The following is a 576716-nucleotide window of genomic DNA, read 5'->3' on the forward strand; positions in this document are numbered from 1 at the left end:
TTATTCTCAGGTAATAGCTGAGACACAGCTTCAGATTTTAGCACTGTACACATACACATACCCCTTAAGATTAACCTGTCCCCCTTATTTTCAGGCTTGACTTGTTTTTTCACCTCCCTTTCCCAGAGGGCCATAATCTGAGGCTTCTAGTAGCTTGTTTGCTGACCAGGTGTATTCATTATTTGCAGCTCCTTTATGCCCATCAGCTAGGTAATTTGCATTTACACAGAGGCTTACTAGCTTGCTTCTGGATCCAAAGCTATTAGCAGCTCAGAGACTGTCTTAAAAGGGAAACATACCACTTCCACTAGAGTTCTGATTACTTTCCACTTTCATCTCCTGCTCCAAAACCCACAGATCTGAAAAAGAAAGCACAACCTATTGTGGCCCCTTTTGGAGCCCTAATAGGATTTTAATTAAGTACCATTTTTGCATTTTTTTTTACCCCTTCTCCAATATACACTGCACCCATCCTGGGAAAATGCACATTCCTTCCATAGTTTAATCTCCATACCATATTAATTTTACACAAGGTGTAACTGCCTCCCATGCCCACAGAGTTTTCATGCACACCCACCAAAGCAACAATCTGATCCCCCAGAGCCACCCCAAGGCTCAGTGTTCCCCTCATTCTTCCCCTTTTCCTTTTCTTTTACCTGTGCGCACATACAATTCTTTTGCCTAACATCCCTTGCACTGTGATTACTCTTTACACAACTGTACCCCAATTATACTTCCAAGTTGTTCAACTAGACACAATGAGGGGCAGCCAAGTTAAGTTCCAATAGAAACCACTTACATCCTTTAGTGATTTTGATTAGGTTACCCAATAGTCAAATAATATTGATCTGATTCTCCTCTACCTGCTGCCTGTAGCAGTCCCTTATAGACCATTTCTGTGGGAAAAGGGCCCATTTTCCCTCAGAAAAGCTGTAAAGGCTTCTGGGGACAAGCATAGTGGTGCCAATCTATCTGACCCCCTTGGATAATTTAATTACCAAGCTTCCATCAAATGTGACTGCACAGAGTTGCACATACAGTTACATTTATATAACTGGGTTTTATCATTAAACAGAAACACCACAACTGTTACTCTTTTAACATCTTCACAACAGTTACTTTTTACCATCTCCAAAATGTTTACTTTCCTCCAAACCCTGTATTATCAATTTTTGCAAAAGCTATTTTGTGACTTTTCACTCACTTGCTCCTTCATTCAGTTCTTTAAGGTAGTGCAATTTGTCTGTAACAACTTAGCCACCAAGTACAATTATTGCCACACAGCTGCCTTAACCTGTGCTGTCTTTATCTTGAGACTGTTCAAAGAGGCAGTAAAACATTTGTCTCCATGGATGCCCATGGATCTTTTACTCCAAAAATTCCAGTGGAATACAGCAGACCTCCCTCATACTTTGTCCAAAAAAACCAAAAACATTTCATATAAGTATCCAAAGTACCCTCCATTAAAACTTCAGAAAAACAAAAGTGTGGAAAGGCTGGGGGAGAGGTGGAAAGAAACCAATAAAGCCTGTCAGGTCAGATTAAAGTATAGGCTACCAGCAGCAAATTAAGTAAACCGAGAAAAAGAATAAAAAGGATATAGTTGGCTCTGAGCCAAGAGTAGGCTCCCTGGGTTGAAACAGTAAGGAACCCTTATCCCCAGGTTCTCATTCTGGCTCTGGGAGAAGAGTGGGGGTTGTTTCCTGCTCCTGCAAACCTGCCATTTTGCACTTTGAAACTTCCCCCCTTCTTTCTCTCCACTCCCCCAGGACCAAGTCCCAGCCCCAGTCTCTAAAGGTAGTCTGTTAACTCTGCTTTTGACTTTAAACCCTGTAGTGCCAAATCATCTTTCACTACCCCTAACTAATTTACAACCCTTCAGCAGCCCTTGCTGAAGCAGCACAAAACTTGAAAGATTACTGGCAGCTTCCCATAATGCTGCCCTTACTTCAAACCTCTCACAAGCAGACTGAAGTGCCTCCTTTCCCTGGAAGGCATTCAGTCCCCATGGGCAGAGACCTTCCTCCACTACCCATATACCAAGGAGTGGGGGGGGGATGGAAACAGGGACCACCCCCCATCCCTCTGGATCCCCTAACGCTTCCTCCATTTCCTTTTTAATCTCATCCCAGGTTGACCCTTGCACCTGGTATGGGCCCTGGTTCTTCCTTACCCATTTATCCAAAAAATCCTTTACCCTGGCTTGCCAGAACCCACAACTACCATCACGAGAGTTTGCTATACCCCCTCCAAGCAGCTACGTGGACTGTTCAGGAGGGGGACTTACAGGCTGCCACTCACCTATCAGATGCAAAGTATCCAAGTCACCGGCACCATGATGTTAGGGGGCTTATTCCTTCACCCACTTACTTCCCTGGTCCTTCTCGCATGAACAGAGAACAACAATACCCGAAGTCCAAAGGTGCAAACAATTCGATATTTATTGGGGTGAACTTCCAGCAAGCATGATTCCAGTTTCCTTCCTTAGTGTCCCCCTTCCCAGCTCTGACACCACAGAGCCTTACACCTGTGTCCCTGTTCCCATTCCTGCCCTTAGCAGGGCATGATTCCAATTTCCCCATTCCCTGTTCCCACTCCCCCACACGCACTCTTCCTGATTGACTGCAGACTATATAGTAAAACTTGAGTCCTGCTTAGCTATACCTTAACCAATCATTTTCCTGAAATTTAACTAACCAATCCTAACATATTGTAACATGATTATTTAACCAATTATATCCCTCCACCTTAATTAGTTTACACCCAGCAAAATTAATTATACAGCAGACAGAAACAATCACAGAACCAGACAGAGATTATACAGACAAACAATAGGGAAATGGGGACTACAGTGATAGAACAAACACAGAAATGAATGATTTGTGTCCATTTATTCTTTTATGTAGAGACTGTCCAGTTTGACCAATGTACCTGGTCCAGTCCACACAAGAGATCCACTTCCTGGACACTACAGTGCTAATAAACAATGGTCACATAAACACCACCCTATACCGGAAACCTACTGACCGCTATTCCTACCTGCATGCCTCCAGCTTTCACCCTGACCACACCACACGATCCATCGTCTACAGCCAAGCTCTGCGATACAACGGCATTTGCTCCAACCCCTCAGACAGAGACAAACACCTACAAGATCTCTGTCAAGCTTTCTTACAACTACAATACCCACCTGCAGAAGTAAAGAAACAGATTGATAGAGCCAGAAGAGTTCCCAGAAGTTACCTACTACAGGACAGGCCTAACAAAGAAAATAACAGAACGCCACTAGCCGTCACCTTCAGCCCCCAACTAAAACCCCTCCAACGCATTATTAAGGATCTACAACCTATCCTATAGGATGACCCAACACTCTCACAAATCTTGGGAGACAGGCCAGTCCTTGCCTACAGACAGCCCCGCAACCTGAAGCAAATACTCACCAACAACCACATACCACACAACAGAACCACTAACCCAAGAACTTATCCTTGCAACAAAGCCCGTTGCCAATTGTGCCCACATATCTATTCAGGGGACACCATCACAGGGCCTAATAACATCAGCCACACTATCAGGCTCGTTCACCTGCACATCCACCAATGTGATATATGCCATCATGTGCCAGCAATGCCCCTCTGCCATGTACATTGGTCAAACTGGACAGTCTCTACGTAAAAGAATAAATGGACACAAATCAGATGTCAAGAATTATAACATTCATAAACCAGTCGGAGAACACTTCAATCTCTCTGGTCACGCAATCACAGACATGAAGGTCGCTATCTTAAAACAAAAAAACTTCAAATCCAGACTCCAGCAAGAAACTGCTGAATTGGAATTCATTTGCAAATTGGATACTATTAAATTTAGGCTTAAATAGAGACTGGGAGTGGCTAAGTCATTGTGCAAGGTAGCCTATTTCCTCTTGTTTTTTCCTACCCCCCCCCCCCCAGATGTTCTGGTTTAACTTGGATTTAAACTTGGAGAGTGGTCAGTTTGGATGAGGTATTACCAGCAGGAGAGTGAGTTTGTGTGTGTATGGGGGTGGGGGGGATGTGAGAAAACCTGGATTTGTGCAGGAAATAGCCCAACTTGATTATCATGCACATTGTGTAAAGAGTTGTCACTTAAACACCACACGCATTATCCAGCAGTATATGCAGCACCAGAACCTGGCAGAGCAATACCAAGCGAGGAGGCGACGTCAGCGCGGTCACATGACCATATATAATAATGATAATGCGTGTGGTGTTTAATGTGCTCCTAATTGCCAAAGTGAGCTGAGCCGCCTCCATGCTTGCCTTCATATGGCGTCCGCACAGAAAAAAGGCACGGAACGATTGTCTGCCATTGCTCTGACGGAGGGAGGGGCGACTGACGACATGGCTCACAGGATTGGCTTACAGGGAATTAAAATCAACAAAGGGGGTGGCTTTACATCAATGAGTATTTCAGGCAGGATTTCACAGACGGTTCCAATAAGAAATGGTGCACCTAAGTAATTGCTCTTATTGGAACAAGCACGTTGGTCTGGCCTCTGATTGATACATAGCTAGATTTACCTCGCTGCACCTTCTCTGTGAGTGACTGCAGTGTGACCTAGAGGAATGAGTCCCCTAGACAGGAGAGGGGAGGAAGCAAATGAGTACAAAACAAATCTGATCTATTTCTTGTTTTGATCCACTCCATCTATCTTTTACATCTTTGGCTGGCAGCAGACGGTGCAGTAAGACTGCTAGCCATCCTCATCTCTTGCCTGCCTGGCAGAAGATGGTACAGTAGGACTGCTAGCAATCCGTATCGCCTGCCTGCTCACTATAAGATGGTTCAATGGGACTGACTGCAGGACTAAAGAGAATGACCTGGTCAAGTCACTCCAAATTTAGTCCCTGCGCCCACATCTGCCCAGGCGCTCGTGGCTGACGTGGCCAGGAGCACCTCGGACATGACGATGACGGCTACCAGTCGTACTGTACCGTCTGCTGCCACAAGGCATTGGGTTGATGCTACTGTGTAGCAATGCAGTACCACGTCTGCCAGCACCCATGAGACATACGGTGACGGTTACCTAAGCGGGCTCCATGCTTGCCGTGGTATGGCGTCTGCACAGGTAACTCAGGAAAAAAGGCGCGAAACGATTGTCTGCCCTTGCTTTCACAGAGGGAGGGAGGGAACGGGGGCCTGACGATATGTACCCAGAACTACCCGCGACAATGTTTTAGCCCCATCAGGCATTGGGATCTCAACCCAGAATTCCAATGGGCAGTGGAGACTGCGGGACCTGTGGGATAGCTACCCACAGTGCAACGCTCCGGAAGTCGATTCTAGCCTAGGTACTGTGGAAGCACTCTGCCGAGTTAATGCACTTAGAGCATTTTCTGTGGGGACACACACACTCGAATATATAAAACCGATTTCTAAAAAACCGACTTCTATAAATTCGACCTAATTTCGTAGTGTAGGCATACCCTAAGAGAAGGACCTTACACCGGCAGACAGTGATTTTGATTCTTTCTTTTATACCTCTATAACTAGCTAAGTCATAAGAATACACCTAAATGCTTAGGTTATATGCCTTTACAGACAAGCCTGAATATCTATGTCCTATCAAAATCTTCCTTCAGTACTATTGTACAAAGTTAAATACTTGAAACCAAAACAAAACACTTCATTTTGAATTGAATTTAAGGTTTAGTTTGACCCTCAAATGATGTATTTTTTTTAAATTTCCCGTTTGCCAAAAATCTCAACAAATTTTGTTTTCAGGTTGATCTGAAAATTGTTTATATATTTTTCTGGATTACAGATTTAGGCACCTGTTTTGGAAAATCTTGGCCTTAACCTCTTTCTGCCTCAGTTTTTCCATCAGGATAATACTGCTTACAAATCTAATAGGAATGGTTGTGTGGATTGTAAACTGATGTTTGTAAATGCTTTGAAGAAGAAACTTGCTCTATCCTATCGTAATACATTGAAAATTAGTAGAGAAATTATTTGCAAGATTTTAATGAAATGTAAAGGTACATTTACACTAACATGGGGAAACTGACAGCTCTTATGTCTTATTTTTTTTTTCTTTTTATCCAAGCCACACTGACCAGCTGAAGGAAAGTATTACAGGAAAAGGCAAAACAGTCTTCATTTTCTTATTGCTGTGAAAACTGTGTTACACTATGTTCATGTCAGTGGCTGGGGGGACAGGAGCTTTATGATGGTTCAAGACTTTGAGAAGGTTTTTCCAACAAGCAGGTGACTCCATTTTTCCTGTAGAACTCAGCCTGCACATGGTTAATCCTTGCATAATTTCTGATCGACTGCTCTACAGGCTGGTTTATGTGTCTCCCATATTCTGAAGAGGACAAAACAGCAATGGGTCTTGCCAGTTCCTGTAAGAACATTATTTAGATTTTATATTCCTTAACATATAAACACACATTCAAAACAGTAGAGGAGCCACTGCTGTGACAAATATAGATTGCTAGATCTGGTGTAGCAGCTGATGACAAGTGGTCCTTCAGCCTAGACAGAACTGTATAATATGTGTTAGAGCAAGGCACATTTGTTTATCCGACAGACAATTACAGTCATTAGTCTATTGTCCAAAATTCCTGACTGAACTTTAACAATAGTGATAAAATATGAATGCATCCCTGAGATATGGATATCTCCACTGAGATGAAGATATGCTCTGAATGACTATATACTGATTACATGTACATACCCATATGTATATCCACACCGTAAACATGTGCAGATAATTTCCATGTCATTAGTTGCAGACCACATAAGAAATTAATTTAGTATGTTTTTTGGGGGCAGTAGCGAGGTTTTATTAGCACACAGTTGGGATGACCTGTACAATGCACTTGTGACTGTGATGCCTGTAATGCTCCCGGCCAGGCTATCTCTCTACACCTTCATGTATTCTGCCCACTTAACTTACTGCAAAAAATAAGTTAATGAAATCTGAGCGTGAAAAAATCAGTTCACTGACTCACCCGTGGTAAGCAGGAGGCTTTCCCTGGTGATTGTAGAGGACTAAGCCACTCATGTCTGTGCAATTAAAGGTCTCGTTTTAAAAAACAATCTTATGGTTATGACGCTAACCTTGTAAATGTGAACTGGCTGTAAATGTAGACTGGTGCAGCATTACCCTCCTGAATCACAGCAACCAGGAGGCTCTGGAGGCAAAAGAGACAGAAAACTTTCTTCCTTCCGGTAGCTACAGTGTGGATGGAACTTCAAATATATGAGAACTTGTATGTTTGTATGGGGTCTGGCACAGTCGGCCCCTAATCCTAGCTGGGGTCTGTAGGTGCTACTGTAATAATAGAGGGTGATACATAAAGATGGAACCTACAGCAGGGTTAAGGTGACAGCTCCTAATCTGTGTACAAATACTTGATAAATTTGGATCAAGCCTTAGCTACATTAAAACTTTGGTCTATGTACCACTGAAGCAGCTGTGCTCTGCTGGGACAATGCAGATCACGAAGGTCAGCGTCAAGCATTCTCTGTTGAGTCAATCCAACTACGGAGTGAATGTCCAGAGGAGATCAGGCAAAGCGGGAGTCTGACCTTTCCTGATATCTAGGAAACACTGCACAACATTCCTCTTCAAAAATGCTTTGCTGACATCATAACATTTCCAACAGTGACACCCCACTTGTACCCCTAAACTCTACCAAAATAAAAGGAAATTAATCTGGAGGAAATACAAAACACCCCCCAACCAGAGTCTTGACCCCAAAAAGAGAGATGAGCCAGCTCCTACATGAAGGCTACTAGGCACTTTGCTTTTGAGGTTAGGCAGAAGCTGCTCAGATACAGAAGAGACACTGGGAGAGTTCCCTGACCCACCCAGAATCCCATGATTCACAGGGAAATCAGAGGTAGTTCTCACAGATCTTAGAGCTTCTGAACTGAGCATTTGCTCTCCCATGCTGGTGTCTGGGCACCCCTCCTCCCAGGCAGTATTAACTCCTACAAGGATCTCTCCACTTGGACATCCTAAATGGTTTCAGCCTAGCTTTGCTCCACAAACTCTACTGTGCCCGGAGAATACAGAAAATATAGAGAGGGGAGACTGCTAGCTCAGGAAAATAGGGTGTGTGTGTCTTTGGGTATGTTTATACAGCAGTTGGGAGTGTGCATCCCTGCTCAGGCAGCTGGAAACATGCCAGCGCTGCTTGAGCTAGTGCATTAAAACTATCAGGGGACGCTGCGGCATGGGCAGCAACGCGGGGTAGCTACCACAGTAGAAGCCTGCCCGACCCCTTGAGTCTGCACTTGGGTGACTAGCCTGTGCTACTACCTGAACTGCACCATCCACACCTGTCTACCCAGTCTGATGGGCGTGACTTTACTCTTGCCCTGAATCTGGTTTAGGATACTTTGGGAGCCTAAGTCCCATTTACAGACACCATTGACCCACAAAACTCCTGCTTGGCTGTAGGTGCCTAAACTCATTCAGCATCTAAACTGTTGCCTCTGGGCACATGTCCTGCAGTCTCACTCTAGATGCCTGAGTGCTTTTCTACTGCCTGAGCATGCGTACTGCTTCCTTGAGATAGGTGTCCAAACACCTCTTTCCCACCTAAGCACCAGCTGAGTCACGAACTAGGAAGGATAGGCGTTCAGCTGCCTAAATCACATGTGGGGCCCCAATCAAAACTGCTGGGGGGGGGTGAAAGTGGAGAAGGACCTCCCTTATAATCTTTAGCCTAGGGTTCTCAGCCAGGATACAGAAAACCCCAGTTCAAGTTTTCTCTTCCCTCCCACTTCTGCCCCCTCCTGAGGGGAGAAGGGAGTTGAACAGTGAGCTGCCACATCTCAGGTGAGTGCTCTAACCACTAGGTTATAGTCATTCTAACATTCTCTGGCCCAATACATATTTAAGTATTCTGTTGTTTAATTAAAGTGGAACAATTTCCACAGGAGACAGTGAGGAAACCCTGTCTCAGCATGTCCCAGGGGTTAGAGCACTCACCTGAGAGGTAGCAGATCCATGTTTAAATCCTTACTCTTCAAGTGGAGGTGGGACTTGAAGTGGAGGTTTCCCATATCCCAGGTGAGTGCCCTATCTGCTAGGCTAGAGGTTATGTGTCCCTCCTGTCCCCCAGCTGTGTTGTTTCAGGCCCCACAAACAATTTAGGGAGCCAAGTGCCTATCTGCCCCTATTCATGGATTACTAGCAAAGCAAGGCACCCCTGTGGAGCCTGGACTTAGGCACCTATGTCAGAGAGGGGCAGGGTTTAGCATGCCCCCTCTCTGGTTGGTGTCGCCCATTGGCTCGCATAGGTGGCTCCCTGCCTAGTGTGCTGGCTTTGTGGATCACAGTCTAAGGTGCCTATTATAACAGTTCTTAGGGTACCCAGGACAGTTAGTCAACCTGTTATCTCCTGCCTCTGGTGTGAGGGAGTCTTGTTTCTGGTAATTGGCTGTTAGCTCCCTAGCACCATCAAGCCATTCAAGCACTCTCTTCTAGGCTATGCCAGCCCTGTCTTTGCCTTGCAGGTTAACAAAAGGTGCACCCCAACCCCTGAGTCACTTTGAATTGTTCACCTATGCTATCCTGCCCCTGGTACTGGCTATTCACAGAAATTCCAGATTCTCTGTACCCAAAGATGCAGTGTACCCCAATTTACCAGTTTCACCAGGGATGCTGGAAATAGGAGTACTGGGGGTGCAGCAGCACCTCCTGGCTTGAAGTGGTTTCCATCATATACAGGGCTTACAGTTTTGTTCAGTGGCTTTCAGCACCCCCCACTATAAAAATTATTCCAATTCCACTGGTTTCATATTAAACCACTGTTCCTCTAAACCACACAGCACTTGTAATAAAAAATGTAGTTTTATTTAAGAAAAAATAAAGATGTAACTAAATGGTGAAAGCAAGTGGTTACAACACAACACAAAACGAAAGCATAAAACACTAACCTGGGTCTACACTTTTCAATAGTTACGTCTACTGTATAACTAAGTTCAGTCCATTGCAGATCTGGCTGATTTCACAAGAACCAAAATCTAAATGTTCATGAAAGACCCCCACTCGTTAAGGGGTTTCCTCAGTGAATGGATCCAGAGTGCCTTTCCCTACACTCTGTTATTCTGAAACAATCTTTTGTCTTTATTCAGAGCCAGGGCAAGCTCCTGCTTCCTCTATTGTTCTTTTTCACCTTCAAGTGGTTCCAATCATTTGTGCTTGTCTCTTATGGTTTTCCATTGAGAGTTCTGGGATATGGCAAGGGCAGCCAAAAAAACCTGGTATTACCTGGCCAGCTGACTAGGGAGGGGTAACAACTCCCTCTTGTCTGAATGGGTCATCAGTGAGACACACTACCCCGATGACAAACCTTTACTCCAAGTCCTTAAAGCATACTTGTAATATAAATACATTATTCCTTAAATATTACTTGGTCAGATATTTCAAAAGGATTATGAAGCTTGACAGGTTACAAGATTTCTGTAGATATCCTAAGTTACTCTTTATAGATAAATATCCTATAAGACACATGTTTGCTGTAGTGAGTTTGTCAGGTCTGAGATAAGAGTGCTTTGCAAAGAACAGTGGGCCACATTGTCAAAAGGTCTCCGTCACATCTCTCTCTCCACATTAATTGTGTTGGAGCCTAGGCACCTAACTCCAGTGTTGTCAATATGAATGAAACCACTTTAATGTCAGCATATAAACCTTACCTCATCGTTAATGTTAAGACCTCGATTGTTTGCATGTTCTCTGTCACATCGGTGGAGTTTTTCATTGTAACCCATTGGCCTCTTAAAAATGGAGTCATATGTGGAAACAATCCCTGTCTTGGGATAAAGAAAAAAAATGATTAACTTAAGGTGGTGTTTAACAGTGTGAGTTAGAAAATAATGTAGTAGAACTACTAACTGGTGCATGTGCAGCACTAGATGCTGTGAGGAACATCAGTTATTAGCAACATTTGGGGCATCCTTTTGAAATAGTCTGAAGAATTGTTACAATTCTTTTGTGCATTTGGTTTGTCTGTGAAAAATGTGAAACTAAAACAACTTCCACGGTATATGAAAAGACATTGCCAGAGGATTTTTCAGAGAATTTCATATCACTGTTTCCCCCTTTGTAATTTATAGTAACCACATGGAAGCTTAAATCAGTTCCTTATTGAACTATTTTCCTTCAGCAAATGCACACACTTGATTAAAGAGACATTTTGACTGAAGAAAATGAAGAGAGAAAGGCAGCTTTGAAGTTCATTTTGAAAGAAATAGATATTGAAAGTAGCCTGTGAATCAGCCTTTATCTTCAAGTTAATGCATATTTTTGTGTAGCTCAGAAACATACGGCATGAGTAATCTCTGGTTCCAATAATATGGATAAATACACACTTGCCACCTCTCCCAGAAACATAAAAATGATTGTACTTAAAACATCTTTTCATATGAAGAACTCAGAGCTCTATTTAATGAGAGTCTCGAGTGAATCCCAGTCATGCATTGCCTGGTGTACTCAAGACTCACACTGATTGCAGCACTGGTTTTTTATATACAAGAAATGAAGCCTTGAGTCCTTGAAGGCCCAAGGTGCTAAGTAATGCACAATTAGCTACAGACACTAGAGATTTATTATTGTTTACAGATACTGAACTGTATGTTTCAGAAAAAAATGTTTGAGAGAGGAGAGGAAAAGACCTTTTGCAATATATTAATAATTACTGTACTTATGAAAATCATCAAAGGCTCAGCACTTTGACCAGAGAAGATCTCAACCTATCACACTGCTCTTGTGACACATGATCAAAAATCTGAAAAAGTGAAACTTTAAAAACTTCAACCCTCATTTTTGGCTCAGCAGTGATGTAGTTGTAATTAGGCTTGGAAGGATTAGATTTTTATAGGTAAATGCCAGTAAACATCGATTTCACTGTGTACATACAACCTGACCAAATAAATTCCATCAATAATAATTGAAATTTACAGATTGGCAAAGTAAGAAAAGTGCTGCTTGAGAACTTTACGGTTTGATTTAAGGATATTTACTTTGTATATTTTCATGTGTGTGGTTGACAATTTGTGGCTTTAATGGCTATAAAGTTTTAACTTTTTGAATATCAATGTGAATCATTAAATAATTATCTGACACCCGCCCCTCCAGTTTCCAACAAGTGTGAACATTTACATTTATAAATATAAAAAATGCTTAAACCCCATAATTTTGTGCAACTATGAACATTTACATAATTTAAAAAATTTAAAAGAAATTATTACCTATTAAACAAAATTCTGCCAGGCCTTATTGTACTTTAGAAAACTGAAGCATGTTCTGATTTTTATATGCTTTTTTTCTATTTTATAACTATTTCTCTGAAAATATTAAAGTCAGAACAGTACTAGATGGTTATAATGGTCCCATTGAAAGGAAACTTTTGGCACTGCCTTAACTATGGTGTCACTAGTGCACTCCTATAGAATCACAGAATATCAGAGTTGGAAGGGACCTCAGGAGGTCATCTAGTCCAGTGGTTCTCAAACTAGGGCTGCCGCTTGTTCAGGGAAAGCCCCTGGAGGGCCGGGCCGGTCTGTTTACCTGCCGCATCCACAGGTTCGGCCAATCACAGCTCCCACTCGCCACAGTTCGCCACTCCAGGCCAATGGGGGCTGCGGGAAACTGCGCGGGCAAAGGGATCTGCTAGCCACCCTTCCTGCAGCCCCCATTGGCCTGGAGCGGTGAACCATGGCGAGTGGAAGCTGTGATCAGCCGAACCTGCGGAAGCAGCAGGTAAACAAACTGGCCCACCTTCCCTGAACAAGCGGCGGCCCTAGTTTGAGAACCACTGATCTTGTCCAACCCCTTGCTCAAAGCAGGACCAATCCCCAACTAAATTATCCCAGCCAGGGCTTTGTCAAGCCTGACCTTAAAAACCTCTAAGGAAGGAGATTCCACCACCTCCCTAGGTAACCCATTCCAGTGCTTCACCACCCTCCTAGTGAAAAAGATTTTTTCCTAATATCCAACCTAAACCTCCCCCGCCGCAACTTGAGACCATTCTTCTTGTTCTGTCATCTGCCACCACTGAGAACAGTCTAAATCCATCCTCTTTGGAACCCCCTTTCAGGTAGTTGAAAGCAGCCATCAAATCCCCCCTCATTCTTCTCTTCTGCAGACTAAATAATCCCAGTTCCCTTAGCCTCTCCTCATAAATCATGTGCTCCAACCTCCTAATCATTTTTGTTGTCCTTTGCTGGACTCTTTCCAATCTTTCCACATCTTTCTTGTAGTGTGGGGCCCAAAACTGGACACAGTACTCCAGATGAGGACTCACCAATGCCAAATAGAGGGGAATGATCACATCCCTCGATCTGCTGGCAATGCTCCTACTTATACAGCCCAAAATGCTGTTAGCCTTCTTGGCAACAAGGGCACACTGCTGATTCATATCCAGCTTGGAGGAGAAGGTATTTGTAAGTATTTGTAGAGACTGGTAGGGGCAGTGTGCTGGAAGAGAAGCTGAGCCCTGGTTAGGGGACGGGGCTTCTCTGACTAGGGGTCCTATAAAGGTAGCCAGCCAGTCAGGCAGCAGCTAGGACACCTGCAGTGGCACAGGAGCCAGCAAACAGAGCTGTAAACAGGGGAGTTTGAGTGGGAATTCTGTTAGAGGAGAAGGTATTTGACTTAGGTGAGAAGGCGATGACCAATACAGAGGCAGCAGTGGTAGCGACCCAAGCAGTGGAAGACACAATGAAGATGACTGGATGTTGAAGCCGTGGCATGTATATGGTCCTGGAGGGGGTACCTGAAAAGAGTTTTGTCTGCATGAAGTGCCGCCTGATAGAGCTGATAGAAGAAAAGATCCGAGGATTGGAGATGCAGGGGGAAACTCTGGTTGAGTTTAGAAGGGGGTTTGAGCGGATGATGAAACAAAGGCATGAGGAGGCTGAAGGGAAAAGTTCAGACTTGCAGATGGAAGCAGGACCAAAGAATTCCAAGGGGAGACTGCTGGGTGAGGAAAGTGGACCGTAGAAGCATGTCACTAAGAGAACCAGGCAGAGGAAAAGATGGGCTAGTGAAGGAGAAATAGAGCTCAGGAACAAGTTTGTGGAGTTGGAAAATGAAGAAGGGGCACAGCAGGTGGTCACTGAAGGTGGAAGGGCAAGGAAGAAGAGAAGAGCAGCTAGTCTGAGGGGAAGAGTCAATGGAGATAACACCACCAAATATGAGCCCCAGGAGGATATGGGATGAGTCGCAGAGGATTGCAAGGGACAATAGGAATCAAGAGGATTTGCAGCCAGAGGGAACAGGGGATAGACCAGAGAATCGCACCATCACCAGGAAAAGGCAGGTCTACGTGAGTGGGGACTCCTTACTGAGAAGAATAGAAAGGCCTGTAACCAGAGCTGATCCAGAGAACAGAAGGGTTTGCTGTCTGCCGGTGGCTAAGATATGGGATGTGGAGCTGAGGCTGAAGAGGATCCTAACAGGAGCGGGAAAGAATCCACTGATTGCCCTTCATGTGGGAACAAATTATATGGCTAGATTCTCGCTGGAACTTATCAAGGGAGACTATGCAGGCTGGGGAAGATGCTAAGGAAATCGAGGCTCAGGTGATCTTCAGAGGGATTCTGCCTGTTCCTAGAGAAGGGCAACAAAGGTGTGACAAGATTATGATGATCAACAGATGGCTCAGGCAGTGGTGCTATAAGGAGGGCTTTGGGATGTATGGCCACTGGAAAGCATTAATGGACAGAGGACTGTTCTCTCCTTTTCTTTTTGCGAATACAGACTAACAGGACTGTTACTCTGAAAGCTGTTCTCTCGGGATGGACCTCACCTGAGTAGGAAGGGAAATAGACTTCTAGGATGGAGGCTGGCACAACTGATTAAGAGAGCTTTCAACTAGGAATTTGGGGGAGATGGTTGGGACATGTCCAGGTAATCTCCATGCCGGATTTTAACATTGAGAGGGAAGAAAATGAAGTAAGAAAGGATACAGCCATGCGTAGGAGAATGGACATAAGGAGGAAGGGTAGTTTAGATACCAGTCTAATAGGTGGTACTGGCAATAGAATGGTTTCAGAGTAGCAGCCATGTTAGTCTGTACCCGCAAAAAGAACAGGAGTACTTGTGGCACTTAGAGACTAACCAATTTATTAGAACATAAGCCTTCGTGATGCATAGAATGGAACATATAGTAAGATACACACACACATACAGATAAGTTAGAAGTTACCATACAGACTGAGAGGCTAATTAGTTAAGATGATCTATTATCAAGAGGAGAAAAAAACTTTTTGTAGTGATAATCAAGATGGCCCATTTAGACAGTTGACAAGAAGGTGTGAGGATGCTTAATTTAGTGAAATAGATTCAATATGTGTAATGACCCAGTCACTCCCAGTCTCTATTCAAACCCAAGTTAATGGTATCTAGTTTGCATATTAATTCAAGTTCAGCAGTTTCTCCTTGGAGTCTGTTTTTGAAGCTTTTCTGTTGCACAATTGCCTCCCTTAGATCTTTTACTGAGTGGTCACAGAGGTTGAAGTGTTCTGCTACTGGTTTTTGAATCATAACATTAAAAAAAACAGTAGAAGAACACTTCAACCTCCATGGCCACTCAGTAAAAGATCTAAGGGAGGCAACTGTGCAACAGAAAAGCTTCAAAAACAGACTCCAAAGAGAAACTGCTGAACTTGAATTAATATGCAAACTAGATACCATTAACTTGGGTTTGAATAGAGACTGGGAGTGGCTGGGTCATTACACATATTGAATCTATTTCCTTAAGTTAAGACACCTTCTTGTCAACTGTCTAAATGGGCAATCTTGATTATCACTACAAAAGTTTTTTTTTCTCCTGCTGATAATAGCTCATCTTAACTAATTAGCCTCTCACAGTTTGTATGGTTTCAGAGTAGCAGCCATGTTAGTCTGTATCCGAAAAAAGAAAAGGAGTACTTATGGCACCTTAGAGACTAAGAAATAAGGTGCCACAAGTACTCCTTTTCTTTTTACAGTTTTTATGGTAACTTCTAACATATATACACATACAGATAAATGTTCCATTCTATGCATCCGATGAAGTGAGCTGTAGCTCACAAAAGCTTATGCTCTAATAAATTTTTTAGTCTCTAAGGTGCCACAAGTACTCCTGTTCTTTTGGCAATAGAATGTCTCTTTACCCAATTAGGCACAATGTGAGCGAAGCCAAACAGCAAAAATTAAGATGTTTGTACACTAATGTGAGGAGCCTAGGCAACAAAATGGAGGAACTAGAGCTATTGATGTAGGAAGTGAAACCAGATATTCTAGGGATAACAGAAACATGGTGGAATAGTAGTCATGACTGGAGTACAGATATTGAAGGGTATGTGCTCTTTAGGAAAGACAGTCATAAAGGCAAAAGTGGTAGAGTAGCATTGTATATCAATGATGAGGTAGAAATAAGTGTAAAGAAATAAGAAGTGATGGAATGGATAAGACAGAGTCTGTCTGGGCAAAAATCACATTGGGGAAGAAAGCTACTAGAGCCTCCCCTGGGACAGCGCGTGAGATATGCTATAGACCGCCGGGATCCGATTTGGTTATGGATAGAGACCTCTTTAATGTTTTTAATGAAGTAAATACTAATGGGAATTGTGTGATCATGGGAGACTTTAACTTCCCAGATATAGACTGGAGGACAAGTGCTAGTAATAATAATAGGGCTCAGATTTTCCTGGATGCAATAGCTGATGGATTCCTTCACCAATTAGTTGCTGAACCAACAAGAGGGGATGCCATTTTAGATTTGGTTTTGGCAAGTAGTGAGGTCCTCATAGAAGAAATAGTTGTAGGGGACAACCTTGGTTCAAGCAATTATGAGCTAATTCAGTTCAAACTAAATGGAAGGATAAACAAAAATAGATCTGTGACTAGGGTGTTTGATTTCAAAAGGGCTAACTTTAAAAAATTAAGGAAATTAGTTAGGAAAGTGGATTGGAATGAAGAACTTGTGGATCTAAAGTTGGAGGAGGCCTGGAATTACTTCAAGTCAAGGTTGCAGAAACTATCAGAAGCCTGCATCCCAAGAAAGGGGAAAAATCTCATAGGCAGGAGTTGTAGACCAAGCTGGATGAGCAAGCATCTCAGAGAGGTGATTAAGAAAAAGCGGAACGCCTGCAAGGAGTAGAAGATGGGAGAGATCAGCAAGGAAAGCTACCTTATTGAGGTCAGAACTTGTAGGGATAAAGTGAGAAAGGCCAAAAGACATGTAGAGTTGGACCTTTGCAAAGGTAATTAAAACCAATAGTAAAAGGTTCTCGAGCCATATAAATAAGAAGAAAACAAAGAAAGAAGAAGTGGGACCGCTAAACACTGAGGATGGAGTGGAGGTTAAGGATAATTTAGACATGGCCCAATATCTAAACAAATACTTTGCCTCCGTCTTTAATGAGGCTAATGAGGAGCTTAGGGATAATGGTAGGATGACAAATGAGAATGACGATATGGAGGTAGATATTACCACATCCGAGGTAGCAGCCAAACTCAAACAGCTTAATGGGACTAAATCAGGGGGCCCCAAATAATCTTCATCCAAGAATATTAAAGGAACTGGCACATGAAATTGCAAACCTATTACCAAGAATTGTGAATGAATCTGTAAACTCAGGGGTTATACCGTATGACTGGAGAATTGCTAACATAGTTCCTTATTTTAAGAAATGGAAAAAAAGTGATCCGAGTAACTACAGGCCTGTTAGTTTGACATCTGCAGTATGCAAGGTCTTGGAAAAAAATTTGAAGGAGAAAATAGTTAAGGACATTGAGGTCAATGGTAATTGGGACAAAATACAGCATGGTTTTACAAAAGATAGATCATGCCAAACCAACCTGATCTCCTTTGAGAAGGTAACATATTTTTTAGACAAAGGACATGCAGTGGATCTAATTTACCTTGATTTCAGTAAGGCATTTGATATGGTTCCACATGGGGAATTATTAGCTAAACTGGAAAAGATGGAGATCAGTATGAAAATTGAAAGGTGGATAAGGAACTGGTTAAAGGAGAGACTACAAATGGTCATACTGAAAGGTGAACTGTCAGGCTGGAAGGAGGTTACTAGTGGAGTTCCTCAGAGATCGGTTTTGGGACCAATCCTATTTAATCTTTTTATTACTGACCTTGGCACAAAAAGTGGGAATGTGCTAATAAAGTTTGCAGATGACACAAAGCTGGCAGGTATTGCCAATACAGAGAGGGACCGGGATATCATACAGGAAGATCTGGATGACCTTGTAAACTGGAGTAATACTAATAGGATGAAATTTAATAGTGAAAAGTGCAAGGTCATGCATTTAGGGATTAATAACAAGAATTTTTTGTTATAAACTAGGGACGCATCACTTGGCAGTAACAGAGGACGAGAAAGACCTTGGAGTATTGGTTGATCACAGGATGACTATGAGCCACCAATGTGATATGGGTGTGAAAAAAGCTAATGCAGTCTTGGGATGCACCAGGCAAGGTATTTCCAGTAGAGATAAGGAGGTGTTAGTACAGTTATACAAGGCACTGGTGAGACCTCATCTGTGGAATATTTTGTGCAGTTCTGGTCTCCCATGTTTAAGAAGGATAAATTCAAACTGGATCAGGTACAGAGAAGAGCTACTAGGATGATCCGAGGAATGGAAAACCTGTCTTATGAAAGGAGACTCAAAGAGCTTGGCTTGTTTAGCCTTACCAAAAGAAGGCTGAGGGAAGATATGATTGCTCTCTATAAATATATCAGAGGATAAATACCAGGGAGGGAGAGGAATTATTTAAGCCCAGTACCAATGTGACACAAGAACAAATGAATATAAACTGGCCATCAGGAAGTTTAGACTTGAAATTAGACGAAGGTTTCTAACCATCAGAGGAGTGGAGTTCTGGAATACCTTCCAAGGGGACCAGTGGAGGCAAAAAACATATTTGGCTTCAAGACTAAGCTTCATAAGTTTATGGAGGGGATGGTATGATGGGATAGCCTAATTTTGGCAATTAATTGATCTTTGAATATTAGTGGTAAATATGCCCAATGGCCTGTGATGGGACACTAGATCGGGTGGGATCTGAGTTACTACAGAGAATTCTTTGGCTGGTGAGTCTTGCCCACATGCTCAGGGTTTAGCTGATCGCCATAATTGGGGTCAGGAAGGAATTTTCCTCCAGGGCAGATTGGCAGAGACCTTGGGGGGTTTCGCCTTCCTCTGCAGCATGGGGCACGGGTCATTTGCTGGAGGATTCTCTGAACCTTGAAGTCTTTAAATCATGATTTGAGGACTTCATAGTTCAGACATAGGTCGGTGGGTTGTTACAGGAGAGGGTGGGTGAGATTCTATGGCCTGCGTTGTGCAGGAGGTCAGACTAGACTATCATAATGGTCCCTTCTGACCTTAAAGTCTATGATTCTATGATTCTCATCCACTGTAAGCCCCGGGTCCATTTCTGCAGAACTGCTACCTAGCCACTCGGTCCCTAGTTTGTAGCAGTGCATGGGATTCTTCCGTCCTAAGTGCAGGACTCTGCACTTATCCTTGTTGAACTTCATCAGATTTCTTTTGTCCCAATCCTTTAATTTGTCTAGGTCCCTCTGTATCCTATCCCTATCCTCCAGAGTAGCTACCACTCCTCCCAGTGTAGTGTCATCTGCAAACTTGCTGAGGGTGCAATCCATCCCATCCTTCCAGATCATTAATGAAGATATTGATCAAAACCAGCCCCAGGACCGACCCCTGGGGCACTCCACTTGATACCAGCTGCCAACTAGACATGGAGCCACTGATCACTATCTGTTGAGTCCGATAATCTAGCCAGCTTTCTAGCCACCTTATAGTCCATTCATCCAGCCCATACTTCTTTAACTTGCTGGCAAGAATACTGTGGGAGACCATATCAAAACCTTTGCTAAAGTCAAGAAATAACACATCCACTGCTTTCCCCTCATCCACAGAGCCAGTTATCTCATCAAAGAAGGCAATTAGGTTAGTCAGGCCTGACTTGCCCTCGGTGAATCCATGCTGACTGTTCCTGATCACTTTTTCTCTCCTCAAAGTGCTTCGAAATGGATTCCATGAGGACCTGCCCAATGATTTTTCCAGGAACTGAGGTGAAGCTGACTGGCCTGTAGTTCCCTGGTTCCTCCTTCTTCCCTTTTTTAAAGATGGGCACTACATTAGCCTTTTTCCAGTCATTCGGGACCTCCCTGATCGCCATGAGTTTTCAAAGATAATATAATGGGGTTATTCAGTAAGGGAAATATGTTACTTGGTGTTCAAGAGGAGGGGCTGTTTTGTTTTTTAATCTATTCTCCCTTTCACTTCTCAGAGGCGATGAGCCTTGCAGAATTCTAGGTGGTGATTTGTCCTCTCCATTATTATACTTCACTATAGCTTTTCCTTTGCTCTCCATATTTTATTTAGAAGCCAAGTAAAGATCTACCTCATGCTGGTTAAAAAGAACTACTGCATTATTCACTGACTCTCTACATCAATGAAGAAAATTCAGCCTTTCTTGGATTTGAAGGTAGACAACCAGCCTATTATGTTTAACTGTAAATCTGTCCTAGATAAACTGTTTTGAGCAGTTCTGCCAGAATTATACCAATTACATTGCTGTGGTTACAGATCCTTGTTATCACCTGGCATGTCAAGTCCCACCTAGTTTTGCAATGTCTGGCTGGTTATTTTGTCTGCAGATACTTTACTGATATTAATGGTAGTCATTTCTATCAATTGCTAAATGCTAGAATAGTAGGCCTGTATTTTTAATAAACCAGTCAAAATGAATGAATCATGTAAAATGGACAAGCAATCCATGTCTCAGGTGAGCATTTCCTATGATCTGGCTTAATAAAATCAAGCACTTATAAATCACTTTGCAAACATTAATTAAAGTTCACAGCATGCCTAACAAATAGGCATGGGGTACTTTATAGATGGGGAAATGAAACACACACTGTTTACATGAATTTGCCCAAAACCAGAAAGGGAGTCATTGTCAAAAATGGGATTAAAATTAAGGATTTCCTGTCTTCCAGTCATGTTCTCAGGCCACTAGCCAGTGCATCTGTCTACCTCAATCTCTGAATTACATTTGTTTTTAACACTCTCTGTTGAAATAGTCAATAAGCTTACCCCAACAGTCAGTCAGCTTATTCCTCACAGTCACCCAATGCAAACCTCAAATTTGTCATGTCTTTTTAACTCATGGTCTAATAATTCCTTAGTTATGCAGACCCCTGGGTCACATCTATGCTTTTTTTCCAGGTCATTTCTCATGCTTATTCCCATGGTGCTATCCCAGATGAGAATCTATGAAATAGCTGTTAACACTTTTAGTTTTTATTTTATTTTTATATTATCAGAGTGGCATCTTGTAACACTCCCAGATTACCTGGTTTGTAAAAGTGACTTCATATTCTAAACAAAGCTCTGCCATATGGCAGCTGATCAACGTGAATTTGATATAGAATTTACAATGAGACTTTATCAGCCATTTTTGGAGCTGCAGCCTCACCTTGGCTTAATGTTGTTGTTCTCCCTTTCTTTCTTTAATCTTTTCAGCACAGCATTAACTATTCTCATTCACAATGCTCATTTGGCTCTGGCACTACAGTGCCTTTCCTGGGTAACTCTGAAACCTGCAGATGAAAATGAGCAATGTCAATGCGGATTATTTTAACAAAACCATCCAACCAATGTGGCAAGAGGATGGGCTGTGGTGATCTTTGTCAAATGCATTAGATAAGTGAATTGTAACATTTTGGATTGAAATGAGCAATTCATTTCACACACATGATTAAGCCACACTCAGACCATTGCAGCACTACTGACCTATGCTGAATGTGAACCAGGAACAGACGTGAAAGGTTCTATATCCTGTTACTTAGCTGTGAGCAGGTAGTACTTTTATCCTACTTCATATAAAATCTTCACAGTCAAACTTACCCCCTACCTAGATTTTTGTCTTTGTTGGTGACTCCAGTAATAATAGATCATAAATCTCAGCCTAAGATTTCTCCTCAGTCTTGGCTGCTCCTAGAGTTTCCTACAGCACCTTGATAACTCTGCTTCTCCTTCTTGCTGAAAGTTAAGCCTCACCTGTCCTAATGAGTAAGCAGTATTTACTCAGCAGCTTTATGCAGTATTTTAATTCCTGCTAAGAGAGAGAGTTAACATAAGAGTCCTAAATCCCTTTGCTGGGTAATAGATTTGGCCACCTCATCTTCAAACTCTTAGGCACCTACAAAATCACTGAGATTCACAAAGTTGGAGTTAAGCACTCAGGCTTCCTATACAACAAATGGAGGCAGACAGGTACCGAAGAATGGATTCACAAAAAGCCAGCATGCCAGACGGCTTCCTGCCTAAACTAGCCAATGGGAAATGCCAAGGAGAAGGGCACGTGCTAAACGCTACCCCTCTCAGGCAGGTCAGTGCCTAAGGCTATGTCTACACTTAAAACACTGCATCGACTTAGCTGCAGCTGGGCTGCATTATAAACTTCAGTGTAGACATGATAGTGATGGGAAGTGTTTTCCTGTTTGCTTTAGTTAATCCATGAGAGGTGGTAGCTAAGTTGACAAGAATTCTTCCATTGACCTAGCCATCTACATGGGGATTTAGGTTGTCTTAACTACGTCGCTCAGGGGGTGTGAAAAATTCATACCACTGCACCGTGTAGCTGTATCAGTCTAATTTTCTAGTGTAGACCAGCCCACCGGTTGGAATGGAGGGAGGCACTCATCTCTGCTTGGGATTCTCAGCTATGAACCCTCTCCTGGAGTCAGATGCCTCTTGCAAGAAGCTTGTGGAGGGGGAGGCCTCCATAACTTCCAGTACAGTGGTTAGGGGACTCATGTGGGATATGGGAGACCCCCAGTTCAAGTCCTACTGCCTGAGGGGGAAAAGAGCTTTTAACAGGAATCTCCCACTTCTCAAGTGAGTGCCCTAACTGACAGAGTTTAGGTGCCTACAGGTTTGATGGCAGCTGAGTGGGGTGTTTTGTGAATACCATTGGTGCCTAAATCTGGGCCTACGTCTCTTTGTGAATCTAACCTATAGTAGTAAAGTTAACCATGTGCATGAATGTTTGTAGAATCAGAGCCCTACTGATGTTGAACTATTTTCCACTTCTGAACCAATATGGAAGCTATTTTCTATTTCAATCTCTGACAGCACAGACTTCTCAGCAGAAATTGGACACCTAATCTGTGCCAAATATAGATAGCACTGAGATATTTTTCAATAAAATCACTATCTGAAGTATGTTTAGAGATTTAAACAGAGGACAAAATTCTGTTTGTCAATTCAATATGTTTTGTTGAAATTCACTCCAACTCCTTTCTGTATCACTTTTCCCATCTAGAAAATGTGGGTAATACCTTTCCTCCTCCAGTAGTGTTGTCAAAATTAATTACACTCCACAAAGAACTTTGAAAATGAAAAGTGCTATGTAAGTGTTAAAGTGGACTTTCCAGCATAAGGCAAAAGTGTGACAGTCTCATGTGGTTGATTTGTGTGCCTTTAAAATATTGGCATCAAATTTCAGACGGTTGTGTTGTCATCATGTCTATTGTGACTCAGACCAACCCACCCAATTTTATTAAATGCAAATACATGGTCCCAGATTGAATTAGTCTGCATAAAAGACTGCCAAAAAGCTGAACTTCTTATACACACCCTTTATTAATTTCGCTAGGGCTCAGTAAATTCCCATTTAACTACTTTTTTTCTCTAGGCTGTAAATTATACTCTGAGGAGCAAACAAGATTTTCCAGATGCTGAACATCCTTGTTGATATTAATTGCTTTACTTCGGAGGAATGATGAGTGCTGACCACTCAGGGGCCCAGGCTCTGCAAATTAAAGATTTAAGGGTGGGGAGGGAAAGCCAAGAATGGATTTTCCTCTCCAGGTGAAATGTACAAACATCTACTTACTTCCTTGCACATCCGTGCGTGTGATGTTTCTCCTGCCCCCGGCAGCCTCTTCGCTTTCACTCCCATGCGCCCTCCTTTCTTTTTCCTCCTCTTTTCATTCCCTCTCCCCCAGCCCCGCTCCATGCTGTCCTCTCCGCGCCCTGCCCCGCTCTCCTCCCCCTCACCTTGAACTCCTGGTGGAAGTAGCTGTGCTCCGGAGGGTCCCTGCGGCCGGGCGGGATGTAGCTGAAGGCGGACAGGGCGCAGAGCGGCAGCTGGTGTTTCCCGCTTGCCTGCTCAGCTGCTTTCTCCTCCCGCTGCCCGTCTGGTTCCGTCGCCTCCTGGGTGCGCGGCATCCCGCGGCCAGAGCCCAGCCCGCCTGGGGCACGGAGCAGGGAGGCCCCGCTGTTGCTGGTCCCGTGGTTACTAGGAAACACACTGAGTATCCAATTGTGAGGCCACACAAAGGGAGCGGGAAATGAGAGGCGCCGTGCGCCACATAACAAGCTGTAGGCGTGTTGGCACCAAAGGCAGGTAAGTTGTGCCCTGCAAAGCGCTCGCAGGGTGGGCGAAGTTTCCCCCCATGTGTTCATTTGTCCCTCTACAGCCCAGGTGGCTCCATAGCAGGACGCCCCCTTCTGGCTCCCGGCCTAGGTGTATTTTTGACAGGGTTTCATCCTTTCAGGTAATGTGCTGAAATAGCTCCCGCATGCTCAGATATTGGAAGGACATGGAAAGAGCCCCTGTGTCTCAAGCTCGCCTGTCAGGTGGCTCCCAGTCCCCCTACTCTGGGTTTGGACTGTGCTGTGCGGCTCCCACTTTCCACTTCACCGATTCTGTATTTGGCCAGAGGCTCGCTGTGGGGAGGCGGTTTGCTAGCGTGGTAGTTCTGTGCAGGGATCTGTGGTGCAGGCTTGTTGGTTTTTAATTGTTCTCCCCAGTGACTGGTGCATTGGGGTGCGGTTGCTGGTCTTGGCCCTAGAGTTCAGTTGTTGCACTGCTCAGGAGGTCAATGTTTCTGATTCTGAGGAGGAGTGAGATATAGGAGTGGATCATGCTTTTATTTGGATTTAATGTTTCCTAGGGGAGACTGAGCATCTGTAGCTTTGGCTGAGATGGTACCAATCATTTCTTTTCTTTCTGTGTATGTACGTGGGGGGATAGCTGGGGGGAAGGACAGCTCAGTGGTTTGGGCATTGGCCTGCTAAACCCCATGTTGTGAGTTCAATCCTTGAGGGGGCCATTTAGGGTTCTGGGGCAAAAAAAAAAAATTGGGGACTGGTCCTGCTTTGAGCAGGGGGTTGGACTAGATGATCTCCTGAGGTCCCTTCCAACTCTGATATTCTATGTGACCTTGAATAATGGACGCTCCTGCATCTTCCCCTGCGTGTTCCTCAGTGACTGATCCCCCTCTCTGAGGAAGTCTGCAATGTATTTGGGCCGTATCAGTTAGAGCACACAGCCAGAGCAGTAGAATAGGTCCTTAAAAGGTCATAAAGTTTCATTTACACCCATGTTTAAATCCCCTTTACCCTGCGAGAGCAAAGTGTCCTATTAGATATGAGAATTGGGCCTAACTTCATTGCTTTCTAACTTGTGTTCGATTCTCCTCACTCAAATTGGGCACCCAAAAAATTAACTTCTGACTTAGTAGCAGTTTACAACCACTTCACATTCATTTTGTAGAGAGATAAATTTAATAATTTTATTAAGATAATGTTGAAGTAAAAAGAAAACGGTAGAGAGTTTAGGCCTAGAAGTTTTTGGTTATCAGGGAATAAGGGACAGATTATCAAGGGGTGCGAAATTCGGTTTAGTGGCATAAGGAATACATAATCTGCAATCTCCCCGATTGGGGGTAAAAGTTTAATGGGTCAAAGTACAGACATTGAGATATGGGGATATGTTGTCCATATAATGGCTATGTTCAGGTGTGGAGTATAATGAGCGGTTATGATGATGAGATGGATCTACCCTCATTTGGTGGGATTTAATGTTCAATGAGTTTATGGTCACAGTTCATATGGTCCAATGGAAAAAGTCTCTCAGTCCTTTCCCATAGTTGATGCACAATATCGTACCGGCTTACACCTCCTGGTACTGTCGGTGGCCGGTGATGGGTTTGATGTAGATGTCCCTGGACCATCGGATGGTGTCCGAGACCATGAGGTGCCACATGAGCCGTGAGTAGCATCAACCGATCCCACAGGTCCGCAGCACATGCTCGTTGCAGGGGTCCCAAGCGCCCAGGGCTCCGATGATCAGGGCATCCATCTGCACCTCGTAGCCCTTCGCTCTCAGGGTGTCGGCCAGGGGGGCGTAAAGGGGCAAGGCAATGGAGAATATGACCCCATAGAACAAAGTGGCAGATTGATCTGACAAGTAGTTTTATCTTCCAAGGACTCTGCTGTTGTGATTTTTACTTTTTAAAATATTCTTATCTGTGAGCTCCCTTTCTGACAAGATACAAATCATTATAACTCTGTTCGGTAGCGTACAACATCAAGGACACAATTCAGCAGAAGAGTTCATCAGTAAAGTCCCTAGAGAGGAACTTGTTAAGCAAATGGTAGCATTAGAAGCGCAGAAAAGAACAGGAAGACTGACACATGGCATTTAGAGACATGATGAGCACTGATGAGAATCATAAGAACTCTGATCTCGCTACCAGAAGTAAACTGAGCTGACATAAAGTAGTAGTAGTAGTCGTCGTGGCACTGATGGCGGACAGCTAGCCTGCTTGTCAGATTAGCAATTCAACATTGGTAGGAATCATGTCCTTGATTTCTGGCCTCAGTATCTATCAGATGTCCAGATACTCTTGGTACTCAGCCAAGCCCTGCATTAGAGAAGACTTCCTAGCAAATGCTGCAACTGGTCATTCAGGTGAAGAGCTGGGAAGACTCTGACTAGTTTTTGAAGGTGACTTTTCCTTCCTGCCAGCATAACCTCTATCTTACTCAGTTTAAACTTGAGCCAGTTGTTTCACAGAGGTGCATATTTCCTCTAGACCATTGGGCAGCTGGGTGATGGCAGAATGTATGTGCCCCAAAAAAGAAGGAAACAGTAGAGAAGCTCTAGATGAGATGGGAACAGTAGAGTATCAGCAGTAGGGTTGAACAAATGTTTTATAGGAAATTTGACAAATTTCACCTCTGTTCTGTTCATCAGTTATCCACAAACCATTTTTAGAATGTTCTGGAATGTATTTCTTGTTCCAAGGGATTCCATGAATAACTTCTATGATTGATTCTTGGTGTGTAGATTCAAGTTTGTGTTTAGTCAGCATCTGAACCTTTTTGTTACTTTGGACTGCTTGCTGTTTGTGTTCCCTGACTTAGATGAGCATAACTCTGCCCCACAAACCTACTTCACAGACAATCATGTTCACAGGCTGAAATATGGGGCTTGGGAATCATTCAAAAAAAAAATTTCCCACAAAACAAAACTTCTAAAAACTATTTGTTCAGTGTCAATTAAAATGTTAATTTTGATAAAACTGAAATGGTCTCTTTTGATTTCCCCATTTAAAAACATTTTATTTGTATTTAATTTGATGTTTTAAAAATAGGGCCTAATACTTTATTTTATATTACATTCTAATTTAAAAATAACTTGGTGACTGGTATTCTACTTGGCAGAATTCTAATTGATTTGGCAACTGGTACTTGGTTTGCTCAATTGGTATTCTAACTTGCTATTTGTAATGGGTATTCTGTTTGGTAATTTGTATTGTAAATGGCCCAATAATATAAAATAAATTTCAAAACAACATTTTGAAAACAAAATCAAAATGTTCCATTCAATAAGGTCAGCCTTACTGGGATGCTTCATTTTGATTTTTTTTTTAATGAAATGTTATTGAAATTCATGCAGGACATTTTCATTTTGACTAATTGACATATTGTAATAGAAAAATGTTCCCTTGGTAATATTTTTGACCAGGTCTAGTCACGAACTGTTTTTGTCAGATTTTATCCTACAGCATGTGCAGTTGCTGATTGATTAAAATATTCTTCCACCACATTTCTACCCATCACAGGTTGCTGCTCCCCTTCCCCCTTAACTTCCACCCCCAATTAAGCATTTTAAAAAACTTAGGAAACTAACATACAAAAACTTGATTGTGAATCTGTCAGGGTTGCTATACACACACCATATGTGACAAACCCACAAATGCAAGGAAATAAAAAGTGAAGCCTCCTAGCAGTATATACTATCTTCACCCCACAACCACATCCCTTACCATTACCACAACTACTGGGCACCACCACTCATTGGCACACAACCATCCAAACTTCCCCAAACAACACAACCACCTACTACACCAAATATCTGCAACAACTAGGATCAGGAAAAGTGTGGTGAGTTTAGGTTGTGCTGTATGATAGTGGTGGGAAAGGTAAGGTCTGTGCTTGTGAGTGGTGGAATACAATTATGCACTGTTTTCATTGCCTTGTTTTGGGGGGTTTGTGTCAGGTATGCTGTGAGTGCAGCAACATGTAACTGCTCCACCACAATACATGGTTTTTTGGTGCATTAATTCTTTGTTTGCTTAAAACTCTCTTTCTGTGAACGTTCCTGCTAGTATATTCATTTGCTGTAATATCTGCAGAAAGCAAACACACACCAAGCAGACACAAATTACATTTTTATTTTGGCAAACATTTATGGGAAAACCTGGAAGTACTGACCCAGTTCTAGTCATCAACGTATTATTGAAATATGAGCCCATAACACATCACTGTGTCATCTAGGGGTGTAACATAAATTGCTTAAGGCCAGATTATGCCTGGCTTCATGTGCACTGATGGAGCCAAGGATGAGGTGTGGCAGAGAGAATGTAAGATCATGGTTGGCTCACCCCCAACTGACTGGCCATTGGAACCGATCAGCTTCAGGAGGGGTACTTAACTGCACCTAAAAAGTGAGTAGTGGCAGCTTCAGCATGCCTAGGAAGTTTGGGAAGCAGGGTGCCTCTGCACAACCCCTTCCAGTGCATTTTACCGACATTAGCCCTTCAGTGAATCTGAACTGTATCCACTCAGCACCAGAACCTCATGCTGTGAGAAACTAAGTCACATCTAGCATGGCCTCGTGGGTCACCAAGAACAAGCAGAGAGTAGGAATGGAAACTCCTCCTCCTGCCAAGAATTTGGGCCTCCATGGCAGCTCTACCGGCAATCAGGGCCTCTATAAGTAACTCTGACCCTTGCCATTCCTAGATGGCAAAAGTCAATGGAGTGTACCTGAGATGCCTATTGATTGACTGTCATGTTCTTTTTTCAGGAGGGGACTCTATCACCCACCTTAAAATATGCAATGGCTCAAGTCACACTTGTGACACTGGTAGACCAGGTGCTAGCTCATTCCAAAGCCCCAGCCTCATTGAATACTTACAAATGCATTGCTGGAAGCCAGGCTAATTTACTTGTGATTGTTAAATGTATAAGAGTGTACCTGGTGTTTACACTTCATGAAAACTAACGGGATGTTGTTACATGCATTGTTTTCACGTATCTGTATCCTGTTATAATGTAATAGCAAACAACTACATTGCAAATACCCCTGTAACTAAATAACCCATCAAACGTGGAAGAAGCCTGTGTAATGCAAATGAAGAACTTAACAGTGAAGTGCTATATCTTGTGCATTTGAAGCCAAGTGGTCATAGTGTGTGCAGATCAGAGATCAAAGAACCTAAATGCACTCCTCTCTTTCCACCAATCAAAGAAAGAGCCTACAAAAGTGGTGACCCTGTCAGCTTTTTTTCTGTGAGAAGAATCTGGAACTATGGACTAAGGGAAAGATCCTTCATTGCTGGACTGTTTGGATTCTAACAGGGCAGAATAACTGAATGAGAAGACAGGGATTCCTAATGTTATTCTGGGTAGCCCTGAGAAACTTTTGGGAAACTGGCAGATTACTACATCTCTGCTACCATTTGAAATTACAGACTGTGACTCACCTGTGTATATATTTTACCTGCTTTAACCTCTATAACTCTCATTCCTCTTTCTTAGCCAATAAACCTTTAGTTGGTTTACTGGAGAATTGGCTACCAGTGTTGTCTTTGTGAGATCTAGGATGCAAATTGACCTAGGTGCTTAGCTGGTCTCTTGGGACTGGGAGAAACCTGGAATATTCGTGGTTTTTGTGTAAGTGACCACTTATCACATGGTCCTGCTTGCCTGGGTGGCAAGATAGACTGGAGTGTCTAAGGGGACTGCCTGTGACTCCATTATAAGACTATTGTAGTACTTTTGGAGTTCACATTTGGTACGGGTTGGTGAAATCTAATAATGGAACTTACAACCAGTTTGGGGTGTCTGCCCTGCTTTTGACAGTCTGCCCTGAGGTTGGCACTAATGGTCGTGAGCCACTCCAGACAGTGTGACAATACTAAAAACACCAGTGCTAGAGACTTCTCAAATTCCTATCTACGACCGCAGTATCTAAACATCCCTTTTTCAGGCAGCTACTCAAGATGTCAGCAAAAAAGTTGTCCAAAACCACGTGTCAGCTGCCAGTCTTCCAGATCCTTCTGGAGGAAAAGTTTCTATTGCTCCAGTAATAACATGAGAAACTTTGACATTAACAAAATATGTGGACTTTGGACTCACTATGTTATTTATCATTTAACATGACACAATAATTAATTACTTAATGTTTACAAAGTACTTTGAAGATAAAAAGGCAGTTTTCAGATTTGTGAAAACATTTTTTCTAATGTTCTCTCAAATAATTTTAGAGACAAGGTGGAAGGGCAGCTTTTTACTGTGAAAATTTACTGGGCTATTTAAGGTTTAGGTACTCCTTTTTCAAAATGTCTTGGAAACAAGTTTGTTCCATTACACCATGAACGGGTTTGTCAAACTCCCCTCTTGTAGGGCTATTAATGAAAAACACTGGAGCCTCAACTTTGCAATTGACTGTTTGTGGGCAGACCAGTGCACAGTCACTCGAAAGACTGGGACCAAGGTGAAAAGTAGGGGGAGAAATGCTGAAAGTAAATGTGAAATTACAGGTCTTTCTAAATAAACAACAAATACATCTATAGACTTTGTGAAGCTTTTAGGCAACATGTGAAAGACAAATTGCTTTTCAGAGGAAAAGCTAAACACCTACTTTAACAGTAAATCTCATGGTATTTGAAAGTTTGTTGACATATCTACTTGAGTGTCATGACATAAGGCTCTGAATACAAAATAAGATGGAGACTTTAAACTGTATTGTCTTCCAAATTTGCATAGCTGTTCGTTTTTCTTTAGCAAGCATGCTGTAGTTGTACATCAGTGGAAAAAGCAGATGCACTGATGTCTTTTATTTAAATACTTTAAAATGCATGAAACAAAGATAACAAAAATGGGATGCAAGGTGATCTTTACGAAGTATAAGACCCTGTCTGTCTGTCTCTGGACACAGCATTTAAAAATATTAATTACTTGTACTCTGTATTACTATCTAATTTTGTAGTTAACAAGTAAAATGACAAATATCTACAAACTGGGTTTTTTTCTCTCTCTTCATCCCCAACTGGCTCTGCCAGTGTGGAGGAGGGCACTGCCAGGAGGGTAATAATGAGCCTAGCACACCAAACAATAAGTTAGCCCGTGATACATTGTCCCATTTGGAGCCTGTATCCAGAACAGAACTCTAAGAAAGCAGCAGGACTACCCACTACTCATGGTGTACATCCTTTACCCAGGTCTTTTGATCCACTCTAATGATGATAGTATAAATTCTACTGCCTTAATAACAGGCAAATGATGAATTTCAGTGTAACTCTGCTTTCTTATTCTCTGGGACAGGATTTGGCTTGATCATAGCAAAATGTCAGAATAGCATATGGATATTAAGAATGGTCAACACACAATTTTTGTGCCATTTACTTATATTGGTTTAGAAAGTTACCAAAATAGGTTTTACCACTATAAACATGTTTATATCGATATAACAGCTTCCACATTATAGGCTGCACGGATTTACATTGGTTTGTAAACCTATAGCTAATTTGGTACAATAAACTCTCAGAATATAGACATAATCATTTGTTGTTTCATTGGCTCAGTCACATTCAAGCCTTTTCAAATGTTACACAGTAATAGAGTATTGAAACACTAAACTTTATGTGACCTTTTGCAAAATCATAAAGCATAAGAGCAGCTTTTCACTTGGAGTATTTTTATTCTGCAAATTGAATGCTAGATATGCTACAAGTTCCCAAAATGTGTGAGACTGTATATGAAAAGCCTAACCTTGAATTGACAGACTAAAAGTGACAGATACTGTAATTTCCAAATGTGTATAGTAATTCATATCTGGCATAAACAAATTTAATCAAAAATGGGTTTGAAGTGATTGCTTTGACCTGTTATTGGCAGGAAATACTGTCTGCATGACTGTAATGACACACACACAAGGTTAGAGCATAGTCAAAGCCTAGAGATGAAATAATATTATGTGTGAACAAGATATCCTTCCTAGAGAATATTTACAATAGGAAGATGGGAGACATTCAGAGGAAATCTTAGAGATAAATGACCGATGGCTTCCTCTGGGTAGAATCTGGGAAATTATTTCTTGTTGCCAATGGAACTATTTGCTGAACCGTGTGGAAAGAAGCAAAACTAAGAGACAAAGTGTAAGACAAAGTACATACAAACTTTTAATGAATTAACCTTACAAAAGACAATGGCATTAAAACAGCTGACGTGTTTGTACAAAACTGCTCCTTTATTGTTAGGACAGTCTCCAGGAAAGAATGCCAACCAGGTACCCCCAACATGTCACTGGCTACGAGACACAGCTGGTGAACATATCCAAACTGTATATGGAGGGACAAAATCAACTTATTTACAAATACTGTATACTTTAATGTCAGACTAGTGGATGCTATTGGGGAGCTACTGTATCTTCCAGGAAACATCATGCACCAGAAAATATTATGCACCCCTAGCTTTATTGCCTTAAGATTGTTTTTGTTTATCACTAACATCATCTTAGTCCCTTTGGTATCAGCCTCTGCATTTTAGTCTCTTTATCAATCTCTGTTTCTTCTTTCTTGTCTTGAAGTAACAGTGTAAGTTGTAGTACAGTCTTCCAGTCCTATAGCACACAACACAACTGCCCTGGGATATAAGAATAGCGAGGTGCGTACTGCTGGCTCATTGGACCATTCTGCAGCCACACAAAAATAACAGTTCCATAATACTGGAAAATAACACGCACATTCATGTTAAGGGCCAAAATGGAGTTAAAAAGTGTGTGATACTTTCCTGAAAATATGGTATCGCTGACATCTAAAAATATTCTTCAGGATGCCACATTCCCTTGTGAAAGGGACCTCGTCATTTCAGTATGTACAAAATATGTTTTCAGTTCTCCTTTTCCTTTTACATTTATTATGCCTCTGCAAGTGCACATATACCCCAGCGTTTGTAAGACATTGTTTGTCTCCTCTGTAACCTGAAACATATAATTTTTTTTTAAATGATGAGCACAAAAAGAGAGAATAATAATCTCTCTTTAGCATCTAGGACAGAAGTCAGCCTGGATGCTTTCAAAGTTATTGTCATGATGCTTGGAAGATCTTTAAAAGGCACCAAAATACTGGAGGCTCATTTTTCGATCTTGAGCACCTACATTGAGTCACTCAGGAGTTCCATATGCGAGCCATCAAATAATCTGTTATTTAGGTGCTTAACACCTGTTTTAGGCATCTTACCTGATGTGCTTAGGTTTGAAGACACGGGGCCTGCAGCTGCACAATTAGCACTAAAAACAGCATTTGTTTAATCTACCATATGCTACTCCAAAAAGCATTTCAGATTTTCATGAACTGTGTATCATTCCTGTAGAGCCCATGGACTGAACAGAGACACTGGTTATGGCTTATTACAACAATCCGTAACCCACTAGCCCCCTCTTTTTGTCCTGCGATGACAAAGGTGTTAATGGGCCATTCTACTTTGTACGGTCCCTTAGAATATGTGCTACCTAGTTACGTTAAACAATCTGTTCCACCTTGCACTTAGCCGTGATGCTCTGAGTACCTTTCCCAGACCTGAAGAAGAGCTGTGTTGCTCAAAACTTGTCTCTCTCACCAGAAGAAGTTAGTCCAATAAAAGACATTACCTCCCTTACCTTGTCACTCTAGAACATCAACAGTTATTTTGCTACTGCTGCTTTTCCTTAGTGACTAAATGTGTTTTAAATCTTTACTTTCCCTTTTCAAGGCCTGATCTTTCTGTACTGTGCATCTCTGACTGCTGGCCCACATTCTATGTGACCCTTTTGGGCTGCAGATGCCTAGAGGCTGCCCCCCAATATTGTCAATCTGCCTAGTTCATCACTAAGAACACTTCATTGATTCATTTAATCTATCAACATGATGATCTGTTTCTGAAGGAGTAAGTCACTCAAATAGTAACATGAAAAAAGAAATACCTGTATTTTATCTAAGACACCAGTGCTGTCCATCCTGCTAGCCACATTCACTGTGTTGCCCCAAATGTCATACTGTGGTTTCTGAGCTCCAATTACTCCAGCTATTACAGGTCCATGGTTGATGCCTGTAAAACATTGGTTGACCCTCTGTGTTGATGAGAATTTACCAATAAGGATGAGTAGTATATTTCGCTCAAATGTAAAGTAAATGAACATTATATTTGGCCTATGCCCGATAGAGGGCACAATAATAAATGGTATGGCCCCAAGTGTATTTGATCACTTACTGCAGCAGAATATTAGTAATAAAAATGCCAAGTTAGCCCACCTCAATTTCACAAAAATTATTTTCCTTTTATAGTTTCTTAATAATTTGCTAGTGCCATCTTTAGAGAGCGTCTCTACCTTCAATTAAATAGATGTACTAGAATTTCCTTCAGTCTCTATAGCGAATGGGAATAACCTTCAATATTAAAACAATGACTGCCAAATCTAATTACTTTTACAGCATTCTTTTGTTTTTGACATACAAAGTAGACTAATGGACTCGGAAAAGATGAGTTCTCACTTATAGGACCATCTTTTGCTGATAGCATTGACCTAGAGTGTTTGGGCTAATAAATAAATCTACATGATTACATTCATACCTTCTGCTTAAGCAGTGTGTTATGGTAGTAAAACATTAGCTTTGATATAGATTGCTAGAGGGAATAATAAGATCATACATAGCCACCCAAGAGACTGTAGGCAATTCCATCCTGCAGTCATTCGTGGTTCCTGAGTTCATTTTTGTTGTAGCAACCAGGCAAGGTACTAACAAACTTCAATAGGACTTTATTTTTAAAGTGGAAACCTCTTTACCGAGCTGCTGCTGCACCCTCGGTAGCTCTCACTCCGCCTCCTCAACTCCCTCCCCCTCTTCCTATTTCCTGTCCTTTCAGGCTCCCAACAGCTAGTGCTCCCAGTTCTAATAATTACAAGCAGCATCTAAACACGACAATTTTTGAGAAGCGGGGGAGGGGCGGGAATGACTCTCATGTGACATAAGTTTCATTATCAGTAAACAGAACATGGCTCTTGTTTAGTTTTTATTTATACTATCTTGGAACTTCATACAAACATGCCCTTGACGTCAGTGGGAACTCTCATTGGGTGGGGATTGAGAGTAGTGTAATCCTACAATTATAACCTAGCTTAAAAAAAATGGAATGAAGCTATCAACAAAGGAAATGTGGCACTCCCATAGTAAGAGTATCAACAATGCCTTGATGGGTTTCTATAAAGAATTATACAGCTCCTATCCAAATGCCTCTACTTAGCAGATGCACTAGTTCTTTGAAGGAATTAATCATCCCTCTTGGGGGACGATGACAGAGGCCCTACAGGGTTCATTAACATGGAGGAAGTGGTTACAGCTGTTAAATACAGATAATTGGGAACAGGTGCAGCTCCCAAGTGATACCAGGTAGAGGGCTATAAATGTTTGTCTGAGCACTTGGCTCCTTAGCTTCTGAAAATACTAATTCCTTTAATAGGTTGCTTAAGGCCTTCACTAGATTAATTGAGAAAGGCAAAAACTGTTCATTAGGCTTAACAGATCATGGTATTGGATGGACAGAGGAGACTTGCTCTAAATCTGTTTTTATTATTTTTGGTCTGCCCTGGCGAGACTGTGCATGGAGGAGATACTAGGGTGACTAGCGCTCTAGAAACACCTCAAATAGCTTAGACAGATAGCTTAGATAGATAAATGAGTGTGTGTGTGATATCCAATAAGAGCAACACAAAACAACCACTAGGGATGCTCAAAATCAGCAAAAATGTAATCCTCTCTTTAACTCAGCTGCAGGAGCATCACAATTGCATGTGGTAACCAAAACAGTAGGAAACTACGATTGCATCTGAACTATGTCCTTGTTGATTGTTATTTGAACAACCTTTAACATCTCTCTCTCTTAACCCCATTAAGCAAAGGCGTACAATTTTTATAGACTATACAGTAACCCCCCCACATAGAAATCACATGTCAATAGTGTTGTTTAGAGAAGTTTGCTCCACGAACACTGCTTCAATATAATCTTTTGTACTACAATTAGTGTGTGGGTTTAGCCCTTGACTTTCATCAGCACTTGTTCGTCACATAATGCTGACGCTGCTGATACCACTGCCTTACAGGTTGTGTTGTTTGAATTAAATCACTGATGGGAATAAGAGAATTTCCATTTCCTACAGGATTATAACTCCACCTCTCTTGATAAACCCACCGACTTACATTCGCTTTGAACTGAAAGGGAAGGGAGAGGGAGATATTTCATCTTTGCTTTGCTGTTCCTATTAACTGTGGCTCATCCTACAAAGAATACTACTCCCAAAGGATTCATAGATTCCAAGGCCAGAAGGGACCACTGTGATCATCTACTCTGACCTCCTGTATAACACAGGCCATAGAACATCCCTGAAATAATTCCTAGAGCACAGCTTTTACAAAAACATACAGTCTTGTTTTTAAATTGCCAATGATGGCAAAACGTTTGAGGAGTACATGAATAACTAATATGAGACTAATGCCAAACTCTTACCACAGGGGTGGCACTGTGAACTAAACATGAGAGCACAAGCAGCAGGCACAATACATGGGAGTTACACTGCAAGGAAGACTAGAAAGGTGACTAGCTGCTGTTTAATTAGAAACTAAATACTTCAGGCATGTTTATAGGATGGATTTATAGGTTTCCAATAGTTATCCACTGCTTGCATTTCACACTTTCTAAATTTCATTTTGCATTCAAAAACTATCACAAATTATTACTGGGAAATTTAATCTTGGGATATATGGGCTTCTGCCAGTTATAAACTCATTTTGTCTCCTTTTCCTGGCTTAGTGATAACAACCTTGCATTTATTTTGAAAAATGTCATGATACTTTAAGAGAAGAAGCTAGAAACTGAATGATAAGTGATATCCTTAACAAATAGAATTGACTAAAAAAATCTTAGTGTTTGAGGCTGCTATGTTCCAATAACTGTAGGGGTGTAATATAAAGGAGAAGCGGACAACATAACACTAGTTCTGCCAGTTATGCAACTGATGTTGTCCCCATCTATATGCGATTCCCAGCTGTTTTTGAAGGAAAGGGGTGGGTCCAACTTTCTTGTATTTTGGGAGGTTTGGTTTAAAACAGAGAATTAGATCTGTACATTTTGCAGAAAACAACATACTTTTGCTATTTTTATCACTTGAAAAATATGAGGACAGTTTAAAATGAACAGCAACCAATATACAAGAGAATAGAACATAAGACTTCATTATTTCAGATTGGGCAAGGTGGGTCATATTTTCAGCACCGAATGACTTAGGTGCTTTTGAAAATCCCACTCTGGATTCTTTTTGCCTCCTCTCCCATTTACATTTTAAACGTTAAAAATGTTTAAAAATGTTTAGGATAAAGACTGATGAGTCACTATCAAACCATTTCAGACACAAAGGCCAATATTCTCAATGGAGCCTATAATTCTGAATGCCTCCATTTTTTGGGTGCCCACCTTGAGACACATCTAAGGCCACAACTGCAGAGGAAGTCAATGGCAATACCATTCAATCTTTTTAATGTACTCATATTTCACACTGAATTCTCCCTTGCAAAATATTCTTGTAAGACTCTTGTGCCACATACCTATTCGTAACTTGAAGTCATTGAATGAGTGCTTGTTTATTACATCCAGTTTTGCCACAAGGGCAAATGCAAACTCCACCATAGTTCCTATGTGCATATACTGTCGTTCAGGTTCCTGAATATAAAAAAGCAAATAAATAGGAATCCACAGAACCAGAATCAACAGAATGTTTTCTGTGAACTCAGTTGCTGCAAGAACATGCACAAAATACTCAGAATCTTCAACATACTGTCATATGAGAGTACGTTGCATGAGAAACAAAGCTGCTGTGATAGACAATACCCAATGGTAGGAACTGAAATCTGCTCGGCTTCAGCTAGGATCAACTAGGGCATAACAATGTATTGTCTCTTTTACTTAATGTATGCACAGATGTCCAGGATGGGCGCGCGCACGTGTGTGTGTTAATGAAATCCTTTCCTTTTCTAGATACTTATAAACAACTTCACAAATATTAAGGTAGGTGTAAAAACACAGTGAGCTTGATCTTATAATTTTCTTCTACTTTCAGTTTTATGAGTGCAACTGGTTTTAGTAAATCAAATATATATAAGTCAAACACAGTTTCAAATTGTAATGGAAAACCATTACTGCAGCGCAGTCTGTTGTATTCAAAGCATAAAAATTACATTCACTTATTTGCTAACAGGCAATTTAAGAGGAACACAAGCTGCTAAAGAAATAATAATTTAAATGTAGGTAAATATTTTGCAGAATATACATCAATATTTAGCAGAAAGATTCTAATTGGGTGACAGAAAAAGAAATCAATTTACTCAAATAGAAGCCACTGAATATGCTTCATGCCTGCTATGCTACAGCAAATGATCTGGAATATGACATTTTATTAATATGGTAAATGTATTTTAGGAGGCTGGGTGACTTGATTGATAAAGTAACATCTTCAAGACTAGGATATTGCTTTAAATTCCACACAGATGTCTCAATTTAATGTTCAGTGACAAACAACATTCAGAAGCAGTCTAATAAGACTTAACTGTTTGACACAACTCTACTCTCACTTACACTGCTGTTATTCCATTGATTTAAATGGAGTTAACCCTGATTTACAGCAGTGCAGGTGAGAGGAGAAGCAAGCCCTTTGTGCTGATCAGGAGGAGACCAGTACTGAATAAGCAGGGATCATGAAGTGCCTGTTATCCCTGGAAGCTAGGTCAGTGACCTGAACTGAAAATTGGTCAAGATGATGACAGCAGCCTAGTATAGCGAAATTGTATTAGATACAATAAAATACAACTAGGCAAGGAGGAAAAAAGGTATATTTTGACTGGCTTTTCCTTTGGCTATCTCAATATTAATTTATTGCATTAGTATCTATGCTGAAACTGGCTGGAATTTCTGTGTGGCTGGATGATTTACAGCTAATGGCAGACCATATATTCTTGAAACAACATGGTGAAAGTTTGATGTCTAGTTTACATTATTTTATGCATACAAATTATCTTTCTTCTTTTACTGTGGCTGCTATGATACCCACTCTGATTACAATTCATGAGCATCATTTTGGAGAAGCTAGATAATGAAGAATTTTTAATTTGGAGATTCCTTACTTTTAATATTTTGATATTTAAAACTCTTAATAAATAACTGTGTGTGTGCATGCATGTGTGTGTGAATAGCACTATGCCTAACCTGCCATATTTGTAAAGGCTCTAAAATTTCTGGTAGCAACATCTCCATGTTCACAATGCAGCCCAAATTCAATCACTTTTGCATTTGGCAACATGCTGGAAAAAAAGAAATATTATTACTAATGTATTTGTATTGTGGTGGTGCTGAAGGACCCGACTGGGACCCATTGTGCTAAGCACTGCACAGACAGAACAGAGATGAACCCTGCCTCAAGGAGCTTAGAATCCTAGTAATAACTTACATAATTGTGTGTTGATAGATGTTGTAATGATATATTTCTTTCTTTCTCTTTTTATACAAGTGCTCACATTGCACAATCTCTGGGCTCTGCGAGTAAAGACTTACTGAACAGTAAAAGACTCTTGCCCCACTCCAAAACCAAGCCCCTTCTCAAAAATTATTCTTACAACATGCACTGGAGTTCAACAGGCTGCTCTGCTGCAGATCCAGGGGGAAGCAAAATCTACAGCCAAGTACCTCCCACCGAGGATGTTCCTCTCTCAACCCGTAAATGTCCAAATCAATGGTGGTTTAGCAAAAGCACTTCAGAGGACCTGAACTGCAGAGGGGGGGGAATGTGGCAGGCTATAGAGATACACTCTGTCACACTGCCTTTTAATCCCAATTTAAATTGTCACCACCATATGACCAGACAATTCGACTGGTCTGTGTGACTGTTCATGGAATCACTGAAATTAGAACTAGGAAAGACCCGTCAAGCTCATCTTGTCCATCCCATTGCAATGCAGGATTAAGTCTAGCAGTTTGTGTAGATATCTTATTTTACAATAACTAACAGAACTAGTTTAATGTGAACCTAGGTACCTTTTTAGTTCATGCTCACAGGGTCTACTAGGAACATTTACAATGCAGCATGCTGGTGTGTGCTCCAGTTTACACCCTTTTAGTCCAAACAGCAGGATCGTGTAGACAAACCCAAAGTATACAGCTGATTGTTTGTTTGTTGTTTTCCTTGGAACACATGTAATGAAACACCAATTTTTGAAGTCTTTCATAGAACTCTCTAAATCTATTCTAGCGAAGTGCTTCTGAGAACTGTTGCACTATAATAGGGAATAGTGGTTTTGGAACTAAAATGCCATATTTAGATTGAGAAACTGCAAAGAGGTCCTTTTATGTTACACTGTCTGAAGAGTAATAGTTCACAGAAACTTGAAGAATTTAGTGAATAAAAATATACAAAATCTTGTCCAATATGATAAAATCCATGCTAGTCCTGCAATACACTGAATCCCCCTGAATGTACTTTGAATTTCATGTGAACACAACTTTTACCTAGCAAGCTGTTTATGACTTTGCTGTACCTGACTGTGTTCTTGGCTGGGCGTAGCACTCAGTCCTGTAGCTGCCATGTAAGTGCTTCCAATGGTCTTGATCTTTTCAACTCCACTAAATTTTGGTTTAGACAACAACTGTGAAGAAATAAGAGTTATTCAATTACCCAGATTCTCAGTGTCTGGTAGCTACACACCTTAACAGTATTCTGATACTTAATCCTCAATGCTGTCTTCTACCTCTTGTTAGAAGAAATAAGTTGAATACAGTTTGATGGATGTAATTCCACATGGAATTTTGTTCTTATTTAGAATGACCTTAAAGTGCAATGGTCCATTTTACGCTTACACTGAACATCTTTTCAGTATTGTATGATCAGTAGAAAGTGTGTTCAGTGTATCAGAGTAACAGCCGTGTTAGTCTGTATTCGCAAAAAGAAAAGGAGTACTTGTGGCACCTTAGAGACTAACCAATTTATTTGAGCATAAGCTTTCGTGAGCTACAGCTCACTTCATCGGATGCATACTGTGGAAAGTGTAGAAGATCTTTTATACACACAAAGCATGAAAAAATACCTTCCTCCACCCCACTCTCCTGCTGTCCAGTTTGACCAGTGTACATGGCAGAGGGGCATTGCTGGCACATGATGACATATATCACATTGGTGGATGTGCAGGTGAACATCCACCAATGTGATATATGCCATCATGTGCCAGCAATGCCCCTCTGCCATGTACATTGGTCAAACTGAACAGTCTCTACGTAAAAGAATAAATGGACACAAATCAGATGTCAAGAATTATAACATTCATAAACCAGTCGGAGAACACTTCAATCTCTCTGGTCACGCGATTACAGACATGAAAGTTGCAATTCTTCAACCAAAAAACTTCAAATCCAGACTCCAGCGAGAAACTGTTGAATTTGAATTCATTTGCAAATTGGATACTATTAATTTAGGCTTGAATACAGACTGGGAGTGGCTAAGTCATTATGCAAGATAACCTATTTCCCTTGTTTTTTCCTAACCCCCCACCCCCAGACGTTCTTGTTAAACCCTGGATTTGTGCTGGAAATGGCCCAACTTGATTATCATACACATTGTAAGGAGAGTGGTCACTTTAGATAAGCTATTGCCAGCAGGAGAGTGGGGTGGGGGAAGGTATTTTTTCATGCTTTGTGTGTATAAAAGATCTTCTACACTTTCCACAGTATGCATCCGATGAAGTGAGCTGTAGCTCACGAAAGCTTATGCTCAAATAAATTGGTTAGTCTCTAAGGTGCCACAAGTACTCCTTTTCTTTTTGTTCAGTGTATGTAATCTAGAATATAATAGTTGCTGTTAAGTATGGGCCAAATTCTTCTCTTTTACATGTGTACCATTCCTTGAAGCCAATGGGATCTGCATGCATCTGCGGGCATAAAAAGGTTCCTACTTGTGTCACATGAACCAACAGATAAGCCTTTTTCTGCATTTTGAGTATGTGACTTTGTAAAAAAAAATATGGGACTGTTTATTGTCTCATGTATTGCAATTTCCCTCTGAGTGTGTGCAGGTCAAATGCTGTCTGCAGTGTGTTGCATAGCTGTAATTGTCTTCAAATTCTGCCATCAGTTCCCCAGTCTGCATCTGCCTTTAGTTTAGGAGAAAGATGGGTTTTAAAACCTTCACATTCTTATTAGTCACTCAAAAACCAGAAAAACTTAGACTAATACAGATCAGATGTAAGGAAGTATGATTAATTTCAAGGGAAACAAATTTAGGTACCAAGTTTTAGGCACTGCAGTTCGAAAACTGTGGTAAGTTTCTGATATGAGGGTGTTGTGTTGAATAAATAAAGGGCCAAACTTCTCCCTCAGACACATGTGCAAGGCTCTCCCTGAAGTGGATCAATGGCAGTAGGATACATAAGCCAAAATATGATCTGCTCCATGACATATACAAATCTTTTCTTAGACCCAAATCTCTATCAAAATATCCATATGAAATGGACACTTAACAATGTCCTGCCAAACCGTCCTCTCAATTGCTCTCTCAAACATTCTCATTCACTATTTTACAAATTGGTCTCAAGGTTTAATTTGTATAATAGTTGTTGTTACTAGTACTTACATCATCAAAGTCAGCAATGATCTCATTTAGCAGTCTGAGACATTCCAAGCCTTCTTTATTTACATCAGATTCTGTGTAAAATTCTTTGAAATCCGGAATAGAGGCAAACATGACACAGACACAGTCATATGACTGGTGATATAGATCCTGCCCAAAAGAAAAGAACAAAGCTCTAAATACAAAAGATTCATCAACCATAAAAGGTATAGTGTGGAAGAAAGAGACATGATGGAGAGGACTGTTAGTGGGAGTAGATGTCCTCCCAAGATTCCCACGATCTGGTACATGGAACTAACTTCTTACAATCTGATGTTTCTTATTCTTATTAGCTAGAGTTTGTTTAATCTACAGTAGGTAATTAAAAACAAATTAAACATATTTGTTAAAGAAACCTTCAATGTACAAAATTGGAAACATTCAAAGTGTTTTAAAGTTACTTGATTTTTTCCATTAATATAAACCCTGGAAAATAAGTTATCTTATAATGCTAATGAAATAGGGTCTATTTCTGCAAGCCTTTGATGCACAGAACTGCCTTTGACTTGAACAGGACTGACTGCAGGGCTGGACCTATAATTTACAAAACAATCTCTATTCTACTATTAACTATATGTATTGTAGTAGTTCCTGGAGGACACAGTCAAGATCATGCCTCCATTGTTCTAGCCAGTGTACCAATGTATAGCAAAAGACATAGTCTATGCCCCAAATAGTTTACAATCTAAATAGACAAGAGAAAGGATGACAGAAAGTAAGCATTATCCCCTTTTTACAGAGAAGGAACTGAAACAAAGAGATTAGAGAATGGATCTGAAACTGATTGAGGTCAACGGAAAGACTTCCATTGACCTCAGTCAGTTTCAGTTCCATTCACTAATGGGCTGTGGATCAGAGCTGAAGTGACTTGCCCAAGGTCACAGAGGAAGTCTGTGGCACAGCCAAGAATTGAACCCAGATCTCCTCAGTCCCCATTCACTGCCTTAGCCATAAGTTCATCCCTTCACCTGGAGGATAAATTTAAGTCACTTATAGGAAACAAAAAAAATACTTCTGATGCTAGCAACTTCATACTCATGGAGGCCAACACAAAACTTTAAGATGTGCCAAAATCAACTACTAAGAAGAGACTGTGCAGTATATGTGTCTTAAGGAAGATTATAATAGTGTTATAAGGCCAAATCCTGTTCATCTTATTTACATGAGTACTCCCACTGATTTCATTTCCATTTCAATATAGGTGTGTCCCATTTTCTGGGGGGCAAGAAAATGACAGCAGGGAAGATTGCATGTCTCCAGTCTGAGGGAGTTAGATGGCTCTGAATATTTCTGCATTTTCTATCCATGTTCTAAGAGTTAAATTACTACAGCATTCAGGGAGCTGTATCAGAAGCTTAATATGCTTCCCTGTTAGCTTTGAAGATAAAAACTTAAGTATATTAATGGCCCACATGTGAAGTACTGCTGTGCAAGGTGGTAAGGTTGGAAATGGTGTTCAGTAATTCATTTTTCTTTGATGTGTCCCTGTAGCTAGGACCATCAATACTGCCTGACTATGTCTGAAGTTTTATGCATAACTAGTATAATTTAACAGTGACTTGACAAGGTAAAATGAAAAATTAGTCAAGAAAATGTGTGCTAAGTCTGCCACAAAACAGTCTGTGGGGAACAGGCACTGTACAGGTAGGTCTCAAGCAACCTTTATAGAAATTTATCAAGTCCTACAAAGTCCTATGACCAGTATCTTTCTCAATATAGATAACAAATGTATTTTTCTGGGATATCAGACATGCTGGCAGGCTCATCTGTTACAAGGAGACATCCCACAGACACCTTTACATCACATTGTTTCAGCTTAGGTATATTTTTCAAGTTTAGCTTTCAAAATTACAAATCTAAAACACCGCAGGAAAAGTGGGGAAAAGGGCCTGATTCTTCAAGGTGCTGACCAACCTAACTCTCCCTCTGAAGTCAACAGGCTTTGAGGGCCCTGAGGACTTTCTCAGATTGGACCCAAAGTGACTTCTCTTGGCCTGTATGGGTTGGCTCAGTATTAAAGCCAAGTCTAATGTCATTAATATCCCCAAAATATGTAGTGAATATCCCAGCATGTACCTAGAAGACTTAAAGAGGATTTTAGCCAAAGCTTAGTTTAGACCAGTGGTTCTCAAACTTTGGGGTCCCAAAACCTTTTGAATGGAGTCACCAAGGGCTGGTGTAGACTTGCTGGGGCCAGGGGCTGAACCCCAAACCCCACTGCCCAGGGCCAAAGCCAAAGCCCGAGGGCTTCAGTCCTGGGTGACAGGACTCAGGTTACAGGCCCCCTGCCTGGGGCTGAAGTCCTTGAGCTTCAGCTTTGGCCCTCTTGCCCGGATCAGTGGGACTTGGGTGAGCTCAGGCTTCAGTTCCCCCTCCTGCAGTCATGAAGTCATTTTTATTGTCAGAAGGGGGTCGCAGTGCAATGAAGTTTGAGAACCCCTGGTTTAGACTTCTTTATGTGCTGATTGCACCCCATGGCTTAGTGGGGTCAGACAGCACATATTTCTGTGGTAAACTCAGTTTTCATTTTACTTTCTCAAATCATTTTCATCCTCACTGAATTTTGTTTTTGTAAGTGAAATAGTCTGAGCCACCCAAACAGTGCTGGGATTTCAAAGGAGTGAAAGGCTGCTCAAACTGTGTTCAGTGGGAGCAGATGGTAGAGAAACTATTCAATAATCTTTATAAAAAGAGTAGGGAAAGTATTTATAGCAGACTCTAGCTAATGCACACAAAAGAGCTCCTTTTCTTCACTCAGCAAATTTCTATAGTTGGTTTTAATTACTGAAGCTTCTTCTTAAAAATAAAATGTACTACTATTATCTAATATTATAAATATTAGCATAAACGACGCATGTCAAAATAAACAAACTACATTCGGTGATCATTTATCCATCTTAAAAATTGGTGTTTGCTCACCTACTTGATAATTTTTAAAATTTAGTAATTCACAAAGGTCCTCCTGGTCATTAATTGGTGTTAATTAGCAAAGTTCTATTGTACTAGATTCTATATACTGTTTTAAGTTGAAACAACTCATTTATTCAATAAATATACTGGGCTAAATTCTACAGTGCCTTAAATTACACTGAAGTCACTAGATAAGCCTAGTTTAGTAAATAACACAGTGTAAGTATTAAATGGGTCTTAACTCAGTTGATCTTGCATTCTGGGTGTGTGAAACATGGTGGATCGGCAAAAATCAACAGGATAATGTAGTACCTGGCTATAAACTATTGAGGGAGGACAGACTAGATCAGAGAGGAGTGGTGGAGGACGTGCAACACCGCATCTAAGAGATTACATGAAATCTAATGGAAGAAAAGTGCTGAATGGTGGGAACTACACAGCAAAATCTACAAGAATATAAATGAGATTAGAGTAACAAGAATACGGATATATTAGTAAGGTTACACGCTGTTGGACTTTGATCAGGAACAGGATATTGGGTGTACAGTGCTGAAAATATGTCACAGAGAGAGATAATGATATAGAAAAGATAAACCAGGTGCATCTATCCTCTCATAATGTGGGAACAAGGGGACAGCCAATGAAACTGAAATGCAACAAATTTTAAACTGCAGCTGATTAAATGGAATACTTTGTTACCCAAGGAATAATAAATGTGAAGAGCTTGCTGCCATAAGACAATGTTAAAGCCAAGTCCTTAGCAGGATTCAAAAAAGGATTAGCCTTTTGTTAAAGTTATTAGGATAACAACATCCATAGTTATATTAGGTAGGATAAAAATATTTTAGAAGGGAAATGAAACCTCATGCTTAAGGGCAAGACCCAACCAATAACTGATAGGGGTTAGGAAGAGACTTTCCCTAAGAACAAATTATTCTCTAACTGCCCACTGCAGTGTTTCCTGCATCTCCCTTTGAAGCATCTGGTTCTGACCATTGTCACAGACAGGATACTGAACGAGATGGAATATTGGTCCACTTATGGACCCCAGGGTTATCTGCCATATAGACATCACCCACAGAAGCCACAAGACCCTTGCTGTTATGAAGGAGTGTTTGTGGTCTTCCCTGTGGAATAGGTTCATTGCCCAGAAGCAGTAGTGGTAATTGTGCAATGCACAATGATAAGGGAGAGAGTAAGGCACTGTTGTGAGAATGTGCATAGTGGGGGTACAGATGTGCTGCTGAGACTCAGAAAGCATCAGTGTGCATTACACCCCAGTACTGTTGGTTGTACACCAAGACGAGGACAAATAACGGAAGAGAAAGGGTTACAAGTGGGACTGTACCACGTGTAGATAGAAATATAACCTTGCCAGTTGCAAAACAGGGTTACCCCTCCCTTCCTCTCTCCCCGCGCTGAAAAACAGACAGACAAACTGGAGATGACAAACTCACTCCATGAGTCATCCATGCATGGCATATGTTGAAAGGGGAGGTGGAGCTCAGCTACTCTGTGCACGTCTCTGACACAGGCTAATGCTGTAGATCCTGGTGTTAATGTCTAATGGCTTCTGTACATTTACAGCACTGCAGCAGCGCTGCTGTCGGTACAGCTGTAGTGCTTAGTAAAGATGCTGCCTGTGCTGATGGAAGGGCTTCTCCCCTTGGTGTAGTCAATCTGCCTTCCCGAGAGGCCGTAGGTGCATTGAGGGGAGAAGCCTGCCCATCGACATAGTGCTGTGTACACTGGCAGTTGGGTCACTATATCTGCATTACACAGGGGGTATGGATTTTGCATGCCCTCGAATGACGTCGTTATACCAACATAAGTTTGTAGTGTAGATCAGGGCTAAGACACCAGTGAGTCAGGTTTACACAAAGCCAAGCGTCAGCATGGCCCTCACACAGGTGATGAGAGGATTTCAAACAGGAACTCCAATCTAATGAAGTTATTTGGCTTGTTGATATAATAAGGGCTTCCTTAACTTGGGAAAAGCATTTATCTGAAAAGCAGAACTCTCCAAAACATTAAGCCTAAGATTCTGTATACTTGAAAATCTAATGCAACAGCCATCAATGCTTTCCCTGTCTGTCACTCAGACATCCTGAATAGCTGTAACTAACTGAAGGAAAGGGTAGTTTTATTTCCATGTAATATTAACAAATATTCAAATAAATCATGACTTAAAGAATATATATTTTTGAATTTAAAATAAAAACAGTGAAACAAGCTTGCACTTCCGATTCTGAGGAGAAAGTCCTGGAGAAGGATCTTGCCCAGTTGCCAACATCTGCAAGGGACAAGGAGAATGCAATGGTCTCAAATTGCAGTGGGGTAGGTCTCGGTTGGATATTAGGAAACACTATTTCACTAGGAGGGTGGTGAAGCACTGGAATGGGTTACCTAGGGAGGTGGTGGAATCTCCATCCTTAGAGGTTTTTAAGGTCCTGCTTTGAGCAGGGGATTGGATTAGATGACCTCCTGAGGTCTTTTCCAACCCTAATATTCTATGAATGAGATCACCTCTGAAAGAAGGAAGTTCCCAGGACTTGGAAGGCAGCATCTTCCAGAGGGCAAAGAGGTATTGATGGAAGAAGGGAAAGGAAACAGTCTGGGAATGAATGGCTTCCATCTCCCACCAAAATTAAATGTTATGCTCCTTGCGGCAAGTTCCCTTCCCCCTCCTATTGAATCTCAATCTCTTCTGCCAGGCCCTCCTGCCCTTCCCCCCTCCACAGCCCAGCTGCTGACTTGATTGGTCCCAGAGATCTTGTGAAGGATGGAGGAACAATCAGGTCCTGCTTTGCACTATCTGTGGTAGGGGCCTGGCACTTGCTTGCTTTCTTTCCATCCCTCCTAATGGGGCAGACTGCAGTGCTGGTCTAACCACTGTACTGGCGGCGGCTGCAATTAGTGGACTCTGTAGTGGGCTTGCAGGTGAGCTCACAGTAGTCAAGTGCCCACATTACATGAGTGCTTTGCCTCTCAAAGAAATTGAGGGTGACAGAGATCTTGAGCCTACACCATATGTTAAGTGGGTAAACACTAGTGAAGAGTGGATCTTTCAAATCCCAGCCCTGTCTCCTATCCTTCCCATTCATCCTTTGTTACCTTCCTTAACTCTCCTGATGATAATGTTCCCAGTTTGGTATCTGATACAGACACAGAATCCAGGAGGTTCCAACAAATAGATATTTATTACAGTTCACTCTGAGACCACTGCATTAGCCATTTGCACTTCCTGGTGTGGACCACTAGTGGGTCTCTTAAAGACAGATTCCCACTATCCGATCCCACTCATTCTCCATCTACCTCCTTTTTTCCTCCTTCATTCTCTTCCCAATAGTTTCTTCTTCCCTACCATACTTGTCTTGTTTCTCTTTCACATAAATCTCACAAATTAAATTCTGGAATAGATCCTACATTACTACTTTTGAAACAAATTTTGTTTAATCATTAAATGAATTTTAGAAACAGGGTCAAACTGTTTTCTGCAAACATAGTCTTAAATGAAATTGTGTTTGCACAAATGTTTGGAACAAGCAAATGCAATGGGTTATGAACACAACAAATTTAAATTGTCTGACATTTAAAATGTCTTTTAAAAATTCTCCTTTATTTATCCAACTCTTACATACACTTATGTGTGCACACACTCCCCCCCATCCTTCTGACCCCCACCACTGAAATGAGGCCATCTCAAAATGATTCATTTTCACGCTATTCTGACTTTCTTTATATATTTTATCATCATTCCCAACTACAAGGCCCTTCCCCAATATTAAAAGGAAAGCTTGTAGTACGCATAGATGCAACAAATCAGAAAGTTTTAAATGGTTTTCCATACCCTTAGTGTCATTAATTAAAACAAATCTGAGTAAACAGTTGATGTTTAAAACACAGCACACATAAAGCAACAGTATGCTAATATTCCTAAGTGTTTCCAAAGATTAATCTAGTAGCTGGATCTCGTCCATTTGAGAAATGGCTTTGAAACTAGTTGAAGAGAAAAATAACTAACAGAAGTATTACTCTAATCTTTTTTTAAAGGGAGGACCATTAAAGCATGCCAAACCAATTTTTCCTTTGCTTGACATGACAGCTCGGAGGTCTCAGCACATCACAGTTGCTGATCATCAGCAAATTTATCTAAAGCTAATTTCAATCACAATATGCTTGAGGGTGAGAATATAAATCTGGTTGCCTATAGTTAGGTGACCAGATGGTGCTACTCTGTTGGGCAGCTTTGCAATAGCATATATGAGAAAGTAGGCTCCTGATGGCTTGCTGTCTTTAACGCCTGAGCTGAGAACTGGATCTGTGCCAACCTGGCACAAAGCCAAAAACTTCTGTGGTTCACCGGTATCTTCTGCCAACTTTTTTTCAGAGTGGATACCAGCTCATGGGTAGTGAAAAGCAGAAAAGTTTTTATGTGCAGTACTTTACTATTAGGTCTTACTGCATGCTGAAATGAGGGAAGAAACGTTGCTCTTTCTGACCTAACTCATCAAAGATTAAACACCACTGCTAAGTATCTATTTTGATTTATTGTGAAATCATTACTCTGCTAAATACAGTTATTTTTGCATAGTTCAGATCTGTGAAGAATTTTACTCTCTACTTTATAAGCACTTTCTTTCATTCTTCATTACTACACCTTTAGGAACATTTAGGCGCTGGTCTACAGCCCACTGAAGTCAATGGGAGTCTTTCTATTGACTTCCATGGACTTTTCATCAAGTCCTTAAGCAGAGAAGAAATGGATACTGAGGCATTTAAAGATTCTTTTCTGAATGAATGTGTTCCCTCTGTCTTATTTTTTTTTTAACTTTTCCTTTGATAGCTAGGCTCTCCTGACATCAGCAGCAAATGGAGCACTCAAATACAGCTCCATATTGCCACTAGAGGAAAACAATTAATTTCACTGTAAATTCAGGTCCAGTCAATCGTCTCCTTTCTCCCTCCCTCTCCCTTTTCCTCCTTCCATGTCTGTATCTTGCTTCTTGGATGACAAAGTACTTTGTCATTTAGACAATTTCCCACTTTCTATTGCAAGCTACCATGCCACAGTCTCTGTTGTAAAACAGACCTTTAAATTATCATAAAGAAAAGAAAATAATTAGTAAATTTACAATCCTATCAATAAGGACCTATTGCTTAAATGATTGTTTTGAATGATATGTCCAGTCTCTGTGTGTTCATCACAGAGTAGCTGATAGTTAGTAGTGGCTGACCTCGTTCTTCAGGTTCCTGGCCAAGAAGTGTTCAGCCACATGTGCAGGAAGCACGTTCTCCAGCAGCACCCGATTCAGGTTCTCCATGGTCTCAATCTCCTCACGCTCTTTTTTGAACTTGTTCTTCCACAGGAAGTCTAACCTACAGTAATATTCATTCTGTTACAAGAGGACACAGAAGTAAAGAAACAATAGGCATCTTGTCCTGCTCGAGTACAGGTTTTAAGAGACAAAATAAGCACGGTACACCCTCCTTAAGAGGCTCCCTGTTATCAAGATTCTCTTGTATATGTGGCCACTTTATGGTAGCCCCATACTCCACTGAAGTTATTCCCAAGTGCCCATTTTGACATATGTTTTTTCTCTCAACTTAGTAAGGCCAAAATCTGGGACACTGTGGAAAACTGACCTAAAATGCGGGAAAAAACTCCACAGGGCAGAATGCCTTAAATGATAGGGAATTTACTTTTTTTTAATCCAACTATGCTTTCTGTGCCTTTCGATTCACAATTCAAAATTTATGAGAGAAAGAATTTAGAATTACTAAATAAGGTAACTTCTACCTTGTTTGGGATAGAGGCAAACTGGGGTCTAAAACACCGATTTCTTTTGTAACATGGAAGATAAGATGGGTGAGGTAATATCTTCTATTGGACCAACTTCTGTTAGTTAGAGAGACAAGCTTTCGAGCCACACAGAGCTCTTCTTCAGGTCTGGGAAATATACTCCGAGCATCATAGTTAAATACAAGGTGGAACAGACTATTTAGCATACATAACTAGGTAGCATATATTCTCAGGGACCATTCAAGGTACAGTAAAAAGAAAAGGAGTACTTGTGGCACCTTAGAGACTAACCAATTTATTTGAGCATAAGCTTTCGTGAGCTACAGCTCACTTCATTGGTACAATGTCTCTCTCACCAACAGAAGTTGATCCAATACAAGATATTACCTCACCCATCTAGTCTCTCTAATATCCTTGGCTCACCATGGCTACAACTGCACTTTGTAACATGAGACAGTTAAGAAGAACTGTCTGTACACACTACACTAATATTTCATCTTCCTTGGTTCATGCAATCAGCCTGATAAAGAGGGTGTACTACAGCAAAAAGCAGACAGTTGATCAGTACACAGAGACTAGCAATGTAACATAATATTAATCTTTGTTCTGAGTTTGGACAAAGTTTCATAAAGCAAAAGAGTAAAAAAACTGAAAATATTAAAAGGATACAGTCAACCTGGATTTTTTAAATTAGCTATTTTTAAATATTTTTAATTAAACTACACATAAAATTGTATACCCTAACATTTTTTATTTTAAAATCATTTTAAAAATATTCATATCAGAGTTTTTCTTCTCTCCTACAGTGTTTATAAAGATTCTTGGGCAGCCCCAAGAACAATACTGAAATGATGAGGCCTATACTACAAACAAATTTGTTTGCATACTAACCTAGGGATATAAGCAGTAGAGCAGATTCTTCTCAAATAACATTTATTTTTAGTAGCAGAAGTGGCAGTAGATCTTTGACAGGTTTGCTTTTGGGAGGTTTATTTTTGTGATGCTGTCTTGTCTGTGACAGGGTTGGGCCAAATGGCTACAAGACAGTGATAGAAGTCAGATATATTAGCCCCAGGTTAAGTAGGTCCCTTTTCCCTGGGTACGGTAACAGGGAAGGTTCCAGAACAATTACGAACTTTCTGGAAACAATTAAGACAGACAGGCTGATTAGAACAACTGCAGCCAATCGAGAAGTGGCTAGAATAAATTAAGGCAGGCTAATCAGGGCACCTGGGTTTAAAAAGGAGCTCACTTCAGTTTGTGGTGTGCATGTGAGGAGCTGGGAGCAAGAGGCACTAGGAGCTGAGAGTGAGAATGCGGACTGTTGGAGGACTGAGGAGTACAAGCATTATCAGACACCAGGAAGAAGGTTCTATGGTGAGGATAAAGAAGGTGTTGGGAGGAGGCCATGGGGAAGTAGCCCAGGGAGTTGTAGCTGTCGCACAGCTGTTCCAGGAGGCACTCTAGACAGCTGCATTCCACAGAGCCCTGGGCTGGAAGGAGTAGAGGGTTCCTCCCAAACCTTCCAACTCCTGGTCAGACACAGGAGGAGTTGACCTGGACTGGGGGTTCACGAAAACAGCCAAACTGAGGGCTGCCGTGAATCTCTGAGGCGAGCAAATCCACCAATAAGCGCAAGACCCACCAAGGTAGAGGAGGAATTTGTTATATGTATTAAATCCCACCATAAGAGTAGATTACAGTATATAGTATATATTTTTTCCTTTTCAACCATAGCATCTCCATTCTCATTTCCCATGCCGTCCTAAGTCTCTTCACTACTTTCCAATTTCTTGTTACTCTGCAATGATCATGTATGTAGCTGAAAAAAATTCATTTTATTTCATGGCTTTCTGACTCTTGCACAATGTCATCCCATGACAAGGAACTTTTTCTGTTATACCTATACGCCCTGCATACTTGGATCTACCTTGATAGACATGGACCCTATAAATTCCTAAATCTAGACAATTCACAATACCAGGGAATTAAGATTGTTGTGTTGGGGTTATTGTGGTATTTTGCAAATTTGGCAATTTCATCATAGTAACTTTACTGTACAGATTTTGAAAATTTCACTGTTATCCATTCTGGAGGTGCTTGCACAGCTTTTCCATTAGATTAACATATTTTGGGATAAATCCAAGGTATTATTTCTATATTACATTTAAAGACTATATGGGCCTGATTATGATCTAATTTAGACTGGTGTAAATCAACAGCAATTTCCATTTAGTCAGTGGAGTTCTACCAGAGTAAAACTGTTGGGAGGTCTGAAAAAGACCCCCAGACATTGCACTAAAGAACAAGATTATGCAAATAATTTGATGCCTTCTTCAACTACTACTTAGTAATCTTAGTAAGCCTTCACACAAAAATACATACAGTTCTTCCGGATAAAAGAGTGCTGTCACAGTATGAACTGATGCATAGTTGTCTTGTTGAGGCTACAGTCTAAGATGTTAAAACAGTAGAATGAGGCACCCAAATATTATTCCAATGACTGTATGTGGCTTCAAAGGAAATGCAGATAAATGACAGTGGAGTGAAAAGGGTATCTGTGAACACAAACTTTAAAAGGAAATAGTAGAAGAAAATCATGCCTCTGTTTAACACGTATTGATCAATGGACTGAAGCTGGCTTTAGATACTAATGACAAGCTGGATGGTGAGGCCCGAGTACTATGCACATATTTTAGTTACAAAACAAAAAGAGAAACTGTAAGATGAATTAACTTATCTACTTTGATCTATCTACTGTGGGAAAAAGAATGTAGGTTTAAATTAAACTGGATACTAGAAGTATAATGTCTCTGCAACCAAAAGGAGAACAGCTTTATTCATGAAAGTAAAATGGGTCTTAGCATTTCAGCAGGAGCATACTGTCCAAGCTAAAGCTGGAACTAGCAGGATAGTGAAGCAGAACAAGCAAAGAATCTGCAGCTTCTGAAGGAGCTATTCATATTGCTATCAAGTGTTTTCAAGTGGTAAAAAAAGGAAATCAGAGTGGGAATAGTTAAGTGTGTACAGAGGCAGATTTAAAGGAACAGAGAACCTGTATACAAATCACCTTTTCTAGGATTCTATTGTTGACATTCTGCAGTCATCCTTACCACCAAATGACAATTCCTTATTACAAAGAATCAGTTCATGAACAATCTTGTTTCAAAATTGACCTCATTATGCAAAAGGCATCAGTCACTTTTCTAGAATACCTATTTTACTGTTCAATTAAGAGAAGTATTCTTTCAACTCCTTGTTGCAATCATATTAAGGAAGTGTCAATTTACAGTGAAAAACAAACAAGCTTTCCTACCCAGGTGGTTCCTAATAAGGATGACAAAGGAAAAGGCCACCAAATATAATAATTGCAGAATAAGTCTATTAAAAAACTGAAATGCCACAGTGATTGCCATAAGCTAGTTAAAAGTAAACTGGAAAGCTGAAACAGAATTTTGAAGTCATGAATTCTAAATACTCTATCAAGTTACAATTTTCATATGATATCAAACATCTGTGTTGAAAAGACTGGGTAAAACTAGGTGCTATGTGCACTATAGTCTTCAAAAAGTCTTCTAGTGTGTTTAAGGTTTGTATTAAATAAATAATTTATTTACTGCTTTATTACTTGTCTCTTTAAATCTAAGATGCCACAGTAATATTGTGAAGAGAACATTGATATTATGAACAAAGATACACCATCAAAATTAGCTGTGAATTAAACAAGAAGTGTTAAAAAATACTGCTAAAGTACTGTACACTAAAAAATGCATTCTCTCTGGACTAGATTCATGAAGGATACCTAAAGATGCAATTAGGTGCCTAAATCCAACATTTAGGCAGCAGCGACACTCACAAAGGCACCACTCAGCTTCTGCCTAACACCGTAGGTGCCCATGTTTCCACTGGTAGACACGCGTAAAGCCAACAAAGCCTGATGATGCCCCACAGCTAACTAGCTGTTCAGAGCTCGCGCTCATGCCTTAGCCCCCATAGGATTCTCAAACCTGACATTCTCGCACCTATCTCATGTGTGGGACCCAATCTGGTAGCTGTACTCAGAGCCTACCCAACTCACACAAAAGACAGCTGGAAGGTCAGGAGGGAGCGAACGCGTCCACCCAGTGACCAGGGCACTCATCTGAAACATGGGAGATCCACTTTTGAATCCCTATTCAGCCTGATTTGGAGCAGGGACTTGAACCCAGGTTTTCCAACTCCCAGGTGAGTGCCCTAGCTGCCAGGCTATTGGCTCAGTCTCTCTTGTTGAAGCTATTCTACTTTGTATAAATACTGTAATTAAATATTTATTGGAGCAGGGACTTGATTCTCCCACAAACTAGGCAAATAACGTAACCACATTATTGGCTATAATAGGATGGGTCTCTCTCATTTTATTGTGAAAAAGGGCTGACCGGGTTTAGAAGACTAGATCCCCAACTGCCTCTCTCTGATCTGTCAGTCAGGTGCCTCAGGCCCAGATCAATGAGAGTGAAGTGCTGAAGAACCTTTGTGAAGCCCCACTCCTCTCCTCAGCATTTCATTCCCAGCTAGCTTAGGTGGCTCCCCACTCAGCTTGCTGGCTTCTGAGCATCCCTTTGTTAATCAGTCAGATAATTCTCCCAGGATAATGCAGGGGAGCCTGAGCACGCTAGGGCTGTGAACTTCACTGGGTGGCTGGCTGCCTAGGGGCTAGATGTTGCAATGCCTATGTCCCCTTTGTGAATCTAGCCCTCTTTCCCTATGTATTTAGATTTGTTAGTCAATTTTAGAAACAAAGGACCAGCTACTCTCAGATGTTTTATTTGTATCGACTTGTTTTTAATGTTCATTTTTATTAGCATTTCCACAGTATAACTAGTGTTATATATAACAAAGTAAAAATCCTATTAAATCTTTTTATTTTTATAAACAATGTAAAAACTAAGATTCCTACTTTCACCTATTAGTTAGAGGTATCTCCTGAACGTACCCACACAGGGATTTGTGAATGTCTTGCAAACCTCACAAGAGGGGTCCCTGCAGGTACAGTATCCTCTGAATACCAAAGAGACCCAGCTTTTCTGGTACAGGGATCAGCTACTTTCTTGGCTGTGACTCTTGAGATTGTGTACAACAGAAAGGGTGAGGAGAGAAAGTGCTGCCTTTATTTGTAAAGAACACAGCTCTACAGAGGGAGCTCACTCAACATAATAAGGGTTGATGTAGAGAATTACTGGTAAGAGACTGACCCAAGATTAGAATCTACAGTTTACGCCTAGACCACTATGCCACAGTGCATCTCAGTAAAGGCATTGGATTTTTCTGTGCCTTAGTTCAGCTAATAAGCCTTTGTGCTTTCCTAGTGTTTTTCCTTGCTATATTATATATAAAAGCAAAGCACTTTACAAATTTGGGTAAGCATGATTAGCTCAATTTTACAGTTGGTTTAACTAAATAAAGTGTATGTAAGGTAATTTGTATGTAAGGCAATATGGTCTTGAGGATATGATATGAGTCTATTATATCAGTTATCAAGGTTTTCTTCTTAGCTCAGTCACAAAATTCCTATACAAGCCTTGGCATGCCTCTCAAACTCTAATCCTCAATTACAATACCTGGAATATGGGGCAAATCATGTCAGTCCACGTTGGAATGGTGGTAGGAGTTCTCACTGAATGAAGATTGTGGAGTGCATAGATTTATTAAGGATTATCAGTGGAAGAGATGAAGATACAAATCAAGACCTGTGTTTATTTCCTTCGATCAACGGAGAATTTTAATGGAAAATATAGCAGAAGTCATTATACTGTGAAAGTAGAATGAATTATATTGAAATTATAATTCATTAAAGAAATGCTACTTGAAGGGTTTGTTGAAATGTAGTTGTCAGGAAGAAAAACATTAAGGAGTGTGAGACAATGGGTCCTCAAACTAATTAACTTCAAGCTCCTACTGAGCTAGGAGATTGGTAAACATTAGTATGCAAATAAGATATGTATGTATATTTGTCAGTTTCTGTTTTCTTTTGTCTCTTATGTTAAATTGGCTTTGGCTTATTGTATAAATAAGTTAGCTTGAGCCTCAGAGAGGGGCTCACATATCTGGGTGCACTGGCAAAGCACTTTGCTAATAAACAGAGTGGTCTGACAAATTACATGAGTCCTGAATCTGACTTTGACAATACCATGGAGATTCCTTTTATTTTTCAAAACCAGCCTGACACAGATTGGAAGACAACAACTAATAGATACTCCACTGCCATGTGTTCTTCTTTCTCCATCAATAAACCAACTTCTGTACTTTTAAAATAATGACAGTTTATGAACCTTCTTAACAACTCTGCTCTTGAAAAACACCTCTTGCATGACCCAATATCAAAATTTACCTCCCTTTCAAATTTTGTAGTGCAATGGGATTTAACTGGGCAGATACAAACAATAGACACTTGGAAAAAGTGTTAAGAGGAACAATTTTGAAGTATTGTAATATCAAAATACAGTATAGGTATATGTTCTGAAAATTTTGCAAGTGCTAATTAGGCGGAATTCTAAAAAAGTTTACAAGTGTGTGGAATTTTTTTTCTTTATTTTTGGGGGTAGAATGAGTTACAAGGGGGCTCACGGTCAGCAGAGAGGGTACTGTCTCTTCCTAAGAACCCACACATGTGCTGAGCTGGGAGAAAAATCCTCGTCATACAGCTCCAAAAGTACAGTATACAGCTAAAGTATAATTTCTTAGCTGTCAGCTCTAAGAAGAGCTAAAGCCACTTTTGGCCATCTGTAGGATATGTGTAGCTTCACGCTGCAGTGAAAAGCTAGTTGTGACATGTAGCTACATAGGTTAGTGAAAGGCTGTGGTCGGGGGAGCTTCTGGAGCCTTTCCCTGTTACCAGGGTCTTCATCTGTGGAGTGGAAAGGCTCCCGCAGTGGGGAGCTGGTTGAGCTTTTGCCTGCTTCAGGTAAGGACTCTGGAAATGAGCAGCTGCCAGACTCTTTCCCTGTGGCAGAGGAAGGCTCCAGTACCAGGGAGCTGGCAGCACCTTTCTTTGTTGCCAGAGACCTTATCTACAGCTGCAGAAGGCTCCAGCAGTGTGGAGCTGCCAGAGTCTTTCCTTGCTGCCAGAGCCTTTTCCTGCAGCAGGGAAAGGCTCCCGCAGCTGGGAGGCAGTGGGTCACTACATGACTGAAAATTAGGGCAGTCGATTAATCACAGTTAACTCAAGTGATTTTTTTAATTGTGATTACTTTTTTTGAATTAAATATAGTGATGAATCGCACTAGAATACCAATAGAAATTTATTAAATATTTTTGGATGTTTTTCTACATTTTCAAATATATCAATTTCAATTACAACACAGAATACAGCACATATTGTTCATTTTAAGAACACTTTCACTGCAAAACTGACAAAATGCAAAGAAGATACCAATGTGAAATTTCTAAAGATAGCTACAGCATTCGACCCAAGATTTAAGAAACTGAAGTGCCTTCCAAAATCTGAGAGGGATGAGGTGTGGAGCATGCTTTCAGAAGTCTTAAAAGAGCAACACTCTGATGGGGAAACTACAGAACCCAAACCACCAAAAAAGAAAATCAACCTTTTGCTGGTGGCATCTGACTCAGATGACAAAAATGAACATGTGTCGGTCTGCTCTGCTTTGGATCATTATCGAGCAGAACCCATAATCAGCACAGACACATGTCCTCTGGAATGGTGGTTGAAGCATCAAGGGACATATGAATCTTTAGCGCATCTGGCATGTAAATATCTTGCGATGCTGGCTAAAACAGTGCTATGCAAATGCCTGTTCTCACTTTCAGGTGACATGGTAAACAAGAAGCAGGCAGCATTATCTCCTGCAAATGTAAACCAACTTGTTTGTCTGAGTAATTGGCTGAACAAGAAATAGGACTGAATGGACCTGTAGGCTCTAAAGTTTTACATTGTTTTATTTTTGAATGCAGGTTTTTTTTGTACCTAATTCTACATTTGTAAGTTCAACTTTCATGATAAAGAGATTGCAATATGGTACTAGTATTAGACACATTGGAAAATACTATTTCATTTGCTTTTTACAGTGCAAATATTTAATAAAAAATAAATATAAAGTGAGCACTGTACACTTTATATTCTGCATTGTAATTGAAATCAATATATTTGAAAATGTAGAAAACATCCACAAATATTTAAATAAATGGTATTCTATTATTGTTTAACAGCACGATTAATTGTGATTAATTTTTTTTAATCACTTGACAGTCCTACTAAAAATAGTAGTGCAGATGGGAGGCATGGCTTGGGAAAGTAGAGCGTCTGTAGGGTATATACTCAGGTACACACCTACACCCAACATGCATGTCTCTTCTCTATTCACCTAAGTTGTGCCTCACAGTCTACAGCATTGCTTAAAACCATAGTGGAAGGGCTACCTGAGTGCATACCATACATGCCGCTGAAAGAAGTGTGCAGTGTAGTCGTAGCATTGCAACTGTGGTGGGTCCAGTGTAGCAGGTGGGTTAAAATGTATCTCATATGAGGTCCCTGTAACCCAATGGCTTGCTTGAGTATGGGGCCTGAGCATCACACTGTGCAGTGAGGTGGTATGCCTCCATTTCTTGTGCAACATATGGCTCCATGTATTTCATCTCTCTTACCTCCTGAGTGGAGGAGAGGAATGGACTGGGGACTCCAGCTTCCAGCCTAAGTCCTTGGGCAGGCCTGAGGGTATACAGGTGTCATGGTGCCCAGTTAAAATCCCCACTGGAACAGCCCTGCTAGGTAGTTTGCAGAGTAGTCCCCCATTGGATAATAGTTTTAATAAAGTTGCAGCCTCCACATTTAAGCAGACTATAGCATAGTCGTCTCATTGTGTCTGCATCAATGGGTAATAATTGTGAAGAAAATAGGTTGTAATTAAGCAACTCTAGCCAATGAGTTATCAAGGTAATAACTAAATGGGAAGGTTGAAGAGGTAGTACCAAGCGGTGTTTGAATAAGAGGGAGACAAAGAAATGTTAAATAAAACTCAATTCCAAATCAGGGGAATTTTTTTAATGATCTGTAAATTCTACTTCGCCAAAACATTCACCATACTCCTTCCTTTAGAGTAATCTTCAGTCTTGTAGCCAAAACAGTTTTCCAAGGTAAAATTACAGGAGTGCTGAAATCAAGGGTTTATTATGGACGCTGGTTGCAATCTCATTAATTTTTTACATAATACCACTCTGTGTATACACTCCATGTGTATATGTGTATATATGTGTAAACACAGACACAAACACACATATGCATTCAAAAATAGTAAAGCAGATGAAAAGAGCATGCTGCGTACCTGTCTACCAAGAACTAGTAATGTCACGAAGAATATAAAGAGAGACACAGAACCCATTGTCTTCAGGTCTTTCAATATTCCTGGCCTGTAAAAAAGAAACACAGCTAAAATGAATTCAAAAAGGAAAAAAAACCCTGTAATCTTAATACTTAATCACAGTCTTGGTTTCCTCCCTTCATTTCTGTGCTGTAAACTCCTTGCACAACTTTTTAGTAACCAAACTAAAAACTTTAACATAAATTGCTTTATTGTTTTCTGGAATATTAAAACTGTACTACTAAATATATTTATATAATGGGCCCTGCTTTCTGACTGTACAACGTAAATCTGGAGAATAATATTAAATTTAATATATTCAATGCTTTTTTTTGCCTGTTAAAGGAGAGTTTCTGATTGCTTTTCAATATGTTGGTATAAGTAGACTGTAGAGAGAGTTTGTGATGGCAGTACTATATTCTGCTTCCATACTGTAGTGACTAACCACGTCTCTTGAGTGTGAAGAAGTGAAATGAAATCATAAGGTACCAAGAGGCTTCTTAAGCTCAGAACCACACAAGGCAAGAACCACACTAATCACCTCCCTTGGACAGCTTATTAAAACCCCGAGTTCCTTTGAGATGAGAGAATGTATGGCGAGGGATCTGGTCTACACTTCCAGAAGCTGATCTACATGAGCAAGGCCACTGTTGCTCCCACTGGTGGGAAAGTTTTAAGAAAAATGCTAGTGTAGAAATAACCTTAGTGGCAAAGTGCAGGTAGTCAAAGGTGTATGAGAAATGTAACATATCAAATGCTTCTGCAGTATATCACAGGGATGTCAACTACACGTGTGGTGTGTATTATACTGTGTACCTGAATACATCTCCTCACTCCCCCATTTGTGTGTTACACTTTGCATTTTCAAAGGTAAACAGAAACACAATGCTAGTCTCACTATTCTATTCAGATTCTTATTCCATGGTATCCTAGTGCCTTAAGATCTGGCTCAGTGAATGGAGTTAGAAGGCAAAGTACTGGAATTCTACTCAAAGCACTCATGATTTTCTACCATGGCGTATGCACTGCCTACACATGCTACCTTTATAAAAATGTATTTTTAAGAAAAGGTTGGGTAGAAGTAACACACGTCCTTTCTACACTGTAACAGGGAGGTTCAGGACACAATTATCTTGCCCACAGCAAAGACCCAACTAATTCGATGCAAAATATATATTCATCCATGTAAGAAGTCATTCCCAATTACACCCATTCCTTTGCCCCCTCGAGGAGTAGTTTCTGCACAGGAAAACCTCTCTTTGCTCTGAGAAGCACGTATTATATAGTTAACAATTTAAGACAAATGCCCTAATTCTGGGGAAAAAAGATGTTCTGTCTGTGTGCAAAAAACCAACAACACATGTTAACAGGGTTCAGGTAACAAAGAGCTAATGCCTAATATCCTTTTTTATGACAACACAAATCAAACCATAATATAGTGCAAACATCAGATGATTTATGCAGTCTGAACAGGTTTATTTCTTTTATTCTAATACTGTTACATATACAATCAAATCATATATTTTGCACACAGGAGTCAGTTGTTATCTTGAATTGGGATTTGTAGATGTGTATATATATATATTTTTTAAAAAAAATCCAAGCTCTGTTCTGCTCTGCTACACAAGCAATATTATTAATTGTCTTTCCCCTAGTAGCATGCTAAAATAACCAACCTACCTTTTCATAGGTGCCATTGCATACAGGAATTTGTTGTAATCATCCAGTGTGGAGCCATGAGTGTGCAGAAGGATGACATTGTAGCCCACCAATGCAATCAGCATGATCACCATTTTCAACTCATAATTTATCCGCAGGAAAACAGAACAGGATATCAGCCCCAAAATGCAGCTATAGATAAAGTACTGGCACATGGAAACCAAACAAGACAAACATTTAGGATTCGACCTAGTGAATATTAACTGGAGAGAAGAAAGTAATTTGTAATAAAATGGCCACATTAGCTTTACAAAAATGATTAAACCCCCATATAAATTAAATAGGAAATCTCTCATTACTACCAAATAATCAAACAGAACCCTGTGGACATTTATACTTCAAAAAAAAAAGGTAGCTTTTCTTAGGCCAAGTATATTTTATTTCTTATTAAGATATTTCTGGAACACTGCTGGCTTGTCGACAGAAGTATGTTTGACTGAACCTGAATCACCATATACTCATTTTGGGAGATCTCTGAGTGCTTTGCACAGCACAATCAGCCGTAGTTAACTTGTGATTTTAATTTTTCTCCAGTGCTTCTTATAATTTATTGCTGCTTGAAATAAGCAAAAAGTAATTCTTGTTCAGAATTACTTATATTAAATCTTCATTTAATCTTGTGAGTTCAATCTATATAAAGTAGCAGAATCCATTTTTCTACTATGTAAGCATTACTACTTTTGAAAGCGGTTTTCATACTGGAAAAATGTTAATGTTTGTGCATCCAAAAAGAAACACAAAGATCAACAAACTTTGTTGTGAAGAAAAGAGCACCGGTTAGAAACAGACAGCCCAATTTGCAAATGCTGCCTCAATGGGTGTGCCTGATTCAAGTTGAGAAGCCAAAAATGTAGGTACCTCAGATTGCTGTGCATTTTTGAAAACATAACCCTAAGGTTGTCTATTTCATTTTTTTGGTTATGTCTATACTACAGCCTATGTCAGCATAATTTATGTCACTCGGGGGTGCGAATATTCCACCCCCCATGAGCAACATACGTGACGCCCACATAAGCGCTGGTGTGCACAGCGCTATGTCGGCAGGAGAGCTGCTCCCACTGACACAGCTTCTGCTGCTCACAGAGGTAGCACAGAGCATCTTCACCAGACGTGCCACTGCAGCACTGTACATACAGACATGGCCATGGTTCTTATACATTAGCTTAATGCTCTTCTGTCTGGTTCCCAACACTGCATGGGGATGTTTAAATCCTGCAAGAATCGTGTTTTCAGTTAAACAAAATTTAAAGCCATGGAACCATTTGTATTTGTAGCAAACCTACCTTTTGGATTTAAACTACTAGGCAGTTTCATTAAAGCACTGTGATTTGGACCTTTCTTTCCCCACCTCAATCCCTCAGAGCTGGGGAATGGGGCAGGGTGGGGTGGGGTATGCCTAGACCAGGGTATAAAACTGTGCAAAAAGCTGCCACCTCTGCATAGCCACCTAACTAATTCTTGCAAAAGATCCATACGGCCAATAGAACGGACAGGATAGAGGGCACAGATAGGGTTTGAGGAAGGAACAGCAAGGGGTAAAACATATGAAAAGTCAATACCACTGGAATTACCATTAATGTGTGTTGTGAGGTTTCTGATCCCTCTCAGCGAGCACAAAACTGCAATCTAGCAAACTAGTGGCACAATAGCTTTCTGGCCAGCCATTTTCTGCCCTGCCTAGATCAGCATGGAGGAAGAGTTCATCTGCATAGCTGGCCAGAATCTATAGATTTGGGGGACTTTTATATAAAGGATTGCTTTGCTTCTCATGTACTTGTAGCCTCACCACTAGTCTTCGCCCTCATACCCCTGCAGCGCTCACAGAAGATGGGTACAGAATACCCAGACAGCAGCTATTTCAAAGCCACAGAACTGCGCTATTCCCAACTCTTGTGATTTGCTCAAGAGACTTGTGGTATTTGGTATTTTTCTTAAAGCTTCAGGCCCTGGAGTGCTGTGATTCTGAGATTTTCAGCATTATTTAGAAAGAAAAAAATAAGTTGATAACCCTCATGGCTGTGGAGGACAGCTTGAAAATACAAATTCAAAGGGCTCAACATCCAGAGGCACATAAAAAGAACTCCAAATACATTATAAAACATCTCATGATATTCTGGGAGCTGAGTAATAAATTTTGAACATTTGAGGCTGGCAAGACTGGAATTGTTATTGTATTTTGTCTCTCACAGGAGGAGATCATATGGGTCTAAAAGATATAAATTCTGCATAACTTCTAACATTTGGAAACCATTTTGCAGCCTCCTAACAAAACAAAAAGACAACCAGTCCCTTTGCAACCGATTAAGTATTGCCTGACAAGTCTTGTATAACAGAGGTATGCACAGTAATGTAACTAAGAACATCTCATATTGCTGCAAAAAATATTAATTATCATGGTTCCAAATAGGGCTCAATTCTTCTGGGATTGAAGCATTTTAAAAATCTCTTATTCATTCATTCTAGTCTACATACTCAACAGATCTGTCAGCTTCACTTTTTATAAGTCACAGGCAGTTTCTCTGTGGGAGTAATGTTTAATGCCATTATACACATATACAAAAGACTGACTTTTAGTTTAAAAAAAGAATGTTTTGCCACCACGAATGTTCAATGTATCATCCAATAAACATAGAATAGTTTTATCTATACATTTTTAATTTTTCTAAATCAGTGATTGATTAATAATTCAAAAGGATTTTGCCTCTCCCCTGCTGTCTTTATCAAGCCAGAAATTATGAGCTCTGAAATGCTTTGGGTGGTTTAGGATGGAACTACTGTACAATTAGGAGGTTTTTAATAAATAAATAGGAAAGAGGAGTGTTAAAACCTTTATTCCACCATAAATTATTCACTATACCTGAATTATTAAGAAAGCAATGATAATATTTTGTCTATTTCTGTCATAACTAAGTTAACACGTTTATTAAGTGACAGACAATATGGATGCTACATGTAAAGAATGCATTTTGATATTATTTAAGTTTTAAAGGAACATATTAAAGACCAGTGTGACAAAGTTTCTGCTCTACCTTGGTGGGTCTTGTGCTTATTAGCGGATTTGCTTGCCTTGGAGCTTCAAGGCAGCCCTCAACTTGGCCGTTTTTCTGAGCCCACAGTCCAGGTCGACGACTCCTGTGTCTGACCAGGAGTTGGGAGAATTTGGGGGGAACCCGGGCCAGCCCTCTATTTCAGGTTCCAGCCCAGGGCCCTGTGGAATGCAGCTGTCTAGAGTGTCTCCTGGAACAGCTGTGCGACAGCTGCAACTCCCTGAGCTAGTTCCCCATGGCCTCCTCCCAACACCTTCTTTATCCTCCCCATAGGACCTTCCTCCTGGTGTCTGATAATGCTTGTACACCTCAGTCCTCAAACAGTCCGCATTCTCACTCTCAGCTCCCCACACTCACACCACGAACTGAAGTGAGCTCCTTTTTAAAACCCAGGTGCCCTGATTAGCCTGCCTTAATTAATTCTAGCAGCTTCTTGATTGGCTGCAGGTGTTCTAATCAGCCTGTCTTAATTGTTTCCAGAAGGTTCCTGATTGTTCTGGAACCTTCCCTGTTACCTTACCCAGGGAAAAGGGACCTACTTAGCCTGGGGCTAATATATCTGCCTTCTATTACTCTCCGGTAGCCATCTGGCCCAACCCTGTCACACCAGTTACTAGAAAAAGTCACAATACCATGAAGAGCTGGGTATCTCAGTAAGACACTGGATAGTGTCAAACAGAATGTTAAAAATTTATCCTTTGTTTTGGTGAAAAAACCCTCAAAAGAATGATAAAAGCACAACAAAATAACATATGACAAAAGAGATTATAAAATGTTTCTGTTTAAAACAAGATAAAAATAAATTAGTGGACTGACAGTTTTTCCATGTATGTACATACAGAGGACTGGGGAAGGTTGAGGTCAGTTTATTTACAGCAGAAGCACTTTAATCATATCCTTACATAGTAAAGAAATGTGCTACCAAATAAGCAATGAGCTCACACTAACAGATCAGGAGATAAATGTTTGACACCTTCTGAAATCTTCCTGGATGCTAGAACTCCTTGCAAAATATCAAATTCCATAATGTCTCAATTAAGAAAAGAGACTACATTTTTATTAAAATTTTTGCAAAAAATATGCTCCTTCTTTAGAACCACTGACCTAGAAATAAAAATGTGCATGAAGTTAATCCCCATTTAGATTCGTTGCTTTCACACTGACATAAAGTGAAAACTAGTGAGAGTTGCAAGAGGTCAGTCCACCAATCAGGCCCTGGCTGATTAAACATTTCTTTCAGAATTAATTAAAATGATGTTTATAATTAACACATTATCTAGTCAATCTTTACAACACGCCTCTGAATTAGTCATTATTTTCATTTTATAGATTGGAAAACTATGCCAAAGATGTTGAGTGGCTTGCCCATGGCCGCAGAGGGAGACAATTCTTAGAGGCAGAACTCTTGAGAGTTTAAGCCAGGAGAGACCATTACATCATCTAGCCTGACCTCCTGTATATCACAGGCCATTAAATTTCACCCAGTTACCCCTGTGCTGAGGCCAATAACTTATGTTTAGCTAAAGCATATTTTCCAGAAAGGCATCCAGTCTTGGTCTGAAAGACATCAAGAGATGGAGATTCCACCACTCCTCTTTGTAATTTGTTTCAATGTTTAATCATTCTCAGTGTTAAAATATTATGTCTAATTTGAATATATTTTGTTTCTGCTTCCAGTCACTGATTCTTGTGGTGCCTTTCTCTACTAGAATAGAAAGCCCTTTAGTACTAGGTATTTTCTCCCCATGAAGGAAGTTAGACATTAATCAAGATACCTCTCAATCTTCTTTTTTTGATAAGCTAAATAGATGGAGTACTTTAAGACTCACTGTAAGGCACAGTCTTCAGCCCTCAAATCGTTCTGTCTCTCTTTTCTGGACCCTCTCCAAATTTTCAGCATCCAAGGATCACACTAGCCTCTTTCCCACCCCCATAGCATTGCACTGGAAGCTCATGTTGAATTGCTTGTCCACGATGACCCCCTAATTCCTTTTCATAATCACTGCTTTCCAGGATATAGTACCCCATTCTGTAGGTCTGAGCACCCCTCCTTGTTCCTAAATGTATGACCTTGCATTTGGCTGTATTACAGTAAACTTGTTTGAATGGGCCCAGTTAACCAAGTGATCCAGATCACTCTGTTTGACTGCCCTGTCCTCATCATTATTTACTACTCCACCAGTCTTTGTTTCATCTGAAAATTTGATCAGCAGTGATTTTATATTTACTTTCAGATAATTGATGTGAGTATTGAATAGTGTCAGGCCTAGTACCGATACTTCTGGAAACCCACTAGAAACAGACCCATTTGATCATGATTCTTCACTGACAATTACTTTGAAATCTGTCAGCTAGTCAGTTCCTAATCCATTTAAGGTGTGCTCTACTGATAATGTACAGTACCATATTTTTAGAATTAGAACTCTAGAGTTCTTGGCTACTAGACATTCCTCTAAACCTCTTTCTTAATCTGAAATTCATTGACATTCAAAGTTAGGGTCTGATTTTCAGAAGAGCTGAGGCCCTGCACCTCTCCTTGACTTCAAATTAAGTTGTGAGCGCTCAGTACCTCTGGAAAAAAAATCAACCCTTCGGAGGCTTTTTGAAAAATCCTCTGAGCCACTAAGCCTCAAAAGGTCCAGTGACAGTAGGTTTAATGTAGACATAGCAAATTATAAATAAAGAAAGAAATGTAAAATGAACTTACTGGTAGGTAAAAATAGTTGTTTTGTATATACCACAGTGTTTGATCACTTGATTTGGGAAAACTTGCATTTGATGAATTAAGAATCGGGATGAAAACTATCACAGGATCATCCAGGAAAAACTAGAAGAAAATAATATGAAGTTTGTTCCTGCCTTCAGTGGTGACAGATCAAAGAAGTAAAGGGCATGAGAGGGAAAAGCTCAGTCATTAATTACTTATCTTAATTGTAAATTCTTTTCTATTGTAAATAGAAAAATCAAAAGGAACAGTATCAGTTGATTGCCTTTTGCCTGGATGCTTCAGACAAAAACAACTTTGTTAACCTATATCTGAAGCTTTCTATTTGAATAAGAGATGAAAGGCTGTTATATTCAGCTCTAATCAGCAGCTCTAACACACTGAAGGCCACAATAAAGTGAGCTTAATGCATATAATATTCCATGTATGCACCTCAGCCTTACCTCTTATTTAAGTGAAGGAAGACTTACAGAAAGAGCCTCTTTATTCAGTTCAGTTTTAAAGGCCCAAGCCTGCTCCCATTGAAGTAAATAGCCAAACTCCTATTTATTTTGGTGGAAGCAGAATCAGAGGTCCCAAGTCATTTTTGAATTGAATGTAATGGGGTTTATTTTCAAATTACCATCATGTGTGCCCACAGTGCAAAAGAAAATACATCATGAAGTACTTTGATGTAAACTTATATTTAGGCTGGGCAGAATTACATTTTTAAAATAATTTTGACAAAGAATATTAATGTTTATTTTTAAGCATTTTCTTAATTCAAATTTTCACAACTGCAAAATTAAGGAGGGGTCAGACCATAAATATTTAATGAAAATAGACATTGAGATTCAAAAAGTTAAAGCTTTGTAACTGTTAAAACACACATAGTCAACATCACATGTCAATATATGCAAAGCAAATATAATTAAATAATACTTAAATAAGTTCTCAAACAGCATTTTTGTTACTTTGTCTATCTTTGTCAAAATTTCTATTGTCGTCGATGAAAATATTTTTTGTCAGCTTGTCTCTGTATGGTGACATCAACATTTACTAATAAAAAATCTAACCCTTCCAACCTACATTCATCTATCTTCAAGCACTGCCATTAAGCAGTCTACAACAATCTGAGGAACTAGAAACATAAGTTTTATTATACTATGAACACGTACCCAATGTCAGGTGAAATAGGAGACTAAGTAAAAAAATTAAATAAAAGAATACACAAGGGGAAAAATACACAGAAATGTTGTCAGTTTCCATGAACCAAACACCAATTACTTCTGAAGTACGTGTTTGTATTTTTGTCTCTTTTGTCCAACTGTGCCCACCTGCTATCTCACTTATGTCACTTTGGAGATTCTGTAGTGCCTGTATACACAGTATTTTAATGTAGCATTCTCTTTTCTCTCCATTAGAGATAGCTCAGCCTCTGCATTCACATCCTTGGGGCATGGAGGGGGGAGTGGAAAGGAAAGAAAGTTGTAATTTTATTAACCCCAATGTTTACCAGTATTTCAGCAAACTAGCACTAAGTTATTATTTTCACCTTTAATTTATACTCCAAGCAGATTTTTCTCTCACATTCACATAATCTATCCTCTGTTGTGGACCGTGTGCAATGCAGGATGACAATGATTGCTGCGCGGATGCTCCTTTGAAGAGGAACCTAGGATGAGCACTTTTGTGCTTTTCTAATTTATCTGACCAGAAGACAGTACAAATGCAAGACAGTGATACTAGGTTCTTTTAAGCTTTGTAACTAACTTGTTAGCTTCCAAGTGTGTTTACACTGAGGTATTTAGAGTAAAAAGTCATGTCATCCACTACAATCAAATCTAACAAAATCAAGAACAAATTGTTTAAAAATATACCTTTATCACCAATTAAAACTAATATTTTCACAAAAATGCAAGGTTAAAATAAAAAAAAGAAATGCATGTAGGGCTTTCTTGTGCCTTTAAAACATGGCCTCCCTCTGGGGCCAATTCAGAGGGGCACAACTCTCCCATTCGTAGTTCCCAGAGGCACTGTATATGGGATATGCAGATCTGAGGGAGTTTTAGGAAGTATAGCCACAGCTGCAGCTTTTGAAAGGGTGCAGAGTACACTCCCTTCCCACGTAAGGCCAGCCTTGCTGCACAGCACAGAGAGGGATAGGACCATAACAGCTCTCTCTGCACACCCTTTGAAGAGGTCCGGGCTGCATTAAGCGCTGCTTTTGTGCAGTACGTGCTGAGTGCAAGAGCTAATTGAGATGTTTCACCTCCTTGTGTACCTGTGCTGGACCAGGCAATCTTTCCCTTGGATGCTGTTGCTTTTTTAATGCATTTTTATCATTAAGTAGCTGAGATTGTAATTATTTATTTGTATTACAGTAGCATATACGGGCCCTAACTGAGATACGCACCTCATTATGCTAGGTACTATACAGAGAGATCGTAAGAGACAGTCCCTGCCCTGAAGAACTTGAATAAATAGAAAAAAAACAGGCAAAGGTTGGGAAAAATATTATTATTAATAATCAATTAATTATTATTATTATTTATGATTATATGCTAGAACGATATGCTGAAGAAATCAAGTCTGAAGAATCAGGGCAGAAACAAAAACCTTCTTTCACTGTTTGCATTTGCATACAGGTGCTGGCTTATTTTGCCAGTTTCGAGAGCACCACATATTGGCCACTGCTATGTTCTTAACATTTTATATGTGTGCACTGAGACAAAATGGGTCTTGACTCCTAATGTACCCTTCTAAAATCTGTATGTTTCTACATTAGTTCATTTTTGGTTTTTTAAAACATATTTCAGCCAGTTCTAGATTTGATGACAAAAAAGACAAAATATCATTTTTCAAATATTTAAAAAGTAAACAAAGAATTGTAAACTTCCTACTTTACTTAGCTGCCTAAGGTAAATGTCAGACTCATCAGATTTAAATTCACTGAATAAATATGATGCACGCAACCATGTAGTTAAATAAGTTTACCTTCTCCCTTAATATATTTACAAGAGTCTGTCCACAGATGCTAGACACAGGGTAAAATTTTGAAATAACATTGAAGAATTTAGTTACACACCTTCCATTAACATTAATGGAAATCACAGAGATAAATCTTACCCTTCTTTAGATATCTGACACCAGAATTAATTTAAGGGATAAGCACTGGGAACTGTGTTTTATGAGGCCTTAATCAAACCCACCCAATGTAATAAATCAACATAATATACTAAATTAAATTCAAATTTTCCTCTGTAATTCCTGTATTATATCATTGTGGTACCCAAAAGGAATACTCTGTAGAGGCATAAAGATTTCTTCATTGAACTATAAGTGTATCTTTTTGAGAAACAGTTTGTAAGGTAAATCTTATTTAAATATATAATATCTGTGTACATCAAGACTTTAAAATACATCACACCTTAGAAAATAATTTATAGTGCCAAATTATCTGTGGATGTAAATTCACGTGTTTATAGATTCCAAGATCAGAAGGGACCATTGTGAACATCTAGTCTGATCTGCAAAACACGGGGCCATGACCTCTAAATTAATTCCTGCTTCAAGTAAAATAGCTGTGGTTGAATTAGAGCATATCCTTTAGAAAACAAATCCAATCATGATTTAAAAATTGCCAGTGATGGAAAATCCACCACAATCTTTCATATGTTATTCCAATGTCTAATTATTTTCATGTGCCTTATTTCCGATTGGAATTTATTTGAATTCAACATCCAGCCACTGGATTTTGTTACACCTTTGTCTGATAGATTGAAGAGCCCTCTATTTTCAAATTTCTGTTCCCCATGTAAGTACTGACAAACTGATCAAAATCACTCCTTGATAAGCTAAATAGATGGAACTCCTTGAGTTTTTCACTGAACAACATTAACACAACTTACATCGACATCTACTTCCTGAGAAAATGCAATAAACAAAACATCATTCTCAGAGGACTCACCATCTATAACCCTCTGATCATTTCCTACAACTCCAAATATGCTGAACAGCTCTGCAGAAGGACTTCAGAAAAACTGAGAAACCATCTCCTGCACCTCACATACTCCAGAAGGGACCACTCAAACAAAAAAGAGGAGGTTTCTACCTGTAACTGGAGGTTCTTTAAGACGTGTGGTCCCTATCTGTATTCCACTGAGGGTTATGCATGCGCACCATGCACTCAAAGTTAGAGAATTTGAAAGTAGTGTCTGTTGGTCCACCCATGAGCCCTGGTTTGCCTCATGCTTCTGTCCGAGGTGATAAAGGGCAACGCGGACCGACTGCATCTCCAGTTCCTTCTAAATCATGAATCAGACAGATCCATAGCAAAGAGGAAGGAGGGTGGGAAGTGGAATACAGATTGGGACCACACATCTCGAAGAACCTCCAATTACAGATAAATAACCTCCTCTTCTTTGAGTGATGGTCCCTATTGTATTCTGTTGAGGGTGACTGACAAGCAGTACCTAAGTTGGAAGAGGGTATGAGGATGAGGATGGAATGGTTGTGCAGAGAACTGCCGTGCCGAAGGAGGAGTACGCTGCAGAGTCCTGCACTAACGTGCAGTGTGTTGTGAAGGTGTGCACAGAACTGCATGTGGCCCCTTTACATATGGCCTGATGCAGCACATCTAGAAAGGGAGGCCATGGTGGAAGTCTGGGCTCTCCTGGGGAGAGCCCACACCTCAGCGAGGGGGCAGGGAAAGAGGCAGGCCTGATTGTTGGTAATGTAATGCAACCTGAAATCCATTTAGAGATTCTCTGGGTGGAGATGGCCTGTCCCCTGAATCTCTGTGCTACTGCCAAAAACAGTCTGGGGACTTCCCGATAGATTTCATTCTCTGCAGGTAGAAGGCTATAGCTTTTCAGATGTCCAGGGAATGGAGTCAGTGTTCCTCTGCAGATGTGTGTGGCTTCGGGAAGAAAACAAGTTAGTGAATGGATTGATTGATGTGAAATGGGCAGATCAGCTTTTGTAAAAATTTGAGATGCAGGTATAGGAAGACTCTATCTTTGTGGAAAATTGCAAAAGGCAGGTCTACCATCATAGGTCTGAGTTTCCGACCTTTCTTGCAGAAGTGATAGTAAAAAGGAAGGCTTCTTTCATGGAAATGAGTGATAGAGAGCATGATGCCAACAGTTCAAAGGTGTGTGATTGGTTGGATGTGTGGGAAGGTTCTGATGAGGCCCTTCCAAAATCTAGTGGTTTGTGGCTGTGTAAAGACAGAGTAACCTTCCACAGAGTTGATGGTGAGACCTCATGCCTTCAAGTATAGACTGTAGTCCAGGAGGAGGGAGATCCCTGCTGATTCTGGTAAAATTCCCTTTTGTTGGTCCTAGTAAGTGAAACATTTCCACTTGGCCCCGGTAACAGGCCCGAAAAGAGAATTCCTTCCTGCTGCATCTGCTTTAGAATGTGCCTGTTCTTCAGCCATGCAAGATGGCTGAAGAACAGATCCACTCTAAAGCAGATGTCCATCCAAATACCACGCTCTGAGGTGGAGCACCTGTGAATTGGGATATCTGATCTTGCATTGCACTGTGTCAGTATATCGGAGAAAGTAAGGATAGGTAGACAGTGGTAGACAATTGGTAGACACTGAAGGAGATTGGGAAACCAGAACTGTCTGGGCCAATAGGGGCCAATAAGAATGACCATCGCTCTGTCTTGTTGGATCTTGTGGAGTACCTGAGGCAGGAGTAGTAGAGGAGGGAAGACGTAGTTGATTTGGTTTGACCAGGATAGGAGTAAAGCGTTGCTCTGAAAGTGGTGGCTGAAACCTCCCCATGGTGCATTTGCTGTTCATATGTGAGGTGAATAGGTCTCTGGCTGGAATCCTCCATCAAGTGAAAATGTCATGTACTACTGAATCGTGAAGTTTCTATTCGTGGTTGATCACAAAATGTCCCCGGAAAATAGGCCGTGGACAAGAGGATCTGGCAATTGATGCACCAAATCCAGAGAGTGATCAATCTTGTGCCCCTGTCTGTTGTTGTGGAAAACAGTGGTGGTTGTCTGACAAGATGAGAATGTTGGATCATATTAAAGAAGTTCTGTATTAGAATCACAAATGAGTTTGATTCCCCATAGTTTAAATTCCAGGGTATTACTAATTAAGAGGTCTCTTGGTTTTTGGTACTGTTTCTCTCCCTCTATGTGTGAAACTTGAAAGCTGCTAATTGTGTTAGTACGTTCTAAGACAGAGTCTGTTCTCAAAGCAATTCTTTGTAACAACAACTACTCACACAGAGACAGACTCAAAGCAATACTCTGTAACAACAGAATCAGCACCCAGAGACTCCCCGCCCTTTTGTTATATTCATCTCCCTTTGTTAACAATTGTGATTAAAATAGAGGTAGAGGATATATGTGGATGGATGCTCGGTGTGGATAATAACTGAATGATCAGGGAGGTGCCAGCCTAAGAATCCAGTGTCCATCGTCTGAAGAAGGCGTCAAATGGAAATAACCAGAGGACCCCCAGAAGGCAGACTGGAATCCACCCAACAGCCTCAAGAATGGGAGAACCAAAGAACAAGATAACATCTGGCAGCATGGAGCCGTCAGGAATGTGCCATCTGCTGATTCCCATAGACTGGCATAGGAAGAAATTCCTATAAAAATGGACTCTAGAAAGTGAGAACTTTGGGGTCTTGATTCTGCAAACCAACTTCCAGGAGCATCAGATGAGCATCTGACAAGGCCCTGCTCCCTCCTAATGTCCAGGCCACCTGGCCAGTGGCTTGGCATGAGCAACTCTAAGGCTGGTAACTATAATAACCTTGCAGAACCTGTGTGTGTGTGTGTATGAATGAATGTGTGAATAAATATGAAATTGAATGGAATGTTATAGCTATAACTAACTGCTTACTATGATTCTTTCTATATTCACAATAAATGCGGCATTTTGCCTTTTCCCCTTTAATAAGATCCTGCTGGTTTTTATTTTATTGGTATAACAAGAACATGATGGGAACGGAAGAATGGGAGAAAGGATTGGCATGCCCTCCTTACAGCTTGGAGTTCCAGGATATTGATATGTGTCTTGGATTCTTGGGGAGACCATATTCCTTGTGTCTTGTGATTGCCCATGTGCTCTCCGCAGCCTAGGAGGGATGTGTCTTTGCTGATCATCTTGTCCGGGGAGGAGGGAACCCCTATGCATATGCGCTATGGGTCTGTCCACCACTGAAGGGATGACTGTACCCTGGCAGGGGCTGTCAGCATGAGATCCACGGTGGGACATTTTGTCAAGTAAACTGTCTGAAGCCACATCTGGAGGCAGCAGAGGCAGAGTCCAGTAGGCAGTCACATATGTACACAAAGCCGTGGCCAAGGAGGAACAGGCAAGTCTTGGCAGGTATGTAAGGATGGTTGACAATGTGAGTTATGATGTCTCTCATTGCTTGGAACCTATTCATTGGTGGGTAGGCCTGTGCTGTGACTGAATTGATGGTAGCCCCTATAAAGTCCAGGGATTGTGTGGGGTCTAGGAGCGATTTCTCAACACTGATGCTGACTCTGAGGGATGAAAGTTGGCCAAGTAACATGGAGGTTGATGCTTGGGTTTCATGCCTGGAGAGTGCAGGTAGAAGCCAGTCATCGAGATATGGAAATATGAGGACCCTATAATCATAGAATCATAGAATCATAGAATATCAGGGTTGGAAGGGACCTCAGGAGGTCATCTAGTCCAACCCCCTGCTCAAAGCAGGACCAATCCCCAATTAAATCATCCCAGCCAGGGTTTTGTCAAGCCTGACCTTAAAAACTTCTAAGGAAGGAGATTCTACCACCTCCCTAGGTAACGCATTCCAGTGTTTCACCACCATAGAGACTGTCCAGTTTGACCAATGTACATGGCAGAGGGGCATTGCTGGCACATGATGGCATATATCACATTGGTAGATGTGCAGGTGAATGAGCTTCTGATAGTGTGGCTGATTTGATCAGGCCCTGTGATGGTGTCCCCTGAATAGATATGTGGGCACAGTTGGCAACGGGCTTTGTTGCAAGGATAAGTTCCTGGGTTAGTGGTTCTATTGTGTGGTGTGTGGTTGCTGGTGAGCTTCAGGTTGGGGAGCTGTCTGTAAGCAAGGACTGGCCTGTCTCCCAAGATCTGTGAGAATGATGGGTCGTCCTTCAGGATAGGTTGTAGATCCTTGATGATGCGTTGGAGAGGTTTTAGTTGGGGGCTGAAGGTAATGGCTAGTGGCCTTCTGTTATTTTCTTTGTTGGGCCTGTCCTGTAGTAGGTGCCTTCTGGGTACTCTTCTGGCTCTATCAATCTGTTTCTTCACTTCAGCAGGTGGGTACTGTAGTTGTAAGAATGCTTGATTGAGACCTTGTAGGTGTTTCTCTCTGTCTGAGTGGTTGAAGCAAATGCGAGAGCTGAGGAAGCGTTGTTCTAAGTCAGCCATAAAAATGTTGGCATACTGTGGGGCCATGCAGGTACCCATAGCCGTGCCGCTGATTTGAAGGTATACATCCATAGTGGCCAGGATGGTGCTTTCAGGAAGATCACCGATGGATTGTAGTTTCCTCAGGAAGTCAGTGGTGTCTCAAAGATAGCTGGATTGCTGGTAGCATAGGGCCTGGGGAGGGAGTCTACATAGCCAGACAATCCTGCTGTCAGGGTGCCAATGCCTGAGATGATGGGGCCTCCAGGATTTCCAGGTTTATGGATCTTGGGTAGCAGACAGAATACCCCTGGTTGGGGTTCCAGGCCATCCTCACCACTATGGATGTAAAAGCCCTTGTCTGATAGAGGCCTCTATGATGGAGAAAACTTTGGTGAAGACCCTGTGAGTGGTGGCTATTCTGATGGGAAGCACACTATACTGGAAATGGTGGGTGCCAACTGTGAATCTCAGGAAATGTCTGTGGGCCAGATGAATATCGATGTGGAAATAAGTGTCCTGCATATTGAGAGCCGTAAATCACATGCCTTTTTCTAAGGATGGGATAATCGCTGCCAACGTGACTGTACAAAACTTGAGTCTGAATGAAGCAATTGAGATGATGGAGATAGAGGATTGGTCTTCACCTACCTTTCTTCTTGGGTATCAGGAAATAAGTCAAATAGAACTCCACTTCTTAATATGCATTCTATCACTCCCCACTGTAGTAGTTAATCTCTCAGGTGAGAATGCTGTTATGAGAGTGATAGGGAGGTTTTTTTTGGAGGAGGTAGCATGATGAATTTGATCATCTAGTCATGATGCATGACATTCAGCACCCATTTTTCCATTTTTATTGCATTCCACACTTGGGAAAAGAGTGCTAACTGACCCCCAAATGGGGTAAGGGGGTCATGAAGTGGTAGACAAAGGGGTTGGTGGCTCTCAAGGTTGTCTCAGAAATATTTCTTTGTTGGAGTTTGTAGTTGTGAGGATGAAGCCTGTAAAGGGGGTCCCAGGAGGCAGGATCTCTGGGTTTTCTCTCACTTCTTGGTGGCTCATAAGGTCTCTGAGGGCAGAACTTGGGGGACTTGTAGAGTTGGGTAGATGCTGGGTGGTGGAATTTATGTTCTGGACAAGAGCATAGATGCCCAGTGAGCAAAAGGTGGTTCTGGAATCCTTGTGGGGTATGTAGTGAATCATGCATCTTTTGATTGAAAATATGGGAATAACTGAAGGGGAGGTCTTCAATTGTGTTTTGCACCTTCCTAGGGAAACCATAAGAGTGGAGCCACGATACCTGACACATAATGGTGGCCTTAGCCATGGCCTTCAAGGAGGTATCTGCTGCATCCACTGCCAATCGGAGTGCTGTTCTGGCTACCAGCTTCCCTTTCTCAACACCCAAAAACTAGTCCTGTCATGTTGACGGAGACTATCAGCAAATTCCTCAAATTAGCTGTAATTCAGGAAGTCATATTTGTCTAGAAAAGCCTGATAGTTCCTGATCCTGAATTGAGGACTAGATGAGGAAAAGACCTTATGCCTCAAAAGATCCAAACACTGCTCTCCTTGTCAGATGGTGTAGAGCAAGAGTGCTGTTGTCTGGCTTGTTCAGTCACTGCTTGGACAACCATAAAGTTTTGGGGGAGGTATGAGAAGAGGAATTCAGACCCCTTAGCCAGAATGTAATAGCATCTTTCAGCCCCTTTGGGAGTAGGCATGCATGTGGCCAGGGTGTGCCATACTGTTCTCGCAGGCTAAAGAATGGCATTTTTAATAGGCAGTGCAACTCTAGTTGGTCCTGAGGAGTGGAGGATATCCAGTAGTTTGTGCTGGGTAACCTAGATTTCTCGTGGCACCACGAGAACTGGACTAAGGCTCTTCTACCAACAGATGCCTGCTAGAAGGAGCTCTCAGTGGAGAGGCAGGTGAAGTTTCTCTTGCAGATTGGCCTGGTTCTGAGGAGGGTATTGGGACTAGGGTAGTATGGCCAGTAGGCCGTATCCGGGGAATGTTGAGATGGTCCTCACAGCATGGGGTACCAGTGGATCTGTGGTGGTTGAAGTGGTGGGTGTTGCCAAGACCAGGACAGCCTCCATGAATGCAAGTATGGATGGTTAGGAAGTAACGACAGTCCCTCCCCAGCTTCCTGTTCGTTGGTGGACGAGAAGGCAGACTCTGGTTCCATTGGTGGTACCGCGGGAGCCAATGAAAGGGTGTACGCTATTGGAGTGGGTGGAAAGGGGTTCCGCAGTTGAGGCATATCCTAAGGGGGAGAAATAATCTCCCTAGAGGTAGAAAGGCCTGACAGACCCCAGGTCTGTCAAGATGAATACATCCTGGGGCTCAAACACAGTTCCCGATTTCCCTGGTGATAGAGATACCCTCTCTTTACTCGGTACTGGTGTTGGTACCATGGACTTCCCCAGAGCGGGCAGATTCCGCATCTTGTGGGGCATCTGTGCTGACAGTACTAGTGGACTAGTGCTCAGAACCACCAGATCCCATTGTTTGTGGGACTTCATTTCATGTCTATGGGGTTTGGTGCATGCTCTGTCTCTGTGGCTTGAGCTCATGGAAGGATTGTCCACTTTCTTTGTCTTTGACTTAGCCCCATGCTTATGGGTATACTACCTTACCTCTCGATTAGTCCCTGGCATGGGGTCCACAGGGGCAGTTCCACTGGCACCAGATTCAGACTTGGTAGTAGGAGGTGCGCTGATGTATGGGGTGGGGTGTCCTCTGGCCTGGGTCCGAATGAGGCCTCATGGTGAGTTCAGTGAGGTGCTTCTGGAGGTGGAGAGCCTGATCTTCTCAAGAACAGCTGGGGAAGGACTGGCAGATACCTGGGTGAGATGTGAGCTTCCCCAAGCAGTAGAAGCAGTATTGGTGTTTGTCACATACTGAGAAGAAGTGCGGACAGGAGGCACTGAGTTTGAAGCCCTGTTTCCTGGGTATAGTCTGGTACCCACACAAGGATACAGGGGAGGTAGTGGGAGTGAAGAGAAATTCTCTGATTCTGGGTGCATGGTGTGCATGCATAACCTTCCACTGGGGGTTAACCTTCCACATCACTTGAAGAATCATCATCACATGTTTCCACACTCTGGAAAGAAAAAAATCATGAAACCTACCTGGAGATCATGCAAGGAACCCAAATCAACTATCAAAAACACTGACGAGAGCAATCCAACACAATAACAAAAATGGAACCAACTACAACTCCACAAACCACAGAATACCACTTCTGAGAGAAACCATGGTACCAGGACCCACCACATAGACACTACATGACACCCTAACATTATCAATTTATCAAGACCAACCCTAACAGGAACTGAATTATCTGTACTCTCCAAGAGACTGATCTTCTGCTTACCACAGAACCTGATACCATACTAACATGTGGAGAATTAGAAGTATTCGTTCACCTGACTCCACCTCAAACAATTCTTTCACAGCAGTGACGACACTACCCACAACTACCAAGTCCCCATAGACAGTCATAAGAAAAGAAAGAATCTGGACTGGATACTCCACAGTGGATTAAACGGCACACTTGATCGTTACATTGATTGCTTCAGGAAAAAACCTGACTGAGATCCCTAGCAAACATCATATCCATGACAATCTCTCCACTGCTGAAAGGACAAGTATACAGAACTTGAAACCGAACCACCAGATAGCAATCCAACCAGCAGACAAAGGGGGTGCCATTGTAGTTCTCCACCATCATGACTATGTCAATGAGGCCAACCAACAACTCTCTGACACCACCTACTATAAAGAACTCAAAGAAGACCCCACGCTAGAATTCATCCAAGAATTTAAGGATATCATCAAATCTTTCCTCAAACACCACACAAAAAACCATCTACATCCTCATCCCCCACGAACCCACCCCAGGGACCTTCTACATGCTTCTCAAAATACACAAACAAGGGAACTGAAGCAGGCCCATCATATCTAGCCATGGCATTCTTACAGAAGTAATATCAGGACTCATAGAAACCATCCTCAAACTCACACAAAGGGCCAGCTTCCTCCAAGACATCCCTGATACCAGCCACGTGGTGGGGGGAGGGGTAAAGCAATCATCCCAGAGAACTGGATGGGGAGAGGGGCTCGTTTGGTTTCTGCTGCTGCATGTTAACAGGAAAACCACAGCGCTAAATGGCCAACTCAACGTGCTTTGCTTGGTATGGGAGAGGAGGGCACTGCTGTTATGACGGTTGCAGAATCCAAAAGACTATGGCTTACCATGGCCGCCTGCAAGCCGAATTCTGTTGCCCGGCACTGCGTGTGTGATCTCTAACACCAAAGCCACAGGCACTCAATATAAGATACAAAATGCAACCTTGTACCAAAATCACATGTGCTATGTAATGTGAATAGTGTTGTTCACCGTGAAAGAGTAAAGCCATTGTTCTGTAAAATGTATCTTTTAAAATACTTCACTCCCTTTTTTTCCTCCAGCAGCTGCATAGTTTCTAGCCTCCCTCCTCCGTCCCAAAGGCTATCTCAGATAAGGCGGCGAAAAAAACGCACGCACAATGAAATGTTCTCTGAGCTCATGCAGTCATCTGGCACTGACAGAGCTGTGTGGAGGGACACAATAGCAGAGTACAGGAAAGTGGCTGATGAATGTGAGGACAGGTGGCAGCAGGAAGATCACAGGAGGCATGAGACAATGCTGGGGCTACTGCGGGATCAAACGGACAGGCTCTGGCATCTGGTGGAGGTTCATGAATGGCAGCAGGATCACAGACTGCCACTGCAGCCCCTGCTTAACCGCCCTCCCTCCTCCCCAAGTTCCACAGCCTCCTCACCCAGACGCCCAAGAACACGGTGGTGGGGGGAGGCTCTGGGCACTCAACCACTCCACCCCAGTGGACAGCCCAAGCAACACAAGGCTGTCACTCAAGAAATTTTAAAGTGGCCTTTTCCTTCCCTCCTACCCTCCTCCCACACCCACTTACAGGGAATTTAGAGGCAACCAAAGGGGTGGGTTTTCATCAAGGAGAAACAAACAGAAGTGTCACACGGTACCCTGGCCAGTCATGAAACTGGTTTTCAAAGCTTCTCTGATGCGCAGCACTTCCTGCTGTGCTCTTCTAACCGCCCTGGTGTCTGGCTGCGCGTATTCAGCGGCCACGCGATTTGCCTCAACCTCCCACCCCGCCATAAACGTCTCACCCTTACTCTCACAGAGATTGTGGAGCACACAGCAAGCAGCAATAACAATGGAAATATTGATTTCGCTGAGGTCTGACCGAGTCAGTAAACTGCCCCAGCAACCTGTTAAATGTCCAAATGCACATTCTACCACCATTCTGCACTTGCTCAGCCTATAGTTGAACAGCTCCTTACTACTGTCCAGGCTGCCTGTGTACGGCTTCATGAGCCAGGGCATTAAGGGGTAGGCTGGGTCCCCAAGGATAACTATAGGCATTTCAACATCCCCAACAGTTATTTTCTGGTCTGGGAAGTAAATCCCTTCTTGCAGCCGTTTAAACAGACCAGAGTTCCTGAAGACGCGAGCGTCATGAACCTTTCCCGGCCATCCCACGTTGATGTCTGTGAAACGTCCCTTGTGATCCACCAGTGCTTGCAGCTCCATTGAAAAGTACCCCTTGCAGTTTATGTACTGGCTGCCCTGCTGGTTCAGTCCCAAGATAGGGATATGCGTTCCTTCTACAGCCCCACCACAGTTAGGGAATCCCATTGCAGCAAAGCCATCCACTATGACCAGCACATTTCCCAGAGTCACTACCTTTGATAGCAGCAGCTCAATGATTGCGTTGGCTACTTGCATCACAGCAGTCCCCACAGTAGATTTGCCCACTCCAAATTGATTACCGACTGACGGGTAGCTGTCTGGCATTGCAAGCTTCCACAGGGCTATTGCCACTCGCTTGTGAACTGTGAGGGCTGCTCTCATCTTAGTATTCGTGTGCTTCAGGGCAGGGGAAAGCAAGTCATAAAGTTCCATAAAAGTGTCCTTACGCATGTGAAAGTTTCAAAGCCATATCATCCCAAACCTGCAACACTATGTGGTCCCACCACTCTGTGCTTGTTTCCCAGGCCCAAAATCGGCATTCCACAGCATGGGCCTGCCCCAGTAACACCATGATCTCCAAATTGCTGAGGACCGCAGTTTGAGAGAAATCTGTGTTCATGTCCTCATCACCGCGCTGCCGTCGCCTCCTTGCCTGGTTTCTCAGGTGCTGGTTCTGCATAAATTGCACGATAATGTGCGAGGTGTTTACAATGGTCATAACTGCTGTGATGAGCTGAACAAGCTCCAGACTTGCCGTGCTATGGCATCTGCTTGGGCAATCCAGGGAAAAGGGTGCGAAACAATTGTCTGCCGTTGCTCTGATGGAGGGAGGGGCGACTGACAACATGGCTTACAGGGTTGGCTTACAGGGAATTAAAATCAACAAAGGTGGTGGCTTTGCATCAAGGAGAAACAGAATGACCCCCTCAAAGATAGAACTCAAAACCCTGGGTTTAACAGGCCGTTGATTTCATGGAGAGAGGGAGGAGAAAATGAATACAAAACAAATCTGGTCTATTTCTTGTTTTGATCCACTTCATCTATCTTTATACATCTTGCTGGCAGCAGACTGTGCAGTATGACTGCTGGCCATCGTCGTCTCCTGGCTGCTCATTAAAAGACGGTGCAATAGGACTGCCGGTGGGACTGAATCGCCATGAGATGAAACTTAAAAGAGTAATGACCTGGCTGAGACACTCCCATGTTTGCCCAGGTGCCCCTGACCTCACTGAGGTCAGTTAAAAGAGCACCCTGGAGTATGTTGACGATGGCTACCACTCATACTGCACTGTCTGCTGCCAAAAGGCAATGAACGGCTGCTGTGTAGCAATGCAGTACCACGTCTGCCAACACCCAGGAGACATATGGTGATGGTGAGCTGAGCAGGCTCCATGCTTGCCGTAATATGGCGTCTGCTCTGGTAACCCAGGAAAAAAGGCATGAAACGATTGTCTGCCATTGCTTTCACAGAGGGAGGGAGGGAAGGGGGGCCTGACGATATGTACCCAGAACCACCCACGACAATGTTTTTGCCCCATGAGGCATTGGGATTTCTACCCAGAATTCAAATGGGCTGCGGAGACTGCGGGATAGCTATCCACAGTGCAACACTCCGGAAGTCGGTACTGTGGACGCACTCCGCCAACTAAATGCACTTAGAGCATTTATGTGGGGACACACAAAATCAACTGTATAAAAACGTGTTCTACAAAACCGAATTTTAGAAATTCAACCTAATTCCGTAGTGTAGACATGGCCTAAGACCTGAAGAGCTCTGTGTAGCTCAAAAGCTTGTCTCTTTCACCAACATATGTTGGTCCAATAAAATATATTACCTCACCCACCTTTCATGATAAGGCATTTTCCAATTCTTTACTCATTCTCATGGCTCTCCTCTGTGACCTTTACAATTTTTCAATATTCTTCTTGGATTGTAGACACCAAAACTGGATGCAGTATTTCAGTAACACTCACACCAGTGCCAAATACAGAGGTAAAATAACTTCGCTATTCCAACTCCATATTACCCTTTTATATCTCCAAGGATCACATTAGCTCTTTTGGCCACAGCGTTGCACTGGGAGCTCGTGTTCAGCTGATCATCCACAATGACTCCCCACTCTTTTACAGAGTCTCTGCTTCTCAGAATAGAGTCCCCTTTCCTGTCAGTTTGGCCTACATTCTTTGTTCCTAGATGTCTGACCTTACATCTGACCATATTAAAAGACATTGTTTGCTTCTGCCCAGCTTACTAAGTGATCCAGATTGATCTGTATCAGTGACCTATACTCTTCATTATTTATCATTCCCTCCCAGTAGTTATTTTATGTTTTCTTCCAGGTCACTGACAAAAATGTTAGATAGTGTAGGGCCAAGAAGAGATCCTTGCAGGTCCCCTCTAGAAACACACCTGCTCAATCACGATTCTTTGTTTGCAATTACATTTTTGTGACTTATCAGTTAGCCAGTTGTCAAAAAGGATTGTAAAGGTGACAGCTGCATTTTCTTCTATTGAATTTATCCATTTTCAGCAGCAGCAAATTTACCCATAATCAACTGACACAGTTTTTTACTGAGTCAGCAGACACTGGTGCTCTCTTTTAGAGACTCCCCTCTGTTGGCCTTGTCAGCCATGGTCCCACCTTTATCCCACACCCTTTACGGAACCTAATATTCAGGGATGTAATAGAAGGGATTCTGGCTAGCTGCTTGTCTCCTTGCCCACTTTGCAGATCCCCACAAAGGCTGGTTAAAACTTAGTCCAAAGAGAAGAAACAAAATAACCCTCTAATAATAGATTTTAAATAGGAAAATGGTCTCTTTCAAATGTATTTTTTCAGTTAGTATTACTTGTATTACAGTAGAACCTACAAGTATCTAGATGCTCTACAGATACATAGCAAGGGAGAGTCCCAGGGTCAAAGAGCTCACAATCTTATTATCTAGATAGAGAAAGTAGTCATGGGGTGAGAGAAAGGGTATAATATATAAGCACAGGCAATGCAGTGGTGGTTCAAAAATGCCATGTTAGCACCACATTTAAAAATAATTTTGAGTGGGTTTTATTTTATTTTTATTTATATATTATGTATATAAACTGTATTCTAGGACTGGGAAGATGTAGTAAAGGTAGGAAGGAATTAGCTAAAAGCAAAAACAAAGGAAGGGAGAGGTGACATTGAGAGGACAGGAAGAATGGAGAGGACCAGACAGGGCAGGGAGAAGAAAAATGAACTGAAAAGACTGTGAAAAAGGAAGTAGGAGAGGGTTGGAGCAAGCAGCCAATCAGCATAGAGGAAAGAATGCTTTGAGTTTTGATAAAAGACACAGTACTCTAGTTTCATAGCTCCAAGCAGATAACAAAGATACATGCTTGTGAGACAGTATTGTGCCTTTATTCACAACTTCCTTTTCTATGCCTTCTGTGGCAGAGGTGGTTGAGGTACTTCTGATTTACCTGAATTGCCTGACATGTATAAGACTGGTATAAAAATCTGCCATTCTTGGGAGCATGAAAACTCCCCTAGGTTCGTAAATGGTCTAAAGCTACTCTTACCATGACTTTAATCCTGTTAGCTTCCACAAATTAGGTTTATGACACAGATTGACAGGGCACAATGAAAATTAAAGTCTTCTATTTTCTATCCAGCTACTCATTAAGTCTCCCAGTTTGATGACCTAATAGGTCTTTTCTATCTCTGAGAGTTCAGGATTATTATCTACAGTATATTTCCTAGTGCTTTGTTCCATCCAGTTAAAATTCCCAACAAAAGGGGCATCTTCCTTTTCCCCTGGGTGAATATTGCACACTCTAACATAACTCACTACATCTAATCTTCAATGAGACCAGGATTAGACCCCACCGGCTACAGCTAAAAATATTTCTGATATTTACATTACATTGGCTGTTTTAAAATTTCATCCCATTATTCCTGGCTATATTACTGTAACAACATTAAAACTAGATTCAAATATTCAGTAAAAAAATACTTCAAACTATCAGTGTTCTCTACAACTGTCCCTTGCAATATGAAGGGTGAGTTTTAGTTGGTATTTTGGGTTTGATTTTATCATTTATCAGATGCAGTATGGGTAGATATCCATTAGACCTTAATGGCTACATTTTGCCTTTTCCTAATGAAAGAGTTCATGGAAATAAATGCAGTTAATGGACTCTATTCTTAAGAATATGTTGCTTGGAGATATAATAATAATACTTCACTCTCACCCACAATTTGCTATTAATATTAAGCCAATGCAAATTTTGCAAGAATATTTTAAAGTCATTTTTGCAAATCAGAGCTAAGATTTAGTGCTAAGGTGGGAATTGTACTTAAAATTATCATCAAATAAATGACAGGTTTCAGAGTAACAGCCGTGTTAGTCTGTATTCACAAAAAGAAAAGGAGTACTTGTGGCACCTTAGAGACTAACCAATTTATTTGAGCCTAAGCTTTCGTGAGCTACAGCTCACTTCATCGGATGCATACTGTGGAAATTACAGAAGATCTTTTTATACACACAAACCATGAAAAAATGAGTGTTTACCCCTACAAAAGGTTTTCTCTCCCCCAACCCCACTCTCCTGCTGGTAATAGCTTATCTAAAGTGATCACTCTCCTTACAATGTGTATGATAATCAAGTTGGGCCATTTCCAGGAAAAAACCAGGTTTTCTCCCCACCCCCCACACAAACCCACTCTCCTGTTGGTAATAGCTTATCTAAAGTGATCACTCTCCTTACAATGTGTATGATAATCAAGGTGGGCCATTTCCAGCACAAATCCAGGGTTTAACAAGAACGTCTGGGGGGAGGAGTAGGAAAAAACAAGGGGAAATAGGTTACCTTGCATAATGACTTAGCCACTCCCAGTCTCTATTCAAGCCTAAGTTAATAGTATCCAATTTGCAAATGAATTCCAATTCAACAGTCTCTCGCTGGAGTCTGGTTTTGAAGTTTTTCTGTTGTAATATCGCAACTTTCATGTCTGTAATCGTGTGACCAGAGAGATTGAAGTGTTCTCCGACTGGTTTATGAATGTTATAATTCTTGACATCGGATTTGTGTCCATTTATTCTTTTACATAGAGACTGTCCAGTTTGACCAATGCACATGGCAGAAGGGCATTGCTGGCACATGATGGCATATATCACATTGGTGGATGTGCAGGTGAACGAGCCTCTGATAGTGTGGCTGATGTTATTAGGCCCTGTGATGGTGTCCCCTGAATAGATATGTGGGCACAGTTGGCAACGGGCTTTGTTGCAAGGATAGGTTCCTGGGTTAGTGGTTCTGTTGGGTGGTATGTGGTTGCTGGTGAGTATTTGCTTCAGGTTGGGGGCTGTCTGTAGGCAAGGACTGGTCTGTCTCCCAAGATTTGTGAGAATGATGGGTCGTCCTTCAGGATAGGTTGTAGATCCTTAATAATGCGTTGGAGGGGTTTTAGTTGGGGGCTGAAGGTGACGGCTAGTGGCGTTCTGTTATTTTCTTTGTTAGGCCTGTCCTGTAGTAGGTGACTTCTGGGAAGTCTTCTGGCTCTATCAATCTGTTTCTTCACTTCCGCAGGTGGGTATTTTGGTTGTAAGAATGCTTGATAGAGATCTTGTAGGTGCTTGTCTCTGTCTGAGGGGTTGGAAAAAATGCGGTTGTATCACAGAGCTTGGCTGTAGACAATGGATTGTGTGGTGTGGTCAGGGTGAAAGCTGGAGGCATGTAGGTAGGAATAGCGGTCAATAGGTTTCCAGTATAGGGTGGTGTTTATATGACCATCGTTTATTAGCACTGTAGTGTCCAGGAAGTCGATCTCTTGTGTGGACTGGACCAGGCTGAGGTTGATGGTGGGATGGAAATTGTTGAAATCATGGTGGAATTCCTCAAGGGCTTCTTTTCCATGGGTCCAGATGATGAAGATGTCATCAATATAGCGCAAGTAGAGTAGGGGCGTTAGGGGACAAGAGCTGAGGAAGCGTTGTTCTAAATCAGCCATAAAAATGTTGGCAGACTGTGGGGCCATGCGGGTACCCATAGCAGTGCCGCTGATTTGAAGGTATACATTGTCCCCAAATGTAAAATAGTTATGGGCAAGGACAAAGTCACAAAGTTCAGCCACCAGGTTAGCCGTGACATTATCGGGGATAGTGTTCTTGACGGCTCGTAGTCCATCTTTGTGTGGAATGTTGGTGTAGAGGGCTTCTACATCCATAGTGGCCAGGATGGTGTTATCAGGAAGATCACCGATGGATTGAAGTTTCCTCAGGAAGTCAGTGGTGTCTCGAAGGTAGCTGGAAGTGCTGATAGCGTAGGGCCTGAGGACGGAGTCTACATAGCCAGACAATCCTGCTGTCAGGGTGCCAATGCCTGAGATGATGGGGCACCCAGGATTTTCAGGTTTATGGATCTTGGGTAGTAGATAGAATATCCAAGGTTGGGGTTCCAGAGCTGTGTCTGTGCGGATTTGATCTTGTGCTTTTTCAGGGAGTTTCTTGAGCAAATGCTGTAGTTGCTTTTGGTAATTCTCAGTGGGATCAGAGGGGTAATGGCTTGTAGAAAGTGGTGTTGGAGAGCTGCCGAGCAGCCTCTTGTTCATATTCCGACCTATTCATGATGACAACAGCACCTCCTTTGTCAGCCTTTTTGATTATGATGTCAGAGTTGTTTCTGAGGCTGTGGATGGCATCGTGTTCTGCACAGCTGAGGTTGTGGGGCAAGTGATGCTGCTTTTCCACAATTTCAGCCCGTGCACGTCGGCGGAAGCACTCTATGTAGAAGTCCAGTCTGCTGTCTCGACCTTCAGGAGTCCACCTAGAATCCTTCTTTTTGTAGTGTTGGTAGGGAGGTCTCTGTGGATTAGTATGTTGTTCAGAGGTGTGTTGGAAATATTCCTTGAGTCGGAGACGTCGAAAATAGGATTCTAGGTCACCACAGAACTGTATCATGTTCGTGGGGGTGGAGGGGCAGAAGGAGAGGCCCCGAGATAGGACAGATGCTTCTGCTGGGCTAAGAGTATAGTTGGATAGGTTAACAATATTGCTGGGTGGGTTGAGGGAACCATTGCTGTGGCCCCTTGTGGCATGTAGTAGTTTGGAAAGTTTAGTGTCCTTTTTCTTTTGTAGAGAAGCAAAGTGTGTGTTGTAAATGGCAGAAGGAGGAAAGCAGAAGGAGACTCTGCTGGCTGGAAGGCATGAGATACACTGTCCTGAGCTTGGGGGTTCCACGACCACCACTCCCAAGAGAAGGAGGCAGGTGGTCGTGGTCGGGGACTCTCTCCTCCAGGGGACTGAGTCATCTATCTGCTGCCCTGACTGGGAAAACCGAGAAGTCTGCTGCTTGCCAGGGGCTAAGATTCGCGATGTGATGGAGAGACTGCTGAGACTCATCAAGCCCTCGGATCGCTACCCCTTCCTGCTTCTCCACGTGGGCACCAATGATACTGCCAAGAATGACCTTGAGCGGATCACTGCGGACTACGTGGCTCTGGGAAGAAGGATAAAGGAGTTTGAGGCACAAGTGGTGTTCTCGTCCATCCTCCCCGTGGAAGGAAAAGGCCTGGGTAGGGACCGTCGAATCGTGGAAGTCAACGAATGGCTACGCAGGTGGTGTCGGAGAGAAGGCTTTGGATTCTTTGACCATGGGATGGTGTTCCATGAAGGAGGAGTGCTGGGCAGAGACGGGCTCCACCTTACAAAGAGAGGGAGGAGCATCTATGCGAGCAAGCTGGCTAACCTAGTGAGGAGGGCTTTAAACTAGGTTCACCGGGGAGCAGGAGACCAAAGCCCTGAGGTAAATGGGAAAGCGGGATACCGGGAGGAAGCACAGGCAGGAACGTCTGGGAGGGGAGGGCTCCTGCCTCATACTGAGAATGAGGGGCGATCAGCAGGTTATCTCAAGTGCTTATGTACGAATGCACAAAGCCTTGGAAACAAGCAGGGAGAACTGGAGGTCCTGGTGATGTCAAGGAATTACGACGTGATTGGAATAACAGAGACTTGGTGGGATAACTCACATGACTGGAGTACTGTCATGGATGGTTATAAACTGTTCAGGAAGGACAGGCAGGGCAGAAAAGGTGGGGGAGTAGCACTGTAAGTAAGGGAGCAGTATGACTGCTCAGAGCTCCGGTACGAAACTGCAGAAAAACCTGAGTATCTCTGAATTAAGTTTAGAAGTGTGAGCCACAAGAGTGATGTAGTGGTGGGAGTCTGCTATAGACCACCGGACCAGGGGGATGAGGTGGATGAGGCTTTCTTCCGGCAACTCGCAGAAGCTACTAGATCGCACGCCCTGGTTCTCATGGGTGACTTTAATTTTCCTGATATCTGCTGGGAGAGCAATACAGCGGTGCATAGACAATCCAGGAAGATTTTGGAAAACGTAGGGGACAATTTCCTGGTGCAAGTGCTAGAGGAGCCAACTAGGGGGGGAGCTTTTCTTGACCTGCTGCTCACAAACCGAGAAGAATTAGTGGGGCAAGCAAAAATGGATGGGAATTTGGGAGGCAATGACCATGAGTTGGTTGAGTTCAGGATCCTGACACAGGGAAGAAAGGTAAGCAGCAGGATACGGACCCTGGACTTCAGGAAAGCAGACTTCGACTCTCTCAGGGAATGGATGGGTAGGATCCCCTTGGGGACTAACATGAAGGGGAAACGAGTCCAGGAGAGCTGGTTGTATTTCAAGGAATCCCTGTTGAGGTTACAGGGACAAACCATCCCAATGAGTCGAAAGAATAGTAAATATGGCAGGCGACCAGCTTGGCTTAACGGTGAAATCATAGCGGATCTTAAACATAAAAGAGAAGCTTACGAGAAGTGGAAGGTTGGACATATGACCAGGGAAGAGTATAAAAATATTGCTCGGGCATGGAAAAATGAAATCAGGAGGGCCAAATCGCACCTGGAGCTGCAGCTGGCAAGAGATGTCAAGAGTAACAAGAACAAGTATGTCAAGAGTAACAAGTAACAAGGTTTCTTCAGGTATGTTGGCAACAAGAAGAAAGCCAAGGAAAGTGTGGGCCCCTTACTGAATGAGGGAGGCAACCTAGTGACGGAGGATGTGGAAAAAGCTAATGTACTCAATGCTTTTTTTGCCTCTGTCTTCACGAACAAGGTCAGCTCCCAGACTGCTGTGCTGGGCATCACAACATGGGGAATAGATGGCCAGCCCTCTGTGGAGAAAGAGGTGGTTAGGGACTATTTAGAAAAGCTGGACGTGCACAAGTCTATGTGGCCGGACGAGTTGCATCTGAGAGTGCTAAAGGAACTGGCGGCTGTGATTGCAGAGCCATTGGCCATTATCTTTGAAAACTCGTGGTGAACGGGGGAAGTCCCGGATGACTGGAAAAAGGCTAATGTAGTGCCAATCTTTAAAAAAGGGAAGAAGGAGGATCCTGGGAACTACAGGCCAGTAAGCCTCACTTCAGTCCCCGGAAAAATCATGGAGCAGGTCCTCAAAGAATCAATCCTGAAGCACTTACATGAGAGGAGAGTGATCAGGAACAGTCAGCATGGATTCACCAAGGGAAGGTCATGCCTGACTAATCTAATCGCCTTCTATGATGAGATTACTGGTTCTGTGGGTGAAGGGAAAGCAGTGGATGTATTGTATCTTGACTTTAGCAAAGCTTTTGACACGGTCTCCCACAGTATTCTTGTCAGCAAGTTAAGGAAGTATGGGCTGGATGAATGCACCATAAGGTGGGTAGAAAGTTGGCTAGATTGTCGAGCTCAACGGGTAGTGATCAATGGCTCCATGTCTAGTTGGCAGCCGGTGTCAAGTGGAGTGCCCCAGGGGTCGGTCCTGGGGCCGGTTTTGTTCAATATCTTCATAAATGATCTGGAGGATGGTGTGGATTGCACTCTCAGCAAATTTGCGGATGATACTAAATGAGGAGGAGTGGTAGATACGCTGGAGGGCAGGGATAGGATACAGAGGGACCTAGACAAATTGGAGGATTGGGCCAAAAGAAATCTGATGAGGTTCAATAAGGATAAGTGCAGGGTCCTGCACTTAGGATGGAAGAACCCAATGCACAGCTACAGACTAGGGACCGAATGGCTAGGCAGCAGTTCTGCGGAAAAGGACCTAGGGGTGACAGTGGACAAGAAGCTGGATATGAGCCAGCAGTGTGCCCTTGTTGCCAAGAAGGCCAATGGCATTTTGGGATGTATAAGTAGGGGCATAGCGAGCAGATCGAGGGACGTGATCGTCCCCCTCTATTCGACATTGGTGAGGTTTCATCTGGAGTACTGTGTCCAGTTTTGGGCCCCACACTACAAGAAGGATGTGGATAAATTGGAAAGAGTCCAGCGAAGGGCAACAAAAATGATTAGGGGTCTGGAACACATGACTTATGAGGAGAGGCTGAGGGAACTGGGATTGTTTAGTCTGCAGAAGAGAAGAATGAGGGGGGATTTGATAGCTGCTTTCAACTACCTGAGAGGTGGTTCCAGAGAGGATGGTTCTAGACTATTCTCAGTGGTAGAAGAGGACAGGACAAGGAGTAATGGTCTCAAGTTGCAGTGGGGGAGGTTTAGGTTGGATATTAGGAAAAACTTTTTCACTAGGAGGGTGGTGAAACACTGGAATGCGTTGCCTAGGGAGGTGGTGGAATCTCCTTCCTTAGAAGTTTTTAAGGTCAGGCTTGACAAAGCCTGGCTGGGATGATTTAATAGGGGATTGGTCCTGCTTTGAGCAGGGGGTTGGACTAGATGACCTCCTGAGGTCCCTTCCAACCCTGATATTCTATGCTTGTCTAGTTTTAGTAAAGTCCAGCCATGAGGAAGCTTGTGTGGAAGGTTGGTTTTTTATGAGAGTATCCATTTTTGAGAGCTCTTTCTTTATCTTTCCTTGTTTGCTGTAGAGGATGTTGATCAGGTGGTTCCGCAGGTTCTTTGAGAGCATGTGGCACAAGCTGTCAGCATAGTCTGTGTGGTATGTAGATTGTAATGGATTTTTTACCTTCAGTCCTTTTGGTACAATGTCCATCTGTTTGCATTTGGAGAGGAAGATGATGTCTGTCTGTATCTGTACAAGTTTTTTCATGCAGTTGATAGATTTCCACTCCATACGGCTAAATGCAGTGCCTTGCATAATGACAGGTTACAGAGTAACAGCCGTGTTAGTCTGTATTTGCAAAAAGAAAAGGAGTACTTGTGGCATCTTAGAGACTAACCAATTTATTTGAGCATAAGCTTTCGTGAGCTACAGCTCACTTCATCGGATGCATACTGTGGAAAGTACAGAAGATCTTTTTATACACACAAACCATGAAAAAATGGGTGTTTACTACTACAAAAGGTTTTCTCTCCCCCCACCCCACTCTCCTGCTGGTAATAGCTTATCTAAAGTGATCACTCTCCTTACAATGTGTATGATAATCAAGCTGGGCCATTTCCAGCACAAATCCAGGTCCCCCCCTTTCCCCCCCCACACACAACCCCCCACCCCCAAAAAGAAGTGTGTGGGGGGGAGAAAACCTGGATTTGTGCTGGAAATGGCCCAACTTGATTATCATACACATTGTAAGGAGAGTGATCACTTTAGATAAGCTGTTACCAGCAGGAGAGTGGGGTGGGAGGAGAGAAAACCTTTTGTAGTGATAAACACCCAAGTTTTCATGGTTTGTGTGTATAAAAAGATCTTCTGTAATTTCCACAGTATGCATCTGATGAAGTGAGCTGTAGCTCACGAAAGCTTATGCTCAAATAAATTGGTCAGTCTCTAAGGTGCCACAAGTACTCCTTTTCTTTTTTCATCGAATAAATATCATGGAACATGGTTATTTGTTACATTGCAGTCAAAAGTGCTAATTCTACAAGATGCTAAGGCTTTAAAGTACAGCTTTTGATGCTCTACAGTAATCTGCATTCTGAATAAAAGAAGAACTTGAACTAATTAAAGCCAATTTGTTGAAAAAAGCATCATTTTGACCTTTTTCAGTTTAGGAACAATTTTTAATTTTAAAAATATTCATATACTAGTGCAGTTTGAACTTAAACCCAAAAGTGAACTTCTTTGTTTCATTTCTACTTACAATTACCAAAAAGAAGAAATGCAAAATTTGGATCCAGACTGAGAATGGAACTTAGCAGAATTTTCAGAATGCTTGGATCTGTGGTTTGTTTTGAGCCCATCTCTTCTTATCATACAAGGTGGGGAATGTGAGGGCAACCTCTCATCCCCCAAAAGCAACCCCCCCAACCAACCTACAATTATCTTCATAGACTGAACCAGATAAAGTTCTAGTAGATCTTGCTTCTTTCACAAATCTTACATGTCAGTGTTTAGGAACTCAGACAAGTGGATTTCATCATTCAGACATCTCAAGTGTAGTTATTAAAAATGACTGACTGCTGTCTCCTGAAAAATGCTATGAAAGCAAAATAAAAAAAGCAATATGTATTCAAAACTATTCTGTAATTAACTGAAGGACACTTACAATTTTCAAACTATTTTAATAACTCTAAATAATTAAGCATACCCTGTGAAAGAGCGAAGGTAACAATTGTCAAAAGTGCTTTTTCTAAGTACCATTGACTTTCAGTGAAATTAAGGCTATGTCTACACTGCGTACCTTCCAGAGGCACAGCTGTAAGGTCTCCCATGCAGCTGCTCTTTGCCAACAAGAGAGAGCTTGTCTGCTGGCAAAATAAAATCACCTGCAGTGAGCGGTGGTGGCTTTGCCGCAGGGAGAGTGTCTCCCACCGACATAGCGCTTTCCACACCAGTGCTTTTTGTTGGTAAAACTTTTGTCGGTCAGGGTGTGTTTTTTTTCACACCCGTGACCGAAACAAGTTTTACCAACAGAAGTACAGTGTAGACATAGCTGAAGGTTCCAAAGTGCTCAAGGCCCAGATTTTTAAGGTATTTAGATGTTCAAAAGGGATTTAGGTACATAGGAGCCTAAATCCCATTGACCATCAATGGGATTTTGGTTCCTAAGTGTCTAAATCCCTTTTGAAAATGAGATTAAGTCTCCTAAATAAGGTAGATATATGCTGAACACAGCAATACCAAAATACTTTAAACATCTGGGGTAAATCACTTTTGAAAAAAAATACTCTAAGTAAATAGTACTATTCCCATTTTTAGATGGGCAACTGAGGCAGAGAAATTACAAGACTTTTCCAATTTTAAAGAGGGAATCAGGCATGGGACCAAGAAAATAAATAGTAGTTCTTGGTTCCCATGCTCTACTCAAGCCACTAGACCACGTGTCCCTCAATTAAACATGATCAGTTGATTCCAATGCTATGCAGCCACAGGATTGGAGGCTCCCCACCCTTTTTAACTAACATTTAGAAATCAGACAGTGCCCCCCTTGGAATCCCACTGAAATGGAATCATTCGTTTACTTGTGAATTATGTATTTAATAGGTTAGTAATGGACAATTAATACAATTACATGAATTTATCCTATTACAACAGAAGAGAAAAGCACACTCCTGCATTACTGGAAATGGAAAGCAATTTGTCATTTTTGCCTTCCACAGAGAAGTATTTAAAGAACAGAAAGAAAGAAGAAAATAAGAGAAGAGCCAGGATTTGACCTTATTAATTTTAAAGGGTGATCTTGCTCAGTTTGAAATCAATTTTTCTGTTAACTGAATTGGGACCTTAAATAATACATTTAATTTCATATAAATGAGAAATAATTAAACTGTATTAGAAGCCATTTTTATTACATGGTAGAATGCCCCAAGGAACTAGGATCTGCAACAAAATGGTTTAAACATTTCTCATTTTATCAACCATAACTCGTGATCTAAATTAATAGGCACAGATTGTGGTTTCTGCCATGCAGAGGAGGGGGAAGAAAAGGGGAACAGCTGTAGTGTTGAAGGGGTGGGGAGGGTATATAAGTCATTATGCTTCTGAAGGACAGACTGGCAGAATGGCTCAGGGGAGTCAGTGCAAGTATTCTCAGCACTAGCCTTTACTATGTGAGCTTCCCTAGTGCCAGCCACTGGACAACAGCTAACATGCTGTGCCCTAGCCAATGTTCCCTCTATTCTTTTCCATCCATGTGCAAAATGAATTTTGTTATGTGCACCAATATCGAGGTAATGTATGGATGTGCGCCACCAATAGAAACAAAAACTCTAGATATAATATATATATTTTTAAAAAGTTACCATAGGGATAATTACTCCAGCCAGGACAGGTTAGGCATTTTAGAACACACTACTCAAAGAATTAAATTTAAGCATAAGAGATGAATAAAAACTATGAAATGCATAGACCAGTCAAAAAACTAAAATAACAGCACTTTGAAAGAATAAAATCACAGAGAATATATGTGCACTGCAGGAAGTATCAAGAAGTAACAACAACAATACAAGTATGTGTTGGGAGGCGAGTGTGAAAGACAGAGTGTGTGTGTATGTGTGAAAGAAAGAGAGACACACGTGTGTGTGACACACAGTGTGTATGTGTGTGTGTCTGTGAGAGACACATTGTGTGTGTGTGAGAGACACACAGTTTGTGTGTGAGACATGCGCTGCCCCTTTAAGCAGATCTGCACTCAGAAGCCTTAAGCCTACTTGTTCAGACACAGCAGCAGCCACCAGCAAGCTACATCCCCTGTCCCACTCCTGAGACCTGTCATATCCCTCCCCCACTCTGTGGAGATAGGGTGGGGGAGGAGGACACCTTGCTGTCAGAAACACCCCCTCCGCTCCCTCCAGGAGGCTCCTGGGAGCTGCTGGCCAGGGACTCCAAGGCAGAGGGCAGGAGCAGCATGGCATTGGGGGGAGGGGCACCTGAAGTGCGCAGCACTTGATAAACTGCTGGTAGCCAAGCAGCTTACAGGGAACTTAGGTCCTAGCCATACCACCTACCCAGCTGAGTATCTCCCCTCCCTCTTCTTGGTGCTATAGAGTATCACTGGGCATGTTTGCCTGGCTCTGCCTATCATATAAGAAGAGCTAGATCATCATTCTACCTGGAAGGGAGGAGGGGAATGAGGCTCTTTGTATTCTCTTCCTCATTAATGCACTCACATAGGGCAAGACAGAATGTAGCCCCTTATGTTGTTTCTGTGTTCATTAAAATAATTTTAGCTAGTATTTTTACCCCGTCTCACTACCAGTCTCTCTGATTTAAATAACACACGTTTTTCATAACATTTTCAAAGTCACCTTAGTGACTTAGCTTTCATCCCACTAACTTAGTCACTTTGGCACTTTCAAAAATTTTAACCTTTGTCATTTTAAAACAGATTTTCTTTTTTTTTTAACAAGGAAGAATTTTCAATTAAATGGTGTGTAAATTATGAACATGTTGAGGGGAACGGACAGGTGTCAGAAAAATCAAAGTGAAATTCAAGCACTCTGTACGGCATTTTGCAGACATTCTGCTAACATCATAATCCACTGAACTGATCCCTGGACTGTGCTGAGCAAATATTTTGTTGTTTTTTGCTGACTATACATATTTGAATTATGGATTAGAATTATTTATTTTCACACTCAGAATGTTTTAAGATTCTCTCAGTACCTTTTACATTCAAAAATTCTCATAACACACATGTCCAAGAGCTGAATTATTGTTGAGAACGTCTCATACGCAGAGGTCAGAATTGATCACCCCCACTATACTGTATGTTTGCTTTGCTTTGAATTTCTGAGTCATTGGAAGGCCATTACTACTATTCACCCGACTGAAATATCTACAGACCACAACTTTAAAATGTCATCCAAGTAGATCATAAAAATAAAAATAGACCTCACTGGGGCAGAAAGAGAAACAAAACATCGTTATGCTTACCATATTGAATATGGCCAGTGTTAATGTTATAGTAGTAGTGGTCAATGTGAGAGTGATTCGTGGCCAGGGACGGTTTGCAATTATTCCAGATGACTTCAAAATCCACAACAGTGAAGCTGAGGCTTTCTTGCTGCATTGCTAAGTATAGAAAATATGAAACACATAACAGCATGAGTATTCTTAATTCCTACGAGTTCCTTTAGGTTATAATTAGAATGATCACAATTCTGAATGGCATTAATATGTAGGTCAATCAGCTCAAAAGAACATTGCACAGAAGTGTTCAACTGTTATCTTGCCACAGTGGTTAATTATCTTTCTTATAAATTAAGAAAATTCTTGACGTAATATCAGTCCAGGGATTCAGATTGCAAACTAGGTAATAGTTTATTAAACACCCACAATACAATATTACTAAATAATAAAGCATAATGAAGAATATAAAATCAACATCATCATCACTATTATTAAACTTTTTTAAAAAATAACCAATGCCTGAAGGCCTCTGGGCATTTAAAAAAACAACTAAGGGTACTGCACAGTTACCCAGATCTCTTACTCAGGTTTTTGCCCCTACCGTTCACACAGAAAAAACTAAGACCCAGGTTTGGAGGTGCTTTAAGCCCAGGCTAGTTTACACAAACAAGGATATAGATTAGAACCCACTCTCATTACTGTAAGGACACACGGAAAAAACACTCCAGTGCTGATAGTCCTCTAATGCCCTTCCTACAACTCCCTCTGCAGGATGGGCAAGTTTCCCCGCAATTGACACAAATGACTGAGAAAGTATCCTATAGCATCTCAGCATAAAGAACCAGAGATATCTGTGTCCCCCACAGGCCCTTCCTTCCTTCCCTCCCTCAAGGGCAAATGCGGAAACAGTAAGGACATATTTCAGAGTAACAGCCGTGTTAGTCTGTATTCGCAAAAAGAAAAGGAGGACTTGTGGCACCTTAGAGACTAACCAATTTATTAGAGCATAAGCTTTCGTGAGCTACAGCTCACTTCCTCAGATGCATATCGTGGAAACTGCAGCAGGCTTTATATATACACAGAGAATATGAAACAATACCTATTCCCACCCCACTGTCCTGCTGGTAATAGCTTATCTAAAGTGATTTCCAGCACAAATCCAGGTTTTCTCACCCTCCACCCCCCCCCACAAATTCACTCTCCTGCTGGTGATAGCCCATCCAAAGTGACAACTCTTTACACAATGTGCATGACAATCAAGCTGGGCTATTTCCTGCATAAATCCAGGTTCTCACATCCCCCCCACCCCCATACACACACAAACTCACTCTCCTGCTGGTAATAGCTCATCCAAACTGACCACTCTTCAAGTTAAAATCCAAGTTAAACCAGAACATCTGGGGGGGGGGGTAGGAAAAAACAAGAGGAAACAGGCTACCTTGCATAATGACTTAGCCACTCCAAGTCTCTATTTAAGCCTAAATTAATAGTATCCAATTTGCAAATGAATTCCAATTCAGCAGTTTCTCGCTGGAGTCTGGATTTGTAGTTTTTTTGTTTTAAGATAGCGACCTTCATGTCTGTGATTGCGTGACCAGAGAGATTGAAGTGTTCTCCGACTGGTTTATGAATGTTATAATTCTTGACATCTGATTTGTGTCCATTTATTCTTTTACGTAGAGACTGTCCAGTTTGACCAATGTACATGGCAGAGGGGCATTGCTGGCACATGATGGCATATATCACATTGGTGGATGTGCAGGTGAACGAGCCTCTGATAGTGTGGCTGATGTTATTAGGCCCTGTGATGGTGTCCCCTGAATAGATATGTGGGCACAGTTGGCAACGGGCTTTGTTGCAAGGATAAGTTCCTGGGTTAGTGGTTCTGTTGTGTGGTATGTGGTTGTTGGTGAGTATTTGCTTCAGGTTGCGGGGCTGTCTGTAGGCAAGGACTGGCCTGTCTCCCAAGATTTGTCTCTTGGGAGACAGGCCAGTCCTTGCCTACAGACAGCCCCGCAACCTGAAGCAAATACTCACCAACAACCACATACCACACAACAGAACCACTAACCCAGGAACTTATCCTTGCAACAAAGCCCGTTGCCAACTGTGCCCACATATCTATTCAGGGGACACCATCACAGGGCCTAATAACATCAGCCACACTATCAGAGGCTCGTTCACCTGCACATCCACCAATGTGATATATGCCATCATGTGCCAGCAATGCCCCTCTGCCATGTACATTGGTCAAACTGGACAGTCTCTACGTAAAAGAATAAATGGACACAAATCAGATGTCAAGAATTATAACATTCATAAACCAGTCGGAGAACACTTCAATCTCTCTGGTCACGCAATCACAGACATGAAGGTCGCTATCTTAAAACAAAAAAACTACAAATCCAGACTCCAGCGAGAAACTGCTGAATTGGAATTCATTTGCAAATTGGATACTATTAATTTAGGCTTAAATAGAGACTTGGAGTGGCTAAGTCATTATGCAAGGTAGCCTGTTTCCTCTTGTTTTTTCCTACCCCCCCCCCCAGATGTTCTGGTTTAACTTGGATTTTAACTTGAAGAGTGGTCAGTTTGGATGAGCTATTACCAGCAGGAGAGTGAGTTTGTGTGTGTATGGGGGTGGGGGGGATGTGAGAACCTGGATTTATGCAGGAAATAGCCCAGCTTGATTGTCATGCACATTGTGTAAAGAGTTGTCACTTTGGATGGGCTATCACCAGCAGGAGAGTGAATTTGTGGGGGGGGGTGGAGGGTGAGAAAACCTGGATTTGTGCTGGAAATCACTTTAGATAAGCTATTACCAGCAGGACAGTGGGGTGGGAATAGGTATTGTTTCATATTCTCTGTGTATATATAAAGCCTGCTGCAGTTTCCACGATATGCATCTGAGGAAGTGAGCTGTAGCTCACGAAAGCTTATGCTCTAATAAATTGGTTAGTCTCTAAGGTGCCACAAGTCCTCCTTTTCTTTTTTAGTAAGGACATAGTAATTCAAGTAGGGCTTTGCTGTGGGGATGTTCACATCCAAGTGAGGCTAACATGGGTGCTCAGACACAGGTGCCAATTACCCGGGTTGACTGTGCAGTGTAGCCATAAACTAAGCTCTTCAATGCAGGTTCAGGAATCAGCCCATGCAAATCTGTTTGCAAGACTGAGGCCTTTTAAATGGATATATTTGAAGTAGTCCATAAAAAACATCAGAAAGTGGATCAAACAGAAAGCAACAAAGATCTCCCAACATTCATTCCCCCATATAATGATATAAATATTATGCTCACTTTTTAATATATATTCAAAACATATTTTTAGTCTTTTTAGTTTTAAAGACTTGTTTGCTGGTGCTTGTTAAAGTTAAAGCAATGACATTTTAGGAAACTGAAGTCCTCTCTTCAGTCATTGGCAAAATAAAGAAACATGACAGCTCAGATAATAGTCTCACTTGAGCCGCGAAGTAAATTGGATGTGTATTGCAGATGGTTCTGCAGGTGGACATGCATGTAGAAGGCACAATTTGGCACTAACACTAACATTCCTCAGACACAAGGCAAAAAAATATTATTGCATCTACCTCCACCTATGTCAGTCTGCACCAAATTTTTTTCCTTGTGGCCTCTAATCATGTAGGCACAAAGTCTGGAGGCACAAGATATTCACATAACATAAACAACATTCTGTGCCCAAAGACTTCATTAACACAGTTACAGTTGCCCAATAGTACATTGTGCCCTTCTAAAATGTCAAATTCAGCTACACTCAAACCTCTGAAAGCTAGGAAATGAAAAGTTAAGGTACACACCAATCCACAACACAACCTTAACTCTGCCCTCTGCTCCAACATGCCAATAATACACATACTATCATTCTACCCTTACAGATAATAACCCCACATGTTGCCTTCCTTCAATCACAATCAGCCCCATTATTCAGGAAACGGGTGAAAAGCGTGAATCATGATTACATTCCCCCAACTGCTTATTGAGAGTCTTTCATTTTCCCTCTGTTTAGTAATGCTAATGTCCCAGACAATACTTCTGCATAAAATCTGAGTCTGCCTGTGGATTTCAGAGCACTTCAAAATTATTGTTCTTAAATCAGAAATGTTGGTCTCAGAACAAAATCACCACAAGAATCACTTGCAGATCACAGGCAGAGAACAAGGAATACGTGCAATACACATTCTCTGAAGCTCCTAAGAGCAGGGCTGAAACTCCCAGTTAATAGATATAGCGCAGGTTCAATGGCCACAGTACACCACCTACTGACATCCAATTACTTGGACAATCGAGTCCCAGAATCCCCCTGCCTTACAAAACAGCCCTACTTTTGCTCCACATGCCCTTTTTACTCACACTGGCCTGCCAATTTGTGTTGATCCGCTCTCTCTAGATGGAGAGGGTTATAGAAGTGCAGTACCATAGTTCTGTGCAGTGAATCTGAGCTCTCTTTGTTAAAATCCACTGTCAAACTGAATCAAGCTGAATACATTAATATGTCAGCCGTCATATGAACAATCTACAGTCTCTTGTGTACCTGCAGGGCTCTTCATCCCGGGAATAGTACTTGACATTATATATATTTTTAAAAGGCTAATGGACTGAATTTTGTATAATTCCTTTTAAAATTTACTCTTCTGTTTTTCTATTATAACAATAGTGATATTTATTACTACATATACAGAGAGCAGATTTATTTTATGAGGAAAAACTCTGGAGACTACATTACATTTCAGGAATCAATACATTGTGTAACAAATAAAAATTATCAATCAGAATTTGTTTTGGAGCTTTCATCAAGTTCCTTTCTTGTTTTTGTTGTTGTTAGTGTCATCTTGATACTGTAGAATCTATGTATACTGTTACCTTTGACCTGAAGAAAAATGTGGACACAGCCACTTTGTGACTTGAGAAACAAAGTTGTAGCTGGTTATTTCCAGTCCCCACACACCTTTTAGGAGCACACCACAAAGTTTCAAACTTTCATTTTGTATAGTACACCAAACCAAGATATTTTTAGAAAACTTCCTTCTAGAAGATAAGCCAATTTAGATCAGAAGATCTATCCGTCCATGGAAGAAAAGAAAACTGTAATCTTGATTTTGGTAAGTGTATCAGTCAGTTCCATTATTCATTTTAAGTTAGAAGAATTCAAAGTGCTGAAACCACTCTCTTTTCTTAAGACTTTCATTTTCCCCTTCCAAGACTGCAGAGGTGGCTAAAAAAAAATGCTGTTTTGTTCTCAAAAAGCTAGGAGCAAAAATGCATGGATTATAACATGGGTCTACCGTAGCTCTCCTAATGTAACATAGCTTTACATAAGGAATGTAGCCAAATAGTAAATGTGTAATTTGAACACATTCTTACGTTAGAGTTCTCTGAACTTTGTTTAATATACAATTGTTAGGCTAATTAACAAATGTGTTGCTTCCACTAAGCCACATTGTAGGAGTATGTGCCTAGTCACACAGTTAACAGTGTGCTTCAACAGTGTGCATTCACACTGTGCCCATGTTTGAAATCTTTAGGACTGGTACATGGATTTTGGCTCATACCTTCACAGATTACTATTCTCTCAACAATGCATCATGATAAGATAGTGTGTTGGGAGACTCAGTGCTTAGCCATTATTCAGGAAAAAAGTTTATCTCTGGCTTTCCGACTTGATTGCTTCTAGAGAGCTGCACAGTCCCTGCTCTTTGGAGCTTAAGAGTAAAGCTTCTGAAAGTAGAGAAGAACTGAGGGATAGTTAAAGAGTGAGTGGTGTTTACACCCTCAGATGACGATTCATTCAGATCTCCTAGAGATCTGTACATGCCCCCTAATTGTCAAATACTGCTTAGAAGTACCACAAACAGTTAGATGGTCCTGAAAACTTAATTCTCTCTATATAGAAGCTGGCTGCTCTTTTGACATTCAGGGTGTGTAATCTTGTTTCCACGGTACAGAAAACACAGGTAGTGATAAAGATAATTTTAATGAAACCAGCTAGTTTCTGACAGAAGTTTTAGGTGATACTATAGTACTATTTTGTTCTTTTGAAAGATGGTCTAGAGTGAGTTTGCCATAAGATCCTGAAACTTTAAAATCTTCCCAGCTGGAGTGCCAGCCAATGACAGAGAGAGTGCAAAGACAATGAACTAAGAAATGCACAACTTAATATTTATATAGTAAAACTACACATAATAGCACAAAGTAAACCAGACCAATGACTGCAGAAGAACATATAAAAATGTGTAGTACACCAACTTTAGCTCTGGAAAAATACATAGAAAAGTAGTGAAAGGGAATCCATAAAGTTAAAAGTTCATTTCAGTAGGAAATCCAAAAGTTTAGCTGCTAATCCAAACTATTTATTTTCATGAGGAACTACATCAAATTATGTGGCCTTCCAACCCTAAACGGTCCCTCTCTTCTGTGACAAAAACGTTCTGGATTTCCCCCATTTTATATTGTCTACTTGGTGGATACAGTGAACTGGCATCCCCTTCTGACTTCTTTAATGGATGATAACTCTTCTCAATGCTAGAGAAAGCAGTACCAAATGACTTCTGTGACCACCCTGAAACCATGGACTCTGAAGGAATACCATGCAAGTGTCATATGATTAAACCCAACTAATAAAGCTCAAAACTTAAAAATACACCATAAAAAGCTTCACCAACATTTTCGCTGACATCCACATAGTGAAATAATTTGTGCATCTTTGACACATTTTTTGTCAATGTGAAAAATTCTACAAAAAATTCCCTGACAAACTTGAAAGGAAGCAGGTGCTGAGTATGAATTCTGTGACTAATATTTTGCATAGTGCTAGATGAAATTATATCAGAACATAAGTGAAATAATTTGAGTAGTCTGAATCCTGGCTAAACACTACACAGCCACCACAGTTCAGTACTATTGGAAAATTAGGCAAACGTTTGATTCTGGGAAGCCCAATACAGTGGGATCACTGAATTTCAGGACTGAGTTGCATTAACAGAAAAATCAGTTACTAACCTTTCGTAACTGTTATTCTTCTAGATGTGTTGCACATATCCATTCCACTCTTCTAGAGTGCACCTCCCACACACAGTCACCATATATTTTTCCCTCCGGGGTACCTGTCAGGGTGGTTCAAGAGCCCTCTGGTGCCGCACACCACTGGCGTCGGTATAAATGCCCCAGCAGACCCAGAGCTTCCTCAGTTCCTTCTTTCTGGAAACTCTGATGTTGAGGATAGGAGGGTGAGTTGTGGAATGGACATGTACAACATATCTTGAACAGTTATGGAAAGTTAGTAAACATTTTTTCTTCTTCGAGCGATTGCACATGTGCAGCCCACTCCAGGTGACTCCCAAGTAGTAATATGGGAGGAGGGATTGGAGCTCATGTACACACAGATGGCTCAAGCAAATTTGGCATCATCTCTAGAATATTGGTTGGGGCATAATGAGAAGTGAAAGTGTGCACCAGGTTGCTGCTTTATAAATGTCCTGAATAGGGATCTGCACTAGGAATGCCATTGAGGATGTTTACGATCTTGTGGACTGAGCTCTTGTCTGGTGGTGAAATGCCTGCCAGATAATAATGAGATGAGATACAGGACGTTATCGAAGATGAACTTCTCTGTGAGGTGAGGTTTCAGAGTAGCAGCCGTGTTAGCCTGTATTCTCAAAAAGAAAAGGAGTACTTGTGGCACCTTAGAGACTAACCAATTTATTTGAGCATAAGCTTTAAGTGAGCTGTAGCTCACGAAAGCTTATGCTCAAATAAATTGGTTAGTCTCTAAGGTGCCACAAGTACTCCTTTTCTTTCTGTGAGGATACTGGAAGAACTTTAATTCTGTCTGCTGTAGTCACAAACATTTGGGTGGACTGCTGAAATGGTTTGAGCCTGTCTATGTACAATGGTAGTGATCGTTTAATGTCCAATGTGTGTAGCCATTGCTCATCCTTATTTGCATGTGGTTCTGGGTAAAAAAGAGATACATAAATTAACCAATTCATATGGAAATTTGAAAGTACTTTAGAGAGAAAACTCAGATGCAGGTATAAGTACAACTTATCTTTAAAGAAGACTGTATCTTGTGGTTCAGATGTGAGGGAACACAGTTCAGAAACCCTTCCAGCAGAAGTTATAGCAATTAGGAAAGCCACCTTCCAGGAAAGGTATAGTAAGGAGCATGTTGTGAAAGGCTCAAATGGTGGTCCTATAAGTTTAGACAGACCAAATTCAAGTCCCCAGGGGGAATGGGCTTCCTTAACTGAGGATACAATTGTTCCAGGACTTGAAAGAATCTGACTGTCATGTCATTAGAAAAAATAACAGGTTTCCACACGAGGGTGAAAAGCTGATATTGCTGCTAGGTGAACCTTGATAGAGGAAACTGCTAAGCCTTTCTGTTTCAGGTGCAGCAGATAGTTGAGTATATGCTGTATAGATGAATGCATCAGTGAGACTCCGGCATGATATTATCAGATAGACAACCACTTCCATTTTGACAGGTAGGTGGCCACGGTGGAGGGCTTTCTGCTATATAGTAAGGCCTTGTGAACTTTCTCTGAGCAAGTCTGCTCTCTGGTTTGACCATGGAGCTTCCAGGCCATTAGCTGAAGAGATTGTAGGTTCAGGTGGAGCAGCCAACTGTAGTCTTGGGAGATCAGATCTGGGTGCAATGGGAGTGAGATTGGAGTTGCCATTGAAAGGCCCAGTAGAGAGGAGAACCAGTGTTGGTGGGGCCACACTGGGTCTATTAATATAACTCAAGTGTGGTCCCACTTGATCTTTAGTGGGATTGGGGGAAAAACATAGTGACGTTTTTCTGACCAGGGTAGAAGGAAGGCATGTGCAATGGAGCCCAGACTGTGGCCTTGCAGGGAACAGAACTGGTGACTTTTTCTGTTGGTCTATTTGGGGAGTCTCACACTGCAAATGCATATGGGTAAATCTGAGGAAAGGAATCACTTGTGGTGACTCGAAAATGACCTGCTTAAGCAGTCTGCTAGCTTCTTCTGCACTCCAGAAGGTAAGAGGCCTCAAGGTTGATTGAATGGGCTATGTAAAATACCCACAGGTGAACTGCTTCCTGACAAAGGAGGGATAAGTGAGCTCCTCCCTGTCCATTGAGGTAAAGCATTGCTGCAGTGTTGTCTGTAAGAACAAACTGGTTTATCCCACTGATATGAGGCAGGAAAGACTGACAAGCAAGACAAATCACCCTGAGTTCTCTGACATTGATATGAAGAGTGAGCTCCCTCGAGGACCAAAAACCCCGAGTTTGGGGGAGGGGGAAGGGTGAGCTCCCCACCTGAGAACTGCAGTGTTTGAGACCAGAGTCACTGACGGTTGAGGGCAGAAGATGGGAAAACCTGCACAAACATTGAGTGGATCCAACCACCAATTCAGTGAAAATAGAACTCACAGTGTCCAGATGAAGACAGCTTGGTGAGTACACTGAGGCCAGCTAAGTCTCGAGAAGTCTGAGGTGCAGCCTCACATGTTCTACTACATTTGTGAATGAGGCCAGTGCCCTAGGAGCTCCATATAGTTTCAGGGTGTTGTGACTGGATGAAATGTGAGGTCCGTCACTAAAGATTGACTAGACCAGAATCTTGATTCTCAGAGGAACATTCTGGCCTGGGTAGACTCCAACACTGCCCCTAACAGCATAATTCTCTGTACTGGGCAAAGAGTAGACTTATCTGCATTGATAAGAAGACCTAGAGCCTTGAAGGTTGACTGAAAGAGCTGAACACTGGATATAACTAGAGCTTTGGACCAACCCTTGACCAGCTAGTCTTCCAGGTGATGACAGACCTGCACTCCTACTCTCCTCAGGAATGCTGCCATCATGGCCATACATTTTGTGTACCTGAGGAGCTCCAGACAGGCTGAATGGAAGCACCATGAACTGGTAATGTGAGTGCTTCACTATGAACCTGAGGAGCTTTCTGTGCCCTTGGTATACTGACACATTAAAGTAGGTGTTTCTTAAATCGAGGGCAGCATAGGATCCATGTAGGGAATAATGAATGCCAGGGTGACCATGCAAAACTTAATCTTTTTGAGATAGTCGTTAAGCTGATGCAGGTCTAAGATAGGTCTGAGACATTCCTTTGCTTTTGAGATTAGGAAATGGGAGTAGAAAATCTTCCTTCTTAAATGTGTTGAATCTCCTCTATGTGTCCCAACTGAAGGATCAATTGAACCTCCTGGACCAGAAGTTCTTTGTGAGAGTGGTCCCTGAAGAGGCAGAGGAAGGGAGGGTGGGAAGAAGGGATAGAAATAAACTGGATGATGTATCCCACTTCTAGAGTGCCCAACACCCAAGGGTCCGAGGTGATACAGGACAAAACCCTGAGGAAATGGGAAAGACAGTTTGCAAACAAAACAAAAACAGGGTCTGGCATCCTGGGAACTGGCATGGCATCCCTGAGCATCACAGAATCATAGAATCATAGAATATCAGGGTTGGAAGGGACCTCAGGAGGTCATCTAGTCCAACCCCCTGCTCAAAGCAGGACCAATCCCCAATTAAATCATCCCAGCCAGGGCTTTGTCAAGCCTGACCTTAAAAACATCAAAGGAAGGAGATTCCACCACCTCCCTAGGGAACGCAGTTCCGTGTATCACCACCCTCCTACTGAAAAAGTTTTTCCTAATATCCAACCTAAACCTCCCCCACTGCAACTTGAGACCATTACTCCTCTTTCTGTCATCTGCTACCACTGAGAACAGTCTAGATCCATCCTCTTTGGAACCCCCTTTCAGGTAGTTGAAAGCAGCTATCAAATCCCCCCTCATTCTTCTCTTCTGCAGACTAAACAATCCCAGCTCCCTCAGCCTCTCCTCATAAGTCATGTGTTCCAGTCCCCTAATCATTTTTGTTGCCCTCCACTGGCCCTCTGTATCCTATCCCTACCCTCCAGCGTATCTGCCTCTCCTCCCAGTTTAGTGTCATCTGCAAACTTGCTGAGGGTGCAATCCACGCCATCCTCCAGATCATTTATGAAGATATTGAACAAAACCGGCTCCAGGACCGACCCTTGGGGCACTCCACTTGATACCGGCTGCCAACTAGACATGGAACCATTGATCACTACCCACTGAGCCAGACAATCTAGCCAGCTTTCTATCCACCTTATAGTCCATTCATCCAGCCCATACTTCTTTAACTTGCTGGCAAGAATACTGTGGGAGATCGTGTCAAAAGCTTTGCTAAAGTCAAGGAACGACACATCCACCACTTTCCCCTCATCCACAGAGCTAGTTATCTTGTCATAGAAGGCAATTAGATTAGTCAGGCATGACTTGCCCTTCGTGAATCCATGCTGACTGTTCCTGATCACTTTCCTCTCCTCTAAGTGCTTCAGAATTGATTCCTTTAGGACCTGCTCCATGATTTTTCCAGGGACTGAGGTGAGGCTGACTGGCCTGTAGTTCCCAGGATACTCCTTCTTCCCTTTTTTAAAGATGGGCACTACATTAGCCTTTTTCCATCACATCAAAATGCCTGCTTAGAACCCTCTAGATGTCTAGGTATGGAAGGCATTGATATACAGGCAGAAGGGGGAGGTGGTCTGTGCCTATAACTTCTACTCTTTTTTCTCTGTAGGTCGTGTCAGACCACTAGAGCAGAATTCCAGAGAAGTTGCTGAGGCTGGAAGTGCTTCCTGGTGTGTACAACTTGCAAGACTTAGAAGTTGCCCTTGTGTCCTTTAACCCAGGGAGCTTAGCATCAGTTTGCTCTGAAAAGAGCAAGGAACTCTCAAACAACAGGTCCTGCAATCTGTTGGCCCTCCTGCAGGAGCCCAGAGGACAGCAACCAGGAGTTCCTACACATGGCCACTACCAAAGCCACAGACTTAGCAGCTGAGTCAGCCACATCCAGAGCAGCTTCAAATGAGCCCCTTGCCACCTCTTTTCCCTCATCCACTAGTGAGGAGAACTCCTGTCTAGCATCTTCTGGCAGCATGTTTTTAAATTTCAGCATGGAGTCCCATACATTAAAGTCATACCTGCCTAAAAGTGCATGTTGGTTTGCAACCCAGTAGAATAAACTTTCCTACCAAACTGGTCTAACTTTTTTGAGTCTTTTGATTTTGGGGTTGCATCCTGATGCTCCTGCCTTTCCCTCTCATTGGCAACGGATACTACCAAGGACACTGGATGGGGATGGGAGTAAAGGACACATAACTTTGTGTGGGCACATAATACTTGTGCTCAGCCCTTTCAGAAGAGGGCGGAAGGCATGCAGGGGCCTGCCACAGCCACTTTATTGGGTTCATAATGGCCAAATTGAGAGGTAGGTGGTGAAAGTATTCATTTACTTCCTCTACCTGTATGCCCAGACTTCAGGCAACCCTCTTTAACAATTCTTGATGTGCATTATAGTCATCTCGGGGAGGCGACATACACCCTCCTGTGACTGCCATGTCAGGGGAGGAGGAAGAGGAGACCAGCATTGGCTGCAGATGCTCTTCCTCTATTTCTTGATCTGCAAGGTCCTGTTGAGCTAGTTCTTGATGCCTAATACTGAGCTTGGTACCAGAGTCAGGAATTGGTGCTGCTCAGTGGGTAGGTGCCACATGTCTTTCTGAGATCAGCGAATAAGAGTGCCTGGAATACAATTTGGAAATGGGGTGACAGGCCCATGGATTCCAAAAAGGTCTCTGGACAGGGTCCCCAGTGACCTTCTGGCCATGAATGCATCCAATGAAGTGAGCTGTAGCCCACGAAAGCTTATGCTCAAACAAATTGGTTAGTCTCTAAGGTGCCACAAGTATTCCTTTTCTTTTTGCGAATACAGACTAACACGGCTGCCACTCTGAATCCTGTAATTATGCAAGGCACTGAATTTAGCCGTATGGAGTAGAAATCTAGATTTTCCACTGAATGTATCTGATGAAGTGAGCTGTAGCTCACGAAAGCTTATGCTCAAATAAGTTTGTTAGTCTCTAAGGTGCCACAAGTACTCCTTTTCTTCTTAATAACATTATTAGCCAAGTTGCTCAGGGATGCAACCCTATGCTCTGGGTGTCCATAAGCCTTTGACTGTCAAATGCTAGGACTTGATGACAGAATAATTGCCCTGTTCTGTTCATTCCCTTTGAAGCATCTGACATTGGCCACTGTTGGAAGACAGGGTATTGGGCTAAATGATCTGACACAGTATGGCCATACTTATGTGCCAATCATGTCACAGCTGAAACACAATGTCACAGGAACTGTCACACATACCCTTGACATGGTAGGTGTGGTTGGAATATCTTGATTGAAGACCTTTTATTTATTGAAAGCAAATGAATCATATTTTGTACAGTTCAGTCACTGTTTCGTTTATCTTGCAGACATCCTAATATTTTATTAAATTGTAAATTACAGAGTTAGACAGTGAGTAACCAAGGCAAAAAAAAATGTACAAGTTATTGATATAGCTATTTTCAGTCGAATTCAAAGAACAGGCCAAAATTCAGTTAAAATCCCAATCTAAGTTTTGTGAAGGGAACTAATGCCCTGATCTTGTAAAGAGAATGCACATTTATTCCAAGCATGTGAGTAGTCCCACTGACTTTAACAGGAATACTCTGGTACTTAAAATTAAGAACATGTGTAATTCTTTACAGGACTGGGGCCTTATTGACTAAATGACTGCCAAGTGACAGACATTCAGTTATGTAAGTAGGCTACTATTTGTGCAGTCCTCTTTGTTAATACTCGTAAAGAAAACCTTATAATCAAGAATCTGAACTAATCAAAACACTGCATCCTTCTAACAGCCTCAAACTTGCAATACCATTGGCATAATGTGTGTACCACTGCGGAGGTAAAGCTTGAAATCAAGAAAATGGTTTCACTACTTCCTCTGTACTGCTTGGAAGTATATGTTGTCTTTCTACCAGCTTTGTAAGTGATGTATGCACTAACAATGCTATTTATGCTAGTGAATTGCAAATACCTTTAAATAAATTATTTCTGATTACCATGTAAATTCTATGTAAACAGATGTGAAGGTTGTGCATCACTGCTACGGAAGATGACCAAACATTTAAATATGAGCTCATACACCACATTGTAACAGTTCGACCCTAATACAAATTAATAATAATTACATTAATAATTTCTCTTTACAGCTCGAGTACAACAGCATCACTAAAAATAAGAGCAAATATGAGCATAGACATTTCAAAGTTAAGACAATGTCTTTATCGGTATGGGAAAAAAATTCCTTATGAAGAGCAATTGTTTACTTTAGGGAAGAGATAACAGAAGGGAGTATGATAAATATATACAAAACAAGGATTGGGAAAGAGAAGGTAGGTTGTTAGAGAGCTTATCCCTTTACCCTCCCATTCCCTTGTCCATCTCACGTGAATAGAAAGCAGCAATACCCAAAATCCAAAAGTGCAAACAATTCAATGTTTATTGGGGTGAACTTCCAGCAAGCAATGATTCCAGTTTCCTTCCTCAGTGTCCCCGTTCCCAGCTCTGACGCCACAGAGTCTTGCCTGTGTCCCTGTTTCCATTCCCACCCTTAGCAAAACATGATTCCAATTTCCACCCCCTTACTTCCTGATTGACTGCAGACTATATAGTAAAACTTGCTTAGCTATACCTTAACCAATCATTTTACTGAAATTTAACTAACCAACCCAACATATTGTAACATGATTATCTAACCAATTATATCCCACCACCTTAATTGGTTTATACCCAACAAAATTAATTATACAGCAGACAGAAACAATTAGAGAACCAGACAGAGATTATACAGACAAACAATAGGGAAGTGGGGACTACAGTGATAGAACAACACAGAAATGAGGATTTCACACCCCAGCTATTGATAAGAGAGTTCTTGCCAGACAGGATGCTATCAAAAGTTTTCTTTTAATCTTCTAGGCTCTTCCCTTTCTCTGGAGGTGATAGATTGGATCACCTTTTTAACAGCCCCAAACCGCCTTACTTCAGTGTGACTGGTGAGGACGTGACCGTTCGCTTCCTAGCTTATGGCTGCCCCTGTTGTTTAGCCAAAGGCCTTAGCCTAAGAACAAGGCCTTAGACTATCATAGTGAGAGAAGGCCTATAAACAGGCAGACTGATTTTGATTCTTGTTTTGTACCTCTATAATTAGCTAAGTGATAAAAATACACCTAAATTCTTAAAGTATAGGCCTTTGCAAACAGGCCTGAATATCTATATCCTAACATAGGTAGAGCACTTATTTGTACTTGTTCATAATATGGGAACAAAGGGAACAATTTCCAGTGAAATTGAAAGGCTGCACATTGGTAAAAATTGATTAAAGAAAATACTTTTTTCACACAACGCACAATTGGAATGTGAAATTCTTTGTCACAGAATCTCTTTGAGGCCAAAAATTTGCAGCATTAAAAAAAGAACTGGAGTTTGGAAGGGCTAAAATCCTCATGCTTCAGGGTATAAGCCAATCTCTAACTAAAGAGGGTTAGGAAGAAACTTTCCAAACTGGGCAAGTTATTGTATAACTGTCTACTCTTACACATTCCTCTGAAGCATCTGATACTATTCACTGTCAGAGACAAGTTATTGGGCTAGAGAGGCCAATGGTCTGATGTAGTATGGTATTTCCTAAAAGGAAAGAATTCTAAATTGTGGATGCAATGTGCTTGACACTTCAGAACCACTATATTTTCAAGAGATGGCTCTGTATGCATACTTGATTAACAATCTCAGGTGTTGAACTGCAGTGCTCTGGAATAGTGTGATCAATGGTCCATTAACTTATTATGATGAACCTAAAGTGAAAATCAAGTATAAATCTCCTACCTTTTGATGTATTAACTGAGTCCCAAAAAGATCTAGATAGTCACATAACCCTTAATGTCTTTAAATGAATTATTCTTTGAAGAGCATAAGTATTTTTCAAGTTCTCTTTCCAATGAAAAGAAAAGGAAATGTGCAAGAACTGTTAAAGACTGACAATCATTTCACATCTTATTCCCTTTGCAAAGATGACAACCATTTAAAACCAGAACAGATTGAGAGGGCAAACAGGTGTCATTTAAGTAAGATGAGTGCACAGTGTGATGACAGCCAGATGTCCTTAATTTCAACCAAGCAGAACCCAAGAGCATTACTTTGACAAAAAATATTGGTGTTTCCACTTTAAATCCTCAAGAAGTTTATAGCATTTCTCTTAAATATTTTTCCAGGATTGAAATTTGGCATAGCAAGGCTCGACAAGGTTAGGATACTAATTAGTTATTTATTTTTGCATATTTTAAAATGAAATCAATTGGCAATTTTAAGTTATATGAACACATACACATAACCAGGAGGACAAATGCTGCCCTCAGTTGTGTGTACATGTCTCCTGTTGACATAAATGTATGCAAGTTATCTGAGAGCAGAATATGGCCCTGAACATTTTGTTTTAAATTGTGTTACAGGGCCTTATTAAAGAAAAAACTGGCTTTGCAGCTGCCACCTCATACACTTTCTCGGGACCTTCTGTAAGGGGCTCCAAAACATCCATCTCTGGAGATCAGGGATGGCAGAACCCAGCTTGCCAAACAACTGTACGTATTTGCTTTTTTCAGATTGGTCAACAACAACAACCCACCATGATTATAATTTATGTAAATAAATCCTGTCTTCTCAAAATACTGAAAATTAATGGGAAAATGGTTTCCTTCTATCAAAGCATGAAAGCCAAATACGAGAATCTGTGCTGGCCTGAGCATTTCAGGCTGTTCTTTTCAGTGGCAGAACAAGGGTGATGTCATGGTAGCAGTCTGCTATAGACCACCGGACCAGGGGGATGAGGTGGACGAGGCTTTCTTCCCGCAACTCACGGAAGTTACTAGATCGCTGGCCCTGGTTCTCATGGGAGACTTCAATCACCCTGATATCTGCTGGGAGAGCAATACAGTGGTGCACAGACAATCCAGGAAGTTTTTGGAAAATGTAGGGGACAATTTCCTGGTGAAAGTGCTGGAGGAACCAACTAGGGGCAGAGCTCTTCTTGACCTGCAGCTCACAAACTGGAAAGAATTAGTAGGGGAAGCAAAAGTGGATGGGAACCTGGGAGGCAGTGACCATGAGATGGTCGAGTTCAGGATCCTGACACAGGGAAGAAAGAAGAGCAGCAGAATACGGACCCTGGACTTCAGAAAAGCAGACTTTGATTCTCTCAGGGAACTGATGGGCAGGATCCCCTGGGAGAATAACATGAGGGGGAAAGGAGTCCAGGAGAGCTGGCTGTATTTTAAAGAATCCTTATTGAGGTTACAGGGACAAACCATCCCGATGTGTAGAAAGAATAGTAAATATGGCAGGCGACCAGCTTGGCTTAACAGTGAAATCCTTGCTGATCTTAAATACAAAAAAGAAGCTTACAAGAAGTGGAAGATTGGACAAATGACCAGGGAAGAGTATAAAAATATTGCTCGGGCATGCAGGAGTGAAATCAGGAAGGCCAAATCACACCTGGAGTTGCAGCTAGCAAGAGATGTTAAGAGTAACAAGAAGGGTTTATTTAGGTATGTTAGCAACAAGAAGAAAATCAAGGAAAGTGTGGGCCCCTTACTGAATGAGGGAGGCAACCTAGTGACAGAGGATGTGGAAAAAGCTAATGTATTCAATGCTTTTTTTGCCTCTGTCTTCACAAGCAAGGTCAGCTCCCAGACTACTGCACTGGGCAGCACAGCATGGGGAGGAAGTAACCAGCCCTCTGTGGAGAAAGAAGTGGTTCGGGACTATTTAGAAAAGCTGGACGAGCACAAGTCCATGGGGCTGGATGCATTGCATCCGAGAGTGCTAAAGGAGTTGGTGGATGTGATTGCAGAGCCATTGGCCATTATTTTGAAAACTCATGGCGATCGTGGGAGGTCCCGGACAACTGGAAAAAGGCTAATGTAGTGTCCATCTTTGGAAAAGGGAAGAAGGAGGATCCTGGGAAGTACAGGCCAGACAGCCTCACCTCAGTCCCTGGAAAATCATGGAGCAGGTCCTCAAGAAATCAATTCTGAAGCACTTAGAGGAGAGGAAAGTGATCAGGAACAGTCAGCATAGATTCACCAAGGGCAAGTCATGCCTGACTAATCTAATTGCCTTTTATGATGAGATAACTGGATCTGTGGATGAGGGGAAAGCAGTGGACGTGTTATTCCTTGGCTTTAGGAAAGCTTTCAGTATGGTCTCCAACCGTATTCTTGCCAGCAAGTTAAAGAAGTTTGGGATGGATGAATGGACTATAAGGTGATAGAAAGCTGGCTAGATTGTTGGGCTCAATGGGTAGTGATCAATGGCTCCATGTCTAGTTGGCAGCTGGTATCAAGTGGAGTGCCCCAAAGTAGGGGCATTGCCAGCAGATTGAGGGATGTAATTGTTCCCCTCTATTTGACACTGGTGAGGCCTCATCTGGAGTACTGTGTCCAGTTTTGGGCCCCACACTACAAGAAGGATGTGGAAAATTCGGAAAGCGTCCACCGGAGTGCAACAAAAATGATTAGGGAACTGGAACACATGACTTATGAGGAGAGGCTGAGGGAGGTGGTTTGTTTAGTCTACAGAAGAGAAGAATGAGGGGGGATTTGATAGCTGCTTTCAACTACCTGAAAGGGGGTTCCAAAGAGGATGGATCTAGACTGTTCTCAGTGGTAGCGGATGACAGGATAAGGAGTAATGGTCTCAAGTTGCAGTGGGGGAGGTTTAGGTTGGATATTAGGAAAACCTTTTTCACTAGGAGGGTGGTGAAGCACTGGAATGCGTTCCCTAGGGAGGTGGTGGAATCTCCTTTCTTTGAGGTTTTTAAGGTCAGGCTTGACAAAGCCCTGGCTGGGATGATTTAGTTGGGGATTGGTCCTGCTTTGAGCAGGGGGTTGGACTAGATGACCTCCTGAGGTCCCTTCCAACCCTGATATTCTATTATATTATGATTTGTAGCTGATGGGTCAGATTCCAAATCTGCAATGGCTAAAGGGTGTAACTTGAGCTCACACACCTAGCTTGGTTGCAGTGAGGGTTGCTGGGATTCTGCATTGCAGAAGAGACAAAATTAGACACATGCAGTGGGAGAGGAAGACAGATATGAATGAGGGTCCAGCTGTTTTCCAGTTTCTCTTTTGCAGTTTCTCTTTTCTCTTTGTCTTACTGTATCAGGCACACAATTATGGTGCACAATAAATAATAATGGTGCTAACAGGAGCGATTATAATAATTCACAGCTATAATATAATAACCTACTTTGCAGATGCCAATAAGCTGCTTACTGACAGCCAAGCCCACAAGGCACAAATAGAAATAGTGCCCCCACTGCTTGCAGCTGCTCAGGTCAGCAAGAAATCTCATAGGTCACACAGATACAATCCCGGATCCCCCTTCAGGGGAACATATTTTCTCTCTATAGTAGAAAATATATGAAAAATATATTGTGAGCATTGAAAATAAATATTAGATATTATTAAAGTGGCATCATTTCTGGATACTGCCTACATTTATTGGAACTCTTTTGGGTTGCTCCTTTAAAAGAAAAGCCCCAGAAAAGAATGTTTGCATTCCCCCCTTTGCTGGATGAATGAGCAAAGACTTCAGTGGAGCAGGTATTCCAATATCATTTGACTCCAGTATGCCAGGACCCTGTCTCCTGTTTTCAGAACTGAGCGGTCCCATTGAGAATAGTGCCCCATCAACATACATTTCTGCTCTGTCCAAAGCACTGCAGCCTGCCATGTAGTCCTGCTGTAGCAATCTATTTCTTATTGCCTTCTTTTTGCTCTGCCATTCACCATTCACTGGCACATCTTTGCTGCCATCATATTTTTCCTGATGTCATTAATAGACAGTAATAAAAATGATATTATATTAGGTTTGTGCATAAGAGCTAATGTGGGCTAAAAAGTAATACTCAATTGTAATCTAGCAGCTTTATCTAAGAATCTCAAAGCACTTTATAAATGTTAAATTAAGTCTTGCACCATGGCTAAGAGGTAGCATTATTATCTGTATTATATAAAGAAGCAAACTGAATCACACAGAGATTGAGTTCCTCAAGAGCACACTTCAATTCAGTACTAGATTCAGATAAAACAATGCAGAGTTTTAGGGCTAGATTAACAACGGACTTGAGGCACTGCACTATATGGGGAGAGCTAGGCACCCAAGAAAGAGATCCTAGACGCCCACAATCTGAGTGGGAAGCCCCTTAAGTGAGCCAGGAGTAAAATGCAGAGGAGAGGGGTGCGGCTTATGACCCAGATCCTCACAGATACTTAGGCACTTCACTCCTACAGATCTGAGTCTTAGGCAGCCAACTGACAGGCTGGAAGGAGGTGCCGATCTCTTTTTGGGATTCTCAGCTGTGAACGCTTTTGTGCTTTTTACCAACTATAGTACAAGTAATGCTGTGTAAGGTTACTATACATGAAAGAGGTTAGAGGAAACAAAAACAATATTTCAGTTTATTTACTTTGGGCACTTGATAGCATTATGTGTATAGTCACTTTAACTATTTCCTCTGTAAAACCAGTACATCTGTTTTCCCTCTTGCTTGTGTAAGTCTTTCATACCAGGGGAAAAGTTTGAAAGAGTGATTGTAAAAAGCACAGCTGATAGAGGTGGAGAAGGGGCATGAGAAAGGTGAAGTATCTGAAGCTAGTTAGTTCATTAAAAAAAAAACTATTAGATTTCAAGTAATACTGTCATTTAAAATCATCTGATTATGAGTTTTATCTCCAGACTGCATAAAAAAGTATATCTAAAAGGCAAACCATATGTTTATCAAATGCATTAGATTGTATCCAGGTCAAGTATTTTCAAATAACATTCTCGGATAAGATACCTATCACCCTTGTAAGGGCTTCTCCCTTCAATCTCTCAAAAATCATATTACATAAACTGAACATTTCTATGCAATCAGCATATACTTCAGAGGGTGAAATCATCGCTCCTCTGAACTGAATGGGAGTTTTGCCATTGACTTCAATCGAGCCATGACTTCACCCACTATATTTTTTCATGAAGCAACTATAAACATTTCCAGTGGAGTGTGCTTCAAGCAAGGTTTGTTTACCAAGTTGTGTTGTTTCTCTCCTTAGTTAGGGTTATATTAAAGTGTTCATTTAAATAGGAAATATAAATGAAAAGGATTCTCCAGTTCTACATCTTTTCTCCCTGTGAACATATGCACAAGCTGTACACAGAGTTAATCACCAATTAAGAGGGAGAATTTTTGTGGCAGACCTTTGTTATCATAATGACAGCACTGTTCTGAAGCCTCGTGTAACAGAAGTTAATACTATGTAAAATATACATCAGTTATTTTCTTATGATACTGGATCTGTTTAGTTTAGTAGGAATGAGACTGTAGATTTTTGAAATCCTAGGAATCAGGTTTCTCTCACAAAACATTAAAAAATACCGTGCTACCAAAGGAACTCTCCTAATAACTAGAGAGGCATATTGAGCAATATATATCACATGCATTTAGACCTAGACTTTCCAGGTCAGCTCATGGTAATGGCCAGACTCTAACTTCAGATGCTTTTTCAGCATTACTATTTATTTAAGAAATTTGCTACTAGGCATGTAACCAAGTACATGTTTTTAAAACCTCCTCATACATGAGTATAGGATCTTATCTCGTGTATAGTCATGGTGATCTGTACTGTGTACTAGTTTCCCTGTCTTGACAGCAACCCCACAATATTCTTGGGTTGGGGTCTATCCAAAGAACACATCTTTTCTTAGGAAGCATAACCAAACTTAATTTTCAAACAATCTTGTTATCGGTTTACTTCACATATCAAGTCCTTTTTCATTTATAGGTGATCCTTGATTTTTGTAAGGAAGATTGATATCACCTGTTTTATATGTATCTCATTGCTCTGCTTATTCCTAAAAATATTTTTATGGTATTCTTTAGTTAAGACTTGGAGTTCTAGCTTAGAATCCTCTAATTTTCTCATACCTGAACTAATATATACATGGACTGATTGCTCCTCTTGTACTAAGGTCCTCAATTACCTTTCTTTCTTTCTGAGACCCCCAAATGCAACCACTTATTCTCCATCAATCCCAGAATCCTCTCTTTTCTTCCTGCTTCAGTGGAATCTCTGACTGCGTAGAAAGTGTGGAGCACCAATACACTCCGACTGATACAAGTGTACCAGGCAAGCAGGAAATAATCATAGAATCATAGAATATCAGGGTTGGAAGGGACCTCAGGAGGTCATCTAGTCCAACCCCCTGCTCAAAGCAGGACCAATCCCCAATTTTTGCCCCAGATCCCAAATGGCCCCCTCAAGGATTGAACTCACAACCCTGGGTTTAGCAGGCCAATGTTCAAACCAGTGAGCTATCCCTCCCCCGTCAAGTCCTATGATTGGTTTCAAAATAGAAGACGTCGTTGGAAAATAAAGACTAAAGAATATGTTTAAAGAATCAAAAGAGCTTAATTTTGATTTAATATGTCTGTGAGATGACACAGGATGAATGGCAAAACCACATATTAATTAATTAATGTGGAATTATACCATAATTATATAAATAATGTCCAGTTAGATTTTAGTTAAATATTAAGAGCCAAATTCAGCTTTCATTTACACCATTGTAAAGCTACAACCTCTTCCTGGCTCTCAAAGGAGTTATTCTGTGTCTACTCCAGTATGACTGAAGGAAGTATTTTGCCCTAAAACAATAAATATTTGTTAAACATTCTCTTAACATTTAACAAAATATCATGTTAACATGCTGTTCAAATGCAATATTTAAATGATCTTTTATGCAATTTACAGAGAAGAAGTTTGCCAACATCTTGCATTAAGTATGTGAAATACTTAAATGCTACACATTAACAGATGGGCTAATAAGTAGATAGTAACATTAACAGTTCACGTGGCAACAGTATTTTAATATCAAATTTCAGTATATAGTCTTCTGTCACATGATATTTAAATTACAATAAATATTAAATGTGTTATTAAATACAGATTACACAGTTGTTTAATATTTAAAAATCACACAAAATTTTATCACAACATGAAAGTATTCACCAGGTAAATAAAAAAAATATTCTATCTCTCATCAGTGCAAAAGCAAAAAACTCTACACCTTAGAAAATAAAGCAAATCAGTCTATTTATAATGCAAACCTGTCAGAGAATCTGCCCCCAATTGCAATCATTGTATGCAAAGATTGTCATCACATTGACATTTTATGTTTTTCAGATCATTAAAGAAGCTGAAAGTAAATTAACCTAGGGGAATAAAGCCCTTAGGGACCTGGACCTCCATGCCTTACTCAGGGAAAATTCCCACTGAAACCAATGGGAGCTTTGGTACAAACAGCAGGAATAGGTCCTTATTAAACTGGCATTTTTCAAAGGTCACAGGATCTTGAAGACAGAAGGTTCTATGATCTGGCTTCTTATATATAAGAAATGGTATAGACCACTGAGTTAATATTTTCTGATTACCTACCAAAAGCTGTCCAGCGAAACAGATAAAAAGAATGAAGGAAAGCAAGAGAAATGCCACCCCAAAGGAAATTCCAAGGATAGATGTTCTATAAGACAATAAGAAAAAAAAGTTTATTAGGCATTATGCAAATGATGTACACATATCTACAGTGCAGCCTTTCTTTGTTCAGAATGTTGGTAAAGACAGTTAGAAAATGATATCCCAGGCGTTAATCCTGCCTAAAATGCAATTTTCGAACATCAATGACCCAGGGAAACAAATCCAGTATTTTACCAGAAGGCTAATAAGCATTACTTCTTAGTAAGGGGCTATATTTTGTGCACCAAATTACAATTTTCTAAATCTAACGATATCAGCAAGATTGCATTTAAAAAAAAACACCCACTTTTTAAAAATATGGTAGCTATGTTCCAGCCCCGCGGCCATTGTCTTTCTTCTCAACAAAGGCTGAACCATTTTCTATTCACAGTTTCCAAAAAATGATACCTTGGGCAGAGTCCAGGCCTGGAAAATTTCTGCCCATGAAGAGCTTCAGAAAATTATGAACAACTGAAAAGAGTGAATTATAACATTATACAACCTTAAATATAGCTGTTGATAGTGATTTCTGCATTGCTTAATGTTATTGAAGCAAAGGTAATTGATTTCTCCTCTTCTAAAGACATAATATAAGATATTAAACACCAGTTGTCTTTACTAATGCTTAAATGGGAGCAGACATCTATAGTATGTTTTCCTATAGAAACTCTGTATTAAAGGAGAATATTATTACTAACCTACTGCTATTTAATTATTGTAGAGTCTATTTAAATCCAAAATTAACATTAATAATAATATAGATTTCATAGAAGGAAACAAAGTGAAAAACAGTAAAAGGAAGCAAATAAATACATAATAACAAACATTTAAAAAAGTCCCTTACCCATGAAAAATAACAACGAAGAAAAAAAATCAACATTAAAATGAGAAAAAGGATTTTTTTTAAAAAAAACAGTCTATCTGATAATGAGCCTCTAATCCACCCTTTGCTGTGCGGTACCCATGGGAAAAACCTAGTGCAAATATCATCCATATATGCCCATTAAATACAGAAGAGGAGAAGCAGAGCCCATATGGCATTGTGTTCCCTCCCCTAAGATACTGGAGGTCCTTCCATGTGAGAACCAAGGCCGGCCATGATGAATCAGTCCAGGTGGAGAGGGGAGGGCACTCACTCCATGAGGTATTATAATATGGTCACGTGGCAGATTTTCCCAGAAAAATACATTAGAGCTAATTGTGCTTAAGGAAGTATTGACTCTTGCTCTGTGCTTGGGGACTGGGAATAAGGAGATGCAGGTGCAGTCATGGCTATCCTACCAATGGCAAAACAGATCCTGAGTTAGCTTTACTCCTGGGGAATGCGAGGGGGAGGGAGGCAGGGGAGAGCAGCAGCACTCAAGGCCTAGTTCTTAGCACCAATCTGCAGTTTTACCTACAGATCTTGAGGCATCTGCAGAGTTTAAAAGTTATACTTCTTGGCTCCCCTGGGCATCAGCAAACTATTTCTTTGCCAAATATGATACATGGGCAACGCCTGGATGGAGTTTTCAAAATAAGCTTTCTACTCCTGCAGATTTTTCTGTTTTATGCCATACTATTGCCATTAAAATAATTTTTTCAGGGGTCAGTCACGGTCCATAGCTAGGGCTCCTAGGTGCTAAAGTAATACACCAAAAAAGATAAATAAATAAAATAAGTAATACACATTTTATATTATAAGCTGTCTGGCCAATTACTTAATGCACCTTTAAACTCTCAGTATTAGTAAAAATTCAATTTGGTGAGAACAGCTGAATAAAAGTAAATTTGCAAGGTCATTCATAATGCCCTCAGCATGTATTCATCTTGAAATAATCAGGATTTTTTTAAGTTACCTGAAAATGCATATTATTAATTATTATTATTAAATATTTGTGTTACGGTAGCTGCCAGAATCTCCAATCAGGAGTGAGGCCACATCACACTTAAGCAGTGCACATGCACATGTGAGGACAGAGGCCCAGATCCTCAAAGGTATTTATACAATTAAACTGCAGTGAGCTCAATGGGAGTTAGGCACCTGAATGCCTTTGAGAATCTGGGCTGTACTGGCTACCCTGAAAAGCTTAAAATATAAAAAGATAAGTGACACACAAAGGCTGGGAGGAGAAGCATACAATCCCATACATATAATTTTTACATATGTTAACACTTGCAATTGTTAAATAATAACAAACCTACAGAGTAAGTGCCAGCTCACCCCTACTGCCTCTCAAGCAAGCATTCATAGAATCATAGAATATCAGGGTTGGAAGGGACCTCAGGAGGTCATCTAGTCCAACCCCCTGCTCAAAGCAGGACCAATCCCCAATTAAATCATCCCAGCCAGGGCTTTGTCAAGCCGGACCTTAAAAACTTCTAAGGAAGGAGATTCCACCACCTCCCTAGGTAACGCATTCCATTGTTTCACCACCCTCGTAGTGGAAAAGGTTTTCCTAATATCCAACCTAAACCTCCCCCACTGCAACTTGAGACCATTACTCCTTGTCCTGTCATCTGCTACCACTGAGAACAGTCTAGATCCATCCTCTTTGGAACCCCCTTTCAGGTAGTTGAAAGCAGCTATCAAATCCCCCCTCATTCTTCTCTTCTGTAGACTAAACAATCCCACCTCCCTCAGCCTCTCCTCATAAGTCATGTGTTCCAGTCCCCTAATCATTTTTGTTGCCCTCCACTGGACTCTTCCCAATTTTTCCACATCCTTCTTGTAGTGTGGGACCCAAAACTGGACACAGTACTCCAGATGAGGCCTCACCAGTGTCGAATAGAGGGGAACAATTACATCCCTCAATCTGCTGGCAATGCCCCTACTTATACATCCCAAAATGCCATTGGCCTTCTTGGCAACAAGGGCACCCTGTTGACTCATATCCAGCTTCTTGCCCACTGTAACCCCTACGTCCTTTTCTGCAGAACTGCTGCCTGGCCATTCGGTCCCTAGTCTATAGCGGTGCATTGGATTCTTCCGTCCTAAGTGCAGGACTCTGCACTTGTCCTTGTTGAACCTCATCAGATTTCTTTTGGCCCAATCCTCCAATTTGTCTAGGTCCCTCTATATCCTATCCCTACCCTCCAGCGTATCTACCACTCCTCCCAGTTTAGTGTCGTCTGCAAACTTGCTGAGGGTGCAATCCACACCATCCTCCAGATCATTTATGAAGATATTGAACAAAACCGGCTCCAGGACCGACCCTTGGGGCACTCCGCTTGATACTGGCTGCCAACTAGACATGGAGCCATTGATCACTAACCGTTGAGCCCAACAATCTACTTTCTACCCACCTTATAGTGCATTCATCCAGCCCATACTTCTTTAACTTCCTGACAAGAATACTGTGGGAGATGGTGTCAAAAGCTTTGCTAAAGTCAAGGAACAACAGGTCCACTGCTTTCCCTTCATCCACAGAACCAGTTATCTTGTCATAGAAGGCAATTAGATTAGTCAGGCATGACTTGCCCTTGGTGAATCCATGCTGACTGTTCCTGATCACTTTCCTCTCGTCTAAGTGCTTCAGAATTGATTCCTTGAGGACCTGCTCCATGATTTTTCTGGGGACTGAGGTGAGGTTGACTGGCCTGTCATTCATTTGCTGACTTCTAGGAGTCACAATGGAAGTGGGTATTGAGGAAAGATTTGATAAAAGAGAAGGTAGTGGCCTTATAGACCAGTTTTTGGAGGGTATTCCATATGTACGGAGAAGGAATGAGGAGCTGACATGTAGGCAGAATAGAAAGTCATTGCTGCAGAGTGAAGGAGGTGGGGAGAGGAGGGGATTTAATAAGAGGCCAGAGTGGTCAAATAAGGGCAGACTTGTGAAAGGATTTCAAGATCAGGACAAGAAGCTTATACTTGATGGGGGGAAGCAGTGGAGGTGTAGAAAAAGGAGAGTAATGTGGTCTAAGTAACAGCTGAAAAAAGAGGATCTTAGCAGCTATGTTTTGTACGTGTTAAAGGGGAGCAATGTCAGTGTGAGAGTAGCAGAAGACAAGGAGGTTTCAGTAGTCAAATGACAGATGATAAAAGCTGGGGTCAGAATTTTGATTGTCTGGACAGAGAGAAAAGGACAGATCTTAGAAATGTGGTGAAGGTAGAAGTGGAAAGTTTCGTCTGTATGGGCAAGAGAGTGGGAGTGGCCAAAGGTGACCTCTTAGGCTACAGGACTGACTGACAGGGAGGATGGTGGTCATGTAAACAGTGAGGAGCCTTTAAAGGGTTTTTGAGGAAAGATCAGCATTCTCTTTTAGTTACACTAAACTTACGCAGAAAGAAAAGGAGTACTTGTGGCACCTTAGAGACCAACAAATTTATCTGAGCATAAGCTTTTGTGAGCTGCAGATCACTTCATTGGATGCATGCCTTCTTAATATTTCCCTGTTTGCTGTATAGGATGTTGATCAGGTGGTTCTGCAATTTCCACTGTAGCTCACGAAAGCTTATGCTCAAATAAATTTGTTAGTCTTTAAGGTGCCACAAGTACTCCTTTTATTTTTGCGGATACAGACTATAACGGCTGCTACTCCGTAAGCTTAAGTAGTTTCACTTTGCTCCTTAAGCTACAAGAGTGGGAAGCAAGCTACAGAAAAATGAAATACCAGCATTTTAAACACTAACCATGGGAAAATTGCATCAGCAATTTACTTTTGTTATTGACATGTTTTAAGTTTGCAGGAATGTCATACAGTACCGTGTGTACAGGATACTGCATGAAGCAGGGTACCAGAGTATGTGGGTAAATAATTTTGATATGGCAATGTTTTTCTTGGGGCACTGCCCACTGAAGTCAATGGGAGCTGCAGTGCCTGTGAAAATCAGGCCACTTATTTAATTGCCTAAATGTAGATTTAGGTACCTAAATTGAGGCACTCCAAATTTGAAAATCTTGGTCCAGATCTTTACATTAAAGATAATCCTGTGTATTGTGTAAGCTCTCCACATGTACTGTAGTAATTTATCAGATTCTTTTTATCTGCTTGGTTCAGACAAACCATTTTGGCAAAAGGGTATTCAGAAGCCTTCAGGTCCATTAAGTATTTTACTATACCTATTTGTGGGGGAGTGATAGCTCAGTGGTTTGAGCATTGGCCTGCTAAACCCAGGGTTGTGAGTTCAATCCTTGAGGGGGCCATTTAGGGATCTGGGGCAAAAATTGGGGATTGGTCCTGCTTTGAGCAGGGGGTTGGACTCAATGACCTCCTAAGGTCCCTTCCAACCTTGATATTTTATGATTCTATGAATACCCTCATTTCCAGAAGTTCCATCCCCAAATGTTATCATTATTTACCTCACCGAGCTCCCTGATTGGCCAAGATTGTATATCATCACCTGTGGAAGGACTGATTTTTTAAGTGTGATGAAAAGATATAAGAACTCCCTAGTTTTCACAATACCTGTAAGTATGAGGAATAGATGATCTTGAGCATCCACATTATTAGCAGTCTCGTCTTATTCTTATGACGACATTGAGATAACTATATTTTGACCAATTCATCTTTTATGAGATTGTTTCAAAATGAAAATACATTAGTATTATATATAACTAATGTTGGCAATATTTTTATTGAAAATACTGATTCACAGTAAAGACAGAGATATTAAAAGATGGGGTGGGGTGGTTTTCCTTGTCCCTCACTTATATTATTGTGACAGAATATTATGTGTATTACTGAATATATCTTTAAGAATCCATTAAATGCTATGGTAATTCATGCCTCTGTTTCTTCTTGGCAGGGAACTAATTTTCATGTTCATAATTGTTTGACTGCAAATTCTATTCTTCACCTAAAAGCAGTAAAGAAATAATTTTTAAAAAGATGGAGGTTATACATGACAACATGACAACACTAAATTTAACTTTGTTTTTGTAATCTAACGGTAGCTAAATCCTTGGGGATTTGGCTGATGCATTCACTGAGCCTTCCACAGATTCAATCAGTGCAAATACTTTAATAATACAATTGCTTCATTGTTGAGAAAAATCCTTTGAATATTAAAACTCATTTTCAGTCCCTTTTTTTTCTTTATTAGGTGCAGCAGAAACAGCTCATAGTGCTGTAGCTTCTTCCTCTTGTATTCTATTCTATTTTGAAAGCTTGCTTTCAGACAAAGGTGCTGCTTTTGTTCATCATGAAATTCAGCCTTGCTCAGCTGGACACTGTTCTAATCCCCCTCCCCCACCAAACATGTTCCTAATAAAGTCTTATGGAGAGAACTACATGAATCAGCATCTCTGCGTGACAAAAGACATAATGATGAATGATGCTGTTGTTAAACATAGATGCCTGTCAGAACAAAGCCCAGGGAAGAGATCTCAGATATAGCCAGGACAAACCCAGTACAGGCACAATTGCAAATGCCTTTACCTATATTGATGAGCAGTCACCCAGGCAAGTAGTCCCATTGAATTTTATGGTGAGCAGTTACTTAAAGGAGTAGCCTCAATATGAGTAAGTAGTTCACAATTTAGCATTCTGCATTTCAAAAACAAATAGTGCCAACTTATAGTCAACCAACTACATAAAACCAGTGTATAGAAGGCAAGAAGAGTGTAATTTGGTGTCAGTTACAAGAGAACGCTGCTGTGATCTGAATAAGGTGTAAGCAAGGGAGCAGTACTGGAAGTCCTGCTTTGAGAACATGCAGAGATCAAAGCCTTATGGTCATTTTAATGCAACTGTGTATCACAACTGCCCATTAATTTTTTCCAAGACATACTGGGTAACCTGATTGAATTTAACTTTATGTTTCATACTATGCAGTTTATTATGTAAACAAGTAATTGATTTATCTACTCAATGGGAAAAACTATTAATAAACAATGTAATCACAGGATAAAGAACTTCTGCCAATCACACACCTGAAATATGAAATGTTATAATAATCTTCCAAATCACTTAAATAGTGACTCTTATTCATCACTGTATTACTCCAGTTTTACGTCATTGCAGTTGGTGTTGCTGTACTGAAATCGAAGGAGTTACAGCAGCAAAACAGAAGTAATATAATACTAACTCAGGCCCCATTATGGATCCAGTTCTAGGTCCAGTTATCTCTCTCTGTGTTCACTCAAAAAAAAAATCAAGGAAATGGTCTAACTTTTACTCTTCTGTTATGTTTATCTAAGCTCAACCAACATCATCCTGGAAAGCCTGAGAGAGCATTAGTACAGAATTGCAGGGGAATTTTTTTTTAATCTTCTGTTAAAATATAGTTTATTGAACAGTCTTTGTGTTGTACATAGAGGAATTATGTTAATAGCATTGGAGTAAATTTATTGTAAATGAATTTTGTGATTATCAGCTACAACCCAATTGCAAATGATAAGCTTTAATGTTTAATTGTCCATGAAAGCTGCTAGTTGCCTTGCACACTCCTCCATCATTATCTTTTAATTACGGACAGGTGAAAATCCATATGCCTGTTTCACTTATAAATGTACAATGCCTTAAAAGTTGTCTGACTTCATTTATTTATTTTATAGGATTAAGAAGTACAGAATGTGAACCTTTTAAATATGCACTGACAGCAGGAAAAATCCCTATGAAATAAGGTATATGTCATTTTTATTAAATATAGTTAATTTTAAGAGGATCATCATATATACCACAATTTTTATAAGCACAATGTTATTTGCAATTTGACTTGAATTTATGAAGAACACATTTTAAGCAAAACAGAAAAGTAATAATGGTCTTGTAATTAGTCACGTGTAGCTCTGAATTAGCTCTTTGGTTTGAAAACTGCAAAAAGTAGCAACTGCAGAATCATGATTGGCACAATTTTGCTTTCTCTATGTAACTCATTTTCATTAGAGATTTTCATTCTTGATAAGTTAAATAGCAGGGTGGTGGAAATGGAATTAAAGTATTTGATTCACTGTCATGGGCTCAAGAAAGTGACCCTTTCACTCTATATGGGTAGGATCAGTATCACACTCATTAATTGCTAGGCTGAGTTCCAAAAAAGACCCTCATTGGCAGAGGCTGCCAAGATATTGCACTGAATCAGTTCATCTTAAGGGGTCCCTAGCATGGTGTGAACTGTAGATGAAGTGCACTACTTTGCCTTGCTCAAGGTAGACTTTCTATAGCAAAACCCAATCAGAGAAGTAATGCCTGGTATTTATAACCATTACTTTATACAATGAACTTCTATAATATCTTCAGACTGAAGTTCTTAAATTGTTTAAGAAATATTACTGAATTCAGAACACTGATGGGGGGGTCAATATTAGTATTATCCTCATTTTACAGATGAGGAAATTGAGGTAGAGAAAAGTCACCTGACTTCCTCAGGGTCATACAGGAAGTTTGTGGTTGAGCTGAAAATAGACCTCAGATTATTTTATGAACATAATTTATGCATCCATTGAACCTTCTATAGATTCATTTAGTGTTAATTAAAAACACTACTGCTTCATTGCTGAGAAAAACCTCTCAGCATGAAAAACCTCTCAGTATGAGGGAATACTATTGCTGCCTCTTCCCCACCACAGAGGTTCTGTGTGCAGTTAGGTGGCTTCTGAACACACCTACCCAATTGGGCCTGGCATGCAAGTTAGGCAGAGGAGCAACTATTTTCCTCAGATCAGAGAAAGGTGCCTCCCTGCAGCCCAGATGATGGTACCTAATGCCGTGAGAAGGATGGGGCTTAGGACACATTCCTCTTGTCAACATCTCTCATTGTCTAGCTTAGGCAGCTCCTTGCTTAGCATGCTGGTTTTTGTGGATCGAATTCTAAGGTGCCTGTGTCTTCCCACGCATTGCACGGAGAACACAGATGCCAAACTCAGGCTTTGTGGATCACAGTGTTGTTCCTGTGATTTTTTTTAGGCACCTAGAAGTTAGGAGCTGCAATGCGGAGTGTCACAATGCCTAAGTTCCCTTGTGGATCTGGGCTTCAGATCATATGAAACTGTTAGGAGTTTTGAAAAGCAGTAAGAACAGGAATAATGCAAAGGGATATAAAGAGTTAGAAACATGGAGAGGAAACAAAATGAGATTCATCATGGAAAAATGCAACCTTAAAATGAAAACATCTGGGCAAACCCCAAATAAATATACTTGGAAGGAGAAATCTATGCAGGAATAATGCTGAAATATATGCAAGGCTAATAATGGACAGTAATTTACAAAGATTATAATTTGGTAATTCTACAAAAAAAGTGCAATTTGGAGTGTCTATGCAAAAAATCACATGACAAGAGTCAGAAAGTAGTATTTACTCCCTATACAGCTCCATTGCCATCACACCTGGAAAATTTCATTCAGTTCTTGGCAACTCATTACCAGAGAGATTGACAAATTGGAGTGAGTCCAAACTGAGCAAAATGATGACAGGGTACAGAGATTTTATTATGAGGAAAAATTAAAAAAGCTAAATATGTATTGCTTGGCAAAGTGATTACTATTGTCTGCCACATCAGTTAATAAATATTTGAAGGCTGTTATAACACCAAGAAAAGAGAAGAATTGTTTAGGGTGGTCCATGATGACATAACTAGAAGTAATGGGAGAAAATGAAGAAAGGATAAATTATAGGCTTTCTTGTAGTGATAAGTATGCATTTGTAGAACAAAATCCTAAGGGAAGTGGTTATACCATCATTGCTTGGGACTTTTACAACTAGATTGGGCAAAACACTAACAAATATACAGTGAGGAATCGATACTGCACTTGTAGACCAATAGACTGGGTGATCTAATGATCTGGATGGCCTTTTCAATCTCTAAATTCTATGATTCTCCCTCTTGATTCCTGATCCCAAGAATAATACAAAGTCCTATTTTCCCCTCCAAAAAGAAGGAGCAAGCAAATATTAAATTTTAACCTCGTTGAAAATGCAGTGAAAATTATAAAAACAATCCAGAAACATAGACAAAGATAAACAAAAGGTCAGAATTTGCCCACAGATACACATATAACTCTGCACATATGCAAATGTGGGAAGCATTTGGTCCAAATATTATAAAGTAATTTGTCTTTTATGTTTTGCTTTATTTATTCTTTTTCTGTATTATTTTCTACTCTGTTGTATTTTTTACAATGTGTACTAAAAAGATTTAATCTAATATGTGAGTCAGAACCAAATATTGCACTCTAAAAAAGTAGTAAGTTTTATGCTTTGTATTTTCTACTTTCTAAAAGTGTTATGTAGCTGATATGCTACTACTTTTACAGTTTAAAATGTACCCTTACGAAGAAGAAAACATCTTCTAAGTTTGCTTCATGGGGAAAAGATGAATCATACTTGTGTTTCATTATGTGTGGCACGGAGGTGAGAACATGAGATTATACCAACAGATACCTCCTGTCATAAATATAAAGGGAAGGGTAAACACCTTTAAATCCCTCCTGGCCAGAGGAAAAACCCTTCCACCTGTAAAGGGTTAAGAAGCTAAGATAACCTCGCTGGCACCTGACCAAAATGACCAATAAGGAGACAAGATATTTTCAAAGCTGAAGGGGGGGGGTGAAACAAAGGGTTCTCTCTGTCTGTGTCATGTTTTTTGCTGTGACCAGAGCAGGAATGCAGGTCAGAACTCCTTCAAGAGTTACAGAGTAGCAGCCGTGTTAGTCTGTATTCGCAAAAAGAAAAGGAGTACTCGTGGCACCTTAGAGACTAACAAATTTATTAGAGCATAAGCTTTCTTGAGCTACAGCTCACTTCATCGGATGCATTCAGTGGAGTTAGTAAACAATCTAGTTAGATATGCGTTAGATTCTGTTTTGTTTAAATGGCTGATAAAATAAGTTGTGCTGAATGGAATGTATATTCCTGTTTTTGTGTCTTTTTGTAACTTAAGGGTTTGCCTAGAGGGATTCTCTATGTTTTGAATCTGATTACCCTGTAAAACCATCCTGATTTTACAGAGGTGATACTTTTACTTTTTTCTTTAATTAAAATTCTTCTTTTAAGAACCTCATTGCTTTTCATTGTTCTTAAGATCCAAGAGTTTGGGTCTGTGTTCACCTATGCAAATTGGTGAGGATTTTTATCAAGCCTTCCCCAGGAAAAGGAGTGTAGTGCTTGGGGAGATATTTTGGCAGGGTGAGACATTTCCAAGTGGGTACTTCCCCTGTTCTTTGTGTAACACTTTGGTGGTGGCAGCTTTTAACCTAAGCTGGTAAGAATAAGCTTAGGGGGTCTTTCATGCAGGTCCGCACATCTGTACCCTAGAGTTCAGAGTGGGGAAGGAACCTTGACACCTCTGAAGACAGGTGCACAGTTTCCCATGTTGAATATGGCTCCTGTGAGAAACTGTACATGTTTCTTAACTTCAAAGGCAAATAAGGCATTAAAATGATTAAATATCCAAATTAAGCAACAGAAAAAGGGGAAAGTAGAAGTCCTATCTATTACACAGTGGTAAGATCAGGCAATAATACTGTTAACCTAGTAAACTAGTAAAGAGTTTAACCCATGCAATCAAACAAAAAGTTAATGTGCCAGATGATGTAATGTAAACATTTATTGGAACTGCATAAGGCAAAATGTTGGTAATCTGTCTACTCTTACTTGGTTGGATGAACAATACTCTAGTAAACTCTGAAAGGTGCAGATTGTCCTTGGTCCTAAGGGGAGTATGCAAGAGGAAAGAAGTATCTAAAGGAAAGAAGGTCAGTTGTAGTCCCTGTATTTGATGGAATTTCACTAGAGAAGTTCAAATGCAAATGTTCATGCTTTTTTAAATTTTAAAATAGAAATTTCATCAAATTTCACAAAAAAGTAATATTTAAGGGATGCAAAAACACCCGAAAGGAAACGATGAAAATGTCCACAGATTAGAAGGTCAGAAAGAACCATTGTGATCATTTAGTCTGACATAATGTATCCACAGGCTATTGAAGTTACTTTAGTTATAATTACTTATACATAGTATTGGATACTTTTCCACACTCATTTCAGTTTGATCCTTGTCCCCAAAATAGGTCTAATTTAAAAAAAAAAACACCAAAGGTGATAAGTATTAGAGCATCAGAATATTATGATATTTAAAAACAGAAGTTATATAACCTAGCTCTGAAGTAATCTGGAGGTCTCATTCATATCTGTTTCATTCCACTCTCCATGAATTAACACATGCATCCTGGCAAATGCTAAATTATTACCTACAGTTTAAGGATACTACCATTTTTTATTTATGATCCAATATGTAGCAATACAAATGAACTGGATATAAACTAGAAAATTTGAATAATATTTACTTACTTTGGTAATACCAGAATCTGCACGATAAAAATGCAGAAGAATATGAGACAAGCACATGTCACATAATACTTGAATGCTGGCAATGTAGTTGTTCTGTACTACAAAATAAATTAGAAATTGTTAAAACTACTGTTCCCAAAATAGATAAAATTGCTGACTAGCCTAAGCTGCATTTTAAACAGGAAGATATACATAAAAACCCTTTTGCAAAACTTAATTTATTTTTTCTTCAGTGATTATCCTCCCCATTGTCATGCATAGCATCGAAGCTTTTGCTCTCTTTCCACACTTTAGAGAGTGCTTCTTCTATCAAACTGAAATGTCCATATATTGTATCTACCCAAAGAGCATGATTATAATTAAACATCCTAGAGGAGATAATTAAGTTAACTCTAGAAACTTTAAATTTTTTAATAATGTTCAATTTTTCCATTCTCTTCAAATTCTCGTGCAACCCTAGCTAATGGCATAGGTGTTACAACACGTCCCACTTTGTCTAGGAGTGACCCATACCCTAAAGAAGGAACTAGCAATGACACCTATATTCAGGTGGCCTAACACTTTCCATTACAAAAGATTTTTGTGATCTTTTTCTGACAAGCTCTCACATGTTCATTGTTTGCAGTAGGTCTTTGAAATTTGGCACAGTTATAGTCTGTTAGTGTAAATACTGTGATGTCATTAAATTATATGCATGCAATTCGGTCCTTGTCTTTATAAATTCCTAATTAGTTTATAAAGAAACATATTTAAAAATAAGAAATAAAATATTTATCACAGGAAATGCATTGTTTGCTAGGTAGAAATATAGATGTCTCAAATCTAAACCAATAAAGTATTCTAAAAATAAATGTTTTTACTATTATAATTGTTCAGGGTCTAGGAAATCAGGGAAAATATAATTAATGCAAAATAGATCAATGAGTAATTTCGTAAGTGCTCAAAATGCAAACCTTATAAATGATAAGTGAATGAGTTGTGCTTTTTAACTGCAAGTACACAGCTATGCCTTTATACTAAAGGCCAAATTCTGCCCTGAAATACATGCACAGAGCTCAAAATGCATATCTATGGACAGAACATAGCCCAAAATGTGAATTTTAGGACTTTTTTCCCCCAGGCACTCTTGAATTCTGTGGCACATTAAAAACAATTACTATCAGATGGTTAAATGAACTTTAAGGCATATGTCTGAATATATTTGCAGTTGGTTCTGTTGTTGCAGCTGTTGAAGTGGTTTGTAGTATTTTAATAGAACCACTGAACACTTAAGGCCTTGAGCTGTTGTTATAAACTCACAAGAAAATTCTGACCCACTCGATAATTTGTTTTAATATTTTACACTTCTACAGGCTTGCAAGAAGATCATGTAATTAGCTTCTTGAATTAAATAAATTATTTCTCTCATTACTTTGGTTTTCTTTCAGATCAAGTAAGGCCCAATCTTTCTCATACTGATGTCAAAGACAAATCGCTCACTGACTTCAGTGGAAGCTAAGGTTGCCAACCCTCCAGGATTGGCCTGGAGTCTCCAGGAATTAAAAGATTAATCTTTAATTAAAGATTATGTCATGTGATTAAATCTCAAGGAATACATCCAAAAAAAATTGGCAACCCTAGTGGAAGCAAGAGTGAGCCCATAGACAATAAAAGAAAACGGAGAAGGAAATTTAAAAAGTTGGATATGAAAATAATCATTATTTGTCACATGGCAGCACTCAGCAGCCCATATAGTGATCTGGGCTTCAGTAAGCTCAGCAATGCGCAGATACTTAAAAAAAAAGTCCCTACCCCAAAGAACTTGGACCCTGGAAACACTTACACATGTGCTAAACATGAAGCACAGAATATTCCCATTAACTGGTCTACTGAAGCGGTTAAACACATCCATGAGTGTTTGTAGGATTGGGGCCTAGAATATCATTTCCTCTCCTCCACTCAAACTGACTTGCACTTTTCCTCCTTCTCTCTCCTGCTCTTCCTCTCCCCATTCCACACACAACTCATTCACTTTCATGTGCATGTGAAGAATGAGGGGGAAAAGAGAGATGACAGGAGAGAGAGGCAGAGAAAGGAGAAAGCAAAAGGGAGACGAGAGAAAATACAAGAAATAGAGTAATGTTGCTCATTCTCTCATCAGCAGGACTCATTACTTTCTCTCCTGAAGGAAAAGATTCATAGATTCCAAAGCCAAAAGGGACCACAGTGATCATTTAGAGAATCCACAACAACCCTTGGTAAATTGTTCCAATGGTTAATTACGCTCACTGTTAAAAATGTATGCCTTATTTCCAGTATGAATTTGTCTAACATCAGCTTCCAGCCATTAGATTGTGTTATACCTTTCTCTGCTAGATTGAAGAACCCACTATCAAATATTTGTTCTCCACGTAGGTACTTAAACATTGTAATCAAGTCTCCCTTTAACCTTCTCTTTGTTAAGCTAAACAGATTGAGGTCCTAGAGTCTACCACTATGAGGGAGGTTTTCCAATGCTTTAATCATTCTTGTGGTTCCTTCTTTGAACCCACTCCAATTTATCAATGTTCTTGAACTGTGGACACCAGAACTGGAAACAGTATTCCAGCAGCAGTTACATCAGCACTAAATACAGAGGTAAAATAACCTCTCTATTCCTACTCGAGATTCCCGTTTGTGCACATGAGGAGGAGCTTGAAGCATGTTTCCCACCAGCAAAAGGAGTACAGCAGGAGGACTGGCTGTGGGATAGAGGAATGAATCCCTTCTCCCTAAGGTTCTAAAAATCAGAGGAAAGGAGAGCTCTGGACGAGAAGCAGAGGTGATAGCAAGGAAAAAGTGTTCTGTGGCCCCTTTCCTAGTTGTGCTGTGGGTGAGAAAGAGGCTGCTGTCTGCCTCCTACTTCAGGTCCCCTGCTACATGGGAGAACTCTACCCTGGAACACTTATCTATGTGCATTGGCAAGAGGGAGTCCAGCCACTCAAGCACGGCGCCTTCAGGGAACGTGATTCAGAATCCTGAAGATCATGAAGAATTATGGTACTCTATATGGACAGGATGCTTCACACTGCTGTTCACTATCATTCTTTTACCTATACACATCAAGTTACAGCCTCCTATGTTGTAATTTAGCAAACATAAAAGAAAATAGACACATTTACAATAACATTTTTTTAAATGTTGTAAAATTTTATAAAATGACTGTCAATTAAAAACAGAAAAAATGTGAAATTTGATAAAATGTACATTCTTTATATTGAAAATGCCCTCATTTACCCACGTAAGTCCCATATTTTCTATTCTGTTTGCAAATCAGGTTTTCACTTTTTTTTATCATATTCTATTTTAACAATAACACTTAGGAAAGAGAAAATCAGATTCTCACCCCTATCCCTTCACCAGCCTTACCACACCATACCATATGCAGCTCTTAGTGCTAATATTAGCCAGTAACACGAATACTCTGTGTGGTGTGCATCCTGGCAGATAAGATGCACTGAATTCTGAGGTCTCAATTCTCCCTTGTTAGCACCATTTGTAATTGAAAGTATATAGAGACATTCAGAAATAGTTTATTTACGTTTGGGGGACTTTTACGGGCTGCATTATTTTTTTCCCTATGCCAATATAAACGTAAAAGAAGCTGGTGATAAGTTTTAGCATTTTAAAAACAAAACATGTTAACTACCTAACAAATGTCTTTTGTGACTTGCATTATTTAAATTAAAATGCAGAAATAATTGATTCTGAGGTGAAAACAACTTACTTCTTTTTCCAGAGTTTTATTATAAAAAAGTAGTGATATTCTTTGAATGTCTTCAGATTTAAGCCATTGCCTGAAAGAATAAAGAAATATACAAAACATTATAAAGGGCACCAAAACAGATTAGCCCTGTTTTTTCTATCATTGAAAAGCTGTAAAGTAAGAAAAACAAGGCGGATGACGTAATATCTTCTATTGGAGAAACTTCTGTTGGTGGGAGAGATATGCTTTTGAGCTACAGAGCTCTTATGCAGGGTCTAGTAGGTACTCAGAGTATCACAGTTAAAGGCTAAGTGGAACAGATTGTTTAGTGTAAATAGATGATACATATTGTAAGACAACATTCAAGGTAAAGTGGGCTCTGCAGTCATAGGACAAAAAATGGGGGTTAGTGGGTTACAGATTGTTGTAATAAGCCATAAATCCAGCGTCTTTATTAAGACTATGATTTTTAGTGTCTAGTGCAGTTATGAATTTAAGTTCCCACACTCATCTTTTGAAGGTGTTGTGCAGGTTTCCTTTGAGGACATGGACTGAGGGTTCAGATATAGAGTGATCATTTTGTGAAAAGTGTTCTCTCACAGGTGATGTGCGTTTTTGTCTTTTATCATTTTTCTGTATGAGTTGATTGGAGAGCATAGTAATTCTCTGATTTCACCCACATAGTTATTGGGGTATTTGGTGCACTGGATGAGACACAGGTGTTAGGCATGTGTAGGATCTATGGATTTTGAAAGGTGTGTTGCTGGGGGTATTGATCATGGTAGCTGTGGAGATATGTCTGCAGGTTTTGCAACTGTTGTTCTGGCAGGATCAGGTGCCACTTTGAGTTGGGGGAGTTCTGGTCTGCGGGGACCTTCCTTCTGATGACGAGCTTGATGAGGTTGCGGGCGTTGTCTGAAAGTCAGAAAAGGGGATTCGGGAAAGATTTCTTTCAGGATGTGGTCTGCAGGGAGTATTGGCTGCAATTGTTTGGTGACACTCTGAGTACCTTTCCCAGACCTTAAGAAGAGCTCTGTGTAGCTTGAAAGCTCTTCTCTTTCACCCATAGGTGCTGGAACTACGGTTGCAGGGAGTGCTGCAGCACCACCTGACTTGAAGAAGTTTCCATTATATACAGGTTTTACAGTTTGGTTCAATGGTTGTAAGCACCCCTACTATACAAATTGTTCCAGCACCCTTGCTTTCACCTCCAGAAATTGCTTCAATAAAATATATTACCTCATCCACCTTGTCTCTCTGAATCCTGGGACCAATATGGCTACAAGAACACTGCAAATAACAATGTAAAGTAAGATGTCAATTTATGTGTTTTGAAGAAAGTCAGTTATTGTGCTTCAGAATGGAGAAAGTAAATCATATTGACTGCAACAGATGATCGTGTAGTTCCACCCTTCCACTTGGTTTCTATATCTAACACACACACAAAACTGATATTTTAATGAATGGGCTGTACGTGGATGGTTCATGAAAACATTCAAAAGGGAGCATTGCATTATAAAGTGTTTCATGTAAAAAGCTTTGCTGCTGGTTCTTCACTCTGTCTTTGATAATAATGATCCATTCCACAGATGTTCATACCTGGGACATGGGGCAGAACTTGGGGTGATTCTATCCATCATAACGTACAGTGACTAGCATTTCACAACACACAACCATGCCATTTAATGGATGCTTTACACCAGGGATCAGCAACCTTTGGCATCATCAGGGAAAGCCCCTGGAGGGCCAGGTCAGTTTGTTTACCTGCCGTGCCCACAGGTTCGGCCGATCGCAGCTCCCACTGGCCGTGGTTCACTGTCCCAGGCCAATGGGGGCTGCGGGAAAGGCGGCCAGCACATCCGTAGGTCTGTACCACTTCCCGCAGCCCCCATTGGTCTGGGATGGCGAACTGCGGACAGTGGGAGCTGTGATCGGCAAAACCTGCAGACGTGGCAGGTAAACAAACTGGCCCGACCGGGCTGCATGCCAAAGGTTGCCGATCCTTGCTTTACACAATATGCAAAGATGAAAAAAGTAATTAAAAAGGGAGTGGGATGGATCTGTGTTTGAGATACATTCATCTAATGAATCTGAATCTCTTTCACATAGACCTTTTATTATCAAAGCATCATTTGCTACTTACAGACCAAAATGTGTAAAAATGAAAAAGTTGCAGTAAGATTGCACAATATGTTTTTGGAGCTATGTGTAAAAGTAATGTATATTCTAGCTAATAGATTATTGAAGTAGCACCAGACGAGGTCTATTTTTGAAAGTCCACATTCAATTCAATGGGAGATTTTATTTTTTTAAAATTAAACTGTAATTTAATTTTGACTCTTTCCAACTGGCTAGACCTAATGAGGACTAATCTGCTACTCCGTAAATAACATTTTTTTAAAAGAGCTCAGTTCTGAGCATGTGCTCAGCTTTGCAACACCTAACTTTAGGCACCCTGCCGCCCACTGGAATCCTCAGTGCTGAGTTAGGCACCCAGGATCTCTATATAAATCACAAGGAGAGTTAGGTGCCTAAGAATAGGATTTGCAGAAGCCAGCATGCTGAGCAGGGAGCCACCTAAACTATCCAGTAGGGAATGCTGAGGAGATGGGTATGGCAAAACTATTATCTTATTCTTTGTCTTATTCTAATCCTATTAAGGACTTCACACATTAGCACTTTTACTAACTAACTTTTGAATCTTTAGACAGTAACATTAATGTTACATAAACATAAATTGTTGTATTTTAATTAAATATGCTGTTTGTAATGTAACTTACGAATCTTCACGATGAAAGGCAATATATGGGTATTACATGTTATTTATTAGATTATGAGAGCTGAGAGATTTAGGGTCAATCTACTTCCAGCTGAAAACAATCTATGGAAGATGGAAGAAAATCTTATTAAAACACTTCAGTGGGCAAAATATTCTTTTTTTCATTAATGCCACTCAGCTATTTGATTATAATGGGGCTACTCCTCTTTGTCTCTGATTAATGGGTGTTAATTGAGAATTTGCAGCATAAACAGTTTTCCTAACAGTACAGACCCTTTATAGATTTAGAAGAACATTTTACTTACAAACGTTACCCGGAGTGCATTATCATCTTAAATGAAATTACAGGAAACAGCAAGGTGAAGGTAATTTTCATGGAAAGCAAAACAAAGCAACTTATTAACTAAGATGCATTTATCAAATTGTTCAATTACTGCAGTTGGTAGAAGCATTTAGGAAAAGTGAATTCAGAGTAGTGTGAGCTGGCAATGCCTTCATCATGATCTTTAAATGTGGTTTCTCGCCGAAAAGTGACTCTGAAAAAAACTGCACCTTCTTATTCAACCAATCTGTTCCTTCTGGGTATCCAGAGTCATACATATATCCAGGGATGAAATTGGGCCGGTACAGTGTACCGGTAAGAAGCCGGTACCAGCCCATACCCAACCAACATTAAAGCGCTTTAACATAGCTGCCCCTTTTGCCTCCCTCTGACAAAGCAGGCAAAAGGGGCCCCTGCCCCAGGGCCAGCAATTTAAAAGGGCCTGGGGCTCCCGGCTGCTGCTACTACGGCAGTGGCTGGAGCCCCAGGCCCTTTTAAACCTCTGTCAGAGCCCCGGGCCGCACAAGCCAGGCAGCACGGATGGGCTGGCTAGGGAAGGCTGACCCCTAGCCCCGTCCCTTCTGCCCGAGGCCCTGCCCCTTCTGGGTGCCCAGAGCTGGCTCCTGTACCAGTAAAAATGTAATGTTACTTTACCCCTGCATATATCTGATGATATTAACAATAAAAATAAGTTTTTACTGACACTCCTGTTAGTCCTACAGAGCCATTCCATCTAAGATGAAGTGAGTTGGAATCTCTTCCTTCACATGCATCAGCAACAGGCTTCTTTTCTTCTTTTTCTGGCCTACAGATTGCAAATGTTTCTTTTGGGCGGGGAGCCTGCTGCTGCAATACATACGTTGGTCACCTTAGTCAAAATGCTCAATGGTAGTTGGGCACCTAATTACCTTGGAGAATCTGGGCCTTTGCCATTACACTGATACCACAATGCCTGCTACATGAGCATTCATCTTGAAATAATTCAGAGATTGAATCTGGTGTAGACGGTAATAAAAGAACAGGATATTCACTGACTGCTTGTAGGTTCTGGGTAAAATTTAAGGTATTGATTTTGACCTATAAAACCCCAAACACCTGAACATTTGCCTGAGAGACTGTCTCTTCCTTTGTGCTATACTGATGTGGTCAGAAGAGGTGCGTGAGCTGGAGTCCCCTCAGTAGAAAAGAAGAATGGCAACAGATTATTCAATTAACTTTGGAATTCATTCCCCATATTGGTCTGAAAAAGCCTGCACCTGATGCCATTCAGGGCATGCTGCAAGGCCTATCTCTTTACCCAGCATTTTGAGGAGGGAGAGGTATGATGAGGGCTGGTATTCATGGCTATGGCAGAGTACTGGCAGGGTATTTTTTTGGATATGATAGTTATCTCTGGTGGATTATTGCCAGATTGTGGGGGCCCTGATTTTCATTTTTTTTTGTCATTACACTTTTAAAGTACGCCAAAGTTCTTATTCTTTTAGTTATAAACCAAACAAAAATAAATAAATCAACTGAACTGTTAACCAAGTTCCACTGGAACTTAGATTTTTTTCGGGGGGGGGGCTCCAGCTTTTGTGGTATCTGTGAAGCTGGCTGACAAGGTGCCAGCTCTTGCCAAGGCTTTAGGCCTCTGCTGAGTACTGACAAATTCATTGTTGGAAACCAGTCTGTTTCACCTGTGTGTTCATATGGTTAAGGTAGGTATCAGACTGTGTTTAGTGTTTCTTTAGTGATAATTTCTTTATCACATGCTATACGATAATATTTAAGTTTTTGCTTTGTAACTGTACAAACTGTTTGCTTGGAAACCGTGAACCTAGTCAGGAAGGACTGTCTTCTGCCCATCAAAAAGGGCTATCAAAACTAAACGGGCCACTGTGGAACATCACAATACAAATATTTTGTTAATTGCCCCTTACATTCATGAAAAAGATATGTGAAAAATGGCTCATCCTATCAGCTTGAATTCTGGAAGAAGGAAATAAAAATAGCTGACAACAATATTTTTAATCTCTTTTGCTGTTTGGACTCTCACAGAGCTGGAGCCATGAAACAGAAGCAGAGATGCCCAGGGCCAACCTGGGTTAGCAGTAAAAGACATTCAAAGGTGACAGATTTCTACAATTCTGTCACCTTTGAAAACCATAGACTGTAGCTTGTTTGTGTATATATGTTTGCCTTGTAATAACTCTCTAATTTCTTTTCTTAGTTAATAAATCCTTTGTTTACTATAGGATTGGCTACAAGTGTTGTTTTTGATGTGAGAATTAAGGTACAAATTGACCTAAGGTAAGTGACTCGTCCTTTAGGACTGGGAGTAACCTGAATACTTTGTGATCTTTGGTGTATAGCAACCACCTACATTAAGTCCCGCTTGCCTGGGTGACAAGATAGACTGGAATGCCCAAGGGGACTGTCTGTGACTCCAAGGTAAGACTGTTATAGTGCTTTAGGAGTTCATACTTGTTACTGGGTTGGTGAAATGTAATTATAGAACATGCAACCAGCTTGGGGTCTCTGCCCTGCTTCTTGACAGTTTTCCCTGAGGTTGCCACTTATGATCGTGACACTCCTGACAGCATGACAGTGTCTATGATTAAGGCTGTGAGTTTGTCCATGACTTCTACAGTGGCTGGTGCACCTGGCTTGGGGGCTGCCTGAGCAGCTCGAGCAGCCTCTGTGCCAGGCACACCGGCCACTGCAGGGGCAGTCTCGGGCCACCGCACCCCCGTCCCCCAGCTGCAGCAAGAGTTTTGGTGTAGGAAGGGGCACAGGGTTGGGCCATGGGATGAGGTGAGGCATGCTCTGCATGGTGCTTACCTCGGGGGGCTCCCCAGAAGCGACAACATCCCCCTCACTCAGCTCCTAGGTGGAGGCATGGCCAAGAAGCTCTGTGCACTGCCTCTGCCTGCAGGCACTGTTTCTGCAGCTCTCACAGGTGGTGGTTCCCGGCCAGTGGGAGTTTCAGAGCTGGTGCTCATGGTGGAGGCAGAGTGCGGAGCCAGGTAGGAAGCCTGCTGGCTCTGCCAATCCCCTCCTGCCCCGAGCACCTGTGACACCCCTAGGCTGCCCCCTGCAAGATCTAGGGCTATATAGTAGAAGTCATGGATAGGTCACGAGCCATGAATTTTTGTCTACTGCCCGTGACCTGTCCATGACTTTTACTAAAAATATTCGTGACTAAAAGATAGCTTTATCTATGACAGGCAGATGAAACCCATTTACACCTCTGTAATCCCACACACAACAATGGGCTTTACACAGCAGTAACTGAGGCCCAATCTGGCCTGCAGAAACTGTATTTTAGGTGAAGCAGCTAACACGATCTATAGTGAAAGTTGCCTGATATTTCCCATTATAAGACCCCATTCATTATAGTTTATAACTTTGCCGAATTAGGGATTAGGGAAAAATAAATTGTATTGCCTTTGTTAACAAATTTATTGTAAGATTTATTTTTTTTTAAAAAGATTTTTGGAACTGGGACTTGAAATTTGGCACTGGTGTCAAGAATGTGCCTTTTGCTGCTCCGGTGGAAAATATGCTTACATTTGGCCAAGTTGAAATTCTATTTCACATATGCTCAGTTCACATATGACCTGTTAAAGTTTGGCAGTTAAATTTTCTGAATATTCTGTCCATGCCCTCACAATTCCTGCATGCCGACCAGGCTGTGCATATGCCATGCCTGCAGAGCAGAGTCACTGAGCATGCTTCTTTCAAGGGTTGAACAGGATTTTCCCCACAATTGCTTTGCTGAGCTGCTTTTGTGTCAGATGTGACAGATATTGCAACCACTTGCAGTATTTGGGGACCATATTGTATTTTATGTTTAAAGTATGAAAACCTCAAAAAGTCACTGTATTAAGATGGGCCAGGCAGTATGAGCTGTAGAAATACGCATAGCTCTTTGTATCAATACAGGTGATGTGTACTTGTGTGTTTCTGGCTCACTGTGTGTGTGGGAAGGTTGTGCAGAATCTGGAATCACCAGGGAGTCATTTCTGCAAAATGCCAAGGGTGGCTATATAGATTTCCAGCCTTTGAATCTGCGAATAAGGGGAGGTTGCATCTGTTTTCAGTAGGCTGGGGGACAAAGCAGGACTTTTGGTATAAAAGGCTGAGTTCAAACAGATTCAGGGTTTTCCTTTTGATTCAGCAAATAGATAGGACCTTCTGTCCAAGAAAACACTCCAACTCTTGCTCAGCAGCTGGAACGGATGTTTGCCTATCAGACTCCCCATGTGGAAGATGGGTTAATTCTGGTATGTTTGTTACCAATAAGTAGAAACTTCTATTATCTTTCTATTATTTTCTCTGTTATGCCTCTGCCCCCAGAATGCTGTTTGTTTTGGAAAAGCTGTGTGATAACCTGTAACTACTGGCACATACTGGTCATTGTCGTCACAGAGAAAGCACAGCCCAGGTGCTGGCCTTTAGGCTGATTGGTTTGCTGGAGATTTCATAATGTATGGCAAGGGGCTGTACCGCTTTAAAAAACCCGATCAGGAGGGAGATACACCTGGGTCGCTGGCCCATGAAAAGTGACAACTGGGAACCTGAAAGCTCAAGAGGGTGCCCTTGCAGGACCAGAGAGAGGGAATACAGGGGTTCAGCTACCCAGAAACTATGACCAGGCACTAAAACTGACAGCATGGAAACTGTCTCTCCTGTGTTCTCAGTTTTCCTCACGGGGAGGGAGGAAGTGGGGGCTGCAGGAGACAGAGTGTTTGGGGGACAGTAGCCAGACAGTGGGGGAGCAGTGTGAGACAAGAGTGAGGGAGGGTGAGAGCAGGTAAGGAGAGGGACAAGAGTGTGATGTTTAGATGCTGCTTGTAATTATTAGAACTGGGAGCACTGGCTGTTGGGAGTCTGAAAGGACAGGAAACAGGAAGGAGGGGGGGAAGGTGAGGAGGTGGAGTGAGAGCTACTGAGGGTACAGCAGCAGCTTGGTAAATAAGTTTCCACTTTAAAAATAAAGTCCTGTTGAAGTTTGTTAGTACCTTGCCTGGTTGCTACAACATTTTGGCGAAGAGGATGGATCTTCCGCCTCTGAATCCACCTGCACCCTTTCTGCAAAGCCCAGGTGAACCTCCAATTGTTTTTACTGCCTGTATCCATATGCTTGGGACTTATCTGCTTGCAATCACTGCTACAGAGATTTCTGAAGTAAGAAAGCGTGCTCTGCTAATCCACTGCCTTGGAGCAGAAGGGCAGTATATATTTTACACTTTCCCCTCGCAGATGATAAATATGAGACTGCACTCACTGCATTAAAGAACTTTTTTGTACCAAAAGTGAATGTAGTAGCTAATCGCTAAAGATTTCACCAGCGTGAGCAGAAAACAGGGGAGACTATAATTTAGTATATTGCTTCCCTGAGGAGTCTGATTGTAAGTTGTGACTTTGGGAATATCGCAAATGAGATGACTAGAGACCAGCTCATTGAGAAAACAACCATGCTTCGCATAAGACAAAGCTTACTTCTAAAACCACAACTTACACTAGAAAAAGCAATAACCATTGCTATTCAGATTGAGTCAGCTACAGCTGAAGCCAAAATAATGAGCATGGATACAGGAGGCACAGTCTAGGCTGTGACTCCTTTGCAGAAAAGTTCACTATCGCTGCAGACAAATGATTACAAGAGGAAAACTAATGGAAAACCATCGAATCAGCAAATTCAAAATACAGTAAAAGCATGCTTTTGCTGTGGATCCCCACAACACAGGATGTCTGGCAAAAGTAGCTCAGTGGAATCATTGCAAAAAGATTGGGCATTTTGCTAAAGTATGTCGCAGCAGCCAGTTCAATCAACAGGTGCATGCAGGTACAATACCAGATGTTACTGTGCTGAGCATGGACAAAATCACTCCTGCACATATTCCAGAACAAATAAAGTGCACTGTAAACATTTCCGCCACACCCTCAGGCAAATCACACTCTATTCAGCTAATGTTGGACACTGACACAGCAGTATCTATACTACCTGATTCCATCTATTTGCATTACTTTAAAGATGTGCCACTTTACTTGGTGTGTTATTTGAAAAAACATATTCTAGTACATGGCTGCATGCCAGCAATAGTTGCTTTTGGTGATTGCTGTGTAACTGCAGAGTTCTATATTGCCCATAAAGGCACTCCTATCCTTGGCAGAGATTTATTGGCTGCTTTAAATATCAGGGTAGTTAATGGATGAACTGATCTTCCTCAGCAAAGCACTCTTGCGATACACACACCAGTTGCAGCTGGGACCCAACACCAGGTTGAGGAGAAACTCGGCTGTGCTTATGGGTTTCTGCATAAAGTTAAAATGCGGAATAATGTGATACCTGTACGACAGAAGTTTCATTGCTTACCATTTTCAGTTAGGGAAGCTGCTTCAGAGGAACTTGTTCAAAAGGACATTATTGCAGAGATTGACTCCTCGGAATGGGTTTCACCTATAGCAATGACACAGAAGAAGGATGGAGGCATTCGCCTTTGTGTGGACTTAAGGGAGCCAAATAAAGCTATTATGATTGACAGACATCCTCTTCCTCACACAGAAGAAGTATTTGCAGAACTCCGTGGAGCAAAGATGTTTTCTACTCTTGATTTGCAGAGCACATACTACCAGGTTATGTTGCATGAAGATAGCAGAGACCTCACAGCATTTATTACACATGAGGGACTATTTTGTTTTAAACGTGTTCCATACGGTCTTGCATCCGCCCCAAGTGCCTTCCAAAAAATGATGTCATTGATTCTGAAGAATCAACATGGAGTTCAGTGCTATCTGGATGATATTATCGTGTTTGGAAATACTTCTGAGGAGCACGACAATAACCTGCAGTCTGTACTAAACTGCATCAGCAAAGCAGGCCTCAAGCTCAATAGATCCAAATGCAAATTTAGACAAATTGAATTCTCCTTTCTGGGGCATATAATTTCACAGGCTAGACTAAAACCTGATCCAGATCATATCCTGGCCATTTCAAACGCTCCTCCTCCAACAGATTTGCAAACTTTATGTTCCTTCCTGGGTCATACCTCCTGGTATGCAAAATTCATTCCTAATGATGCTTTTGTCATTGAACCGTTTTGAGAATTACTACAGAGAAGTTTAACCTTAGTGTGGACAACTGATGCACAAGCTAGTTTCGAAACGGTGAGAGACTTGATTGTACATAGTCCAGTACTTGCACTATTCACTCCTGCTTTGCCCACAGTTGTAACTACTGATGCTTCTGATTATGGACTTGGGGCTGTCTCACATAACTTAATGAGGACAACACTGAGAGGACTGTTGCATTTGCTTCAAAGACACTAAGTAATGCTGAGGGAAAATATTCTACAGTCAAAAACGAAGCACTTGCTTGTGTCCGGGCTACTGAAAAATGGAGAACTTGCCTGTGGGGGCCGCATGTTCAAGTTGCACACAGACCGCAGCCCTTTGATGACGTTGCTCACCATGAAAGGACTGCGAAGAGGAGGATATCGTATTGCTAGATGGTCTGCAAGACTACTCTCTTTCAATTATGAACTGGAATATAAGCCTGGAAACCAAAATGTGGTAGTTGATTGCCTTTCTCGCCTGCCTTTGCCTTCATCAGATGGTCCACCGGAGGATGAGGATGTAATAGTTGCACTTATTACAAGCACTCTTACTGCAGTTACAAAAGAACAATTTCAAGCTGCTTGTTCAGCATGTCCAATTCAACAAAAACTATGGGAATTTCTGACAAAGAGATGGCCCAGTCACCCTAAAAACCTTGACCCAGTTTTGCTGCCTTATTTTAGAGTTCGGGATGAACTTTCTTTGCTTGATGGTTGTGTGCTACTAGGTACACACTGGCTACTTGTGCCAGAATAAATATAGTCAAAACTCATACACCTGGCACATGATACTCATCAAGGAACTGTCAGAACCAAACAATGACTATGGGATCTGTATTGGTGGCCAGGGATGGACTCTCAAACCGAAGCGCTCATAAAATGCTGTGTCACTTGCCAAATGCATGATAAGACAGCAGTGACATGTACCCCTCCATTACAGCCTGTTCCTCTTCCTGAATCTGCATGGGAAAAAGTGACTATTGACACTGTAGGACCCTTTGATATTGCTCCAAGTGACTGCCATTATGCCATCACTTTAATAGACTATTTCAGTAAATGGCCTGAGGTAGCGTTTACATCGCAAATCTCTTCTGCTACAGTAATTAAGTTCCTCTCTTCAGTTTTTAGCAGGGAAGGTAACCCCAAAGAACTGGTTTCAGATAATGGTAGTCAATTTACTTCCCTGGAGTTTGAAACTTTTCTAGCAGAGAGGAACATTTTACACAGAAGGTCATCCCTATATTACCCTCAAGCCAATGGGGACATCGAACGATTTAACAGAAGTTTGAAAAAGAGTTTGCAAATGGCTAAATTGGAAGGGCGATTGTGGATAACCTTCACTACTGATTTCTTGCAAGCATACCCGGCTACACAACATGCCACAACGCAAAGATCACCCACAGAGTTACTGCATGGGAAACAGATGAATACTAAACTGAACATTGCTGGATTGTTAAAGGAACGACCTGAGGCCCCAACTGAGGATGATGTGAGAAAAACAGTTGAACAGAACCAAGCAAGTATAAGGCTTTCACAGACAAGCGGAGGGGTGCTAAGGAACCAAAGTTTGAGTGCGGTTCCTTCGTTAGAATACGAAAAACTGGAATTTTACGCAAAGGGGACCATAAATTCACAGCTCCTCTTAAAATCATAGAGAAAAATGGACCTTACACCTGTTGACTTTCTGATGGGCGGGTATGGAATGCTTATCTTGCACCTTCCTATGCACCAATAGGAGATTATGCCAACACCCAGTCTGCATTGGATGACTTCACATAGTATCAACACAAGAAGACATTGCACTGGAAGCGGGGCTTGAGAGATGGCCTGTCAGACCCAGATGACCACCTGTCTGGACTAGAGACTATGTTATGTAGTATCTACAGTGTTTTCAGTGTAATATTTCTGCCAACAGTATAGGGTCTTGTTTCATATTTGCTCCTGTGGTTAGAATAACAATGTTTATTTTAATTGGGAGAGTTTCTTAAGAGAGGAGGGAATATGGTGTTTAGATGCTGCCTGTAATTATTAGAACTGGGAGCACTGGCTGTTGGGAGTCTGCAAGGACAGGAAACAGGAAGGGGGGGAAGTTGAGGAGGCGGAGTGAGAGCTACCGAGGGTGCAGCAGCAGCTTGGTAAAGAGGTTTCCACTTTAAAAATAAAGTCCTGTTGAAGTTTGTTAGTAGCAGTTTGCCTGGTTGCTACACAAAAGAGCTGGGAGGCAAGTTGAATAGGAGTACAGTAACAGTTGTATAGGAGTACAGTAATGTTGTCCCAGTTAACACTGTTTCATTGTTACATCACTGATCTATTAGAGATTATACTCATTTAAAGTTGCGCAATGTTTGCTTATAACGTTGTTTGGCCATGGGGGCTGGGAACCAATGTGGGGCGGCAGCCCTCCTATCAGCTCCCCTCCACCCCTCCAGCACCTCCCGCCCACTGGCAGCCCCATGGATCAGCAACTCTCTGCTCCCTCCCTGTGCCTCTCGCCTGCAGCAATTAGCTGTTTCGTGGCATTCAGGAGATTGGGGTGGGGAGTGGGGAGCAGCGAGGATGCAGCTTGCTTGGGGGTAGTGGGTGGAGTGGGGCAGAGCTGGGGGTTTGAGCACCCCTGCCCCCAGCATTTTGGAAAGAACAGCAAGAGGAGCAGCCAGACAATCCACCCTCCTTCACCCTCTGACTCCACCACCTCAACCAAGCTTCACGATCATCATTGCTGAGTATAGCATTGTTTGTTTGTTTAAAATTGTTTAAAACTTATATTGTATGTGTATATGTATATAGTTTTTTGTCTGGTGAAAAAAAATCCCTGGAACCTAACCCCCCTCCCCCATTTACATTAATTCTTATGGGAAAATTGGATTAGCTTAAAGTTGCATTTTTCAAGAATATAACTACAATGTTAAACAAGGAGTTACTGTACAGGAAAGGGAGGAATCTGGGAAATAATTAAGGATGGAGAACTGGAGCAGAGGAAGAGAAGCTGGGGCAGGGGCAGAGAGAAGCAGATGTGGGTGGACGGAGGGAGGACAAGAGGTAAAGAAGGTAGACACAAGCGTATGGTAAACGGGAGCAGAAATGTCTCTAATAACCTAAGTACACTACCTTCCAGAACCTAGAACTCAGACCAGGAATTCTCAGGCTCTGCACTCTTCTGCTCCCAGCAAATAGATCTGAAACTATCTGGCACAGTGAGTGTCTAAAGTCCCACCAGTGCCTGATCTACATATTATTACTCCTTCTGTGCCACTGCGTATGCACATAATTTATGTCCCCCACAGGTTTCTTTGCTTCCCCAGAGAAAAATGATTTTCTGATGGGGAAGCAAAGGGAAGCCACAAGAGCGGTCATGTACCCATCCCCAGTAGTATATTTTGGGTGCCCAGGGCAGCAAGCAGAGAGGTAAATCACTGTGGCGCAGGAAGCGGGACTGGGGAAGACCCAGCTGGTGGCTCCTACCCTGCACTGGGTTCAGTTGCTAGTCCAGGCTGGGCTGGAGAGGAGGTGACTTCCTCTTCCCCTGCACATCATCTGGGGCTGGGTCAGAACCACCCCCAGCTTTCTCCCCCAGCTTCCGGAAGCTCTACAAAATAACCCCCCACCCCATGAATCCTGCACCCATCACTCAGCTGAAGGGAGAGGGAACCCTGTACAGGGAGCAGCTCCCCCATCTGTCCATCCCCCATGCATCTAGTCCCCTTCAAACCTAGACCTTCCTGCCGAGCCTCACTCCCCGCACACTCAGAACATCCCTCCCCCCAATGAGCCTCACTCCCCCTGTACCTGGACCACCCCGATGAGCCACCCACACCCAGATCTCCACACCACCGAGCCCCAACCAGCTGCACCTGGATCCCCACCCCACTGAGACCCACTCCCCGAGCATCTAGACCCTCCACTGATCTCCCCACACCCAGACCCCCCCGCTGAGCCCCAACCATCTTCACCTGGATCCCACTGCAGAGTCCCATTACTGTTGCATTCAGAACCCCCCAACAAGCCCCTGTGCATCTAGATCCCCCCCCTGCAACTGGACACCCCACTGAGCCACATGCACCCAGATTGCCCCACACAGAACCCTCTCAACCCACACCTGGATCCCCCCACACACACTTGCATCCTGCCTGCCCACACCTGGTGCACCTGGCAAGGAGGGGCAAAGCCCAGCAGTGTTTCTGGGGCAGGCTCGGTCATTGTGCTGTGTCAGGGTTGGGTGCAGCCTCACCCTTGAGTCCGTGTCCCGGGGGGGGGGGGGGGGAAACTGCACAGTGATCTCCCACCTCTGTGCAGCCAGTGGCCTGTGCCCCCCAGTGCCATGCTGGAGCCTCCATATTTACTTGACAAATAAAATTTGCAGAATTTTAAAATATTGTGGGGAGAATTTTAATTTTTTTTGTGCAGAATGCCCTCAGGAGTAACATATGCAGCCTATTACTGGTATCAGTTAATCTAGTAACAGAGTGCAAATGGCAGAGGTTTGTGCTGTGTATTTAAAAGTTCAGAACCTGACTGGCCACTAGCTTAGGTAATCAGCAGGGTCTGAAATATGTGAACATGTAATTATTACTGTGTTAATGCATATGCACAGTCAGCCATATTTTTGATATTTCTTAGTTTTGAGCACTTGACTTTGCAATTTTACTGTTATCTGCATGTAGTTTTTGGATGTAGCTTTTACTAATAACGATGTGTGAGAAGGAAAGAAGTCAGCTTAGATCTCTGATCATAAGTTAAGACTGCAGGATTGGCAAGTTTTTACATGTAAACTAAGAACATTTGTTATGGAAATCATTGATAAACAACACATAATGGAACCACACAATGCCATTTTGCAGTGTCACTTTTTAGAGCCCATGTACTTTAAAACACACTAAAGCTATATGGATTGTGTCTTGTAACCCATTCTTAGACTAACATAGTGTAAACAAACCTATTTGTCTATCTGAGGACTTGCTTACAATCATTTTGTTATTTGTGTGTGACATGACTGTCAACATATACTTCCATTGAGAACTTAACTCAAAATTATTTTCTTAAAACTACAGACAGCCTGATGGGATTGTTACACATGAAAATTAATTGTGGTCCTTGAGTTTCTAGCAATTAGGTGCAGTATACAAGTTATTCAACTGAGTAAATATTGGACACCTGCAGTGGCGAATACAATTCATAACTACTAACCACAATTTTTGCAAACACTTCCCCCTATTTCACCCTGAAGTGATGGTTAATATTTAAAGGAGTCTGTACCCTTCAGTTAGAGAAGTATTAACTTTGTTCTAATCTATTCACTACCAGGATCTGATATCATCAATAAGTGTCACCTCCAGTTCCTCCAAGGACATATACTCAATGTGTGCCTCTCTGCCTCTGAGAACAATTTACGTGTACAGACTAGCTACATTATGCTCTAAGGAATCAATGGACCAACTGAAACAATGGTTATCAAAGGTGGCACAAGAGGTTCTGTTCTGTGGAGCTGCTTCTGTCACTCTGATTTCAGTATTAGAAAGTCCTGGTTATTATTTCTTCATCTCACTTACACTTCTACTGTGACAGATGCAAGTAGATATGGAATACAGCTAGAGGAGCATAATGCTTTATTCTCTTTTTCCATGTTTATCCCCATCTGTTTTTACCCGTGATCATTAATTATTTCCATTTTCACTCCTTACTGCTAAGTTCCTTTGTTCTTTCTCCTTACCTCTGCTCTGTCTTTTCAATTACTATTTTAAGGTGCACTTATCTATGAAGTCAGAAAATAAAAGAACAAACCCAAATATTTCACTAGCAGTCCCATCAGTTTGGGTTATAACTACACTTAATTTCCCAGTTGTATATAAGGCTTTATTCAAGCATAAGCTTTCATGAGCTACAGCTCACTTCATCGAATACATCCGATGAAGTGAGCTGTAGCTCACGAAAGCTTATGCTCAAATAAATTGGTTAGTCTCTAAGGTGCCACGAGTACTCCTTTTCTTTTAGCGGATACAGACTAACACGGCTGCTACTCTGAAACATATAAGGCTTTGTAACAATTCTTAGGAGGATTTGGAGGAGTGTTGTACACATGGGGACTTAGGGCCAAATCGTGGATTCCTGTAGAAGGCCTAAAGAACGAAGTTTTGAGCAGAGGAACTTCCAAGGGCAAACGGAATCTTCCCCCACTATATGAATCACAAGTGCAGCAGCTATTAGAACAATGCCCTTGAAAAAGTTGCTGCACAGTGCTGCTCTTTCGCCTGCAGGGAGCGTAAGTCTCTCTGAGGGGCCTGTTCTATTTCCTGAAGTGGAATGGGGGACGCTCCACAGCTTTTTGGGTGCTGTGCACCTATCCCAGGAGAGGCAGCAGACTCTGCCATCAATTGTAGAAGAATGTGAATGTTAAAGGGAGGAGATGTAAATATACTTTTGAGCATTAATTCCATCAATGGCCTGAATCATCCTCTCATTCAATTCCTCTTCAAATCTTTTCTTCTGTGATTTTGTTCTGTAATGAAAAAAGATGAGATATTATCATTGGATCTTGATTGGAAAACTGGACTATAGTCACCAAAATGAAATTCAACAAACACAAATGAAGGTGCTACAGTTAGGGAAGTAAACCAAATGTACAAATACAAAATGGGAGAAAACGGGCTTGACAGCAGCACTGCTGAGAAGGATCTGGGAGTTGTGAAGGATCACAACCTCAACATGAGTCAGCAATGTGATGCTTTTGCAAAAAAAGGCTGCATTAACGGAGGCACCGCATGCAAGTCACAGGAGGTGATAGTACCACTCTACTCAGTGCTGGTTAGGCCTGAGCTGGAGTACTGCATCCAATTTTGGTCATCAATTTTTTAGAAAGGATGTAGAGAAACTGGAAAGAATGCAGAGGTGAGTGACAAAGATGATCAAAGGGATGGAATGCAAGCCGGATGAGCAAAGGCTGAAGGAACAGGGTATGTTTAGTTTGGAAAAGAGGAGATTAAGAAGGGATATGATAGTTGTCTTCAGCTACTTGAAAGGCTACTATAAAAAAGATGGAGAAAAGTTGTTCTCTTTTGCCACAGAGGGCAGGACAAGAGACATTGGGTTCAAACTACAGCATAGCAGATTTAGATTAAATCTCAGGAAAACTTCCTGTCAGAAGAGTAGGACAATGGAATAGACTGTCTCCGGAGGCTATGGAAGACACTTTCACTTTCACACCTTCTTCACTGGAGGTTTTTAAAAGGAGGCTGGATAGCCACACGTCTTGGATGGTTTAGACACAACAAATCCTGTGTTTTGGCAGGGGTTTGGACTAGATGACCCTTGCAGTCCCTTCTAACCCTGTGATTCTATGACAAACCATCCCCCAAAGAACATACAATCTAAAAACAAAACATAAGGTGGTGCTTTAAAAACAAAACAAAATACACTTGTAGAAAATCAGAGTTGAGGAAATTTCTGTTAAAGGAAAGTACTCACTTCAGTAACGTAATGAATTTATAAAAAAGAATTTCATATTCTCAGCTCCTTAAAAATATCCATGTTTGCTGCAGCTGTTTTTGGTAATATTTGTCTACGTTGTGTGACTAGGTAAGAACATGCCATTCACATTCATAGGAACACTTTGTATGGTCTGATTAGAGGATCTAGAACTTTCCAGTAGCAGGTTTGGAAATAATTATCAAAATTTTATTTTCAAATATATTTCAGGTTTCTCTTTATATAGTCTGTAAAACTACTATAATGAACAAAAAGGTTCATTTTTATTTTAAGTTAGCTGGGCATGGAATGGACATAATGTCTGCATGCATAGGACTCTCTTCTGTTACACCAGGCTTCACTTGTTCACTTCAAAAGTTGTGCTCTCCTAAAACCTGGAGCACCTCAAATATCTCCAGGTTTTCTTTCCACCCTTTCAAGATTAGTATCCAAAATTTAAGATATAGGTAGTACCTTAGATTTGAACTACCTGAACTCCTAGGGTTTATAACTCACAGATAACTCACAGATTTGAATTTTGGCAAGGTTAATTCAAGCACTTCCTCCTTCTGTGCCATGACTTTTGGATTAGTTCTTAATAATTGAGGATCTAAAGGATGGTTCAATTGATAAGATAGCGTAGGTTTGCAGAGCAGTTTCTATAGAACCCTATTACTTTTCCACTGAACATAACTGATTTCAAAACTATTGACATGTATCACTGATTTCATGACTATTAGGTATGTGTCAAGTGTCTATGACCTATTTCTTACAAGGAGTCCAGGATAACAACAGATACTTGTCCAATCTTATCTAACCCTATCTAGCGAACAACTAAGAAGATGGGATTTCAAAAGAGCTGAGCGCTCACCTAACTGTTCCCTTTGACCTCACTGGGAGTGGTTGGGTGATCAGCTCCTTTGAAAATCACTACTTATTCAAGTGCCTTAATATGGATATAGGAGCCTGATTTTAGGTTCCTATTTGTGAAAATCTTGGCCATAAGCTATATTATATTTTCAGGCCAATACAATTCTAGTTTTTTGAACCTTTGGAGTCTATTTTAAAGTACAATTAAAGAATAAGAAAACAAATGCATTTCCAGCATTTGAAAGAATTTCATTCTTTGAAAATACTACAGTAAAATGGTTCACTCTTTCACTACAGTGCTGACATACACGATTTTCACATTCTGTGCAAACTGAAACATAACTAATCCCCTTTAGCCTTAAAGCCAGGATGTGTTTGTCAGGACTTGTAGGATCAGCCAAAGGTTGGTCATCCTATGGGATCCAGAACTGCTTCTGAATGGGAACACCTGCCTTCCTGTCATCCTTTGGATAGTGTCGGGTATTTACAGGGCATGGACATGGGAAGAGAATAAAGAGAGACCACAGGATGAATTACCACCTTTGGAAAGGGAATGAAAATTTTAGTTTTGAATGGAATGGTTCTTTTAAACCAATTGATGGTACTTGTGATATCACTTATAGCAATGAAGAAAATATGTTATTTACAGTTTAGCTTTCTCAGGCTCTTAGAAAGATGATACCCAACTCTAATTTTCTTGCAATACCATGCTAATTTTATTTTCAAAGAACAGCCATACTCTTTTCTTGTTTTGGAAGTTTCCAAAACAACTTTGGGGATTTTTAAAGAACTTTTTCAGTTCACATACATCCATTTCTTCTCATTCTTTCCTAGTAACGGAAAGTTCAGCCATGAAAAATGACAAGTTGAACTTTATCATGTGAATTTATAAACATTTGTCTGGCAGTAACCCAGAATATGGCACAAAACAGCACCTGAACCACAATAATATTTTCTGAAGCTACTTTATGAAGTAAGTAACACTCAAAATAACAATTGAAAAAACCCTTACCAGCAGCCCCACTAGATTTAACTGGATATCAAATATCCAGGACAATGAGGCAGCTTCACTTTCAGATGATCCACACTGTACTGTAATGCAACTTTCTATGGGGTTAATGCTGCTTGTTGGCAGATATGCATCCATAATTAATAAGCATCATTTTAAAATATCTCCATTTTTACATCCAATCTCTTTGTTGGAAGGACTTGCTCTAAAAATCATATTTTGGAAAAAAAATGGTTCTTAATGGTGAAAGTGTTGTATCTATTGTACTTTATGTGAATACATTTATACATACCTTTCTCTGCAGCGCTGGAAATGATACTGACCCATTGGCACATCCTAAAAAATAAAAAAAAAAGAAGGAAAAAACCCCTGTATCAAATGTAGAACATTATGAAAATATTCCTCATGTTGAAAATATTTGTTAGACTATAGCGATGCAAAATTTGTCAAGAAGAAAACTCTGCAAATACATTAGTGCTTATCTGTTACCAGATCAATACATGAAGTTTTCAAACAGGTGTTAATAAGTACCAGCTTTTTCACATAATCAGTTTTAATGAAGAAGAAAAAGGGAATGATTTGGAAAATATGATTAGGCAAGAAGCTTCAAGGTAAATATTAAATTATTAATATGATTTGGTTGGATCCAAAAAGCTTTTTCCCTATAAGTTTTACTACTTCAGTACCTAATCATGATCCCACTGAAATCAATGCCAAAATTCCCATTGCTTCCAAATGGGAGCTAGGGTTAGTCAGTGCCTTTGAAAATTAAGTAACATCTAATTAAGTGCACAAATATGCATTATGACCACTATTTTTAAATGATGATGATTACTGACAGCAACCATTATTTTGTGACTAAATAACAGTTTGATGCTTTTTATGGTTAACATGTTGCATTCGTTTTATATTTTTGCTTTGATGTACTGAACTTACTGATCAAAAATCTTGAGTTAATGAGAAGTTACATGGTTCAACCCTACATACTCAGTGCAAGGAACATGGGATTGAATTCCAATGTTGAATACAACCAGAATTCCACCCCCCCCCTTTTTTTCTTTTTCAGTAGTAGATGATAGTGATGTGCAGTAATCACAGAAACATTGGGACTGAATGATAGGAAAAAAATCTCTTACCTAATAATTTACTGGTGTGCTATAGAACTATTGATCCAAATCCTCATCTATGTTTGAGGAGACCACAATGAAGCTTGGAAAGGCAGGTGCTGTTGGCTTGTATACTCCAGGATAATTTAGAGCAGTTAAAGAGCACAGCAAAGCCCTGGCCATGCTGCCTTTTCCCCAACTATGCCTATACTGCAGTGAGAGAGTATATCTCTCAGAGAATCTCTCTCTACTGGTGTTCTCCTCCTGTGGCTGTCTGGCACTGGCTTTTAATCCAGAAACTGTCTGCATGGTGGTGCTAAGTAACCACACTATACCCTGGCGTTGTGTCCATAGGCCTAGAAAGCCCAAATTTGCTCTCCAGTGTGCACACACAACTCCTGTTGATTTCAGTGGGATTTCAGACTTGCACTGATAGCAGAATTTGCCCTTTAGAATCTGATCCAAAGCCCATTAAGTCAATGGAAAGACTCCCATTGACTTCAGTGAGCTTTGGATCTGGCCTTTAAAACTGGATCTCAAAACAGAAAGAAAATACAGAGGCATATGTTTTTGTTTAACAGGAAATTATAATTTTTTGCAGTGTTGCTGTAGCCATGTCTGTCCCAGCATATTAGAGAGACACGGTGGGTAGGTAATACCTTTTATTGGACCACCTTACCTGAAGAAGAGGTCCATGTAAGTTCAAAAGCTTGTCTTTTTCACTAACAGAAGTTGATCCAATAGAAGATTTTACCTCACCCACCTTGTCTCAGGAAATAATAGAACATTTAATACCAAGGATTTAATTTTTCTTTCAAAATAGCTATATAGTTTGAAATTACATAAATAGGCCCATACTGTGGTATTAATCTTGCCATTTTCAGTGGTCATGCTGTCCCTGTGGTGTAAGTGTGCAAACGGCTTGGCTGCACCCCAAGATTCCAGGTACCGAGTCATGCGGACAGAGGCCCTCATCTTAGCTCCATCTAAGGTATGCCGGGGTCTGAAGTGGTGCTGAGGACTTCGCCTTTCTCCCTGAAGGGGAAAAAAAGATGAATATTTGTCAATGATTTAATATAGTACATGCTTAAATCCTGTTGTAAAACACACGTGTGCACTCACACACATGCAAACATATGTGCACTCTCTCATGCTTTTATATGATACTATATATCCATACATTTAACTATAACTAAGAGGTGCTGAGAGCATGCAATTCCCAGTGGCTCCAATAGGAGTTGCAGAGGTTCATTTCTTCTCAGGATCTGGCCATTACTGTATATATCAAACAGAAGGTTTCTTTTCCAATCCAGGTAATATTTGTTTAGTACTTCTTGGCAACACTAAGTCAAAATCATTGTTCTCTGAGTAACATTTTGTGTACAGGTGTGTTTAAAAACAGAACTATGGTTGACAGCATAATGCAAGTATTACTAACCTTGGGATTGATTACAAAGTAGGTTTTAACATTATGCTCCTTCAGATATGGGTCCCTTACATCTCCAGCCCCTTCTTCCACTTTGTATGCTCCATTCAAATGTGCCAAGGTGACTGAAGTAATGTGAACACGGCTGAAATTATGTTTGTTAAATAAATTATTATGGAATATTAGAAATATTAATTTATAGCATTATTTTTAACTGAAAAAAAATTCAACAGTTTTCCTATATAGAGTTTTGCAAATTAAACATACGATAATTAAGGGTGCCATTTTCAAAAGTTCTTATGTGTACAAATCAGGTAGAAAGCAACAAATCTGGGGTTTTCAATATAAAAAGTATCAGCTCGACTCATACCTTCCCTCAGGAAAACAACTAACACATATTGATAATATTGATAAGAAGCTCTAAGTCCTGGTTAAGATTTCTTCACAAAGTTCTGCCATCAATTATCTATATATTATTTATTTGATAGGAAAATTTATTAAAGTTCATGTATACAAAGTCTTACCCTGGGACTCCTCCAGCTTCCATGTGGTTTGCCAGTGTAACATCATGTGACCATACATCATACTGCCACTTCTGTAGCCCAATAACACCACAAAGAACATTTCCAGAATGCACTCCTACACGCATATTGATATCAACTCCAGTTGCATCTCTGACCTTCCTACAATTAAGAAGAATAATCATGTTAGGATACAACATGGATCCATAATTTTGAATTTACAAGAAAGCCAAACAACAGTGATAATGGTACCTTATTTCATTTATCTCTAATACCAGGAGGTTACTCAGATGTTTTCTTTTACTAAAAGGTTTACTTTTTATACATTATCACTGTCGTCACATTTTTTGAACCATTTGTTTGCAACAACTCATTCTAAAGTCCAAACTAGAGTTCCCTTTTTTAATACCTATGTTAATTATTTGAGGAATAGTAAGCCATACAGAGGAGAAACTTGGCCTTCTGACTAAGCTTGAAGTGCAACTCTTTGGAAGATCTTTGTTCTATCCCAGCTCTGTTGCCAAGTATGTGTGAGATCTTCGATAACTCATGTAACGTCTCTGTACCTCAGTTAACCTATAATATTTACCTACCTCAGAAGAAGTGTTATTAATGTTTGTAAATGTTTTTAACTCCATGGAATGAAGGTGCAAAATTAATCACTTCTACACACTCCAGTGACACAAAGCAGCTGTAGTCCTGTATATATGGCCGGTTAATATAGTGGAAAGCAGCTGAAGCACACTGGTTAATCTAACCCTCAGATTATTTTGTTAGGAGGCAGAAAACACTCACAGTACTTGTGATCCCCATGTATCAAACTTGGAAAATACTGAGAATGGGAAATCTGGTTTGGGAGGTTCAGAGTGGCAGTATGAAATACTGCTACAAAGAGATCCATATGCAGTAGTTATTGTAGGGTTTGGTACATGATATTGGTAACATAATCAGTCTAAGGGAAAGAATGGTACCACATTACCTTATAGTAATGTGGGGGGAGGGATAGCTCAGTGGTTTGAGCATTGGCCTGCTAAACCCAGAGTTGTGAGCTCAATCCTTGAGGGGGCCATTTAGGGATCTGGGGCAAAAACTGAGAATTAGTCCTGCTTTGAGCAGGGGGTTGGACTAGATGACCTCCTGAGGTCCCTTCCAACCCTGATATTCTATGATTACTTGCCTCTTGAATTATGGAACAAATATGGCACAGTCATTTCTCTTTCTTCTCAAGCACCAAGAATTGGCTTGGGCAGAAATTGGGCACTGGACCTAATGGATGTCTGGTTTAATCTGGTATGGCAAATCCTATCTTCCTGTAACATTTCTGAAATGGTCTTTGGCCCAGAAGGTGAAAATTGGTGGAGTTTTATTTGACTGACAATGCTTCAAATCATGCTTCAAAATTATTTTTATGAAAGATGGGGTTGGAATTCTCAGATATTCTAGGCCCCATTCACTTGATAATGCATGTTTCCTTTCTACTACTGCTCTTGTACACAGTTTTTCTGTAGCTGACATACAGTTTGTAAGTGATCTCTGTAAGCAGTCAGCGTAAGATAAATGCAGCTTTGTTCTGCAGGACTTTAGTGCAATACATCTCTTTAACAGACTACTACAGAAAATCAACATCCTTGGGAGTTTTTTGTGCTTTAGCAGAGAACAGCAGAGAGGACAAAGTTCTCCCAGCTTTATTTATTTATTTTCTTCCCTACCTTGCATCCTTGATAGTCATTTACATCTGTGCATTGTGTTAGCCATCTGTGCAAAGCAGGTATAAAATGCTACCAAATCAGAACAGCAGTATTTAGCAAGCGCTTTGTACAGGTGGCTAACACAAAGGTCAAAGGCAGTTGAAATTTAGGCCCTAAATCTTTTTCCAGTGACATCCTGACCAAAAGTAAGATAGCAAATTGGCCTCTGCATTTCATTTTAGGTCACAAAGTTGACAAATCTTACATGAAATTTGAGGATTTTAATTAGCTTGAATCAGGTTTCAAGGTCACATTTTTCTCTGTGTGTTTCTCTCACAAACTCTGAGTTGGTTTTCATTCTTGACACAGAGGGTTTCTGGGAGCAGTGGGAGTAGCAATGAATCCTCATAATTCAGGCTGCTGCTGCTAACTGAAGCTCTAAGGCTACAGTTGTCTGTTACTGCCATATCTTTGCTTCACAGATGGCCAATGTATCTGTCTAGCAAAAGTTTAACTGGGGAGCACAGCTTTCCTTCCCCACACCAACTTTTCCCTGTCCCTGCTGTGTGGGAGCCTGGACAGAGCCCACAAAACGTTGCCATTTACAGAGGACTCAAATGCCCTGTCAGTGCTTCTCAAATTGTAACCCCTGTTCCCTACCCAATGACCACACAGTTTCTGCTGAATAATGTGCTCTCTACAGCTGAGGAAGAGAGAGCAGAATGCGCTCCATACAGAAGTCAAAACAACAAAGAAATATGAGTATCAGAAGACATCAGAACATTATACTGAGATTATTCCATTTTGATCTGTTATTACAGTGATGCAAAAAACAAACAAAAACACAACCCAGGAAAGCTTACAAGAAATAAATTGTGTTGATCCTCAGATCATGAAACAGGCTACAGAATATTGTAAAGAAAATAAACCATTATTTACTAAGTATTACAAAAATACAGTTTCGTAAATCAAATCATTATGAACTTTTATTGCAATTATACCCAGGACAATAAGACTGGAAGAATAAAATTTAATTGAAGAAAAGGCACTTTAAAGATACATTAGAAACAATTTCATGTAAGGAAGAGTGGCATGGAATGGGAAGTCTGTTGATGCAAAAGGTTGGAAGCAATTACTGTATATCCTGTGTAAGAAGAGTTATATTAAAAGGGTTGAATCATTAAAAAAATAGCTAAAATGCTTTCTTTTCTTCTTAATATTTTTTATGTAAGATAAAGTACTGCTCTGGCTAACCGGTAGGCTTTTTCAGAGGAAACCAAAGCAAGTTCTTGGTTTCTTTTGGATTTCCTTAAGGAGGGATGTATTAACAAAGAAGAATTAGAAAGACTATTGTAAATTAGAGTTATGGATGCAAAATGTCTAAGGCTGTGGAACTACTCACGTTTTTAAAATTAGGCATGTGCTTAAGTGCCTTGCTGATCTGGGGCCTAACTGGCTTTCTGACTATGCATACAGGCAACTAGATATAGAAATTAAGAATATACACACAGAAATTCAGCAGAGCACTTTGGCTAGGATTTTTCAAAGGAGCCTGAGGGAGTTAAAGTGCCCAAATCCCATTTAATTTGATTTCATTTGGGATGTGGGCACTTTGGGTCCCATGAAAATCCCAGTCTTAAACACATGCTGAAGTGTGTTGCTGAATCAGGACTACAGAAACTGAATGCTCACCCTATTTAAAGGGTTTTTGTTGTTCCAACAATTACTTTCATGTCAATGAAAATGTTCTCTGAACAAGAAAGAATTTCATGAGATTAAATCAAAGACAGCCGTTGAGAACCTCTAGTTCAGTAATATTTAATTGAGAAGGCCACCAGATGGTTGTGCGGGAGAGAGGTGAAAGAAAAACAACAACAGAATTTAAAATGAAATGTAGAATATTTCTTTGATATAGAATCATAGAATTGTGTGACTCTGAAGGGACCTCAAGAGGTCATCTAGTGCAGTCCTCTGCACTCATGGAAGAACTAATTATTCTCTAGACCATCCCTGACAAGTGTTTGTCTAATCGGCTCTTAAAAAATCTCCAATGATGGAGATTCCACAACTTCCCAAGGCAATTTATTCCAGTGCTTAACCACCCAGACAATCAGGAAGTTTTTCCTATTGTCCAACCTAAATTTCCTTGCTGCAATTTAAGCCCATTGCTTCTTGTCCTATCCTCAGACGTTAATGAGAACAATTTTTCTCCCTTCTTCTTGTAACAACCTTTTATGTACTTGAAAAGGATTATCACGTCCCCTCTCAGTCTTCTCGTCTCCAGACTAAACAAACCCATTTTTTTCAATTTTCCCTCACAGGACAGCACTATACTCCTTCCCCCAGCTTAGCTTTATGCTTAAGCCACCCAACTGAGGTACAATTGCTGTTAGTACAACAGGAAGCATATGTGCATATAGCTTGATGGGAGTCGTGGGCACTGAGCTCCTTTATAAGTAAGGCAATAACTGTAAGGCATATTGACTCCATAATGTGTAATGTAGACCACAGAAGTAAAGCATTCTGAAATAAAGATGATAAGTAGGACTATTCACATATTTACATGGGAATCATCACAACTTTTTACTTCAGTTGGGATAGTCATGTGTTTAAGAACCAGGCTAAATAAGGGACTAAGACCACAGATGACTAACTAGGCTCTCTATTTTTTTTCTATCACCTAACAATTTGGTCTAATTCCTCTTTTACTTTAGGGGCCACTGGAGCTGAAATTATCCTGATATGTACAGCAAAATCTATGCACAATTGCTAGTTTTAGTATCAAAGTGTTTTACTTTTGTAGTTCAGGGCCTCAGTGTCCACATATGTGTTGACCTGAAACAACTAAAAAAAAATTTCAAAGAGAAAAATAAATTCTATGCATATTAGATGACATCCTTCCACGAACATTCTTTTTCCTTCTAGGTTTTGCAGTGGCAGATTTAGAGTTAGTGGGCCCTATGCACAGCTTCATTTTCGCCCTCCCCCTGCCCAAGACCCAGCCAAGAAAAGAACATTCTCTCTTATCTCTCACCCATTTTTCGTTCTTTTTTTCCTGCATCCTTCTCCTATATTATAAGTAATAGGAAGTAAATGAAAATAAAGTGAGGTACCTTGATTGGGGCAGGGGGTTGGGTGCTGGGTGCAGGCTCTGGGCTGGGGCAAGGGTTTGCTACCCACAATTCACAATGTGTAGCAATGTGTAGCAACCTCCGGCCGCTCAGTCAAACCTCCTTTTGTCTTAGGTAGGGGCTTGTGATTAATTTGCCCTTAGTTATGTTAATTTAGAGTGAGTTCACAGGCATCAAGAGGTCTGCGATTCAGCCAGTCATCAGTACCCCTCAGTTTAACAGTACAAAGCAGGAGGAAACAGGCTTTTTGGAGGCTGGTGAGTCTAACTTGGGAACTCCTTAGTCAAATGACCCCAAATCTTGGTCAAATGCTAAGTTTCCTCTAAGCTGCGCGGCCAAGCCTATCAAGGGTCGCACAGGTGCTCAGGGCTGTGGCGGGGAGACGCGAAGGTGGCTCTTCTGCGGCCCCAGCCCCAACCTAGTGTGGCCAGGGAGAGGCGCCTCGTCCCCCCAGCCCCGGTGCTGCTGCGGCTGGGGAGGGGCGCCTTGTCCCCCCAGCCCAGGTGCTGCTGCGGCTGGGGAGGGGCGCCTTGTCCCCCCAGCCCAGGTGCTGCTGCGGCTGGGGAGGGGCGCCTTGTCCCCCCAGCCCAGGTGCTGCTGCGGTGAGAGAGGGCTGGGGGGAGTCCTCTCTTCCCGCTGTGGGCCCCGGGGCAGCCTGCACCCCAAACCCTTCATCTCTGGCCCCTGCCCAGAGCCCACACCTCCAGCTGGAGTCCTCACCCCCCTGCACCCCAACCCTCTGCTCCAGCTCTGAATCCTCCCACACTCCAAGCCCCACAGGCCCACCCCCGCCACACATAACCTCCCTATTGATACACACAATAAAATTCACTCCACACATGCATGGGAAAAATTAGAGGGAACCAAAATTGGTCAAATGACACGATGCCCCCATGAAGTACACCAAATTTCAAAGCAGTTCAATTAGCTGTTCAAATTTTAGAGCACTTACAAACTTTAAAGCATATGAAATGGTGGGAATGGAAACACCTCTAGTCATTTTTCTGTTTTGGTGCATGCACAGTGAAAAACAAACAAACATACATTTTCTTAAATACTTTTCTCAGTTTGGGACACCCAAAGATTTAGTGGGTGCCATGCACTATGTTGGGTAAAACTTGACAGATTGAGACCATTTTAACCTGCATCACATCAACAGTTTGATCTCTAGCTCTGGAGGAATGCTGCCCCCCTCAACCTAGAATTTTTTTTAAATGGCTGTTTTTTGGGGGGCTGATATCTCTGGAATCCTGTGCTCAAATGACTCCAAATGTGGGCTACTACCCCACCACTGGACCCTTCTGAGGCATACCAAATTTTAAAGGAATCTGACAAAGCATGTACATTTTAAAGGACTTAGAAAGGTTGACCATTAAACAGATGTTGTGGTGCGACCTTAACTATAGCAGTGCTGCCATGCCACTATAATAAAATGTCCTATTTTGTTCACAGAAGCCAAAACAGCTGGAATAGAGAGACGGAGCAAACTGTCATTGCCTGGAAAGCAAGAGTGCCCTTTGCTTGGTAAAATGACTGCACTGCACCTTAAGTGGAGGAGGGGGCGGGTATTGTATGGCTCTCTGGGGGAAGGCGTATAGTGGTTTATGGGTGGGGGGTGAGTGAGAGGCTCAGGAGCTGAGGCAAAGTAGAGTGGGTTAGTGTGGTAATGCTGACCCATCTCCCAGGGACTGGCAGGGCTGGGGAGTTGATAAAGGGCAAGGCTGGCGGGAGAAGCCCTTTTCCCCACAAACTAGGTGGAGCAACATCCACCCTCCCTCCCCTTGGAGGTAGCAAAATACCAGGTTTGGTCAGGATCTGCTGAGGGCATTGTGTTAGTTGCTTCTTTCTAGAGGGGCTGGGAAGGAATTTTTCCCTCACCACCAGATTGGCCAAGGTGGGCTGGATTTTTTTTGCCTTCCTCACAGCAGGTTCAGGGGGGCACTTTGTTATGGTGAGTAAGGAAGGGAATTAGGCTCTGATGTCGCAATTTGTTACATAAGCGTGGGGCGGATGTCCAGCACAGATACTCCATAGGGAAGGGATACAGTGACTGGATAAATGGCTCGGTAAAGGATTTAAAAAGAAGATGTTTCTTAAAGAACTGAATTGGGCAGGGGAGGAATTCACGGCTCCTATGACTGGTAGGGCATGGAGCTACCCCCGCTTCCTTATCATAGAAACATAGAATATCAGGGTTGGAAGGGACCTCAGGAGGTCATCTAGTCCAACCCCCTGCTCAAAGCAGGACCAATCCCCAACTAAACCATCTCAGCCAGGGCTTTGTCAAGCCTGACCTTAAAAACTTCTAAGGAAGGAGATTCCACCACCTCCCTAGACAACGCATTCCCGTGTATCACCACCCTCCTACTGAAAAAGGTTTTCCTAATATCCAACCTAAACCTCCCCCACTGCAACTTGAGACCATTACTCCTCGTTCTGTTATCTGTTACCACTGAGAACAGTCTAGATCCATCCTCTTTGGAACCCCATTTCAGGTAGTTGAAAGCAACTATCAAATCCCCCCTCATTCTTCTCTTCCGCAGACTAAACAATCCCAGTTCCCTCAGCCTCTCCTCATAAATCATGTGTTCCAGTCCCCTAATCATTTTTGTTGCCCTCCACTGGACTCTCTCTAATTTTTCCACATCCTTCTTGTAGTGTGGGGCCCAAAACTGGACACAGTACTCCAGATGAGGCCTCACCAATGTCAAATAGAGGGGAACAATCGCATCCCTCGATCTGCTGGCAATGCCCCTACTTATACATCCCAAAATGCCATTGGCCTTCTTGGCAACAAGGGCACACTATTGACTCATATTCAGCTTCTCGTCCACTGTAACCCCTAGGTTCTTTTCTGCAGAACTGCTGCCAAGCCATTCGGTCCCTAGTCTGTAGCGGTGCATTGGATTCTTCCGTCCTAAGTGCAGGACTCTGCACTTGTCCTTGTTGAACCTCATCAGATTTCTTTTGGCCCAATCCTCTAATTTGTCTCGGGCCTTCTGTATCCTATCCCTACCCTCCAGTGTATCTACCTCTCCTCCCAGTTTAGTGTCATCTGCAAACTTGCTAAGGGTGTAATCCACACCATCCTCCAGATCATTTATGAAGATATTGAACAAAACCGGCCCCAGGACCGACCCTTGGGGCACTCCACTTGATATCGGCTGCCAACTAGACATGGAGCCATTGATCACTACCCGTTGAGCCCGACAATCTAGCCAGTTTTCTATCCACCTTATAGTCCATTCATCCAGCTCATACTTCTTTAACTTGCTTATAGCCCAACTTAACCCCCATTTGCGGGGAGGAGGGGTAGGAGGGATGATAAGGTTCCAGCAATGGGTTGGCTGGGGCACCTGGATGGAAAAAGAGTCAGGGGGGTGAGCTGGCGAAACTGAAATGATCATGGAGTTACCTGTACTGTACACTTTATCTGCCGGGTAATCCCAGACATCTGATAATAAAGTTGTGGCCTGATTAAAACCATATCAAGTGTCTCCTGTCCTTCTTTTGGTATACCTGGCCAATATAAAATCTTATCACTAACAAGCACTCTATTAACTGTCTTTTCAGTCTCATCTAGGGATATTGCTTGAAATCCAGAAAGAGAATAAGAATACAGCTATCATAACACCTTAATAAACTCTCTTATTAGTCTCAAGAAACCAGTCATTGCAACTGATAAACGAAATAATTACTTTTATAAGCATACTGTTTCCCCAAGTGGCACCCTGTTCCCAGTAAGCTATATACTTCTCAAAAGTACACACTTGAGTTAAAATATTCTTAATATATTAAATGTATGATGTGTACTTGTATTTCGCTATCAAGATTCGTCTTAGTTGTCTAGAAGTTACCCTAAATCAATAAGCAGTTGAGAACATTGAGGAACTCATCATAACTAAGCCTAGTACTATTTGTAATGGGAAACTGGGCTTCTCTGCAGCAAAAATTATTGTGAGAAACCAGAAGTGTTTCAAAGATTCAGCCTAAAAATCATGCAGATTTTGTGGTCAAGAGAACTGAATATTATGTTTTTGGCTTAATGTGTGATATCCCTGTGCATGTGTAAGTGGCAAAGTTTGGCTATAAGTATCTCTTGGCCAACATAATTTTGAACTGAATTGACATTCTTTGATAATTAAGTTGTTTGTCTAAATTTTGAAATTCTACTGTAGAATTGTTTGGTTGAACTGATGTGAGCAGTCCCATAATTCCAGTGGCATATAAACTTGGCTGGAAGTAAATAAGGATCCATGCTTAAGAATCCACAATTCCATGCTGATACCAAAATCACCTGCCCAGAGTAGTACAGAAGTGTCCTTTTGTAACAAGACTGTAATAAGACCTTGAATTAGTGAATTGATTTATTATTTCTTGAAAGTTGTAACTTCCTATTTTGAGTTCATTTTTTAACATTGTGAACGCTATCACCTAACCATCTTTATTTTGCTTTCTGTAATTTCTTATCAGCTTTAAAAGCTGGTTAATTAAACTATTTAACCAATGTGTGGTTTATAACTTACCTTTCTCATACAGATAACTGTTTGAAGTGTTGTAGCTCTGTTGGTCCCAGGACATTGGAAAGAAATGATGGGTGAAGTAGTATCTTTTATTAGACCAACTTCTTTTGGTGAAAAAAAACTTCCTCACCAACAGAAGTTGGTCCAATAAAAGACATTACTGCACCCATCTTGTCTCTCTCATACAGATAACAATTGTATCACAACATTTGGACAGTATTATTACCAAAAACGTTTGTATGGAATCATTAGTGTACTTAAGAGCTTCCAAAAGAAAATACCAGAGTTCCTGTTGCACCTAGAAGTGGTAGTTGCTAATACTGGATGGTATTCTTGTATATGACCATACAAAAGAGAAACATGATAATATAATGTTCAATGGAAAAAAATATTTCATTGGAAACAATGAAGTCCATAAGTCTCAAGCTCAATAAAAATAAATACTTGTACCATAAATAACTGAAAGTGATGTAAAGGGGGAAGACACACTTTTGTATTTGGATTTTTAAAAAAACATTAAGGAAAAGCATCCTCCTGATTCCATTCCAGTACTGAAAATAATAATATATATGATTCACCAAGTAGGAAGATATCAATCCAGCCTTTCAGAAAGGCTACATCCTTTCAATGAATGCCTGATATGCAAGAGTACTTCCTATTCTATCCATCTACCTACCCACTCAGGTACCTCTACTAGAGTAAACCACAAAAATAGGTATCCAATAGATTGAAAGAATTACTGTCTCAAGAATCAATACTTAAGTTACATCTGTGATGCCAGTAAGCATGGATGTGTGTAATTATGAATTAGGGGGAGTATTATTGCAAGGTCAGATAAAACCAGGTACACACAATCTATAGCAGGGATCTCAAACTCAAATCACCACGAGGGCCACATGAGGACTAGTACATTGGCCCGAGGGCCGCATCACTGAAACCTTTTCACACAACAATACAAAAGTATAGTTAAAAATGAAAAAAACGAAGACTAATATAGTATATTATTAAAAGTCAATGTATTAACTTTTTAAAAACTGTAATGCGAAGAAGGGTTTTAATAAAATATAAACAGTCAGTAATGCACCTCCACTCAAACGACAAAACATGCATTTACTTTTAGAATTACTTCGCTTAAAGCCCCCACCTCTGCCCCAGGGGGCGGGGGCTGCATAGGGCACCAAAATGTCTAGGGATGGCCCTGGGTGAGGGGAGCTTGGCTGCCGGTGGAGTCGGCACCTTTGGCGGGTTGCAGGAAATAACTGGCTGTGTGTTTGAGACCCATGATCTAAAGAAGGCATATTATGCATGACAGGTGCAATACAAAGGCAGAGTGTACCTGGTAAGTTCCAGGTAGTTGCTAATACCATTATAGATACTCTTTAAATGAACTGATGCAGAAACATTGCAACTAGAAACTGAAGCTTACAAAAAAGCTGTGTAATCTTTAAAACTAAAGTCCAATTCACTGTTACAACAAATCACACAGATCACTACCAAAAATCTGGACATCTAGATGATATAATATTTTATGACATATAGGAAGCTTGCCAAACAGTACTTGGACTTTATTACTAGTGGTGAGTTTTGTTAAGTTATTGAGCATAATTAGTATAAGAACACATTAATGGTTGTTTAAGTGCCAAAAAACATCCTAGAAATAGACTAACATGAACTGAAGTATTTGGTTGTTATAGGAGAGTACTTCCAAAAATATTTAAATTTGTACATTTATTTGATGTTTCTACCTTAAAATAGTGCAATTAGATCTCTGCTTAATGGATGGTCTGCCCCATTCTGCACCAGCTTCACTTTCTGAATGAACAGGTTTAAGATAAGACTCTCAGTCATAACTGAGATGTGCTCAGTGAAGCAAGGAAAAATGGGGATAGGACAAAGGTGACTCCACGACATCTTTACATTTCGCCAATCCTCTAAATTGTCTGTCCCAAGAGCTCTTTTTGGAAACCAGAGATAAGGACACCTCAGTCATACCCCACACTCCCTCAGGAATGCACCAGGAGAATACTCAGATGCTGGTTAAACCATCTTCCTGACTGTTTTCCATTACCACAGCTTCAAAAATAATCCTTACCTGGATGGATAAAAATCAGTAATTTTTTAAAATTGATTTTGAAAAAATTAAATTAAATATAATTCAATTTGAAATTGATAAGCTTAGGCCTTAACATAGGTTATTATAATCTCTTAAAATCATTTACATTAAATAAAAAAAAATCCAAAAACAAAAAACTACCCAAGAGATTAAGCAGTATATGTCTATGGACAAGTGTTTAAAGAAACAATGAAGTGAGCTGTAGCTCACGAAAGCTTATGCTCAGATAAATTGGTTAGTCTCTAAGGTGCCACAAGTACTCCTTTTCTTTCTTCAAAACACAGAATTGGTGAAGTCACTAGCTTAGTACCTGGAGCCAGAGTTTGTTGAAATGCTAACCCAGCTTCTGATAATACTCTTTTCTGCAGGTGGAAAGAGAATATTTTCTTCATTTCAGTTTATTCAACTAGTTCAGTTCACAGATTAGTTCATTCAAAGTTAAAGAAACCAATTGGGAGTTGAAAAAGTAGGAAAGCTTGTTTTCGTCTGCCAATATATGAATAAAAACTAGGTGTAAGAGGATGAGAGCTACTAGTTGTAAAATGCTGAAGGACATGGTGAGCAGAAACAATTAGTACAGTTCATTAACTACATATAATACATCCTTTGATTAATAAATCAGATCATTTTAAATGAAAAACGTGTTTCGATTTTTTTCTCTCATGTATCCAGCACTTTTAAGTTAATAAAAAAATGTATATGGTGTTTTTGAGAATTTTTAAATGAAACTGAATTTCCATCCAAATAGAGCTTGATAGAAATCACAACTAAAACATTAATCATCATCTAGAAAAAAATAACTGCATCATTCTCCATTTTTCTAACATAAAAAAACCAATAAAAACTAAGAATCTGATTAAAAGTAAGTATAGTTACATATTGTATCCTCCTGGTTGGGGGCGTGGGTGAAAGAAAAGAAAAGGACGCACCAAATTTAATGTAAAGGTTATATTTTAGTGCTGTCAATTAACCAGTTAACTCATGGGATTAACTTAAAAATTAATCGTGATTCATCACAGTTTTAATCGCACTGTTAAACAATAGAACATCAATTTATTAAATATTTTTGAATGTTTTTCTACATTTTCAAATATATTGATTTCAACTACAACACAGAATACAACGTGTACACTGCTCACTTTATTATTATTTTTATTACAAATTTTTGCACTGTAAAAATGATAAACAAAAGAAATACTATTTTTCAGATCACCTCATACAAGTACTGTAGTGAAATCTCTTTATCATGAAAATGCAACTTACAAATGTAGATTTTTTTTTGTTACATAACTGCACTCAAAAACAAAACAATGAAAAACTGTAGCGCCCACAAGTCCACTCAGTCTTACTTCTTCTTCAGCCAATCACTAAAAGAAACAAGTTTGTTTACATTTTCGGGAGATAATGCTGCCCACTTCTTATTTACAATGTCACCAGAAAGTGACAGAAAGTGTCAGAAAGTGACAGAAAGTGTCACCAGAAAGAACAGGCATTCGCATGGGACTTTTGTAGATGCCATTGCAGGATGTTTATGTGCCAGATATGCTAAACATTCATATACCCCTCCATGCTTTGGCCACCATTCAAGAGAACCTGCTTCCATGCTGATGATGCTCGTTAAAAAAATAATGTGTTAATTAAATTTGTGACTGAACCACTTGGGTGCAGTCTCCGGCTCTGTTTTACCCGCATTCTTCCATATATTTTATGTTATAGTAGTCTTGGATGATGACTCAGCACATGTTGTTCATTTTAAGAACAATTTTGCTGCAAATGTGACAAAATGCAAAGAAGGTACCAATGTGAGATTTCTAAAGATAGCTACAAGCACTTGACCCAAGGTTTAAAAATCTGAAGTGCCTTCCAAAATCTGAGAGAGATAAGGTGTGGAGCATGCTTTCAGAGGTCTTAAAAGAGCAACACTTTGAGGCAGAACTACAGAACCTGAACCACCAGAAAAGAAAATCAACCTTCTGCTGGTGGCATATGACTCAGATTATGAAAATGAACATGTGTCAATCCGCACTGCTTTGAATTGTTATCGAGCAGAACCTTTCATCAGCATGGATGCATGTCCTCTGGAATGATGGATGAAGCATGAAGGGAGATAGGAATCTTTAGCGCATCTGGCATGGAAATATCTTGTGATGCTGAATGTAACAGTGCCATGTGAACACCTGCACTCACTTTCCGGTAACATTGTGAACAAGAAGCAGGCAGCATTATCTCCTGCAAATGTAAACAAACAAGTCTGTCAAACCTGTTTGGCTGAACAAAAAATAGGACTGAGTGGATGTGTAAGCTCTAATCTTTTACATTGTTTTAATTTTGAATGCAGTTATTTTTGTACATAATTCTAAATTTTTAAGTTTAACTTTTATGATAAAGAGATTGCACTACAGTATTTGTATTAGATGAATTGAAAAATACTATTTCTTTTGTTTTTTACAGTGCAATTACTTGTAATGAAAATAAGTATAAAGTGAGCACTGTACACTTGGTATTCTGTGTTGTAATTGAAATCAATCTATTTGAAAATGTAGAAACATCCAAAAATATTTAAATAAATGATTTAACAGTGCAATTAATAATGCAATTAATCACAATTAATCTTTTAGTCACACGATTAATCACGATTAATTTTTTTTAATCACTTGACAGACCTATTTGGTTGCAAATAGTATCTTTTCATGGTTACTAGCTAACGAGACTCAACCTTTCTTTAGAAAAATAACTAAAGAGTAGAAATGCAAAACACAATTAAAATTGATCATTTAAATCAAGGTTTCCTGCTTGCTGGTTTAAATCACTTTAATTTATATCAATCCACCCTGATCCTTATTTTTCTTGTACAAAATTCTCAGGTCTAAGTATAATCTCCCTGAGATTTCAATCACTTTACATTTAGATTCCCCTATTCCCAGTTCTAATTATTCTTTCAGAAAATAAACAGAGGAATCACATAGTAAAAGAAGGTTTCAGAGTAACAGCCGTGTTAGTCTGTATTCGCAAAAAGAAAAGGAGGACTTGTAGCACCTTAGAGACTAACCAATTTATTTGAGCATAAGCTTTCGTGAGTTGCATCCGATGAAGTGAGCTGTAGCTCACGAAAGCTTATGCTCAAATAAATTGGTTAGTCTCTAAGGTGCCACAAGTCCTCCTTTTCTTTTTATAGTAAAAGAAGAAAGATAGATATTATTCAGGGTATCTACAAGTCCAAGGCTTGAATTAGGTGCACAAGACTCTTTTGAAAATCTTAGCCTAAATACTTACAGAGTAAATAATAATAAGAGTAAAAATGAACCAGGTTTTCAAAAGTAAATATTAACTTTACAAAACCTCACAATATCTACCAAATAACTACATCTAAGAAAACTAAAGCAACAATCATATCAACAGCTAGCACTTATTTTCCTAACTAAATTGTATTAAAAGAGATATTCTTAACACAGACTCTTTGGTGAGCAACATGCATTCCCCTAAAGAAGTGGTCTGTTAAAGACAAACAGCTTTCATTTCTTATCTATGCGTTACAAGAGAAGTAGCCTTTTCCAAACTCAATTCTGGCTACTGAGACCTTAACCTATGCACAGGTATGCCCATGTCCTCATTAGATGCTGTCATAACCCCAGACTCTCCAAGCCCAGGAAATTCATTTCCATCCAAGACAGAATGGCTCTACCAGTTCAGAATCAAAAACAAAAGCTATTTTTCTAGTCCAAAGAAAGGCTTTGGAACTCATAGAGTTATAGAGTTTAAGGCCAGAAGGGGCTACTACAGGCGGAGTTATTTCCTGCGACCCGCCACAGGTGCCAATTCCACCGGCAGCCAAGCTCCTCTCACCCAGCGCCGTCCCTAGCCATTTTGGTGCCCTATGCAGTCCCACACGGGGGAGGGAGGGGGAGACTGTATGGGGCCCCAGGCCTCCGCTGGGAGGGAGCAGGCTTGGGGGGCAGGGGAAAACCACCCCCCAGCACTCACCAGTGGAGCGGAGCGGGCTGGGGCCAGGTCGCTCCACTTCCTGCCGCCTGGTGAGCTCAGGGCAGGCCCGACCCCGCACTCACGGGGCAGTGGGAAGTGGAGCTCCGCTCTGCTCTCCAGGCTCCCAGCCTTGGGACTTGGGCAGCAGGGGAGAACTGTGGATGGGAGCCGGCGGAGTGGAGCAGGCTGGGGTTGGGTCGCTCTACTTACCGCCGCCGGTGAGTGTAGAGCAGATCCCTGCTGGAGTCGTCAGGGGAGTGGGGGCGGGGCTGGGGCAGAGCAGGGGTGGGAAGGGGCGGGGTGGGGCAGGGGCTTTGGGGAAGGGGTGGAATGGGGGCAGAGCAGGAGAGGAGAGGGAAGAGGTGGAGCAGGGGCTGGAGCAGCACGCAGCTGCACAGGGCACCAGGAAATTTGGAGCTCCTGGTGCCCTACGCAGCTGCGTACTTTGCATATGGGTAGGGACAGCCCTGTCCTCTTTCTTACATATAGGTATGATTTACCTATTCTCCAGTCTTACAAAAAATTGACAGATTTGCTAAAAATCCTTGCTACCGGACTAGCAATCTCATGTGGACCAGATTCACTAATACCACCTGAGCACTCTGTTTAAGTAAAGCTGATATAAACCTAGTATAACTGCCAGTTTAGGTGTTTTTACAGCTGTTTTGTATTGCTGGAGCAGTGCGGAAGCAGTGGGCGTGCATCTGTGAATCTGGCGCTTAGTTTAAAACTCTAACCATGGGAATCCTTTGTTTTTGTTTTAACCAGCCCTGAAAAGCTTCTTTGTGAATAACTGATAACAGAAATATTTAACAGCAATTGCTGATAACAGCAATTTAATTATTAGTAGTAATAATAATTTTAAAAAAGAGTGCCTACCATGAAACTGGACTAAAAGAACCTTGCGTATTGTCTCACTGGATTTGTCATAGTCCATCCCTCATTTGTACTCCCCTTCATTCTCATCACCATCTTTGTTGTTGGCCAAATAACTAAATCATTCCTCCAAAAAGGTGACCCAAATAAGACACTGTATCCAAATGTGGTCTAACTAATACTTTATACAATGATGGGACCATATCCTTAGCTTGACAAAATTTATTTCAACAATCTTCAGCTGCTGCAGACAGAGTCAAGATTGCCATTTTGGATCTGGACTTGAAACATGAACACAGAGCTACTGAAATACATAAACCAAGACCAGAACTGCAGATGGAAATGAATGACATTTTTACTGTTGACAGAAAAATACTGTCCAGTTACAAAACCACTGCACTTACTTTATGGCTTCACACATGTCCAATCCCATTTTCACACAGTTCTTGGCATGATTTTGAAGAGATATAGGTAGTCCAGACACACAGTAGTAGCAATCACCTAAGATTTTAATTCTCATACATTCATTTTCCTGAAGGAAAAAGAAAAATCAATCAGAAGACAGTCACATAACAAATTACATAAACAAAATGACTAGTGACTGGATTTATGTTATATCATGATGTATGTTACTTCTAATGATATAACTATAATGGAGAAATCTTGTTAAGGAAGAACAGGATCTCGCTGAGGAGGTTTAAAAGGGCTGTTAGAGAATAATGTCCAGTTTTGGGCCCCACACTACAAGAAGGATGTGGAAAAATTGGAAAGAGTCCAGTGGAGGGCAACAAAAATGATTAGGGTGCTGGAGCACATAACTTATGAGGAGAGGCTGAGGAACTCGGCTTACTTAGTGTGCAGAAGAGAAGAATGAGGGGGGATTTGATAGCAGCCTTCAACTACCTGAAAGGGGGTTCCAAAGTAGTCTGCCATATTAGTAAGGCACTTTTACATGCTCCATGAGAGTCCAGTCAGGTCTGAACATTTATAAAAGTAAAATAAAATAAATAATATAAATAAAATGAGGGGGAAATCCTCTTTATTCCCATTCATTTTTTTTTAGCTGAAATCATGATAATATGGTAACTCAACAATATATTTACTTTGACTGAATGAGTCATTTTTGCTCTTTTATCATCAAGTCTCTCAAATTTGCTGGAAGAGCTGAAGCTACTATTGATAAAATGCCAGGCCATAGACCGAGACAGGAGAAACTCTTAGAAGGATAGATTTTGCTCTCTTCAGAAATGTCTGAATTCCTTCCCCTAGCAAAGAGGATGGAAACCGTGAGCGGACCTGTGGAACCTCATGACATGATTTAGCATCTCATTCTTACATAGGAGGCACATTACATCCTGATAGCTCTTCCTAGTATTGCTGCTTGTGCACCCTCTCTTCCATCACTGAACCCCTCCCCCACAGCTCCAGGCCATCCCATCTACAAGCTGGCCTAAAACTGAGGTTTTTGTAACTAGGTGTTCGGTATCTGAGTTAGGACATGTGTATGTGTATTGCCGTAGTGTCTAGTGGCCAAAGCATGGATTTGGGCCTGCCATGCTAGGTGCTGTGCAAACACACAAAAGAATGATCCTCTACTCTACACCACTGTGAGTTAGTCTTTGTGTGAGGGGTAATCATAGGTACTGACTTCCCCTCTTTCCCGTGAGTGCTCTACCCCCCTCTGCCCCTGGCCCTTCCCCCATTCCACCCCTTCCCCAAAGTCCCAGCCCTCTCCCTGCCTCTATTCCAACTCCTTCCCCAAATCCCCACCCCCGGCATCGCCTCCCCACCTGAGCATGCCATGTTCCTGCTCCTCCCCACTCCCTCCTGGAGCATGCTAATGCTGCCAAACAGTTGTTTGGAGGAGGGAAGTGCTGGGAGGTAGGCAGAGAAGCAGGGACACAGTGTGCTTAGGGGAGGCAGAGGTGGGGCAGGGGGTGAGGGGAGCTTGGCTGCCAGTGGGTGCAGAGCACACACTAATTTTTCCCCGTGGATGCTCCAGAGCTGGAGCACCCACGGAGTCGGCCCCTATGGGGGGATTCATTCAGTGTGAGTATTTGGAAGTAAGGTTGGCTTGCAGTGTTTTGTACTATTAGTTAATTTACTATAGTTATTTGATCATATTTTTCAGTTTACCATTTTCAGTTTTTTACTCCTTGTTAATTTAAATAAAGCTGTTCTGGGAGGATTGTCAACATTCTGTTTTTATTGTCCACTTGCGTGTGCTTTAGTGGGTCCCTAGATTGTAAGGATGCCTTATTCACCTTGTAGTAACCCAAGTCTTTTAAAATATGTTTTTACTATGAGTAATGCACTTCAAGTTGCACATGGGCTCCATAAACTGAGCACCAGATAATTTTTCTTTAGCAGCAGCTATGTAGTCTATGTATGCGTCCTCCTCTTTCCTCATGCTCTGCACCAGGGGAATAAAGAGGGCTGCCAGACTGCCACCATCTTAGCTCCTTCTCTAACGCTAGCTCCCAGTACGATTGCCAACTTTCTAATTGCACAAAACCTAACACTCTTTCCCTGTCCCCATCCCACCCCTTCCCCAAGGCCTAACCTCTTCTCAGAGGCTCCGTCCCCACTCACTCCATCCCCCTCCATCACTCGCTCTCCCCCACCGTCATTCACTCACTCACTCATTTTCACTGGGCTGGGGAAGGGGGTTGGAGTGCGGGAGGGGTGATGGCTCCAGCTGGGGGTATAGGCTCTTGGGTGGGCCATAAATGAGGGTTTCAGCAGGTGGGAGGAGGCTCAGGGCTGGGGCAGGGGGTTGTGGTATGGGGTGCAGGCTCTGGGAGGGAGTTTCAGTGCAGGAGGGGGCTCAGGGATGGGGCAGAGGTTGGGGGGTTGGAGGCGGTTCGGGATGCGGGCTCTGGGTGGCGCTTACCTTGGGTGGCTCCTTGGAAGCGGCAACATGTCCATGACATGTATTTTCATTTTCAAGACATGTATTTGTATTTGACATTACAATTCATGTCACCATATATCCATCCATTTTCATTTAATGAAAATGGATGGTGATACAGTGTACTACTCAGGATCCAGGAAAGTGAGAGAAAACAGGGTTTCATTATATTATCCAAAGAGACATCAAAATGTATGCTTGGATATAATTCAATCAGAGACAGAATCATTAAAATTTGCCTTCAAACAAAGTGAGTTAATGTGCTGACTGTACAGGTTTATGCCCCTATGATAGCACCTACTGCTGATGTGATTGATGACTTCTATGAATAGTTTGAAATGTCACTCATTAAAATACCAAACAGAGACATCACCCTCTTAACTGGAGATCTGAACAGAAAAGTAGGAGTGGAAATCTCTCATAAAGAAGTAATGGGAAACAATGGTCTTGGTTTATAAAATGGGAGAAAAAGGCATTTATTTGAATTTTGCTGCTCTTATCATCTGGTCATTACAAACACCATCTTCACCCAACATTCTATACATTTCTTTATCTGGAGGTCACCCAATGGCATGATAAAGAACTAAATAATAATACATTAAATTATATAATAAAATAATGATAGAGGGACGCTGGGGATTGAGCAGCCAATGGACAAATACTTTCCCGAGTGCAGACTACAGATCAGACCATCAACCGTTAGCCTCAAAAATAAAGTTAAAACTTAAAAAGGTAAGATGTTCAGCAGGTCCACTGTATCTGGACTTTACAAAGTTAACAAAAATTACATGACTTCTGTTGAGAATGGGTTTGAGGCACTGCAAAAGGTGAAAGAAGAGAAAAATCCAAATGAACTTTGGTATAAAATGAAAACTATCATGCTTGAAGCTGCCAAAGTAGATTAATTTAATTATCTGGGATCATACATATCCGACCAAGGAGGCTGCTCCAAGGAAATCTGAAAAAAACTAGTGATGGCTTGCTCAGCCATAGATTCTCTTTTGAAAGGGTGGAAATCCTGTGGCATCTTGAAATGTATGAAGGTTTGACTGGTGGAAAGCTTCATTTTTTCCACAGCAACATACATAGGTAAAATCTTGGGAAACTAATGTTGCTGATGAGGAAAAGTTAAGTCTCTAAGATGTGGTGCTGTCAAAGACTCCTGTGTTATCTCCTGGATGGAAAAGAAGATGAATGCTTAAGTTAGAAATATTATTGGAGAGAAGCAGACTTACTCTTGGAAATCAACAGGTGCAAACTTATGTAGTTTAGGCACATCAGGGTAGAGATGGAAATAATCTCAAGAAAGTTATCATGGAAGGAATAGTAACATCACAGTAGGAGATGACCAACGAGGAGATGGACAAATGGAGTGTGGCAGATCACTGGGAGGTCAGCTGCTGTGTATGTGAAGTTAGCAATGGATCAAGAATGCTTCAAAAAAATCCTGTTATGTCTCTAGTATTCAGACATGAATAAATGGACTTTACACTATATTTACAGCAACAGGATAATGGAGAACAGGGTCATCATTCTGAACTTTAGGCGGCAGATGCTCTTGTTCAGTTCTCTCAAGTCCAGAATTGGTCTTTATCCCCATGTGTCAAGGTTCCTTCCCCACTCTGAGCTCTAGGGTACAGATGTGGGGACCTGCATGAAAACCTCCTAAGCTTACTTTCACCAGCTTAGGTTAAAACTTCCCCAAGGTACAAATTAATTTTATTCTTTGCCCCTGGATCCACTGCCACCATAAAACTTTAACTGGGTTTACTGGGAAACGTAGCTTGGACACGTCTTTCCCCCCAAAATCCTCCCAACCCTTGCACCCCACTTCCTGGGGAAAGTTTGGTAAAAATCCTCACCAATTTGCATAGGTGACCACAGAGCCAAACCCTTGGATCTTAGAACAATGAAAAAGCATTCAGTTTTCTTACAAGAAGACTTTTAACAGAAGTAAAGGAATCACCTCTGTAAAATCAGGATGGTAGATACCTTACAGGGTAATTAGATTCAAAACATAGAGAATCCCTCTAGGCAAAACCTTAAGTTACAAAAAAGACACAGACAGGAATAGTCATTCTATTCAGCACAGCTATTTTCTCAGCCATTTAAAGAAATCATAATCTAACACATATCTAGCTAGATTACTTACTAAAGTTCTAAGACTCCATTCCTGTTCTATCCCCAGCAAAAGCAGCATACAGACAGACCCAGACCCTTTGTTTCTCTCCCTCTTCCCAGCTTTTGAAAGTATCTTGTCTCCTCATTGGTCATTTTGGTCAGGTGCCAGCGAGGTTACCTTTAGCTTCTTAACCCTTTACAGGTGAGAGGATTTTTCCTCTGGCCAGGAGGGATTTTAAAGGGGTTTACCCTTCCCTTTATATTTATGACACCATGTCTTCACATGGATGAGAAATTACCTCAAATAGAACTCCTTTGTGTAGCAGATATTAGTTCTATTGCCCTCAGCTGAAGGATCAAGTCTGGCTCCTGCAGAAGAATGCTCTCATTAGAGGGGTCCCCAAAAGAGAAGGGAGGAGGAGGAGGGGGCTGTAGAGAGAAAAGAACTGGATGGTATACCTGAGAAGATGACCTCTTTTACCCATCTGTTGGGCATAATTTCTGTCTAGGAAGATAGGTAGTTGGAAAGTAAGCCTTTAAAGGGAGGGGAAAAATAGGATTTGTGCAGCTTCAGAGGGACAGTTGGGGTGCAGCTCTCAAAGTTCCAATTAAAACAACTTCTGTCTCTTTTTAGAGGGGTTGGATGGGGAACCTTCCCTCTTGTCCTTATGGGATCACTCATATCTCCCTTCTCCATTTCTGCCCTATCTTTGCTCTCCAGTCTCTCATAGTCAGAGGTGGGAATGGAGGCCACAGAGATCTTACAGCAGCACAGGAGAAGAAGAAGGGGCCATCCCTACCTTCTTCAGGCTAACTTAGAGGTGGTTCTCCTCAGTCAGAGGTTACACCCACCTTCATTCCCAACTCCATGAGGAACTTTTGGAGCCGAAACTCCCTAGGCTGCTTAGTTCTACTTGGGAACAACCTGCAGATACTATAGCAGGAAGGAACCGGACCCCTGTTAAACTAATTCCTAACTAACTATACTAAAAACTAACTAAGAAACTATAAATGCAATCAATACTTATAAACTCTTTATGAAGTAGAAGTCAGCACGAAGACTGAAGCTGCATTCTAATCCATGAAAGGTAATGAGGAACTAAGATAGCGGTGATCCAGCAGCCTCCTTTATTTCCTCGTTGCAAAGCATAAGGAAAACGGGGACGCATATGCAAACCACATGGACACCGCTAAATTAAAACTGACCAGTGCCAGGAGCACATGCACAAACTGAAGTGCAATACAAAATCACTCGAAGAAACATTGTTCTCATTAGTATAAGAGCACTACATTGGATTTCTCTGTAAAGTTTCAGAGGACACTAGCCCCTGAACTCCCTAAGTTGAAGCACTGAATAGTCTACATACTAGAACCAGGTTTAGCCTCCTGGAGAATCTCCACCTGGTTTCAGTACACTCTCCTGCTTAAAGCCTGAGGATTGCTGCCCAGAAGACTGTGCCCTTGCCAAGAGGAAAGAGTGTAGAGTTCCCATGAGGAAAGCATTGCACAGTAATAATAAACAGCTGTAGCAGAAATGAGAAAAGCCGTAGCAGATAATTACCTTTGCAATTTGATCAAACTTGCCAAAGAGCTCGTTAAGCATGTGTACCAGTTCTCCAGGTGAACAGTCACTAGCCAGCCGAGTGAATCCTACAATATCAGCATACAGAATACTACAAAGGAAAGGAAAACACACTTGATTATCAGTTTCCCTAGCTTTAGAATAAAGAAATATTTACCCCTAAGCAAAATCCAAAAATAAGTGCTCAGGACATTGCAGAATCAGGCCCATATGCATGAATCAAGGTGCTGCTCACAGCCATATATTCACAGCTCCTTAAAAATCTTTTTTCAACTTTGTGTGATAAGGTAATGACATGCCATTGCACTGAGACATAATCACACATTCTTCACAGAATTATTCCTTAGTTCATACTATGCTCCTTTCATGGGCACACTTTGTTGTGTCTAATTAGAGGATCCAGATCTTTCCAGCAGCAGGTTTGGAAATAACTGTTATTAAAACTTTAATTTCAAATATATTTCAGGTTTCTCATTATATAATCTGTAAAACTATTATAATGAACAAAAAGGGTCATTTTCACTGAAGTTAGCTGGGTAGGTTTATGTTAACTCAGAGATTTGAATTTTGACACGGTTAACTCAGCCCTTCCTCCTTTTGAGTTATGACTTTTGTATTAGCTCTTAAAAACTGAGGACCTAGAGGATGGTTAAAGAGAAATGATATTTTAGAGTAATTTTGATAGAAACCAATTACTCTATATAAGTCCAATTGATTTCATGCTTATTGAATGCATAGGTTTTAGATATGTATCAAGTGTTTATGACCTATTTCTTATAAGCAATCAAGGATTAAATAAACAGACATTAATCTGATCTAACCCCTTCAGCAAATTGCTAAGAGGACGAAAATGTCATATAAATTAAAATTTTCACAAATAGAAGCCCAGAGTCTGGCTCCAAAATTCACGTTCAGGTACCTAAATAAGTGACCTGATTTCTTTTATTCACCCAATTATTCGCGCTATTGTTTTCTATCTCCAGAAATGGGGACCATAGTACAATCCCTTTAATTTGACACAAGGTTTATGAGACAACTTTTTTCTTCTAAATTCTAAAAATGCCAAGTTTGATAAATCATCAGATTTTGCAGCAGAATCTGCAAATATGTCCTCAAGCATTCAGTCTATGTTAAAGCCATTTCTATTTCTACTCAGCTAAAAGCCTTTATTGAATTCTGTTCTAACTGACATAACTGGAAATTCAGAGTAACTTCACACAGAATTTGGCCCTTCAACTTGAAAGACTACAGAATAGGAAACTTTACAAAGACATCAGGATCAATGAGGAAAGCCCATTCTAATATAAATCAGAGGATGACTTCTATGAAGTTCTCTGAGTTGACTCCAAAAATAGCTATGCCTGACTGAAACAAGGAATCTGTTGTTAAGAGTTTGGTCAAATTAATATACAATATTTTTGTACCAGAACTTAAAGTGGTTAAAAAGCATGGTAAAACAACCTTCCCTCCACACTTTACCCCACCCCCCTGAAAATGCTTTGCTGACCTAGTTGATAGATGGTAGTAGTAAAGTACAATACCTCACATTGGTGTGCCTCTTGACATATAAATTGTGAAAGTTGTTCGTATTTTCCAGCTGGCCTGCTTTGGGGCCTTGTAACCTCTGAATAATCTCAGCTTTCATTTCCATGGCAATGTGAGCAGGCAGTAAAGAAAGTAGAAGACGTTCCTGGATTAAAAAAAATTTTTAAAAGGTCCAGTATTTTTATATAAAAAATTGGAACAGTGTGATAAAGAAAAACTGTTACATGTTCACTATTGCAAATAAGCTTTGAATAATTATGTGATGTGTGTATGCTTGTTTAGAATCATAGAATATTAGGGTTGAAATCCCCCTGCTCAAAGCAGGACCAATCCCCAGTTTTTCCCCAGATCCCTAAATGGCCCCCTCAAGGATTGACCTCACAACTCTGGGTTTAGCAGGCCAATGCTCAAACCACTAAGCTATCCCTCCGCTCCCTTTAGGATGGGCTACAAAGGTTATTAGCCACTTGAAATACCTGATGAACACACACATATATCGAAATAGTATCAAAATTATTACAGACTTAGGGTAAATCAGAATAATTATTAACAAAATGTGAGGAGCATTACACTTCCAGTGATTTATTCAATATCTAGATGGATTATAGGATATCCAGAGATAACAGCCATAGGATAAATAGACTGAAAAAACTAAAAGAAAAAGGAAACAGCTTTGGAATGAAAATTTAGCAAAGAGGACTTTAGTCAAATGCAATGCTGTTGCCGAACACTTCTCATTATAAGACCCTGTTTTCAATTGCTTATAATTTTGTCAAAACATTAACCATTTGGGCTGAAATTTTGCATGACAGTTGTCTACGTCAGGTTTATTGGGGGAGGGGAGGGGCAAAGTGGGAGGGGAAACTGATTTCAGCCAAAATGGTTTGGCTGTTTCCAAGAACAAGTTTAGAGAAAAATACATTGTTTTGTCCCTGTTAAAAAAACAAACAAACTAGGGACATGAAATTTGGCAAGTAGGCGGCTTACATTATCAGAGATGTGACTTTTGTGGTCTCCATGAAAATCCATCTCAAATTAGGCCAAATGATAAGCCTTTGAAAAATCGCAATTCACACATACTCAGTAGAGACTAGCTAGGGCTTTGCAGCTAAATTTTCTGAAGATTTCCTCCAAACTGAGCATGCTGGAGCCTGGGGCTGAGCAGGATTTTCAATGCAATTTACTCCTGAGGGAATTCTGTGCCAAAAAGTTAAAAATTCTGCAACAAAAAATTAAAAATTCTGAGCACAGTATTTTCAAATTCTGCAAAATTCTGCATATTTTATTTGTCAAAATAACACAATATAATCACAGCAGTTTCAATTATTTTTGGTCGCTTATTTCAAAATACCTGTCAGCAAGTATGTCTGTAACAATATAGATAACAAAAAAGATTCAGGAAATGCTTTTTGACAAATAGATTCCTTACCTAGGCATATTAATACAGAAATCTGAGTAATAATTCCTTTAAATTACAACACAGAATCATATTTCCCACATGCCTCAGAAGCCGTGCAAAGGCTTGGGGGAGTTAGGGGTAATGAAGGAGCTGAGGGAGGGGGAAGTAATTGCTGGGAAGGAGCCTTGATGTGAACTTGGTGGGTTGTTAGATATGGTTGGGAAAGTTATGGAACAGGGTTTTTTTGGTGGGCGGTGGGGGGTGTTGGGAAGGGATTGTTAGGAAGCTTCCCACTTGCAGACCCTGGCTGGCCCCTAGCTTCTCCCATTCAGTCAGGCACATCTTCCCTTTCCCTATGTGTCCCTGCACTCCCTGTCCACAGGTGTCCCTCCACCTCCACTCAGAAATGCACTCCCAACATCCCCATGTGTCCTTGCACCCCCTCCCCATTTCCATGTGTCTCTGTGCCCCCACTCAGTCATCCCCTGTCCCAATGTGGCCCTGCACCTCCCTCCCCTCTGTGGCCCTGCAGCTCCACTCCCATTCAGCCCCTGTCCCAGTCTATCCTCCCTCACTAGCCCTTATGAGCCCCTGTCTGACCCCCCAGCAGCCCCACGCTGTCTGTTTTCCCATAGCCCCTGTCTCCTGACCTGACCAAAACAGGCACTGTGAAGAAAGCAGGCTGTTTCTTTTCCCTAGCTGGCTGGGAGCTTTTGCTCTGTTCTATTGCCATATCACCCTCTGGTGGGCAAAAGACAGAACTTCAACAACGTTCCAGCAGAAGCTTTTTTCTGTGCAAAAAATTAAAAATATGCACAGCTCATTAATTATGCACATGCACAGTGGCTCAGAATTCCCCCAGGAGTAGCAATTGCAGCGCTGTGCTGTGCAGGCTAGGACAGGTCCAGGTCTGGGCACTGGAACTGAAAACAGGGATACTATTTCTCCTGTGCTCTCAGTGCTCCCCCTCATGGTACTCAGGCATTGTAGAGGAGAGAAACTGGTATGGGGAGTTGTTGTGGGGGGGATGCTGGGACTGGCTGGGCACGGAGTCTTGGATTGGGAGCAAGAGAGGGAAATGGGGGCAAACTGAGATCAGACTAAGAATTGGGAGGGGGGTAGACTGGGACTGGCTTGGCAAGAGGTGGAATAGAAGGTGGAAGGGGGAGGGGAGACAGCCCTGACCAGGATTCAGGGTGCTAAATACCAACACCAGAAAATATGGATACCTCCAGCACATCTGCAACTCTTTACTTTAATCATGATTTCTTCTTTAAAAAGGTACTTCTCTGTGATCATCTTTGTGTGACAATATAATGGTTCACAGTAGCAGACATGCATTGATGAAACAGAAAAACCTTCACATAGTTTGCCTTTCTACTCAGAGTAGACAATTGTGATGGCAAGTGCTCATGAAATTGAATCACCATGAGACTAACTCTGCACCCACTGACGTCAACAGAAAACTCCCACTAATTTCAATGGATGCAGACTCAGGTTCTATAGTAATTTGCACCCAAACTGATCACTTTGGTTTTGGAATAAATCAGTTTTTCTTTTGAGGTCTGTAATTTTTATCATATTCTTTTGTTGCTGTTAGTTTTGATGTACATACTGCTACATATTAGATGCATAGCGGGCAGTGTCATGAGGAAAATGTCATAAGCAAAGGTATATCTGTTGCTTGTTTTACTTAATACTTGCATGTTTTATTCAGAGATATGCTTGTCCCCGTAGGCCCCAAGTCTGACACTTTCTAACAAGCAGGTGGTCTAGAACATGCACGAGAATATATATGTAAAAGGTTTTCATTAAAATGTGAATGCTGTTGTATTTCTCTGGATGAAAGACAAAGTGGTGTTAAAGGCAGAAATTTGCAAGTACATCCCCAAAATGTCAATAGTTTCACTTTTAATACTGCAGAATTGGAAAATGTCTTCATTTTCTTGGCTGAGATATTTTGACAACCACAGAGAATGTCCATAAAAGCAAAAGGGCACTAAGTACACGATGTGAGCTTACACTTACTGCCTTCTATTTTCAAAACAGCTAGTGGCTGCATATGCTGTGACTTAAGGTACAGGTCAGAAACAATTAATTACCAGCACTATAGTACTAGTGAACTACTGGTAATATTAGATGAGGTGATGATATGCTCGTGTCCTACTTTTTGCTAGACATTTCTAAGCAAAGATTCCAATTATTGCAGGCTCGTTTGCTAGCTTCCCTACATTGCTTCAGATATTTTTTAAAACATGGTTTATTTAGATGTTTTTGAAGAATGAAACTATATGGAAAGGAACCCAGTGCAAGCAATCTGAGGTAAAGATGAAAATATACTTATGCAACAAATTTGATATAGAATAAAACAATGTTTGTTTTAAATTCCCTTGAAAAGAGCACCCATGTATATAGCATGATTCTGGTCACATGGTGACACTCTAATCTATTGCAGGTGTATTTTGTGTCACTTGCTCTTGTGGCAAGGCTCCACCTGAACCATATAATGGAAAAGGCCTCAAGAGATACAGAAACAGGCATAAGGTAGAGAAAAGAGAAGGAAAAGGCATTGAGAAAGGAGTAGATAAAGTTTTGAGTTTCTGAGACAGAAAAAAACCCAGCCATGAACATGAGACTGGTAAGAGCAGAAGGAAATAGTATAATCTCATCATATCATAACTCTCTCCTGCACAGTGGAGAAGAGGGGCAAGAGAGCACTGGAGGTGTGATATCGTTAGGGTGACCAGATGTCCCGATTTTATAGGGACAGTTCCGATTTTTGGGTCTTTTTCTTATATAGGCTTCTATTACCCCCCACCCTCTGTCCCGATATTTCACACTTGCTGTCTGGTCACCTTAGATATCGTAGACAAAACCCACATTTGACACTCTTCCATAAGGGTTAATGGCCTGGCCTGGAGAAAGAGGTAAAGTCACATCATTCTGCAACATTTACCAGCAATATCAAATGTGAAGGGAAGGAAACAGGCTTCAGAGGTGGTAGGAGACAGAGATGACCTAAGGGGTGGGCTGAACAGCCCTGAGCTAGGAATACCAGGAGTAGCCAAGCATGGGAGGAAGCCTGGACTTGACTTGTTTGGTTTGTTATTAAAAGTCAAATGCCAAGAAGGCACTGATCCTGAACAAGGCACACGTTGTTTTAGAATAGCAAGAAAGTAATCTGATTGCAATAGGGACCGCTGGCAAGAGGGAGCAAATAAAGTGGTGGAGGGAGGGAGAAGCAAAGAAAGAGAAAAAAACATCAATTAATAAGATGCATGCCAAATTCCTCTCAGTCATAATGCTTGTCTGATATATTCCTTTCCTCCACCTTGTGTGTTTTGTCTATTTAGAATATAAGCACTTTGAGGCATGGAACTGTCTTATTCTATGTGCTTGAGGAACCTAGCATTCTTTTGGGCACCTGATTAATAAAATGATTTTTTCTATGGGCATACCTACATACAGAAGATGTTAAGAAAATGAGAGGCTATTCACCAACAGTAGGAGAAAAATCTTGCTTCAAAGTACTGTACTGTTTTGGCTCTTATCCTGAAAACACAGACAATATAAAGGAAATAAGACTGTTTCCCTCTGATTTACCCATAAGTTCACTTAGCCCTGGTCTACACTAGGACTTTAGGTTGAATTTAGCAGCGTTAAATCGATGTAAACCTGCACCCGTCCACACGATGAAGCCCTTTATTTTGACTTAAAGGGCTCTTAAAATCGATTTCCGTACTCCACCCCGACAAGTGGATTAGCGCTTAAATTGGCCTTGCCGGGTCGAATTTGGGGTCCTGTGGACACAATTCGATGGTATTGGCCTCCGGGAGCTATCCCAGAGTGCTCCATTGTGACCGCTCTGGACAGCACTCTCAACTCAGATGCACTGGCCAGGTAGACAGGAAAAGAACTGCGAACTTTTGAATCTCATTTCCTGTTTGGCCAGCGTGGCAAGCTGCAGGTGACCATGCAGAGGTCATCAGCAGAGGTGACCATGATGGAGTCCCAGAATTGCAAAAGAGCTCCAGCATGGACTGAACGGGAGGTATGGGATCTGATCGCTGTATGGGGAGAGAAATCCGTGCTATCAGAACTCCGTTCCAGTTTTTGAAATGCCAAAACCTTTGTCAAAATCTCCCAGGGCACGAAGGACAGAGGCCATAACAAGGATCCGAAGCAGTGCCGCGTGAAACTTAAGGAGCCGAGGCAAGCCTACCAGAAAACCAGAGGGGCGAACGGCCGCTCCGGGTCAGAGCCCCAAACATGCCGCTTCTATGATGAGCTGCATGCCATTTTAGGGGGTTCAGCCACCACTACCCCAGCCGTGTTGTTTGACTCCTTCAATGGAGATGGAGGCAACACAGAAGCAGGTTTTGGGGACGAAGAAGAAGAAGATGATGATGATGAGGTTGTAGATAGCTCACAGCAAGCAAGCGGAGAAACCGCTTTTCCCGACAGCCAGGAACTGTTTCTCACCCTGGACCTGGAGCCAGTGCCCCCCGAACCCACCCAAGGCTGCCTCCTGGACCCGGCAGGTGGAGAAGGGACCTCCGGTGAGTGTACCTTTTAAAATACTATACATGGTTTAAAAGCAAGCATGTGAAAGGATTACTTTGCCCTGGCATCCGTGCCTCTCCTGGATGTACTCCCAAAGCCTTTGCAAAAGGTTCCTGGGGAGGGCAGCCTTATTGTGTCCTTCATGGTAGGACACTTTACCACTCCAGGCCAGTAACACGTACTCGGGAATCATTGTACAACAGAGCATTGCAGTGTATGTTTGCTGGCGTTCAAACAACATCCGTTCTTTATCTCTCTGTGTCATCCTCAGGAGAGTGAGATATCATTCATGGTTTCCCGGTTGAAATAGGGTGCTTTTCTTCAGGGGACATTCAGAGGAGCCTGTTCCTGCTGAGCTGTTTGCCTGCGGCTGAGCAGAAATGTTCCCCGCTATTAGCCATGGGGAAGGGGGAGGGTTGAGGGGGTAGCCACATGGTGGGGGGAGGCAAAATGCGAACTTGTAACGAAAGCACATGTGCTATGTATGTAATGTTAACAGCAAGGTTTACACTGAAAGACTGTAGCCACTGTTTTATAAAATGTGTCTTTTTAAATACCGCTGTCCCTTTTTTTTTCTCCACCAGCTGCATGTGTTTCAATGATCACAGGATCTTCTCCTTCCCAGAGGGTAGTGAAGATTAGAAAGAAAAAAAAACGCACTCGTGATGAAATGTTCTGTGAGCTCATGCTGTCCTCCCACACTGACAGAGCACAGACGAATGTGTGGAGGCAAATAATGTCAGAGTGCAGGAAAGCACAAACTGACTGGGAGGAGAGGTGGCAGGCTGAAGACAGGGCTGAAGCTCAAATGTGGCGGCAGCGTGATGAGAGGAGGCAGGATTCAATGCTGAGGCTGCTGGAGGACCAAACCAGTATGCTCCAGTGTATGGCTGAGCTGCAGCAAAGGCAGCTGGAGCACAGACTGCCACTACAGCCCCTGTGTAACCAACTGCCCTCCTCCCCAAGTTCCATAGCCTCCACACCCAGAAGCCCAAGAACACGGTGTGGGGGCCACCGGCCAACCAGCCACTCCACCACAGAGGATTGCCCCAAAAAAAGAAGGCTGGCATTCAATAAATTTTAAAGTTGTAAACTTTTAAAGTGCTGTGTGGCATTTTCCTTCCCTCCTCCACCACCCCTCCTGGGCTACCTTGGTAGTCATCCCCCTATTTGTGTGATGAATGAATAAAGAATGCATGAATGTGAAGCAACAATGACTTTATTGCCTCTGCAAGCAATGATTAAAGGGAGGAGGGGAGGGTGGTTAGCTTGATGGGAAATAGAGTGAACCAAGGGGCAGGAGGTTTCATCAAGGAGAAACAAACAGAACTTTCACACCGTAGCCTGGCCAGTCATAAAACTGGTTTTCAAAGCTTCTCTGATGCGTACCACACCCTCCTGTGCTCTTCTAACTGCCCTGGTGTCTGGCTGCGCGTAACCAGAGGCCAGGCGATTTGCCTCAACCTCCCACCCCACCATAAACGTCTCCCCCTTACTCTCACAGATATTGTGGATCACACAGCAAGCAGTAATAACAGTGGGAATATTGGTTTCGCTGAGGTCTAAGCAAGTCAGTAAACTGCGCCAGCGCGCCTTTAAACGTCCAAATGCACATTCTATCACCATTCTGCACTTGCTCAGCCTGTAGTTGAACAGCTCCTGACTGCTGTCCAGGCTGCCTGTGCACGGCTTCATGAGCCATGGCATTAAGGGGTAGGCTGGGTCCCCAAGGATAACTATAGGCATTTCAACGTCCACAACTGTTATTTTCTGGTCTGGGAATAAAGTCCCTTCCTGCAGCTTTTGAAACAGACCAGAGTTCCAGAAGATGCGAGTGTCTTGTACCTTTCCCGGCCATCCCACGTTGATGTTGGTGAAACGTCCCTTGTGATCCACCAGAGTTTGCAGCACTATTGAAAAGTTCCCCTTGCGGTTTATGTACTCGCCGGCTTGGTGCTCCGGTGCCAAGATAGGGATATGGCCCCACCACAGTTAGGGAATCCCATTGCAGCAAAGCCATCCACTATGACCTGCACATTTCCCAGGGTCACTACCCTTGATATCAGCAGATCATAGAATCATAGAATCATAGAATATCAGGGTTGGAAGGGACCCCAGAAGGTCATCTAGTCCAACCCCCTGCTCGAAGCAGGACCAATTCCCAGTTAAATCATCCCAGCCAGGGCTTTGTCAAGCCTGACCTTAAAAACCTCTAAGGAAGGAGATTCTACCACCTCCCTAGGTAACGCATTCCAGTGTTTCACCACCCTCTTAGTGAAAAAGTTTTTCCTAATATCCAATCTAAACCTCCCCCACTGCAACTTGAGACCATTACTCCTCGTTCTGTCATCTGCTACCATTGAGAACAGTCTAGAGCCATCCTCTTTGGAACCCCCTTTCAGGTAGTTGAAAGCAGCTATCAAATCCCCCCTTATTCTTCTCTTCTGCAGGCTAAACAATCCCAGCTCCCTCAGCCTCTCCTCATAACTCATGTGTTCCAGTCCCCTAATCATTTTTGTTGCCCTTCGCTGGACTCTCTCCAATTTATCCACATCCTTCTTGAAGTGTGGGGCCCAAAACTGGACACAGTACTCCAGATGAGGCCTCACCAATGTCGAATAGAGGGGAACGATCACGTCCCTCGATCTGCTCGCTATGCCCCTACTTATACATCCCAAAATGCCATTGGCCTTCTTGGCAACAAGGGCACACTGCTGACTCATATCCAGCTTCTCGTCCACTGTCACCCCTAGGTCCTTTTCCGCAGAACTGCTGCCTAGCCATTCGGTCCCTAGTCTGTAGCTGTGCATTGGGTTCTTCCGTCCTAAGTGCAGGACCCTGCACTTATCCTTATTGAACCTCATCAGATTCCTTTTGGCCCAATCTTCCAATTGGTCTAGGTCCTTCTGTATCCTATCCCTCCCCTCCAGCATATCTACCACTCCTCCCAGTTTAGTATCATCCGCAAATTTGCTGAGAGTGCAATCCACACCATCCTCCAGATCATTTATGAAGATATTGAATAAAACCGGCCCCAGGACCGACCCTTGGGGCACTCCACTTGATACCGGCGGCCAACTAGACATGGAGCCATTGATCACTACCCGTTGAGCCCGACAATCTAGCCAGCTTTCTACCCACCTTATAGTGCATTCATCCAGCCCATACTTCCTTAACTTGGTGACAAGAATACTATGGGAGACCGTGTCAAAAGCTTTGCTAAAGTCAAGAAACAATACATCCACTGCTTTCCCTTCATCCACAGAACCAGTAATCTCATCATAAAAGGCTATTAGATTAGTCAGGCATGACCTTCCCTTGGTGAATCCATGCTGGCTGTTCCTGATCACTTTCCTCTCATGCAAGTGCTTCAGGATTGATTCTTTGAGGACCTGCTCCATGATTTTTCCAGGGACTGAGGTGAGGCTGACTGGCCTGTAGTTCCCAGGATCTTCCTTCTTCCCTTTTTTAAAGATTGGCACTACATTAGCCTTTTTCCAGTCATCCGGGACTTCCCCGGTTCGCCACGAGTTTTCAAAGATAATGGCCAGTGGCTCTGCAATCACAGCCGCCAATTCCTTCAGCACTCTCGGATGCAACTCGTCCGGCCCCATGGACTTGTGCACGTCCAGCTTTTCTAAATAGTCCCTAACCGCCTCTATCTCCACAGATCTTTGATTGCGTGGGCTACTTGCATCACAGCAGCCCCTACAGTAGATTTGCCCACTCCAAATTGATTCCCAACTGACCGGTAGCTGACTGGCGTTGCAAGCTTCCACAGGGCTATCACCACTCGCTTCTCAACTGTGAGGGCTGCTCTCATCTTGGTATTCATGCACTTCAGGGCAGGGGAAAGCAAGTCACAAAGTTCCATGAAAGTGCCCTTACGCATGCGAAAGTTTCGTAGCCACTGGGAATCGTCCCAGACCTGCAACACTATGCGGTCCCACCAGTCTGTGCTTGTTTCCCGAGTCCAGAATCGGCGTTCCGCAGCATGAACCTGCCCCATTAGCACCATGATGCATGCATTGGCAGGGCCCATGCTTTCAGAGAAATCTGTGTCCATGTCCTGATCACTCACGTGACCGCTCTGACGTCGCCTCCTCACCCGGTATCGCTTTGCCAGGTTCTGGTGCTGCATACACTGCTGGATAATGCATGTGGTGTTTAATGTGCTCCTAATTGCCAAAGTGAGCTGAGCGGCCTCCATGCTTGCCTTGGTATGGCGTCCGCACAGAAAAAAGGCACAGAACGATTGTCTGCCATTGCTCTGACGGAGGGAGGGGCGACTGATGACATGGCTCACAGGGTTGGTTTCAGGGAGCTAAAATCAACAAAGGGGGTGGCTTTACATCAAGCAGTATTTCAGGCAGGACTTCAAGGAGGGTTCCAATAAGAAATGGTGCACCTAAGTTATTGTTCTTATTGGAACAAGGAGGTTAGTCTGGCCTCTGATTGATACATGGCTAGATTTGCCGACGCTTGCCTCGGTACTGTGGAAGCACTCCGCTGAGTTAATGCACTTAATGCACTTAGAGCATTTTCTGTGGGGACACACACACTCGAATATATAAAACCGATTTCTGAAAAACCGACTTCTATAAATTCGACCTTATTCCGTAGTGTAGACATACCCACAGAAGCAGCAGATAAAGCCAATAGTGCCAAATTAGTCAAATCCCTCAAAAGATAACTTTGCTGTTGTTTGAATGCATGTATGATAAGAAAGAAAAGCTGCTATTAAGTGGGAAAGTTATGTAACATTTATATCCTAAATATTCCATTATGTGGGGACACAATAAGTAATCCTGGATCACATTTGAAACAATGGGTTAATTTTTAATATCTTTTAATAAAAAATGAAACTTGCAAAGGCATCATACTGTGTCTTACTGTTTACAGGCAACATTCCTAGTCTGTTGCTATCAGTTTGTCAAACAGAAAGTAAATTGTAGCTTCTGTCTGCAAATAAGGAATGTTGGCAAACTCAACATTTTTAAAATTACATACTCTTCAGTGTTTAGTGAGATCTCTGACTGTTAAAAAGGAAACAGCTGAAAACACAATAATGCTTTCTAAACATATCACCCAGCTTGATGCTGTGGACTGAGCTGCCTGCAAACTGGAATGTAGTGAAGATCATGACAATTCAAAAAATGTCATTTACTTTTTTTTTAAATTTGCCACTGCTCTCTCTGATGATGATGGGAAATCTGCAATGCACCATTTGAGAGACTGACTGACTACGTATTAGATGGCATGCCAACTGCAGACGATGTGACAGATGAAGATAGTCTACCCGTTTTTAAGGAGTTTGGAGGGGACTGGAAAGAAAAGGCATTTCTCAGCGCTACAATCCAAAATGAAAATTCAGGGGAAATTCTGAATAAAGAGGAAGAGGAAGATGATTCATCTGTCAGCCTATTCAAATTAAAAACTACAATGCAGCAATCAACATATTGGAGGAATGTAGGGATTTCTGTGCTAAAGAGAAAGAAAGAAAGAACGGTTACTTACCCTACAGAAACTAGCTCCTTGAGATACTGTAGTCAGTGTGGATCCCACTGCAGGTGTGTATGCATCTCATGGGTATGAGATTGGATTAAAAAAAAAACAACAACAGTGTCTGTTGGGGCCGTACATGTGCCGTGTGCCTCCTCATGCTCCCATATGAGGGCATAAACAGTGGAGTAGCCATGTTATTTTCCCCTCTCCCTCCAGTTCTCTTGCAATTCAGAGCCTGTGTTACCGAGGTCCCTAAAAAGAAGGGATAAAGAGTTGGTTGTGGGATCCATGCTAACAATGTCTTGAAGAACCACAGTTACTATAGGATAAGTAACCATTCTTTTTCCTTCCAGTATGTATCAGTGTGGATCCGACTGTACGTGACTGACAAGCAGCATCCTCCCTGGACAGTAGAGTGAGGAATTTTGGCTGTCATCAAACAGTGATTGAATTACTGTTCTCTTGAACTTGGCATCTAACCTTGCTGCCATACCAAGGGCATAACATAAACACAGGTCAGTGGGTTACTATGTTGCAGCCTTGCAGATCGCAGAGACTGGAACATTACTGAAGCAGGTAGAAGATACTTCCTATGCCCTGGTGGAATGATACAGTCAGAGGGAGAGGCTTGCCTTCCCTCTGATGGCAGGGATAGCAGTTGAAAAGTGTGATCCACTTAAAGATTTTCTGTGAAAAGATAGCTTGACCTTTCAATGCACCGGTTATGGCCACAAAGAAGTGGAGGGACAGACTGAAAGGAATGGTCTTGTTCAGTTAATAGAGCAAAGCTCTGGATAAATCCAAAGTATGCTGCTTCTTTTCTCTTGGTGTCAAATATGGCGTTGGGAAGAAGACTGGCAAGGTAATTGACTAGTTCAAGTGGAATTCTGAGGCCATGTTAGGGATGAACTTGGGGTCTGGTCTCAGCACCACCTTGTCCATATGGAAGGGCATATAAGGCAGTCTAGCCATCAGGGCTTGAAACTGACTGACTCTCTATTCTGAGGTAATAGCCACCAGAAAAAAAAAATCTTGATGGTCAGATGTTGTATTAAGCAATCTGACAGTGGTTCAATGTTGAGGTCCCAAGTGGGTCTGTAACTGGAGGATAAGTATGGAAGAGGAATTTTGATACCTTTGGATATGAGACAATCGAGTACAACCATACCAGCGTGTGACAGGCTGATATTGCTGCAAGGTGAACCTTAAGAGTTAAAAGCCATCCTGCCTGTTTCGGGTGCAGCATGGAGTCAAGGGTCATCAGTATCAGTGCCTCTTCTGGGTCTAGGAAAGGAAATATTTTCCATTTTGAAGAATAAGTCTTCTTGGCCTGTATGAGAATTTTCTGAACCTGCACGGAGAAGTTTGTCAGTAGTGCTCAGAGAGGCAACAACTATGGGCCAGGGTGCAGTATCTGACCCTGGTTCTCAGATATTATGTTGGAAGTGCAAAGTGTTTGGGAAGCCACACGGACATTTGCAATATGCCTGTGTAACCCTTCTGCCCATCAGAGCTGGCAGCAACAAGGGCCGGGTTCAGTATCTAGGGGTTCCGTTCCAATAACACAATGCAAAACCGGCCCTAGCCCCACCCAGTGACCTGGGACAAATATATACCACCCCCCAGGTGCCTCTAAGAGACAATACTTCCCCTCTGGCAAGCACAAAGTCTGAGTGTAGCAAAAACCTTTTAATAACAGAGAGAAACAATGTGGCATTATGTTGGGGAAACACCACCAACAGGATTCCTAACAGAAACCATGAGCAAAAACCCACCCCAAGGAAATTGGGCCATGTCCTTTCCCTTTGGTTCTTGAGTCCAGCAACCCAAAAGTCACCCAAAAGTCCAACAACTCCAAAATCCAGCAACCCAAAAGTCTCTGTCTCTATCCTTGGTGAGTTCAGAGTTCAAAAGTTTATCTGCAGAGTTTTAACCCCCCCAGCCTGTGTGGAAATGGGGTGGGGGAAGTAAAGGGACACTTTATGCGCTCTGACAGCTGACTGCCCCACCTCTCCGTGGTTTCCGCTGTAGCCTTTACCGCCAGCCACTCCTCTCTACCAGCTACTCCTCTGCAGTAGCCATCCTGTAAGCCGCTCACCAATATATCTTCAGGCTCCCTACTACTTAACACAGTACTCAGTGATTTCAGCTCATAGTGAGGGAGCCCAAGTGCTGGTGCACCATTAGTTCAAAGTAAATTCAGTTCTGCAATCTGTAATCAGACTCCCAATGGAATCAAAATTAGCTCTGCTATTACACAGTGGAGAGAGGAGGCAGTGCAGCTGACAGTTAGGGCCCTCAGAAGAGGCCTATACCACAAGGTACAAATGCCCATGTCCCCTGCCTAGCGAGTGCTACTTAGTTGATGGCGAGTCCCTCCATCATAACAAAAAGCCAAAGACAGTTCCACTGTCCTTGATTCACATAATCTGGATAATAACACTTTATTTTTCCTGCCCCAATAACAGAGAAACTGGGGATCCCACAGCAGACAAAGTGACCATCTAGGCGGGGTGGGTGTGCCTATGCAAATGAGATCAGCCCCTGAAGTTCTTTTTCACAACCTGCCACAAATCACCACCAGATGTCAGGGTAGACCTCATCCTGACTCTGCTTACACCTGATAGCCAAAATTGTCCAAGACAGTAAGGGGCTATCAGAATGACCATAATCATGTCCCATCTGATATTGGATATGATTCTGGGATGTGGAGTCAACTAAAAGGCATATAGGAATCCTTGAGACCTCTGAAGGAGAAAGGCATCTGGTAATGAGCCTGAGCTCATGTCCCCTCTGGAGCTGAAGTTTAGGCATTTGGCGTTGTCTTCTGTAGCAAACAAGACTAATACAAAAGCCCCCCATTGGCTGTAGGATGGACTTCTGCAGCAACCACTCATCACTGTTTACCCCATGTCTCCTCAAGACACATGCTATATTTCTGCAGACCCTGGAAAGTGTACAGACTGAAGGGTTATCCCGTGTTGATGACACCACATTCAGAGCCTAATGGCTTTCTGGCAGAGAGGATGATCAAGGACCTCCTTGCTTATTTTTGTAGTGCATAATGGATGTGTTGTCCATCAGGATTTTCATCATGGAATTCTGCAGAATGGACAGGAACACTATGCAGGCCACTCTCATGCCTCTCAGCTCCAGGAGATACATTTTTAGTTTTAGGTCATTCTGAGAACATGTTCCTTGCATCTACAGATGGTTCAGGTGGGTACCATAGTCTGTTCCTGAAGTTTCTGTGATAAGTGTCATCATTGGGCAGGTGTTTGAGAATGGTATCTCGGTTAGTAGGGTCACTGGAGCTAGTCACCAACTGAACTCTCCCAGGACTAGAAGCAAGACTCTCTTGTTCATATGATGTCTGAATGGGGAGTAGACCTACCTCAGCCAGAATTTAAAAGGTCATGGCAATACGTGGTCTAAGAGTTCCAGATGTGTACACAATTATCAGTGGATTTGATTTTATGTCATTTTCCATCTACTAGAGAGGCCTGAATCTGTCCTCTGGGAGGTAAGCTTTTGCTGACTGGAAGTTGATCATAGCGCCTATGAACTCTATCATCTGTGATAGTATGATGGATGATTTATCATGGTTAACAAGCAGTATCCTAGTTGAGAGAACAGGAAAAGGCTGTTACAGTCTCCTGCTGGAGATCTGCCTCTGATCAGCCAGTCATCCAGGTACAGGGAGAGCTGTATTCCGCGTTTGCCATGTGTTATGTGAAAACTCTTGGTGCCATGGAGATTCTGAAGGACAGAACCCTGTACTGGTAATGATTGGGCCCCACTATGTATTCCTCCTGTGGATGGATAGCTATATGGTAGTACGCATTCTGTAAGTCGAGAGCCATGAGCCAGTCTTGAACATGGAGAGATGGAATGATAGGCAAAAATTACCCTCCTGAACCCAAGACAGCGTATGTATTTGGTTAGTCTCCTCTGGTCTAGGACAGGATGAAGACCCCCTTTCTTCTTCAGAATGAGGAAATAGCAAGATTAGAAGCCTCTTCTCCTTAATTCTGGTGAAACCATTGTTATGGCCCTGAGACAAAGCAAAAAAAGGCCACTTCCACTTGTAACTGGTTCTTATGAGAATGGTCCCTGAAGAGGGACTTGGAAGGGGGCTATGTAGGGGGCAAAGAGTGGAATTGGATAGGATAGCCATGGTGATGATTTCAAGCACCCACCCGACTGATTTTATGGAAGACCATAACTGGTTGAATCGGGATTGGTGGCTTCTGAACACAGTGCTCTCTGGACTGGATCTGATGTAGCTCCTGACAATCCTGTCAAATTTGTAGGATAAGGATGAACTGTTGAGGAGGAAGAAAGCTGACATATGTATTGCACCTCATTCTTTCCCTAGTATGGTACTTAGGTTGCCTGGAAAGGTAGGATGGCCCCTGTTTTCTTGACTGGTGTTCAAGGTGGTACAGCTGGGAGTGAAAATCCCCAGAGAGTGCAGTGTGACTTTTGAATTTTTTAACAAGTGTAGAGAACTGTCCGTCTAGTTTCTGAATTCTTCTGCTTCCTCAAAAGGCAAGCTGTCAAATCATGACCTCTACCTCCCTCTTGATGCTCAGTGCCTGGAGTCACACGGCTCTGCACATTGTCACCAGGGAGGCCATAGATCTGGCTATGATGTTGGAGGCATCCATCACTTCCTGTTAGGAGCTCTTGGCCATCAAATGGCCTTCCTTAATTATGCCTAATAATTCCTCTCTGTTGTCATGAGAGAACTTCAAGAGGAATCGTATAACCTAGCTCCAGGTTAGAAAGTTGTATTTGGCCAGTAAGGCCTGGCAATTAGTCACATGCAGCTGTAGGGAAGCCGAGAAGCATGATTTTCTTCCATTCATCCTTCAATGGAATGAGTTTATTGTAGGATGGAGAAGGCTTGAATCCAAGAGCTTTCAAATATGCCATGCAAAGTAAATCTTATTCTGTACAGAGTGTAACACACAATAGTCGGTCCAGACATGTTGATATAAATCTTGGCGATTACACATCAAAGACACAGAAGAGTTCTGAAGGTTTAGAACATTTTCAGAAAGTTTAGCCAAAACTAAGAACTAGTGGATCAGATACTAGCCAGGTTCCATCTCGCTGCCATGGGCTGTAAAAGGGAACAGAGAGAGGGTCGTGGTCATTCCACCCTTTATGCCCTTGTACAAGTCCATGAGGAGGCACAGGGCAAATGCATGGCCCTGATGGATATTCAAACATTGGTCTTGTGTATGAGGCACATGAGCACCTGCAGTGGGAGTCATACTGACACATACTTGAAGAATTTAAGTACTCTCTGCAATATTGTTGATAATTGCAAAGTGAGCATCAAATACCTTGCAAACCATCTACAACAAATGATTTATTGGCAAAATGCAAGGAGTCTTAATGCCTTCTGTATTGTCATCAGAAACATTTCTTTTAATGTACACACTAGGGCTGTCAAGCAATTAAAAAGATTAATTGCGATGAGTCACGCTGTTAAACAATAATTGAATACCATTTATTTAAATATTTTTTGATGTTTCCTACATTTTCAAATATATTGATTTCAATTACAACACAGAATACAAATTTCAGAGTGGTACAGTGCTCACTTTATATTGATTTTTATTACAAATATTTGCACTTTAAAAACAAAAGAAATAGTGTTCAATTCACCAAATACAAGTACTGTAGTGTAATATCTTTATCATGCATGTTGAAGAATTATGTACAAAAAATAACTGCATTCAAAAATAAAACAATGTAAAACTTTAGAGCCTCCAAGTCCATGCAGTCCAACTTCTTGTTCAGCCAATCTCTCAGACAAACAAGTTTGTTTACATTTGCAGGAGACAATGCTGCCTGCGGTTTGTTCACAATGTCCCCTGAAAGTGAGAACAGGCATTTGCATGACACTGTTGCAGCCGGCGTTGCAAAATATTTACATGCCAGATGCGCTACAGATTCATATGTCCCTTCATGCTTCATTCATTCCAGAGGACATGCATCTATGCTGATGACAGGTTTTGCTTGATAACAATCCAAAGCAGTGTGGACTGATACATGTTCATTTTCATAATCTGCCACCAGCAGAAGGTTGATTTTCTTTTTTGGTGGTTCAACTTCTGTAGTTTCTGCATCAAAGTGTTGCTCTTTTAAGACCTCTGAAAGCATGCTCCACATCTTATCCCTCTCAGATTTTGGAAAGCACTTCAGATTTTTAAACCTTGGGTCAAGTGCTGTAGCTATCTTTAGAACTCTCACATTGGTACGTTCTTTGCGTTTTGTCAGATCTGTAGTGAAAGTGTTCTTAAAATGAACAACATGGGGGGTCATCATCTGAGACTGCTATAACATGAAGTATATGGCAGAATGCAGGTAAAACGGAGAAGGAGACATACCATTCTCCCCCTGAGGAGTTCAGTCACACATGTAATTAATGCATTATTTTTTTAACAAGCATAATCAACATGGAAGCATGTCCTCTGAATTTGTGGCCAAAGCATGAAGGGGCATATGAATGTTTAGCATATCTGAGACGTAAATACCTTGCAATGCCAGCTACTTAAGTTCCATGTGAATGCCTGTTCTCACTTTCAGGTGACATTTTAAATAAGAAGCAGCAGCACTATCTCCCGTAAATGTAAACAAATGTGTTTGTCTTGGCAATTGGCTGAACAATAAGTAGGATTGAGTGACTTGCAGGCTCTAAAGTTTTACATTGTTTTGTTTTTGAGTGCAGTTATGGAACAAAAAAAATTCTACATTTGTAAGTTGCACTTTCATGATAAAGATTGCACTATAGTACTTGCATGAAATGAATTGAAAAATACTATTTCTTTTGTTTATCATTTTTACAGTATGAATATTTGTAATAAAAATGACAATATAAAGTGAGCACTGTATACTTTGTACTCTGTGTTGTAATTAAAATCAATATATTTGAAAATGTAGAAAAACATTCAAAAACATTTAATAAAATTGGTATTCTATTGTTTAACAGTGTGCTTAAAACTGCAATTAATTGTGATTAATTATTTTGAGTTAATCACGTGAGTTAACTACTATTAATCGACAGCCCTAGTATTCATATAGGTAAAATGCATTGTGTAATTAGTTTTGATGTGTTTGTTTTACCTTTTTTATATAACTTAGATAAAAATGCATCATCCAGTCTCATAAAATATGCTAAACTCAGTACAGATTTTCAGTTAGTTTTATCACTGTAGATCTTTTAAAGTAAATGGATCTATACCGATTTTTTCCTGCAAAGAATCTGGCCCTCTGTTTTGTACTGTGAATAACACATTGCTGCTACTTAACAAATAAATAAATAATCACAAGTGCTTGGTATAGTAGATTTTCTTAAGGGAAAGTTGATGATTCATTCTTATTAATCAGTTCCTTTGTTGGCCTCTTGGCCTATGGAGAACATTATAGTTTGTTTGTTTTATTGTATAACTTACAGAAGCCCATATGATAAGTATTTTGTACATCACTGTATTTATATTTTGTATTTACAAAATATTATGCTGCCAGAGTGTTCACTGGATCACTTGTATCGAAGTGCACAATATTAAATGGCCATCACCTTATCTTTTCAAAAACTAAGCACTGGTAATGACTCCAACAATTCAAAGATTCATAGACTTTTACGGACAGAAGGAACCATTAGATCATGTAGTCTGACCTCTTGTATAACACTGGCCATAAAATTCCACTCAGTTACCCCGTATTCAGCCCAATAATTTCTGTTTCACTAAAGCATATCTTTCAGAAAGGCATCCAGTCTTAATCCAAAGACAATAAGAGATGGAGAATTCACCACTTCCCTTGCTAGTTTGCTCCAATGATTAATCACCCTCACTGTTAAAAAGTTGTGCCTCATTTCTAATTGGAATTTGTCTCACTTGAACTTCTGGCATGCCTTTCGTCTACTAAAGAACCCTTTGTACCACGTATTTTCTCTTGGTGAAAGTACTTAAATACCTTAAACAAACCACCTCTTGGTTTTCTTTATGATAAGCTAAACAAATGAACTCCATAAGTCTCTCACTACTGGGCATTTTCTCCCGTCCCCAAGTCATTTTTGTATCTCTTCTTTGCATCCTCTCCTATTTTTCCAACATCCTTTTCAAAATGTGGAAACCAGAACTGGATGCAGTATTCCAGTATTAGTCACAACCAATGCTATATACAAAGGTAAAATCACCTCCCTACTCCTATGCACTACTCCTTTGTATTCTTTAATTCTAGAAGTATGACTTCACATTTGTCTGTATTAAAACATAATTTATTTGAATGGGCCCAATGTACCAAGAGATCTAGATCACTCTATTCTCCAGTCTGCCTATCTTGGTGTCATCCACAAATTTTATCTAAAGTGATTTTATATTTACTATCAGATCACCGATAAAAATATTGAATAGCATGGAAATTAGAGCCAATCCCTGAAGGACCCCCATAGAAACAATCCCATTTGATGATGAGTCCCTATTGACAATTCCTTTTTGAGATCTATCAATTAGCAGTTCCAAATCCATTTAATGTATGCTTTATTGATATTATATAGTGTTAAATTTTTAAGCAGAATGTTGGGCAGTACTAAGCCTTACAAATGCCTTAATACATTACATCTATGCAGATACCTTTATCAGCCAAATCTGTTATTTTACCAAATAATTAAATCAGATTTGTTTGACAAGATCTATTTTCGATAAAACCATGTTGAGTGTTGACTGGTATTAATTATATTCCCATTTTTAAATTCTTTATTGACTGATCCCTGCATCAGGTTTTTCCATAACTTTGCCCAGGATTGATATAGAATCATAGAATCATAGAATATCAGGGTTGGAAGGGACCCCAGAAGGTCATCTAGTCCAACCCCCTGCTCAAAGCAGGACCAATTCCCAGTTAAATCATCCCAGCCAGGGCTTTGTCAAGCCTGACCTTAAAAGCCTCTAAGGAAGGAGATTCTACCACCTCCCTAGGTAACGCATTCCAGTGTTTCACCACCCTCTTAGTGAAAAAGTTTTTCCTAATATCCAATCTAAACCTCCCCCACTGCAACTTGAGACCATTACTCCTCGTTCTGTCATCTGCTACCACTGAGAACAGTCTACAGCCATCCTCTTTGGAACCCCCTTTCAGGTAGTTGAAAGCAGCTATCAAATCCCCCCTCATTCTTCTCTTCTGCAGGCTAAACAATCCCAGCTCCCTCAGCCTCTCCTCATAACTCATGTGTTCCAGTCCCCTAATCATTTTTGTTGCCCTTCGCTGGACTCTCTCCAATTTATCCACATCCTTCTTGAAGTGTGGGGCCCAAAACTGGACACAGTACTCCAGATGAGGCCTCACCAATGTCGAATAGAGGGGAACGATCACGTCCCTTGATCTGCTCGCTATGCCCCTACTTATACATCCCAAAATGCCATTGGCCTTCTTGGCAACAAGGGCACACTGCTGACTCATATCCAGCTTCTCGTCCACTGTCACCCCTAGGTCCTTTTCCGCAGAACTGCTGCCTAGCCATTCGGTCCCTAGTCTGTAGCTGTGCATTGGGTTCTTCCGTCCTAAGTGCAGGACCCTGCACTTATCCTTATTGAACCTCATCAGATTTCTTTTGGCCCAATCCTCCAATTTGTCTAGGTCTTTCTGTATCCTATCCCTCCCCTCCAGCGTATCTACCACTCCTCCCAGTTTAGTATCATCCGCAAATTTGCTGAGAGTGCAATCCACACCATCCTCCAGATCATTTATGAAGATATTGAACAAAACCGGCCCCAGGACCGACACTTGGGGCATTCCACTTGATACCGGCTGCCAACTAGATATGGAGCCATTGATCACTACCCGTTGAGCCCGACAATCTAGCCAGCTTTCTACCCACCTTGTAGTGCATTCATCCAGCCCATACTTCCTTAACTTGCTGACAAGAATACTGTGGGAGACCGTGTCAAAAGCTTTGCTAAAGTCAAGAAACAATACATCCACTGCTTTCCCTTCATCCACAGAACCAGTAATCTCATCATAAAAGGTAATTAGATTAGTCAGGCATGACCTTCCCTTGGTGAATCCATGCTGGCTGTTCCTGATCACTTTCCTCTCATGCAAATGCTTCAGGATTGATTCTTTGAGGACCTGCTCCATGATTTTTCCGGGGACTGAAGTGAGGCTGACTGGCCTGTAGTTCCCAGGATCCTCCTTCTTCCCTTTTTTAAAGATTGGCACTACATTAGCCTTTTTCCAGTCATCCGGGACTTCCCCGGTTCGCCACGAGTTTTCAAAGATAATGGCCAATGGCTCTGCAATCACAGCCGCCAATTCCTTCAGCACTCTCGGATGCAACTCGTCCGGCCCCATGGACTTGTGCACGTCCAGCTTTTCTAAATAGTCCCTAACCACCTCTATCTCCACAGAGGGCTGGCCATCTCTTCCCCATTTTGTGATGCCCAGCACAGCAGTCTGGGAGCTGATATCAGGTTAACCAGTCCACAGTTACCCAGGTCATCCCTCTTGCTATTTCTGAATATTTGCATTAAATTAGCACTCTTCCAGTCTTCTGGAATGTTCACAGTATTCTTAGATGTATTAAAAATTAATGTCAATGGGTCAGAGATCTCCTCAGTCAGCTCTTTTAGGACTCATGTCTGCAAGTTACTGTGGTCTGCTGATTTAAAAACATTTATCCCTAGTAGATCCTGTTCAACATCCTCCTTAGTTACTTAATCAACAGGAAAATAGTTAATCATCCTCATTTCATAGAATCATAGAATATCAGGGTTGGAAGGGACCTCAGGAGGTCATCTAGTCCAACCCCCAGCTCAAAGCAGGACCAATCCCCAACTAAATCATCCCACCCAGGGCTTTGTGAAGCCTGACCTTAAAAATATCAAAGGAAGGAGATTCCACCACCTCCCTTGGTAACGCGTTCCAGTGTTTCAACACCCTCCTAGTGAAAAAGTTTTTCCTAATATCCAACCTAAACCTCCCCCACTGCAACTTGAGACCATTACTCCTTGTTCTGTCATCTGCTACCATTGAGAACAGTCTAGATCCATCCTCTTTGGAACCCCCTTTCAGGTAGTTGAAAGCAGCTATCAAATCCCCCCTCATTCTTCTCTTCTGCAGACTAAACAATCCCAGTTCCCTCAGCTTCTCCTCATAAGTCATGTGTTCCAGTCCCCTAATCATTTTTGTTGCCCTCTGCTGGACTCTTTCCAATTTTGCTCTGAATATATCATCTTGCTTCTTTCCAAGTAATGAACAGAAATATTTTTAAACATTCTGTCTTTTCTGAATCATTACTAACAAATTTCACTGTCGCTATCTATTAATGGGCTTATATCATTGTTAGGATTTCTTTTGTTCCTGAAATATTTAAAGTTTTTCTTGTTGTCCTTAGCCCTACCAGCAATGCATTTTCCCTTGATGTCTTTAGATCCCTTATTAATTTTCCACATTTCATAACTTCTAACGTATTTTTATTGCTATCTACTTACCCTTTTTTCCCTATTAGTTACACATTTTGAAGGAGGGGGTACTGCTTCCTTCACTTCCCTTAACCAGGATGGGCATTTAACTGAAGTTGTCCTCTTTTGTGATTGTAGAATTGTGGCTTTTTGGCCATCTAAAACCCTTCTTAAACAACTCCCCATTTTCATTCACATTTTTCTCTCTAAATTTTTCCTCCCAAACAATCTCACACTCAGAATTTTCTTCATCTTTGGGAAATGAGCCCTTTCAAGTATCAAAACATAAGATCTTTTTACCAGTGAACATACAAACCTGGAGGAGTCATCAGCTGATATCAAGAGAGGAAAAAGGGATCAGTGAGGTAGGAATTAGAAAATCACCACTCTGTTTTCTTGGCTCTTACTATTAGTGCTTTAAGATTGATGTTATATGAACATAAAACATTTGCACAAATATTTTTTCATATTAAATATATTACCTATGTTTTCAGAAACTGTTATTATGGCAAAATATTGCAATCATGAGTTACCCAAAGTTTGTGCTTCTGTTTTATGTACTGGAAAGACCTATGCTTCAGAAGAGTTGTAGAATAAAATACAATCAGTTCAGGCACTGTCTAGAAATAAAAGGATTCATTTTCAAAGTTAGTACACACCATTTTGTGCACCCAACTTGCTAAAAATAGCTTCATTGCTTGTGAAAAATCAGGTATTTGTGCTGCTAATGTCTTCTTAGCTACAAATACCACTAAGGCTGTTTATAAGCATTGTTTTTTTGCAGTAGTTTCAGTAAAGAAACTTAAATCTCTATTGCACTGCACTGGCTTTCCCACAGGTACCGTGGCAAGGCAAATTCATTTAAGGAATACTTTTGACATTTGATTTCTATGTACAGATTGTGTACAGGCAGTAAGTAGCCTGTGCCTAATTGAAAAGTCAGGTCTAGTATTGCTTTGGTATGCATGCACTTAGAGCCTGAGCCAATGCCCACTGAAGTCAACCCCCAGTGACTTCACTGGACCCTGGATAAGGTCCTGGATGTATATGGCTTTATATTCTGTAACTTAGTTCTACTGTGTTTGGTTCCTTCTTCATCAGGTCTCCTCCTTATAGTTAAGTTTTATGCATATTATTTATTGACTTTTATTTTTATTTGTTTTTATTGTGGTAGCATCTAGGTGCCCCAGTCATAGACCAGGAACACACAGTGTTGAGGGGTGTACAAACACAAAACAAGATGACATTCCCTGTCCCCAAACATATATGGCTTATATGTTTAAACACTAATAATTAGTAAGGATATGAGTTGGTCATGGAGGTCATTAATTCTGTGATTTTCATGACCTCTGCGACTTCAGAACCGTGCAACGGTACTCAGACAGTCAGTCTCCCCGATCCCCACCCCGCGGCAGGGCTCGGGCAGTCAGCCCCCCTCAGTGAAACTCAGTCTGTCAGACCCAGGTGGTGGGACACAGGCTTCAGCCCCCCCTCTCCACAGTGGTCAGCCCCCTCCCCTCACACACACAAGTCCTGGGCTTCTGTGAATTTTTGTTTATTGCCTGTGACCTGCCTGTGTCTTTTACTAAAAATACCCATGACAAAATCTTAGCCTTAATCATTAATTCTGACAGATGAAGCTTGATGAAAGCTGATTTATTTATATTCTTTGAACACGATAAGTTCAGATACTATGGTGATGAGCACCCTGTGAATTATTAACAACGTAACAATATGAAATACTGTCAGTTTCTCACATTCTGTCACTTTTCACCTTTCTCCAATGTGGTAGTCTCCAGCAGGGGGAATCAAATTTCTCATTTTCCTCTTTAAAAGCAAAAACAATATATTCCTTTAATTCCAAAACCAGCCCTTTTTATGAGTTGATGAGAAGGACTTTACATCGCTTCTATAGTGCAAAACTGAGCAAAATGATTGCACATTTCTGCTCCCATTAGTGTAGCGAAAGGGATCACTCTATAGTGGAATAAGCTGACAGTAGGTTAACAACTTCCAGACTAATGGAGTTTTGGTTGAATGATACAGATATAGATAATGTCAAAGAATCTGCTGGTCTTTACATACTGAAAGGATACATATAGAAAACACTGAGTACTGGCATTGACTTTGCTAAGACCTTCTTCAGCTGTCCTCTTGGATACAGAAACAGCAACAAAGAGGATAAGGATAGGAGCTGATAGTAAGAGGAGGAAATTGTCTCACTGAACCATGAATGAAAGCATCACAAAATAATTCTTATAGGTTTCATTATTAATCAACAAAAACTGCTCAGCTAGGTGACTATGACCCTAAAACCCATTAATCTTGGTCATTAAATATGCTACTCCATTTCAAAATTCATCTGATACTAAAACTTTGGCATAAAATCAATACCTTTTTGCAATCCTTACCTAAACAGCTTGGCCTCCCCTGCAGTGAAATTCTAATGTCTCGACATGGTGGAACATATAGTATTACTTTCACAACTAAGGTCTATGAATAAAACAAGCAGGGAAATGTTCAAGTTCAAGTAACATGTTAACAATGAATAATTCTCTGGACAAGTGCTGGGTTTAATGCAGACAAACTAATAGGAAAGCTCTCTCACTTCTGATTTCAATGAAAGACTTAGCAGCCCCCTAGTTTGGATATTAAACTAAGTGATGTGTTCAGGGGTATCAGTATTTTGACATCTAAATTATTTATTTCTCCTCTTTGTTTATATTTATTCCTATAGAGTTTAAACTTTTCTAAATCAATAAGTGACACTGCTATAAAAGAAAGGTAATTATATTAATATTGACATCTAAACTGGTATCTTACCTCTGTCATTTTTTCATTTCCTGTTTTTCCCCTCTACCAACCTCCTTTGATTTAACTCCATGCAGTCATACAAAATAATAGAAAGTAAACTGAGACATACAGGGCCAGATTAAGACCTTTAGGGGCCCTAAGCACTGAAAAGATTATGGTGCTCCCCATATATAATTCAAAATAAAAACAATACTATACTGTAAAATAAAGTTTTATTTTTCGAAATGACACAAAACTTACATGTATGCTGAAATTAAAATAGCTTCTTTCTAGATTTTCTGATCGCAAAATTCTGGATAAGTTCATCGAAGCTGACTCAGCAAAGCATGTCCACTTCTATACACAGTAGGGAAAGTGAATCAAGTCTGTCCTGACACATTGCTGTTCTCTGAGGGTTTTTTATGCTTTTCAGCTGAGAAAAAGAGCATTCTGCGGAGCATTTAGTAATCATCAATGTTAGAAAAATATATAGTGCGATCTCTACATTTGGAAATACACGATGTATTCCGTCTTTCTATATTGTGTCATGAAGATCAATGTGACTGAATTTCATTTTTCCTGTTTCATTAAACTTTGTGCACATATAACAGTGGAACTGCCATACTTCCCCACAGAAATTCACGTTCAAGTCAACAGGGTATGAGTCGACTAGCTCTTGGGAACCTTGTGAATATTGTTAGTCAGATAAGTCCATATCATTTAGAAAAGAAAATCTACTTGATACTTCTTTGTACAATTCACCTCTCCTCTTCATATGAGCTTCAAGTGTATCAATTATAGCGTAGGAAGTAGATACGTGAAATTTGTCTCTAGGATTCAATGCTGTTTCTGTTGCACTGCTATCATTTGCTTGTTTTTTCCTGATTCACTTGTGGGACTGGGCTTCTTCATAGTTAGTATCAGGCGAGATATCTTTTGATATGTCTTCAAATCTTTCGAAATCATTCCTCAAAAGTGCATAAGTGGTCTGCTAATGATTGAAGAGGTCTACACGTTTTCAAATCCAATTCTTTTTCTTGGAGAGCTTGACTTGTGTGGTAAAAGTGTTGTAAAATTTCATTCCACATGATCAACATGAATACAAACTCTAGTTCTTGCATCTTGTATGCAATGTTTTCTGCCTCTCGTATAGTTTCTCCCTTTTGTGATTGGTCTTCAGCTATACTTTCTAATGCATCCACAATCTTTCAATAGGACTCCAGAATTGCACTTGTTGCCACTGCATGTGCCTCCCAGCGAGTATTAGAAAGAGATTTCAACACACGATCATTGCCCAAATATGTTTTAAGAACTGCCCATCAGTCTGTGGAGGCAGAGAAAAATGTATAAAGTAACTGGACTGTTGAGAAAAATCTTACTGTCACCGGACAACAATCAACAGCACTGCGGCCAACAAGATTGAGAGAGGGTGCAGCACATGGTATGAATATGGCATATTTGTTCTGTTCTAAAAGCTTCTTCTGCATTCCTTGATAACAAATTACACAACGTACACTATTTTTATGTATATATATGAAAGAAAAAAACCGAATCCAGCATGTATAACTCAGAAGAATATATCAATAATAAAACATAAATGTATTGCAATATGTGACAGGATTTGATTTCCCTGGTTTAGGTGGGGATAAGTAATAAAAAGATAACAGAAAAACGGGGGAATAGTGTATAGAGGAGTGTAAGGAAGTCTAACAAAGTTCTGATTTTTCCCGTGATGACTACTTTGATGCTTTTTTTGAAATATCAAATTTTTAAAAAAAAATCACATTTTTTTGGTGCCCCCTGCTTTGCTGGTGCATTAAGCACATGCTTAGTCTGCCTATTGGGGACATATATCATAACAGAAATAATATAGAAATCTGCTACATTCTTCACACCTAAATTTGCTTACAACAATATGGTGCCATGACATAGCACTTGACAGATTATGCCGTATGGGTGCCCTGACTCCTTGTCATTTAAGATTTCTAGGATAGTAGCAGTGATTTTGTTTTTGATTGATTTAAATAGAATTACTTAAAAATTGAAAAGGAGGCATGGATTTAAAATAGAATTTTCTTAAACTGGACATGATGGTGAACGGGCTTTTACCCCATTTAGATAAATTTCCAAATGATAAAAAAATATCATTGTTGCTACTCAATTACAAGAACTTATCCCCAAGGAGGCACAGAAAGCTAGAAAATGGTGGGCACAGCAGAGTCGCCAGGCACATGTTGTTCACCAGGAAGAAGAGCTACCAGTGAGGAGCAGGCAGTGGGGACACAAATCATACTTTCTGCAGATCTCACCGGTAAGTATTGCTAGTGAGAAGGCATTCCCTATAAGCTGCTGCCATTGCCATTAGGTATAACTGAGTTTAAATGAGCTCCCTAGGAGACAATCTACTCGGGTGTTTTCCTGACTAAGTGCATCACTATTAAGTGGACTGCACAACATCCCGTTTTTATTTTGAACAGCATTTTGAAAATGTTCCATCTAATCAGTACAACAATTATGAAAACCACCAAAAGTACATATAAAAAGAAAGCTATCTTACCTGATAATACTTGTGACTGGGTGCCTGGATGGGCCACACTGAGAATGCTATACTCAGGGCAGACTGCAAGGAATGGGGCAGACAATCCCCCAAACTGGTGGTTATAATTAGATTCACCAAGCCAGTAACAAAACAGCTTCTGTGATACTACACTGAAGCTATATACAATCCCCTTTAAGCACTCCAGCCTTTGGCCTCCATCCAGACAGCCACGTCTAATATAATGAGTGGTTACTGAAAACCTGATTCACCATATGTGAGGTTCACCAGTCCCAAAGGACCGGACACTGATCCATAGGTCCAGAGGTGAAAGCGGGCTGGTATGGTCCAGAGGTGAAAGCAGGCTGGTACGGTGTACTGGTAAGAAGTGGCCGCCGGTACCGGCCCGTACACAGCTGACGTTAAAGCTTTGCCATGGCAGCTCTTTAAGGACCCTCCTTAAAGTGCTGCCATGGCAGTGCTTTAACATTGCTGCCCCTTTCCTTCCCCCTCCCCATCCCCCCGGGCTGCTGAGAAGTGGAGGGGGGGGAAGGGGCAGGTGCCCCGGGGCCCGGCAATTTAAAAGTACTAGGGGCTCCTGGCCGCCGTCGCTACCGCAGCAGTGGCCAGAGTCCCTGGCCCTTTAAATTGCTGCCAGAGCACCAGGTGGCATGGGCCGGGCAGTGCAGAAGGACTGGCTGGGTGAGGCTGAGCCCCAGGCCAGCCCCTTCCGCCCAAGGCCCTGCCCCTTCTAGGGAGCAGGGCCCCTGTACCGGTAAGACTTCTATGTTACTTTCACCCTGCATAGGTCAATGTGTCTCAGATCTTACCCAATAATCATGTAGATACCAATTATCTAGTAACTAAAAGACTAAAGTTTTAATAATAATAGGAAAAAGAAAGAAGAGATTTGCAGTGGTTAAGAGATCAGTATACATACAGATATGTGTAAAGTCTTTAGGTCAGTTTCATTGCAGAAATGGTGAGGTTGCTGATTTGCAAAAGTCTTTCTGGAATCAATTAAAAAGGTTGTAGCAGGGGTGCGCAAACTTTTTGGCCCGAGGGCCACATCTGGGTATGGAAATTGTATGGCAGGCCAAGAATGCTCACAAAACCGGGGGTTGGGGTGCATGAGGGGGTGAGGGCTCCTGCTGGGGGTGTAGGCTCTGGAGTGGGGCTGGGGATGAAGGGTTGGGGTGTAGGAGGGGCTCCGGGCTGGGACCAAGGGGTTTGGAGGGTGGGAGGGAAATCAGGGCTGGGGCAGGGGGTTGGGGCACAGGATGAATCAGGGGTGAGAAAACTATGGCCCAGGAGCAGCATCCTTTTTCATTTCAAAAAGAAAAGGAGCTCAATCTAGTTAGTTTAACAAAGAGAAGTTAAGGGGTGATTTGGTTACAGTCTATAAGTACCTAAATGGGGAACAAATAGTTAATAACAGGTTTAAGAGTAGCAGCCATGTTAGTCTGTATTCGCAAAAAGAACAGGAGTACTTAGGACACCTTAGAGACTAACAAATTTATTTGAGCATAAGCTTTTGTGAGCTACAGCTCACTTCACTGGATGCATTCTGTGGAAAATACAGTGGGGAAATTTATATACATAGAGAACACGAAACAATGGGTGTTACCATACACACTGTAACCAGAGTGATCACTTAAGGTGAGCTAACATTCAAAAACCAGTCGGAGAACACTTCAATCTCTCTGGTCACTCGATTACAGACCTAAAAGCGGCAATACTTCAACAAAAAAACTTCAAAAACAGACTCCAACAAGAGACTGCTGAATTGGAATTAATTTGCAAACTGGATACAATTAACTTAGGCTTGAATAGAGACTGGGAGTGGATGGGTCATTACATAAAGTAAAACTATTTCCCCGTGTTTATCCCGCCACCCCCACCCCCCACTGTTCCTCAGATGTTCTTGTCAACTGCTGGAAATGGCCCACCTTGATTATCACTACAAAAGGTCATCGTCCCCCCGTTCCCCCCCAGCTCTCCTGCTGGTAATAGCTCACCTTAAGTGGTCGCTCTGGTTACAGTGTGTATGGTAACACCCATTGTTTCAGGTTCTCTATGTATATAAATCTCCCCACTGTATTTCCACTGAATGCATCCGATGAAGTGAGTTGTAGCTCATGAAAGCTTATGCTCAAATAAATTTGTTAGTCTCTAAGGTGCCATAAGTACTCCTTTTATTTAATAACAGGCTCTTCAATCTAACAGAGAAAAGTATAACATGATCCAGTGGCTGGAAGTTGAAGCTAAGGAAATTCAGACTGGAAATAAGATATAAATTTTTAACAGTGAGAGAAATTAAATATTGGAACAATTTACCAACAGGCGTGGTGGATTCATCATGCTGTAGAGACACACAACAGGACATTCATGCACTAAGTTACTCTCCATGTCTTATTAAGCAAAATATTCTTTAAGCCTACCCCATAACAATGGGTAAAGTTTTCAAAAGCACCCTCATTTTTACAAAAATCTCCTGAACTACTTAGGGGCCAGAGGGTAACATTTGAAAAAGTTCTTAAGACCCTGATTTGTAAAGGTATTTAGGCACCTAAAATGAAGGTGGATACCTAGTGGGATTTTCTAAAGTACATAGGCACCTAAATCCCACTGATATCAATTTTGATTTTAATGGAAGTTAGGCATCTAGATACTTTTGAAAATCCCTTAGGAGCCTAAATACTTTTAAAACTCTGGCCCTAAGTGGACTAAGAGCCTAGTTCCATTAATTTTCAATGGGACTTAGGGTACGTCTATACGACCCGTTGCATCGGCGGGCAGCGATCAATCCAGTGGGGGTCGATTTATCATGTCTAGTCTAGACATGATAAATCGACCCCCGAGCGCTCTCCAGTTGACTCCTGTACTCCACCACCATGAGAGGCGGAGGCAGAGTCGACGGGGGAGCGGCAGCAGTCGACTCACCGCTGTGAAGACACTGCGGTGAGTAGGTCTAAGTACGTCAACTTCAGCTACATTATTTACGTAGCTGAAGTTGCATAATTTAGATTGATCTCCCCGCCCCAGTGTAGACCAGGCCTTCGTTTTCTAATTCACCCAGGCACTTCTGAATAAATTATCCCTTAATTATGTAGGAGTTTTTGAAAATACGACTTAGGTGCTTTTGAAAAAGGTACCCAATTGCTTTAGAATCAGAGAACTGTTCTGACAGTGATGCCAATACATTTTCCTATGTTAATATGAATTAATTTCACACATTATGTTGTCTTACACAGAAAAACTGAGACTGCATCTCGCTAGGTTTGGTAGCATTACTTCTAATGAAAATGATGCATGGGATAAATTAAATGTATTCCATAATTAACACATTTTAATCATTTCAAATGATTTGTTCCTGAGTGAAATTTTTATAGGGATTGGAGAATTCTTTATATGGGGATCCTTTTAAAGTTAATTTTCTACATACAATATCTGTCACTTCCCATATTAAGGTAGGTTGGTTGGTTTTGAACTCTGCCACCAATCAACCAAAATTTAGATACTATGTTGTAAATCACTGCAATGTGCTAAAAATCAGAATTCTGATTCAAATAAGTAAAATTCATAGAATCATAGAATCATAGAATATCAGGGTTGGAAGGGACCCCTGAAGGTCATCTAGTCCAACCCCCTGCTCAAAGCAGGACCAATTCCCAGTTAAATCATCCCAGCCAGGGCTTTGTCAAGCCTGACCTTAAAAGCCTCTAAGGAAGGAGATTCTACTACCTCCCTAGGTAACGCATTCCAGTGTTTCACCACCCTCTTAGTGAAAAAGTTTTTCCTAATATCCAATCTAAACCTCCCCCACTGCAACTTGAGACCATTACTCCTCGTTCTGTCATCTGCTACCATTGAGAACAGTCTACAGCCATCCTCTTTGGAACCCCCTTTCAGGTAGTTGAAAGCAGCTATCAAATCCCCCCTCATTCTTCTCTTCTGCAGGCTAAACAATCCCAGCTCCCTCAGCCTCTCCTCATAACTCATGTGTTCTAGACCCCTAATAATTTTTGTTGCCCTTCGCTGGACTCTCTCCAATTTATCCACATCCTTCTTGTAGTGTGGGGCCCAAAACTGGACACAGTACTCCAGATGAGGCCTCACCAATGTCGAATAGAGGGGAACGATCACGTCCCTCGATCTGCTCGCTATGCCCCTACTTATACATCCCAAAATGCCATTGGCCTTCTTGGCAACAAGGGTACACTGCTGACTCGTATCCAGCTTCTCGTCCACTGTCACCCCTAGGTCCTTTTCCGCAGAACTGCTGCCTAGCCATTCGGTCCCTAGTCTGTAGCGGTGCATTGGATTCTTCCATCCTAAGTGCAGGACCCTGCACTTATCCTTATTGAACCTCATCAGATTTCTTTTGGCCCAATCCTCCAATTTGTCTAGGTCCTTCTGTATCCTATCCCTACCCTCCAGCGTATCTACCACTCCTCCCAGTTTAGTATCATCCGCAAATTTGCTGAGAGTGCAATCCACACCATCCTCCAGATCATTTATGAAGATATTGAACAAAACCGGCCCCAGGACCGACCCTTGGGGCACTCCACTTGATACCGGCTGCCAACTAGACACGGAGCCATTGATCACTACCCGTTGAGCCCGACAATCTAGCCAGCTTTCTACCCACCTTATAGTGCATTCATCCAGCCCATACTTCCTTAACTTGCTGACAAGAATACTGTGGGAGACCGTGTCAAAAGCTTTGCTAAAGTCAAGAAAGAATACATCCACTGCTTTCCCTTCATCCACAGAACCAGTAATCTCATCATAAAAGGCGATTAGATTAGTCAGGCATGACCTTCCCTTGGTGAATCCATGCTGGCTGTTCCTGATCACCTTCCTCTCATGCAAGTGCTTCAGGATTGATTCTTTGAGGACCTGCTCCATGATTTTCCAGGGACTGAAGTGAGGCTGACTGGCCTGTAGTTCCCAGGATCCTCCTTCTTCCCTTTTTTAAAGATTGGCACTACATTAGCCTTTTTCCAGTCATCCGGGACTTCCCCGGTTCGCCACAAGTTTTCAAAGATAATGGCCAATGGCTCTGCAATCACAGCCGCCAATTCCTTCAGCACTCTCGGATGCAACTCGTCCGGCCCCATGGACTTGTGCACATCCTGCTTTTCTAAATAGTCCCTAACCACCTCTATCTCCACAGAGGGCTGGCCATCTCTTCCCCATTTTGTGATGCCCAGCGCAGCAGTCTGGGAGCTGACCTTGTTAGTGAAGACAGAGGCAAAAAAAGCATTGAGTACATTAGCTTTTTCCACATCCTCTGTCATTAGGTTGCCTCCCTCATTCAGTAAGGGGCCCACACTTTCCTTGGCTTTCTTCTTGTTGCCAACATACCTGAAGAAACTCTTCTTGTTACTCTTGACATCTCTTGCTAGCTGCAGCTCCAGGTGCGATTTGGCCCTCCTGATATCATTCCTACATGCCCAAGCAATATTTTTATACTCTTCCCTGGTCATATGTCCAACCTTACACTTCTTGTAAGCTTCTTTTTTATGTTTAAGATCCGCTAGGATTTCACTATTAAGCCAAGCTGGTCGCCTGCCATATTTACTATTCTTTCGACTCATCGGGATGGTTTGTCCCTGTAACCTCAACAGGGATTCCTTGAAATACAGCCAGCTCTCCTGGACTCCTTTCCCCTTCAAGTTAGTCCCCCAGGGGATCCTGGCCATCCATTCCCTGAGGGAGTCGAAGTCTGCTTTCCTGAAGTCCAGGGTCTGTATCCTGCTGCTTACCTTTCTTCCCTGCGTCAGGATCCTGAACTCAACCAACTCATGGTCACTGCCTCCCAGATTCCCATCCACTTTTGCTTCCCCCACTAATTCTACCCGGTTTGTGAGCAGCAGGTCAAGAAAAGTGCCCCCCCTAGTTGGCTCCTCTAGCACTTGCGCCAGGAAATTGTCCCCTACGCTTTCCAAAAACTTCCTGGATTGTCTATGCACTGCTGTATTGCTCTCCCAGCAGATATCAGGAAAATTAAAGTCACCCATGAGAATCAGGGCATGCGATCTAGTAGCGTCCGTGAGCTGCCGGAAGAAAGCCTCATCCACCTCATCCCCCTGGTCCGGTGGTCTATAGCAGACTCCCACCACTACATCACTCTTGTTGCACACACTTCTAAACTTAATCCAGAGACACTCAGGTTTTTCTACAGTTTCGTACCAGAGCTCTGAGCAGTCATACTGCTCCCTTACATACAGTGCTACTCCCCCACCTTTTCTGCCCTGCCTGTCCTTCCTGAACAGTTTATAACCATCCATGACAGTACTCCAGTCATGTGAGTTATCCCACCAAGTCTCTGTTATTCCAATGACGTCATAGTTCCTTGATTGTTCCATAGTTCCATAGTTCCATAATTGAAGGAGAGGACAAGATCATTTGGAGGAGTGGAATGGTTTTACAAATCTGAGACAAGCACTTTGCTCACAGTCCAGCTTTTTGTGGTGTGCCATACCTCTGGATGTCCTCATTTGTTGTTTTGTATTTTTCATGCTGGAAAAGCTGGAAAACACTGTGACACAAAGCATAATTTCAGTTTGAGTCAGGAAAGAACTCATACGTTTAGCCTAATCAAAATGAAAGGTTCTGTAACAGAGTCCTTGGTGGTGCCTCCTTCAGTGGGTGAGGGAACCTGACCACACCTACTTATTTACACTGGGTGGTCAAAATATAGGCCCTACTTCCCTACCATTTGCAAAGGAGCCTCCTTTAAGTCTTTCTGGCTGGGGGATCAAAATGAAGGTCACAAACATTGCACATTCAGGGATACTCCTTCCCTGTAGTCCCAGCAAAGGGGGGTGGAGTGAGGTGACCGCCAATAATCCAGCCACAACATAATGGGTTTGGGGGAACTGCTCTGTCTGGGTCTCTGAGACAGGCTCGGCCTGTCTGTCTTACCCTGGGAGTCTGCTGTACACTCCTCAGGATTGCGGTGAAGGTCTAGGAATTTCCTAGGAATTCCCTCTGTGGCATCAGGAGTCACTCCTGCAGTTTAGGGCAATCCTGCTCCTTCCCCATCACTGACTGCAGTTTTCTCCCTTTTAAAGGCTTCCTCTTTACCATGCATAACTGACATGACCAGAGTGGTGGGGCTAGCTCTACCGCCAGGGCCTCTCTGGCCCCTTCCTCATTCATGCGGGGCCTAGAAACTCCATCACAGCAATCTTAGTCACATTTGGCTCTGTTTCCTGTACCGCTCTTGGTGGAAATTCCTGCTCTCTCACTGCTACGAAAACTGTGTTTGTCTGGTGCTAGTGGGCTCACCAATATGGCAGTTTTCTTTTCACTCCATCCTCAAGTTTCCCATCTACTTACACTGAACAGTCATGAAGAAAATTACAAATCCTAGAGACAGAGAAAGGTTAATCCACCAGTTCTATACTTTTGCAGCCAGTTACAATAATCAAAACAAACCACACCCACAAAAAAAGTAAGAGACAATGAACTTGCTATTAAAATAGACTCAACAACTTATACAAATACATTATTTTTAACTGAGGATGGGGAGAAAGAGTACTATCAAGGCTTGATTCAGCAAAGCACTTAAACTCGTTAAACTGTAAGCATGTGCTTAAGTTTATCCTTTCATTCCATTGACATTCTTAAATTGTATATATCACCATGTGATCTGAGCCCTTCAGATATCACCTTCAGCACAGCACTTAAGGACACGCACAACTTTAAGCACCTGCTTAAGCCCATGCTATTCAGCAAAACACCTAAGCACATGTTCATATTAAACACATGCTGAAATACTGGAGGCAGTCTTTCCATGTGAGATTGAGTAGGATTCAACCCACAATTTCTGGGATTACAGCTAAGTACATAAACAACTCAGCCACCACTCCTCACTTAATAAAGGGGTAACTGGGTAAAATTTAAAGGCCTGTGACATACACAAGAGAAGACTAGATGATCTGATGGTCCCTCATGGCCTTAAAGTCTATGCAAACAAACAATCACCCACCAATGGCAAGACATGAATCCAATTCAGGATGATGACTTAGTGCCCATCTTTAAAACGGGAAAAAGGAGGAGCCAGGGACCTACAGACCAGTCAACCTGACCTCAATACCTGGGAAGTTACTAGAGCAATGTGTAAAACATCCAATTTGAAAATACCTGGAAGATGAAGGCATGATCACTAGCAACAAGCATGGGCTTGCCAAGAACAAATCATGCCAAACCAACTTGATTATTTCCTATGACAGGGTGACTGGTTTGGTAAATAGAGGGAATATGGTGGACATAATGTATCTGGACTTTAGCAAGGCTTTTGACACAGTCCCACACAACATTCTGATAAGTAAGCTGGAAAAATTCAGGCTCGGCAGAACTACAATTAAGTGGATACAGAATTGGTGAAACAATGACAAACAAAGAGTAACTATTCATTGAATGATGTCAGGTTGGAGGGAGGTCTCAAGTGGGGTTCCACAGGAATCTGTTCTGGGTTTGGTGTTGTTTAACAGCTTTATTAATGCTCTTGATGTAGAAATAGAAAGCATTCTGATCAAATTTGCAGATGACAAAATGCTGGGGGGTGGAGTGTGTTGCCAACACTTTGGAACACACAAAAATTCAGCTAAAATTCAAAGAGATCCTGATATGTTGGAGAATAGGGCCATAGGCTACAAAATGAAATTTAACAAAAAGAAATGTAAAGTGCTATCCTTAGGGAAGAAAAAACAAATGCAGAAATACAGAATGGGGGATAACAGACGTGGCAGCAGCACTTCTAAGAAGGATCTGGGAGTTGTGATGGATAACAACCTCAGTATGAGTCAACAATGTGATGCTTTTGCAAAAAAATAGCAAATGCAATTTTAGGTTGCATTAAAAGAGGCATAGCATGCAAATCATGGGAGGTGATAGTACCATTCTACTTGGCACTGGTTAAGCCTCAGCTGGAGTATTATATCCAATTTTGCTCACTGCTGTATAGAAAGGATGTCGAGAAACTGGAAAGGATCTAGAGGAGAGCGACAAAGATGATCAAAGGGATGGAAGGCAAGTCAGGTGAGGAAAGGCTGAAGGAACTGGGTATGTTTAAGTTTGAAAAAGAGGAGGTTAAGGAGGGGACATGATAGTGGTCTTCAAATACTTGAAAGACTGCCATAAAAAAGATGGAGAAAAGTTGTTCTCTCTTGCCATAGAGAGCAGGACAAGAGGCAGTGGGTTCAAACTACAGAATAACAGATTTAAATTAAATCTCAGGAAAAAATTCCAAACTGTAAGAACAGCAGAATAATGGAACAAACTGCCTAGGAAAGTTATGTAAGTGCCTTCAATGGAGATTTCCTAAAAGAGGCTGAAAAGCTATCTACCTTTGGAGGTTTAGACACAACAAATCCTGCATCTTGGCAGTGGGTTAGACTAGATGACCCTTACGGTCCCTTCTAAACCTCTGGTTCTGTGATTCTGTGACCTGGTCCTCTCTCATTGCAACTCTCATTTCAGAAACAGGAAGCAAATGAGACAGGTGGAGGACATTTCAGCAGAGGCTGAATGCTCTCCCTGGCCCTTGAGCACCAGCACTTGCAGATGAGGAAGGCCATACCAGTCCAGAAGTGGGCAGCTACTGCCACCTGGAAGCTGGCTACCCCAGACTGCTACAGCTTGGTGACCAATCAGTTTGACATTCACAAGTCAACTATCAGTGCTGCAGTGATGGAAGTGTGCAAGGCAATTATTGTTGTGATTTATGTCTGTGTGGGGAATCTTCATTCCCCATCCATCTGGTAAGGTCCCCAAAATAATTGCAGGCTTTGAGTGAATGTGCTTCCCGAACTTTCCTGCAGCCATCGATGCTACACATGTGCCTATGGCCTGCCTCTACAAAGTGCACATGAATATATCAACTGGGAAAGATACTACCCACTTATTATGCAGGCCATGGTGGACTGTAGAAGGAGGTTCATGAACACCAATTTGGGGGTGCAACATCAGTGTTATGACACCAGGGTATTCCGAGCTGGCATTTTTAAATTGGGACAAGAGGGGATTTTACTCCCACCCAATAAGATGGATATCAATGGGGTGCCTGTGTCTACTGTTATTCTGGGAGACCAACCTATCCTCTAGTGGCCTGGCTCATGAAGGGCACCCTGGTTCACCCTGATGTGAGAGCAGCTGGCAGAAGAAGTTTTAATTACACATTGAGCAGTTGCAGGAAGGTGGTGGAATGGGGATTTGGCTGACTGAAGGCAAGATGGCACTGCCTACAAACCTGTTTGGATGCCAGTGTGTATAATTCCATTTATATTGTTGAGGCCTGCTGTGCACTGTGCAACATGTGAGAAGGAGGGGAAACTTTTGCCAGAAGTGGGTCGATGTCTGTACTGGATTGCAGGCCCAATGCAGGCAGTCAGAAAGTGGGTTTGGTCCAGGAAAGAATGGGAAGTAAGGGATCCCTTGTGTGTACCCATCCTTGGTTTGGAGCAGGAATTATGATAATTGATAATTAGCATGCTGAATCAATTTACTTGTGAGATAATCAACTTGATAATCAATACAGGTATTGTAAATCTGACTTTATTCCAAGCTTTGCTTTGAACTTCCTGTTTCTCTTCATTGTATCCTAAGTACTCATACACTGAGAGACTGAAGTGAATTAATAATTTCCTAACAATATAAATATTTTAAAATATACTATTTAGCTGACACAAACAAGAAATAGCAACTGAAACAAGGTGCATCGACAACAAAATAAGAAATAAATCCTCAAAATGCAAAGTCACTTGTAATGGAATGTCAGCATATTTGTTCTCCTTTCCCCATGGATGCAGAGGGGTGGATTGCAGTGGGTACATCTGTCCATGTGCACTTCCATTCATTGACTGCATAGATTGGATCATTCCCCATCCAGAATTGTCCATTGGCAGTGTGATGTAGTAGCATGGAGTGAAGATCACTAGGGCAGGCTCAACCAGGATGGTGGCAAAGGCTGAGGTCTGCTGTCTGTTATGCCAAGAAGCTACTTGAACTGCTCCCTCAGCTGTTGTCAGTCCTGCTTGTGGCGCTCATCTCCCTATATTTCCAAGCATTGCTCAGCCTGTGCTAATAATCCCAGCTTTGTACACATGCAACACAGTGTGCCACAGTACATTACTGTTTAACATTTTCTCCCTACTTGGAATCCACCTTAGATCATATGTGGCTGTGGGGGAGGAAGAGAGTCAAGGGAAATGGAGGATGTTCTACCCTCAACTGAAGTGTTGATTGCAAAGCTGCCAAACTGCAGGCTTTAAAGTAGTGAGATTGGCCATAAACAGAAAAATCTGTCCCCCAGGGTGTTGTAATCTCCCCAATAAAACCAATATATAGATGGTGGTCTGTGTCATACCCAGCTGCAGCAATGACAGTGTCCTCCCTGGTCCATTAGCTCATCCCCTCCCCAGAGATGTTCTGAGCCATCCTTCCTTTGCCCTGAAGCAGTCAGCATCTGCTCTGACTGCTCTAACCCACCTGCCCCTTCTAGTCTAAAAGCCCATCATTTGAGAAAGGGAACTCCATGCTCAGGGCAGTGCTAAGTATCTGATGAAACTAATCCTAGAAGGGGCACATTTTCACTGACTTGCTGCACTGGCCATTGTGATTCTTGGTCTTCCTGTCCTCAAGCCTTCAGAGCTTTGATTTCCTCCCTGCATTGAGATGCCACCTGGGCAATCCCTCCTTTGCCAGCTTATTGGAGATTTCCTCATAGAACTGCTGATTTCAGGTCCATCTTCTCCAAAATTGGGTCTTATCAACCTCACACCAGAGGTAAACTAGAAGCTTGGTTCAGCATCTGGCCAACTGGCAGAAGACTGGGAGGATACAGAATGGAGCAGGCAACATGAAATGTAGGGCTTAAATATCAACCTGGGATCTATAAACTAGAAGGTTACGTCCAGTACAAAAGAAGGGACTAGACTCATAGTCTCAGACTTGAGGCCAGAAGAGACCATTGTGATCATATAGTCTGATTTCCTGCACATCAGAGGCCACAGAACCTCGCCCATCCACTCTTGTAACAGACCAATCACCTCTGGCTGAGCTACCGAAGTCCTCAAATCATGATTTAAAGACATCAAGTTACAGGGACTCCACCATTTACTTTAGTTGAAACCTGCAAGTGACCCAAGCCCCACGCTGCAAAGGGAGGCAAACTCCCCTCCCCCGCAGCATAGAGAGCCAGGGGCCTGAGCACGCCAAGTGACTTCCACCAACTTCCGATCCACCAGCTCCTGGCAGGAGGTGCACCCCAATTTGAAAACCTCTGTGCTGAATGGAAGGCAGAAATCTTGGGGGGGAGGGGCACATGACCTCATGTGTCCCTTCACATGTCGCCTCTAGGGAGCGCAAATATGCTTGCTCGCCCCAGGTGCTAAAATGCCTAGTTACAGCTCTGATCACAGGCTCTGCTTCTCTCACAGCACACTGCCCCCTATCAGCCTCTGCAAACTGAAAACAAACAGAAAGCAAAAAACAAAATACAAACCAGCAAGTAAGCAAAGAAACAAACTCCCAGGTACTCATTTATTGCCCCTAAAGAACAGAGGCTTGCCTCCCTTCTTCAACAGAACTGTGTGAAGTAATTGGATCATCATCAGCACCCATGTTTGATTAGCCTTCATGCTTCAACCACCATTCCAGAGGACGCGCCCATGCTGATGACGGGTTATGTTCGATAACGATCCAAAGCAGTGCGGACTGACGCATGTTCATTTTCATCAACTGAGGCAGATGCCACCAGCAGAAGGTTGATTTTCTTTTCTGGTGGTTCAGGTTCTGTAGTTTCTGCATTAGAGTGATGCTCTTTTAAGAAATCTGAAAGCATGCTCCGCACCTCGTCCCTCTCAGATTTTGGAAGGCACTTCAGATTTTTAAACCTTGGGTCAAGTGCTGTAGCTATCTTTAGAAATCTCACATTGGTACCTTCTTTGCGTTTTGTCAAATCTGCAGTGAAAGTGTTCTTAAAACAAACAACATGTGCTGGGTCATTATCTGATCCTGCTATAACATGAAGTATATGGCAGAGTGGGTAAAACAGAGCAGGAGACATACAATTCTCCCTGCGTGAATTCAGTCAGAAATTTAATTAATGCATTATTTTTTTAATGAGCATCATCAGCACAGAAGCTATAATGGTGGCCGAAGCATGAAGGGGGATATGCAGTGGTGAGCTGGAGCCGGTTCGCACCTGGGGTTAGCACAGAGGAGTCCATAAGCCAATAAGAAATAAAAGAAATAACCCTAATTGTGTCTTTCTAAACATTTGTGATCTACTTACACATTTGGAGTTTCAAATAAGTAGGGTTGAGGTATGATTTGATGTTTTTTTTTCATACCTGGTTTTAAACCTGCTTACAGCTTTGCTGCTCTGTGTCTCCGCTCTTTCCTGGAGAACCACAACACACAGACAAAGGGAAGTTTTTTCCCCATTTTAAAAAGTACTAGCCCTGCCACTGGCTCTTTTCGTCAGGTGCCCACTCCTTTTCCTCTACCTGGGGAATTCTGTTTACACTTTACAAGTAAAGCAAACAGAGAACAGCCACCAAGAGGGACTTTATTGCTAACTGGCTGGCTGGGTGTCCATAAAAGGGAGCCACCCCTCCCCTCCACTTCATTTATCACAGGAGGGATCCTGGCAGAAAAGTGAGAGACGTTTACTTTGAATTCATTTAGGTTGTTAAGGGTGGGAATTTTGCAACAGAAAAGCTTCAAAAACAGTCTCCAACGAGAAACTGCTGAGCTTGAATTAATATGCAAAGTAGATACCATTAACTTGGGTTTGAACAGAGACTGGGAGTGGCTGGGTCATTACACGTATTGCATCTATTTCCTTAAGTTAAGTATGAATAGGCAGTTGTCTGTGATGTGTCGCATGGTTTGTACTTCACCACAGTCACAATTTGGGGATTCTTTAATTTTCCATTTGTGGAGGAAATATCCACATCTTCCATGTATCGTCTAAATGTCACTGACTGCAGAATCCCAGGACTTCTTTAATTGGATCTTTGTTTGGGATGTCACAAGTAGCCCTCAGTTTGAGCCAGTGAGTGCTGGAATCCTTTCCGTTGGACTGTAGCGTTGATGCTTGAATCCAAAAAGGATTTCTGGATTGGAGTTGGAAGAGTGGCAATGAATTGAGATCTTGGTGTACCAGTAGGTTCAGAGAGGCCAGGATCTTACTGTCCTCCCGGACCACAGCAGCACTGTGCCTGATGTTGGCTGGTATGATGCCCACCAAAACTGGGAGCCCCAGTGTTGGCACTGGTTTGAGGGAGCCACTAACGATCCTGAGTCCAGCACAGATTTTGTGAGATTGGTGTGGGAGCTGTTGCAGCAAACAGGCATACACTGTTGGCAAGAGCAGGGCTTGTACTGATGTTTGAAGCATGTGTCCACCACATCCCCAGGATGTGTCAGCAAGCTTCTGGATGATGTTAACCTTTATCCTCTTTATCTCCTTTTTGGTGTTCTCAAGATGTCGGTGAAAGCTCAGTGTCCAACTGAGGGTAACTCCAAGGTACTGTGGGTTGTGGTCATGTGATAGAGGCAGACCCCAAAAGTCCACTTTCAGCAGCACTTTGGCCTCATGGTTATTCAAGTGGAAGGCAGAGAAAAGTGTTTTTGAAGCGCTGGGCTTCAGCTGTCAAGCTCTGAAACATGTCTCAAGTGTTTGGAGGTGGTAGTTCATTACCTTTTCTGTGGTCTTCAGAGCAGACGCTTGTGTTGCTAGCACGTTATCACCTGCATAGATGAATTTACAGGATGCTGTGACCAGAATGTCATTTTTACAGAGATTGAACAATGCAAGCGCCAAAACGGATCCCTGTGGGAGGATGTTGTTCAGTCTCTGTGATTTGCAAGCAGATTCACCAAGGTGTACAGTGAATCTTCTGTTACTCAGCATCTTGGTGAGGAATCTGATGACTGAATGGCATGGGAAAGCTAATGATAACTTCATCAGGAGACCTTTGCACCATACAATATAATACCTAGGTGAAAGATGAATGAATGCTGCTGCTGCTTTTAATTTTTGCTGGCAGCCAGATTCTATGTAGCTGGTTAAGGCCAGCATCTGATCACAGTAGTTGTGACCAGTTCTAAATCCAGCCTGCTCTTTGGGAACCAGTTGCTCTAGTATCGGCTGTAGCTTTTGAAGCTACCAACTCCCACTTTTTCATGTGCTGTGTATTTATACCTGCCTACTGTATTTTCCACTCTGTGCAGATGATGAAGTGTGTTTTAGTTCCTGAAAGCTTATGCCCAAATAAATGTGGTAGTCTCTAAGGTGTCACAAGTACTCCTCGTTGTTTTTGCTGATACAGACTAACACGGCTACCACTCTGAAACTATACACTGTAATCTATCACCTAAATCAGCTTCTGTACCAAATGACTGGAGGATAGCTAATGTGACGCCAATTTTTAAAAAGGGCTCCAGAGGTGATCCTGGCAATTACAGGCTGATAAGCCTGACTTTAGTACTCGGGAAACTGGTTGAAACTACAGTAAATAACAAAACTGTCAGACATATAGATGAACATAATTTGTTTGGGGAAGAGTCAACATGGTTTTTGTAAAAGGAAATCATGTCTCACCAATCTACTATAATTCTTGGAGGGGGTCAACAAGCATGTGGACAAGGGGGATCCAATGGATATAGTGTATTTAGATTTTCAGAAAGCCTTTGACAAGGTCCCTCTCCAAAGGCTCTTAAGCAAAGTATGCAGCCATGGGGTAAGAGGGAAGGTTTTCTCATGGATTGGTAACTGGTTAAAAGATATGAAACAAAGGGTAGGAACAAATAATCAGTTTTCAGAATGGAGAGAGGTACATAGTGGTGTCCCCCAGGGGTCTGTACTGGGCCCAGTCCTATTTAACACATTCATAAATGATCTGGCAAAAGGGATAAACAGTGAGATGGCAAAATTTGCAGATGATACAAAACTACTAAAACTACTATAGTTAAGCCCTAGGCTGACTGGGAAGAGCTACAAAAGGATCTCTCAAAACTAGGGGACTGGGCAACAAAATGGCAGATGAAATTTAATGTTGATAAATGCAAAATAATGCTCATTGGAAAACATAATCCCAACTCTACATATAAAATGATGGAGTCTAAGTTAGCTGTTACCACTCAAGAAAGAGGTTTTGGAGTAATTGTGGATAGTTCTCTGAAAACATCCACTCAGTGTGCAGCGGTGGCCAAAAAAGCAAACAGAATGTTGGGAATCATTAAGAAAGGGACAGATAAGACAGAAAATATCATATTGCTTCTATATAAATCCATGGTACACCCACATCTTGAATACTGTGTGCACATGTGATCGCCCCGTCTCAAAAAATATATATTGGAATTCGAAAAGATTCAGAAAAGGGCAACAAAAATGATTAGAGGTATGGAACAGCTTCCGTATGAGGAGAGATTGATAAGACTGGGACTTTTCAGCTTGGAAAAGAGATGACTAAGGCAGGATATGGTTAAGGTCTATAAAATCGTGATGAGTGTGGAGAAAGTATATAAGGAAGTGCTATTTACTCCTTCTCAACACAAGAACTAGTGATCACCAAATGAAATTAATAGGCATCAGGTTTAAAACAAACAATGGGAAGTATTTTTTCACACAATGCACAACCTGTGGAACTCCTTGCCAGAGGATGTTGTGAAGGCCAAAATTATAACAGGGTTAAAAAAATAACTAGATAAATTCATGGAGAATAGGTCCATCAATGGCTATTAGCCAGGATGGGCAGGGATGGTGTCCCAGAAGCTGGGAATGGGCAACAGGGGATGGATCACTTGATGATTACCTGTTCTGTTCATTCCCCTGGGGCACCTGGCATTGGCCACTGTCGGAAGACAGGATACTGAGCTAAATGGACCTTTGGTCTGACCCAGTATGGTCGTTCTTATGTTCTAATGCCGTTACAGTTTGGGGGCTTTTGTCAGCTCAATATTGCCAGAAGAGTGCCTCACTCTCTTCTTTCCAGCAAAGAGTGAATGCTTTTCTGAAGCCTCTTGCAATGCCTGATTTGGCGGCCAATGTTAACAGGCCTACAAAGCAGTGGTAATGAACCGGATCTGGTGGGATCAGATTTATTGGGCCCTCTATGATCACCGCATAGCAGTACCAGTGAGCAGACTGTAAATTCCAGTACAGTTTCACTAGGAGCTGAATGAGTGGAACTTGGAGGCCTACGCAAATCACAACTGTGCGGTACCGGTTGTTGGGAAAGTCATCAAGAACTGACTTTGTAGATAGTATTGGATGGCCACTAATGTAATTAAAGACTGCATCATAATGCATATCACAAAGGGGTTGAATTAAGAATCCTTATTCTGGCATTTCCTAACTTGAGTGCTTGACTTAGCAACTTTAATTTTCTTTTAATATAGGGTATGTGGGGGGTTTTTTTGGTGCGTGCATGTGTGTGTGTGTGTGTGTAATTTCCTAGGTTTTTAAAAAAGCAAAGGGAAAAAACAGAAATCTCATCATATTGACACCCACATGGGTATTCAGCAGTGTTGAAACCTTTAGATCGAATGCACAGACCTTTGCTGGTTGAGCTAATTGGGTAACTGATAGCAGTAATAGATTGTCGTCCTCTCTAGCGACCAGCACTAGAAGGGGAGGAGACACACATTTTGTCAGTGGGTTTTTCACAGATATTTGCTGACAGCAGAGGACTCAAATCCTGGGTTCTATTTCCAGATTCTGGAAGGGAGTGTGTTCTAAGTGGGCACACATCCATCTGCCTGCTGTTTACCCAAGCCTTATGCCTTCTGTCCCATATCCTCCAATATATCCCAGTTTGAGTTCTTCCTCATTCAAGGCTCCTCATCACAGTCCTATTCTCCTGATCTAGCTAGTTCCAGACTCTACATCTCAAGTTTCTCGACCCAGTCCTAGCCTCCCCCTCTGGGCTCCTCATCCAATTTGTCCCTCACCCATTCACCTATTTGTCACACCCCACCCGCCCCCCACCCCACTGGCTCTCAGTTCCAGTCTCCCTTCCCGGGCTCCTCATCAAATCTCAGTCTCCACACCCTCAACCCCTCCTTAGTTTCTTGTCTTTGCTCAGCTAGTCCCAATTGTTCCTCAGCACCTCAGGTCCTCATCAGCTCTATCCCCCTCACCCATTCCTGTTCCCTCCACTGACACCCTCTCCCAGTCTCTTTGTTCACCCTTGGCCACTCCACCTCAGTTACTTGTCAGATCTCAGTCTTCCTGCCCCCTAAATGACTCCCAGTTCCCCCACATCCCCCCTTTTCCTCCAAGACTTCTTACCTGACCAGTTCCAGAGAAGATCCATCCAGTACTCTGCCTGAAGCTGGGATACTTTACATGTGTGTAATACCTGTACAATAAGATCCCAGAATTGTCACTCTGTCTGTGTTTCGCTCTGAAGCTCAGAATGTCTCCTGAGTCAGTATGAAGTGATAGAAAAAGTTACAAGCATGCCTGAGAGATTTTTTTTTCTGTTTAGCTGGGTTCATGGTCTGTTACTATCCAGTTTTTAACTTTTCAGACATTTTGACTTTATGAATTACACTCAAGTAACAGCAAGGCTTGCTATGCCAAGCATCCTAGACCATTGTGGTATTAGAGGTAAAAACCAACCACCTTCACCTTAGAGCTAATTTGCACACAACAGTTTCATTGGCGGCATGAAGGATACTGCACAGATCCTGGATTGCATTAACAGAGGCATTGCATGCAAACCACAGGCGGTGACAGTATTACTCTACACAGCGTTGGTTACGTGTCAGCTGGAGTACTGGGTGCAATTTTGGTCACCAATGTATAGAAAGGATATTGTGAAACTGGAAAGGATCCAGAGGTGAGCAACAAAGATGATCAAAGGGATGGAAGGAAAGCCAAATGAGCAAAAACTGAAGGAACTGGGTATGTTTAATTTGGAAAAGAGGAGATTAAGGGGGGATATGATAGCGGTCTTCAGATACTTGAAAGGCTGCCATAAAAAAGATGGAGAAAAGTTGTTCTCTCTTGCCACAGAGGGCAGGAGAAGAGGCAATTGGTTCAAACTACAACATAGCAGATTTAGATGACATCTCAGGAAAAACTTCTTGTAATAACAGTAGGACATTGGAACGAGCTGCCTAGGGAGGTGTGGAAGCTTCTTCACTACAGGTTTTCACAAAGACACTGGATAGCCATCTGTCTTGGATGGTTTAGACACAAAAGATCCTTCATCTTGGCAGGCCCTTCTAACCCTATGATTCTATGAGTCTATGATTACTTGGCTCAACAGCTAAAGTTCTTCAAAACCACCCACCTAACAGCACACATATAACCCCAACACATATAAGCCCTCACAGCAGCACATACCCCTCATTCGCCATCTGCACAAATCAGCAAAAATCTCTCAGCACAACCCACCCAATACAAATAAACACAACCAGTACGCACAATAACGGCAAACACGCATAGCCTCTTATCATTGCACACACAACTCATTCACCAGCTGCAAAAATACACACAACTTTCACAGCACAACACCACTACTCATACAACAACACAGCCAGCATACTCAATAACCCTAATCACACATAGCCTCTCACAGCAGGACACTCATTCACTTGCAAAAATCAACACAACTCTCCCAGCACAAAACAACCCCCACAAAAATCAACACAACTCTCCCAGTACAACATAGGAATTCACCCATCCTTACTCATACTAACCCCAATATGACAGCTGCGGGTCATCAACAGGTTCAGTCATTACTGGGATTTGTGGTCGGTTACCATTCAATTTTTAATTTAGCTATATTTTACTTATTTACACACATGAGCTTACAAATTACACCCATGTGGCAGCATAAGTTTTCAGTGACTAGTACAGATATATAAAGTATACAAGTGTATATATATTTGTGTGTGTATGTTTATATACATACACACACAGATCCTGTTTTAAATGTCAAGTAAAATGGATATGAAAAAGCAGAATTTACACAAATTGATTTTACAGTCTTAGTTTTAGTGTATAATATGCACATAGCTGACAGGTAAGTACAATATAAAGTACATAGAGAATTAGAAACCTATTACAGGCTTGGTCTACACAACAGAGTTAGGTCAACATAGGACAGCTTATGTTGACCTAACTAAGTCAGTGTCTACACTGCAGCCTTGCTCCCACCAATGTAAGTGCCCTACTACACCGCCTTAATAACATCACCTCCAGGAGAGGCTTATGTCAGTGTAGTTGACGCTTATGTCCAGGGCTTATGTCAGTGTAGTTAGGGCGACACAGTGTCTGTATAGACACAGTGTTACTTACATCGGCTGTTAGCTTTAGAGCCCAACTGCCCTCCACTCCCCTGGAAAGCTGGGCAGCTGGATCCCGCTCCTGGCTGAGAGCCACAGGTGGCAAGACCCCACTCCCGGCCGGGAGCTGGGGCGAGAAGCCCTGGGGGACTGGACTCTGCTCCCAGATGGGAGCATGGACAAGAAGCTGGGCTCTCAGCTCGTGAGGACGCACACCAACAACCCAAGAAGGGTAGTATGGACATGCATCACCGCAGTAATTACTGTGGTGGCTGTAAGTCAACCTAATAGACATATGACAAACCAAGATACAGATATGAATAACTGATTCTGATAACTAAAAATAACTATTGTAAAAGTATACATTGTTTTTTAAATTCTGACTCTGTAACATACTGTACCTGCATCAGCAGATTAAAGGCCCATTTACTCCACATATTTTTTTTAAAAAGCCAGGTAAGTGCAAATAAGTGTTCCCGTTCCTTGTGTTCTAACTGATATGCTGGCTTATATACAACCATGAAGCCACTTTAAGGGCTTGGTGAATGATAAGAATTTAATCTTCTGCACTACCAATGCAGTTTTAAAACAACCCAGTAATTAGATTGATGGCACTCAATACAAAGATAGATGCATTCTGTAACAGTTCTTATAGAACAGTTACGTTGGCCACTTCATTGTTCCTTGTTCATATATTTATCAACACTGTTCATTCTACTAAAATCATATAAAATAACAGATCTATTAGACTTATTAACCAATTCATTTTAAACCATTCACATCCGTAAATTGGCAGCATTTCTTTACTGAACAAAATACCTGTTTCCTTAGATCAGGGGTCAGTAACCTTGCTCCATCCTCTTTGGAACCCCACTTAAGGTAGTTGAAGGCTGCTATCAAATCCCCCCTCACTCTTCTCTTCTGCAGACTAAATAGTCCCAGTTCCTTCAGCCTCTCCTTGTAAGTCATGTGCCCCAGCCCCCTAATTATTTTTGTTGCCCTCCGCCAGACTCTCTCCAATTTGGCCACATCCTTTCTGTAGTGGGGGCCTGTAGTGGGGCGGCTACCCCACTCCCGCAGAACAGGGGTTAAAAGCAACAGTGGAGAGGACAATGGCTAGGATGAGCAGCTGAGAGAGTAGCTGGCCACAAGTGTGGCCAGCTCAATTAGGGTCCAGCTGGCCCTGATAAGAGGGCTGGGGGTCAGAAGCTGGGAGGAGTCTCACTGTAGCCCTGGAGGGGGAAGGGCTAGCTCCCTGGGAGCAAGGTACCTGAGGTGGAGCAGTGCTGGGGAGGGGCAGAGGAAGCTGGGGAGCTCCAGCCTGGTAAAACCCCAGATTGAAGGCCTTGGTGAAGGCCTACAAAAGGTATGGGGGCTGCAGAGAGGCAGCCCAGAGATAGGCAAAGGCAGCAGGTCCTCCTTGCCAATAATGAGTGGCCTTTACAGACTGCAATCTGCCCCAGTGAGTGGGGGCTAGATGATGACTGACAATAGCCACTGAGGCAAGGTGGGTTTAAAGGATTGGGGGTTCCACTGGGAGGGGAGACCCAGAGCATGGGGGTACTGCTGGGGCAGAATCCTGAGGTAAAGGGGCACCGGGTTCCAGGAGGGACACGGGGGCCAGCAGCAGGTGAGACACTGGCCTGCACAGGGCGCTCTGGGTTGGAAAGAGCTAATTCCCAAGATGACCAGCAGGAGGCGCCGCACCGGTGAATCGTTGCCTCATTACAGGGGCCCAAAATTGGATGCAATACTTCAGATGTGGCCTCATCACTGCTGAATAGAAGGGAATAATCACTTCCCTCGATCTGCTGGCAATGTTCCTGCGAAGGCAGCACAATATGTCATTAGCCCTCTTGGCAACAAGGGCACACTGTTGACTCATATCCAGCTTTTTGTCCACTGTAATCCCCAGCTCCTTTTCTGCAGAACTGCCACTTAGCCAGTTGGTCCCCAGCCTGTAGCAATGCACGGGATTCTTCTGTCCTAAGTGCAGGACTCTGCACTTGCGCTTGTTGAAGCTCATCAGATTTCTTTTGGCTCAATCCTCCAATTTAGCTAAGTCAATCTGGACCCTATCCCTATCCTCCAGTGTATCTACCTCTCCCCCAAGCTTAGTGTCATCCACAAACTTGCTGAGGGTTCAGTCCATCCCATCATCCGCATAATTAATGAAGATGTTGAACAAAACCGGCCCCAGGACCAACCCCTGGGGCACTCTGCTTGATACCGGCTGCCCACTAGACATCAAGCCATTGATCACCCGTTGAGCCTGATGATCTAGCCAGACTTCTATCCACTTTATAGTCTATTCATCCAATTCATACTTCTTGAACTTGCTGGCAAGAATACTGTTGGAGACCGTATCAAAAGCTTTGCTAAAGTCAACATATATCACATCCATCACTTTCCCCATATCCACAGCCAGTTATTTCATCACAGAAGGCAATCAGGTTGAAGAGCGAGGCAAAAAACCGCATTGAGTACTTCAGCTTTTTCCACATCATCGGTCACTAGGTTGCCTCCCCCTATGAAAATATTTTCAAGTTACAAGAACCAATAGCACACCCAAAACCATTTTCTAGTTTAATTCTTCCCTGCAAGAGCTAAAAAAGCAAAGAAATGAAAAGAAAGAAAATAAAATAAAAGGTAAACATATTTTAACCAAATTTATGTTGAAGTTAATGACTAAAAAGTATTTGCCCCAGGGCTGAGATGCTGTATATTTCATTTAAATGCATAGTGATTCATGTCCGCAAAACATGGTGTAGAATGGAATGGTGACAGACAATAACCATTCAGTGGGTTCAGTTATGGTCTAGTACAGAATGTAGTTAACTCATAATTACAGCCAATCCTTGCTAATTTGATTTTTAAACAGGCTATTTAGAATGCAAAAGTAAAAGGACAGAGCACTGCATATTTAAGCGTTCTCTGAAACGTTAAACTGTACTTAACAAGAACCAGGCTGCTGCCAAAGCAGTTTAACATTCTAGAAGATATTCTGGAACTGGAGTCAAGAGAATCACCAGCTGTTGTAAGGTCAGTGAGTTACTTCTCCTGACAGGTTTTTCAAAATCAAACTTACTGGGAACTACTGAAAAAATATGTCTCTGCTTTTGAGACTCAGTTGGAAACTTATGTAAAAACAAATCCCTCTTTTAAAAAGGTTCATTGAAAAACAATTATGTTCACATCAGCTCTGCTGCACTAATATGCATCTTAATCTGCAAGTGCAGGTATCAGTACTAAGAATCAGACACATATACAGAGATATATCACTTTCAGCCAAATATATATAGGGAAATGAATATCTGAAATATTTACAGTACTAAAAAATGTCTGCAAGAATTAAAGTCTAGTGGAATATGGCACAGCAAGCACGTCACAGGGAGCATTTTATTCTCAAGTTATACCTGAGTTGATAATGGAAAACAAGTCCATCCTCTTAATGATCAGCAGTTGCATCTCACTTGCAATGTCACCTTCCTTTTGCTCACAAATGTCTGATAATTATTTGATAATATTGTAGTGAAATCATTTTTATTTGCTTAGACGAGAAGCATAGTGTGTCAGTGCTTGACCTTTATGATGTAACAAAAAATAGCCATTAAAATGATGTTTTTCTAATTTCCCAATGGGATGGTAAAAACCAGTATGAGATGCGTTATATTGAGACACCAATAACCTCACTGAAATCAATGAGCAGTGAGGTCACTATTACACAGAAATAAAAAACAGGTGTAGTTGCAATATGTATAATGAGGCTATCAAGAGAGTAAGAAGATTTAAATGGGTGGAAAAATCTCTTGGATAAGGGCATAAGTAGTGCACAGTCACTGCCGCAAGATGTTTAAAGTCACTGTTGCTTTGATGCTGCTGCCAATAGAGCCCCAAGCTTGTTTACTGCATTCTTCACTTGAACATAAAAATAACCTTGAGCTTATATTCAGAAATATATGGAAAATAAATTCATTTTACAGAAATTGAAAAGAAAACCATCATTTCACAGCAGCTGTACTGCAGGCAAGCATTTTGAACACTATAATCTTTCTCTCACCTGAACTACTATGACAGAAAAATTTGTTATTTTAAATAATAGTGATTTAGGATAGGGTTTAGAGTATTTTAGCTAAAAATGCTAAACCTTTGTGAAGTGGCTGCACATGTCCCACTTTCAGAAGGGGCTCAAGACTCCCACATTTCATCAATGTATGGTACTATGTTCTCCTTCTGACAAAACTTGTGGATGGAGCCAAATTCAACAGAAAAATATATAAAAAATGCAGAGGGAATGCATTTCTTTTTTTGAAAAAATGTTAAAAACTACAAGCCACAGAAATCATGTTAGAAAAGCAGCATAGCAGTTCAGCATAGATACAAGAAGATGAGTATAGTCAGAGCAAAGAAAGAATACTTTCAAGTATATTTAAATCCCTTGATCCCACCACCTGCTAAAGCAGTGGTGGGCAATCTGCGGCCCGCGAGCCACACGTGGCCCATCAGGGTAATCTGCTGGCGGGCTGCCAGACTGTTTACATTTGCATGGCTGCCTGCAGCTCCCAGTGGCCCCGGTTCACCATTCCCAGCCAATGGGAGCTGCGCAAAGTGGTGCAGGCTACAGGGATATGCTGACCGTTGCTTTCCGCAGCTCCCATTGGCTGGAAACGGCGAACCGCGGTCACTGGGAGCTGTAGGCGGCCATGCAAATGTAAACAAACTGTCTGGTGGCCCGCTGAGGGTTGCTCGCCACTGTGTTAAAGGGTAATATGTGGTTCCTAGAACCAATGACACTGTGAACCATTGATATTTTTGCGTCAGGGAGAGGAAAGAGAAAGAGATGATGGCTAAAAATGTTGCCCTGTAGTACAGCTACTGCAATTGCTGTTCTTTTAATTTTTTCTAATACATGTTTACTTTCTGAATAAAGATCTACTGTGTGAATTAATGGAGTGCACAGCATGTTGATTGTGACTGAACCAATTTATGATCACACTTTCATAGCAGGTGGTATTGCATTGAGATAGGAGCACATATAGAGATTACATACCAGTAACTGGAGTTTCTTTCAGATGTGTGACCCTTATCTGTATTCTGTACATGGGTACGAATGCGTGCCATGTGCCTGAGACCAGACAATTTGCTATCAGTGTCTGTTAGTTCATTCCTGCATCCTGATGTTCCACATACTCAATACAGAGGACATAAGGAGAAGTTTCAGAGTAGCAGCCGTGTTAGTCTGTATTCGCAAAAAGAAAAAGGAGTACTGGTGGCACCTTAGAGACTAACCAATTTATTTGAGATAAGCTTTCATGAGCTACATCCGATGAAGTGAGCTGTAGCTCACGAAAGCTTATGCTCAAATAAATTGGTTAGTCTCATAAGGAGAAGTGTGGACTGACCGTTTATACAGTTCCTTCTCTACAATGAACAGAGAGACATGATCCAAAACAGAAGGAAAGCAGGGTGGGTAGTGGAATACAGAAAAGGATCACACATTTCAAAGAACCTCCAGTTACAGGTAAGTAATCTCAATTTCTTCTTTGAATGCTGGTCCCTATGTGTATACATGCCTGTAATACTGCTGTCCCAAAGGCTGAATCTTCAGAAAAGGCCTGGACTAAAACATAATACTTTGTGAAGGTCTGGATGGTACTCCAGGTTGCCACCTTACTGATTTCCCTTTTAGGAACTAATCAAGGAGATGCTACTGAGTTTGCTCTAGTGGAATGGGCCCTCACCCTGTCTGGGGGAGGGAGATACACTAAAACGATAGCAGGAGATCCACTTGGAGAGTCTCTGAGCTGATAACACTTGTCCCTGTAAACACTCTGCTATAGAAACAAAGAGTCTAGGCATTACTCCGGGGGGCATTCTGCCCACAAAAAAAATTAAAAATTATGCACCCAATATTTTAAAATTCTGCAAAATTTTGCAAATTTTATTTGTCAAAATAACACTACATAATCACGCCAATTTAATTTATTTTGGTAATTTATTTCAAAATACCTGTCAGCAAGTATGTCTGTAACAATACAGACACACACAAAAATTCCCCTGGGGAGTAGAGAAATTAAAGAAATCCCTACGATAACCCAGTTCCTGTTTCTCTGCCCCCTTCCCGTCCGCAGGGCCCAGCCAGGCGGCCAGACACCCACAACCCTTTCCACCCCAGAGCCCAGCTGCGGCCCCCCTTGCCCAGATACTGGTCCCCCTCCCCCCCAGAGCCCAGGAACCCAGAGGGAGAAACAGCCTGATGCTCAGTCCAAGGCTTGCACAGATTTTCCTGCGTGCTGCCCTCCCCTTTCCTCAGGGTGGGTGGGGAACTGCAGCTGCCAAGAACCCTCTAACTTCCTCTCCCTCCCCCGAGCAGTGTCTTCTATGTGCAAGCTGGGCTCTGCCAAATCCAGTGGCCCTAGTGGTGGCTAACAGCACTGCAGCCGATTTCTGTAGGGGAAAGAAAATTCTGCACGCACAACGTTAATTTCTGCAAAATTCTGCATTGCGCAGTGGCACAGAATTCCCCCAGGAATAAGGCACTTTTCTAATTGATTTCATTCTTTGCAGGTCTAACACTGATGCCTGTCTGACGTTGAGGGAATAAAGGCTCCTTTCCTCACTGGAAGCATGAGGTTTTGGAAAGAATAGCAGTGAGTGAGCAGATAGACATGTGAAACTTGGAAATTACCTTAGAGATGGAATTTCGGGGGGAGGTGCAGGAAAATCTCCTTATGAAATATAATTATGATGAATTGACCATGAACACTCCCAGTTCACTCATCCTTCTGGCTGATGTGGTGGCGATGAGGAAGGTGACCTTCATGACAGATGGGACATCAAGCATGTGACCAGTGGTTCATATGGTGGGCTGGTAAGCACTGAAAGTACAAGATTGAGGTCCCATTGTGGTGTTGGCTTCACTACTGTTAGGATGATCCTAGAGAGACCCTTCAGGAATCTGATTGTTATTGGGTGAATAAAACTAGAATAGTCCTGTCCCGGAAGACAGAAGGCACTGATTGCTGTTAGGTGGACCCACCATGAACTAATGGAAAGTCTCGACATCTTGATGGTGAGGAGGTAGTCTAAAAGAGCAGGAATACCTGCTGTTTCTGTGGATAACTGTTATTTTGCACTCAGGCAGAGAAATGCCTCGATTTAACTAAACAGCATTTTCTGGTGGAATCTTTTCTGATGTGATAGAAAATAGTTTGAACGGCCTCCGAAAATGAATGTTGTAGATCTGACACCCATCCAAGTACCAGGCTGTGAGATCAAGAACATCTGGGTTGGGATGTCTCATCTTGCCATTTTCCTGAGTTAGCAGATCTGGGAAGGGTCAGATGCTGATAAAAGGATGGGTTGACATTCATAGGAGATTCAGAAACTAGAAGTCTCTGGGCCAATTGAGTGCGATGAGAATGACTCTGAAATCAGATTTTGTTGTGATTATTTTTTTTTTTTGCAGAACATGTGGTAGCAGTGGGATGGGGAAAAGGCATACCTCGAGTGGTCTGTTCAGGATAGCAGAAGAGCATCTCCCACGGAGTCCCAACTTAGTGTTGCTCTGAAGCAGTACAGATTGAAGTTGTTCACCTGGAAGGAGAACAGATCCCAGGATGGTGTTCCCCGCTGAGTGAAGATTTCGTTCAGGACTGAACTGTGTATCACCAACTCATGGTCTGTGAAGAAATATCTTCTGCAATTGTCTGCTAGAGAGTTTTGCACACCTGGAAGTTATGTTGCCAACACTGGGATATAGTTCTGGATAAACAAGTTCCTTAAGTGGACTGCCTCTACATATGAAGAAGAGATTTTGCTCCTTGTTTGTTTATATCGAAGACAGTCATCATGTTGTCTGCCATTACCTGGATGTCTGGACCACACAAGCGGGAGGAATCCATTGGAGGCCACTTGGACTGCCCCTAGTTCTAGGAGATTAATATGCATCATGTCCTCCTGAGAAGACCACATGCCTTGTGCCATGTGACTGCCCATGTGTGCTCCCCATCCTATGAGTCTGTGATTATGGTCATGTTGGGTGTGGGCAGAATGAAAGGGACTATAGCACACAACTTCTCTAGGTTCATCCACCATACAAAAGAAGCTGTGACCTTGGTGGGGGATAGTTACCTTGGTATTCATGTTTTCTCTGTTTGATGAGTAAACAGACTGAAGCCAGGTCTGTAGAAAACAGAGGTGAAACCTGCGAACACCATTAGATAGATACACATGGCCATGTGGCCTAACAAGGAAAGACAGACTTTGTGCTTCAAGGTCTGACGGTGACATTTTTTGCCAGGCTGTTCATGGACTGGAATTTGCCCATAAGGAGCTAGGCCTTTGCTGAGGTGGAGTCTAGGGTTGCTCCTACTAAGTCTATGAGTTTTGTAGGAATCATAGGAGACTTCCCCCCGTTTACATAGATTCCCAAGGATGCCACAAAGTAAAGCAAAGATAAGAGTGTGTCATGGCTGGGTCATCATCAACCAAGCCCAGTGTTCACAGCCAGCATGCACAATCATGGAACAGGAGTTGAGAGTTGTCATAGAAGATTAAGGTTGGAAGTCATCTAGTCCAACTCCCTGCTCAAAGCAGGACCAACCCCAACTACATCATCTCAGCCAGGGCTTTGTCAAGCCGGGCCTTAAAAATCTCTGCAGATGGAGATTCCACCACCTTCCTAGGTAACCCATTCCAGTGCTTCACCACCCTCCTTGTGAAATTGTTTTTCCTAATATCCAACCAAGACCTCCCGCACTACAACTTGAGACCATTGCTCCTTCTTCTGTCATCTGCCGCCACTGAGCCAGTGGCTCCATCATCTGTGGAACACTGCTTCATGTAGTGGAAGGCTGCTACCAAATCCCCCCTCACTCTTCTCTTCTGCAGACTAAATAACCCCAGTTCCCTCAGCCTCTCCTTGGAAGTCATGTGCTCCAGCCCCCTAATCATTTTTGTTGCCCTCTGCTGGACTCTCTGCAATTTGTCCACATCCTTTCTGTAGTGGGGGCCCCAAAACTGGATGCAATACTCCAGATGTGGCCTCACCAGTGCCAAATAGAAGGGAATAATCACTTCCCTCGATCTGCTGACAATGCTCCTGCTAAAGCAGCACAATATGCTGTTAGCCTTCTTGGCAACAAGGGCATACTGGTGACTCATATCCAGCTTCTCATCCACTGTAATCTCCAGATCCTTTTCTGCAGAACTGCCACTTAGCCAGTCGATCCCCAGCCTGTAGCAGTGCATGGGATTCTTCCATCCTAAGTGCAGGACCCTTGTTGAACCTCATCAGATTTCTTTTGGCTTAATCCTCCAAATTGTCTAGGTCACGCTGGACCCTATCCCTGCCCTCCATCAGATCTACCTCTCCCACAAGCTTAGTGTCATCTGCAAACTTGCTGAGGTTTCAATCCGTCCCATCATCCACATAATTAATGAAGATGTTGAACAAAACCAGCCCCAGGACTGACTCCTGAGGCACTGCATTTGATACCGGCTTCCAACTAGACATTGAGCCGTTGATCACTACCCACTGAGCCCAATGATCTAGCCAGATTTCTATCCACATTATAGTCCATTCATCCAATCCATACTTCTTTAACTTGCTGGCAAGTATACTGTGGGAGACTGTATCAAAAGATTTGCTAAAGTCAACATATATTGCGTCCACCTATTTCCCCATATCCACAGAGCCAGTTATGACATCATAGAAGGCAATGACGTTGGTCAGGCATGACTTGCCTTTGGTGAATCCACGTTGACTGTTCCTGATCACCTTCCTCTCCTCCAAGTCCTTCAAAATGGTTTCCTTGAGGACCTGCTCCATGATTTTTTCAGGGACTGAGGTGAGCCTGACCAGTCTGTAATAAAGAGGAGGACTATATTTGCCTTTTTCCAATTGTCCGGGACCTTCCCTGATCACCATGAGTTTTCAAAGGTAATGGCCAATGGCTCTGCAATCACATCAGCCAATTCCCTGAGCAACCTCGGATGCATTGCTTTGTGAATGTTCAGCTTTTCTAAACAGTCCTTAACCTGTTCTTTCACCACAGAGGGCTGCTCACCTCCTCCCCATACTGTGCTGCCCAGTGCAGCAGTCTGGGAGCGGACCTTGTCTGTGAAGACCAGGCCAAAAAAAGCATTGAGTACTTCAGCTTTTTTCACATCATCTGTCACTAGGTTCCCTCCCCCATTCAGTAAGGGTCCCACACTGTCCATGACCTTCTTGTTGCTAACATACCTGTAGAAACCCTTCTTGTTACCCTTCACATCCCTTGCTAGCTGTAACTTCAACTGTGCTTTGGCCTTCCTGATTAAACCCCTGCATGCTCGAGCAATATATTTATACTCCTCCCTAGACATCTGTCCAAGTTTCCACTTCTTGCAAGCATCCTTTTTGTGTTTAAGCTCACCAAAGATTTCTCTCTTAAGCCAAGCTGGTCGCCTGCCATATTTGCTATTCTTTCTGCATATCGGGATGGTTTGTTCTTGCGCCCTCAATAAGGCTTCTTTAAAATACAGCCAGCTCTCCTGGACTCCTTTCCCCCTCATATTAGCCTCCCAGGGGATCCTGCCCATCAGTTCCCTGATGGAGTCAAAGTCATAAGGCATACAGTCCAGAGCAGGGTGGATCCCAGTTGCATGGACAACTTCCGGTTCCTGTGCTGTGTTTATATAGAAGCTGTGAACCAATCAGGACCCCCAACATTCTGTCAATCAGGTTCCAGGATTGAAGTCATCTGTTGAGGTTCAGCTTCTGCCCTAGCAACTGTTAGCAGGTACCTAGCTGGAGCTTACTAGCTCTTAAGCGTCCTGTTCACTGGCGTTCAAGACCTGCGGTCCCTTACAGACTGCTGACTGAACTTCCTAGCTGGCGATACCTGTTAGGAGTCAACTGTCCAGGTACAGGAAGACAGCATAGCTCCTTCATCTCATCTGATCCACCACCACTGAGAAGACCTTCTTGAAGACTCGTGGTGCTGTTACCAGTGAGAATGAAAGTACTCTGAACAGGTAGTGCTTTTGTCCTACCAGAAATCTAGAGAACCTTCTATATGTCCAGATGAAAATAAACATTTTTCATATTGAGAGCTGCGAACCACTTACCTTTCTCTGGGGAGGGAATTATGGATGCCAATATAACCATGCAGAATATTCATTTGCAAATAAAAATATTCCATTGACATACATTGAGAATGGGTATCTCCTTTTTTCTTTGGGACTATGAAATATTGGGAGTAGAACCATTCCCCTTGATGTTGAGGTGGCATTCACTCTATACCCCCTCACTGGAGGAGAGAATTCACCTCCTGACAGAGGATCACCTAATAAGAGTGGTCCCTGAAGAAGGGCTGAAAAGGAGGTTTGTATGGCAGAAAGGAAAGAAACTCGATGGAGCTAGAGTGGAGGATATCCAAGACCCAGTTGTCTATTTTTTGCCCTCCAGTTGTGGGTGAAGTATGCTAGGTGCCACAAGAAGTTCAGGGGAGGAGCACAAGGGATGGCATCACCAATGGCATGCTGTTCTTGAGTATCCTGTCATAAGTAATCGCTAGTTGGTGGATGAGTTTGAGCAGATAATGCCAGAATGGAGGAGGCTGCATACCTCAGTCTTTGTACCTTCTGGTGTTTGTGTAGCAGTTCTTTTGGATGGTGGTGACAGAAAGATTGCGGGGGAGGCTTTGGCTTATACACTTGTTTACAGTGTTTCCTCTTCAGAGCTGGGACCCAAATGCCCAGGGAGCAGAGGATTGTCTTGGTGTCTCATCAGTCTTCTTGTTAAAGTGGTTGGACTCCTCAAAGGGCAAGTCCTTTTTTGTACTCCAGAAGCCTGTGCTCACTGTGTGGAGAATTTTTGTTGTTGTTGCAGCACTACATTTGATGTGTATAAATTATAAAATTTCATATTACATTAGGGTTACCAGCACAATTTCTAACATTCACCTACACACACTGCATAGGGAAATGTGGCCAAATATGAAAATGAGAGCTGCTAAACAAATATTGTAGAATGAAACTTGATAGCTCACGTTGACAAAAAAAGATAGAAATGGTACACCCTACATAGCCCATTGCGAAGTCAGTCAACAGGAAATGATCACCCATCTCAGGAACAAATGTGTTAATAGTCTATATAAAACAGCCTGGCTTAAAACATTTGAAGTCACCACCATACAGATGAATGTGATTATATAGTCATAAGATTTAGGCCAAAATTTTCTAACCTAAGTGCCCAAAGTACATTCTTACATCCACATTTTGGCTCCTATATCAGATTGGCCTTAATGTCAGAGGTGCTGAGGTCTACTGTTTTGTCTAGTCTAAGTATTTGTAAAAGTATCTAGAGGTGTCTACATAGATGATTTAAATAAATGTAAATAAATATGTACTTTGCAATCATAACATATCCTTTATCTTGTGTTGATTTCTGTATTATATAATTTCATTTTAAATCACCATAGATGTCTACTACTCTACCAGTAATAGATCTGATGTCATTTACATAAATTGGTATAACATGGAAGTGACAAAGCAGCAATTATAATTTGTAGAATTAGCCTTCCTGCTTTTAACTCCCAGGTAAAATCAGATTAAAAAATTTAGGGCTGTTCTCTAACTCTAAAGATTACTTTTTGTCAACACCCTGAATATTTAAAAAAGTGAATCTCTGACTCAATAATAAGATCAGATCATTATATTTTTCCTTATTATAATATTATCAGTGTTACAGAATTAATTTTAAATCTGGATTCTTACCGAGAGGGAAATTATCTATAAATGCATCAGGGCAAGCTATGCTTAATGATGTAATAACATGCATTTGTGTACAAATATGGACTACACAAATTTCCAAAAATTCTTTATGATCATTGACAAACATACAACCTTGAATGTGATAAATAATAGTGACTTTTATAAATAAAACTGATCATTATTATTTCTGGTGTTGTGCATCTGTAAACAGCATCCTGTGCACAGAGCAGGGATTAACAAAAGTTTGGGATTATTTTGCAATGGCTGGGAGGATTTTTGTTGATGAAGATGTAATTTATTTAAGAATAGGAAGAGGACATGACATTATTAAAGGGGACAATGCTTCCTTTTTCATTTCCTTCTCTTTGTTTGGAATCACAAGTATTCATGTATTTCAAGACACCTGGCTATAAAAAAACCCAAACCATTGAATAAACTGTGCATCAAATGAGGAAGCTTTGGAGCTTGATTGATCTGAATTACATGACCACTGATAGCTAAGGGAGTTCAATCTAAAAAGACAGGCATTCTCAAATGTAGTACAGCAATTCTGTTTGCTTCTGTTTCCCTATTTTAACTTTCCTTTGCTGAACCAGCATGTGCAGAGTTACCTACTGAGAATTCAATTATTCTGTGAACTAACCCATTAGCTGATTTGTATGCAAAACAAGATTCACCATATCACAGCTCTGGAACAGAAAAGGCATGGTTTCGAATTTCTGGATCATACAGGGGTTACCAAAGGCCCGAGTCACCTATTAATTTAATCTTATACAAGAGGAGTGGGGGGTTTAGAGGATGACAATTGTTTTAAAAATGCCATTTACTCAAAATGCAAAGTGCAAGTGAATGAATAGCTTCCAGAAAGAAGCAAGGAGGGTTTTGTTTGTTAAAGAACAAAACTTTACCAAAAAGCACACTGACTACAGAATCACATTTCTGCTTGCAAGACCCTATTATACTTCCATTAGCTCTATTTAGCACTCCATTCTGTGTTTAAAACGCCCACCATTTAGTCTGAAATTGCTCATCTTTGGCTTTAGGCTAAAGATGATTTTGTGAGAGTGTTAGGGCTAGCTAGCTTGTTCAGTTGTAGGGCTCTGACAATGTTTCATTGTTAATATTTTAAAATGTATCTATTTAGCTCTGTATTAACTCAAAAGGAGTTGGAGCTGAAGACTTGCAATTTTCACATAAAATCAGGGTTTAGTACACAATTGTATTGTGTATTAACACTACTTTCATGCTTGTTACCTTCTTGTGCTCCAGAATCTAGGCTTTCATGTAATCTTTATTAACTATTTCACTGCTCATCAAACCATGTAAGACAGTAGATGGAGGATCATATTAAGAATGTCTACAAAATCTACTGTAAGTGACAGCTTGTTTTGACACCACAAGTCTTGGGAGATATTGCCAATTTCCTCCTCCCACTCACACCCACACCCCACAGCTGCAGAATCAGCAGGGTAAGTGAGCCCCATGATGGGGCATCAAACTTGTGCAACAGTGACAACCCCCATCCCAAACCTTCAGTGCAGACTTTTACTACTTGGGAAACAGAATTAATTACATTAGATCCCTTGATCCTGCTCTCATTGAAGTCAACTGCTAAACTTCCATTGTCTACAACAGTACAGGATCAGGTCCTAAATTGTCAGCAGAAGACTATTATCCTATGTGAACAAGCCACTAGAGAAAGGTGCATAAAACACTGAAAAAATGGGTGACCTATAAAACTAGCCCCATTTTACAGACAACATAGCCAACAAAGATATAGCAGATTCTTGCTATGAAGCAGTGTGCCATAGTAGATGGAGTTTGGGTCTTTCATAGTAGAGAACTGTGCTCCCTTCCCAGCTGGTGTGACCTTTCACTGGGGTTTTAGATATTTATTAATCATAAGAGTTGTAAAGAGTACAGAATCACACCAATCAATAGAAGAGTTGATTCTAGAACTCATGAGTTCCTGCTTTCAAGTTATTATTAATTTGTACCTGCAACTGCTCCACTGGGTGATTGTGCTGCTCCACGTGGTCCCTCCAGAAAGAAGGACGGACTGCTGGAGTCATGTGTTGGTTCAGGAAGGTGGTCAAAGGAAACAGCTTAGTTTTCTTCCCCTTGCCTCCCCTCCACCATTAGAGCTGCTCTGGTGGCTGAGCAGAGTCTCTGCTCCTGTGGTTTCCTAGAACAGTGTGTACCACAGGGGCCGAGCCTTAGAATATTCAGGCTTTTTGGCATGGTGCCAAAATCAAGTAGTGACAATTCCAGCCACAGCAGGAAAATGATAATTTACAAATTTTTTACTTAGTCATATCTGAAAAGAATTTCATGGGATGAACAAAACACAGCTCTCTAACCCCAGAACATTTTCCCTGTCAGATATCAAAGCCCTGCTGCAAACAATTGAGCTTGTCAAAAAAAGGTTACAAAACTATTTTATAATGGAAAGTATTAGGCAACCTAAATATTGTCAGGATCCAAGGCCTGCAGCAGAGCTAGTCTCCAGGCTGCCTCACCCTACAGCTGTCCTGCAGCAGGCTGTTTGATTAGCTCTGCCACCTGACTGGCTGCAGAGGCCAACAGGCTGTCTCTTAAGCCAGCAGCAGCTCACTGGCTTCTCAACGCTCATGCTCACCACTATGTCTGCTCATGTGCTACCTTGTTCCTGCTACTCTTGCCTTGCACCCAGCCTAGCCTCTGTCCTGTCCCTACCTTGAGGTCCATCCTGCCCCGGCCTGATACCTTCAATTCCTGCCCTCCCATTTGATCCTTGGCTCTGGCTCCTGACTATGGACTCCAGCTTCACCAACGGCTCTAGTATATGGATTCTGCCTTCCGGTTTGACCCTTGGCTTTGGCTCCTGACTGTTGACTATGGCTCTGACACCGGCCATTAGGCCTGCTGCCTGCTCTGACCACTAGGCTAGACCACCATGTCCCGGTCGGCTGACAAATACAGGGTTTGCTGACAGCTCCCCCTTTAATATTCTGATATTTTGTGCCAATGACACTTCTTATTTGAATATCACCTACAACCTCTATTGATGCAGAGCTTTTATAAGATGTAGGTCAATAGAAAGTGTTGAGTTACAGCAGTCTGTGGCTGCGTATCTTCTTCAGAATAAGAGATGAGTGCAATTCCTTTGAATGTCTGGTTCTATGTCTGACTGATGGCACTGAGGGTTGCTGAACTTCTCCATGCTTCTCCTTATCTCTTCTTGGCTTTGCAAGGAAATCCACCAGTTGCTTGGTACCACTGGTTGGTTTCCTTTCAATTGTACTATAACACGCTGCCTCATGACGTGTGATGCAAAGAAAGATATTTGTAGTTTCACTGGATCTAGAAATCCAGTAAGTTTTCACTGGGCGCTATATTCTCACCTACCAAATGAGGTGGTGCTTTAGAAGCTGGCAGCTGATTTAGACACATACTGAGGTGCACTTCTCTACCAGTATTCAATGGTATTCTCACTGGTGGAATTAAAATGTGGTTACTTTTGCCTCCACTCTACATGAACTAGCAGTTTCAGTTCAAACAGTCCCTTCTTCTCAAGTCAAATGACCTGTCTCTGAATATGACAACAGATACTGAGGTATAAGTAGAAGCAGCACAAAAGGCATTTAATGAATTACCAGTGTTAGTTACTATAGTGTCTTTCATACATGTCCATAAAGTCTAGCAATATTCTCATCACACAAGCAATACTGCGGTGAAGGCAGGTAAATTCAACACAATACCCATGACCACAAACATTCAGCACTGTTACAGCATTGCAAGAATTCTAATAAACTGGAACTTTCTGCAAGAGTAGGAGTACTTGTGGCACCTTAGAGACTAACCAATTTATTTGAGCATGAGCTTTCATGAGCTACAGCTCACTTCATCGGATGCATACCGTGGAAACTGCAGCAGACTTTATATACACACAGAGATCATGAAACAATACCTCCTCCCACCCCACTGTCCTGCTGGTAATAGCTTATCTAAAGTGATCATCAAGTTGGGCCATTTCCAGCACAAATCCAGGTTTTCTCACCCCCCACCCCCCCACACACAAACTCACTCTCCTGCTGGTAATAGCCCATCCAAAGTGACAACTCTCTACACAATGTGCATGATAATCAAGTTGGGCCATTTCCCGCACAAATCCAGGTTCTCTCACCCCCTCACCCCTCTCCAAAAAACACACACACAAACTCACTATCCTGCTGGTAATAGCTCATCCAAAGTGACCACTCTCCCTACAATGTGCATGGTAATCAAGGTGGGCCATGTCCAGCACAAATCCAGGCTTTCTCACCCCCCCTCTTTTTTCCCGGACACACACACACACACACACACACACACACACAAACTCATTCTCCTGCTGGCAATAGCTCATCCAAACTGACCACTCTCCAAGTTTAAATCCAAGTTTAACCAGAACGTCGGGGGGGGGGGGTAGGAAAAAACAAGGGGAATAGGCTACCTTGCATAATGACTTAGCCACTCCCAGTCTCTATTTAAGCCTAAATTAATAGTATCCAATTTGCAAATGAATTCCAATTCAGCAGTTTCTTGCTGGAGTCTGGATTTGAAGTTTTTTTTATTTTAAGATAGCAACCTTCATGTCTGTGATTGCGTGACCAGAGAGATTGAAGTGTTCTCCGACTGGTTTATGAATGTTATAATTCTTGACATCTGATTTGTGTCCATTTATTCTTTTACGTAGAGACTGTCCAGTTTGACCAATGTAAATGGCAGAGGGGCATTGCTGGCACATGATGGCATATATCACATTGGTGGATGTGCAGGTGAACAAGCCTCTGATAGTGTGGCTGATGTTATTAGGCCCTGTGATGGTGTAAAAGAATAAATGGACACAAATCAGATGTCAAGAATTATAACATTCATAAACCAGTCGGAGAACACTTCAATCTCTCTGGTCACGCAATCACAATCAATTGGTAAACTCTGGCAAGTAAGGCCTCATTGTCATGGAATCTATCCTGGCCCCTACAAGCTCTATCGTCTGTGATGAGAAAAGAAACAATTTCTCCCTGTTCACCAGGAAGTCCAGTGGAATGAAGAGCGAGTGGGTGCAGCTGGGGCTTGTCAGTGTTTCCTTATGTGATCTGCCCTAATCAGACAGTTGCCTAGACACGGTAAAACATAGATTCCTTTCTTTTTTAGGTTTGCCACCACCATGCAAGGCATTTCATAAGGACTCTCATTGCAGTGAAGAGTCTATTTTGTACTGGTAATGAATTGGCCCCACTGTAAATCTCAGGTACTTTCTGTGGACCAGGTGGATGGCAATGTGCAAGTATTTGTCCTGTATGTCAAGCCACAAACCAGTCCTGAGCCACAAGAGATGAAATGATGGCTGCAAGTATTATCATCCTGAATCTGAGGCAGCATATATACTCGTGCAGTCTCCTGAGATCTAAGACAGGAAGAATAATAAACCTTTTTTTTCTTCAGAATAAGGAAATGTTAGGAGTAGAAGCCTATTTCCCTGCATTCTTGCAGCAGCTGCTCTATCGTCCCCTAACAAGGCCACTTCTTGTTGTAATAGGCTGTCAAGGAAGGATCCCTGTAAAGTGATGAGGAAAGATAGTGTGGAGAGGGCAAGGAATGAATATGGATAGGGAGCCATAAGCAATGATGTCTAACACGCATTTATCATCTGTAATCTTTACCACGTGTCATGGAAAGTGGTGAGGTGATTTCCAAATGTCTGCTCTGGGTACATGCATGTGTGAGTGCAACAGACAGAGATTTAAAAGACCAAAACTAAACTTTATATCTAACTGCTTACAATTTAATTAAAATAAGGATTTAAGGTTTAATTTCCTCCTACTGCCTACACCCTGTCTGATGTTTTAATGCTCAGTAGTGAACTGTCACGTCCTAATCAGAGGATGATGATTTTCGGAAAGAAGAAGCAATACTGTAAAAGCAAAAACATGAACTCATGGGGAAAATTCTTTTTTTCATGCAAATACAAATGATACATTATCTGGTTTAGGCATTAAGTGAGCTTTTATGTATTCATTTTTAGTATTAGTTTACCAGAATATTTTTCAAACTTTTCCATTCATCGTTAACAGTTTCAACATCTCAGCAATTTAGAGTGAGATACCTTCATTTTGGATTCATTTTAAGGTAGTCCATGAAGTCTTTTCATCCTACACAGATGATATGTTTCAATGAGACATTTAAAATCCCACTCAATGATTTGAAATCTCTTTCATGTAAATCTGTTTTAGCTTGAGAGATCTGTTTCTAAGCCCATTATTACATTGTCTCCTTTTCACAGAAGGTATCTGAGAGAGCCCACTGAATGTCACTATCTCTATGCACTTCCTCCCCTCTATACTGTAACAATTTCTCAAAATATTTTTTCTGTGTCTCATAATGCAAAGCATCAGCAAGAAGGGTAATTATGCTAACTACTTGTCAATGTCAAAATCTAACATAGCTTTAAAGATTGATTACCCCTGCTAATTGTCAGCAAGGGTGTATCAGTGAGACAAATAATTTTTATAAAAGGGTATTTGAAATGCATATGCTGCAGCAAAGTTTCATATGTTAGAAGGTCAGGGTAATTTCACATTTCATTTTATATTTATTAATGAGAGGGAAAGCAAAGATGGAACAAACACATATGAACAGGTAGGAATCCTGTATTCTGAATGATACCTTTAACCACAGATGACATACTGTGTCCGTGAAACTAAAATCCACTGTTACCATAACCATGACTGACAAAGAGCAAAATATGCTAATAAGATACTTGAGAAGGATGCCATCAATGCTGCCATCAATTTCTGGGCCCAAGGGGCTATAATAAGTACACCCATTCCCATTGCACAGCTTCATTTCTCTCCCCTCTCCTCCCCCTTTCACCCTTTACTGTTAAGAATGTTCAGGATTCCAGAGTCCACACTGTAAAACCTGATGGACCCCATGAGGATCAAAGATGTAGAAGATTATGGAGGTGAACAATACGCAAAGGAGTCTAAGTCAAGATTTTTTTTCACCCATGAGCCGAAGATTTTCGGTTAGTTAGACTTTCTCTGCTCACTCTACATTTCAGAATGGATAGTTGACTTTTTTCAGGTAAATCTAAAGCAACTTCAAAACTGGGGGCACCATGAAAGCGTTATACAACTTAATTCAAATTTATAGGGACTTTAAAAGTCCATCCACTCTTACAAGGTATTAAGAAGATGAGGATATTCTTATTACAATTACATTGATAATGGAGGATCTGCTCTCACAGAGGGCATATTACATACAGAGGAATCAGAAGAAAACTGAGTCTCCAGGACACCTTAGGTGTATTGCCTGTTAGGATATAGATATTCAGGCCTGTCTGCAAAGGCCTATACTCTAAGAATTCAGGTTTATTCTTATCACTTAGCTAGTTATAGAGGTATAAAAGAAAGAATCAAAATCACTGTCTGACGGTGTAAGGTCCTTCTCTTACTGTGACAGTCTGAGGCCCTGTTCTTAGGCTAAGGCCTTTGGCTAAGCAGCAGAGGCAGCCATAAGCTGGGAAGCGACCGGTCAAATCCTCACATTCCAAACTAGTCACATTGAAAGAAGGTGCTATTGGACTGTTAGGAATACAATCCTGTCCTGATAATGCCTATCGCCTCCAGAGAAAGAGAAGTGCCTAGAAGATGTAAAAGGAAACTTAGTTTGACAGTATCCTGTCTGGCAAGAACTCACTTATCAATAGCTGGGATGTGAAATCCTCATTTCTGTGTTTGTTCTATCATTGTAGTCCCCATTTCCCCACTGTTTGTCTGTATAATCTCTGTTTGGTTCTGTGATTGTTTCTGTCTGCTGTATAATTAATTTTGCTGGGTGTAAACTAATTAAGGTGGTGGGATATAATTGGTTAAATAATCATGTTACAATATGTTAGGATTGGTTCGTTAAATTTCAGGAAAATGATTGGTTAAGGTATAGCTAAGCAGAACTCAAGTTTTACTATATAGTCTGCAGTCAATCAGGAAATGGGTGTGTGTGTGTGTGCGGGGGGGGGAATGGGAACAGGGAATAGGGGTGGGGAAATTGGAATCATGTTTGGCTAAGGGCAGGAATGGGAACAGGGACACAGGTAAGTCTCTGTTGTGTCAGAGCTGGGAAGGGGGACACTAAGGAAGGAAACTGGAATCATGTTTGCTGGAAGTTCACCCCAATAAACATCTAATTGTTTGCACCTTTGGACTTTGGGTATTGTTGCTCTCTGTTCATGCGAGAAGGACCAGGGTGAAGGAATAAGCCCCCTAACATTGCCACCCCAGCCACTGACTCATCTGAATAATACTTTGTGTTTGGCACTTTACAAACATTACTTAATACAGTCTCACAATACATCTGTTAAGTACATGGATAATTGTGTGTGTGGCATGGAAGAATCTGGATGATCTCTTTCCGTCCTAACCCCATTTTTAAAAAACAGCTGGAATTTTCCAGGTAATACAGAAAAAAGAACAATCCATAAATTGAACTATTTGGCTTAACCCTACCTTTCTGGGCCAAAAGAAATCTGATGAGGTTCAATAAGGATAAGTGCAGGGTCCTGCACTTAGGACGGAAGAACCCACTGCACAGCTACAGACTAGGAACCGAATGGCTAAGCAGCAGTTCTGCGGAAAAGGACCTAGGGGTGACAGTGGACGAGAAGCTGGATACGAGTCAGCAGTGTGCCCTTGTTGCCAAGAAGGCCAATGGCATTTTGGGATGTATAAGTAGGGGCATAGCGAGCAGATTGAGGGACGTGATCGTCCCCCTCTATTCGACATTGGTGAGGCCTCATCTGGAGTACTGTGTCCAGTTTTGGGACCCACACTACAAGAAGGATGTGGATAAATTGGAGAGAGTCCAGCGAAGGGCAACAAAAATGATTAGGGGCTGGAACACATGACTTATGAGGAGAGGCTGAGGGAACTGGGATTGTTTAGTCTGCGGAAGAGAAGAACGAGGGGGGATTTGACAGCTGCTTTCAACTACCTGAGAGGTAGTTCCAGAAAGGATGGTTCTAGACTATTCTCAGTGGTGGAAGAGGACAGGACAAGGAGTAATGGTCTCAAGTTGCAGTGGGGGAGGTTTAGGTTGGATATTAGGAAAAACTTTTTCACTAGGAGGGTGGTGAAACACTGGAATGCGTTGCCTAGGGAGTTGGTGGGATCTCCTTCCTTAGAAGTTTTTAAGGTCAGTCTTGACAAAGCCCTGGCTGGGATGATTTAATTGGGGATGGGTCCTGCTTTTGAGCAGGGGGTTGGACTAGATGACCTCCTGAGGTCCCTTCCAACCCTGATATTCTATGATTCTATGATTCTATGATACTGGAAAGCCTGATCCTGCATTAAATCACAGAATCACAGAAATGCAGGGCTGGAAGGGACCTGAAGAGGCCATCTAATCCAGCCCCCCTACACTGAGACAGTAAACCTAGAACATCCCTGACAGGTGTTTGTCCAACCTGTTCTTAAAAGCCCCCCAGTTGTGGGGATTCTACAACCTCTCTTGAAAGCCTATGTCAATGTTAACTATCTTTACAGTTAGAATTTTTTCCCCTAATATCTAACCTAAATCTCCCTTGCTGCAGATTACACCAATTATTACTTGTCCTACCTCCAGTGGACATGGAGAACAATTGATCACTGACCTCTTTATAGCAGCTCTAAATATATTTGAAGACTGTTACCAGGTTCCCTCTACCCCCAGTCTTCTTTTCTCAGTTCTTTTAACCTTTTCACATATGTTAAATTTTCTAAATCTTTCATCACTTTTGTTCATCTCCTATGGACCCTCCAATTTATCCACATCTTTCTGAAAGTGTGGTGCCCCAAACAGGACACTACTTCAGTTGAGGCCTCACCAGCTAACTAGAAGACAAAAAACCCAAACCAAACAAATATGTGTATACATAATATACAAATAGAGTGCAAAATTTAACTCAAGCTCAACTATGTTGAATAAACTATGTAGCTATATAGGTACAATGTATAATACGTATGACTCATGTATTTGACTACATATATTCACTTGCATTTCTCCAGTTATTAATGTGTTCTGGTAATATTTGTCGTTGTCTGAACAACCCAGTGTGTCTTGCCAGTTGAAGTTTTGGGGTGATTTTGCAGAATGCCTGTTCAACTATTTTATTTGGAATAGAAACCAATTTACATTCTCAAAAGCAATTCAAAAGATAAAGCATAGACCAAATACTTTAGCTCTGTATGCTTTCTTAAAAATAAGGGAAAAACCATCACATGATTTATAATATGAATTGCAGTTCAGCATATTTTTCAGTAGCAATTATAAGTTACATATTGTCTATGAATGCAAATTTGATGGGATATCCAAAGCACTTAGAAGCACACGGTTCCTGTACTCTATTCAAGCAAAACGCCCACTGAAGTAAATTAGAATTTTGACTGAGCAAGGAATGCAGGATGAGGCCCTTTAATTGTTATGCTACAAACTTTTTGTTCTAATGTTTTGCCTTGATCAAATTTAATTGGGCATTTTTAAATATTTACCCTCTCCTACTTTTTAATATGTCTCATTCCTATAGCAGCAAAACAGTAACACTAGGCCATTCTAGAATTTAATTTTGCTAATTGAAATGTAACACTGCACAGCAACTTTTGTAACCTCTCAGCAACACAAGTAGCAATAAAAGACAAAAATAAATCAGTCCTTTACTCCTGAGCTAAAAATGTTGCAGACACAGCTTGCTCAGCCACTGTAGGAGGGAAAAATGCATATTGTTCTGAAGCTACGTATCATTCATCATTTTACTTATCTAGATATTCATACAGCATTCATCATCATAATAAGCAGCAATGGTGGGATTTCAAAGACCTACACTTCCCTTTTCAGGTGGAAGACTAGCAGGTATGACACAGGTAATTTAAGTGTGGGGGAGAGGGAAAAAAAGAAGATCCTTGGGGAGGAAGGGGTAGAGGTGGTGGTGGTCATAGGGAGGATACAAACAATAATGTGTTTATAAGAGGACATCTTTGAAAGCAGTTCTCCAATCCAGTTCAATTTCATCCATGCCACTGACCCATCTCGAGTTACCTATAAAAATGTGGAAAACCAGAATTGTAGGAAGTTATTCCTAGGTTTATATATGAGCCAAAGTTGATCGTTAATAACAGATCTCTTAATTGGCTATACTGCATGTTTATTTCTACTGAAGACAAAAATTAAAATAAAGCCTTAGCTTACTATAACAAAGGCAATACATTTTCCACCACTGGTCTATAATGATTGACAGAGTACATTAATGAAAGGGTGCTGTTATTACTGATTTACACTTCTACATTTTGTCAGGCTCCCAATATTGAGACTACTGTCAACACAACCCTGACAGGCAATATAGATCAAACACCCAACAAAGAGTTGTAAATTTGCACAGTTGCTTCCTTTCCACCCTCACAACCACAACCACATTTGCCTGATACCTTCGTGGAAGTTTTGGGAAACCTGAAATTGCTTAGTGGTACCTTCTCAGAGATATTGATATCCTTGAGCAGACAATGCCCACTGAAGGAAACCTCAGGCTAAAACGAGATCTTGTCCTACGTCAATGACTTCTTAAACACCTTTCTACCCCTTTTGTGCACTACTCTAACCCTTTGTATCTATAGACTTTGCACTCACAAACTCTCTTCCCTGATTCTGATACTAATTAGACGTATCAACCCACTAACTATACAGTATTTAGATGAGAAAACAAAAATGAAAGTAACACATAGAATCATAGAATCATAGGGCTGGCAGGGACCTCAGGAGGTCATCTAGTCCAACCCCCTGCTCAAAGCAGGACCAATCCCCAACTAAATCATCCTAGCCAGGGCTTTGTCAACCCTGACCTTAAAAACTTCAAAGGAAGGAGATTCCACCACCTCCCTAGGTAACCCATTCCAGTGATTCACCACCCTCCTAGTGAAAAAGTTTTTCCTAATATCCAACCTAAACCTCCCCCACTGCAACTTGAGACAATTACTCCTTGTTCTGTCATCTGCTACCACTGAGAACAGTCTAGATTCATCCTCTCTGGAACCCCCTTTCAGTTGAAAGCAGTTGTTTCAGTTGAAAGCAATTGAAAGCAGCTATCAAATCCCCCCTCATTCTTCACTTCTGCAGACTAAACAATCTCAGTTCCCTCAGCCTCTCCTCATAACTCATGTGTTCCAGTCCCCTAATCATTTTTGTTGCCCTCTGCTGGACGTTTTCCAATTTTTCCACATCCTTCTTGTAGTGTGGGGCCCAAAACTGGATACAGTACTCCAGATGAGGCCTCACCAATGCCGAATAGAGGGGAAAGATCACATCCCTCGATCTGCTGGCAATGCCCCTACTTATACATCCCAAAATGCCATTGGCCTTCTTGGCAACAAGGGCACACTGTTGACTCATATCCAGCTTCTAGTCCACTGTAACCCCTAGGTTCTTTTCCAAAGAACTGCTGCCTAGCCACTTGGTCCCTAGTCTGTAGCAGTGCATGGGATTCTTCCATCCTAAGTGCAGGACTCTGCACTTGTCCTTGTTGAATCTCATCAGATTTCTTTTAGCCCAATCCTCTAATTTGTCTAGGTCCCTCTGTATCCTATCCCTACCCTCCAGCATATCTACCACTCCTTCCAGTTTAGTGTCATCTAAAAACTTGCTGAGGGTGCAATTCACGCCATCCTCCAGATCATTAATAAAGATATTGAACAAAACCGGCCCCAGGACCGATCCCTGGGGCACTCCACTTGACACCGGCTGCCAACTAGACATGGAGCCATTGATCACTACCCGTTGAGCCCGACAATCTAGCCAACTTTCTACCCACCTAATAGTGCATTCATTCAGCCCATACTTCTTTAACTTGCTGACAAGAATACTGTGGGAGACCATATCAAAAGCTTTGCTAAAGTCAAGGAATAACACGTCCACTGCTTTCCCCTCATCCACAGGGCCAGTTATCTCCTCATAGAAGGCCATCAGGTTGGTCAGGCATGACTTGCCCTTGGTGAATCCATGCTGACCATTCATGATCACTTTCCTCTCCTCCAAGTGCTTCAAAATTGATTCCTTAAGGACATCAAGGACACTGGTCCTTGATACTCAACTTTGGACAAGGAGCACGCAGCACAGCTCAGGAGGGTGAAAGGTTTGGTTCCTCAAACATAAATAAGAGCACCCTAATTCCTATTATAAATTATGCTGGTTGGCGATGGCCCCAAGGAGCCATGATGGCAGCTGGGAACTTCCAGAGCACAGGGAAGACCCATATCCACTTTCCCCAACCACAGAGTGCAGGGAGGGGGGCTCATCATAGGAGTCACTACACCAGCTCTATACCACTGGAGGATTCCTCTGCCTAGGAGTGACCCTCCTGTGTGTTTGGCTATGGTTGCTTTGCTCCCACAGCATGGCCCAAAACAAGGATAATTCAGTGACAGTCTGGCAGGGCTGGCCTTACCATGAGGAGAACTGAGGCGGCCGCCTCAGGTGCCAGATTGTGGGAGGGAACCACTAGGACCAAAGTGTAGAAAATTGTGTCTGCTCCTGATGCATATGTATTCTCTCTGCTGTAGATGCACAGAGATGCTGGAGAGCTGTGCTGGAGGAAGGAGGGCACAAGAGACATAACAGGCAGGCAGGAGAAAAGGTGAGAGGGAATAACAGAAAGCAGCAAGAACTGCAGGGAGAGAGTGGAGGAGGAGCCTCTTATGTACCTCTCTAGCACCCCCAGAAGCCTGGACTGATTAACACCAGCTTCTCAGGGAACTTCCTGTTTCCTGCTGCTTCCCTGAACCCACTTGAGGAGAACAGGCAGCCAACTGAAGTAGTAGGAGCCAATTAGGCCCTTAAGACACTGATATCTTCCCTCACTCAGGCCCTGCTACCAGCCTGCTTATTTGTCCCCTTCAACTGATTGTTGAGAGTCACTATAGCTGGCACAGAACAGCAGTCATGAGTGAAAGAAGAAAACGCTCCTCTGGGGCAGCATTCAGAAAAAGAAAGAAAGCAAAGGAAGCTTTTCTATCTAAGCAGGAAGGAGCTCTCCTGAGATACAGAGACACAGATGTTCACGGTGAGCCTTCCAGCCCCAGTGAGGATGTGAATGGTGAGGAGATGCCTGATCTTCCAGTTAGTCAGAGAGCAGGTGACCTGGCAGCTACTGCAGCATCCATATCTCCATCTCAAATGGATATAACCATGCACATTCCTGAAGAAAAGTGTAGATCAGAGAAGAGTGTGGTGGAGGCGCAAGAAACAGCTGCTGCTGAGTTTAGTTCCTTAAGTCTAAATGATCCAGGACTGTGGACCCACTTGAGCGGTAGCTTGTGGGACTTCCTTGTGCTGCATGGGCCACAGCAAGTGAAAAACTTCATGTTCCCCAAAGACAATGAAAATAGAAGTTTTCATCTAACACATTACTGGCATGAAATCCCCAATGATGACAAAGTGAAAAGGCCATGGCTTATGTACTCAAAAACCCAGAATGCTGCATACTGTTTTTGTTGCAAACTCTTCCAGTCTAATGTTCCAGACACATTGGATTCTACAGGAACAAAGGACTGGAAAAATCTGGCTAGAAAACTGGCATGCCATGAGAAGGCAGGAAATCAACACAGAGCATTTCACAGTGGAAAGAGCTTGAGACAAGACTAAGGTTAAAGGCCACCATAGATGATCAGCATCAAGAGAAGATTGCATCAGAGTCTCTTTGCTGGCAAAATGTTCTGAAAAGGCTCATTGCCACTGTGAGAATGCTTGCTACCCAAAACCTAGCACTGCGTGGCACTTCAGATCAGCTGCATGTGCCAAACAATGGAAACTTCCTTAAAATTGTGGAGCTGATGACTGAGTTCGATGCTGTACTCCAGGAGCATCTAAGAAGAGTCACCACCCAAGAAATGTACACAAACCACTACCTTGGAAAAACAATTCAAAATGAGATCATACAGTTACTGGCAACAAAAGTCAAACAGAAGATTGTGGCAGATCTGAAGTCACCAAGATATTACTCTGGACTGCACACCTGACATCAGCCATACGGAACAAATGACTTTAATGGTGCATTTTGTAACAACAACAGAACCTAGTGAAAATGTCCCTGCAATGGTGACTGTCAGAGAGCATTTTCTAGAATTTACTGACATTGATGATACTACAGGAGCTGGTATGACAAATGTGCTTCTTAAAAAGCTGGAAGATACGGGAATTGCAATAGCTGACATGAGAGGTCAGGGCTCTGACAATGGTGCCAACATGAGAGGAAAGAACAGAGGAGTGCAGACATGGATTCGAGAGTTAAACCCTCAAGCTTTTTTTGTCTCATGCAGTTCTCATTCATTGAACTTGGTGGTCAGTGATGAAGCATCAGCTTCTAGTGAGGCTGCTGAATTTTTTAATGTAATTCAAAGCATCTGTGTATTTTTCTCTGCATCAACTCATCCATGGCAAATTTTGAAGCAACATCTGGGAACATCCTCTCTGAAACTGAAACCATTGAGTGCCACATGATGGGAAAGCTGAGTGGAGGCAATAAAACCTATCAAACATCAAATTGGGAAGATAGATGATGCCATAGTTGCCATTATGGAGGATAATGCTATGACAGGAACTTTTCGTGGGAGAACAGTGGCAGAGGGAAATGGAATCACCAGAAACATATTGTGACGGGGCAAGGCCAGATGGCTATAGAAAAGTAGTGGGAGACAGATATATTAGCCCCAGGCTAAACAATTCCCTGTTACCAGGATAAATAAATGGCAGCTGCTCCAGGTCAATTAAGACACCTGGGGCCAATTAAGATCTTTCCAGAAGGCAGGGAAGATAACTAGGTTGATTGGGACACCTGAAGCCAATTAGGGGCTGGCTGAAACTAGTTAAAAGCCTCCCAGTTAGTCAGTTGGGTGCATGCATCAGGAGCTGTAGGAGGAAGCCGTGCTGTTGGAGGAACTAAGCAGTACAAACCATATCAGGTGCAAGGAAGGACGCCCTGAGGTAAAGGTGAAGGAGATATTGAGAGGGGGCTGCTGTGGGGAAGTGACCCAGGGAATAGTACACGTCCTATTTCCAAAAAGTCAGCTACCATAGCAGATACTATTAGGATCCCTGGGCTGGAGTCTGGAGTAGAGGGCGGACCCGGGCTCCCCCCTCCCCTCCCCGATTAATCACTGAGACAGGGAGACAACCGAGTCTGTGCGAGGGAGGGTGGCTTCTCCTCACCTCCCTTGCTGGCTTATGATGAAAATGGCTCAGTAGGCTGTAACCCTTGCCACTAGAGAGAGAAGGGCTATGTGGAGGGTCACAGTGAGTATCTGCTGCGCTCCCTGGCAGATATTCAAAAGATCGAGGCAGCCGACAAGATTAATTGCAACCGAGATGTGTTCTCTACAAAACTGGGGCAGACGACTGAGACCCGTCACCATATCCCCACGATACCCAGAGCCAAGGTAACATTGAGACCCTACCGAATCCCAGCAGCCAAAAGAGAAGAAATCAAGGCTGAAGTAAAGAAAATGTTAGAATTAGGGGTTATTGAAGAATCTTACAGTCAATGGTCCAGTTCAATCATTCTGGTGCCTAAACCTGATGGTACCACAAGATTCTGTAATGACTTTCATGGACTGAATGAAGTATCCCAGTTTGATGCACACCCCATACCATGCATCAGCGAACTGGTTGACCGACTGGCTAGTTCCCAATTTTTGACTACGCTGGATCTAACAAAAGGGTATTGGCAGATTCCCCTGACCAAAGAAACTAAAGAAACGACAACGTTCTCTACCCCGGACGGGCTATTCCAGTATACCATCCTCACTTTTGGGCTACATGGGGCCTCAGCCTCATTCCAGCGCCTCATGGAAAATACATAACTTCAAATTTCTGTGTGGCTTAGTGTTGTGGCATGACATACTGTTTGAAATAAATAAGAGACTCCAAGGTGTTGACCTTGATATATCTGGAGCAATGGAACAACTGAACAAAGCAGTCATACCTACAGTCTTACTGGTCAGATGAGGGATTTCAAAACGTTCTGAAAAGTGCACTGCTGTTGGCAGAGTAATTTCACACTGAAGTTATTTTCGCACCCATTCAAGAATACAAGAGTCTCAGAAGAAGAAGACATTTTGATTACGAGGCACGGATAATCCCATAAGAGACCCCAAACAACAATTCAAAGTTGAATTCTTTAACCAGGTACTAGATTGTGCAATACAGTCAGTTGAAGATGTCAGTGAAGTCAGTTGTGCAATACAGTCAGTTCATGCAGCTCAAGGAACACAGCAGTACATTTGGGATGCTGTATGATATTCCAAAACTCCTCACTGTACCTGAAGAAGACCTACACCAGCAATACAGGGCACTAAAGACAGTGCTGACACATGATGACATGCGCGATATTGATGCGAGTGATTTAGGGGATGAACTGAAAACCCTTTCGAGACACAGTTCAGCAGGATCAACTCCAAAGGCTGTTCTGGAATATATGTGCACAAATAAGATGACCACCCTCCTTCTAAATGCTTTTGTTGCTCTGTGCATACTTCTAACACTTCCTGTAACAGTTGCCAGTGGAGAATGCAGCTTCTCCAAGCTGAAGTTAATAAAAACACATCTATGCGCCACAATGACACAGGAGAGGCTAGTCGGCCTTGCAACCATCTCAACAGAGCATGAGCTGGCCCAGACTGTGGACCTTCAGCAGGAAGCAGTTCAAATCTTTGCAACCAAGAAGGCACGGAAAGCACCACTTTGATTATTCAAACAGATAAAAATGCCAGTGTTTACTATGCAGACAAAAAACGTTATATTTGCTGTTAAGGTGTTTGTTACTTAAAATTTTTGAACAAGGCATTTTAAGTTGTTAGTTCTCCATTATTGGGGTAGGTAGCAGAGCAGTACCATGAGAGGAGTAGAACAGGAAGAAGGCAAAATTGAGACCTTTCAAAGTTTTGGTCCAAGCGAGGGGCTGAAGGTAATGGCTAGTCGGGTTCTGTTATGCCACTAGCCGTCACCTTCAGCCCCCAACTAAAACCTCTCCAGCACATCATCAAGGGTCTGCAACCTATCCTGAAGGACAGCCCATCACTCTCACAGATCTTGGGAGACAGGCCAGTCCTTGCTGGACAGCCACCCAACCTGAAGCAAATACTAACCAGCAACCACGCACCACACAACAAAAACACTAACCCAGGAACCTATACTTGCAACAAAGTCCGTTGCCAACTGTGTCCACATATCTATGCAGGGGACACCATCATAGGGCCTAATCACATCAGCCACACTATCAGAGGCTCGTTCACCTGCACATCTACCAATGTGATATATGCCATCATGTGCCAGCAATGCCCCACTGCCAAGTACATTGGTCAAACTGGACAGTCTCTACGTAAAAGAATAAATGGACACAAATCAGACATCAAGAATTGTAACTTTCAAAAACCAGTCGGAGAACACTTCAATCTCTTTGGTCACTCGATTACAGACCTAAAAGTTGCAATTCTTCGACAAACAGACTTCAAAAACAGACTCCAACGAGAGACTGCTGAATTGGAATTAATTTGCAAACTGGACACCATTAAATTAGTCTTGAATAGAGACTGGGAGTGGATGTGTCATTACACAAAGTAAAACTATTTCCCCATGTTTATTTTTCCCCCCTACTGTTCCTCACACATTCTTGCAACTGCTGGAAATGGCCCACCTTGATTATAACTACAAAAGGTTTTTTTTCTCTTCTGCTGGTAATAGCTCACCTTACCTGATCACTCTTGTTACAGTGCATATGGTATCACCCATTGTTTCATGTTCTCTGTATATATAAATCTTCCCACTGTATTTTCCACAGTGTGCATCCGATGAAGTGAGCTGTAGCTCACGAAAGCTTATGCTCAAATATATTTGTTAACCTCTAAGGTGCCACAAGTACTCCTTTTCTTTTTGCGGATACAGACTAACACGGCTGCTACTCTGAAACTAACTATTGGAACATTCATTTGAACATTCCACTTCTGGCAACAGGGATTACTCAGCCCATGGTCCCCTTATTTTGAGTTCCTGATCCTTAACAGTTCATAAAAGTCTGAATCTAATGACTTTTAGGGTAAGATGCAGTTTTCCTGTTTAGCATCTGATGAGATATTTTGTGCTTTAAAATTTTGTAACTGTCAGGATGACAGGCACTATGGAAATAGAAAGAAAGAAAGAAAGAAAGAAAGAAAGAAAGAAAGAAAGAAAGAAAGAAAGAAAGAAAGAAAGAAAGAAAGAAAGAAAGAAAGAAAGAAAGAGTCAGCCTTATATTTAGCTATTACAATAAGTGACAGATTCTCTCATTATGAAATTCCCCCAGCTCTTTGTTATCCTACTTGAACCTTAGAACTATGTCACCTGACTCATCTGTACTGTAGCTTGAAATACATTTTTAGGACAATACAGCAAGATTTTAGAGCAGTTCTGTTGGACAGGGAGAACGGATATTTCCCAAAGGCAAAGATCAACATCACATGGCTGATCCAATCAGAAGAAAACAACTGACAAACCTGAATACAGGTTCTATGTAGTGCCTTCACCTTCCATTGCCACAAAATATTTTTCATAAAGTAACTCAAGAGAAAACACTTAGATGATAACAGAAACAACAAGAAGTCATTTTATATTCAGATTAAAAATGTGACAATCATTAAACAGATTTTGCATGGAGTTTAAAGCAAAGCTTCCAGTGACTTAATCAATAAGCTTTTTGTACTCACAAAGTGGATTATGCTCTGATAAACTGGGGTTTTTGGAAAAGCAACAGAATGGACCAAGGTATGGGAGTAACTATACCTGCTGCCGCTTCTCAAATTCCAACTTGATGCGGGACTTGATGCAGTTGCAGGTGTCCTGATATGTCTGCTGCAGAGCAAGTTCCATGAGGTGCTTGTGATATGCTCCTGCCAGGTTTCCACAGATAAAAATGATAGCATTTGCCAATATCTAAGGGGGTAAAAAAAGAACAGGCGAGACAGTGAACTTATTCAAATGAGGTATCAGGAAATAATCACAAGAAGAAGCAAAATAGATTTTTGTAGTTAATGTGTTTTGTTCCTGTTTGAAGTTTATATTTAATGGACATTCTCCTTTCAAAAAGCCCTCATAATTACGGTCGCAAAATCCCCAGAGATGACCCGTTTTGGTTTTTTTCATTTTTTGAAAAAACTTAGAACTCTGATGAATAATGTGTTTGCCTGTTTCATGATATACTGAAAAAGGAATTCAGTTCATTTTCTGTGTGCAATGTTGAGCATTAATTAGGTGCTGGCATGCTTTACTACTGCTAAATGACAGTCTTTGCTACTAATAATTATGTTATTGTTAAGGTCTTTCAATAGACCATTTTCTTTAGTAGTATGAAATGCTCACAGCCAAGAATCAGCCAAGTAGGAGGCTGTCAAGCATTTCTTGAGGCTCACCCACCACTATCCTGGAGCTAGAAACATTAAGTTTCACACAAGAACAAGCACTAAGGTCTGATACACAAAAGGAGTTAGGTGCCTATGTCCCAGTTTTAGGATCCACTGAGATTCACAAAAATCCCACTGTACTCAGTAGGTACACAACAGTCAAAGAGGAGCTCCCTCATAACTTTTAGTGCAATGGTTAGGATACTCACCTGGGATGTAGGAGACTTCCAGTTCAAACCCACCTTCAACTGTGGGGGAGAAGCGATTTGAACAGGGATCTGCCACCTCTCAGGTGAGTGCTCTATCTATTGGGTTTTGTGAAGTTGTTGAACCGTGGATAAATAATTAAAAAATCATTGGAGTAGGGGGACTAAACACTGGGTCTACCACATCCTGGACCAGTGTGCAAAACCACCAGGCTACAGAGTCATTCTCATGTTGCTTACTCTCTCTCTGTTCCCTCCTTCCCTCTCCCCATGTAGAAATATACAATTAGAGCACTCATATCTTATCTTTGCCCTGTAATGACACCATGCAATAACCATACAATTATGATTAAGGCATTTGAGTTTTTGTGGTGCTAGATTAAACTGATTTTTAAAAGACATATTACATTTCCCCCTTCATAGTTTCACTACAGGGCAGAACCACCTTAAAACAACTCTGCTCTGTATTCATAAAATGAATTCTTTTTATATTAAAAAGAGGACATTACCACTTGCTATTTTTAATTATCTGAAAATATGAATGATCATTTTTTTTAGTTTAACGTTTATGGCCAGATTCACCAGTACATGACAGGTGGTTTCTGCTGTTCTTGCATATTGGATCAGATCAATGATCCATTTAGCCTGGTATCCTGCCTTCTAACAGTGGTCAGTGCCAGATGCTTCAAAGTGAAGGAACAGAACAGGGCAACTATCAAGTGATTCATTCCCACTCACAGCCTCTGGCAGTCAGAGGCTTAGGGACACCCAGAGCACGGGATTGCATCCCTGAGCATCTTGGCTAATAGCATTGATAGGCCTATTCGCCATGAATTTATCTAATTCATTTTTAAACCCATTTATACTTTTGGTCTTCACAACATCCCTTGGCAATAAGATTGACTGCGGGTTGTGTGAAGAACTATTTCCATATGTTACTTTTAAATCTGCTGCCTATTAATTTCATTGGATTAGCCCTGGTTCTTGTATTATGTGAAGGGGTAAATAATACTTCCTTATGCACTTTCTCCTCAACATTCATGATTTTATAGACCTCTATCATATCCCTCCTTTGTTGACTCTTTTCAAGATCAACAGTCCCAATCTTTTTAATCTCTCCTCATACGGAAGATATTCCATATCCTTAATCATTTTTGCTGAATTATCTGTACCTTTTTCAATTCTAATGTATGTTTTTTTGAGATGGTGTGACCAGAACTGCACACAGTTTTCAAGGTGTGGGTGTACCATGGATTTATAAATTGGTATTATGATATTTTCTGTCTTCTTATCTATCCCTTTTCTAATGGTTCCTAATATTCTGTTAGCTTTTTTGACTGCCACTGCACATTGAGTGGATGTTTTCAGAGAACTTTCTTCAATGGTTCCAAGATCTCTTTCTTGAGTGGTAACAGCTAATTTAGATCCCATCATTTTGTACGTCTCGTTGGTATTATATTTTTCAATGTGCATTACTTTGCATTTAGCAACACTGAATTTCATCTGCCATTTTGTTGCCCAGTCACCCAGTTTTGTGAGATGCCTTTGTAACTCTTCACAGTCTGTTCTGGACTTAACTATCTTGAGTAATTTTGTATCATCTACAAACTTTGCCACCTCACTCTTTACCTTTTCCCAGGTCATTTCTGAATATGCTGAACAGCACTGCTCCCGGTACAGATCCCTAGGGGGCACCACTATTTACCTCTTTTCATTCTGAAAATTGACTGGCATATTGGATCAGATCAATGGTCCATTTAGCCTGCTATCCTGCCTTCCTACCCTTTGTTTCCTATCTTTTAATCAGTTACTGATCATGAGAGGACCTTCCCTCTTATCTCACATTGGCTTAGTTTACTTAAGAGCCTTTGGTGAGGGATCTTCACAAAGACTTTCAGAAAGTCCAAGTACACTATATCCACTGGATCATCCTTGTCCACATTTGTTGACCCCCTCAAAAATTGTAATAGGTTGGTGAGGCATGATTTCTCTTTTCAAAAGTCCTGTTGGCTCTTCCCTAACAAATCATGTTCATCTATGTGTTGGATAATTATGTTCTTTATTACAGTTTCAACCAATTTGCCTGGTACTGAAGCTATGTTTACTGTCCTGGAATTGCCTGGATCCCCTCTGCAAACTTTTTTTAAAAATTGGCTTCACATTAGCTATCCTCCAGTCATCTGGTACAGAGGCTGATTTAAGTGTTAGGTCACATAGCACAGTTATCAGAGAGGTGGCTGTGTCAGCCTATATCCACAAAAACAACGAGGAGTCTGGTGGCACCTTAAAGACTAACAGATTTATTCAGGCATAAGGTTTCATGGGTAAAAAACCCACTTCTTCAGATGCATGGAGTGAAAATTACAGATACAGGCATAAATATATATATACTGGCACATGAAGAGAAGGGAGTTACCTTACAAGTTGAGAACCAGTGTTGACAAGGCCAATTCAGTCAGGGTGGATGTGGTCCACTCCCAATAATTTATGAGGAGGTGTCAAAACCAAGAGAGGGAAAATTGCTTTTGTAGTTAGCCAGCCACTCCCAGTCCCTATTCAAGCCCAAATTAATGGTGTTAAGTTTGCAAATGAATTATAGCTCTGCAGTTTCTTTTTGAAGTCTGTTTTTGAAGGTTTTTGTTGTTGAAGGACGGCTACTTTTAAATCTGTTATTGAGTGTCCAGGGAGATTGAAGTGTTCTCCTATTGGCTTTTGTATGTTACCATTCCTGATGTCTGATTTGTGTCCATTTATTCTTTTACCTAGGGACTGTCCGATTTGGCCAATGTACATAGCAGAGGGGCATTGCTGGCACATGATGACATATATTACATTAGTAGATGTGCAGGTGAATGAGCCCCTAATGGTGTGGCTGATGTGATTGAGTCCTCTGAGGGTGTCAATTATTGGGAGCGGACCACATCCGCCCTGACTCAATTGGCCTTGTCAACACTGGTTCTCCACTTGAAAGGTAACTCTTTTCTCTTCACGTTTAGTATATATATTTATGCCTGTATCTGTAATTTTCACTCCATACATCCGAAGAAGTGGGTTTTTACCCACGAAAGCTTATGCCCAAATAAATCTGTTAATCTTTAAGGTGCCACCGGACTCCTTGTTTTTATAGCACAGTTAGTAATTCTGCAATTTCATATCTGAGTTCCTTCAGAATTCTTGGGTGAATACCATCTGGTCCTGGTGATTTATTACAGTTTAATTTATCTATTTGATCAAAACTCTCCTCGACTGACACCTCAAGCTGGGACAGTTCCTTGGATTTATCACCTAAAAAGAATGGGTCAGGTTGGGAAATCTCACTCACATCCTCTGCAGTGCAGACCAGTGAAAATAATTCACTTAGGCTCTCCACAATGACCTTGTCTTTCTTGAATGTTCCTTTAGTACCTCAATAATTCAGTGGCCTCACTGATTGTTTGGCAAGCTTCCTGAGTCTGATGTACTTAAAAAAATGTTTTGGCTAGTTTTTGAATCTTTTGCTTAGTTGCTCTTCAAATTCTTTTTTAGCCTGCCTAATTGAACTTTTGCACTTTATTTGCCAGAGATGATGCTTCTCTCTATTTTCTTCACTAGGATTTGACATACAATTTTTACAGGATGTCTTTTTGCCTCCACGCACCTACTTTACTTTGTTGTTTAGCCATGGTGGCATATTTTTGGTCCTCGTAAAAAATTTTTTGTTTAAATTTGAGATATACATTTAATTTGAGCCTCTATTATAATGTTTTTTAAAATTTCCATGCAGGTTGCAAGCATTTCATTTTTGTGACTGTTCCTTTTAATTTCCATTTCATTACTGTCCTCATTTTTGTATAGTTCCCCTTCCTGAAGTTAAATATTACTATAGTGGGCTTCTTTGTAATTTCCCCTCCCCAATCAAGGATATTAAATTTTTATTATATTATGGTTGCAAGCACACATAGTTTCTCTCCATTCTACCTCTCCTTACATGCCCCTACTTGCACACAGACGTATACCATTTCCCACTCTCTTTTGCACACACACTCACATTTCCCAGCATACACAAACTTACATAAACACACACACCATTCATCACTTGCCTTCTCTCTCCTGCCTCCTCTATATTTCCCCCCTCCACATGGACACACACAATGTTGTCTCCGTCCTTCTGTCCTCCCTGTTAAGCAGATTTGGAGCAATAGCTTTGGAAAGAAATAGCTGGGATTTAATGTCCATTTTTGCTGTTGTTTTTCCTAGCTGAAAGTGTATCTGTCTGTACAGGCTGGTACCAAATAGTTCCTTCAGAGAGACTCATTCAGAATTGCCCTTTTTCAAAATGGCTGCCATTTCCCATTGTTCTCAGTGGGACTGAGGTTATATGCTGATGCTCACTTTCAAAATGGCCATCACCTCTTATTGTTCCCAGTGATAATTGGCCCAGGGAAAATGGGGGCTTTTGTAAAGGCATCACTCAGTGCACTCTCTATTCACAGTACTGCATGCTAGGAATGTGCTGCTTTATTCAACTACATAGTGTAACCCTCCAACTCCCTTACCATAAGCTGGGCTCAGCCAGGACTGAAGATTGCATCCCAGAAGCGTTGCTGCCTTATTGGCAGGCAACCTTTCCTTGAGCAGATAGGAGGCTGGAGGGAGGGAGCTAAAGCAGCAGCCCCAGATGATCCAAAAAAAGGGGAGCTCTGATGGGTTCTTTACCCCACAAACCAGTAGGGTTACCACCTTTGAAATGCAAAAAACCCAGCAGAACCCCAGATAAGGCAAGCCTGCTGCAACCTCAACCACCAACCACAAGGCAACTCTACAATCTCTCCCTTCAATACCCACTTATAGTCCCCATCGAGATAACACATATAGATAAGATTGATAACATCGCATGTCTCCTCACTCTCAGGTGATTCAGACCCTCTCTCACATATAGGCACGGTGCGCTTGCCTGTTGGTGGGCAGACAGCTGCTGTATTTTCAACAGTTTTGATCTATTATTGCTTAAATTCTGGAAGGGGAACACTGCAGTATATTTAGTTGGGCACAGAAACTTTTAACATTAGACATCCCAGTTGCCTCCTTCCTTGTACTGTGATAATAATGCAAACCTTCAAAATATTAAAAAGCTTTTTAAAAAAACCTGGCAGATTAAATGATTTTTCTGGAAACTGGCAAATCCATTAAAAAAAAAGACAGGCCAGACAATTACCAGCCAGCTGGTAACCCTAGAGACCAAATGCCGGGGAGAGAGGACATAGCCCCTCTCCCTGGGGTGTCAGCTGAAAGGAAAGAGAGAGGGAAAGCAGTGAAGAGAGCCAGAAGGGGAGGGAGCACCCAGCTCCCCTTACGGACTGACTGTTTTTACTATTTTCCCAATCCCCATTTAGGAAACTCTGCCACGTGAGGTTCCCCTAGGGCCTGCCAGACCATTGCGAAAGAAAAGACAGCCCGACAGACAGTGCAGCTGACTGCCACAGCTGTCACCACCTACAGCCTGATCACTAACAGTTATTTCAGCCAGGAGGAAGAGCAGAAAGCTTATATCTAAGATTGTTACCACAGTGTGAGGAGGATTCAGACCATCCGTTCGAGCTGAAAAGCTATTTCTGAGACCCAGACAGCTCTACAGATCATTGGATCCCACAGACAAGACAAACAGAGGGAACAGTGCCTACAGCAGCTACTGGAGCACCACCAACAGGGACCTGGACTGGGGACTGACACGTTAGAGAAAGGGTTGCCAATTTGGTTGGACATATTCTTGGAGGTTTCATCATATGACATAATCTTTAATTAAAATTTAATATTTAATTCCTGGAGACTCCAGGACAATCCTGGAGGCTTGGCAACCCTAGTTAGAAGGTCGACTTAACGTTAAGAGTCAAGGAGACTTTGTGAAAGAAAAAAAATGTTTCTGGAACTCTCTCAATCTAGTCATAGTCATATATATACAGAAATGCAAAGAATGAGTTATTATATATATATATAGTATAACTCATATATATATATATATTTAGTATAACTCATTCTTTGCATTTATATTATTTATATAAAGTTTATTGGAGTTGTTTGGTGTTTTGACAATTGTGTACTTATTTATGAAGTGAGTACAGTATCCGCTGTTCGGATGGATTACCTATTATTTCCCAGGAGGCACAACCATTAAAGCATCAGTTTGAATAATCCAGATCACCAGTGGGAGCAGTCATGAGTTTGGCATAGAGCCCACATTGGCAGAAAAAGACCCATGACCTCAGGAAATAAAGCACATCCCACATCTCCCGAGTTTGCACCCTCAGAGGTGCCAGGGTGTTGCGCTGACCATAAGTTACCTTGGGCTGTTGTTACAGCATGGTTCGGGGGGAGCTAGCAGTGAACTGGTTTTGACCAGCCGAGCTGGCTTGCAGCCACTCGACTGGGTAAACAAGTGACGAGATAAGTGAGGACCAAGATTGTGAAGTGTCAGAATAGGAAGCAACAGTGTTTCCTGGCAGAGCCCACCTGTGGGTGAATATGCCCCTCCCTGCCCCCCAGAAGGAGGTGATGATAAAAGCAGCTATGAAAATTGCCTTAGACAAACAGTATCACCTGCGGACCCTGGCCTTGTGGGTGCCCAGGAATTCCCCACGCTGGAGCAGCACCTGCTACGAGCCCTCAAGGACAAGGAAGGAGGATCCAGGACTGTCCATAGCAGAAGGGGCGTAAGCATTGATTCTTGCTTGCTTGCTGGAAAGCACGTATTTAGTAACATGTGAAGGCTGGGAGGCTTGTTATACTTTGGCGATAAAACAGATTATACTTATGCACCTGGCGTGGCTTCACTGAGTGTATCCGAGGCCTGCCCCCCCCCCTTTGGGACCGACACCTGGCATAATCGGCAGGATACACTTGGTGACACCCCCGCGAGGTGTAGCCAGAAGTGGAGCAAGTGAGGATGTGAGGTTGTGGCCACCGACAAGATACCAGGCTGGAGTAGTACCTCCCTGGGCACCGGTGGCCAAATTGTTATGCCAGGTGGCTCCCCTGCTTAGATGGGACAGGGACGAAGTTCCCCTCACCCCGGCCAAACTGGCCGAGCAGATGGAGAAGGCAATAGAGTTATATGGGCATAATAAACTCTATAAGGATTGGGGGTGGGGATGGTTGTTCCTGATGGTGGTGGAAAAGCTGTTGGCAGATAACGAGCAACTAGAGAAGAATGTAAGCATCCTGGTTGATGATAAGCGGGCTCTCATGAATAAGAATAACATGCTAACTGAGGCTTTGGAAGTGGCTCAGCAGAGGGACCACAAGCAGCAGGAGATAGCCAAGACTATGGCGAACTGCTATGCCCAGGATCGCCATCGCCGCCTCCTGCAGAACCCCTGCCCCACCGTGTCCCAGTCCCAGGTTAGGGCCCTTATGGCATCGGATTGGGACCCCGATTAAAATCAAATGCCTGACTGAGGGGCAGACTGTTGTTTTACAGCCTGAAATCCCCATCACAAATTGGATTTTGGACCCCAATACTAGAAATTGAGTGGGGGAGGGCACAGCAAAGCTCTATTGTAAAGTAAAAGTGGTATATTAGTGACCGTGCCCACGCACGGCCCCAGGACACTAGTAAGCTTCATGAACACATGCCGCAGCCCCAGGAGGATTGCGGGGTGGCCGCCCGCCCCCACTGCAGCCCAGCCCCCACCTGAAGCCCCTACTGTGTAATGGGGTGCCTCATTTGATAGTTTGAGCACTGCCGAGCAGCCCTACACCTGGTTTACTGATGGCTTGGCCAGGTATGTTTGTAAAACGCAGTGCTGGAGAGCTGTTGCCTTAAATCCTGTTCGCCAGTTGCGTGAGACCGCCAAGAGACAGGGAGCCTCCAGCCAATATGCTGAGCTTTATACTGTGCTGCTGGTAGTGAGGCAGGCGCTTGCCCCTGGGGACCCTGAGGTACACCTGTTCACTGACTCTCGGGCAGTGGCTCAGGGACTGGCCACCTGGATGGGCTGCTGGAGAGCCCACGATTGGGCCATCCACAGCAAGCCCATGTGGGGCACCACTATTTGGCAGGAATTGTGTTCCGCTGTGCAAGACCTTTTATGTCTTTCATGTAGATGCCCAACAGAATCGTACCCAGGAGCATTATTGAATGCTGCCATGGCCCAACTGGCCTACTTAGCTGAGTGTACGGCAGCCCCCGACAATGTGCGGGGGGATTTTTTCCTCTTGGCTTCCTGGATACACACGCACTCAGGACACTTGGGCCCGGAGGGGACGTACCGTTGGGTGCAGGCCCGAGGTATCCCCACTTCACATGTAGCCCTAAAAACAGCTAAAGCTGTTCGTAAGATTTGCCAGATTGTTAGGCCCTTACAGGTGGAAATCAGCTACCCCGGACAGGTGCCATGGGGAGACAAGCCTGCTCAAATTTGGCAAGTTGATTATGTTGGTCCACTCCCTTGCGACCACTGCAAGGCATATATTCTCACCACGGTTGATACGGCCACCGGCTAAGGAGAGGTCTGGCCCACATCCCGTGACGACCAGTGGAATACAATCACTGGCATTACCAAGCGAGTTGTATTACACAATGGAATTCCCTCTCAATTGCATTCGCATAACAGTCCCATTTCGCCGGTAACACGGTGCAGGATTGGGCCGCATCTTTGGGAGTCCGATGCGTGTTTCACATCCCCTACCATCCACAAGGGGCGGGTGTCATGGAGCGGTATAATGGATTGCTGAAACAGCAGCTACGGCTCCTGTCACTAGTCTGCACACTCAGGGGGTGGTATGGGGTACTGACCAAGGGTGCCTATCAGCTGAATACACGTCTGTACTATGGCCTGACGCCAATGGAAAGCCAACATGGTGGAGTGAGTGTGCAGCCAGTGACTGAGGAGCCCGAGGGCTTGGGACAGTCAGACCCTGATGCGTTAGGAGTTGTACTGCTACACCTCGCTGCCCATCTCCCGACTAGGGGGACACCAGAGTCAGCAGGGGTGGATTTGTCACCCCAGACACCATTGATCCTGCCACTCAGAAATTTATTCCCATCGGGATATGGGTAAAATTACCCAAAGGGTGTTATGGGACAGTGGCTTCCCGCTCCAGGCTGGCTTTGCGTGCAGGAGTGCACGTGCAGGTGGGGGTTGTAGACCATGACTACTGGGGAGAAGTACGAGTTTTGCTGTTCAATCTTGGAAAGGAACCCATGAGTACACAACTGGGCAATCAGGTGGTCCAGTTCATCTGTGAGCAGACTGCCCTCCCCCAGGTGCAGCGCCTGCAGGAAACGGAGGTGCCAGACACCGCCTGTGGAATGGGAGGGTTTGAGTCCACAGAAAGGGCTGAGGAAGAGGATGGCCGGGTATGGGTCCGGTACCTCAGGCGGGGCATCCAGTGAGGGAGATCGTTGCTCGGAGGCCCAGGGACACTTACTGGGTCAGCATTGATGGGATAATGATCTTGTTTGTCTTGATAGGGGCAAATTATTCCCAAGAGGATGCTCGTGTGCATCCTTTGGTGACTTTGGGCTTCTGTGCTCGGTGGGCAAATGGGATCATTGTTGTACCGTGGACATTTGCGATGGAGTGCTGCGACCACAAATGGGACCATTGATAATTTTACCTGCCCTGCACATCAGAGCTGCCCCGACATGATGGTCTCTATCAACTGCACAGGCGTGTGTATGCTCCAACTCCCAGGCCACTGGCCAGGCACCCTCTTGGTATATGCTGATTCGTCAGTCAACGTGACCCTTCATTTGCTAAATGATTCCTCCCACTGGTGTGGACAGGTGACACCGCAAATCCAGTCCTCTAATACGACTGCACTATGAGAGCTGCTTAACTGCACTGGAAATAATACCCGTTTTCTCGTAACCCATGGGACTATGTGGAGCTTCACCAATAAGATTTACATAGAGGGGCACAGCACCTTTTTGATATTGCTAGATGTACTTTCTGGTTTTGCCCCACTGAACTGAAGCAGACCACATTTAATGGTTTTGCCCAACTCGTGTAGCCCCATAATTGTGGGACCACATATTGATGTAATTAATGTACATATTAATGTGAGGGCAGTCCATGTTAGAGGACTGGATTGTATAATGCAAGCTGTCGGCCCTGGGCAGATGGTTTGTGGAAGCAATGGCTAGCCTTCTTTGGCCCACTGGCAGGGAAGGGGCGCAAAAAGTGGGGCCTTATGGAGACAGTGCTAGGAGGGGCTGGTACTGGCACAGGGATATTAAATTCCTTTGATATAGAAGTACAGGAAGTCCTCACTTAATGTTGTAGTTATGTTTCTGAAAAATGCGACTTTAAGCAAAACGATGTTAAGTGAATCCAATTTCCCCATAAGACTTAATGCAAATGTGGGGGTTAGGTTCCAGGGAAATTTTTGCACAAGACAAAAGACTCTCTCTCTCTCTCTATATATATACATATATATATATATATATATACACACACACACAGTATAAGTTTTAAACAAACAATTTAATACTGGTACACAGTGATGATGATTGTGAAGCTTGGTTGAGGTGGAGGAGTCAGAGGGTGGGATATTTCCCAGGGAATGCCTTACTGCTAAATGATGAACTAGCAATTGGCTGATCCCTCAAGGGTTAACTCTCACAATCTACAAGGCAGCAGGAAAGGAGGGAGGGCAGACAGAAACAGAGACACACACCCTGTGTGTGTTTGAGAGACAGAGATGGGCATTTCCCCTTTAAATATGAAGAGTGGGGTCAGAAGTACACTGCCTTGTTAATTAGATCAGCAAGCTGAGACCAGAAGGCAGCTGCAACTGCTGCCTTAGGCAGCAGCTCTCTCCATCCATGTGTCCTCCTTGCTCTATGGAAGATGGGGTAAGTGAGGTACAGAAGTAGGGGGGAGAGGGACACCCTGAGATTAGCCCGCCCCTTCTTCCCCTCCCCCCCACACAGCAAGCAGGAGTCTTGGTGAGCAGCTCCAAGGCAGAGGGCAGGAGTAGCACATGGCAGTGGGGGGAGGGACAGCTGAACTGACAGCAACTGATAGCCTGCTGAGCAGCTGCTGCACAGGGAACTTAGGGGAGCAGGGAGCTGACAGGGGGGCTGCCGGTCCACCCTGATTCCAACCACCCACCAGTTAGCTGCAACGAGCTGCTCTTCCTGCAAGCAGTGGACAAAGCAGGCGGCTGCCAAACGACTTTAGAAGGGAGCACTGCACAACTTTAAACGAGCATGTTCCCAAATTGATCAGCAATGAAACAACGTTAACCGGGACGACTTTAAGTGAGGAGTCCCTGTACTGCAAAATAAGCTTGCCACATTGGGCGCACTCAACTCGGGGGTGATCCAGCTGCAGGCAGACTGGCTCCCCTTGTTGCTGGGAGCGTCAATTCAAAATTGGAAAGAACAATGGCAAATGTGGAAGGTATAGTGGTTGGGAAATAGCTTGCTTTGCTGCTAATATTGCATGGAATAGTAGTTTAATGGTGTCATGTGTAGTGCATCAAGTTGTAGCTTTGATGCAAATAGAGATGTTGTGGTTAATCCTTGTGCAGGGAGAACTGGTTGGGTTACGAGTGCTTGCCACCGTTTTTCGAGGAGCGCTGAAAGGCTGGGTTCGTGTCAGTGCTGGTCCAATTTTTATTCTTGAGCACCTGCGTGTCCAATTTCAAACTGTGCGTGCACATCCAGGGCAAGTTCCCTCGATGTGGTGCGATTACGTGGCCCTGCCACTATTATTGGCACCAGTATGTGGGCCCCTGAGTTCCACAAAGATAAGGTGATGCTTGGTAGTAATAGCACCTACTTGTCCCATGACTGCCAACACTGGGAGACCACTTGGGTGTGCCCTGAGATTCCCCCAGCTCCAGAGCCTTGCAGCCTCCGTCACGTCGTGGCCACGTGTGTGTGGCAATGGTTTGCTGCCGATGACACGCGGGTTTATGACAATGGCCAGGGTTGTGTGTGTGTGTCGTTTCACACTGTAGTCTGGGAGGATGGGGAATGCAGTGAGCCCACGGTGGAGCATTGCTGCTGCAACGTTATCTATGCAGTTGACCGCACCATAGGTGTGGTATACTGGGCCACCACAAGAGATGCTTACGAGCAGTGGCTTGAGTTCAGGCCCTGAAACGTTTCTCTGGAGCTCAGGGTTACCTTTGCTGAATAGGAATATTTTTTGCAGCAATAACCTATGGTTTCTCAGGTGCTTGCGGAGCATGGCGTGGCACTCACATGACTGCGGGTAAGAATGTTGTATGATCATGGCTCCTGTCTCCAGATGACGAAGGCTGAGTCAGAGCTAACTGTTTATCATTGGTGGGATGTATTTAAATTTAGTGCAGCCGTGGCCTTAGGGGGGCACCCCTTAATGTTGCATCTCATTGCTGTTTTTGTAGTGATTGGGGGCTGCTTTGTATTGTGGGTTGTGCTGTATTGTTGTATTCAACGGATGGCACAGTGGGTGTGAGTGTTCACGGCATACCATGAAGCTCCGTATGGCCCCCCTCCCAGTATAGCTCTGCCAGGAAACAAGGGGTGGCGTGTTGGGGCTGACTGCAAGTTACCTTGGGCTGTTGTTACAGCCTGATTCAGAGGGGAGCTAGTAATGAACTGGTTTTGACCAGCAGAGCTGGCTTGCAGCCACTCAACTGGGTAAACAAGTGAAGAGATAAGCGAGGACCAAGACCGTGAAGTGTGAGAATAGGAAGCAATAGTGTTTCCTGCCAGAGCCCACTTGTGGGTGAATATGCCCCTCCCCGCCCTTAGAAGGAGATGATGATAAAAGCAGCAATGCAAATTGCCTTAGACAAACAGTCTCACCTGCGGACCCTGGCCTTGTGGGTGCCCAGGAATTCCCCACGCTGGAGCAGCGCCTGCTACGGGCCCTCAAGGACAAGGCAGGAGGGTCCGGGACTGTCCATAGCAGAAGGGGCGTAAGCATTGATTCTTGCTTGCTTGCTTGCAAGCATGTATTTAGTAATGCGTGAAGGCTGGGAGGCATATTATACTTTGGCAGTAAAACTGATTATACTTATGCACCTGGCATGGCTTCACTGAGTTTATCCAAGCCGCCCCTCCCTCCCCCTCCTTGGGACGGACACAGGGCATTACAATAGCAAACAGAATGGGGAAAAAATCCACTAACTGAACAGGAAGTAAGGGTGGAGTTGAGCAGGACTCCAATTCATAATATTTCTGAGTAACCCAGTTAAATTCTCGATGACCACTTTACTACAGTGGTCTCCTATGTCATCAGAAGGGAAGAGAGGAATACTCAGTCTCCTTAAGAACAATGGGACATGGATGTCCAGCCCCTTCCTGGAAATCTAAGAGCAGCATGCTGCTTCTTTCTTATGGAGAACAATGAGAGATGGCACACACTTTGAAAGAGAGCAGTTCTCCATGCAATTCTCTGTTTTACAACATTATTCTTCAGCCTTCAGCCCCATACTTACAGTTATGAAGAGTAGTGGGAGACAGATAGACCATGAGCCTTAAAAAAATCTCAAATGTAGCCTAGTTACAAAATTTCTCTACATTTAACTTATATGAGTTAACTGCTTTGTTAAGATAATTTAAGACAAAAAAGTTTTGACACATTGTGCTATATTCCTTTAAGGGCCCATTTAAAAATTAATATCAATTCCTAAACTAATTAACAGTTTCTAAACTCGAAAGTAGGTACTGTAAGTCTGGATTGGGGGGGGAAAGGGGGCTACGCTATATTTCTCAGACATAAAAAAGAGTCTGAATTTCTGTGTTAAGTGCACAACTCAGCGTAACCTTAACTGGTGCCTCCATAATCTGTTACTGGAGGAGATTACTATGATGAGAGAGACGCAAAAAGAAAACTGGGGCCCAGGTTAAAAAAAATGAGTAAATAGATGAGTATTTGGGGTAATCTGGGTTAAATGTAAGAAAGACAAGGTCAAAGGAAAAATAGAAAAGAAGAAATGTTCTCCATCCTTCCTCAGTCCCTTTTTTGTTCATTGCCTATTACACTCTTAGGGGCAAGGGCAGTGTATTTTACCATCTGTAAAGAGCTAGCATTCATTTAGGTAGTATATACATAATAATATATACACAGCATATGATAAATAGTCATTCTTTTAAAAATAAAATTAAGTTTGTGCTTAAGGTGAGCAAATTATCAAACAGAAACGTTCTGAGAAATATGGCACCAGGGAATTTCAATTTGGTCTGTAATTCTACTGAAGTTTTCCAGACATATCATGAACTTTTACATCCATGAATAAAGTTCTGCACTGTTTTCAGGCTGTCTACATTACATCACAGCTATAAACACTAATGGGAGATACTCTGCCCCAGGAGTTGTCATTAGAAGCAGCCCAAAACTACCTCCCTTATTTCAACTCTCCTCTCAGCTTTGTGAGTGCCTTTCTAAAATGAGACCAGAACCAGGCACACTGGAAAACAAATAAGTACCTTGCAGGGAGAATCACTAGGAATGCCTGAGTGACATAACAGAGCAGAAGGGCTGCTATGGTTTATACTTTTTTATCCTAGGTAGGGTGACCACAAATTATATTCTTATTATTCTTATTTTTCCCATAAATGTGAAATTTCATAAATCTTTCATAAATCCTGCTAAGTGCTTGAGTTCTTGGGGCAAGGAGTTTCATAGAGTCATTATACAGTGTGTAAAAGAGTATTTCCGTTTATCTGTTTTAAATTTGTCTTGATTTATCTTTGTTAGGCCATTCATTATGTTGTATACCTCTATTCTGTCCACTCTCATTAGTCTTTTCTTTAGAGTAACTAGTCCTAAACTCTGTAATTTCTCTTCAGTATGGACCACTTCCTTCAAAACATAATCTGGTGCTCAGATTTTACTGAGTCTTTATTCGAAGAAAAATCCCACTGATTTAGTTGCCGAAGGGTACTGTCTTCACTATTTGTCCCCAGAGAAGAAATATAGCTATAATCCCAAAGAAATACTTTGAGGATAAGATTTTCAAAAGTGCTCAGCATTGCAAAATTCCCATCAATTTCAACAGGAGGAAAGCTGGGCTAATTCAGAGCCTTTTTGAAAATCCCACCCTAAATTTATCTGCTCTTAAACATTATCAAGACAGCTAGATAACCCACTTGAGCCACTTAATTTGATAAATGAACCCTAATAGACATTAAAAATTTGCTAAACAGCCAAAACCTATGTATAGGCTTCATATTGGTACTGAATCTAAATTCACAGCAGGTTGAATATATTTTAAGTATGACTGATTTTCTGTAAAAGGAGCTAGGATTTGCCTGAACATCATTCAAAACCTATAACATACCATATTATGACATAAACTTCGGCACACTATGAGAAATTAAGCATTTTTATGTTGTGCCTAAAGGTTAAAAATCTAACAAATGAAGTCAGTGTTTTGGTAATGATTTATTTCCATCTATGTGACTTGAATTTTTAAGGGCGATTATATCACCAATCCCCTCCTTAAAGGAAATGGATAGAACTAAAAACATCAATAGGAGAGGAAAGATGGTCAAGGTGCTAATCTAGAACTTTGAAAATCATAGAATAATAGAATATCAGGGTTGGAAGGGACCTCAGGAGGTCATCTAGTCCAACCCCCTGCTCAAAGCAGGACCAATCCCCAATTAAATCATCCCAGCCAGGGCTTTGTCAAGCCTGACCTTAAAAACTTCTAAGGAAGGAGATTCTACCACCTCCCTAGGCAATGCATTCCAGTGTTTCACCACCCTCCTAGTGAAAAAGTTTTTCCTAATATCCAACCTAAACCTCCCCCACTGCAACTTGAGACCATTACTCCTTGTCCTGTCCTCTTCTACCACTGAGAATAGTCTAGAACCATCCTCTCTGGAACCACCTCTCAGGTAGTTGAAAGCAGCTATCAAATCCCCCCTCATTCTTCTCTTCTGCAGACTAAACAATCCCAGTTCCCTCAGCCTCTCCTCATAAGTCATGTGTTCCAGACCCCTAATAATTTTTGTTGCCCTTCGCTGGACTCTCTCCAATTTATCCACATCCTTCTTGTAGTGTGGGGCCCAAAACTGGACACAGTACTCCAGATGAGGCCTCACCAATGTCGAATAGAGGGGGACGATCACATCCCTCGATCTGCTCACTATGCCCCTACTTATACATCCCAAAATGCCATTGGCCTTCTTGGCAACAAGGGCACACTGCTGACTCATATCCAGCTTCTCGTCCACTGTCACCCTTAGGTCCTTTTCCACAGAACTGCTGCCTAGCCATTTGGTCCCTAGTCTGTAGCTGTGCATTGGGTTCTTCCGTCCTAAGTGCAGGACCCTGCACTTAACATTATTGAACCTCATCAGATTTCTTTTGGCCCAATCCTCCAATTTGTCTAGGTCCCTCTGTATCCTATCGCTGCCCTCCAGCGTATCTACCACTCCTCCCAGTTTAGTATCATCCGCAAATTTGCTGAGAGTGCAATCCACACCATCCTCCAGATCATTTATGAAGATATTGAACAAAACCGGCCCCAGGACCGACCCCTGGGGCACTCCACTTGACACCGGCTGCCAACTAGACATGGAGCCATTGATCACTACCCGTTGAGCCCGACAATCTAGCCAACTTGACCAGATGTCCCGATTTTATAGGGACAGTCCTGATTTTGGGGTCTTTTTCTTATATAGGCTCCTATTACCCCCCACCCCCTGTCTCGATTTTTCACATTTGCTGTCTGGTCACCCTAGTGGCACTTGCTTCTTCAGGCAGTGACCACATCCAGTTTTGGGTGAGGGGTGGAATTGGGGAAATAGGCCTGCCCTACTCCACTGGGTTCCAACCCAGGGCCCTGAGGATCTGATACTCCTGTGCTCAGGCTCGGTCTCTCACTTCAAGAATCCTGTTCCCTGGGCCACTTCCTACCCTTACTTCCAGTGTTCGTAGTCTCCTGGCACCAGCGGTCTCTTCTCTGCCATCCTCAGTGGTCAGCTGGGCATCTGCAGGGGCCTCAGCACAGTTGACCTCCACAGCCAGAGGCTCCAGCAGCTTTCTGGCAGGAGTTTGCAACATACATCTGTTCTCCTCCTCAGTCAACCCAGACTGAGCTAAGGTGCTCCCTCTTATACTCTGTCTCCAGCCGGAGCATGCCCAGCAAGGGTGAGGGGGTGTGGCTTCTTCAGACTACAGGGTGTGGTTAACCCTAGCTGGGCCAATGTGGGGTTGATATACCCCATTACATTGCACTCTTCCAATATAACTTAACTCAATAAGACTTTATTGCAATGGAAAGACTATAAGAATGTCAGTTAAGAAAGGAGAGGTTATTTATCTTGTACAGCAACTGGAGTTCTTCTACACATGTGTCCCTATGGGTGCTCCATGTCAGGATGTGGGCATGGCTGTGCACTCTTGACTGGAGATTTTCATCAGCAGCGTCCGCAGGTCCACACCAGCGACCTAAAAATGCACATGCTCCAGTACGAGAGCATATAGGGAGGGGTGGACCTACCACCACTCCAAATCCTTCTCTACCATGAAAGTCCCACGAGCGACCCCAAGGCAGAGGGGAAGGAGGGTTAGTAGTGGAGCAGCCCTAGAGACACACATCTCAAAGAACTTCAGTTACTGTACAAGATAAGTAATATCTCCTTCTTAGAATAGTGTCTCAGAAATGGTGTAACCTTCAGTTATAAGGGCTTGAAACTGTCCCCTCTGATCTTGTCGCAAGTGTACAATAAAGAATGAACATTTAGAATAGTTCATAAAATCAGATTTCGCCATCAGGGCTTAGTAATATTCTTCTTTGAACTGCAGTATGGCAGAGAAGAGGCTTTCCCGTTCCAGTCTTTTTTCCCATTCATTGTTTGCCTCCACATCTATAGAGTTGGGTTTAGATGGAAAAATAAATATTCTGAGTGTTTGGGAGGGATACAGAACTTTTTGTTTTCCCTTTAGCATGTAGGGGTGTGGTGGCTTGCCACACAGAATAGGGCCAGCAGAGCATAACTGATGGGCAAGGCAATTGGGCCTTGAGGAGCTGTCTGAAGTATGTTGGGGCTGCTGCATCTCCTTCAATGGGATGTGCAGGGTCTCTGCTACATGCCTTCATAAGGTCCTGAAAGGCCTTGAAATTGTCAGCATAAGATGGTGGGGGAGGCATGACAGCCTTGTCTGGTGGGGAGGAGGATTTGTGGGATAGTAATGTTTCTTCTTCCATGGGGGTTCTTGCCCCCTGTGAGATCCTGCTGTGTAGAAAGATCCAAGGGCACTGGCTGTTACTCTTGCATGCCCTTTTATGACATGGACCCTGTGGAAATGGCCACCTTAAGGGGCCCAGGGGTTTCAATAGGCCCACTTTGGTGGGGCGCAAAGGAAAAGGGCAGGACCACACTTTTGTCCTTGTCAATGCTGTGTGTGTCCCCTGCTACAATTTACAACATCAGGGTGTACCCTAAGTGAAGAACGTTGAAAAGGGGAACCCTGTATAGATATTCACAAATCTGACGAGGTGTCATCTCCTGTGTTAATTGGGGGTGGCAACCAGTGTTGGTAAAGGTGGTCAAATTTGTACTGGGATCTGAAAAGGATCTGTAATTGCATTGATATTGGGTGATGTTGATATGAAGGTACCAGATGGTGTCAAGTTGGTACTGGCTGGTGTCTATTTATCCTCAAAGAGTTTATGAGGGACTGGAGGCCCTGATGGTACCAGAGGGTAAAACATCGTTGAAGATGGTAGTGAGGGTTAGTAGGATCCGGGAGATGAGATGGTACCAGTGAGGAGTGACCCCTCAGCAATGGTGTCTCAGGCTTCTCAGGATCTGAAGGCCTGCATGGATCAAAAGCCTGAACAATACCAGGGAATCTGGGTAAGAAACATCAGGCATCAGAATACCTAGTGGTACCAGAGATGGTACTGAAGTATGATTAGTGCGTCCTTCACATGTGGTTGCTGGAAGTGGTACTGATGACAATTTCAGCTTGGCTCTGGAGTCCTTATGTTTTAGAAGCACAGAGTCAGTGCTGATATGTGTTCCACTTTAAGTAGTTTTCCAAACAGTTTCTCAATATGTGGCATGTTCATCTTAGCTGGTGCCTTGGTCTTGGTACTGGATGGGATGGGTGCCTCAGTCATACCTGTAATGAAACACAAGGTCTCCTAAGACCCAGATTTAGGAAGTGACTTTCCCTTTCTCTTCTCCTGCTGTAGGAAAGAGGGTCTTCTCTTCTTCTATGGTTTAGATGGTTCTGAAGAGCTCCTAGGGTCTGCGTACTTTTGCAGTAGAGACAGCTGGTGGCCCTCTGTGGATCCGATGTACAGGGGAGGAGGGACTCAGATCCTGTGGGTTTCTGGGTGTGCTCTATTAATAGAAGTTTGAGCCTGTCCTCCTTCAATTTTTAAATGTGTTCTTAAAGCCTGAACAAATCTTATTTAGCGGGGATGTGAGATTCCCCAAGGTAGTGGAGGCAGCTTGCAGGGGAAAGACCTATGGCAGGTCTAGCAGAATTTGAAGCTCGGGGTCTTGGGCAAAACCTGCATTCAATGCTGTGGATCAAAAGCCCAAATCAGGCCCCAGCCTGAAAGGGAAAAAAGCCCTTTTCAAAGCACAAATTGTTCTAAACAAAAATAAAGAAAAAAATACTAAGCAAGTATAGACATTTTTTTTTTGCAAGACATGCAGCAAACCACAAGGCTAGCTAATGGATGCTGTGATACTCTATCTCAAGCCACAGGAAATGCAGAAGGAACTGGAGTGGTGGCAGGTCTGCCCCTCCTTACATGCCTGCAGGTGCAGACCTAAGGATACTGCTGATAAAAATCTTTTATCAAGAGTGCATGGGCATGCACACATCCTAATGTGGATCACCCACAGGGACACTACATGAAGAAGAACTGTTCTGTGTTCTCATATGTAATTCATTCAAAAATACAGGTAAATCTATAATACACAGTATTGTTTGCATGTCATATACTGACATAACAATGTCATAACAAGTCACTATATGTATCCAAAGATAAATGTTCACGTAATTCTTATAGATTATCTCCCTAATGTATTTATCTAACGCTCCCTGTAAGTATAGTTACACTATACCCATCATCTTTAAAACACTTCAGTTGCAAGTTATATTTTACAGTATTTAGAACACAGCAAATGACATACATCTTCTGGTTACAAAGTGAGATTCAGAGTTATTCCCGCCACATTTAGACATATTTGGGTAAAACATAAAAGTGACATTTGGTTAAGTGTTGAAAAGAGAAAGAATTGTGGTCTGTTTTTTTAGCTACCACATGTGCAATTATCATGACTGTGTGCACAAACTGCATTACTGAATGCACAAATTACCAGAATTGGTCAATTAATAACAACACTTACATTTTCTATAACACCTTTCATCTATAGATCTTAAAGTGCTTCACAAACGAGAGTAAGGATCCATGTTCCCATTTTACAAAAGGCAAAGAAAAGTGAAGTGACTTACACAAAGTCACATAGCAGGTGAGCAGCAGAATTAGGAACATGATCCTGAATGCCTGACTTCCAGGTCCATGCATATGTGCTGGACCATGCTACCTCCCAAAGCCCATGGCACTCATTAAACTTCCTCTTAACTTTTAATCTGCAACACTAGCAACTGAAGTGTGTGACCAAGGGCTGTAATGTTGAACACTTGAGTTTTGTTGTTCATTATGCTGTAATTGACAGATTAGAATAATTTTTCACTGTACAGCTTGTTTTAAGAGATCTTTTCTCACTGTGTGAATAGACCAATTTTTATTTTATTTTTTAAAAGCCTGGGAGTAAAATAATCTAGCATAAGCAACCATAATGATCCATTACACTGATCACCAGCAGGGTTTGACCCCTTGACTTTTAGGTCCCCAGTACAGAACTCTACCATTGCAGGTAAATTAGTAACTACTATCCTCTATATAGAGCATACACTAATGGGGGACCTAAGCATTCTGCTAGTCAGTTACACAGGTATTTGCTAGACAGCAGTAGAATATTGAGGGTCAGGATTCCTGATTATGGAAGGGGAGTATTGTCTGCATGTTAGGGCAGTGATTAGTGATGGGGTTGGTGTGTTCAATCTGAAATGCAATATATATGTTACTCTGTTACTCTGAAATATAGATGATGAATGAGTCATGAGACAAGAGTAGTAAAATATTTCTTAAGTTTGAAAGGGGGATATTCTGTCCCACACTAGTGAAAGATTTTAGATCACTGGATCATCCTGCAGTGGTGTTTCATGGTGAGATATGGGATCTTCATAACAATGGAGAGGGGAAACTCTCTAATTCTTTGCTCCCTTGGGACTTCTAACATTCAAAAAGTATAGGCAGCTTTAAAAGCTGCTATTATAAATACACATTTTTTACAAAGTTTATTACAGAAATGTTTTCACCTTTCCTACAAATGTGAAATTACTTCTCCATAAGAAAGATGTCTCAAGGTCCATCACAGACAATATTCTGTTCTTAAGCCTTGACAGGTTTAAGGTCTTGTATCTCATGGAATAACAGGGCTAGAAACAAGAATTTATACCTTTAGAATGCAAGGAATCCTGTGTTCCAATTTGATAAAACTTATTGCTTTAAAGTCTTTCAAATTCATGACATTATTATTAAGGCTGTGAGTTTGGCTGCAGGCACCACCCCCGCACCTTCCATTGGCCGCAGTTCCTGGCCAATGGTAGCTGCAGAGCTGCTACTTGGGGTGAAGGCAGCATGCAGAGCTACCTGGCCATGCATCCATCTCAGAGCTGAGCGAGGGGGATGTCGCTGCTTCCAGGGAGACGTGAAGTCAGGTAGGGAACCTGCTGGCACAGCCAATCTCCCCCAGCACCCGCGGTGCCTCTGGTCCACGTCCCCTCAAGATTTAGTCAGGAATATATTGTAGAAGTCATGGACAAGTCATGGACAGTGAATTTTTGTTTACTGCCCATGACATGTCCATGACTTTTACTAACAAAGTCTCTGAATAAAGACTGGGAGTGGATGTGTCAGTACACACAGTAAAACTATTTCCCCATGTTTATTCCCCCCCACCCACTGTTCCTTACACATTCTTGTGAACTGCTAGAAATGGCCCACCTTGATTATCACTACAAAAGGTTCCCCCCCACCTCCTGCTGGTAATAGCTCACCTTACTGATCACTCTCCTTACAGTGTGTATGGTAACACCCACTGTTTCATGTTCTCTGTGTATATAAATCTCCCCACTGTATTTTCCACTGCATGCATCCGATGAAGTGACTGTAGCTCACAAAAGCTCATGCTCAAATAAATTTGTTAGTCTCTAAGGTGCCACAAGTCCTCCTTTTCTTTTTACTAAAAATACCTGTGACTAAAATGTAGCCTTAAGCAACTTTATAAATCCTTAAAAAATTCTGAAGTGGTCGTGTCCAAACTTTTCCTGTCATGCCCTCCCCCTTACCAGTAATGGAAGCTGTCCACACCCCCTCCATTGCATTAATGCACAGCCAAGGCTTCCTCCACAGAGGTGCTTGGGCTGAAGGCAGAGATGGGGTCAGAACTGGGAATGGGGGAGGAGCTGGGTCTAGAGATGGAGCTGGCCTGGGGATGCAGAGTGAATGAGGGCAGACCTAGGGGCAGAGTGTAGCGGTGGCTGGAGCTGGGCTGGAGGTTGAGCAGGGGGTGGAATGGAGCTGGGGGCGGAGCTGGGCTGGGGGCAGAGCTGGGGACAGAGCAGGGGGCTGAATAGAGCTGGGCTGGGGGCCAAGTGGAGCTGCAGTTGGGGGCAGAGCAGCTCCCTGCCCCCCACGGTGTGCCCCACAGTAGCCTGGGCCTCACTGCACACCCCTCCAAATGTTCCTCCATGCCCCCCTATGGGGGTGTGCCCCACAGTTTGGAGACCACTGTTCTAAAGTGTATAATTTAGATGAACAAAATATGTTAAAAATATTTTTTTTTCTCTCTCCAATAAGACTTTCATTGCTAAAGCAGGCCTGGCTTTACAGGTGGAGAATAAGAAAACCAGTCCAACTAAAAATTTTCAAAACCCTATAAAATATTTGTAAAATATTTGTCTACATGGAAATTGGAAATGAAATAACTGCATCCAATGAAGTGAGCTGTAGCTCACGAAAGCTTATGCTTAAATAAATTTGTTAGTCTCTAAGGTGCCACAAGTCCTCCTTTTCTTTTTGCGAATACAGACTAACACGGCTGCTACTCTGAAACCTCTCTAAAATAGTTTATTTACAAATTGTGGCATATATCAAAGACCTGATGCTGGAGCAAGAAGGCTTTATTTGTGCTCTTTGAGAAAACATTCTTGTGGCTATTTTGTTTTTAAATCACAACAATTTGATTCTGCTCAAAGATCTGGAATATTAGAGTAATCCCAGTGGAGATGGATTAGTGAGGAAAGCAAAGGAAGCCAGTTGAAAGACTATATAACTAGGGTACTATGTTCAGACTTCCATGTGCCAATAAGCATGAGAGCTACTGCATTTTGCATGAGCCTTATTCTAAATGTGAAATGAGCAGGAGTGCCTGAAAATAAAGAATTACAGTAGAAAACAGAGAGGGCGTTTTTCAGTAATTCTCATATGCTGAGCCATGGTCTCAGGCTGACAGTAAAAAGTTTTAGTAACAAAATGAAGATAAATACACATCGTATGAAATGGACACGGAACATAAATCTGAAGATAATATAACACCCATGCTTTTAAATTTAAAGATGAAGTCAATAATACACTCTCAAATGGAAACACCCTGGGATCATGGCTTACGAGCTGCATAGAGCCATTAATCACCATTTCTGTTTTGTTCAGCTTCACCTTCATGAAATTGTGGGGTATCCACAGCAAAATAACCAGAATATAAATAATCAAAGTCAAGTCTTCACTGTGATAGATGGATGGAAGAGTAAATTATACAAGTATTATCTGCATAGCTATGAAAAAATAGATTATAGTTCATATGACTGAATCAACTGAAACATGTAAATGGTAAAATGAAGAGCCCCAAAACAGATCCTCTAAGGGACACCAAAAGGAAAGGTTGTAGAAATTGATCTGTAGTGATCAGAAGATGCTGTTTCAGAAGTGTATGAAATATAACAAGCCATATCAGGCCTGTACCTGTCAACCTGACATGGACTCTGAACATGTGAAAAGAATACTGTGTTCTACTGTTTCCAAGGCCATTGAGTGGTCCAAAAGTGACATTATGGTAGCATATAAGCACTCAACAAATCTTCAGTATATTTATTCTCAGAACATTCCTAAGAGAAACCGAGGTCCTATTATACCCATGTCAAGGTTCCTCCCCCACTCTGAACTCTAGGGTACAGATGTGGGGACCTGCATGAAAACCTCCTAAGCTTACTTTTACCAGCTTAGGTTAAAACTTCCCCAAGGTACAAATTAATTTTACCCTTTGCCCTTGGAATTTCCACTGCCACCACCAAACTTTAACTGGGTTTACTGGGAAACGTAGTTTGGACACGTCTTTCCCCCAAAAATCCTCCCAACCCTTGCACCCCACTTCCTGGGGAAGGTTTGGTAAAAATCCTCACCAATTTGCATACGTGATCACAGACCCAAACCCTTGGATCTGAGAACAATGAAAAAGCATTCAGTTTTCTTACAAGAAGACTTTTAACAGAAGTAAAGGAATCACCTCTGTAAAATCAGGATGGTAGATACCTTACAGGGTAATTAGATTCAAAGCACAGAGAATCCCTCTAGGCAAAACCTTAAGTTACAAAAAAGACACACAGACAGGAATAGTCATTCTATTCAGCACAGTTCTTTTCTCAGCCATTTAAAGAAATCATAATCTAACACATACCTAGCTAGATTACTTACTAAAAGTTCTAAGACTCCATTCCTGTTCTATCCCCAGCAAAAGCAGCATACAGACAGACACAGACCCTTTGTTTCTCTCCCTCCTTCCAGCTTTTGAAAGTATCTTGTCTCCTCATTGGTCATTTTGGTCAGGTGCCAACGAGGTTACCTTTAGCTTCTTAACCCTTTACAGGTGAGAGGATTTTTCCTCTGGCCAGGAGGGATTTTAAAGGGGTTTACCCTTCCCTTTATATTTATGACAACCCATCTTACAGACAAAGAATTGAGGCACAGAAAGACTAAGTGACGTACCTAAGGGCATACAGGAAGTCTGTGACAGAGTGGGGATTTGAGTCCAGGTCTCCTAAATCCAACGTTAGCACCCCCACCACTTGACCACCCTAGTTCCAATTCTTTGGATCCATGTGAAACTACGTGTTCTTTCCAGTGCAGGACGTTCTCTATACCAGGGGTGGGCAAATTATGGCCCACGGGCCGCATGTGGCCCGTGAGCTATTTTAAGCCAGCCTGCGAGCTGCACCACGTGACTGGACCCTGCTCCGGTGCTTCAGCTGGGGCGTTCGGTCAGGGGTCACACCACGTGGCTCGGCCTCACTCTGGCACTCCGGCTGGGGTGCAGGATTGTGGGTCGCATCACGCGGCTCCTGGAAGGCGCGGCATAACCCCACTCCGGCTCCTACACGCTCCAATGGGAGTTGCAGGGGTGGTGCCTGTGGATGGGGCAGCATGCAGAGTTGCCTGGCCATGCTTCCGCATAAGAGCTGGAGAAGGGATATGACACTGTGTCTGGGAGCTCCTTGTGGTAAGCGCTGCTCACAGCCTGCACCCCCTGAGCCTCTCCCCATGCCCCAACCCCCTGTCCCAGCCCTGATCCCCCTCCTGCTCTCCAAACCCCTTGATCCCAGCTCAGAGCACCCTCCTGTACTCCAAACCTCTCATCCCCAACCCCACCCCAGAGCCTGCACCCCCAGCTGGAACCTGCACCCCTTCCCACACACCTGCCCCAGCCCTGAACCCCCTCCCGCCCTCTGAACCCCTCGGTCCCAGCCCAGAGCATCCTCCTACACCCCAAATTCCTCATTCCCAGCCCCACCCCAGAGCCTGCACCCCCTCCTGCACCCCAACCACAATTTTGTGAGCATTCATGGTCCCCCCTACAATTTCTATTCCCCAAGGTGGCCCTCGGGCCAAACAGATTGCCCAACCCTGCTCTAAACTATATTTTTATACACAAACAATTTAAAACTAATAAATAAAGTGAAATATTACTTAAAGTCTGAGACTTCTGCTGGATAAGTGACTTGTTGGCTGCGTTTAGAAACAGAAATCTGAGATGTCTGCTGGGTAAGTGACTTGTTGGCTGCGTTTAGAAACAAAAGATGACAAATTTAAGTAGATCTGACTCTGCTCTCACTAGAGTGTCATTGAAGTCAACTGTGTGATTTGAAGAAATGTTGGAATAAATCTGACAGTAGTGCCATTATGATCTCTCACTGATACTGCATTTTTCTAATTCTTCAGCTGATTAAGCCAGCCTAAAGAGGTATATGCATTTACTGCACAATGAAGTACTATGATATTGAAAAAGAGAGGAATTGTAAATTGTAAAAGAGGGTGTTGATTTTGAAGGACAGTTTATTTGTAAAATATCTGAGCTCATGCTGTTTAACAACTGCCGGGAAAACTCAGAGTTCTCTAGAGATTCAGAGCCTGCTCCCATTCAGTGTGGTACTTTGCATCCATTTTTTCTTCAGTATCCACTCTACTGTGCTCCCACATATAATTCTTGCATGAACAGAGTTCTTACAAAAATAAAACCTTTTATGAACTTGAAGGCAAAGTGGTGATCGAGGTTGTACGTTTTCTCAGCACTGAAGTCCTGAAGATCTTGCATGCTTGCTTATAATTAAAAAAAAAAATCTCCCAAAGGATTAAATAGATACAATTTATTCTCATTGAAAATAGCAATTAGATCTTTATTAGAATGAACTCGTACTCAAAACTGTCAATCTGATTCCTGTTATCCTCTTACTGTCAACTTTCACTTGAAATGGATAAATAGTATGTACTTTAAAATGGTGCAGCTGGACTAGGAAGGAGAGTACTTTGACTCCTGAGTTTTGTCTATTATAAGAAACTGAAGAATTGATGGAAATGGTTTTCAGCAACATGCATGAATACGTAAAATGCTATAGAACAGGGGTGGCCAACCTGTGGCTCCGGAGTCACATGTGGCTCTTCAGACATTAATATGTGGCTCCTTGGATAGGCACCAACTCCAGGACTGGAACTTCAGGCGCCAACTTTCTAGTGTGCCGTAGGTGCTCAACCCCTGGCTCTGCCCCCACTCCATCCCTTCCCGCCCCCTCCCCTGAGCCTGCCGTGCTCTCGCTCCTCCCCCTCCCCCCAGAGCCTCCTGCAAGCCACGAAACCACTGATCAGCAGGGCTACCAGTGGGTGAGAGGCGCTGGGAGCAGGGTGGCGGAGCTGATGGGGGGCTGCTGACATATTACTGTGACTCTTTGGCAATGTACATTGGTAAATTCTGGCTCCTTCTCAGGCTTAGGTTGGCGTCTCCTGCTATAGAAGATTGGTGGGAGCAGAGGTAGGCCATCACTGAGCACTTTTGGAAATCCCACCAGTAACTGTTAATCCAGACCGGAAAGAACAATTTTTAATATCATTTCATAAAGCATGATTGAGACTAGTAATGAAAGCAGCTTGGACCAGACTACCCTAACAATTAAGCCTTTTTCATTTCCAGCTACGGGGACCCATTGCTAAAAAACATTTTCAGCAACAGTTCAGCATTCTAGAGTAGGCAAAGTTTTGAAGGTGACTGAAGGCAAATTTTATTTCTCTTTAATTGTGTTGAATCTGCAGTTACTTCTGCCTAACTAAACAGGATTGTAGAGCCTCTGGCTTTTCAGAACCAACCACAACATCATTATCCTATTTCCAAGTTTATAGTTGCTTCCACTAATAAGCCATTGAAATGGTTGAACCAAACTCAGAAGAAAGAGTTGGACTTTGAGGCAGTTGGACAAGATGCAATGTGAAACCCAAATGCTTTTTAACACAAAGCTTTTTATCTTGCCTTGCCTAGCAAACCAGACTGCTGTAGCCAAGCAGCCATCCAGTAGATCATTTAGACACAGCAGTGTAAAAGAAGCCCATTGTATGTGCTAACGGATTGGGTCTTCCTATGGTCAAAACCTCATCAGTTTCCGATGGCTGGCTTCTATTTAACCTTTCTTTCCAATGCAATCAATGATCCAAAATACCAATTTACTAACTGTCTTGCAAGAATTATGTACCAGAGCAAGTAGGCCTTAATCTTACCCATTTGTGCATGAACAAATACATAAAGCACATGTGAAACAATCTGTTATACAGAAACAGTTACCAACAGTAGAACATACCCAACCCTTCACCACACAAATGACCAGCAAACTTAAAAAACATGTGTCAAGCATAAAAAGAAAACAAACACACTGGTCTGGAATTGGGGCAAAGCAAATGGCCAGACTCCAGGTCCTTACAGGATGAGAAAAATGGGAGCAGGGAAGGGGACAGAGCGCTGCAGAGGAAGGGATTGAGAGCTTATGTTCTCCTCATGGAAATCAATTGGGGAAACCGGGGTGCAAGGTTACTGCCAGAGTCCAGCCGCCTCTGGCATTTGGAAAATCAAAGTATACTCTGTCCATTTGGTCTCCCTTTCTACTGCCCTTCACAAGACCAGCCCAGTTAAGGAAGAGGCTAAAAGCCATCATTTTTTTCTCTTGGGATATTGATAATGTTTATTACTAATGTTGTACAGTGAAAATTACAGCTGGAAAGATGAAATTTATAGATTCAGAGTCACAGATTTTAAGGACAGAAGGGGCCATGTGATAGTCTAGTCTGACCTCCTGCATAACACAGGCCATAGGGCTCCCCTGTATTAATTCCTGCTTCAAGTTCAATTGCTGCATTTGAACTAGACTATTTCTTTTAGAAAAACATCAAATCTTGATTTAAAAATTGCCAGTGATGGAGAATCCACCACAAACCTCAAAAAACAACTGAAAAGGAGCAGCTAAAATGGAAATACATAGGCAACCTTAACTGTAGCTATCTCTATGGATACCATGTACTACAAAATACAAACTACTCTTTCCAGAAATAATTTTTTCCCCATTGATTTTAACTTACATTGTACACAAATTTAACATCTAATGTCCTGATTTTGAATTGCTTCACGCAGCACACTACTAGTCTATGTAGAGCTCTGGCTAGTCACATGATGCTGGCTCTTCTTCCTCCACATTTGCAGCTACTATATTGCATTAAAAGAATTGAATACTTTCCTAATATTATTTTTCATGTAAGCAGTATCTGTAGCTGTGAGGTGAGAAATAAGAGAGGAGGTGATCAATCGAACTGTGAATGGAAGTAGAAGTGTGCACAATACAATTGCCTATTAAAATGTGATTCACAGTCTGCAAAAATGGGAGGTCCCCTTACTGTTGTGACAGTTTGTACCCTTATGTTCATCCCTTTCATAAGACTATGATACATTTTGTAGAAGTATGACTTGTGAGGTATTATTTGAAAATTCATAATTTACAGATCACTACTGTCCTGGTAAAATGCGTGTGGCAACATTGTATGTAAAGTTATAAGATTCTACTGTATGGTATCACTGAGACATATTCCAAGTCTGCAAAAACAGCCACAAACCTATTCCTCAGAAACAAAAGGCAAGCCGATGACTCGGCCAGTTGTCAACAAGATTAAACGGACTGTCACCTGGTGAAGTGATAATTCTTTGGCAGGAAAAAAGGGTGTGAGTGAGAAATTTACAACTTGGCAAAGAAACGGCAGGAAGTTCCTCTCTTCACAGATTTTCTGTCTCCTGAACCTTAGCTGGAGACGATTTTCAAAAAAGAACTAAGAAAGGAGAACAGATGTCCCAAAATACTTCTCCCTTTCTCTCTCTGCCCATGGCATCAACAAAAACCTGAAGGACAAGGAGGGGCGGAGTTCTGGCTGAAAGGAATCCAGCCAGTAAGACTGCTGAAGCATGTAGTGAGAGACCTTTGCTTTGAATTTATTTAGCTTGTTAAGTTAGACATTAGAAGTGTTTTACCTTTTATTTTCTTGTAACCAATTCTGATTTTTATGTCTCATTACTTTTAATCACTTAAAATCTATAGTTAATAAACTTGTTTTATTATTTTATCTAAAGCAGCGTGTGTTTGGATTGAAGTGTTTGGGAAACTCCATTTAAGATAACAGGATTTGTACATATCATTTTCTATTAATAAAATGACAGACTTTATATGAGCTTGTATTGTCCAGGAGAGGGCTGGACAGTTCACAACACACATTTGTGAGGGAAAGTCTGGGACTGGAAGTTTGTTGATGTTTCCCTACTGGTGTAATTCATGGGAGGCTGGCTATAGTACTCATACAGTATAGCTGTAAGTAATTTACATGCTAGAGGCTGTGTGTGAGCAGACCAGGAATGGTTGCTCTCACAGTGAAGCAGTGTAACAGGCACTCCAGGTTATAGAACTGAGGGTGTTACACAGCTGTTCAATAGTCCAGATTGTACCCTGAGTAATTTCACAACTGTATTATTGTATTGCTTATTTAGAATGATTATGGCATTCTTAAAGTAATATTTTGAAAGTAAAAATTCTTTAAGTCCTTACATATATTGTAAGTTTTATCCAGTAAATATTACCAAAAGAACATATAGATGATGGAGAAATTAGTTTAATCAGACCCCAAGACAATGTGAGGAAGATTCTGGAGTGGCTTTCAAACCTGTTGACAATTAGATTAATGTTTAGCAGTTTGGCAAATTATTAGTCTCAATTAAAAAAGAAAGGTTTCAGAGTAACAGACGTGTTAGTCTGTATTCGCAAAAAGAAAAGGAGTACTTGTGGCACCTTAGAAATTGGTTAGTCTCTAAGGTGCCACAAGTACTCCTTTTCTTTTTAAAAAAGAAAGTAGTCTTGTTTTATCCAAAACAATGGAGAATCAACATGGGAAATAATAATTTGGTTTCAATTATAGTGATGTTTTATTATTCCAGCAATCAGAAGAAGATAGCATTTTCAGTCCTAAAATACAAAACACATGCATGCTAAAAATTCCCAGGCTGGATGTTGGTCTGATGTCATTTGGCTGTTTTTGTAGAGATGAAGGGGTATGAACCTGTGATTAGGTGATGTCTCCACATTTGTATATATGATGCGGTTTGTACGGTTTGAATACAAAGTAATAACTGAAGCCTTTCCTGCTAGTACTTGAATATCTCCAAGCATCATCATAGTGGCAGGCAGTGAGAAAGCCAAGACAAATATTCTTTGCTCACAGCAGAGAACTGTGTATATTTTTAGGGCCCTTTCACATTGTTGGGTCTGATGCTATATTGTAATCTCCACTTACCATTCTGACAGCTACTGGAAATGACTAACTTTTTCACAATTTGATTAGATTTTCCCCCTAGAAGTGCATATGTACAGGTAAAAATGAACCTAGTGCCATATAAGAACTGTAATAACAACACATACAATCAGAGTCTATAGATTCTTATCCACTATCATATGTAATTTTTTTGTATATAGAGATAGGATTACTTACTTTAAGGGAACCAAATTATGTGAAAAATGTTTGCCCTATCCTGGATCGCACTAATTTTTTGTTCTCATTTTCTTTTTTCTTTCTTTCTTTTATTTTTTTAAAAGTAAATGAGTTGTGTTTTTTTTTTTTTTTGTATTTTGACTTAGGTTCTGAAAGCTTTGTATGTTCCAAAAACAGAATTTAAAATCCACTCTCCCAACATTTTTGCTTGGATTAAAAAGCAATGTGTTATCCTGAAAAGTGTGAAAACAATTTTTATATAGGTTTCAGAGTAGCAGCCGTGTTAGTCTGTATTCTCAAAAAGAAAAGGAGTACTTGTGGCACCTTAGAGACTATAAATTGGGTTTGGCACAATCAGCTTGGGTCTGTGATCAGGGGATTTACACTTATAGTTTTGAGTTACTTTATATGTTCAAGAAGGGAGGATTAACTTCTCCTGGAAAAGACTGATGAGGCAGCTTCAATGAAAAGTCAATTTGGGAATAATTATTTAATATACATTTGGGGTTTTTCCAGATGGTATTTAGTTATTTAAGAAGGGAGGATTAACGTCTCCTGAAAAAGACTGATGAGGCAGCTTCAATGAAAAGTGAATATGGGAATAATTATTTAATATACATTTGGGGTCTTTTCAGATGGTATTTAGTTATTTAACTGGTTAATTTTTATGATGAGGAACTTGTCAATTTTTAGAAAAAAATGCTTCTTCCTCTGATATTGGGTTAAGAGTTAGTATATAAAAAATTTCAAAAAGAAAAGGAGTACTTAGTCTCTAAGGTGCCACAAGTACTCCTTTTCTTTTTTGCGAATAACTAAATACCATCTGAAAAAAACCCAAATGTATATTAAATAATTATTCCCAAATTCACTTTTCATTGAAGCTGCCTCATCAGTCTTTCCAGGAGAAGTTAATCCTCCCTTCTTAAACATATAAAGTAACTCAAAACTGTAAGTGTAAATCCCCTGATCACAGACCCAAGCTGATTGTGCCTATCCCAATTTATTGTAGTTTACCATGTTAGAATATGGTCAAGTAAACGTCATGAACCCTGCATAATATAACTAGGAGCTCATCTTGTTTCTGAGCATACTTCAGTGCCTTGTCTGGATGTGTGACCAGGAAAGCTTTTCTGGTGAAGCAGCAAGAGAGATGATGCTGTGTTCCTTGCTGAATTTCCTCACTGAGTTAAGAGCTGCACGCTTGTCCTGCAGTACAGCTTATATCTCGTTATAGTTGGGAAACTGGAACAATATAGGCTATAATCTGTGAAGCTCTGCAGGTATGGGGGTTGAGTATACAGTATTCTGTGCCCTTTCAGCTTTGAGCTTGTTATTTTTACTAATAAAGCTGCATGTCAGGATTTTAAAAATGAAATAGGATTACACAATTCAATACCTGCTGGGACTCCTATAATTCCAATATGTATCCTGCAATCCCTATCCTCACTATCTTCATTTAATTCCTTACACACTTGTAGTTTCTTTGCAGGATAAAGGGTCTGTCTTCATGTTAGTTCATGCTTCTTCTGCAAGTTTTGCTTATTTCTACGGTACTCCCATTTCTTAGTTAGGTCTTTCAGTTTAGTGGAAAACTCCTCCAGGACGGAATATGGAAAGGACTGTAAACCTTCACATTTTTTCCTATATTATGGCAAGATTTATGTAATTTCTTCCACAATTATAACTGCCAAACTGTCTCTCTTTTTTTAATAGTGCTTATGTCTGAGGACATGCTGCTGTTGGCACCATTTGTTATGTATCGCTGTCAGGAGACTCCGTCTTCCTTCTGGTTTTGAGCTGATCTAAATTTCAGATTTTCTTTTTAAGCAGGTGTGTCCAGAGAGACTTATTCCACAGTAAAATCCTATTTTGGCTCATTATCCTGTTGTTTTAGATGGTAAATGGAGCCAGAGGTCAATATAAATGCAGCTGTTAGCTAAGTCTGCATTATATGCCCACCGGCTCCCACATTTTATACATTGTACAAAGTCAGGCCAGACAGCTATAAAAGAGTGGTGGAAGGCACGTATATGTAAGCGGGGGAATAGTCCCACTATTGTGGGGAATTTTCCTGGCTTCTGCGCTACCCCAGTGAAGTGGGCTAGCGAAAGGATCTGAGTCCTCGCTCCCACTTCCTTTACCAGAGGCCTCCCTGCCCTTGAGGACTCCCCTTCCACTATCCTGTCTGGCAGAGTCCTCGTAACCCCAACAAGGCTGGGCCCAGGATTCCTGGGAGGCTCGACCCCCAACCCTGCTGTGGTCACCTAGGACAGGGGCTAGGGTGTCTCCACTCCGGGGTACTCTCTCTGCACTGGGCACTTCTCTGACCCACTGATCATTACATACAATTTAAAGCAAATGCAAGTTATTTAATCAACAATTAATTTTAAAAGGAATAAGGGAAAATGGGAAAGGTTAAAGGAAACACATCACCCTGCTCTGTGGCAGGGAACATTGCAGTGTCTCTGGAAAAGAAAATAACAGAACGCTACTAGCCGTCACCTTCAGCCCCCAACTAAAACACCTCCAACGCATTATTAAGGATCTACAACCTATCCTGAAGGATGACCCAACACTCTCACAAATCTTGGGAGACAGGCCAGTCCTTGCCTACAGACAGCCCCCCAACCTGAAGCAAATACTCACCAGCAACCACATACCACACAACAGAACCACTAAGCCAGGAACCTATCCTTGCAACAAAGCCCGTTGCCAACTGTGCCCACATATCTATTCAGGGGACACCATCACAGGGCCTAATAACATCAGCTACACTATCAGAGGCTCGTTCACCTGCACATCCACCAATGTGATATATGCCATCATGTGCCAGCAATGCCCCTCTGCCATGTACATTGGTCAAACTGGACAGTCTCTACGTAAAAAACTAAATGGACACAAATCAGATGTCAAGAATTATAACATTCATAAACCAGTCGGAGAACACTTCAATCTCTCTGGTCACATGATTACAGACATGAAAGTTGCAATTCTTCAACAAAAAAACTTCAAATCCAGACTCCAGCGAGAAACTGTTGAATTGGAATTAATTTGCAAATTGGATACAATTAACTTAGGCTTGAATAGAGATTGGGAGTGGCTAAGTCATTATGCAAGGTAACCTATTTCCCCTTGTTTTTTCCTACCCCCCCCCCCCCGCCCAGACGTTCTTGTTAAACCCTGGATTTGTGCTTGAAATGGCCCACCTTGATTATCATACACATTGTAAGGAGAGTGATCACTTTGGATAAGCTATTACCAGCAGGAGAGTGGGGTGGGGGGAGGTATTTTTTCATGCTTTGTGTGTATAAAAAGATCTTCTACACTTTCCACTGCATGCATCCGATGAAGTGAGCTGTAGCTCACAAAAGCTTATGCTCAAATAAATTGGTTAGTCTCTAAGGTGCCAGAAGTACTCCTAGTCTGTTTCTTGTAAGTCCCAGGCCTCCTTCTCCAGCCCTGGCTGTGCTGCAGGGATGCTGTGGGCTGGACACTCGCTCTGGTGGTGCCACAAGCTCTCAGGCTCTAGGTGGCAGGACCCTTCTTCCCAGCGTTGCCCCACACTTTCAGGGTTACCAATCCCCCTCCGAGTCTGGCCTGCAGAGCCTACTGGCTGAGGTGTCTCCCTGTGCTGGGCCCACTGCCCAGGGTCCCCCTTGCTCTCCCCAGCTCTCCCCCTTGCTTTCTGTCAGTCTCAGGGTCCCCAGCTCACGACACCTGGCTCCGGACTGTTCCAGCTCCACTGTCTCCACTCCAGCTCCACTCTGTCTCAGCACGGCTGCTGCTCTGCCTCCAGCTCCCTGGGCTGCTTTTCTGGCCCCTCTGGCTCTGGTTGCTACAGCTCTGCTCCCAGGACAGGTCTGCTCTGCAGGCTGCTTCTGTGACTCTGCTCCCAGCACTGACCTCCTTCGTGGACTGTTTTTCTGGCCCCTCTGGCTCTGGTTGCTGCAGCTCTGCTCCCAGGGCAAGTCTGCTCTCTCTGGGCTGTGCCTCTGGCTTTGGGGCTGCAGCTCTGCTCCCAGGACAGGGTCTGCTCTTTCTGGGCTGCTTTTCTGGTCTCTCTGGATCTGGCCCAGCTCTGCTCCCCAGCTCAGCTTGGGCCCCTGCTTTCTCCTTAGCTCAGCCCTATGCTGTCTGACCCAGGCAATTCCAGCTCACATGGAGGATGGTACCTCCCTGGCCTCCTGACTCCCTGATTAGCCTGCCCACCCTGTCATTCACACTGACCTGGAGCATTGGCCTCTCCCCATTGTTCCTAGGGATGGTCAGTCTCAGGGTCCTGATTTCCCATCGACCCTTCCCCCTTTTTAGTACGGGGAGTTAGCAACTAAAATACCCCCACTGAATGTTAGTAAGGGGACAACAGTCCCCTTACATACATCAGCGCTAGAATGGCAAACGCCCTTTTCTCCTTGAGCAGAAAAGAGGTTACCTTAGGCAGTGGCAGATTAGACACTGGGCTGATGGGCCCCAGAAAACGTGGGGGCCCAGAAAAGAGGTGGGGCAAGGCAAGCTCTTGCACCCTGACACCATTTCTCAGCACTCCTATCAGACTCAAAGGTAAGACATTATGGGACGCATTCTTTATACAGGAACATATTTCCCTTCTTACACTTCCCAAAGCATTGAGAAATCAATTAACCTAGAGCTAAACTCCTTAAACTGGAAAAATAAAGAGAACACATATCTCCAAAAGAAGCGACCAGCTTGAGCTTCAGAGGGGAAAACAAACCCGCAGGCTTTTACAAAATCCCTAAAATCAGAATATAAACCAAATATATTGTCCTTCATCCTCTTAAAATTAATGATAAAATCTAGGCCTCTTCCCACCAAAAACCAAACCAAACCAAACCAACTTTTTTCGTGTCAATATGCTGATACTACACTCAGCTGGGTGAAGTACTATGACAAATACATTCATTGGCTATTTAAAATCACTAAAGTCTATATTGTAAAGGCAGCAGAAGAGCAATATGTATGTTTGAGGCTTGTATGTTATTTGAGGGACTTGCAATCATTTTGTTTTTTCTTGAGTTCAATGGAGCCAAGATTTCACCCCTATCCTTTAATGGGGCCTCAAGTTGAGGGCTGTGATCCCCCTCTCTTTCTTTTGGCCTGTGTGGAAGGGGGAGAGGAGCTGAGGGTTGCCTAATACTGTTTACTTCTCCAGTCTTGGGGGTGGGGGTGGAATGGGGCTGGACTGTGGGTAAAATGGGAGCAAGGCCATAGGGGAAGGGGTAGAACAGGGTGGGGCAATAGGCAGGGCTGCAGGCAGAACAGGGGTTGGACCACAGACAGAAGGGAGGAGGGTGGGGGAGGGGGCCCCTACTTGCTCTGGCCCAGGGCCCCAGGACACCTTAATCCGCCTCTGACCTTAGGTCAACCAGGGACACCTCAGTCCAATTAAGGGCTCTCTTCTGGTGAGAAAGAGGGAGGAGAGATAAGCTGCAACAAAGAAAGTGGCAGCAGGCACAGAAAGGCTTCTTCTGGGTGGAAGGCTGCTCTCCTTCCTGTAGGGGAAACAACCAAGTTAACTGTTTGAGGAAAGACTGGCACCCAAAAGCCAGCATAACAAGGCAGCACCCCAGAGAGGGGGCAGGGAAAGGTATTTTCTTTTTGTGTTAGGACTTTGTTTCTTTCATTTGGTTGCTTGGGCCTACCCTGAGCCTCACCTGGTAAATATTGAAAAATAAACCCAAGTGAGGAATAAAAACTCTCCAGCGTGGGACTGATTTACATCAGGCCCGGCAACCCCCACTGCCAGAAAGGGAAACACTAAGTCCAACGAGGTGAAGGATGTGCCTTGTCACAATACATTATAAAAAAATATACATTTACATTTAAAATTAGATGAAAAACATGTTCACAGGTTATAATGATGTTAAAAACTGGGTTATATATCATCTATTGGTGAATTTTTCAGAAGACTAAATTACTTTGAATTCACTTATTCCAGAATTCTAAATCTCAGGAAACGACTAAGGGATGCTTAATTTAATTCTCTTTTAAGTATTTAGTTTGCTCAAATGTTGCTCTCCCTGTATCACTGAGGTAAAGATGGAAACAAATTTCAAAGGCTTGCTTATCCTTGGATTTACTGGCAAACATACTTTGCAGTCAGCAAAACAGGTTAATATTTCAGAGTTAGTAATAATCTGCTAATTGTTGGCATGCCTAATTGGAAACTGGATTATCTTTAAACTGTAATGAAAATAATTTCTGCCTCCTTCTGCACTCCCTTCACTAAACTGATAATACTTGTGATTTTTTTTATATACACAATCTAATAGAAACTGTTAGCATTTTACATTTTTCTTTCTCTACTGTTTGCTTACATTCTGTGATTTTCTATTTTATAGCGATGGCGAACAAAGATGAATTTTTTTAAATGTCATTTTAAATGCACATTATCACCTGCTATGTCTAAATAAAAGTACCATTCATAAAATCAATGTGTTTTTCCTGTGTTATGTTTCTTCTTTATGAATTTCCCAAAGTGATCATACTGTTTATGTTGTCTACCAGCCTCAAAAATATTCCTGAAATCATCTATGAGTTTGTCTGGTGACTAAATTATAAGTGCTTATTAGAGTTATTGTTAGAGTTGTACATCTCTCATATATGGCCATCCTTGTCAGGAAAAGGTACTCCGCAGGAAGGATGTACATCAGAAGGCAAGAATAAGAACTCTGTGGGCTAAAAAGTGGGAAACTTTGGACACACAAATCTGAATTATGCCAAACCCTGAAAGCCCTCACAGCCAGATTATTTTTTTAATATTTATTATATATATTTATAATATTTTCCAAGACCTCCATTTTACTCAGTGAGGATGTCAAATCAACATTCACATTAATACATAATTGGAAGATTTCTAATGAGAAAAGTTACTCTTACCAAACCTGGACGCCAGATTTTTCTGGTATCAGATAGGCACTATCGGATAGTGTCAGCAATTCCAAACGCCTCTTAGGAAAGAACATTTAAATTGTTTTTATATTCAGGAAGGGACAAATTGCACATTAAAGCCTCTGTATATGGCTGACCACTCAATAAGCTTCCTATGAGGGGATGCCAGTTTCACTTCTTCATGGTTCAAAGCTGCCAGGGTGTTATTTGCTATAACCATTCCTATTACAAAGCACCATTACTGCAGGACTAATTACAAGCACTTAACCAGTAATGTAGTCAACAGAGTCAATGTAGAAAACAGAGTTTACTCACTTCTCATTTGAGGAATATGCAGTTTAGGTTAGGTTACTGACTTTTTTTGTTTTGTTTTGTTTTACCATTACCCCACTGTCCTGAACCAAATTCTGTTCTAAGTTACACTGGAGTAACTTTACAAGTTTACACTGCTGTAAATGACAGCACTTATTTGGCCCCTTCTGTTTACAGATTACACTTGCTTGAAATGTCAGGTAGTATCACAAGGAACAGGCTTTTACTCCTAAGCCTGCTGATATCCAATGAACTTTAATAAGTAATTAGATGCTTGCAGGGGGATGTTCCCTTAGGAAATACAGTAATATTTTCCATACAGCAATGTTTGCTGCACAACTTTTAGCTTGAATATAAAAGTAATATAATTTTCCCACCTCGTATGATGCAGTAAAATAAGTTGGTATAGAGTTAATATTTAAAACTGCTTTGGAAATTCCATGGTAAAAGCTTGCCACTACATTAAAATGAGTACTTTTCCTTTAATTAACAGTACAGGGATACAAGAAACAATACACCCATGGACTTTAGATTTAAGACTATATAATATCTTAAGGAATGTGCTCTTATTTAATCAAAAAGTGGGTAAAGTACATTCAAAATAACCAAGAATACGAGAACATACCAACAGCCATGTAGCTGCTTTCATGTGACATGGGCAGAAAGTTTAAAGTGCAGGGTGTGTTTTCCTTCTCCCCTGCTGTTCCCTACAAATCTCCTGCCGCCCCCGTGAGTTATTGCTTCTTTTCTCTTTCTGTATGAATGACTCAGTCTCTGCCACTCCCACTCCCATGTGTGTTTACACTTTTAAAAAAATCAATATGGAGTGAAATCCCTGGTAGGTGTGTGAGAAGAAACTAAAGCATGTCTGGTGCATGACTGACCTCACTTGTGCCTCTTGATTTAGACTAAACTAGAAACACCTGCCTGAGTAAATGGTGCTTTCTGAGTGCTTTTGAACATGCCAAGTGTGCACTCAACCATTAACCGCACCTAAGCCCACCCTCAGGGAACTTGTGTACAACTGAAAACCCTTAGTTGCCCAAACATGCCCTAAGCCCAAGCTTTTGAAGGTTTCAACCTATGTGTGTTCATCATGGGACTGAGTTCAGGGCATTCATAATAGGCTTTGGAACCTGCAGTATCCTCCCCCACCCGTACCATCCTCCCTTTTTTGGTCTGACAGGGATCAAATTTGTTCACCTTCAGAAAACTGTGTAAAACCCATATATTTCCCAGGCTTTCCTGAGGCACAGAGTGATAAGATATTCAAAATTGTACATGCACTTAGAATTCTGGATATTTTTATGTTGAAATGATTGAATATTAAAGACTGATTCCAAATGGACTTTAAGCAAAATCCCATGTATAAAGATCCCTCTTTTCTACAAGTTGGTGAACAAAACCATAAAACACTTAGAGCCTTGATGTTTTCATGTAATTCTCCTTGCATCTTTGCACCAGAAATCTAGCCTGCCTTGCCTTTTCTCTACTATATCTGATGTAAAATTTACAAATATTAGAAACAATGACTGGCTATCCCTATTGCAAAAAACAGTGAGGTGTAATGACAATGATAGAATAAATCCATACAGAGAGTCATCTCACAACAACATCTGACTAGGTTCTTGTGGCACCTTAGAGACTAACCAATTTATTTGAGCATAACTGTAGCTCACAAAAGCTCATGCTCAGATAAATTGGTTAGTCTCTAAGGTGCCACAAGTACTCCTTTTCTTTTTGCAAATACAGACTAACACGGCTGCTCCTCTGAAATCTGAATAAGTTCTTGTTCAACAACAAATGCTGCAAAAGGTGTCCTCCCTAAGACATTTTTTTTTACAAAGGCATTGTATTGCACCATATACAATGGCTCATCACATATGACCTTATTCTTATCCCCAACAACTTACCCCATAAGAGTCATCAGTCTGGCATATTTGTGAGGATGAAAGTACTAAGGAAAAGTGGGAATAAGATTAGAAAAGAGCTACTACTAGAGTATAAAGCATTTTGCTACACTTCACAAATTAGTCTTTTAATGTTTGCACAGATTGAACATTTTTACTTTGGCAGATTAGCTTTGGCAGAGAAAATGGACCCTGAAAACTGCTGATAAAGACATAGTTGACCAAATGGCCAGTTTGGGGAATGGGCTCATCTAGCAGCAGCAAGTGGCACTACAGCAAGCACAACTTCTAACTGGATCCAGGTAGCTCTGTAGGTGGGTAGGCTACGGTGCAGTAGACTAATTTTTAAAAAATGAATTATAAAATAAAATAGTAGCCTACACAATAAGTTAATCTGTAAAAAAAGGATTTAGATTTACATTTTTTTAAATTCTTTTGGCCAAATTTTCACTGATCCTGATTGTACATATTTTAATTTCTGTCTGATAGCTCTTCAAGGTTAACTTAAATAGTGGGGTATTGTTGTGAAGAGATGGTCAACAGAATCAAAAATACATATCATGGCCTCTAACTGTGAAGCACATAACGAAACTATATATTCCATATTGAGTAGGTTATATAAGAACGTAAGAATGGCTCAGTATCCTGTCTTCTGACAGTGCCGGTACTAGATGCTTCAGAGGGAATGAACAGAACAGGGCAATTATCCAGTGGTCCATCTCCTGTCCACAATTCCCAGCATTTGGCAGTCAGATGTTTAGGGACACCCAGAGTATGGGGTTACATCCTTGACCATCTTGGTTAATAGCCATTGATGAGCCTATCCTCCATGAACTTACCTAGTTCTTTCTGAACCCAGTTATACTTTTGGCCTTCATAACATTCCCCAGCAATAAATTCCACAGATTGATTATGCACTGTGCGAAGTACTTCCTTTTGTTTGTTTTAAACCTGCTGCCTATTAATGTCATTGGGTGACCCCTGGTTCTTGTGTTATGTGGAAGGGTAAATAACACTTCCTTATTCACTTTCTCCACACCATTCACAATTTGATAGACCTCTATCATATCCCCCCTTTGTCGTCTTTTTTCTAAGCTGAAAAGTCCTAGTCTTTAATCTCCCCTACATGGAAGCTGTTCCATTTGTGCTATGAATCTAGGGTGCCAATGTGAGATCTTGGCAGTGAGGCTGACATTCATATAGATTAGAAAGGAATACTTTACCTGAAGTATTCCTAAGTAGTTTCAACATAATATACATAAAGAAAAATTCTAGTACTCAGTGAAAATAACTCCCAGAATTGCATTTCCATTATAATTGTGTTTATGTTTATATTTAGCTTTGTTTAATTGCTACATTTTGCATTTAACGTATTTCCATTTAATAAGGTTTGTTTATAGTCTGTATATTGCCCTTTAGCAATGTGAAATATATTGATGCCCACGAGCTTCAAGAGACTGATGTTTAAGTGTGTCACCATACTTTGCAAAAATCATCCGACCGTGTCCAAAGGATCCTGCATACAAAGCTTAAATATATTAAATATATTTGACCAGCAAATATCTGAAGAAAAAAGTAGCACTCCAGTGACTGGCCACACTGTTTATCAATTCCCATAACTATTTCCAAATTCACATAACTGGAAAATTAAGTGCACAAAGTTATTACAATGTAAATGCAATGTATTTAGTGTATTTTTAAACTTCTGATGCACGTGTAAAAGCCAAAAAATAAACAATTAACTAGTAGTTCTATAATGTAATCCCCTGATTATGGAACATTTGCCTTTCCTTTTCTTGTCTGTTTGTGGACCCTGCAAAGGAGAGTTCTCTATCAGGATGATGTCCTAGCATGTATCCTATTAGTGACAACCCCAACCATACTGTTATAGAGAAGCCATTTGTTCCAGCTGCAGATGGAAGTTAACCTTTACAGTAAAATAAGCTCCACCCCACAAACTCACTTCTTAATTGTACTGCATACTTTTGTAAAGCTTTTTCTATTATCTTAAGGACCACAAGATATAAAATAAATATTAAACAAACCTACAAAAACATGAAAAAGTTGTACAGAGATGGGACTTACTTAACCCCTGCATGCCAGTGATCATCAAGAGTGAGTAGTAAATGTGACAACACCCAAAAGCTTGGATGTTACCTCCAGGAGAAGCCAACAATATTTAGCCCTAGCTTTTCATGGGCATGTATCATGCAAAACACAGTGCTTTTATTAGTATCCTTGTTTTGCAAACATATTCAATAATCAATAATTTAAACAAAGCAGCCGAAATACACAGCTTAACATAAAATACGTACAAATAATTTGACTTCTCACAATTATAACTGAGGTAAAAAAGACTTCCCAACATCATGGCAGTTGAAAAACAAAACAAAACAAAAAACAAAGTCATATATATCAATATGCATTATATATATACATACACACACAAATACAAACACATTAAATGTACACTGATAGTGTGACAGGGTCAGGCCAGACAGCTACTGGACAGTGCTCCTATTGGGTTCCAGGGAGGTGGGCAGGCGCAAACCTGCCCACGGCTAAAGGACCTCCCCCAGACTGTGGGGAGGATCCACTGAGCCCAGGAACTCAACTAATTATGTGGGACAACAGAAAATATAACAAGGGCAGGTGTGAAGGTCAAAGGGTCAAAACAAGGTAGCCTAAAGGGGCAAAGAACCCCGGACAGTGCCCACTGCTCCTCAAAGGTGTCAAGGCCATCAGATGCCGCCCAAAGGAACTCTGCCCGGATGCATGAATGGAGGGAGGATCAAAAATAGGCCCCACAATCGCAGGGAACCCCCTCAGCCAACATCCTCTTCCTGGTCTTATAGATGGCCACTTGGCCATAACCAGGAGGAATTTGATGAGGAGGTCCTGTGACTTTGTGGGGAGAAAAATGCATCCAAAAATACAAAAGAAGATCTAGGAGGAGCTGGAAAAGGGGCTGCAACTTGGCGCACTCAAGGTAGACATGCGCCACGGTCTCCCTCACACCGCAAAAGGGACAGGCTCTGGGGACAGGAGTGAACCACACTAAGTAAATGACCGTGCTCATGGCTCCGTGAAGGAGCTGTCAGCTGATATCCCTGGCAGGCCTCGGGACAAGAGTGGAATACAGGCTGGCCCACCGGGGTTCCTCACCCTCAGCAGGTGACATTAGATCCCACCATTTGGTATCAGGGTGGGACACAAGGTGAGGAAATGGAGAGTATGGAGCACGAGTGTGTATAGATGTACCCTTGGCTCTGCTTGAAAGCGAACCACCTGCAGATCACACAGCTGGCTCAAGGTATAAGGGTGAGGTGGCCGGGGAGGCTCATGGGACGGGGCCCAATGAAAAGATCCAGAGGGCCCCAGGTGTGGGGTGGGCAGGGAGCACCATCCCTCAGGATCTGCTCAAGGTAAGCTTGAGAGGCGGGCGACAAGGCTGCCCTCACCTCCTGAAGTATGTGTCGGGGAGTACAAAGGGTGGAGAGTCCTATATGGTGAGCGAGCATCAGGGGATCTCCCCAGTCATAGTCTAGGAGGTGACTGTGGTCCCGCCAGGACCAATCTCTGGTGCACCAAGGGGGACTCTGCCACCTGCACACCAAGTTGGAGATTGTGTAGCAGGGGCTCCGTGAGGAGATCCACCCCCTCGGTGGCCACCATGGACCTGGTTGCTGAGACCAGCTTCCAGGTCTGGAGCAGGTCCTGATAGAAGATCGGCAGCTCAGAGAGGTCTAGCGGAAGACCTCTCGGATGGAGATAAAGGAGCTGGTCATATCAGAGCCAGCATACTCCACGCCAGACTACCTGCACCACAAAGAAGACTCTGAAGGGCCTGGAGGCGGAAGACATAGACCTGAGTGCAAAGGCAGATCCAGCCCTGTCCTCCCTCCTCCAGGGGAAGACTCAAGACCCCTGCAGAGACTCAGTGCAGTCCTGGCCAAAAGAACTCCAAAACCACCATCTGGAGGTAGGCAAGGAAATCTGGGGCCAGGATCAGGGTACTGAGCCGGTGCCAGAGCATGGACAGGACTAGCTGGTTAAGCATCGGAGAGACACTGGGGCAGTCCTGTCCTGCTCTGCAGCCGCTCAGCCACCCTGCCCTCCAAATCCTGCCAGTTCTCCGGTGGAGAAGGATGTGTGGTGGAAAGGTAAACGCCAACATAGAGCAGCGGACCCGCACTCCACCACATGGCTTGAAGGGAGCTAATCTGCCACCCATCTCTGACCATCATGCCAGAGCTCTTGAACCAGTTGACTCGGGCGGAGGAGGCCGCTGAGTAGATCGCCTGGCAAGCCTCCACCCACACCAGGTCACCTGGGTCCTGGACCACAAGGAGCATATCGTTGATGTACACCCCCCACTTTTTCTCCAGGGTGTAGAAGAAGCAGGAGCATCAATCCATCTTCCTAAGGAGATGGATGCGGAATCAAATGAATGCACCCCCGGCCTGATGATCCTTGAGGGCCCGGAGCTCCTCCCGGCACTCTCCACAGAGCGGTCAATCCCTGGGGCTGATGGCCAGATGTCTCTCCAGCTCCAAGACCTCCCACTCCAACTGCTCTATCCCCACATCCCTCTGCTGACTGGCGCCCCGGGTCTAGTCACGACAGAATAGATGGGCACACATCATCACTGTGCTGAGAGAAAGGAGCACCTCTGCCCTCGCCAGGCCAGCCAGAACTCCAGGAAGGATGTCACAAAGCCCACATCCTCCAGCAGGCTATTGTTAAAGTGCCAATAGGCCGGCCCTGGCCTCTCTGAAGTAAGAGAGGCCATCACGGCCACCAAATGGTGGTCCAAGAATGGGGCTGAATGAACGCTGGAGGAGTGAGCCCATGAAAGATGATGGTGAGAGAAGTAGATGCGGTCCAACCAGGAGTGGCGCGACACGTCGTCCAGTGATGGTTGCACCAGACTCCACCAGGGAGTGATGGTCTATGATCTCCTGGAAGACATTCATGGCAGCCGGGCATTGCTCGGTCCCTGAGCAATCCTGCTCTTCGAGGGTGGTATTGAAATCCCCGCCCAGGACCAGCCACTCGCGAGGATCCATAGAGCCAAGGAAGGCAGATGCCTGCTGAAAAAACCACACCCACTTCAGGCCCGATGTCAGGGCATAGACGTTGATGAGGTTCAATGTCAGCCCCTCCATCCAGGCCCAGAGGTGCAGCAGGTGACCCGACATAACCCCAGCACCTTAGGCCGTAGGTCAAGGAGAACAGCTGTATAAGCTATGAGATGGCTGAAATACACCCTGTCCCCCAACTCCAGCCATCAATTAGCTTCAGAGGCTGGATCCGTATGGGTCTCCTGCAGGAAAACCTCAGAGTATCCCCCATCCTGAAGGAAGGAGAACACCAGGCACCTGTGGAGACCCATCCTATAGCCCCAAGTGTTTAATGTGGCGAAGATGGTCAGTGCCATGATGAGGGTTGGGGAGGATCATCATGGGCAGGGACACTAACAGCCACCTTTGGACCCCACAGCAATCCGTGACCAACATCAAAAGCCATCAGGGAGTCATGGAAGCTGTGGAATCTCCTCCAAAATGGCCCTCACAGCCTGGAGGACTTGATGGAAATCCCCCCAGCGCTGGAGAGCAAGCTGCACCTTATTACAGGAATAACGTGTGTCCAGGAGAAAGATATGCAGGTCATCTCACAGCACATCTGGGGTCAGGTTCGCAGATCCCTGACTGACCTCCGGTCGGTTCCCCATGACTGCCCTGTGGCCTATTGAGGCGAAGCATCCGTTCTGCCAGCGCCACACAGCCTGTCTCAGACCCCGGCATGGGAGGGAGCAGCAGACGGAAAACAGCAGCCCGACGGGTCGGGAGAAGAGAACATGAAAGCTGCCTTCAAAGGGCTGTCCAACGGTAAGGGGAATGAGACAACCCCAGCAGTGGCAGCAACATGGGAGGTAGACGGGGAGGGAATGGATACAACATCAGAGATAGGACCGGGGCCGGGAGCAGGGGTAGAACCAGGGTCAGGGATGGGGGAAGAACTGGGATTGGGAACCCCGGCAGCCAAGCTACCGGAGTGCGGCACCTCTAGATCTGGCACGGGGTCGAGGGAAGAGGTACGGGAAGGGGACCTTTTAAGATTCCGGGCTCAGGCACCATGACAGGCTTAGCACCTACAGCCATGGCATCAGGGAAAGGGGTGTCTACAGTTGGGCCCCCAACTGGAGGAGAAGGCAGCTGCTCAGCATCAGAAGGGTTGCACCCAATGGTTCGGATGCTCGGCACCAGCCATCACCTCAGCAGGCCCAGCGGCCACAGACAAGCTGCCATCTGTGGCTGGGCAGGGAGATGAGCCCAAGGACACCCCAGGAGTAAGAGTGGGGGCAGCGGTCAGAGGGAAGGGAGGAGGGGGCAGCATAATGGAACCTGCACCCAGATCAAGGTCCACTGGCTGGGGGTCGTCCTCCCCCTGGGTGACTGGGGTCAGACCCAGTGCCTCTATCTCCTCAAAGATGGAGCGGAAGTCCCCACCTGCTACCCCAGGGTCCTCCCCACCAACAACCAAGGCAATACTTGCCTCAGTGCCAACAAGGAGTGCAGATGACAAGGGGACAGGTGCGGGAGTCTCCATCCAAGGCCCCTGCAAGGAGGGATTCCAGAAGGGGAGCAGTACTGCTGCTCACTGCTGCCATGACTTCCCCAGCCTGCTTTAGGTGTTGAGATGGAAGGCTCAGCAATAGCAGCCCCCTTCCTGGTCTTGCGGGGGGCCTCCTCCCCCTCCGCATCAAGGGGAAAGTGCTCGAGATTGTGCCTTCTGCTTGCCTTGCTTCACCTGGACAAGAACCCAGCACTCTCAGGTGTTGGCTGAGGGTTGTCCGGCAGAGGCAGGGCCAGGGGGCAAGGGTGATGGTATAGAGTGTCGGGGAGGCATGGGGAAGGGAAAGCTTCTCCTGGGGCAGACCCTCTCCCATGCTCAGTAGTATCCCTGCTGCCCTCTCCTCTGCAGGCCCTGCCAAACCGCACATGATGGAAGCAGGGTCCACTAGTCTGGGCACACCATGGGGGCTACCCCCGAGGTCCGAACAGCGGCAATGGCAGGCTGCGGAAGAGGAGGGGCGACTGCAGGGGCCAGACAACCAGGGTCACCAATGATGACAGGGCCGGAGCCCTCCTGGGGCTTGGGGGTCCTAGGCATCCCTCCATGCTGGGCCAGGGGCAGTCCCTCTGGACGTGCCCCATCACCCAGAGGAGGTAACACCGGGCCTCTCCCAAAAAATAGTACAGCTGACTGTTATCAACACTGAACAGAGCAGAGCACCACACCGGTGGCGTCTGACAACAGGCGGCATTGGGAAGAAAGGGTGGGACAGAGGTGAACACCACCTGCAAGCCCAGGTCCTCCAAGGACTCGAGGGGGGCGTACATGCCCCCGACTTCCAGGCCCTTCTCCATTGCCTCCTGGGCAGCAGCCTCCGATGCCAGGAAGAAGTCCACCTTCCAGTACCTCTTAGAAGCTGCCACCATGGCCGTGGGTCCCGCCACCCTCACCAACCCCACACATAGGTCTCTACATGGGGTGAGGCAGGCATCAGGAGGCAGCAGACGCTGTGCGTCCTGGTTAGGGTGGGAAAGGGGCCCCAGCTGCCAGGGATGGAAGCGGAGGCAGTGGCCAGGATAGATGATGGAGTGGTGGGTGTAGTGGATGATGATCACAGCCATGCATGCCTCCTCAAATAACAGCAGATGCCAGTGCTCTGGCCGAAGAGTCAGAAGCATGAAAGTAAGCTCTGAGAACATGCTTAGCCACATTTTGTCCCTCCATCAACATTGCATTTGCTAATCTCCTCTTATCATCTAGAAAATAAAGCCATCTCTTCTCACAGATGGAACTGTTAATGGGCCATGCCCACCTGGTAATTAACCACCTGAATTCCCAGAGAAGAGGAAGAAGAAAAACTCTCCCCCAAGGGCATCAATCTCCTTCTCTTTTCTGTCTGCAGGAGTCAAATGGTCTTGACCAGACCTGAGCCTATTACTGGCAGCAGCAACAATCAGAGAATTAGGCCCAGGGTGAGTGTAAAAGTACAACCCTCATCCTCATTGGATATCTGATACAACTTGTTTGCTTTCTTAGATATAGGCTGACAAGAAGTAGGGGTAGCCCAAACAGTCTTAGCAGGCTGCAGAAGACCATCCAGTACAGGAAATAACATCCTGTTCCTGGAAAACGCACCAAGACTGTTGAATACCAGGTGCAACACCTGTTCCACAGCAACTGAAGGTAAATTAAAACTGGATACCATACAATCCACTAGGTTATGGAACTGCAAAGCATCCTCAGGAGATGATGCAGAAGCAACACCCATGTGTTCATCTGTGACAAATCAGAAGGGCATGCAGGTCTAGGAGCCAATGGAGTCTCTCTTCCTCTCCCCCACTGAGCTCTCACTTGGATATGGAGAACACTCAAAAGCAGAACAGTGAACATCAGCCACCGCCACAGTAAAAGTCCTTTTTGGATCCAAGAATGGTCCCTGTGATGCAGTAGGGAGTGGGGTTATGTGACGCAGCAGGTAGGGAGGAGTGTTGACCTGGGAATGTGGCAGGGGAGTTTCATTGGGGAGGAATACCTGAGAGCCTGTAACCTGATCCGGGGGAGGGGGGGAATGGGGGAGGTAACACCTCTGCCCGGGAAGCTGGACAAAAGCTGCAGGAGAGAGCCGGCTGGAGGGATTTTGGTTTCAGTTTTGGGGTGGGTGGTGGAATGCAGGGAACCCCAAGGCTGGGTCTAAGCTCCCTGCCCCCCAGAAGGACTTGACTAAGGGGTCCTGGTTGTACCCACAAGCTCTGTTTTAGACTGTGTTCCTATTGTCCAATAAACCTTCTGTTTTACTGGCTGGCTGGGAGTCACAGTGAATCCCAGGAAGAGGGGTGCAGGGCCTGGACTCCCCCACACTCTGTGACAGTCCCCAAAAGGGAAAGGATGACTGTGCCAGTCCCAAAGAACCAGAAAGCACTGGATCTGGAGAAAGACTTAGCTCTGCACCTGAAGTCTTTGAAGTCAAACCCAGAACTGATTTAGGTTTCAGTCAGAATCTCAAAGGCCATGTCAGAATCAGATAAATCCAACAAGTCTGACATTTGGGATCTAGCACTGCTAACAGTGGCTGTCTTCTTCACCTTCTTCTTTTGAACCAACACAGTTGGAATTAACGGTGTGATCCCAGGTTTCTTAATAGACAGACAGACAGAGCCTGGGAAGCCTTGAAGGCTTTAGCAGGAAGAGCCGACAAAGCAGGAACCGGAACTGGAACTTTACGCATCTTAATTTTGCTACATGAAGCAACTGGATCCAAAACAGGTCTCGGTCTTCTGATCTGATGATCTCCTGAAAGCTGACAATTTAGTTGCAAGAACTTCTTTAATCAAGAGCACCTGTAGCCTGTTCTGCCTGTCCTTACATGCTCTGGGTGTGAAAGTCCAGCAAACTCACGAAGAGAACAGCCCTCTCCGAAGCTCTTAAGGAACCTAAGGTGGTCATTCGATGTGGGGGTGACAGCTGAGCACAAAGCACATCTCCTAAACCCCAGCTTCTGATTCTTCAGTTCTGACATTACACAGAACTGAACCAACAAATTACACTAACTATACTGTTACTAACCTAACATGATGCTTTACACTAAAAACAACTACAACAAACATCCAAAGGCACTTGAACAGGAGAAAAAATCCAGAACTGATGAACCAGAACAGTTCACTTCTGTCTGGTGCAGCAGTTGTAAGGAACTGAGGTGATAAAGAATGGAGCAACCCCTTATATCGTCTTGCACTCAGAACATTTGGAGATGTTAACATTTCTGGGCTGCAAATTATTGATATCTGTGTTTGTAGAGCAAAAGGTACTAAATGAATGGAGCTGAAAATAAGATGTCCCTTAAAATACATGAAAAGGTAATAAAACAAACAAAAAAACAACTAGATGAAGAACTTAGCAGGAATTAAATGAAAAATAAAAGACAGTCAGAATGGTTCATTTAATGTTTTTAATCCTAGCTTGATTAAGTGTAAATTAAAATTGATTTTAAAAGAATTTCAAAAGAAGAAATATTTAGGTTTAATAGCCTTAAGTAGCACTCTATTCTTCTAGTCTCCTGCTATGTCCTCAGAGCCATATTAAATTGATATTTAAATACTCCTCTACTGAGCCATGGTTTATGCTTAATATTCCATCTAGCGCTCATCCCATGAAACAAAGTATGTATATGCAATCTAAAAGTATTGAAAGATAAATCAAAACACCAACCACCAGTGTATCAGAGACTGAAGATATGAAAAAACTCACTGGTGTTTTCACTATAAGAAATGCATTAAAACAACAACATCAACAACAGCAGCCCACAAATGGTTCAAAGTCCATTAGCACTTTGTATTGTGGATTATGGAGAAACTGAAATCATGGTCCTGCCACCATCAGACAACCAATACTGAAAATGGATGATCAAGGAATACAGTTCTAAAGGACAACAAACATTAAGTGATAGAGGGAAAAATTAAGAGAAATTCATATTTTAAATACACAATCTTATTTTCATCTTTGTATAATATATTTATTATGAAGTTATATTACCAATGTTAAATTCTACTGCATTATCATTTTTAATATAACACCTCTGAAAAAGTTCAAGTATATTGCATGGGAAGAACCTGAGCATAAAAGGAAATCAATAAGAATAAACTATTTCTCATCCACATTACCTAAAATATTCAAAGCTATAGATTGAAAAATAATATGCACAAATTATTGCATTTGTAGAACATTTGTAGTACTATGGCTGGGGTGGGCAAACTTTTTGGCCCGAAGGCCACATTGTGGAATAGAAATTGTATGGTGGGCCATAAATGCTCACAAAATTGGGGTTGGGGTGTGGGAGGCAGTGCGGGCTCTGGGGTGGGGCTAGGGATGAGAGGTTTGGGGTGCAGGAGGGAGCTCCAGGCTGGGATTGAGGGGTTTGGAGAGTGGGAGGGGCTCCAGGCTGGGGCAGGGGGTTGGGGCCTGGGGAGAGGCTCAGGGGGTGCAGGCTCTGAGTGGTACTTACCTCAAGTGGCTCCCGGAAGCAGTGGCATGTTCCTTCTCCGGATCCTATGCAGAGGCGTGGCCAGGCAGCTCTGCACGCTGCCCCATCCGCAGGAGCCAGAGTGGGGCCATGCTGTAGCTTCTGGGAGCTGCGTGGTGCGGCCCCCGACCCTGTGCCCTGGCCGGAGTGCTGGAGCGGGTCCAAGCCACGTGGTGTGGCCCTCAACCCAGCATCCTGGCTGGAGTGGGGCCAAGACGCATGGTGCAGACCTGACCCAGTGTCCCGGCCGGAGCACTGGAGTGGGGCTGAGCCATGGGATTACACTGCAGTACAAACATACCTCCTGTCTCTCTGCCAAGTTTCCTCTGACCAGACAGTCATGCCTACCTCTCTGAAAACCTTGTGTAGTTACACCACACTCACAATGTATAGTAGGCAGCTTTATGTAGCATTAAGAACATAAAAATAGCCATAATGGGTCAGACCAAAGGTCCCTCTAGCCCAGTATCCTGTCTTCTGACAGTAGCCAATGTCAGGTGCCCCAGAGGGAATGAACAGAACAGGGAATCAAAAAGTGATCCATGCCCTGTCATTCATTCCCAGCTTCTGACAAAGCTAGGGACACCATCCATTTCCATTCTGGCTAATAGCCATTGATGGACCTATTCTCCCTGAATTTATCTAGTTATTTTTTGAATACTATTATAGTCTTGGCCTTCACAATATCCTCTGGCAAGGATAGTTCCCAAAGTTCCACAGGTTGACTGTCCATTGTGTGAAAAAAATACTTCCTTTTTTGTTTTAAACCTGCTGACTATTAATTTCATTTGGTGACCCCTAGTTCTTGTCTTATGAAAAGGAGTAAATAACACTTCCTTATTTACTTTCTCCACACCAGTCATGATTTTGTAGACCTCTATCATATCCCACCTTAGTCATCTCTTTTCCAAGATGAAAAGTCCCAGTCTTATTAATCTCTCCTCATATGGCAGCCGTTCCATAACCCTAATAATTTCTGTTGCCCTTTTCTGAACATTTTCCATTTTAAAAATATATATTTTGAGATGGGGAAACCAAACTTGCACGCAGTATTCAAGAGGTGGGTGTACCATGCATTTATATTGAGGCAATGTGATATTTTCTGTCTTACTATCTATCCCTTTTTTAATGATTCCCAACATTCTGTTGGCATTTTTGACTGCTAATGCACATTGAGCGGATGTTTTCAGAGAACTATCCACAATGATTCCAAGATCTCTTTCTTCAGTGGTAAAGGTTAATTTAGACACCATCATTTTATATGTATAGTTGGGATTATGTTTTCCAATGTGCATTACTTTGCATTTATCAACATTGAATGTCATCTGCCATTTTGTTGCCCAGTCACCTAGTTTTGAGAGATCCTTTTGTAGCTCTTCACAATCTGCTTGGGACTTAACTATCTTGAATAGTTTTGTATCGTCTGCAAATTTTGCCTCCTCTCTGTTTACCCCTTTTTCTAGATCATTTATGATTATGTTGAGCAGTACTGATCCCAGTACAGACCCCTGGGGGACATCACTATTTACATCTCTTCATTCTGAAAACTCACCATTTATTCCTACCCTTTGTTTCCTATCTTTTAACCAGTTACCAATCCATGAGAGGATCTTCCCTCTTATCCCATGGCAGCTTACTTTGCTTAAGAGCCTTTGCTGAGGGACCTTGTCAAAGGCTTTTTGAAAATCTAAATACACTATATCCACTGGATCTCCCTTGTCCACATGCTTGTTGACCCCCTCAAAGAATTCTAGCAGATTAGTGATGCATGATTTCCCTTTACAAAAACCATGTAGACTCTTCCCCAACAAATTATGTTCATCTATGTGTCTGACAATTTTGTTCTTTACTATAGTTTCAGCCAGATTGCCCGGTACTGAAGTCAGGCTTACTGGCCTGTAATTGCCTGGATCACCTCTGGAGCCCTTTTAAAAAATTGGCGTCACATTAGCTATCCTCCAGTCATTTGGTACAGAAGCTGATTTAAATGATTGTCTACAGACAACAGTTAGTAGTCCTGCAATTTCCCATCTGAGTTCCTTCAGAACTCTTGGGTGAATACCATCTGGTCCTGGTGACTTATTACTGTTTACTTTATCAATTTGTTCCAAACCTCCTCTAATGACACCTCAATCTGGGACAGTTCCTCAGATTTGTCACCCAAAAAGAATGGCTCAGGTTTGGGAATCTCCCTCACGTCCTCAGCCATGAAGACCAATGCAAAGAATTCATTTAATTTCTCCACAATGGCTTTACTGTCCTTTAGTGCTCCTTAACATCTCGATCGTCCAGTGGCCCTACTGGTTGTTTAGCAGGCCTCCTGCTTCTGATGTAGTGAAAATTTCTTTTGCTATTACTTTTTGAGTCTTTGGCTAGCCGTTCTTCCAGTTCTTTTTTTTTTTTTTGGCCTTCCTAATTATATTTTTACACTTCATTTGCCAGAGTTTATGCTCCTTTCCATTTTCCTCACTAGGATTTTACTTCCACTTTTTAAAGGATGCCTTTTTGCCTCTCACTGCTTCTTTTATTTTGTTGTTTAGCCACAGTGACACTTTTTTGGTTCTATTACTAAGGTTTTTTAAATTGGGGTTGTAACATTGGGGTCATAGCATTGTAACTCCTGACAACACCATAGTTCCACAGCAGATGCTCGTACTCTGTTATACTAGGTATCACTTCACCTTGTTTCCTTGGCATACTGAAATACCTAGTATGCTGTTGGCACTATATAAATAACAATAACAAAAATACATTCCAGACTTTTTCTTCTGATGCAATACAAGCTCTGTTCCATGTGTTCTCAGGGGAAGAATAATTACCCCCCCCCCGCTCCACATAAGGAAGATGGAAAAGAAAAGAAGAAGAAGAAGAAGAAGAAGAAGAAGAAAAACAATCCCACTCAGAGTTCCACTCAGGAATTCTGATTTTTTAGAGCAGTCCATGAGACAATGCAAGTAGCTTTTCCTCTGGCACATGCAAGCACACATTGCTTAACTTTAAAATAATGAATGAGAGTGTTACTGGCTTGATCTATTGAATGTGTGAGAGGATTTAGCAATGTATGAGAAGTTTATTTTTCCCCTCCTCTCCAAATCATGATCTTTTGCTTTGGGATAATATTTCTCAATCAGAAAAGTTCCTGATATTTTATTAATAATAATCTGGATATCAATAGCAGCCAAGGATCACCAATCGTTTTATAAAGGCAAGCATTAAAATCTCCATTTTACTGAAAAGAAAATGGAGGCCCAAAACAGAACGATGACATTCAAAGGCCCTCAATAAATTAGTGACAAAGGCAGAGATACCCCTGAAATCTTCTGATTCCCAGTGTGCTGTACTAAGCATTACTAAACCACGTTCTCTGCTCCACCTTTCAAAAACAGAAAGTATCCCTGTAACTGAATACGCTATTTCTTAGGCAGCACAACAGATTTCCGATAAAGCTGGGTAGTAATAAACTTAGTTGACATGTTTTAATTTAATTCTCTATAATACTATAGAAAAATAACAAGAGAGTTTCATTAATGCAACGCACTGTGATCATATTTGCTGTTCTCTTTTAAAAAGTTCACTAGACCATGACTATGCAAATGTCAGGGTGTAGGATTAATTAAAAACATTTGTTTTTTTTACAGGGTGAAACAGCTATTACAGCTATTATTTTGCAATTTTCCTCTAGCAAGTTATGTTTCTACAGTGTGCATTTTGTCTCCTGTCCAATGATTATTGTGAATGGAAGCAACAGAGAGCTGCAGCTACAAATTCAATGTATGTATGAGTTAAATATATGGGCCAGCATTAAAAAGTATATATAGCAAGCTAAAATTAAGCTCTTATGTGCACGTTTGGGCACCTAAATAAGAAGCCTATTTTTCAAAAGTGCTGAACACTTAGCAGATCTCATTGATTTCAGCAGGAAGCTATTGACTTGAAAATCAGTCCACGTATTTAGCAGTATGCTTCTAAACACATTTAGGTACACCATTTGGAAAATCATGGCCATGAACTATTGCTAAACACTGTTTAAACAGCACAGCACCACAGGGAGAGATTGTTCCCAAAACCCCAGTTCCCAGTCCTGGCAGGCAGACACTGATAAAGTTAAATGAGATCATGCAACCTTTGGGAAAAGGAAATGAATTACATACTAACATTGTAATGGTCTCTTGTAGTAGAAAACACTTTATCACAGTTGCAGGGCTCTGTGGCACTGCATCTGTGATAAAGCGTCTTCCACTACAAAAGATCATTACAATGTGCCACATGTTATGCACTGTATATTTTCAGTGAGTCTGAACTAGCTTGGGAGCTTGATGGGTGCACACCATAGGCACCAGAAGGACTGCAAGAGTGTGGGGGGGGGGAGAGCCCCCACAATGGCCGAATCCTGCTGGAGCCTCAGCCGCCCCCACGAGTCCCACCCTACCAAATCTCCTGCTCTTCCCAACAGCTTCACCTTCTTGGAGCCCCTGCCCTTTCCTGAGCCCCTCCATCAGCACCCTCTCCTGGAGCCACAACACATACACCCCAGTTCCACCCTGCTGGAGCTTCAGCCACCTCTCCCACCATTTTCACACTCTTGGAACCCTTGCACCATCCCACCAGCCCCACCCTCCCAGAGCCCTTGCCCCCCCACACCTACACTCTCCTTTTCTTATTCTCCCTGCTGACCAGCCCAAAGCCATCAGATGATGGATCTTTCCTGCTTCCCAGCCCCGGCAGATCTCTGGCACCAAGAGGCGCCCCTGCTGCAGTAGTCAACAGGTGAGGGCTCAGCTGCTAGCATGTAGCTTAATGCAAAACGGGACCTGGGTGCTGGCCAACCAGGCCAGGTCACAGCACGCTCCCTCCCAGCCAGATTTTAAAGGGGAGGGACAATGGAGTGGGAACTTTTGTAGAAGTGGAGGGGCTAAGGTCAAAGTGGTGAAGCAATTAATACTTAAATAACCTGCAAAAAGCACATATGTTTCTTTTGTTAAAAAGTGGGTGGGCCATGGTCCCCTGGCCATCCTGGTTCAGGCAGCTGTGGTGTACACCAGCTACACTGCAGTTCTAGAATGATCTCCTTCTGGGATACTTGGGGACAGTCCTCAGTTAAAAACATAATTCCATGGTATGAGAGACACTGCTCATTGCTTGCAGAGCAATTTGTGCATCTTCTGTGATCTGAACTTGCAGTTGTGTATTAGGACCTCAATGGCCACCTGCATTATGCTGTCTCCTAATACCCAGGTGTTTTTGAAAATGTCTCCTCAGTTAGCACTGAACTCACTTTATCAATCAGGCACTACTGTGCATGTTCAGATCTAGCCTCTGTGAACATGACAAATTTGGTATGAAAGATTTAAGACCAATTTTTTTATACACATAGGTTCCTTAAGTTAAAAGGTCACACAATCAACTTTGAAATATATAAGCTTAGAAAACAGACTAAAAAGTGGTAGTTTCAGCCTCTGAACTACCTCTGAATCCCCCTGTCTATTTCTGCAATTCTAAAATCACTTTCAAAAAGTTTTCTGTTCTCCCCTGTTACTGTGTGAAAGAACTACAAAATCTACAAGGGAAACTGATTATACAGAAAGTAAACAATCATTAAGAATTTAGATGATCCCATATTCTCTGGACCGTATTCATACTGGTGTTGTCTTAGAACCTGAATGCCCAAAGTTGGATCTGCCCTTGTGTAACAGAAAGTCTCTCCAGTTCAAGACACACACAGAGATTTGAGAGGAAAGCTTTCGTTACAAATTTCTTAGCAATCTGTGATAGTCCAGAAGACTTAGCAAGTAGTTTAAAAAACAATTTAACAGTACGACTGCTGCATTTCCTGAAAAGGCATAAGAACATTGGGTGGTACACTGATGTGATTATCTTTCCTTCAGTACTTTCCAGAAGCAAATCCTGTCCTCTCCTTTACAGTGGGCTCCATTTGCTGCAGAATCAGTGTGGTTCTCCTGCATGGTGGGGGCTGGGGAAGATTTGTAAAGCCTGTAGAGAGTCTGCACACTGCAGGTTGTGCAGCCCAGCTTTGTGGGGGCTCCTTCTGGGTCTCAGTACAACAGAGCTAGGGGGTCGGTGAGAGGACAGTGTGGCTTACTCTTCACTGGAAAAAAAGGTGTGTTTTTAACTCAATTTAGCTAACATGCAGTAAAATCCTAGTGAAGACAAGGTACTTTGTAGTTGTCACCCAAGTTACCAGGTTCAATTAAAAAGACTATGCAGGAGCCTAGGGTTTTACCTTGACATGCTAACTAGTTTAAAACTACAAACTGCCTCATCTTCACTAGGATTTTACCTTGTGTTTGCTAACTCGAGGTAAGAACACACCTTCTTCCATAGTGAAGATTCACCCGGTGAGGGATGGGCCTGAGTACTACTGCTGCATGGATCAACTGACACTGCTTAGAGATGGAGGATTCCTATTGCCTGTCCCATGGAACTCCAATGCATATTCCTGACTCCTCCGGGATGTGGGCTTGATACAAATAATCCAAGTGTCAATCACTGTCCTCTTCTGCCAACAATGGTGACAATTAACTCCAAATAAGATGGTGGTGTAAGTGAAGTAGCCACCTATTAAGACATGGATTGACACCACCAAACTCACTTCACCTTGGCCAAACAGACATGAAATGTTTTTATTTTTTTAAACCAAAAGAAGCCTCCAAGGAAGGATATGTGTTTTTAGATTGGCCTTGTGCTTTTTGTTTGTTCGTTTTGGTGACTAAATATATCCTGAAGGCTTTTAAAACAGAAAGAGTGTGGCAGGGTTACCAGAATTCTTACACCATAAGCAATACTGGAGAGAAAGGAGATCTCTTGTAGAGATTCAGCACCCCAACATCCTGAATTCAGCATTGGCATTAACCAAAAACAAACAAAAAACTTGGAGTTTCAAACACTCTAACTAAAAGGTCTCTCTGCTCAGCTTTCAGTCTCATACAATATCATAATCCCAATCAATTTCTACTTCCCCAAAATGTCCTTCAGCAAAAGTAGGTAACCAACATTTTAATTTCTAACCTGAAAAACAAGCAGAAAAGCAGAACAAATTTTTGACAAGTCTTTCAAGCCTTCTTCATATATTTCAAAGAGGCACATACACAGCTTTTTTGTTTTGTTTTTTTACGGTAACAACAAGGAGTCCGGTGGCACCTTAAAGACTAACAGATGTATTCAGGCATAAGTTTTTGTGGGTAAAAAACCCACTTCTTCAGATGCATGGAGGGAAAATTACAGATACACGCATTAATGTATATTGGCACATGAAGAGAAGGGAGTTACCTTACAGGTGGAGAACCAATGTTGAAGGCCAATTCAGTCAGGGTGTATAGTGGTCCACTCCCAATAATTGATGAGGAGGTGTGAATACCAAGAGAGGGAAAATTGCTTTTGTAGTGAGCCAGCCATTCCCACTCCTTATTCAAGCCCAAATTGATGGTGTTAAGTTTGCAAATGAATCGTAGCTCTGCAGTTTCTCTTTGAAGTCTGTTTTTGAAGGGTTTTGTTTTTTTTTGAAGAATGGCTACTTTAAAATCTGTTATTGAATGTCCAGGGAGATTGAAGTGTTCTCCTACTGGCTTATGTATGTGACCATTCCTAATGTATGATTTGTGTCCATTCATCCTTTTACGTCCATTTATCCTCTACGTAAAAGGATAAAGTTTAGCAGCTGAAAATGTGGGAATAATGGCACTGAACCCCACAGTATAATGACTGGAACTGGAGGAATATCAAGTCCATTGCACTCATCCTATAATGGCTTCATCCTCCCTTCTTTATTAAATTCCTCTATTTGAATAATGTGCACTAATATCAATCAGGTCAGTATATTCTGTAGAAACATAGCACAAATAATTCCAGTAAGAGCATTAACTGAACATTTGTTTCGCAGATAGTGTTGTCTTCCTCCCATGTCTATAGTTCATGGTCAGAGGGCTTATCACAGTTCAGGGCACCTATATTCCTCCTCTGTGATCCCTCAAGGGCAGCTGCTGTAGGCTTCTGGTTCCTCAGCCATCACTTTTCTTGGGTGGAGACCAATCTCTCTTTCTCTCCTGACCATGGGTTTTCTAGGCTGCACAGTTCCCTGCTTACACTGTGATATCCCCAGCAAGTCAGACTATCTAAACAGGTCAACACCTGCACTTTGCTCTCTCCTCAGGGGTTATGAACAATATATTACAAGCACATTTATTCTTGAAGTAAAAGGATTACAGAAAAAAATATATAAAAACAATAAAAGTTCCTATACACATGCCAAAAAACATACCAGAGGTCACCCATCAGTCTTATGCACCCTCAGTAGGCCACAGTCCTTCCAAGCTTTCCCAGGAAGTATTGGGGCCCACTTGGACAGAAGGTCCTGTCCACTTGTTGGATGGAAAAGAAGGTCCTGCATCATAGAATCATAGAATCATAGAATTATAGAATATCAGGGTTGGAAGGGACCCCAGAAGGTCATCTAGTCCAACCCCCTGCTCAAAGCAGGACCAATTCCCAGTTAAATCATCCCAGCCAGGGCTTTGTCAAGCCTGACCTTAAAAACCTCTAAGGAAGGAGATTCTACCACCTCCCTAGGTAACGCATTCCAGTGTTTCACCACCCTCTTAGTGAAAAAGTTTTTCCTAATATCCAATCGAAACCTCCCCCACTGCAACTTGAGACCATTACTCCTCGTTCTGTCATCTGCTACCATTGAGAACAGTCTAGAGCCATCCTCTTTGGAACCCCCTTTCAGGTAGTTGAAAGCAGCTATCAAATCCCCCCTCATTCTTCTCTTCTGCAGGCTAAACAATCCCAGCTCCCTCAGCCTCTCCTCATAACTCATGTGTTCCAGTCCCCTAATCATTTTTGTTGCCCTTCGCTGGACTCTCTCCAATTTATCCACATCCTTCTTGAAGTGTGGGGCCCAAAACTGGACACAGTACTCCAGATGAGGCCTCACCAATGTCGAATAGAGGGGAACGATCACGTCCCTCGATCTGCTCGCTATGCCCCTACTTATACATCCCAAAATGCCATTGGCCTTCTTGGCAACAAGGGCACACTGCTGACTCATATCCAGCTTCTCGTCCACTGTCACCCCTAGGTCCTTTTCTGCAGAACTGCTGCCTAGCCATTCGGTCCCTAGTCTGTAGCTGTGCATTGGGTTCTTCCGTCCTAAGTGCAGGACCCTGCACTTATCCTTATTGAACCTCATCAGATTCCTTTTGGCCCAATCTTCCAATTGGTCTAGGTCCTTCTGTATCCTATCCCTCCCCTCCAGCGTATCTACCACTCCTCCCAGTTTAGTATCATCCGCAAATTTGCTGAGAGTGCAATCCACACCATCCTCCAGATCATTTATGAAGATATTGAATAAAACCGGCCCCAGGACCGACCCTTGGGGCACTCCACTTGATACCGGCTGCCAACTAGACATGGAGCCATTGATCACTACCCGTTGAGCCCGACAATCTAGCCAGCTTTCTACCCACCTTATAGTGCATTCATCCAGCCCATACTTCCTTAACTTGCTGACAAGAATCTTGATTCCAGCAGCCTGCTTGTTACACTCCAGTCACACTCTGGCATACACAAGCTCTGATTTCATCTGTCACAATGACTCCAAAAAACCCAAGTCCCAGATTTTCCCCAAACCATGTGCTCTGCAATGTCCAGCTTTTTCTTGGACGTTCAGAAGAATAATAAGGTTTTTGCGCTTCTAAAGAGACAAAATCAGCAGCCTATCACTTTAACTGGAGCTAACATTCCCTTTAAGTGAAACACAGCACTGGCTTGATTTAGATTAAAAGTAAAACAAGTTTGTTAAGAAAAGAAGATAGGATTTTAAGTGGATTCAAGTATAAACGATAGAGTTGGAAATGGTTACAAGCAAATAAAAGTGAAAAATGCTTTCTAGTGGCTCAGACTTAACAAAACAAGCTACTGCCTTTCTTCAAAGTAGTTCCTTGCCAATCTACCTTCCAGTAAGATGGCTGACCACTCCTCTGGTCAGGATCTTCCACAAAGTCCAAAGTGCTGGTTCCTTTGTCTTCTTAAGTGCAAGATGACTTGGGGTTCTTTTTCCTTCTCTTTTATAGTGCAGTGAATCTTTGAAACGGATTATTCTGAAAGTTACCCCTAAAGTAAAGTTCATTCAAGCTGTGAGAAAAGCAACATGAAGTCTCCTGGTGAAAGAAGTTTTGAGCTGGTTTCTTCCACTGCTGGTGTTTGCTAAAATGCAAATTGATCTGTTTCCTGAAATCTCCCCTCCTTTTGCAGTGCTGAGTGGTTATCTCCTCCTTTTGTTGGCCCTATTTACCTTCTATGTAAATTGCATTTCCAGCCATATTTTGATAACATAATTCCTAATATGTTTGTAATTTTGAATTCATCCTCTGTACATACACCACACAATATTATCACTGATTAGCATGTTATTAGCTTTCTATTGATATCTTACATGACACCTTTTAGATACGGGTTAAGACATTAGTGAGTTGGGGTACACTGAACAGGTCAGGACAGCTGAAACTCACTACCAGATACTAGAGAGCCCTCTGCCCTTTCACACTGGGATGCTGTTAGAGTCACAGAGAGCATAGTCTAAAAAAGCCATTCAGTAACAGTCAGACTGATACGAGTACCGTAGCAAAGTGCTTGTGCCAGGCCTCAAACAAATATCTCTCTGGGGATGGAAAAAAACAGGGTTCTGTGCTTGAGGGGAGAGACTTTTTCCTTTCAAATTCCCGAGGAGGAAGGATTATGTGACCATAGAGTGTGTGTCCAAGGAGGGTAGCATGTAGATTTCATTCTCTTTGTGCCCACAGAAATTGGGCACAAAAGACAGAGAACTGAGTGGGATAGACTTTTAAATGTATTGCTTGAAACTCAAGCGGGCAAGATCCTCATGCATTATTCTCCTTGAGACTTGGAGGTAAGCGCTAAGAAAGAGCCACAAGAGCTGGTCCCTCCATCCTATGGCTGAGGCAGTTCCCTCCCTTACAATAAACACTATGTCTGCCTGTTAGTCATTCCAGGAGCACAGACGCAAGGAAAATTTAGTCTTCATCCTTCTGATCAAGGGCGCTCAGGGTCAACTCAGTCAATTTAATGGGAACTATAGTGAGGTCTTTGAGAGATTTGAAGAGACAGGTTGGAGAGGGGGTAAAAACTAAAAATTAATCTAGGGACAGATTGTGCAACCCTTACTCATGTGAGGAGTCTCTGTTGGTTTACTCATGTGTTTTAGGGTCATGCCAGTCATGCAGCTCTGACACACTCACAGCTGATATACAACTGCAGTTACTTACATGATACCAATTCATTACACCAAAAAACAAAAGTGGAAAAGGGAATTCTTCCTTATGAACATGTCTGATAATTGGCCTGTACTCTGATCTCTCTGAAAGTTTTATCCTCCTGCCTAAAGACTAGTGAAGGCCTATGAAAGACCATCATCTTATTTTACTCTTCTAAATGTGCTGTTTCCCTTGTAAGCTGCTGAGGTTTTTCCCCCTTTATTTTTTACTTTTTTAATTTTTTTTTGGGGGGGGGCAGTCTTCTTGCATTTGGTTGGCAATCCTTTTTCCTTTGCTTCATGTAATTTCCTGCTTTCTTACATACAGCCAGTTGACACTTTTATCTATGTTTTTTATGTGACCATGTTATTTTTTTTCATTTCAGGAGGTTTTTGATTGTTTATTTGCAGTACAGGTTACTGGACTTGTAGTAGCTGCTACGTCTAATACTTTTGCTTGTAGGTTCCAATCTGTCTTTTAATTTGTTGTCAGATCTCAGCATAGGCTTGTTCGATCTTTAGGTAAGGATTCTTTTCCCAAAGGTTTTCAAATTGTTTTCTAACACTTGTCTAGGCTTGGTACAATGCTAGTGTTTATTTAAATAACCAGTGCCTGAACATAACCAGGCTTGTCAACATTTTGTTTTTAAAATAATGGGCTAATTGCATTTGGTGACATATTCCATGTACCTGAGTCATGTAGAAATGGAGGCAGTGGGGTTGGAAAACTAATACATTTGTTTTGCCATTTAAACAAATTCTACATGTCTTGTATTTTGTGTAGTCAGTTAGAACAGTATAGAATGGGTATAAAATGATACCATAACAGAAAGGTAACTTCTTGCACAGGTGTAAGGGAGCTCAGAATCACTGTGGCAAATCAGAATCAGGCCCTGTAACAGATATGGCAATTTCCTGTAACATCTTTGGGAATCTCACTATATTCAGTTTATGTAACATTGTGGGAGGGTAACCACAGCTCCACGGGGAACTAAGAACAGTGCGGGGGGGGGGTGTTAGGCAAATTTACTCAGCTTGTAATATCTCCAGAGAAGTACCACAAGCAGGAGAGCCTCGCATATACTAGTTCAAACTGGATACTCCAGAGACCAACAGACAAAGGACTTTTGTATAAATAGCCTGAGTTTAAACTGATCAGGAACAGCCAGCATGGATTCACCAAGGGAAGGTCATGCCTGACTAATCTAATCGCCTTTTATGATGAGATTACTGGTTCTGTGGATGAAGGGAAAGCAGTGGATGTATTGTTTCTTGACTTTAGCAAAGCTTTTGACACGGTCTCCCATAGTATTCTTGTCAGCAAGTTAAGGAAGTATGGGCTGGAGCTCATCCCCTAACGCCCCTACTCTAATTGCGCTATATTGATGACATCTTCATCATCTGGACCCATGGAAAAGAAGCCCTTGAGGAATTCCACCACGATATCAACAATTTCCATCCCACCATCAACCTCAGCCTGGTCCAGTCCACACAAGAGATCCACTTCCTGGACACTACAGTGCTAATAAACGATGGTCACATAAACACCACCTTATACCGGAAACCTACTGACCGCTATTCCTACCTACATGCCTCTAGCTTTCACCCTGACCACACCACACAATCCATCGTCTACAGCCAAGCTCTGCGATACAACTGCATTTGCTCCAACCCCTCAGACAGAGACAGACACCTACAAGATCTCTATCAAGCATTCTTACAACTATAATACCCACCTGCGGAAGTGAAGAAACAGATTGACAGAGCCAGAAGAGTTCCCAGAAGTCACCTACTACAGGACAGGCCTAATAAAGAAAATAACAGAACACCACTAGCCGTCACCTTCAGCCCCCAACTAAAACCCCTCCAACGCATTATTAAGGATCTACAACCTATCCTGAAGGATGACCCAACACTCTCACAAATCTTGGGAGACAGGCCAGTCCTTGCCTACAGACAGCCCCCCAACCTGAAGCAAATACTCACCAGCAACCACTTACCACACAACAGAACCACTAACCCGGAACCTATCCTTGCAACAAAGCCCATTGCCAACTGTGCCCACATATCTATTCAGGGGACACCATCACAGGGCCTAGTAACATCAGCCACACTATCAGAGGCTCGTTCACCTGCACATCCACCAACGTGATATATGCCATCATGTGCCAGCAATGCCCCTCTGCCATGTACATTGGTCAAACTGGACAGTCTCTATGTAAAAGAGTAAATGGACACAAATCAGATGTCAAGAAATATAACATTCATAAACCAGTCGGAGAACACTTCAATCTCTCTGGTCACGCGATTACAGACATGAAAGTCACTATTTTACAACAAAAAAACTTCAAATCCAGACTCCAGCGAGAAACTGCTGAATTGGAATTCATTTGCAAATTGGATACAATTAACTTAGGCTTGAATAGAGACTGGGAGTGGCTTAGTCATTATGCAAGGTAGCCTATTTCCCCTTGTTTTTTCCAACCCCCCCCCCCCGCCCAGACGTTCTTGTTAAACCCTGGATTTGTGCTTGAAATGGCCCACCTTGATTATCATACACAATGTAAGGAGAGTGGTCACTTTGGATAAGCTATTACCAGCAGGAGAGTGAATTTGGGGGGTGGGGGTGGGATGGGGATGTGGGGGGTGAGAAAACCTGGATTTGTGTTGGAAATGGCCCACCTTGATTATCATACACATTGTAAGGAGAGTGGTCGCTTTAGATAAGCTATTACCAGCAGGAGAGTGAGTTTGTGTGGGGGGGGGGGGCGGGGGTGAGAAAACCTGGATTTGTGCTGGAAATGGCCCAACTTGATTATCATACACATTGTAAGGAGAGTGATCACTTTAGATAAGCTATTACCAGCAGGAGAGTGGGGTGGGAGGAGGTATTTTTTCATGCTTTGTGTGTATATAATAAGATCTTCTAAACTTTCCACAGTATGCACCCGATGAAGTGAGCTTTAGCTCACGAAAGCTTATGCTCAAATAAATTGGTTAGTCTCTACGGTGCCACAAGTACCCGTTTTCTTTTTGCGAATACAGACTAACACGGCTGTTACTCTGAAACCTGTATAGAACAGATCTGGTCTGCCTTATAACATTTTATTTGTACTGAAAAAAACCTGGAAGGAAGTTTCATACCCCATCGCTTTTTAAGGGTGAGCAAAAATAGGGTGTAAAGCATCTAAATGCTCCATTTCTAAAAAAAGAAAAAAAATTAAAGTCAAACATTTTTCATGCTTACAAGGATTTCCTTACAAAGAAAAATGAATTCCTATAAATGAGAAGGAAATGCCATTCTAATGAGTACAAATCCTTTTGTTCTAGCATCTTCCTCACTGATTCCTCTTCAATTTGGTGTCAGAATGCCAGTGACTTCATCACTCCAGTATATTCTGTCAGAACCAATCTCTGCCTTCCAGTACCAGAGTGAAGCAGAGATTAGGGCAGCTAATAGCCTGCCTCCCCAAATCTGCCAGAGTTTTGCCAACCACGACCTATCACCCTTACAGATGGGCCCAAGCCAAAGAACAAACAACTTGGGTCCAGATCTGTATTTGGCACTAGTTCTGCCAAGGCAAGGGGTATTGGGAAATGGGGTTTTTGTCCCATTGTGTTCCCCTCCAACTGATCAGGGGAATGGAGATCATCTCCAAAATACATGATCCCCATAAGTGAATCCAATGAGTCTCCTGAGTGCATTCAGAAAGGGGTGAGTGGAGATGTCAGTTGATTCTCCAGCTGTCTTGGGCTTGCTTCTTCTATTTGTGTGTTATGTGGGAATTTGATTCAGGCCCATCTCTAGCCAATATGGCTCAATGGAGCCTGAAATAAAGAAATAGAAAATAAATGAGTAGAAATTAGAGACCTACACGTCTAAAATGTAGCAAAGACCCTGAGAGTGACAGGGGCAAGTTGAGTACCAATAAGTGCCTACCAGGTAATAGCAGAGAGAAAGAAAGAGAATTATTCACAGCCTCAAAGGGTAGTGCGGTACGATCAACGAGCCTAAAGCCGAGGGCAACAGTTAGCTGAAACACTAGGGGAAACAATCACAGTAAAAGCAATTGTTTGGTGGAATAAACTAGCAAGGGAGATATCATCTCTGCAGAGATTCAACAGGGGGTAAGTATAGTAAATGCATAATTTAAATAATGCAAATACCAGTCAATAGGCAGCACAAGATAAGGTGTCCTATTCCTCATGATTTTATCAAATATTTTTCTCTTGTCCCTACTGGTATTTATGTTTTTATCACATTTTTACAATGTTAATTTCCAAACTGTCTCTTTTCCTCCTGTTTCTCTCTTGTCTGTTTTGCTTCATAGATCTTCTTGTCATGATCCTTTTGTGCCCTTTTAATACTTGCAAAGTGGACAGCTAAATCCTTTGTATTTTGTCCATAATCAAATAAAAACCTGTGTGGCCTTTCCCAGCAACACTGGGTCTGTTTCTAATAAATTAATTCCCTTAAAGCAAGCCAGCAGTCTCTAGGTATGAGAGGAAGGACCCACACCTAGAGGACAACGAATGGAGCCAAATAACATTTTGGGGGGAGAAATCAGTCAAAATGCAGCCACTTCCCTGCTCAGCTGCAGTTCACAGTTGCTGTCATTATGGTGATGGCTTCACTAGAATGTCACAATGGGGATTTTTCCATTCCATCTTTCTATTTCAATCTCTCCTGTCACTGGGGCTCAGGCTGGGGCAGGGAGAGGTGAGGACACAGTCACACCCATGGGCAGTTTTCCATTGTTGCTATAATAATTATATAATAATGACATTTCTTTCCACAGATCCAACAGTACAAAAGCACCAAAACCATTCACACAAAGAGTAAATGAGAGAGAGAGAGAGAGAGAGAGAGAGAGAGAGAAAGAGAGAGAGAGAGAAACAACTGAAACATCCAGAGAGCAGGGACCATCAGCAAAGCCCATGAGAGCCCAGAGGCTGTTCAGACTGTGTCTCACACCCACACCTGCTTCATCAACAGAGACTGAATTGTGTGTGTGTGTGCCACATTTATGGCTGGGCTGTGAACACTTCACTCTCACAGAGGAGTGGTTACTCACAAATATTACCCATTGACTGAAGAAGGACTATTTGCATGAGTAAATGCTCATCAGGGTGAGTGAGCACTCTACTTTTTGGCCCTTTGTCCATAAACTCTTTGGGGCAGGTTCACATCTTTGTCAGTGCACCACACATATTTACAACATAGTATAAGGGCCAAATTCTGCCACATGTAGGCTGAGTAGCACATTACTCTGCAAGAGATGCCACCAAAATGAATGGGGCTGCTTGTAGAGTAAGGTACTGCTCAAGATTAGAATGGGGGACTGAATCTGGCCCTAAGAGGTCTTAATCACCTTCAGTAGTACCTTGTTGCTTATTAAGGAAATCAGTGAAACAACTCATGGAATAAGATAGTACTCAACCTAAGTTTGGGTTAGTAAGAGCTCCTCTGAGCTAAGGAAACAAATAATGAATAGTTCAATGAATAGACAGGGAGAGTGCATTCTGAAACTATAGAGAAAATGCACAATGTACTTAGGGCATACCCTGAGGTGATCTACAAATACCCAAGAATTTTTCAGTCCTATGGAATTCCTAAGCAACACCCCCAAAAAATTTACAAAGAGAAACAGATAACCTGTCAAAAACAGCAGGCCAAGCAGAGCTCAAGGACAGTTATGCTAAAAATTATCCGTGAAATCCAGACATCAAGTAGTAATATCACATTAGAAGGCAAAAATGCCAAGAAAGTCAACAGTTCATCTCCCTAGGCAGCACCATATTCGCCAAAGGAGACCTCAAGATGGAAGTGATAACAAGGATAGGAAATGCTGTGGATACAGCATTTACTAAACATGATAACATATTGGAAAAAAACATAGCATTAGAAAAAAACTGAGAAATTTAATTTCAAATGGAATCTCAGTGTTAACTTAGCTCAGAGAAAGCTGGACATCTACCAAAATGTTAGACAGAAAATTAGATACCTTTGAAAATAAGTGCCGATAAAAGATTCTGGGCATTGGTTGGAAAGACTTCATTACCAACTAAGAGATCTGAGAAATCACCAACCAGTAGCTCATTTCCACTAGAATCAGGAGGAAGTGCTGGAGGTATGTGGGGCATGCGCACACAGACACATGCCAACACAGAGATGCAGCTGTCAAGTGGAAACCAACTGATGTGAGGAAACAAGGGTACCCAAGAGAAACCTTAAGAACTCTTAGCAGGCAAGGCAAAATGGTCAATCTCAACTCCACAGAGCAGATGGAAGCAGCAGCAAATGACACAGCGGAGTGGAAGAGACCAGTTTCTGCCCTGAGTACCAACACTGGTGTGAAAAGGACATAATTTAATGGAATAGATAAGTGGTCTTGACGTGTTTCCTAAGCACCTGCAGGGAAATACAACTCATTTTGTTGGTAGGTGCAAACAAGATTAAGTCAAGACAAGGCTAATAAGCTAACATTTTAATACACATCTTGGTCTAAGTGGAGTGTGTGGGTGAAGAGGAATGTGGAATATAGAAAATTACAATTGCAGAGGAATGTGTTGCTGCATTACGCAGGCTGGCTTTCTACTGTATATCATTCATTTCTAGAAATCTAGTCCAATGGGCCAAACACCTTTTAAGTATGATAGGAAAAACAGCTGACAAAATTGTAGTTATTTGGTTACTTGCTGTTATGCCTATCACCATGGGCCTGACCCAACATCCATCCAGCAGAGTCAGTGTAAAGGAGCTGCCGACTTCATTGAGAGCTGATCCATTTCCATGATCATTGTTTATAAGCACTAGTCCACTGTCCTTAAACATTAGACATTTTTGCCTTCACTAATACAGAATTTCAAAACTGCTGTCTATACTTAGGTTACACATCAATGAATAAGAGGAAGCTTTTGCTAATCGCCCTGGGTTGAATCAATTTGAACTTAACAATTATGGGATTTTGGTTCAGCAATACACAGAGGGGCAGAAAGTGAAAAGTGAGAGGAAGATGAATTTATAGTTGCTCTTCAGGAACATGAATTTCTGACCTATGCAACTAGCTACACTTTATGTAAGAGGAAGTTACTTACCTGTAACTGGAGGTTCTTCAAGATGTGTGGTCCCTATTTGTATTTCACTGAAGGTTATACAAGTACAATATGAGTCTGGAGTCGGAGAATTTGAAAGTAGTGTCTGTTGGTCCATGCAAGTGTCCTGACTCACCTTGTGCTTCTGTCCAAGGTGATAAAGGATGGGGTGGACCGACTGCATCTTCAGTTCCTTTTCCACTGCAAATTTGACCAATCCGCAGAAAAGGGGAAGGAGGGTGGGAGGTGGAATACAGATACGGACCATACATCTCGAAGAACCTCCAGTTACAAGTAAGTAACCTCTTCTTCTTCTTTGAGTGATGGTCTCTCTTGAATTCCATTGAGGGGGATTAACAAGCAGTACTTACATTGGAGGAGAGTGTGAGGATGTGGAATGGTCATGTGGAGAACTGCTATGCCAAAGGAGGCATCTGCTGCTGAGTCCTGCTCTAAGGTGTAGTGTGCTGCAAAGGTGTATACAGAACGCCACATGGCTGATCTACATATGTCCATGAGCAGCACATCCTGAAAAGAGCCTGTGTTCAAAGTCTGAGTTCTTGTGGAGTGAGCCCACACCCCAGTGCAGGGAAGTAAGCCTGACAGCTGATAGCAGAGTTTAATGCAACCCAAAATTTATTTAGAGATTCTCTGGGTGGAGATGAGTGTTCCCTGAGTCTCTCTGCTCCTGCCACAAACACAGTCTGAGGACTTACTGATTGGCTCTGTTAGAAAGACAGAGCTTGTTGGACGTTGAGGGAATGCACCATTCCTCTGCAGATGGGTGGTCTGCCATCATAGCTTCAAGTTCATGACCCTTCTTGCGGAGGTGATAGCAACAAGGACGGCAACTTTCATGGAAAAGAGGGACATGAAGCACAATGCTAACAGCTCAAAGGTGGGCTTTGTTAGGAGAGAGAGAATTAGATTCAGGTCCCATTGGGGTGCAATCATTTGGATGGATGGAAAGGTTCTGATGAAGTGTTTCCAAAATCTAGCGGTTAGTTTGTGTGTAAAGACAGAATAACCTTCCTCTGGAGGGTGGACACTCTAATCACTGCCAGCTCTCAAAGAGCTTGGGGGAAACCAGAAGACTTTAATGACAGAGTGCCATCCAGGATGAAGGGAGATCCCTGCCAATTCTGGTAGAACTCCTTTTTTCTGAGCCCAAGATGAGAAACATCTTCACTTGGATAGGTAACATTGCCTACTAGAGTCCTTCCTGCTGCTGGAGATAATGTCTTGGACAGCTGAAGAGCACATCCGTTCTAAAGCAGATGCCCATCCAAATACCATACCCTGATGTGGAGCGCATATGGACTGGGATGCCTGATCTCACCATTGTACTGGATCGGTAGATCAGGGAAATTGGGGATGGGAATAGTTGGGCAGGATGACATGCAGAGAAGATTGGGAAACCAAAATTGTCTGGGTCAGGAGCGGGATATGAGAATGACCGTCCCTCTGTCTTGTCTTATCTTGTGTATCACTTGAGGTAGTAGAGGGAAGGTGTAGTTGAGTTAGTCTGACCAGGAGAGAAAAGAGTCACCCTTGGAGCAGTAGCTGAGGGCCCCCCAGGGCAAAATTGATGTTCATCTGTTAAGTGATAGGTCTCGTGTTCTACAGAATTGTGAAGTTCCCACTCACGGTCGATGACAGAATGTCTGTTGAGTGAGTCTACGAGAACATTCTGTCCCAGGAAATAGGCCTGTGGACAGGAGGACCTGGTGATGTAGGCACCAATTACAGAGATTGACCACTTAGAGCATAGAGCAGATCTCGTTCCCACCTGTTTATTGATATAGAAAATAGTGGTGGCTTTGTCTGACATGATGAGAATATGATGGGAGCAACTGAAGAGAAGAAAAGATTGGCATGCCCTTCTTACAGCTCCAAGTTCCAGGATGTTTCTGTGCATCAAAGAGTCCACCATTCTGGTCATCCATGTGGGTTCCCCAGCCTACCAGGGATGCGTTGATGATGATCATCTTGTCTCTGGAGTCAGGAAAAAAGAAAACCCCCATGCATACATGATATGGGTCTGTCCACCAATGAAGGAATGACAGCACTGTGGTAGGGACTGTCATTGTGAAGTCCATGGAATGATGGCTTGGTGAGTAAATGAACTGAAGCCATACCTGAAGGCAGGAGAGGTGGAGTTGTGTGAACCAGTCGGGGGGGGGGGGGTGGAGGGGCATCTAGGCACAAGAAGCTATGTAGCCAAGAAGGGAGAGGCAAGTCAGACATACAGATTGCTATTGATGTGAGTTACAGTGCCACTCACTGTCTGAAACCTGTCTGTGGCCAGGTAAAATCTTGCTGTGACTGAGTTTATGGTAGCCCCAATGACATCTAGAGAATGTGTGTGGTGAAGGATCGATTTCTCAAAGTTGACACTGACTCTAAGGGAAGAGAGGAGGCTGAGTAAGATAGAAGTTGATGTATGGGCTTCTTGACTGAATCTGGAGACTAGGAGCCAATTGTCAAGGTATGGAAACACAAGGTCGTCATAATACCTGATATGGTCCACTACGATGGAAAATACTTTGGTGAAGACTCTGGTAGCTATTCCAAACGGGAGCACTCTGTATCGGAAATGGTGGGTACCCATTATAAATCGCAGGAAACGTGTGGGCAGGATGAATATCAATGTGAAAGTAAGTGTCCTTCTTATCGAGGGATGTGAACCACATGCCTTTCTCTAGGGATGGAATTAACATTGCCAGCATGACCATACAAACTTGAGTTTGCAGATAAACAACTGAGGTGTTGAAGATCGAGGATTGGTCTCCACCCACCTTTGTTCTCAGGTATCAGGAAACAAGTTGAGCAGAAACCTGTTCCCTGATATTCTGGAGGAATGCATTCTATTGCTCCCCATTGTAACAAGGAGTTCACCTCTTGCGTGAGAATACTGTCATGAGAGTGGTTCCAAAAGCGAGACAGGGAGAGGAGATTTGGAGATAGCATGAGAAACTAGATCATATAGCCATAGTGGATGATGTTCAAATTCCATCTGTCCATTGTTATTGCACTCCAAGCATGGGAAAAGAATGCTAAGTGACCTCAAAGGGAATAAGAGGGTCATGAGGTGGTGTGCTTAGTGGTTGGCAGCTCTCAGGCTTGCATTAAGAATACCTCTTGGCTGAAGGTTGGGTCTGGGACCTTGAAACTTGTGAGGGGACTCCTGGAAGGTGAGACCTCTGCATCATTTGATGTTTATTTGGGGGGCTCATAAGGTCTCTGCAGATAGAATTGAGAAGACTTATTGTGTTGTCTGGATGAGTGGCAGTGGAATTTTTGTTTTGGGGCAGGAGTGTAGATGCCCTGGAATCCTTTAGTGTATGTAGTGATTCATCTGTTTTCTGGTTAAAAAGATGGGATTCATCGAAATGGAGGTACTCACTGGTCTTCTGGACCTCCCTAGGAAAACCAGCAGACTGGAGCCAAGATTCTCTATGCCTGACAATCCCTGTAGCCAGGGCCCTGGAGGAGGTATCTGCTGCATCTACTGCAGATTGGAGGGTAGTTATGGCCACAAGATTAACTTTGTCAACAAGTGCTTGAAAAGGAGCATGATGATGTTGTGGAAGGCTATCAGCAAACTCCTTGAATTGACTGTAATTAGGTAGTCATATTTGGATAACAAATGCCTGATAATTTGCAATTCCAAATTGCAGGCTAGAAGATGAGAATACTTTACATCCTAGAAGATCTAGATGTTTCCCTTCCTTATAAGCTAGGATAAAGTGAGGGTGTTGCTGTTTGGCTCTGTCTTTAGCAGCCTGGACTACAAGGGAATTCAGAGGTGTGGTGGGAGAAGAGAAATTCAGAGCCTTTGGTTGGAACATAATAACACTTCTCTGCTTCTTTGGGACAGGCAAGCATGTGGCAGGAGTGTGCCACACTGGCCTTGCAGGCTCCAATATGGCTTTGTCAATTGGCAATGCTATTCTCGTATAACAGCTTAATACCAGTAATCTCACCTTACTGGGAAAAGTTAATATAAACACCTACACAATGTAAAGCTAAACAGAGTTTTCTCTAGTGATCACAAATTTCAAAATTAAATCTAATTTGTGACTCTGTTCACTAAAAGTAATGAAATATGTTATTGCTCATGCTGTGCTACTTGTAAAATTAAAAATATATCCCTGGGACCCTTATTAAAAACACTGTAAAATTAACAATGCAGGTCATTAAGCTTAGCAGCACATGGACACGGACAAAGCTATTTTAATTAAAAATTGTAGTGCTGGTGCAGTTTTAGGTCCTCTGCATATTCTGCCTTCAGTAGGAAACAGTTTTGGATAAATCTTGCCTGTGCTGTCCTGGTGCACAATACAGGGGAAAGTGTGTCTCCCTTGTCTCCTCCTTGTCTCCACAGAAGCATGAAGTTAGGATCTCTCCATACCATGTAAAAAAATGCCCTGACCCATCTGCCACATACCAAGGGGAAGACTGGAGGAATGTCTAGCTTCACTCAGCACTGCTCAGCTAGTTGGGGATATACTGGGGTTAACAGCAATTACTAAGCAATGATGTATTTTTGCTGCTCAAGGAAGCAACAAAGTGGTCTGTACAGCACATCATCTCCTGTCTATTTTGAAGTAACCTGGCCAATTCAGGAGGTTTTCTTTTGCCACTGGAAACAGTCATAGCTCCATTTCATTACATTGACTGAAACTTAGTCTTTGCTATATAAAGAAATAGAAATAAAAGTTCAAATAATGTTAAGATTGTTATAAAAAAGCCCAAGAATGTTAATATTAAGGCTGATGATCTACCTTTGAATTAAGTTGCTGTGAAAGGATGTATCACCAGTTAAAAGTAGAGCTTGGATTCTGGCACAGCGCCTCATGAGACACTGTTTATTATTTCAGAGACTTGTTCCAATAATGTATATATTACCACAGACAAACAAAGGAAGAGAAGTGAAAAGGCCTGCTAGACTACCCAGCCTCTCTCAGTGCACCACCATTCCCTAAATTTACTCGTATTTTGTTCAGTCTAGTTTTAAGTTATGGAGCTTCCAGCAAGTCTATTGCAGGACTACTCTAGAAACTTAATTTCACAGTAAAGTTCTTCCCGATTGTCAGCCCTTACGTTCCATTTCTTTCCTTTATCCTATTACTTTCAGTTGTACTCCCTCCCTTCACCTTGGAGATAGAGAAAGATATCCTGGCCATGGCAATCAAACAGAAGAGGACTGGGAGGAATTCCATACAGCTAGAAGTTTCCAATTGATACCAGGTTTCATCAGTGTGGAAACTGTGGAAGATTCAAGCTCAAGTTTCACTCAAGATTCAGCTAGTGCAAGGGAATAGAGAGATGTATAGGACATCAGTTTGGCCCAACTTGTAAGAAAATTAAGATTGCCCACAAAGAGTTCTCCAACCGTCCAAGGAAATCCTTGCTGGGGATTCAATACTCAGAAAAACTGAAAGAATATCTTGCAAGAGAGAGGCGGACAACAGCACGGCGTGCCTTCAGTGCCTTGGTGTCACTGAACCTGGTGGGATGATGCGCACAACTGGAATGTTAAAATCAATGGTTATAACCTATTTAGGAAGGATCAAATGGGCAAAAGGGGAGGGGGGTGGCACTCTGTGTCAAAAATATCATCACCTGCTTCTGAGTCACTGATAACTCAGAAGAAAATGATTTTGAATTCTTATGTATAAATATCCTAACAGATAAAAGCACAAGATGGGGTATGAATTGATGTCTGCTACAGATCAACAAATCACACCAGGGAAAAATATGACTGGCTCCTTACACACCATCTGATAATATGTTGGGAAAAAAGCTGCATTATCATGGGGGACTTCAATTTGATTGACATATACTATAATCTAATGCTCCAGTACTAAAACTTCCTTGGAATTTCTAAATATTATTATAAATGACAATTTCCTAACTCACAAAGTGTTGCATCCAATATGGAGAGATTCTGTATTTGACCTCTTCTTGACAGATACAGAGGAACTGATCGCAAAACTAAAAATCAATCATAGCTTAGACACAAGTGATCGTGACTTGATCATATTCATAATGTGAAAACAGAATAAAGTCCAGACCAGTGATATATAGACTTAGTACTTTAAAGGGCCCAGTTTCATAAAGATGAAAACAATTATGAGCCAAATCATCTGGGAGGCAGAATTTAGTCAGAAAAATGTGAATGATAATTGGGAATTCATTAAGAAAACTTCACCAGATGCCCAAAAAGCCACAATCGAGGAAGAAGGCCATAAAAACAACCTGGTTTTGAGAGAAAGTGAAGGCTACTATATATATATATATATATATATAACTAATGGAAGAGAACGGAAGCTGATAGTAATGAATAAAAATCAGAAACTAGGAATTGTAGAAAACTGATAAGGGAAGCAAAGGAACACACGGAGACTCCCTATGGTCAACAGATTTAAGGACAATAAGAAGGAGATTTTAAAGTATATTAGGAATAAAGAGAATCCTAATAATGGCATTGGTCCATTACTAGATGGAAATGGTAGAATTATCAATAATAATGCAGAAAAGGCAGAAGTATGTTCAATAAATATTTCTATTTTGTATTTGGGAAAATACAGATGATGCAGTCATATCATATGATAACTATGGGCAGTGCGTATTGGTGGCTGGGGGAGGCTATACTTCCCCAAACCTCTGCCAATGCTTCCTGCCATGGCTGCGGGCTGGGCCACAGCAAGGCTTAGAGCTCCTCCAGGCAGCTACGGCTCTGGGCACCTCTGGCCAGCTGGGGATCTGGGCAGCATGGGCAGCGGGCCAGCACTCGGAGTCACTTGGGCAGGCCGGCACTCGGGGCCATTCTGGTGGGTGGGCCGGCATTCAGGTCGGGGCTTGGGTCATCTCAGGTGGGATGGCCGGAGCTCCTCTGGCTGGGTGGGGTTTCGGGGCTCCTCTGGCCCTGGTGGGCGAGAGTGTGGGGTTGGGGGGAGGGGGCAGAGTAGGGGCAGGGCCTTGAGCTGAAGGGGCAGGGCAGGGGACTATCTTCCCCAAACAGAGGGCTCACATGCTGCCCATGATGATTTTATTCTTTCCATTCCATTAGTATCTCAGGAGGATGTTAAACAGTAGATATTAAATCAGACATTTTTAGGTCAACAGGTCCAGATAACTTGCATACAAAAGGTTTAAAAGAGCTGGTGTGGAGCTTGCTAGACCATTAAATTTGATTTTCAATCTTGGAATACCCAGGAAGTTCCAGAAGATTGAAAGAAAGCTAATGTTGTGCCAATATTTCAAAATTATACAGCTAATTATAGGCCTGCCAGACTGACATCAATCCCAGTCAAGATAATGGAGCAGCTCATATGGGGGTCAATTAATGAAGAATTAAAGGAGGGTAAAGTAATTAATGGAACTCAACATGGGTTTATGGAAAACAGATCCTATCAAACTAACTTGATATCTTTTTTGGATGAGATTAGAAGTTTGGTTGATACGGTAATAGTGTTGGTGTAATATACTTAGAGTTTTGTAAGGCACTGGACTTGGTACTGCATGACATTTGATTAAAAACTAGAATGAGATAAAATTAACATGGCAAACATTAAGTGGATTAGAAGCTGGCTAGCTGATAGGTCTCAAAATGTAAGTATGAACTGGAAATCTTCATTGAATGGGTGTATTTCCTTTGGAGGTTCCACAGAGATTATCTTTTAGCCCTTAGCTATTTAATGTTTTCTATTAATGACTTGGAAGAAAACAAAGTCATCACTAATGAAGTTTGCAGATGACACAAAAATTGGGGGAGCGGTCACTGATACAAAGCAATCTGGATCACTCAGTAAACTGGGCTAAGGCAAATAATATGTGTTTTAATATGGGCTAATGCAATCCTTACATGTATAAACAGGGAAATCTCAAGTTGGAGCAGAGAGGTAATTTTACCTCTGTATTTGGAACTGGTGTGACCACTGCTGGGACACTGTGTCCAGTTCTGGTGTCCACAATTCAAGAAGGATATTAATAAATTGGATAAAGTTCAGAGAAGAGACACGAGAATGATTAAAGGATTAGAAAACATACCTTATAGTGGTAAACTCAAGGAGCTCCATATCCTTGGCTCATCAAAGAGAAGGTTAAGGGGTGGCTTGATTACAGTCTGTAAGTATCTATGGGGAACACATTTTTAATAATTGGCTCTTCAATCTAGCAGAGAAAAACAAACACAATCCAAGGTCTGGAAGTAGAAGCTAGACAAATTGAGACTTGAAATGAGGTGTACACTTTTAAAAGTGAGAGTAATTAACCACTGGAACAATTTACCCCAGGTTGTGGTGGATTCTCCAGCACTGACAATTTTAAAATCAAGATAGGATGTTTTTCTAAAAGATCTCCTCTAGGAATTAATTTGGAGAAGGCCTATGGCCTATGTTACACTGGAGGTCCGTCTAAGTTATCACAATGACCTTGGAATATATGAATCAGCCTAAATCCAGATTGAATTTCCATTGTTGGTAGTTCTCTATCAATACATTGTATGAGGGGGTTTTTATTTGTATAATGGCCCTAAAGCAATGATTCTCAACCTGCAGCCTGTGGGCTGCTTGAGACCCAACCAGCACACAGCTGCAGACCATCTGACATCCTCAGGGCCATACAGGTAATATATATATTGTATGCACGTGGCCCACATAAAACAGAGAGCTGCATACGTAGCCCACAATGGTAATTAGGTTGAGAATCACTGCCCTAAAGGAAAAGGAGTACTTGTGGCACCTTAGAGACTAACCAATTTATTTGAGCATAAGCTTTCGTGAGCTACAGCTCACTTCTTGGATGCATTCAGTGAAAAATACAGTGGGGAGATTTATATACATAGGGAAAATGAAACAATGGGTGTTACCATACACACTGTAACCAGAGTGATCAATTAAGGTGAGCTATTACCAGCAGGAGAGTGGGGGGGAAAAAAACCTTTTGTAGTGATAATCAAGGTGGGCCATTTCCAGCAGTCTCTATTCAAGCCTAAGTTAATTGTACCCAGTTTGTAAATTAATTCCAATTCAGCAGTCTCTTATTGGAGTCTGTTTTTGAAGTCTTTTTGTTGAAGTATTGCCACTTTTAGGTCTGTAATCGAGTGACCAGAGAGATTGAAGTGTTCTCCAACTGGTTTTTGAATGTTATAATTCTTGACGTATGATTTGTGTCAATTTATTCTTTTACATAGAGACTGTCCAGTTTGACCAATGTACATGGCAGAGGGGCATTGCTGGCACATGATGGCATATATCACATTGGTAGATGTGCAGGTGAATGAGCCTCTGATAGTGTGGCTGATTTGATGAGGCCCTGTGATGGTGTCCCCTGAATAGATATGTGGGCACAGTTGGCAACGGGCTTTGTTGCAAGGATAAGTTCCTGGGTTAGTGGTTCTATTGTGTGGTGTGTGGTTGCTGGTGAGCTTCAGATTGGGGAGCTGTCTGTAAGCAAGGACTGGCCTGTCTCCCAAGATCTGTGAGAGTGATGGGTTGTCCTTCAGGATAGGTTGTAGATCCTTGATGATGCGTTGGAGAGGTTTTAGTTGGGGGCTGAAGGTAATGGCTAGTGGCCTTCTGTTATTTTCTTTGTTGGGCCTGTCCTGTAGTAGGTGCCTTCTGGGTACTCTTCTGGCTCTATCAATCTGTTTCTTCACTTCAGCAGGTGGGTACTGTAGTTGTAAGAATGCTTGATTGGGACCTTGTAGGTGTTTCTCTCTGTCTGAGTGGTTGAAGCAAATGCGAGAGCTGAGGAAGCGTTGTTCTAAGTCAGCCATAAAAATGTTGGCATACTGTGGGGACATGCAGGTACCCATAGCCGTGCCGCTGATTTGAAGGTATACATCCATAGTGGCCAGGATGGTGCTTTCAGGAAGATCACCGATGGATTGTAGTTTCCTCAGGAAGTCAGTGGTGTCTCAAAGATAGCTGGATTGCTGGTAGCATAGGGCCTGGGGAGGGAGTCTACATAGCCAGACAATCCTGCTGTCAGGGTGCCAATGCCTGAGATGATGGGGCCTCCAGGATTTCCAGGTTTATGGATCTTGGGTAGCAGACAGAATACCCCTGGTTGGGGTTCCAGGCCATCCTCACCACTATGGATGTAAAAGCCCTCTACACAAACAGTCCACACAAAGATGGACTACAAGCCGTCAGGAACAGTATCCCCGATAATGTCAAGGCAAACCTGATGGCTGAACTTTGTGATTTTGTCCTCACCCCTAACTATTTCACATTTGGGAACAATGTATACCTGCAAATCTGCGGCACTGCTATGGGTACCCGCATGGTATGAGAGACTGCTAAATTGGAATTAATTTGCAAACTGGATACAATTAACTTAGGCTTGAATAGAGACTGGGAGTGGATGGGTCATTACACAAAGTAAAACTATTTCCCCATGTTTATTCCTCCGCCTCCTTCCCCCACTGTTCCTCAGACGTTCTTGTCAACTGCTGGAAATGGCCCACCTTGATTATCACTACAAAAGGTTTCTTTCCCCCCCGCTCACCTGCTGGTAATAGCTCACCTTAAGTGATCATTCTCATTACAGTGTGTATGGTAACACCCATTGTTTCATGTTCTCTATGTATATAAATCTCCCCACTGTATTTTCCACTGAATGCATTCGATGAAGTGAGCTGTAGCTCACGAAAGCTTATCCTCAAATAAATTGGTTAGTCTCTAAGGTGCCACAAGTACTCCTTTTCTTTTTGCGAATACAGACTAACACGGTTGCTACTCTAAAACCTGCCCTAAAGGGTATCTTTATTCAGCTGCCTGTTAGCTAGAGGAAGGTTCACACTGTGAAAAGGACATAAAGAGACTCACTGTGGCAAGTACCCCTTTTATGTAGCCATATAAGTGCAACAGGAAAAAATCAAGGCCCAAGAATATTAAGACATCTTTCGAAATCTTTAGTTGATATTAAGCTAACAGCCTCTTCTGGGATAGCCTCCACTGACCACCAACCTACACATCAGATTTTTCTCTAGGAAGCCTATGTGCTCATATAAATGGGCACAGTTTCAGTCTTGCCCATTTACACCAGCCAAGTCCTTAGCCCTTTTTTTGTTATAGTTAATCTGCTGATACTGTGCTTCTATTTTTAACTGATAATTTAACATTTTTTAATGTTGACATCTATTAAGGTGCTCACTTAACACTCTGTAACTCAAATTAGCATGCTAAATAAAATTGTTAGGATATAGATATTCAGGCCTGTCTGCAAAGGCCTATACTCTAAGAATTTAGGTGTATTCTTATGACTTGGCTAGTTATAGAGATATAAAAGAAAGAATCAAAATCACTGTCTGCCGGTGTAAGGGCCTTCTCCTACTGTGACAGTCTGAGGCCCTGTTCTTAGGCTAAGGCCTTTGGCTAAGCAGGAGAGGCAGCCATAAACTGGGAAGTGAACAGTCACATCCTCACATTCCAAACTAGTCACATTGAAAGAAGGTGCTATTGGGCTGTTAGGAATACAATCCTGTCCTGATAATGCCTATCGCCTCCAGAGAAAGGGAAGTGCCTAGAAAATGTAAAAGGAAACTTAGTTTGATAGCATCCTTTCTGGCAAGAACTCACTTATCAATACTGGGATGTGAAATCCTCATTTCTGTTTTTTTTTGTCATTATAGTTCCCACTTTGCTATTGTTTGTCTGTATAATCTCTGTCTGGTTCTGTGATTGTTCCTGTCTGCTGTATAATTAATTTTGCTGGGTGTAAACTAATTAAGGTGGTGGGATATAATTGGTTACATAATCATGCTACAATATGTTTGGATTGGTTCGTTAAATTTCAGGAAAATGATTGGTTAAGGTATAGCTAAGCAGAACTCAAGTTTTACTATATAGACTGCAGTCAATCAGGAAGTGAGTGGGTGTGTGGGGGAGATGGGAACAGGGAGTGGGGGTAAGGAAATTGGAATCATGTTTTGCTAAAGGGGGAGATGGGAACAGGGAATGGGGGTAAGGAAATTGGAATCATGTTTTGCTAAAGGGGGAGATGGGAACAGGGAATGGGGCTAAGGAAATTGAAATCATGTTTTGCTAAAGGGGGAGATGGGAACAGGGAATGGGACTGGGGAAACTGGAATCATGTTTGGCTAAGGGCAGGAATGGGAACAGGGACACAGGTGTAAGGCTCTGTGGTGTCAGAGCTGGGAAGGAGGATACTAAGGAAGGAAACTAGAATCATGCTTGCTGGAAGTTCACCCCAATAAACATTGAATTGTTTGCACCTTTGGACTTTGGGTATTGTTGCTCTCTGTTCATGTGAAAAGGACCAGGGAAGTAAGGGGTGAAGGAATAAGCCCCCTAACAGAAATACTCTTTTTTATATGCTGAAGTGTGAATTTGATCATCCAGACATAGATTATGGAGGCCCTATTAACGAGCGTGTGTTTGAAAATCAAGCTCACTGTATGATATTGTGAATTTTGTACCATGAATTTGTATGTAGTTATAAAGGCTTATGAGGTATTATCAATTCTGAAAGAATTATCTACTAGAATAAATATGTAGATATGACAGTTCCTGGGTACCCAGAGATGTGAGTCACCTTGTTACCTCCTGTCTCTATCATGAGGGACTCTTGCTTGTGATAACTGGCTGTTACCTCTCTAACACTGACAGTCTTTCAGCCATTCAAGAAATTTCCTTAGGGCTGTGTCAGCCCAGTCTTTACCTTGCAGGTTAACAAGAGGTGCACCCCAGTCCCTGAGTCCCTCCAGCCCGTGACACTGACTATTCACAGAAATCCCAGATCCTAATCATAGAATAATAGAATATCAGGGTTGGAAGGGACCTCAGGAGGTCATCTAGTCCAACCCCCTGCTCAAAGCAGGACCAATCCACAACTAAATCATCCCAGCCAGGGTTTTGTCAAGCCTGACCTTAAAAACTTCAAAGGAAGGAGATTCCACCACCTCTCTAGGTAACGCATTCCAGTGCTTCACCACCTTCCTAGTGAAAAAGTTTTTCCTAATATCCAACCTAAATCTCCCCCACTGCAACTTGAGACCAACGGTGCACAGTACCTCAGTTTGCCAGTTTTGCCTTAAACCACAGCTCCTGTAAACCACATAGCAATAGTAATGAAACAAAAGGAGGTTTATTTAGGAAAGAATAGCGATTCCACTTGAAACAAGAGACAGTGATGGAAACAAATTGTTACATAGAAAACAAAATCATAAAAAATGAGCTAGGGCCTACACTTATTCATAGTTACCTTTCCTATATTATAAAGTAGCCTTCCCCTTACCCACACCCCCACCCTACAATGTTTAGTCTGTTGCAAAGCTGGCTGGCTTCACAGTAACAGTAGTCAAACTTTCATGAAAAACTTCCCGGCTCAACAAGATATCTCCTCAGTGAATGGATGAAGAGTGCCTCTCCCTACTCTGTGTTATACTTAAACAATCTTTTGTCTTTATTCATAGACAGGGCAATCCCCTGTCTCTTGTAATGTTCCTTTTTTACCTTCAAGTGCTTTTGATTGTTTTCATTTGTCTTTGATGATTTTCCATTGACTGTTTTGGGATGTGGCGATGATAGACAATTGAGCAGCACATTACATCACTAGCTAATCAAGGAGGGATGGCAATACCCTCCTGAAGGAATAAGTCATAACTCCTTGGTGATTCCATTTAACCTTATAACCATAAGGGCATACACTTCAATATAGTTACATTATTCCATAAATATTACTTGTACACATGACGCCATGATTATGAACATTGATAAGTTGCAAGCTTAAACAGAGACCTTACATGCTATCCTTTATGAACAAATACCCCGTACGCAATGCATTTGATGAAGGGAGTTTGTCAGGTCTGAGACGAGAGCTGTTTGCAAAGAACAGGGAACCTTTTGCCAAAGGACTCAATGTGTCACAGTAGTCATTTGTGAAATACATAAATTTACGTTACATTGGAGATTTTAGCATAGATTTTGTAAATCCATATGTAAGTAGCTAATTGTAAAGGGTTGTGAGGGCTTGAGGTGGCTCTGAGAATGAACTATCAGTCCCTATACAAAATGTTCCAAGTGGCCAGCATAACATGTAGCCTCTGACAACCAAACTCTTATCCCTTGCCTTCTCATGGCCCATGTTCCAAACAAAATGTGGGGGTGTGAAAGGTGTGGGTCTAGCACTTTAAAACCACACTTGTCAAGGCAGGTGGAGCCCTTTAGCTGTGGCAGGCAACTCACGTAGAAGAAGGAAGACTCCAATTTAAACCACCTTAAGTTGTGAACAAATTTTTTTAGAGTGCTGGGCAACTCTGGAGCTCTGGAGAGACAATTGGAAACCATATATGTACTCCTGAGAACAACCTGGATGGTGTAATATCCACGAAGGGGGAAGCAGCATCCAGCCACTTGTCTTGGCAGGCCTCGCCAGCCAGAGACCTACATCATGGCATTAAGAAAAGGAGGACTTGTGGCACCTTAGAGACTAACCAATTTATTTGAGCATGAGCTTTCGTGAGCTACAGCTCACTTCATCGGATGCATACCGTGGAAACTGCAGCAGACTTTATATACACACAGAGATCATAAAATAATACCTCCTCCCACCCCACTGTCCTGCTGGTAAAAGCTCATCTAAAGTGATCATCAAGTTGGGCCATTTCCAGCACAAATCCAGGTTTCCTCACCCTCCACCCCCCCCCCCCCACACACACACACAAACTCACTCTCCTGCTGGTAATAGCCCATCCAAAGTGACAACTCTCTACACAATGTGCATGATAATCAAGGTGGGCCATTTCCTGCACAAATCCAGGTTCTCTCACCCCCTCACCCCACTCCAAAAAACACACACACAAACTCACTATCCTGCTGGTAATAGCTCATCCAAAGTGACCACTCTCCCTACAATGAGCATGGTAATCAAAGTGGGCCATGTCCAGCACAAATCCAGGCTTTCTCACCCCACCCCCCCTTTTTCTTTTTTTTTTTCCCAGGGACACACACACACAAACTCACTCTCCTGCTGGCAATAGCTCATCCAAACTGTCCACTCTCCAAGTTTAAATCCAAGTTTAACCAGAACATCTGGGGGGGGGGGTAGGAAAAAACAAGGGGAAATAGGCTACCTTGCATAATGACTTAGCTACTCCCAGTCTCTATTTAAGCCTAAATTAATAGTATCCAATTTGCAAATTAGGCTTAAATAGAGACTGGGAGTGGCTAAGTCATTATGCAAGGTAGCCTATTTCCCCTTGTTTTTTCCTACCCCCACCCCCCAGATGTTCTGGTTAAACTTGGATTTAAACTTGGAGAGTGGTCAGTTTGGATGAGCTATTGCCAGCAGGAGAGTGAGTTTGTGTGTGTGTGTGTGTGTGTGTGTGTGTCCCCGGAAAAAAAAAAGAAAAAGGGGGGCATTAGGTGACATGCTGGATTGGGGTGGGGGACTAGTCTGGCCTACTTATTGCCCCACCAGACCCTCTTGCAAACAATGGGAGGGATATTTAGCCCTAGACCAGGAGTTTGCCCACCTCAAGCCTGGCAGCCCCACGCCAAGAGTATTCCCAGTTACTGGCATCCAATTGTCTCCCGAGAGTTGGGAAGAACAGCCCAAAAGGTGACTCACCAGATGAAAATTCAGACTCATGAAAGAAATGTCTAAAAAATATTTGTGTCATCCTTAACAGGTAAAGTCATGCATCTGGACAAGATGAGTGTCCAAAGAAACATCAACATACTCTGTGTGCAAGAGACCAGATAGAGGATAGTAATCAATAGCTATTAGCCAAGAGGGTCAGAGACACAACTCTATGCTCCATGTGTCCCTTAACATCCAATTGCCAGAAGGTAGGACTGGATGACAGCTGTATAATCAACCCATTGAAAGAAGCCAGGGGTTATGCCTATGAGTCAGCAGGGCATGTAGGGACATGCCTATAGACAGGGGACTCCAAATATTTTCCATACCCATGTGCTGTGAGCTTGTGTTTGGGACAAAGGATATACAAGCCACATGGCAGGGATATAAAAAGGCAGCTGCATCACCTCCAATTAGTCTTCAATCCTGCTCCTCACCTCTGAAATAACTTCTTCACAAATTAAGCCTGGAAAAGACTGATCTGATGACCCAACCCAAGATAGCTGAGAAATGGGGGCAGAAGAAGCAGATATATAAGAAAGTTATTCAAAAAAAGATGAATCTATTAATCAAAAAGGAAATTTATCAATCCAGCACATAGAGAGGAAAGATGCTATAGCAATAAAAGAACAGCACTGAAGTCAGCAGCTGTGCTCTATTCTTGGCTCTGTCAAGACTCCAGACATGACCCAAGACAAAAGATACAATTTCTGTGTCTTAGTATCCCAATTCGTAAAATGTGGTTAATATTATTTACCTATCATATCTTGAAGATTTATTATATTTTTAGAGGGCCACAAGATGTGTTTATGTAAAAAAAAACCAGAATAAATCTTGCACATCCTGGGCTTCAGGCCAAGTTAACTCTTTTTTATGAAGGTAGGGAGGGGGAAAGGGGGGAATTCCATATTATGGGCAAAGGGGACTGAAACGTATTCATGGCAGATTAGCTAGTTAGAAGAGCACAAAGATTTAGAATGTTGAAATAATTCCTGGAGGAGATGAAATAATGGGTAAAAGGAAATTGAGGCAGTCAAAGTTGCCTAATAAATCCATTTATCACATGTATGTTACCTCCAAATGTGCAGGGGAAGGAGGTGCACATCTGACAGTGATGCATTCCTATTCAGCAGGATACACTAATACTCAAGGCATATTCACATACATAGGATACATCCCTCAGCTCAGGAAACATGACACATTCTGCTTTTTCCCCTCTTTTTTTGAATATATTTTAACATGGTAGGCAAAAACTTAAGCTGAATTTTGTAAATTGACATTCTATACCACTGAAAAAATCCACTTGCTTTATTCAGGCTGTTTCATTTGCTATATTATAGTACATTGCACATTTGTGTCACATGGACAGAAAGGGTTAAACATCCTGCAAAATAAATAACCCTCAAAAGACATGTGGAGGAATAATATTTGTGTATTTACATATGTATGAGTAGAGTCAACGATGTAATCCACAGTCCCTGTCTATGGTGTATTCTGATAGTTCAGAGATTAAAAGAACATCCTAGCATGTAAATGAATTGTAAACACAGGCTGTCATAAATATAAAGGGAAGGGTAAACACCTTTAAATCCCTCCTGGCCAGAGGAAAAACCCTTTCACCTGTAAAGGGTTAAGAAGCTAGGATAACCTTGCTGGCACCTGACCAAAATGACCCGTGAGGAGACAAGATACTTTTAAAGCTGGAGGGGGAGAAACAAAGGGTTCTCTCTGTCTGTGTGATGCTTTTGCCAGGAACAGAAAGGAATGGAGTCTTAGAACTTAGTAAGTAATTTAGCTAGATATGCATTAGATTCTGTTTTGTTTTCATGACTGAGAAAATAAGCTGTGCTGAATGGTATGTATATTCCTGTTTTTGTGTCTTTTTGTAACTTAAGGTTTTGCCTAGAGGGATTCTCTATGTTTTGAATCTGATTACCCTGTAAGATATTTACCATCCTGATTTTACAGAGGTGATTCTTTTACTTTTTCTTTAATTAAAATTCTTCTTTTAAGAACCTGATTGCTTTTTCATTGTTCTTAAGATCCAAGGGTTTGGGTCTGTGTTCACCTATGCAAATTGGTGAGGATTTTTATCAAGCCTTCTCCAGGAAAGGGGGTGTAGGGTTTGGGAGGATTTTGGGGGGAAAGACGTTTCCAGGCAGGCTCTTTCCCGGTTATATATCTGTTAGATGCTTGGTGGTGGCAGCAATAAAGTCCAAGGGCAAAAGGTAGAATAGTTTGTACCTTGGGGAAGTTTTAACCTAAGCTGGTAAAAATAAGCTTAGGAGGTTTTCATGCAGGTCCCCACATCTGTACCCTAGAGTTCAGAGTGGAGAAGGAACCTTGACACAGGCTATCTTGGTATTCATCTCTCTTCGAAATATATTGTGAATGGTGGAAGAACAAGCAAATTGCCTTATATTAATTCTATAGCTAAGTACCGGCAATGGACCTCCTTCAGAGTCATCCTCATTACCTTTTGTTCCCAGAGAAACTCCTAACTTGTCAAAAAGGACATGAAATTGTATAAAAGATCCTTGGGTCCTGATTTGGTTATCTCAGATCTACTTAGGCTTCATCAGGGGAAGTTTGAGTCACAAGACTGAGGTCCCAGTTATGCTGGTACACCCTGAATATGATATTTGGACATTGGACTATAACCTATTAACTATTTCTGAAAGAACTCTTTGCAACTACAATGCTCACCATCTCTGCTATGAATCTAAACCTCAATAAATTGAACTCATGTCTGTATGTATATTGATCTTTTAACCATACTCTCTCTCTTTTGTTTTTTAATAAATTTTAGTTTAGTTAATGAGAATTGGCTGTAGCATATATTTGGGGAAGATCTGAAACATTCAATAACCTGGGAGGTAATGTGTCCAATCCTTTGGGATCGGTAGAACCTTTTCTTTTATATGAGGAAATAAGATTTTCAGGAATCTTCATCATATTTGACTGAGGTACCTGGATGGAGGCCTGAGGCTGGATCACTTTAAGGGAACTGTGTTGTTTGGACTTCTGAGTAACCAGTAAGATAATAAAGAAGGAGTTTTATGCTGGCTTGGTAAATCTAAGTATTGGAATATCCACCAGCTTTATGGGGATTGTCTGCCCCATTCTTTGCAGTTCATCCTAATTGAGTGATCATAGCTGGCCCGCACTGGGACCCCAGTCACATTATATGGATTATTGTGAATTACTATTTGCTATGACTAGTTGCTATATGTATGACAATAAATAAATAGACAGCAGTGGGTTGAATTTTGCCTTCAGATATACACACAAAACTGCAATTGATTTCAAAGGAAATTGTGCAGATGGACCTTAAGGCAGAACAGACTTATTTAACTGCATATTAAGTTGAATGTGATTGTTATGAAAATTTCAACTTTTTATTTCCTAACTTTTGTCTATTTACAACTATTGCCTTAAAGTTACATTGATATAAATGTTTATAATTAACATTTCACTTAACACTGTACTTGTACTGTTAAAGTAACATTGGTATACAGATTGAAACAGTTGTTTTCTATTTTGTGAATATGTATATAGGATGGGTATGTGGGTGTAGCGGGGGGTGATGACTTCTTTCTACTATGAGCACAATATTTAAAATGTTTTCTTCATATACATTTATCAGTTCAGGAAACCTGTCATATTCTGCTGTATTTGTCTTTAAATTCATTCCAACATTGTTGGCAAACATCTTGTCTGAAGATATTAAAATCATTTTTGTGCCATGGGGAAATTCTGTATGTTATATTCCAGACCAACTGGCTATTACCCAGTCCTAGTCTGCTGGTGATCTCTCATGCAATCATTCCGATCACAGATACATGGAAAAGTCTTCTGTATAAAAAAAGGAAGTAACTGTTTTCATGATAAATCAATATCAGAAACCCTGTCTTGTGGTAACACAGATATGTATGCATGCTCAGCGATCCCATGCTGTAACAGTGGCAACTGTTATCAGACTTGCCACTGCCTCTGGATCCCTCCCACCCCTAGCCTATCTGAATACACAAGCATTCTCCCAGATTAACTTCCTACTGTTCCATGTAGGATCTGTGGAGAGGTGAGCAGGTGTTCTGTTGAGCCCTCTCGCATATCATAGATTCAAAACTGTTTGAAAAGGGATTTTTTCCTCCCTGGGGAGAAAGCTGAGGGTTGAGCTCCCCTTCACCAGGAGAGTCATTCCAGAGGCGCCTTTGTGCACAAAGCTGGAGGGTCCAGGAGTGAAAGCCAGACTGTAGCACTGCTCTCCTGTTGGGATTCAATGAATCTATGCAAAGATTAAAGCTGGCAGGAGCTAGTGCTGCTAGCATAGACCTATCATGAACATTGTAATTTAAAATTTGCATGGAGAACCACACTGCAAGTGTAAAGACATGGGCCCAGACATAAAAGTATAAAGGAGACAACCTTTAAAGTCTTATAGAAACTGCATAATCATCATATTTACTATTTGCTTAGTATCAGTCATGTGTTCCCTGCTATATGATACAGAAAAATAAAGACCATCAACTGCGAATAGGATTTTGATTCCTAAGTGCCTAAATCCCTTTTGAAAATATTTAGGTTTCTGAATTAGTTAGGCATTGCAAGGCTGAGTGAGAGGTACTGAGATTCACTGACACACACACCCCACAGTGTACACAGAGCACACTGAGCTGGCAGCAGTCAGCAGGAGCAAGGCATACAGCCACTGCCACACCATCCCCATAGAGGACTGCCAATTTTGATTTGACACATTCCTGGAAGTTTCATCACATGCCATAATCTTTAATTAAAGATTAATCTTTAATTCCTGGAGACTCCAGGATAATCCTGGAGGGTTGGCAACTCTATCGTAGGCAGGAGGAAGTAATCAGAGATGACAAAATCCAGCCCAAGAGGTCTGGGCTGTTTTCAGACCCAATCTGAATCCACTACTTGTAGTAGGGCCCCTCTGGGTTTGGGTCAGATTGCAAGACTCTAACGGTGACTGCTGATTAGGAGAAGATGCCTCCATAACATGTGTAAGTTTTCCATTAAGTTGTCAAAACAGGTCATATAACTGGGCTCTAAACCCCTGAACAGGCCAGATGAGATAGATCTGTTTGTTTATATCTCAGTGAGTACTATGTCGTTTGGACCCTTGGATCCAGGATGGATAAAAGAGTTACCTTTCCATAACTGGTGTTCTTCGAGATGTGTTGCTCATGTCCATTCCACAATAGGTGTGCTTGCTCGCCATGTGCACCGATGCTGGAAGTTTTCCCCTTAGCAGTACCCATAGGGGAGTGCCCCCTAGCGACCCCTGGAGTGGCACCGCCATGGTGCGGTATAAGGGGCATTGTGTGCTCCCTCCACCCTCAGTTCCTTCTTGTCGGACAACTCTGACAGAGGAGAAGGAGGGCAGGATGTGGAACGGACATGAGCAATACATCTTGAAGAACACCAGTTATGGAAAGGTAATTGTCTTTTCTTCTTCGAGTGATTGCTCGTGCATTCCACAATAGGTGATTCCAAGCTATATCTGTTGGAGGTGAGAAGGAATTCACAGACACTTGGGATGGAACACTGCCCTGCCAAACTCAGCATCCTCCCTGGTTTGGGAAACGATCACATAATGCGAGGTGAACGTGCGAACCGATGACCAAGCGGCTGCCCTACAGATGTCCTGAACTGGGACTTAGACCAGAAAGGCAGCCGATGAGGCTTGCACCCTAGTCGAGTGTGCCTTCACAATCAGCTGCGGGGGAACTCCTGCCAGGCTGTAACAAGTACGGATACACAAGATGATCCAGTTGGAGAGCCACTGAGTGGAGATCGGCCGGCCTCTAGTGCATTCGGCCGTGGCGATGAACAGTTGCAAAGACTTCCTGAATGGTTTTGTACATTCCAGGTAAAAGGCCAGAGCCCATCTCATATCCAGCATGTGGAGGCGGGCTCCTCACTGGACACATGGGGTTCAGGACAGAGCACTGGCAGGAAAATGTCTTCGCCCATATGATAGGCAGAGACCACCTTAGGGAGGAATGAAGGGTGTGGTCAGAGCTGTACCTTATCCTTATGGAACATTGTGTATGGGGGTTTGGAGATCAGGGCCCAGAGCTCCAATGCTCATCTAGAGGATGTGATTACCACCAGAAAGGCTACCTTCCATGAGAGGTGTGACCAGGAGCATGTAGCAAGCAGTTCAAATAGAAGTCCATTTAACCTGGCCAGCACCAAGTTCAGGTCCCACTGACACATGGAGGGCCTCCTGCTCCCCAGGAGGACACTCTGAACCCCTTCCGAGCAAGTCCTCTCCTCCCGGCCTAACCACTGAGCAGCCATGCCATGAGATGTTGGGCCGCTAGGTTGGGGTGGAGGAGAAGACCCTGGTCCTGGGAGAGCAGGTCTGGGTGGGTTGGCAATGGCCAAGGCAGGGCGACTCCCAGGCTCGTGAGAGTCTCATACCAATGTTGCCTGGGCCATGCCGGAGTGATCAGGAGGACACAGGCCCTGTCTGTTTTTATCTTTTCCAAGACCTTGCCAATCAGTGGAATCAGGGGAAAAGGATAGAAAAGCTGACCCAACCAGGACAGAACGAAGGCATCGGAGATCATGCCCACGCGTAACCCTCCCCTGGAGCAGAAGCGGGGACACTGGTGGTTCTGCTGGGTCGCAAACAGGTCCACTTGAGGAGTGCCCCACATTTGGAAAATCCTGTGTACCACCTCTGGGTGCAGTGACCATTCGCGCTGAGAGGAAAAGTCCCGGCTCAGCTGATCCGCCCAAGAGTTCCGGATGCCCAGTAAGTGGTGGGCTTCCAAGTAAATATCGTGAGCTATGCAAAAGTCCCACAGCCTGAGGGCTTCCTGGCGAGGGCTGAGGAGCGGACCCCGCCTTGCCTGTTGATGTAGAACATTGAGGCCGTGTTGTCCGTGAGAACTCTGACCACTCTGCCTGTTAGGCGCGAGTGGAGGGCCACGCATGCCAGACAGACTGCCCTGAGCTTCTTGACATTTATGTGCAGGGCAAGGTCCTGTGTGGACCACAGACCTTGGGTCTGGAGGTTTTCCATATGGGCTCCCCAGCCCAGGTCCGATGCATCAGACACCAACTCCACAGTCAGGGGTCGGCCCCTGAATGGGACCCCTTGGAGCATATTCCACAGGGAGGACCACCAGCGTAGGGAGGCTATCACTGGTTCGGGCACAATGAGGACTTTGTCCATCCTGTCTCTGGACAGGGAGAATAACGAGGCCAACCAGAGCTGGAGGGGCTGCCTCCTGCATCTGACGTAACGAACCACATACATGCATGCTGACATATGACTCAGGAGTTGGAGGCACACTCTGGCAGTCGTCACGGGGAATCTTGTGACTATGCTGATGAGCTCCCTTAGGGTTTCGAATCTGTCCAGTGGGAGGGAGGCTCTGGCTGACGTTGCATCCAGAATCACCCCAATGAACTCTATGAGCTGCACCAGTACCAATGTGGACTTGGTGTCGTTTACCAACAGCCCCAGTGTGGTGCACATGGATAGAAGGAGCATTACGTGATCCTGTACCTGTGACCTGGAGCTACCCCTGACCAGCCAGTCATCGAGGTAGGAAAAGATCTGGACACCCTGATGCCTGAGGTAGGCCGCTACCACAGACATACACTTTGTGAAGACTCTGGGAGCCGTGGATAGGCCAAATGGGAGGAGAGTGAACTGGTAGTGCCCCTGCCCAACCGTGAAGCGGAGGAAATGCCTGTGGCCCTTGAATATATGAATGTGGAAGTACACATCCTATAGATCGAGGGCGGCGTACCAGTCCCCGGGATCCAGGGAGGGGATGATGGAGCCCAGAGAGACCATGCAAAACTTGAGCTTTACCATGTACTGGTTCAGGTCTCACAGGTCCAAGATGGCCCTGAGCCCCCCGTAGCCTTCGGGATAAGGAAATAGCGAGAGTAGTACCCCTTGTATCTGAACTCTGCCAGCACCACCACCACCACCCCTAAGTGAAGGAGCCGCCGCACCTCCTACTCAAGTAAGCTCTCGTGAGAGGGGTCATTAAAGAGCGACGGGGAGGGAGGTTTGGTGAGTGGAGAAGAAAGAAACTGGAGGGTATAGCCCCAGGAGATGGTGTTGAGGACCCATCGGTCCGAGGTCAGCTGTGACCACTCCAGGAGGAAACTACATATCTGGTTGGAGAAGGGAAGGTCGGGTGGATCCCTGGTACAAACTGGTAAGTTGCCCCCGGGGATCCCATCAAAACTGGCGCTTACCCGCCTGTTTGCCCTTAAGAGGGCCCAGGCTCGGGCACAGGCCAGGATTGCATCTGCGGGTGCTTTTTATCATCCCTTGACTTTTTATAAGGGGGCTCATATCTGGAGTGGGTGGCCTGTCTGGGAGCCTGCTGCGGTTCAAACTTGGTCCTGGCCAGGGCCAGAACATAGAGGCCGAGGGTCTTTAATGTTGTGCGGGAGTCCTTCAGACCATGTAACTTCACGTCTATTTGTTCCGCAGACAGGGCCTTGCCATCAAAGGGAAGGTCCTGTAAGGAGTTCTGTGCGTCGCTGAACAACCCAGACAGCAGGAGCCATGATGCTCTCCTCATGGATACCACAGAGGCCATAGGTCTTGCAGCTGTATCTGCAGCATCTGAGGCTGCCTGCAGGGCCACCGAGGTGGCAGTCGTGCCTTCCTCAACCAGAGCCTTGAACTCCTTATCACGCTCCTGGAGGGAATCTGCAAATTTGGGCATCGAGCCCCACAAATTGAAGTCATATCTAACCAGCAGGGCTTGGTTGTTCACCACCCTCAGTTGGAAGCTCGAAGATGAATAAACCTTTCTACCAAATAGATCTAGTCTCCTCGAGTCCTTATTTTTAGAAGTAGAAGCGGGTTGACCTTGATGCTCCCTATGGTTGACCGACTCAACCACTAGAGAGTTGGGGGCGGGGTGGGTATACAGGTATTCATGCCCCTTGGCGGGCACGAAATAATTCCATTCTGCCCTCTCAGAGATCCTTCCTAGGCAGTCATTTCCCTTTTGTATGTGTGCAACTGATTGTTCCTTCCTAAGTGGAATACTTTATATTTGTCCTTTATTGAATTTCATCCTATTTACTTCAGACCATTTCTCCAGTTTGTCCAGATCATTTTGAATTATAATCCTATCCTCCAAAGCACTTGCAATCCATCCCAGCTTGGTATCGTCCGCAAACTTTATAAGTGTACTCTCTATGCCATTATCTAAATCACTGATGAAGATATTGAACAGAACCAGAACCAGAACTGATCCCTGTGGGCTTCCACTCATTATGCCCTTCCAGAATGACTGTGAACCACTGATAATTACTGTCTGGGAACTAGACAGTACTAGTTATGCTCCAGATAAACAGATATTACACAGATATAATCACACACACATAAGTGGTAGCTATTACACTAATCAATAATGATTTTTTTTAAATGTAGTTGAATATTTCATATAATATTCTGGCCTAAAGTGACAGTAGCCCTGGCAGAAGGCCCAGAATAATTGTACCTTCTTTGTGTTTCCCCAACCCAAAGACCAAAAATCACCGCCAATAGGCAGGAAGAAAGTGAGGCCATATTCCTGATTCAAGTGAAACTCCTACAAAGAAATACACCTCAGATAATCTTTTCCTCATGCCTCATTTAATATTATTGATAACACAACCCTGCATTCAGAACTGGAACTAAACCTGAAATCTACTTCCCTAAAGTAGGAGTTTCAAGATATTTAAGTCAGCTTTATTGACATTCACCTATGATTTGGAATACGTTATACACAAACTATACATGGATTCTCTAAATTTTTCTAATTAAAGTTCCAAAACGTGAGTGGAAATGGTTTCATTCTTCATCACCTTATAATGCATTGATTGGTTGTTATTCTTACTGTCATTAGGTTAATTTTCTTGCCTGTTTTATGTATACATTTACAAAAATCTAAGCAAATTATATTTTAAGCAATGCAGTTTCAATGCAAAAGAAAAATGATAATTTGTTCCTAAACAAGCCCATCTATTTCTATAGGGTTATACTAACACTGATAACATGAAAATTGTCTTCCAAGTTAAATATACATTTTTTCCTCAACATGTGTTTTAAAATCAAAGCTGAGATTCACACATTATTACAAATAATGTAAAAAAATTCTGATAATTTGAATTTTTTAAAAAAAATCTGTGAATTTAATTGTACACAATGTCTCATGCAAAAACAACAGAGCTCAGTTACAAATTAGAAATAGTCTTTACTTGGAAAAATGGTATTGTAATTCAGAAATCAGGATAATGGATATGCCACATACAAAGGCTATGCTAACCTTAGTTTCTGTGTTGATAATTACTAAGCAGCCGTTGATTCTACTGGTGGAGTGCATGTTCAGCTATCCATTAACAGAACTGACATTTAACCTTAATATAAGAAAGAGTAAAGCTGTTAATTAGGTTGGCAAGCAATCCAAAAATGCAAAGAGAAATAAATTCATGTTCCCAGGCATAGATCACAGTATCTGCTGCCAAGTTTACCTGGCAATTCAGTGCGTAATCAATGATTAATTCTATGAATCACCTACCTGCCAAACCAAGTGTTCCTTTATGATGGCTGTAGCTGATAGACAGATGCTCAGCACAATGGTGTGGGATGAAGAGGTCAAGACGCTGGCAATTATAGCATCTCTCATGTTGAAGGGCAGCATGGTATATACCACAAATATAATGAACAAGAAAAATGATACCTGTGTGGAAGAGTAGGAAAAAAAGAAAACCTGTCAAATTCACTTTGGAATAAATAGAAGTTACCAGTCAACATTAAACTAGCTGAACTACAATTCAACTGTAAACTATAAAATTTCTTTATAATTCAACTTACGTTAACATATAGAGGAAATTTAAAATGTTCACGAAGGTGCCATAGACAAAAGTACTGAATTCTATTTGGTTTAAAAATTGCAGTTTCAGAATTTTTCCCATATTTGTTTTACAAAAACTTTCAGATTTGTCATTATAAAACAAAATAATAGTTTCATAGCATCATTCCCACAACTGAAGGGGGATTTTCTTGGAAAGAGAAGCTACTTACCTTACAGCAAGTAGAGTTTTTGAGATGCGTGGTTCCTATCTGTATTCCATTGTGGGTACAAATACACTCCATGCACCTGATACTAGAAGATTCTTGCTTGCAGTGTCTGTTGGTCTGCATTTCCTCCCCTCTCCTCCTCATGCTCTGAACGAAAGGTATAAAAGGTGGCGTGGACCAACCACCTTTCCTGTTCCTTCTCTACCATAAATTAAGGAAAGAATCTGAAGCAGAGGGGAAGGAGGGCAGGTAGTGGAATACAGATAGGGACAGATAGGGATCTTGAAGAAATTCAATTACTTTAAGGTAAGTAATTTCTCTTTCGTCTTTGAGTGCTGATCCCTATGTGTATTCTATTTCACTGTGTTGAGTCACTGTGGGCGACTGTCATACAGGCAATGAGAAGGGCGCGAGGATCTGGGCAGCAAAGATGATTGGAGGACTGACACACCAAAGAATGTATTAGTTATGGAGGCTTGCACTATGGCGTAATGTGTCATGAAGGTACAAACAGAATTCTATGTTGCTGCTTTATTTCTTGGGGTGAGGCTACTAAAGCTGCTTGCACTCTAGTAAAGTGGGCTCTTGCTCTATGTGAGAGAGGAATATGCACCAACTGATCAGAAGGATACAGCCTGAAATGCTCTTGAAGACTTTCTGAGAGGAGATCAATTGACCTCTCATTCGCTCCACTAGAGAAACAAATAGTCTAAGTAACTTAGTGATTGATTTTGTTCTTTGCATTAATATTTGTCACACACACACAGGGAATGGAGTCTCTTATCTTCAGTGCTGGCAGGAGGCTTTGGAAAAATATAGGTAACTGTATTGTCTGATTTATGGGCAAGTCTCAGATTACTTTAGTGGTGAATTTTGGGTGTAATTTCAATGAGACTTCATCCTTATGGAATACTGTATACAGTGGATCATCTAGAAGGGTTCCAAGTTCTCCTACCCTTCTAGCAGGAATGATGGCCACTCGGAAGGCAAGCTTTATCAATAAGTGAGACATTGAGCACCCAGCTAATAGTTCAAACAGTGGTTTAGTTAAGGCTGAGAGTACCCCGTTAAAAGCGCAGATTGCAATCAGAATGGTTATTGGAGTAAAGATTCTAACCAAACCTTTAAGAAAATGTACTGCCACAGGATGGGTAAAAATGGAATGCACAACAACTGAAGGATGGCAGGTGCTGATCACTGCCAAGTGAACTCGCAATGAGCTAAGGGAAAGGCCCGCAGGAGACAATCCAGTGCCTGATTCCTCTGGGGACATGTGACAGCGCTGGGCCCAAATAGAGAATATCTTCCACTTGGCTAAGCAGGATTTCCTGCTGGATTCTTTCCTACTGTTAAGGATGGCTTGAATGGCTTCTGAAAATGTCTGTCATGTGTTTGACACCAACCCAACACCATGCCATGAGATGGAGAGTCCGTATTGGGATGTCTGATCTTGCCTTTGTTCTGGGTCAAAAGATCCAGAAAGGACTGGATGCTGGTAGGTGGACAGGTTGACATGTGAAGAAGGCTGGGAAATCACAACTGCCAGGGCCATCAGGGAGTGAAGAGAATGATTGTCACTCCATCCAGTGCTGCAACACTTTTTATAGTGGGGGTGCTGAAAGTCAGATAATGAAACTGTAAACCATGTGTGTTCAAAAGCAATGTGAAAAAGCACAATTCCTGCTCACACCACACGGGTGCAGCACAGCTCCCGAATTCTCAAGAATTGCAAAATAATTCTGGCTTCATTCTGACAGCACCAGCAAACTTTTCACAGTAAAACCTGCGGGTGTTGCAGCACCCCCTGCAACCGTGTCTATGACTCCATCCTGTTCGATATTTCAGGGAACTCGGGGTAAGAGTGGAATGGGGGAAAAGTGTATCTTAAATGACCCGCCCATAAGTCTAAATGGGCACCAGGAGTCCTGACCCTGAGCCCCTCTGGAGAAGTAAATTTTGCATTGCATGAGATGTGAAGAGGTCCCAATATGGAGTTCCCCAGTAAGTGAATATATTGTTCACCATGGAATCATGCAGCTTCCATTCGTGGTTGATAGAGAAATGTCTGTAGAGGCTATCTGCTACTGAATTGTGCATGCCTGATTGGTGTACTGCTGATAGGGTAATCTGGTGCCAAATGCACCAATTCCACAGGCTGACCACTGACTATAACAGTTGCCATTGAGCTTGATGCTGTATCTGCTGCATCAACTGCAGCCTGTAGTGACGATCTATTCATCAACTTGCCTTCACTGATAAGGGCCTGAAATTATGCCCTATCCTCTTGAGGGAGTTTATCCTTAAATTCTGAGAACTTCAAGTAATTCATGAAATTGTACTCTGATAGCACGACTTGGTAGTTGGATATTCTGAATTGGAGGCTGACATCAAAACCTTACTTCCCAGAATGTCCAAACATTTGGCCTCCTCATCTGCAGGATTAGCTCTTGGGTGCTGTTGCCTACTCCTTTCTTTGACCACTTGGGCCACCACAGCAGGATGGGTAAACAAAAACTGCACACTTGGATGGAATGAAGTCCCTCTTTTCCACCCTTTTAGAAGTAGGCATCTGTTGCTGGAGTATGCCATGCAGTTCTAGAATGGCCTCTTTTATAAGAAGTGCTACTCTTATAGGTTTCAAGATTTATAAAATATCCAAGAGCTTGTGATGAGAGTCCTGAGCTTCTATATGGATTTGGGAGTCTGCCACTCCTTGACAGCTCTTGAAACTGCCTATGGTCATCTGGGGAGAGGATGAGGCAGGAGAAACTGCCTCATCCAGGGATAAGGATGATATTCCTGTCAGTGTCAGCAGTACCACTGGATCAGGCTCCTCTTCCTCCTCTTCAATGGATTCTGGATGGAGATCTGGTTGGTCTAATAGGGTAGAATCATAGATTTGTAGGACTGGAAGGGACCTTGAGAGGTCTTCTAGTCCAGTCGCGTGCACTCACTTAGCACTCAAGGCAGGACTAAGTATTATCTAGACCATCCCTGACAGGAGTTTGTCTAACCTACTCTTAAAAATCTCCAATGATGGAGATCCCAAAACCTCCCTAGATAATTTATTCCAGTCCTTTACTACCCTGACAATTAGGATGTTTTTCCTAATGTGCTGCCTAAACCTCCCTTGCTGCAATTTAAGCCCATTGCTTCATGTCCTATCCTCACAGGTTATCAAGAACAATTTTTCACCCTCTTCTTTGTAACAACCTTTTACGTACTTGCAAACTGTTATCATATCCCCTCTCAGTCTTCTCTTCTCCAGACTAAACAAACCCAATTTCTTCAATTTTTCCTCATAGCTGGCGTTTTCTATTTTTGTTGCTGTTCTCTGGACTTCCTCCAAATTGTACACATCTTTCCTGAACTGTGGCACCCAGACCTGGACACAATACTCCAGCTGAGGCCTAATCAGTGTGGAATAGAGCAGAAGAATCACTTTTCGTGTCTTGCTTGCAACATGCCTGCTAATACATCCTAGAACGATGTTTGGAGGTTTTTTTGCAACAGTGTTACACTGTTGACATATTTAGTTTGTAATCCACTAAGACCCCCAGATCCCTTTCTGCAGTACTCCTTCCTAGGCAGTTATTTCCTCTTTTGTATATGTGCAATTGATTGTTCCTTCTTACGTGGAGTACTTTGCATTTGTCCTTATTGTATTTCATCTTAGAAAGGTGATGAGACTCCAGGTAGGATTGCAGAGATTCAATCACCATGGTCCCCAGTAAGAGCAGCTCGAGGGTCAAAGGTAGGTTGTGGCAGTCCCAAGCATTGGGTACTAGTGGTCCTCTGGAGGGTGTCCAGACATGTGAGGAGGGGCCCAGGAGATTCTCGATCCTCTGTCTGGGCTGCCCTCTCTACGTGGAGGAGCTGTTAGACTATCGGATCTATGTCTATGGGTGGTGTCACTGGTACCACTGAAGTTGGCATATAGCAACTAGTAGATGGATTGGGAGATAGATTTCTCCCATTCATAGTCCCTGTGGACCATTTGTGTCAGAACCTCTCTCATGAGGACAGGTTATTATAGAAAGGGATATTGTGAATCCAACTGCATGAAAATATCCTCTCTCCCACTCTTGGGAGATGCAGACTCTCTTCTTCATATACCATCAGAGCCGGTAAGAGGAGGCTTTCAGAGATTGGTGCTTCTTTATGAGAGTGTGGTGGTATTGTCGGTGTCTATGGCTCTCTACGTCTATCTATTGATCAGTACTGATAGTTCTCTTGGTTCCTGGTGTTGAGTGCTGGCTACTGATGGAGTTGGTCTTGCTCCAGATGTCAGGGCCGGCACTAGGTACTTCTGGTCTTATGAGCCTGTTCGTTGCACCCAGGAGTCTTAGGGAAACCTACATCTCTCGAACCAGAACATGAGGGATCACCCATTTTGGACAGAGACAGGGAAGAAGCCATCCTTTTGGAAGTGGAGTTAGGTGGGAACTTACCCCAAGGTTTCTGAGAGCATTTTCTAGTCTCCTGCTGAGCCTGAGGAGTTGAGTCCTTGGCTCTCCTTTTGCCCACCTGAATCAGACGTTGCACTGCTAGGAGTTGCACTTCTCAATGTTTCTGCCCAGTGGTCCTGGTGGTCTGCCTGGCCAGGATCAGATTGGGCCTCATTGCACACTCTGTAAGATATTTCCTACATCTGAATTCCTGCTTGCCAGAGTCATCCAGGAAAGGAGCAGCACATGCAGCACCTTAGTGAAGAGAGAACTTTTCAAAGGAAGTAAAGGCACAGCTGGAGGTCACTGCTGACCAGAAACGAGCAGGGGCAGAAGATACAGTTCTTAAAGCCCAGAATCCTGGGCATAATCTGAGTCCTGTACTAGGAATGGGGGTTTCCTGCAATGGGAAGGGATGTCCCCAAATTCTAATAACTAATTCTAGACTGACTAAGACTAAATCTAACTAAAAAAGTCTTATTTACAGTATTTAAGGTTTAAAGTCAGAGAATGAAGTCCATGGACATTGAAGGGTCTGTCACAGACCATGTCATGGTAAAAAGCATCTGAAGACATGGTCAATCTATCCTGCCCTGTGTACTTTCCTTCAGAACACATGAAGAAGAAGGGTGCAGACCAACAGACACTGATAGCAAGAATCTTCCAATCTCAGGCACACAAAGCACATGCATGCCAACAGTGGAATACGCATAAGGACCAGCACTCAAAGAAGAACTGAGGATTTCAGACATCAGGGCTGGTGATATTTTCAGAAAGCACCTATCTATCTATCTATCTATCTATCTATCTATCTATCTATCTATCTATCTATCTATCTATCTATCTATCGCCAGACACACACACACACAGTAGCTGCACTAATAAGCAGAAGGCACTATGTTAAAGAAAAAATATGTACATTTCAATTTCTGATAAAATTAACATAATACAAATTTTGGTAAACTGAAAAATATCCCAACAGAAATGAATATATTAGGGCAGATTTGACCCAGAAGTCTTTCCGTATATAATTAGTCAAAACTCTGACTTTGTGTATGCAGGGATAATGCCTATAAAGTCAATGGAATTGCCTGTAAAGCTTATTTGGAGTCCCTGCAATGGTTGCCTCTCAGTCCATAGTACAGAGAGCAGCCTATCAAATGTCTAAAAGGATTTAGGTGCAACACAACTCTCGCAGTGACATCCTGCTGTGTGGTCAGTCAACACTGTATACTACATGCTCACTATACCACTAATATGGATTCCTCCAGACCATGGTTGTGGGGAAAGGTGCTCCACTGATGACTATGTTCTAATCTTTCTGCAAATAGAGGACTTCAATTATTAGAGATGTCTATCCAGCAGCTTTTTTGAACATTAGGGGCCTGACCCTGATGCCATTGAGGTCAATGGCAAAACTTCTTAAATTAATTTTATAGATATATAATAATTATACATACACATTCATATGTGTACATGGGGGTGGTGGGGGGAGGCACTTCCAAACTAGAGCTGAGCTGAAAAGGAAAGAAAGGAGGTATATCATGCAAGTGGCAATGACTGGAAACATTATGCCCATAGAGGTCAGGAGCAGATGTCTCCAGGAGCATTGAGACATTTTTCCGACACGTTTATAAACTGCGTAGCATGATCTCCCACCTAGCACAGCCTTCCAGATACAGCTACTTCTGTGTATGGGAAGCAGGATCATGGCCACACTCCCATGCCACCAAGATATAACCTTGTGTTCCACTGACCATTCTTGTCAGAACTCACAACTAGGGTTGCCAAACTTTCTAACTGCACATAACCAAACACCTTAGTCCCGTCCCTTCCCAGAGGCCCCGGTCACCCTACACAACAATTCCTGACTCTGAGTGAATGTCTCTCTGCAGAAGCACTAGTGGTGGAGGAGAGCATTTGGGCTTCTTGATTCTTTTCTCCCTCAGAACAACCATAATTTGGCCGACACTATATACTGCATAACATTCTTTTGGTTTTATGTGCACTGTGATGGAAATAATCTAGTAGAAATAAAATTGATTTTTTTTAAAACAAAAACTCACAAACCACAACAGCTCTCAACATTTTGCTCTTCCCTCCTCCTTCCTCCCCTAAGTTCCCTTTTGTATTCTCAAATTTGCATTGCATTTGCTCATTCCTGCCTATACAATCAGCCTTGGATACAAGAAGTGGCTCTCAAGAGCAGTAGCAGAACCATAAATATTACATTTAAATGCTGTCATCACAGACAGTCATTAGAATATGTTTGACTTCCCCGTTCCACTCAAGAAGTCAGATCTATGCATTTCTTTTTGACGTTACAAACAAACCACACATAACGCATTAGAAATGTACAGTAGCAGTGCTTGACTTGAAATGCAAGGCAAAGAACACTTGACAATATTTGTTTGTGCAACTGACTAGTTCATTCAGACTATTTCCATTTTCAATGGTTTCTCCTAGCGATGATTTTTTTTGTTAAGATAGTGTTTGAGGCTTAATGGGCTTCATTCAGCAGCTGTTTGACTAGATGGTGATCTTGAAAACTAGGTCAAAGAAAGCTGCTACAAAATAGAAGAGTATAGTGATGGCTGGAAGTATTTGTGACAGTACACTGACAAAGTAAGTAATGCATCAGTTTGAAATTTTTCAAGGGAGTTGTAATTTCCATAGCAGAATTTAAAACCTACCAACAGTGATTTCTTTTGTTAGTGCAGTTGATTAACATACTTTTTTTTCCTCCACTTCCTCCCTTGTTTTGGTTCATTTTTCTTATACAAATAAGTTCCAACTGAGTTGAAAAAAAATCAAGAGAAGCTTTGAACAGCCTTATAATCAAGATACAATTCAAAATATCTGGGGGCTCAGTCATCCTACACTTTGTGCACTGTATGGACAGGAATAACTAAGATGCAGGAGAGGTAAGTATGCAAGCTTCAAAAAAAATGATAAAAAGATCTGTCATGCTCACTCTGAACAGGAGGGTTTGGAGAGGTGAAATCTCACCCCACCTCCAGGGCCAAGGTAAGCTGCTGCAAAGTGACTATTACCTGTGTTATTGTTACCTTTGCTGACTCTCCACAAATATCAGTAGGTTGGAATAATCACTGCAGTCTCTCCCTGCTAGTCAGGGCCAGCTCCACAGTTTTTGCTGCCCCAAGCAGTGAAAAAAACTGCCACCATGGATGGCAAAAGGAAGAAGCTGCTGCCGATTCGCCGCCGTGGCCAGCAAATGGGAGAAGCTGCCATCGAATTGCCGCCGTGGCCGGAGAAATTGCCGCCCCTTTCTAACTGCTGCCCCAAGTGCCTGCATGGAACGCTGGTGCCTGGAGCCGGCCTTGCTGCTAGTTGTAGGGCCAGTGGATCTCTTAACCTAACCTATTCCACCTCCATCTCCTCCTCTTCATCAGTACCCATAGTGAGGTTTAAATGGTGCACAGGGCTTTGCCCTGGTTCTCCATGCCAGGGTGAATTTCACCATCTGTTCATAGTGCTGGATAATCAGCACAATTCAATTGCTGTTCACTTGCTGTTCAAAATCTCAGAAAAGGGGCATATCAAAGGAAAAAAAGGATGCAGATAAGGGAAACATGACACTGCTATGTTTCTCTGTTCCAGAGTGCCCCAAGCAGATGTATGTTACACTGATCTGCAGACCAGCATCTCTATGATACAAGAGTGATTCCATGAAGGATGGTGTGCCCATCCAGAAACAGCAGTAGCAGTGACAGTAGAAAGAATGAAAAACCCAGAAAAGAAATGGCTCCTAACCTAGGAGAACAGCTAGGGAGAAAAGGAAAGGCTGACGAAGCCTGTTATTTTTATAACAAATCTCAAGTGATAAGTGGAACAGGCTCTACAAGTCAGCACTGCATTACTAAAATACAATTTCTTTCTTTCAAAGCATGCTGAGTAACAGACTTGAGCAACTCTAGTTTTGGTTCAAGCCTCACTTCAGTTTTAACATTTGTGAAATATTTTATCTTCTAATCTGCCACAAACTGATATTTTCAGGTTTTTTGCTAAATGAATATTATTTAGAGTTTAGTGGTCCCAAGTGAGAGAGTCTAAATAAAATAGGCAATAAAAAGGGCGAGAGAAGGAAGTCTCACTATCACCATTTTACTGAAGGGAAGATGGAGGCACAGAGATTAAGTGACTTGCTTACAGTCACGTAAGAAGTCTGCAGCAGAGACAGGAATTCAACCCAAATTCCCCTCTTCCCATCTCTTAACCATAAGGCCATAATTCATCTTTTTCTTTTGTTTTTATTTTTATGAACACTGAAAAAAGCAAACAAAGTTGACAGAATTTGCCGCTCACATCAATTTTACATTGCCTGCCCCATTGAAAGGGGAAGGATATTGCAGGATATATTGCTTTTTTACACCAAAAGCCAATTAAGAAAAAGAGACGCTAGATGTGCTTCTTACATCAATTACGTTCCAACAATGACCCACGGCTTCTCTAGCTGGATGCCGTTTTTAAACTATTGGTAAATGGTTAATCATAACTAGTCTGGAATTATGTAAAAGTCACTCAACTTAAAAAGTTACTGTCATCAGAGTTTCCCTCAGAGCTGTTTTCACTAAAGAGAGTGACATCCCAGCCCTGAAGCAGTCATGCAGATCCAAGTACACTGTTAGTGTGAACAAGGAGAAAGCGTTGCTCTGGACAGATGGTTGTAATGAGGCATAAGCCAATAAAACATTTGTAGTTAAATGGGACCATATTTTACTTGTAAATATAGTGACAGAAACATTTCATTAGGAAAATAATAATAGCTTTATGCTGTGTCCCCCTAGAAACACCCTGTTGCCACCTGCAAATATACACACTAGTCGGCCAATTTATTAAAGGATAATTCTCAAAGTATTTATCAAGATCCAGCTTTTTTTTACTGTAGAAGGAAATGGAGTAGACATTTCACTGAAGAATAAAGAATTATCCTCTTAAAAGAGAGATATTTGATTACAGCTATTGGTTTCAAAGGAAAGAAAAGGTATCTATATACAAAAACAGAGCAAAATAAAATAAAATTATACACACAAAATGTATTTAAGAAGTTTATTCCATTTTTGTTAATGTCTATAAAGCTTACAAAATTGTTTATACATATTTAATAATATGTTTGTTTTTAGGTTTAGGGAGAGTTTAGGGAAGCTGTATTCTCTATTCGGACACAAAGAGTTAATGTTGCAACTGCTGGTTTCAGAGTAACAGCCGTGTTAGTCTGTATTCGCAAAAAGAAAAGGAGTACTTGTGGCACCTTAGAGACTAACCAATTTCCTTGTGCCCTTCCTGAATGTGTGAGTTTAAGTCCTCAAACATCTAAAAACCAAGGTGCAAAATTAAGTTCATACTTCCCAAACAAGTTTCACTTCATGTTAGGATCACCTTCTGTTCTGAGTCACCAAATAGAAGAACCTATATGTAACCCATATAGGACAATAAAGGATAACAAATATGTGTACTTTAAGAATTTAGGTGTATTCTTATCACTTGGCTAGTTAGAGGTATAAAAGAAAGAATCAAAATCACTGCCTGCCAGTGTAAGGTCCTTCTCTTACTGTGACAGTCTGAGGCCCTGTTCTTAGGCTAAGGCCTTTGGCTAAGCAGCAGAGGCAGCCATAAGCTAGGAAGCGAACAGTCACATCCTCACATTCCAAACTAGTCACATTGAAATAAGGTGCTATTGGGCTGTCAGGCACTATCAGGACAGGATTGTATTCCTATCACCTCCAGAAAAAGGGAAGTGCCTAGAAAATGTAAAAGGAAACTTAGTTTGATAGAATCCTGTCTGGCAAGAACTCACTTATCAATAGCTGGGATGTGAAATCCTCACTTCTGTATTGTTTTGTCATTATAGTTCCCACTTTGCTATTGTTTGTCTGTATAATCTCTGTCTGGTTCTGTCATTGTTTCTGTCTGCTGTATAATTAATTTTGCTGGGTGTAATCTAATTATTGTGGTGGGATATAATTGGTTAGCTAATCATGTTACAATATGTTAGGATTGGTTAGTTAAATTTCAGTAGAATGATTGGTTAAGGTATAGCTAAGAATATTACTATATAAATTAGGGGCAAACAGGAAGTAAGTTGGGATTCGAAAATAAGGAAAAAGGAACTTGTATTTAAGCTTGCTGGAAGTTTACCCCAATAAACATCGAATTGTTTGCACCTTCAGACTTCGGGTATTGTTGCTCTCTGTTCATGCGAGAAGGACCAGGGAAGTGGGAGAGTGAAGGAATAAGCTCTCTAACACAGTACAGTGGCCTACCTGATTTTCAGCAAGCAGGCAAGTTAGCTCCTTGTATACAGGGAGGAATAATGGGAAAGACTGGGGACTAAAAGGTCCAAAAAGACTTTTAAATGTTATAGAGCATTCCATAAAACCATCTACCACTCAAAAGGGGGTTGGGGGATGGACAAGAAAAGGCCTTTAAGATGGGGAGCACTATTCTCAGATATTACAGGGCTTGGTGTAGCCCAAAGTGAGGTTTTGGTTTATGTAAAACTATTAGTTATCTATCTAGCTGTAGCCAATACATCAGGGGTGACCTGTCTATATAGGCGAATGAGGTGGTCACCTAGGGTGCCAAGTTAAATGGGGCATCAAATTCAAGGACAAAAATCAAATTAAAAAAAATGAAAAAGATGAAAAAAATACAAATAAAATCACAAAGATGTCATTATTTTAATTCCCTTGAGCGTACAGAGGGAATATGAATGATAATTTCTCTACATTTCTGAGAATTTATTAATATGTCAAATCTTTTATTTACTGCAAAAATAAATAATATTTTAGCGAATTTTTTTTTTCAGTTTGGGACATAGGGTCAAGATAAGCCACTCCACAATTTTGATGAGCAATAACCCAGCCACAGTGAAACACATCCGCCAGCAGCAAGAGCTGCAATGCTAATGACACCTAACTCGAATATACATCAAGGTCGCATAGCTGGAAATTCATGTAGAGCGGAGATATCGCAAGTTCATACATATCAAACGGTCATTTTAACACACGTCGCAGGTAGATGGTTAAGAATCGAGTGAATACTGTGGAAAATTGTGTTTCTTGTTGCCAAAGAATAAAGAATAATATCATTCAACATTATAAATCCAAAATGCGTATCTTTAAGCATTATTAAACCTTAGCGTTATTATCAGGCTGTGTAATTATGAACTTTTCTTTGTTGTGACTGGTTCACATGTAATAAATAAGGTCCATAAAAGAAAAGTAACAGCGTTAATGCTTAATAGACTATGAAAGTGATGACATCACACTCCAAGCAGCTAACCATGAGGAAGGGGATTACTTTCCAAACAACCGGTGTCGGGTTAGAACGTCCAAAAAGGTCATTTTGTTTCCTTGTAAATGCTGTAACTAACTGTTTTAATACGTAAGTGAGTGTCTGTTACTAATAATTGAAGCTTTAAGCAGTGAAAAGACATGTTAGGATGGCTGCAATGTGGTTTAAATCGCCAGCCATGTAGTGCGTGTGTCAGCCATCCTTAACGCTATAATGCTTGCAGTTGGGAGCACAGTAGATAGCAATATTCAAATGCCTCATGGCAGAAAGAGGAAAAAGAAAACCCTCAGGAGCTGAGTATTATAAACAAAAGGCTGAGAAGGAAAAGGACCAAGCAAAACAGCAGGGATCCTTCCTGAAACATCTCCTCTTTAATGCAAATAAAGATGAAAGCAGTTCACAGCATCCAGAAGAAGGAATTTTACTTGGAGAGGGGGAGATTAGCTCACATCCACATGGAAGCAGTTTGGAACATCAAGATGAAGTTATATTACTTCAAGATGAGGGTAGCTCACATCCACAAAAAAGCACTTTGGAAACCCAAGATGATGGAAACTTACTTCTAGATGAAGGTAGCTCACAGCATCAGACTGATATGGAAGTGGAAAAAAATTATTCATCTTCAGAGATACATGCAGAAATTGAAGTAAATGAAGTAGAAGGAAGAAAGGATGGCGAAGTTACAAACAAGTTACAGTATGGGGACCCAGCTTTATAGCCCAGATGTGATGACAGTGTGCGGCAAATTCTCATGGAACATGGACCCAAACAAGTTCATGAATTTCCCTTCCCTAAGGATAGAAATAAAAGAAAATTCTCTGCTCAGCATTACAAGAGGAAACTCATTAATGGGGAAGAAATTCATCGAAACTGGTTACAATATTCAGTGTTGAAGGACTCTGTGTTTTGCTTTTGCTGCAAGTTGTTTTGAAATCAAGCAACTGGTACATCACTTACTGAAAATAGTTCGAAGGCCTGGAAAAACTTATCTTCAATTCTCTCTTCCCATGAAAGAAGTACAGAACATTTGGAATGTTTTCAAAATTGGAAAGAACTTGAATTATGATTGAAAAAAGGAAACACTATCGATGAAGAAAATTTATGTGTGATCAAGGAAAAAAGAATATTGGCATCAAATATTAGAGCATCTGATTGCTTTAGCGAGAGTTCTCGGTGGGAAAAATTTAGCATTCTGCAGCCGCGGTAGAAATGAAAAATTATACACTCCAGGTAATGGAAACTTTTTAAAATTTGTTGAATACCTAGTTTTGTTTGATCCAGTCATGAAGGAGCATCTACATAAAATAATTAATTAAACAGAAGTTCATTACTTAGGAAAAAATATGCAGAATGAACTGATTTAAATCCTAGCAAATGCCATTAAAAAGAAAATTGTAGAAGCTGCCCATTCTGCAAAAATATTTTTCAATAATACTGAACTGTACACCAGATGTGAGTCATGTTGAACAAATGATGATCATTCGTTTTGTGGATATGGAAAAGTCTGCAGATGAAGATAATGTTGAAGTGCTCATAAAGGAATATTTTTTGGGTTTCATACCACTGAAGGAGACGACTGGAGCATTTATGACAAACTATTCTACAAGAGCTTGAAACAATGTCATTATCTCTTGAAAACTTACATGGTCAAGGCTATGATAACGGGAGTAATATGAAGGGTAAAGACAATGGTGTGCAAAGGGGAATGGTGGAAATCCAATCTAGGGCCTTTTTCATTCCTTGCAGTGCACATTCTCTGAATTTGGTTGTCAATGATGCTGCTAGATGCTGTTCGGAGGCAAGCAGTTTCTTTGACGGGCTGCAACGTGTTTATGTGTTTTTCTCAGGCTCAACACGCCATTGGAAGATTCTGACTCGCCATGTGAATTCTCTAACTGTGAAACCACTTAGTCAGACAAGATGGGAGAGTTGCACTGATGCTTTGAAGCCTCTTTGCTATGTACTTGGGAAATATTTATGATGCCCTAATTGAAATTTCTGATACTACCTTTACTGGATCATCTTGCAATATGGCACGTTCAGATACAGAAGCTCTTGCAAATGGCCTTTCCAAGTTCAAATTTATGACTTCACTTATTTTGTGGTATAATATCCTTTTTGAGATTAACCTCACAAGTAAGCAGCTTCAGGAAAAGAACTTGAACATACATTCTACTATTCAAAAACTGCAGCAAACTAAAAATATTCTGGAGGAATTCAGAAGTGATGAAGGGTTTGAAAGATCACTGGTAGAGTCTCTTGACCTTGCTGAAGAAATAGACTTTCCGACAGAATTTGAACCAGAGCCAGTTCACATTCGGCAAAAGAAACAGCAGTTTTTGTATGAAGGACGAGACACACCCATTCAGAACCCAAAACAAAGGTTCAAAGTGAATTTCTACTTTGCAGTCCTTGATACTGCTATTCACTTAGTTGAGGAAAGATTTCAACAGATGCACCAGCTAGAGTCAGTATTTGGCTTTCTATATGATATCCACAGCTTGCAAAAGAAAATAGCAAAACAGAGAAGAGAATTTTGTATAAAACTGGAGTCGGCTTTGACTAATGAAAATTCAAAAGACATTCATGCTACAGATTTGTGTAGTGAGCTTCAGGCTTTTTCAAGACGACTTAAGAAACATTCCACTCGTGAAGAAGTACTGAAGTTTGTTTGTGAAAATAAACTCAGACAGTTTTCCAAACATTTTTATAGCTCTACGCATTCTTTTAACTTTGCCATTTTCCATAGCTAGTGGAGAACGTAGCTTCTCAAAGTTAAAATTGATATAAACATATCTGCATTCAACAATGGTGCAAGAGAGATTTGTTGAACTTGCCACAATGTCAACAGAGCATGAAATAGATGGAAAACTGGATCTAAAAGAACTAGTGACTGAATTTTCAAAACTTAAAGCAAGAAAAGTCATGTTTTAAGAGCACAGAGTGTTTTTTATTTGGAGTGTTTTGTAAATACAAGTTAAAGTTCATTGAAGAGTTTTCTTATTTCTTTCTATATTGGATGTGGTGGTAATGGTAGTTAAAGCAGGATAGCAAAATGGATGATTTTGGATTTGTAATAATAAAAACTATAATTAACATTTTAATGCATTTTTATTTGAAATCAGACTAAAATATCATCTAGCTGTTGTGTACAAATCTATTCTGAAAATTTCGTGTCTCTATTTTATCTGATCTCAGAAACATTGGTTGGACAGACGGACGGAGGGACAAACCGATTAATTATGCCTCTGTTTAAAAAAAATGCTTAAAAAAACATTAAAAGGAAAAAAAGGCGCTAAATGTTTCCCAGTTTACCAAAAACCACATCCTAGATCTACACTTGGGGTTTGGGGATGGGGGGCGCCGATTGCACGGTTCGCCTAGGGCACCAGTTGCTGGCAGCTAGTCTAGGGCCTCCCCTGCAATACATGCTACACCTCAAGAAGATACACTTGGTATGGGAAAGGAGGGTGCTGCTGTTTGAAACCATTCCCACATGTTATGGAAGTTAAAGAAGCCAAAAGACTGTGGCTTACCATGGCTGCCTGCAAGCTGAATTCTGTTGCCCGGCCCTGAATGTGTGTGATCTCTTACACCAAACCGGCAGGCCCTCAATATAAGAGGCAAAATGTGACCTTGTACTGAAAGTACATGTGCTATGTAATGTTAACAACTTGGTTCACTGTGAAAGAGTCTACCCATTGTTCTCTAAAATGTGTCTTTTTAAATACTACTCTCCGTTTTTTTCCTCCTGCAGCTGCAAATGTTTCAACGCTCCTCCTATCATCTCCGTCCCAGAGGCTAGCGCAGATAAGAAGGCGAAAAAAAAACACACTCATGATGAAATTTTCTCTGAGCTCATGCAGTCCTCCCGCACTAAAAGAGCTCAGCAGAATGCATGGAGGCAAACAATGGCGGAGTCCAAGAAAGCAGAAAATGAACGGGAGGATAGAAGAGACAAGCAAGATGAGAGGTTGCGGGAGCAAGAGGAGAGGTGGCAGCAGCATGATGAGAGGAGGCCTGAGGCAACGCTGAAGCTACTGGAGGACCAAACTGATATGCTCTGGCGTCTGGTGGAGCTGCAGGAAAGGCAGCAGGAGCACAGACTGCTGTTGCAGCCTCTGTATAACTGCCTGCCCTCCTCCCCAAGTTCCATAGCCTCCTCATCCAGATGCCCAAGAGTGTGGCGGGGGGGCCCTCCGGGCACCCAACCACTCCACCCCAGAGGAATGCCCAAGCAACAGAAGGCCAGCATTCAATAAGTTTTGAAGTGCAGTGTGGCCTTGTCCTTCCCTCCTCCCCCCATCCACCACCGCACCCAGTGCTTCCCTCCTCCCCCACCCCTCCTGGGCTACCTTGGCAGTTATCCCCCTATTTGTGCGATGAATTAATAAAGAATGCATGATTTTGAAACAACAATGATTTTATTGCCTCTGCAAGCGGTGATCGAAGGGGGGAGGGCAGTTGGGTTACAGGGAAGTAGAGTCAACCAAGGCGGTGGGTTTTCATCAAGCAAACAGAACTGTCACACCGTAGCCTTGCCAGTCATGAAAATGGTTTTCAAAGCTTCTCTGATGCACAGTGCGCCCTACTGAGTTCTTCTAATCACCCTGGTGTCTGGCTGCGCGTAATCAGCGGCCAGGCGATTTGCCTCAACCTCCCACCCCATCATAAACGTCTCCCCCTTACTCTCACAGATATTGTGGAGCACACAGCAAGCAGCAATAACAATGGGAATATTGGCTTCGCTGAGGTCTAACCGAGTCAGTAAACTGCTCCAGCATGCTTTTAAATGTCCAAATGCACAGTCTACCACCATTCGTCACTTGCTCAGCCTATAGTTGAACAGCTCCTTGCTACTGTCCAGGGTGCCTGTGTACAGCTTCATGAGCCATGGCATTAAGGGGTAGGCTGGGTCCCCAAGGATAACTATAGGCATTTCAACATTTATTTTTTGGTCTGGGAAGTAAGTCCCTTCCTGCAGCTGTTCAAACAGACCAGAGTTCCTGAAAATGTGAGCATCATGTACACTTCCTGGCCATCCCACGTTGATGTCAGTGAAACATCCATTGTGATCCACCAGTGTTTGCAGCACCATTGAAAAGTACCTCTTGTGGTTTACATACTGGCTGCCAAGGTGGTCCAGTCCCAAGATAAGGATATGGGTTCCGTCTATTGCCCCATCACAGTCAGGGAATCCCATTGCAGTAAAGCCATCCACTATGACCTGCACATTTCCCAGAGTCACTACCCTTGATAGCAGCAGCTCAGTGATTGCGTTGGCTACTTGGATCATAGCAGCCCCCACAGGAGATTTGCGCACTTCAAATTGATTCCCGACTGACCAGTAGCTGTCTGGCGTTGAAAGCTTCCAGAGGGCTATTGCCACTCACTTGTGAACTGTGAGGGCTGCTCTCATCTTGGTATTCTTGCGTTTCAGGGCAGGGGAAAGCAAGTCACAAAGTTCCATGAAAGTGCCCTTATGCATGCAAAATTTTCGCAGCCACTGGGAATCATCCCAGACCTGCAACGCTATGCAGTCCCACCAGTCTGCGCTTGTTTCCCAGGCCCAGAATCGGTGTTCCACGGAATGAGCCTGCTCCATTGCCACCAGGATGTCCAAATTGCCGGGACCCATACTTTGAGAGAAGTCTGTGTCCATGTCCTCATCACTCTCATCACCGTGCTGCCATCGCCTCCTCGCCTGCTTTTGCAGGTTCTGGTTCTGCACATACTGCAGGATAATGTGCGAGGTGTTTGCAATGCTCATAACTGCTGCGGTGATCTGAGCAGGCTCCATGCTTGCTGGGGTATGGCATCTGCAGGAGAGCAGGAGAGCACAGTTGCAGCGGAAGCGCTGACTGAGGACAGATGCCATGAGAATGGATATTTATAGAGAACGACGAGAGGACTTGTGAGGTGGATTCACGAGAGCAGGAGAGCAGAGTTGCAGCAGAAACGGTGGATGACTATGATTAGCACTGCAAACATTTCCCAAGGAGGAACACACGTACTCGGGAGCCCATGACAGACAACATGGAGAAATTCGCTATTGAGACAACAGCAGCGGAGCAGAGTTGCAGCGGAAGCAGTGGATGACAATGGTTTCCAGTCCTACTGCACCGTCTGCTGAATGCAGTTTGGTGTCCGCACGGAAAAAAGGCGCAAAATGATTGTTTGCCATTGCTTTCATGGAGGGAGGAGTGACTGATGACATGTACCCAAAACCACCTGTGACAATGTTTTTGCCCCATCAGGCATTGGAAGCTTAACCCAGAATTCCAATGGGCGGCGCAGACTGCGGGAACTATGGGATAGCTACTCACAGTGCACAGCTCCGTAAGTCTATGTTCGCCATGGTAGTGAGGCCGACTTAATGTGCTTAGTGTGGACATACGCAATCAACTGTATAAAATCAATTTCTAAAAATCGACTTCTATAATATCGACCTAATTTCATAGTGTAGACATATGCTGAGAGTCACTAAAGGGGAGCAGGGAAGAGAGCGCATGAATTACAAGGAGAAACCTTTACTACTGTCCCTGCCACCCCCACAGTCACCAGGGACATGCGAGCCACGTGACACTGTTAAGCCTGTCATCCTGATCCTAAAAAGCATCCTAACCAGAGTGGGCCAGAGAGAGGGAACCAATGACATCGCCATCTCGACTAGCTTCAGCTAAATCCTGAACAACACCCAGAATATGTGACCGAGGTTTCTGCTGCCACCTTCTCCCTAGTGTGTCATTTTCCTTCTTACGTAATTTCTCCTCTTCCCTATCTCTCCTCTTTTGCCTTCTGTGTAGTGCGAGTTTGGTTTAGTCAGCCAAGACAACGCCATCTTCTGCAAAACTCTGGTCACAGGCTCAGAGTAAAGACAGCTAAAAGCAAAACTTTAAGCACCCTGACACAGTTACAAGTCTACCAGGTCTCCAAGTGGCTGAAAAGACTGGGTGCTGTGCCTGTGGGTATGTCTACACAGCCAAAAAGACCCATGGCACCAAGTCTCAGAGCTTGGATCAACTGACTCAGGTTTGCAGGCCTTGTTCTGTGGGGCTAAAAAATAGCAGTGTAGGAGTCAGGGCTCAGGCTGGAGACTGGACTCTGAGACTCTCCCCCTTTGCCAGGTTTCAGAGCCCAGGCTGAAGCCTGAGCCCAAACATCTGTAGTGCTATTTTTAGCCTGTCAGCTTGAGCCCAAGTTAGTTGGCCCGGGTTCTGAGACTCGCTGCCGCAGGGTTTCTTGTTTGGTTGGTTGGTTGGTGTTGTTTAGATGTACCCTGTGTTTCTCCAGCAGTGAGGATGCAAGTAAGAGTTAGCATCAGAGACAGAGCTGCATTTTCTATCTTTGCTGTTCTTTTCTCTTCCTTTTTGGGTTTGTTTCTCTTGTGTTGTCTTTTAAGGGCACAGGATCAGACATCTCCAATAACAGCAACTACCATCTCAACTACCATTTCTCTTTTCCCCCAAAAGGCCAGTTAAATTCCATTTTTAATACCATCTAAAAATTGTCAAATATAGAATTTTCCTTTCAAAACTCTACAACAGAAGGGAAATGGATTAGGGCACGTTGTTAAAATGAAAGCCTTACTTATCTCTTTATATTTCAAATGCTTTAACTATTAGTTCTTCTTTTTCAGTATCTTTAATAAGAGATTTTTTTATAGTGGTTGCTACAATAAGAGTAAGCCTGTGATAGCTTGACACAAAACCCCGCACTGTACTTAACTATTTAATGCTGTAACAGTGAACAAGGGTGTCTTTAACATCTTATCACTTATTGGGGCCAAGTCGTGCCCCTTCCAATACAACATTGCATAGCATGGCACTCAAGGTGCTGAACAAAATATAAATAAAATAAAATAAAACCATAAATAAAAACCATGATTAAAATAGAACAAAGATATAACTAACTTAATGCGCTCTTAAAGGCAAACAAACAAAAGCAAATGAGAGGGTCCAAATGTTGATTAAATTAGTTATGTGCAAACAGAATAAAGTCCAACTCAGCAATATGTAAGCAAATTTGATGCTTCAAAAGATGAAAACAATTATGTGTCAAATCAGCTGGGAAAAAGGATTAACTCAAAAATATAGGAATGATAATTTGGAACAGTTTAAAACATTTTATATGCCAAAAAAGCCACATTTCAGAAAGAAGATTACACCAAGTAAAAAAATAGCCTGTCTTAAAAAGGAAGTGAAAGCAGCTATAAATAATAAATATAAATAAATGGAAAAAGAGGAAGTTAATAGCAATGAATATGGACTATAAATTCAGAGTTATAAAAAAAAACTGATAAGGGAAACAGAAGATCATAAGGCAAAATCTATGCCTAGCAGAATTAAGGACAGTAAGAAGGTTTTTTAAAACATACTAAGATCAAATGGTATCCTAACAATGGTATTGATTAAATACAAAATGGAAATGCTGGAATTGTCAATAATAATGCAAACATGGCAGATGTGTTTAATAAATATTTTTGTTCCCTGTTAGGGAAAAAGCCAGATGATGTAACCTGGCCACTGCTGGAGACAGGATACTTGACTAGTTAGATCACTGGTCTGGGCCAGTATGGAAGTTCTTATTTACATCATATATTAATGAAATACTTTTCATTCCAACAATAACTAAAGAGTACATTAATTATCACCTACCAAAATCATACATTTTAAAATTAGCAGATCCAAATAACTTGCATCTAAGTTTTTTTTAAAAGAACTAGCTAAGGAGTTCTCTGGACCATTAATGTTGATTTCTTAAAAGTCTTGGAACACAGAGGAAGTTCCAGAGGACTGGAAGTATGCCAATGTTGTGCTAATATTTTAAAAGAGATGACCTGGGTAATTATAGAATTGTCAGTGTGACATCAATCCTGGGCAAAATAATGGAATGGCTAATACAGGACTATAGGATAACACAATTAATACAATCAACCTGAGTTGATGGAAAACCAATATTTTCATACTAGATTTTTTTTTATGAGATTAGAACTTTGGTTGATAAACATAATAATGTTGATGTAATATACTTAGACTTCTGTAAGTCACTTGACTTGGTACTGCATGCCATTTTAATTAAGAAACCAGAACAATACATGGCACACATTAAATATATTAATAATTGGCTACTAGATAGAGCTTAAAAATATCTGTAAATGGGGAATCATCATCAAGTGGGTCTGTTTCTAGTGGAGTTCCACAGGATCAGCTTTTGGCCCTACACTATTTAACACTTTTATCAACAACCTGGAAGAAAAAACTTTAAATCACTACATAGGGAATCAGAGTAGCAGCCGTGTTAGTCTGTATTCGCAAAAAGAAAAGGAGTACTTGTGACACCTTAGAGACTAACAAATTTATTTGAGCATAAGCTTTCGTGAGCTACAGCAGAGGAAATGAGTTACACTGCCTGGGGTCTTTCACAGCAAAGGTATTGTCTGCTCAGATAAGACATACAGTAGGATCCCTACTCGGTGTTGGTGTTCGAGGGCAGTCACCTGTCAGATTGAGGCTTCAAGGGGATGTCTCAATCCTGCCCTGGGTCTGCATGTGCAAAGTTCATTGCAGGATCAGAGTCCCAGAGGTCAAGAGGAGTTTGCCTGAGTCACAGACAATATAAGGAAATCAAGATTGAGCCCTAAAGGAACAAAACTAAGCAGCACTGTTCTGGAAAGTTATGGTTCAAGAAATGCTGTCTGTATAATTTACCTGTATAACCTCGGATGTATTTTGTGTGTCTAGCTCAGGGGTGGGCAAACTACGGCCCAGGGGCTGGATCCAGCCCGCCAGCCATTTTACTACAGCCCTCGAGCTGGAGCGGGGCTGGGGCTTGCCCCACTCCGATGCTCCTGCCGGGGAGCAGGGTCGGGAGTTTGGAGGGGGGGATCAGGGCTGGGCGATTGGGGAGGGGGCAGCATGCAGAGCAGAGCCCCCTGGCTACCCCTATGCATAAGAGCTGGAGTGGGGCCATGCTGCTGCTTCCGGGAGCCACTTGAGGTAAGCGCTGCCCGGAGCCTGCACCCCGAGCCTCTCCCCACACCCCAACCTCCTGCCCAAGCCCTGATCCCCCTCCCACCCTCCAAACCCCTTGGTCCCCACCTGCAGCACCCTCCTACACCTCAAACTCCTCATCCCCAGCCCCACCCCAGAGCCTGCACCCACAGCCAGGCCCCCTCCCTTCTACCCGCACCCCACTCCTCTGCCCCAGCTTGGAGCCCCCTCCCGCATCCTGAACTCCTCATTTCTGGCCCCACCCCAGAGCCCACACCCCCAACTAGAGCCCTCACCCCCCCCCGCACCCCAGCCCCAATGTTGTGAGCATTCATGGCCCGCCATAAAATTTCTATTTCCAGATGTGGCCCTCAGGCCAAAAAGTTTGCCCACCCCTGGTCTAGCTGCTTACTCAGTTCTGTACCATACTGAAACATAAGCACTAATACATGAATATAAAATAAAAAGTTCTTGTTGTACTGCTGCATTCTTTATTATTATAAGTCTCAGTTTTTCCCCTTTATGTCGCTGTGCAATTAGCAGAAGCTTAGCTTTATTAAATATTAGAATTCTAAAAAAAATCAGTAAAAAATTATACTTAATAAAACATTGAAAGTTCTTCTTTGTGTAGCTTTACATGCTTTGAAAACCTGCAAAAGTATGACAGGGTGTATCGAGGCTTTGAGGCCCCCCTGCTGGAGGCCTTATGGTCCTACCACACTCCACCCCAGGAAAGGAGCAGTGAAAGTGGGTCCTCCAGGCCTGCCTAGACAGTCTGTAACGAAGCAGCCAATCAGAGCACAGCAGGCTCAGAAAAAAGAAGCTGCAGGGACTGAGCAGATCAGTTTCTGGCTGGGACCAGAAGTGTGAGGAAGTCCTGGAAGGCTGTGAAACTCTCCAGGTGAAGAGGAAGGGGCTACATGGGAACCAGTCCAGGAAATAGCAGCAGCAACTATTAAAGGAAGCAGCACCTGGCTGCTATTTGTAGGGTGCATGAGTTGGAACCCAGAGTAGTGAGTGGGCCCAGGTTCCCTCCATTGGCGAAGTGGCCAAAGTCCTGAGAAGGGAACAAGTTTCATTTAGAAGCCTAAGCACAGGGCTGGAATGTAAAGGGTTCAAGGATGGGGCTGAAGACCCTGAAGACCTTGTTGAACTTCCATCCAATGCAATAAAGGGCAGGTGGGCCAACAGCATCTCCAAGTCCTTCTCCACTGTGAATGGGACAGATCTGAAGCAGAGGGGAAAGACAGTGGGAAGTGGAATATAGATAGGGATCAAACATCTCAAAGAACCTCCAATTACAGGTAAGTAACCTCCTCTTTTTCTTCGTGTGATAGTCTATATTGTTTTCCACTATGGGTAACTGACAAGCAGTATCTAATTAGGAGGAGAGTGTGAAGATGAGGACAGAAGGGCTGTGCAGAGAACTGCCATTCCAAAGGAGGCATCAGCCACAGAGTTCTGCACCAGGGCACAGTGTGTTGCAAACATGTGGACAGAACTCTACATGACCACTTTACAGATGTCGAAAAGTGGCACATCTTAAAGAGATGCCATGGTCATTGCTTGAGCTCTAGTGGAGTGAGCTCATACCCCAGTGTGAGAAGATAGGTTTAAAAGCAGAGTTTAATGCAGCTGGATATCCATTTGGAAATTCTCTGGTTAGAGATGGCATGCCCTCTGATTCTCTCTGCTATTGCAATAAACAATTTTGAGGACTTCCTGATTGGTTTCATTCTCTGCAGGTAAAAGGTCAAGGCTCATTTAACATTGATGGACTGGAGTCTATGTTCTTCTGCAGACACATGCTGTTTTGGAAAGAAAATAGGTAAGTGAATGGATTGGATAAGGTGAAACTGTGAAACCACCTTAGGTATAAATTTGGGGTGTAGGCATATCCTTGTGGAAGACTGTAAATGGTGGATCCACCTTCATTGTTCCAAGTTCAACGACCCTCCCTTCCTGATGTGATGGCTACAAGGAAGGCGACCTTCAGAGAGAGGAGGGCATGCAGCAAATAGCCCGTGGTTCAAAGGCGGGTCTTGTTAATACCGAGAGTACCTGATTCAGGCCCCACTGGGGCATAATCTTCTGAAGAGTTGGGAAGTCTAGAAGAGGTCTTTCCAAAATCTAGGAGTTAGCAGGTGTGTAAAAACAGAGTAACCCTCCACAGGAGGAAGGAATGCGCTAATAGCCACTAGGTGGACTTGTAGGGAGCTGAGAGAGAGACTTGATGTCTTTAAAGATAGAATACAGTCTAGGATGAGGGGAATCTCTGTAGCTTCTGGTATAACACCTTTTTGTTGTGTCCAAGATAAAAAGCATTTCCACTTAACCCAGTAATATTGTCCAGTGGAGTCTTTTCTGGTGTTAGAGAGAATGTCCAGTACCACCAAGGAACATGCCCATTCTAGGGCTCACACCCATTCAGATACCATGCTCTGAGGTCCAGTGGTCACATATTGGGATGTTTGATCATGCCATTTCACTGAGTCAGTTTGGGATGGTAACGGATGGATGGAATACTTACTTGTGCAGTAGTTTGGGGAACCAGAACTGCCTGAGACAGAAAGGGGCAATCAAAATGATCGTCACTTCATCTCATCAGATCTTGTGTAGCACCCAAGGTACGAGTGGTGCTACACAAGATCTGATGAGAGGAAATGCATAGTTTTTGATACGGTCTCCCACAGTATTCTTGCCAGCAAGTTAAAGAAGTATGGGCTGGATGAATGGACTGTAAGGTGGATAAAAAGCTGGCTAGATCGTCGGGCTCAACGGGTAATGATCAATGGCTCCATGTCTAGCTGGTAGCCGGTATCAAGCAGAGTGCCCCAAGGGTCGGTCCTGGGGCTGGTTTTGTTCAATATCTTCATGAATGATCTGGAGGATGGCATGGACTGCACCCTCAGCAAGTTTGCAGATGATACTAAACTGGAAGGTGTGGTAGATACGGTGGAGGGTAGGGATAGGATACAGAGAGACCTAGACAAATTAGAGGATTGGGCCAAAAGAAATCTGATGAGGTTCAACAAGGACAAGTGCACTTAGGATGGAAGACTCCCATGCACCGCTACAGACAAAGGACTGAATAGCTAGGCAGCAGTTCTTCAGAAAAAGACCTAGGGGTTACAGTGGATGAGAAGCTGGATATGAGTCAACAGTGTGCCCTTGTTGCCAAGAAGGCTAATGGCATTTTGGGCTGTATAAGTAGGAGCATTGCCAGCAGATTGAGGGATGTGATCATTCCCCTCTATTTGGCATTGGTGAGGCCTCATCTGGAGTACTATGTCCAGTTTGGGACCCCACACTACAAGAAAGATGTGGAAAAATTAGAAAGAGTCCAGTGGAGGGCAACAAAAATGATCAGAGGGCTGGAGCACATGATTTATAAGGAGAGGCTGAGGGAACTGGGATTATTTAGTCTGCAGAAGAGAAGAGTGAGGGGAGATTTGTTAGCAGCCTTCAACTACCTGAAGGGGGTTTCCAAAGAGGATGGAGCTAGGCTGTTCTGAGTAGTGGCAGATGACAGAACAAGAAGCAATGGTCTCAAGTTGCAGTGTGGGAGGTCTTGGTTGGATATTAGGAAACACTATTTCACCAGGACGGTGATGAAGCACTGGAATGGGTTACCTAGGGAGGTGGTGGAATCTCCATCCTTAGGTTTTTAAGGCTCAGCTTGACAAAGCCTTGGCTGGGATGATTTAGTTGGTGTTGGTCCTGCTTTGAGTAGGGGGTTGGACTAGATGACCTCCTGATGTCTCTTCCAACCCTTATATTCTATTATTCTATTTCCCATTTGTGAACAATGACATGCAGTGGGTACTCTAAATTCACTGTGGGCTGACTGACATGAGTGGGAACTCTTTTGTTGCCTTCACTATGCTCTGGATCAGGCCCTATGTGAGGTGGCTCTGGGCTCCACACCAACTCCATGCTGGCAAACATGTAAATGGACTTTAGGGGCATGGAAGATTCAGTGAGGAAAAAACCCTCAATAAGGAGTGCACAGGGGTTGACTAAGGACACAGATGCTGTCAAGCCACCTCATGACCTGCACATAGTTCATTTTTGGTCTGTTCAGAGGATTAACACACTGTCATTCCTATAACACTATCCCAATATTTACTCTTACACAGACTGAACCATCCCTCCCTCTTTCAGTGGCTTCTCATACACTAAGCAGAAGGCTGACAGAATACTATGTTATAGCATCTGGCACAAGAGAACCTTCAGGACAGAGAAGAAATCATCCAGTGCTCTGGGTCTTCTATGACAGAAAAGAATGGAATCACTCAAGTGTAATTCCATCTATTCTTGACAGGGTCCACAAGCATGCCAACAAAAATTTGTGATTAGTGGTATCAAAGGCAACTGATTGCTCTAAAAAGTGTTAGCAAGGGCACTTGATTTTTGTCCACTGCCAGTAGGAGATGCTCAGTGAACATTACCAGGGCTGTTTCTGAGCCATGTAGGTCTAAAAATCAAACTAAAAGGATTCCTGGAAACATCAGGACATTAGCAACTGCCAAAGCTGCTTCGTTATAACTTTCTCTGTGTTCCAGAATACAGGCAGACTAGGTATAGAGAGATAATTACAATGCTTCAGTACCAAGAGAAGGCTTCTTGAATTTCCCTCCCACCCTAATAGTCAACAGAAAGCAGAAGTTCAAGGAAATAACTTTGATGATACATTTCCTTAGCCTCCACAAAAGTTTCAGGAAGGTATTCTGAAGCTCATGAAAGACTGATCAGTATTCTGTTCTAAATCCTTCCACATCACAGAGATATTTCCTTTTCTGCAAATTATGTTCCCAACCAAAACACTTCATATCTACATTTACACTTGTTTGTGGTGGGACAAGGAGATATGAATCATACCAAATTACTTCCTATTCTACAGTTCAAACCTACGACGCTCCCTCACACCCAGGATGGTAGTTCACACATAAAAGTGCAATCAATAGAAACAGTGCCAATGGAAGTGACACAGGTGCCTCAGGTATGCTAACTGGAGGAAATGATGATAGAACACTGATGGACTGTGTGTATTAACCTGGTGTCAGTGATCAAAGTCGCAGAAACTTTTAGGGGTGCTATTAGTTTTAATAACAGAAAATGGCAGCCTCAGGAACCTGATTGTATTAAATGGTAAGGTCAGTATTTACAACAATGCTTGTGTCACTTATTTAGCACCTTTTCCCCAAGGATCATAAAGATTTGTTTGTTAAAAAATGCTTGAGCCCCACAACACAACTGTGAGATAAATATAATTAAGCTCATTTTTAGATGTTGAAATTGAGACATGGAGCTATTAAACAACTTCCCCAAAGTGACACATGAATTCGGACAGATTTAGGAATGGAATTCTGGAGTCCTGAGTCATAGTTTTCAGCTCTTTGAGCTACCTATGGATAAATCTGGTGATTATTCTGCATCCAGTCCACCCCTACAAGCAGCCTGTTCCTACAGCAGTAGCTTAGTGAATGTTTGAACTAAAAATGGCAAAAAGCGTGAATTAAAGATGAAGGGATTAAAATTTTAAAATAGACTACTATAAAAAGTGACACACTCAGCAGCACCTTTTTCAGTCACTGCCACTCTAAAAAGAACAAATTTTTAATGACAGCCTACTAAACTGACACTGTCGGCAGCATTTGTGATCACTATGCCGAAGTTGAGTGTATAGATAAATTTGGTACCAATATACTTCTAAAAAGCACCATCATTCTAATTATTCACATTCTATACTAGAGATATTGCAACACATCTATTTTTAATCCTAATCCTTTTTTAAGTTTGCAAATTGATCTAACTTTTCTCTTTCTGGATCAAGGCATTTTAATTTATGCACATTTGAGAAGCTCTGCTCTGGTGAATTAATATCCCTTCAGCATACAATTCTAAAAGAAAAACTTTCCCAGCCAAAGGCAATATGGCCCCAATCCTGCAGAGAGCCACATGGGGACAAAGTCCTGTGCGCACGCAGAGACTTACTGGCTGCATATGTGTGAAGAGGTCTGCCTACAAATTACCATGAGGGATCATGGCCTAAAGGCTCCAATCCCGTATGTGTCCTGAACTATGCATTTCTAAGGATCGGGTCCCAAGGGACTAAAGGATCTTTCATCGTCACTTAACAGTAGAGACAAATTGATTGTTTCTCAGTAATCCCCCCACACACACAGTGACAGTTATTATCCTGAGATATTATGGGTTTCAGAGTAGCAGCTGTGTTAGTCTGAATCCGCAAAAAGACAAGGAGTACTTGTGGCACCTTAGAGACTAACAATTTTATTAGAGCATAAGCTTTCGTGAGCTACAGCTCTCTTCATCGGATGCATGCAGTGGAAAATACAGTGAGGAGATTTTATATACACAGAGAACATGAAACAATGGGTGTTACCATACACACTGTAATGAGAGTGATCAGGTAAGGTGAGCTATTACCAGCAGGAGAGAAGAAAAACCTTTTGTAATGATGATCAAGGTGGGCCAGTTCCAGTAGTTGTCAAGAATGGGTGAGGAACAGTGCGGAGGGGTGGGGGGGAGGAATAAACATGGAGAAATAGTTTTACTTTGTGTAATGACACATCCACACCCAGTCTTTATTCAAGCCTAACCAATGTGATATATGCCAACATGTGCCAGCAAAGCCCCTCTGCCATGTACAATGGCCAAACCGGACAGTCTCTGCGTAAAAGAATAAATGGACACAAATCAGACATCAAGAATTATAACATTCAAAAACCAGTCAGAGAACACTTCAATCTCTCTGGTCACTCGATTACAGACCTAAAAGTCACAATTCTCCAACAAAAAAAATCTTCAAAAACAGACTCCAACGAGACAATGCTGAATTGGAATTAATTTGCAAACTGGACACCATTAAATTAGATGTTTACATATTATGTAGGGGAAAAATACCTGAAGCTTGAGAGGATCACATGAGACTAGGAAACCTTTGGGAAGAGACGTGCTCCAGCTCATCCTAAATCCTAACACAAGCTGTTCACAGATTATAATCCAAATCTCTGATGTCCGCGCCACAAAAGTGCACCTGATGAAGTGGGTATTCACCCACGAAAGCTTATGCTCCAATATGTCTGTTAGTCTATAAGGTGCCACAGGACTCTTTGCCACTCCACAGAAGTTCTTAAAACAAAATATTCTACAAGTTTGATTTCCCACAAAATGTAACCATTTCATCATTAACATAATCAAACTACAACTGTTCCTGTTCAGTCTTTGGAGTACGATAACTGCCAAACATAATTCATAAAATATTAATGTGTTGTGTGTGTGTGTGTGTGTATATATATATATATATATATATATATATATATATATACACACACACACACACACAATCTAGAAGAGAACAACTGGATGTGGTCAGAAACATTGGGCTTGAGTCTGAGATTAGTTATGCTGATTTTACTTCCCTGACTTCAGTGGAGTTAATCCTGATTTGTAGCAGTGTGAGATCAGGATCAGGTTTATTAGATCTAGTGTGGGAATTGGGGACAGGGGATGGATCACTTGATGATTACCTGTTCTGTTCATTCCCCCGGGGCACCTGGCATTGGCCACTCTCGGAAGACAGGATACTGGGATAGACGGATCGTTGGTCTGACACAGTATAGACATTATGTTCACTTCACATCTTACAGAGAGTTATTAACTATAATTAAAGGCAATAAAATTCTTGGCCATTCGCCTTTTTAGCTATTTGTATTACAGAGAATACAAAAAGGAATGAGTTCCATGCATGAGCACCACTGTCATCATCAAGTTCCTTTAAAAAAAAAAAAGAAAGAAAGAAAGAAAAAGAAACAGAAACAGCTCCTCCTGCTAATAGGTTTGTTGACAGAGCCATCCCTCCTGAACATGAATAATTCCAAAGCTGAGAAACAAAACTGAAACAAATATTACAGTTTGGAAGTGAAGAAATAAACACAACCATTATGTCAACAACAGGTCCAAACCGAGCAAACTGAACTTCAATAAGTTCAATAAGCAACACATTTTACAGCCAGGACACAGATGACAAAAAGGCATGGTTCTCATTAACTTAATTTTATAACTAGGGCAATCATGCACTAATTCTGATAGAACTAAACTTAAAGAAAGATAAATGTAGATAGATATGCAAGGCCACAGTGATTCTTGACAGTAAATGGAGAGCTCTGAAATCAATCAATGAAACAAACAGAAGTCAAACTAACCAATATATTTTCATCTCCAATCTGTACTAAATGCAGAGTGAAAAGTATATTATATTAAAATAACAGCAAAGTGAAAAATATATTAAAATTAATTCAGTGTTAATAAATATATTATTTGTAATCTAATTAAGTGCATTCTTTTTAAATATTTTTTACATGGCATTGTCCCTTTAAGACTCCACACAAAGAAACAAATTGTTCTGCTGTTTCAAGTATTTCTATATGAGTCTGAAAAACAAACAGATCTACTAACTATGGAAATAAAACTCTTTCCACCTCCTGATGCATTATTAATCCATCCTTCTCAGGAGTTTATGGAAAAATAATAATTAATATACTGCCTGAAACTAATTTCAGATTTAAGGTCATTTGATTAATTACCAATTGGTGTGTTAGCCATTTTCTCTTGATTAAATAACTAATAGTCCCTGGGGTTCACTAGGAACTTTTTTTCTCTTCAATTTAAACAGGCTACTTTAAATCTAGACACAAATTCCCAGTCAATAGTGATTCAGTATCTTCTTTTGAAATATTATTCTTGATCTCTAAGGGTAGGTCCAAAATATGTATGCATATTCCTGTTTTTAATAATATTTTCTGTTTTCCAATTTTCCTGTTAAGAAAAGTAACTTCATTTAAAAGCATTCAAACTAACAAATTCTTTTAATCTAAGCTACAGAGAATTGAAAGGTTTTTGTCAATGAGTCTACGTTTTAATCTGTTACTTTCACTTTATTATATAACCCTTGAAACCTTGGCGGAAAGCCAATACACATCTCTAAAGATGCAATAAAATTTCAGTAAGGTTGAAAAAGTTGACTCACTAGCTTCTAGCAAAACCAACCCAACTTTTGAGAATTTGTGCAGGAAAAATTCTCAAATGCCAAATTCCAGGCATACTGGGCCTCCACCCTATCCCCTTTCTTTTTTCTTTTTTTAATTAATAAAACAAGAAGTATCTACGTGATCACCTACAATACATACTTAAAAATACAATCAAAGAAAGAAACAGCAGGGCCATAACTTACAATACTGGGTAACCAACCGCTCAAAAATAAACCAAATTCCTAATTTTTCTTTAAAATGTTTTCCCCAACAATATTTACTTCAGAGGCCCTCCAAAGAAAATGGGTCATACAACGTTCCCCTGAAGGTCATCAGATTCAGCCTTTGTCTAGGTTGCTTTTCCACCTGAAGACAGTCCTGAATCACTTTATTTTTCTTGGCTTTCTCCTAGGGCATATTTATGGTCTCAAGTTGCAGTGGGGGAGGTTTAGATTGGATATTAGGAAAAACTTTTTCACTAAGAGGGTGGTGAAACACTGGAATGCGTTACCTAGGGAGGTGGTAGAATCTCCTTCCTTAGAGGTTTTTAAGGTCAGGCTTGACAAAGCCCTGGCTGGGATGATTTAACTGGGAATTGGTCCTGCTTTGAGCAGGGGGTTGGACTAGATGACCTTCTGGGGTCCCTTCCAACCCTGATATTCTATGATTCTATGATTCTATGATTCTACCAACTGCAAATCACAGACAAGACAGTCGTGTTACAGCACTTCCATACTGTCCAATGCATCCATTGGGTATTTTAATATTCAAAAAACACTTTCAGCAACTCGGCTGATTGTGCCTACATGCTTTACAGTAGCCAGTTCTGTAGAAAACAGATATAAACGATAGGACTCTTTCCATACATACAAGCAGTACAGAGATCTAGAGAATCTGGAGGTGCACCACAGAGCACGCAGTCCAGGGGTAGGGAACAAAAGTGGCTTAAAGCCACCACTGCTCCTTTCTGAACCTGGGGTGTTGTGACCCTGTCAAAGGGGGCTTTTGATTCAAAAGCCAGCAGTACCGCCCCATGGTGATACTCCGGACTGGGTCGCCTAGTAGCGAGTCTCAGTGGCCACTTTGCCTAGCAACTGGATTCAGTGGCTGTGTCACCCAGGGGCAAGAGACAGACAGTGGCCTGGAGTAGGGAAACCCAAGCATTCTCTGCTCCACTGGGTTCCTACCCAGGGCCCAAAGAATCAATCATTCAAAATGCACAGCTTAGGAGATGGCGCCCACCAGGCCTGCTCCTTGGGCCACTTCCTACCCCAGTTTTGGATCCTCTGCTTGTGCCACTGGTCTGTCTTGGAGCTCTCTTGGGTCGCTCTCCAAAGGAGTATGAGGCGCAAGTGGTGTTCTCATCCATCCTCCCCGTGGAAGGAAAAGGCCAGGGTAGGGATCGTCGAACCGTGGAAGTCAATGAATGGCTATGCAGGTGGTGTCGGAGAGAAGGCTTTGGATTCTTCGACCATGGGATGGTGTTCCAAGAAGGAGGAGTGCTAGGCAGAGACAGGCTCCACTTAACAAAGAGAGGGAAGAGCATCTTTGCGAGCAGGCTGGCTAATCTAGTGAGGAGGGCTTTAAACTAGGTTCACCAGGGGAAGGAGACCAAAGCCCTGAGGTAAGTGGGGAAGCTGGATACCGGGAGGAAGCACGAGCAGCAGCATGTGAGAGGGGAGGGTTCCTGCCTCATACTGAGAACAAGGGACGATCAGCGGGTTATCTCAAGTGCCTATATACAAATGCACAAAGCCTGGGAAACAAGCAGGGAGAACTGGAGGCCCTGGCAAAGTCAGGGAATTATGATGTGATTGGAATAACAGAGACTTGGTGGGATAACTCGCATGACTGGAGTACTGTCATGGATAGGTATAAACTGTTCAGGAAGGACAGGGAGGCCAGAAAAGGTGGGGGAGTTGCACTGTATGTAAGGGAGCAGTATGACTGCTCAGAGCTCAAGTATGAAACTGCAGAAAAACCTGAGAGTCTCTGGATTAAGTTTAGAAGCGTGAGCAACAAGGGTGATGTAGTGGTGGGAGTCTGCTATAGACCACCGGACCAGGGGGATGAGGTGGACGAGGCTTTCTTCCAACAAGTCACAGAAGCTACTAGATCTCACGCCCTGGTTCTCATGGGCGACTTCAATCATCCTGATATCTGCTGGGAGAGCAATACAGCGGTGCACAGACAATCCAGGAAGTTGTTGGAAACTGTAGGGGACAATTTCCTGGTGCAAGTGCTGGAGGAACCAACTAGGGGCAGAGCTCTTCTTGACCTGCTGCTCACAAACCAGGAAGAATTAGTAGAGGAAGCAAAAGTGGATGGGAACCTGGGAGGCAGTGACTATGAGATGGTCGAGTTCAGGATCCTGACACAAGGAAGAAAGGAAAGCAGCAGAATACAGACCCTGGACTTCAGAAAAGCAGACTTTGACTCCCTCAGGGAACTGATGGGCAAGATCCCCTGGGAGAATAACATGAGGGGGAAAGGAGTCCAGGAGAGCTGGCTGTATTTTAAAGAATCCTTATTGAGGTTACAGGGACAAACCATCCCGATGTGTAGAAAGAATAGTAAATATGGCAAGCGACCAGCTTGGCTTAACAGTGAAATCCTTGGTGATCTTAAAAACCAAAAAGAGGCTTACAAGAAGGGGAAGATTGGACAAATGACCAGGGATGAGTATATAAATATTGCTCGGGCATGTAGGAATGGAATCAGGAAGGCTAAATCACACCTGGAGTTGCAGCTAGCAAGGGATGTTAAGAGTAACAAGAAGGGTTTCTTCAGGTATGTTGGCAATAAGAAGAAAGCCAAGGACAGTGTGGGCCCCTTACTAAATGAGGGAGGCAACCTTGTGACAGAGGATGTGGAAAAAGCTAATGTACTCAATGCTTTTTTTGCCTCTGTCTTCACTAACAAGGTCAGTTCCCAGACTACTGCACTGGGCAGCACAGCATGGGGAGGAGGTGGCCAGCCCTCTGTGAAGGAAGAAGTGGTTCGGGACTATTTAGAAAAACTGGACGTGCACAAGTCCATGGGGCCGGATGCATTGCATCCGGGAGTGCTAAAGGAATTGTTGGCTGTGATTGCAGAGCCATTGGCCATTATCTTTGAAAACTCATGGCGATCGGGGGAAGTCCCGGAAGATTGGAAAAACGCTAATGTAGTGCCCATCTTTAAAAAAGGGAAGAAGGATGATCCTGGGAACTACAGGCCGGTCAGCCTCACCTCAGTCCCCGGAAAAATCATGGAGCAGGTCCTCAAGGAATCAATTCTGAAGCACTTAGACAAGAGGAAAGTGATCAGGAACAGTCAGCATGGATTCACCAAGGGAAAGTCATGCCTGACTAATCTAATTGCCTTCTATGATGAGATAACTGGTTCTGTGGATGAAGGGAAAGCAGTGGACGTGTTATTCCTCGACTTTAGCAAAGCTTTTGACACGGTCTCCCACAATATTCTTGTCAGCAAGTTAAAGAAGTATGGGCTGGATGGATGCACTACAAGGTGGGTAGAAAGTTGGCCAGATTATCGGGCTCAATGGGTGGTGATCAATGGCTCCATGTCTAGATGGCAGCCGGTATCTAGCGGAGTGCCCCATGGGTCGGTCCTGGGGCCGGTTTTGTTCAATATCTTCATTAATGATCTGGAGGATGGTGTGGATTGCACCCTCAGCAAGTTTGCAGATGACACTAAACTGGGAGGAGTGATAGATACGCTGGAGGGGAGGGATAGGATACAGAAGGACCTAGACAAATTGGAGGATTGGGCCAAAAGAAATCTGATGAGGTTCAACAAGGACAAGTGCCGAGTCCTGCACTTAGGACGGAAGAACCCAATGCACCTCTACAGACTAGGGACCGAATGGCTAGGCAGCAGTTCTGCAGAGAAGGATCTAGGGGTGACAGTGGACGAGAAGCTGGATATGAGTCAACAGTGTGCCCTTGTTGCCAAGAAGGCCAATGGCATTTTGGGGTGTATAAGTAGGGGCATTGCCAGCAGATCGAGGGACGTGATAGTTCCCCTCTATTCAACACTGGTGAGGCCTCATCTGGAGTACTGTGTCCAGTTTTGGGCCCCACACTACAAGAAGGATGTGGATAAATTGGAGAGAGTCCAGCGAAGGGCAACAAAAATGATTAGGGGTCTGGAACACATGACTTATGAGGAGAGGCTGAGGGAACTGGGATTGTTTAGTCTATGGAAGAGAAGAATGAGGGGGGATTTGATAGCTGCTTTTAACTACCTGAAAGGTGGATCCAAAGAGGATGGATGTAGACTATTCTCAGTGATAGCAGACGACAGGACAAGGAGTAATGGTCTCAAGTTGCAGTGGGGGAGGTTTAGGTTAGATATTAGGAAAAACTTTTTCGCTAGAAGGGTGGTGATACACTGAAATGTGTTACCTAGGTGGTGGAATCCCCTTCCTTAGAAGTTTTTAAGGTCAGGCTTGACAAAACCCTGGCTGGCATGATTTAGTTGGGATTGGTCCTGCTCTGGGCAGGGGGTTGGACTAGATTGCCCCCAGAGCTCCCTTCCAACTCTGTTATTCTATGATTCTATCTCTGGTGGTTCATCATCCTTGGCCCCATGGCTGAAAGGTCTGTAGTGGCTTGACCGTGTGGCCTGGTCCCAGCCTTTGGGAGTCACAGCATCTTCTCTGCCGGAGGCTGCAACACTCAGACAGAGCAGGAGAGTAGCTATCTAGACTGAGCTGAGTTGCTCCCTTTTGAGCTCTGCCTCCACTGTTTGTTTATTTGGTAAAAAGAAAAGGAGTACCTGTGGCACCTTAGAGCATAAGCTTTTGGGAGCTACAGCTCACTTCATCGGATGTAGCTCACAAAAGCTTATGCTCTAATAAATTTGTTAATCTCTAAGGTGCCACAAGTACTTCTTTTCTTTTTACGGAAACAGACTAACACGGCTGCTACTCTGAAACCTATTTATTTGGTGTATGCAATCCAGTCAAGCCAAGCCACAGCATTCTTGTCAACAATGTTCAAGGCACGAAGACCTCCAGGAAGTTCAGCCATTTTGCAGTCCTCAACAATGTGTGTCATGGTTTGTGGCTGCCCACATCGACAGAGGACTGTCTCTAAACCACGACCAAAATTCTCCTGCAGAACAAATTCGATGTCCAGTACAAAACCGGTTAAGAAGACTTCATTGCCTTCAACGTAAATCAAACCCGGGTTGATGTCGAGTGGGGTCCAAGACAAGATAATTATTTGTCACTTTCTCTGTGGACCATTTTTCAGAGTAGCAGCCGTGTTAGTCTGTATTCGCAAAAAGAAAAGGAGGACTTGTGGCACCTTAGAGACTAACCAATTTATTAGAGCATAAGCTTTCGTGAGCTACAGCTCACTTCCTCAGATGCATATCGTGGAAACTGCAGCAGGCTTTATATATACACAGAGAATATGAAACAATACCTATTCCCACCCCACTGTCCTGCTGGTAATAGCTTATCTAAAGTGATTTCCAGCACAAATCCAGGTTTTCTCACCCTCCACCCCCCCACACAAATTCACTCTCCTGCTGGTGATAGCCCATCCAAAGTGACAACTCTTTACACAATGTGCATGACAATCAAGCTGGGCTATTTCCTGCATAAATCCAGGTTCTCACATCCCCCCACCCCCATACACACAGAAACTCACTCTCCTGCTGGTAATAGCTCATCCAAACTGACCACTCTTCAAGTTAAAATCCAAGTTAAACCAGAACATCTGGGGGGGGGGGGTAGGAAAAAACAAGAGGAAACAGGCTACCTTGCATAATGACTTAGCCACTCCAAGTCTCTATTTAAGCCTAAATTAATAGTATCCAATTTGCAAATGAATTCCAATTCAGCAGTTTCTCGCTGGAGTCTGGATTTGAAGTTTTTTTGTTTTAAGATAGCGACCTTCATGTCTGTGATCGCGTGACCAGAGAGATTGAAGTGTTCTCCGACTGGTTTATGAATGTTACAATTCTTGACATCTGATTTGTGTCCATTTATTCTTTTACGTAGAGACTGTCCAGTTTGACCAATGTACATGGCAGAGGGGCATTGCTGGCACATGATGGCATATATCACATTGGTGGATGTGCAGGTGAACGAGCCTCTGATAGTGTGGCTGATGTTATTAGGCCCTGTGATGGTGTCCCCTGAATAGATATGTGGGCACAGTTGGCAACGGGCTTTGTTGCAAGGATAAGTTCCTGGGTTAGTGGTTCTGTTGTGTGGTATGTGGTTGTTGGTGAGTATTTGCTTCAGGTTGCGGGGCTGTCTGTAGGCAAGGACTGGCCTGTCTCCCAAGATTTGTGAGAGTGTTGGGTCATCCTTTAGGATAGGTTGTAGATCCTTAATAATGCGTTGGAGGGGTTTTAGTTGGGGGCTGAAGGTGACGGCTAGTGGCGTTCTGTTATTTTCTTTGTTAGGCCTGTCCTGTAGTAGGTAACTTCTGGGAACTCTTCTGGCTCTATCAATCTGTTTCTTTACTTCTGCAGGTGGGTATTGTAGTTGTAAGAAAGCTTGACAGAGATCTTGTAGGTGTTTGTCTCTGTCTGAGGGGTTGGAGCAAATGCGGTTGTATCGCAGAGCTTGGCTGTAGACGATGGATCGTGTGGTGTGGTCAGGGTGAAAGCTGGAGGCATGCAGGTAGGAATAGCGGTCAGTAGGTTTCCGGTATAGGGTGGTGTTTATGTGACCATTGTTTATTAGCACTGTAGTGTCCAGGAAGTGGATCTCTTGTGTGGACTGGACCAGGCTGAGGTTGGTGGTGGGATGGAAATTGTTGAAATCATGGTGGAATTCCTCAAGGGCTTCTTTTCCATGGGTCCAGATGATGAAGATGTCATCAATATAGCGCAAGTAGAGTAGGGGCTTTAGGGGACGAGAGCTGAGGAAGCGTTGTTCTAAATCAGCCATAAAAATGTTGGCATACTGTGGGGCCACTTTCTGTGGACCATGAAGCTCACCACGTGTCCTCTACCATAAATCCCTCACCTCGTAATCTTATCCACAGCGGGTGCCGTGAGGGCAGATGACCATGTGGAGGATTAAACAAGTCTTTAGTTAACGGTAGATGTGGCATATCACACAATTTCATCACCAGCTTTGCTATACTTTCCTCTCTGTGAACACAGGGTGGAGCAATATTTCAGAGAACCAGTAACCATGGTAGAGGAGTAAATTTAAGTGTGCCTGAAATAATACGCATGTTGGAATTAAAGTTGTACGTTGATCATCCTTGTGTGAGAAGTGCAAGCCCTTACTGGAGCACAGTACTCCACCGCTGAGTAACAAAGTGCTAAGGCTGAAGTGCAGAATGTTTGGTGTTGGTGCCCCATGTTGTTCCGTCCAGTTTTCTGAGCAGGTTGTTGCGCATTTTGACTTAGTTGCTGTCTTTGTACGATGGTCACGATATGTGAGAGTTCTATCCAACGTGACACGTACATAGATTGGGTATGAATCATGTTTTATTTGCTGACCATTGAGAACTATATTCAGCTCTCTACCCATTTGTACATGATGTAAGTGGAAGACACACGACACAGTTTTAGTTCCACTGGGTATCAGATGCCACCAACGACAATAATCGAACATAGCTGCCATATCTGCATTCAAAACACTCTCAAGTAGGTCAAATGAGTATGAGTGCAAAGGCATATGTCATCTGCATACACAAACTTGCAAGACTTGGTATATGGTAGATCATTCAAATATAAGTTGAGTAACGTTTGAGATAATACTGATCCTTGTGGGAGGCCATTCTTCTGCCTCCAAGCACTTTTTCGGTCACCAATATGCACACAGAAATGGTGATTTCTCAAAAACAGAGCCATTTCACATACAAACCAACTTAACAATTTCACCATAGACAATTTCACCAAAAGGCCCAGGTGCCAAACAGTATCATATGCCATAGTCAGGTCAAGAAAAATTGAACCAGGCGTCAGTTTACATTGGAATCCATTTTTGATGAAAGTTGTAAGCACCAGCACTTGATCACATGTACTATGACCACAGTGAAAACTAGCTTGCTCTGATGCCAGCATGTCTTCCACAGATAGTGAAATTCTTTGCAACATCAGACGCACAAGTACCTCACAAGAGATGCTCAGAAGCTCTGTAGCTTGTAGGCAATTGTGAATCTTTCCCAGGTTTCAGCAAGGCAATGACCTTCGCTTGGCACCAGATTCCAGGCAGCCTGGATTCCCGCAGAACTCTGCTGAAAAACCAAACAAGCCATTCCCAAGTGCAAGGACCCAGATGTTTCATGAATTGAGGTATAATTCTATCATATCCTGGAGCTGTACCTGTTTTAAATCATTCAGCACTTTATCCAATTCCAGACTAGTGAATGGCTCCCTCTTACTATCAGCTGCCACTAATCATGCACCTGTCACTTGGAAACTCTGCCAACAGGAACTGTGGCAACCTTCAACAGATGACGGGAAATCTGATATGGAGTAACTTCCAGCCTGTTTTGTGTACATGGACGTTGAGCTGCACCTAGTCAACGAATTATGCTCCAGCTCCTCCAGCTTGACTGCATAAAGTCAAGTGCCACTATCACTTCCTCCCATCAAGCTCAGCGAGCAGCATCCAATGATTCTATAAGATGGTCCATAATCTCCAAATCACCTGACTGATCATACTGCCTCAGCAAGTTTGCACAATCCTCATTCAAATATGGAATGTACACTGGACAGAAGCCATATAGAATTGTTGCACTTGCAGCTTTAAAAATGGCACAACAGAAATGATGGTTTGCATCTTCCATGGAGATGATGTTTAATGGGATGGTTATGATGCTCTGTTCTAAGTACTTTGTAAAGAAGCCCCAATGTGCCTTCCGGAAGTTTCATCAAGGCTTTGGTATGCTTCTTATAATCGGAAGATGCATTCCCATCTGAATCAACAGACAAAGTTGGCTATGTGGAAAATCATTAAATACAGTACAAGCTGTTGGCTGCGAGTGATTGACAAATGACGTGACTCAGCAAACATCTGGGCAGTAGTCCCTATTCCAATGTGCTGAATGGAAGGTACCATGCTGCTTAGGATCATGGACCAGTGTGAGACCATTATTTGTTGCCCACTCCCACAGTTGTTCACCGTTGCAGTCACATAACCCCACTCACTACGATGACTATTAAAGTCGCCAGCATACACTGCTGGATGCTTAAGCCTTGGGACCCCATGTTTCACCCATTGGCTTATATACATTTGCGATTAAAAACCCACTGACTTCAATCGTGTCACAAAAGGGTGAAGATTCAATATGGACAGCATCCAATATATCACTGCAGGTGTACATGTTTCACATGAAGATCATGACTTAACAGATCAAAACCAATGATCTTAAAACGGACGTGCTTCGTTCAGTGTTATGTGAGTTTCTTGTAAACAAAGAATGTCAGCTAGAGCTTCCTTTGCCAGAACACCAAGAAGTTCCCTCTTGGAGGAAGACAATCCTTCAACATTCAGCTGGAGGACCCATGACCGGTTTGACAGGTTGACCAAGATTCATGGTAATACTCAAATTTGATCTGCTAGTTGGATTGTCCATTTCTCTAGACCACAGACAAGCTGCAGCTGGGTATTTACAGGGGGTGTCATGAACACTGATCAGTTGTCCCCCTACTCAACTGTGAGCAGTTACATTGGAGTTACTCTGGACACACAGGAGTGCCCTGCTGCTCCTTCTGGGCATATCTCCACTATGAGCATGCCCAGCAGAGCATGGCCTCCTGTGTCCAGAGTAACTCCTTAACCCTTGCTTCACTAGTGTGGGGTTCGTACCCACCCTCACATGCCCCCAGAGTAAATGAGAGCAGCCAAAGGCTCCTCTAATTCACAGCAGCTACCCAAGAGCTGCCAATGGAGCAGCATGGAGTCTTCAGGTCCCAGCCTGTCCCCCCACTACACCCCTGTGCCAGTGCTTGCATGGGAGTGGCAATATAGGTCACAGTGTTGCCAGCTCTCATGGTTTTATTACAAGCATCCCAATATTCAGGGCTTTTCTTAAAGCCCCAGCTCCTGGATTCATATTACATGAAAAGCTCCTCTTTCATTTAAAAATCGTTTCTATCCATTACAGTTGTAGAGAAAAGTTTGAACATGTGACCCAAATGCAGCCTAAAGGTGACACCAGCAGATGAATAAAAAGACCTCCCCAAATTATTTTTAAAATATTGTGATTTTTAAGCAAATCTCATGATTTTTTGTGGGCTGACTTGTAGTTTTCAAATACTTGATTTAGCAATCCTGCTGAGCTTCCTGTAGGCTCATCTCTCCCAGCACTGACTGGAATCTGAATGAGTCTCTGCCTCCTTATGGATTTGACTTAGAAGAGCTGACTCAAACAGAGGGGGCTCACTAAGAGGCTTTGCAGTAGGAAAAGAACTGGTGGCAATATGTGACAGGTCTGGTGGAGGTTGATATTTGAGGTGCTCATATACTCAGACTGGCTCAGCTGGCCAACAGCAACTTCCTGTGGCCAATCTGCAGGGATTTACATAAAATGAGATCTAAACAATACTAGAATAAGCCCTGAAAACAGGAACATTTTGTCACCATAGTCTGGGGGAACTTGGTTTGAACAACATTGTTTTTCAGTTTCTGTAAAAACGACTAAAAAGTTTAAGCAATAGGGAAATTTTACCTAGCAATAAGGTTAATTAAAGAATAGGAACTATATGAGCACTTTTTATTACGAGATTCCCCACAGACTACAGAACAGAGTCACACCAACTTACCTATATAGTATAGTATTGTATTGTATAAAACCTCCTACTTACACTCTCAATAACAATTACACCTCCAATCATAAATCAAACCTCCTCCACAAAAATAACTTCCTATCCATTGAGAATGCTAATTTGTACCACTCAAACCCTAAAAACCTTTAATTCTGCATCCACTAAAAATGCAAAACTTTACTGTCTTTGAATACCACTGTAGAAATCAGGACACAGAACAGCAATATAGTGCTAATACCTACAGCATGTCCTCCCTTCCATCAATTAACTGTCAGTCGCAATAATTTGTCAATTCCCAGTAATATTTAACTCAAACAGCAAGTAATTTCCTGAAAATATCAAAAATCAGATAGTAAACTATACAGCTAAATCAATTAAAGAATTCTCTGTTTCTTATATAAAACCAAAGCAAATCTCAATTTTTCTTAAATGAATATTCGATAAAATTGTGCAGTTGTCTCTTTAAATAATTCTTTTCTTGGGCTGATGTGCTCATTTAGTGGGGAAGGATATTTTGACTCTTTGCAAAAGATGGCATGGAAAGGAATCAGTTTATTAAAATACATATCGAGTTCCACAGGAAACACTTTTTAGTCACATCCGTAGTGTAAAATAAAAGTAAAACTGGCCTGAATTGAGGGACTCTCATTCACTGGCCTCACAGAAAGGAAAACAATGGGAAAGCCCAACTCCTATAAGAGGGGTTCCCAAGCCGCATCGTGTGGCCTAAATTTTCCAGGGTATATTGTCTTATGGATTCCATCCTCTCCTATATGCAGTTGAACAAACCACTTGTTCTCCCATTCACAACTGTGGCACTTTCAAGAATTGCTTAAATATGGGACAAGTAACAATGGGAAGGTTTTATATATAACTCTGTTTAGTGCAATAAATGTTTTGTCCTTTTTAAAAAAAAAAAAAAAGCTAATCACAAGTCTTATTTTATTCTTTTTGTTCTTCATCTCCATTAACATCTATTGTTCTTCTCTCAGCTGGAAACAAGCAGCAGAGCCGGTACCATGCAACCAGCCAGCTCTCCACACAACACCAGCAAGTGCTCCATGAACCACCAGTAATTCAAGAACCACAGTTTGGGAACTTCTGCTTTAGAACTTTTACAGAGCTTGCTGAAAAGGAGGCATCAACATGGCTAACAAAGTTTGACAGCACTGGCTGGAAAGCACATTCCTTTATTAGCCTCTGCCAGTGGCATTCCAACTGGAAATTCAAGCTGTCCTTGCCTGTTCAAAAACCAGAGCAGGGGGACAGGCAGGGGTAACAATGCCTGGCCTATCTTAAGATGAATCAAACCCAGATGCAGGTGTCAAAATTGGCACAGAGAGAAATAATTTTTTGCACCAGTCTGGCTCAATCTAGCCCTCTATATTTTTAATATTTAATAAACATTCAAAGATAAAACCCCTACAGGTTTGAGAAATGTATACTGATTACCCACAACATTCAACAAACAAAAAATAAGGGAAAAGAATATCAGATTTGGACATCTGGTTAAAGAGAGGGACTTGGCCCACAACATTTCTTCAGAAAATGTGTGTTGACAGTTCTGATGGAGAGTTAGTGATTAGATGGGGGGAAAAATTGATTGTTTAGCTTGTTTATAATGAGTTCTATTAGAGTTTTGTTATGAATGAGTTATTATCCTTCACAGTTCTCTGTATTTAAGTCAATATTTACTGGTGACACAGAGTTTTGTCCAGAGATGTCCGGTGAGTTAATAAAGTTCCCTTTGTTTCTTTTGCTCTCTGGAGTGCAGCTGCCCATGGTTAATGAAAAGAAGTCTGTCTCTCATAAATGTGTTCTGTTAGCATAACTTCTCTCACTGACCCTGTTTTCATGACTAGTGACTTTCATTGCTAGTGTTGCTTCTTTCAATACTGTATTCACTCAGTAAAGCTAAAGCAGTCCCCTAAAGACTGTCATTAGTAGATGTACTTTAAATTTGGGCCTCATAGCTTATGAAATATGTGAGTTTAAATATACAGTAAAATGTCTAGGACCAAATTCTACTTCATAGAATCATGCTGGATTTAGACTGGTATATAGGAGAGAGTACAATTTGAACTCTTAATTTTGTTTTGTTTTACTCTTAGATGATTCAGGTTCTTGATTTTGCCAAAAGTGATATACAAGCCCAGGTAAAATTCTGAGAGGCAAAGCTTCTGCACACAAAGGATTCTTTGAGTGTGTACACTGTTCATTACAGAGGCACCTGGCAGCAACTCCAAAGTTAGAGTTGCATTCCGAAGTAGGTTTCAAATAGGACATCGGTTCCTGCTTTTCTCTAAAAGTAGGTTTCTAATCAGTAAGAAATTTCACACATTAGTTTTTATGACCTTTGAATTTTCTATGTAGTCTGTTCAGTTTCTCTTATTAAAATTTTATGAAGTCTCTAAATTTGGGCTCTGTGTGAAATTTTTCCTTGATAGTGATCAACAGTGAAAAATAGAATTTATACTTAGATTGTGAGCTCTTTGGGGGGATGAATCACATCTTTTTGTTCAGTGTTTGTACAGCGTGTAGCACAATGGGATTCTGCTCCATGAGTAGGGTTCCTGGGCAATGTGGTAAATAAAAATAATATGGACTCTCAGGACTGTGTTATGCTGGGGGCCCCTCCAGCCCTTGGAGCAGCCCAGAATTGAGATGGTATAAAGGTAGCTTAAAGGCACCATATTCCTCTCTCACCCATAGATTCTGAGTTGTGTGCTGTGTCTCTGCTATAGTGTTAATCTTCAAGTATTGATTTCTGAACATTGAAATCTAGAACTGTGGTTCAGTTTTATTTTATTTCCTATAAAATATTGCGCATTTCATAAAATTTTGGTAAAGAGATCCATACTAAGTGGATTAGTACAATAGGAATTTATCTATCAATAGATAGATAACATTTATGTTGGACTTGGTCATTTGTATGTAAGCGGGGGAACAGTCCCACTCTTGTGGGGAACTTTCCTGGCTTCTGCACTACCCGGGTGAAGTGGGCTAACGAAAGGATCCGAGTCCTCGCTCCCACTTCCTTTACCCAGTGGCCTCCCTGCCCTTGAGGACTCCCCTTCCACTCTCCTGTCTGGCACAGTCCTCGTAACCCCAACAAGGCTGGACCCAGGATTCCTGGGGGGCTCGACCACCAACCCTACTGTGGTCACCTAGGACAGGGGCTAGGGTGTCCCCACTCCAGGGTACTCTCTCTGCACTGGGCACTTCTCTGACCCACTGACCATTACATACAAAGTTAGTTATTTAATCAACAATTAATTTTAAGAATAAGGAAAAATGGGAAAGGTTAAAGGAAACATCAACCTGCTCTGTGGCAGGTAACATCACAAACAGTGTCTCTGGAATGTCAGGGCAGTTCACAGTCTGTTCCTTGTAAGTCCCAGGCTTTCTTCTCAGGCCCTGGCTGTGCTGTAGGGATGCTGTGGGTTGGACACTTGCTCTGGTGGTGGCCACACGCTCTCAGGCTCTGAGTGGTAGGAAACTTCTTCCCAGTGTCGCCCCCCTGTCAGGGTTATGATCCACGCCTGTCCTGCAGAGCCTCTTGGCTGAGGCGTTTCCCTGTGCTGGGCCTGCTGCCCAGGGTCCCAGATGCCCAGCCCCATCTGCACCACTCTGTCTCAGCACTGCTGCTGTTCTGCCTCCAGCTCCCTGGCCTGCTTTTCTGGCCCCTCTGCCCCTGGTTGCTACAGCTCTGCTCCCAGGGCAAGTCTGCTCTCTCTGGGCTGTGCCTCTGGCTTTAGAACTGCAGCTCTGCTCCCAGGACAGGGTCTGCTCTCACTGGATCTGGCACAGCTCAGCTTGGGCCCCTGCTTTCTCCTTAGCTCGGCCCCACTCTGTCTGACCCAGCCAAATCCAACTCACACGGAGGACGGGACCTCCCTGGCCTCCTGACTCCCTGATTAGCCTGCTCACCCTATCATTCAGGCTGACCTGGAGCATTGGCCTCTCCCCATTGTACCTGGGGGCTGTCAGTCTCAGGGTCCTAATTCCCCATCGATCCTTCCCCGTTTTAGCCCTGGGAGCTAGCCAACCAAAACACCTCCCCCCCGAATGTTAGTAAGGGGGCAACAGTTCCCTTACATTTAGCTTTATTCACATTATAACTGAAAGTTTATGCACTGTGCACACAAACCTGATTGGCTGATGGCTGAGCACACACAAGTCAGACTGACTTATAGAGCAGTCACGTTTGAACTTGGCTGATGGGGCTGAGTACAAATAAACCGCATCAGGAGCTACATTTTTCTGTCAGATTTTCTCCTTCAACAGAGAAGGTTCCGTGTTCTATTACTGTTATATAAAGGGTTCTTACACCACTGCTGACAGATAAAATATTCTCTGTTAGCAGCTGCACTTTTACCCTCAAATGTCAGCACCCCACATCTCCAATTAACCCAAGCAAAGTAATGCACACAGAACTTTGTTATGATGCAGTTAAGTTTGCTACACACAGACATATCTAACACATACCTACAAAAGCAAATAAATGACAAGTTAAGCTACATAACTGTAGAAAAGAGTTGTACGGAGAGAGAATGAGGTTTAAGAGGAGAAGAAGTGAAAATGGAATTTGTGGAAGGAGGAACATATATTGCTAGGAGCCTCATGAGGCTGGGACCTCATACACCCAACTAAACATTTGGACAACAATGTACACCACCAATCGATGTATGGCATGATCAAATGTATTGTAAAAGCATTTCTTGGTTAAGCCTTGTTGTGTCTTGCTGGTCTTGAAAGTGAAGTGAAAGGAACTAATGACATATTTCTTATTAGAAAAGCCCTAGTACAGTTTCTTTTGTTCTGATTAGTACTCAGAGTTGTGATGTTGATGTTTCACATGTTGGGAGTTTCTATTTTTAATTTTAAAGTAGTGTCACAAGCATGTCTGATTTCAACTATGCCTGTATCAGACAGATGGTTTGCTATACAGAAAGTTCTCCCAGTTCTCAGTTTATGCCTTCTAAATAAATGCATCTGATCTAAATTTCAATTTTAAATTATATAATTGTATCTCTGTACAGTAATGATGAGTACTCAGTGGATGCATTTTAACGGGTTTTGTTACTTGAGAACACAAAGTACTGAAAGCTTCATATGGTTTATTTTTAGCATTTATTGATCTACTTTGTTTTATTTTTTTTTACAATTATATTTACAATAAAAATATATCATTTTTTATCATCTGAAAATACAGTTCTGAAAATGGCACTGATCAGACTGGTGACTATGAAATTAAGATTTGGATGTTCCAAATTTGTTTTCCATGTATAAATGTCATAGCAAATTCATATAGAAAATATCGTCTTTTAAACTCGATATTTTTCTATCAGCTGGCAGCATACTATGAATTTGTTATCTAAATATCAAGCTGAGTTCCTGTTTTATATATCACCGATGCTGCAGTCAGAATTTCTATGGTAATTCTGCTGATGATACATGGGGGAGCAAAATGGAGCCCATTGCCATAATTATACTAGAGGTATTAGTACACAGTGGCTGACAGTCAATACAAATTGTTTGGGTCAGTTTTAATTAATCAAATGTAACTTGGAAGAAACAAAGAACCAGACTCTGATTTCCTTTACACAAAATTGTACACAAGTGTAACTAACTTCATTGGACTTACTCCCAATTAATGCTATTTTGCCAATATTAGTTATTTATTTCCTGTAGAACTAATTCTAATATATGTGCATTACTCAAGTACCATTTACACAATCTGTTTTCCCACCACAGCCAGGGTTTAATAAGAAAATCCCTCCCAACATACTGTTTTTTCCCCACAAAATTTAATCAGACTGATTTTGACACATATATTAAACACATGCAGCTTTCCTCTGTCTTCTCTATTTCCTTAAAAAAGCAGAAAACCACTGACACATCACATTTTCATGGCCTCGATTGATATATTATGAGTCAACAAATAGTTTCTCATCATTACACATACAATAGGATCTCCTTCACACAGAAAAAGAAATAAAACTATAGCTCACAGTTCAGAACCTCCTAATAAAGTCATAGATACGTGATTTATATCTATGCACTGTCCAAGGAAACTGCAAAATATGCAGTTGTGTGATTTATTCCAACTCTTGACAGCTGGAAAAAGAAAAAAAGGGTTAGGTTATATGAAAAAAACACATTTACATGCTGGGAGAATTCAAGGCCCCAATGAAGTCAACAGGAGTAATGGAACTGACTTATGAGGAGAGGCTGAGGGAACTGGGATTGTTTAGTCTGCAGAAGAGAAGAATGAGGGGGGATTTGATAGTTGCTTTCAACTACCTGAGAGGTGGTTCCAGAGAGGATGGTTCTAGACTATTCTCAGTGGTAGAAGAGGACAGAACAAGGAGTAATGGTCTCAAGTTGCAGTGGGGGAGGTTTAGGTTGGATATTAGGAAAAACTTTTTCACTAGGAGGGTGGTGAAACACTGGAATGCGTTACCTAGGGAGGTGGTAGAATCTCCTTCCTTAGAAGTTTTTAAGGTCAGGCTTGACAAAGCCCTGGCTGGGATGATTTAATTGGGGATTGGTCCTGCTTTGAGCAGGGGGTTGGACTAGATGACCTCCTAAGGTCCCTTCCAACCCTGATATTCTATGATTCTATGATTCTATGAACAGGATTTCACCCTGAGATTTTTTTTCCCTTTCAGTTCCCCATGTACATGGTATTTCTCGTACTTGTTACTATCACTGCACATTATTGTATGGAAGCAACATTTTTAAAAAAAAATTGGTTAAAGAAACTGATTTAATGTGTTTATGCTTCATAAATATTTGGATATTGTCATTTGATTTTGTGCTAGCCAGAATTTATAAACTGAAATGGTCAGGGATGAAGTATTCATTCATGCCAATTACATATCTTACTGAACCACAGTTCTAGATTTCAATGCTCAGAAATCAATACTTGAAGATTGACAAAACTATATAGACAAAACTCAGAATCTATGGGTGAGAGAGGGATATGGTGCCTTTAAGCTACCTTTATACTCTCTCAATTCTGGGCTGCTCCAAGGGCTGGAGGGGACCCCAGCATAACACAGACAGTCCTGAGAGTCCGTATTATTTTTATTTACCACATTGCCTAGGAACCCTACTCATGGAGCAGAATCCCATTGTGCTACGTGCTGTACAAACCCTGAACAAAAAGATAGGTTTCAGAGTAACAGTTAGTCTGTATTCGCAAAAAGAAAAGGAGTACTTGTGGCACCTTAGAGACTAACCAATTTATTTGAGCATAAGCTTTCGTGAGCTACAGCTCACTTCATCGGATGCATACCGTGGAAACTGCAGCAGACTTTATATATACACAGAGAATATGAAACAATACCTCCTCCCACCCCACAAAATCAAAAAACAAAAAGATGTGATTCATCCCCCCCAAAGAGCTCACAATCTAAGTATAAAACTAGAGACAGCAGATGGGTACAGACAGGGTAGTACAAATGAACAAAGAGACAATATCAGTCAGCAAGGCCTCAGCATCAGCCTAACCAAGTATTTGGTAGGCATCACAGGAAAGGAGAGTTTTGAGGAGGGATTTGAAGGTGGATTATGAGGTAGCTTTGCAAGGAGCACCTCACAAGCATGAGTGGCAGCATGAGAGAAAGCACAAAGGTGCTTCCTTGAAAATGTAACAAGTGGGTGATGCAGGCAGGCATCACAGACTGATTGGAGCACCAACATCTCAATATTGAATGGGAGAGGATAGGTAGGGTAATGACTGACTATGAAGGGCCTTGAAAAAAAATCAAGACACAGCAACTTATGTTTGATTTGATAGAGAAGGAGGAGCCAGTGGAGAATTCGAAGCAATGGGCTGGGGAAATCATCTTTGCAGCAGCTTCTGAATGGATATGAGCTAGCATTTGTCAAAGCCACACAGAAGGATGTTGCAGTAACTGAAATGTGAAATGGAGAGAGCTTGGAAGAGAATTTTAGCGATGTGAATGGATAGAAAAGGCCCTATCTTGGAATTCTGCAGCCCTGCCCCCAACACACTTCCCCAAACCCTGCTCTATGCCATATCTTACAATCCTTCTCTAGTTGGCCCTGTAGGCTTTTATGGACCCTTTACACTGTTCCAGCCCTTTTCATTAGTTGAAAGGATCTCACCGGGCCTCTGCTTAAAGGTGGTTTGTTTTTTAAAGTTTGAAAAAAATATGGTACAACTACTTTTGAGTATGTGGAGGATGGGCGAAAATCCAGTTATGAACAACGTAGAGAAAGTGTCACTTTAAAAAAAACAAAAAAACCCTAAATGTTTACAGAGCTGGGAGAAAGTAGCTGAAATTTGGCAGGAAAACAGACCTTGTTGAACAGTATTCCAGTGAAAATTAGTTTTGATTTAGCTAAATTTTAAGCGTCTAGTAATAAATATTTGGTGCATGTTATTTTCTCAACAATTGTAGAATGAGAATGAGCCCTGTTTCATTCTCTAGGCACACATTATAAAGTATTCACATCAGTGTACATACTTCATAAAATGCATCCTGTGATATGGGTTGAATGGGGAAAAGATACATATCTTTAAAATGGAATTTTATGTGTAAGAAAAAAGTTAAGGATGTATAATTAAGCCTTCAAACATCAGAAGTTTCCAAAATTAAAGTTCTACATGCATGTTTAGCTTGCCCTTTGACAATTTTGAGCTCTTAACCATGTACACTTAATATTTTTTCAACTTTGCTTTACTCTAAGCCATCCCACTCTACTCCCTTTCCATACGAAATACATAAGACAACTTTTGTAATTGAGGTTTTTTGAATTACAAAAACTAAAGTAATGATCATTGTAATATTTACATCTAATTTCATGCCAAATCAATGAAGGAATTAATTGTATATTTACTGAAGGGTTCCTTTGCAGCTGAGAAACCACACACTAAAATAAGCTATCCTTTCGTTTGATGCTCATGAATGCAAAGAATCCTATAATTCAAGCACTTTCGTCAAAACATCCATTCTGCACTCATTTATATCAATGCAATCCCATTCAAGTCAAAATGTTAACCAGTGAACGTATCTTTATATACAAATAGGGCAGAGACAATGTTTAACACCTCAATCCTGCAATGAACTGTGACATATTACTATACAATAAGACATACATCAATTCTTCCTGTCCCAAATAAGGAAAAAACCTTGCTGAGTTTCATTCTCAGTACTTCCATTTTGCTCAGTATATTATGTCATCTAGAATATTATTGTGAAGATCTAGCTTGACCCAACCTCAGATACATTAACAATGTGGCTGCAAGTCAGAAAGCAAAGGAACAGTCTGTATTCTGTGTCATAGAATCATAGAATATCAGGGTTGGAAGGGACCTCAGGAGGTCATCTAGTCCATCCCCCTGCTCAAAGCAGGACCAGTCCCCAATTAAATCATCCCAGCCAGGGCTTTGTCAAGCCTGACCTTAAAAACTTCTAAAGAAGGTGATTCTACCACCTCCCTAGGTAACGCATTCCAGTGTTTCACCACCCTCCTAGTGAAGAAGTTTTTCCTAATATCCAACCTAAACCTCCCCTACTGCAACTTGAGACCATTACTCCTTGTCTTGTCCTCTTCTACCACTGAGAATAGTCTAGAACCATCCTCTCTGGAACCACCTCTCAGGTAGTTGAAAGCAGCTATCAAATCCCCTCTCATTTTTCTCTTCTGTAGACTAAACAATCACTGTTCCCTCAGCCTCTCCTCACACGTCATGTGTTCCAGACCCCTAATCATTTTTGTTGCCCTTCGCTGGACTCTCTCCAATTTATCCACATTCTTCTTGTAGTGCGGGGCCCAAAACTGGACACAGTACTCCAGATGAGGCCTCACCAATGCTACATAGAGGGGAACGATCACGTCCCTCGATCTGCTCGCTATGCCCCTACTTATACATCCCAAAATGCCATTGGCCTTCTTGGCAACAAGGGCACACTGCTGACTCATATCCAGCTTCTCGTCCACTGTCACCCCTAGGTCCTTTTCTGCAGAACTGCTGCCTAGCCATTCGGTCCCTAGTCTGTAGCTGTGCATTGGGTTCTTCCGTCCTAAGTGCAGGACCTTGCACTTATCCTTATTGAACCTCATCAGATTTCTTTTGGCCCAATCCTCCAATTTGTCTAGGTCCTTCTGTATCCTATCCCTCCCCTCCAGCGTATCAACCATTCCTCCCAGTTTAGTATCATCCGCAAATTTGCTGAAAGTGCAATCCACACCATCCTCCAGATCATTTATGAAAATATTGAACAAAACTGGCCCCAGGACCGACCCCTGGGGCACTCCACTTGACATCAGCTGCCAACTAGACATGGAGCCATTGATCACTACCCGTTGAGCCTGACAATCTAGCCAACTTTCTACCCACCTTATAGTGCATTCATCCAGCCCGTACTTCTTTAACTTGCTGACAAGAATACTGTGGGAGACCATGTCAAAAGCTTTGCTAAAGTCAAGAAAAAATACATCCACTGCTTTCCCTTCATCCACAGAACCAGTACTCTCATTATAGAAGGCGATTAGATTAGTCAGGTATGACCTTCCCTTGGTGAATTCATGCTGACTGTTCCTGATCACTTTCCTCTCATGTAAGTGCTTCAGGATTGATTCCTTGAGGACCTGCTCCATGATTTTTCCAGGGACTGAGGTGAGGCTGACTGGCCTGTAGTTCCCAGGATCCTCCTTCTTCCCTTTTTTAAAGATTGGCACTACATTAGCCTTTTTCCAGTCATCTGGGAATTCCCCCGTTCGCCACGAGTTTTCAAAGATAATGGCCAATGGCTCTGCAATCACAGCCGCCAATTCCTTCAGCACTCTCGGATGCAACTCGTCCAGCCCCATGGATTTGTGCACATCCAGCTTTTCTAAATAGTCCCTAACCACCGCTTTCTCCACAGAGGGCTGGCCATCTACTCCCCATGTTGTGATGCCCAGCGCATCAGTCTGGGAGCTGTCCTTGTTAGTGAAGGCAGAGGCAAAAAAAGCATTGAGCACATTAGCTTTTTCCACATCCTCTGTCACTAGGTTGCCTCCCTCATTCAGTAAGGGGCCCACACTTTCTTTGGCTTTCTTCTTGTTGCCAACATACCTGAAGAAACCCTTCTTGTTACTCTTGACATCTCTTGCTAGCTGCAGCTCCAGGTGCGATTTGGCCCTCCTGATTTCATTTTTACATGCCCGAGCAATATTTTTATACTCTTCCCTGGTCATATGTCCAACCTTCCACTTCTTGTGAGCTTCTTTTTTACGTTTAAGATCCGCTAGGATTTCACCGTTAAGCCAAGCTGGTCGCCTGCCATATTTACTATTCTTTCGAGTCATTGGGATGGTTTGTCCCTGTAACCTCAACAGGGATTCCTTGAAATACAGCCAGCTCTCCTGGACTCCTTTCCCCTTCATGTTAGTCCCCCAGGGGATCCTACCCATCCGTTCCCTGAGGGAGTCGAAGTCTGCTTTCCTGAAGCCAGGGTCCGTATCCTGCTGCTTACCTTTCTTCCCTGTGTCAGGATCCTGAACTCAACCAACTCATGGTCACTGCCTCCCAGATTCCCGTCCACTTTTGCTTCCCCTACTAATTCTTCCCTGTTTGTGAGCAGCAGGTCAAGAAAAGCCCCCCCCCCCTTCCAGTTGGCTCCTCTAGCACTTGCACCAGGAAATTGTCCCCTATGCTTTCCAAAAACTTCCTGGCTTGTCAATGCACCGCTGTATTGCTCTCCCAGCAGATATCAGGAAGATTAAAGTCACCCATGAGAACCAGGGCGTGCGATCTAGTAGCTTCTGCGAATTTCCGGAAGAAAGCCTCATCCACCTCATCCCCCTGGTCCGATGGTCTATAGCAGACTCCCACCACTACATCACTCTTGTTGCTCACACTTCTAAACTTAATCCAGAGACACTCAGGTTTTTCTACAGTTTCGTACCGGAGCTCTGAGCAGTCATACTGCTCCCTTACATACAGTGCTACTCCCCGACTTTTTCTGCCCTGCCTGTCCTTCCTGAACAGTTTATAACCATCCATGACAGTACTCCAGTCAGGTGAGTTATCCCACCAAGTCTCTGTTATTCCAATCACGTCATAATTCCTTGACATCACCAGGACCTCCAGTTCTCCCTGCTTGTTTCCAAGGCTTTGTGCATTCGTACATAAGCACTTGAGATAACCTGCTGATCGCCCCTCATTCTCAGTATGAGGCAGGAGCCCTCCCCTCACAGACGTTCCTGCCTGTGCTTCCACCCGGTATCCTGCTTTCCCACTTACCTCAGGGCTTTGGTCTCCTTCCCCCGGTGAACCTAGTTTAAAGCCCTCCTCACTAGGTTAGCCAGCCTGCTCGCAAAGATGCTCTTCCCTCTCTTCATAAGATGGAGCCCGTCTCTGCCCAGCACTCCTCCTTCATGGAACTCCATCCCATGGTCAAAGAATCCAAAGCCTTCTCTCTGACACCACCTGCGTAGCCATTCGTTGACTTCCACGATTCGACGGTCCCTGCCCCGGCCTTTTCCTTCCACGGGGAGGATGGACGAGAACACCACTTGCGCCTCAAACTCCTTTATCCTTCTTCCCACAGCCACGTAGTCCACAGTGATCTGCTCAAGGTCATTCTTGGCAGTATCATTGGTGCCCACATGGAGAAGCAGGAAGGGGTAGCGATCCGAGGGCTTGATGAGTTTCGGCAGTCTCTCCGTCACATCGTGAATCTTAGCCCCTGGCAAGCAGCAGACTTCTCAGTTTTCCTGGTCAGGGCGGCAGATAGATGACTCAGTCCCCTGGAGGAGAGAGTCCCCGACCACCACCACCCACCTCCTTCTCTTGGGAGTGGTGGTCGTGGAACCCCCCATCTCAGGACAGTGCATCTCATGCCTTCCAACCAGCGGAGTCTCCTTCTGCTTTCTCCCCCCAAAACGTATCATCTGGTCCACTCTCCGCAAAGGTACCTGTGGAGAGAACATGAAAGCGGTTAGTTACTTATGTCCGCGTTGCTGGAACCCGGACATTCCCCCTTCTTCTTCTGGAGGTCACATGTTGCCAAGCTTCTTCACTGGCCTCTTGGCTCCACTGTGAAACCTGCTCTAAATCTTTAGAGCTTTGTGCCTGTAGAAGCATATCCTGACTTTTGTCCAGAAAATCCTCAGTTTCTCGTATGCAACGCAGGGTTGTTATCTGTTGCTCAAGACCTTCAATCTTCTCTTCCAATATGGAGACCAGCTTGCACTTTGTACAGACAAAGTCGCTTCTGTCCTGTGGAAGAAAGACAAACATGGCACATCCAGTGCAGGTCACAACAGCTGAACCCCCCCCCCGCCCCTTCCATATCACCTTCCTACTATGAGCTTCCTCAGAGAAGTTGGCAAGATGTGCGCCTCACTGGGCTCACTCTAGGCGAACTCCCAGGCAAACTCCTGCTGTGTGCTGCTCTGCTGCTCCCCGCTGCTCAGCTGGTTCGCCGCCGCTCACAGAAGTCTCATCATTTGTTCTGCTTGCATGTTGATAATTACCCAGTTTTTTCATGCTTTATATGTTTACATATTACAGAATATATAGAATTCTACATGAATAAAGATATATATTGTCATTAGAAATATGCAATAAAGAAAAAGCCATTTTAATATATAAATGATAGAAAGAACATTAAGCCAAGGGTTCAAAAGGTGATTTCACCAGCACGGCCAACACCAAATTGAGATCCCTAGAAGGGACAGGATCGCTAAGCAGAGTATACACATTTGATAAAGCTGGACGTGCACAAGTCCATGGGGCCGGACGAGTTGCATCCGAGCGTGCTAAAGGAACTGGCGGCTGTGATTGCAGATCCATTGGCCATTATCTTTGAAAATTCGTGGTGAACGGGGGAAGTCCTGGATGACTGGAAAAAGGCTAATGTAGTGCCAATCTTTAAAAAAGGGAAGAAGGAGGATCCTGGGAACTACAGGCCAGTCAGCCTCACTTCAGTCCCCGGAAAAATCATGGAGCAGGTCCTCAAAGAATCAATCCTGAAGCACTTAAATGAGAGGAAAGTGATCAGGAACAGTCAGCATGGATTCACCAAGGGAAGGTCATGCCTGACTAATCTAATCGCCTTCTATGATGAGATTACTGGTTCTGTGGATGAAGGGAAAGCAGTGGATGTATTGTATCTTGACGTTAGCAAAGCTTTTGACACGGTCTCTCAGCAAGTTAAAGAAGTATGGGCTGGATGAATGCACTATAAGGTGGGTAGAAAGTTGGCTAGATTGTCGGGCTCAACGGGTAGTGATCAATGGCTCCATGTCTAGCTGGCAGCTGGTGTCAAGTGGAGTGCCCCAGGGGTCGGTCCTGGGGCCGGTTTTGTTCAATATCTTCATAAATGATCTGGAGGATGGTGTGGATTGCACTCTCAGCAAATTTGCGGATGATACTAAACTGGGAGGAGTGGTAGATATGCTGGAGGGCAGGGATAGGATATAGAGGGACCTAGACAAATTGGAGGATTGGGCCAAAAGAAATCTGATGAGGTTCAATAAGGATAAGTGCAGGGTCCTGCACTTAGGACAGAAGAACCCAATGCACAGCTACAGACTAGGAACCGAATGGCTAGGCAGCAGTTCTGCAGAAAAGGACCTAGGGGTGACAGTGGACGAGAAGCTGGATATGAGTCAGCAGTGTGCCCTTGTTGCCAAGAAGGCCAATGGCATTTTGGGATGTTTAAGTAGGGGCATAGCGAGCAGCTCGAGGGACGTGATCGTCCCCCTCTATTTGACATTGGTGAGGCCTCATCTGGAGTACTGTGTCCAGTTTTGGGCCCCACACTACAAGAAGGATGTGGATAAATTGGAAAGAGTCCAGCAAAGGGCAACAAAAATGATTAGGGGTCTGGAACATATGACTTATGAGGAGAGGCTGAGGGAACTGGGATTGTTTAGTCTGCAGAAGAGAAGAATGAGGGTGGATTTGATAGCTGCTTTCAACTACCTGAGAGGTGGTTCCAGAGAGGATGGTTCTAGACTATTCTCAGTGGTGGAAGAGGACACGACGAGGAGTAATGGTCTCAAGTTGCAGTGGGGGAGGTTTAGGTTGGATATTAGGAAAAACTTTTTCACTAGGAGGGTGGTGAAACACTGGAATGCATTGCCTAGGGAGGTGGTGGAATCTCCTTCCTTAGAAGTTTTTAAGGTCAGGCTTGACAAAGCCCTGGCTGGGATGATTTAATTGGGGATTGGTCCTGCTTTTGAGCAGGGGGTTGGACTAGATGACCTCCTGAGGTCCCTTCCAACCCTGATATTCTATGATTCTATGATAAACCTTTCATCAATCTTTTGACCAAACAATGAATAAAGAATGATCTACAATCAGCAAAAGCATGATATTTGGAGATGTCGGCCTCATGAACTTTTAACAATGAGTTAGATAACCCTTGAGAGTTTAAGTACATTAAGTATTCCAGAACACAAGGAAATCAGGATTTTCCTTCATTCATGCCTGAAATCTGGTTCACTTTAAAAGATAAAATCTTAGTGCACTGTATTCTGGAGTTAATTAGTATGTCCTGCACAAGCAAAGAATATGACTGCTCCAGAGCAGTCAGAGTCAAAATCCAATAGCCCGCACCATCAGGAGAAGAGACTGAGTGCATGTGAGAGATCTTGCCCTCCTGCTGAGACAGTAAGTCTGGAGACAGAGAAATACACATAAGGATTCTGCCAGATAGCTGCAGAGATCAGTAAATCACTGTCAATGTGGCCAAGCAGGGGCAATGAGAATCATTCTTTCCCTGTCTTGAGGTGGGGGGGGGGCGCAGGGGTGCAGGGATAGCTCAGTGGTTTGAGCATTGGCCTGCTAAACCTAGGGTTGTGAGTTCAATCCTTGAGTGGGCCATTTAGGGATCTGGGGCAAAAATTGGGGATTGGTCCTGCTTTGAGCAGGGGGTTGGACTAGATGACCTCCTGAGGTCCCTTCCAACCCTGATATTCTATGATTCTATGTATCTTTCTCACTACCTTCTGGAACAATGGAAAGGGTGAAAAGGCATACATCAAACCTTCCCCAGTACAGAAGGAAAGCATCAGATTAGGATAGACTGTTCCTGCCTACTCTGGAAAAGAAGATGTGACACTTTTGTTAACTCTCATTGCAAACAAGTTGACATCTGGTCAACCCCAGCAGGAGAATATGGCAGGGGTAGCCAGAGTTACTGACTCTCTGAGCTGCATACGACAATCTTCAGAACTTAAGAGAGCCGAGGCATGCATGCTGGGGTTCAGGGCTTCTGCTGTGCGGGAGGCACCTGCCAGGGTTCAGGGTTTCAGCCCCGCTCCTACTGAAGCTCCAAACCCCAGCAGGCATGCCCCATGGGGCTGAAACCCCGAAACCCCCATTCTCCTTGGGCAGAAGCCCCTACACCTCCACCCTGCTGCAAGGCAGATGTCCTGAGCTCCTCCCTGCACAGGTCTGGTAGGTGAAGAACAGGGAGGGGGGTAAGGTTGTGGGGGGCTCTGTGAACAGCACTTTAACTGTAGAAGAGCCGCATGTGCCTTGCAAGCCACAGTTTGACCACCCCTGGAATATGGTCTGAACCAAATGATCCTTGAGGGACCTTTCATCCATCTGTGATCTGCAACTATGTTTTTCCCCTGCCAAACATATGACCATAGTATAAACATCATGACAGATATGCCAATCCCATAGGCTTAAAGTCTCTTCACACAGGAGAGTGGAGTGTGCATCCCACTGCTTGTTGATGTAATATATTGTCAATGTGTTATCCATCACCATCTGTAAAATTCTTCCCCCCATAGATGAGGGAAGAACAACTTAAGGGCCAGATAAACAGCTCCCAATTCTGACATGTTGTTGTGCATGATTCTTTCCTAATAAGACCACTTACCTTGAACTGTCAAATGATTCAGGGGCATCTGAAGTTACCATCAGAGATGGGTCCAGGGGATCAAACTGTACAACTTTGAGCACATTCACTCTGACTGACCACCATGCTAGGGAGACTATGATGTTTTGGGCACATTGATCCACATATGAAAGTTGTCCCAACTTGGTCTATAGACCTGAGACATCCAGTGCTACATAGGTTTCATTCTCAGACACCCAAGCAGAGTTCTATAAGTAGAATCATAGAATCATAGAATATCAGGGTTGGAAGGGACCTCAGGAGGTCATCTAGTCCAATCCCCTGCTCAAAGCAGGACCAATCCCCAATTAAATCATCCCAGCCAGGGCTTTGTCAAGCCTGACCTTAAAAACTTCTAAGGAAGGAGATTCTACCACCTCCCTAGGTAATGCATTCAAGTGTTTCACCACCCTCCTAGTGAAGAAGTTTTTCCTAATATCCAACCTAAACCTCCCCCACTGCAACTTGAGACCATTACTCCTTGTCCTGTCCTCTTCTACTACTGAGAATAGTCTAGAACCATCCTCTCTGGAACCACCTCTCAGGTAGTTGAAAGCAGCTATCAAATCCCCCCTCATTCTTCTCTTCTGTAGACTAAACAATCCCAGTTCCCTCAGCCTCTCCTCATAAGTCATGTGTTCCAGACCCCTAATCATTTTTGTTGCCCTTCGCTGGACTCTCTCCAATTTATCCACATCCTTCTTGTAGTGTGGGGCCCAAAACTGGACACAGTACTCCAGATGAGGCCTCACCAATGTCGAATAGAGGGGGACGATCACGTCCCTCGATCTGCTCGCTATGCCCCTACTTATACATCCCAAAATGCCATTGGCCTTCTTGGCAACAAGGGCACACTGCTGACTCATATCCAGCTTCTCGTCCACTGTCACCCCTAGGTCCTTTTCCGCAGAACTGCTGCCTAGCCATTCGGTTCCTAGTCTGTAGCTGTGCATTGGGTTCTTCTGTCCTAAGTGCAGGACCCTGCACTTATCCTTATTGAACCTCATCAGATTCAAGTAATGGCTGCCATAAGACTCATGAGACCCAAAAATAATTTTACTCCTTCAGTGGGATACTGTTGAATTTTTAATAGATGCTACTCATCTTGAGAAATGTGTCTTCTAGTAGGAAGGGTCTTCCTTGAACAGAGTCCAATACTGAGCATAAAAAGGGAATCCTTTGAGTAGGTCAAAATTGACTTTGAGCAGTTAAAAAGGAACCCGACGCCTAAAACGAGATTGATTGTCAACATAATATGGCATAACAAGTCTTCACACACACTGGTCTGCTATAGCCAATCATCCAAATAGGGGTAAACAAAAATACCCTGATTCCTCAGGTGAGCTGCTACCATAGAGAGGCACTTCCTAAAATCTATGTGCCATGGAAAGGCCAAATGGAACACCTTGTACTGGAAATGGCATCCGACCACCATAAAAGGAAGGTACTTGTGATGATTGTGAGGAATTTAATATTTGAAAAATCACATCCTGAATAGAAAATTGCAAACCAATCCATGATCAACGGCAAAGTTATTAAGGCAGCCAACAGCAACATATGGAACTGAAACTTCCAAAATGTACTTGATAGGTGATGGCCCATTAGGTTTGATGACACCTGGCTAAGGGCATCAATTTTGTCCTTTGTCTCTGGGAAATGGTTTTACCCACTTCCCAGTCATGATTCAGTCATGATTTCATAACTTTACATATAATGTTGCTACATGATACTATTGACCAGCAAGTTATAGGTTTTCAAATGATACCTTACAAGGAGTATTTTGTACAAAGATTATTACAATAGTGTGTAGGGTGTGAATCCAGGGGTGCATTCCATCATGGTGTTTATAGTGAAAACAAGCAAAAGGTTATTTAACAAAGAGTTTCAAATGATAGCAACTGTAAGTATTGGAAAGAAATGGTTACATAGAAAATAAAATCACATCACACATTCTAGAACCTAGACTAATTTAACTAGATACTTTAATGTCATATGGAGCAAAGATCACTCCAAGTCCTTCCAGCATTTTTCATCCAGGCCTAGCTGTGATCCTTTTTTCATGAGATAAATATGCTGCCAGCTTATCCCCTAGGTAAAGATACTGTGTGTCTCTTTACAACCCCAGATATATCAAAACAGTCCTTCGATCTTTATTCATAAACGAGGTACCGTCCCCCTCCCCCACCCTCCCGCTGCATGTTCCTTCCTGTAGATTTTGCAGTCTCTTGTTGATTTCACAATCTTGGTTAGCTGATGGCTCCATATGCAAACAGACTTCCATTATGAGATGCACAATGGCCAGGCAGCGATTTTAGCATCTACTACCCCCTGCCTGAACAGAACCTGTTCAAGGCACATCACCTCCTGGTTACATGCCTTTAACTTCAATGCTTTAAGAACACAATTTCCAACACTGATACATAACTATTTAAATATTATCCATACATACATTTTGCAATGATTATGACAACCAGTGGGCTATTTGCTCTTGATAGAAACCTTACATGCTACCCTTTGGTGAATTATTGTCCATATACTTCGCCCAAGGGATCCCTCCAAAACTCTATGCTCCTCTGTTGCCTCTGCCAGTTGGCACAAATTGATTCCTGGGTCACAGAAGGGAGAATTTTTAACTCTCATTCACACTGCTAAAAATTCAGCATGTCTCCCCCAAAACCAATGGAGTTGATCTGTGCTTCCATTGGTGTGACAGCAGAATTTGGACCCAACTATTTATCCAAAAGTAAAAAAATGACATAAGGTTAAAAAAAGCCCAGTTTTGCTATCTCAAATTTCTTTTTAAATACAATTTGTTAGCTAAATACACCTGCCTGCATATCATTTGATATGAAACAATAAAACATTCAAATATAATTGATATTGCACTGCATGATGCTGAATTAAAATTAACCAAAGGAAGTTTAAAACAATGCAAATAAAGTTGCATTGCTTTTGGAGAGGTTGTTCAATAATGGTTATCCACTGAAACATTTTCACAAGTTGAGAGCTAACAGTTATCGTGAGAACTGCATTTAATAACTCATGTGTAGAAAAGCATGCACTTGAGTTGTACCATTAATTCTAAAATTTCCTTTTATTTAATATATAAAAGAGTGATTTACATAGACTGAAGGGAAAAGGTTTTGCAAATGAATGTTCCCTGTCACGCTTGTCATTGTAAATGGAATCTACAGATTTATACATTTTACATGACTGTTAGACTGATTTACTTCAAAGAATGCAAACTTGGTAAAGTGTTCATATATCTTTACACCGGCCTCTAGTTATTCACCAGCTAGGACAAACAAGCTCAGCATACTTTGAAATTGCCATGAAATTACTTCAGAGTTAAACTGGTTTCTTCAAGATTCCCTCAGCATCATCCAGTAGTCTGCATCAAGATATCTTGTCTTTTCTAATGTGTTCTTAATACATTCTTGAAATATAAAATGTATCAAATGCCCTGCAAAAATATCAGATTGGAAAAGCAGCCTGTGATGAAGTGGAGAAACTGTCCACCAGCATGGCAGGGATTAAAGAGACCCTTTGGGCCTGGCCAGCCTGGCCATGTTATATCTATAGACAGTACCAGGCCTGAAGCGGGGAGAAAAGGAGAGAGCCCGGCCCAGTTCCAGGCTGTCTGGCGAAGAGGCAAGAGCTCGCTACTCCCCAGCCTGAGAGGAAGGGTCACTATTCTGCCAACCAAGGAAGCCACCAGGAAGCACATTATGCCTACCAGGCAAGGGAGGCTGCAGAGAAGACCTAAGTGCCTCCGGCAACAGAGGTAACTGAGTGACTGCAGCCCAGAGATATCGTGGGGTTTGGCTTCACCAAACTTATGCCTGCCCTACCAGAAGCAGCCTGGGACTGCAGTAGGGTGTTGCCCAAGATCCGTGAGAGGGTACATGGGAGGCAAGCCACCACAGCAAATTAAACTCTATGAGCCATGCCCCAAACTGAAAGGACTCTGGTAGGAAGTAGGCCAGAGCAGTGGCTTTAGACTCCGTGCTCAGAGTGCCCCTATTCAGAGGTCAACTCACACAGAGCCCTGGGCTGGAACCTGGTGCACTGGGAGGGCTCAGGTTCCCCTACTCCCACTGCCTGAAAGACTGAGGCACTTTGACCAAAGAAACAAGGGGCCTGAAGTCTGGTGTGCCAACTAATAAGTTAGCTGGCCCTCCAAGCAACCTGTTACAGAGTCCATAAAGAGGAAAAAACATTATTTTTAATAAAGGGGTCATCAAATACTGTAACACATCAGGGAGAACACTAGCTCCAATTTATTCCACTTACCTTTAAAAATCTGACAAGAGCATCAATGACAAGGATAATTAAATATATTGTATTGAAGTCCACAGTTAATCACCTATAAATAATGAAATTGTTCATATTCCTTCAAATTAGTAAAACTCGCTTGGTAATCAGACACCAAAACTAATCTAACTTATATCAGTTTATTTAACAGAGTGTGTGTGGGGGGAAGCATGTACCCCTGTTGAAATTGTCTTTATTTGTTTTAACTTCTTCCTCATAATTTACAAACTCTGAAAAGTATTCAGAGAGTAATGGGTTGGATTCTCCTGACAAAAACCTTTTTAGGTGCATCTTACAGAACCCAAGCATGGCTCAAAATTGGTACTGTCAGTGGCTAATTTCAATTTTCAGAGCTTTGTATGAGAGTTACATAACTATCATGTGACCCATCTTAATGAGAAATAAAGACTCCTTTCTCCGCTTCACAGCCATCTCTTTTTCCACTCCTTTTAGAAGCTTTCCAGTTCTTTAAGTAAACACATTTAATTTCTAATCCATTAGCCTGTGGAGTTCTATCACGCTTCTATGTTCACAGAAAATCCATCATGTTTATTTCACTGACTTACTGGACAAGACGAGTCACAGATGCTAAAACAACAGTCTTTGTTAAAGTGATATAAATGGTCCAATGCATTCCAGCTGGGTCACATTTTACAGTCTATGTATTAGAGTTCAAGCTGAAGGTGTCAAATTCATTAGTAGAGAGACAATTCTATCTAGAATGCCTATCTGGATATAAATAATCTTGCAAGATCAATTTAAGCATTACTAGATAGCACACAATACACCTAAAAGCATCATGGTTGTTACAGTCTTTTATTAAAAAAATAAAAGGCTCAATTTTGATTTTGCGTATGTCTGACACACTGTGGGAAATAGAGGATTTGTAGTGGCTGGACAGAGTTTCTCTGCCCTAACCAGAAAAAAGGACTCAGCCTGGTTTGGGGACAGGAGTTGAGGCAGCCAAAGCAGAGGTGGTGTGGCCTGCCCTCACCTTCTCTGAATGACCACATTTCCTTGAAGCTTTGGAGCTCCAATGAGAGCATTAGCTAAGCCCCTCCTCATCACACACGCACACACCTAGTGCATGGCACCTGGTTCTAATAAAGCTGAGCTATGTGGGGAAGAAGCTCTCTCAAGTCAGTGGTAGTTTTGCCTTAATAGAGACTGAGTAAGGACTTCTGGATCTGATGTATTACAGAAATTTTTTATTCATTTAACAGAAAAGCTGTCTTTATACCTTTCCAAGGAAAAAGTATTTTAGCCCCTTGTGTTAACTTCTCACAATCATATATTCATTTAAAAATATTTATTATTTTTGCTTTGAAGATATACTAATTTATATCTCACACTTTATTTCAAACAGAAAGAATCCTGCCATATTCCTATAGTATGAACTATAACAGAAGTTTACATAAAAATAGGTGAAGCTTCACATGAAATTTTTTAGTTTTCATAAATGAATATAAATGCTCTATGTACTGAAGCATATCTCCCTTATAAAGGAAATTTCAATAATATTTCTGGTCAAGAAAACCAGTGAAGAAAAATATGGAGTTTTCCTGAAAAATGAAGATAGGAACTTTAAGAATCAATTTGTTAGAGAACTGAGAAAGAAATCCCATTGTAATAGTGTTGAAATTGTAGAGAAGTTAACATACTTCTTATTGTAAGAGTTACAGTTCAGTTCATGGCTGTGCTTTTGCATAGTCTTGCGAAAGTCAATTAAGGCTAGATTCGCAAGGAGAACTTAGTACCTAACTGTCCCTTTAGGTATCATTAAAACAACAAGGAGTCCAGTGGCACCTTAAAGACTAACAGATTTATTTGGGCATAACCTTTCGTGGGTAAACAAACACTTCTTCAGATGCATGGAGTGAAAATTACAGATGCAGGTATTATATAATGACACATGAAGAGAAGGGAGTTACCTCACAAGTAGAGAACCAGTCTTGACAGGGCCAATTCGATCAGGGTGGATGTAGTCCACTTCCAATAATAGATGAGGAGGTGTCAATTCCAGGAGAGACAAAGCTGCTTTTGTAATGAGCCAGCCACTCCCAGTCCCTATTCAGGCCCAAATTAATGGTGTTAAATTTGCAAATTAATTTTAGTTCTGCTCTTTGAAATCTGTTTCTGAAGTTTTTTGTTAAAGTATAGCTACTTTTAAATCTGTTATAGAATGCACAGGGAAATTGAAGTGTTCTCCTACTGGCTTCTGTATGTTACCATTCCTGATGTCCGATTTGTGTCCATTTAATCTTTTACATAAGGACTGTCCGGTTTGGCCAATGTACATGGCAGAGGGGCATTTCTGCCCATGATGGCGTATATCACATCAGTAGACGTGCAGGTGAATAAGCCTCTGATGGTGTGGCTGATGTGGTTGGGTCCTCTGATGGTGTTGCTAGAATAGATATGGGGACACAGCAGGCAATGAGGTTTGCTACAGGGATTGGTTCCTGGGTTAGTGTTTCTGTGATGTGGTGCCTGTAGAATGTGGTGTTGAAGAGTTCTGTGGTGTGTTTAGTGGCCTGTAGACTATGGTGTTGTAGAGTTGCCTGGCAGCATCCTGTTCATAATCCGACCTATTCTCTGTTCTCTGATCTTGGGAGGCAGGCCAGTCCTTGCTTACAGCCAGCCCCCCAGCCTGAAGCAAATACCCACCAGCAACTACACACCATACCACAGAAACACTAACCCAGGAACCAATCCCTGTAGCAAACCTCGTTGCCTACTCTGTCCCCATATCTATTCTAGCGACACCATCAGAGGACCCAACCACATCAGCCACACCATCAGAGGCTCATTCACCTGCACGTCTACTAATGTTATATATGCCATCACGTGCCAGCAATGCCCCTCTGCCTTGTACACTGGCCAAACCAGACAGTGCCTAAGTAAAAGAATAAATGGACACTCCATGTATCTGAAGAAGTGGTTGTTTACCCATGAAAGCTTATGCCCAAATAAATCTGTTAGTCTTTAAAGTGCTACTGGACTCCTTGTTGTTTTTGTGGATACAGACTAACACGGCTATCCCCTGATACTTTAGGTATCACTGGCATTCACAAAAACCCCTCTCAGCTACCGCTTAATCCTAGAAGCACTTAAGTCCCCAGGTGCCTAAGTTTCCACCAATAAAGCCCCCTAGTATGTGCCTAAATTTCTCCTGATGGACATATACAAAGCCACCCAAGTCCTAATGCCATTGAGCTGCTCAGTACCTAACTAACACTTAAACCCTGGTGGCATTCACAGATTATTCATTCCACCAGCCATGTTGCCTGATCCAGTAGGTGGAGACAATACCACTCCTTATACCCATAAACCCAGTAGTTAAAACACTAACCTGAGATGTGGAAGACTCAGGTTCAAACCCCTTCTCTGCTCAATGAGGAACAGGACTTGAACCCAAGTTTCCACCTCCCAGGAGAGTGGGTTATTTGGAGGATGGGTCACTTTCAATCTCTCCTGTTGAAGCTGTTCACTTTGTATAAAATACTTAAATATTCATTGGGCCATAGACAGTGAGAATGACTCTATAGCCCTGTGGTTAGGGCACTTACCTGAAAGAGATCAGATTGTTCTAACCACTGGGTTACTGGTATAAGTTCTCCACAACCACTTTTTCCTAGAGAAAGGCCCGAGCTGGTTTAAGTGCTCAACTCCGGGAAAGGGTTCATGGCTACGAATCCCAAGGAGCCTAACTATAGGCCAGAGGGAGGCAACCAACTCTCTTTGAGGGGCAGGGTTTAGGCCACACCCTCTCGATGGCATTTCCTACTGGTTAGTTTAGGCAACTCAGCATGATGGCTTCTGTGAATCCCATTCTTAGGGGCCCAAATCTCCCCATGCATCGTATAGGGAGCCTGAGCACCTAACCTGGGAACGTCAATTCCACTAGATAGTAGGGCACCTAAAACTTAAGAGCTGCTATGTTTAGCTTTGCAATGCTGAGGTACCCCTTGTGAACCTAGCCCTAAAACTCTCTATAATCAAGAAATATATGGCTACAAATCAATTCATAAAGTGGAAGAACAGAGACTTCCTGTAAACTTCATGAAGCTAAACATCATGACTATCTGAATACTCACTTTTAAATTACTGATAACAATTATAGCTGTAACCTGTTCAGATTAATTTTATGAAACAATTGGAAATATTCATTGGAAGAATTTTTTGCTTGGCAAATTATTTTCTTAGAAAATATGCTGAAACTGTGACTACTTTTAGGTGTATTTAACATTGGTAACTGTGTTTTGTAATTTCAAAAGCAAACCTAGCATAATGAGGCTGGCTTCTTTGCAGTGCTTTTCATTCCTATTGAAGAAACAGTGACTATGATGAAGTAGAACACAGTGTTCTTTAGATTTTTATTTTCTTATCCATGTTGTCTATCTATATTCTGGATTATAATTTATGCACTAAAAAAAGCTCACACTAGCATAATTTCACTTAAACTTTCCAAGGACCCTATTCATTTTTCTTTGTTAACCATTTGTGTCACATGTCACATTATGTTTAAAAAAAAGACAAGTTTTTAAATTTGTAAAATAGCAGATGGACATCATGTATTTTAACCAGCAATAGAAATTACATCCTGAATTACATGACTTTATTTAAACAGAGATCATCTTAAAGAACAGACAGATGCTAACCATGGTCAGTAATGGAGACTAAGCTCTTTGAGGAACAGTCTTTTTACTATGTGTTTACGCAGTGCTTGGCACAATGAGGCTCTGATACATGACTGGGAGTTCTATGTGCTACTGAAATACAAATAATATTGATTCTGTGGATATGAATTTCCATTTGCAACTAACCTTAGCAGCCACTAGATGTTACTATTACTCCAGATGCTGTAGCTTGCAGAATATTTGTGTGGCTATAGAACATGAGGATATGCATTGTACAAACCTAGAAAAGAGATAATCCCCTCTATATATCCATCACATATATGAGAGAGAAACAGAAAATAAACAACATTGATACCCATACTGTAATATCAGAAAAGAATGGAGAAGATTTACTGAAATTCCTTAGTCCTTAGAAATTCCTAAATAAAAAGACTCTGTAATACATTTGTTCTTTGCTTTCTCTAACTGGACCTTTTATGGAATGCAGAAAGTTTATATTAATATGCATGCTTAACAAGTTTTATTAATGTATTATTAATGACGGATGATATTATACTGACTAATGAACTTACTGCACCATTCAACTGTTTTTTAAAAATTATGGAGCACTGGAGAAATATGAACATACTAAAGAAAAACAAATCTAGTTCTGAGTTTTAAAGAGGAAGAATAATCCTCGCAATTCCTTTTATTAAAAGACTAAATTCTACCCTAAAATAACAGAGCAAACAAAAATTCCCCAACATATCTAGAGGATAATGGGATATATAAGCAATACACAGCAAGAGTTTATACAGAACCAGCCAAGCCAGACAAACCTGATTTTTTATTGGTAGAATTTTATCATTGTGGATTAAAGGAATATGGTAGATGTAGCCCTTTGATATTTGGATTTAAGTAACTAATAACAATGTATCTCAAAAAATCTTACTGTCTTAATATTTTAATTAAAATTAGACAACAAACAACACTTCGTGGACTGAAAATTTGTTGCAAGGCCAAAAGCAAGGATAAATGGTAACATATTGAGTTGAGAGGAGGTGTCTTCATTAATAATTTGGAAGAGGGTATAAATGTCATGTTAATGAAATGTGCAGATGATACCAAAATTAGGAAAAAGGGATGACAGAGAAATAATACAAAAGAACCAAAAGAGATAAAAAACTCAAGCAGAAAATAATCAAATGAGATTCAGCTGTGAAGAATACAAACAATACATTAGGGAAATAATCTCAAATGGAGATATTCAAAGAAGAAAAAAACCTAGAAAAAAGTACCACTGAAAGAGACCCAGTAGACAGCAAATTAGACATGATTTTGCAATGAAGTATAAACACAATTTTTGGCTGCCCTACATAGAGGTGTTATGACATGAAGGAGAGAGGTCATAGAGACTCTCTGTACAACTACTCTACTTCGGATAGTGCAAATAATTCCTGACACATGATTACAAGAAAGATATTGACAAATTAGACAGTGCTCACAGTATAGCAACAAAAATGATTAAGGGGCTACGGTAATGGGCACTATACAAGCAGCTTAGATAGAAAGACAAAGAAAACATAAAAAGTTTAAATGCTTTCTTAGCTCAATTACATGACATTAAGAGTGGACAAAACAGTATACAAATATTTGAAGGGTGTAAAACATCAACAAGGAGCTGCATTTGTAAGGTGGTACAAAGGGATATAAGATGGAGGTACATGGGATGAATTTTAAAAAGGGAAAATTTAGATAGAATATCATGGAAATTTCTCTAATAATGAGATGTACTGGACAGTAAACAGTCTCCCCAGTGAGGTGATGCAAGCCCTACTGTTTTGGACAGTTAAAACTATGTTGGACAAAATTCTAGGACATATATTGTAATAAAGAATCTTTCACTGGGAGGGAGGATCTCCTACAAGATCTTTTCTTATTAATCATAGTTTAAAAATGTTTAAAGGAACATTTTTTAACAAATGTATTGAAAGTAAATGTATGCTTCATAACTAAAATATTCTTGCTGTCATTAATAATTGATGCTTTCTGTCAGCAATCACAATTATCAAACCACCATGGAGATAGAATGTAGTAACATACATAAAACATGAGCAATGATCTGAAGGTAAAATTTTTAGAAAAGATACGCAGATGCTGCAATACTTAACTTGCTATACTATACACAGTATGTTCCATTAATGGCTCTGATATTGTAATAATTTAGCTTTCCTATTACAGTTGCACCTAGAGGCCTCAAACAATTTGGGACCACAGTGTTATAAACACTCTATAGACATATAGTAAATAAAAGTCCCAGCCCCAGAGAGCTTATTTTGACACACGATCTGAGTAATGAGACAGCAGATAGTTTTTCAGGATTATTTTTAAAAAATAAAACTAGAACTTGGAAATCTTATTAAGCTAATAAGGTCCACAGATATTTAAATTAGGGGCACAGGATACACAGGGAGAAGGGGGCAGAAATTAGTAGCCTACAGTGAAAATTATTTTAATGTTTCCAGAATTTAACAGTAGAATGTTTACATTTAAAGAAAAAGCCAACTGCACTGAGAACCTTGTCTAACTAAGTACATCGTCTACCCACTATTAGTATCCCTCTAAATTGTCTCATCTACTGTATGCTTCTTAAACAAACTGCAAAAAGGAAAGCGCTAAATATGCCAATTTAAATGTTATTTACCCCTTCACATAACACAAGAACCAGGGGACACTCAATGAAATTAATAGGCAGCAGGCTTAAAACAAACATGAGAAAATACTTCACACAATGCGCAGTCAACCCGTGCAACTCATAATCAGGGGATATTGTGAAGGCCAAAAGTATAACAGGATTCAAAAAAGAATTAGATAAGTTCATGGAGAGCTAATAAACTTGAAAATTGCCCTCTTTTGTTCATTGCCTCTGAAGCATCTGTCATTCGCCACTCTCAGAAGACAGGATACTGGGCTAGATGAACCATTGATCTGTCCAGTTTGGCCATTCATAAGTTCTTAAATAAGAATAAAGCATTAAAAAGAAAGATATGGAAATAAAACCTGGTGTTGGATTTCAGGGTTCTTGTGCAACTGCTTTTCTACTTCCGCTAATACTGATTCCACAGACTGATACGTTACCCACAACTTCTTCTTGCTAAGCTTAAAATCTGAGAGCGTTCATACAATTTTCTCTGAATAGTTTGTGTGAACCAGATGTTAATAAAGCATTTTTGCACTACAGTAAAGGAAAAAGCTTAGACCTTAGCTCTACACTGGTTATTGTTGTATTTTATTTAAATGCTCATTACTCTCGTTCTGATATTATTCAGATAACATGGTATGTGCAAGAAGCAAATAGAAAAGATGTATCCTAGGCACAGACATGATTAACAGGTATTAAAGTTATCTTCAATTATCACAATTAACAATGTCAGAGTAACATTATTCAAGTTATTATACTAAGGTATTAGACGAATATTACTTTGTCATAAAGTAACACACTTATCAGGATGTTTGTTTTACGCTACAAAATTAAAAGACAGTATTACTGTTAAAATAATGGAATCTCCCATCTTCTTCCTAATTGGCAACATGCAGCGTGCTGCACAAGACTCATTATACAATACAGAGCAGTTGCTTATTAAAATCTCCATCTAGCATCATGAATGTGACTTTTAAAACTGGGTTGAAGAAAAATAGCTGTTTATCACTGTCACAGTTGCAGGGCTAGCTACACCTCCTGTCCCCTTTCTGGTCTCTCTGGGTGCATCTCCTCCGATATCCAGCTCTGGGCCTTTATCTGTCCCAGGGTGGAATTTTCCAATTCTCACACTCTGAGACCCAGGCCCTGAGTTACAGTATCCTATAATCAACCATTCTCACCCTGCAGGTCTGCCTAATTTTGAGCACCTGCTGTTCTTCCCTTTGGGAATCTGTGACCAGCGCTATCAAGCATTCCAGTCTTCTTAAAACAAAAGTGTGGTTTCTTTTAGCAGTCGGAACAAAGCTTTAAGAAAAAAAGGGTTTTAAAGACAACCATCTTCACATGGCTATCTTGCCTGAAGCCCTACCATCCTGTGATGATGACCTAGACAAGCCAGACTTCTCCATACAAGCCAACAGGGTGTGAGGTACCTCACTTGGTTCCCCTGAACAACTACTGCTTGCCTCTTGAGAGAGGGTCCCTTTTAATCTCCCCAGAGGTTTGTTCTTCTCTGCTCTCTTCATCCTGGTTAGAACCAGTATTGGAGGTTGGTTGGAAAGAAGGCAAAATCACAGATAAATTAGTCCTGGCATTGTCCCCCAACAACACGTAAACATTTCCTGAGAGGTGGTTCTCTTGAGCCATTCCTACCTGTTTTTCCAGACAGACTCCTGTTAAGTTAAACCAATATCGTTGTTCAGAATAAACACCAATAACTGAGCCAACATATATAATTGATACTTGATTAAAAAATCTGTTTGCCACTCCGTAAATGAAGCATCAGTTATCAAATGAAGATGAGTAACATCCATCCTGGTAAGTGTGCATCATACAGTATTCTAGCCCCAAACTGAAACACATTTTCATACAACTCCCATTATTTATAACTAGTGATCTGTGACTCTTAAAATATTTCCGTCTCTCCTCTGCTTCCTATTTCCTCAGAATTTTATAGAGAATTTAGAGGGTTTTATTGCACTGATGAATCAGTAGTAAATGCCTTTCAAAGTTTATGGTAGCTCCTGTACCATAAAACTTATTTCTGACATATCGGTTAGATAGTTAAAGAGTAGAGTCAAAGAGTATTAAGCCCATAAAACGGGCATAAGTTTCAGAACTAAGAGATTAGTATGTGACTCCAGTAACATGGGAAATGAAAATTCATGATAAAACTCAAACCCTTGCTGACAATGAATCTAGGTCAAATATTTTATTTCTAATGGCCACTGTACTTAGCCATCCTTATTCATGTCATTGCTAGAATAATATATGTACATCATTTTGGCTATTCAACAGGTTTGACACACTAATAACCACACTACTTTCTTGCATATGAATTCACATTAACATACTTTAAACAGCAGGTATCCCAATATTTATATAATTTTACAGGTTGATCTGGCTATCAATGAGGCTGACATTCGCTGAAATATATTTATTTTAAAGCCACCTCATTACAGGTTTCATTCACTCAGAGGCAAATCCTGCCATCTCCTTCTTAGGCTTAAAAAACTTTCAGATTCTGGAGTGATGTGGAAAGCTACACTGTCAATAGAGTTAGCATCCTTCACTAACTACTGCTAACTATTATTATTTATACAGGGCCAGAACTGTACCTGGAGCTTCATAAAACACATAGAAAGATGAGGGTCACTGCTGCAAAGAGATTGCAGTGCAAATTTAGCTACTTCTAATCAATTTTCCCTCTGCATTTTACTGTATTTGGAGCAAAAACTTGCAAGCTTAAATTACTAAAGAATTAGAAACTTGCTTACAGGAATGGCGTTTTGATTGCTTACTTCCATTCGGTGAAGCAAGTGAAGAAATCTGAGCAATAACTGAAATCTGCAATTGAGTGTTGATTCATTGCACAATGGTTGAAAACACAAATATACTACATGGTATGCCTAGTCAACTTGTTATGCCAGAAACATTTCTATGGCAGACAGGTAACCAAAACACTACAAATGCACACAAAAGAAAAATAAAAAAATAAACACAAATATAAGGGACAGTATCATATTTATGCCTGCCTTGCTCAAGTTCTCTCTCAAATAAGCTTAATCCTTTACCATATTTCTCAGAGGCAACCATCAACAGTGAAAAACAGCAAAGTTTGCTAGAGTAACCCAGATGACACTTTCATAACAAGAACTTTTGTATAAAACTTTCAACAATTCTCTGAAATCTCATAATTCAAGTAATTGACACTAATATCTGTTATTACAAAAGCCTATTAAAAGGATTATTTTCTATCTCAAAATCAACTATTAAATGCATGTGAGGCTTACAATACTTTCTGAAAACAACATATTCCATTTCTAATTATGAAATAGCTTTAGAACACTAGAGTCAAAGAGATGGACCTCCAGCAGATTAGCAGCAGCAAGTCAGACAAAACAATATTGTGTGACACTATTTGGAATGAGAGTCTCTGATTGTTTCAACCTTGGCAAAAACATTTTGAGTTAATAGATTTGATTGATAGTATTAATTCTTTCACACTTTACACTGGCCAAAAATGTGTTAAGGTTCTAGGCAAAAACCTTAACTGTTTTAGATTGAAGTTGTCCTCATATAAAACCTGTGGCCTGCAATACTGATTAAGAATGATATACCAGGATGAAATCCAGTGGATCCAACTGTCAGAAACACACAGATCTGTATTATGTCTATTTCAGATTCGCAATTGCAATGCATTTCAGTGGAATTATTGTAATATTCTCCTTGGCTAAATGCATACGTATCCTTCCACGGAAAATCTCACAAGGCATACAAGGTGCACAATAATCCCCATAAAATGCATTGTTGGTTGAATCTTTGCATTTAAATATGCTCAGTCCTATAAAAGAAACTCCTAGAGTGCACAGAATTCACTAATGAACAACAAAATGCTGGAAAAAATCTCAGAGGTTTCAAGCTTGTTTAGATAAGAAGCCAAAAGATATTTTATCATAAATTATATTAAATCTTCTCTGGTTTAGAAATATGTCTCACAAGATTTACAATAATTCTTATACCTGGATGGATCAGAAATATAGTTAGAATATCATTTCAGGATATTTCAATACTTCAGGTTCCTGATCCAGGTGAACTCTGAAAAGGTAGAAGCATTCAAAAATAAAAAAGTTAACTGCAATATTTTAAGCCTGAAAAAATTTGGTGTGGTTTTGGTTTCAATTTCAGGCAAAGGTTCATGTTGATCTTTATTTTATCTGAAATAGTTCACTCATCCCTATACTGTATATGATAATAAATGCAACCTCCTGCACTGAAGGAATTTTGCATTTTAAAGCTAATCTCTTTCATACTTCTAACTCTGCTGCCATGTTTAATGATGCTAAGGGTTTATGCGTATCTGGCCATGTAGTCAGAAAATGTTACCCACAAAACACTCAAAGAAAATATTTTTTTCAAATAATCAGCAACATTAATTGATTTCAGAGAAGGTATGGGGGAAATTATGCACCCTGAAAACTTCATTTAGGGCTAGAGTCTACCCTCAAATGCATGAAAAGCATCTAAAAAAATTATAAATGGTGTGACACAGCAAAGTAAACCCAGCATGTCAGCTGAAAATTAGTATTGTTTCCAAGGTCTGAATTTCAGAACACATTGAAAAAATACTGTAGTTTAGGTTTAGTTTAAAAAAAAAAAAAGCATTTATGCTCAAATATCCAAAAGAGGTTACTCTCTAAAACTGTGGGAATCAGAAGTATCAAACCTTACCTGAAATAATTTATGCACCATAATTGAGCATACATGAAGAGCCAACTAGAAAACATCTGGTGCCACGGCTATGCACCCATAATTTCATTAAACTGAGATGAATACCAAAAATCCAGAAATTATGGAATTCATTAGATGAATGCTGTCTGAATTTCTTCCTTCTCAAGATCCACATTTTACCTTCTACTTAAACAGCACTTTTCACCCCGGGATTTCAGTGCACAATGAATGGTGTGTACACATTTAACATATCCAAGCACACTGACATACCTCCTGTACAAAAGACTGACAGCTATTAAATATGTCACAAGACTATGTAAAAAGGTGACTGTTGTCTAATAACTAAACTGTCAGTGAAATGAGAGGAAAATCATGCAATTTTCTTCCCATATTACATGTAATTCTGCCTGTGGGTGGGGCACTTACTCCTCCGTCATCAGGTGCAACAGGTGCTACTGCCTCAAGTTACCTTCACTGGTTGGACAGTTTGTATCTCACTGTTTGGTTAGTTTACCCAAATCAGAAAGTCCACATTTTCCAGGATAATGAAAAGTCCAAATAGAACAAAAACAGTACTTCACCCTCACCATCCCAGTCCTCTCCACAGCCTATGTATCCTTGTCCCCTTGATTGCAGGCTTCTAGTCACATGAATCATAGGACTGGAAGGGATCTCAAGAGGTCATCTAGTCCAGTCCCCTGAACTCAAGGCAGGACTAAGTATTATCTAGACCATCCCTGACAGGTGTTTGTCTAACCTGCTCTTAAAAATCTCCAATGATGGAGATTCCACAACCTTCCTAGGCAATTTATTCCAGTGCTTAACCACCCTGACAGTTAGGAATATTTTCCTGATGCCCAAACTAAACCTTCCTTGCTGTAATTTAAGCCCATTGCTTCTTGTTCTATTCTCAGTGGTTAAGAACAATTTTTCTCCCTCCCCCTTGTAACAACCTTTTATGTATTTGAAAACTGTTATGCCCCACCTCAGTCTTCTCTTTTCCAGACTAAACAAACCCAATTTTTTCAATCTTCCCTCATAGTCATGTGTGTTCTAGACCTCTAATCATTTTTGTTGCTCTTTTCTGGACTTTCTCCAATTTGTCCACATTTCCTGAAATGTGGCTCCCAGAACTGGACACAATACTTCAGTTGAGGCCTAATCAGTGCAAGTAGAGCGGAAGAATTACTTGTCATGTCTTGCTTACAATACGCCTGCTAATACATCCCAGAATGATGTTCACTTTTTTTGCAACACTGTTACACTGTTGACTCATATTTAGCTTGTGATCCACTATGACCCCCAGATCCCTTTCCACAGTCCTCCTTCCTAGGCAATCATTTCCCATTTTGTATGTGTGGAACCGACTGTTCCTTCCTAAGTGGAATACTTTGCATTTGTCCTTATTGAATTTCATCCTATTTACTTCAGACCATGTCCCCAGTTTGTCCATATCATTTTGAATTATAATCCTATCCTCCAAAGCACCTGCAACCCCTCCCAGCTTGGTGTCATCCGCAAACTTTATAAGTGTACTCTCTATGCCATTATCTTAATCACTGGTGAGAAGAAATTTATTCATAACCAAGTCCTTCATCCCGCGGCTACATGTATATCAACACACCATCTCAAAGTGGCACTATGAAGAATGAGGACCCATGCCAGTGTTCTTCTAAAGATTCCAGCCCTCTCCGCAATGAGCCCCACCATGGATTTTTGGTAAAATCCTGGTCAATGGAGAGCCCTATCAGCAGGTGCATGCTCTTTCCACGTCTCTTTCTACATAGGGAAATGACTGATCCTTCTAGTTTGTTTCTCACCTCCTGAGCATACCTTGCTAACTACCCTACAGTTCCCATCTGAGCCTCCAAGAACTACAACCACCAGAATGCCTACGTCCTGTGACCAGTCCTCATAGGACCAGTACTCTTTTACTCTGCCCTTAGAATCATAGAATCATAGAATATCAGGGTTGGAAGGGACCCCAAAAGGTCATCTAGTCCAACCCCCTGCTCAAAGCAGGACCAATTCCCAGTTAAATCATCCCAGCCAGGGCTTTGTAAAGCCTGACCTTAAAAACCTCTAAGGAAGGAGATTCTACCACCTCCCTAGGTAATGCATTCCAGTGTTTCACCACCCTCTTAGTGAAAAAGTTTTTCCTAATATCCAATCTAAACCTTCCTCACTGCAACTTGAGACCATTACTCCTCGTTCTGTCATCTGCTATCATTGAGAACAGTCTAGAGCCATCCTCTTTGGAACCCCCTTTCAGGTAGTTGAAAGCAGCTATCAAATCCCCCCTCATTCTTCTCTTCTGCAGGCTAAACAATCCCAGCTCCCTCAGCCTCTCCTCATAACTCATGTGTTCCAGTCCCCTAATCATTTTTGTTGCCCTTCGCTGGACTCTCTCCAATTTATCCACATCCTTCTTGAAGTGTGGGGCCCAAAACTGGACACAGTACTCCAGATGAGGCCTCACCAATGTCGAATAGAGGGGAACGATCACGTCCCTCGATCTGCTCGCTATGCCCCTACTTATACATCCCAAAATGCCATTGGCCTTCTTGGCAACAAGGGCACACTGCTGACTCATATCCAGCTTCTCGTCCACTGTCACCCCTAGGTCCTTTTCCGCAGAACTGCTGCCTAGCCATTCGGTCCCTAGTCTGTAGCTGTGCATTGGGTTCTTCCGTCCTAAGTGCAGGACCCTGCACTTATCCTTATTGAACCTCATCAGATTTCTTTTGGCCCAATCCTCCAATTTGTCTAGGTCTTTCTGTATCCTATCACTCCCCTCCAGCGTATCTACCACTCCTCCCAGTTTAGTATCATCCGCAAATTTGCTGAGAGTGCAATCCACACCATCCTCCAGATCATTTATGAAGATATTGAACAAAACCGGCCCCAGGACCGACCCTTGGGGTACTCCATTTGATACCGGCTGCCAACTAGATATGGAGCCATTGATCACTACCCATTGAGCCCGACAATCTAGCCAGCTTTCTACCCACCTTGTAGTGCATTCATCCAGCCCATACTTCCTTAACTTGCTGACAAGAATACTGTGGGAGACCGTGTCAAAAGCTTTGCTAAAGTCAAGAAACAATACATCCACTGCTTTCCCTTCATCCACAGAACCAGTAATCTCATCATAAAAGGCAATTAGATTAGTCAGGCATGACCTTCCCTTGGTGAATCCATGCTGGCTGTTCCTGATCACTTTCCCCTCATGCAAGTGCTTCAGGATTGATTCTTTGAGGACCTGCTCCATCTATCCAGATGTGATGATATACAACATGCCAGCCACAATGATTCTCTTTTCCTATGCAATATAGCTCATCGGTCATATTTAGCAAGACATGTTGCTACCATGTGGACACCAACCCCAGGCTTCTCCTACAGAGACAGCCTGTAATTATGCCTTCCTCACCCCACTTCAAGTTATGGCAGTTGGAGGCTAGAGGCTGGTAACAAGGTGTTGACATAAATGCAGGTCCACAGCTGAAGGACTTAAGAATGTAACAACATAAGAACTGCCATACTGGGTCAGACCAATAGTCCATCCATTCTGACAGTGGGCAGTGCCAGATGCTTCAGAGGGAATGAGTAGAACAGGGCAATTTATCGAGTGATTCATCCCGTCATCCAGTCCAGCTTCTAGAAGTCAGAGGTTTAGGGAGACCCAGAGCATGGGGCTGCGTCCCTGATCATCTTGGCTAATAGCCATTGATGGACCTATCCTCCATGAACGTATCTAATTCTTTTTTGAACCTGGTTATACTTTTGGCCTTCACAATATCCCCTGGCAACAAGTTCCACAGGTTGACTGTCCATTGTGTGAAGAAGTACTTGCTTATGTTTATTTTAAACCTGCTGCCTATTAATTTAATTGGGTGACCACTGTTTTTTGTGTTCTGTGAGAGGGTAAATAACACTTCCTTATTCACTTTCTCCACAACGTTCATGATTTTGTACACGACTACCATATCCCTCTTCAGTCATCTCTTTTCTAAGACTACCAGTCCCAGTCTTTTTAATCTCTCCTCATATGGAAGCTAATCCAAACCCTTAATCATTTTTGTTGCTCTTCTCTGTACCTTTTCCAATTCTAATATATATTTTTTGAGATGGGGTGACCAGAACTGCATGCACTATTTAATATGTAGGTATACTATACATTTGTATCGCGACATTATGATATTTTCTGTCTTATTATCTATCCCTTTCTTAATGGTTCCTACATTGCTAGCTTTTTTGACTGCTGCTACATACTGAGATGTTTTCAGAGAACTATTCAAGATTACTTTAAGATCTTTTTCTTGAGTGGTAACAGCTAATTTAGATGCCATCATATTGTATGTATAGCTGAGATTATGTTTTCCAATGTGCATTACTTTGCATTTATCAACACTGAATTCCATCTGCCATTTTGTTGCCCAATCACCCCATTTTGTAAGGATCCCTTTGTAACTCCACACAGTCAACTTTGGACTTACCTTGAATAACTGTGTATCATCTGCACACTTTGCCAACTCAATATTTATCCCTTTTTCCAGATCATTTATGAATATGTTGAGTAGTACTGGTCCCAGTATAGATCCTTGGGAGACCTTGCTATTTAACTCTCTCCACTGTGAAAACTGGCCATTTATTCCCTACCTTTTGTCTCCTATCTTTTAACTAGCTACTGATCCATGAGAGGACCTTCTCTGTTATCCCATGACTGCCTATTTTGCTTAAGAGACTTGGTGAGGGACCTTGTCAAAGGCTTTCTGTAAGGTCATGTACACTACATCCACTGGATCACCCTTGTCCACATGTTTGTTAACCTCTTCACAGAATTCTAATAGATTAGAGACATGATTTCCCTCTACGAAAGCCCCAACATATCATGTTCATCTATGTGTCTCATAATTCTGTTCCCTACTATAGTTTCAACCAATTTGCTTGGTGCTGAAGTTAGGTTTACCAGCCTGTAATTGAAATGATAGCCTCTGGAGCCCTTTTTAAAAATAGGCATTACATTACCTAGAAGATAATAAGGTGATAAGTAGCAGTCATCATGGATTTGTCAAGAAAAAATTGTGTCAAACCAACCTAACAGCTTTCTTTGACAGGGTAACAAGCTTGTGGATGGGGGGAAGCAGTAGATGTGGTATATCCTGACTTTAATAAGGCTTTTGACACTGTCTCACATGACCATCTAATAAACAAACTACGGAAATACAACCTAGATGGAGATACTATAAGGTGAGTGCATAACTATTCGGAAAACATTTCCCAGAGAGTAGTTATCAGTAGGGCCCTACCAAATTCACGGCCATGAAAAACATGTCACGGACCATGAAATCTGGTCTCCCCACTGTGAAATCTGGTCTTTTGTGTACTTTTACCCTATACTATCCAGATTTTACAGGAGAGACCAGCATTTCTCAAATTGGGGGTCCTGGCCCAAAAGAGAGGTGCAAGGGGGTTGCGAGTTATTTTAGGGAGGTCAGAGTATTGCCACCCTTATTTCTGCACTGCCTTCAGAGCTGGGCATCTGGAAAATGGTGGCTGTTGGCCAAGCACCCAGATTTGAAGGTAGTGCCCCACCAGCAGCAGTGCAGAAGTAAGGGTGGCAATACCATACCATGTATCAGAGTGGTAGCCGTGTTACTCTGGATCTGTAGAAGTGGCAAAGAGTCTTGTGGCACCTTACAGACTAACAGACGTATTGGAGTATAAGCTTCCGTTGGTGAATACCCACTTTGTTGGATGCATGTTCCATACCATGCCATCCTTACTTCTGCGCTGCTGCTGGTGGCGGCTCTGCCTTCAGAACTGGGCTCCTGACCAGCAGCTGCTGCTTTCCGGCTGCCCAGCTCTGAAGACAGCACCTCTGCCAGCAGCAGTGCAGAAGTAAGGGTAGCAGTACTGCAAACCACCCCTCAATAACCTTGCAAACCCTGCCACCCCTTCCCACACACACACAACTCCTTTTTGGGTCAGGACCCCTACAATTGTGACACTGTGAAATTTCATATTTAAATAAATGAAATCATGAAATTTACAATTTTTAAAATCCTATTACCGTGAAATTGACCAAAATGGACTGTGAATTTGATAGGACCCTAGCTATCAGTGATTCACAGTCAAGCTGCAGGTCATATGGATCCTGCAAGGATCAGTCGTGGGTCCATTTCCATTCAATATCTTCATAAATGATTTAGATAATGGCATAGAGAGTACACTTATAAAGTTTGTGGATGATACCAAACTGGGAGGGGCTGCAAATGCTTTGGAGGATCAGATTAAAATTCAAAATGATCTGGACAAACTGGAGAAATGGTCTGAAGTAAACAGGATAAAATTCAATAAGGACAAATGCAAAGTACTCCGACTAGGAAGGAATAATCAATTGTACACATACATAATGGGAAATCACTGCCTAGGAAAGAGTACTGCGGAGAGGGATCTGGGGGTCATAGTGGATCACAAGCTAAATATGAGTCAACATTGTAACGCTGTTGTAAAAAAACTAAACATCGTTCTGGGATGTATTAGCAGAAGTGCCGTAAGCAAGATATGAAAAGTAATTCTTCCACTCTACTCCGTACTGATAAGGCCTCAACTGTAGAAATGTGTCCAGGTCTGGGTGCCAAATTGGAGAAAGTCCAGAGAAGAGCAACAAAAATGATTAAAGATCTAGAAAACATTACCTATGAGGAAAGACTGAAAAAATGGGGTTTGTTTAGTTTAGAGAAGAGAAGACTGAGGGGGAACATGATAACAGTTTTCAAGTACATAAGAGGTTGTTACAAGGAGAAGGGCAAAAATTGTTCTCATTAGCTTCTGAGAATATGACAAGAAATTGCAGAAGGGAGGTTTAGGTTGGACATTAGGAAAAACTTCTTAATTGTCAGGGTATTTAAGCACTGGAACCAACTGCTTAGGGAGACTGTAGAATCTCAGTCACTGGAGGTTTTTTAAGAACAGGTTAGACAAACACCTGTCAGTAAAGGTCTAGTTATTACACAGTCCTGCCTTGAATGCAGGGGACTGGACACGATGACCTCTCAATATCCCTCCCAGTCCTACACTTCTATGATTCTATGATTAGCTATCCCAGAATCATCTGGTACATAGGCTGATTTAGGTGATAGGTTACATACCACAGTTAGCAATTCTGAAATTTTATATTTGAGTTCCTTTAGAACTCTTGGATGAAAGCCATCTGGTCCTGGTGATTTATTACTGTATAATGTATCCATTTGTTTCAAAACCTCCTCTACTGACACCTCAAGCTGGGACAGTTTCTCAGGTGTGGGAATCTCCCTCAGATACTCTGCTGTGAAGATCAATGCAAAGAATTCATTTAGCTTCTCCTCAATGGCCTTGTCTTCCTTGAGTGCTCCTTTATTGCCTCAATAGTCCAGTAGTCCCACTGATCATTTGGCAGACTTCCCACTTCTGATGTACTTAAAAATATCTGACAGGTTTCAGAATAGCAGCCATGTTAGTCTGTATCCGCAAAAAGAAAAGGAGTACTTGTGGCACCTTAGAGACTAACAAATTTATCTGAGCATAAGCTTTCGTGAGCTACAGCTCACTTCATCGGATGCATTCAGTGGAAAATACATCGGGGAGATTTATATAGAGAACATGAAACAATGGGTGTTACTATACACACTGTAATGAGAGTGATCAGGTAAGGCGAGCTATTACCAGCAGGAGAGCGGGGCGGGGGGGGGACCTTTTGTAGTGATAATCAAGGTGGGCCATTTCCAGCAGTTGACAAGAACATCTGAGGAACGGGGGGGGGGAGGGGGAGGAGAGGGGAGGGAAGGGAATAATCATAGGAAAATAGGATAGGCAAAGGCAGCATGTCCTAACCTCCTTGCCAGTGATGAGTGGCCATTACAGACTGCAGTCTGCCCCAGGGAAAGGGGGCTAGATGATGACTGGAAGTAGCCACTGAGGCAAGGGCACCGGGGTCTGGGAGGGACTTGGGGCCAGCGGCAGGTAAGATATCGGCCTGCAGAGGGTGCTCCGTAAACTGCAAAAAGAGCTAATTCCAAGATGACCAGCAGGAGGTGCTGAACCGGTGAATCTTTGCCTCACTAAAGGAAGTTAAAATGACTGCTGCAGATACTAAGGTGACCTTACCCACTCAAATGAAAAACTGCAATTTTTTAAGGGTGGCCCCTGTATTCTTATTCCTATCTTCTGCAATAACTGCAATGTGTGAGTTGTTTAGAGGAACAGTATGAAATAATGAATGTTTGAGTAATCCAGCCTAGAGATCACAAAGGTATGGACTCTCCGTTATCTAGAAGAGACTTCTTCTCACTCCAACCAATTCATACCTTCCTTTTTATAACAGAACGCTTTTGCCTGGGCCTACAGTGCCAATCAGTTAATAACACAGTGAACAGTAAATTTATTTGTTCTACTACAGGTCCTTTGACAGCGAATCCCTGAATCCTAATTCTCACTTACAGAGAGGAAGGCCGCAGACCTAAAATTAATTACATAAATGCTCAATTTTAAGCCTAAGTCAACAGTTTCAAAGGGACTGCTCATGTGTTTAAAGTTTAGCATGTGCCTAAGTGTTTGCAGGATCAGGGCCTAAGTAATAAGGCAGAGTGCTTTTTGAAGTTACTGTTTATCTTAAAGGATTAGAAGCCACCATATATATCACTAAAATGTTAAAGATTCTACCAAACTTTCAGTCTACAAAAATTTGCAAAAGGAAAACTTAATATACATGATAAAATCCCTGTTACAATTCAATGGGGGAGCCAGAGGTTGGTCCTGGCAGAAGTCACCAGAGTCGGAGACCTCCTGGACTACGACCAGGGAGACCGGCTGGATCCCCTGACACTCACTCAGCGCATGAGGCTCTCCAGACCTCATACTCCCCGGTGGCTACTTCAGGAGCTGAGGGCCACCTTGCTGCCCACTGCTTGGGTTTACCTGGACCGGGTCCTGAGAGAGGGCACGTCCCGCCCACCCTCCATCCCAGGCCGTCCGGATCTTTTCATCGGGCCCCTGCCCCGTGGACCCAACCGACACCCGGCCCCCCCCTCCCCCGCCTCTTCACCGTGAGCTGGATACATGAGCTGCACCCGGTCCGTTTCCAGACCGCGCCAAGGAAACATCTATACACGCTCGTGCTCCACACCCTTCACATCCTTACCCTCATGCCCCGCCCTGACACGAAGTGGCGGGACCTCCTGCCACCTTTAGAGGGTGAGAGGCCCCAGTGGGCTGGCCTATATTCCACCCTGGTCCCGAGGGCCACCAGGGATATTATTTGGCGGCTCCTTCACGGGGCCATGAGCACGGGCGTGTACTTGGCGCGGTTTACTCTACTCCCAGACACCTGCCCCTTTTGCGGTGTGAGGGTAACCCTGGCGCAAATATACCTGGAGTACGCCAGGCTGCAGCCCCTATTCCGGCTCCTCACAAATATTTTGTTAAGATTTTGGTTGCACTTTTCCCCTCACCTCCTTATCTATGTACTCCCTGTCCTTGGCCCCGCTAAGTCACGGGACCTCCTGGTCAACCTCCTCCTGGCCCTGGCTAAAGTGGCCATCTATAAAACCAGGGTGAGGAGGTTGGCTGATGGAGTCTCCTGTGACTGTGGGGCCCAATTCCGATCCTCTGTCCATTCACGCCTCCGGGCAGAGTTCCTCTGGGCAGCGACCACTGACTCCTTGATGCCTTCGAGGAGCAGTGGGGGCTGTCTGGGGTTCTCTGCTTGGTGTCTCCGTCTGGTTCCCTTCATTTGACCCTTTGACCGCACTCCTGTCCCTGTTGTTTATTAGTTGTCCCCCATAATTATTTGGTTTTCCAGGTCCTGTGGACCCCTCTCTTAGGCTGGGGGGAGATCCTTTAGCAGTGGGCGGATGGCACTTCCTGGATCCCAATAAGACAATTCAATGGGGGGGAAAGCAAGAAAATAAAAGTTGTGAACTATAACTCTATAATACAGTGGATTATTAATAAGTATCAGAAATATAACAAATAAATCACAGTAGATTTACCAATTTAGGTATCAGTTCTGTGCCAACTGAATTTAATGGGCATTTTGACAGGGGTAGGTCATGCAATCCTGCAGTGATATTCATGGGAATGACACTGGCATGGGACAAGGCAGAAGACTCCATAAGATTTACTTTATGTTGCTCAAATCCTCCCCTCTGTGAGGAAGTACTGGGGTGCTGCAAAGAAAACAGGAGGTGCAGCCTCCCAACCCCATAGTTTTCTTCTAATCAGATACTAGGGTCCCACTTCCATGGAGGGGCTGCCTCTATGCATTGCTGCTGCTGCACCATGGCATAGTACTTCTGAGGCTGTGCTATAGCTGCCATTAAGGGGGTTCCTAGCAAGGCTTAATGCTCTTGAAACAGCATTAATTCACAATCAGATTTCTGCATGGAAGTCCAGAGACTTGGCAGCGGCTGATGTCACGGAGCTTAACTGAACCTAAAGAGCTTCAGTGAGGCGCATCAGTAAGATCCCACAGAGGCAGAAATAATGTTCCCCACCTTCATACCTCCCAGGAGAGATTTTTCTGGCCATTAGCTTCTCCAATCACAGAAGTCTAGGGGTGATATGGACGTTAGTTTTCAATCATTTATATATCACAGTTGTTTTTGTTCTCCTAGATACATTTTTATCTATCTAATTTATAAAGCAACATGCTGAGTCTATTATCTTCTGATTCACCTTGTTCAGTTCTTACATTAATTGAGAGACTTAATACTGCGCTCCTTAGCAAGTACCAATAGCAGAGCATGTTGGGGGGGGGTGTGTTTTTTTAGTTTGTAATATTAGATTTAATAATTATATTGGTCACGCTTTGCTCATTTTCCAAGCCTATACTGAAAGCAGAAGAGAATTAGTTCTCTGGAATAAGTTACTTAAGAGGAATTCTAATACTCATTTACTTGCTTTTTCAAATAACTTAATCTGTCAGTTAAAGGATACAAGGACATTATTCAATACAACCAGATTCTTTTTTCCTCTTATTTGTTCCGTGCTACAGAATTTCATGTGTTGCTTAATCGTTATTGTTATGAATAAACTAATTATAGATTAGGGTTCACATTCAATGACCTTCCAAAAACACCTTCACTAATCAGAAGAAGCACCTCTTTTTTTATATATGATAAATAAACTTATGATGTTAGAGGTGGTGGCATGTAAAGATGATCTGCTAAGTGGGCTTGAGGTTTTTGTTTTGGGTTTTTGGGTTTTTAATTGGGCTTGTGCCCTATCTTGCTTCTTTAAGACCTATAGAGAAGGCCTAGAAGGTTGTGGAGCAAAGTATTTTTTCCCTCCCTACTTTATTATCTTAGAAATATTGGGGGTATCCAGAAAGTTTGGGTTTTGTGGATGATCTTTTGGAGCACTCAGAACATTTGTACTGCAAGCTCTTCAATCTTAATTTACGTATTGGAGCATGAGCTTTCGTGGCTCATGCTCCAAGACGTCTGTTAGTCTATAAGGTGCCACAGGACTCTTTGCCGCTTTTACAGATCCAGACTAACACAGCTACCCCTCTGAAGCTTAATCTTAACTGAAGGGATGGGAATGTTGAATCTTTAACAAATACATCTTTTCTTCAATGGGTTGGAGTTGTAATTTATTGGAATTGAACACGTGTTAACAAAAACCAAAGTTTTGAACAGTCTGACTAAAACTCCCTTTCCCTCTCCATAACTCTGCTTTTGGTCACTTTACTCTTCTGATACCACAATTGCACTAGTTTTCCAGTCACCACAGAATATTTCATGATAGCAAAAACAGAATGTTCAATATCTAAACAAGCAGGCAAAAAGAAAAGAAATATTTCAGACCTTCTTTCTACAGTATTAAGAGCAAAAAGAGGGCACAAGCTAATTTTTTTCATGTTGCAGATAGAAATACATTTATGTAGAGTCTGAGCCTGCAAACCCTTACTTATGCAAGTATTTCACATGAGCTATCCCACTGACAGGAATGAGAATACTTGTATATGAAAGGATTCTCAGGATCTGACTCAAATATCATAAAGAAAAACAAATTAAAAAAAAAAACCTTACCTGGTCCCAGGGACACATGATACCTCCAAAACACATGAAGAGATATCCCATGGCAACAAGACACACCCACACCACCAAAGAGAAAATACGGAGCAGCTTCTTAAACACAGATTCTATGCAGACAAGGATAAATATGGCAAAGAAGATTGCTAGGGCTGTTGGAACGGTTATTAAAAATGCCACATGATCATCAATTTCCTGGAAAGAGAGAGAAGTGAAAAGGAAGTTAAAATTTAAAGAACTTGGGCTCACAACTAAAACATGTCTTTCTCACAAATATTTGATTAAACAATCAATTGTTCTAAATTGGTAGCCCATTGAGTTTGAATCTTACAAAGGCACGATGAATATACAGAACTATTTTTTTCACTTTTAATATCACATTTGGGACTATTTACATAATACAAAAACTATTAACTATACTATTGCAATGTGCACCCTATGATAAATGGAGGAAATGATTATTACAAAGTAGAATCAGGAAAATCATTGTACACACTGAAGTGGGACTTAGCCATCTAAACCATTTAGGCTTGCAGTGCTGAGCGGAGCAATGCTTAAACATCTTTTTAAATTTTGGGCTTAACTCCTTATTACCTAGTCCAGAATAGCAGCAAAGAATGTGTGAGTAAAATAGGAATGTATTATTCACACTTCTCTGGAGGTTTTGTTGTATTGAAAGCTATATCAATTACTTAACTAAATGTTTCATATGCATAGACTGAGCTTAGTTTCTTAAGCCATATCACTGGAAATTTAGTAGTTAATGGAATCCCAGAGCTTGGCAAAATCAGTTACATGTGGATCAGGTTTCAATCATATCCAATCTACAATGAAATTTATTTAAACTAAGCAATACTTAAAATTATTTGCAGAACCAAAAATAAGTAATCAATTGTTACTACATGACTTTATAACTTTCAAGACAAATCACTTTAACATTATACTAAAATAAAATTAATTGTTTTATACCATTGTATTAGCTCCACAGTACTTATGGTTAGAGGCACTAGCACTGTAAAGACCTGATCCTGCAATCCTTAAACACACAGTTACTCACTTATACAAGCAGTCCAGACTGTAATGGGATCAGTAGCGTGAGCAAGAGCTGTGGAGTCAGGCCCCAAGAGCTTATTTTTCAAATGCTTAAACCTTCCAGAAAATTACCCTTTAGGCTGAAATTTTTCATATTTGTTTCTCATCCCAAAGATGAATTCTTCTGGATAACATGAAAAATTCCATTTGGCCGATTTTGAGATGTGTAAGTATGATTGTTGTTGTTGAATTTTGTTGATTTTTTTTTCTGCTCTGATAACTTAAAACTGGCTTTGTTTTTAAACTTTAGAACTTGGCATGTCATATAATAGCTCTCAATGGGATGTGCACATTTTCTTTTGTTTGATCAAAAATTGTCTGACTAACAATGAAGTTAGATAAGATTGAAAATATATTCTGCAGGTGCAGTACATCCTCCTTCCCTTCCTTCCCCTTAATAATTCAACAAAACACTGAATATCTGCAGAGATCCTTAGCATCTTCACAAAGTCTCTGGCAAGTCCTTCCCTTCCCCCTCTACCCAAAATCACCTTTTTTGTTTGTAGTATGTGATCATCATTGCATATATCATTCACATTTCTAACACTCAGATGCTTTGCAACTCTTAGTGTACAGTACCCTGGAAACCATCAGGGTAGCGAAGAAAGAGGACCCCACACCTTCTGGAGCCCAACATATTCCTTTTTAAAACACTGGGATGGTTTATGACACTTATCTTACCCACCTTTAAAGTTAGCATGTTCAAAATATACACTTATTTGACTGTGACTACAGACATGTAATTGTAGCAACAGCTTTTTGTTTCTACTTTTCCTTTCTGCTTTTTGAAATGACCCATGCTCCTGTGCCCATTAAAGTCAATAGCAAAACTCTGACTTCAGTGGGATGAGAAGTGGGACTGTAATGTGCAGAAGCTAACTTTTCTCCTGTTTTTATTTTTACCTTTTAATTTAAAAAGGTATCTCAAAAATAGTGAATTCAACATTAACAATTAGAACTTAAACAGAACTAATATCAGTAAATTTCAAGTTATGGTTTTTATATCCCACCATGAAACCTTGGCACATTGCACATACACTTTTATGCATATGTTTACCTTTAAGTACCTGAGTAGTGTTTTGGAAGACAGAGAAGACTGCTGCTTAAAGTTAAGCATGTGTATACATGTTTGCAGCAGTAGGGTCAAATATAAACACAAATGTAATCACACATGCTGTAATCACAATGACGAAATATTACATACAGGTAATGTAGCAGAGTTACAATTGCTGAACTCTATCTTTGAATCTCCTGAGTTTTGTGCATCTGCATTCCTGATCTTAATGATGTATTGTGACAGGGTCAGGCCAGATGGCTACAGGAGAGTGACAGAAGGCAGATATATTAGCCCCAGGTTAAGTAGGTCCCCTTTCCCTGGGCAAGATAACAGGGAAGGTTCCAGAACAATCAGGAACCTTCTGGAGACAATTAAGACAGACAGGCTGATTAGAACACTTGCAGCCAATCAAGAAGCTGCTAGAATCAATTAAGGGCACCTGGGTTTAAAAAGGAGCTCACTTCAGTTTGTGGTGTGTGTGTGTGAGGAGCTGGGAGCAAGAGGCGTTATGAGCTGAGACTGAGAATGCCTACTGTTGGCGGACTGAGGAGTACAAGCATTATCAGGAGGAGGAAGGTCCTATGGTGAGGATAAAGAAGGTGTTGGGAGGAGGCCATGGGGAAGTAGCCCAGGGAGTTGTAGCTGTCGCACAGCTGTTCCAGGAGGCACTCTAGACAGCTGCATTCCACAGGGCCCTGGGCTGGAACCCGGAGTAGAGGGCGGGCGCAGATTCCCCCCAAACCCCCAACTCCTGGTCAGACACAGGAGAAGTTGACCTGGACTGTGGGTTCACGAAAACGGCCAAACTAAGGGCTGCCGTGAATCTCCGAGGCGAGCAAATCTGCCACTAAGCGCAAGACCCATCAAGGTAGAGGAGGAACTTTGTCACTGCATTAAAGTCAATAGCAAATTGGAGTCAACTTTGTCACTTTGTTACCTCACTGCATTTATTTTTTACTGTCTTAACCAAAGGAAGGTTAGACAAAGCCATACAAAAAGGAATTTCAGCTGAGTTTTTTCACTTCTGCATTTCTACTCTGGGATTGCACGGATCTGAGCCCAGAACACTATTATATTCTAAAGGGTCTAGTTTCCCTAGATTACTACATGTTAACATTAAGTTGCATGTTTTGTGTCTCATAGAAAGTGATGTTGCTAACCTTAAAGATGAACAGACTGCTATTGAATTAAACTAACAATGAAGAGAAACAGTGACTTAAAAGATTGAGGCTACAGTTCAATGATAAGAACAATACTGAAAATACCTGTTTTCATTATTTCAGTATATTCAATCATTTGTTTATAGATTATTGGCAAACCAGGCATCCTTAGCAATTCAAAATTCCACCCATTTCCCTCTTTTCAACAGCCAATGAAAATTGATTCAATACATTAACTATGCTCCTAGACAGACTGTGTCCAAATAGGGAGAACAAGAAGCCTTAGAACATAATGGGACAGATCCTCAGTTTGTGTAAATGAAAACATAATTGATTCAAAGAAGTTACACCAATTTATACCACCTTAGGATATGGCTCCTGTTTTTAATATCCAAAACCTTTCAAATATGCTTGTGTAAGTATATGTCAGAGTCAAAGAAGCTCAAAAGAATGAAACAGCATAGAAAACACACACAAACACACACACACACACACACAAATCACTAGGTTGGGATTTTTTTCTAAAGAAACCCCTTTTAACCATAACATTTTCTTATCGCTTCACTGGAATTACGGATGATCAGTGACATAAATTCAAAGGCTGAACATTTAAAACTGGCACAACACTGATTACAAAGTTACAAACATTAACATGATCAGTAAGCTGAAATCAGCAGACAAGTGCAAAGAGATGAAATCTTGAAAACCTGAACATCACATTTCTTTAGAAAAGGGCAAAGGAACATATTTTTGCCTTTTCTATCATTGGTCTCAGATTAAAGTACACTGAAGGTAATGGAATTAAACTGACAGCATGGTGCCTTCCAACATAATGGCTTAGCCTACAGTATATGGTTCTTCTTTGATCAGCTCTTTATCTTTCTAAACGTTTTCTCCCTTGCTGTCTTTTAATTACTGAACAAATTAAATGTCTACCACTTTCTGGACAGAATTCTGAGCTTTTATGCAATATGCCTGTTATCTCAGGTGGAAACTGAAGAATCACTCTCTGGGGTCTTTTCAAGAAGCTACAGCTTTTGTCATCCTTTACACAATTATTTCTTTGTCTAATAAATGGCATGACCTCAGGTTACATTTTAAACAACAGAACTACTGTACAACACTGAACTCTCTTATGATGAATCATACATTTTAATGAAGTGTCTCCATAAAATAATGGAAGCTTAATATTTTCAATTTTAGCAAATGTTTCCATGGGCTATTTTAATCCTTTGGCACTTTATGGTTTATTCTGTACTGCTAATGTAATTTGCCTCCAGTCTATGTGTAGCAGACTACTGCTGGGGTCTGAATCGTTTTATCAATCTTGTGCACACTCAAGCTGAACTAACTTGAATAGCTTACTATGTCCGTAGCTGAATATTATGAAAAGTTTTCTAACTTTAAATGTAAAAGCAAAAGGAGAATTTTGAAATGCTTCTTCAAACAAAATAGCAAAGTACATTAGTCTTCACATATATATTGTTAAAGTGTGGCTCTATTCAGAAAAGCAACTGTAACAAAAATAGGTTTCAGAGTAGCAGCCATGTTAGTTTGTATTCGCAAAAAGAAAAGGAGTACTTGTGGCACCTTAGAGACTAACCAATTTATTTGAGCATAAGCTTTCATGAGCTACAGCTCACTTCATCGGAAAATTTTCCATGGAATGCATCCGATGAAGTGAGCTGTAGCTCATGAAAGCTTATGATCAAATAAATTTGTTAGTCTCTAAGGTGCCACAAGTACTCCTTTTCTTCTTGTAACAAAAATAGTACTTTAGGGCTCAAGGATTATCATCCCTCAATGATTCAATTATTCTTGTATCAAATGTGACCATTTAAAAAACTTTTTTCTAACTTCCAGCCAAGCAAGTTTAGCTTGGAATCTGGAAGCCAAACTGGGTTATTATTTCCCACCACGTATCATCATCATTACAGTAATAAAGGGGTCTTCAGCACAAATTAGTCCCTCAGTGAGACTTTTGCCACCCATGGAATGGCAAAGGTGTAAATTATTTGGAATCCAGTAAACAACTACATTCATGATGCACAAACTGGAACAGAACACTAAGCTCACTGAATCTTAGCACTCTTGGCTCTGCAGAGTTGAGAGTAGTAAAAAGCAGAAAAATATATTTTTGTCACTAAAGTGAGCTGATATAACTCTGGATACTCAGAGAAAACAGATCTACTGAATAAGATGCCCTTTCCCATATTCACTTTTCAGCATGTGATAAATTATTATTTAATATTGGATAAATTCCAAAGATAGAAGGTTTTCCAGAAAATACATGACTGCATTAAAATACCCCTATTTTTAAAATTACATAATCATTTTTATAGCATTTTGTTTTCCATCTAAAGAATAGGTCAAATTCAGCTCCAGTGCAACTCTTTTGGATTCAACAGAGACAATAGTTTTGATGCTGGAGGAATGTGGTTTGACCCTATGTTATACAAGACTCAGGGTGATTTTTGTAAACTGTTTTTATGCCTGACTCTATCACACATATACCACTATAAAGCAGAAGTAACCCCCTGGGAGTCAATGTCATTACACCACCATTAAAATGGTGTAAGAGATCTGAATCACACCCTATGTGCTGGTGTAAGTGATCCTTGCTTAATGACGGCTTTGGCAATCCCCAGACACCCAGTCTGAGCTGTTCTGACTCCAGTTATAAATCCATTCTTCCTGCTTTTTCCTTTTTCATTCTATAAATGTCACGTTTTTGGCAGCTTGCAGTATCTGGAATTCTTCTTTGATTTGCATCACTTGACTTTGTTAATGGTATATGAAAAATAAAATCTGTCAGCGCATATTAATTCACCTTTTTTGTTCCAACGGACTGGATGGGGTTTGGGGGATTGGAAATTGAATGCAAAGTCTTTCGCTTATATGGCACCATTTGAAATCCAGCCCAGCAGGGCAGTAATCAACAGTAGTAGCTCCCATCTGAGAATGTTTAATTGCCTATGGGAAATGAGTTAGTGGTCTCAGTCCAACTCCTAGTAGACTGGCGTCCACATCAGAAAAGCTAACTTTACAATTGCTGCTGGGTGGCACTCACAGAAGAGAAGCCAGGGACTATATGGGCAGAAACAATTAACTATATTTTCACCCCGTGAAGTATTTCCTCTAAAAAAGAGGTTAAGGCACATTAGCAGAGAAGTGCATGAAAGCAAGTACTGTACCTATCCTTTGGTTAAATAAGATCTGCAAATAAGTTCATCTGATGTTTAATATATTTGAAATACAAATATTCAGGTACATGTAAATACATTTTTGAAGTATACTTACTGAAGCATATTGTTTCCATTTTAAGTGTTATTATACAATAACAAATTTAGTGCAAAAAAAGCTACATTAATGCAACATTCTTATGCAGTTAAAATATCAATGATAGTCACAAGAGTTAAAGTTATGGTTTTCAGAGCAACAGCACTGGGTATACACATCAAAGGTCAAATATGTGCTTTTTTATATCCATGCAGCCCAACTGAAGTCAGGACCACTGAAGTGATGAATATCCAAGTCTTGAACCATTAAATAATGTAATGATAACTCTGCACTTTGACTCCCACTTTCAAATCAGCTACTAAAAGGTAGTTTTCTCCTATAATTTTGTTCCTGATATAGAACCAAATGCAGTTCCTGATCAAGCAAAGGTCTTGCTGACTTCAGGAACTGTTTGACTTGTTAAGGATCACAAAATTTGAGACAGAGTACATAACAAATTTAATATGAGGGAGAGGAAAATGGTGCTTATTTTTTTAATTATTTTTAATGAGAAGGGTAATAGACCCATACTATTGCTGGATAATTATTTTAAAACTTTATATTTTTCAAGAATTGGTCCAGAAACTTGAAGTCAGTATAACTAAATAACATTCAAATTATTTAACAGAGAACAGTGATTACTGAATAGTGTTTCAAATGTGTCATGAGAAACTACAAATTGGAATGAAAAGTTATAGAATACAGTTATTCTTATCACAGAAAAGATTCTTAAAGACACATTCTGCCCTCTTTTGTGCCTGTGAATCAAACTGATTTCAAATCAAAGGGATTTTTACTTCATTAAGGACTCTAGGATCAGACCCAGATTCTGCCTCTATAATAATGAAGCACCAGCATATGATTTTTTTCCCTTATTTAAAGAAAAACTAAGCCGAATGCTGGTAGCTGGAATATGAGCAAACTTCAGCCACACAGCTATACACAGTGCACATGATACTCTACTGTTTAAAATAGATGTCACCAATCTAACAGGTCAGTGGATTTCACTGTTACTTCACATGGTTACTTCTACCATGTCACATGTTACTTGTACCATATTGTGGTTAATAAAGCAGCTATCCAAATATATATGCTCTTTAAATAGTAACTTTAAGGTTAAACATTTATATATATATGGAACATCTCACTTCCAAAAGTGACCCCCACAAAATCTTCATTTAGTTATATAAGGAACAGAATGTCACAACTGTAGATATTTCAGAAACACTCCTTCACAATTTTACATTTCAATGGCCTTCAGACCCAAAATTAACCAATTCTTTTTTATTCCTACAAATTGGGATTATAACATACATATGGACAGAATTATTCAGTGTATTGCTGGCAATAGAAAGTCGTTTTTTTATACTAAAAAGGAGGGGGGGGAAATGGGTTCCTCCTGCTCCATATATATGGAACATGGAAGCAACAAGAAAGTAAGTAGCTACTGAAAATAACACTGACATCTGGCACTGCTTTCTTAGTACTGGAAGGCTCTTAGTGATCTGGGAATAAGGAATTTGCTCTCCAACTTTTCAAGCAGCTGCCAAAGATGGAAGCCTGACCTGTTTCCCCAGTGTTTGATTTATTATATATTTTATGTCAAGTGCAGAGAAGCAAAAGGAGCTATGTGATAGAAGGACATTTAAAAGGCTGACACAGAGCAGGAAAAAAAATGTACAGTATCATTTAGAGTTTCTAGCTTTGACTGTTCATCCACCACTATCCCAGGAATTGTATATTTAATATGTAAGAGGTTCTAAACTTTAGTTTCAAAGGTTAAAAATACAGTATTCTTATGATATAGAACACAATCTCCAAAGAAACCATTAAACTAAAAATCTGTGTACTGCACAGTTAACAGAATTAGATTTCAAATGGCAATTTGAAATTCAAACCAGCTTCTTTAATATAATTCTGGTAACGCTTCTATGAATTTTTCATCTTATAACTGGTATTGTGACAAAATAAATGACTAAGTGCAACATTTCCCTGTAAGGCTAGCCATATTTTGGAAATAGTTGAGAACGTATTATCAAAAAAGAATGATGAAGTCTGAGACATACATGAAATATATCAGCAATCAAGTAGGCATGGCAATCTATTTTAACAAAACAAATACAAATACTAAATAAAAGCAAAAAAAGTAGTCATCTTATGACTGTCAGCCTGAAATTTTCTTAGGGAAAGCCTGAAATATAAAAATACTTAATAATTTGTGTTATTCCCTTTACCTAACAGATGACTGATTCTAGAGTTCACTTCTCAAATTGGAAGTAAAAATAAGAAAATGAATCAAATATGTTGTGAAATGTCAAACTGGAATTTGTTTTCACAATGCATTTAAGATTATTCTGAAAGAATTTTAACTGCATAATAAGAAACCCAAAGGTGTGACTGTTAAAGATTTTCCTTAATTTCAAAATATGGTACATAACTGTTTAGAAATAGTATTGCCTTGGACTGAAAGATGACTTCATTTCTACTCTTTTACTGTCTGACCTAATTAAATATTGTACACAAAACCACCACATACTCTATGTGCAAAATAAAGTCACAGCTGGTAGTATTCCAGAATGGCTTTTCCAGATCAGATATGAATAACTTTATATATTGCCCAGACCCTTCATCTTGCTATCTGCAAAAAATGATTATGGTCCTAAAGCTAGGGAAGGAAGATGTAAATTCTAAATCAGATATAAGAGAAACAGATTTAAACCTTCAAAAATTCCTTGGCTGTGAATAATTCAAGGCAAGATTATTCTAAGAAGACATTTTTAGGTGGAAATCTAGGCAATGATCCAAAGAATTTTGTCCAATATCCAGTGGCTGCAGTCTCCAATGGCAAACTTTCACTCCGTCTTGAAAATGAAATCACTTCCATCTCACAACTGAAAACTTCAAAAAAGAATCCTTTTTCTATCCTCACTCACTCTTCATTGTCAACCACCAGAAAATGAAACATTAGAAAAAAATTCTAAAAGCAGGGGTTTTTTTTCTCTGTGGTATGTCTGGAATTCCAACGACAGACTGTACTATAAAATTCAGAGTGTTTCTGAGGTTGTAACTCGTGGCAAGACTTTGCCAACTTATACAGCTCTGTTTCCATAACTCTCAATAGTCTTTCAGTTTAGACCTGCTCTTACACCACTATTGTAAAGATTTACTTCAGAAATTGAGTTATGAAACAGAGCATGTACAGCCTGTTATAACAAGTTGTGAATTACACAGTGAATCAGAGAAATGAATGCTGGTTTTTATTTAAATTTTTTTTTGTAGTGATAATGACTGTGAGGTCCTGGTGGTACTGTCTTAACCCAAGCAACCACCAGGCAGGTACTCTGCACTCTTAGCTATGCAAGCACATCTTAATGTTGGCATCCAACACAGACACCTGCTTCTCCAGTCCTGGGTCTCTTGAGCACTGATTGTTAAGCACATTTAACCATGCAAAAATGTCTTTAACAACCTCGAATGAGATCATCAATTTAATCTGTGGTTTGAACACAGGGTTCCTGAAGTGAAACACTAGTGCACTAGCCTGCTGGACCACTAGCCACTTCTGCTGCTACTAGTTTTATGTTCCTATTGTTTTGTATCTATCCTCCATTTGACAGCTTGGGATCCTGACCTTAAAACAAACAACACCAGACTGCATTGTGCTTCTTTACCAAGTCTGAGCCCACCAAAAACACTTTGCACCAGTTGTCAAGAGAGAAGTCTTCAGATGCCATGAATGCGGGTGTTCGCACCTGGTAGGTAAGGAAAGAAGTGCCTACAGGGCTCACCTATTGTTTAAATATGCAATATCCTTCTTGAGCTTCTAATAGAGGAGATACAAATATGTTCAACTTCATTCTCTCTTGGAGGCTAACTACAGCCAATACATTTCAATAGACCATTCAGATAAAACATTCAAACTGAAAACCAGAAATTCCCATTCTTTTATTTAAAATCTGAAAGCACTGGTGCTTCGTATACATTGTGACAACCTGAACATGGAATGTGGAAAGACGCCATAAGGATTAGGAATTTTACTGCCCTCTGCAGCTTTTCCTTTCTCTTCAATTCAAGGGCACAGATCCCCCGATTTTTGAGTGAAACCATCAACTGGTAAGGTTGAGATCTGCTGTTGTGACATTTTATTTCTCAGCTCCTGGAAGCTCTGCAGTTAGCATGCAGGAAGGGTAGCTAGCACAAGAAACTTTCATTCTCCTAAAAATTAAAGGCTTCACTCTGCAGCAGAACCTCTGTCTAGAAACTGGGTCAGTCTCTGAAAACGTTGTGACTACAAAGAAGAGGGGAAAGCTCCACTGCCTTTCTTCAATGCCATAAAATGGGTTGTTTTAAAATGCTGCTGGGGACTAAAGGTTTTTGCAGATTTAAACCCTGCCACTAAATGAAGATCAGTATGGCTAATCTGCCAGCGGGAAGAAAGCAGAGCCAATGAATTAAGCGAATTAAACTCGGTGCTTTGTCGAAGCAGCTTTAGATCCATTAAATACGAGCCCAGACTTCTGACTGCCGCTGCTCCAACTCGTTTTAAGACCACAACAAGAAGCAGCGAAGTTTGCGGCGGGGGAAGGGCTGTGGGGAGCCAAACGAGCCCCGGACCCCTGCCCACCGAGCTGCTGGACCGCGACACCCCTGGTCAACGCAACTTTCTTTAGCACCGCATCTGCCGCCTTCGCTGCCTGCTCTGCAGAGCGGAACGCGGCCACCAAGTTAGATAACAAGGACCCGCAGGCAGGCAGGGCGGTGGGAGGGGAGGGGGCCTGCCGGGCAGCCGTGGGGAAGGGGAAGGGGAAAGGCAGGAGCGGGAGCAGGTCGCTTACCAGCCCCGAAGCGAAGAAGACGGCGAGCAGCGCCAGGCAGGCGCCCATCACGATGAGCAGCAGGAAGACGAGGAGCGGGTGCTGCTGGCTCATGCAGTAGTAGGACTCGTAGAGCCAGTCCCGGGAGCGGGGCTGCTCGCCGCTCACCCCGCAGCCCCCGTCGGCCGCCTGCTCTGCCCGCTCCAGCACATAGCGGCGGCGCCTCATCATCGCTTCTTGCCACATCCGAGCGGCCCAGTGCCCCGCGCTGGTGGCCGGCGCGGCCGCTCAGCCCGGCCGAAGCAGGTTCCCCTCAGCGCCGCGGCGGCGGGCGGGCGGGCTCGGGAGCGGGGCGCAGCCCTGCGCTGGCCACCGAGAGGAGCAGCATGGTGCGCCGGCCGCCGCTTGGCTCGCAGCTCGGTGTGGCTCAGCAGCAGCAGGCACCACCCCCGCTGCACATGCCCTGCCCGGCTCCGCCTGAGCAGGGGTGGCGGAGCAGCTCCTCCTCGCGGAGGGGCGGTGCCCGCAGCAAGCGTCGCGGGGGGCCCCGAGGCTGGCCGTGCGCTCCCGCCCCGCTCCCACCAGCCCCGGCACAGCCAGGGGCTGCTCCTCTCCCGCCGCCCCAGCTCCAGCTTCGGGCGGCGGGCTCCCCAAAGGACTAGCGCATCTGCTCTCCCGCAGCGGCTTCGCCTCCCTCCCAGTACGCTCGCCCGTCGCGGTCTGTCTGGGGGCAGCGGCTGCCCTCCCCGCCCCTCTCTGCAAAGATTGCTAGCCCGCAGTGCAAGGGGCAAAGGGGAGAGAGGAGGCTGGGGACAGTTAAAACGTCGGCTCAGGCCAGGGTTCTGTGTAGAGAGAGTTGGCGAATGTGTGAATGAGTTCAGGCTCCCACCCAGTCCTCGCCCTCAGCAGTGGAGATTGAGCGTCCCCGACGGTACCTAATTAGCATCCTTGGGAGAGAAGGCGGAACAGATTCACTTCAGTCAGCGTCGTGTTTGAATTTGTCCTTCCCGTAAAATATAACTGAGAAAGGCGGAAGAGAGCTGCGGGGAAGAGGAGATGCTGAAGGCAAAAGAGACAACGCAAGACACAGAGCCGTGTCACAGTGTTGGGCAAAGTGCAGCGTTGATCAGAAAAATCTCCCTGCCCCCCCCCCCCCCCTGTGTCTCCACTCCTGCAAGAAGGGAAGGAGAGTTATATCTTTTGGACTCTTCACGTTGTGACACTTGTCACAAGACTATTTTAAATTGACTAACTGCTGCACGCGCTGCAAAACCTCTCAGGCTCGCTCAGCACAAGAGGGAGATACTTTAAAAATTGTCTTAAAATGATTCCTAAATAGGGGAGGGCAGATTTGTTTCACTGAGTTGCTTTTCTGAAGATTGACTCGTCTTTTTTAAATCATGTCTTCATTTTTATCACAATAAGAATTTAATTAGGGCAATGAAGTCACTGACATTTCATCTTTGTAATTTAACCGTCTTTCTTTTGTTGGAAGTCTTGGCTAATCCTAACAAAATAGGAAATTGAATCACAATTTTAGTTGTGCATCTCAATTAATGCTTCTATCATACACATGCTCTCCGGGAAACAGATCGCATGACTTTTAAGTCAGTTTTAAAATAGATTAAAATTAAAAATAAGAAGAGCGGACATCATGAAAAAGCCCGTTATTAGTCTTGGATGAAAGGTACAAACATGACTACAAAGGTACAAACACAGACCTTGAAAACTCTAAGGACTACCTGACAGACTGATTTACTATGTTTCAACATACTTACAACTGGTGTCACTGCCAGTGCCTACCATATATGCAGTACATATAAGAACATCAAGGAAAGGGAAGACATCGAGGCACTACCTCGTGTTCACCCCTCTCTCAATTCGAGCTCTGTCCACATGTATAAATGTGTGGATTTTTCTGAATACATTTAGACCGTCCTCTGTTTTCTTTTTCAGAAGGACGTGGAGAACAGCAGAGACAACTGTTATATAAGGTCCAACATAATACTACGGTAGAAGGCCGTGGCATACACATACAGAGTAAAAATCTGATACCGGCCTATTCATGCAATAATAATGTAAGGCACCGGAATTCGAGGTAATAAACTTGACTTTATAAAGTAGCTACTCCCTGAGCTAAAAGTGCAGCAGCTCCAGTAGCTCCAGTTGCAGTGAACACTTTGACACATTAACTTTATTATCACACTCTAATAGCAAATGTCAGTAACACACATGCCACTTGGTCCACAGGGTAGTCTGTTGCTGATACATAATGCGCCCTAAAATATTTCTGTATAATGTATTTATTGTAGTAGTTATGTGATTCAGTTAGCATATACAGTACAGTAGGAGCTGTACAAAGGATGGCAGTCCCTGCACATGTATATAGAATTACTGTCACCATCCAAAATAGTTTTTGTGGCTCTGATATATTTTAACATATTTGTAAGGGCTAGATCATGTCCATCTGATTGGAGGAAAGGGTAGGAGGAGGATGCTGGTTTGCATATGCTCTCCCCCAAATGATTCTGATTAATTTTAGTGGGGTTTTCACTACTTTCTACTTTCTACCATAGAATCATAGAATATCAGGGTTGGAAGGGACCTCAGGAGGTCATCTAGTCCAACCTCCTGCTCAAAGCAGGACCAATCCCCAATTAAATCATACCACATTTAATCAGAGGAGAAAATATGGCCCTGGGGTACATTCCACAAAACAATTTTACTATTATGGCAATGAGGTCATTTGTTTCTAGTTTGATCCAGAGCGATTTGAATGATTGGACCAACTAGTTCCTCATTATACTAATTTCATGCAATTTTGCAGACTTAATTGACCATCTTGTGCATATTCATTATGATGCATTCATGATCACAAGCTGTTTTTTCCACAGGACCCCTACCTCACTCAGTACAGAGGTTGGAGCTACTCTGGAGCTGAATGAGGGTTATGTAGTGAAGGAGGCTGTTGTGTGTAGGATCCCTGCTTCATATTTTGCAGAAGTTGGAAGGTATGAGGTAAATGAGTCGGGAATTGCAAGATGAGAAAGGAGCAAAGGGAGTAACTGACAGCTGTAGAAACTGTCTTCTCTGTGGACATGCTACTAGAGGGGAATGGAGACGTGTACTTTGCCAGTGGGTTTCACAGCTATTTGCTAGACAGCAAAGGAACATTGAGACTTAGGAATAATGGATTCAGTTCCAGGTTCTATAGAGAGTGTCATAGGGCAAACAGCCTTCTCAGAACCCCCTTCAGGCTTAAGGTTGCTCTACAGGCAGCCTACCTCCGTTTTCTCCCTTCAAGCGGCTCCTTAAATAAACTGCACACAAAGTACAATGCCACCCCTACTTGGGGTTGGGTTTTATTGACAGAATATTTCAAAATCAAGTCTGATCAAGTCCATCCATTTACCCACTCCTAGGTCTTTCCCAGTTACAGTCTTACTTGCCTGTTGTCTCACTCCTAAATCCCAGCTTTTTCAGTAGGAGCTTACTTACTCCCAGAAGCCTCTGTACTTCACCCTGGTCTCCCTGAGTTTATCCCATCTCTGCAGCTTCCTGCTGCTCTTTACAGGGGAATCAGTTAATCCCTGCTCAGGTGTGTCTCTTGCATAACTAGGGTTGGCTGGCCCTAGGCCTGTAGCCTTTAACAGGCAAGCCACCCTATTATAGGCAGGATATTGTAGCGACTACAGACTTGTATGCTCCTGTGTCCCCAGAATCCCTATCCCCTTCTACTCCTATTCCCCCTTCCCAGCTCCTGTTCATACAATCACTGCCCACCCCTCACCCCCCACTTTCTGCTTCTACTCCTCTGGCTCCTGTCCCCCACATCTGTTCCTGTCCCCCTCTCCCTGGATCCTACCCCTCTCTTCACCCTGCTGCTATCTCCCTGCCTCCTCTCCATTTCCCCTGCCTAATTCCTGCCTCTTTCCCCCTACTCCTATCCTCCCCACTCTGGTTTCTTCCCTGCTTCTCTCCCCCTCCCTCCTCTGCTCCTGTCTTCTCCCATCCCTGGCTCCTGCACCCTTTTCTGGCTCCTTCTCTTCTCCCTCTCCCACCACAGGCTCCTATACCTGCTGCATCTGTCCCCTGCTGCTCTGCATCTCTTCCCTGCCAACAATTTCTCTGCCTGGGCATTCCAGACAAGGAGATAAACTTCCTTTTCCTTGCTGCCTGGGTGATAGCTAAGGGAGAATTGAGAACACATAAGACAGTCTCCCTGCTCTCAATTAACCACCTGTCTTAGATGGTTTAGACACAACAAATCAAAGGTTTTTAAGGCCCGGATTGACAAAGCCTTGGCTGGGATGATTTAGTTTGTGTTGGTCCTGCTTTGAGCAGGGGATTGGACTAGATGACCTCCTGAGGTCTCTTCCAACCCTAATATTCTATGATTCTATGAAATCCTGCATCTTGGCAGGCAGTTAGACTGGATGACCTTTGCAGTTCCTTCTAACTCTATGATTCTATGAATTCCTGGACCAGCACCCCAGTAGTCCCTGTCAGACAGGAGAAGCAACTGCAGGGAAAGTTCTGCTCAGCCCCTGTAGCTCTGGGATGGAGCATGCTCAGATATTTTGTGGGATGGTGCGTGCAGTCTGGTCAGCACTAAGACCAATGAGGGGATGGAATCTGCAGAAAAATTATCTGTCGACCTCTACTAAGCATGTGCAAACTGAGGTTTTTGTTTTCTTGACCAATTTGGGGCAGATTTACACAGGGATATCACAAGGTACATCCCTGTCACCAGGGAGGTAATCCCTGCTGCCAAATTTCAAGTCTCTGCCTCAAACCATGGGAGCAGTAGAACTTCTTGATAAAACCATTGTAAAATTTTTTCTAATCTGAGCAAAACAACATATTTTTGTCTCTAACTTTATTCTCAGAAGTGATACAACCATTTTAGCTGAAACTTTTCCCCCCCCAAAATTCAGTCTTAGGCAGACAGCTGACATGGCAAATTTCAGCCCCAGCAATTTAAGTTTTACTAAGTTATAAGCAAACAACTGAAAATGGGATCTTATAATGGAAAGTGACTGCAGCCTTAGCTATGGGCATTGCTACCTGCACTACCTATAACTGTCATGAAACACTGTTTTTGTTTATTTCTGTTACTATTTTATTATTTTTTTTTTCATAATAAATACACAATAATAAGTGGGTCTGAGAAATATGTTCTTGCACTGTAGCCTGACACAGTCCATGGAAACTGGCATCTAATAAACATTTATAACTCTTTATATTCAAATATTTCAAGAATTTCAAAAGCAAAAATAGGTCAATAATATGTACAAGGACTTTGGTAATAATAGGTATTATACATAGTAGAGTGACAAATACTGGGTATTGTAATGTCTGGGTGCAAACTATGCAGAAAAAACAGATGCGGAGGTAGCACTGTATCTAAAGGATTTCATAGAGTCTAACAAATTAAAAATTCTGCATGAAGGGGACTACACAGTTGACTCTATATGGATACAGGTTCAAACTGTAAATATATTAGTAAGGCTATACTTCCAACCTCTGCATTCAGAAAAGGCATTTGAGAGCACAATGTTGAAAAAGATCAAAGAGGTAGCAAAATCTAACAAAAATTATAATAATGTGAGGAGCCTCAACTACCCACGCATAAACTGGTCAAATAGCACAAGAGAACAAAGTTCAGAGAAACAATTTATTGACACTTGAAGTAATTGCTTTTTGAAACAGCTAGTTTTAGAGCATATGGAGCAGAGGCCACTCTTGATTTAGGCCGTGGGTACACAGGGCTGTTAGATCACGTCAGTTTGTTCGCTCTAAATGCAGTGATTGAACTATATCAAAGAGAACTCCATCCACACCACTTTGTTTTGCCAATTTAAGGTACTTGCCCCACACCCCGACCCCGCTCCCTGGCAGAAGTTCTGGGCGGGCGGCATGGGCCATCCCCTGTGTCCCAACACCACTCCCTGGCAGGAGTGCCAGGCGGGGGGATGGGGCAAGCCCCCACGCCTTGACCCCATTTCCCCAGCAGGACCGCAGAGAGGGGACTGCAGGTGAAAGGGGTTGGGACAGATCCCCACTTGTCCTGGCCCCGGAACTCACAAAACCGTATTCCCCATCTGTGGGGGGAGGTGGCACCCCTGTCATTGTCTGCCCACCTGAAAGCCAAGGCCCAGCCAGTTTTCCTATCCTAGTTACGCCACTGCTGTGTTGTCTGCATCATGTTCAATTTCAGGGCCATGTACTCCATTTTGCTCCTTTAAGAATACTCTATGAACCATCTGTGACAGGGTAGTCTGCCATTGAGGGCAATGAGGCCTAGTGGTCAACCCCAACCCGCCATCTGACTTGGCCCTTTAAGGGTTCGGAAAGGTCCAACAGATATATATAGAGAGACCTCAGGGTCCTGGAATGAATGGTGATTGGGGAAGGGATCTGGAGACTGTACCTTTCAGGGCCTGAAACCTTGCAGAGAAGGGAAGGCCAGGCTCCCCTTTCACCCAGCCAATGCGGAAAGAGTTGGGAGAAGGGAAGCAGCATAAAGGCTGCCTCATCTGTCACTGCAGACAGACAGATGCTAACAGGGGAAGGGTGGTCTAGTGAACCCAGTTTGGAAGACTAACTGGGAAGAGTGTTCAGCTGAAGGGAGCTGGCAAAAGCTTCGCAACTTCCTAAGCTAAGACAAGAGCCTGGAGACACAAACCCCAGCTCTAGAAAGAGAACTGAGGGGAACTCCTGCATGAAGGAGAGAAAGACAGATTACTCTAGGGCAAAGAGGCCTGGGATACATCCCCAGCTCCAGAAAGAGGGCTGAAGATCTCCTGTTTAATGGAGAGAGATACTGATTGTTTAAGGCAAGGGTCAGAGAACTGCTAGCAGTACAATCCAACTGCCACAGGGAAGAGCTGATACTGACCTTTAGGAAACACTTCCATAGCTAGTCCCAAGAGAATCTATGAGGAACCATAAAGTCAGGGTGAGGGCAGCAGAGTGTGCAGACCTTGAGAAGATGACAATCAGTAAAGAAAAGGTAGGAGTAGCACAGGGGCAATGGCAGAGAGATTGAAGGAATGGTCGTTAGCCATCTAAACAGGACCCTGGGTTGGAACCCAGAGGCAAAGATGGGCCTGGGTTCCTCTACCTTTCCCTCAGGCCAAGAGCAGAAATGGCTATCAAGAATACAGGAAACGAAGAATGGCAAGCACCAGATAGAGGCCAGGAGATGGGCTTGAGTGACATTAGATTTTGTGTTTCCAATTTTCTGAATTTCTGTTAACTGCCAGAAGGGGAATGGACTGATCAGTGATGTAGCCAGAAGGCTAGGCCACGTACATTGACACACTGTTGTGGCACTAGGATAACTGAAGGGGATGCTAGGCTGAGAAAATCCATGCAGCATGGCTAATGGACAATAGAAGGCATTCTAGAGATGAAAGATTCCCTCTGACACTATCCCCCACAACTCTGCCTTCCTGGCCTTCTGCTGGGATAAATTCAAAGGGGATAAAATGGTTGTTTCCCCACAGTTTTGGAATACCATTCCCATCTTTTCTTCTCACTCTGGGGTTTGCTTTGAGATGGTAAGATGTTTTCCAAATTACTTCCTTCTTGTATAGGCCTCCTGTAACAAAGGCGGGTGGCTGGGTGGCTGTGAAGATTCTAAGTGGATGGGGGGCTGTGGTGTGTGTTGTATGTGGGGGAGCAGGTTGCAGATTAGTAATTGCATGTGCACCCCAAGCAAGTTGTCCTTACGTTGAACGATATTACTTTGATGCAAATCCCCAAGAGATATAAATGGGCCTTTTTCAAAAAGGCAAACCAGGAAGATGTAATGTGCTGCTATTTACCAGGATGATGTAACCTCAGCTAATGTGGGAGTGAAAGGGAAATGCTGGCTAGATGGACAGTCCTGAGAGAGCTGATTTGCCTTGCAATGTGAGTGCTAAAACAGAACACTATCTTTGCCTTATGTTCTTTGATGACATCTAAAGATCAGCATAAAGTACATTGCAAAATGAATAGAACTCTGCAGTAATTGTTCTGAACCCAAATGCAGTAGAATCTCTATGCATTTTGAAATGTCTCTGTAGCCTGACTTGGGCCATTTACTTCATGAAAGCATGGGCCTTTCAAGAACTTTACTAAAAGCTGAGGGCAAAAATAAAACTGTGATCCAATGTACCTTTTCTATTGTTTTTTTTTCTTCTTTGCATCCCTGCTGCTACAATAAACATACTTGACATGCGATGTCTTTCTGTGTTGTTTTTTTTTTTATTCCCTGTGGTGCTGACATCTTGAGTGAGGGTAGTGAAAGGGGCTGTAGTGGATGACTGGGATGTGGGGAGAAAACAAGCAGCTCAGAAAGGGGATGTGGAAGTGAAAAATGTGAACAGTGGCTACAGGATTTGATAATGAAGGGAAATAAAACTTAAAGCTTTAGTTTAAAGTCTCTGCTGGTGACGCCATTCTGAGTATGCTGGGGTAGGGGGTTAAATGCTGAGCAGCTGGAGAGAGACTCCTAGCTCTGCCCAACATGGTGGACACCTAGTATTCAGAACAAGTTGTTTATTTCTTCCAATGCATCTGTATTGTAATACAAGACACAGTAGTTACTAGTACAGCTCCCCTTAGCATCACTTTTTGGCTGGCTGCTGGTACATCTGTCCTCCACATCAGTTTCAGTATGGCTCTTACAAGTCTTGTGTAATCTCCAAATTTGCTTGTCTATAGTGCTTGGCTGCCCTGATAAATCTCCTCCAAGCTGGACCATTCGGCATAGGGTTAAGGGAGCTTTCTTTGTGAAGAACTTCAAAAAGATCTCACAAAACGAAGTGATTGGGCAAAAAAATGGCAAATGAAATTTCATGTGGATAAATGTGAAGTAATGCACATTGGAAAAAATAACGCCAGCTATACATACAATATGATGGGGGCAAATTTAGCTACAACAAATCAGGAGAAAGCTTTTGGAGTCATCATGGATAGTTCTCTGAAGACGTCCACGCAGCGTGCAGCGGCAGTCAAAAAAGCAAACAGGATGTTAGGAATCATTACAAAAGGGATAGAGAATAAGATGGAGAATATCTTATTGCCCTTATATAAATCCATGGTATGCCCACGTCTTGTGATAGAGAATAAGATGGAGAATATCTTATTGCCCTTATATAAATCCATGGTATGCCCATGTCTTGAATACTGCGTACAGATGTTCTCCCCTCATCTCAAAAAAGATATAGTGGCATTAGAAAAGGTACAGAAAAGGGCAACTAAAATGATTAGGGGTTTGGAACTGGTCCCATCTGAGGAGAGATTAAAGAAGCTAGGACTTTTCAGCTTGGAAAAGAGGCAACTAAGGGGGGATATGTTAGAGGTATATAAAATCATAAGTGGTGTGGAGAAAGTAAATAAGGAAAAGTTATTTACTTGTTCCCATAATATAAGAACTAGGGGCCATCAAATGAAATTAATGGGCAGCAGGTTTAAAATAAATAAAAAGAAGTTCTTCACACGGAACACAGTCAACCTGTGGAACTCCTTGCCTGAGGTGGTTGTGAAGGCTAGGACTATAACGGGTTTAAAAGAGAACTGGATAAATTCATGTAGGTTAAGTCCATTAATGGCTATTAGCCAGGATGGGTAAGGAATGGTGTCCCTAGCCTTTGTTTGTTGGAGGGTAGAGATGGATGGCAGGAGAGAGATCACTAGATTATTACCTGGTAGGTTCACTCCCTCTGAGGCACCAGGCATTGGCCACTGTCAGTAGACAGGATACTGGGCTGGATGGACCTTTGTTCTGACCCAGGATGGCCATTCTTATGTTCTTATGTTTTGGGTGATTGCCATGCTGTCTTGAGTGCTTTGTGGGTAACTGTCCACCACATCTTTCTTATGTATAGTGGTGGCATTGCTTGCAAAAATGTGGTCCAGATTTGATGTTATTCTAAAAGCTATGCCCTAGGAATTATTTTAGGGAAGTTCTATAGCCTGTGTTATACAGTCATAAAGTTTAAGACTAGGAGTGATCATGTAGTCTGAACTCCTGTGTATCACAGACCACCACCACCACCACCCAGCACCACACATTAACCACAACTATCAAAATTAGACCAAAGTATTACAGCCCACCGAAGGTCAGAATAGATTATCATAACAGCCCCTTCTGGCCTTGGAGTCCACGAATCTCTGAAAAAACAAATTCTCAAAAGATACAACACAAAGGACTCTTCTGCTCTGCCAGGCTCTACTTACAGTCCCTGTTTCTGTATATAATTGTCAGCTGTCACAACCGGGCTGTTTACTTCGCAGAGAGATAGTTCCACGTTCAGTCACTATCTTCTTGGTTTAAGCCTTCCTTTCAGCAATCAACTCTGGCCCAGTTCTGGCCAGTCACAGTCCCCAAACAGTTCTTTGCCTCTTAGCAAGCAACTAGTCCCTGTCAGGCACTGCCTGTTTGCGTCCTTCCCTTTTCCAGCCTCAACTGGTGGACTTCCCTCTTTTTAAGACCAAACCCAGCTCAGGTGCAGTGGGAGTAATGACTTAAGCCCAAGTCTGGCCTTTAACCCTTTCTAGTTCTGGATATTGCAGAACTGGATGGGGTTCAGAGTGACAAAAATGGTCAAGGGCCTGGAAAAACTCTAATTTGAAGAGGGATGAAAGACTGGGATTGATTACTTCAAAAAGGAGACAAATAAAAGGGTATATGATAAAAGTACATAAAATAATGAATGACTGGGAACTTTTGTTCTCCCTGTCTCATAGTACAAGAACAAAGGGACATTCAATGGAATGAAAAGGTGGGAAACTGAAAATTGGCAAAAGGGAATAATACTTTTTCACACCAAGTGTCTTTAAACTGTGGAAATCACTGGGAGTCATTGAGGCCAAAAACGGATTGGACATGTATTGGATAATAAGAATATCCAGAGTTATCACAATGAATAACAAAAATTTTGGACAGTATATTACACCTTGTGCTTCAGGGTCTATGCCAAGCTCTAATGATTAGAGATCAAGATGAGACCTAATAGGCACATGGTGGTGGGGAGGCAGATTAACCCACATCTGCCAACTGTGGGGTTCTTACCCCTTCCACTGAAGCCCCTTGCGGTGGCCACTCTCAGAGATACCGTATTGAACTAGATGGACATTGTCTGATCCAGTATGGCAGTTCTGATGTTCCTAACAATTTTTGTAAGTTGATAAGGAATACTGATTTCTTGCTTAGAAGATGTTCTAACTAAACAGCAAAGACTCACTCAAACCATATCGGGCAGTTTACATGTTCAGGATACAAAAATGAAGGAACTTATATGTAGAACTATTGTTCAAAGTAATTTTGTTATGATTGTTGTCTTGTTTCCAAGTATTAAAATAAAACTTCCCAGTGATACCTAAAAGGATATCTTAACATTTGGGTCCCCAAAAAGTTAGTAAAGTCCATGTATCATATTAGATAATAGTGAGAACCAGAATATACTTTAGGAAGACATAGAAATGAAGCCTGGATTTAAAAGAAAACTAATGATCAATTAAAATAGTTCATTAAATATATGATTGCTAAAGAAGTTGTTCAAAACACTTCTTAGAAATCCCTATCATCTTTTCAGTATCTTCCTTCAATGAATGGGAAAGCTGTCTCAGCAGAAAACTACTTCCCAGCAGAGGCCATGGTTGATTATGCAAACTAGTGGCCCAATCCTGCAAAACTCAAAGAATGGCCCCGATCTCACAAACACTGAAGCACATGAGAAATTTTACTTACCTGAGAGGTCCCTTTGAGTTCAATTGGTCTCAACAGTGGAAAGTTACACTGTTACGTAAGTGTTTGCAAGATCCAGGCCAGTCCTTGTAGTACTCTCTATTTTTAGTTTTATAACACACTTGATTTCAGTGGGCTCATAATGCTTTTACAGTAATCATTCAGTATTTCTTTTTCTTTTACAGTTATTCTATTTCTTGTTTTGCTCAGGTCTGGAAGGGTATACTTGGGGAAAATGGCAGTCTATTTAAACATTAAAAATAATTGGATTTGTCTCTGGAGTGCCGTCAATATTTGTCTCTTTTCATTAGAGGCCTCTCTCTCCTCCTCAGATGAAAAGGGAGGGAGACACAGGGGCTCTAGATTTGTCAGAGGAGCAGCTGAGGTCCTTCGGGCACAGGAGAGAAGCAATCAACAGAAGCAGAGCCCTGCAGATCAGACAAGCAGCATTAAGGGCTCAATCCTGCCAGGTGCTGAGTGCTCAGACCCCAACACAGCAAAGCACTTAAGCATGTGCTTAATTTTAAGCAAGGACAGAATGCTGATTTTATTCCTTGATTTATATGAAATAAACATTTAAAAAAATCATAATGTATTTGTGATTGGCACTCAAACACATACCAGTCCACCTACACAGTAGTATGAAAATGTCACTTTTTATAACTTATGTCAAATGATTTTTTTCTTGACTCACATGAGCTCCAAATTATTAATAATTAATTATTTTATTGAACTTAGAGGACAGCTAGGAAACTAAATGGGAAAATTGTGTAAATTATTAACCAACTATTCAACATGTTAAAACCTTATTTTGTCTAGTTAGAGAGGGCTTTTTATTTTTATTTTTAGAAAGGGTAACCTAGAAAAGTCTAATTTTGACATCCATGTCTCATTTGAAATGTTATATACCATCTCAGAATATGATCTTGAGAGACCTCACAAGCTATAGAAAGTCAGTTTTGTCAGTACTTGAAGGGAAGTCCTCCCAGGGAAATCCCAGGGTACTGCAGGATGAGATGATGAAGAACCAATATTCCAACATGATGTTAATGAGCACTGTGCTGTTGCTGCCCTTCATATGAGGTATTCAACTAAGGACATGCTTTTGAGCCATGAGAACTGTTCTATGCATTTAAAATAAACTGCATTTGAAATTTGAACTGCAAATGGAAACCACTAGTGATTTGTTTAATTTTGTTCAGATCTGTAGAAATATTCTGCAAACTGTGTGTGAACTTTTCATTACTTGTTTTGAGTTTGAGATTTGTTTATTTAGATACGTCGCTAGTTATTTTTTCTGTGTTCTTACATGGCTAAAACTGTCCTATGTGAGCAGGAAGGTCAGCCTAGTTCAACATCAACCATTTTATTTAGTTTATCAGAAAAAGGTTAGGCTACATTTTAGCTCTCTACTCCACCTGGAAAAGTAACAAAAATATTTTCTCCCACCTCATGTTATCTGACAAGGGCAGTGACCTAGTAAAATTGTATCTTCTTTAATTTCTCAGCTCTTGTGGAACTCTCTTTTTTGTTTTAGGTGGGGTTGGTAGCACCATTCACGATTAAGACTGTCTGACACATCCCACTGTAAGAGCCTGTTTTCATTTGCTTACAACTTTCCATATTATAACTATTTAAGTTGGCATTTTCCATGCTGTGTATCTGCCTGAGGCTGATTTTTTATTTTGTTTTGAAAGTGTCAGCTAAAACAGTTCAGCTGTTTACAAGGCTAGGGAAAAGAGTTCTTACAGCCATTTTATTAAGAAGCTCTATTGACTTCATGCTTTACTGAAGGGACATCTCCTTAGCATCAACAATCCCTGTCAAAAATCACCCACATTTGGCCAAGTTAGTTATGAGCCTCTGAAAAATCTCAGTTTGCACATGCTCATTAGAGACTTGTTTGGCAGCTAACTTCTCTGAAGATTCCCAAAACAATATCTGATCATGTAATTGAAGATTGTATCATAATGCACCCACATAAGAGGGTTGAACTAAGGTTGAACAGACTACCTTAATTCTGGCATTTCCTAACTTTTGAGTGTTCGACTTTGCAACCTTAATACTGTAACTTTAGGATGGTGTGTATGTTGTGTGTAAAATATATGTGCCAAAAGAAACATATGCCAGTTTCAAAAGTTTTCTTAGAATCACACAAAGCTGAGCCCTAGTCTCTGTGTATTAACAGCTGAGGCTTTCTGCAGTTCCCTCAGTTAATGGGAACCATTTTATTATCAGAGCCCTAGATCTAAATATCCCCATGCTTTGGAAAAATTTTGATCCAGTTCTGAACTTGAATTTTCAAGCCTATCTATAATTTCCATGCCTATCAATCTTACAGGGGTTTTCTATCTCCATAGTATAAGAGGCAGAATCAGATCTGTCACTTAGGGGTCTACATTCCACCAGCAAAAGCAATATGCAGATTTTTGGCCTCCTTTAATACAACAAGGTGGTTACAGAGAGAAAAAAAATCTTTGGCTATTTTTTCTATATATACAAAAATAGGAGTGATTTGATTATCAAAGAGGACTATCAGAAGTTACACCAAGTAGTTAAATAGAAGCACTTCACTGTTAAACTGTCAGCAGTGGGAGAAATGGATGACATGTCAAAGAAATCAAAGTTATGATCCAGAACTGAAGTTTGCTCCCAGCCCCCTTTAGCTTAAGGAAGGGGAATTCTGTCTCATTTATACTATGGAGAAGAGCACCAAGGAATGAACCACTAACCTTAACATCTCCTTCATCAAGAATGCTGATGTCCTTCCTACACTGTGATTCAACATCTGTTTTATCTGGTAGGTGTTCCAGATCCATCTAGAGTCTGAAAAACATTTAGTGTCTGCCACAGACTCAGCTGTATGAATAGGGATAAAGAGTAGCCACTGTTTCTGATACGATGGTGACAAATAAAACTCCCATAGAGGAAAGGAGAAATTATTCAGTTATTTTTCCACTGGCATCTATATCCTACTGTGGGACTGGATTTTAGGTAGGATAAAGGAGAAAGAAAAATGCAGATTTGCCTGATAATTTCTGTTTCACTGTTTTTCATATCTGCCAGTCTAACCCACCCATTTCATGTACTTTGAGGAAGATTGTCCTGTGATTAGGGCATATGACGGGGAGTCAGGAAATATGGGTTCTATTTCTGATTCTACCACAGTCTTCCTGAGTGACCATGGGTATCTCACATAGTCTCCCGGTCTCAATTTCCTCATTGTTATTGTGGGGATAATAATAGTTATCTGTCTCATGAGTGTTCTGTGAGATTAATAAATGTTCATAGGGTACTTTGACATCCTCAGGTGGAAGCGGCTATAAAAATACAAAGTATTACAATTATTTACAACTTTTAAAGTTTGTTTTTCTCTAGTGTTTTGAAGTTCTAGTAGTTTTAAAAAAGCAGGATCATCAAGTTATAGTGGTATTCTGTGGTGGTTAACTGCCTATCAGTGTTGTGCTGTGGGGATTTCTCCCGAATACATGGTTTAGGCCCAACACTTGAAACACCTGATGGGGTTCTAACTCCTGTCACTATGCAGATGGAAAGTTCAATGTAGAACTGCATCAGACTTGGGAACTAGGAGATGAAAGTGATCAGGGAAACAAAATTTTGGGCTCATGGTGGATCCCAAGATTGGGATCCTCTGAGGAGGGAGTGTCCCAGTGCTTGGGCTTCAGTGCAAGCCCAAGCGTCTACACTGCACTTAAACTGCCCCTTAGCCAGGCCCCATGAGCCCATGTCAGCTGACATGGACCAGCTGTGGGTTTTTAATTGCAATACCCTTAGACTCCCCCATTCTTGTCACATCCAATTTGTCACATCCAGTTTTTGCATTCTGTATTAAATGAAGTTGAAAGCTCTCTGGAGCAGGAACCAGATCCAGATTAGGTCTCTTAGTGCTACCATAATAAAAAAATAAATAAAAGAATTATATGTACAGTCCCACTGCAATTTAGAATGGATACATTTTTCTTCTCCATTTTGTGTTCTAAACTGTTGTGTAGGGCTTTTTTGTTCTGTTAAGCATCATGTTTTACCATAGTGATAGGTGAAATGATTCCTATGCTTGTAAAGTACTCTGGGGTCTTCCAGGATGAAATGCTCTACAGAATATAAGTTGATTTCACTGTCTGTAAAAAAGCAAAACAATTTTCCACCTAATAATATCACAAAAACTGACTACTAAAAGTAATTCTACTTATAAGGTATTTTTACATTTCCTTGTCAACATCCAGGGCACAAATGGCACAAGCTAACTCTTGCATGTATCAGGTGTTATTTTTGGTCCACAGATGTGACACGTTGCCTAAACTGATGCCCATCATGTATTAATTGAACTTGACATAATATACTCTTCTTTATTTAATACTGTCTAAAATAATTACATGCATTGACAATAGAGATTTTTTTAAAAACCCAAGCTCTGAGAACTTATACAACTATACTAAGTGCATTCTGCAGTACAATAAGTTAGGTCTGTCAGCCATAAAGAAACATTCAGTAAATGAGCCTTATCATTTTAGAACAAAATAATCCTGATCACTCATTGTACACCAGCCTTGTAAATGCCATACGTAGCTGAAGCGCGTATACTGATCATACACATTATTTACACTGTTACTGGGAAACCTTGCACATTAGTTTGAGATAACCACATAGTAAACTCTACTGGAAGCAATGGTAACTAGGAGGAAGTTGCACTACCATTATTGCATTATAGCTTGATACTGCAAACAATATGAAAATAACTTGTTTCGCCGGCGATGTCTGCATTACCTTATTACTACTTTTAAATTAATAATAATAAACAGAATGTGATCCTTGAACTAAGAAATTATGGGCTTTTAGGTATTTTTGGGAAAAGAACAGCAAAAGTAAGAGAGAAAAATTATTATAACTACAGTGCTAAGGACAGCTATAGTTAGGATCACCTATCTGTTTTCATTATGTTTCATTATAATCTTCTGTTATCAGCTGTATGGAACTTTCATCTTTCAGGCTGAAATCGTTCCAAGCCAGGTGTCTGCCTGAAAGAGCTTTTTTTCTTTCTTTCTTTTTTTTAAAATCTAGGTAAAAAGGTTCAACACTTTTAGTACAAGGGTGAATTAAAAAAAGAAAAAACAAAATACCCCCTCCACAAAAACAACTTCTCACTGTAAAGAAATTCTTACAACCGCTTTTGAGCTGTTCTAGCACAGAAATGGCTGGGGCAGAAAGATGAAATATAACAGGGAAATAGCCCTCTAAAGGCATGCCCTCAGTGTGGAAGTAAACTTCTACAGTCATTAGGGCCCTCACTTGGTGCTGTGTCCTATCCCATGCCAATCTCTCCCCTCTCCCTTTCCTTCCCACACATTACTCTGCTTCTGGGGAATGTGCCACTTCAAGACACCATGGAGCCAACCGCTTTTACCTAACACGATAGGTGTAGTAGTTTGACTTCTATATTTTCAGGGGAGGGGGGCAGCTCTAGTCAGGCCAAAGGGGCCGTGTGTGTGTTGGGGGGAAAATTCTTCACCTGCCTGAGGCTACACCAATGCCTGACAGCTCTCACTCTGCCACATCCGATGAAGTGAGCTGTAGCTCACGAAAGCTCATGCTCAAATAAATTGGTTAGTCTCTAAGGTGCCACAAGTACTCCTTTTCTTTTTGATATTTTGAAGTGACACATTCCCCCAGAGTTAAGCATGATGCATACAAGGTATTGGGATGATGGAAAAGGATCCAGAATATCCTTACCTAAAAATAGGCTAGGTGGGGTGTCTGTCCCACCACACTGGAGGTGAAAGTGTTACTGTAGGCCTCAAAGGCCAGTTAACCCACATGGTTGCACCTGGAGTGTGGGCCAGGCATAATTAAAGATGACGCACAGCTGGGGAGGAGCTTGGTGGTGTTACATAGAGAGGAGGCCTGGAGCAGAAGGTGGCTGCAGGGAGAGAGGTAGGAGCCCTGCAGTCATTCTCTTAGTGCCAAAAATTGGCAGGACCTGTAGGGAACAGGCAGGCTCCTGTAGGATGGGGACGCACAGGGAATCATAGAATATCAGGGTTGGAAGGGACCTCAGGAGGTCATCTAGTCCAACCCCCTGCTCAAAGCAGGACCAATCCCCAATTAAATCATCCCAGCCAGGGCTTTTTTCAAGCCTGACCTTAAAAACTTCTAAGGAAGGAGATTCTACCACCTCCCTAGGTAATGGATTCCAGTTTTTCACCACCCTCCTAGTGAAGAAGTTTTTCCTAATATCCAACCTAAACCTCCCCCACTGCAACTTGAGACCATTACTCCTTGTCCTGTCCTCTTCTACCACTGAGAATAGTCTAGAACCATCCTCTCTGGAACCACCTCTCAGGTAGTTGAAAGCAGCTATCAAATCCCCTCTCATTCTTCTCTTCTGCAGACTAAACAATCCCAGTTCCCTCAGCCTCTCCTCATAAGTCATATGTTCCAGACCCCTAATCATTTTTGTTGCCCTTCGCTGGACTCTCTCCAATTTATCCACATCCTTCTTGTAGTGCGGGGCCCAAAACTGGACACAGTACTCCAGATGAGGCCTCACCAATGTCGAATAGAGGGGAACGATCACGTCCCTCGATCTGCTTGCTATGCCCCTACTTATACATCCCAAAATGCCATTGGCCTTCTTGGCAACAAGGGCACACTGCTGACTCATATCCAGCTTCTCGTCCACTGTCATCCCTAGGTCCTTTTCCACAGAACTGCTGCCTAGCCATTCGGTTCCTAGTCTGTAGCTGTGCATTGGGTTCTTCCGTCCTAAGTGCAGGACTCTGCACTTATCCTTATTGAACCTCATCAGATTTCTTTTAGCCCAATCCTCCAATTTGTCTAGGTCCCTCTGTATCCCATCCCTGCCCTCCAGCGTATCAACCACTCCTCTCAGTTTAGTATCATCCACAAATTTGCTGAGAGTGCAATCCACACCATCCTCCAGATCATTTATGAAGATATTGAACAAAACTGGCCCCAAGACCGACCCCTGGGGCACTCCACTTGACACCGGCTGCCAACTAGACATGGAGCCATTGATCACTACCTGTTGAGCCCGACAATCTAGTCAACTTTCTACCCACCTGATAGTGCATTCATCCAGCCTGTACTTCTTTAACTTGCTGACAAGAATACTGTGGGAGACCGTGTCAAAAGCTTTGCTAAAGTCAAGAAACAATACATCCACTGCTTTCCCTTCATCCACAGAACCAGTAATCTCATCATAGAAGGCGATTAGATTAGTCAGGCATGACATTCCCTTGATTAATCCATGCTGACTGTTCCTGATCACTTTCCTCTCATGTAAGTGCTTCAGGATTGATTCCTTGAGGACCTGCTCCATGATTTTTCCGGGGACTGAGGTGAGGCTGACTGGCCTGTAGTTCCCAGGATCCTCCTTCTTCCTTTTTTTGAGGGAAGGTGCTTGGAACATACAGGATTGGTGCAAGCACCTGGGCTGGCCTTTACACAAAGATAGCATTGGACCTCTGGGGAGAAGCTCTGGGAGGTTTTGCTTCTTACAAAGAACCCAAGAAAGGGCTGGGAAAAGGGCTAGAAGAAAGGCTAATGGTAGGAAGGAGTCTGGGGATGCAGTGGCAAGGTTTCTGTTGGAATAGACCTTGACTGCTTGTTCTAGGATCTGTTGGCTGAAATCCAGTGTAGATCGTGGGCCTAGGCTTCTCTATCAGCCAGTGGGAAAGTGGTGTGAAGCCTTCTGATGTAAGGTGGGGGAAAGATGATTTACAACACTGAGGGAAGGGTGCTAGAGGAGGCACAAGTTGCTTTTGTTGTGATTGGTGTTTTGTTTTGAGCTGGGTTAAAAGACTCTAGGGAGAAAGCCTGGGGTTACTACTCTGACAGAAGATGGGGATGGAAGAGGAGCCCTGAAAGGGTGGAAAATGTCATATTGATGGCCAGTGTCAAGTGGACACTGGTTGTTTGGGCTATTGATACCCCAAAAGGAGAGAGACTTTAAAGTGAATTGGCCAGAGGGTCAACTCACAAAAAGGAAGACATCCACAAGGCCAGGACTGTAATCAGCTGTGGGTGTTAGATCAGGAGAGAGCTGCTTTGCCACGCCCAGCCATGAGGGGGCATGCTGGTGGTGAGTAATCTCTTCTATACAGCCATAGTTTCTTGCCATGACCCTTAATCAGACAATTCTTTGTGGCTGCAAGTGATTTGTGGACTGGAGTAATGACCAAAAAACTATAAGGGTGAAATTTTGGCTCTATTGAAGTAAGTGGGAGCATTGCTATTGACTTCAGTGAGGCCATGATTTCACGCTAGCTGCTTTTTTTTTGAGGGGGGGAGTGAGGGGGACTGGGTAGAAAAAGGGTGATGACCACTATTGCAAAATTTAAGTTCAACTTCTAATGTTGTAAATTGTGCAGTGATGGTGATTGCCTTGTTGTGAATTGGGCCTACAAATTTACCTGAATTGTGAGATCAACTGTAAAAAGTATGTAAAAGTTCATAAGGTATTATAATAATCTAAAGCAACAATTGTTGATGGGAAAAGGTATGACAGTGAAACATAATAGCTGAATTAGTCTGACTAAAAAGGCCAAGTTGATATGATTCAAGGACTGTGCTGAAAATATGCTTGTTAAACAAAAGATGTGGAGTGGGAAGTAAATAATCCAAAATTGGCATGTTAGATATTAGGCCTAATGGGTGGACAAAATAATGAGGGGATTGGCTATTCCACCCATCATACCCTTTAAAAGTGAATAATTACTTTAAAAGATAGCAATTCTGTGGGGAAAATACGAAAGAACAAACGAAAAAACAGACAAAGGCTACTAAAGCAAGCCTTCACCATCAGAGCTGCATCATTTCCTGGTCCCACCGGATCTTGAGAGGTGTCCTGATAGAACGGGGCAGAGTGAGAGGAAGCCAGATAACATTGCTACCCATATTAGCTCCAGGGGAATCCCAAATACCACCTGAGATGTCCATTATTACCATTTTTAATACCATTTAAGAGACTGTCAAACAACAGGGTTTTTTTTCATTTTAAAATCTCTCTCTTGCTAAGAGGAAAGGGTACAAGAAATGTTAAAATGAAACCCTTATTAAATACTTTACATTTCAATTTTTTCGTTCTGTTTTTTTTAATGAAAGATTAAAAGGATTTTAATGGTCTGTTTGCCATGGTGCTAATCAAGCTGTCATTTCTCAGACCCAACCCTGGATCTTGTTTACAACTGTTTAATGTTGGACAGTGACAGTGTTATGTTAACACCTTTGGCCCATTTATACCATCTAAATTAATACAACACATTCACCTTCAGCCTATTCATCATGATACAGTATTTAGTTACATGATGACATACTATTTTTTTCAAATAATACATCACACGTTTCCCCCTACAATCTTTTAAGTTGGACAGTGAAATGCAGAGTTCTGCAGCTGCCCTACCTAATCCACTTTGGATATTGTATTGTGCAGAGAGTGATTCACTAAACAGCTTGAATATAAATAACTTAAGTTGTTTTCATACACAGAGTAGAATCCATAATAGAAGACGCTTAGATGTGTTTCTAAGTTTCTATTTATGTATGTTTGATATTATATTGTGTTTGCTCTTGCAATTAAATATTGTTTATAGAAAAGGCAATCAAATTAAGGATGCATGTGCAATCTTCAGTTTCAAATTTCCAGACTTTTGAGTGCAATGTTTCATGTTTTTAAATGAAATCTATATAAGAAATCTTAAAATAGTTTGTGCAAGAATTATTAAAAGAATATTTCAAGGAATATCAGTTGAATACTTCCAATGTTAAAAAGATCCAGTAAGAGAGAAGGCAAACCCTATTATGTTCTATGCAGGATGGAATTCTTATAAACTAGCGGTAAAATCAAAGAGCTGGCTTGAAGCGTTTGCTTCACCAATATAGAAATGAAAAAAAGTTTCATGTCTGTAGACAGATTCCATATTGGATTCAGCAAATGTATAGGGGTGACATATTTCTGATAGCTCATCATGGACAGTGTGTGTCCGTACATTCTAGGTTCTCTAAGTATTTTGATGACATAGTATTTTGATGACATGTCATAAATATAAAGGGAAGGGTAATCACCTTTCTGTCCACAGTGCTATAAAATCCCTCCTGGTCAGAGGCAAAACCCTTTCACCTGTGAAGGGTTAAGAAGCTAAGATAACCTCGCTGGCACCTGTCCAAAATGACCAATGAGGAGACAAGATACTTTCAAAGCTGGAGGCGGGCGGTGGGGGGGAACAAAGGGCCTGGCTGCCTGTGTGATGCTTTTGCTGGGAACAGATCAGGAATGCTCTTCAGAACTCCTGTAAAAAGTTAGTAAGTAATCTTATAAAGTTAGTAAGCTACTAAGCTTTCTGGTGAAAACTGAAATTAAAAAGTCATTTAGCACTTCTGCCATTTACACATTTTCTGTTTTTGTTTTTTCCGCCTCAGTTAGTAATGGGCCTACCCTGTCCTTGGTCTCTCTCTTGCTTCTAATGTACTTGTAGAATTTTTCTTGTTACCCTTTATGTCTGTAGCTAGTTTAATCTCATTTTTTGCCTTGGCCTTTCTAATTTTGTCCCTACATTTGTGTTGTTTTGCTTGTGTTGTTTGTTTATATTCATCCTTTGTAATCTAACCTAGTTTCCACTTTTTGTAGGAATCTTTGAGTTTCAGATCATTGAAGATCTTCTGGTTAAGCCAGGGAGTTCTGTTAGAGGCCAGGAAGCCATCTGTATCATTACTTTTCTCAGTGGTTTCTATTAGTTTCCAGGGGGGAAACTGTTTTGACAAGACGTTTACCAGTTATGAATGTGGTAGAAAGAAGGATGTGGCTGGACTAACCCTAGTACAGTTTGCTAATACAACAGTTTTTTTGGTACTATGCATAGGTTGTAGCACTGATATATTTTAAAGTAAATCATTTATATGGAAGTCAAAACTGGAATTTGAATCTGAACCCACTCAAATTTTGTGCGGAAAGCAGGTTTAGTTTTGAATCACTGAATCTAAACTCAGCCCTACGTTTTTGGTAACAGGTCAGATCTAAATTTGGAAGGAGCCTATTTTCTATTCTCACTCTAACTGTGGATGAAGTCTCACGGGAACTGCCATTCTCAAAAGAATTCAGCTCAAAATGGCAGAAATACTGCAATAAATGCAGGTCTCTCAAGATTTCTGCAATTCAAGATATGACTTCAAGATGGCAGAATTCTCAGGAGATCACCTGATTTTCTGCAAAAATCTCACAGAAGAACACCTCACGACATTTGACAGACAATATCAAACACCAGGCTTGCTTTGGCCTTGAATCAGAACTCTTGTTTAAATCTAATCCAGATCCAGATATAATCATCTCAGTCCATTTGACTGATATAAATGTACACCATGCTATAAAATATGAAAAGGTGTGAGAGAAGTCCCTGCCCTACAAACACCTTACAATCTAAAAGCCAAAGGGAGTACAATGCAGAACAATATGAAATAGAACTAAAGAGTGGGGTATCATTAATAGAGTTGAAATGCTTCAAGGCACAGGTGAGTTTACAAGAGGTTACTTTGGAGAAAAATAAGAGCACTTGAGTAAAAATAACTGGGTGGCTGTTCCAAGAAAAGTTGGGGCAATAAGGAAGGCACAAGTTAGAAGTGGAAGGAGACATAAGGATAACATGAGAGGCTTAGATATGGCATAGTGAGCAGAGGCATGGATTTACGAAGAGATTATATACCAGAATGGAGCTACGTAGAGAGACTATAAGAAAGGATGAGTTGTATTTGCTGTGGAAGGAGAGTAGAAACCTGTGAAAGGATTTGGGGGCAGGGACAGGGACACGGCTGGAGCAGGAGAAGAAGATGGTGAGGTTGACAGAAGCACTGGAGGGTGGAGATGACTGATGTGGTTAGAAAGAAGCACTAAGTGTTTACAAACAAAATATTATAACTTTGTTTATTTAATTCTGGGATTGCTTTTTATTGTAAATAAGTAGGCTTTATTTTAAACATGCAATATATTATGTTGGTGCACATTAATTTCCTTTTTACTGGGTTAAAGAGGACAGTTAACATACAAAATATTTCTGAACAGAATTTGATGAAGATATTTCTTTCTAAAAAAAGTTTATTGCAAGTTAATGCTAGTGTACATAACACAATAGACTTTAGCTGCAATTTTATACTTCAAATTTACCATAATTAAGATGCTACTTAAACAGTCTTTGGAGGCCACAAGTTATTTATTAGACTGGATGTATTCAAGAGACCAGCAGATTGTAGTAACAAGTAAACTCTCATTATAAAGAGAAGATGCTCAGAGAAGCATTAGGAAGACAAAAAATGTAATTTCAGGATGCATTTGGCAGTTCTAAGCCCCTTTTTGGAGGGCTCTGTATCTTGATATAAATGGGCTAATACACATAAAATGCTAAAAAAAAAAATCCTCCCCTGTTCTGCAATGATTGGTGCCTCTTAGTTTACAATATTAATTCCATAAAATCCAAGTCAGACCTCTTGTATAACACAGGACAAGGAACTTCTCCAAAATAATTCCTAGTGCATAGCTGTCACGGTTCCTCCCCCACTCTGAACTCTAGGGTACAGATGTGGGGACCTGCATGAAAAACCTCCTAAGCTTATCTTTACCAGCTTAGGTCAAAACTTCCCCAAGGTACAAAATATTACACCTTGGACTGGCCGCTACCACCACCAAACTAATACTGGTTACTGGGGAAGAGCTGTTTGGACGCGTCCTTCCCCCCAGAATACTTCCCAAAACCTTGCACCCCACTTCCTGGACAAGGTTTGGTAAAAAGCCTCACCAATTTGCCTAGGTGACTACAGACCCAGACCCTTGGATCTTAAGAACAATGAAAAAGCATTCAGTGTTTTACAAGAAGACTTTTAATAAAAAATAGAAGTAAATAGAAATAAAGAAATCCCCCCTGTAAAATCAGGATGGTAGATATCTTACAGGGTAATTAGATTCAAAAACATAGAGAACCCCTCTAGGCAAAACCTTAAGTTACAAAAAAGATACACAGACAGAAATAGTTATTCTATTCAGCACAATTCTTTTCTCAGCCATTTAAAGAAATCATAATCTAACACATACCTAGCTAGATTACTTACTAAATGTTCTAAGACTCCATTCCTGTTCTGTCCCTGGCAAGCGCAGCGTACAGACAGACACAGACCCTTTGTTTCTCTCCCTCCTCCCAGCTTTTGAAAGTATCTTGTCTCCTCATTGGTCATTTTGGTCAGGTGCCAGCGAGGTTACCTTTAGCTTCTTAACCCTTTACAGGTGAGAGGAGCTTTCCCCTGGCCAGGAGGGATTTCAAAGGGGTTTACCCTTCCCTTTATATTTATGACACGCCCCCCAAATCTCAGCTAGGGTGAAACACTGGCTGGGATTTCTTCCTGGAGCTCTAGGAAAACAGAGTTAATAAGACACATGCATCTCTAAATATACTACCAAGTACATAAAGACTAACAATATTTTCCACATCTCAAGGACGATTTTAACCAGTTGATTCTGGGAAACTTTCACGGGAGAGTGCATCAGCCACTTTGTTAGAAGCTCCTGAGATGTGTTGGATGTTGAAATCAAAATCTTGGAGAGCTAATCTCCACCGAAGAAGTTTTTTGTTAGTTTCTTTGACGGTGTGAAGCCACTTTAGTGCAGCATGGTCGGTTTGCAGGTGGAAACGCCGTCCCCAAACATATGGGCGTAGCTTTTCCAGAGCGTAGACAATGGCATAACATTCTTTTTCAGTGACTGACCAGTTGCTTTCCCTCTCAGACAGTTTTTTGCTGAGAAACACTACAGGGTGGAATTCTTGATCAGGTCCTTTCTGCATTAAAACTGCTCCCACACCACGCTCGGATGCATCTGTGGTTACTAGGAACGGTTTGTCAAAGTCTGGGGCCCTTAGTACAGGGTCAGACATGAGTGTCGCTTTAAGCTTGTTAAAGGCCTTCTGACACTTTCCGGTCCACTGAACAGCATTTGGCTGTTTCTTTTTGGTTAGGTCTGTCAGTGGGGCAGCGATTTGGCTGTAGTGCGGTACAAATAGTCTGTAATAACTGGCCAAGCCTAAGAAGGATTGAACCTGTTTCTTTGACTTTGGGACAGGCCACTTTTGGATAGCATCCACTTTGGCCTGTAGGGGGCTGATAGTTCCTTGACCCACCTGGTGTCCAAGGTAAGTCACTCTGTTTAGGCCTATTTGACACTTCTTAGCCTTAACAGTTAGTCCTGCCTCCCTTATGCGCTCAAGGACTTTTTGTAGATGTTCCAGGTGGTCTGCCCAGGAATCCGAAAATATGGCCACATCGTCAAGGTAGGCAACTGCATATTCTCCTAATCCCGCTAGGAGACCATCTACAAGTCTTTGGAAAGTGGCGGGTGCATTTCGCAGCCCGAAAGGGAGTACATTAAATTCATACAGCCCGAGATGTGTGATGAAGGCTGACCTTTCCTTGGCAGATTCATCTAGCGGTACCTGCCAGTACCCCTTGGTTAAGTCCAAGGTAGAGATGAACTGGGCCCGTCCCAGTTTCTCTAATAGTTCATCAGTGCGTGGCATTGGATAGTTGTCTGGGCCAGTTACAGCATTTAGCTTACGGTAGTCCACGCAAAAACGTATTTCCCCATCTGGTTTGGGAACTAGAACCACTGGAGATGCCCATGCACTTTCAGAGGGGCGGATTACACCCATCTGTAACATATCCTGGATCTCCCGTTCTATAGCAGTTTTAGCTTGAGGAGACACCCGGTAAGGTTGGACCCTAATTGGGTGAGCATTTCCTGTGTCAATGGAGTGGTATGCCCGTTCAGTCAGTCCTGGGGTGGCTGAGAACGTTGGCGCGTAGCTAGTGCACAGCTCCTGGATCTGCTGTCGCTGCATACGCCCAAGGGTCATGGAGAGGTTCACCTCTTCCACACCACCAGCACATTTCCCTTCGTAATAGACACCTTCAGGCCACTCAGCGTCGTCTCCTCCCTGGGCTGTAAACTGACAAACCTTTAATTCTCTGGAATAAAAGGGCTTTAGAGAATTAATATGATACACCTTAGGCTTTCGGTTGGAGGTGGGGAATGCTATGAGATAATTAACAGCTCCCAGGCGCTCCTGGACCACGAATGGCCCTTCCCACGATGCTTCCATTTTATGGGCCTGGAGCGCCTTTAAGACCATGACCTGGTCTCCTACTTTGAAGGAACACTCTCTGGCATGTTTATCATACCAGGCTTTTTGCTCTTTTTGAGCATCCTGTAAGTTTTCTCTAGCAAGGGCTAAAGAGGTTCGGAGGGTGTTTTGTAGGTTGGTTACAAAGTCCAGAATGTTAGTTCCTGGAGAAGGTGTAAATCCCTCCCATTGCTGCTTCACCAACTGCAATGGCCCCTTAACCTCACGGCCATATACAAGTTCAAATGGGGAAAACCCTAAACTGGGATGTGGTACAGCTCTGTAGGCAAAGAGCAACTGCTGCAATACTAGGTCCCAATCATTGGAGTGCTCATTTACGAATTTACGTATCATGGCCCCCAAAGTTCCATTAAACTTCTCCACCATGCCATTTGTTTGATGATGGTAAGGAGTGGCAACCAAGTGATTTACCCCATGAGCTTCCCAAAGGTTTTTCATAGTTCCTGCCAGGAAATTAGTCCCTGCATCTGTGAGGATGTCGGAGGGCCAACCTACCCTGGCAAAAATGTCTGCTAGTGCCTGGCACACACTTTTAGCCCTGGTGTTGCTTAGAGCTACTGCTTCCGGCCATCGGGTGGCAAAATCCATGAAAGTCAGTATGTACTGCTTTCCTCTGGGTGTCTTTTTCGGAAAAGGACCCAGAATATCCACAGCTACTCGCTGAAATGGAACTTCAATGATGGGGAGTGGCTGGAGAGGAGCTTTGACCTGGTCTTGGGGTTTTCCCACTCTTTGGCACACCTCACAAGACTGGACATAGGTAGAAACATCCTTGCCCATTCCCTCCCAGTGGAATGATCCCCCCAAACGGTCTTTGGTCCTGTTCACCCCAGCATGGCCACTAGGGTGATCATGGGCTAAGCTCAAGAGCTTGGCCCGGTATTTAGTTGGAACTACCAACTGTCTCTGAGGATGCCAGTCTTCCTGGTGTCCACCAGAAAGAGTTTCCTTGTATAAAAGTCCTCTTTCTACAACAAACCTGGATCGATTAGAAGAGCTGAGAGGCGGTGGGTTGCTCTGTGCCGCCGTCCAAGCTCTCTGGAGGCTTTCATCTGCTTCCTGTTCGGTCTGGAACTGTTCCCTTGATGCTGGAGACATCAGTTCCTCATGGGATTGTGGACCTAGGCTTGGTCCCTCTGGAAGCGATATAGGGGATGGAGCTGTTTCTGTTGACTGTGAACCGCTCTCCGCTGGTGCACTATGTTGGGCTTCAGGCTCCGGCTGAGCCTCTTGTGTAGGGTTATCGGCTGCTGCCAGTTCAGGTTCGGTGGGGCCCTCTGGTGTTAAGGTTGCAAGTACTGGATTCAGTGCTGACACGGGGTCTGGTGTTGGTTGCTCGGCTGGTTCCGGTTCTGGGACTGGTTCCGTCTGGGTCTCTGGGACTGGATCCACTACTGCTGTTGCAGACATTGGCCTGGGGTCCAGGTCCATCACCTCTGACTGTGTCCTGATAGAAGTTTCCGGAACAGAGCTAGGCCTCACGGCTTGTTTAGCCTGGCTGCGGGTGACCATTCCCACCCTCTTGGCCTGCTTCACATGATTGGCCAAGTCTTCCCCCAACAGCATGGGGATGGGATAATCATCATAGACTGCAAAAGTCCACATTCCTGACCAGCCCTTGTACTGGACAGGCAACTTGGCTGTAGGCAAATTGAAAGAGTTGGACTTGAAGGGTTGAATCGTCACTTGGATCTCTGGGTTGATTAAATTGGGGTCCACTAAGGAAGCATGGATAGCTGACACTTGTGCTCCGGTGTCCCTCCACGCGGTGACCTTCTTCCCGCCCACACTCACAGTTTCCCTCCGCTCCAAGGGTATCTGGGAGGTATCTGGGCCTGTGGACCTCTGGTGTGATTCCGGTGCAATGAACTGTAATCTGTTGGGGTTCTTGGGGCAGTTGGCCTTTACATGCCCCAGCTCGTTACATTTAAAACATCGTCCAGCTGACGGGTCACCGGGGCGAGGTGGGTTGCTGGAGAACGGGGTGGTGGGACGATAAGGGGTCTGGAGGGTTCTTTGGGAGGTAGGTGGGGCTTTGGGCGGCCCCCGGTAATAGGGTGTGGTAATAGGGTAATAGGGTAATAGAGACCAGGGGTGGTCCCTTCTGGTCTCCGCTCCAACTGCGACCAGTTTTCTTCTTCTCTGCCACCTCCACCCATCTGGCTCCAATCTCTCCTGCCTCGATTACAGTTTTGGGTTTCCCATCTAGGATGTATCTTTCTATTTCCTCAGGAACACCCTCTAAGAATTGTTCCATTTGCAATAGGAAGGGCAAATTTACTGGAGATTCAACACTTGCTCCTGATATCCAGGCATCCCAATGTTTCACAATGTGGTAGGCATGTCGGGTGAATGACATGTCTGGTTTCCACCTTAGGGCTCGGAACCTCCGACGAGACTGCTCGGGTGTTATCCCCATTCTGACTCTCGCCTTGGATTTAAACAGTTCATACTTGTTCATATGTTCTTTAGGCATTTCAGCTGCCACCTCAGCTAAGGGTCCACTGAGCTGCGGCCTCAGCTCTACCATGTATTGGTCAGTAGAGATGTTGTACCCAAGGCAGGCCCTTTCGAAGTTTTCTAAGAAGGCCTCAGTATCATCACCTGCCTTGTAGGTGGGGAACTTTCTGGGATGGGAAGTGGTACCTGGAGAAGGATTGCTAGGGTTTGTTGGTATATTCTGCTGGGCCTTTATCCTCTCCATCTCCTCCACATGCTTCCTTGCCTCCATTTCCCTCTTGTGGGCAGCCTCCTGTACCTCCTTCTCCAGCCGCATGAGTTCTATCTGTCTTTCATGTTCCCTTTGTTTTTCCTCAGCCTGAAATTTGGCTAATTCCAGCTGTAGTCGAGCCGAGGATTTGGCCATTCTAACCTCTCTGTTTTTAACTAACTTTACACCCGAGGTTTAGAAATAAACAAACAAAACTTGGCTGTAAAATTTTGCTGTGCTGGAATAGAATACATATTCTCTGATAGTGATTGTCAGCCTACAGAAAAAGACAATTCCCTTGTCTCTGCTCTGGGCCCAAATTAAAGCAAAAACCTCCAACTACTTGGAAACCTGCTTACCCAGCCCAAAGAAGAAAAAAAATTTCTTTTCAAACCTGTGCTCCTTGTAAAACAAAAAAAAAAATCAAAATCCTAAAAAAAACCCTGCCACTTTTGTCTCCAGGCAAATGGGTAGAGCACACCCCCCCTATTTACTTTTAGGAAGAAAAGAAAAAAAAAAAAACCTCTGGGTTGGAAGACTGTGAATTTCCCTGCAGGAGTTAAGTACCCTGCCTCCAGGCAAAGAAAACCTGCAATTCACAAGATAATCCCCTTTTGTCTCTGCTTGGCCACAAAGCAGAGAGAAACCAAGCTGCTTTCAGTTTCAAAGCTGCTTCTGGACTTCCTAAAAATTCCTTTTTAAAATCTGTATTTCTAGTTCAAAAAATCTCAACTGGATCTCAAAATGATTTCAGGTTAATCCCACCACTGTGCCACCATGTCACGGTTCCTCCCCCACTCTGAACTCTAGGGTACAGATGTGGGGACCTGCATGAAAAACCTCCTAAGCTTATCTTTACCAGCTTAGGTCAAAACTTCCCCAAGGTACAAAATATTACACCTTGGACTGGCCGCTACCACCACCAGACTAATACTGGTTACTGGGGAAGAGCTGTTTGGACGCGTCCTTCCCCCCAAAATACTTCCCAAAACCTTGCACCCCACTTCCTGGACAAGGTTTGGTAAAAAGCCTCACCAATTTGCCTAGGTGACTACAGACCCAGACCCTTGGATCTTAAGAACAATGAAAAAGCATTCAGTGTTTTACAAGAAGACTTTTAATAAAAAATAGAAGTAAATAGAAATAAAGAAATCCCCCCTGTAAAATCAGGATGGTAGATATCTTACAGGGTAATTAGATTCAAAAACATAGAGAACCCCTCTAGGCAAAACCTTAAGTTACAAAAAAGATACACAGACAGAAATAGTTATTCTATTCAGAACAATTCTTTTCTCAGCCATTTAAAGAAATCATAATCTAACACATACCTAGCTAGATTACTTACTAAAAGTTCTAAGACTCCATTCCTGTTCTGTCCCTGGCAAGCGCAGCATACAGACAGACACAGACCCTTTGTTTCTCTCCCTCCTCCCAGCTTTTGAAAGTATCTTGTCTCCTCATTGGTCATTTTGGTCAGGTGCCAGCGAGGTTACCTTTAGCTTCTTAACCCTTTACAGGTGAGAGGAGCTTTCCCCTGGCCAGGAGGGATTTCAAAGGGGTTTATCCTTCCCTTTATATTTATGACAATAGCTTTTACAAAAAATATCCAATCTTGATTTAAAAATTATCAGTGATGGAGAAACTAATGTGACTCTTAGTAAATTGTTCCAATGGTTAATTACTCATCGTTAAAAATGTAAACCTTATTTCCTATCTGAATTTGTCTAGCTTCAACTTCCAGCCATTGGATTATTATACCTGTATCTGACAGACTGAAGTGCCCATTATTAAATATTTGTTCCCTATGAAGGTACTTATTGGCTAATCAAGTCACCCCTTAACTTTCTCTTAGTTAAGCTAAGTAGACTGAGTTCTTTCAGTCTATCAGTATAAAGTATGTTTTCTAATCCTTTAATCATTCTCATCTCTCTTCTTTGAGCCCTCTCCAATTTATCAACATCCTTCTTAAACTGCAGGCATCAGAACTGGAATTTCCAGTAGTGGTTGCACCAGTGCTAAATAGAGGCAAAATAACATCTCTGCTACTACTCAAAGTTCCCCTGTTTATTCATCCAAGGATCTCCTTAACTGTTTTGGCTACAGTGTCACACTAGGACCTTATGTGCAGCACAACCCTCAGATCTTGTTCAGAATAACAGCTTCCCAGGGTAAAGTCCCCAATTCTGTAAATATGGCTTGCATTCTTTGTTCCTAGAGGTGTACATTTAGACTTAGCTATACTATAACACATTATAACTGTGAGTTGACTAATTTTATTCCAGAATTCTTCTGAAAAAGGTTATGGGCAATAAGACACGAGATTCTAATATGAGTTCATGTAATAAAGAAGGCCTGAAAGGTTTTCTTTTTCTTTCCTCTCTCTGCTTGTATTTACCTTTAAAATATCAGCACAACCTATTTTACCAGCCATTTAACAAAAGGAAATGTAATGCACTTCTAGCTAGATTACTTACTAACTTCTTACAGGAGTTCTGAAGAGCATTCCTGATCTGTTCCCAGCAAAAGCATCACACAGGCAGCCAGGCCCTTTGTTCCCCCCCACCGCCCGCCTCCAGCTTTGAAAGTATCTTGTCTCCTCATTGGTCATTTTGGACAGGTGCCAGCGAGGTTATCTTAGCTTCTTAACCCTTCACAGGTGAAAGGGTTTTGCCTCTGACCAGGAGGGATTTTATAGCACTGTGGACAGAAAGGTGATTACCCTTCCCTTTATATTTATGACATGTCATCAAAATACTATGTCATCAAAATACTTAGAGAACCTAGAATGTACGGACACACACTGTCCATGATGAGCTATCAGAAATATGTCACCCCTATACATTTGCTGAATCCAATATGGAATCTGTCTACAGACATGAAACTTTTTTTCATTTCTATATTGGTGAAGCAAACGCTTCAAGCCAGCTATTTGATTTTACCGCTAGTTTATAAGAATTACTACTAACTAATAGGGTAGGCCCATTACTAACTGAGGCGGAAAAAACAATAACAGAAAATGTGTAAATGGCAGAAGTGCTAAATGACTTTTTAATTTCAGTTTTCACCAGAAAGCTTAGTAGCGATTGGACATCTAACATAGTGAATACCAGAAAAAATGAAGTAGGATCTGTTGCTAAAATAGGGAAAGAACAAGTTAAAAATTACTTAGACAAGTTAGATGTCTTCAAATCACCAGGGCCTGATTAAATACACCCTAGAATACTCAAGGAGCTGATCCGAACCATTAGCAATTATTTTCCAAAACTCATGGAAGGCAGGAGAGATGCCAGAGGACTGGAAAAGGGAAAGTCTAGAGCCAAGCTATAAAAAGGGGAATAAGGATAACACAGGGAATTACAGACTAGTCAATTTAATTTCAGTACCCGGACTGATAATGGAACAAATAATTAAACCATCAATCTGCAAACACCTAGAAGATAAGGTGATAAGTAGCAGTCAGCATGGATTTGTCAAGAACAAATCATGCCAAACCAACCTAAAAGCTTTCTTTGACAGGGTAGCAAGCCTTGTGGATAGATGGGGTTGTGGTATATCTTGACTTCAGTAAGGCTTTTGATACTATCTCAAGTTACCTTCTCATAAACAAACTAGGGAAATGCAACCTAGATGGAGCTTAACTATTTGGAAAACTGTTCCCAGAGAGTAGTTATAAGTGATTCAGTCAGACTGGAAGGCCATATGGAGTGGGTTTTGCGGGGATTGGTCGTGGGTCCAGTTTTTTTCAATATCTTCAGCAATGATTTCGATAATGGCAGAGAGAGTACTCATAAAGTTTTCAGATGATAGCAAGCTGGGAGGGGTGGCAAGTGATTTGGGGGATAGGTTTAAAATTAGAAATGGTCTGAAGTAAACATGATAAATTCAATAAGGACAAATGCAAAGTACTCTCCTTAGGAAGGAACAAACAACTGTACACATACAAAATGTTTGCCTAGGAAGGAGTCTATGGAAAGGGATCTGGGGGTTATTGTGGATCACAAGCTAACTATGAGTCAGTAGTGTAACACTGTTGCAAAGAAACCAAACATCATTCTTGGAAGTATTAGCAGGAATGTTGTAATCAGGATATGAGAAGTAATTCTTCTGCTCTACTGTGCAGCTGATAAGGCTTCAGCTGGAGTATTGTATCCAGTTCTGGGCACCACATTTCAGGAAAAGAGGACAAATTGGAGAAAGTCCGGAGGAGAGCAACAGAAATGATTAAAGGTCTAGGAAACTTGATCTATGAGGGAAGATTGAAAAAAAATTGTGTTTTTTTTAGTTTAGAGATGAGAAGACTGAGGGGGAACATAACAGTTTTCAAGTAGGTAAAAGGCTGTTACATAGAGGAGGGTGAAATATTGTTCTCGTTATCTCCTGAGGATAGGATAAGAAGCAATAGGTTTAAATAGCAGCAAGGGAGGTTTACGTTGGACATTAGGAAAAACTTCCTAACTGTCAGGGTGGTTAAGCACTGGAATAAATTGCCTGGAAAGCTTGTGGAATCTCTATCATTGGGGTTTTTAAGAGCAGGTTAGACAAACACCTGTCAGGGATGGTCTAGATAATACTTAGTCCTGCCTTGAGTGAAGGGACTAAGATGACCTCTCGAGGTTCCTTCCAGTCCTATGATTTTATGATTCTATGATTCTAAGGTGTTATGATCCAAAATGTAGACTTATTCCTCCGATTTATGTATAAAAACAAAATGACAACCACAGTAACAGAACAGGCACTGTATTTCTCCTCTAAAATGTGCAGATAAATCCATACCAATGATTACATTAAAAATAGATGTAATATTTCCCTTAATGTCATATCCTCATCTATGAAATGGAAAAATATACAAAATCAGGAAAAAAATGATTTAAAACAAAACACCTATCACTGGAAATTATACACTGTTTCAAGACATGGGCCTACTGGTAACATCTTGCAGTGACAATTAAATCATGCAAGATAGCCATAGCGCAATACCAAACCCACACACCTAGATGGAGTTTAAATTACTGTAATCTGAGTTGTTTGGGGGTAATACATTTCAACATTGTAGTGTTTTACTTAACATGAGAATAACATTCTATTAAAATTATTATTGCGGGACCAAGTCCTCAGAAGTGCTCAGTACCTGCAGCTCACACTAAAATAAGTTACTTCAGTGTTCTGCACCTCTAAGAAGTTGATCTATAGTGCTTTGGTTTTGAAATGTTCTCTTTTGGCCTTTTATTTTCCTTTGGATATACGGATTTCAGACAGGAAAAATGGCTTCTGGTTGAACTATTTTAAATGGACTTGACTCCTGTATTAAATATCAGCTATTACCCCACAAAGCTGTTTCTTGGCAAACAATGTTGTTCCTCTGAACTGGCTCAAAACACTGGAATATTTTACATGGGCAGATGGAACACAAGGCTATTTTGATCACCAAGTAAGAACATGCTGTTGTGATCATAGGCATTCAACAGTGATTTAAGAGCTGAAATATCCACACACGGGAATAATCTCCCAGTAACGTGGGATTCTGGCACTTTGGGGAGTTCCACACATGAATAATATTCTTATGATTCAGTACATTTACATTCAAAATGCTTTACAAACATTAACTAAATCTCCAGAGACCTCAATGGAAGGAAAGTATTATTGTCATTCCCATTTTACAGATGGGGAAATGAAAGACACTGAGATTGACTGATTCTCTCATGGCTATAGATAGAGTCAGTGTCAGAATCTGGTCTAAAACAGTCATTTCTAGCTCCCCATCTCAAATCAGCAGGGTACTCATCTATCTCTGCCTTTTATAAAATGCTGGCTATTAGCAGAATGAAACGTATTTAATCAGAACAGCTCACTCAGGACTTATATTTTCAAAACTAACCTATGCTGATAACATTGCCACACTTTATCATCACCTCTACAATTCAGATAATAGATACACATTCTCATTCAGTTAAGGGTTTTCAGAATGCACTGGTCTATACAGGAACTCAGAACCTCTGACAATGCTGAGGAAATTATTCCTGTTAATGCAGCACAGTCTGTGGCATTGTGGTAAAGGCTATTAGTAAGGCAGCTACAGAACTGGATGAATATTTCCCTATTCTGCAACTGAGTGCATGGGGATGACAGTTAGAATTAAGCAGCAGAATTACCTTTGACAACCACCTACCAACTATTGTCAGACAAATAGATATGTAGTTCAGCTTGGACCAAAATTTCAATGCATTAAAAACAATGAACCGTCTCCCAAGAATGGGGGTGATGCTACTTAGGTAAGTGAGGGGGGTCCTGGGTCTGTGTGGGGGAGGAGGAGAATGTTGGCAATTTAATTGTTTTTTGACAACACTCCAGGGCTTGCTCACTCTCATTTTGAGTTTTGGGTTTGCACAAATCTGAAATTGAAAACAAAACCAGGGAGTCTTGACATCATGGGAGGAAAACCTGGTGGTTCAGTTTGCCAAAACCCATGTGAACCAAAATCAGAAGGCTAAGTACAAACGGAATGTTCTCCTTGTATCCTTGCTTCAGTTTGAGTAAATACATTCTGCTTATTTATACAATTATTTGTACAGCTGATTCACAGTCATTTTCACTCGATGTGGCTTTCTCTCTTTACGCTTCTATAATTTGATATGTAGTATTGTTTTCTCTTGTAAAATTGCCATGCCTGACCTCAGACATGGCTGCATTTAAGTAGGCAACATGAGTAACATATTTTACTGTTAGCTTTTTTATAAAGAAAGCAATAGTATTGATGCAACAGTAAAGGCGAGTAACCATGTACACAAAAAGTCAGGAAATGCAAATTTCAGGCTGAAAACTCAACATGTTGCTTATACTTTAAAATATGGTCTCACTTTGTATCTTTATAAATCATTTGTCAGTTAAAATAATACAAACAGAAATTTCTGACACAACCTTGCATACAGGTACAATAAAGTACAGGACACATGGGCTTCAGAGATGTTTTTTTTTTTAAAGTATCAATGAGATCTACAAAGAATTCCATATCTGAAGAAGGTTGGGGAAAGGAAGAAGTAGGCAAGGAGCAGTTAAAAGATAAAGATCCAAAAAAGAATGGTTCAGTTTACTTATGCTTGAAGTTTGGTCATATCCAAATGAGAAAAGCAGGATTCATGTTGTGAATGGGTTACTAACTTGCAAGGAAGCAAAATGAATAGATAGAGTGGTGCAAAATAGTAACAGTGAGTTGGTGAAAGAAGGTGCACTAAAATGAACTTTGCAGAATAAGACAACCAGAAGCAACAAAATAAAACTGGTAATGAGTTACATGGCAGGCTGAATAAGCAATTGGCTGAGTGAATCAGATGACAGCAAAAGCTCAATTATAGTCAAATAAGCCAACGCTTAAAAACAGTAAAATGTGGAACTAATCTGTTGGCAAAATCAATCTATTAAATGAAAAATGGAATAACTAATTTAGGAAGTAAAGGCACATTCCTAGCCATTGAAAGAGTTCTAAACTGTGCAAAGGTCAAACAAAGCTAGATGCTCTGAAGACTCTCTTTTACTGGTGAGCTGCTGTTGCTGAAGAAAGAGCAGCAGATTTGAGCATTCAAGGGATCTGGGGATTTACACAATTTGCCTCCAGAAGTATTAATACTTTCAAGAGACGTGTGACCATGTGGTTGAGGTACTAGACTGGATCCTGGTGCAATTCCTGGCTTTGCTACAGAGTTCTGTGTGATCTTGGGCAAATCACTTCATCTCTGTAGATCAGGGCCTGGAGTCAATATCACATCCCAGGAGCTCAGTGTAGATATAGTCTGTGAAGCACTTGGATATGATGGTGATAGTAGTTATATAAATACCTAAATGGAAAGGTTCGTGGGCTGAGACCTTGAGCACAATTTCTACCACTGCGGAGAGCATTGTTTAGTCTAAAAACAATCCCAAGAAAAGCTGTGTAAAATATAATCCATATTTGGAGCCTGGAAGGCATGCAAACAAACAACATTTTCCTGGTCTATTCACCCTGATAGTAGTAATTCTGCTTGCTTCTGTATGTGTATGGTATATGCAAATTAAGATACAAAACACTCAATTCTTCTCAAAACTCCTTTCATGTCTTCTAGCAAGTAGTTCTCCCCTGGCACTGAGCCTGTCGGTATACCAGTCTATTCCCAAATACCAAGCTCCCTTCAAGCAAACTCCAGAAACTCAAAGCCTTTCATCTCACTTGTACTGCAGTCTCTTGCATTGCAAACTTCCCTTCCACCAGTCCCTAATGAATGCAGTTCTCACTTAGTGGGCTTTTGCAGAACAGCTTTCAGATAAAAGTCTTTCTTTCCCCTGCTCTCTGTGGACATGCTCCTACTACCACAGAAGTCAATGATAAATTTCCCATTGACTTCAGTGGTGTTGATATTATATAGACATAGCTGTGTGTTCACTCCCTACATTTGCACAGATACATTAGAGATACCACGATCTCCATTTCCCATGTAAATATTTTGCAAGTTGTCTACAGTGACTCGCTACCATGTTGGTTCTCTTTGGTTCTGCCTTTCCTTTCTTGCATTAGATATTTTCAAGTCTATTGGTAAATATCTTCTACCTGTGTGCAATATTTTGTCTTTAAATAGTAAACCATAAGAGTACTTATCCAGAGATTGAAAGCCCTGACATTACTGATGGCATTTTCCTGTTCCCCCCACCCCAAAACATGTTTGAGCAATTTTTAGAGACTGCAGTTTGTCTTCTAGATTAAATGTATCTACCAGCTCCACGAAGGGACTAGCTACATATCATATGGTGCATACAAATAATGATAGTTTATTTCTTTTGCAAGCATCTAAATTAAGCACTGAAGCTCTAAAATAAGCAACACATCACAAAAGTTTTGTTTGAAAAACTCAATTACATTTCTACAAATTATAAATTTGACCTAATGAGTGGCTTCTGCAGATGCATGGCAATATCTACCTATAATTTTACGGCAGGGTTCGCCAGGTGGTGCTGTTACACATAGGCTTCAGAGTTTTTTGTTTATTTTTTTTTCTTTGAGCTTGTCTACACAGCACATTTTGTGTGACAAGCTAGGCTGCAAGCCTACAGTGTACCATCTTGCTGCACAGTAATGTCCCGTGTGGACATTGCTACTGCACACTAAAGGTCTTGGAGTGTGCCTTAGCACACTGTGATTTCAGGTAGTAGCATGCCGAGCTGTACTCTAGAACTTTCACTGCACTGTAGCAGTGTCCAGACAGGATGTGACTATATGGCACGGTGTGTGACTAGATTCACACTCTAGCTTGCTGTGCAGGAACATGCAGTGTAGGCAAGCCCTTCATGGGGTGAGCAAGTTCTGATGCTTGAGAAAAACTTGCTGGGGTGGTGTTAGCTTTGGATTTTGCAAAGGTGCATGTAGAGTCAGCTTTGGAAGAAAGAGCTGTACAAAGCGCAAGAGGATTTGCTCTTTCCCATTGCCTATGATCAGTCAACTCTTAAGTCAGTCATTTGTTGGGAACCAGGCTTTGGTGTTGACTTGAAATTCCTGGAAGAAAGGATTGGCCTGTATGCTGTCTAACCATCTTATTTCAGGATTCATGTATGTAAATAAAGCAGGTTACACTTAAAATATAGCCAGACTTTGCATTACTGATTTCTCCAGGAAGCCAACCTGTAAAGGCCTGGACATCTTCTGCTGTGTGGCAGAGAGAAGAAACTGGTCTCAGAAGAAGAGGAAATAGTATAATTAACATAGCTCCATAATATGTAACTGTTTATACTTTGTATCTATTCAGCATATTTAATATATATTCATTCATGGCACACATACTTACGATGTGTAGCATTAGGATCAATCTTTATTCCAACATGTGGCAAATCAAGCCTGAATTGTACATTAAAATAATGGCCTCATAGATATAATTTTGGGTCCAAAAGACTCAAAATGTGACATTTTCTTTTAAGATTAATTTTATAACAATTGAGGGAAATAAAATACAAACACATAGTCATGTCCACTTTTGTACATAAAAAATGTGTCAAGACTCAAATACATAGGTCATTTTTCATCTGAAACTTACCATGTGAAAAATGTTGTAGGGCACAGGAAATGGTATAATCAGAACTAGCAGAACATGCTGAGTCAACTCTCATATTATTTACCAAGTTGTGGCAGTGTTTTGTGCCATACCACTGCTATCAGGATCCTGGGCAAAGGTAGGTGGGACTATTTGCAGGAGCTTGGTAGGGAAGAAAAACTGTCACAATTCAGAGTCAGTATCAGGGTCAATGGTCAGACCAAAGGGCAGAGCTGGAGACAGGTCAGGCATGGTCAATGGTCAATACAACTTATCAGGGTCCATGTGGGTGTTCCAGGGTTCAAGCAGGAGTCAAAGTCCAAGTCATGTCCAAGGTCAACAGTGGGAGTTTAGGAACAAGGGCAGGGTGGTTGTGGCAGCTAGCTAGTGATCTGTGTTATTGCCTGGACACTTCTTGGAATGCCGGTTGGGTTGGTATAGATCAGGAAGCCAATTAGGCACCATGAAGCTGCTGTCTGTAGGTAGGTCCCTGAGGTGGGACTTCCTGTTGTCTGTGCCTGCAGCAGGTAATGGGTAGGGGAGTGAGATCTGGTTATGGTTGTTGCTGGGTGGTAATGTGGAGGTGTTTGCTCCCTGAGAATTCTGCTGGTTTGGATATGAGACTTGCTGGGCCTTAATTACTCTCTGCTCTACGGGTTTGTCTGGGTGAGCTGTGTGGAAGCCTGCCATGAGGTCAAGGGCATGGACCTGTGAAACTGGTTCCTAGGTTTGCCACAGCCCTCCTAGTTCACAAGGTAGCGGAGGGACCCCTGTTCAACTTTTAAGTCCAGCATTTCATGGACCTCATACTCATTGTGACCTGGGACCTGCACTGCGGCAGAAGGTAGGAAGTGTGTTTGATGTGCAAAGGGGTTGGTGATGTATAGCTTCAATAGAGAAACATGAAACACCTTGAAGGATCTGGGTAGTTGGAGCTGAATGGTTACTGGGTTGATCAGCCTGCTGGTCGGGTATGGGCTTTGGTACTGCTGGCTTAGTTTGCAACAGCATCAGTCTGTGTGGTGGTGTTGTGCAGAAAGCCCCATCTTCTGTCCCACAACAAATGGTGGGTCTTCTAGATGCTGACTGTCTGCATGTTGGTTGTAATCCTTTTTGGTATTTTCAAGATGTCTTAATTTCCTCCTTGGCCTCATGGATTTGATGGACCCATTCAGAAGCTATGCGGTTTGTAGAGGTGGTGGGTACAGTCGGGTGGAGAAGGAGGTGGAACTTGAAGTGCACATAAAAAGGGCTTTGCCTGGTGGAGACATGGACAACGTTGTTATAGGTGAACTCTGCTTAGGACAAGTGGGCTGCACAATTATTCTGATGGTAATTCATAAAGCATCTCAGGTATTGCTCTAAAACCTGATTAACTCTCTCACACTGGCTCTCCATCTGTGAATGGTAAATGGAGGATTTATAAGCATGGTCTCCAAGCAATTGTAGAGTTTTGTGCCAAAATCATGACATGAATTGTGGAGTGTGGTCAGATGTGATCTGTTCAGGGAGTCCGTGGAAACAGATGATGTGTCATCAGGAGCTGGGCTATTTCTTCTGGGAGATGCATGATGGAGTGGAGCTGTGAGCTGTTTTGGTTAGTTGATCTACCACTGTGAGGATGACTGTGGGCCTGTCAGATACAGAGAGCGCACTATAATGTAGAGTAAATACTTCCCAGGGTTTAGACAGTCTTTCTGGAGGCATTAAGATGTCAAGAAACTTTGTGTGTGGCTTCTTGGTGTAAGCACATAACTCACAGGAGTCAACATAGCTGTGGACTGTTGCACACATCCAGGGCCACCAGAAGGAGTGGGCACCCAAGTGATGAGTCTTGAGGCATTCAAAGTGCCTGGCTAATGGAGCATCATGACACAGCCATAGCACCTCCCTTTAGGGGTATCCTAGTGGAATGTATATGTTGCACTTGACATAGAGCAAGACATCTTGCTTACTGCCTTAAAGTCCCTGGGGAGAAATACCTCCTTCCCAGCAGAATGGATTAGGGAAAGAAGTCTTGGGAAATGGCAGCATTCACAAAGTTAGAGGGCTTGAGGATTCATGGAAGCTCTGTGCTGGAGTGACCGCAGTCAGGGAGGTATTCCCATTTCAGGACAGAGCATTGACTGCCTTGTTCTGGAGTCCTGGGTGATAGGTACATGTAAAATCAAAGTTTGTGAAGAATAGGACCCATTGAAAGCATCTGTCAGTGCCTTTACCTTATGAAAAAATAACTCCTGTCAGGAGGCTGATTATGAGTCCTACTTTGGCCTGGTCAGTGGGGGTAGAACTGGGAGAGAAACAGCAGGCAACGTAGGTTGAGGGAAATGCCTAAATTTTTGGCAATCCCCATTGAAATGCTACGGGAGGGGGACTGTTAGCCTGTGGTATGGGTGCATAGTCAAAGCACATGCCTGGAGCATGTTGTTCTCATCTTGCAGTCGGGCAACCTGCTCCCAGTGTCTGGGTCTTGGTAGCATACTGTGCTAGTTGGGCCCATAGTGCAGTGTTTTCCTCGAGTCGCTGGATGGTCTGCACATTCAGGGCCTGGGTCTTAGATGAGAGATGCACAACTTGCTCCCACAACATGGAAAGATCCTCCTTGGGGCTGGTAAGCTGTTCCAGCATGCCTTTTGGGACATGCTTGGTAGGAGTACCCCACTGCCTCCATGTCCCACAGGGCCAGCCTTCTCATAGGTTAGAGTGGTCCAGATAAACTGTCAGGATCCCAGGTAAAGATAGGTGGGACTTGTGGCAGGACTACAGTAGGCAGGATCAAATGCTGGAGTTTGGAAACAATGTCAAGGGCTATAGTGTATGTTCAGCATTAGAACAAAGAATGACCATACTGGGTCAGACCAAAGGTCCATCCAGCCCAGTATCCTGTCTACCAACAGTGGCCAATGCCAGGTGCCCCAGAGGGAGTGAACCTAACAGGTAATGATCAAGTGATCTCTCTCCTGCCATCCATCTCCACCCTCTGACAACAGAGGCTAGGGACACCATTTCTTACCCATCCTGGCTAATAGCCATTAATGGACTTAGCCTTCATGAATTTATCTAGTTCTCTTTTAAATCCTGTTATAGTCTTAGCCTTCACAACCTCCTCAGGCAAGGAGTTCCACAAGTTGACTGTGCACGGTGTGAAGAACTTCCTTTTATTTGTTTTAAACCTGCTGCCCATTAATTTCATTTCATGACCCCTAGTTCTTATATTATGGGAACAAGTAAATAACTTTTTCTTATTTACTTTCTCCACACCACTCATGATTTTATAGACCTCTATCATATCCCCTCCTTAGTCTTCTCTTTTCCAAGCTGAAAAATCCTAGCCTCTTTAATCTCTCCTCATATGGGTCCTGTTCCAAACCCCTAATAATTTTAGTTGCCCTTCTCTGAACCTTTTCTAATCCCAGTATATCTTTTTTGAGATGAGGAGACCACATTTGTATGCAGTATTCAAGATATGGGCGTACCATAGATTTATATAAGGGCAATAAGATATTCTCTGTCTTATTCTCTGTCCCTTTTTAAATGATTCCTAACATCCTGTTTGCTTTTTTGACTGCCGCTGCACAATGCATGGATGTCTTCAGAAAACTGTCCACGATGACTCCTACCCACAATGACAAGCTAAGGGTCAGGCCCAAGGGCAGAGAGGAGACAAGTTGGAGATCAGACTGAGGGTCAATATTAGGTATCAGGGTCCATTTGAGTGTTCCGGAGTTCAAGTGAGAGCCAAGGTCCAAGTCAGAGACCAGGTCAATACCAGGAGTTCAGGAACAAAGAATGCAGGGTGGTCATGGCAGCTAGTGACCATAGAATCATAGAATATCAGGATTGGAAGGGACCTCAGGAGGTCATCTAGTCCAACCCCCTGCTCAAAGCAGGACCAACACCAACTAAATCATCCCAGCCAGGGCTTTGTCAAGCTTGATCCTAAAAACTTATAAGGAAGGAGATTCCACCACTTCCCTAGGTAACGCATTCCAGTGTTTCACCACTCTCCTAGTGAAAAAGTTTTTCCTAATATCCAACCTAAATCTCCCCCACTGCAACTTGAGACTATTACTCCTTGTTCTGTCATCTGCTACCACTGAGAACAGTCTACAGCCATCCTCTCTGGAACCCCCTTTCAGGTAGTTGAAAGCAGCTATCAAATCCCCCCTCATTCTTCTCTTCTGCAGACTAAAGAATCCCAGTTCCCTCAGCCTCTCCTCATAAGTCATGTGTTCCAGTCCCCTAATCATTTTTGTTGCCCTCTGCTGGACTCTTTCCAATTTTTCCACATCCTTCTTGTAGTGTGGGGCCCAAAACTGGACACAGTACTCCAGATGAGGCCTGACCAGTGTTGAATAGAGGGAACGATCACATCCCTCGATCTGCTAGCAATCTACTTATACATCCCAAAATGCCATTGGCCTTCTTGGCAACAAGGGCACACTGTTGACTCATATCCAGCTTCTCGTCCACTGTAACCCCTAGGTCCTTTTCTGCAGAACTGCTGCCAAGCCATTCGGTCCCTAGTCTGTAGCGGTGCATTGGATTCTTCTGTCCTAAGTGCAGGACTCTGCACTTGTCCTTGTTGAACCTCATCAGATTTCTTTTGGCCCAATCCTCCAATTTGTCTAGGTCCCTCTGTATCCTATCCCTAACCTCCAGCGTATCTACCTCCCCTCCCAGTTTAGTGTCATCTGCAAACTTGCTGAGGGTGCAATCCACACCATCCTCCAGATCATTAATGAAGATACTGAACAAAACCGGCCCCAAGACCGACCCTTGGGGCACTCCACTTGATACCGGCTGCCAACTAGACATGGAGCCATTGATCACTACCGGTTGAGCCCGACAATCTAGCCAGCTTTCTATCCACCTTATAGTCCATTCATCCAGCCCATACTTCTTTAACTTGCTGGCAAGAATACTGTGGGAGACCATGTCAAAAGCTTTGCTAAAGTCAAGGAACAATACATCCACTGCTTTCCCAACCAGTGATACCTGGATGCTTCCTGGAATGCCCTTTGGGTTTATATAGGGTGGGACTTCATATGATCTGTGCCTGTAATGGGTCATGGGTAGGGGAGTGAGAGTTAGTTGCCGCTGATACTGAGTGGCAGTGTGGTGTTGTTTGCTGCTTAGCATTTGCCCAGGTTTGAGACTTGCTGGGCTTTACAACTGCTGAAAGCACATGTTGCTAATTTAACACATATTAATAGCTTTATAGGTTGCGCTGTCCCATTCTGTGGCAAGAACTGCATGAATGGGGGAGAGACCTCTTCTGCACACCTTTAAAATGTACACTTAAGAGGCTCAGCCTAAACCTTGTCCAAGCAAACAAGGTGCTGTGTTATATTTAGCTATCATGTAATTTAAGATTCTGCAGCAAATATACCCACCTAGCTGCACAGGGAAAATGATTAAAAATGAAACTTCTCCCATAAATATCAATTCAATGTTGATGCATACTGCCTTCAGCAGGCATCCACTGTGCAGCATAAATCCTGGGGCTGTATTTCATTCTTGTAACCTTTCAATAAGCAGAATAGGAATGAAAAGGAAAAAACATATGATGCCAGAAAAGCAGCATTTATTGTATTTAATTATTCCTCATTAGGACTTACTTATATACCAACAATTCTGCACCATGCCCACTTTAGATAGTACAGAAATACTAGTTTGTTTGTTTTTTTTTTCAGTAGAAGTACAGCATATGCTTCATGAATCCATAGCAGATGCTACAGTCTGTCAAGCCTCATCAGTAGTCAGTGACCTCATCCTTTGTTTCATGTACACTTGATGCATCTCCATTTCAGGAAGGAATGGCAAGGCATAGGAGCTTGCAACACAATATCCCAGCATGGTTTTCAGAACTAAAATCCTAAAAAAACAATGGTATAAAAGCCATTGTAAAATCCAACAAGCAGTAACTTTATAAATACAATTGTGCTGCCACAGTTTCAGGCCCCACGTGGTTAGCTCCTGTATGTTTCTTGGAAATACAAAATATACCACTTAAAACTCTAATGGTACCAATTTTATTGCACAGAGATCATTCCTTCTCAGACAATAATCCCTTGCTAGTATCTAATGCATGTGTTAATCCCAGTTGATTTCTGAATGGCTGTAATGGGTTTCAATCCTTTAAAAAGATTTAGCCACTGCACAAATTTAACATTTCATCTTTCTATGGGTATATGTATGACAACTTTTCCACTTCTGCAAGGATGTTTATTTTACTATTTCTTTTAATTTACAGAGGTGGGTGCAGCAGTATGGCATTCAGACCGTCAGCCATAAAAGTAGCAGTAAGATGTGCTCTTTTGATTTTGCCCTTATTGAAAAATGAACAGGAGAAGAAAATACTATCTGTATCTAATCTTCAGCAGATGTAATTCACAACTAGGCAAAGGGCTGCTTCAGCCCTCGGCACAAGGCCCAGGCACCACTTGAGACCCAGTGAAGCCCAGGGGGAACTGAGATCCAAATACTAGGAACCCTAAATCCAAATACCAGCCTTTCCATATGTTCCTAGTGGGCACAGTAAATATGACATGATGGAGATCCAGCGTACGAGATACAAAATGTCTCTTCTGTTTGATGGTTTTGTGTAAATATTCCAAGTACAATGTAGAAGAATCTTTCAGGATATTTATTTATTTTATTAATTATTCCTCATTAGGACTTACTTATATACCAACAATTCTGTAGCAACAATTCTGCAGCATGTTGCATGTTGTGATTTCAGCAGATACATACAAGTATTTCTGTTAATGTTATTCCCAATCCCATTTCAAAGCAGAATCAGAGTACCTTCAGGGAAGACAAATATTAGGAAGCCATTTTGCATGGGTAACCCATATTGAGTTACCTTAAACTAAAGACATGTTTCAATATAATTCCAGGTATGTTTAGATATATCTGAATCCTGATGATGGCCCAGGTTCAGAAAGAGGGAGAAGTTCCAAGGAAGTCAATGGGAGGTGCCTTCACTTATCATAGGGCTGAATTAGCTTCTAAGTATTGAAGCTACCATCCACTCTCAGGCCTAGATCCAGCTGTGAACATATGATAATTATTGAACACTGCAACTCTGATCACATAAAGACACTTAAAGACACTTAAAGAATTGAGAACTAGGTGCATGGTTCCCCCAGGCAGCTGAATTTTACCCTAAAGCATATACTGCTCTTGATCTGCTGTACAGATTCTATGGCTAAATTATTTATTAAGGACAGTCATGCACCAAATTATGATGATATCTGGCCTTGTTCTTTCTTGACATCTCTAGGCTGTCACACTGCCAGTTACCACTTTGGGGTTGGTTCAAAGAATGCACTGTACTGTAGATGCTGAGAGCGGGAGGTGAATTTTCTTCAGATAAAATGTAAACTAAAGTCCATTCTGACCATTTAAAGGTCTGTTCCAATGACACTTTTCAAAAAGAGAGAGAGAACTCCCAAGCCATAGCTAACATTTCCTTTCTTAATAAAACTATATCAAAAGATATCTGTTAGTTGCTGAGCACATAATGGATACTTTAACTACACAACCACTGCGCTATCAATGCCTAGATCATCCTTTAAAAATAATTGTATTTACCTTAGAAGTAAAATTAGTATGCTTATTCATGCAGAATAAATACTGCAATCATAAAATGCTGTAAATTACATGGGACAGACATAGAACAACATTGCATTGTATTAATGCTTATCTTATAGCTAGAGCTGCTGGTGCCAACGTTAGTTCCACTAGGATCCTGTTTTCAGTTGCTTATAACTGTGCCAAACAAACAAGTAAGGCTGAAATTTTCCATGCTGGGATCTGACTGAAGCTGAAACTTTGGGGGAAAGTTTCAGCTAAAATGATTCAGCTATTTCAGTGAATGAGGTTAGGGGAAAATGCTTGGGTTGTTTTTGTTTTTGTTTTTCCTCGCATGTTAAAAGAACTCTTACCGTTGTTTTGTTGAGAAGATCAAACGCCTTCATAATTTGGAGCAGAGACTTGAAATTTGATGACAGGTGGGGAATAGAAGGGAAGGTGTCTCCTTAGCATGCGGGATGTGCCTTTTGCTATTGCAGTTAAAAATCATCGAAATTTGGTCAAGTCTGTTTGTACGTACTCCAGTAGAGACTTGTTAGAGTTTGGCAGTTCAGTTTTCTGATGTTCCCATTTGTGCTGAACATGCTTCTTCCCTTCAACTCCTACATGCTGACCAAACTGTGCATGCTTGACTTTGCAAACTTAATGTTCTTTTAACATAGTTTTTATGTAATTGATATAGAATGTAAAGCAAGTGATATGGCTGATACAAGGAGTCCCAACCCTATTATATCACCAGTTTGGTAGCGGGTATCTGTAGCAGAAAAAGCAATTGTACTATAAATAAGTCTCTTTCCAGAGATCTCCATTTTTCCATTTTCTGTGTAACTGTATTTGGTTTTAAAGATCTCCAATTTACTATTTTCTGAGGATATGGGGAGTTAGGAAAGAGATTAATTGGAGGAGGATAGTGTGGGATAGCTGCCATTTTAGGGGAGTCTGTGATTTTAGCTTTTGGATATTTGTCTAACTGATTACTGTATCACTTTTATTGTTGAAATCTGTACATGTACTTAGAGTCCTGGATGGGTGGATTTAAAGCAAATTACAACAGAGAAAATTAGTGCCTGACCTAAGGCAATATTGTAGTCAGTGTTGCCAATTTTCAGGATTTAAATGATAGTCTTGGAATATTTGGTGTTCTTCTTAAAGCCCCAGCTCCAAGAGTCATGTGACTTTCATGAGAATCTCATAAAAGTACCAAGCCCTCATACTTGTAGAGAAAAGCTGGAAAACATGAGCTCTAAAATCCAAAATAAGAAGGCAAAAACTAACCCTCCAGCAAAAAAGTTATTAGTTAAACCTACCGCATAATTTTTAAGCCACTCTCATGTTTTTTAAATGCTTGGGGTTGGCAGTAGTGTGTAGCACTTGGGTATTGGGTGGGGCAGGCTGAGTCATTAGTGTTCCATAGCTGAGTATTCTTGGACAGCTTGAGCAAAAGGTTGCAGCCATCCCAGGCAAAAGATCTAACAGATTAAATATAAATCTTAAATCCATGAGTTGTCTTCTGTTTTTTATTGCTTTGTTAATTTTTGTCCAATTACTTGGTTTTTACTATAAATCTTGCTGCAGTGCAAGTAACATATTCCAGCCTGACTGTGTGAGCATTCCATACTTCCACCTAATCCTATCAAAATATCTTCTCAGAATATAATAAATCACTGATTTTTTTTCTAAAGGGTTAAAAGTAGAACTGATCAGAAATTTTCTGATGAAAGCGGGTTGGGTTTGACTAACTTTTGTCAAATCACAGTCGGGGTTCTGATTTGGATTGAAACCAAATTTCCAAACATCAGAATCTCATGAACTAGAAATCCTGAAATTTGGGCCTGCTCTAGTTAAGGGGCTATTGCCAAAATTTTGTGCAAGTCTTACTAAAGCCATAATATGACTAAGACCAGATTTGCTCTACTACGTATGATTAATGCTATGAAATATGAAATGTTATTCAGTCTGTCAGGATTTACATTTGAAGATGAGTATAATTAGCCTCAGTTTATAAAATTTGGATCTATTTGTGGAGATGGAACCAGGTCTCTTACACATGAAACCTTTATGAGGACTCCCATGGAAGGAAAAATGCACTTGTGAAACAAAATTCCATCATGTTAGTTGAGAGTGAAATCTACCCCACTTGCACAAAGCTTAAGTAAAACTCTTTGAGTGAAATCTGCCATATGTTGGCTCCCTTACAATGGGTGAACATCACTTGGAGGAAATAGAAAGGAAATTTTGCCTACAATCCCACACACCGCACTGAAAACTGATGAATTGTGAATTATTGGGTGGTTATTTTTATAGGTGCAAAAATCATAGTCGTTTTGTTTTTTTGACATCAGTAAAATGTACTGTTCAGTTGTCCCTAAGTATACATACAGTAACGAAGCACAGTGAGTCTTGACCTTACATGATCTTTCTTTGAAATCAGTGGGACTACTCATGATGGTAAAGTTAAGCAGGACCATAACTGTTTGCAGGACTGGGTGGCTGTATACATACTAAGTATTCTTTTTACTGAGGAGGTCAATATTTAGGTGTTCACAGATTATTCTGCATTGAAAGATTTTGAGTATTGAATGATAATGTTTATAACAATGACATAGAAAAGGGAATTCCCATGGTAGGTTATTGACCATGAATTTATTTAAACAATACAAGACCAATGCGATTTGAACCAATAAGAAATTTGTAAGTATCATTATCTGTAATAAAGTCAACTCACATTAGTTAAAATTTAGATTCTTCCCGAGGTATACAACAGAAAATGCATTTGTTAGCATTCCTAAATTTTCTATGTTGTATAAATACTTTCCATCATTTTCATAAATTCATTGTTCACCACAGAAACGTGAGAAGTCTCATTGGAAATATTTACCAGGTTAGATCTTTACCATTAGCCAAGTAAGGCTTTAACAATATGTTGCAGATAGGATGTATCAAACAGATCAACATATACAACGTAGGAATAAGTGGTAGTATTACTTGAACACATTAGAGTCAATAAGACTTCTTGGCACAATGTGGAAAGAGACAAAAGTAATGTGTAGCAAAGTATATAGCTTTTTAGAAATCAATGACCAAGAACTCAATAAATATGAGGAGAAGGAAAAAGGGTATACACCCTGTACCTGATATGAATGGACATTGGTCGGGTCTAAACATACTGCATATGAAATGGGACTGTTTTTCTCTTCTAAATTTTTTAACCTTGGTCTGTATCATCCTCCACAGATCCATGTGTGCAGGGAAGGCTCTATGTGCAACTAACACCAATTCTGAAGGGAGAGGGTTGGGGCTCAGCTAGCTCTGTGGCATCATTCACCCAATTTTGGGCCCCATGAGGCCTCTGAGGGACCTAGAGTCTTCATGGTGGTAGGGGATGGTGGCCCAGAGGATAGGAGCGGCTGGATTGGAAAAGGGATCGGGGGGGGGTGCGGGCAGAGAGGTGTGCTAACATGCGCACACTCCTCCTCTGGCTCCAAGAAGATGGTAGAAGAGAAGACAAACAGTCTGAGATTGCATTAGCGTCAATGTTCCCTCTAATTTTTGATAGGCTGTCTGCACAAAAAATTTCTTCTGTGCAAATTGTTGTGCTTCTGTGCAAATTTTTGTGCACGCTGTGTTTCACCGTGTGCGTGGGGTTTAGAATCTGTGTGCACACGCACAGCTTAGAGGGAACAGTGATTAGTGTCTCTACAGAGTCTACCTCTTGGAGACTGCACTGACCGGAGGAGGTCCTTGGTAGTTCTGCTTAACAGTACTGTGCTAACTGGAAGAACCAGAGACACCATGCAGATACCCCTGGCATCTCACAGATGGTGGGAGGAGAGGGTGAGGAACCTGTCAGGTATGGGAGGCAGGCTGACAGCTTTTACTTCAGGGAAGCAAATCACACCCAACAACTGGACACTGTGGGAAAATCTCTGTGAGGGGATCCAAGTGATATTTCCTCCCCAGGGATCCCTTCCATAGCAGAAAATGTTCAGGAGCCCTATGTGGATAATGCTGTTTGATTTCATTAATTTGCAAATATGTCCTAGACATGAAATGAAAAATAAGCAGGGAGAAACCGTTCAAAACTTGTGAGAATTCTAACTTGTATTTGTAATATTAGTTCAGATAATCAAACTATTCTAAACCATTGTTTGTCTCAACGGTACCTAAAAATCAACTAATATGAGTCATTCAAGGTAATACATTTATCATTATCAGAAAATACCAGAGCTTAGAGAATATCAATATTGGTGAACTGAACTCCCATCCAAAACCATGTTATTTGGCACCAGTTAGGAGGTAAAGAAAATGATTTACATAAGATTTTTGTAGAGTGTTGCACATTGACCACTGATAACACTTAAAAAGAAAAATAACAAACCTGAGAAAGTACTGTACATGGAAGCATTGACAACATGTATGATCCAATTCATCCTCTGCTTGATAATGATCCAACAAGAGATAAATGTTGATTTCTATTAAGTGAGAAATGTTTCCAACAACCTTCTTAGCGTTTAGGGAAAAATATCACTGGAGGCTCTCCATTTTACTGATTCTCTAAAGAAGCAAGCACAGAAACAGAAGGCAGGGAAGTATGAATAACAAAAACTATTACTATATTGGATGTCTCTGTTCAACACAAGATTTAGACAAAAATACAATAGTTATTCCTTTGGTAGGGGTCAAAGAATTGAGTACCTGTCAGGAAAAATAGGTCATCCTCTGACATTAAGCTCCAGTTTTGAAAATGTTACAGCTTAGTAAGACTGCTGATTGTTGGGGGCTGTAGGAGAGGAGGGAAGCAAGAGTCATTATGTTAATTTTAAAAAGCCATGGCCTGCAATATTTTAATTATGATTGTATTTATTTTCCATTAGCAAAGTGTTAATCAGCTGTCATTAGTTAAAGTGTACAAAAAGTGAGCAAAACACCAAAGATCATAGAATCATAGAATATCAGGGTTGGAAGGGACCTCAGGAGGTCATCTAGTCCAACCCCCTGCTCAAAGCAGGACCAATCCCCAATTAAATCATCCCAGCCAGGCTTTGTCAAGCCTGACCTTAAAAACTTCTAAGGAAGGAGATTCTACCACCTCCCTAGGTAACGCATTCCAGTGTTTCACCACCCTCCTAGTGAAAAAGTTTTTCCTAATATCCAACCTAAACCTCCCCCACTGCAACTTGAGACCATTACTCCTTGTCCTGTCCTCTTCTACCACTGAGAATAGTCTAGAACCATCCTCTCTGGAACCACCTCTCAGGTAGTTGAAAGCAGCTATCAAATCCCCCCTCATTCTTCTCTTCTGCAGACTAAACAATCCCAGTTCCCACAGCCTCTCCTCATAAGTCATGTGTTCCAGACCCCTAATCATTTTTGTTGCCCTCTGCTGGACTCTCTCCAATTTATCCACATCCTTCTTGGAGTGTGGGGCCCAAACTGGACACAGTACTCCAGATGAGGCCTCACCAATATCGAATAGAGGGGGACGATCACGTCCCTCGATCTGCTCGCTATGCCCCTACTTATACATCCCAAAATGCCATTGGCCTTCTTGGCAACAAGGGCACACTGTTGACTCATATCCAGCTTCTCGTCCACTGTCACCCCAGGTCCTTTTCCGCAGAACTGCTGCCTAGCCATTCGGTCCCTAGTCTGTAGCTGTGCATTGGGTTCTTCCGATGATAAGTTATAAATGTGTATAAATTCAAGAAAGCATCTTATTCAGTAGAAGCAACCTGGGCTGAAAAGGACCAGGCCTGTGCCTGAAAAAAACCCCCTACAAGTCACAATTTTTGTCAGGGAAATCATAGTGATGACAAACTATAGCCTTAAGTTAACTATTAGTCTGCATATTAGAAGAGAAGGTTAGAGGACTAGAGAACCAGGCATCAATCCTGCATTGCATCAGAGAAAATGAAGATTTTCTGGATAGAAGTCGGTGTTTTGTTCTGGAAGCAAAATATGCTGAAGAATCAGAGTGCAGTGCAGAGCGGCGAAGAGTATTGGGAGCAGGTGTCCTCCAGAAGAAGAAAGAGGAGAACCTATGTACCCACAATGCAGATAGAGGTGTGAAACCGTTTTTGAGGCTCTCTCCACAGGTACTACTACAGAGAAGGAATTGAAAGAGCCCTCTGAGGGAAGGTATTAGAAGGAGACCCCATCGGCTGGAAGGCATGGGATGCATTGCCCTAGGATGGGGGTTCCATGACCACTATTCCCAAGAAAAGGAGACGGGTGGTGGTGGTTGGGGACTCCCTCCTAAGGGGGACAGAATCATCCATCTGCCAACCAGTCCGGGAGACTCGAAGTGTGCTGCTTGCCAGGAGCTAGAATCCAGGATGTGACGGAGTGTTTTCCGAGACTGATCAAGACCTCGGACCGCTACCCCTTCCTACTTCTGCACGTGGGCACCAATGATACTGCCAAGAATGACCTTGAGTGGATCACTGCAGACTACATGGCTCTGGGAAGAAGGATAAAGGAGTTTGAGGTGCAAGTCATGTTCTCATCCATCCTCCCTGTTGAAGAAAAAGGCCCAGGTAAGGACCATCGAATTGTGGAGGTGAATGTGTGGTTATGCAGGTGGTGTTGGAGAGAGGGCTTTGGATTTTTTGACCAGGGGATGTTGTTCAGGGAAGAGGGATTGCTAGGAAGACATGGGATCCACCTAGCGAAGAGAGGGAAAAGCATCTTCTCAGGCAGTCTTGCTAACCTCGTGAGGAGGGCTTTAAACTAGGTTTGCCAGGGGATGGTGACCTAAGCCCAGAGGTAAGTGGGGGAGTGGGATACCGAGAGGAAACACAAGGAGGAGGGTACAAGATGGGAAGCCTCCTGATTCATACTGAGAAAGTAGGGCAATCAGCTAGTTTTCTTAGGTGCCTGTATATGAATGCAAGAAGCGTGGTAAGCAAGCAGGAAGAATTGGAAGTCCTGGCACAGACAAGGAACTATGATGTGACTGGAATAACAAACTTGGTGGGGCAGTTCACATGACTGGAGCACTGTCATGAATGCGTATAAACTGTTCAGGAAGGACAGGTACGGGAGGAAAGGTGGAGGAGTTGCACTGTATGTAGGAGAGCGGTATGATTACTCAGAGCTCCAGTTTGAAACTGGAGAAAAGCCTGTTGAGAGTCTTTGGGTTAAGTTTAGAGATGAGAGCAACAAGGGTGATGACATGGTGGCAGTGTACTGTAGACCACCAAAGGATGAGGTAGACGAGGCTTTCTTTGGACAACTAACTGAAGTTTCCAGATCACAGGCCCTGGTTCTAATGGGGGACTTCAGTCACCCTAACATCTTCTGGGAGAGCAATACAGCAGTGCACAGGAAGTTTTTGGAGATTGCTGCACTGGGCAACACAGCATGGGGAGTAGGTGAGCAGCCCTCAGTGGTGAAAAAACAGGTTAAGGACTACTTAGAAAAGCTGGACATGCACAAGTCCATGGTCCAGATCTAATGCGTCCAAGGGTGCTGAGGGAGTTGGCTGATGTGATTGCAGAGCCATTGGCCATTATCTTTGAAAATTTGTGGCAATCGGGGGAGGTCCTGGACAATTGAAAAAAGGCAAATATAGTGCCCATATTTAAAAAAGGGAAAAAAGAGAACACGGGGAACTACAGATTCTCTTCAGTCCCCCACACAATCATGCAGCAGGTCCTCAAGGAATACATTTTGAAGCACTTGGAGGAAAGGAAGGTGATCAGGAACAGTCAACATGGTTTCACCAAGGGCAAGTCATGCCTGACCAACCTGATTGCCTTCTATGATGAGATAACTGGCTCTGTGGATACGGAGAAAGCAGTGGATGTGATATATCTTGACTTTAGCAAAGCTTTTGATATGGTCACCCATAGTATTCTTGCCAAGAAGTTAAAAAAGTATGGATTGGATGAATGGACTATAAGGTGGACAGAAAGCTGGCTAGATTGTCAGGCTCAATGGGTAGTCCATCACCGGTACTTAGCTATACAAATTAACATAAGGCCATTTGCTTGTTCCTTCACCATTCACACTACATTTCAAAGAGATGAATACTGAGAGATCCCGTGTTTACAATTCATTTACATGATATGATGTTCTTTTGACCTCTGAATTATCAGAATACAGCATAGAATCACAGAATATCAGGGTTGGAAGGAGGAAATAAATATAAAGGGAAGGGTAACCACCTTCTGTGTACAGAACTATAAAATCCCTCCTGGCCAGAGGCAAAACCCTTTCACCTGTAAAGGGTTAAGAATCTAAGATAACCTTGCTGGCACCTGACCAAAATGACCAATGAGGAGACCAAATCCTTCCAAAGCTGGAGGTGGGGGAGGAGGGACGGGGTCAAAGGGTCTGTCTGTCTGTGATGCTTTTGCCAGAAACAGATCAGGAATGCTCTTCAGAACTCCTGTAAAAAGTTAATAAGTAATCTAGCTAGAGATGCATTAGATTTCTTTTGTTTAATGGCTGGTAAAATAGCTGTGCTGAATGGAATGTATATTCCTGTTTTTGTGTCTTTTTGTAACTTAAGGTTTTGCCGAGAGAGATTCTCTATGTTTTGAATCTAATTACCCTGTAAGATATTTACCATCCTGATTTTACAGAGGTGATTCTTTTACTTTTTCTTTAATTAAAATTCTTCTTTTAAGATCCTGATTGCTTTTTCATTGTTCTTAAGATCCAAGGGTTTGGGTCTGTGTTCACCTATGCAAATTGGTGAGGATTTTTATCAAGCCTTCTCCAGGAAAGAGAGTGTAGGGCTTGGGGGGATATTTTGGGGGAAAGACATCTCCAAGTGGGCTCTTTCCCTGTTCTTTGTTTAACATGGTTGGTGGTGGCAGCATAGGGTTCAAGGACAAAGCAAAGTTTGTACCTTGAGGAAGTTTTTAACCTAAGCCGGTAAGAATAAGCTTAGGGGTCTTTCATGGAGGTCCCCACATCTGTACCCTAGAGTTCAGAGTGGGCAAGGAACCTTGACAGAAGGGACCTCAGGAGGTCATCTAGTCCAACCCCCTGCTCAAAGCAGGACCAATCCACAACTAAACCATCCCAGCCAGGGCTCTGTCAAGCCTGACCTTAAAAACCTCTAAGGAAGGAGATTCCACCATCTCCCTAGGTAACCCATTCCAGTGCTTCACCACCTTCCTAGTGAAAAAGTTTTTCCTAATATCCAACCTAAACCTCCCCCACTGCAACTTGAGACCATTACTCCTTGTTCTGTCATCTGGTACTACTGAGAACAGTCTAGATCCATCCTCTTTGGAACCCCCTTTCAGATAGTTGAAAGCAGCTATCAAATCCCCCCTCATTCTTCTCTTCTGCAGACTAAATAATCCCAGTTCCCTCAGCAAAAAGAGAAGGAGTACTTGTGGCACCTTAGAGACTAACAAATTTATTTGAGCATAAGCTTTCGTGAGCTACAGATCACTTCACTGGATGCATGCCTTCTTAATCCTTCCCTGTTTGCTGTATAGGATGTTGATCAGGTGGTTCTGCAGTTTCCGCTGTAGCTCATGAAAGCTTATGCTCAAATAAATTTGTTAGTCTCTAAGTGCCATAAGTACTCCTTTTCTTTTTGCGGATACAGACTAACATGGTTGCTACTCAGTTCCCTCAGCCTCTCCTCATAGGTCATGTGCTCCAGATCCCTAATCATTTTTGTTGCCCTCCGCTGGACTCTTTCCAATTTTTCCACCTTCTTCTTATAGTGTGGGGCCCAAAACTGGACACAGTACTCCAGGTGACATAGACAGGGACTGTTGATTACATTGTCTACCCTACTCATACATGTGTAAATACACAAAAACACAAACATTATCTCCTCATATATCTTTTGAGGGTTATTTATTTTGCAGGATGTTTAACCCTTTCTAGCCATGTGTCACAGGGGTGTTTAGAATCTCTTTATGCTGATCTGGCCATTTTACGCAGTGTAAAGGGGCTGGAGCAGAGGTGAGTATCTGGCTGCTGGAGAAATATGCTTGTTGAAAGCCATCTGGATTTTATCACCATCAGAAATGCTCCTTTTCCTACTGTCTAATTAATGGCCTGTAAGAGAAGAAAATCATTATCCCTGTACGGCAGAAAGTATACCACATATCTATGTGTTTGATGTAGTGAAAAATGTACCTTGCAGCGTGAAAATACCTGGAAAGAAGATAGAGAAATATGAATTGCTACTTCTTCTTCTCTACAAAATGAATGTAAGAGTGTTACCCTCAGTACATTTGTACAATCATTCCAAAAACATAGATGTGACACATTGTCAAAGAGCTATTGATAGTAAAAATACCACATGAGATGCTGGGTTTCCTTGCAAAATTACAACATCCGATGATATGAGTGACCTTTTCTACTGACAGGTTTCAGAGTAACAGCCGTGTTAGTCTGTCTTTGCAAAAAGAAAAGGAGTACTTTTGGCACCTTAGAGACTAACCAATTTATTTGAGCATGAGCTTTCGTGAGCTACAGCTCACTTCATCGGATGCATACCCTGGAAACTGCAGTAGACAATGTGCTCAAATAAACTGGTTAGTCTCTAAGGTGCCACAAGTACTCCTTTTCTTTTCTACTGTTAGACAGCACTTAAAGACAAAATCAATGAAACAAGTATATGATCTCCGATGCGCTACCAAAGAGACTTTTATACAAATGACTTAGAACTCAGTTATGCTCTCGGTTTGGCACTCCAACACTAATCCCCTTTTTTGTAGCTGGTAATACATTACCATTAGCAAGTTTCACAGCTTTGTACTGTACATAATCAAATATAAAATCTGTGGCATGAAATGTCTACTCAACTAACTGTTGCCAGTAGATTTTGGACTACTGGTTTACAAACAATCTTATTGAGACTGTGGAGTGTATGAGGCAGCTAATCATCTCACTGTAACCAGTCTCTATGGAAAACCAGAAGGGCAAGGGTTTATTAATATACATCTCAAACAAAATAGATACAGAGTTTAAACATCAGAGGTAGAAATGTTTACAGAATCTAATCCAGACAGTGCAAATTATTAATAAACTTTCTGGACATATACCATGCAAACAGACCAGATTATATGGAAAATATATACTTATATGAACTAGCTGAGTGATAGGGAAGAAAGGTTTTACGGAACACAGTCCTCCCCAGCCCCCCCAAAGTATAATAAGTTTTAAACTTATCACAATAGATACCATAGATGGTTACAATCTGACTCCTAAAGTACTAGAAGCTAAAATCCTTCATGTACAGCAGGATTTGAAACTCTTCTGAAAGCTGCACTAAATTGCAGAGTAAATCTATGACAAAATAGCCTTATAATAATGAACAGTTTATAAATTACAATTCCAATCTAAAACAAAAAAGGGACATGAATCTTTTTTCACATTTGACAATGTAGATACTTCACAACTGCTCCAGAGAAATATGACATTTCAATGGATCAGTGATGTATGCACAGAAAGAAAGTAGCGACCATAAATTGAATTTTTTGTTGAAAAATGATCTATTTTTCGAAAGATGAAACTTTTTTTCACACAGTGGATGATTGAAATGAAATAATCTCAGCTTTGAAAGCGCATAGGACTTTGAGAGGGTGAGGGGGAGGCATTGCTCAGGTATGTTTAACCTAGGCTAATATTCTTAGTGTTCAGTTGAGCAGGTTTTTGAGAACTTTTTAAAGACCTATTAATACACTTTCTGGATATTCCATCAATGTGTTAAAATTAGGGCTGTCAAGCAATTAAAAAAACTAATCAGGATTAATCACACTCTTAAACAATAATAGAATACCATTTCTTTAAATATTTTTGGATGTTTTCTACATTTTCAAATATATTGATTTCAGTTACAACACAGAATACAAACTGTACAGTTGGATTATATAAATATTTTCACAGTAATTGAAAAATACTAGGTCTTTTGTTTTTAATCTAATACAAGTACTGTATTGTAATCCCTTTATCATGAAAGTTGAACTTACAAATTCAGAATTATGGGGAAAACTGCATTCAAAAAATAAAACAATGTAAAACTTTAGAGCCGACTCACAAGTCTACTCACTCCTACTTCAGCCAATTGCTCAGACAAACAAGTTTGGTTACAATTTGCAGGAGATAATGTTGCCCGCTTCTTGTTTACAATGTTACCTGACAGTGAGAACAGGAGTTCGCATGGCACTGTTGTAGCCGGCATCACAAGATATTTACGTGCCAGATGTGCTAAAGCTTCATGTGTCCTTTCATGCTTCAACCACCATTCCAGAGGACATGCATCTCTCCTGGTGACGGGTTTTGCTCTATAGCGATCCAAAGCAGAGCAGACCAACATATGTTCATTTCCATCTTCTGAGTCAGATGCCACCAGCAGGTTGATTTTCCTTTTGGTGGTTCATGTTCTGTAGTTTCCTCATCGGAGTGTTGTTCTTTTAAGACTTTTGAAAGCATGCTCCACACCCAGTCCCGATCAGATTTTGGAAGGCACTTCAGATTCTTAAACCTTGGGTTGAGTGCGGTAGCTATTTTTAGAAATCTCACATTGGTACCTTCTTTGCATATTGTCAAATCCTCTGTGAAAGTGTTCTTAAAATAAACAACACATGCTGGGTCATCATCCAAGACTGCTACAACATGAAATATATGGCAGAATGCAAGTAAAACAGAACAGGAGACAAACAATTCTCCCCCAAGGAGTTCTGTCACAAATTTAATTAACACACTGTTTTTTTTTAACAAAACTCAACAGCATGGAAGCATGTCCTCTGGAACAGTGGCCAAAGCATTAAGGGGCATACGAATGTTTAGCATATCTGGCATGTAAATACCTTGCAACACTGGCTACAAAAGTGCCATGTGAATGCCTGTTCTCACTTTCAGGTGAAATTGTAAATAAGAAGCAGGCAGGATTATCTCCCATAAATGTAAGCAAACTTTTTTGTTTTAGCAATTAACTGAACAAGAAGTAGGACTGAGTGGACTTGTAGGCTCTAAAGTTTTACATTATTTTGTTTTTGAGTGCAGTTATGTAATAAAAAAAATCTACATTTGGAAGTTACTTTCACAATAAAGAGATTGCACTACAGTACTTGTAAGAGGTGAATTGAAAAATAGTATTTCTTTTATTTGTAATTTTTATAGTGCAAATTTTTGTAATAAAAATAATATAAAGCGAGCACTGTACACTTTGTATTCTGTGTTGTAATAGAAATTAATATATTTGAAAATGTAGCAAAACATCCATAAATTTAATAAATTTCAATCGATATTTTATTGTTTAACAATGTGATTAATCGTGATTAATGTTTTTGCGATTAATTTTTTTGAGTTAATGGTGTGAGTTAACTACAACTAATCAACAGCTCTAGTTAAAACCACAATCTCTGTTGATTTATAATTATGAGATTTAAAAGTGAAATATATTGAATATTTTAGCTGTAAAAATATACGGAATGTTTCCTCTTGTTTTCTACATAGATATATAAACCTTAAAGTTGCAATTCTGATTTTCTTCTTTGAGTTCTAACTATATTTGAGTTCTTTTTTTTACCATATTTTAGTCCAGAGGGAAATTTCAAGAGGTTGAGTTATAGATTCCTGAAAGATCAAATTGCAGCCCTTTTGCGTAATGCTGTAATTCATAAATATCCTTTTATTTCTCCACAATTAGGCTGTAGAATGTTGTCCTCAAAAGCCTCCATCATTCATGAAGCCTCATTTGTCATCCATTGACTTTGTAATGATAGTCTGAAGGTTTTACATGTTTATTCTCCTCCACCATAAGTCAACCTTGTCAGCAGTTGTTAAGCTTGATTTCTCTTCATGTTTGTCTTTTCATCAGGAAACGTTTCTTTTGTGCTCAGTTAGGATATTAATCAATTTACATTCAGCACTGAACAGTGTGTCCTGTGTCTCCCTGCTTATTTTTTTCCCAAGTATTGTGAAAATTTATTAACAATAAAAAGCAGGGTGAATGTTTTTAAGGATATAATTGCAACCTGTCCTGCTGGAATTTCTGTCCTCACTCCTGGGATTTTTGTGAAAGGATTTTGGTTCTCAATGTTAGGATATAGATATTCAGGCCTGTCTGCAAAGGCCTGTACTCTAAGAATTTAGGTGTATTCTTATCACTTGGCTAGTGATAGAGGTATAAAAGAAAGAATCAAGATCACTGTCTGCTGGTGTAAGGGCCTTCTCTTACTGTGACAGTCTGAGGCCCTGTTCTTAGGCTAAGGCCTTTGGCTAAGCAGCAGAGGCAGCCATAAGCTGGGAAGCGACGGGTCACATCCTCGCATTCCAAACTAGTCACATTGAAATAAGGTGCTATTGGGCTGTTAGGCACTATCAGGACAGGATTGTATTCCTATCACCTCCAGAGAAAGGGAAGTGCCTAGAAAATGTAAAAGGAAACTTAGTTTGATAGCATCCTGTCTGGCAAGAACTCACTTATCAATAGCTGGGATGTGAAATCCTCACTTCTGTATTGTTTTGTCATTATAGTTCCCACTTTGCTGTTGTTTGTCTGTATAATCTCTGTCTGGTTCTGTGATTGTTCATGTCTGCTGTATAATTAATTTTGCTAGGTGTAAACTAATTGAGGTGGTGGGATATAATTGGTTACATAATCATGTTACAATATGTTAGGATTGGTTAGTTAAATTTCAGGAAAATGATTGGTTAAGGTATAGCTAAGCAGAACTCAAGTTTTACTATATAATCTGTAGTCAATGAGGAAGTGACTGGGTGTGGGTGGGGGTGGGGGTGGGCATGGGCATGGGCATGTGGGTGTGTGAGATGGGAACAGGGAATGGGGGTAAGAAAATTGGAATCATGTTTTGCTAAAGGGGGAGATGGGAACAGGGAATGGGGGTAAGAAAATTGGAATCATGTTTTGCTAAAGGGGGAAATGGGAACAGGGAATGGGAGTAAGGAAGTTGGAATCATGTTTGGCTAAGGGTAGGAATGGGAACAGGGACACAGGTGTAAGGCTCTGTGGTGTCAGAGCTGGGAAGGAGGATACTAAGGAAGGAAACTGGAATCATGCTTGCTGGAAGTTCACCCCAATAAACATCGAATTGTTTACACCTTTGGACTTCGGGTATTGTTGCTCTCTGTTCATGTGAGAAGGACCAGGGAAGTAAGTGGGTGAAGGAATAAGCCCCCTAACATCTTGATGCCGGTGACTCGGATGCATCGCATTGGATAGGTGAGTGGCAGCCTGTAAGTCCCTCTCCCCAACAGTCCGCGCAGCTGCTTGGAGGGGGTATCGCGAACTCTCGTGATGGTAGTTGCGGGTTCTGGCAAGCCAGGGTAAAGGATTTTTTGGATAAATGGATAAGGGAGGACCAGGGCCCATACCAGGTACAGGGGTCAACCTGGGATAAGATTAAAAAGGAAATGGAGGAAGTGTTAGGGGACCCAGAGGTATGGGGGGTGGCTGAGGAGCCCACCCTCCTTGGTATATGGGTAGGGGAAGAAGGTCCCTGCCCATGGGGACTGAATGCCTCCCAGGGAAAAGAGGCACTTCAGTCTGCTTGAGAGGTTTGAAGTAAGGGCAGCATTATGGGAAGCTGCCAGTAATCTTTCAAGTTTGGTGCTGCTTCAGCAAGGGCTGCTGAAGGGTTGTAAATTAGTTAGGGGTAGTGAAAGATGATTTGGCACAAAAGGGTTTAAGGTCAAAAGCAGAGTTAACAGACCACCTTTAGAGACTGGATCTGAGACTTGGTCCTGGGGGAGTAGAGGAAAAAAAAAATAAAAGTTTCAAAGTGCAACCTGCCTTTCCACACTCTTTTGTTTTTCTGAAGTTTTAATGGAGGGTACTTTGGATACTTATGTGAGATGTCAAGAAGGAAGTTTTTGTTTAATGATAAAACTCAGTTATATAAATGTAACTGTATGTGCAACTCTGTGCAGTCACATTGGATGTCACCTTGGTCATTAAATTTTCCAAGGGGGTCAGGTAGAGTGGCTACTATCACCACTACGCTTCTGTCCTCAGAAGCCTTTATGGCTATTCTGAGGGAAAATGGGCCCTTTTCCCACAGAAATGGTCTATAAGGGACTGCTGCAGGCAGCAGGCAGAGAGAGAATCTGATCAAAATTATTTGACTATTGGGTAATGTAATCAAAATCACTAAAGGATGGAAGAGGTTTCTTTTGGAACTTAACTTGGCTGCCCCTAGTTGTGTCTAGTTGTACAAGATGGAAGTGTAATCGGGGTACAGTTGTGTAAAAAAGAGTAATCACAGTGCAAGGGATGTTAGGCAAAACAGAATTTTGTGTGTGTGCGCACAGGTAAAAGAAAAGGAAAAGGGGAGGAATGATGGGAACACTGAGCCTTGGGATGGCTCTGGGGGATCAGATTGTTGCTTTGGTGGGTTCTGCATGAAAACTCTGTAGGCATGGGGGAGGCAGTTATACCTTGTGTAAAATTAATTTGGCTAATATGATGTTATGGAGGTTAAACTATATGGAAGGAATTTGCATTTTCCTAGCACATGTGCAGTGTATATTGGAAAAGGAGTAAAAGAAATGCAAATAAAACATGGTACTTCATTAAAATCCTAATAGGGCTCCAAAAGGAGCCACAATAGGTTGTGCTTTCTTTTTCAGATCGCTGTGTTTTGGAGCAGGAGATGAAAGTGGAAAGTGATCAGAACTCTGGTGGAAGTAAAATGCTTCCCTTTTAAGACAGTGTCTGAGCTGCTAACAGCTTTGGATCCAAAAGCAAGCTAATAAGCCTCTGTGTGTAAATGCAAATTACCTAGCTGATGGGCACAAAGGAGCTGCAAATAACAAATACATCTGGTCAGCAAACAAGCTACTAGAAGACTCAGATTATGGCCCTTCAGGAAAGGGAGGTGAAAAAAAAAAAACAAGTTAAGCCTGAAAATAAGGGGGACAGGTTAACCTTAAGGTGTGTGTGTGTGTGTGTGTGTGTGTGTGTGTGTGTGTACAGTGCTAAAATCTGAAGCTGTGTCTCAGCTATTACCTGAGAATAAACTTAAAGCTTGGTACAGCAGAGAAACTATTGGAAACTTGGTCTGTTGTACAAGAGGGGAAACTGAGGTACACCATCTCATGAATTTCATAAATGACCAGTGAGTGGGGTAATTCACTAGCCTGACTATAGAACAAAATAAGGACAGTCTGGAGGTAATTCTTCTGTTTTTCCTGCAAGTAGCAAGGACATTTGTAAAAGAAAGTGGTATTATTATTAAGCAATAATCTGTCCCCACGAGGGGGGTGGAAATTGTTTCTTTTGTTTTTCAGATACTCTACAAGCAAGCTGGCGCCAGTGGAAAAATAACCCAGAATACCATGGATCTATGTTTTGTGTTGTTTGTCTGTGGTGTTTGTCTTGTTGCTAGCATTGTTGTGTTTTAATGAACAGAAAACCTCATGATGTGGGTGGGGGATGGCTTCCAAAGGCTGGCCTTGGGGGGGAAGATGTGTATGGGAATGCAAATTCTCAACTAGGAGGCCAGCACCTGTGTAATAGCTACCGTGGTACCTGGAAATGGAATGGCAACTAAGGTGGCCCCCACAAGCCCTATGGAAATAATGAAAAGGGGAGGAGCTCACTGGGAAATCAATGGGGGTGTGTGTAAAATAGTGTAAATTAATAGAAGATGTTTGGATGTGCCCCTCTCTTATGACTATAGAGGAGCGGGATCAATGGCCTATGCAAGGGGTGGACAATTGGGTGTACTGTGTATAAGGTGTTTTGCTGGGAATGTACATATTACTGGGGGCACAATTACACCAGCCCATAACCAAACTATACCCATCTACATGCTGCTATATGGACTTTGGTGCACAAATGGATCTGTGAATCTTATTGCTGTGAATAAGCCAGGGCTTACTGCCTGATTCCATGCCAAGTGGTCAAGCTGGTTTGGACAATATCCCATTTCTCTGTGAACATTCAATGGACTTGTGATATGGACAAAAGCATACAAAACTTGAAGGAGCAGCTTGTTGCAACTGCCAGCAACTGGACACAAGATCGTGACCCCATCGAAGGAGGAGAGGCAGTATTTTGGGGGTGTCTCGGATGTTGGACCATACTGCAATGGTCAGGACTCGGTGTTGCTGTGGATTTTGTATTGTTAACTGTACTTGTGTTACGTTGCATAGGGAGATAACCTATTAGGAATGTAATAAGCCCTCCAAACCCTGCAGTGTACTAGACAACCCGGACCCAACCTTCTCAGGCCCACTCTAATGGGAAGTCTGGAACACTAATTGGAATAGGTGTGGTATGTCCGTATGAGAGAAGGTGCAGGGCACTATACTACACAAGGGGCAGTGGGACAAATGGAATATCGACACCTTCCACCTTGATGCCTGGCCCTATCAGGAAATGTGTCGCCATATGTCCTATGCTTTTCCAGGGATACCTGGGCAGGAGGATCCCAAAAGAAAAAGAAAAAAAAGGGGTGGAGTGTTAGGATATAGATATTCAGGCCTGTCTGCAAAGGCCTGTACTCTAAGAATTTAGGTGTATTCTTATCACTTGGCTAGTGATAGAGGTATAAAAGAAAGAATCAAGATCACTGTCTGCTGGTGTAAGGGCCTTCTCTTACTGTGACAGTCTGAGGCCCTGTTCTTAGGCTAAGGCCTTTGGCTAAGCAGCAGAGGCAGCCATAAGCTGGGAAGCGACGGGTCACATCCTCGCATTCCAAACTAGTCACATTGAAATAAGGTGCTATTGGGCTGTTAGGCACTATCAGGACAGGATTGTATTCCTATCACCTCCAGAGAAAGGGAAGTGCCTAGAAAATGTAAAAGGAAACTTAGTTTGATAGCATCCTGTCTGGCAAGAACTCACTTATCAATAGCTGGGATGTGAAATCCTCACTTCTGTATTGTTTTGTCATTATAGTTCCCACTTTGCTGTTGTTTGTCTGTATAATCTCTGTCTGGTTCTGTGATTGTTCATGTCTGCTGTATAATTAATTTTGCTAGGTGTAAACTAATTGAGGTGGTGGGATATAATTGGTTACATAATCATGTTACAATATGTTAGGATTGGTTAGTTAAATTTCAGGAAAATGATTGGTTAAGGTATAGCTAAGCAGAACTCAAGTTTTACTATATAATCTGTAGTCAATGAGGAAGTGACTGGGTGTGGGTGTGGGTGGGGGTGGGGGTGGGCATGGGCATGGGCATGTGGGTGTGTGAGATGGGAACAGGGAATGGGGGTAAGAAAATTGGAATCATGTTTTGCTAAAGGGGGAGATGGGAACAGGGAATGGGGGTAAGAAAATTGGAATCATGTTTTGCTAAAGGGGGAAATGGGAACAGGGAATGGGAGTAAGGAAGTTGGAATCATGTTTGGCTAAGGGTAGGAATGGGAACAGGGACACAGGTGTAAGGCTCTGTGGTGTCAGAGCTGGGAAGGAGGATACTAAGGAAGGAAACTGGAATCATGCTTGCTGGAAGTTCACCCCAATAAACATCGAATTGTTTACACCTTTGGACTTCGGGTATTGTTGCTCTCTGTTCATGTGAGAAGGACCAGGGAAGTAAGTGGGTGAAGGAATAAGCCCCCTAACACTCAAGCACCAAAATAAGAAAAGCACCAGAAAAGTAAGTGCAACAGCTAACATTTAAGTGCATTATATAAAGTGCCACAGAGAAAGGAAATGGTTAAATATGAACTAATTGGAAAATAAAGTCTAATTACCAGAAGAAATATTTCAAAGGGTTGAGTGGAAATTGAAATTTTGTTCCTACAATATAACTTTCCTGATCTAACAGGTTTTTGGGGTTGTTTAACATACACAATAATTACAATATACAGAAAGGGGCACCTATTGATTTTTTAGAACACGAATCCTTGCGTGGATGGAAAAGAACATTGAAGGGGAAGAAGCACTACAAATACTGCTTGAGATAGTGCAGATTCATAAAGACTCTTGTTTACATTTCATATCAGGTATATACTAATAGAAGGTCCTATCCTGAAAAACGTTACTTACATAGTTAGCCCTTACTTACATGAGAAGAGCCATTATTTCCAATGAGATTCTCATAAGGACTACGTGTGTAAGAAAGAGTTTCCAGGACTGGACCTTGAATATCTAAGTTATTCCTCCTTCCCAGGCAGTTATTTAAATATACCACAGAATAGTGTGGCTCAGAATCTCTCTAGATCAAAGTCTTGTGGCTAGTGGGGTCTGATCAGTTTGCTTGACAGACCATCTAATATTGCAATGCTGATTAATATCTTCAGCTTCTTCCTTGCTGAGAGACAGCAGAATAACTATTCATCCTGTAGGCTGAGTTTTTACTACTCTGCAATATTCAGGAGAAATAGGAAGAAAATGAACACAATATTTTAAATGGGCTCGACAACATAGGTGTCAAATTCTCTGCTGGTGTGAAAGGGCAAGACTCCATTACACACCTACTACATTTCCCACAACTATATTTCTCTGTTATTCTTCATTGTTTGTATAATAACCATAGCAATTTGAAAACAAGAGTATTTATTCTGCAGACCTAATGCAGGCAAAGCTCCCACTTGACTTTGGGCCCAAATGTCAATTTACATTTGGCAAACATTAGTTTCCCTTCCAGTAGGATGAAATGGTGAGTGTAAGGGGAAATCATCAGTGCTATTTCTTTGCTTACTCATTTGTGCATCAGCACAGCTGCAGGTATAGTGTTTGTGCATTACATGCTGTTACAGAGGGGAAAATTATATAAACTCACCCTGCTACTTTTATCAAACCACCAAAAAACTAAACTAACTAAATACAGAGAAATCAATAGAGAAAATTATTGTGAATGACCATAGCAAAATGAACTGTCTCCTCTGTTCCTTTGCCATGAAAAAAACAAGGTTTGATGCAAACTCATTTCAGGTTGGGGAATTAATTTTAGCTCAACACCGGGGCCTCTCTCTATTGCCATCAGTCTAAGCAGAGTGAAGGCAAGATACTCAAATCAGATGTAAATCATGTGATAATAGTAAGGGCCCCTCTAAATATTTCAGTCCTATATTATGGCAGTCTTCTTAATCTAAGACAAAATGATACTCAAATATACAAGCAGAGCCAACTGAAAAGTTTGAAAAGTTTATTTGTATTCCGCTATAGAGGAACCAGGCAACTACATTGCACAAGAGGATGTGAATAAATTAAAATGTAAAGGAAATCTAGCTTCTGAAAAGATAATGATGTGAGAAAAGACAACCTATGATATAGCACTGTAATATAGAATGCCACTTTGCCAATTTAGAAGTTAGGTTTTCTTAGGGCTACTGGAAACCTCAGTATAACAACTAGTGTTGCTGCTCCATGTACGTGGATAAGCCATCTGAATAACGACTTCTTTGTAAGAACAGAGTGTCTGTTGCCATTTTATTCTGTAGTGGCATTAAAACACACGTACATTTCTTTGAACATTTCTGTGGCACTTATTTCAGTAGCTAAAATTTAAACAGCTTGACTTGCTACATCTCCCAAAGGCAGACTGGTTCTAAACGCCATGCTTTCCTATCAAATGGAGAAAGTACCACAATGCATCTGATTTGCCATGGACAGCTGCTAAGCAGAAATGAACAAATGGTTTTGAGTGCTAACAAAGAGACTGAGTTTCCCTTCCCTTCCCTGATTGAAAGTTTCACTCATGAAACAGCTGTAGGATCAGGCCCTCACCCCAAGATGATACTCAGCTCAGCTGTTATCTGTGATGGGAAAGGTTACCCTGAAAATTATGTGATAAAGCTAGCACAAGGAAGGCCAATAAAAGAGCAGCAGTGGATAATATGAGATACTAAACATGGTCAAGGTAAACGGGGTAGCTGAGATGGCTTCTCAATGGAAGTGTCAGTTGAGTGAAAGATGACTGAAAGATACAACAGGTGGTGGAATAAGTTATGCAGAGATTCATCCAGGAATGGTGTCTGGAATTTCAGCAGCCAAGTGAGAGGGGGACTATACTGAAGTAACTTTTCATTTGTTTAATAATTTTTATTTTTAAATCCCCCAAACATTCCCTTCTTTCTTCAGTGTCCGAAAATGAGCAACTGGTAAGTAATTGCTGTGGAACATGTTGTGACAAAGTGTAAGTCAAAAAGAGAACTCATATTCCACTGTCGCAAGATGATCATCTTCACAAGAGAACCGCAAGCTTATGTGGGAAGAGATTTAAAACGACAGTAAACAAATAGCTCAGGCCGGGAAAGGCAATTGGATTACAGATGAGCTATTAAAAGAGGCTGGTGACTGTATGAATAATGCCCATTGTAAAGTTTCATAAGGTGTGAGAAAATGGGTAATAGTTACAAACTGGCTCACTTTAGTCTACTTCACATTAGCTAGAAAATAAATTGAGAGTAAATAAAAACTGAAGAACAGTACTGTTAATCTTTAGAGCTCTGCAGGAACTGGATTTTTTTTGTTTTGGGCAAATTTAACAATTTGAAATTTCTTCCATTCCATAATAGAATAAAAACAATAAAACAAAATATCTTGCATACTGAATTCAGAGAAAAATGCAATTTAGGTTGATCTAAATATTTTATTTTGACAAAATCAAAAAGTTGTATTCTCATTTTAACTTTTTCATTTTATATGATACTTTATAATATAACATTGAAAACATTGAAACAAAGTCATTTTGAAACAGCAAATTAAAATGTTCCATTCTAAAAAGTTCGATAAGTTTCAACCTTATCAAAATGTTTTTTCCCCCAATATTTGTTTTTAAGCAAATTTTAATCAGACGGTATGTTTCTGTGAAATATTTTCACCTTTGAATTGTTGTTTTCCAATGGAAAAATGTTTCATCAGAAAATATCCAACCATTTCTATTAACCATGCATATTGCTGTTCCTTTCTGAAGAAAGTGGGACACCAAGGAGGCAGTTAGACAACATTTCTAAGTCTCCTACATTTTACCTTTTGAATAGTAGCCCGATCTCCCACATAAGAAACATCTCAGTTTGTGCCAAAATACCTGTAGGGAGAGGATATGCATCAAAAACAGGGTACAAGGTAGCACCTGCTATACTTTCTAAAAGTGTTTTGTAAGACTGGTGACTAGCCAGAAGAAGGTTCTGGCTAATCATAGAATCATAGAATATTAGGGTTGGAAGAGACCTCAGCAGGTTATCTAGTCCAATCCACTGGTTCAAAGCAGGACCAACACCAACTAAATCATCCCAGCCAAGGCTTTGTCAAGCTGGGCCTTAAAAACCTCTATGGATGGCGATTCCACCATCTCCTTAGCTAACCCATTCTAGTGCTTCACCACCCTCCTAGTGAAATAGCGTTTCCTAATATCCAACCTAGACCTCCCCCACTGCAACTTGATACCACTGCTTCTTGTTCTCTCATCTGCCACCACTGAGAACAGCCTAGCTCCATCCTCTTTGGAACCCTCCCCCTTCAGGTGGCTGAAGGCTGCTATCAAATTTCCCCTCACTCTTCTCTTCTGTAGGCTAAATAACCCCAGTTCCCTCAGCCTCACCTCGTAAGTCATGTGCCCCAGCCCACTAATCATTATCATTGCCCTCCGCTGGACTCTCTCCAATTTGTCCACATCCCTTCTGTAGGAGTGGGAGGGACCAAAACTGGATGCAATACTCCAGGTGTGGCCTCACCAGTGCCAAATAGAAGGGAATAATCATTTCCCTCGATCTGCTGGCAATGTTCCTACTAATACAGCCCAATATGCCTTTGGCCTTCTTGGCAACGAGGGCACACTGCTGACTCATATCCAGCTTCTCGTCCATTGTAATCCCCAGGTCCTTTTCTGCAGAACTGCTGCTTAGCTGTTCGGTCCCCAGCCTGTAGCAGTGCATGGGATTCTTCCTTCCTAAGTGCAGGACTCTGCACTTGTCCTTGTTGAGCCTCATCAGATTTCTTTTGGCCCAATCCTCCGATTTGTCTAGATCACTCTGAACCCTATCCCTACCCTCCAGTGTATCTACTTCTCCCCCTCAGCTTAGTGTCATCTGCAAACTTGCTGAGGTTGCAATTAATCCCATCATCCAGATTATTGATAAAGATGTTGAACAAAACCGGCCCCAGGACCGACCCCTGGGGCACTCTGCTTGATGCCGGCTGCCAACTAGACATCGAGCCATTGATCACTGCCCATTGAGCACACCATTCGCCTATGAGGAAAAGCGTGGTTGCTGCAGCTTTTGCAAAACCAGAGGCAACAGTAGAGGGCACACAGCAGCAACCCCAAATGATGTTTTTAGCACTAGTAGACAATCCCACTATTAATAAATCTATACAATAGGCCACTGGAAGGAGAATGTACAAAGGATACCTATGAAAATTGCCTGTTTTCTGTGGCTCTTTTCATATCATTCACTGTGTATCTGATAGCTGTTCTTGTGTTGCACTGAAATCTGCTGCTGCCATAGGATTGATGGCATTTATTGGATGCCATCTGAGCTAGTGCCTACACAGCACTTGGTCATAGATGATCTCTGACTGCTTTTGCTGTATGATGCATTCTGACCTCATCCTTAGGATAAGTCTCTCTGGATGTGCACATACACGACAACCCAGATGAGCTTTGGTTCTTCTCTGGGTTGGTGTGCTTTGCACTGGGGTTTGTGCTAGTACGTCCTTTTCCTTCAGGTCAGCTCTGTGGGTTGTCTTTATTTCTCATCTTGCATCAACCCTTATCCTCTGATGGTTGTACAGAGTTGGACTGGGTCTTGCTGTCTGTGGGCGATCAGTCTTTGTCCCTGAACTGTATTCTTATGGATTGGTGTGCTTCTCATCCGGGCCATACTAACAAGACTACTCTTTTCCACTAACTGATATTGCTTTGCTCTTAGCCCCAGAGTGGTGCATGACAGATGTAGTTTAGCTGAGTCAGCTTTACATTATTCTTTTGCTGCACATTTTATGAGTACGTGCTGTGTATAAACTGGAGTGGCTTTATATTTCTCCTTATGTTCTTTTGCTTCCCTTACCAATTCTCTACAATTCCTAGCTTCTAAATTATATTCATTACTATCAGCATCCCCTTTTCCCATTCATATACATATTTACTGTCTTTACTTCCTCTCTGTAATCTTGGTTTGTAGCCAATACAACCTTCTTCCTTGATTGTGTCTTTTGGTGCATCTAGTAAAGTGTTCATAAACAATTCACAATTATCAACATTTTTCTGATTAAATTATTCCAAATCAGCTGTTTGGCTCCTAATTATTTTCAGCTTTATGAAACTGGCCCTTTTAAAGCACCAAGTAAATATATCACTGGACTGGACTTTATTCTGTTTGCATATTATAAATGTTATCAAGTCATGATCATTTGTCCTAAGGATATGGCTATGCTGCAAAAAAACACTGGCAGTGAGTCTCCAAGCCTGGAGGAACATACAGAGTTATTTTAAGCACCATAGTGCAAGCCCTGTGAACCTGAGTCAGTTGAGCCAAGATTTGAGATTTGCTGTTGTACAGGTGTTGTTTTATTTTTTTCTTCCCCAGGGTAGACGTACCCTTGGTTACCATTCATTGTTAGCTCTGGGATCAGTTGCTCTTTATCTGTCAAGATAAGAATGCCTTCATGTGGGATACAACACATTCTGAATTTGGAAATTTTCATGTATAATACTTAGAAATTCCAAGGATGGTTTAGTAGTACTGGAAGCATGCGACCTCCAGCATATGTCACTCTAATTGAAGTCCCCCATGATCATGCAAAATTTTTTCCTACACATTTTAGGAAGGTGAATAAGGAGGTAGTCATCCTGTTTCCTAGTTTGATTTTGTGGTCTGTAGTACACACCAACTAATCATAGAATCTCAGGCTTGGAAGGGACCTCAGGAGGTCATCTAGTCCAACCCTCTGCTCAAAGCAGGACCAATCCCCAATTTTTGCCCCAGATCCCTAAATGGCCCCCTCAAGGATTGAACTCACAACCCTGGGTTTAGCAGGCCAATGCTCAAACCACTGAGCTATCCCTCACCCCAAACTAATACTCCATCTTGTGCTTTATCTGTTAGGATACTGATCCGTAGTACTCAAGATCATTTTCATCTGAATTGTCAGTGACTCAGAAACAGCTAATGCTATTTTTGACATAGTGCTGTGACATTTTAAGGATCAACCACACCACTAATGGGTTCCTTCACTGTCTGTCTTGTAATCTGGGTGCCTTTAATGCTATGCTGCTATTGGTCAGAGCTCCGATACCAGTAGCCAGCCTACAAGCATAAAAGTCTCACCCTAGCTTCCACCTGCTTATTTACTCCTTTCAGGTCGACCCCAATAACCCTTCTGGTTCTGAGTCTCCTCAGATCTATCCTCTGAGTTCTTAACTAGACCAGACACTCCAAATTTTCTCTTCTGGTTTGTCACCCCTGAAGGAATGAAACCTGCCCCCAGTATCACTCCACCCAGGCTGCAGAACAGAGGCCTGCTTAGGAAAAAATAAACAAAAAGTTATGTAATAGAAAAATCACATAGTCAAAGATGAAACAGTAAGAAAAAAACCAAATACATAGACATTACACAGAAAATAACCATAAAGACACAACCTCAGACTTTACACTTTTATGTTAGCTAAATTCCCTCCCTAAATTCAAGTTACCTATTGTCTCTCAACAATTTCCTACCATGCCCTCCATCAGAGAAGGGATCCAGTGTTTCATGGTGGCACCCTGTTTAGATGCTGACCCACTGTTGCTGCAGAGCCTTCACTTCAAACTCCCTCCCTTTTAACTGGGTTTGCAGTTTTTATATTTCTCTCTCAGGTTATACAGAACAGGGAAAACTTCCTCCTTCCTTAGTTTTCTATTGACCATCAAGTTCAAAACCTTACACGCTTTCATAAAAGACCTTACATGGCATATGTTTATACACAGTAACAAATGTACACAATTAGTTGATTTGATTGTTTTTGCTTTGGGTTCAGAGCCCCTGTTCTCCCCTTGGGATGTCTGGATCCTAACTGTCACAAGTGCCATGCACCTTTCCCCTTTTTCCACTCTTACTACTCATTCTCTCATCACTTCTTTGTCTCCCATTGTAATGAAAGCCTTATGCAGAAATACATCAACCTTTCTTTTATTTCTAATTGGCAATGTGCTCAGCTCTCACTCTTATACATATGAGTGACCATATGGTTAAGGATTAGCTTCTGATTGGCTAAAAGGGGTGGGGCAAACTCCCAGAAACAGAGTTTTGGCTTGTGACACTCAGCGGAGTGAGCTGCTTTTCTCTTCTATAGCCTTTCCCCCCCGCCTTTATATACTTTTAAAAAGTATCTTGGACATCTCTGAAAGGAGGCTGTAGAACAACTGTACCCTGTACATATGTAACTTACTCTGTTATATTTTCTCTAACATTAATACTTTTCAGCCTTTGTGCAATTATTTAACCGAATTTTAGAATTGTACTAGCCGCATACAAGAATATTTGTCTCTAAAATGAGGAAATTATATATGCATATAAAATATATGTATATGGAACTTCCTATTTATGCCTTTATTACTAAACTTATTACTAAACTTCCCATTTATGCCTTTATTATTTTTGAAAGCATTTGATTTGTTTAGAACTGTACAAACAGTTCTGTGCAATTATTTAATTATTTATTTATATTTGTACTAACTATATTTATTTGTTTTTAATGTGTCCAATAAGGATAAACTAACTAAAATTGCAAGAATACCCCACTTCCTTCCCCCGCAAAATGGCTAAATGGCACCATAAATTCGTAGAGGCCTCAGAGAAGGAAGAAAAGGTAGGCGGGACTTCCAGAAACATACAGGAAAGTCATTGGTCAAAAATTGCTCAGGACCGTAGTAGGGGTGCACAGTCTAATAGGGGGTCTAAGTGGGATAATATCATGGGGTATATGGAGACTTGTCAAAAATATATGATGAAGAAAGGTAAAGAGTTATGATTACTGAAGTTTCATAATAACAATATGCTCTTATAAATGCTACTTAGATTTCCTTTTTAGTTTCTTACTTTCTGAGCCACCAGAAAATTCACACAGTACCAGCCTGTTTCTTTTTTAAATCTCTAATCTTATTTTTATTATGATCCCTTCTAACCTTCCTGCATTTGGAAAGAAATAAATATTACTTTCTAATATTTTTCAGTCTCAACATACCTTGTTCATGTGAGCCTCTCTCTCTCTCCCCAACAAAATTTAGAAAGATCGTAAACCACACAATATCCATACTACTTATTAAAGTAAGCTTTAATAGTAATTCTGTTCCCTATATTTTCTGTAGATAAATTAAAATGTTTATCAAGCTGTGCTGTATTTTCAAACTATGTTTTACTCAAAAGAGGGGCTAGAAAGTAAGACTATTTTGGGGTTTGGGTTGTGGAATGAAGGGATTTATTCTGGCTCAGTGAAGTGATGGAAAAATATCAGGCAAAAATCTTTAAGATAAAGTACATATTGCAAAAATAAAAAATAATGAAAATGATCAATAAAAAATAAAATAAATGCATGAAAGTCAAGAAAATCATGGTTAATGTTCAGGCAGGAAATAACTGTTCTATCTAGTAAAAAACTTCCCCAGGCATAAACTGATGCAGTTCTAGCTTCTTAAGTCTGAAGACAGACAGTTTCATTGCTTTTGTTTCTGTTCATACTTTTACCAAGTTGCATCAGAGCAAAAACTGACATTTTTTTCAGTTTTTCACAATTGCTTATTATCTGTGAGCTGAGTGAAGCTAACAAGAATTAGCTCTGTTTATTTGGATGTAGCTGAGAAAGCTTGGGCAGTAGGGGGGGACAGTGATGGGCAAGAGAGACAGATTGGTGATGGGATAAAATAAAAAAAAGTAAGATATGATGTTAGTGTATATATGTGTGTATGTGCGTGTGTATACAAAGAGATAAATTTATGATGGAGAGGTGAGAGAAGAAAGAAGAGACAAAATATAGGGAAGGAGTTAGAGGACACCATGGGAAGAGGCAGAGAGAGTGAGAGAGAGAAAGCTAATGTAACCCACACACCTGCTGGGTGTGGTGTTCTGTCCCATCTAAAAAAAGTACAGGAGTACTTGTGGCACCTTACAGACTAACAAATTTATTTGAGCATAAGCTTTCGTGGGCTATAGCCCACTTCATCGGATGCATGCAGTGGAAAATACAGTAGGACGATTTTATATACACAGAACATGAAACAATGGGTGTTACCATACACACTGTAACAAGAGTGATGAGGTAAGGTGAGTTATTACCAGCAGGAGAGAAAAAAAACCTTTTGTAGTAATAATCAAGATGGGCCATTTCTAGCAGTTGACAAGAACGTGTGAGGAACAGTAGGGGGGAAAAATAAACATGGGGAAATAGTTTTACTTTGTGTAATGACTCATCCACTCCCAGTCTTTATTCAAGCCTAATTTAATGGTATCCGGTTTGTAAATTAATTCCAATTCAGCAGTCTCTCGTTGGAGTCTGTTTTTGAAGTTTTGTTGTTGTAATATTGCGACTTCTAGGTCTCTAATCGAGTGACCAGAGAGATTGAAGCGTTCTCTGACTGGTTTTTGAATGTTATATTTGTTGACTTCTGATTTGTGTCCATTTATTCTTTTACGTAGAGACTGTCCGGTTTGGCCAATGTACATGGCAGAAGGTCATTGCTGGCACATGATGGCACATATCACATTGGTAGATGTGCAGGTGAACTTAGAGGGAGATTAATGAGTCTGCTCTACATCTTAGCTAAGAGCCCTATAGCTTTTAGCTCACACAGTAGAGGCTCATGCACGAAACTCCAGAGTTCTCAGTTCGATTCTGCCCACCAACGACCGGGGTCTGTCGGCATTACACCAACACAAGTAAAGATACACCCTGACTAAGGAAGAAAAGAGAGAAATTGGAATCAAGCCAAGAAAAGTTACAACAAAAGCAAGACATTTTACCTTTAAAATATTATTTAATTTGAAAATGTATACTACTGCCAGTACCCCTGCCCATAGCAGACAAAAATTCCTCCAGGCCAGGTACATTTTTGGTAACATCAAGGCCCTTTGTTTTTATAATTCTGTGGCTGCAAAATTTGCCATAGAATCTCTCTCTCCTTGAAAAGTTTGGGTGTAGATTTTCTCCCATCTCCTATTTTAGCTCTTCAGTGGGTCAGTCTCAGAAGCCACTACTGCCTAGAATCATAGAATCATAGAATATCAGGGTTGGAAGGGACCTCAGGAGGTCATCTAGTCCAACCCCCTGCTCAAAGCAGGACCAATCCCCAATTAAATCATCCCAGCCAGGGCTTTGTCAAGCCTGACCTTAAAAACTTCTAAGGAAGGAGATTCTACCACCTCCCTAGGTAACGCATTCCAGTGTTTCACCACCCTCCTAGTGAAAAAGTTTTTCCTAATATCCAACCTAAACCTCCCCCACTGCAACTTGAGACCATTACTCCTTGTTCTGTCCTCTTCTACCACTGAGAATAGTCTAGAACCATCCTCTCTGGAACCACCTCTCAGGTAGTTGAAAGCAGCTATCAAATCCCCTCTCATTCTTCTCTTCTGCAGACTAAACAATCCCAGTTCCCTCAGCCTCTCCTCATAAGTCATATGTTCCAGACCCCTAATCATTTTTGTTGCCCTTCGCTGGACTCTCTCCAATTTATCCACATCCTTCTTGTAGTGCGGGGCCCAAAACTGGACACAGTACTCCAGATGAGGCCTCACCAATATCGAACAGAGGGGAACGATCACGTCCCTCGATCTGCTCGCTATGCCCCTACTTATACATCCCAAAATGCCATTGGCCTTCTTGGCAACAAGGGCAAACTGCTGACTCATATCCAGCTTCTCGTCCACTGTCACCCCTAGGTCCTTTTCTGCAGAACTGCTGCCTAGCCATTCGGTCCCTAGTCTGTAGCTGTGCATTGGGTTCTTCCGTCCTAAGTGCAGGACCCTGCACTTATCCTTATTGAACCTCATCAGATTTCTTTTGGCCCAATCCTCGAATTTGTCTAGGTCCCTCTGTATCCCATCCCTGCCCTCCAGCGTATCTAGCACTCCCCCTAGTTTAGTATCATCCGCAAATTTGCTGAGAGTGCAATCCACACCATCCTCCAGATCATTTATGAAGATATTGAACAAAACCGGCCCCAGGACCGACCCCTGGGGCACTCCACTTGATACCGGCTGCCAACTAGACATGGAGCCATTGATCACTACTAGTTGAGCCCGACAATCTAGCCAGCTTTCTACCCACCTTATAGTGCATTCATCCAGCCCATACTTCTTTAACTTGCTGACAAGAATACTGTGGGAGACAGTGTCAAAAGCTTTGCTAAAGTCAAGAAACAATACATCCACTGCTTTCCCTTCTCCACAGAACCAGTAATCTCATCATAGAAGGCGATTAGATTAGTCAGGCATGACCTTCCCTTGGTGAATCCATGCTGACTGTTCCTGATCACTTTCCTCTCGTGTAAGTGCTTGAGGATTGATTCTTTGAGGACCTGCTCCATGATTTTTCCGGGGACTGAGGTAAGGCTGACTGGCCTGTAGTTCCCAGGATCCTCCTTCTTCCCTTTTTTAAAGATTGGCACTACATTAGCCTTTTTCCAGTCATCTGGGACTTCCCCCGTTCGCCACGAGTTTTCAAAGATAATGGCCAATGGCTCTGCAATCGCAGCCGCCAATTCCTTTAGCACTCTTGGATGCAACTCGTCCGGCCCCATGGACTTGTGCACGTCCAGCTTTTCTAAATAGTCCCTAACCACCTCTTTCTCCACAGAGTGTTGGCCATCTACTCCCCATGCTGTGATGCCCAACGCAGCAGTCTGGGAGCTGACCTTGTTAGTGAAGACAGAGGCAAAAAAAGCATTGAGTACAATTAGCTTTTTGCACATCCTCTGTCACTAGGTTGCCTCCCTCATTCAGTAAGGTGCCCACACTTTCCTTGGCTTTCTTCTTGTTGCCAACATACCTGAAGAAACCCTTCTTGTTACTCTTGACATCTCTTGCTAGCTGCAGCTCCAGGTGCGATTTGGCCCTCCTGATTTCATTTTTACATGCCCGAGCAATATTTTTATACTCTTCCCTGGTCATATGTCCAACCTTCCACTTTTTGTAAGCTTCTTTTTTATGTTTAAGATCCGCTAGGATTTCACCGTTAAGCCAAGCTGGTCGCCTGCCATATTTACTATTCTTTCTACAGATCGGGATGGTTTGTCCCTGTAACCTCAACAGGGATTCCTTGAAATACAGCCAGCTCTACTGGACTCCTTTCCCCTTCATGTTAGTCCCCCAGGGGATCCTAGCCATCCGTTCCCTGAGGGAGTCGAAGTTTGCTTTCCTGAAGTCCAGGGTCCGTATCCTGCTGCTTACCTTTCTTCCCTGTGTCAGGATCCTGAACTCAACCAACTCATGGTCACTGCCTCCCAAATTCCCATCCACTTTTGCTTCCCCTACTAATTCTTCCCGGTTTGTGAGCAGCAGGTCAAGAAAAGCTCCCCACACACACACGTTGGCTCCTCTAGCACTTGTACCAGGAAATTGTCCCCTACGTTTTCCAAAAACTTCCTGGATTGCCTATGCACCGCTGTATTGCTCTCCCAGCAGATATCAGGATAATTAAAGTCACCCATGAGAACCAGGGTGTGCGATCTAGTAGCTACTGCGAGTTGCCAGAAGAAAGCCTCGTCCACCTCATCCCCCTGGTCCAGTGGTCTATAGCAGACTCCTACCACTACATCACTCTTGTTGCTCACACTTCTAAACTTAATCCAGAGACACTCAGGTTTTTCTGCAGTATCGTTCCGGAGCTCTGAGCAGTCATACTGCTCCCTTACATACAGTGCTACTCCCCCACCTTTTCTGCCCTGCCTGTCCTTCCTGAACAGTTTATAACCATCCATGACAGTACTCCAGTCATGTGAGTTATCCCACCAAGTCTCTGTTATTCCAATCACGTCATAATTCCTTGACATCACCAGGACCTCCAGTTCTCCCTGCTTGTTTCCAAGGCTTTGTGCATTTGTATATAAGCACTTGAGATAACCTGCTGATCGCCCCTCATTCTCAGTATGAGGCAGGAGCCCTCCCCTCACAGACGTTCCTGCCTGTGCTTCCTCCCGGTATCCCGCTTTCCCTACCTCACTTCCAAACTCTCAGCACACCAGGATATTCAGGGAAGAGCTGCTTCTCTACTAAAATGCTGCATCCATATGCTCATGTCTTCACCTTCCCATCCTCCAGTCTGCATGACATACGTCAAAGTTTTTCATTGTGAGAATCTGACCATTCTAGCGCTGAGATCTTCCATGAGAGGAGGCAGAGATCTGGGAAATAATGCTGGAGGAGCCACTTGGTTAGGGAGGAGGAGGTTGGGCTGCCAACTTTCTACTTGCACAAAACTGAACACCCTAGCCTTTCCCCTTCCCAAAGAACATGCCCCCTTCCCCACCCCTTCTCTGAGGCCCTGTCCCCCGCTCATTACATTCCCCCTCCCTCAGTGACTCACTCTCCCCCACCCTCACTCACTTTCATTGGGCTGGGGCAGGGATTGAGGTGCAGGAGGGGATGAGGGCTCTAAATGGGGGTGCGGGCTTTGGGGTTGGGCCAGAAATGAGGGGTTTAGGGTGAGGGAGGGGGGTCTGGGTTGGGGCAGTGGGTTGGGATGCTGGAGGAGGTGCAGGCTCCAGCTGGGGGTGTGGGCTCTTGGGAGAGGTCAGGAATGAGGGGTTTGGGGTGCTGGAGGGGGCTCCAGGCTGAGGGGTGGGGCCAAGGGATTCGGAGTGCAGGAGGTGGCTGTGGGCTGAGGCAGGGGATTGGGGTATGGGAGAGGGAGAGGGCTCTGGCTGGGGGTGTGGGCTCTGGGGTGGGGCAGGGATGAGGTTTAGGGTATAGGAGGGGGTTCTGGGTTTGGGGAGGGGCTCAGGGCTGGGGCAGGGGAGTGGGGCGCGGGCTCACCTAAGTTAGTGGCTCAGCGGGACTAAGGCAGACTCCTTGCCTGTCCTGGCTCCACGCTGTGCCCTGGAAGTGGCCAGCAGGTCTGGCTCCTGGGGAGGGTGGGACAGGGGGCGCTGTGCACAGCTCTCGCCTGCAGGCACTGCCCCTGCAGCTCCCATTGGCCGCAGTTCCTGGCCAATGGGAGTGCAGAGCCGGTGCTTGGGCCTGGGAGCCAGGCCTGATAGCTGCTTCCAGGGCACAGCGTGGAGCTGAGAGAGTTATGGACTAGCCTGCCTCAGCCCAGCAGCACCGCCAACTGGACTTTTAATGGCCTGGTCAGCGGTGCTGACTGGATCCATCAGGGTCCCTTTTTGACTGGATGTTCCAGTCCAAAACTGGACATCTGGCAACCCTAGGAGGAGGAGCAGCTGCAGAGAGTGGAGACAGCTCAGAGAGTCTACTTCTGCGTATTGTGATGAGCCCTACAAATCCTATCTGCAGCTCTCTGGAGGTTCCATCTTTGCCACATAATTTTTACATTTGATGTATAATTTGTATATTTTTAAACTGGCCCTGAGCACAAATTCTTATGGAGGACCAAGAACATGCTAAGTTTGAACACTCTGTAGCAAGCCCTATGGTACTAAGTTATGAGTAGATTGACAAAGGTTAACACACATTTCCAAAACTGTAAGAAACCTAGCAATTTCATAATTCTCATACCCCAAAAAGGCTTGTTATATTGAGTTTAAACTCTCCAAAAATATAACTTTTTCCACTTGCCTGAGCCTAAGCATGGGAAATTTCAGGCTTAGAATGGGTACTTTCCTTTAGCCTTAACTACAAGCACTATAATCAGTATTTTTTTAAAAAAGAAGACCATGTTAGGAATGAGTCAATAAAAGGATAGTTCTCTAATCTATTGGATAATGATACAGCAGTGAATATTCAGTTTCCTATGGAGCAGAAGTTATCTTAATCATAAATTTGTACACTGACCTAATTTCACTGACCTAATTCCACTTTACTGAGGTAGAACAAATTTGAGCATTGCACTCCTTTATATAATCAATCATCTGTTTCTCAACCTTCTGAACTGGGAGGCTTTGTGATCTGTACATTTGAAGGGCATTTAGTTTGTAATCTTGTGGAGCAATTTTCTGAACAGTGACTCTCATCAAAGCAGCTTCTGTTATCGCACAGGGAGTAAGCACGGCAAAAGAAGCTTGTTGTGTGATCTTAAAAACCAATTCAAAACCGCGTGATATGTGGTCCATCAATGAAACTTAGGAAATAGTATTGGAGGGAGAAAGCTTATTCCAGAGATAGAAACCTGTCTACCTCAGCATAATTGCACGCATACACACGGACAGATACAGGACTGTCACCTAACAATAATACACAGAAGTGCAATTCTTCCGCATGTGGTGTTTGGTTTTTTTGTTTGTTCGTTGTTTGTTTGTTTGTTTTAAGCATAAGCTAGAGATGTTCCCATATAGCATCCTTGGATCAGAAACCCATCCTTTCAGGTTCCAGGGATGGAGAGTCAGAATCACAATAATGGGCCAAAACTTTGGAGGTGTTTGAAATCTGGCTCTCTGTTTTAGGGTTTGAGCCCATCTCTAGAATTACAGCCAATCTGCACAACATGCAACTTCCCTATTTCTTCTGCTTCTTCTTATGTCTGAAACATAACTAAAGATCAGCTTTCTCTAGCTGTTAAAACTACACAGGAAGGTGACTTTTGACAGACTAGCATGGAAAGAGTTAACATTATACATCTCTCAGAGACTAATTGGCACTGATCCTTTCATGAATTTACAGACTTTCACAGCCATAAATTGTAATAGAGAGGCAAGGTGGGTGAAGTAATATCTGTTATTGGACCAATGTCTGCTGGTGAGAGAGACATGCTTTTGAAATTACACAGAGTGCTTCTTCAGGTCTGGGAAAAGACCCACCTTGTCTCTCTAATATCCTGATACCAACACAGCTACAACAACACTGCAGATATAAATTGGAATATGCCTAATGAAAAAAATCCAGAAATACCTTTGTAAAAGCTGAGAAATTTGGCATAGTTTTTGAATTTCTTCATTCTTGCCAGGTCTTTAAAAGTGATATTGCATGGTTGATCAAGTAATTACTAGACTCCTATTGCCCTCATGAGAGCTGATCCAGTTCTTATATATTATAAAGCAGATGTAATTGAAGCGATCTTATCTGCAGCAAGTATTGTTTGTAGCGTTATCATGGAACAGTTTAACTGCAATCTCATAATTTCTTTCTTTCATATACTGTTCTATGTACATGAGGAGGGAGAAGCAAAAATAAAGTCCAGAGGACAATAAAATGTGAGAGGAGTCCTTGGTGCCTTATGGAGCTCAGAAAATTAGTGGTAACTTAGTTACAAGTGATCATTTTTTGAACACATTTGTGATATGCAAACAGAATAAAGTCCAAATCAGTTGTGTAACACACACACACGTATTGCTTTTAAAGGGCTAATGTCACAAAGCTGAAAACAATTATGAGCCAAATCCGCGGGGAGGAAGAAATTAAACAGAAAAGGATAATAGGGAATTGTTTAAAAGCACTTTACTAGATGCCCCAAAATCCACAATTCTTCAATCAAGAGAGAAAGCTGTATTGGTTAAAAATACAACCTGGCTTAGAGGGGAAGTGAAGACAATTATTTAAAAAAGAAATGAAAGAGGGAAAATTGATAGTAATAAATATAAATTAGAAGCTACGAATTGCAGAAAATTGTTAAATGAAAAAAAGGGACACAAAGAGAAGTATATGGCCAGCAGAGTAAAGGACAATAAGAAGCAGTTTTAAAGTATAATAGGAACAAAATGAATCCTAACAGTGATACTGGTCCATTACTAGATTAAAAATGATAGAATTATAAATAATAATGCAGAAAAAGAAGAAATGGTCAATACATATTTCTGTTCTGTATTTAAGAAAAAACAGATGATGTAGTCATCCATATGATAACACTCTCTCCATTCCACTATCATCTCAGGAGCATGTTAAACAGAAGCTATTAAAATGAGACATTTTTGAATTGGCAGGTCCAGATAACTTGCAACAAAGAGTTTTAAAAGAGCTGGCTGAGGAGGTCACTGGATGTTAATGTTTATTTTTCAATAAGTGTTGGACCACTGGGGAAGTTCAAGAATAAAGCTAATACACCCATATTTAAAAAGGGTAAATGGGATGACCCTGTAATTATAGGCCTTGTGGCAGGGTGTGTGTCCCTGCTGTTGTTGACCACCCTAGGAACTGATGAGACCCTTGTTTTAGTATCCATTCTGTATAATGTATTTAAGTCCCCTCCACCAATATCTATACATTGTACACAACAGTCCTAATCCCTATGACCTTCAGCTCCTATTCATCTGGGCCCTGGGAGGAAAAAAGATCCATTTTCCTTGGGATCTCCTCCAATATGGGCATAGCTAGACATGTCCTCCACCTCCCTTTATTTTCTTCCTGCCTTTTATCAAGCTAGTAATCTGATACACCAAATAATTCCTTAACTCAGGAAGACTGGGTATCTGATTAGACAACTCCTCTTTATTTTCTCAATCAGCCACAACTGGGGAAACTAAATGAGCCTAGAGTGCTGACAGTGCTGATTCATCTGTCAGGCCTTGGCATTCTGTCACAGGCCTGTCAGTCTGACACTGATCCTGGGCAAGATAATAGAGCAGCTGACATGGGATTCTATTAATAAAGAATTAAAGAAGGGTAATGTAATTAATGCCAATCAACATGGGTTTGTAGAAAAATTGATCCTGTCAGACTAATTTGATATTTTTCCCCAGGAGATTACAAGTTTGGCTGATAAATGTAATAGTATTGATATAATATATTTAGACTTCTGTAAAACATTTGACTTGGTACCATGACATTTTGATTTTAAAAAAAACCCCTAGAACAATATAAAATTAACATGGCACACACACATTAAAAGCTGGCTAACTGATAGATCTCCAAATGTAATTGGAAATGGAGAATCATTGAATGTGTGTGTTTTAGTGGGGTTCTGCAGGGATCAGTTCTTGGCACTTTGCTATTTATTTATTCAATGACCTGGAAGAAAATGTAAATACAATACTGATTAAGCTTGCAGATGACACAAAAATTGGGGGAGTGGTAAATAATAATGAGCACAGGTCACTGATGAGAGTGATCTGGATCATTTGGTAAGCTGGGCAAAAATAATATGCATTTTTAAATGATATAATGTATGTGTAGACCTCGAGAAAAAAGAATGTAGGCCATACTTACAAGGTGGGGGACTCTCTTCTGGGAAGCAGTGACTCTGAAAAAGACTCAGAAGTCATGGTGAACTTGAGCTCCCAGTGTAGTGTTGAGGCCAAAAGGGCTAATGCAACCTTTGGCTGCATAAATTAGGGGAATCTCAAGTAGGATTAGAGAAGATATATTGTGTCCAGTTCTGGTGTCTACAATTCAAGAAGGATATTGATAAATTGGAAAAGGTTCAAAGAAGAGTCCCAAGAATGATTAAAGGGGTAGAAAAAATGCCTTATGGTGACACACTTAAGGAGCTCAATTTATTTAGTTTAATAAAGAGAAGCTTAGGGGTGACTCGATTACAGTCTATATGTGCCCACATGGGGAATAAATATTTAATGATAACTACATACAAACATAAGAATGGCCATAGTGGACTAGACCAATGATCCATTGAGCCCAGTATCCTGTCTTCCGACAGTGGCTAGTGCCAGACACTTCAGAGGGAATTAACAGAACAGGACAATTATTGAGTGATCCATCCTCCGTTGTCCTGTTCCAGCTTCAGGCAGTCAGAGGTTTATGAACACCCAGAGCATGGGGTTGTGTCTCTGACCATCTTGGTTAATAGCCATTGATGGACCTGTCCTCCACAAACTTATCTAATTCTTTTTTGAACCCAGTTATACTTTTATCTTTCACAACATCCTCTGGCAATGAATTCCACAGGTTGACTGTGCATTGTGTGAAGAAATACTTCCTTTTGTTTGTTTTAAACCTGATGCCTATTAATTTCATTGAGTGAGCCCCTAGTTTTTATGACACATGAAGGGGTAAATAACACTGCCCTATTCACTTTCTCCACACCATTCATGATTTTATACACCTATGATATCCCTCCCTCAGGCATCGCTTTTCTAAGATGAACAGTCCAAGTCTTTTAGTCTCTCATTATATGAAAGCTGTTTCATACCCCCTAATTGTTTTTGTTTCCCTGTAAGTGCTTTATACTTTTTGCAATTCTAATATATCGTTTTTCAGATGGGCTAACCAGAACTATATGCAGTGTTTAAGGTGTGGGCATGGATTTGGATACTGAAATTATGATATTTTCTGTTTTATTATTTATCCCTTTCTTAATGGTTCCTGACATTCTGTTAGCTTTGTGGACTTCTGCTGCACACTGAGCAGATGTTTTCAGAGAACTATCCACAATGATGGTGGTAACAGCTAATTTAGAGTCTATCATTTTATATGCATAATTGGGATTATGTTCTCCAATGTTCATTGCTTTGCACTTATCAAGATTGAATTTCATTGGCTATTTTGTTGCCTAGTTTAAGGAGATCTCTTTGGAACTCTGAGTCAGCTTTGGACTTTTCAATCTTGAATAATTTTGTAACCATCTGCAACTTTTGCCACATTACTTCTCACCCCATTTCCAGATTGTTTATGAATGTTGAATAGCACAGGACCCAGTACAGATCTTTGGAGGACCCCACTATTTACCTTTCTCCACTGTGAAAACTGACCCTTTATTCCTAACTTTTGTTTCCGATCTTTTAATGAAATCTTCAATCTAGCAGAGAAAAACATTACATGATCCAATGGCTGGAAGTTGAAGCTAGATAAATTCACACTAGAAATAAGGCATACATTTTTAACAGTGAAAGTTATTAATCATTGCAACAATTTACGGCTTATGGTGGATTCCCCATCACCTGCAATTTTAAAATCAAGATTGGAGGTTTTTCCTCAAAACCATGTTCTTGGGATTACTTTGGGGAAGTTCTGTGGCCTGTGCTATTGCAGGAAGTCAGACTAGATGATCACAATGGTCCTTTCTAGCCTTGGAATCAATGGATCTATGAAAATGCTTTCCTTTTTACGTAACCCATAAGCTTAACATATTTATTTATTGTTTAAATAGAGTGATGAGGCTTTACTTGAATTTTCTCAAGAGCTGCTAGGAGGGCTGACAAGTTTTGGCAATTTATTTAGTATTTTACAGAATTATGTTTTAGCTTTGTAAAAATGGTTTTAAAATTGTGTACATATAATCGAAATAGACTAAAGGAGAAATCATATTCAAGATTTGCAGTTATTCCCAGTAATCCTCCCAATGATGTGAACTATTGGTATTAATAATATGGTGGTTGTGAAATAATTGTATTTTAAAGTTTTTTGTTTTTCTCTCTTTCTAGTGTGAATGGACAGCAGGGAATAACCCCCAAAACAGTTATTAATAACACTGTGACTCTGAAATATCTGTATTTTAAAGGGTTTTAAAATTATCAATAGACCAATCCAGCATTCCGATTCAAGGCAATGGACTTCTCCCTGATAATCTTCAGATCAGCAAGTATTATTGCTATTAATAATTTGTGATAAAAGGCTCTATGCAGTAACAATGTGAGGTAGACATTTAATGGTATTAAAGGTCTTACTTTCACCAGGGTTCTGTGAGTGGGATTTTGGTTTTGCTTACACAGTAGTTTTTGGAAGTGGCTATGTTGAATAGTTTCTGAAATAATTGTATTTTAAAGTTTGTTTTTAATTTAAATATATTTAAAAGTTAAATACATTAAAATGCGCTGCCATTAACAATGACAGGTTATATATGTATTAAAATATGGTGTTTTATATAATGTAAAGCAATATTATTTAATTCTTAAGGGCCAGATTATGTAATCAGTGAACTTTTTTCAGGAGAGATAAAGCAGTTTAGAGAAGATGGCCCCATTCACCCCCTCCCTTCCAAAAGCTAAACAGCTTTTTTTTCCATCTCACTGGAAGATTATTTTTAAATAAACATGACAGGACTTGTAGTTTTATAAAGAATCTTTATATGTTATTTTTAAAAGTATGTGTAATCATTATATCATTGATCATTATAATTCTGCTCAACCCATTCATCAGGCATTCATCAGGCATAAACCCGAGGCCCTCTGTAACATTACAGCATCTAAAGGGTTAAATATTTTTGACTCTGCAACAGGTGCAAGCTTTGAAGGAACAATATAGAAAATGGGCAAAGTTTTCCTCTTGATAGTTGAAAAGAGTCGGTCAAGGTATTGAAGGGTATGCTTGTGTTCATTTTACACAAAATGTGATTTAGAAAGTACTTATGCATAAAGAAGCATGTTGTGGCTCACCACCCTAGGAACATTCTAGAAAAGGCCAAGGGGAGAGGGGCGAGCTCAGCATGTGGAGCGGAGAAGTATAAGCATGTGATGAACAAATCCATCTATAGAAAGGTTAAATATGATTGGTTAGAGGTTTGTGTTATGTAACTTGTTATGTAACTGCCATGTGCTATAAAATAGCAATGGGAGGAGCTCCTTGCTGGAGGGACTTTGGCTGATTTTTGTACCGGGGCTCTCCCTTTGTGGACATTGAATAAAGTATTGTGGAATTGAATTGAATTGAATCAAAGAGCCTTGATTCTGCCTGGCATCTGACTAATTTGGTTATTATTGGGAACCACAAAATCCCAACAGTACTAGTAACAGAGGAAAAGATTAATCTAATTTTTGAGCTGTTTAAAAAATTTAAGGAAATCTGCCCCCTGGGGATTATTTAGGGGATCTGACCAGCAAGATCACATCAGATAGACCTCCAGTAGAATTTGTATCTGCAGATCCTAACACCTGTGGGTACAAACTAGTAGGTGGCAGTAAGACTTTTTTGAAGGTAAAAGAGATCATGCTCAACTCAGGGAACAGAGGGGAAAAAATCAATTTTGAGAGTTTAAAAGAATTTATCTCGGACTCCCGTTTAAACTCCAAAGGGGATGACCCAACACAGATTGAGGTACAACAGCCAGGGATCATGAGTGTGAAAAACCATTGTGTGATACATATAAAAACCCTTAAAAGCCCTGGAAAGTTGAGAAAAGAATTCTCAAGGTAGATATTAAAACCCTGCCCATGTGGGTACCAAATATTAGGCAAAGCCGTACCCCGTTTGTGCATCCTTTTTCCTGCTTGCTTCATGGCTTTCAAATTCAGGAACATACTTTTTATTAAGCAATTGTTAGAAAATAGTAATGGACAGTTAATGTGCATGTCTGAAAATATTGTTGGTGCTAGAGCTGTTGGGAACAGTTATATAAAGAGTTGTTACGTAAATTTACTTGTATCAAATTTATGGAAGCTTTATCTGATAGATGTATCAGTGAATGTGTATTTTCTAGTAATAACATGAATATGGTTATTGTAGATGACCTAATGGAGTCTTCCTTCAAAAGTGGTGAAACTGAGTCTTTTCTAAATATGTATAACCTAGGAACCTGAATATAATGTGCATTGTACAGAATGTGTTTTGCCAGGGGGAAAAAAGAGCTGTGCAATTCATTTAAATGTCAAATGTATGGCTCTTTTAAAAAACTACTGAGATAAACTGCAGATTACCATGTTGGCATGTCAACTGTACCCAGGTAGGATTCAGTTCTTTATACAGGCTTTTGAAGACACTACCAAAAACTCTGTGGTTACTGGTCCTGTCCGTGCAATTAAACTCTTCAATGCCCAAAGCCTACAGGTTGAGAATGGGGCTTCCCTCAACTGGCCATCTGTATATCTCTGTATAAAAAGAGCCATAAAAATAATTGTTTTGGCAAGCCTCACCATTTTGAGAAAGGCACTTCCCACACCTCTGATCAGGGGTGTGCGCAGGTATTAAATTTTACCGCTTTTTTTGTGGGGGCACATTAAATCATAATACACATGCATACATCATATACAAAGAAATAAACAGCAGTATATTCAACATTTTAATGAAAATCCATGCATCGTGGAGTCATCTGAATGAATGTATCCACAGCCTCTTCTATGTTAAATTAACACTGTTGGTTAAGTCACTCTACTGCAAGAATTAACAGTTGCTGAAGATGAGCTTCTGTCAGTCTGCTGTGAAGTCTAATAAGGATGCGCTTTATAGCACTAAAACATCTTTCTGCCATTGCAACTGTAACAGGTAGCATTGCCAAAAGCACCAATAAGTCAAATACATCAGGATACAAAAGCTCCAGGTCATGTTCTTTACAGACCTTCATGAATTCTGGAAAAGATATTGCACTGTCCAATACCTGAGTGTTTAAAAAAAGAAAAGGAGTACTTGTGGCACCTTAGAGACTAACAAAATTTATTAGAGCATAAGCTTTCGTGAGCTACAGCTCACTTCATCGGATGCATGCAGTGGAAAATACAGTGGGGAGATTTTATATACACAGAAAACATGAAACAATGGGTGTTACCATATACACTGTAACAAGAGTGATCAGGTAAGGTGAGCTCTTACCAGCAGGAGAGCAGAGGAGGGCGGCGGGGGGGAACGGACCTTTTGTAGTGTTAATCAAGGTGGACCATTTCCAGCAGTTGACAAGAACATGTGAGGAATAGTAGGGGGGAAATAAACATGGGGAAATAGTTTTACTTTGTGTAATGACACATCCACTTCCAGTCTTTATTCAAGCCTAATTTAATTGTATCCAGTTTGCAAATTAATTCCAATTCAGCGGTCTCTCGTTGGAGTCTGTTTTTGAAGTTTTTTTTTTGTTGAAGAATTGCCACTTTTAGGTCTGTAATCGAGTGACCAAAGAGATTGAAATGTTCTCTGACTGGTTTTTGAATGTTATAATTCTTGACGTCTAATTTGTGTCCATTTATTCTTTTACGTAGAGACTGTCCAGTTTGGCCAATGTACATGGCAGAGGGTGCTCATATATCACATTGGTAGATGTGCTTGCTTGCTTTGACCTGTAAATAATTCTCATTTCTTTTTCCTAGTCAATAAACCTTTAGTTAGTTTATGACAGGATTGGCTGCAGCCTGTGGCTTTGGTGTGAGATCTAAGGTACCAAATTGACCTTGGGTAAGCGACTGGTCTCTTGGGATGGGGAGCAAACTGAATATTTTGTGATTTTTGGCGTAAGTGATCATTTATCACTAAGTCCAGCTTGCCTGGGTGGCAAGATAGACTGGACAGCCCAAGAAGACTGTCTATGACTCCATAGTCAGACTGTTACAGTGATCAAGGAGTTCACTGGGTTGGTGAAATCTAATTGTAGAACATACCATCAGATTGGGATGTTTGCCCTCATTTTGACAGTCTGCCCTGAGTTTGGCAATCTTGGTCATGAGCCTCTCCAGACAGCGTGACATTCACCAAGGCAATAATGCAATTGAGAAGAGAGATTCAAGACCTGGTTTTAAGAAGGAAGAATTTATATCTGAAATAATAGTAGATGTCACCATCATGGCTTGAATGACCAATATCTAACACTGAAGGGAGACTTTATTTCCCTTTGTTTCTCTGTCCATATTGATTGAATTGGCTTAGCAAGAAGAAAACAAGTTCTTCCTCAGTTCCAGCTCTAGGTACTATATTGACTGGGGGGAGGGGAAGAAAAGAAACTGAAATTACAATACATGCCAGTGTAAGATTTTGAAAAGACATAATGAACCCCAAACCACATTTTGTTTCTACTGAGCCAAAGAAACAATACATGTCCTTTTAAAAATGCATCTAAGTCATCATCATACATACTAGGTTTCAGTCCAGTACTCAATAAAATGTTCAGTTTCAAACTTCTCAAATATATGAAATAAGAAGTACTTAATGACATAACTATAGTTACCAACATCAATGTAATATACTACTTGAACAGTTTTAAATACAGGCCAAAGTGGTTAACAAAGAAAACTATGAAGTTTAGGGCTAGACTTCTGCCTTCTGTACACAAAGAGTAGGAACCTTATTCAGCTGGTAACCATATAGCTCCATGGAATTCAAACTTTGTGAGTAAAGCTGACAGAACACAGTACTTAGGGTTCTTAGTAACATCTATCCAAAACAATTACATCTTGAGATTCAAGGGAAGAGTAGCTGTTGAAAAATCAAAGTGTTCCATTTTGCATTTGACCACTGATATAGCTCACAGATCGATTGACCTTGGACTGTGCTGCCATTAAAATTTAGTACAGGTAGAAGTTGAGGAAGATACTGAATTAAGTTTCTTAAGAGGATGGTGCTAGTGCTGTGTTAATGGAAGAGTCCATAAAACTTATTTTGAATGTCCTCATTTATCCGAGTCTCTTTTGATCATAGAATATTAGGGTTGGAAGAGACCTCAGGAGGTCATCTAGTCCAATCCCCTGCTCAAAGCAGGACCAACACCCATTAACTCATCCCAGCCAGGGCTTTGTCAAGCCGGGCCTTAAAAACCTCCAAGGATGGAGATTTCAACACCTCCCCAGGTAACCCATTCCCGTGTTTCACCACCCTCCTATTGAAATAGTTTTTCCCAAATATCCAATCTAGACCTCCTCCACTGAAACTTGAGACCATTGCTCCTTGTTCTGTCATCTGCCACCACTGAGAACGGCCTAGCTCCATTCTCTTGGGAACATCCCTTCAGGTAGTTGAAGGCTGCTATCAAATCCTCTCTCACTCTTCTCTTCTGCAGACTAAACTCTTCTGAGTTCCCTCAGCCTTTCCTCAGCCCCCTAATAATTTTTGTTGCCCTCTGCAGGACATTCTCCAATTTGTCCACATCCCTTCTGTAGTGGGGGAACCAAAGCTGAATGCAGTACTCCAGATGTGGCCTCACCAGTGCAGAATAGAGAGGAATAATCACTTCCCTCGATCTGCTGGCAATGCTCCTACTAATACAGCCCAATATGCCATTGGCCTTCTTGGCAACGAGGGCACACTGCTGACTCATATTCAGCTTCTCCTCTACTGTAATCCCCAGGTCCTTTTCTGCAGAACTGCTGCTTAGCCAGTCGGTCCCCAGACTGTAGCAGTGCATGGGATTCTTCCTTCCTAAGTGCAGGACTCTGCACTTTTCCTTGTCAAACCTCATCAGATTTCTTTTGGCCCAATCCTCCAATTTGTCTAGGTCACTCTGGACCCTATCCCTACCCTCCAGCATATCTACATCTCCCCTCAGCTTAGTGTCATCTGCGAACTTGCAGGTAAAGAAGACTTAACATCCTGCATGTAATAAAGGTGTTACATAACATTCCAAGTGATGGGCATTTGGATTCTGGCTCTTCTCTGTTTCCAGAAGGTGTAAAAGTCTACACACTGTAACAATGATTTGCAATGAATCACATATATCCCTTCCTCCTCTGCATCTTTTTATGATTATTCGCCAATAAAAAATAACATGGTAAGCACACGCAGGAATATAGAACATAAATATCCTAAAAGAGTTAATGTATTAAAATACAATCCAACCTAATTAAAAACACATGGACAGGATGACATGAGGATTAATATCTTTAGTGGAAAACCAGCAAAATGATATGCCAATGAAAATCAAGATTCCATAATGAAGAGTGAAGCTGTACAATAAGCATGAGAATCACTGTACTAATTTAATCAAAGGGCATAGAGTAAGGTACTACTCAGTATAAGAAAGGGTGGCAGAATCAGGCTCTCAGAGATCTGCCTAGTTTTGAGTCAGCTGCTGTGTTTGGGCTGGATTGTTGAAGTCATACACTCTATGCCTTTTTTTTTTTTTTTGGCCAGTGATATAATGTGCCTGTTGGCATTTTTCTCTTTGAAAAGCCATTTACCTGGGGAACACTGTCCCAGATTCACTTGCTGCATCTTATAATGTCTTTGTTGCTGAGATCGTTCCTTCCCATGGCAGCAAACACTGTAGTGAAAAAATGACTTTGAACTTCCAAATTGTCAAGTGAAGTGAAAGTGTACTAAACAATAAATTGTTTTGTATAGAAAGTTTCATTACCAGAGAAACACGAGAAAATGTTTTTTTCCCCCAGATAATACCTTAGGTCTTTTTTTTTTAATCTATGGTAAAATATCCTGATCTTGTTTCTTAATAGGTCATTCTTTATACTTTTAAAATTATAAATGGCTTCAGCGTATCTGCTATGCTTCTAAATATGGCACAAATGTCTACATTGTACAGTAAGGTCATCCCAGATCCCAAAGGAACTAAGCTTAATGTGTCCTTTCTATTCTCTTTCTTTTTGTTTCTTTGTGGGATGTTTGCGTAGGAACTTTAAAGGTAGAGAGCTAAATGAGTTCATCATTCTGAAAAGTCCTCAGGCTGGTGCCTCTTCTCATTATATCTTCTGGTTGATTTACAACATTATGGGAGGGCATTATATGCCAGAAAGGGCCTTCACTTCTCTTTAAATATCAAGGAAGGCAAAGGCAACTCTCTGGCATACATGGTTCTCCATGGTTGACATCTGGAATAACAGGGAAGTGCCTTCCCCTGTCTTAGAATAATGGAGCCAATATTTTCGAAGTTGGCTGCCTAAAGTTAGACATCTAACTACATATTTAGACAGCTAAATAAATGGCTTGAATATCAAAAGTACTAAGCAGCTATCTGTCTTGGTTCTTGTAACACAGCTTATAACTGTAGTATTTGAACATCTCCTGAAAGATAACTAATATCACCTCCAGCTCCCATTGAAATGATATGCAAATGCTTAGTATCTCTGAAAATCAGGCCACTTCTTTAGATAGCTATGTCTGGGCACCCAGATTTGAAGGTTATGGTTTGGAAGACTGTTTAAGTATGCTTAGTGGTATGTTGACATTATTGTCAAAGCGCCACACACAACTGAGGCCCAGATTTTCAAAAATTCTAAGTACCCTTAATTGGTGTGAGCTTTCTGAAAGGGCTCAGCTCCCATTCAGAAGTGGCCAGATTTGCACAGCTCTTCAGTATTCAGCAGCTCCTGCTGACCTTTGAAAATCTGACCATTTCATTTAGGTTCCAAAATAGGAGCTGTTGAGGCCTGATTCTTTGATGCCCTGAACTTTGTGTACTCAAAGGGGCTACACAAATGTACACCTGCCTAGAATCTTGGAAATGACACCTTAATGCAGCTAGTGGTAATCCATTTTCTGTATTTGTAGGTTTTTCTCCTTTGACTATAAAGAAGCTTTTATGTGAACTTCCCCATGTCCCTTGCATAGAATTCTGAGCCTCTCACAGAATGTCCTTTTACCTTGCACACAAGGGCATCATTTGCTATGAGGGAAGGGAGCAATTATCACCTCCAGAACTTTGGTTGCCTCCCATCCTCATATTTCATAGGGCTTATGATACATGAAGGGGAGTGGGGGAGTAGCTCCCTTTGATGGACACCCAGCCAGCCAGTTAGCTGTAAAATCCCTCTTGGTGTCTGTTCTCTGCTTGCTTTACCTGTAAAGGGTTAACAAGCCCACAGGTAAAAGAAAAGGAGTGGACACCTGACCAAAAGAGCTAATGGAAAGGCTAGAACTTTTAAATTTGGGAAAAAAACTTGCCCTTTGTCTGTTGTTCTCTGGGCTGCAGTAATGTAACCAGCTTTAAGCCAGATATGATTATAGATTATCAATTCATACCTCAAACCTACTTATCTGGAGCCTCAGATATGTAAGTAAAATTAGGGAATGTCTAAAAAGACGTGATTAGGGTTATTTCTTTTATTCTTATTGGCTTGTGGACTCTTCTGTGCTAACCCCAGATGCTTTTGTTTGCTTGTAACCTTTAAGCTGAAGCCCCCAGAAAGCTATTTTGGGTGCTTAATTTTTGGAATTGCTCTTTTAAAATCTAGCAAAAGCCTAAATTCCAGATGTATTTTTTTCCTTTTTTGTTTTTAATAAAATTTTCCTTTTTTAAGAACAGGATTGGATTTTTGGTGTCCTAAAAGGTTTGTGCTGTTTGATTAGCTGGTGGCAGCTAATTTCCTTTGTTTTCTCTCTCAGCTCTTCCTCAGAAATGGCTGAGAGGGTACCCCACAGGGAGGAATTCTCAAGTGCTCCTTCCTGGGTGCAAGGGGCTTTTTTGCACTTGGGTGGTGGCAGCATTTATCAAGCCAAGGTCAGAGAGAAGCTGTAACCTTGGGAGTTTAATATAAGCCTGGAGTGGCAAGTATTAATTTTTAAAATCCTTGCGGGCCCCCACTTCTTGCACTCAGAGTGACAGAGTGGGAATTCAGCCTTAACAGGGCTATATGCTGATAATTTCATCCACTTTTTGCCCCCCCTCCCCTGCCCTTGGACATGGTCATTATGGCAACAATAATTGCCTAAAGAGAAAAGGAGTACTTGTGGCACCTTAGAGACTAACAAATTTAAGCTGCCACAAGTACTCCTTTTCTTTTTGCGGATACAGACTAACATGGCTGCTACTCTGAAACAAATAATTGCCTAGTTTCTCTCATTCATGATGCTATTTGGGACTGTTTTTTTCTGAAATGCTGCCCCTGCTTGCATATGCAACTGCAATGAGACACTGTCAGTGGGGTGTCAAGGACACAAGGGATATTTAACAGAAAGCAAGTGTGGAAAACAAGTTTTGGTTTCCACAAAAGTCAAAGTGTTTTATTCAGTGCCTTAAAAGCAATTTAAAAATAAAAGCAACTACCTACATGGCCACAAATCTCCCTAATCCAAAACAAGTAAACAGCCCCCATTTACCAGGCAGCTAGCCAGAAACCTAGTGGCAGTTACTGTCCTCCACACCCAAGCAGGCAGATGGTGTTGTGTTTATAGACTTCAGGCCCCTCCCCACTCACTGGGCTCTTTTTGTGCATGTATTACTTGCCAGTCATTCTAGGAACAGGCAAAGGCAAAAAAATCCAAAAAAAACAAATCCAAACCAGCTACTCAGAGCGCCTCATTTCTGTTAATCAACAGCCTGTTTTCTTACATGTTAGAATACGTTCCCCGCCTGCTTGTCGTCGCTTCTTTGAGCTGCCTGACCCCATACTATGTAGCTAGAGTAGGCTATTAAATAACTTTGGTTGAGCACAGGAGCTAGCAGTATTTGTGCTCCATACAAATTTCCTTTGCAAGTAGAAAAAGTGTAAACGGAGAAGCCAAAGCGGGCTGAGGTTTTTAGCAGTAGCACTTATTTCTGTTTACATGCCTCACTTATTTGGTGAGTGAGGGACTGGCTTGTATCAGTAATGGAAAATATGAATGGCGTATGTATGTTTTAAATATGTTTACTCAAGAAACTGCTTCCTGTTCTGATTGCATACAGAGGTGAGCCAACCTTATGTGATTATAAATAAACAAACTTAATAGCGAAGAAAGAGAAAGTATGAATGAAGCACTCTTGGTGCCATTAATTGTCTAGAGATAGTACCATGTAACTTCTGATTTTGTAAAGTATCTCAAATTATTTACAAGCTGTTTTATATTGTATTAGAGTCAAATGACTACTGTTTATATTAACTAACTAATTCTTACGGCCATATTGAGGTTTCTAATGCAGAAGCTGTCAAGCTGTGGTCAGTTCTTTCTTGTTGGTAGCCTGCAGCAAGCTGGCTGGTCACATAGTGCTGGCTCGCTTCCTTGTTTCTCGCTGCTAAATAGCACTGAAGAAGTTAAAAATACATTAAATATTTTCCTATTATTTGTCCAGGCCAGCCAATGCTGTAATTGGCACAGAGATCTTGTGTGATTGTGAATTGAAGGGTAGATAATTCATCAGAATCTCTCTAGTAAGATATGGTCCACACTATGAAAAAAAATATTCCAGTACTTGGATTTTTAAAATTGTAATTTTTTTCTTGTTTACAATTATTGACTTTTTCAATTTGAACTGCAGCTTTAATTTTTTTGTTTGGGAATATACATCTAAGTAGTGTGAATATCAGGGTGACACACACACACACACACACACACACACACACACAGTTAGTTCAGTTTGGTAACTAAGGAGCAGAGTGACAGGGAAATTTCTTTTCCCTAACTCACAGTAGGTGCCAGTTGTTCAGTGTTGCCTAGAATTAAATGATTTCTGACCTGGGGTAGGGTGGCTGGAGGTGGAGACAAGTGAAGGTCTAAGTTGATCTGTGTTACATCTGAATATATTACCATATGTGCCCTAGTGAGGCAGTTGTACTAAACCTAGCCATGCTGAACATATATTAAATTTGCAGGTATTAAAAAGGACACTGCTAAAAACGGTACATTTGCAGCCCTCAGTGGTGAAATTAGTTGAGCTATTATACCATTTCCCATGCTCAGTAAAGGGAATGTCACAAACACTGTAGTAGAGTTAAATTCTGTGATGTGATAAATGTCTATTTTTAAAAAAAATGGTGTTCACTGTACACTTGAAAATCCATTGCTGCACAGATTTTTACAGATCTTTGTTCTAAATTCAAATATCAATAATCTCCCAATCCATATTATGGATATAATTAAGGATAAAGACAATTGATATGATTTGTTGGACCAATATCTCTTATTTACACATCAAAAACAACATTTATTCGTTCATTTTGGATAAGTGGACATACATGTGAGATGTAATACACAGTTAAAAATGTATTATGGGGTCAAATTCCTGAAAAAGATGGAATGGACCCCCAAATGAGTGCACAATGGGGATGATCTAATGTATCTTCTCTCTTCTTGGGTATGTCTACACTGCATGGTAAATGCAGGCCTACACTCAGGTTTTAAGCCCAAACCCTTCTGCCATCCACACACTAAGCCTTCTGAAATGTACCAGAAATCTTCAGGCTGTGGGCCTGTGGACTTGCCCAAAGTGTATGGGCAGGTGACAGAGTCCCACTGTGGTGCAGGTCCAAGCCCACTTATTTTGCGTTGTAGACATGGCTGAAGCCTGGGTTGTTAGGCTTTGTTCAGAAAGTACACCAATGCTATCCCACAGTCCCCTCGGTCTGTGTGTCCTGGCCCTTCTCTTGCCAAACTACCCACTTCATTTCCAAAGCAACCAGAATACTGCTGGTTGGTGCTTAACCCTTGATTTTCACATGGACTGCTCAGCTGTAAATACAGTTAACCAAGCATGTCACTGAAAAAACCCTCTACATCTGGTGAGCTGCTAGCTGGCCAAAGTAACACAGCCAGATTCTGGTAAATTTGTAGTGTGAAGAGAGCAAGACCCAGGATTCAGGAAGAGCACAAGAAATGAGCATGTCTACTCAAGAATCTTGCAGAGGCTGGCAGAACTGGGGAGCCACCAGACTGCCAATCTATGGCAGGAGGGAGTCGTGAGCCTCAAGACTACCTACTGCCAAACCAGAGCTGACAACCGCACTTCAGGGAACTGTCCATCTATCTGCCTCTTCCATAAGGAATTGAGCTGCAGTGCTGCAAGGCAATCTTTTGAGCAGGGATGGAAAGCTTGTAACCCTAGAAGCGGAAGCACTGCTGGGGGACAGGCTGGAACAAACTCCGGGAGCAATCCTGTTGCTGACACTGGTCCGGGATCAGTCTGTGCTGCCAGAGCAGCTACAGCACATCCTGGGTCCATATTTGGAGGACCCAGTTTAGGGACAGTCCTGGGGAGTGGTCCACAGCTGAAGCAGCAGCGAGCACAATAAGGTCTGGAGCCAGAGATTGGTATGTTGTGGTTACTTTTTTGTTATTAATAGTAAGAATGTGGGGGATTTCTGGATGATGCCAAATTAAATTATTACAAGCTGTGGGATGTGGTGTGTTTCTATTGAAGAAGGAAGCCATGCCATTTCTCTAGGTCACCCCCCCACCGCTTCCCTCCCAACGCAATGTGGGATTTAAAATGGATACTGGGAAATGAGATAAAAAGTTAAACAAGTGGTTAGCATTAACTTTTTACTAGATGCAAATATAAATATGGTAAAGAAATTTGAGTGTGTATGGGGATATGTGACTTAGGGTGTGTTCTGGCTGAATGCAATGTCATTACTTTATGGAGAGGAGGTAGCCCCTCCCCTCAGAGGGAGGGGGAGTAACAGTTGGAGGGGAACGGTAGAGGGACAGTGGCTGGCAGTGGGGAGCTTGAGAGAGAAAGATGGAAGGAGAGAGGATGGCCAGAGGGATGGTGGGAAACTGGGACTGAGAGAGACTCAGTGTTAGTGGAGAGACTGAAGTTGAGCAGGACAGACAGATGTGCAGAAGAGGGTTCTTCAGTTTAAAGCTGGCTGGGCAAGGCAGTCCGTGTATGATGGCATGTTCCTGAGCATCCATTACTGTTCCTGTGCATCAGCTCTGGGCATTTCCTATAATTGATTCCTGTGGTCCTGGAGACCTGGGACAGGAGAATCAATGGTCTTTTGGATCCAAGTAGTCAGTTATTGTGTGTTTGTGTGTGTGTGTGTAACATATATTTTTTGTTGTTGTAGGTAGGTGGAATCCAGTAAAATTTATTCCAGTTTAAATAAAATCCCCATTATGATGTGGGTTTTTTTTTTTGACAATCAGTTGTATTATCTTGTCTACCATTAAATAATCTTTAATCATAGAATCATATCATCATAGAATATTAGGGTTGGAAGGGACTTCAGGAGGTCATCTTGTCCAACCCCCTGCTCAAAGCAGGACCAATCCCCAGTCCCCTAATCATGGGCTAACATCCCCCAGCTCTCACCTGCAAGGTAAATTATACCACCACTGTGGATCATTGCTAAGCCTTGGTCAGTGTGTGACATTATTGACATGAACTGTTACTATATAGATCATTGTTGCTGTCATAAATATAAAGGGAAGGGTAAACCCCTTTAAACTCCCTCCTGGCCAGAGGAAAAATTCTCTCACCTGTAGAGTGCTAAGAAGCTAAAGGTAACTCGCTGGCACCTGACCAAAATGACCAATGAGGAGACCAAAAAAAAAAAGCTTTCAAAAGCTGGGAGGAGGGAGAAAAACAAAGGGTCTCCCTCTACTTTCAAAAGCTGGGAGGAGGGAGAAAAACAAAGGGTCTGTGTCTGTCTGTGTGATGCTTTTGCCGGGGACAGAACAGGAATGGAGTCTTAGAACTTAGTAAGTAATCTAGCTAGATATGTGTTAGATTATGATTTCTTTAAATGGCTGAGAAAATAGCTGTGCTGAATAGAATGAATATTCCTGTCTGTGTGTCTTTTTTGTAATTTAAGGTTTTGCCTAGAGGGATTCTCTATGTTTTGAGTCTAATTACCCTGTAAAGTATTTAACATCCTGATTTTACAGAGGTGATTCCTTTTTACTTCTATTAAAAGTCTTCTTGTAAGGAAACGGAATGCTTTTTCATTGTTCTAAGACCCAAGGGTTTGGGTCTGTGGTCACTTTTATGCAAATTGGTGAGGATTTTTACCAAACCTTCCCCAGGAAGTGGGGTGCAAGGGTTGGGAGGATTTTGGGGGGAAAGACGTGTCCAAACTATGTTTTCTCAGGAACCCAGATAAAGTTTGGTGGTGGCAGTAGAAGGGCAAAGGGTAAAATAGTTTGTACCTTGGGGAAGTTTTAACCTAAGCTGGTAAAAGTAAGCTTAGGAGGTTTTCGTGCAGGTCCCCACATCTGTACCCTAGAGTTCAGAGTGGGGAAGGAACCTTGACAGTTGCAACCAGGGTTCTGTGGTTGCACCAGGTCTTGTACAGAGGAGGTCAAGTATGGTGTCTATGGAAAGGTTGTAGTTTGCTGGTTATGATTATGCTGTCTTCATGTATGTATCATTTTTGTATTTGAAGTTATGAATATTGGCTATGTATTTGTATCTCAATGTGTTTGATTCTAAGTAGCCTCAGTGAAGCATTTGGTCAGCTTCTTGAGAAAGGTCTATTCTCAGTAAGTGCCCAATCAAGAACACTTAACTGAAAATGGACTTTGGGAGACGCCAATCCACATCTGAGCTTTCCTGGGAACGTTCAAACTAACATGTAAACAATGGCATCGGCCTGCTAAAAGCTGAAGCCGATTTTGTTCAAAATCTTCATTAATGATCTGGAGGATGGCATGGATTGCACCCTCAGCAAGTTTGCAGATGACATTAAACTGGGAGGAGGGGTAGATATGCTGGAGAGTAGGGATAGGATACAGATGGACCTGGACAAATTAGAGGATTGGGCCAAAAGAAATCTGATGAGGTTCAACAAGGACAAGTGTGGAGTCCAGCACTTAGGACGGAAGAATCCCATGCACTGCTACAGACTAGGGACCAAGTGGCTAGACAGCCGCTCTGCAGAAAAGGACCCAGGGGTTACAGCGGACAAGAAGCTGGATATGAAGGCTAACGGCATTTTTGGCTGTATACGTAGAAACATTGGCAGCAGATCGAGGGACATGATCATTCCCCTCTATTCGGCATTGGTGAGGCCTCATCTGGAGTACTGTGTCCAGTTTTGGGCCCCACACTACAGAAAGGATGTGGAAAAAAATCGAAAGTGTCCAGTGGAGGGCAACAAAAATAATTAGGGGGCTGGAGCACATGACTTATGAGGACAGACTGAGGGAACTGGGATTATTTAGTCTGCAGAATTTAGTCCACGGAAGAGAAGAATGAGGGGGTATTTGGTAGCTGCTTTCAACTCCCTGAAAGGGAGTTCCAAAGAGGATGGATCTAGACTCTTCTCAGAGGTACCAGATGACAGAACAAGGAGTAATGGTCTCAAGTTGCAGTGGGGGAAGTTTAGGTTGGATATTAGGAAAAACTTTTTCACTAGGAGGGTGATGAAGCACTGGAATGCGTTACCTAGGCAGGTGGTGGAATCTCCTTCCTTTGAGGTTTTTAAGGTCAGGCTTGACAAAGCCCCCAAGCTGGGGTGATTTAGTTTGGGATTGGTCCTGCTTTGAGCAGCGGGTTGGACTAGATGACCTCCTGAGGTCCCTTCCAACCCTGATATTCTATGGTTCTATGAATCATTCAGGGACATGTGATGTGCGCAGGTGGCTACATAATTCCATCTTGTTGCTGTGACTTTGCACAGAAGAACAAAGGGGTTTCTGCCCACATGAGACAGAATATAAAAGGTCCTGGAAGCCTCTCCATTTTGTCTTGAGTTGGCTTAAGAGATAGCCTCTCCACCCCCAAGAGATGCCTGAAAGAAACTGGAACAAAGGACAGTAACTACGGGAGTGTGAGTTATTGCTGGACCCAGACTAGGACGGAGTCCAGTGTGTGAAAGAAGCTTATTGGAACATCTCTAAGGGTGAGATTTACCTGTGTGCAGTTTCTTAATGTATTAGGCATACACTTGCGTGTTTTGTTTCATTTTGCTTGGTAACTTACTTTGTTCTGTCTGTTATTACTTGGAACCACTTAAATCCTACTTTTTATATTTAATAAAATCACTTTTGCTTATTATTGAACCCAGAGTTAGTGAGTAATTCCTGGGGGAGCAAACAGCTGTGCATTCACTTCCGTGGGGGAAAAAATATGGGAATTTATAAATGATTTTAAGTGATTTTGGTGTGTTGGCTGGAAGTGTAGGTTGCAGGAGCTTCAAAACAAAGCAGTGAATTCTGTGAATAAAATAAGCCCAAATGAAGAGTATCAGCCTTTGACCTTGAAGTGATGCAGTTCTTGAAAAAAGGGTAAAAAGCCGCCTTTTCCCCCCCTTGTTGGTCAGACAATAATATGCTCTTTCATTTTCCTTGGCAGGCCCTTCCACCTCCTCTGGGCAAAGAGAAGGAACCAGGAGCTTGGGGGAGCACACTGTCAAAGAGCATGCAAGAAGGCAGAGAGTGAGGGATGAGATGATGGACACTTTGTCTAAGGTAGATGAACAGCGTGGCTGTCACAGAGAGCAGGGAGACTGAAGGGGAGAGACAGAGGAAGCGTAGTGTGAGAAGAGAGTGGTGGCCCCTTTCCTGGAGCATGACTGGAGACTGAAAGGGAGGACAGGGTGCAGCAGAAGGGACTCACTGAGAGTTTGCTCACTTTCATGGACACCCAGCTGCAAGCTCCAGCTCCACACTGAGTCCCTTCCAGGTTATTGAGTCATAAAGCGTTTGGACTGGGGTGGCTGGTCCATGGCCCAAGCAATGAACACTACATGGAACAGTCAAATGTACCTTGTACATTTCTTCCATGCCTGTTCAGCTGTGGCCCATGCATGTGAAGTGCACCAAAAGGGCCAAGGAGAACAGAAACACAGAGGACACTCAGTTCCAGAAACAGTGAAACTGCCATGGTGGCAATGTATATAGTTTAGCTATTTTACCTTTTTGTTCATTTGGCCACCCTCACGTGAGTGTCTTAGTGCTAGAGGGTCAGGAAAAGCTGATTGCACAGTTCCAGGAATGTCTGTTTTTTCATGCAAAAGTTCCAGAGACACTGCTGATCATCCTGGGTCTGCATGACTTACCCCTCCAATCTGTGCTCATGGCCCTTCTTGAGAAGTGCTGGTCTGCATATGGAGAATCTGTGGTTAAGGCAACAGGAATAAGATTCCATGACTGTACTCCCCTAAGAGAGGTGTCTTCAAAGGGACAAATACTGACACCAAAATGTCCAGCATCTCACAGATGTTCTGCCTCATTCCCTAAATAGAGTGAAAGTTTGAGCAAGAGAAATTCTTCCACTGCTGCTGTACCTGTGTTGCTGGCTCTCGTTGCAGAGAGCATGCACATGCAAAAAATTGCTTGGCTAGATATGTTGGTGGGCTAAGAGAACTTCCCATCAAGTGCCATGAGCTGACCAGACAAGTTCTTTCCTCAACACATGATGAACTAAGCCCTAGAGTGGCTACAGCTGGCAAAGGTGCTAAGAACCATGGGAAACTCCCCCAGAAGCCGTAGCATTTGACTTGTGTCTCAGTAGTGCAGTATGGATGCACTAGCACAGATATAAGGCTCAGAAAGCAGTGCGGTATAGATGCTCAAGTGTGAGCTTGGGAAGAACGAGTATGCAGCCAAGGGCACATGGACCCAGGTTTACTATGCAGTGAGGACATACCTGTGACAGCCAGGAGAGATTTTCACACACAACTCAGGTATCCCTAAAATTCCCTCTCTGATTCTAGAAAATTATCTGTGTTTTGTTGGAGTGAGAGGTATTGGGGGAATATTGGAGACCAGATTGTGTGACCTTACCATGCATTATATCCTTCATTTTAGCTAGATGCTATAAGAAAATGAAATATGGAGTTTTTTCTATTTTTCAATAGATCCAAGTTAGGAAGAATACTGGAGCTAGGTGAGTAAGATGACTTTTTTTTAAGTCGTCAGACGTGTCACAGAGGGACCATAGGAACTGTGGGTTAGAATAGTGGAAAGTGACAAAATAGGAGTAATGCATGTAGTGTATCTGTGCTGGTCCCAGGTTATTAGAGAGACAAGGTGCATGAGGTGATATCTCTTATTGAACCAGCTTCTGTTGGTGAGAGAGACAAGCTTTTGAGCTTACACGGAGCTCTTCTTCAGGTCTCAGAAACTAACTCTAGTTAGACTTAATAGTATCACTATCTCTAGTTAGTTTCCCAGACCTGAAGAAGAGCTCTGTGTGGCTCGAAAGCTTGTCTCTCTCACCCAAAGAAGTTAGTCCAATAAAAAATGAGTAACTGAAGCTGGATGACAGAATGTATTAATGTTTGTCTCATGCTAGCTTTCAAACTTTGTTACAAAAATGTTGACCTTACTAGGCTACCTACAAGTGAAGGTGTTAATTTAGACATCTTTCTTTAGATTTGCACCTTGTTGTATTTAGTTATTAAGATCCCAAAGCAGCAATGCTTTGGCAGAGAAATTTGACCCACACCAAAGCTGCATGCATTACATGATTAGACCACGCTATTATTAGAGGGAAGAGTACCTTGCATATTCTGAGATGATTAACCCTTTCCTAGGTGCCACTGTGCATTACACTGCTGACTCTCCACTCATACATCCCTGACATACATATGCTTGCAGGATTTTGCCTTATGCATGCAGAACTGTTGCAGATTTTATCCTGTTTAGAAATTAACTTTTGCTCAGAAAGTATATGAGGCTTGCTCTTGAATGGCTCTAATGTGTTATTATGCCCTCTAATTTATTTACTTTGGTAATTGCATAAAGGAAATCTTAAAGACATACTTGATACCTTTGGGATATATTAGAAACAAGTCAAAATACTGTGGTTTACATTATGAAAAGCATTTGTCTGATCACATTGATATAAACTTAACGTGATATTACTTCGCAAGTGCAGAGAAATATTGTGATATTGATCTTATTGTGACAGGTTATGTGATAATGTTTCCTTTTCAGTAAATAGCACTGTAACCCAATAACAAGTTTTTACACCTTGCTGCATAACTAATGTAATCACGTCATTCCTGTGAGACAAAATAACCCTAACCAAATTACGAGAGATTTAGTTGCTGTTCATACCAAATATCCATATTTGAACTCAATTATGTTTTCTATCTCCATCTAGAGAGAGTCACTGTGCTAATAAGGAAGCCCTGTTTGGGGGACCTTTTGGGGTATATGAACTGCAGAGTGATGTTTTGCTGCTGCACTGGCATTTTACAGGAGGGAGAAGTTGCTGGTGCTACTATTGGGTAGGGGAACAGGCATGCAACTCAGTCCTCTGGAAGGATCCTGAGGTGAGGTGGAAGGGCCAGCCAATCCAGAGCTGTGAGGAGCTAGACAGCAGCCTTCTAAAGAGCCTAAGAGGGTTCCAGATATCTGTCAGCTGAAGATATGGGGAAGAATGGAAAGTTAGCAGGCTATGTGCATGTTGGTTTCATTATGAAACCACCTAATTTTGCCAGGGATTGCTCAAAATCTGTTTGGAGTTTGGGGATTACCCAAGCCTAAAATTACCAGTGGGATTTGTGGGGCCATGAACACAGCTATGCAAAATATGGTGGTTTTGGTTTGCAAAAGTGTTTAGCAGAATCTTCTTTTCAGTCTTTGGTTTATACCCTTTTGGGTTTCCTCAGAATTTAGTGTTCAGATGAGTTTGATCCCAAACTAGGCTGAATCTCAGCCCAGGTTTTCTCAAAGGTTTGTAAGTTTAGATGAACCTTTTGTTGAATCTAGCTTGAAATTTCAAACACAAAGCAAGGTGAGTTTAATATAACCCTGAGTTGTGTCACTCAAGTTTTGTATGAGTTTACTGCAAACCTCTGCTGGTTTTGGTTTGCCAGAACCACTAGAATTGATACTGATGGGTTTCTCACCTCCTTGTTAAAAGCCAAGGGAAATTGCAAGAATTTGAAACACAAAGTCTTTACTTGTGGAGAACTCTAGTTCCCAGTAAAGAAGGAAGACAATTGTGTCATTATAACTCTGTTGGATACATCATTGGAAAAGAGACAATGTACTGCAGGGTGCAGAAAACTACCAAGTAATGCAGGATCCATGATTGTGTAACCCTTCTGCCCATCAGAGTTGGCAGCAACAAGGGCCGGGTTCAATATCTAGGGGATCCATTCCAATAACACAATGCAAACCGGCTCGAGCCCCCACCCAGTGACCTGGGACAAATATATACCACCCCACGCTGGGCGCCTCCAAGAGGCAATACTTCCTCTCTCGCAAGCACATAGTCTGAGTGTAGCAAAAAGTCTTTTAATAAAAGAGAGATACAATGTGGCATTATGTTGGGGAAACACCACCAACAGGATTCATAACACAACCCATGAGCAAAAAACCCCACCCCAAGTAAATTGGGGCATGCCCCTTTCCCTTTGGTTCTTGAGTCCAGCAACCCCAAATCACCCAAAGTCCCAAAAGTCCAATGACCCAAAAGTCTCCGTCCCTGGTCAGGGCAGCCCCAGAGTTCGAAAGTTTATCTGCGGAGCTTTACCTCCCAACCTGGGTGGAGATGGGACGGGGGTAAGAGGCACCTTACATGATCTGAAGCTGACCGCCCCACAGCTCCATAGGCCTTCGCTCCGCTCCGCCAGCCGCCCCACGAACTCCTTCGCTCGGCTCCGCTCCGCGGCCCACAAGCAGCCCCCGGCGTCCCACAAACTGCTCCACCAGCCGGTCCACAAACTGCTCCACGTCCCACCAGCAGCTCCCGCTGTCCTACGAACTGCTCCACCAGCCTGTCCACAAGGCGCTCCAGCCGTCCCGCAAACTGCTCCACAATATATCTTCAGGCTCCCCCACTACTTAACACAACACTCAGTGATTTCAGCTCTTAGGTGAATTCAGCTTATAGTAGGGGAGCCCCAGTGCTGGTGCACTGTCAGCCCAAAGTGAGCTCAGCAGCCTATAACTACACTTCTAATGAAATCAAAATTAGCTCTGATATTCCACAGTGGAGAGAGGAGGAAATGCAATTAGCATGTAAGGCCCTCACCAAGGGGACCATGCCACCAGTATTAATACTTGTCCCCAGCCTCTCTCAATTTACAGAGTTTTGGAACCCATGTCCCTTGCCTAGCGAGTGCCACTTAGTTGATGGTGAGTCCCTCCATCGTAACAAAAGGCCAAGTACAGTTCCAAGCACAGTTCCCATAATCAGGGTAACAACAATTTATTCTTCCTGCCCCACTAACAGAGACACTGTGGATCCCACAGCAGCCAAAGTGACCATTTGGGCAGCTATGGCCTCATTCTAGGTGGGGTGGGTGTGCCTATGCAAATGAGATCGGCCCCTGAAGTTCTTTTCCACAACTTGCCATACCTCACCACCAGATGTCAGGGTGGAGCTCATCCTGACACTGTTTACAGTTGTTTTGTTAAAAATAGAGGTTACAATAACTTGTTTAATGGGACTGCAAATACTATCAACTAGAACCCAAAAACAGATGAATAGTTTTCCCTTATAACTGGGGAGAAAATATGGGCACATTGTTGCAGACTATTCCTGGACAAGCAAGGGATAAAAAGAACAGACTCTGGGCCAATACTCCTGATCTTCACTCAGTGAGACAGCATTAAAGTTTGAGAGATTTGGAATGAAATGAGATTGTGAGGTTTAACATCCAAGTTACACAGAAGAGACATGAACCAGCATCCAAAACTCTCAATCTTATCCTTAAGGATAAGGGCAAATTAAATCAAAGGGAAGAGATCAGAGATCATAATGCAAAATGCTACATGCTGTGTGTGTATCAAAGGTTGTAGTAAGTTTTCTGTTATGTTATACTATGCTATTTGTGAAAGGTGACATTCCCCAGTGTTAATGTCATTTGTTACATTGACTCTTATTGACAGAACCTTGATGTGCACTCTTGAGGACTAACTGAAGGATGTTTCCATTGAATGACCCCTAGTTGTGGAGCTTGCTCCCTCTAGTGGTCCTCCAGCAGCTGAGTTTACTGACCTTAAGAGCACAAGTCACACCCTTTAAGTCAAGCATTTTGTTTCCTGTGGAGGTTTCTCTAGTGGATTGGAGCAATGCAGGAAGCAGGGGTTATCTGTGCTGTGTGTTGTGGGCAGTTGCCTGTAATATGTTGCTCATTATACTGTATGTCATGTGCCCATACAGCACAGCCATGAGTGTGCCTGACATTTGTGACCACATTTTCCATCGTGTAGTTATTCTTGTTCACACTTATCCTCTTTTTTTTTACTCATGCTGTAAATTGTGCAATATCCATAGGTATATAGTTTCTCGTTATTCCAGTATTTCTTCTGCAAAACATGACATAATGTAAACATTACAAGATACACATGAAGTGATATTTGCAAGTAGACTTAGCTCTAGGAGAAATCTTTGAAGGTGATGGTTAGCTCTACTCTTTTCTCCAGATACAGGCTAAGTGTGCTGAGAGCGTAGGTCACTGCAGACTACTTCTCCATACAGACTCCTCCCCATGCATGCACCTGTCAAAAGTATGTGCATGCCGTTTCTGAGGCAGCTGCCTCCCCTCTCCCCCCACAACACATATACATTAGAATTCCACTTGAAAACATGTAAGCTTCCTAGAAACATCCCTCCCCCTACCCTGAGCCTCTGCCCACCTAGGCAGAATGCACCCTCTTGTGTGAGTCACCCAGTGGTGTTTATTTCTGTTTTCATTGGGTTATCATTATAAAAAATAGAAACCAAAAGTTAGGCTCCTAAGTCCATGTGTAGGCCCTGAAATAAATGATCTAATTTTTAAATGTGCTGAACACCTAACAGCTAGCAATGACAACAATGAGCACTGCGGGTGTTCAGCACTTCTCAAAAGTGCTGGTCACCTATTTACGTGCCAAAACATGGATTTTGAAGATTTTGGCCCCAGATCTCTTAAGGCCAGGATCTGTTCTTGGCTATGACTTTCACTCATATCAATGGGGTTACACCCTGCTCACTGAAAAGAGAATTTGGCCCACAGTATGGAAGAAGAAAATGCAGGTTCTTTCTATCTCCTCCTCAACCCATACTTCCTAATTTTGGAAAAGTGTATATATATATATGGGTTGCTACTGGAGTTGCATGAGATTCTATTATAAAGTGCTATGATGGAAATGATTCAACACAACTATTTTCTCATCATTGTGCTTTTATATGCCACTATTCTGTTCTTTAATTCTAGTTGTTTCTCCTGTATAATGTAACCAAACAGGGCCTCTTGTTATCTATACGAATTGGTCTGATTCACAGATTGTTCTATTTTTTGTTCTTTTACAGAATATAGACAGTAAAACCTATCTCTTGTTCACATGCCATGAATACACTTCTCACAGGATAACTACCTACTCTGACAGGTTTCAGTGGGGTAGCCATGTTAGTCTGTATTGGCAGAAATAATGAGGAGTCCTTATGGCACCTTAGAGACTAACAAATTTATTTGGGCATAAGCTTTCGTGGATTATAACCCACTTCATCAGATGCATGGAGTGAAAAATACAGGAAGCAGGTATAAATATACAGCATATGAAAATATGGGAGTTGCCTTACCAAGTGTGGGGTTAGTGCTAAAGAGGCCAATTCAGTTAGGGTGTTTAATTAGGGCAGTTCTGTGGTAGATCCCTGCTGAGACTATGAGCCCCCTGAGGAGAAGGTGGACTGGAAAGAAGCAAGATGTCTGAGCAAACAGACCTTAACTCCTTGCCACAAGGATCCCTGAGCCGAAACCCATGGTAGAGAGAGGGACTGGGATCCCCTACAGCCTTCCTAGGAGGACTAGTGGGAAGATCTCGGACACAAGGGGCCAGAAGGACTACTGTACCTGGACCAGGACTGTCAACTTGACATGATAACCTGGGACTATTAAATGAAAACCCTGGTTTACACTGAAAGGGGTGAGAGCAAAGGTGACTTGGCCAAAAAGCCAAGTTACAAGTCAAAAGGGGGCCACCAACAGACCTGGGTGACAGGTCTAGATAATAACAAAGGAGTACTTGTGGCACCTTAGAGATTAACAAATTTATTTGAGAATAAGCTTTCATGAGCTACAACTCACTTCATCGGCTCACGAAAGCTTATGCTCAAATAAATTTGTTAGTCTCTAAGGTGCCACAAGTACTCTTTTTCTTTTTGCGAATACAGACTAACATGGCTGCTACTCTGAAACAGGTCTAGATAATGAAACCCTACAACACCACTCATAGCCACTAGGCAGAGTACCAGCTGGTAAGTCACTTTGCCACACCACTGCTTACCTGAATAGAAGCATAACACAAAGTGTTCATGCTGATTGCTTCTTCCCAGCCCTCAGCTACTCAGGAGGGTGCCATATGTATGTCAGGACAGTGCCAATATTTGGATGTGGACCTTCGGAAATGGATTAAAATTTAGATCACTGATGGAACACTTACAAAGTCTCTTTGAAAACCCATACCACTAGCCCTCCAATATTTTTCTTTTGAAATGTGAAATGCTGACAGCCCAGCTCTTAGGTTTACCCTACAATAAAATCCAGTGTGTATTATACAAAACTACACAAATATGAGGAGGTTAGTTAAACAGAAATTAAAAGGTACAGCACCAAAAGTGAAATCTCTGTAAGCTGCATGGAAACTTTTTAAAGACATCATAATAGAGGCTCAACTTAAATGTATACCCCAAATTAAAAAAACATAGTAAGAAAACCAAAAAAGAGCCAACGTGGCTAAACAACAAAGTAAAAGAAGCAGTGAGAGGAAAAAAGGCATCCTTTAAAAAGTGGAAGTTAAATCCTAGTGAGGAAAATAGAAAGGAGCATAAACACTGGCAAATGAAATGTAAAAATACAATTAGGAAGGCCAAAAAAGAATGTTATAATTCTTGACGTCTGATTTGTGTCCATTTGTTCTTTTACGTAGAGACTGTCCAGTTTGGCCCATGTACATGGCAGAGGGGCATTGCTGGCACATGATGGCATATATCACATTGGTAGATGCACAGGTGAATGAGCCTCTGATAGTGTGACTGATGTGATTAGGCCCTATGATGGTTTCCCCTGAATAGATATGTGGACACAGTTGGCAACGGGCTTTGTTGCAAGGATAGGTTCCTGGGTTAGTGTTTTTTGTTGTGTGGTGTGTGGTTACTGGTCAGTATTTGCTTCAGGTTGGGGGGCTGTCTATAAGGAAGGACTGGCCTGTCTCCCAAGATCTGTGAGAGTGATGGGTCGTCCTTCAGGATAGGTTGTAGATCCTGTAGTGATGTGTTGGAGAGGTTTTAGTTGGGGGCTGAAGGTGATGGCTAGTGGCCTTCTGTTATTTTCTTTGTTGGGCCTGTCCTGTAGTAGGTGACTTCTGGGTACTCTTCTGGCTTTGTCAATCTGTTTCTTCACTTCAGTAGGTGGGTATTGTAGTTGTAAGAACGCTTGATTGAGATCTTGTAGGTGTTTGTCTCTGTCTGGTTGGAGCAAATGCAGTTGTATCGCAGAACTTGGCTGTAGACAATGGATCATGTGGTGTGGTCTGGCTGAAAGCTGGAGACATGTAGGTAAGCATAACGGTCAGTAGGTTTCCGGTATAGGGTGGTGTTTATGTGACCATTGCTTAATAGCACCGTAGTGTCCAGGAAGTGGATCTCTTGTGTGGACTGGTCCGGGCTGAGGTTGATGGTGGGATGGAAATTGTTGAAATCATGGTGGAATTCCTCAAGGGCTTCTTTTCCATGGGTCCAGATGATGAAGATGTCATCAATGTAGCGCAAGTAGAGAAGGGGCATTAGGGGACGAGAGCTGAGGAAGCGTTGTTCTAAGTCAGCCATAAAAATGTTGGCATACTGTGGGGCCATGTGGGTACCCATAGCAGTGCCACTGATTTGAAGGTATACATTGTCTCAAATGTGAAATAGTTATGGACAAAGTCACAAAGTTCAGCCACCAGGTTTGCCGTGACATTATCGGGGATACTGTTCCTGACGGCTTGTAGTCCATCCTTGTGTGGAATATTGGTGTAGAGGGCTTCTACATCCATAGTGGCTAGGATGGTGTTTTCAGGAAGATCACCGATGGATTGCAGTTTCCTCAGGAAGTCGGTGGTGTCTCTAAAATAGCTGGGAGTGCTGGTAATGTAGGGCCTGAGGAGGGAGTCTACATAGCCAGACAATCCTGCTGTCAGGGTGCCAATGCCTGAGATGTTGTGGAGTCCAGGATTTCCAGGTTTATGGATCTTGGGTAGCAGATAGAATACCCCTGGTCAGGGTTCTAGGGGTGTGTTTGTGCGGATTGGTTCTTGTGCTTTTTCACGGAGTTTCTTGAGCAGATGGTGTAGTTTCTTTTGGTAACCCTCAGTGGGATCAGAGCGTAATGGCTTGTAGAAAGTGGTGTTGGAGAGCTGAATTGGAATTAATTTGCAAACTGGATACAATTAACTTAGGTTTGAATAAAGACTGGGAGGGGATGTGTCATTACACAAAGTAAAACTATTTCCCCATGTTTATTCCCCCCCCCACTGTTCTTCACACATTCTTGTGAACTGCTGGAAATGGCCCACCTTGATTATCACTACAAAGGTTGCCCCCGCCCCCGCTCTCCTGCTGGTAATAGCTCACCTTACCTGATCACTCTCATTACAGTGTGTATAGTAACACCCATTGTTTCATGTTCTCTGTGTATATAAAATCTCCCCACTGTATGTTCCGTGACATGCATCCAATGAAGTGAGCTGTAGCTCATGAAAGCTTATGCTCAAATAAATTTGTTAGTCTCTAAGGCGCCACAAGTACTCCTTTTCTTTTAACTGTAGTCTGTAACCTATCATTTAAATCAGCTGTACCAGATGACTGGAGGATAGCTAATGTGACACCAATTTTTAAAAAGGGTTCCAAAGGTGATCCCAGCAATTACAGACCTGTAAACCTGACTTCAGAATTGGGCAAACTGGTTGAAACTATAATAAAGAACAATATTGTCAGACATATAGATGAACATAAATGGTTGAGATCAACATGGTTTTAGTAAAGGGAAATCATGCCTCACCCATCTACTAGAAGCACGTGGACAAGGGGGATCCAGTGGATATAGTGCACTCAGATTTTCAGAAAGCCTTTGACAAGGTCCCTCACCAAAGGCTTTTAAGCCAAGTAAGCTGTCATGGGATAATAGGGAAGGTGCTCTCATGGATTGGTAACTGGTAAAAAGATAGGAAACAAAGTGTAGATATAAATGGTCAGTTTTCAGAGTGGAGAGAGCTAAATAGTGGTGTCCCCCCAGGGGTCTGTTCTGGGCCCAGTCCTATTCAACATATTCATAAATGATCTGGAAAAAGGGGTAAAGAGTGAGGTGGCAAAATTTGCAGACGATACAAAATTACTCAAGATAGTTAAGACCCAGGCAGACTAAAAAG

At 42.0% G+C, this 576716-nt stretch overlaps 2 protein-coding genes and 1 long non-coding RNA gene across 8 annotated transcripts; 1 reads left to right on the plus strand and 2 right to left on the minus strand.

Annotated features, from left to right (window-relative positions):
• Positions 1-6003: 6003 nt before the first annotated feature.
• On the minus strand, positions 6004-24435 carry CFAP90 (cilia and flagella associated protein 90). 3 transcript variants are annotated; one of them, XM_084619404.1, is made up of 4 exons: positions 24107-24435; positions 10699-10815; positions 7108-7181; positions 6192-6386 (listed from the first exon to the last, which is right to left on the minus strand). In XM_084619404.1, the coding sequence occupies exons 1-4, from the start codon at positions 24275-24277 to the stop codon at positions 6332-6334; spliced, it is 417 nt and encodes a 138-aa protein (XP_084475530.1). In that variant the 5' UTR covers positions 24278-24435; the 3' UTR covers positions 6192-6331. The 3 variants fall into 3 exon arrangements, with proteins under 3 accessions (XP_084475528.1, XP_084475529.1, XP_084475530.1); XM_084619402.1 differs by lacking the exon at positions 7108-7181 and having other exon boundaries at positions 6004-6386; positions 24107-24406; XM_084619403.1 differs by lacking the exons at positions 7108-7181; positions 24107-24435 and adding an exon at positions 23943-24069 and having other exon boundaries at positions 6004-6386.
• On the plus strand, positions 24322-137255 carry LOC311515907. Of its 2 annotated transcripts, XR_014710256.1 has the most exons (4): positions 24340-24455; positions 114816-114944; positions 129404-129472; positions 135561-137255. It is a non-coding gene; the product is annotated as an uncharacterized lncRNA (long non-coding RNA). The 2 variants fall into 2 exon arrangements; XR_014710255.1 differs by lacking the exon at positions 114816-114944 and having other exon boundaries at positions 24322-24455.
• ADCY2 (adenylate cyclase 2) lies at positions 32249-462567 on the minus strand. 3 transcript variants are annotated; one of them, XM_084619392.1, is made up of 25 exons: positions 461980-462567; positions 450554-450751; positions 363161-363322; positions 266125-266274; positions 184919-185067; positions 183357-183468; positions 177168-177295; positions 160455-160613; positions 159943-160075; positions 159363-159539; positions 157691-157734; positions 154474-154554; positions 137879-137948; positions 134134-134231; positions 121845-121929; positions 98412-98549; positions 68679-68798; positions 62886-63070; positions 61170-61254; positions 51290-51448; positions 43107-43253; positions 41023-41130; positions 38044-38158; positions 34371-34495; positions 32249-33389 (listed from the first exon to the last, which is right to left on the minus strand). In XM_084619392.1, exons 1-25 carry the CDS (start codon positions 462202-462204, stop codon positions 33237-33239), a joined length of 3306 nt encoding a protein of 1101 aa, XP_084475518.1. In that variant the 5' UTR covers positions 462205-462567; the 3' UTR covers positions 32249-33236. The 3 variants fall into 3 exon arrangements, with proteins under 3 accessions (XP_084475518.1, XP_084475520.1, XP_084475519.1); XM_084619394.1 differs by lacking the exon at positions 363161-363322; XM_084619393.1 differs by lacking the exon at positions 68679-68798 and having other exon boundaries at positions 32250-33389; positions 461980-462565.
• Positions 462568-576716: the final 114149 nt, after the last annotated feature.

The sequence above is a fragment of the Lepidochelys olivacea genome, assembly GCF_965140295.1.
Source record: "Lepidochelys olivacea isolate rLepOli2 genome assembly, chromosome: 2".
Lineage (NCBI taxonomy): Eukaryota > Metazoa > Chordata > Testudines > Cheloniidae > Lepidochelys > Lepidochelys olivacea.

Bases quoted from the DNA above. Each gene is read 5' to 3' on its own strand.
- CFAP90 (XM_084619402.1), bottom strand. From the start codon at position 24,277: ATGCCGCGCACCCAGGAGGCGACGGAACCAGACGGGCAGCGGGAGGAG. The intron at 10,816-24,106 runs GTGAGGGGGAGG...CTTTATCCCAAG, and splicing joins ACTTCCACCAGGAGTTCAAG to ACAGGGATTGTTTCCACATA. The intron at 6,387-10,698 runs GTAAGGTTTATA...ATGTTCTTACAG, and splicing joins GTCTTAACATTAACGATGAG to GAACTGGCAAGACCCATTGC.
- ADCY2 (XM_084619392.1), bottom strand. From the start codon at position 462,204: ATGTGGCAAGAAGCGATGATGAGGCGCCGCCGCTATGTGCTGGAGCGG. The intron at 134,232-137,878 runs GTAAGTTGTTTT...TTTATTTTGTAG, and splicing joins ATAAAACTCTGGAAAAAGAA to TACAGAACAACTACATTGCC. The intron at 41,131-43,106 runs GTAAGTACTAGT...ATTTCTTCACAG, and splicing joins TCATTGCTGACTTTGATGAT to TTGTTGTCTAAACCAAAATT.